Source organism: Ranitomeya variabilis, chromosome 3 (assembly GCF_051348905.1).
Source record: "Ranitomeya variabilis isolate aRanVar5 chromosome 3, aRanVar5.hap1, whole genome shotgun sequence".
In the NCBI taxonomy this organism is placed as follows: domain Eukaryota; kingdom Metazoa; phylum Chordata; class Amphibia; order Anura; family Dendrobatidae; genus Ranitomeya; species Ranitomeya variabilis.
The window spans coordinates 86,510,188-87,086,903 of NC_135234.1; the positions used below are offsets into that span (position 1 = coordinate 86,510,188).

Sequence of the window (576,716 nt, forward strand, 5' to 3'; positions counted from 1 at the left end):
CCCCCAATAAAAAATTGACCTATTTGGTATTGCCACCTTTATAACAACCCATGCCGTAAAACTATATAATTGTCATACAATGAACGCCGCAAAACATAAAAATAAACTATGCTAGAATTACTGCTTTTTTAATGAGAAAAAAAAACATCAAAAAGACTTATGGATCTCCAAAATTGTGTCAATGAAAACGACATCTCATTTTGCAAAAAAACATTTAATCAAACAGCTTAATACTCAAAAAGATAAAGTTCTGGCCCTGAGAATAAGACGTCCCCAAAAAGTTATGAAAAAGTTAAGAAAAACAAAACAAGTTTTAAATCCCTTTAATCATATTGATTTGTTCTTTAAAATTATATATTTATCCCTGATAGTGAATGGCAAAAAAAAAATTATAAAAAATGACAAAATGGTTGTTTTGTTCCTTACGCCTACAAAAATGGAATAAAAAGTGAGAGAATAAACCTAAGTGCCCCAGAATCTAACCAGTGAATGAAAGCTATAGGTTCTATTAAGAAACGAGTAACAAAAAAAAAATCCAAGTGTTATCAAAAAGTCATGAAAACCCCCAAAGACCAATGAAACTTCATCTCATCAGCCAAAGAATAAGTCTCTTTACAGCTCCATTGATGACAAATGTTAAACTTTTGGCTGTCAGAATATTGAAGGTGGGTTTGGCATCTGTTTGTGCTCTGCACGCACATTTAGTCTCTACTAGGATTCAAGCTCACAACCTCTAGAATGGCAGGAAACCGCTTGAGCTATTGGCCTCACATTAATGGTATTCTTCTTCCTTAAAGGAACATTGTACTGGTATATAGAAAGTGAAATAAAGGAAAACCGGCGCCATGAACATGTAAGGTTTTGTTTGTACTTGGTATGAGTCTCATCGCTAAACTGACAGGATCCAGGAGCTCACCAGGAATTGGGTCACAATATATGTGAAGAAAAGATGGCACCGGTCCTTTAAAATCCAAAGTTTTATTCAAACATCACATTATAAAACTGGTAACAGGAAAGAGTGTATGGTACATTGGACTCCTGTTACCAGGTTTAATGTGATGTTTGAATAAAACTTTGGATTTTAAAGGACCGGTGAGTGCCACCTTTTCTTCACTTCACGTGGTATATAGAAATGCATTCCTTTATTTCTGTATATTGGGGGTAAAATAAATCTGATTTTTTTTTCCCCTATAATAATTAATAAAAATCAATTACAATCATATTAATGAACCTTTTCAAAATAGAGATAAAAAATAAGCAAATAACTTGTACAAATTTGGCTTTCCTGTAATCGTCACAAGCTGTACAATGCAGTGAACAATTTAGTCAGTAAATGATGTAAAGGAAAAACAAAAGTGATTGATTTTTCTCTATTAAATCCATAGAATTAATGCAACAAAATGTTAAGCCTACACATGTGTTTTGCAAAATGGCACAGAAAAAGCCACAACTTGTCTAGCAGAAATGCATGACCTCATAGTAAAACATATGCAAAAATGACAAACTTATTTTACAGACATGAGCGAATTAACGAAAAATAAAAATCCATAGATTCAGACAGTCAAGGTAAATTCATCGGTACCAAATTTAAGACTTTGGCACACTGCCCTGAGTGGCCTCATGATTATCCTTGACTACTAACATACCCCATCTGACCTCTATCAGTAGTATAGCGCTTTTCAAGATGAGCACACCACTGACCTGCTGAGGTCACCCTGCGCAGTACCATATAGTTGACCGTTTCTATCCAGCATCTTCAGTCTAGGTATGAGGTGTTAGTGTCCTTGTTCTGTCTCCCCCTGTGAAGGCAAAAGGCTCTGGACTAGTGATAAGTGTGATTTTGCCTATGGTGCTCAGGTATGCACTGAGCATCGGGGGTGTTTGAGTCTCCACAGCCGCATATTTTGCAGCTGTTAGAAAGCCGAAAAACATGCAAGGATTGCCTGGGTTTGTCAGACAACCATAAAACGTGGGGATTGCCTAACCACTGCAAAACATGTGGCCGCAGGAACATGTCACTCGAGCACCCTCGGCAAACTTGAGTAACTAGCACTTGTGCTCATCGCTACTCACACTAATGCTGGTTTAATTGGCATAAGACGCTGAGCTCAGTGATTGACTGCAGCCTGCAGGCCTCCCGAAGAAGCACAGTGAAACGCGCGTCGGGGTGTGGGACGCCAGGGGATTACATACGGCCGTACAGGTAATATATTTCATTAGAAAATCTAGTGTCATTTAGTTGTCTATAACTATAGATACTAAGATATATGACATTATCACAGGCTCAACACATAGGGAGACATTCTATGCTGTATTAAGGATGGGATATTTTCCTTCAGTAAAGGCACACATGTTTCTGTAGCCTTTTGATTGGAAATCCTTGGGCATTTAATGGATCATGCCATTGTTTTAAACTCTTTGTTGTTTAGCCGTTATGTACAACTAGATTTCCCCATGGCATTATGATCCCTATTTGTAATTGAATCCAGCACCTTTTTCCTACTGTTTATGTAAAAATCTTTTAAATATTTATTTTACAACTACAACAATTAAAATTCTTTATTTTAGTACCCAAAAATTTTTTTGAGATCATCATTCACTTGTGGTCGCCAGTATAGTGAATTATTGCTTATCTAATGGTACTTTTACCCTATGATATATATGGTTTTTTTATATATATATATATATATATATATATATATATCATCCTATACGTGATTAATCATAAAACACAGGGAAAAGTAAAACATGCCTCCACAATGACTGAGAGCAGGTTTCTCAGTGTGTGACATATAATGACAGACTGTGATCACGCACAGCTTTCCAGTGAGATCATACTATGTGCGGTTAGTAATCACTCGTGTACTTGGCTAACACTTTTATATCTAACATCATACAACAGTCATTGTGGGGAAGAGGCAGAGAGGAGAGCTGCTAGAAGTATTTGTAATGAGACAAAGCTCAGCTCTTGTGTACTGCCTCCCCCCACACTGACCGCCATGAGACGAAAGCTGAAAGTTGTTTGTAACAAGACTTGGCCCTGCTCCTGGCATTTTGTAATCACAGCTCTGCGGTGAGAGCAGACTGACTGTCATTTATTCAGTCGCCATGACAGCACTACGAGAGGGGATCCGCCCTTCAGGGACAGGAAACCTACAGACATAAAAGGGCGGTACCTCTCTCCCGCATCAATTGGTTTCCTGTCCCTGACAGGGCAACCTCTTCAGGCAGGCCCTAAGAAGAGGGTCGAAGATAAAAAGAAAGTATCCCACTCCTGACAGACCGATGCAGGTAGCGGAGGTTCCCTACCTCGGCCTGGTCCGGTTGCTGAAAGCACCACACCGCAGGGAACTGTCTGGTGTCGGTGATAGCAGGAGGAAGCAGCCTGAGGTTTAAAAGGGCTGGCTTCCGATGTGGTAGCGGGTGAGTATGGGGCTCTCCTCGGGGACCACGCCAGCTGGGGCCTTTGGGATCTGTCCGCTGCTTGCTGGGGGCGTGCGCGTCGGTCCGGGCGCTGTTGGCATCCTCGGTCGCGTGTCGGCTTGCAAAGCCACAGTCGCAACCGGAAGGTGCGTGTCCGGATAATGCGACTGGGCGGCGCGGCCTCATGACGCGGCGGAGCATGCGCAGAAAGCGCCGTTCCAGCCCATGGCGGCGCTCCGACATCCGAGCGGGGCTTGGACCCAGGGGGGGCGGGGGTCTCACTGGCCAGCGGCGGGGGCGCGGCCCTGAAGGGGAAGAACACGTCCCTTTAGTTAATGGTACCGGGCAGGCCACCTGGAGTTCCTGCTAACCCCCATCTGGGGGCGGTACCGTGGGGGTATTTAAAGGGAACCTGTCACCTGAATTTGGCGGGACCAGTTTTGGGTCATATGGGCGGGGTTTTCGGGTGTTTGATTCACCCTTTCCTTACCCGCTGGCTGCATGCTGGCCGCAATATTGGATTGAAGTTCATTCTCTGTCCTCCGGAGTACACGCCACCGCAAGACAATATTGAAAGTGAAGAAAGAGGTAAGGGGTTCTATTCCCCTTTGTTCCTGGTCAAAAAACCTGACGGATCATTTCGTACCATCATCAACTTAAAAGGCCTGAATAAATTTTTGCTGGTCCCACCCTTCAAAATGGAGTCTGTAAAGACGGCAATAAAGCTTCTGTTTAACAATTGCTTCATGGTTGTCTTAGATCTAAAAGACGCCTATTATCATGTCCCAATACATGTAGATCATCAACGGTTTCTTAGGGTGGCGGTTTCACTTGCTGGCACAGTAGAACACTTTCAATATCAGGCACTTCCCTTTGGTGTTGCAGTTGCACCCCGTGTATTTACTAAAATCATGGTAGAGGTTATGGCGCACCTTCACGAACAGAACATATTAATAATTCCCTACCTAGATGATTTATTGATTGTGGGACATTCAGAATCACATTGTAAAGACCAATTGGGGAAGGTGATAGCAGCATTGACCAAATTAGGATGGATCATTAATCTGAAAAAATCTCGTTTGCAGCCCTTAAAATCACAGGAATTTTTGGGTCTTGTCATAGACTCCAGTCAGCAGGAATGTCGCCTGCCGGATTCAAAAGTGGATAGTATTCAACAGCTGGCCACCAGAATGATTAGCAATCCATTAGTCTCCGTAAGAGGAGCAATGTCACTTTTGGGTTCACTTACATCTTGTATTCCGGCGGTTCTCTGGGCTCAGTATCACACCAGAACACTGCAGTGGGATGTCCTACATAATTCTCGTCGACTAGGAGCTAATCTTGAAAGTAAATTTTCACTATCTGTTGAAACCATTCATTAAATTGGTGGACGCACATACCAAATCTTCGTAGAGGGGTTCCCTGGACAAATCATATAACACGGATAATAACTACTGATGCTAGCCCCAAGGGTGGGGGGCACACTTGAAGAATAATTGGGTCCAGGGACTGTGGTCCCAGTCTGAACAAAGCTCATCCTCCAATCTAAAAGAATTGTTAGCGGTAGAGCGCGCGTTAAATAGTATTCTTATACCCCTACAGGGTCGGCACGTCAGGCTGTTCTCAGACAACCAGGTAACCGTAGCCTATATTAACCATCAAGGAGGTACGCGGTCTGGTTCATTAATGGAGGTTGCGGATCGTATTTTTCAGATGGCCGAGAATCACCTACTTTCGCTTACGGCTCTTCCCATAAGGGGAAAGCTCAATACCATGGCCGACTATCTAAGCCGCAACAAACTCAGACAAGGGGACTGGTCACTAAATCCGACCATCTTCACTCAGATCGTGCATTTATGGGGATGTCCAGAAATAGATCTTTTTGCCAACCGAGGAAGCAGAAAACTACACCAATTCTGTTCCTTAAATCCAAGGGACAACCCGTATGCAGTGGACGCTCTTCTAATCTCTTGGCACTTCAGTCTCGCTTATGCCTTACCCCCTCTAAATCTAATTCCTATAGTTCTGAGGAAAATACGGGAAGACAGGGCCTGAGTAATCCTGATGGCCCCGTTCTGGCCCAGGAGGTCGTGGTTTTCTTGGCTGAGGAAGATGTCTGTTACCCAACCATGGATTCTCCCAGAATTTCCAGATCTCCTCTCCCAGGGCCCAATTCTCCATCCACAAGTAGCCAATTTACACCTAGCAGCGTGGAATTTGAGAGGTCATTACTGAGGGGGAAATGGTTTTCTCGAGATCTTGTAAATACACTTCTAAAGAGTAGGAAAACCTCCACGACAAACGTGTCACGGTTTGGAAAAAAATTCTATCAAGTTCAGGAGCGCAGATTGACCAGAAACCTTGTATTAATCAAATTTAAATTTTTTAATTTTTACAAAGGGGCCTAGGAATGGGTTTAGCCACAAGCACTCTCAGAGTTCAAGTGTCGGCTCTGGGGGCGCTATACAATTCTAACTTAGCCAGCAATCACTGGATATCCAGGTTCTTTAAAGCGGTTACTAGATCCAGACCCGTCATTAAACAAAAAATGGTTCCGTGGGACCTAAATCTTGTACTCTCAGCTTTAACGCAAGCCCCATTCGAGCCTATTGATACTGTCACAATAAAAATTCTGTCGGTTAAAACAACCCTTTTAGTTGCACTCACGTCCGCAAGAAGGGTTAGTGATCTACAAGCATTATCTAGACAACCTCCATACATGCAGTCTAGGGAGGATAGAGTTATTATGAAACCTGATCCCCTTTATCTTCCAAAAGTTGCTTCAAAATTTCATAGGTTACAAGAGGTGGTCCTACCTTCGTTTTGTTCTAATGCTACTATGATAAGGAATATAGATTTCATTCTTTAGATGTAAGAAGGTGCCTTCTTAAATATATTTCAGTTACAGATACCTGGAAAAAAGATAACTCCTTATTTATATCTTACCAGGGAGTTAGAAAGGGTCTTGGAGTATCTAAAAACACACTAGCCAGATGGATCAGGGAGGCGATCTCTCGCTTATACAGCAGGTGGCATGGAGATCCCGGAAGGTATAAAAGCTCGCTCCACTCGAGCCGTGGCAACATCCTGGGCAGAGAGATCAGAGATGTCGATTGAAGAAATTTGTAAGGCAGCCACATGGTCTTCTCCATCTACCTTTCTTAAGCACTATAGATTGGATCTGGGTGGCTCCTCTGACCTCACGTTTTGGAGAAGGGTGCTTGGAGCAGTTATCCCTCCCTAAATTTTTCTTACTTCTCTCAAAGTCTCTCGTAGTGCTGTCATGGCGACTTAATAAATATGTAAGCTACTTACCGGTAGCGGTGTGTTTTCAGGAGCCCATGACAGCACGCTTATATTCCCTACCCTATTCTTTCTCGGATGGCTCAACACTTTCGTTTTCCTTTAAATCTTGCGTTCACTCACATGGTGAATTGTACCATAGTTTATGCTATATCTGTGTTACTAACCAAGGGGGTCCTCTCATGCTCTGGAACCAACTGATGCGGGAGAGAGGTACCGCCCTTTTATGTCTGTAGGTTTCCTGTCCCTGAAGGGCGGATCCCCTCTCTCGTAGTGCTGTCATGGGCTCCTGAAAAAACACCGCTACCGGTAAGTAGCTTACGTATTTCATGTCTCACATGGGAGAAAGCCTGTTCTAAGTTATTGTCTGGGTGTGTTCCTTTTACCCCTGTGTGTTGCTGATTTGCTAACCACATCCAGGGGAAAAAGTACAAATAAACCTCAGAGACAAATCTCTGGTAATGCCCAGTTGAATAATAACAAATTATAGCCTACATTATATAATATAATATCTCCAAATAAGAGAAATGTAAAAATAATTGCCTTGAAATCTACTCTTTACAGGAGTTGTCTGTCATTTTCTAACATTTTGTTTTTAAGGCTAGTGGAGAATGAAATGGGAAATGGGTCTGACTATGGATTGTAGTTAAGTATGTAGCCCAAAATTTTGTTTATCACATGGCCTGTTCCTTTTTAAGTTGGAGCGGTATGCAGTTTAACTGTGTATCATCATGCTGTGTCGGATCATATAGTTAGGAGTGCAGATGTTTCTGATGTGTTTAGCTCACAGAGCGTTGTCTGAATCTCAGGTTCTCATTCTTTTTCTAATGGGGACATTGGGTATGTTTCCACGTTCAATATTTGCTGCGGATTGGACGCTGCGTATATGCACATGCGGCGCGTCTTTATAGACCGCAGCATGTCTATTTATTTTGTGGAGACGCTCAGTCACAAAATTGCTGTTTACAGATGTGCTCCATCCAATCCACGTGTGTTCATTGCTCTTCCATTGTTCCACTTCGTTCTTTCTACAAATAACAGACATATTTGGTGTCCCTGAAATTGTAACCCATACATTGCAGTTAACAGATTATTTATGGTGAGTGCAAAATGGCATAACAAATTATGATTGCTTTTGTTTCTGAAACTAATAAAAATGTAAAGCTGAGGCAACGTCCACATGTAGCTTAAAAGCTTCATTTTTTTCTGCAAACATTTTTTTCTGTTTTATCTGCAAACTACGCAATATTAATCTTATTGCATTTTTGGTGCAGATTTGAAACCATGTTTTTAATTATATACAGCTCTGGCAAAAATTAAGAGACCGCCACATCAAAACCCTGTCATGGGCAGCCCAATCTCCAGACCTGAACTCCGTTGAAAACCTCTGGAATATAATCAAGAGGAAGATGGATAGTCACAAGCCATCAAACAAAGAAGGGGGGCTCATACCCATTTGCGAGAAAAAAAAACGGTCCCGACCGAAAAAAAATAAAAATATATATATACAGTTATATGAAAAAGTTTGGGCACCCCTATTAATCTTAAGCTTAATGTTTTATAAAAATTGGTTTTTTTGCAACAGCTATTTCAGTTTCATATATCTAACAACTGTTGGACACAGTAATGTCAGCCAGAAAGCATTGGTACTGAGATGTGGTCTGTGGTCCCCACCTGCAGAACCACTCCTTTATTGAGTGTGTCTTGATAATTGCCAATAATTTCCGTCTGTTGTCTATTCCATTTGCACAACAGCATGTGAAATTGATTGTCAAACACACCTAATCTATGTGTATATATCTATTCTATTATATTCTCACCTATTCTATTCTATACCTGCCATCTGCTGGCTTTTACGCTATCTATCCATCTATCTATATATACAGTTATATGAAAAAGTTTGGGCACCCCTATTAATCTTAAGCTTAATGTTTTATAAAAATTGTTTTTTTTGCAACAGCTATTTCAGTTTCATATATCTAATAACTGTTGGACACAGTAATGTTTCTGCCTTGAAATGAGGTTTATTGTACTAACAGAAAACGTGCAATCTGCATTCAAACAAAATTTGACAGGTGCATAAGTATGGGCACCCTTATCATTTTCTTGTTTTAAATACTCCTACCTACTTTTTACTGACTTACTAAAGCACTTTTTTTGGTTTTGTAACCTCATTGAGCTTTGAACTTTACAGCCAGGTGTATGCAATCATGAGAAAAGCTACTTAAAGTGGCCACTTGCAAGTTGTTCTCCTGTATGAATCTCCTCTGAAGAGTGGCATCATGGGCTCCTCAAAACAACTGTCAAATGATCTGAAAACAAAGATTATTCAACGTAGTTGTTCAGGGGAAGGATACAAAAAGCTGTCTAAGAGATTTAACCTGTCAATTTCCACTGTGAGGAACATAGTAAGGAAATGGAAGAACACAGGTGCAGTTCTTGTTAAGGCCAGAAGTGGCAGGCCAAGAAAAACATCAGAAAGGCAGAGAAGAAGAATGGTGAGATCAGTCAAGGACAATCCTCAGACCACCTCCAGAGAGCTGCAGCATCAACTTGCTGCAGATGGTGTCACTGTGCATCGGTCAACTATACAACGCACTTTGCACAAAGAGAAGCTGTATGGGAGAGTGATGCGAAAGAAGCCGTTTCTGCAAGCACGCCACAAACAGAGTCGGCTGAGGTATGCAAAAGCTCATTTGGAGAAGCCAATTTCTTTTTGGAAGAAGGTCCTGTGGACTGATGAAACCAAGATTGAGTTGTTTGGTCATACAAAAAGGCGTTATGCATGGCGGCCAAAAAACACAGCATTCCAAGAAAAACACTTGCTACCCACAGTAAAATTTGGAGGAGGTTCCATCATGCTTTGGCATCGGGAATCTTGTTAAAGTTGAGGGACGCATGGATTCCTCTCAGTATCAGAAGATTCTTGACAATAATGTTCATGAATCAGTGACAAAGTTGAAGTTACGCAGGGGATGGATCTTTCAGCAAGACAATGATCCAAAACACCGCTCCAAATCTACTCAGGCATTCATGCAGAGGAACAATTACACTGTTCTGGAATGGCCATCCCAGTCCCCAGACCTGAATATCATTGAACATCTGTGGGATCATTTGAAGAGGGCTGTCCATGCTCGGCGGCCATCAAACTTATCTGAACTGGAATTGTTTTGTAAAGCGGAATGGTCAAAAATACCTTCATCCAGGATCCAGGAACTCCTTAAAAGCTACAGGAAGTGACTAGAGGCTGTTATTTTTGCAAAAGGAGGAACTACTAAATATTAATGTCACTTTTCTGGTGAGGTGCCCATACTTCTGCACCTGTCAAATTTTGTTTGAACGCAGATTGCACATTTTCTGTTAGTACAATAAACCTAATTTCAAGGCACAAACATTACTGTGTCCAGCAGTTATTAGATATATGAAACTGAAATAGCTGTTGCAAAAAAAAACAATTTTTATAAAACATTAAGCTTAAGATTAATAGGGGTGCCCAAACTTTTTCATATAACTGTATATATAGATAGATGGATAGATAGCTTAAAAGCCAGCAGATGGCAGGTATAGAATAGAATAGGTGAGAATATAATAGAATAGATATATACACATAGATTAGGTGTGTTTGACAATCAATTTCACATGCTGTTGTGCAAATGGAATAGACAACAGATGGAAATTATTGGCAATTATCAAGACACACTCAATAAAGGAGTGGTTCTGCAGGTGGGGACCACAGACCACATCTCAGTACCAATGCTTTCTGGCTGATGTTTTGGTCACTTTTGAATGTTGGTTGTGCTTTCACTCTCGTGGTAGCATGAGATGGACACTACAACCCACAGAAGTGGCTCAGGTAGTGCAGCTCATCCAGGATGGCACATCAATGCAAGCTGTGGCAAGGTTTGCTGTGTCTGTCAGCGTAGTGTCCAGAGGCTGGAGATGCTACCAGGAGACATGGAGGGGGTCGTAGGAGGGCAACAACCAGCAGGACTGCTACCTCCGCCTTTGTGCAAGAAGGAAGAGGAGGAGCACTGCAAGAGCCATGCAAAATTACCTCCAGCAGGCCACAAATGTGCATGTGTCTGCACAAATGGTTAGAAACCGACTCCATGAGGATGGTCTGAGTGCCTGACGTAGACAGATGCGGGTTGTGCTCACAGCCCAACACCATGCAGGACGCTTGGCATTTGCCACAGAACACCAGGATTGGCAAATTCGCCACTGGCTCCCTGTGCTCTTCACAGATGAAATCAGGTTCACACTGAGCACATGTGACAGATTCTGGAGACGCCGTGGAGAGCGATCTGCTGCCTGCAACATCCTTCAGCATGACCAGTTTGGCAGTGGGTCAGTAATGGTGTGGGGTGGCATTTCTTTGGAGGGCCGCACAGCCCTCCATGTGCTCGCCAGAGGTAGCCTGACTGCCATTAGGTACCGAGATGAGATCCTCAGACCCCTTGTGAGATCATATGCTGGTGCGGTTGGCCCTGGGTTCCTCCTAATGCAGGACAATGCCAGACCTCATGTGGCTGGAGTGTGTCAGCATTGTCTGCAAGATGAAGGCATTGAAGCTATGGACTGGCCCGCATGTTCCCCAGACCTGAAGCCGACTGAACACATCTGGGACATCATGTCTCGCACCATCCACCAACGTCACATTGCATCACAGACTGTCCTGGAGTTGGCGGATGCTTTAGTCCAGGTCTGGGAGGAGATCCCTCAGGAGACCATCTGCCGCCTCATCAAGAGCATGCCCAGGCGTTGTAGAGATGTCATACAGGCACGTGGAGGCCACACACACTATTGAGCATCATTTCCTTGTCTTGAGACATTTCCACTGAAGTTGGATCAGCCTGTAACTTCATTTTCCACTTTGATTTTGAGCATCATTCCAACTCCAGACCTCCGTGGGATATTAGTTGTGATTTATGTTGATAATTTTTAGGTTTTATTGCTCTCAACACATTCTACTATGTAATGAATACAGATTTACAACTGGAATATTTCATTCAGTGATATGTAGGATGTTGGATTTTAGTGTTCCCTTTATTTTTTTGAGCAGCGTATATTGTAATCTTCAGTCAGGAACAGCGTAAGCTGCGAACACGAGGGAACAGAAAGGACACAATTCAGGTGTTTTGACCAAATTGATCATCTACTTTAATTTGAGGCCAAGAAAACAATGGCACAAGTCACCACGGTGTATCTAAGGCTGTGTTCACATTGTGTTTGGGCTGCACAAGGTGGCTCTGTTGGGTCTTCCATCTAAAAACATTGAAATAAAGGATTTTAGATGGAATTAGTGATAGTGAATGGGCCTATAATGAAGCAGACTGGGTCACTTGGTTCTCTCTCGCCTTCATTACGGTGTCCATATTTTAACGGCAGGGATGTAAGCACGGTAAACCATACTTTTGTGCCTGTCTCAAGAAGGTGAACACGTGAAATAGATGGCAGAGAAAACACAAAGTGACTGCCCTACTATAGGAAATGGGGCTGTCGGCGGTCCCGTTCCCATATTTCAGGTCTTTAGGCCTGTCCCACACGTCCAGATAATTCCGGTACCGGAGTTATCCGTGTCCGTGACCTCACGTGGCACATCCATGTGGCACACGTGTGGTAGCCGTGTGCCGACTGGGTACCACACGGACCGTGCAGGAGACAGCGCTAAAGTAAGCGCTGTCCCCTGCTTTGAGTGCTGAAGCCGCCATTAATTTCTTCTCTCCAGCAGCGTTCGCTGGAGAGAAGAAATGAAAAATCATTGTTTTTTGGGGTTTTTTGCGGTTGTAATAAAGAACTTTGTCACCATCACCCTCCCACCCCCTGTGCGCCCCACCGTTGGAAAGAAAATACTCATCCGGCTCCCTCGAAGCGTCCTCTCCGCGCCGCAGCTTCTCCTGTGAGCGGTCACGTGGTGCCGCCCATTACAGTGATGAACATGCGGCTCCACCTCCCATAACTGACAGCAGAGCGCCCCTATAACTGACAGCAGGGAGCCCCTATAACTGACAGCAGGTGCCCCTATAACTGACAGAAGGACGCCCCTATAACTGACAGCAGGGCGCCCCTATAACTGACAGCAGGGCAGCCCCATAAATGACAGCAGGGAGCCCCTATAACTGACAGCAGAGAGCCCCTATAACTGACAGCAGGGCGCCCTATAACTGACAGCAGGAAGCCCCAATAACTGACAGCAGGAAGCCCCTATAACTGACAGCAGGAAGCCCCAATAACTGACAGCAGGAAGCCCCTATAACTGACAGCAGGGCGCCCCTATAACTGACAGCAGGGCGCCCCTATAACTGTCAGCAGGAAGCCCCAATAACTGACAGCAAGGCGCCCTATAACTGACAGCAGGAAGCCCCAATAACTGACAGCAGGAAGCCCCTATAACTGACAGCAGTGCGCCTCTATAACTGACAGCAGGTGCCCCCATAAATGACAGCAGGGCGCCCCCATAAATGACAGCAGGGAGCCCCTATAACTGACTGCAGGGAGCCCCTATAACTGACAGCAGGGAGTCCCTATAACTGACAGCAGGGCGCCTCTATAACTGACAGCAGGGAGTCCCTATAACTGACAGCAGGGAGCCCTTATAACTGACAGCAGGGAGTCCCTATAACTGACAGCAGGGAGTCCCTATAACTGACAGCAGGGAGCCCCCATAACTGACAGCAGGGCGCCCCCATAAATGACAGCAGGGAGCCCCTATAACTGACAGCAGGGAGCCCCTGTAACTGACAGCAGGGAGCCCCTATAACTGACAGCAGGGAGTCCCTATAACTGACAGCAGGGAGCCCCTATAACTGACAGCAGGGCGCCCCCATAAATGACAGCAGGGAGCCCCTATAACTGACAGCAGGGAGCCCCTGTAACTGACAGCAGGGAGCCCCTATAACTGACAGCAGGGAGCCCTTATAACTGACAGCAGGGAGCCCCTATAACTGACAGCAGGGAGCCCCTGTAACTGACAGCAGGGAGCCCCTATAACTGACAGCAGGGAGCCCTTATAACTGACAGCAGGGAGCCCCTATAACTGACAGCAGGGAGCCCCTGTAACTGACAGCAGGGAGCCCCTATAACTGACAGCAGGGAGTCCCTATAACTGACAGCAGGGAGCCCCTATAACTGACAGCAGGGCGCCCCTATAACTGACAGCAGGGCGCCCCCATAAATGACAGCAGGGAGCCCCTATAACTGACAGCAGGGCGCCCCTATAAACCGTAGCAGTAGCGGAGTTCTGCATCTGTCACTGAGGGCAGATAACGGGTCTTCCTGTCTCCATGACAACACAAAGCGATTATTCCATTCGCAGAGCGGATGAACCGTGACGTCACGGCAGACACACCCCCAGCTCTGAGGCGGAGCCGCGCTGTCTACTCACAACAAGGATAAAGTCACCCAGGGAGTGGTCTGTTACAGTGAGCCTTGGGAGCACGTGATTGGTCCTCTCTACACCAAGCTCCACCCCATAACGCCTTAGAGCGCTATCTAGTCATTCATGCCTGGGGAGGGGCCGTGCGCACCGAGCAGCTGACTCCGCCCCGGGTGTAGTAAGTAAGCATCTTGTGTGTGAGGAAGGCGAGTGGCGACATCCGACCTGTGCGCACGGAGCTCCGCAGGCATGGGCAACTTTCACACGGTGGGGCCCAACGAGGCGCTGGTGGTGTCCGGTGAGTGCAGGCCCGGCTGTGGGGACCGTGCTGGAGAGAGGCCGCTGTGCCCGCCCTGCTCCACATTCTGTATGTATGTAATTGGGGGGGTTCTGTGGCTTCTGTAGGTAAAGCATACCTCCCAACTTGTGAAGATGGGAAAGAGGGGCAAAATTTAGGCCACGCCTCTGACCACACCCATTCATAACTAGTCACACCCATATCCACGTCCCAACCACACCCATTTAGCACTGCTGATCACACTGTTTCATATACAATAATTATAAACAAAAAAATATGGCCACACAGTGCTCCATACTGTATAATGGCCACACAGTGCTCCATACTGTATAATGGCCACACAGTGCTCCATACTGTATAATGGCCGCACATGATGCTCCATACTGTATAATGGCCGCACATGATGCTCCATACTGTATAATGACCACATGATGCTGCGTACTGTATAATGACCGCACATGATGCTCCATACTGTATAATGACCACATGATGCTCCATACTGTATAATGACCACATGATGCTGCATACTGTATAATGACTGCACATGATGCTCCATACTGTATAATGGCCACACAGTGCTCCATACTGTATAATGGCCGCACATGATGCTCCATACTGTATAATGGCCATACAGTGCTCCATACTGTATAATGGCCGCACATGATGCTCCATACTGTATAATGTCCACACATGATGCTCCATACTGTATAATGTCCACACATGATGCTCCATACTGTATAATGTCCACACATGATGCTCCATACTGTATATTGGCCGCACATGATGCTCCATACTGTATATTGGCCGCACATGATGCTCCATACTGTATAATGGCCGCACATGATGCTCCATACTGTATAATGGCCGCACATGATGCTCCATACTGTATATTGGCCGCACATGATGCTCCATACTGTATAATGGCCGCACATGATGCTCCATACTGTATAATGGCCGCACATGATGCTCCATACTGTATATTGGCTGCACATGATGCTCCATACTGTATAATGGCCCCACTTGATGCTCCATACTGTATAATGGCCCCACATGATGCTCCATACTGTATAATGGCCCCACATGATGCTCCATACTGTATAATGAGCGCACATGATGCTTCATACTGTATAATGACCGCACATGACGTCACCGCTGTGCTCTGCTTTACTGCCGGCGCTGACACATTCAGTGCAGGAAGCTCTGAGCAGCAGCGCGTATCCCTGTGAACGTCGGAGGACGTGACAGACATCAGAATGTGAGTATGTAGTGTTTTTTTAACCAGCGCGGCCCTGCACTTAGTAACCCGATGTTTACACTGGTTACCCGGGTGCTGCAGAGGGACTTCGGCATCGTTGAAGACAGTTTCAACGATGCCGAAGTCGTTCCCCTGATCGTTGGTCGCTGGAGAGAGCTGTCTGTGTGACAGCTCCCCAGCGACCACACAACGACTTACCAACGATCACGGCCAGGTCGTATCGCTGGTCGTGATCGTTGGTAAGTCGTTTAGTGTAACGGTACCTTAAGGCCGGGATCACACATACGCTAGATATGGCCCAGTCTCGCAGGTGAAAACCCCCCTCTGGCGCCGGCACTCCGGAGCGGAGTGGAGCGTGCAGCTCCATGTATTGCTGTGCGGCTGCATGCTCCACTCCGGAGTGCCGGCGCCAGAGCTGGGTTTTCACCTGCGAGACTCGGCCGTATCTCGCGTATGTGTGATCCCGGCCTAAGCTGTACAATGGTTTAAGTAAAACTACTGATGAAGTGAATAATGTGTTAATACATACTACGAGTTACCATGGCATCAGTTAAACAGGAAAATCTTGACCGTTTCCCCAGACCCCCAATCCGTCACCATGTATTTAATGCTACCTTTATGCCCTGCCTAACACGCTCACCTTTATATCTTACTAATTTCTTAATATGCAAAAAATCAATTTAATAACTGTGGTGGCTATATGCTAGTTAGTGGGTGACTAGTGGGGTAAATGTTTTTTGTTTTGTTTTTTCCCCAGACTGATGGACGTTAGCGTTCTGCGCCGCAGCGTCGGGCGCTGCAGCGTCGCCGCATGCGTCATGCGCACCTATATTTAACATGGGGGCGCATGGACATGCGTTGCACTTGCGTTTTGTGACGCATGCGTCACTGTGGTGCATGCGTCAGGGCGCAGAGGATGCAGCAAGTTGCAGCTTTTTCTGCGCCCAAAACCATGCAAAAGCGGACGCATGCGTCACAAAACGCTACGTTGTGCATGCGTTCACATTTGCGTTGTGCGACGCAGCGTCGGCGACGCAACGCACAACGCAAACAAAAACGCAGCAAAACGCACGCTAAAACGCTGCGTTTTGCGACGCATGCGTCCTTTTTGGCCGAAAGTTGGACGCAAAAAAAATGCAACTTGCTGCGTCCTGTGCGCCCTGACGCGTGCGCCGCAAAAAACGCATGTGTCAAAAAACACATCACAACGCATGTCCATGCGCCCCCATGTTAAATATAGGGGCGCATGACGCATGCGGCGACGCAGCGGCGCCCGACGCTGCGTCGCACAACGCTAATGTGAATGTAGCCTTAGGCTGGTTTCACACTTGCGTTTTGATCTGCAGCGTTTTAGCGCTAAAAAACGCATGCGTTTTTTTTTCTATACTTAACATTGAAAAACGCATGCTTTTTTAGCATGCGTTTTGATGCGTTTTCGGCAACGCATGCGTTTTTTGACGCGTGCGTTTAGTTGCAGAAATGCAACCTGTAGTAATTTCTAGCGGCGTTTTTTTGCCGCAAAAAACCGCATGCGTTTATTTGCGGCAAAAAAAATGTATTGCTGTCTATGTAAACGCATGCATTTTTAAGCACATGCGTTTGCTTGCGTTAAAAACGCATGCGTTTTTATAGAAAAACACAAGAAAGCACAAAAAAAAAAACAAGAAAACCCTAACCCTAACCCTGGGGTTACTAGGGATCCTAACCCTAACCCTAACCCTAAGGTTAGGATCCCTAGTAACCCTAGGGATCCTAACCCTAACCCTAACCCTAGGGATCCTAACCCTAACCCTTAGGGTTAGGATCCTAACCCTTAGGGTTAGGGTTAGGATCCCTAGGGTAACGGTTAGGGTTAGGATCCCTAGTAACCCTAGGAATCCTGACCCTAACCCTAGGGATCCTAACCCTTAGGGTTAGGGTTAGGATCCTAAGGGTTAGGGTTAGGATCCCTAGGGTTATGGTTAGGGTTAGGGTTTGGATCCCTTTATCACCTTGATGGTGGGGGGTGGCTTATCAGTGACCTGGTTACCAGGACATTCTTCTAATAAAAATCTAACCCTAACCCTAGGGATCCTAACCCTAACCCTAACCCTAGCTAATTCTATTAATAGTGGGTTTTCTAGTTTATTTTGATGATTGGCAGCTGTCACACACTTCTCAGCATGCGTTTCAAAAACGCAAACGCAAGAAAAAACGCATGTAAACGCGTCAAAACGCCGCGTTTTTTTTTCTGCATGCAAAAACGCATGCGTCTAAAAAACGCAGCGTTTGCATGCGTTTACATGCGTTTTTTCACCACCTGCATTTTTTTTTAAAACGCTGCAGATCAAAATGCAAGTGTGAAACCAGCCTAAGTAAGATGAATTGCAAGAGTGGCATCACCGCGACTGTTTGCACATCTCTGACAGTCCAATATAAGCCGGGTGTACCCACTGCACATGTCCAGGAAGGCAATGGCCCTGCAGGACTCGGCCAGCCGTTGCTGTGGTCTCCACATACCTCTGACTACGTCAGAGGTGCTTACCTGGGGGATGCAGCTGGGGTACATACACCTGGCTTACGGCACAACATCAGGGAGGCAGAGATGTGCAAGAGTCGGCGGTGACTCTCCTCTCATGTTACTCGCCCACAGGGGATTAATAATGTATTTAGTGGAACCATTAGTCTGGGGAAAACATAGCCCTCATGACTAGTCACCCACTAATTAGCACATTTTAGGCATATACAGTAATCTATAAGACGATAAAGGAATAGGATGGTTATAAAAGAATCAATAATTACATGACAGTTTGGTGGATTCTGAGGAAGCTATTTTGTTTTAGAAAACACGCCATTACCTGAAATGTACAAAGTGCTTTTGGATTGTTACTAATGATCCATTGCAATTAAATATTTCTGTAGCGCAAAAAGACATTTTGTGATCTTTATTTTGTTCATTTTTTTAATTTTTTTTCTCAGCTTAGATTTAATTTATACATTGTGTATAATGCAGTCTTTCAGTGAGCGTTCAGTGGTTTCATATCTTGTAATACTTAATTTATACATTTACTTGACAGTGCTTACAACCAGTAGCGTAGCTACCAGGGAGGCAGAGGGGGTGGTCGCTACACTACTGCAACTGTATCTGCATGCGCAGCATGCCCATATAGTTACATTCTGCGGCAGAGCAGGGTGACTCTATCTCTCTGCACAGCCCCCCGGCCGCTATTGGGCCTTTGGACAGGGTGGAAGGGAGGCCCATCATCGCAAGTTCAACTGTATCGGCTGAATGCTGATACAGTCGAAAGCAATGATGAGACAGGGAGCAAGACCCTCCTTCTCCCATCATTCCCTGTCTGCATCTGACGTCACTGACGCACACACTGGCGCGATTACATCAGTACATGGCGCCCGCAATGCTGACATGAGCAGGTGCTCGGAGCAGCGGAGAAACGAGGAGTAGAGATGGCTGGTGAGTATTATTATTTATGTTAATTTTTTAATGGAGAGTGCATTCTACTGTATGGAGGCCTATGGGGAGTGTATTATGATATATGGAGGCTATTTAGGGGGCCATCCTGCCATGTTGGAGCCATCAAACCGTTTGGGGTCATTATACTGTGTAGAGGGGAGCTGTACATGGGGACACTCAGAACATTATTAAATGTTAATTGGGCCTTATTGTTATAGGGGCACTCTGGTTATTGTGACTTTAAAAGGGGTACACAGAGGGTATTACTTTCTAGGGGGCAAAATGTGGGCCCTGTTTACTAGGGCACTCGCACACGGCATTAAAATATTCTAAAAGTTTGTTTTACCATCTAGAGGGCACACAGTAGGTGCAGTAATAGGGACACTTACGGCAGCAGTGGCTCAGCATTGCAGTAGAATGGGTGCCGGTTGGGGACACATGGGGACGGAGCCTGAAATGTGAGAAGTCAGATGTCATTGTTGTAATCTCTGAAGCTGAGTCCTGGCTGGAGAAGTAATGGCGGTCTGGGCCAGATGGAAAAGACGGGAAAAGTTAACGACTCCACCAGAAAGAACGTCAGCTGTAAGTCATCATCTATAACTTTACTGTATTGTTATATGTTTTGCAGCACTGGTATCTACCACTATATGGTCTCCATATACCAGTAATATCAGTGTTGGTCTTTGTATAGAGATTTTTTTTTTTTTAGTAACCGCGCGGTCATCTTCTGAGGATATGCCACCAGGGCCGTATTTGCCACTAGGCACTCGAGGGCACGTGCCTAGGGCGGTGACGATGCGGGGGGGCGGCACCAGAGCAAGGGTGTTTTTTTTTTTTTTTTGTAAAGTCCGGCGGGGTCACCTTAATAAACAACCCGCCCCCCCGCTCGTGGTCGCCCGCCCGCCCTTGCCCCGACATCATGAGTGGTGAGTCATCATCAATCATACATAGATACTACTCACCTAGCTAGCTCCAGCGATGCCTGGTCTGGTCTCCGCGTCGGCCGGTGGCAGCTCGTCCTGTGTGAGCGGTCAGGTGGTACCGCTCATTAAGTTCATGAATATGCGCATATTCATGAACCTAATGCGCGGTACCACCTAACCGCTCACACAGGAGGACTAGGGTGCTGCGCCGCCGCCGGGACAGAGGTGGATTCCGAGCGGTGTGGAAAGGAGTCGGACGGTGACTCGGTGAGTATGATGTCATGTGTCAGCCAGGGTGGGAGGACGGCGGGGGGAGGACCGTGGACGGGGTAGCGGAGCAGCGAGCCGAGCCATAGGATGGGACTGGAGCGCAGAGCGGCGGGGAGCCTCAGCCGATGAAGATGAGCCGCCCATGACCATGAATGATGGTGACGCTGACGCCCATGCATGGAGGATGGAGCCTTGGGGTGGCTGGCCAGGGGGGAGAGGAGAGATGACGAGCCATGCAAGATAGGAGCCCGAGCGATGAGCCACGCGTACGGGGGGTGGCCCCTGCATACAGGGAGGCCTGGGAGGGGGACATCATAGGAGCCACCCGTACGGGGGGGTATGGGAGATGAGCCAGAGAGCCACCCCTGCATACAGGGAGGCCTGGGAGGGGGACATCACATGAGCCACGCATGGGGGGGGGGGATGGGAGATGAGCCAGAGCCACCCCTGCATACAGGGAGGCCTGGGAGGAGGACATCACATGAGCCACGCATGGGGGGGATGGGAGATGAGCCAGAGCCACCCCTGCATACAGGGAGTGGGACAACATGAGCCACGCATAAAGGGGGGAGATGAGCCATGCATACAGGAGGGGGGAGAGATGAGCCATGCATGATGGGAGCGGGGAGCCGATGAGCCATGCATGGGGGGGAGATGAGCCATGCATACAGGATGGGAGGGGGTGGGCCATTATACATTATGCGTGGAGCATCATATGTGGCCATTATACAGTATGGAGCATCATGTAGAGCCATTATACAGTATGGAGCATCATGTGTTGCCTTTATATAGTATGGAGCACTGTCTGGCCATTATACAGTATGGAGCATCATATGTGGCCATTATACAGGATGGAGCATCATGTTTGGCCATTATACAGTATGGAGCATCATGTGTGGCCATTATACAGTATGGAGCATCATGTGGCTATTATACAGTATTGAGCATCATGTGTGGCCGCCCATTATACAGTATGGAGCGTCATGTAGAGCCATTATACAGTATGGAGCATCATGTGTTGCCTTTATACAGTATGGAGCATCATATGTGGCCATTATACAGGATGGAGCATCATGTGTGGCCATTATATAGTATGGAGCATCATGTGTGGCCATTATACAGTATGGAGCATCATGTGTGGCCATTATACAGTATGGAGCACTGTGTGGCCATTACCATTATACAGTATGGAACATCATGTAGGGCCATTATACAGTATGTGGAGCACTGCGTAGCCATTATACAGTATGGAGCACTGCGTAGCCATATTTTTTTTTTTGTTTTAATTATTGTACATGAAACTGATCAGCAGTGCTAAATGGCTGTGGTTGTGACGTGGATATGGGTGTGATTAGTTGTGAAATGGGTGTGGTCAGAGGCGTGGCCTAAAATTTGCCGCGGCGCACTACGTGCACCGCAACCTTTAGACCTTTTTCCCTTCTTCAAAAGTTGGGAGGTATGGCACCGCATTTCCCAGATCACAGCAAGTACCGCAAATCCCATAGGGAATGAATGAAATCAAAAGCAGTGTTGCCGTAAGTGATTCGTTACACAGCAGATGCAGAAAAGCTGCCCCGATCTGCTGCAAAAGGTCACTTTCACAACAGCGATTCTTGACAAAGTCTATGCCGATAGTGTCATACTCACCAATGGGGGAGGCAGCACTAAAAGTGCCTAGGGCAGCAGAAACTCTAAATACGGCCCTGTATGCCACCATAGTTGTTGTCAGGGTTACATGGTTAGGAGCCCACTCTGAAGATAGAGATGAAAGCTACATTGGGAAATCTGGTCAAAAAGGCAAAATACAAGTAAAATAATGACTGTCCTTTTACTCATAGTGGGGAGCTGACCACTGGTAATAATAATAATTTTATTTATATAGCGCCAACATATTCCGCAGAGCTTTCCAAATTATAGAGCGGTGTGAGATATATTGTCCCAGATGGGTGGGGAGAGCAGTGAGGAGCAGCTCCTGTCAGACTGAATTACAAGTGTTAGGCTGGAGTCACACGCGTTTATAACATGGCTGAGTGCTATACGATAAAACCTTGCATTACACTCGGGCCAAGTGTTATTCTATGGGGCAGCTCAGATTTGCGATTATTTTCTCATGCCGATTGCTCATGAGAGAACAATCTCTGCATTCTGGGATTGCATCTTAGAATTAGATCACATGCATCCATACAAGTCTATGGGTGTGTTGAAACATCAGACTGCACTCGGATGTCATCCCATGATTAACTGGTAATTTTTTTTTGGTGGGAAAAAATGTGCATTAAAATAAAAAAATAAATTGTGAGCGTAATGTTGGATATCAGTTTTTTGTTTATCTCTAATTGTTTTAATTCTCTCTTTCTGCTCTTTCTTTCTCTGCAGGCGGCTGCTGTAGCTCCGATTCTAAACAGTATATATATGGTGGATGGGCCTGGGCGTGGTGGTGTGTATCCGACACCCAAAGGTCAGTGCCCCCATTTTAGCTCCAAAATGTTATAGGGTGATCTTCTCTTGCATGCAGACCCACATAGTGCAGTGATCATCTAGAAGTTTGTTTGTTTGTTTTAACGTGTAAGATTTCATACACTTCATTTCAAGGAAGTATGTTGTAAGAAATAAACTGCTCTAAGACCAGCCTTATTTTTTAAATTTTGGCTTGGTAAGATCTCTTTACTAAGGGTCTGTGCTCACCTCTCTCTCTGTCCTTGGATGCCAAAATACACATACGGGGCATACTTTTGTACCGGTACTAGTACAAGGTTAAGGCTGCAGATTTACCAGTACTACACTATTCTGATGGCAGACATATTTTTAGTTTCCTATTGTGACATTTTAAGAATAACTTTTTGCCACTATGTATATGATGGGACCATTGCACCCTTTTGTGCGATATTTAGATGGGCTATATTTTGTCTTATTGAGTATCTTACAAACTGCCCTAATAGTCTATGATTGGTTCTCTTTGACAGTCATCCATGCCCTAATGGACATAAATGTCTTATTTGTTATAAAGAAATATTACACCTTTCTTTTTTATGTAATTTTCCTTGAAAAAAGACACTGCATGCTATGTTGTATTTCCACTTTATATTTCATATATTTTATAACATACTTTCTCAAATTCTGAACAAGATCAAAAACACTTTGGCTGATTTATTTGTTGTTTTTAAGGGGAAAAAATGGTCCGAATTATCTCCTGTGCTTATGTCTTGTGAATATGGTTGTGATCTTCGCTCAATAATCCTCTTGCATATCCACCGGATTTGCTATAAATATATAGTATATGTGGGTGCCATCAATGGGTCTTCAATGGCATCTATTTTGAAAACGGGGGCCAGGGCGCCCGCCATTGTTAGTTTGTTTAGAGGTGGTTGGAATCCCATTCATTTGTATCAGTATTCCTACCACCTCCCTCTCCATGGGCAGTGGTGCATGATGGGGCACCATTTATGTGGGATCCACATCTATATTACATTTGTGGCATATGAGGTGGTTATTCCTTAAATGTACAAGATGGGCATACCCCTTTACTTTAATCTTTTCACAGCTCATTACTATACACCATGTTCCAAATTATTCTGCAAATTATATTTTTCTTGGATTTTCCTAAGTGGTCAGTGCAAATTACAGTCAGTCTAATAAGTCATCACCCGTTAGAGTATACATCGAATTTTATTGAAGAAACCTCCCAATGATAACAGGATAATCTCTGTTCCAAATTATTAGGCACAGTAGAATTTCTAAACATTTGATATGTTTTAAAGAACTGAAAATGCTCATTTGTGGAATTTGCAGCATTATGAGGTCACCTTCACTGAACAAAAAGCTATTTAACTCCAAAACATCCTAATATGCCAAGTTACATGTTAACATAGGACCCCTTCTTTGATATCACCTTCACAATTGTTGCGTCAATTGAACTTGTGAGTTTTTGGAGAGTTTCTGCTTGTATTTCTTTGCATGAAGTCAGAATAGCCTCCCAGAGCTGCTGTTTTGATGTGAACGGCCTCCCACCCTCATAGATCTTTTGCTTGATGATACTCCAAAGGTTCTCTATAGGGTTGAGGTCAGGGGAAGATGGTGGCCACACCATGAGTTTATCTCCTTTTATGCCCATAGCAGCCAATGACTCAGAGGTATTCTTCGCCGCATGAGATGGTGCATTGTCATGCATGAAGATAATTTTGTTCCTGAAGGCACGTTTCTGCTTTTTATACCATGGAAGAAACTTGTCAGTCAGAAACTCTATATGCTTTGCAGAGGTCATTTTCACACCTTCAGGAACCTTAAAGGACCCTACCAGCTGCTTCCCCATGATTCCGTCCCAAAGCATGACTCCTCCACCTCCTTGCTGACGTCGCAGCCTTGTTGGGGCGTGGTGGCCATCCACCAACCATCCACTACTCCATCCATCTGGTCCATCCAGGGTTGCTCAACACTCACCAGTAAACAAGACTGTTTGGAAATTAGTCTTCATGTATGTCTGGGCTCACTGCAACCGTTTCTGCTTGTGAACACTGTTTAAGGGTGGCCGAATAGTAGGTTTATGCACCACAGCAAGCCTTTGAAGGATCCTACACCTTGAGGGATTCCACAGGCACCAGCAGCTTCAAATTACTGTTTGCTGCTTTGTAATGGTATTTTGGCAGCTGCTCTCTTAATCCAATGAATTAGTCTGGCAGAAACCTTTCTCATTATGCCTTTATCTGCATGAACTCTGTCTGTGCTCTGTTTCAGTCACAAATCTCTTCACAGTATGATGATCACTCTTAAGTTTTCGTGAAATATCTATTGTTTTCATACCTTGTCCAAGGCATTGCACTATTTGATGCTTTTCGGCAAAAGAGAGATCCTTTTTCTTTCCCATGTTACTTGAAAACTGTGGCCTGCTTAATAATGTGGAACATAATTTTTAAATAGTTTTCCTGTAATTAGAATTGCCTCTTCTCAGAAGAGGCAATTTGCATATTTAAATTCCCAGAGGAGCATTGTGCGGCAAATAAGCCTCCTTACCTTGACAAGCCAGAGATGGTATGTCACTCTCCATAAGGAGAAACGATACCCCTTAGACCTTAAATCTTTATGACACTTAAATCCAATTTGTATAGTAATTTGGAACACTGTGTACACTACCGTTCAAATCTAGTCCAGACATTGACAAGGTTCGAAAAAAATGATTTTTTTATTTGGAATAATAATTTTCTCCTTCAAACTTTGCTTTCGTCAAAGAATGCTTTCTTTGCAGCAATTAGAGCATTGCAGACATTTGGCATTCTAGCATTTAATTTCCTGAGGTCATCTGGAGAAATTTCACCCCATGCTTCTAGAAGCCCCTCCCACAAGTTGGTTTGGCTTGATGGGCACTTTTTGCGTACCATACGGTCAAGCTGCTCCCACAACAGCTCGAAGGGGGTTGAGATCTGGTGACTGTGCTGGCCACTCCATTACAGATAGAATACCAGCTGCCTGCTTCTTCCCTAAATAGTTCTTGCATAATTTGGAGGTGTGCTTTGGGTCATTGTCCAGTTGTAGGATGAAATTGGCTCCAATCAAGCGCTGTCCACAGGGTATGGCATGGCGTTGCAAAATGGAGTGATAGCCTTCCTTATTCAAAATCCCTTTTACCTTGTACAAATCTCCCACTTTACCAGCACCAAAGCGACCCCAGACCATCACATTACCTCCACCATGCTTGACAGATGGCATCAGGCACTCTTCCAGCATCTTTTCAGTTGTTCTGCGTCTCACAAATGTTCCTCTGTGTGATCCAAACACCTCAAACTTGGATTAGTCTGTCCATAACACTTTTTTCCAATCTTCCTCTGTCCAATGTCTGTGTTATTTTGCCCATATTAATCTTTTCCTTTTATTAGCCAGTCTCAGCTATGGCTTTTTCTTTGCCATTCTGCCCTGAAGGCCAGCATCCCGGAGTCGCCTCTTCACTGTAGACGTTGACACTGGCGTTTTGTGCATACTATTTAATGAAGTTTCCAGTTAAGGACCTGTGAGGTGTCGATTTCTCAAACTACAGACTCTAATGTACTTGTCTTGTTGTGCAGCGGAGCCTCCCACTTCTCTTTTTTCTCTGGTTAGAGCCTGTTTGTGTTCTCCTCTGAAGGGAGTATTACACACCGTTGCAGGAAATCTTCAGTTTATTCGGACTCCCATGACAGCACCACGAGAGAGGGGATCCGCCCCTTTAGGAACAGGAAACCCACAGATACAAAAGGGCGGCACCTCTCCCACGCATCAGTTGGTTTCCTGTTCCTAATGGGACGGGATCCTACAGAATTTACAAAAGGATCCCAGGCCGGCCGGCCGACTCAGGTAGCGAGGGGGTCTCCTACCTCGGCCGGTGCGGAATTCCTGGATGATGCCACGATGGTCCTGGTAGGGCTGCATGGCGGTGGCATTCCAGCAGGGAGCGGTCGCCGGTGGTGTCCTGTCTCCAAGCCAGCGCCGGGTGAGTATTTCCCCGGGGTCTCCTCCTGCTGAGGTGGCTGGGGTCTCTATGTACGGCGGCGCTTGGGGGCGCAACCCGGGGTGCTGCGGCTCTGTCCGGCGTCCTCGCCGCTCTGCGCGCTGATGGTAAAGCGCTGGGAGCCCGGGTGACGTCGGGGGAGGAGTCGACAGTCACTTCCGGGTTTCCAGGGTCCTGCGCATGCGCAGTGTATCCAAGATGGCGGCGCCCACCGGTATAGCGTCGCCGGCGTTCTCAGCCCTAGAGAAAACCGCCTGCACCAGGGGGAGGCCGGAAAGATCAATCAGGGGAGCGCTAGGCACAGCTGCTGACCGGAGGAGGGGCTATAAAAAGAACTCCGGATCGTGATCCCTTGCTTCTGGCCTCATATCTGGTAAAGATGGAGGACGAGCACGTGCAGCTTCGGGAAGAGGTGTCCCAGAAGCCTAAAGAGAAGGATCGCGACAAAAGGAGTAGTGAATCTGGCCACAAAAGCACCTCCAGACAGGGGTCTGGAACGTCAGCCAGGAGAAATCCCCCTCGTATTCCGGTACTTTTTTCTTTGGGCAGCGCTGGTAAGTGATCTCCGTGAAAGTTCACTCAGTGACAGGATTCCCCTCATATGTTCCATTTTAGGGGAAGAAATGTGCCGGGAAGGCGAAACACAGGGAATGTGGAATCTGCGGGGTTCCCCTACCTGATTCGTGCCCTAAAAAGTTATGTGGCCCCTGTATACAGCAGACGGAGAGGTCTCAGGAAAGGGGAGAGGGGGAGAGCATTATATCTACAGGGATTAGATTGCTTTACTTACCCCCCTCAGGTGGCGGAGGAATCCCTTACTATGACCACCAGCTTAAAGGAGATGATCAGAATGGAGGTCAGACAATCCTTAAAGGGTTTTTCTCAAGGAGGAAGCTCTAAATCCAAAGCTCCGTTACTCTCCGATTCTTCAGTAGAAGAGGATAAGGAGGAAGTTTTCTCCGGTTCGGCTGCGTCATCCTCTTCCTCGGATGAGGACACCGCCCGCTTCTGTCTACCCCTCGATCGAGTAGATAAGCTGGTCAAGGCGGTCAGAGGAACGATGGGCATAACGGAACCGAGACCCCAACTTTCCAAGGAGGAAATTATGTTCAGTGGGTTGGAGCAGAAAAAACGCAGAGTCTTCCCGCTCAATGAAAAAATCCAGGCTCTTATCAATAAAGAGTGGAAAAAACCAGAGAGAAAGGGTTCCTTACCTCCAGCGCAGAAGCGCAGATATCCGTTTGATGATCCTGCAGTCACCAACTGGGAAAAAGCCCCTAAGTTGGATGCGGCAATAGCCAAGGTGGCCAAACGGGCCTCTCTCCCCTTTGAGGACATGGGGACCCTTAAGGACCCCCTTGATAGAAAAGCGGATACCTTTCTAAAAAGTACCTGGGAGATGGCGGCCGGTTCTTTAAGGCCTGCGGTGGCTTCAACCTGTACAGCCAGATCAATGATGGTCTGGTTGGAACAATTAGAGACTCAGTTAAAAGAAGGTGCATCAAGGGATTCTATCCTGACTGCCTTACCACTGATCCAAGAAGCAGCTGCTTTCTTATCAGATGCGTCTATTGACTCTGTCAAAATGGCTGCTAGGGCAGCAGGTCTCTCGAATGCGGCCAGAAGGGCTCTTTGGCTGAAATGTTGGCCAGGCGATATACAGTCAAAATCAAAACTCTGCATCATTCCATGTAAAGGGGAGTACCTATTCGGGCCCACCTTAGATGATCTCCTAGAGAAAGCGGGAGATGACAAAAAGAAGTTCCCCAACCTGCTGGGGTCCTACCGTCGTCCCTTTAATAAAAGAAGGTTCGGTCACGGAGGGAAGCGTACCTTTTCACCTTCAAGGGATCGGTCTAGGTGGGACGACAGACGTAGACGAGGTACGGGATATATGTTCCGTCGTTCCTCAAAAGAAAGGAAGAAGGAGGACAAATGACTAGGAGCCCCGGTGGGGGGCAGACTTTTACATTTTGGTTCAGAATGGTCAGAGATCACGAATAGTGTCTGGGTGCAAGATACTATTTCTCGAGGTCTTACTCTTGAGTTTTGCCATACCCCACGGGATAAATTTATGTTAACGCCCTTACGTTCTAATCCCCTAGAACAATCTGCTCTAGAAGAAGAAGTTTGGTCTCTCTGTGCTAAAAATGTTCTTACACAGGTTCCAGAGACTGATAGAGGGAAAGGATTCTATTCTCCCTTGTTTCTTATTAAAAAACCTGATAACTCGTATAGAACCATTATAAATCTCAGACATCTTAATAGCTTTTTGGTTAAGCATACCTTTAAGATGGAGTCCATCAGCTCAACAATAAAGATACTGTTCAAAAACTGCTTTATGGTGGTAGTCGACTTAAAGGATGCCTATTACCACGTACCTATTCATGTGGATTTCCAGCAGTTCTTGAGGGTAGCAGTATTAATGGAAGGGGTTGTTTATCATTTTCAGTACAGAGCTCTTCCTTTCGGTATAACATCAGCCCCTAGAGTATTCACAAAAATAGTGGCAGAGGTGATGGCTCACTTGCGGGAATCTAATGTCCTTATTGTCCCATACCTGGACGATTTCCTCATAATAGGTAACTCGGTAGAACACTGTTTGTCCCAACTAGAACTAACTAGGGTTAAGTTGGAACGCCTGGGCTGGATAATTAATTTTGAAAAATCTCGATTACAGCCTCAAAAAATTCAAAAGTTTCTGGGCTTAGTACTAGATTCAACTACACAACAGTGTTATCTTCCGGAAAATAAACTATCTCAGATTCAGCATCAGGTACTGAAAGCAGTAAATACACCCTCTATGACCCTGCGGCAAGCTATGTCCCTGTTGGGGTCCCTCACATCGTGCATTCCAGCGGTAAGGTGGGCACACTTTTACACTAGATCCCTCCAGAAGGAGATTTTGGTTAAGGATAGGATCTTGAGGGGTGTATTAGAGGAAAAAATAACGCTAGAACCAGCGACTCTCAAATCCCTAAGTTGGTGGCTGGATAGGGATAATTTGTCAGCAGGTGTTCCCTGGATGATAGACGTGTCCCGGGTTGTGACTACGGATGCCAGCTCCTCAGGTTGGGGGGCTCACATGAATGACATTGTAGTGCAAGGCCAATGGGAACCATACTCAACATCCTCTTCCAATCAGAGAGAATTATTAGCAATCGAATTGTCAGTTAAAAACCTCCTCATGTATCTGCAGGGCCACCACGTCAGGATCCTCTCAGACAACCGGGTGGCAGTCTCCTATATAAATCATCAAGGAGGGACACACTCCGAGGCTCTGATGCAGATCACAGATCGTCTCCTCCGGATGGCAGAAGAGAATTTACAATCCTTGACTGCTTTGCACATCACAGGAAAAGACAACATAAAAGCGGACTTTCTCAGCCGCAATGTTCTAAAGCAAGGAGAATGGTCTCTAAACGGAGACATCTTCAAACAGATTGTACGCTTGTGGGGTCAACCGGTAGTGGACCTATTTGCCACAAGAGAAAACAAAAAAGTAAAAAACTTTTGTTCCCTAAATCCCAGGGAAAATCCACTGGCAGTGGACGCATTCCTCATAAAATGGGATTTTTCTCTGGCCTACGCCTTCCCGCCACTGAACCTACTACCTCTAGTGGTGAGGAAGGTCAGAGAAGATCGTGCGAGACTCATTCTGATTGCTCCCTTTTGGCCCAGGAGAACCTGGTTTTCATGGCTCAGGACGATGTCAGTGGGCGATCCCTGGGTACTTCCAGACATCCCAAATTTACTCTCCCAGGGGCCGATACTCCATCCACAAGTGAAGGGACTTCATTTGACGGCTTGGAGTTTGAGCGGTCATTGTTAGAAAATAAAGGCTTCTCTCCTAAATTAGTCGATACCCTTTTAAGAAGTAGAAAGCCAATAACAACAAGAATCTACTCCAGAACCTGGAGAAAGTTCTTAACTTCCTCAGAATTTAATATTAATGATGGTGTACCAATACGTCAAATATTGGAATTTTTACAAAGAGGGTTAGAGTTAAAACTCTCCACAAGCACACTAAAAGTACAAGTTTCTGCACTTGGGGCCCTGTTCTCATGTAATATTGCGGGAAACTACTGGGTGTCGAGATTCATTAAGGCGGTCGGTAGAATTAGACCACTTTATAGAAACAAAATGGTACCATGGGATTTAAATCTTGTCCTTTCTTCTTTGACAAAGGCCCCTTTTGAGCCGTTGAATGAAGCCTCAGTCAGGATGTTGTCTCTCAAAACAGCTTTCCTAGTAGCTATAACATCAGCTCGCAGGATAGGAGACATCCAGGCACTCTCTAGACTTCCCCCGTATATAGAATTTCTCCAGGATAGAGTTATCCTTAGACCGGACCCAGCCTACTTACCAAAAGTAGTATCCCAGTTTCACAGATCGCAGGAGATAGTTTTACCTTCGTTTATCCCTAATCCTTCTAACCCTAAAGAAAGGGAGCTCCATACCTTAGATGTCAGGAGATGCCTTCTTCAATATATCTCAGTCACCAATGATTGGAAGAAGGATAATGCACTATTCCTGTCCTTCCAAGGTCCAAGGAAAGGGGCTAGAGCATCAAAATACATACTTGCTAAGTGGATTAGGGAGGCTATCTCTCTTGCTTACACGACAGGTGGGGGTCCAGCTCCGCAGAATCTGAGGGCACATTCCACCCGAGCCATGGCGTCATCCTGGGCAGAGAGGTCTGGAGTGTCGGTCGACCAGATATGTAAGGCGGCCACATGGTCATCCCCTTCCACCTTTTTTAAACACTATAGGTTGGACTTGGGGTTCTCCTCAGATCTCACCTTCGGGTTAAGGGTGCTGCAGGCTATAGTCCCTCCCTAAGGTGGCTTACATCTCTGTAAATTTCTCGTGGTGCTGTCATGGGAGTCCGAATAAAGCATTAAGCTACTTACGGGTAGCGGCGTTTTTCGGAGGCCCATGACAGCACCCTTAGTTCCCTCCCTTTTCACATGGGGTTGCACATCCTGGGTTTATAATCAACTAAATAATTTAAAGAAGAAATGTTATCTTCTCACGTGTGTTACTTTATTAAAGTCATTGTGTTTAATTGTATACAATATTGTGTTTGCTTGTCATTAACTGCGGTAGTCCTCTCAGGCTCTGTAATCCAACTGATGCGTGGGAGAGGTGCCGCCCTTTTGTATCTGTGGGTTTCCTGTTCCTAAAGGGGCGGATCCCCTCTCTCGTGGTGCTGTCATGGGCCTCCGAAAAACGCCGCTACCCGTAAGTAGCTTAATGCTTTCTTGGCAATTTCTCGCATGGAATAGCCTTCATTTCTAAGAACAAGCATAGACTTGTTCTGAAATCTCAACTCTCGAAATCTTGATCCCGAGATCACCATCAGCGCATGCGCCGCCCCCGGCGGCGGCCATATTCCCGGAGATAAGCGCACATGGAACCCTGGAAGTGTCGGAGCGCTGGCCTGTTGCAAAATGTCGGCAGTGCCCTGGCAGCGCCGGACACCCACGCAGCACCGCTGGGCACCAAAGACACCCGCAGCAACGGCCAGCAACCGCCGGGCACCCGGAGACATCCCACAGCAGCACAAGATCCCCGCAGCAGCGCGCCACACATCAGAGCCCCCACTCATCCCTGCCTGCGGCCTGGAGCATCACCCCATTCCTGCCTCCTCCTGCAGCGACCCTGGGACCCCGCTTCACTGCAGCCACCACCTCCAGTAAGATGCAAGGATTATAAGAAGCACCACCAATTTTTAAAAAAATATTTTTTTCTTATTTTTCTTCTCAAAATTTGGGGTGCGTCTTATAATCCGGAGCTTCTTATAATCCGAAAAATACTGTAATTGTTTTTCTAAATCACTCTATTAGAGGCTTTTGCAATTAGTCTGCAAAGGACCACCCAATACCTGTGCTGAAGGCTGAACTAAACTAGGTTGTGGATGAGCTTCACATGAGTTTTAAGATTGCTGTGACTAGAGCCTTTAGTAAGGCCATGCCTCTCATGATAACCCATAGGAGCTCTGCAATCTCGTCACAAATACCCGATGGGAGCCGGTGTGCACAAGCACTGGCAACTGTGCCATTTAAATGTTGGTGTCTGAGTTTCAGTGACCCTTTAATTGGTTAACAGTAGTTATGAGTGAACGTGCTTGGATATCATGTTATCCTAGTATTTTGGGCGTGCTCAAATAATATGTTAGTCCCTGCGGCTGCATGTTTTGGTGCTGTTAGACAGCTGCAATAAATGATGTGATTGCCTAATAAACATCCCTGAGACATGCAGCAATGGGGACTTGAACATATTTTTAGAACACGCTGAAGACACTCTGTTGGCACACAAGCATGCTAAGATAACACCTTATCAGACCATGTTGGCTCATCACTAGTGAACCGCAATTATCATTGCTCTGCTCTGGCCTCTGCTGTTGGATGCAGATGTTGGCTGCGTAAAATTGCTAGTATCAGATATGTATGGCCAGAGCTCAGCTCCACTCGATCACCCTTGCAATCACACACTGCTATGTCAATTGGCATTAAGGGGTTAACAACCTCTTTAGCAGAGAACGGCTGTTAGGCTAGGTACACATTAGCGTTTCTGTGCGCAACGTATCATCTGCATGTGTAAACGCATGCCAATATGCATTTACACTGCTTTTTTACTTGCATCAGCTTACACATGACGCAAAAAAAACGCTGCGTGTACATGCGTTTTGGCATGCATTTGCGTTGTTTTTGCGCATGCGTTAGAAATTTCCATTAGAATTTTCTTGACACAAGCCACGTCCAATGTGCGTGTCTCATGGGAATTCTGTATATACAGCCTTGCGCAGATGAAATCCTCATCTTTTGCTGCCGTATCCACCCCACACATTTTCAAATTTTGTATTCTGACCCCTTACTGTATATATTTCTTTCCATATGGACAATAAAATTTATCTTGTTGATAAATTCCTTTTTCCCTGGCGTTTTTTCATCCAACCAGTGCATTGCGATAAGCTTTCTCGCAGCATACAACAATCTTGCGATAGTCAGCCTTCCACATTTATCCGTAGCAATATCATCCATACAGCCCAAAAGGCAAGTCAGCGGGTTACGCACCACATCTACTCCTGTCACCTCCTGGATCAAGTTAAGCACCTTCACCCAAAAGGGTTGTAGGCGAGCACACGACCACATCATATTAGTCCATGAGCCAAGAACCAAATTTGACGATATCGGTACCAAGCGGAGTGACTAATTCTCTTTGGTATTTTTAGGTAGATGCATGTCTGTAGTTTATTTTTTGATATGATAGCCCTTACATATACGTAGCTTATTAACCCCTTCAGCCCTAGGCCTATTTGTACCCAAGTGCCTAAGCCAATCTGACCTGTGCCACTTCATGGGCTAATAACTTTGGAACGCTTTCACCTATCCAAGCCATTCTGAGATTGTTTTCTCGTGACATATTGTACTTCACGTCAGTGCTAAATGGGAGTCAATATATTTTACCTTTCTATATAAAAAAATGCTAAATATTCGGAAATTTTGGAAAAATCGGCAATTTTTTAACTTTGAAATTCTCTGCTTTTTACAAAAATACTGATACCCCCCATAATAGTTATTAATTTACACTCCCCACATGTTTACTTCATATTGGCATCATTTTGAAAATGAAACCTTATTGTTTTACGACGTAATAGGGCTTATAGTTTTATGCGCAATTTTTCACATTTACAGCAAAACCCACTTTTCAAAGGACCAAGTCACTTCTGAAGTCACTTTAAGGGGCTTACATAACAGAAACCACCCATAAATTACCCCATTTTGCAAACTACACCCCTCAAGCTGTTCAAAACTCATTTTTAAAAACTGTTAACCCTTTAGGTGTTCCACAGGAATTTTAGCATGAGCCAAGAACCAAATATGACGATATCGGTACCACCCGGAGTGACTAGATGTAGTATTTGTAACAAAATTTAATCCAAGTTATGTAAATACACACTGAACATGTCATGTGCATATATATATATATATATATATATATATATATATATATATATATATATATATATATATATATATATATATATATATATATATATATATATATATGTTACTCCATAATATCTTCAACATCGGACTCTGAATCTGACTGTTGTTCTACTGGCTCGTCTTCAGTACCCTTGTTCTGGCATGTCTGTAATCTGCACATGTCTGTGCACTTCAGGCCATTGCTGAGGCAAGTACACTGAGGAAGTTCACATGACCGCACACACTTGCAGGACAGTAGCTGTATAATAGCTTCTGGTGCTGGTGCCCCTTGCATCCACTTGACAACAAGCTTTCCGTCGTTATCTATCATCCAACCGCAGTCTGTTGGGTTTGCAACCCATGGCTGGCTCTGCAGACTTCTCCTCCAGATCGCAGCCTGGTAGTTTGCACGCAGTGCATGCATGAAAAGGCAGTCCTGGCAAGGAGGGAGTTGACTTGACTCTACCACTCCACGTCTGGCACAGAACAGCTGATAACGGAGCCTGTTTACCTCAGTTGTTTGGGTAGTTGGCAGGTACATGTGGCAGGTGATTTCCTGTAACTTCTCAAAAAGTTCGGTAGACACTTCCCATGAACGACCAACTTCCTGAAAGGCATCCTGGTATGTCTTGTTCATCTTCAACTGCTTGAGTGTCGTCATCTTCCCACGGCCAGCGAATGCACTGACGGTGTCACAGCCTGTAAATGCATGCATACCAATCAATGAATCACATACGCTGCCTCCCAATGTTCGGCTCAGAGTGGTGATATCCAGGAATCTTGTCCGGTTCTGTGTACCGCATTTCTGGAACAGGTGGGATGGGATTTTGTGGCACATGCCCAGACACAGGACCATGACATCAGTATCCTCCGAAGTGATGATGACCGACTTGTAACCAGATTCTGCTGCATGAAGAGCATGGAGAAGGAGGCGTGTGTCTGCTTCTTCTTGATTTGACTTAAGGTCAGCAGCCTCTTCCCACTGTTCTTTGGTGATCTTAAAGCAGAGCTGCTCACATGTGACATACAGCTCCTTCTCCTCAAGCTTCTCCCTGTGGTGTTTCGCCTTCCATTCTTCTACCAGAAACTTTATGAGACTTGCCTTGTTGGAGGAACTACTTAGAAGCTTTTTCCACTGCTGGATGTTGTGCCCATGTTGAATGTTCTTGAAATGGATCCCTGTGCCTTCATATCTGTTGACTCTTTCTGTATCTTTGATGGATGTCTCCTTGTAGACGTCAAAGACAATATCAATGCGCTTGCTCTTAGCACCCTCATGGATAGCGCGACTCATTGCTGTGCCTGCTAGCTGGCCAAATGTTGCATTGTTTCCCTTCAGTTTCTGAACCAGGCTCATCCCATCAATGATGGTTGCAGAGGGCTCGGGGATCACTTCTGCAGGACGAGCATTCCTCTCCAACTCCCTTGCGAGGGCAGCCTTGTTGGTCTTGCGGATAGACCCATCACCATTGGCAAGTGCCCATGGCAATGGACCCAGGGGATGAGTCAAGACATCACTCATTTGTAGCTTTCTGTTCTCAGCTACAAGTATCATCTGGCCAAATAGGTTTCTGTCAGCCTTCAAAATTACCTCCTTGCCAAGACCTTGTCTGCGTGTCTTCATTTGGATGTTAGAGAACGTTTTAAGTTTGTTCTTCGTCATCTTGTCATGAAACAATGTAGTTGGCTTATCGGTACCCAAACGCTCATCCTTGAATGTTTGATATGCATCCTCTCCTATACTGTATGCCCCTTGAAGGTCTTTGGCTACATCTGGTGGTGCTACAGTCGCTGTTGACAAACTGATAAGTTCACCATTATGCTCTTTGTTGAAGGGGTTCACCCAACCTGTCTCCAGCAGTTGAACGAAAGATTGGACATCGGCTTCATCTCTTCTAATCCTAGACACCTGTAGGTCTGAATGGCTGAAGTCAGTATATTGTTGGCCTACCAGGGCCCTCAGCTGCCTCAAGTACATACTGCGGTACTCTGATGTCAGGTAGAACCTGGAAACAGCTCCAACTTTGAGGCTGAAGCCTTTTGTGCCCCCTGGTGTCTGGGTGTCTTTGTTGATTGTCTCTTCAATGGTCTGGTCCACAGGAATTCGTCCAAAAGGATTCTTGCTACCGATCTGGACCGAAAAGCCACCTTGCATGAAGTATTCATGGACCTCTGGGTGTTCTATGGGCAGCCGAGACATTGTGGCATAGTAATAGGTTAGGTATCGGGCATAGTTGACCTTGTCATAGGCAAAACACCATGGTATCATCTGTCGGATTGCTCCTAGGTGAAGCATCCAGTTGCCTTCTCTTGAAGCTCGAACCAGGGCCAGCATGGTCTCGACCATGTCCAAGTATGACATCCAGAATGCTGAGAGTTGTTCATTTCTGAGGGTCTCAAGATAAACTTGAAAGAGCTTCAGGGTAAGTGTGCAAGATTCATTATCCAAGAGCTTTTCGAAGGATCCCTGCGACACACTGATGCGAAAGTTTGTGATGTTCTTCAGTGTTTCATCCAGATGGTGAAGGTCCCTTGCATGGTTTTCTTCTAGCCATGGAAGGAAGTTTTTCCATGCAAGCCTCATAAGTGCTTCATAGACCAGCTTGTGTAGTCTCACTGCTCTGTTGTACCTCCGGCCGTCCATCACTCCAGACACTGATCCTTCAGCGATTACACCGGATTCAACACACAGATCTCTAAGGCCTGCATCCTGAAATCTGTTCCCTATGATAGAGAGGAGATTACAGATTGTGTGGAAGACACCCATTCTAATTATAATGTTCTTGAACTTCTCCTGTTTCCAGATAACCTCGGCAGCTTTGGCATAGAGTGCTTGATCAAACACACACACAATTCTGTTAAGCTTCAGGGTCTGCATGATGGCATGTGTTTGCTCCAAGACTTCATTCACAGTGGACATGGCTGTTGCAGGAGCATTGATAGTGGGCAGGTAGCTTACAGTGTCCTGGGCCACTACAATGTCGCTGCGGATTTTTATGTTGAACCCAGTCCAACTGCTGGTGGTCTGATCCTCATGGTCTGACATTCTAGCCAGAAGCCAGATATGGTTTTTGGTTTTTGAATCCTGGACCTCCTTGGTAGTGTTAACATTCGAAGTCTCAATCCTGGGTGGCTCTCCCCGCTGCCCAACATTGTATATCGGTAGCATTAATTCTGTCAGAGTTATGCTTCTTTTCTTCGACTTGGTTACATCTGGCAGGACTTTCTTTGTCACAGAGCATGCAACATTGGACTGAACAGCAATGCCATTGACTCTATGAGATGTACCTGCTCCACTTAGTGTCTCCTCAAGTCTGTCAATGTTATCCCAGGCCAGGGTTGTGAACACACCTGGGTAGATACTTGCTGGCATTGGGATGTCATCCTTTGAACATTCCAACTTCTGGATACAAAGGGCTGTATCGATCTCCTCAGCCATTGAATATGACACACAGTGGCCAAGACGATTCAGAGTTCGAATCAGTTCTGTATTGCCGGTCAAAGACTTAACTGCAAAGGATAGCAGTACGTGCTTTGGTGTACACAGAACGTGTATGTGTCAGTGTGTGTGCGTGTGTTGGGGCACCTCAGGGTGTCTTCAAATGTGACATAGCCCCCTAGATTTCTTCCAGTAAAATTTGCACTCCAAAAGTCATTTGGCGCTCCTTCCCTTCCGAGGCCTGCCGTTCCCCAATACTGCAGTGTACGACAACATATCGGGTGTTGTTGTGTTCGGGAGAGATTGGTGAACAAATAGTGGGGTGCATTTTTTGCTGGTACACCTCTTAAAAATAAAAAAATGAGCCTAAAATGACACCTTCATGTAAAAAATGCACTTTTTCCATTTTCTCAACCAAGTGTTTCCAACTACTGTGAAACACTGGTTGGGTCAAAGTGGTCACTATACCCCCTAAAAGATTCCTTGGGGGTGTAGTTTCCAAAATAGGGTCACTTTTTGGGGTTTCCACTGTGGGGGTACCTCAGGCAGCCTTCAAATGTGACATGGCCCCCTAGATTTCTTCCAGTGAATCCGCCACCCAAAAACCACATAGCGCTCCTTCCGTGTTGAGCTGTGCTGTGTGCCCATACTTTAGTTTACGAGTACATGTGGGGTGTTTCTATAAACTGCAGAATTAGGGTAACCAAGTTTGGGTTTGCCGTTAACCCTTGCTAGGTTGCAGGTAAAATTGGATTACAATGTAATATCTGGAAAAAAAATGAAATTTTGAAATTTCGCCTTCATTCTGCTAAAATTCCTGTGGAACACCTAAAGGGTTAACAGTTTTTAAAAATGAGTTTTGAACAGCTTGAGGGGTGTAGTTTGCAAAATGGGGTAATTTATGGGTGGTTTCTGTTATGTAAGCCCCTTAAAGTGACTTCAGAAGTGACTTGGTCCTTTGAAAAGTGGGTTTTGCTGTAAATGTGAAAAATTGCGCATAAAACTATAAGCCCTATTACGTCGTAAAACAATAAGGTTTCATTTTCAAAATGATGCCAATATGAAGTAAACATGTGGGGAGTGTAAATTAATAACTATTATGGGGGGTATCAGTATTTTTGTAAAAAGCAGAGAATTTCAAAGTTAAAAAATTGCCGATTTTTCCAAAATTTCCGAATATTTAGCATTTTTTTATATAGAAAGGTAAAATATATTGACTCCCATTTAGCACTGACGTGAAGTACAATATGTCACGAGAAAACAATCTCAGAATGGCTTGGATAGGTGAAAGCGTTCCAAAGTTATTAGCCCATGAAGTGGCACAGGTCAGATTGGCTTAGGCACTTGGGTACAAATAGGCCTAGGGCTGAAGGGGTTAATAAGCTACGTATATGTAAGGGCTATCATATCAAAAAATAAACTACAGACATGCATCTACCTAAAAATACCAAAGAAAATTAGTCACTCCGGGTGGTACCGATATCTGGCCCGGCTCATGGACTATATGTAGCAGATCAGCGCCTTCCTCACCACACCTGGGACATTCTGAGTCACCTCTCAGTCCTGCCTTCCTCACCCATGCCGGGGTCCTGTACACCCTATACACCAGGTATAACTGTGACACCCTCTTAGCCTCACTCAGGGAAGCCCTGGGGATATATTGAAGTATGGACTCCCACTGGGACTCCGACAAGGGGCCCACATCCGCCACTCATTTCTCCTTAATCCTTAACGGATGCTTCAATTAAAAGGTATCCATCAGGCCCCTGTACATCAAGGTAATGAACCCCTCGTACTTCTCCGAGGCCCAATAAGATTCAACAAGCTATCTGACTGCATATTCACGTGGGACACCTCATTTTGACAGTTTAGGGCATGTCTCAACTGCAGGTACTGAAAGAATGACTTCTGGGTTAAAGGAAACTCAGTCCTAAGTGTCTCGAATGTTTTAATAACATCTCCATCAAGCAACTGAGACACGAACCAAATACCAATGTGCCTGCACTGACCGAACCCCCGCAATCTCATGAGCTCTGCTAACCTAGGTTCAAACCAAATTGGCGTATATCTCGTAAATTCGGTTACTCCCCTCCATTGCTTAATTTTCTGCCATACTTTTCCCATCATAGCTATTGTTGGGAATTTTTTGGGGTTAATTCTGATTCTACCTGCTTCAAGACTGGCCAACAATGGGCCCTTTCCTACCGCGTGTTCAATGATTATCCCCGCTGAAGAGCTCTGTTCTGGCTCTCCCCAACCTACCATGTGCTGGCATTGAGATGCTATATAGTAAATCCATGGATTGGGGACAGCCAGACCACCCTCATCCTTTGCACTTTGCAGATGTTCCAATTTGATGCGCGCCCGTCCACCCCTCCAAATTAAATCCCTAAATAGAGTATTGATCCTATAAAATTTACTCTGAGGCAGCCACACTAGAGCATTATGCAATATGTAGAGGAGCTGAGGCATAAGTATCATTTTGATCAAATTGGCTCTGCCTGCCACCGACAGAAATAGCTTCTTCCAGGCCCCAATCTTCTGCTGGAACTTCCCAAGCAAAGGAGTCAGGTTGAGCCGCACATAGTCCTCTATTTTGTCCGAAACCACAATGCCCAGATACTTAAACGCATGTACTACTCTTAAGGGAACCCCAGGGTCAGGAGTCAGAGGAGCCGCCGCGTCCATGGGCAACAACACAGACTTCTCCCAATTGATAGATAATCCAGAAAGAGCCCCAAATTTAGAAATACTGTTCATAGCGGCCCCCAGAGACTCCTGTGCATCTTCCAAGAACAATAACACGTCGTCAGCATACAGGGCTATTTTTTCTTCATAGTTTCCATACCGAAACCCCTTTACGTCCCTGTCCCTCCATATTGCCGCCGCCAAGGGCTCAACAGCAATTGCAAACAGCAGAGGAGACAAGGGGTACCCCTGCCACGTTCCCCTATATAAAAAGAAATCCCCTGACCAGACTCCATTCACCCGTATCCTGGCTCTGGGAGAAGCATACATCAGCTGCACCCAATGTATGAACCTCTCACCAAAACCCATAGCCTTCATGACCGCCCACAAATACCGCCACTCCACACTATCAAACGCCTTAGCGTCGTCTAAAAACACCACAACCACACCACAACCCTCCGACCCATATTATCCGCCTTTACCTGCATATTGAGAAACAGTCGTCGAAGATTACACGCTGTAGAACTATTGGGCATAAATCCGGACTGGTCCCGGTGTATTAGTGTTGTTATCACCTTGTTAAGACGGTTAGCCAACATCTTGGCCAAGATTTTGATATCTATCGTTAATAACGAGATTGGGCGATACGAAGCTGGATCCCTCGGATCCTTACCCTGTTTTGGCAGTACAACATTTATTGCCTCTCGAATGGACCTCAGCAGCTCCCCCTCCACCAGACCAGCAGCATACACCTCCAATAAGGCAGGACGCAGTTTCTCTTTATATTTTTTATACACCTCCCCCGGGATCCCATCTACCCCCGGGGCTTTATCATTGGGCATAGAGACCAATGCGGCGTCAAGCTCCTCCAAATTAAATGGCTCCTCGAGCAGTCCCCGATCGGCCACTGAGAGTCTGGGAAACCATCCACCTCCTCCATCGTTGGCTGTACCCGTGATTTATAAAGATCCGAGTAATCCTCCGTCATCACCTCCAAAATTGCTTTGCAACCAGTGTGCTCCCTCCCATCCCTTCCCTTCAAAGTGACTATATGTGTGGAATCTCTCTGTGCCGTCACTATTCTGGAAAGGAGATGGCCCGCCCTGTCCCCCTCTTCAAAGTATTTGGCAGTTTGAAACATTCTTCTACGTTCCGCTGTTTTCATTGCCATCTGACATACTCTATTCTGCGCCACCTTTAACCTTCCCTGTACCTCTGGGGATTGATCGTTAATTAATGCCTCCTCAGCCTCCTCCAACTCTTTTATCAACATCTGATCCTTCCTGTCTGCCTTCATTCGGGATATCCCCTTAATACAGAGCCCTCTGAAATAAGCCTTCATGGCCTCCCATACCGTCAATACTGAAGCCTACCCAGCATTAATTTTAAAATATTCCTTAATTTCCCCCCCTATGTGTCCATCTAAATCAATAAGGTGTAGCCAGAACGGATTCAGCCTCCACATGCACCCCCTAGCAGGCAAGGATCCCACACCCTCAAGTATCACACTCATGGGGGAATGATCAGATATTGTTCTAGCCATATATGTTACCTCCCCTACAAGGCCCAACATCTGTGAATTGCCCAAGGCCAGATCTATTCTTGACAAAGAAGCGAAAGAGGATGAAAAACAGGAATACTTACACACCCCAGGATGAGAAATCCTCCATAAATCATGCAGAGCAGTTTCCCTCAGGCGACACCCAAATGGTGTGCAATTACCACCCGACTTCAATGGCTCTCGTCTCCCCCTATCCCAGTGTGCGTCCGGAATGTTGTTAAAGTCCCATATTATCAAAAACGGTATCCCCGGTGTCTCCTCCAATATTCCCAGAACTCTGTGGATAACCTTTCCACAATATGGTGGTGGAATATAAATTAAAACCAGCCACATCAGACATCCATACAATTTACAAAGCAAACATACGAATCTACCTGACTGGTCTATAACCACTTTGTGATACTCAAAAGGTACCCCGGCACAGATGAGGATGCTGACCCCCCTGGAATATGCTGAAAATGTGGCATGGTACCCCACCTGAACCCATCTCTTAGCCAGAAAATGTGTTGTCTCCTTCACCATATGAGTCTCCTGCAGACAGATCACTGACGGCTTGGCATCATTCAAAAATTTAAACACAGCTTGCCGCTTCACACCAGACGCCAAACCCCTGACATTCCAACTCACAATTCTCATTCTTCCCGCCATTTTCTCTCAGTACATATTATCCCACATTCTTTCATCCATTTGCGGCCAAAGCCACATCCAGAGTAACCATGGTGATGTACATTATACAAATATTTCCCCAACCCCACCCCCCTCCCCCCACACAACAGAGAAACATCCCCAACAAATCCCCATCCCATCCTTCCATCCCCTCCTAACACGGAGGGGAGAGCGCACTTTATCCAGAACAGTCTGTTAACGAGTGTCCACCCTTTCTGGGATAGTTGCAGACACCTGCCGTGCTTTATGTGAAGTTCTGCATGATTAATTCCTCCCCCAACCCACAACTGAACTCTAGCTGGAAAATGCTGCAAAATTCAAGGACATTTGTAATTTTCCAAATTGTTTGGGGGCTGTGGACAGCAAACACATTCGGATTATGAAACCTGCTGGAAGTGGATCTGAGTATTTCAATTACAAAAAATACATTTCAATAGTTCTCATGGCGATTGCAGATGCTGATGATTTGTTGCTGTGGACGTTGGCTCATTTGGACGAGCAAATGACCCTCAGACTTTCAAAGACTCTGACATGGGCCATCTTTTCTATGGGAATAATGTCAATTTTCCAATGCCACGATCGCTTCCGAACACTGAAGGACCACCAATGCCGTTTGTTGTGGTTGGGGATGAGGCGGTTCCAATGTGTGGCAACCTCATAAAACCGTACTCTAGTCGGGACTTGAATCACACCAAAAGGATTTACAACTACTGATTGACAATGGCACGAAGAACTGTGGAGTGTTCCTTTGGATTGCTGGCATCTAAATGGCACATTTTGGGAACAGTCATCAATCTAAAAACTGAGACATTTGATGAGGTAGTGAAAGCATGTGGTGTTCTGCACAACTACATCCTGGTGAAAGAGCGACACCACTTAGAACTTGAGGAACCTGAAGCTAGCACATTGCATGATTACCAAGATCACCCTCTGAGGACAACACTGAAAGTTATCCAAATGAGGGATAACTTTGCTGCTTACTTTGTCTCGGATATTGGACGTATGGCATGGCAAGACGAAATGGTTTAATCCGCTTGTAAGTAAATGTACCTGTAATGTTTGCTGTGTGTTTTCAAATAAAGAGATAAGACAATGATTGTGAAAACCAAAGATTTTTTATTAACAAAAATAAAAACAATTTTTAATTTAACAAAAATTAATTTGAAAACAATAAATAAAAATGGGGTTTACAATCGGGGTCTGTTGGAAGGGATGATTGGGTAGGAGTGGTGAGGAAGTGGTTACAGGGGAAGTGGCAACAAAATGGAGGATTGGGTCATTGGGGAAGACACATTAGAGTGGAATACAAATTAGAAGGGATAGACACAGAAGGGATAGACACATTGGAAGGGATAGACACAAGGGAAAGTGTAGACGAATTGGATAACAGAGACACATTGGGAGGGTGTAGGTGTAGGGTACATTTTTTTGCACAAACTCCTTTTCCCTGGCTTTTGTTTTGGGTGCTGAGTGGACCCTTTTTTTGTTACATAGTTACATAGTTATTGAGGTTGAAGGAAGACTTTAAGTCCATCTAGTTCAACCCATAGCCTAACCTAACATGCCCTAACATGTTGATCCAGAGGAAGGCAAAAAAACCCCATGTGGCAAGGAGTAACTCCACCATGGGGAAAAAAATTCCTTCCCGACTCCACATACGGCAATCAGACTAGTTCCCTGGATCAACGCCTTATCAAGGAATCTAGTGTATATACCCTGTAATATTATACTTTTCCAGAAAGGTATCCAGTCCCCTCTTAAATTTAATTAATGAATCACTCATTACAACATCATACGGCAGAGAGTTCCATAGTCTCACTGCTCTTACAGTAAAGAATCCGCGTCTGTTATTATGCTTAAACCTTCTTTCCTCCAGACGTAGAGGATGCCCCCTTGTCCCTGTCTCAGGTCTATGATTAAAAAGATCATCAGAAAGGTCTTTGTACTGTCCCCTCATATATTTATACATTAAAATAAGATCACCCCTTAGTCTTCGTTTTTCCAAACTAAATAGCCCCAAGTGTAATAACCTATCTTGGTATTGCAGACCCCCCAGTCCTCTAATAACCTTGGTCGCTCTTCTCTGCACCCGCTCTAGTTCAGCTATGTCTTTCTTATACACCGGAGACCAGAACTGTGCACAGTATTCTAAGTGTGGTCGAACTAGTGACTTGAATAGAGGTTGTTCCCTCAGCGTTTTTTGCTTTCCATATGTGCTGCACACGGCGCCGTGATGGGTGCTGCATGGTGCAGGGGCGCTGCACTCTGCTGCGTAGTGGGTGCTGCCAGCTGGAGGGGTGCTGCACTTGGCTGCATGGTGGGTGCTGCCAGCTGGAGGGGTGCTGTGCTTGGCTGCTTGGTGGGTGCTGCAAACTGGAGGGGTGCTTCACTCAGCTGCGTGGTGTAGCTAGGAACTGTAGGAGGGTAGTTCACTTGCGCTGTCATCAGTTGTTGTTATCCAAGTCCTTGTGGTGCTGTAGTACAGTTGAGTGCAGCCATCAAAATTATTAGCCATAGAATGTGTGGGCACAGTGTGGAGGACCAAACAAATGAACTGCTACAAAGGGAAAAGAAAGGCATGGCTTAAAAATTCGGTGGGTGGCGATGGCCTCACTAACCACTTCGCGGTGGAAAGGGCTCATAGAGTCCCCACTCGGCCGCTGCCGCCTGGCTCTGCCCCTCGTGCTATACTGGCAAAAATTTTGAACTACCGTGATCGCGAAACCCTACTAAGGAAGGCTAGGATCAGCGATGGTCTAAGTATAAACGGAAATCGGATCTCCATCTACCCGGATTATTCGGAGTCAATGCAAAAACTCAGAATTAAGTTTGGCGAAGTCAAGCGACGGCTCCGAGAACTGGACTTGAAATATTCGATGCTCTACCCGGCTAAGCTCAAAGTGGTAGCGCTGGACCGTGTGCACTTTTTTAAAAGTCCGGAGGAGGCTATGCAGTGACTGGACATTAATGCTAAGAATATTGGCACAGAACGGAACCGATGAGAATGATCTTGAGGATCCGTAATTTTGCTATTTTTTCACTTATTGATCTTTGAACGAGCTTCGTGGTTATTAGATAGAATGCACCCAAATGTTAAAGTATTGTGTTCGGCGGCGCAATGAATAGTTTATATCAAGCGCGGTGGGAGGGGGAGAGATGGATGGTAAAGGACACTTTATTGACTAAATTGGCTGGGGTGTACAATAGGTCGTTGGAAAGGGGGGAGTTGCCTTTGTCAATGAGAGAGGCTATCGTGGTGGTCATCCCTAAAGCCGACAAGGACTTACAGCTGCCAGAATCTTATAGACCAATTTCACTTCTGACGGCGGATATAAAGATTTTGGCAAAAGCCTTGGCAAATAGACTGACTCGGGTGATTGATAAACTAGTCCACCCGGATCAGTCAGGCTTTATGCCCAATAAATCAACGGCACTCAATCTGAGAAAGATGATTGTGATGCCTCAACTCCTTTATGTGCTACACAATTCTCCTATCTAGATATCGCAGAATAGATTTCGTAGGATTAGATCCTTGTTTGGTGAGTTGATCTGGGGAGGAAAGAGCCCCAGATTTAAACAAGAAACCCTACAAAGGTTCAAAACGGAGGGTGGGTTGTCACTCCCTAATCCTTGGCTATGCTTCTTGGCATCACAGTGTCAACATTTTAGGGGATGGGGAGAGGAGTCTAGTGGGGCACGGATACCCTGTTGTCTGAGGACACTGATTGGGCTGAAGGTTGTTATGGATCTGGTGGTTAGGAACGCTTGGAATGACCTGATAGGTAAACCAGAAATATAGGACAAGCTCTGGGGATGTGGGAACTTTACTGACCGCAACCCTGATCCTATCACACACAGTATAGGCAGCCGTGGAGCGTACCTAACTCTCCCTAGACGCCTCTTCACAGCCTCTCTAGCTACCCCTAGAGAGAACTAAAGCCTCACTTGCCTCAGAGAAATTTCCCCAAAGTAAAGGCAGCCCCCCACAAATAATGACAGTGAGTTAAGAGGAAAAGACAAACATAGGAATGAAAACAGGTTTTAGCATAGGAGGCCCACTAATACTAAATAGGAAGAAGATAGCAAGGGAACTGTGCGGTCAGTATATAAAATACTACTAAAATATCCACGCAGAGAATACAAAAAGACCCTCACACCGACTCACGATGTGAGGGCGCAACTCTGCACCCCAGAACTTCCAGCTAGCAAGAAAATAGCATGTAAGCAAGCTGGACTGAACTTATCATATACTAAGAAACATTTTCCAAAAGCAATGAGCAAAAATGAACTAGCATGAACTTAGCTTCTCCTGGTGGAGACAGGACACAAGAGAAGTTCCAAAGAGATCTGAACCAATACTGAATACAACGACAGCTGGCAACAAGTAAAGATCTAGGTGGAGTTAAATAGGCAGCCAGCATAGCAGAAAACGAGGCAGCTGGGAGCCCAGCTAAAGACCAGAAGTACCACTCAAAGCCACCAGAGGGAGCCCACGAACAGAACTCAACAAAGTACCATTCACGACCACAGGAGGGAGCCCGAGAACGGAATTCACAACAGAAGGTATTTTGTGAGGGTCTGGTGGGTGGACACTTCCAGGAGAAAGGTTCCAAATTCTGTACTATTAGACTTATTCATAAGGTTTGGGATAAAGTAAAGGGTATTAGGGGTGTAAGGGCACTTACTAGATTTTCACCCATCTGGAATAACAGATTTTTACAAGAGTTCAGGCAGATGTCGGGATTTCATGTTCGGAAGGAGGCAGGTATTTCTCGGATGGGGCAAATTTTGCACCAGGGTAAAATTAAGAATTTTGAGGTACTGCAAGAGGAATTTCAACTGCCAAGTTCTGAGATATATCAGTATAGCCGCATTTCTCATGCATTTCAGGCACAGTGTAAGAGAGGGCCTATGGAGATACAGGTAGATCTCATGCTGGACTTTATTCTTATGGGGGGCGGTACGAAGGGGGTGATCTCGGGAATATACGAATTCCTTCTTTATTCCTTCTTGGATGGGCACCCTATCAGAGCCAGAGCGAAATGGGAAAATGACCTGGGGGTGATCGACAATGACCGATGGGACTCAATATTGGAATACGTAGCCAAAACCTACCGAACTCCGGACATGTTATTCAAAGCTGGACTGAGACCCAATTCAGAATGCCCTAGGTGCTCGCAGTCTGAGGCGGGTATTCTTTATATGATGTGGCAATGCCCCTGGCTATCCTTCTTTTGGATTGTGGTGTTGAATAGAGTGGGACTGATATACAACTGTCCTATACCACAAGATCCCTTGGTGTGTATTCTAGGATATGTAGAAGAGATTGTAACTGATATGTACAAAATAGCTATTGCCAGATTGCTATTTATCGCGCGGAAGCTGATTGCCAAGTTCTGGATTAGGGAAGAACCACCAACGAGAAGAGATTTTCTGATGCAAGTGGACCATATTCTCGCTTTGGAGAAAAGTATTTACTTCAAGAGAAATAAGATGGACCTCTACCACAGGTTGTGGAATCCTTGGTTTGAGTTAATTTAAGGGGCTTTATTTGCCCACTTGGACCTTGGGTCCTCCTGGGAGGGTTATTGGTATGTCATCTTCCTTTTTTTTTGTATGATGTTGTAAACGGTGGCGGCTCACGATAGGTCTCTAAAGGGTGGAAGGGAGGGGGGGTGGGAGTTGGGGTTAAAATGCTCTAAAAATTATACATGTTTACTCTAAACAGTAATGCAATATCCCTGTATTATCCTTACTGTTCAATAAAAATATCTGATTAAAAAAAAAAATTATTAGCCATAGGTAAGTGTTCACACTAGGCAGTCAGGTCAGGGACCCATCCGATCTGAGATTACCTTGACGTTTGATGGATGGGCTCACATTTTTTGGCCAAATCTTGTGCTAAGCATTTCATGTGTTTTTTCATAGATTTCACAAGCCATTATGCTATTCACAGTTCATGTATCGCACATTTCCTTGCTTTAGTACAGTTGAGTGCAGCCATTGATCTATTTGCTATGTAAGTCTTTTTTGGTTATGCACCAGTTCAGACTAGATTGCTGTTCAGTCAGTTTACCTATATTTACTACCGTATTTTTCGAACTATAAGACGCACCTGATTATAAGACGCACCCCCAAATTTGGTGAAGAAAAAGAGAAAAAAATAATATTTTATGTTAAATGGGGGTCTGTCTTATAATGCCAGTGTCCGTCTTACAAATCATATGTCCCTCATCCTGGTATCTATATAACCCCTATCCTTGTGCTGGCACATGCCCCCCTGTGCTGCTGTCAGGCACATGCCCCCCTGGTCACTATATGCCCCCATGTACTGCTAGCAGACACATGCCCAGCCCGGGTCACTATATGCCCCCCTTTGCTGGCAGGCACATGCCCCCCCTGGGTCACTATATGCCGCCATGTGCTGGCAGGCACATGCCCCCCGGTCACAATATGTCCCCTTGTGCTGGCAGGGACATGCCCCCCTGTGCTGCTGGCATGCACATGCCCCCCAGTCACAATATGCCCCCCTGTGCTGCTGCCGGTTACAGCCCCCCTGGTCACTATATGCCCCCAGTGCTGCTGGCAGGTACAGGCCCCCCCAGTCACTATATGCCCCCTGTGCTGCTGGCAGACATATGCCCCCCTGTGCTGCTGGCAGACACATGCCCCCCCCTGTGCTGCTGGCAGACACATGCCCCCCCCTGTGCTGCTGGCAGGCACATGCCACCCCCCCTCTGCTGCTGGCAGGCACTTGCCCTCCCTGTGCTGCTGGCAGACACATGCCCCCCCTGTACTGCTGGCAGACACATTCCCCCCTGTGCTGCTGGTAGACACATGCCCCCCCTGTGCTGCTGGCAGACACATGCCCCCCTGTGCTTCTGGCAGACACATGCCCCCCCCCTGTGCTGCTGGCAGACACATGCCCCCCCTGTGCTGCTGGCAGACACATCCCCCCCCTGTGCTGCTGGCAGACACATCCCCCCCAGTGCTGCTGGCAGTCACATGCCCCCCTGTGCTGCTGGCAGACACATGCCCCCCTGTGCTGCTGGCAGACACATGCCCCCCTGTGCTGCTGGCAGACACATGCCCCCCTGTGCTGCTGGCAGACACATGCCCCCCTGTGCTGCTGGCAGACACATGCCCCCCTGTGCTGCTGGCAGACACATGCCCCCCCCTGCTGCTGGCAGGCACATGCCACCCCCCATGCTGCTGGCAGACACATGCCACCCCCCTTGTGCTGCTGGCAGACACATGCCCCCCCTTGTGCTGCTGGCAGACACATGCCCCCCTTGTGCTGCTGGCAGACACATGCCCCCCCTTGTGCTGCTGGCAGACACATGCCCCCCCTTGTGCTGCTGGCAGACACATGCCCCCCCTTGTGCTGCTGGCAGACACATGCCTCCCCTTGTGCTGCTGGCAGACACATGCCCCCCCTTGTGCTGCTGGCAGACACATGCCCCCCCTTGTGCTGCTGGCAGACACATGCCCCCCCTTGTGCTGCTGGCAGACACATGCCCCCCCTTGTGCTGCTGGCAGACACATGCCCCCCTTGTGCTGCTGGCAGACACATGCCCCCCCTTGTGCTGCTGGCAGACACATGCCCCCCCTTGTGCTGCTGGCAGACACATGCCCCCCTTGTGCTGCTGGCAGACACATGCCCCCCTTGTGCTGCTGGCAGACACATGCCCCCACTTGTGCTGCTGGCAGACACATGCCCCCCCCCCCCCCCCCCCCGTGTACTGCTGGCAGGCACATGATAAATCAAACACTTAACTCACCTTTCCCTGATGGCTCCGTGCTCACAGCTCCTCGGTTGCGCTTCCTGTTTCCCAGGCATGGGATCGTGTGACCTGGGCACACAGTGATGTCATCACTGTGCTGTGCCGATCACATGATCGGATGTCAGCACAGACACAGGAAGCAACCGAGGAGCTGTGAGCACAGAGCCATCAGGGAAAGGTGAGTTAAGTGTATGTTTTATCATGTGCCTGCCAGCAGCACAGGGGTGGGCATATAAGAGTGACCGGGGGCCATATCCATGATGGGAGTGGGGGGGAGATGCAGGCACATGTAATATTCGCTGCTCCCCTGTGAATCAACTCTGCACAGGTTCAGCACCGAGGTGATGGACAGCAAGTGCAGTGAATATTACATGAGGCTAATGAGCGGGAGCACAGAACCTCCTGCTGTCTCAGCAGCCTGCAGGCAGCCCACACCAGCCCCCTGACACCACTCCAGAGCCGCCCCCCTCCTCTACAGCACAGCACACAGATTCGGATTATAAGACGCACCCCCCACTTTCCCCAAAAATTTTGGGGAACAAATGTGCATCTTATAGTCTGAAAAATACGGTATGTACTATTTTTTTCTGACTTGAACGCCCCGCCCTTCACCATGCTGTGATATTAATTACATCCAAACACAGTTGGTTCCGACCTTCCTATAAATGCAGGCTTTACCATGTTATTAGCCATAGGTAAGTGTTCACACTAGGCAGTCAGGTCAGGTACCCATCCGATCTGAGATTACCTTGACGTTTGGTGAATGGGCTCACAATTTTTTTGCCAAATCTTGTGCTAAGCATCTCATGTGTTTTTTCATAGATTTCACAAGCCATTATGCTATTCACATTTCATGTATCGCACATTTCCTTGCTTTAGTACAGTCGAGTGCAGCCATTATCTATTTGCTATGTAAGTCTTTTTTGGTTATGCACCAGTTCAGACTAGATTGCTGTTCAGTCAGTTTACCTATATTTACTAAGGCCTTCATTACATACAGCTTGATGTCAGGTGGCATGTTTCCTGACACACCCCGCTCTATTGCAGAAAATAAATGTCTTGCCAGTCTCTGAAGGTCGGCTTCCAAGCAGTCAAGGCGTCTGTGGACTTCCTGCAAAAGTGTCTCTCCAGAGAGGAAGAGGGCTAGAACTCTAGTGCCACCTATTGGAAGGTAGCAATCCTACAAGTCGATGTTGACCCTTTAACGAGTCTTGTCACATGACCTAGGATAAAAGCCAAACCAGAATCTCAATTTGCAGATTCTGGTTTGGCTATTATCCTAAGTCATGTGACAAGACTCGTTAAAGGGTCAACATTGACTTGTAGGATTGCTACCTTCCAATAGGTGGCACTAGAGTTCTAGCTCTCTTCCTCTCTGAAGAGACAATTTGCATAATTAGCATATTACCCAGAGGAGCATTGCAGCTTTAAGTCTCCTCATGTCGGCATGCTTAGCATCTCGATTTCCGCAAGGAGAAACGATACTTCTGTGGACTTCCTGGAATAGTGTGTTCACATGAGTGAGCTCACTGTCCAGTCTATCTCCAATTGCCTTCATCCCATCCTGGAAGATCGAGCTTAAGTGAATAAACTCGGGCTTGATTGACCTCTTCCAGGCCCTCTGCCGCTGATGAGACATCCTAGAAAAAGCAGTGGCAGAGGACTGAGAGAGGGGAAAACCTGATGGACCGGTTGCCTGTTCCCCAGCCTGTGAAGTCTGCCTGATTGCTCCATAGCTGGTGGATGATTGGGACTGTTCGGTGGCTGGTCGATTAGGGGCCGCTCCAACTGAGGATGATCCAGATTGTGTGGTGCTGCTCCAGGTTCTATGTGGAAAACAAATTGCAAACATTACTAAAAAAAATAAAATAGTTTAGATAATAGTAACACGATGGCGGCGACCCAGTTCATGGCCCTGGGTGCCCATGTTAAAGGGGATTTGTAATGGGAAATAAAGTTTGTGTTCGTGACGCCACCTGTGGTATTCGGTCAGGGGTGACCGACGCTGCTTAACCCCTTTCTGCCATTGGACGTACTATTCCGTCCATGTGGGGTGGGCCCTAATTCCCAAGGACGGAATAGTACGTCCAGCATGATCGTCCGCGCTCACGGGGGGAGCGCGGCCGATCGCGGCCGGGTGTCAGCTGCCTATCGCAGCTGACATCCGGCACTATGTGCCAGGAGCGGTCACCGACCGCCCCCGGCACATTAACCCCCGGTTAACATGATCAAACATGATCGCGGTGTGCCGGCGGTACAGGGAAGCATCGCGCAGGGAGGGGGCTCCCTGCGGGCTTCCCTGAGACCCCCGGAGCAACGCGATGTAATCGCGTTGCTGCGAGGGTTTCTTACCTCCTATCCCTGCAGGCTCCGGATCCAAAATGGCCGCGGGGCTGCATCCGGGTCCTGCAGGGATTACTTCCGGGTGCCGTGCAGGTGCTTGTAAGCCTGCATGGCTGTAAGTGAGATCGGTGATCTGACAGAGTGCTGTGCACACTGTCAGATCACCGATCTGTAATGTCCCCCCCGGGACAAAGTAAAAAAGTAAAAAAAAAAAATTCCCACATGTGTAAAAAAAAAAAAAAAAAAAAAGAAAAAAAAAATTCCTAAATAAAGAAAAAAATATATATATATTATTCCCATAAATACATTCCTTTATCTAAATAAAAAAAATCAAACAATAAAAGTACACATATTTAGTATCGCCGCGTCAGTAACGACCCCACCTATAAAACTATATCACTAGTTAACCCCTTCAGTGAACACCGTAAAAAAAAAAAAAAGAGGCAAAAAACAACGCTTTATTCTCATACCGCCAAACAAAAAGTAGAATAACACGCGATCAAAAAGACGGATATAAATAACCATGGTACCGCTGCAAACGTCATCTTGTCCCACAAAAAACAAGCCGCCATATAGCATCATCAGCGAAAAAATAAAAAAGTTATAGTCCTCAGAATAAAGCGATGCCAAAATAATTATTTTTTCTATAAAATAGTTTTTATCGTATAAAAGCGCCAAAACATAAAAAAAATGATATAAATGAGGTATCGCTGTAATCGTACTGACCCGAAGAATAAAGCTGCTTTATCAATTTTACCAAACGCGAAACGGTATAAACGCCTCCCCCAAAAGAAATTCATGAATAGCTGGTTTTTGGTCATTCTGCCTCACAAAAATCGGAATAAAAAGCGATCAAAAAAATCTCCCGTGCCCGAGCATGTTACCAATAAAAACATCAACTCGTTCCTCAAAAAACAAGACCTCACATGACTCTGTGGACTCAAATATGGAAAAATTATAGCTCTCAAAATGTGGTACCGCAAAAAATATTTTTTGCAATAAAAAGCTTCTTTCAGTGTGTGACAGCTGCCAATCATAAAAATCCGCTAAAAAACCCGCTATAAAAGTAAATCAAACCCCCCTTCATCACCCCCTTAGTTAGGGAAAAATAAAAAAAATTTTACCATTAGGGTTAGGGTTAGGGCTGGGGTTAGGGCTGGGGTTAGGGTTGGGGCTAGGGTTGGGGCTAGGGTTAGGGTTGGGGCTAGGGTTGGGGCGAGGGTTAGGGTTGGGGCTAGGGTTGGGGCGAGGGTTAGGGTTGGGGCTAGGGTTAGGGTTGGGGCTAGGGTTAGGGTTGGGGCTAGGGTTAGGGTTGGGGCTAGGGTTAGGGTTAAGGCTACAGTTAGGGTTGGGGCTAAAGTTAGGGTTAGGGTTGGGGCTAAAGTTAGGGTTAGGGTTTGGATTACATCTACGGTTGGGAATAGGGTTGGGATTAGGGTTAGGGGTGTGTCTGGGTTAGAGGTGTGGTTAGGGTTACTCTCACAAGGTCCTCACGTTTCTCTCTGTCCTCCTTGCAGGTAGGACACTAACCCATATGACAGGTGGCTCGAGCCTTTTTACAGGATCTCTATCATGACCCAGGCTCTCTGTGCCACTCTGTCTTCGGGTGTAAAGGTGGACAGGTGACTTGGAGGCAACTCATAGCTCTCATCCAGCTCCTTTCTCTCTCCTCCACTTCACTTCCCCTCTCAGTCTTTTTACAGACTGCTCTGCTTTCTCTTTGCTCTTCCCAGGAGCTGCAGCGCCTCACATGGCTGCACGGCCCCAGCTCTCCTTCTTCACTCCTCACTCTCCTCACAGACTAACTGACTTCAGTTCCTGTTTCTGGCAGACTAAAAAACTCCTCCTCCAGACCAGAATGTATCTGCAGGGCCCCAGGGTCCTGGTCATTGCAGTAATGTGATTTTCCTCTAGGGGAGAGTGATGTTACGTTTGGAGGCAAAGAAGGACAACTGCATCCAGGTATCACAAACATGCAACACATTTCACACTCCAGGCCACCAGGGGGAGCTCTGCTCCTATTTATTAGGTTACTCCCCACACTTTGATAAAACTGGTGACCTGTAGGGAAAGTTAGTTTGTTGCTGGCTGAGCTCTGCTCAGGTAGTTGGTCCCTGACAGGGGTGGGATCCTGTCAGAGATCGAAGGAGAAGGACACAGAGCTGTGCATGCGCTAAGAGCTGCAGTTCCCAGAAAGAGACACAGGAGGAGAACTGTATTGCAGAGAGGGTGAAAGAAGTCGTAGCAAAGGAGTGGACACCAGGAGGGGACCAGCCCTACACAGGCTGCCTCCTTCTGAGGCGCAAGATCCCGGTAGCCGGAACACCGAGGGAGCAACGACCCTTTATGCCTTGCTCCAGAGACCGGCAGGACAGCTAATTCCACGTTACCTGTCCGCCCTACACCCAGGAGGCACGGTGGCACCCCTTAGAGGCTGGGGCATGATAGAGTCCCTATAAACCGCCTCAAGCCACCAGTCATACGGGTTTGTCCTATACTATCCGGGGGACAGAGAGAGATACAGAACATCTACAACAGTTGTGAGGACCTTATGAGAAGCTTGGCAGTAAGGGACTACAACACCACGGCGCTAGAGGAAGGCTACTGATTTCTACCTGGACAAGGGGACTCTGGACTTGCCTCCAAACCGGCCGGACTCTGTCTGCCCTGTGGTCTGGTGCTCTGGACTGTGGATGCTGAAGTCTTCAGTAAAGGTAAAGAGACTGCAACCTTGTGTCCTCGTTCTTCACTGCCCCTCTCACCATCCACCATCTACACACCGGGAAGCCCTGGGGATACACTTCACCTGTGGGAAGGTATACCATCTAGATGCCATAACATCACCCCAGCGGACCCCTTAAAGCAGCTTCAGTCCCCCTGACCGAATACCACAGGTGGCATCACGAACATTCCCCTTAATGACCTTTCCCTTTAATACGGACGTCCCAGGGCCACGGACCGGGTCAGCCACCGTGATATCCCCCTGTGAACCGCAGGACCCGGTACCGAGTACCCCACGGCCCCATGGGGGCGCTCCATATCTATATCTAGGGAAGCTCCCCTGAAACTGAGTTCAGAGCTCCCCCTTCTGTCCTGGAGTCAGAACAGTGTTGTATGTGCCGAATACCTGATAACGGGGTCCTTCCTCGCTTACAAAAATGACATCACTCTCGCCGTGAGGAAAGCAATGCCACTGTAACAACCAGGAACCTGGGGTGTTACATACGCTTTCAACTTTCCTTCCCACGTTCACTTCCCCCATTGATCTCCAGCCAGCAGTCACCTTTGAACGTAATGTGAGGCTCTAGTAAACCAAAGCTGTCCTCATAGAGGTGCCAACAACCAGACCATATCTCATTTTATTCTGAATTATCACAGATTTATCAATCACATGTCTTAAGGTGCCCATACACATCAGAGAGCAATTCCTCGTTTGGCTGACGGGTATCCCACACACTCCCCTCTCCCCGATACATACGAATGCTGGCATTGGTCTTTTAAGTCTTAACTTCCGGATCACTTTTTCCTCCAATCTGGTAATCTGCTGATCACCCCAAGTCTGAAGCGCTGCATCACTTTGACCCCTATCAGTAACTGCTGGAAAACCCCCATAAAGAGAATGGTCTTCATAAAATTATCTATTGTTTGCATTGGTTTATTATGTTATGCGGTTTTTTTTAGAATGTTTATCTCAGAAATCTACAATTTTCCCACTGGTTTCTTGGTCTCTTACTAGATTCATACTTCATGTTTTGTACTGATGACTTTTCAGCAGTGTCATTATAATCAAAGATAGGATCACAATGATTGATAGATGATATCTCTATATACAGTAAATGACACAGGATTCACCACTCAGAATAGCTGCTGTCACAGATCACCACCTTCCCCTTCCTTCACAATGACCTCTGCCAAGATCAGAGCATGACCAGAAAGTTCTTCTATAGAAAGTCAGTGGGTGGATTTTATTAAGACCTGGTGTTCTTTATACCGATCTTAATAAAGAGTACGTTTCACCTTGTGGCATAAGCCTTTAAGGAAGTATGAGTTTAGCATTCAGCTTAGGCTACTTTCACACTAGCGTCGTACTCGGCCCGTCGCAGAGCGTCGGGCCGACGTACCGACGCTAGCATTGTATGCGCCGCACAACGGGTGCAGCGGATGCTGTTTTTCCACGCATCCGCCGCCCCATTGTGAGGTGCGGGGAGGTGGGGGCGGAGTTCCGGCCGCGCATGCGCGGTCGGAAATGGCGGTCCGTCTGCAGCAAAAAACGTTACATGTAACGTTTTTTGCAGCCGACGGTCCACCACAACACGGCGCAACCGTCACATGACGGTTGCGACGTGTGGCAATGCGTCGCAAATGCGTCGGTAATGTTAGTCAATGGGGGAAAAAACGCATCCTGCAAGCACTTTTGCAGGATGCGTTTTTTCGCCAAAACGACGCATTGCGACGCATTGCAAAAAACGCTAGTGTGAAAGTAGCCTTAGGCTACTTTCACACTTCCGTCTTTTAGAATCAGTCACAATCCGTCAAAGTGTTGAAAAGACGGATCCTGTGCAGATTGTAAAAAACGGATGCACTGGATCCTGTTTTTTGACGGATCCGTCGATGCTGCAGCTGCAGGAAAAATAGGTTAAATTAAAGGAATAGAAATCCTTCCCGGCATGCTCAGTGTAAAGAAAACGGAATCTGTTGCTGGGTTCCGTCATTTGACGGACAGCAACGGCGCCCATAGGCTTCCATTCTAGCCAACGATGGACACCGCAGGATCCGTTGCTGTACGTTTTTTCGACGCAGACAAAAAACGTTACATTGAACGCTTTTTCCAGACGACGGTCTGCCAAAACACGACGGATCCGTCGCACGACGGATGCGACGTGTGGCCATCCGTCGCAATCCCTCACTAATACAAGTCTTTGGGAGAAAAACGGATCCTGTGGGCACATTTGCAGGATCCGTTTTTTTCCCAAAACGACGCATTGCAATGGATCTGAAAAGACGGAAGTGTGAAAGTAGCCTTAGTGATCAGTGTGAAAATGCAAGATACTGTATACAGTACATGAAACAACACCGTGAGCACAGCTACAAAATGGTGCTATAGTTAGGCTCCCACGCCATATACTTAATCAACATAAAACTTAGCACTCAACTTGGGATGCTTGAACAGAAGAATTTATTTTGCAGTATACTCAAAACGTTTCGGTTCAACATGAACCTTCTTCAGTTACGTATACGGAATTCATGAAATGAATGAGCCCGGAAGTCAGCGGGCCAAAATAAATCTATGAAGGGGGAAACACAGCCGTGGTATGCGGAGAGAGGTACTTTAGGAGAACGTGGTGTAGGCATGCATACCGCCAGACGCGGAGTCCACCGCTGGTCTGTCCAGGTCCAGCATCTCTGGGAACTCCTTCAAGATGGTTGGAAGACCATTTCCGGTGACTACTTCTTGAAGCTCATCAAGAGAATGCCAAGAGTGTGCAAAGCAGTCATCAAAGCAAAAGGTGGCTAGTTTGAAGAACCTAAAATAAAAGACATAATTTCAGTTGTTTCACACTTATTTGCTAAGTATATAATTCCACATGTGTTATTTCATAGTTTTGATGCCTTCAGTGTGAATGTACAATTTTCATAGTCATGAAAATACAGAAAAATATTTAAATGAGAAAGTGTGTCCAAACCTTTGGGCTGTACTGTATGTATGTATATGTATATATATATATATATATATATATATATATATATATATATATATATATATATATATATATATATATATATATATATATATATATATATATACACACACACTAGATGGTGGCCCGATTCTAACGCATCGGGTATTCTAGAATATGCATGTAGTTTATTTATGAAGATTTTAGAATAATGCAATGAATACACAGGATTCGGCTGGCCGGGCATGACTAATCAGTGCCGCATGGTTCAAATCCCGTGCCAATTCGCGGCCGGACTGCGCCAGTCGCTGATTGTTTGTGGCCGGCCGGGCGCGACCAACACGTAGTATATAGCATAGCCCATGCAGTATATAGCACAGCCCACGCAGTATATAACACAGCCCACGTAGTATATAGCACAGCCACGTAGTATATAGCACAGCCCACGCAGTATATAACACAGCCCACGTAGTATATTAAACAGCCACGTAGTATATAGCACAGCCACGTAGTATATAGCACAGCAACATAGTATATAGCACAGCGATGTAGTATATAACACAGCCCACGCAGTGTATAACAGCCCACGTAGTATATAGCACAGCCATGTAGTATATTGCACAGCCCACATAGTATATAGCACAGTGAGGTAATATATAACAGCCCATGTAGTATATAACACAGCCCACGTAGTATACAGCACAGCCCACGCAGTATATAGCACAGCCACACAGTATATTGCACAGCCACGCAGTATACAGTGCCTACAAGTAGTGTTCAACCCCCTGCAGATTTAGCAGGTTTACACATTTGGAATTAACTTGGCATTGTGACATTTGGACTGTAGATCAGCCTGGAAGTGTGAAATGCACTGCAGCAAAAAAGAATGTTATTTCTTTGTTTATTTATTTTTTTTAAATTGTGAAAAGTTTTTTCAGAGGGTCATTTATTATTCAACCCCTCAACCCACCAGAATTCTGTTTGGTTCCCCTAAAGTATTAAGAAGTAGTTCAGGCACAAAGAACAATGAGCTTCACATGTTTGGATTAATTATCTCTTTTTCCAGCCTTTTCTGACTATTTAAGACCCTCCCCAAACTTGTGAACAGCACTCATACATGGTCAACATGGGAAAGACAAAGGAGCATTCCAAGGCCATCAGAGACAAGATCGTGGAGGGTCATAAGGCTGGCAAGGGGTACAAAACCCTTTCCAAGGAGTTGGGCCTACCTGTCTCCACTGTTGGGAGCATCATCCAGAAGTGGAAGGCTTATGGAACTACTGTTAGCCTTCCACGGCCTGGACAGCCTTTGAAAGTTTCCTCCCGTGCCGAGGCCAGGCTTGTCCGAAGAGTCAAGGCTAACCCAAGGACAACAAGGAAGGAGCTCCGGGAAGATCTCATGGCAGTGGGGACATTGGTTTCAGTCAATACCATAAGTAACGTACTCCACCGCAATGGTCTCCGTTCCAGACGAGCCCATAAGGTACCTTTACTTTCAAAGCGTCATGTCAAGGCTCGTCTACAGTTTGCTCATGATCACTTGAGGACTCTGAGACTGACTGGTTCAAGGTTCTCTGGTCTGATGAGACCAAGATCGAGATCTTTGGTGCCAACCACACACGTGACGTTTGGAGACTGGATGGCACTGCATACGACCCCAAGAATACCATCCCTACAGTCAAGCATGGTGGTGGCAGCATCATGCTGTGGGGCTGTTTCTCAGCCAAGGGGCCTGGCCATCTGGTCCGCATCCATGGGAAGATGGATAGCACGGCCTACCTGGAGATTTTGGCCAAGAACCTCCGCTCCTCCATCAAGGATCTTAAGATGGGTCGTCATTTCATCTTCCAACAAGACAAAGACCCAAAGCACACAGCCAAGAAAACCAAGGCCTGGTTCAAGAGGCAAAAAATCAAGGTGTTGCAGTGGCCTAGTCAGTCTCCTGACCTTAACCTAATTGAAAACTTGTGGAAGGAGCTCAAGATTAAAGTCCACATGAGACACCCAAAGAACCTAGATAACTTGGAGAAGATCTGCATGGAGGAGTGGGCCAAGATAACTCCAGAGACCTGTGCCGGCCTGATCAGGTCTTATAAAAGACGATTATTAGCTGTAATTGCAAACAAAGGTTAGTCCACAAAATATTAAACCTAGGGGTTGAATAATAATTGACCCACACTTTTATGTTTAAAATTTATAAAAATTTAACTGAGCAACAAAACTTTTTGGTTTGTAAGATTTATGCATCTGTTAATAAATCCTGCTCTTGTTTGAAGTTTGAAGGCTCTAACTTATTTGCATAAACCTGCTAAATCTGCAGGGGGTTGAATACTACTTTTAGACACTGTATAACACAGCCACGTAGTATATAGCACAGCCCACGTAGTATATAGCACAGTGAGGTAGAATATAACACAGCCACGTAGTATATTGCACAGCCCATATAGTATAAAGCACAGCGACATAGTGTCACGGGGAGACTAGGTGAGCGAGAGCTAATAACCCGGGCCCCTGCAATTTCCCTCAGACTAGGGAAATCCTGACTGACCCTCTACCTGGAGTTTACACTGATGGTGTGCATATCGAGGCCTCGAACCTCACCCTGTCTCCTGTTTCAACCCTAGGCTGAAACCTTCGCCCACCACCCAGTGAAGAGGTAATACACCAATACCCACAGTTAGCACAGACAAGGATAAATGAAAATATACACCACGCCGCAGTCACTCAGGAATACACTATAAATGTGCAGGGCAAAATAAATACAAATATAAGAAGGAGTAAATAAGACTAAGGAAAATACACCACCAGCAACGAATCTCCAACAACCAGCTCTCCACTCCAGACCGAGATAACAACGCACAAGACAGAAGCTATAATCGGCGACGCCCAATGATCAGGAGAACTATTTAAAGGCAATGGGCATGGCCCAGCTTCAAATCCGAGGATCAGGTAAATTAACCGCGGAACAGCTAGATAAAATCTAGCCGACGCCAATGAGCAAATAGTGGTCAAAAGCGGAATTACCACTGTCTGTCGAACGACCTGGTCTGAACAGCGTCTGACATGACAGTACCCCGCCTTCTACGAGGGACCCCAGGGGCCTCACGGCTTATAGGACCCGGCTTGTCTGGATGGCGACGATGAAAAAACCTGACCAGCCGATCCGCCTGAATATCCGAGGCTGGTACCCAGGACCTCTCCTCAGGCCCATAACCACGCCAGTGTACCAAGTACTGTAAAGTGCGACGCACTACACGAGAGTCAACCACCTTGGAGACTTCAAACTCCAAATTACCATCCACCAAGACTGGAGGTGGCATAGGCGCCGCATCCACAGAACCCACCACCTTCTTTAGAAGAGACCTGTGGAACACGTTGTGTATCTTATACACCGTAGGGAGCTCCAATCGGTACGCTACTGGGTTAATGACGGCGGTGACCTTAAATGGACCAATAAACCGTGGACCCAATTTAAGGGACGGTATTTTGAGTCTTATGTTTTTTGTGGATAACCACACCCAGTCATCCACACTCAGGTCCGGACCTGGCACACGCCTACTGTCAGCCACACGTTTGTACTTAGCACCCACACTCAACAGGCGCTGTTTAACTCTTCTCCAGACTGATGACAATTGTGCTCCTAACTGATCCTCCTCCGGAACGCCGGAAGAGCCCCTCTGTTGTGGATTCTGTTTGTGGGCTCCCTCTGGTGGTTACTGCTGGTACTGGGTGACTTTGGTGGGTTGCGGCCTTTGGTTTCCACCTGTCCATCAGAGGCTGGGTGTTTCCTATTTTACCTGGCCTTTCTGTCATTCCCTTGCCGGCTATCAATGTATTCAGATGTGCTCTGTTTGGTTCCTGCCTACCTGCTCCCAGATCTTTCAGGATAAGCTAAGTGCTGATTTTCAGTTGTTTGTTTTTTTGTCCAGCTTGCTTATTATGTCTCTATGCTAGCTGGTAGCTCTAGTGTACTGAGGTTCTCTGTCATGAATCCCAATGGCTAGGGATAGCAAGGGACAAGCAAAGTAATACAAAATATCGGACGAGCTCTAGGGTGATGGAACCTGGGCTGACCGCTGCCCTACGCCTGACAAACGCAACTAGAGATAGCCAGGGAGCGTGCCTACGTTGGTTCTAGACGCCACGCACCAGCCTAAGAGCTAACTAGTACTGCAGAGAAAATAAAGACCTCACTTGCCTCCAGAGGAATGAACCCCAAAAGGTATAGTTGCCCCCCACATGTATTGACGGTGAAATGAGAGGAAGGCACACACATAGAGATGATATATATAGGTTCAGCAAATTGAGGCCCGCTGTAAACTAGAAAGCAGAACGATACAAAAGGGGTCTGAGCGGTCAGCAAAAAACCCTAATCAAAAAACCATCCTGAGATTACAAGAACCCATGTGCCAACTCATGGCACATGGGGAGAACCTCAGTCCACTAGAGCTACCAGCTAGCATAGAGACATAATAAGCAAGCTGGACAAAAAACCAACAACTGAAAATCAGCACTTAGCTTATCCTGAAAGATCTGGGAGCAGGTAGGCAGGAACCAAACAGAGCACATCGGAATACATTGATAGCCGGCAAGGGAATGACAGAAAGGCCAGGTAAAATAGGAAACACCCAGCCTCTGATGGACAGGTGGAAACCAAAGGCCGCAACCCACCAAAGTCACCCAGTACCAGCAGTAACCACCAGAGGGAGCCCACAAACAGAATCCACAACAGTACCCCCCCCTTGAGGAGGGGTCACCGAACCCTCACGAGAACCCCCAGGGTGATCAGGGTGAGCTCTATGGAAGGCGCGGACCAAATCAGTCGCATGAACATCGGAGGCGACCACCCAGGAATTATCCTCCTGACCATAACCCTTCCACTTAACCAAATACTGGAGTTTGCGTCTGGAAACACGAGAATCCAAGATCTTCTCAACAACATACTCCAATTCTCCCTCCACCAGCACCGGAGCAGGAGGCTCAACCGAAGGAACAACGGGCACCTCATACCTCCGCAACAACGACCGATGGAACACATTATGAATAGCAAACGATGCTGGGAGATCCAAACGAAAAGATACAGGGTTAAGAATCTCCGAGATCCTATAAGGACCGATGAACCGAGGCTTGAACTTAGGAGAAGAGACCTTCATAGGGACAAAACGAGAAGACAACCACACCAAATCCCCAACAAGAAGTCGGGGACCCACGCGGCGACGGCGATTAGCAAACTGCTGAGTCTTCTCCTGAGATAACTTCAAATTGTCCACCACCTGGTTCCAAATCTGATGCAGCCTGTCCACCACCACGTCCACTCCAGGACAATCCGAAGACTCCACCTGACCAGAGGAAAAACGAGGATGAAACCCCGAATTACAAAAAAAAGGAGAGACCAACGTGGCAGAACTAGCCCGATTATTAAGAGCAAATTCGGCCAGTGGCAAAAAAGCAACCCAGTCATCTTGATCAGCAGAAACAAAACACCTCAAATAAGTTTCCAAGGTCTGATTAGTTCGCTCCGTCTGGCCATTCGTCTGAGGATGGAATGCAGACGAGAAAGACAAATCAATGCCCATCTTGGCACAAAACGTCCGCCAAAATCTAGACACAAACTGGGATCCCCTGTCAGAAATGATATTCTCCGGAATCCCATGCAAACGAACCACGTTCTGAAAAAATAAAGGGACCAACTCAGAGGAGGAAGGCAACTTAGGCAAGGGCACCAAATGAACCATCTTAGAAAAGCGGTCACACACAACCCAGATAACGGACATTTTCTGTGAAACCGGGAGATCAGAAATAAAATCCATGGAAATGTGCGTCCAAGGCCTCTTCGGGATGGGCAAGGATAACAACAACCCACTGGCCCGAGAACAGCAAGGCTTAGCTCGAGCACACACTTCACAAGACTGCACAAAGGTACGCACATCCCTAGACAAGGAAGGCCACCAAAAAGACCTGGCCACCAAGTCTCTAGTACCAAATATTCCAGGATGACCAGCCAACACAGAAGAATGGACCTCGGAGATGACTCTACTGGTCCAATCATCCGGAACAAACAGTCTTTCTGGTGGACAACGATCCGGTTTATCCACCTGAAACTCCTGCAATGCACGTCGCAAGTCTGGGGATACGGCGGACAATATTACCCCATCCCTAAGGATACCAGTAGGCCCAGAGTCTCCAGGAGAGTCAGGCACAAAACTCCTGGAAAGAGCATCTGCCTTCACATTCTTTGAACCTGGCAGGTATGAAACCACGAAATTGAAACGAGAAAAAAACAACGACCAACGAGCCTGTCTAGGATTCAAACGCCTGGCAGACTCAAGGTAAATGAGATTCTTGTGATCAGTCAAGACCACCACACGATGTTTAGCACCCTCAAGCCAATGACGCCACTCCTCAAATGCCCACTTCATGGCCAAAAGCTCCCGATTACCCACATCATAATTGCGCTCGGCGGGCGAGAATTTTCTAGAGAAGAATGCACATGGCTTCATCACCGAGCCATTAGAACTTCTCTGTGACAAAACCGCCCCCGCTCCAATCTCGGAAGCATCAACCTCAATCTGAAAAGGAAGTGAAACATCTGGTTGACACAACACAGGAGCAGAAGAAAACCGGCGCTTAAGTTCCTGAAAGGCCTCCACGGCCGCAGGAGACCAATCAGCAACATCAGCACCCTTTTTAGTCAAATCAGTCAAAGGTTTAACAATACTGGAAAAATTAGCAATGAACCGACGATAAAAATTAGCAAACCCCAAGAACTTCTGAAGGCTCTTAACAGATGTAGGTTGTGTCCAGTCACAAATCGCCTGAACCTTGACGGGATCCATCTCAATAGTAGAAGGAGAAAAAATGTACCCCAAAAAAGAAATCTTCTGGACTCCGAAGAGACACTTTGAGCCCTTCACAAACAGAGAATTGGCCCGCAGAACCTGAAACACCTTCCTGACCTGTAGAACATGAGACTCCCAGTCATCAGAAAACACCAAAATATCATCCAAATACACAATCATAAACTTATCCAGATATTCACGGAAAATATTGTGCATAAAGGACTGAAAGACTGACGGAGCATTGGAGAGTCCAAAAGGCATTACCAAATACTCAAAATGGCCCTCAGGCGTATTAAATGCGGTTTTCCACTCATCACCCTGTTTTATCCGCACCAGATTATACGCACCGCGAAGATCTATCTTAGTGAACCACCTAGCCCCCTTAATGCGAGCAAACAAATCAGTCAATAATGGCAATGGATACTGATACTTGACTGTAATCTTATTCAGAAGGCGATAATCTATACAAGGCCTTAGGGAACCATCTTTTTTTGCCACGAAAAAAAAACCTGCTCCCAGAGGGGACGAAGATGGACGAATATGTCCCTTTTCCAAGGACTCCTTAATAATTCCGCATAGCAGTATGCTCTGGCAGTGACAGATTAAATAAACGACCCTTAGGGAACTTACTGCCAGGAATCAATTCTATAGCACAGTCACAATCTCTATGCGGAGGGAGCGAATTGAGCTTAGGCTCCTCAAAAACATCCCTATAGTCAGACAAAAACGCAGGGATCTCAGAAGGAGTAGATGAAGCGATTGAAATCGGAGGTGCATAATCATGAACCCCCTGACATCCCCAGCTTAACACAGACATTGTTTTCCAGTCCAGGACAGGATTATGAGTTTGTAACCATGGCAGACCAAGCACTAGTACATCATGTAAATTATACAGTACAAGGAAGCGAATCACCTCCTGATGAACGGGAGTCATGCGCATGGTCACTTGTGTCCAATACTGCGGTTTATTCATAGCCAATGGTGTAGAGTCAATTCCCTTCAGAGGAATAGGAACTTCCAGAGGTTCCAGACTAAAACCGCAGCGTTTAGCAAATGACCAATCCATAAGACTCAGGGCAGCGCCCGAATCCACATAGGCATCGACGGAAATGGAAGACAGTGAAAAAATCAGAGTCACAGACAAAATGAACTTAGGCTGCAGAGTACCAATGGCAAAAGATTTATCAACCCTTTTTGTGCGTTTAGAGCATGCTGATATAACATGAGCTGAATCACCACAATAAAAACACAATCCATTTTTCCGCCTATAATTTTGCCGTTCACTTCTGGACTGAATTCTATCACATTGCATAGTCTCAGGTGCCTGTTCAAAAGACACCGCGAACTGGTGCACGGGTTTGCGCTCCCGTAAACGCCGATCAATCTGAATGGCCATAGCCATCGACTCATTCAGACCTGTAGGCGTAGGGAACCCCACCATAATATCCTTAATGGCCTCGGAAAGACCATTTCTGAAGTTTGCAGCCAGGGCGCACTCATTCCACTGAGTAAGCACCGACCATTTCCGAAATTTTTGACAATATATTTCCGCTTCATCATACCCCTGAGAGAGGGCTAATAAAGCCTTTTCAGCCTGAATCTCCAGGTTGGGTTCCTCATAGAGCAATCCCAATGCCAGAAAAAACGCATCCACATTGAGCAATGCAGGATCCCCTGGTGCCAATGCAAATGCCCAATTCTGAGGGTCGCCTCGCAGGAAAGATATTACAATCTTGACCTGTTGAGCAGGGTCTCCAGAGGAGCGAGATTTTAAAGAAAGAAACAATTTACAATTGTTCCTGAAATTCAGGAAGGTAGATCTATCTCCAGAAAAGAACTCTGGAATAGGAATTCTAGGTTCAGACATGGGAGTGTGAACAACAAAATCCTGTATGTTTTGAACTTTTGCCGCGAGATTACTCAGGCTGGAAGCCAAACTCTGGACATCCATGTTAAACAGCTAATATCAGAGCCATTCAAGGGTTAAGAGGAGGTAAGAAGCAGCTAGACAGCAATTAAGGGCTAGGCAGCAAAACTCTGAAGGAAAAAAAAAAAAAAATAAATAAATTTCCCTTAAACATTTCTTTTTCTCCTGCTTCAGCCCAAACAATTAACACTTTGTGGGCCGGCTATACTGTCATGAATCCCAATGGCTAGGGATAGCAAGGGACAAGCAAAGTAATACAAAATATCGGACGAGCTCTAGGGTGATGGAACCTGGGCTGACCGCTGCCCTACGCCTGACAAACGCAACTAGAGATAGCCAGGGAGCGTGCCTACGTTGGTTCTAGACGCCACGCACCAGCCTAAGAGCTAACTAGTACTGCAGATAAAATAAAGACCTCACTTGCCTCCAGAGGAATGAACCCCAAAAGGTATAGTTGCCCCCCACATGTATTGACGGTGAAATGAGAGGAAGGCACACACATAGAGATGATATATATAGGTTCAGCAAATTGAGGCCCGCTGTAAACTAGAAAGCAGAACGATACAAAAGGGGTCTGAGCGGTCAGCAAAAAACCCTAATCAAAAAACCATCCTGAGATTACAAGAACCCATGTGCCAACTCATGGCACATGGGGAGAACCTCAGTCCACTAGAGCTACCAGCTAGCATAGAGACATAATAAGCAAGCTGGACAAAAAACCAACAACTGAAAATCAGCACTTAGCTTATCCTGAAAGATCTGGGAGCATTTAGGCAGGAACCAAACAGAGCACATCTGAATACATTGATAGCCGGCAAGGGAATGACAGAAAGGCCAGGTAAAATAGGAAACACCCAGCCTCTGATGGACAGGTGGAAACCAAAGGCCGCAACCCACCAAAGTCACCCAGTACCAGCAGTAACCACCAGAGGGAGCCCACAAACAGAATCCACAACAGTTCTCCCCATGTGCCATGAGTTGGCACATGGGTTCTTGTAATCTCAGGATGGTTTTTTGATTAGGGTTTTTTGCTGACCGCTCAGACCCCTTTTGTATCGTTCTGCTTTCTAGTTTACAGCGGGCCTCAATTTGCTGAACCTATATATATCATCTCTATGTGTGTGCCTTCCTCTCATTTCACCGTCAATATATGTGGGGGGCAACTATACCTTTTGGGGTTCATTCCTCTGGAGGCAAGTGAGGTCTTATTTTCTCTGCAGTACTAGTTAGCTCTTAGGCTGGTGCGTGGCGTCTAGAACCAACGTAGGCACGCTCCCTGGCTATCTCTATTTGCGTTTGTCAGGCGTAGGGCAGCGGTCAGCCCAGGTTCCATCACCCTAGAGCTCGTCCGATATTTTGTATTACTTTGCTTGTCCCTTGCTATCCCTAGCCATTGGGATTCATGACAGTATAGCCGGCCCACAAAGTGTTAATTGTTTGGGCTGAAGCAGGAGAAAAATAAGTGTTTAAGGGAAATTTTTTTTTTTTTTCCTTCAGAGTTCTGCTGCCTAGCCCTTAATTGCTGTCTAGCTGCTTCTTACCTCCTTTTAACCCTTGAATGGCTCTGATATTAGCTGTTTAACATGGATGTCCAGAGTTTGGCTTCCAGCCTGAGTAATCTCGCGGCAAAAGTTCAAAACATACAGGATTTTGTTGTTCACACTCCCATGTCTGAACCTAGAATTCCTATTCCAGAGTTCTTTTCTGGAGATAGATCTACCTTCCTGAATTTCAGGAACAATTGTAAATTGTTTCTTTCTTTAAAATCTCGCTCCTCTGGAGACCCTGCTCAACAGGTCAAGATTGTAATATCTTTCCTGCGGGGCGACCCTCAGAATTGGGCATTTGCATTGGCACCAGGGGATCCTGCATTGCTCAATGTGGATGCGTTTTTTCTGGCATTGGGATTGCTCTATGAGGAACCCAACCTGGAGATTCAGGCTGAAAAGGCTTTATTAGCCCTCTCTCAGGGGCATGATGAAGCGGAAATATATTGTCAAAAATTTCGGAAATGGTCGGTGCTTACTCAGTGGAATGAGTGCGCCCTGGCTGCAAACTTCAGAAATGGTCTTTCCGAGGCCATTAAGGATATTATGGTGGGGTTCCCTACGCCTACAGGTCTGAATGAGTCGATGGCTATGGCCATTCAGATTGATCGGCGTTTACGGGAGCGCAAACCCGTGCACCAGTTGGCGGTGTCTTCTGAACAGGCACCTGAGACTATGCAATGTGATAGAATTCAGTCCAGAAGTGAACGGCAAAATTATAGGCGGAAAAATGGATTGTGTTTTTATTGTGGTGATTCAGCTCATGTTATATCAGCATGCTCTAAACGCACAAAAAGGGTTGATAAATCTTTTGCCATTGGTACTCTGCAGCCTAAGTTCATTTTGTCTGTGACTATGATTTTTTCACTGTCTTCCATTTCCGTCGATGCCTATGTGGATTCAGGCGCTGCCCTGAGTCTTATGGATTGGTCATTTGCTAAACGCTGCGGTTTTAGTCTGGAGCCTCTGGAAGTTCCTATCCCTCTGAAGGGAATTGACTCTACACCATTGGCTATGAATAAGCCGCAGTATTGGACACAAGTGACCATGCGCATGACTCCCGTTCATCAGGAGGTGATTCGCTTCCTTGTACTGTATAATTTACATGATGTACTAGTGCTTGGTCTGCCATGGTTACAAACTCATAATCCTGTCCTGGACTGGAAAACAATGTCTGTGTTAAGCTGGGGATGTCAGGGGGTTCATGATTATGCACCTCCGATTTCAATCGCTTCATCTACTCCTTCTGAGATCCCTGCGTTTTTGTCTGACTATAGGGATGTTTTTGAGGAGCCTAAGCTCAATTCGCTCCCTCCTCATAGAGATTGTGACTGTGCTATAGAATTGATTCCTGGCAGTAAGTTCCCTAAGGGTCGTTTATTTAATCTGTCACTGCCAGAGCATACTGCTATGCGGAATTATATTAAGGAGTCCTTGGAAAAGGGACATATTCGTCCATCTTCGTCCCCTCTGGGAGCAGGTTTTTTTTTCGTGGCAAAAAAAGATGGTTCCCTGAGGCCTTGTATAGATTATCGCCTTCTGAATAAGATTACAGTCAAATATCAGTATCCACTGCCATTATTGACTGATTTGTTTGCTCGCATTAAGGGGGCTAGGTGGTTCACTAAGATAGATCTTCGCGGTGCGTATAATCTGGTGCGGATAAAACAGGGTGACGAGTGGAAAACCGCATTTAATACGCCTGAGGGCCATTTTGAGTATTTGGTAATGCCTTTTGGACTCTCCAATGCTCCGTCAGTCTTTCAGTCCTTTATGCACAATATTTTCCGTGAATATCTGGATAAGTTTATGATTGTGTATTTGGATGATATTTTGGTGTTTTCTGATGACTGGGAGTCTCATGTTTTACAGGTCAGGAAGGTGTTTCAGGTTCTGCGGGCCAATTCTCTGTTTGTGAAGGGCTCAAAGTGTCTCTTCGGAGTCCAGAAGATTTCTTTTTTGGGGTACATTTTTTCTCCTTCTACTATTGAGATGGATTCCGTCAAGGTTCAGGCGATTTGTGACTGGACACAGCCTACATCTGTTAAGAGCCTTCAGAAGTTCTTGGGGTTTGCTAATTTTTATCGTCGGTTCATTGCTAATTTTTCCAGTATTGTTAAACCTTTGACTGATTTGACTAAAAAGGGTGCTGATGTTGCTGATTGGTCTCCTGCGGCCGTGGAGGCCTTTCAGGAACTTAAGCGCCGGTTTTCTTCTGCTCCTGTGTTGTGTCAACCAGATGTTTCACTTCCTTTTCAGGTTGAGGTTGATGCTTCCGAGATTGGAGCGGGGGCGGTTTTGTCACAGAGAAGTTCTAATGGCTCGGTGATGAAGCCATGTGCATTCTTCTCTAGAAAATTCTCGCCCGCCGAGCGCAATTATGATGTGGGTAATCGGGAGCTTTTGGCCATGAAGTGGGCATTTGAGGAGTGGCGTCATTGGCTTGAGGGTGCTAAACATCGTGTGGTGGTCTTGACTGATCACAAGAATCTCATTTACCTTGAGTCTGCCAGGCGTTTGAATCCTAGACAGGCTCGTTGGTCGTTGTTTTTTTCTCGTTTCAATTTCGTGGTTTCATACCTGCCAGGTTTAAAGAATGTGAAGGCAGATGCTCTTTCCAGGAGTTTTGTGCCTGACTCTCCTGGAGACTCTGGGCCTACTGGTGTTGTGAAATTGGATTTTGGGCTCCCCCGGTGGCCACTGGTGGAATTGAACTGGTGTGCATCATCCCCTCTGTTCACCTGTTTCCATCAGGATGTGGGAGTCGCTATTTAACCTTGCTCCTCTGTCACTTCCATGCCGGTCAACATTGTAATCAGAAGCCTTTCTGTGCATGTTCCTGCTGCTAGACAACTCCCAGCTAAGTTGGACTTTAGTCCTCGTTTGTTTTTGCATTTTGTTCCAGTTCACAGCTGTAGTTTCGTTTCTGTGTCTGGAAAGCTCTTGTGATCTGAAATTGCCACTCTGATGTTATGAGTTAATACTAGAGTCTTAAAGTAATTTCAGGATGGTATTAGGCAACGCTACCCGGCTACTGTTAGTTGTGCGGCAGGTTTAGTTCATGGTCAGTTTAGTTTCCATCCTTCCAAGAGCTAGTACTTATGTTTGCTGGGCTATGTTCTCTTGCCATTGAGAACCATAACAGTTTGACCGGCCTAAAAAGGGTTAAATTAATTGACAGAGAAAGGAGAGAAAAGAGAAGTCTGCTGAAGATTTTTTTTTTTTTTTTTCCCTTCCCTTCAGTTCTGAGTGTGCTTGTAATTGAATCTCTTGCAAGTCTGCCTATATTGCAGCCTTTCTCTCTCTCTCTCTCCTTCTAATCCTGGAATGGCTCTGTGTTCACCTGTTTAAAATGGATATTCAGAGTTTAGCTGCAGGTTTGAATAATCTCACCACGAAAGTTCAAAATTTACAAGATTTTGTTGTTCATGTTCCTATATCTGAACCTAGAATTCCTTTGCCTGAATTTTTCTCGGGGAATAGATCTTGCTTTCAAAATTTCAAAAATAATTGCAAGTTGTTTTTGTCCCTGAAATCTCGCTCTGCTGGAGATCCTGCTCAGCAGGTCAGGATTGTGATTTCCTTGCTCCGGGGCGACCCTCAGGATTGGGCTTTTGCATTGGCTCCAGGGGATCCTGCATTGCTCAATGTGGATGCGTTTTTTCTGGCCTTGGGGTTGCTTTATGAGGAACCTCAGTTAGAGCTTCAGGCGGAAAAGGCCTTGATGTCCCTATCTCAGGGGCAAGACGAAGCTGAAATATACTGCCAGAAATTCCGTAAATGGGCTGTGCTTACTCAGTGGAATGAGTGCGCCCTGGCGGCGAATTTCAGAGAGGGTCTCTCTGATGCCATTAAGGATGTTATGGTGGGGTTCCCTGTGCCTGCGGGTCTGAATGAGTCCATGACAATGGCTATCCAGATCGATAGGCGTCTGCGGGAGCGCAAACCTGTGCACCATTTGGCGGTGTCTACTGAGAAGACGCCAGAGAATATGCAATGTGATAGAATTCTGTCCAGAAGTGAACGGCAGAATTTAAGACGAAAAAATGGGTTGTGCTTCTATTGCGGTGATTCAACTCATGTTATATCAGCATGCTCTAAGCGTACTAAGAAGCTTGATAGGTCTGTTTCAATTGGCACTTTACAGTCTAAGTTTATTCTATCTGTAACCCTGATTTGTTCTTTATCATCTATTACCGCGGATGCCTATGTCGACTCTGGCGCCGCTTTGAGTCTTATGGATTGGTCCTTTGCCAAACGCTGTGGGTATGATTTGGAGCCTCTTGAAACTCCTATACCCCTGAAGGGGATTGACTCCACCCCATTGGCTAGTAATAAACCACAATACTGGACACAAGTAACTATGCGGATAAATCCGGATCATCAGGAGATTATTCGCTTTCTTGTGCTGTATAACCTACATGATGTGTTGGTGCTTGGATTGCCATGGCTGCAATCTCATAACCCAGTCCTTGACTGGAAAGCTATGTCTGTGTTAAGCTGGGGTTGTAAGGGGACGCATGGGGACGTACCTGTGGTTTCCATTTCATCATCTATTCCCTCTGAGATTCCTGAATTCTTGACTGAATATCGTGACGTTTTTGAAGAACCTAAGCTTGGTTCATTACCTCCGCACCGGGAGTGCGATTGTGCCATAGATTTGATTCCGGGTAGTAAATACCCTAAGGGTCGTTTATTTAATCTGTCTGTGCCTGAACATGCTGCTATGCGAGAATATATAAAGGAGTCCTTGGAAAAGGGACATATTCGTCCTTCGTCATCTCCCTTAGGAGCCGGTTTTTTCTTTGTGGCTAAGAAAGATGGCTCTTTGAGACCGTGTATTGATTATCGGCTTTTGAATAAAATCACGGTTAAATATCAATATCCGTTGCCACTGCTGACTGATTTGTTTGCTCGCATAGAGGGGGCCAAGTGGTTCTCTAAGATAGATCTCCGTGGGGCGTATAATTTGGTGCGAATTAAGCAGGGGGATGAGTGGAAGACCGCATTTAATACGCCCGAGGGCCACTTTGAGTATTTGGTGATGCCTTTTGGTCTTTCAAATGCCCCTTCAGTCTTTCAGTCCTTTATGCATGACATTTTCCGTGATTATTTGGATAAATTTTTGATTGTGTATCTGGATGATATTTTGATTTTTTCGGATGACTGGGACTCTCATGTCCAGCAGGTCAGGAGGGTTTTTCAGGTTTTGCGGTCTAATTCCTTGTGTGTGAAGGGTTCTAAGTGCGTTTTTGGGGTTCAAAAGATTTCCTTTTTGGGATATATTTTTTCCCCCTCTTCCATCGAGATGGATCCTGTCAAGGTTCAGGCTATTTGTGATTGGACGCAACCCTCTTCTCTTAAGAGTCTTCAGAAATTTTTGGGCTTTGCTAACTTTTATCGTCGATTTATTGCTGGTTTTTCTGATGTTGTTAAACCATTGACTGATCTGACTAAGAAGGGTGCTGATGTTGCTGATTGGTCCCCTGCTGCTGTGGAGGCCTTTCGGGAGCTTAAGCGCCGCTTTTCTTCCGCCCCTGTGTTGCGTCAGCCTGATGTTGCTCTTCCTTTTCAGGTTGAGGTCGACGCTTCTGAAATCGGAGCTGGGGCAGTTTTGTCGCAGAGAAGTTCCGATTGTTCCGTGATGAGACCTTGTGCCTTTTTCTCGCGTAAATTTTCGCCCGCCGAGCGGAATTATGATGTTGGGAATCGGGAGCTTTTGGCCATGAAGTGGGCTTTTGAGGAGTGGCGTCATTGGCTTGAGGGGGCTAGACATCAGGTGGTGGTATTGACTGACCACAAAAATCTAATTTATCTTGAGTCCGCCAGACGCCTGAATCCTAGACAGGCGCGCTGGTCGTTGTTTTTCTCTCGGTTTAATTTTGTGGTGTCCTACCTGCCGGGTTCTAAGAATGTTAAGGCGGATGCCCTTTCTAGGAGTTTTGAGCCTGACTCCCCTGGTAACTCTGAACCTACAGGTATCCTTAAGGATGGAGTGATATTGTCTGCCGTTTCTCCAGACCTGCGGCGGGCCTTGCAGGAGTTTCAGGCGGATAGACCTGATCGTTGCCCACCTGGTAGACTGTTTGTTCCTGATGATTGGACCAGTAAAGTCATTTCTGAGGTTCATTCTTCTGCGTTGACAGGTCATCCTGGAATCTTTGGTACCAGGGATTTGGTGGCAAGGTCCTTCTGGTGGCCTTCCCTGTCTCGAGATGTGCGAGGCTTTGTGCACATTTGTGACGTTTGTGCTCGGGCCAAGCCTTGTTGTTCTCGGGCTAGTGGATTGTTGTTGCCCTTGCCTATCCCGAAGAGGCCCTGGACGCACATCTCGATGGATTTTATTTCGGATCTTCCTGTTTCTCAGAAGATGTCTGTCATCTGGGTGGTGTGTGACCGTTTCTCTAAGATGGTCCATTTGGTTCCCCTGCCTAAGTTGCCTTCTTCTTCCGAGTTGGTTCCTCTGTTTTTTCAAAATGTGGTCCGTTTGCATGGTATTCCGGAGAATATCGTTTCTGACAGAGGAACCCAATTCGTGTCTAGATTTTGGCGAGCATTCTGTGCTAGGATGGGCATAGATTTGTCTTTCTCATCTGCTTTCCATCCTCAGACTAATGGCCAGACCGAGCGGATGAATCAGACCTTGGAGACATATTTGAGGTGTTTTGTGTCTGCAGATCAGGATGATTGGGTTGCTTTTTTGCCTTTAGCGGAGTTTGCCCTCAATAATCGGGCCAGCTCTGCCACCTTGGTGTCTCCTTTTTTCTGTAATTCGGGGTTTCATCCTCGATTTTCTTCTGGTCAGGTGGAATCTTCGGATTGTCCTGGAGTGGATGCTGTGGTGGAGAGGTTGCATCAGATTTGGGGGCAGGTAGTGGACAATTTGAAGTTGTCCCAGGAGAAGACTCAGCTTTTTGCCAACCGCCGGCGTCGGGTTGGTCCTCGGCTTTGTGTTGGGGACTTGGTGTGGTTGTCTTCTCGTTTTGTCCCTATGAAGGTTTCTTCTCCTAAGTTTAAGCCTCGGTTCATCGGCCCGTACAAGATATTGGAGATTCTTAACCCTGTGTCCTTCCGTTTGGACCTCCCTGCATCTTTTTCTATTCATAATGTTTTTCATCGGTCATTGTTGCGCAGGTATGAGGTACCGGTTGTGCCTTCCGTTGAGCCTCCTGCTCCGGTGTTGGTTGAGGGCGAGTTGGAGTACGTTGTGGAAAAAATCTTGGACTCCCGTGTTTCCAGACGGAAACTCCAGTATCTGGTCAAATGGAAGGGATACGGTCAGGAGGATAATTCTTGGGTGACTGCCTCTGATGTTCATGCCTCCGATCTGGTCCGTGCCTTTCATAGGGCTCATCCTGATCGCCCTGGTGGTTCTGGTGAGGGTTCGGTGCCCCCTCCTTGAGGGGGGGGTACTGTTGTGAAATTGGATTTTGGGCTCCCCCGGTGGCCACTGGTGGAATTGAACTGGTGTGCATCATCCCCTCTGTTCACCTGTTTCCATCAGGATGTGGGAGTCGCTATTTAACCTTGCTCCTCTGTCACTTCCATGCCGGTCAACATTGTAATCAGAAGCCTTTCTGTGCATGTTCCTGCTGCTAGACAACTCCCAGCTAAGTTGGACTTTAGTCCTCGTTTGTTTTTGCATTTTGTTCCAGTTCACAGCTGTAGTTTCGTTTCTGTGTCTGGAAAGCTCTTGTGATCTGAAATTGCCACTCTGATGTTATGAGTTAATACTAGAGTCTTAAAGTAATTTCAGGATGGTATTTTGATAGGGTTTTCAGCTGACCATGAAAGTGCCCTTTCTGTCTTCCTGCTATCTAGTAAGCGGACCTCAATTTTGCTAAACCTATTTTCATACTACGTTTGTCATTTCATCTAAAATCACCGCCAATATATGTGGGGGCCTCTGTCTGCCTATCGGGGAAATTTCTCTAGAGGTGAGCCAGGACTATATTTTCCTCTGCCAGGATTAGTTAGTCCTCCGGCCGGCGCTGGGCGTCTAGGGATAAAAAACGTAGGCAACGCTACCCGGCTACTGTTAGTTGTGCGGCAGGTTTAGTTCATGGTCAGTTTAGTTTCCATCCTTCCAAGAGCTAGTACTTATGTTTGCTGGGCTATGTTCTCTTGCCATTGAGAACCATAACATACTGGTATCCTTAGGGATGGGGTAATATTGTCCGCCGTATCCCCAGACTTGCGACGTGCATTGCAGGAGTTTCAGGTGGATAAACCGGATCGTTGTCCACCAGAAAGACTGTTTGTTCCGGATGATTGGACCAGTAGAGTCATCTCCGAGGTCCATTCTTCTGTGTTGGCTGGTCATCCTGGAATATTTGGTACCAGAGACTTGGTGGCCAGGTCTTTTTGGTGGCCTTCCTTGTCTAGGGATGTGCGTACCTTTGTGCAGTCTTGTGAAGTGTGTGCTCGAGGTAAGCCTTGCTGTTCTCGGGCCAGTGGGTTGTTGTTATCCTTGCCCATCCCGAAGAGACCTTGGACGCACATTTCCATGGATTTTATTTCTGATCTCCCGGTTTCACAGAAAATGTCCGTTATCTGGGTTGTGTGTGACCGCTTTTCTAAGATGGTTCATTTGGTGCCCTTGCCTAAGTTGCCTTCCTCCTCTGAGTTGGTCCCTTTATTTTTTCAGAACGTGGTTCGTTTGCATGGGATTCCGGAGAATATCGTTTCTGACAGGGGATCCCAGTTTGTGTCTAGATTTTGGCGGACGTTTTGTGCCAAGATGGGCATTGATTTGTCTTTCTCGTCTGCATTCCATCCTCAGACGAATGGGCAGATGGAGCGAACTAATCAGACCTTGGAAACTCATTTGAGGTGTTTTGTTTCTGCTGATCAAGATGACTGGGTTGCTTTTTTGCCACTGGCCGAATTTGCTCTTAATAATCGGGCTAGTTCTGCCACGTTGGTCTCTCCTTTTTTTTGTAATTCGGGGTTTCATCCTCGTTTTTCCTCTGGTCAGGTGGAGTCTTCGGATTGTCCTGGAGTGGACGTGGTGGTGGACAGGCTGCATCAGATTTGGAACCAGGTGGTGGACAATTTGAAGTTATCTCAGGAGAAGACTCAGCAGTTTGCTAATCGCCGTCGCCGCGTGGGTCCCCGACTTCTTGTTGGGGATTTGGTGTGGTTGTCTTCTCGTTTTGTCCCTATGAAGGTCTCTTCTCCTAAGTTCAAGCCTCGGTTCATCGGTCCTTATAGGATCTCGGAGATTCTTAACCCTGTATCTTTTCGTTTGGATCTCCCAGCATCGTTTGCTATTCATAATGTGTTCCATCGGTCGTTGTTGCGGAGGTATGAGGTGCCCGTTGTTCCTTCGGTTGAGCCTCCTGCTCCGGTGCTGGTGGAGGGAGAATTGGAGTATGTTGTTGAGAAGATCTTGGATTCTCGTGTTTCCAGACGCAAACTCCAGTATTTGGTTAAGTGGAAGGGTTATGGTCAGGAGGATAATTCCTGGGTGGTCGCCTCCGATGTTCATGCGACTGATTTGGTCCGCGCCTTCCATAGAGCTCACCCTGATCGCCCTGGGGGTTCTCGTGAGGGTTCGGTGACCCCTCCTCAAGGGGGGGGTACTGTTGTGGATTCTGTTTGTGGGCTCCCTCTGGTGGTTACTGCTGGTACTGGGTGACTTTGGTGGGTTGCGGCCTTTGGTTTCCACCTGTCCATCAGAGGCTGGGTGTTTCCTATTTTACCTGGCCTTTCTGTCATTCCCTTGCCGGCTATCAATGTATTCAGATGTGCTCTGTTTGGTTCCTGCCTACCTGCTCCCAGATCTTTCAGGATAAGCTAAGTGCTGATTTTCAGTTGTTTGGTTTTTTGTCCAGCTTGCTTATTATGTCTCTATGCTAGCTGGTAGCTCTAGTGTACTGAGGTTCTCCCCATGTGCCATGAGTTGGCACATGGGTTCTTGTAATCTCAGGATGGTTTTTTGATTAGGGTTTTTTGCTGACCGCTCAGACCCCTTTTGTATCGTTCTGCTTTCTAGTTTACAGCGGGCCTCAATTTGCTGAACCTATATATATCATCTCTATGTGTGTGCCTTCCTCTCATTTCACCGTCAATACATGTGGGGGGCAACTATACCTTTTGGGGTTCATTCCTCTGGAGGCAAGTGAGGTCTTATTTTCTCTGCAGTACTAGTTAGCTCTTAGGCTGGTGCGTGGCGTCTAGAACCAACGTAGGCACGCTCCCTGGCTATCTCTAGTTGCGTTTGTCAGGCGTATGGCAGCGGTCAGCCCAGGTTCCATCACCCTAGAGCTCGTCCGATATTTTGTATTACTTTGCTTGTCCCTTGCTATCCCTAGCCATTGGGATTCATGACACCCCTCTGACTCAAGGTACAAAATTGAGGATGTAGCCCGTAAACACAAAAAAACGGAGACTCCCCAGACGACTCCTGGCGGTGATTATTGATGGCAAACTCAGCCAAAGGAAGAAAGGTAGACCACTCCTTCTGGTTATCGGAGACAAAGCAGCGTAGGTACTGTTCCAAATTTTGGTTTATACGCTCAGTCTGAACATTTGACTGAGGATGGAACGCCGAAGAATGAGACAACTTGATCCCCAGCCGTGAGCAAAATGCTTTCCAAAATTTTGCCACAAACTGAGACCCCCTATCAGACACGATGTCAGAGGGAACCCCATGAAGTCTGACCACCTCCTGCACAAATACCTGAGCCAGAGTCTTAGCGTTAGGCAACGAAGGCAAAGACAAAGTGCAACATTTTAGAAAACCGATCAACAATCACCAAGATGACCGTGTTCCCAGCTGATGAGGGCAAATCAGTGATGAAATCCATGGAGATTTCCATCCATGGCTTACTAGGTACTTCAAGAGGAAGTAGTGTGCCAACAGGACGGGAGCTGGGCGTCTTAACCCTAGCGCACGTGGTACAAGCTGACACGTATGAGACCACGTCCTGTCGGATCTTGGGCCACCAAAACCGACGTGACACCAACTCCAAGGTACCTCTAACCCCTGGGTGGCCAGCCAGGACAGCATCATGATGTTCCGCCAAAACCTTTAAGCGGAGATGAAGCGGTACAAAAGATTTGTTGATGGGAAGCTCAGATGGTACCTCCTCCTGAGCCTCGGCAATCTCAGTCTCAACCTCGGTAGTGAGAGCCGAAACCACAACACCCTTTTGGAGGATGGGTACTGGATCCTCCCGAGGTTCACCCCCCCGGGAAACACCTGGACAGAGCATTCGCCTTAGTGTTTTTAGACCCCGGTCTGTAAGTGACAACAAAATTGAACCGCGTGAAAAACATTGCCCAGCGAGCCTGCCTGGGGGACAGACGCTTGGCTGACTCCAAATACAGCAGATTCTTATGATCGGTAATAACAGTAACCTGATGTACTGACCCCTCCAAGAAGTGTCGCCATTCCTCAAAGGCCAACTTGATTGCCAACAACTCCCTGTTGCCGATATCGTAGTTACGTTCGGCGGATGACAGTTTCTTGGAGAAATAGGCGCACGGACGCAAACCACTCAAAGACGAGCCTTGAGATAGTACCGCCCCCACACCAACATCAGACGCATCGACTTCCACAACAAAGGGTTTAGATACGTCTGGCTGCACAAGAATGGGGGCTGAAACAAAACTGTTGTTAAGAAATTCAAATGCGCGCACAGCAGCCTCAGGCCAAACGGAGAAATTGGTACCCTTTTTAGTCATGTCAGTTAGCGGTTTAGCAATGATGGAAAAATCCTTGATAAATTTCCTATAGTAGTTAGAAAACCCAAGGAACCGCTGAAGTGCTTTCAGGTTATCAGGACGTTCCCAATGCAGCACTGCTTGCACCTTAGCGGCGTCCATTTTAAAACCAGAAGCAGACACAATATAACCCAAAAGGCATCACCAAATTTTCAAAATGACCCTCAGGGGTATTAAAAGCCGTCTTCCACTCATCACCTTGACGGACTCTTATGAGGTTGTACGCCCCCCTGAGGTCAAGCTTGGTAAACCTCTTAGCACCCGCCACCTGGTTGAACAAATCTGGTATCAGTGGCATCGGGTATGGATCACGAACCGTAATCTGGTTCAACTCCCTGAAATCCAAACACGGGCGTAATCCGCCATCTTTCTTCTTCACGAAGAAGAACCCTGCTGCCACAGGCGATGATGAAGGCCTGATGTGCCCTTTGCTCAAACTTTCAGCAATGTAATCCTTTAATGCTTGTCTCTCCGGACCGGAGATGTTAAACATCCTTGCTTTAGGCAATTTGGTCCCTGGTTTAAACCTGATAGAACAGTCATAGGGACGATATGGCGGCAACTCTGAACAACCCTTTCCAGAGAACACATCCACAAAATCCAGAAGTGACTCCGGAACGCTTGAAGTCACCGCAGCCACACATGTGGCCAGGCAATTCTCCTGGCAGAACTCGCTCCACTGAATTATGTCCTGAGTTTTCCAGTCAATTACCGGGTTGTGCATGGACAACCAAGGAAAACCCAAAACCACCTGAGCAGGAAGATTCCTGAGCACCTTACATGTAACCCGCTCGGAATGTAGAACTCCAATGTGGAGTTTCACCTCAGCCACAAATTCAGTAATCTCCCCCTGAGAGAGAGGAGCAGCATTGATGGTGACCACGCGGATAGGATGAGACAGTTTTTCAATCCTAAAACCTGCTGTGCGCACAAACTCATCAATGAGATTTGTGGCTGAACCACTATCCACAAAAACAGTAATTGGCAGCTCACTGCCAGCGATAAAAACCTTAGCAGGGAGCATGCATTGAGAAACCACCATGGAGGATATACATAAGCTCAGATTGGTCTCCTCCACACCCTCTGAGCTTAGAAGTTTTCCGCCGTTGCGTTTTTCTTAGACAGCAGAGGACAGATGTTAATAAAATGACCAGTTTTACCACAGTAAAAACAGGCTCCCTGCTTCCTGAGCTCAGGGGCTCGACGCTTCACATGTGACACCCCTGCGATTTGCATAGGCTCCGTGGGCTCACCTGCAGCAACCTCTCGTGAACCTAAACCCTCTCCCATAGGCGGTGTCTCATGCTCCCCCTGATGCAAACGGCGATCAATGCAGACAACCAGACTCATAGCAGAGTCTAGAGAAGCAGGAGTCTCGTACATCAGAAGGGCTTTTTTAACCCTTCCAGAAACCCCATAAATAAACTGACTGCGCAATGCTGGATCATTACATTGTGTATCGATCGCCCAGCAACGAAATTCAGAACAGTAATCCTCTGCAACTCGCTCCCCCTGGCGAATAGTGCGTATCTTAGATTCTGCTAGAGCCATTCTGTCAGGTTCATCGTAGATTTTTTCCAAGAGAGGAAAAAAAACTCTCCACAGAGTCAAATGCAGCAGAATCAGATGGCAAAGAAAACGCCCATGCTTGGGGATCCCCGCTTAACAATGACAACACCAGGCCCACACGCTGAGCCTCATTACCCGAGGAGATCGGGCGCATACGGAAATATAGTTTGCAAGCTTCACGAAAAGAAACAAATTTACTGCGTTCCCCAGCAAATTTTTCAGGCAAAGGGAATTTAGGCTCAGCAACACTTCCTGTCGCTCCAGCTTGCACATTAGATACTGCTAGTCCCTGTTGCTGCACTGCCCCCCTCAACTCAGTGACCTGTAGGGACAGCGCCTCCAACTGGCGGGTTATGGAAGTCATGGGATCCATGACAAAAGAAAAAAAATAAACCCTTTTTTTTTTTTTTTCCTTCTCTTTTTTGTTGTTGGGCCAATTATAATGTCACGGGGAGACTAGGTGAGCGAGAGCTAATAACCCGGGCCCCTGCAATTTCCCTCAGACTAGGGAAATCCTGACTGACCCTCTACCTGGAATTTACACTGATGGTGTGCATGTCCAGGCCTCGAACCTCACCCTGTCTCCTGTTTCAACCCTAGGCTGAAACCTCCGCCCACCACCCAGTGAAGAGGTAATACACCAATACCCACAGTTAGCACAGACAAGGATAAAGGAAAATATACACCACGCCGCAGTCACTCAGGAATACACTATAAATGTGCAGGGCAAAATAAATACAAATATAGGAAGGAGTAAATAAGACTAAGGGTATCGTTACACTAAACGATTTACCAATGATCACGACCAGCGATACGACCTGGCCGTGATCATTGGTAAGTCGTTGTATGGTCGCTGGAGAGCTGTCACACAGACAGCTCTCCAGCGACCAACGATGCCGAAGTCCCCGGGTAACCAGGGTAAACATCGGGTTACTAAGCGCAGGGCCGCGCTTAGTAACCCGATGTTTACCCTGGTTACCATTGTAAATGTAAAAAAAACAAAAACACTACATACTCACATTCCGGTGACTGTCACGTCCCTCGCCGTCAGCTTCCCGCACTGACTGTGTCAGTGCCGGCCGTAAAGCACAGCACAGCGGTGACGTCACCGCTGTGCTCTGCTCTTACTTTACGGCCGGCGCTCACAGTCAGTGCGGGAAGCTGACGGCGAGGGACGTGACAGACATCAGAAGGTGAGTATGTAGTGGGTTTTTTTACATTTACAATGGTAACCAGGGTAAATATCGGGTTACTAAGCGCAGCCCTGCGCTTAGTATCCCGATGTTTACCCTGGTTACAAGCGAACACATCGCTGGATCTGTGTCACACACACCGATCCAGCGATGACAGCGGGTGATCCAGCGACGAAATAAAGTTTCAAACGATCTGCTACGACGTACGATTCTCTGCGGGGTCCCTGATCGCTGCTGCGTGTCAGACACAGCGATATCGTATGTATATCGCTGGAACGTCACGGATCGTGCCGTCGTAGTGACCAAAGTGCCACTGTGAGACAGTACCCTAAGGAAAATACACCACCAGCAACGAATCTCCAACAACCAGCTCTCCACTCCAGACCGAGATAACAACGCACAAGACAGAAGCTATAATCGGCGACGCCCAATGATCAGGAGAACTATTTAAAGGCAATGGGCATGGCCCAGCTTCCAATCCGAGGATCAGGTAAATTAACCGCGGAACAGCTAGATAAAATCTAGCCGACGCCAATGAGCAAATAGTGGTCAAAAGCGGAATTACCACTGTCTGTCGAACGACCTGGTCTGAACAGCGTCCGACATGACAGTACCCCGCCTTCTACGAGGGACCCCAGGGGCCTCACGGCTTATAGGACCCGGCTTGTCTGGATGGCGACGATGAAAAAACCTGACCAGCTGATCCGCATGAATATCCGAGGCTGGTACCCAGGACCTCTCCTCAGGCCCATAACCACGCCAGTGTACCAAGTACTGTAAAGTGTGACGCACTACACGAGAGTCAACCACCTTGGAGACTTCAAACTCCAAATTACCATCCACCAAGACTGGAGTTGGCATAGGCGCCGCATCCACAGAACCCACCACCTTCTTTAGAAGAGACCTGTGGAACACGTTGTGTATCTTATACACCGTAGGGAGCTCCAATCGGTACGCTACTGGGTTAATGACGGCGGTGACCTTAAATGGACCAATAAACCGTGGACCCAATTTAAGGGATGGTATTTTGAGTCTTATGTTTTTTGTGGATAACCACACCCAGTCATCCACACTCAGGTCCGGACCTGGCACACGCCTACTGTCAGCCACACGTTTGTACTTAGCACCCACCCTCAACAGGCGCTGTTTAACTCTCCTCCAGACTGATGACAATTGTGCTCCTAACTGATCCTCCTCCGGAACGCCGGAAGAGCCCCTCTGACTCAAGGTACAAAATTGAGGATGTAGCCCGTAAACACAAAAAAACGGAGACTCCCCAGACGACTCCTGGCGGTGATTATTGATGGCAAACTCAGCCAAAGGAAGAAAGGTAGACCACTCCTTCTGGTTATCGGAGACAAAGCAGCGTAGGTACTGTTCCAAATTTTGGTTTATACGCTCAGTCTGAACATTTGACTGAGGATGGAACGCCGAAGAATGAGACAACTTGATCCCCAGCCGTGAGCAAAATGCTTTCCAAAATTTTGCCACAAACTGAGACCCCCTATCAGACACGATGTCAGACGGAACCCCATGAAGTCTGACCACCTCCTGCACAAATACCTGAGCCAGAGTCTTAGCGTTAGGCAACGAAGGCAAAGACACAAAGTGCAACATTTTAGAAAACCGATCAACAATCACCAAGATGACCGTGTTCCCAGCTGATGAGGGCAAATCAGTGATGAAATCCATGGAGATTTCCATCCATGGCTTACTAGGTACTTCAAGAGGAAGTAGTGTGCCAACAGGACGGGAGCTGGGCGTCTTAACCCTAGCGCACGTGGTACAAGCTGACACGTATGAGACCACGTCCTGTCGGATCTTGGGCCACCAAAACCGACGTGACACCAACTCCAAGGTACCTCTAACCCCTGGGTGGCCAGCCAGGACAGCATCATGATGTTCCGCCAAAACCTTTAAGCGGAGATGAAGCGGTACAAAAGATTTGTTGATGGGAAGCTCAGATGGTACCTCCTCCTGAGCCTCGGCAATCTCAGTCTCAACCTCGGTAGTGAGAGCCGAAACCACAACACCCTTTTGGAGGATGGGTACTGGATCCTCCCGAGGTTCACCCCCCCGGAAAACACCTGGACAGAGCATTCGCCTTAGTGTTTTTAGACCCCGGTCTGTAAGTGACAACAAAATTGAACCGCGTGAAAAACATTGCCCAGCGAGCCTGCCTGGGGGACAGACGCTTGGCTGACTCCAAATACAGCAGATTCTTATGATCGGTAATAACAGTAACCTGATGTACTGACCCCTCCAAGAAGTGTCGCCATTCCTCAAAGGCCAACTTGATTGCCAACAACTCCCTGTTGCCGATATCGTAGTTACGTTCGGCGGATGACAGTTTCTTGGAGAAATAGGCGCACGGACGCAAACCACTCAAAGACGAGCCTTGAGATAGTACCGCCCCCACACCAACATCAGACGCATCGACTTCCACAACAAAGGGTTTAGATACGTCTGGCTGCACAAGAATGGGGGCTGAAACAAAACTGTTGTTAAGAAATTCAAATGCGCGCACAGCAGCCTCAGGCCAAACGGAGAAATTGGTACCCTTTTTAGTCATGTCAGTTAGCGGTTTAGCAATGATGGAAAAATCCTTGATAAATTTCCTATAGTAGTTAGAAAACCCAAGGAACCGCTGAAGTGCTTTCAGGTTATCAGGACGTTCCCAATGCAGCACTGCTTGCACCTTAGCGGCGTCCATTTTAAAACCAGAAGCAGACACAATATAACCCAAGAAAGGTAACTCTTGAACAGAAAATACACATTTCTCAAGTTTAGCATACAGCTTATTCTCTCTGAGAAGCTGTAACACCTGCCTGACATGATTTAAATGAGCATCACGGTCGCAAGAATATATGAGGATGTCATCTAGGTACACGATAACGAATTTCCCCAAAACATGCGAGAACACATCATTGATGAAATGTTGGAACACTGCAGGTGCGTTAGTCAACCCAAAAGGCATCACCAAATTTTCAAAATGACCCTCAGGGGTATTAAAAGCCGTCTTCCACTCATCACCTTGACGGACTCTTATGAGGTTGTACGCCCCCCTGAGGTCAAGCTTGGTAAACCTCTTAGCACCCGCCACCTGGTTGAACAAATCTGGTATCAGTGGCATCGGGTATGGATCACGAACCGTAATCTGGTTCAACTCCCTGAAATCCAAACACGGGCGTAATCCGCCATCTTTCTTCTTCACGAAGAAGAACCCTGCTGCCACAGGCGATGATGAAGGCCTGATGTGCCCTTTGCTCAAACTTTCAGCAATGTAATCCTTTAATGCTTGTCTCTCCGGACCGGAGATGTTAAACATCCTTGCTTTAGGCAATTTGGTCCCTGGTTTAAACCTGATAGAACAGTCATAGGGACGATATGGCGGCAACTCTGAACAACCCTTTCCAGAGAACACATCCACAAAATCCAGAAGTGACTCCGGAACGCTTGAAGTCACCGCAGCCACACATGTGGCCAGGCAATTCTCCTGGCAGAACTCGCTCCACTGAATTATGTCCTGAGTTTTCCAGTCAATTACCGGGTTGTGCATGGACAACCAAGGAAAACCCAAAACCACCTGAGCAGGAAGATTCCTGAGCACCTTACATGTAACCCGCTCGGAATGTAGAACTCCAATGTGGAGTTTCACCTCAGCCACAAATTCAGTAATCTCCCCCTGAGAGAGAGGAGCAGCATTGATGGTGACCACGCGGATAGGATGAGACAGTTTTTCAATCCTAAAACCTGCTGTGCGCACAAACTCATCAATGAGATTTGTGGCTGAACCACTATCCACAAAAACAGTAATTGGCAGCTCACTGCCAGCGATAAAAACCTTAGCAGGGAGCATGCATTGAGAAACCACCATGGAGGATATACATAAGCTCAGATTGGTCTCCTCCACACCCTCTGAGCTTAGAAGTTTTCCGCCGTTGCGTTTTTCTTAGACAGCAGAGGACAGATGTTAATAAAATGACCAGTTTTACCACAGTAAAAACAGGCTCCCTGCTTCCTGAGCTCAGGGGCTCGACGCTTCACATGTGACACCCCTGCGATTTGCATAGGCTCCGTGGGCTCACCTGCAGCAACCTCTCGTGAACCTAAACCCTCTCCCATAGGCGGTGTCTCATGCTCCCCCTGATGCAAACGGCGATCAATGCAGACAACCAGACTCATAGCAGAGTCTAGAGAAGCAGGAGTCTCGTACATCAGAAGGGCTTTTTTAACCCTTCCAGAAACCCCATAAATAAACTGACTGCGCAATGCTGGATCATTACATTGTGTATCGATCGCCCAGCAACGAAATTCAAAACAGTAATCCTCTGCAACTCGCTCCCCCTGGCGAATAGTGCGTATCTTAGATTCTGCTAGAGCCATTCTGTCAGGTTCATCGTAGATTTTTCCAAGAGAGGAAAAAAAACTCTCCACAGAGTCAAATGCAGCAGAATCAGATGGCAAAGAAAACGCCCATGCTTGGGGATCCCCGCTTAACAATGACAACACCAGGCCCACACGCTGAGCCTCATTACCCGAGGAGATCGGGCGCATACGGAAATATAGTTTGCAAGCTTCACGAAAAGAAACAAATTTACTGCGTTCCCCAGCAAATTTTTCAGGCAAAGGGAATTTAGGCTCAGCAACACTTCCTGTCGCTCCAGCTTGCACATTAGATACTGCTAGTCCCTGTTGCTGCACTGCCCCCCTCAACTCAGTGACCTGTAGGGACAGCGCCTCCAACTGGCGGGTTATGGAAGTCATGGGATCCATGACAAAAGAAAAAAAATAAACCCTTTTTTTTTTTTTTTCCTTCTCTTTTTTGTTGTTGGGCCAATTATAATGTCACGGGGAGACTAGGTGAGCGAGAGCTAATAACCCGGGCCCCTGCAATTTCCCTCAGACTAGGGAAATCCTGACTGACCCTCTACCTGGAATTTACACTGATGGTGTGCATGTCCAGGCCTCGAACCTCACCCTGTCTCCTGTTTCAACCCTAGGCTGAAACCTCCGCCCACCACCCAGTGAAGAGGTAATACACCAATACCCACAGTTAGCACAGACAAGGATAAAGGAAAATATACACCACGCCGCAGTCACTCAGGAATACACTATAAATGTGCAGGGCAAAATAAATACAAATATAGGAAGGAGTAAATAAGACTAAGGGTATCGTTACACTAAACGATTTACCAATGATCACGACCAGCGATACGACCTGGCCGTGATCATTGGTAAGTCGTTGTATGGTCGCTGGAGAGCTGTCACACAGACAGCTCTCCAGCGACCAACGATGCCGAAGTCCCCGGGTAACCAGGGTAAACATCGGGTTACTAAGCGCAGGGCCGCGCTTAGTAACCCGATGTTTACCCTGGTTACCATTGTAAATGTAAAAAAAACAAAAACACTACATACTCACATTCCGGTGACTGTCACGTCCCTCGCCGTCAGCTTCCCGCACTGACTGTGTCAGTGCCGGCCGTAAAGCACAGCACAGCGGTGACGTCACCGCTGTGCTCTGCTCTTACTTTACGGCCGGCGCTCACAGTCAGTGCGGGAAGCTGACGGCGAGGGACGTGACAGACATCAGAAGGTGAGTATGTAGTGGGTTTTTTTACATTTACAATGGTAACCAGGGTAAACATCGGGTTACTAAGCGTGGCCCTGCGCTTAGTAACCCGATGTTTACCCTGGTTACAAGCGAACACATCGCTGGATCGGTGTCACACACACCGATCCAGCAATGACAGCGGGTGATCCAGCGACGAAATAAAGTTTCAAACGATCTGCTACGACGTACGATTCTCTGCGGGGTCCCTGGTCGCTGCTGCGTGTCAGACACAGCGAGATCGTATGTATATCGCTGGAACGTCACGGATCGTGCCGTCGTAGTGACCAAAGTGCCACTGTGAGACAGTACCCTAAGGAAAATACACCACCAGCAACGAATCTCCAACAACCAGCTCTCCACTCCAGACCGAGATAACAACGCACAAGACAGAAGCTATAATCGGCGACGCCCAATGATCAGGAGAACTATTTAAAGGCAATGGGCATGGCCCAGCTTCCAATCCGAGGATCAGGTAAATTAACCGCGGAACAGCTAGATAAAATCTAGCCGACGCCAATGAGCAAATAGTGGTCAAAAGCGGAATTACCACTGTCTGTCGAACGATCTGGTCTGAACAACGTCCGACATGACACATAGTATATAACACAGCCCACGTAGTATATAACACAGCCCACGCAGTATATAACACAGCCCACGTAGTACATAGCAATGTGGGCACCATATCCCTGTTAAAAAAACAATGAAAATAAAAAATAGTTATATACTCACCTTCCGTCGGCCCCCGGATCCAGCTGAGGTCTTTAGCGATGCTCGTCGCGACGCTCCTTTCCCAGTAATGCCTCGCGGCAATAACCCGTGATCATGTAGCGGTCTCGCGAGACCGCCACGTGATCTCGGTTCATTGCCGCAATGCATTCTTGGGACCGGAGCGTCGCGAGGACTGGGAAAGGCTGGCGCGGACGGTGAGAATATAATGTTTTTTTTTTTAAATTATTATTTTTAACTATGTTTTTAATAGTAAAAAGTGAAGCGGTAAATCCCGCCCCGGGATTTCCGTTACGACAGACGGAAGTACCCCTTAGACAATTATATATATAGATATATATATTTTAGTGCTCCAATTAGAAAAAAACAACTGCACAGCTGTACGGGTTCAAGTCTTTTTGGTCACACGTGCTCCAATCTACAGTAGCTGTGGCTATTTCAGAAAAAAACGTGTATATAGCATGTTAAGGAAACAATTAGGATAGCACTCACTGGGTCCTTTAAAACTTCATTCTTTATTCAATGATTAAAACGTCATGAGAGTTGGTTTACAGGATGTGCGAGCCAGTGCTGACGATGGCCGTTTCGCGCTGAACTGCGCTTCCATGGGTCCCCCTATTTTACTTCTCTTATACGTTTGGATTATTTGTGTGTCTAGCTTTATACTGTACATTTTTATTTTTTTCTGAGGACTTCTGCCCTTTTATATTCACTATACACATGTACAGTAACTTTGCCCCTGACTGGACCAGACTGTTACCAATTTCACCAGATCATGTTGCTCACATACAGGAAACAATAATTTCCGGTTATTGTGAATTCCACCTGGTTTTCATACTTGTGTCCTATTAGCTTATACTTTTGTGTTTGTTAAACAGTTATGGAAAATCCTGAACATTCTCAACCACTTTTTTTCCTATCTGGGTCCGTCACACATACTTGGGACTTTCAAACTAAACCTATTCATATCGTCTCTGGTCCACTTACTTCACCGGAGACATCGAATGGGTTGAAGGCATTTAATATACATGGCTAATCATTGTCTAGGCCCACAAAGCTCCTCTTACCTCTCCAATGTTTCCAATTACTTAGTTTGGTGCTGGTGTATTTAATTTTACAAAAGGACCGGTTTTGTGTCCCAGTCTGAGCTGAGCATTGCGCACACTGTGACTGTGGACTAGAAGGGGGAAGGAGATGTTTAGGAAGTGTAAAGTTGATGTTGGCAAACTGGAAAATGTGCAAATGTTTTTCCTTTTTTTGGCAGGATTTCCCTAGGGATTATGACGTTGCAGCCCAAGTGTAGGGGCGTCATAACTGTCACTGGTGTGGCCCAGGTACTGTAACTCGCAGCACGTTATTTTGGAAAATGCATGTCTCCAGGAATGGATGCTGTACTGATGCCATGACAAGTTGGCGGGTCAGGTCTGTGTTTACAGACTCTCCTAGAACATTGGTAGCATATACTGAGCAAAAAAAGAATAACTAGAATACTGTTAATATCTAGACCAAATATGTTGCTATATTCTGCCTAACTAGTCAGTGTATCAGGCTCTCCATAGCACATTCATATGGTCAAAAGGAAAATGGATGTTTTCTTGGCCAAAACAAAGCATTAACTGATCATCCACAGGAATGGTTTCTAGTTGCATGATGATGCATGTTTCCAGTTTAAAATTGGTTATTAAACTTTTCTGCATTTGTGAACTTCTAGTCTCCTGGTAAAAGCAAGAATTGGAGCAACTTGCAAGAAGTGGAAATGAGGATCAGGCATGTTGGAAATCGACATGCCTAGTGCCTCGCTCCTGCATGAGATAAGCTACCGCTGACAACTTAGATCAGGGCTCGATAACCTGTAACATGCTGGAAGTTGTAGTTTTTACCACTGTTGGTGATCTTTGCCTTATTTATATGCCTGGCTTCGTACATTTTTATTTGTTTTGAACAAAAAGCACAACATCAGTTGTTGTATACCTTCCATATCCAAGAAAGAGTTTATCATTGACACATTCCTGACACTCGTAATGTAAGACAAGGGGGACAGGAGGGCACCACTGTAAGTAACTCTGGGATCACCTATAGTGATGAGCACTAATACATAAACCAAGAAAAAGACAAGCTATATGAAGTGGGATCCCCAGACATAATACGATAAAATTATCCTTTATTGATGAAAGCTACACAGAAAATATAAAAACAATTAATAGGTCAATAACATGACTCAAAACATGATCAACCACAATGGGGTGACCAACCCTGTCAAGCAATGAATAAAAAGTTTGATCTCTATATATGATAAATATGACCCAGGCAAATTACATGGTATGAATAATACATAAAAATCTCACAATCAACATGCTGTAAGAGCCCCTGCAGCAAAATGATGTGTCCAGCCTGGGTGTTAGTGCTGCTCAGAAGCTCCAGTTCAGAACAAAAATTCAAATATGGAACATGGAATCTAATGGATACGCTACTTCTGGGGCGGCTGAGTGCTGGGAAAGGGTTTAATGCTGACATTTTTTGGTTCGTGGATCCAGCAGCTTATATCACCACCAAACCAATTCCTTGAGCAAGACCCCCTTTGGCTTGCCTTTGGCACAGAGCTACCTCACTATAAGCTGTGTATAGACTCGCAATATAGATGTATCCCAATGGATGGAGACTTGTAGTTCCTATGTACCATGTACTTAGTTCCTGGAGTTGGTGGTGGTTGTAGAGCTTGGATCTCCTCCACAAACCTTCATGGCATAGCCTATCTATATGACATCAATTTCTGTTTTGAGAAAGCACAAGTTCATGTTTCCAAATGGACTCCTTTCTCTTTTGTGTATCTGGCTGTGTGTCTTGTAAAAGTTGATTTTGGGTCTCGTTCACACACTCACACTGTTTAGTATTACCGAACTCTAAATCCCCGGGGTCCCACTATATTTTGTGCCTCTGTATAGCGCTGTATTTTCCCATTGAACCTATTCTTACCCTTGTAGTAATAGCATATGGTGGAACATTGCACATTTTCTGTATTGCAGTGTGGGAGAGAAAAAACAAAACTATCCTCTCATTTGAAATGAGGTGTACGCACAGCATGGGAACTTATTAAGGTGCCGAATTATAGATCCTTAAAACCCGAATCGTGTGCATGAAGCTGGAGCTTTTTTCGGTTTTGGTTTTCTTTTTTCGCTTCCCTTCTTCCCAGATCCATAACTTTTTTTATTTTTCCGACAATATGGCCATGTGAGGGTTTTTTTTTTTGCAGGACAAGTTGAACTTTTGAACAACACCATTGGTTTTACCATGCCGTGTACTAGAAAACGGGAACAAAATTCCAAGTGTGGTGAAATTGCAAAAAAAGTGCAATCCCACACTTGTTTTTTGTTTGGCTTTTTTGCTGGGTTCACTAAATGCTAACACTGACCTGACATTATGATTCTCCACGTCATTATGAATTCATAGACCCCAAACATGTCTAAGTTCTTTTTTATCTAAGTGGTAAAAAAAATTCCACATTTTCTTTTAAAAAAAAAAAAAAAATTGTGCCATTTTCCGAGACCCATAGCCTCTGCATTTTTCGTGATCTCAGGTTGGGTGAGGGCTTATTTTTTGCGTGTCGAGCTGATGTTTTTAATGATAACATTTTGGTGCAGATACTTTCTTTTGGTCGCCCGTTACAGCATTTCAATGCAATGTCGTGGCGACCAAAAAACTTAATTCTGGCGTTTTTACTTTTTTTCTCACTACGCCGTTTAGCGATCAGGTTAATCCTTTTTTTAATTGATAGATCGGGCGATTCTGAATGCGGCGATATCAAATATGTGTGTTTGATTTTTTTTTTTCCTTGTTTTATTTTGAATGGGGCGAAAGGGGGTGATTTGAACTTTTATATTTTTTTTATTTTTTTAATATTTTTTAAAACATTTTTTTTTAACTTTTGGCATGCTTGGGAGTCTCCATGGGAGGCTAGAAGCTGTCACATATCGATCGGCTCAGCTACATAGAGGCAATGATCAGTTCGCCTCTATGTAGCTGAATTACTGACTTGCTATGAGCGCCGACCACTGGGAAGCTCTCACAGCAATTCGGCAGTGACAACCATAGAGGCCTCCGGGAGACCTCTGGTGTCATGCCGACGAACCAGTGACCCACCATCACGTGACGCGGGTCACGGATGTGTGTATTTCCAGCACGATACCCAGAAGCGCCACTTAAATGCTGCTGTCAGAGTTTGACAGCGGCATTTAACTAGTTATTAGCCGTGGGCGGATCGCGATTCCACCCGCGGCTATTGTGGGCACATGTCAGCAGTTCAAAACAGCTGACATGTCCCTGGAAAGATGTGGCCTCACCGCCGGAACACACATCAAAGGGAGGGATACCGACTATTACGCCCGATGTCGGAAAGGGGTTAAATAAATATTCTCAATGGATTGTTTGATCAGAGATTTTTTTTTTCTTTGTTCTTTTCTTTATAAAGTGCTATTTTTTTACGAATATTCATGTAGAAATTAACAGTCTCTACATGTTCAAAATTGTCTATTAGTAAATGTGCAGATTTACAGTCTAATGATGTAATGATGTCTCTTTTTCCAGTATTGGTGTATGTAACTGTATTGTCATTGTTCATGTGTCGCTGTCATTTAATGATATATGTATACTCTGGTTTTCTGCACATATTGTGTGTATGTAGGAGATATACAGTTAGGTCCATATATATTTGGACACAGACAACATTTTTCTAATTTTGGTTATAGACATTACCACAATGAATTTTAAACAAAACAATTCCGATGCAGTTGAAGTTCAGACTTTCAGCTTTCATTTGGGGGTATCCACATTAAAATTGGATGAAGGGTTTAGGAGTTTCAACTCCTTAACATGTGCCTCCCTGTTTTTAAAGGGACCAAAAGTAATTGGACAGATTAAATAATTTTAAATAAAATGTTCATTTCTAGTACTTGGTTGAAAACCCTTTGTTGGCAATGACTGCCTGAAGTCTTGAACTCATGGACATCACCAGACGCTGTGTTTCCTCCTTTTTGATGCTCTGTCAGGCCTTCACTGCGGTGGTTTTCAGTTGCTGTTTGTTTGTTGGCCTTACTGTCTGAAGTTTAGTCTTTAACAAGTGAAATGCATGCTCAATTGGGTTGAGATCAGGTGACTGACTTGGCCATTCAAGAATATTCCACTTCTTTGCTTTAATAAACTCCTGGGTTGCTTTGGCTTTATGTTTTGAGTCGTTGTCCATCTGTAGTATGAAATGACGACCAATCAGTTTGGCTGCATTTGGCTGGATCTGAGCACACAGTGTGGGTCTGAATACCTCAGAATTCATTCGGCTGCTTCAGCCCTGTGTCACATCATCAATAAACACTAGTGACCCAGTGCCACTGGCAGCCATGCATGCCCAAGCCATCACACTGCCTCCGCCGTGTTTTACAGATGAGGTGGTATGCTTTGGATCATGAGCTGTACCACGCCTTTGCCATACTTTTCTCTTTCCATCATTCTGGTAGAGGTTGATCTTGGTTTCTTCTGTCCAAAGAATGTTCTTCCAGAACTGTGCTGGCTTTTTTAGATGTTTTTTAGCAAAGTCCAGTCTAGCCTTTTTATTCTTGATGCTTATGAGTGGCTTGCACTGTGCAGTGAACCCTCTGTATTTACTTTCATGCAGTTTTCTCTTTATAGTAGATTTGGATATTGATACGCCGACCTCCTGGAGAGTGTTGTTCACTTGGTTGGCTGTTGTGAAGGGGTTTCTCTTCACCATGGAGATTATTCTCCGATCATTAACCACTGTTGTCTTACGTGGGCGCTCAGGTCTTTTTGCATTGATGAGTTCACCAGTGCTTTCTTTCTTTCTCAGGATGCACCAAACTGTAGATTTTTCCACTCCTAATATTGTAGCAATTTCTCGGATGTTTTTTTTTTCTGTTTTCGCAGCTTAAGGATGGCTTGTTTCACCTGCATGGAGAGCTCCTTTGACCGCATGTTTACTTCACAGCAAAACCTTCCAAATGCAAGCACCACACCTCAAATCAACTTCAGGCCTTTTATCTGCTTAATTTAGAATGACATAACGAAGGGACTGCCCACACCGTCCATGAAATAGCCTTGAAGTCAATTGTCCAATTACTTTTGGTCCCTTTAAAAACAGGGTGGCACTTGTTAAGGAGCTGAAACTCCTAAACCCTTCATCCAATTTTAATGTGGATACCCTCAAATGAAAGCTGAAAGTCTGAACTTCAACTGCATCTGAATTGTTTTGCTTAAAATTCATTGTGGTAATGTTTATAACCAAAATTAGAAAAATGTCGTCTCTGTCCAAATATATATGGACCTAACTGTATAATGTATATATGTGTGTGTGTGTATATATTGTAGTGCAGTGATGAGGCAGTGACCCAAGCAAGTTCAAAACAAAACGTGTTTAATGTTCAAAAACTCACAGTGCTCCTCCAGATCGCAGCCGGGAAAACAAAAGACAGTCCGGGATCGGTTGCTGTGAGTGTCCACACTGCCGTGTACGCAGGGGTGCTAGACCCTTTGGCTCCGCTTGACGTAAGGGGTACACGTGACTCATGACCGCCTTTACTGACTTAAATGCCTAACCTTAATTACTTACTGAATCGTATCTCTCGTAAATTGTCTTATCATAAGAACCCCTCCTGAATAACGACATTACACCAGATTTGGATTAAATGGCCACAGCAGCCTTTTATTAAACATAAACACAACATGTAAACAATATCCCCCCAGGGAGTGGTAGTCCTCGAAGCCTCAAAAATAACCTTGCAGAAATTCAAATTGTGTACCTTGGCCTCCAGGCTTAGTCTTGCCTCCAGCCGCTAAGCACCAGCTCGGAGGCAGATAGTGACCAACCCGGCCAAACCAACCAATTACCTAATCCTTTAATCAGCCCCTCCACGGGCTGATCTACCACATCCACTCGCAATCCACTCCGGGGGAGTCCAGGACCACTAGAGGTCCCCCCCCTTAGAATCCGCCATTCCCCTCTTTCCACCAACTTCGAGGACCTCCCTCCCCCGCCACCAACATAAATGTTTTGACACTTCAAACATTTGTTTCCCTCCAAACCTTCAAACCCATCTCAATTCCTTCCTGAACAGCGAGACACCACATGTCAACCCCGATTGCATTTAATTGCACGCCATCTGCCCTCCAATATTCGCCCTTTCCGGATTCCAAATTTACATGACGCACTACCAATGCCCCATTCCGCGCCATGAACTGGGATACCCCCCTATTTACTTTTATTCTGGCCTTATTTATCCCCTCAATTGAGCGAGCACCTCGCCACACCTTCCTCGGGATAATATCCGACCAGACAACTAACAACTTCGGAAACGCCGCCCAAAGTCTCAAAATGTCGAACTTTGTCCTTTATCAATTCCCTACAGGGCCTTTTGCCCAAGTCATTGCCGCCCAAATGAATTACTACCACATCCAGAGCTCGATCCAAACGAACAAACTGGTGGAACTCCGGCAAAAGCTGGCTCCATATCATTCCGCGTTTCCCGATCCACCGCAGAATCGCTGTCTCTCTTGAGAACCCCCAGTTGCCACCCCTCCGGCCGAATTGCTGCCCGCAAAGCCGCCAAAAAAACGAAAGAGTGGCCCATGATCCACACCAGCCAGTGCTCGTGGCCTGAAATAGATAACACAACAATAAGAAAAAAACAACTCAACTATTAAACCATTAGACCAAGTTCGGGCGGATATTGGAAATGAATCTCCTCGACTCCCACCGACCGATCTTTCTTACCACCTCCTCGCCCAGGCCCCTCCTGGCAGCTTCCGTCGCTGCGCCGATCCTAAATGAGTGCCCACTGTAATCCCCCGGTGAAATTCCCCCTGCGATCAAACATTTCTTAAAAACCGCTATGAACTGAAATCGAGATAAAAAGGAACTGTCCTCATGGACCAAAAGGGGGTTGGACAATCCTCCGCCCATCCCCATGAAAGCATTGACACACAGGACCGGGCATAACGGGGAACCGGCCACCTTAAATAACACCACTTTACAGCCTTTACCTTGACTGTCTATCTTAGGAAATTGAAGCCGAATAACTACCCTATTATTATTCACGTCCACGTCTTCCCTCAACAAACCCCCTTTGGTTCTTTTAGAGGGTCTGACCAACTCCCCTAACTGAAAGGCTCCAAAGAACGCTAATGCGAAGGCCGCCTTAAAAAGAATTATTTCCCATTGCGATGAACAGACCGAAGCTAACTGATTGCCCAAAATTAACAATACCTCGTATGATACCGGGCGTCTTTTATCGCTCACCGCCCAACATTTTCTCCATCCCTTTAACGTCTGAACTACCAAAAAAGACTTTGTGACATCCTTAAGGCCCCGAGCCTTGAAACCAAATGCAATGCCCGCCAACAACTTGTTCAGTCTAGACACGGACCAACCCGACTCTTTAAAATGCCCGATCAACAACAATAAAGTGCTCTCATCCTGTAGTCCCGCCCCTAAAGAAACACCCCACTCTTCCCAAACACCCCATGCCTGCTGATACTGACTCCAAGACCTAGCCGATAAAGAATTCTGAAACAGATAATCTACTGCCCGCCAGGAAGCTTCCATAACTCCGCTGGGCACTCCCGGCCTGTTGACTCCTCGAAAACGATCTCCCTGCAAGTGAGAAAGAGCAACAGAGACAGGGTTAGAAGCCATCGACCTGACCTCCGCCACAATCCACAAATTCAAAGATAAGCCCAAAAACACCAAACGCTGCAAAATTTTTACTACCGCCGGTGAATCAGCCGACAGTGAATTTATCGCCACGGCAACCGCATCGGACCCACATGGAAAACGAATCTTCCTGTCTCGCACACTGTTACCCCATAAGACAATGCAACAATGATAGGGAACAAATGAGGAAGAACCCAATTTTGTAGCCAACCCTGCTCCCGCCAGAAACCAGGCCATTCAGCCAACAACCAACTGCCTTGAAAAAAAAACCAAAACCACGATCATCCACCATGGCAATGATGAAACCCAAATCATCTGAATTCACAACCGGTTTTATCCAGATAGACTTTCCGTTGTAATTCTCCCAAAAATTTGCCCATACTACTCCTTCGTTAGTCTGATAAAATGAACCGGAGATCGAACGCCCCTGGTCGCCAAAGACAACCTGCGGCAGAATGCCCTTCCCATCAGCATAATACGGCAAGCGAAGTTCAATTTGCCAAGCAAAGATTGTACCTCCCTCAGCTTCAGTTTTTTAGCACTACATGCCCTAGACACCTCTTAGCTCAGAGCGCTGACCTTATCCCCAGGCAGCCTGCACACCATTTCTAAGGTATTGATTTCTATACCTAGAAAACTCAGAGCAGTGACTGGACCCACAGTTTTGTCCGGAGCTAAAGGAACCCTGAAAATCTTGCACACTCTCTCCACAGTGTGCAATAGCACCGAGCAATCGGTACTTTGAGCCAGGCCTATAAACAGGAAGTCATCCAGATAGTGAATGCAGGATTTCAAGCCCGACACGTCTTTCATCACCCACTCCAAAAAGGTGCTAAAAGTTTCAAAGTACGCGCAGGAAAGGGAACAATCCATGGGGAGACAGCCATCAACGTAAAAACCTCCATCCCAATAGTAACCCAGGAGATGCATACTCTCCGGGTGAACCGGTAGTAGCCTGAAAGCCGCTTCGATATCCGTTTTCGCCAACAGTGCGCCAACCCATATACCCGCACCCAATCCATACCTGCATCAAATGAAGTGTAAATCACCGAACATAACTGAGGGTCAATTCCGTCATTTACTGAGGACCCTTTCGGAAAGGACAGATGATGAATCAATCTGAATTTATTGGGTTCCTTTTTTGGTACCACGCCCAACGGGGAAACCCTCAGATTACGTATAGGCGCCACTGGAAAAGGGCCGGCCATCCTACCCAATTTAACTTCGCTTTCCAGCTTTTTAGCAACCACGTCAGGAAATTGCAAAGCCGATTTAAAATTTTTTGTGGAAAATTTATGTTCCGCATCCACGAATGTAATACGGAAACCATCCCGAAAACCTTCTTCTAACAAAACTGCAGCTGGTGAATCAGGGTACCTATTTAGAAATAGCACCATCACGTCCAGACGAACTGGCGTCATTCCTTTTTTCAGAACCGTCTCCGCTTCTCTGTCTTCCACTCTTAAAACATTTGGATGACCCGTGCGGTCCCCCGCAAGTTGCACATTCATGCTTGAATTTGCATTTTCCCCCAAATTTACATGACCCTTCATTGAATGCAAAGCACAGTCCTCTCTGCATTGCCGCTGAGTGTCCCGACTGCCCTGAACCCCCAGCGCTTCCAAGAAACGACTGGCTGCCTGACCCGAAGCGTGACGGGACCATAACCTTCATCCACAAAGCTATATCTTTGTGATCCCACCAAATACTGGGCCTAATGGCCTACCGTTGCCGGAATTGCTCATGGTATCTGAGCCAACCTTGGCCCCCGTAAGTCCGATAAGCTTCCCCAATCGCATCCATGTAACAAAAAAGCCCCGAGCAGTTCTCGGGGGACCTCTCACCAATCACACTCGCCAAAATGGCGAATGCCTGTAACCAATTAGAAAACGTCCTAGGAATCAGCCTATAACGCCTCTTTTCTTCCTCCTCTTTTGTTAAATCATCTTTGCGCAGCCTGTCCAATGGAAAACGCTCTAGTGGTAATAAGGAGACTATTTCCACGTATTCCCCTTTCCAAATTTTATCCCTAGTTTCACTTTTTAAGTGTGCCCCGAACGGTCCCTCGAAAACAAACGTATACCTCCCCACGGGCCGCGTCATCCAAACGCACTGAGGTATCTTTTTCCGCTTCCCCTGCCTGACTGGCAACAGACACGCTAATGGAAGGTACAGCGGCACTCGTCGCCGCAGCATCATTCCCCACGTTATCTGAGGACATACTCCTAGAACTCATATCAGTGAACCCCCCCAGAGAACCCCTCAAACCCGAAACTTCCCCTGGATTCCCAAGCCATGCCGCAGAAGGAGAAGACCCCAGGTTTGAACCCCCCGATCCCCATAACGCCGCCAGATCTCTAAGCCCGTGCATGATAAGCCCTAACCCCCCCCCCCCGACTCCCCCCATAAATACATCCCTACTAACACTGACAGAGGGAGCTAACACAGGGGTACATGAAAGAAAAGGATTGTTCTCACCTAGCTGCCCGAGCGCTGTGGACCCGGCAGCCGAAGATCCTGAAGCCAGACGTACGTGCTCCTCTCCTGAGCTCTCCATCCGTTGGTCCCCGGGTAAGTCAGACGGCCGACTGCCGTTCTGTGACACCCCATCCGAAGGTGCAGGGTCCCTTGCTGCTGACGCCGCCGCTGTGAAGATGCCTGAGCCAGCGTAACGCTGCCCGTGCTGGGAAGTGCTCCTCTCTGCAGCTGTGACATGGCCAGACCCCATGGATGGACTGAGCCCCGGCCTGCGCTGGCTAGAGGAAGTCAGCCCTCCAGCTCCCTGCCCCGTCCCAGGCAGAGCGCTGCTGACAGGGCCGGCAGAACGCCGCCCGTTAGATGCCACACGCCGAGAGGCCTGGGAATAAGGCTCCCGTCTCCTGGAAGCACCCGCTCCTCTGCGCCGAGCAGGCTCACCTGACCTGGCGCAGCCCGCCGCTCCTGGTCCCGACACCTGGTGAGTCACACGCGCCGAGGAGGAGGCCGACACTTCCCCCTGCTGCAGGCCCCGCCATGCTGACGGATTCCTCCCGGCTCTGCCGCGGGCCGCTGCTGCACCGCCGCTCGCGTCTCCTGCCGGAGGGTCCCTAGAGGGGCTCCTGATACGGCACCGGGCCGGGGGTGACGTCGGGGCTCAAGCGCGCCGGAGGCCTGGATCTCCGTGGCCAGCGTCCCTCTGCAGGTACCTGGGCTGGTCCCGTCACCGCTCCGTCCAGAAGGCTGCTGATGGACTGCTGCAGCCATTCGGTGCCCTGTGTGCCGGCCTGTTCGCGCAGTCTCTGCAATAAGGCCTCCACATCCATTACTGGGGATTGATTCCAGCCACCGCCGGACCAGAAGGTGAGCGTGGCAGTTGCTGAGGTGAAATTGTCAGTTTCTTATCCAAATCACCCCCTCAGTAAGCTCCCCCTACTTGCTCCTCTCTGACTCATCCAAACCCCGCCCCCCCCTGTCCAAATTCAAAAGTACACAGCCCAAGCAAACTATTTAACCCCGACTTGCCCTTGCTCACCCTGAGGCTCTGCCATTCCTCGTGACCCCATCATGCTGGCCTCCCTTGAGGGCCAGGGGCCCAGTACGGCCTTTCCTTGACCCTGTGTTGCCTCACACAGGGAGTGCTCCGCAGACCAACTGCTCTGTCTGCTTGCAAGACCAAAACTGACACACCCAAAACCCCCTTGCAGGGTTTTTTTTTTTTTCTTTCCTCCAGACTCTGTGGCCATGGGCCACTTATAAGGTCTGGGCTGGAGGAAACAAATCGGCCCCACTACCTTCCTGCAGTCCGTTTCAAATATAAAAGTACATACTGTGCCTGGTTTTCCTGAACAATTCCTTGGTCAAATAACTTGACCAAGCTCACACTCACATTTATTCTGCCTTGTGACTCATAGGCAACTTGCTGTGAGACAGGGCACTCCAGCGGATCTTATAAGCTTCTGAGCACATCCACGGGGCACATAGCAACCCTCACATGACACCGGTCACCGCTTCACAATATATATATATGTGTGTGTGTGTGTATATATATATATATATATATATATATATATATATATATATATATATATATATATATATATATATATATATATATATATATACTAGATGGTGGCCTGATTCTAACGCATCGAGTATTCTAGAATATGCATGTCCATGTAGTATATTGCCCAGTCACGTAGTATATTGCCCAGTGACGTAGTATATTGCCCAGTTACGTAGTATACAGCACAGAGCCACGTAGTATATTGCCCAGTTATGTAGTATACAGCACAGAGCCACGTAGTATATTGCCCAGTGACGTAGTATACAGCACAGAGCCACGTAGTATATTGCACAGCGACATAGTATGCAGCAGAGCCACGTAGTATATTGCCCAGCCACGTAGTATATTGCCCAGCCACGTATGTCACAGGTTTAAAAAATAAAAAATAAACATATACTCACCTTCCGATTGGCCCCTTGTAGTTCTGTCGCCTGTCTTCGGTTCAGGCGGCAGCTTCCGGTCCGAGGGTGTGATGACGTCGCGGTCACATGACCGTTACGTCACGGCAGGTCCTTCTCGCGCAGGCGCGCAGGGCCTGCGATGACTTCGCGGTCACATGACTGTGACGTCATGGCAGGTCCTTCTCGCGCAGGGCCTGTGATGACGTCGCGGTCACATGACATGTCATGGCAGGTCCTTGTCGCCCACCAACCTTAGCACCAGAACCTGCCGCTTGCATGGACTGGTCACCGGAGCGTCGGAAAGGCGGCGGAAGGTGAGTATATAATGATTTGTTATTTTTTTAAAATTATTTTTAACATTAGATGTTTTTACTATTGAGGCTGCATAGGCAGCCTCAATAGTAAAAACGTGGTCACACAGGGTTAATAGCAGCGGTAATGGAGTGAGTTACCCGCGACAACGCGGTCCGTTACCACTGGCATTAACCCTGTGTGAGCCGTGACTGCAGGGAGTATGGAGCGGGCGCCGGGCACTGACTGCAGGGGAGTAGGGAGGGACTAATCGGACTGTGCCCGTCGCTGATTGGTCGCGGCAGCCATGACAGGCAGCTGGCGAGCCCAATCAGCGAATGAATATCCGTGACGGAAGTTGCCGACAGAAAGACGGAAGTACCCCTTTAGACAATTATATATATAGATACGCACGCACACACACACATATACAGATCTGGCAAAGATTGAGACCACTGAAAAATGTTCAGTTTGTCTGATTTTTCTCTTTATAGGTATATTTTTGAGTAAATGTAATTTGTTATTTTATTCTATAGACTACTGAAAACATGTCTCCAAATTTCCAAGCAATTAATTTTGTATTTATTTTCTGAAAATGAGAAATGGCTCAGAATAACAAAACAAATGCAGTTCTTGAAGACCTCACATAATGCAAAGAAAACAAGTTCATAATCATTTTGAAACAACAATACTAATGTTTTAACTCAGGAAGAGTTCAGAAATCAATATTTTGTGGAATAACCGTGATTATTAATCACGGCTTTCATGCGTCTTGGCATGCTTTCCACCAGTCTTTCACATTGCTTTTGGGTGACCTTATGCCACTCCTGGTGCAAAAATTTAAGCAGTTCTTTGTTTGATGGCTTGTGACTATCCATCTTCCTTTTGATTACATTCCAGAGGTTTTCAATGGGGTTCAGGTCTGGAGATTGGGCTGGCCATGACATGGATTTGATGTGGTGGTCTCTCATCCACACCTTGATTGACCTAGCTGTGTGGCATGGCGCATTGTCCTGCTGGATAAAACAGTCCTCAGAGTTGGGGAACATTGCCTGAGCATGAGTCAACTGTTTTTCATGGGTAACCTTACATGCGGGTTGATTCATACGTCCTTCGCAATGATTATCCTGCCCAATTCCAGCCTTGCTGAGGCATCCCCAGATCATCACCGATCCTCCACCAAATTTCACAGTGCGTGTGTAAGGGTCGGCCAGGACTATAGTAGTGACGAGAGACACTAAAGCATCAGTGTCCAGGCCTTCCCTCACAGAAAAATACAATCCACTATTCGGCGTACCTGCATCTCCAGGTTCGGGTCCCCCTGGGCACTTCCCAAGCGGCGATGGCCCCTCTCCGAGGTGACTCCCAGTAACTGAGACACAGTCCATGGTATCTTGAACGGTTGCTTTACTGAAAACTTCAGACAATATATCCACAGTTAGCACATCATTGATAACATATCCGTCTTTACTTGCTTCCTGAGCTTTCCCTACTTTGCTAAAACTTCTATACGGCACATACCCGGACCAGACCGTCTTAGGCCGGCCTCACACTAGCGAGTATTACGGATGTACGAGAGGTGCAGAAAATACGGATTGCATACGGTACAATGATTCTCTATGGCCCAGCTCCTATCTGCCGTATTTTACTGATCCGTATTAGACGGTCTTGGACGGACGTAGAAAATCGCAGCATGCTGCGTTTGTCACCGTTTTGCGCAAACAAATCGTCAATGAAAGTCTATGAGGGAGAGAAAATTACAAATTACACATGGACCATGCGTGTGACTTGCGAGAAATACACAGCGGTGTTCTCTAGAAAAGCCGGCAATTCAGTGCGGTGTACAGTAAAATCACACTGACAGAATAGAATAGAGGAGAAAATCCAGCTTCCAAAAATATCAAAATTTATTGAAGATAAAATCCAAGATCCAAAAACATGGTTCACAGGAGAAGATATGGCAGCATGCTACATGTTTCGAACAATAAGTTCTTTTTCAAAGCTTGAAAAAGAACTTATTGTTCGAAACATGTAGCATGCTGCCATATCTTCTCCTGTGAACCATGTTTTTGGATCTTGGATTTTATCTTCAATAAATTTTGATATTTTTGGAAGTTGGATTTTCTCCTCTATTTGTTCCACTGCCTTACGTGAAGACTGCACGTTATCCGGGCTTCCCCACAACAAATGCCTAGTAGGTGAGCTGGTTTTGTCACTTTTTTTTTTTCCTTATAGAATAGAATAGGTAGAATAAATGTCTACACATAGAATAGGTATATATATATATATATATATATATATATATATATATCAGTGAGACACATATATATATATATAATCCAAAGGTAGAAAAAATGTAAAGGAATGGAGCGCACTTACCAAAGTAGAAAAAAGTCACCACTTTATTAGGACATACAGCAAGTTGGCAGGGAGGGATGTGGAAAATGAAGGGACGACAGCTGTTTCGTGCCTACGGCACTTCGACAGGTCCATATATACAGGACATATATATATATTTATATTTCATACAGCGCTAGATATCATAAAAGCCGCTAATTCATTTGCCGGCTTTTGCTATCTCCTTCCCAAACCCGACAGGATATGAGACATGGTTTACATACAGTAAACCAGTGATTTTCAACCTTTTTTGAGCCGCGGCACACTTTTTATACTTAAAAAATCCCGGGGCACACCACCAACCAAAATGGCACAAAATGACACTAAACCAGTACATATTCTACATATAGTTAACAATATAGATTCTAAATGTATTTATACTCACTCAGTGTGAAACCTGGGCCTGTTTCGATAAACACAAAAGGGATATCCTGGCAGGAATGGTGGAAAGACACACACGAAGCTCTTCCTCAACAGTTCTCAGTCTCTCCCTGTTTTTCGTTTTTAACGCAGTCAAGCTTGAGAAGCCCAGCTCACATAGATATGTGGTCGAAAATGGGAGCAATGTCAAAATAGCTTTGTTGGCCAGAATGGGGAACTCCTTGGAGTGGTACTGTGCAGTGTATATATACAGGGGAGAGGTGCTGTGCAGTGTATATATACAGGAGGAGAGGTACTGTGCTGTGTATATATACAGGGGAGAGGTGCTGTGCAGTGTATATATACAGGAGGAGAGGTACTGTGCAGTGTATATATACAGGAGTGGTGGTACTGTGCGGTGTATATATACAGGAGGAGTGGTACTGTGTGGTGTATATATACAGGGGAGAGGTACTGTGCTGTGTATATATACAGAGGAGAGGTGCTGTGCAGTGTATATATACAGGAGGAGAGGTACTGTGTGGTGTATATATACAGAGGAGAGGTACTGTGCAGTGTATATACTTCAACAGCCACCCAGCCCAGGCCCCCAGCACCTGTCCTGTATATATATTATATACACTGTATCTATACAGGCTGTGCTGGGGGCCTGGGCTGGGCGGCTGCTGTAGTATATATATATATATATATATATATATATATATATATATGTCAGCTGCAGCCGCCCAGCCCATGGCCGCCCCAGGTCACCCAGAGTAGACTGTCAGAACATACGATAGCATGGCACTCACTCAGGTGCCGGTAGGAGCTCAGGGAATCTGCCTGTGCCTGATAAGTTCAGCACTGCAGCAGCCAGGAGAGTAGAGCAGGAGAACTCTCCGCCCACAATGTCACGCTGGCTGTGTCCTTAACCCCTATGTGCCTGGCCCTGCACTGACTGAGATGCTTGTGCCAGGCAGCGCAAATTGAAAGGGTAGAAAGGGTTAAAGCATAGTTTGGGGAACTTTCCCCGCGGCACACCCGATCATGTGTCGCGGCACACTAGTGTGCCGCAGAACACTGGTTGAAAATCACTGCAGTAAACCATCTCATATCCCTTTTTTTTGCATATTCCACGCTTTTAATGTCAGTAGTGTGTATGTGCAAAATTTGGGCGATCTAGCTATTAAATTAAAGGGTTAAATCGCGGAAAAAATTGGCGTGGGCTCCCGCGCAATTTTCTCCGCCAGAGTGGTAAAGCCAGTGACTCAGGGCAGATATTAATAGCCTAGAGAGGGTCCATGGTTATTGGCCCCCCCTGGCTACAAACATCTGCCCCCAGCCACCCCAGAAAAGGCACATCTGGAAGATGCGCCTATTCTGGCACTTGGCCACTCTCTTCCCACTCCAGTGTAGCGGTGGGATATGGGGTAATGAAAGGTTAATTGTTGTGAATTCCGTTCTCGAACTCCCTCCTGTGGTCATGAATGGTACTTCGGCGAGTTCTGTCCGTGGACTCCCTCTGGTGGCTGTGAGTGGAGCTGCTGGTTCTGAGATTCCTTCCCCAGCTGCCCTCGTTTAGGGCTAGGCTGGATTCTCTATTTAACTCCACTCAGATCGTTACTCCATGCCAGCTGTCAATGTCTTAGTACTGGTTCAGATCTCTCCTGGATCTTGCTGATGACCTGTCTACTCCAGCAGAAGCTAAGTCCCTGCTAGTTATTTTGTTGTTCATTGTTTTCTTGTCCAGCTTGCTATCATGATATTGCTTTGCTAGCTGGAAGCTCTGGGATGCAGAGTGGGGTCTTTTTGCACACTCTGCGTGGTATTTTGTAGTTTTTTGTGCTGACCGCAATAATACCTTTTCTATTCTCTGTCTGTTTAGTAAGTCTGGCCTCCTTTGCTAAAACCTGTTTCATTCCTGTGTTTGTGACTTCCATCTTAACTCACAGTCAATATTTGTGGGGGGCTGCCTTTTCCTTTGGGGAATTTCTCTGAGGCAAGGTCAGGCTTAATTTCCTATCTTTAGGGGTAGTTAGCTCTTAGGCTGTGAAGAGGCGTCTAGGCAGAGTTAGGTACGCTCCACGGCTATTTCTAGTGTGTGTGATAGGATTAGGGTTTGTGGTCAGCAGAGCTCCCACTTCCCAGAGCTTGTCCTGTTCTACAGTTTAACCATCAGGTCATTCCGGGTGCTCCTAACCACCAGGTCCATAACAGTTAATATCACCTTGCTATTGTAAGGTGACATTAAGCCAGATTAATAATGGAGAGGCATCAATTATGACACCTATCCATTATTAATCCAATAGTACGAAATGGTTAATAAAAAACACACATTATTACAAAGTACTTTAATGAAATCAAGACACAGGGTGTTGTAATATTTTATTATTCTCTTAATCCACCTGAAGACCCTCGTTCTGTAAAAAAGGAAAAATAAAAAATCAACAATATCCCATACCTTCCGTCGTTCTGGCAGGTCTCACGATGTAAATCCATCTGAAGGGGTTACATCATTTTACACCCAGGAGCTCTGCTAATGCAGTTGTGCTCATGGATGTAAAACCCCGGGGAATGAATGGAAAGCAGGGGAATGTACTGTAGTTACCTTGAGTCGCGGTGATGCGCTCTCTGCTGGATGTCCTCATATGAACTTGAGCCTGGGAATTTTTGATCACACCATAGGTTTTTTCCCACAGACTGTCATTGGATAAATTATAGTAGGGAAACCGCTTCCACTGTATGAAGGATGGCAGTTGGTTAACAATCCTTCTTTATGAAGCCTGACATTGTCACAGCATTATGTAAAGAGACGCCAACATGGAGAATCAACCCGAGAAAATTGTGATCAGTGATAAAGGCAGATTCCATAATTCCACGAACCACATTTCTTGATGTTGCCGAAAGACTGGTGTGTAATAAAATATTACATTAACCTTACATGTTACACATACCTGCCAGGACACATGAAAGATGCCATTGAAATGTGGAGACACAACCTCATCAGTGCCACTCACCTCTTAGGGCGGCAAAGCGACGTGCCAGGCAACCCTTTTTAACCCCTTCCCGACCTTTGACGCAGCGTATGCGTCATGAAAACCTGTGCCAATCCAACCTGTGACGCAGCATATGCGTCATGGTCGGATCGCGTCTCTGCAGGCCTGGTGAAAGGGTTAACTCCAATTTCACCCGACATGCAGGGACAGGGGGAGTGGTACTTCAGCCCAGGGGGGGTGGCTTCGCTCTGATTGGCTGTTGAAAGTGAAACAGCCAATCAGCAATCTGTAATATTTCATCTATGAAAATTGGTGAAATATTACAATCCAGCCATGGCCGATGCTGCAATAACATCGGCCATGGCTGGAGACACCGATCTGGCCCCCCCACGACTGATGGCGGCGATCTGCAGCCGCCATCAGTGTTCCGTACCCCTCTGTCCTGTCTTAAGCGCCTTCCTCTCCCCTCCGCCCCCCCACTGTCCGATCGCACCCCCCCTTACTTAACTAGTCCCGGTGTCCCTCCCGGTGTCCTCGGTCTTCTCGCATGGACGCCGCCATCTTTGAAAATGGCGGGCGCATGCGTAGTGCGCCCACCGAATCTGCCAGCCGGTTCATTTAGAACCTATCACAGCGATCAAAATAAAAAAAAGTAAATAAACCCCCCCTTATCACCCCAATAGGTAGGGACAATAATAAAATACAGAAAATATATTTATTTTTGTTTTTCCATTAGGATTAGGGGTAGGGTTAGGGTTGCACTTAGGGTTAGGGTTGCACTTAGGGTTGCACTTAGGGCTAGGGTTTGAACTTAGGGCTAGGGTTGCACTTAGGGTTAGGGTTGCACTTAGGGCTAGGGTTGCACTTAGGGCTAGGGTTGCACTTAGGGCTAGGGTTAGAATTAGGGCTAGGGTTGCACTTAGGGCTAGGGTTAGAATTAGGGTTAGAATTAGGGTTGCAATTAGGGTTAGGGTTACAATTGGGGTTAGGGTTAGAATTAGGGCTATAGTTGGAATTAGGGTTAGAATTAGGCTATGTGCACACGGTGCGGATTTGGCTGTGGACCCGCAGCGGATTGGTCGCTGCGGATTCATAGCAGTTTTTCATCACGTTTACAGTACCACGTAAACCTATGGAAAACCAAATCCGCTGTGCCCATGGTGCTGAAAATACAGCGCGGAAACGCTGCGTTGTATTTTCCGCAGCATGTCAATTCTTTGTGTGGATTCCCCAGCATTTTACACCTGCTCCATAATAGGAATCCGCAGGTGAAATCCACACAAAAAACACTGGAAATCCGCGGTAAATCCGCAGGTAAAGCGCAGTGCGTTTTACCTGCAGATTTTTCAAAAACGGTGCGGAAAAATCTGCACACAAATCCGCAACGTGGGCACATAGCCTTAGGGTTGGAATTAGAGTTAGGGATGGAATTAGAGTTAAGACTAGGGATAGGGGTGTGTTGGGGTTAGGGTTGAGTTTAGGGTTGAGATTAGGGTTAGGGGTGTGTTGGGGTTAGTGTTGGAGTTATAATTGAGAGGTTTCCACTGTTTAGGCACATCAGGGGGTCTCCAAACGCAACATGGCGCCACGATTGATTCCAGCCAATCTTGCGTTGAAAAAGTCAAATGGTGCTCTCTCCCTTCCGAGCCCCGACGTGTGCCCAAACAGTGGTTTACCATCACATATGGGGTACCAGCGTACTCAGGAGAAACTGGACAACAACTTTTGGGGTCCAATTTCTCCTGTAACCCTTGGGAGAATAAAAAATTATGGGCTAAAAAATTATTTTTGAGGAAAGAAAAATGATTTTTTTTATTTTCCCGGCTCTGCTTTATAAACTTATGTGAAGCACTTGGGGGTTCAAAGTGCTCACCACACATCTAGATAAGTTCCTTTGGGGATCTAGTTTCCAAAATGGGGTCACTTGTGGGGGGTTTCTACTGTTTAGGCACATCAGGGGCTCTGCAAACGCAACGTGACGCCCGCAGAGCATTCCATCAAAGTCTGCATTTCAAAACGTCACTACTTCACTTCCGAGCCCTGGCATGTGCCCAAACAGTGGTTTACCCCCACATATGGGGTATTAGCGTACTCAGGAGAAACTGGACAATAACTCTTGGGGTCAAATTTCTAATGTTAACCTTGGGAAAATAAAAAATTCTGGGTTAAAAATTTATTTTTGAGGAAAGAAAAATTATCTTTTATTTTCACGGCTCTGCATTATAAACTACTGTGAAACACCTGGGGGTTTAAAGTGCTCACTATGCATCTAGATAAGTTCCTTGGGGGGTCTAGTTTCCAAAATGGTGTCACTTGTGGGGGAGCTCCAATGTTTAGGCACACAGGGGCTCTCCAAATGCGACATGGTGTCCGCTAACGATTGGAGCTAATTTTCCATTCAAAAAGTCAAATGGCGCGCCTTCCCTTCCGAGCCTTGCCGTGCGCCCAAACAGTGGTTTACCCAAACATATGAGGTATCGGCGTACTCAGGAGAAATTGTCCAACAAATTTTAGGATCCATTTTATCCTGTTGCCCATGTGAAAATGAAAAAATTGAGGCTAAAATAAATTTTTTGTGAAAAAAAGGACTTTTTCATTTTTACGGATCAATTTGTGAAGCACCTGAGGGTTTAAAGTGCTCACTATGCATCTAGATAAGTTCCTTAGGGGGTCTAGTTTCCAAAATGGGGTCACTTGTGGGGGAGCTCCAATGTTTAGGCACACAGGAGCTCTCCAAACGCGACATGGTGTCTGCTAACGATGGAGATAATTTTTCATTCAAAAAGTCAAATGGCGCTCCTTCCCTTCCGAGCCTTACCATGTGCCCAAACAGTGGTTTACCCCCACATGTGAGGTATCGTTGTACTCAGGAGAAATTGCCCAACAAATTTTAGGATTCATTTTATCCTGTTGCCCATGTAAAAATGAAAAAATTGAGGCTAAAAGAATTTTTTTGTGAAAAAAAAGTACTTTTTCATTTTTACGGATCAATTTGTGAAGCACCTAGGGGTTTAAAGTGCTCACTATGCATCTAGATAGGTTCCTTGGGGCGTCTAGTTTCCAAAATGGGGTCAATTGTGGGGGAGCTCCAATGTTTAGGCACAAGGGGGCTCTCCAAACGCGACATGGTGTCCGCTAAAGATTGGAGCCAATTTTTCATTCAAAAAGTCAAATGGCGCTCCTTCCCTTCCAAGCCCTGCCGTGTGCCCAAACAGTGGTTTACCCCCACATATGAGGTATCAGCGTACTCAGGACAAATTGGACAACAACGTCCGTGGTCCAGTTTCTCCTTTTACCCTTGGGAAAATAAAACAATTGTTGCTAAAAGATCATTTTTGTGACTAAAAAGTTAAATGTTCATTTTTTCCTTCCATGTTGCTTCTGCTTCTGTGAAACACCTGAAGGGTTAATAAACTTCTTGAATGTGGTTTTGAGCACCTTGAGGGGTGCAGTTTTTAGAATGGTGTCACTTTTGGGTATTTTCAGCATATAGAACCCTCAAACTGAATTCAAATGTGAGGTGGTCCCTAAAAAAAATGGTTTTGTAAATTTTGTTGTAAAAATGAGAAATCACTGGTCAAATTTTAACCCTTATAACTTCCTAGCAAAAAAAAATTTTGTTTCCAAAATTGTGCTGATGTAAAGTAGACATGTGGGAAATGTTATTTATTAACTATTTTGTGTCACATAACTCTCTAGTTTAACAGAATAAAAATTCAAAATGTGAAAATTGAGAAATTTTCAAAATTTTTGCCAAATTTCCGTTTTTTTCACAAATAAACGCAGAAATTATAGACCTAAATTTACCACTAACATGAAGCCCAATATGTCACGAAAAAACATTCTCAGAATCGCTAGGATCCGTTGAAGCATTGAGTTATTACCTCATAAAGTGACACTGGTCAGAATTGCAAAAAAACGGCCAGGTCATTAAGGTCAAAATAGACTGGGTCATGAAGGGGTTAAAAAAAAATGTTTTGGTAGTTTTGTAACAAATCATTGATATTACCAGTGTACACATAACAGCTACGTCCTTTAAAGGGAACCTGTCTGCATGAAAATGGCGTCTAATTGTTATAGAGCCGGGGGAGCCAAGCAGATTGATACATAGTTGTCAGAAAAGATTCAGTATAACCTGTGTTTTAATAATTTAATCCACTGCTCTTTCTGGGCTTTACAGTCCAGTGGGCGGGCCTATCAGTGACTGACAGCCATCTATCTATGCACTCTTATATGTGGAAAGCTGTTAGTCACTTATAGGCCCGCCCACTGGACTGAAAATCCCAGAAAGAGCAGAGGTGTAAATGATTAAATCACAGGTTATACTGAATCTTTTCTCTCAATAATATATCAATCTGCTCAGCTCCCCCGTCTCTATAACATGGAGCCTGAAGATTGGATGGCGTTATCATGGTGACAGGTTCCATTTAAATGATTATCGCTAGTACAAAGCTGGCATACATTTAAAGAGAAGAACATCGCAAGAATAAAAGCATACATAGTATACATTTTATTACAGTAGCAACATCATTGTCCAGCAAGCCATCCTCCTGGACATTCCCAAAAGTTTCTTTGACTGGTAGTGTTGTAGAGAAGAAGCTAGTCAGGACAAGTGCTGACAAGTTCCATCATTGAAAGCTATCGACAATTAACAGGCTAGGGAATAACTTGTGATCAGTGTGGGGTCCAGTGTTCAGACCACCACCCATCTGAAAATGGAGCTTTGAAATTCCCCAGTGGAATGGAGCGTAGGCCGTGCTTGTACACCACCATATATTGTTTATGCCACTGGCTGAGATGGTGTAGGACCATGCTGAGATCTCTCCCGCAGTCCCATAGACAATGAATGGAGCAATGCTTGCATGCACAGCCACCACTTTAGTCCATTGGGCCATTTCAGAATCCAGAATCGTCTCAGTGGGGGTCTGACCGCAGGGACAACGCATTGGTCAGAAGGTTATTGCCTATTGTGTGGATTGATAATGCCTCCAAAAATTAAAATGGAGGCGCGTCATTTATGCAGAACCTCACTGTGTTGTCCTGTATAAGAAGCAATTCTGTAATATAGCCTAATTGCCCAAAAATCTCTGCCATGCAACCAGCACAGGGAAACAACTCAAACCTTGAGGCAACGATGGCCATCTATAAACGTTCAGATGTGGCCACCAGATCCTGCAGATGGGCAACCTACTGTATGTGGAGAATATATGGCAACTTGACATTTTTCTGCAATGTGGAGTTGTGTTCAAGTGTTATGTATTTTCTAAAATGGGTTATGTTTTGTTTTTTAGGCTTTTAAATAGAAACCTTCAATATTTTGATTGCTGCAGATAAGATCGATTGTATATATTTTGTCTCTATGGGTATATCGCCCCTCAGGAAAAAAAGAGAAAACAACCCTTAAAAATACCTTTTAATTTAATAATTAAAACATCATGAATAGAGCTTACATAAATACCAGGGGGTCAGTCACAAAATATAGAACAAGTATCAAAATAGATATATTTGGGGAGGGCGGGGGCAAAAAAGCTACTCTGACCCTAATGGGCCCTGATCAGTCCCTTCCTGACTGCAGAGGTTGACACCTTAGTTGTTGATGATATGGGACCCCCGCTCAACATTGATAGCCCTAAAAAAGCCCTAGACTACCCTAGGTACACAAACACAGGATACACAGAAAAAACACACACATACATATAAGTCCGAAAAAACAATGCCCATACAGGGAGACCTAATTGTCTTACCAAAGCAAAGTGCTCCAGTGCTGTAAACTTATCTCGAAGTGCCCCGAAATCAGGGCCTATCTCGGAGTAGAAAAATTGAAAATGCAGCTTAGATATACTTATCTCGTTATCAAAAATGCTCATATGCTGCAAACGACGGGATAAATACCCGTTTACTTACAAAAACGTCTACAGAAGGATAAAATAAAGTCCACTGGTATAATTAATATTGAGCACATATAAAACTCCCAGAAATATCTATATATTGCAACAATTCAGGAATACACCATAGATCCTGATTAAAGGAGGCTAGTATCCTTTACCTCACACATAAATTTCAAAGCATGGACATGTTGCAAATGGCCAAAAGTCAAGCATAAATTGTAGAGAAAAGGCAATACTTATCAGCACAAGATGAAAAGGGAACCCAACATGTTTCCCCCTCTAGTTTGTTGAGGGTTCATCAGGGGTCAAAGACCAGGGTAACATCACCCCGTAGCCGAAACATCAATGCAATGTGTGTATATCGCCCCTCAGAAAGTTTCAAAAAGCATACGCTGAGCACATATTGATGTATTCTTGTACATGTGTTTTATTATTTCATATCATGTTTATTAGTTTGTTGTCTAATCTTATGCTGTTTTAATTCTCATATCTGTTTTTATGTAATTTATATAAAAAAAATATATATTCTTTTTAGGTGAAAATCATGACTGAGCGTGAACTTCTAGCTATGGCCAGTGAGCAGTTTCTTGGAAAAAATGTCCATCAGATTAAAAATGTTATCCTGCAAACCTTAGAGGGCCACTTGCGATCAATTCTCGGTAAATAAATGCTTTTTTTTTTCTCTTGTCTTTTGTAGTTTACTGCAATCACCTAACATTAAAAGGGTGTTCCCAAATCATCCATTGTGGATAAATGAGTGAAAGGTGCGCATCCAACTAATAGGAACTACAACCACTATAAAGGGAATCTGTCAGCACGTTTTTTTCTATTTAATCTGAGAGCAGCATGAAGTAGGGTCAGAGAGCCTGATTCCAGCAATGTGTCACTTGCTCAACAGCTTGCTGTAGTTTCAATGCAATCAGAGTTTTATCAGCAAGATATTATCAGTAGAGGACTAAGTGTCTTATGCCATGCAGCCCAGCTTTACTTGTGCAGCCCCGCCCCCACCACTGATTGGCAGCTTGCTAGCAATGTGCACAGAAAACTGCCAATCAGGCGTGTGGAAGGAGTTATACACAGATCAGCATTCCAATCACTGCTATATTTACAGCAAAAAATAATAATTTAAAAACTGCACAAAGCATTCCAGTAAGTGACATCTCTGGAATCAGGCTCTCTGCCCCTACATCATGCTGCTCTCAGATTACATAGCAAACACCTGCTGCCAGATTCCTTTTAGGAACTGGGTTCCCCTACCCCACATCTCGCCTCACTCAGGTGAATTTGTTGTTGGCCATCACATCCAGATGGAGAATGACTTCACAGGTGGCCAGTTAATCTACATTATGGGAGTCACCCACACCTACATTTACCGTACAACACGTTTATGTTCTACCCTGTGTAACAGGTGCCATAAATGTGAGTTGGGAATATCTCTTTAAGGAAGTAGTAGACAATTATATATATATATTTTTTTAATGATTGTTAAACCGTCTGATGTAAAATGGATACTTGTCCTAAAGTGTTATTGACCCCTGTAACCTGCGGAGGGCGTCATTGTATGTCCGGTCCCCTGAGGCACAGCATATAATCTTGGGACCTCCGTGTTCTGTTCCTTGTGGCATCCATCATGTACTACAGTCCGTCTATAATGGGCATCTTTTCCTCCAGGTACACTAACGGTGGAGCAGATTTATCGGGACAGGGAACGATTTGCAAAGCTGGTTCGAGAAGTCGCAGCCCCTGATGTCGGCCGCATGGGTATTGAAATCATAAGCTTTACCATCAAGGTGAGAGTTTAAGAAAACTGTTAGGAAAATCATTAAATTGCATTTACAAATTAGTCACCCTCCAGGCACTTTTGGTTTATTTCCCTTTTTTTTTATTGCCCATGAAAATCATAAGTGCATTCACCTTATTTGCTTATGATTCAGTATTACCATAAATGACACTGAAGAAGGCGCGTCGCCTGCAGAGATTCTGACCTTTGTCATCTTTGCAATGAATGTTGCCCATGTAATTCCAACAATTCACATTTTGTCCTGCAGGATGTTCAGGACAAGGTTGGGTATTTAAGCTCCCTGGGTAGGACTCGGATAGCTGCTGTTCAGAGGGATGCAGACATTGGCGTTGCAGAAGCGGAGCGCGATGCAGGCATTAGGGTATGTAATCCACCAGAGGATTTGAAGTGCTTAGAATACTATATGTAGCTTTTACATCCTGCGGCATAATTTAATTTGTTGTTTCATTTCCTTTGACAGGAAGCCGTGTGCAAGAAAGAGATGTTTGATGTCGTATGTCTGTGTGGTAGGAGAGTGCAATATTCCAGAAGGGCTTATGAACTACAGAAGGCGGCCTTCAGCCAGGAAGTCAACACCAAGGTAAGACGGGGAGCGTGAGCTGGTATATTCTGCTGAGAATGAGCAAAGCGAAGTGTCCTATGGAGGAGTAAACCGTTCTGGGCACGGAGCAGGATGAGACAGAAGACGCTTGGTGTTCTTACATATTGGAGACGATGGCAGGGAGTTTGCTTTAGCTTGAATAACGCAGAGGCCCCATTTACACTCAGCAATGTCATATGTGTAAAAAGCATTTATATAAGAATGATGTGTGAAAACAGTCCTCTTCAAAAAAAAAAAAACATGTAAAATTGTCTTATTGAAATGAAGTTGCACAGGGCAGGAGAATTTGAACTTCTGTGGTCAATCAGCAATACCAAGAAAGAGTGATTTAGTTTCATGCCGCAGCCCTCCACAGTATTCAATTTACTGAGAATATTCCTTCAAAAGCTTAACCCCCTAAAGAGTAACTGTGAGTTTTATTTCATAAATCAATAATCCGCATAAAAAGAAGCAGGCGCAGGCGCCGGAAAGGTCAGAGAGGTCCGGCGCCTGCGCACTGCAGTACTTTGCTCTGCCCTGAACAGGGCAGACAAAGTACGCCTGCGCCGGAGCCGCGGCGTAAAGACCTGAAGAGGATGTCATGGAATGAAGATGGGAGGTGCCGGAGCGGACCGGAGACAACCATTTGACCAGACCGCACCGGGACCGCCCCTGGGTGAGTATAATCTAACGTCTTTTTCTCCTCTTTCAGGTAACATCGGGGGCTTATCTACAGCATTACAGAATGCTGTAGATAAGCCCCTGATGCCGGTGAGCTTACCTCACCAGCCATTTGAGGGGTGACAGATTCCCTTTAATAGCAGTCAGGGTACCTCTGGTAAGCACATGGAGGGCTGTGCCTCCCTCCAAAAAAATGCCTCCCCACACTATAACTCACCCACTGGCAAATCGGTAATGCTGGAGGATATTGCAGGCAGCAGAAAGTTCTCCACGTCATCTCCAGACTATCATGTCTATTTCACATGCTGAGTGTGAAGCTGCTCTTTGTTCTCTGCAAATGCCAATCGCCCTGCACAGTGTTGGGCTGTAAGCACAAAACCTACTTGTGGCCCTCATACCACCCTCTGGAGACTGGCCCTCATACCACCCTCTGGAGACAGGCCTTCATTTCACCCTCTGGAGACTGGCCCTCCTACCACCCTCTGGAGACTGGCCCTCATACCACCCTCTGGAGACAGGCCTTAATTTCACCCTCTGGAGACTGGCCCTGATACCACCCTCTGGAGACTGGCCCTCATACCACCCTCTGGAGACTGGCCCTGATACCACCCTCTGGAGACTGGCCCTCATACCACCCTCTGGAGAATGTTTCTAACATTTTGAGCAGACACATGGATGTTAGTGACCTGCTGGAGGTCATTTTGCAGGGCTCTGGCACTGCTCCTCCTGTCCCTCCTTGCATAAATGAGGTGGTAGCGGTCCTGCTACTGGTTATTGCCCTCTTATGGCACCCTGTACATCTACTGGTGTAGTGGCCTGTCTCCTAGTATCTGCTCCATGTTCTGGATACTGTGCTGACAGACGGAGCTACTCTTCTTGCCATAGCTCACAATGATGTGCCATCCTGGATGAGCTGCACTACCTGAGCAACTTCTGTGGGTTATAGACAACGCCTCATGCTACTGTAGTGTACCTTTAGAGGTGAGAGCAATGAAAAAATGCAAAAGTGACCAAAGCAACAGCCAAAAAGGATGAGAACAGAGAAATGGTCTGTGGTCACCCCCTCCAGAACAACTCCTTTATAAGGGTTGTCTTGCTAATTGCCTATCATTTCTACCTGTTGTCTGTTCCATTTGCACAACAGCAGGAGAAATTGATTCACAATCAGTGTTGCTTCCTAACTGGACAGGTTAATTACACAGAAGTGTGAGTGACTTGGTGTTGCATTGTGTTGTAACAATCTTTTGTGTTGTGTTGTCACAGCCTTTATTTTTCTGAGCAGTGTATAGTGTATTGCTATATTAGTATTCCACTGGTCTGCCATAACTTGTGAACATTGATTATCTCATAATAGCACAATATATTAGACAGCAATTAAACAGTCATTTCTTGAATTTGTAAAAATGGGGCAAGAATAAAGACCTGTGCAACTTTAGCAAGTGTCAGAGTGTGATGGAAAAAGCAATGGGTCCAAGCACCTCCAAAATAACAGGTCATGTGAGATGTTCTTTGTATTTGGTGACTGGTACCTGAAAAAAGTGTTGGTGTGCTTTCACATTGCGTTCTGTGTCACTTGTTGGGCCATATGTTCGAAATACCCTGCAAAAGAAACCCGTTTTGCGGGGGATTTCAGATGTATGCCCTGATGGGACACAGAATGCAATGTGAAAGCACCCTTACAAAGAAGCAATCCCGGTGATCTAGTAACTGGGTCATGGGCACTTGCGTCTTATTGAAGGCTGCACCGATCCCACATAAAAAGATGGAGACCCCACCTCTCTTAGGACCTGCTGCTAACATCTCAATGCCTGAGTTTGGGGGCGCCCGTTTTTGCCCTGATCAGAGCGGGTGTAGCAGCACAGTGCAGGTACACACCATGTACATGTAACATGATCCTCGCTATAAAACCGTCATCTCCTCCTTATGTAGAAAGCAGAAGCTCAGCTGGCGTATGAACTTCAGGCAGCTAAAGAACAGCAGAAGATTCGACAGGAAGAAATTGAGATTGAGGTCGTGCAGAGGAAGAAACAGATTGATATTGAGGAGAAAGAAATTGTTCGTATGGACAAGGAGCTGATTGCCACAGTGAGGAGGCCCGCAGAAGCCGAGGCCTATAGGATGCAGCAGATTGCAGAAGGACAGAAGTGAGTACACACTTGGCAGATACGGCGTAACTTTCCCTGTATTCATAACATTGTCGGAATCTGAACCAGATTTATTTTGTAAGAAGAAGGACTTTAAAAAGGTTTCTGCAATAACAAACTTTTTTTTTTTCTTGTACCATAGATTTACAAATGTACAAAATCACTAAACCTGCTATATTCGTCCTCCGCAGGTCTTGTGCTGCTTCTCTGCTGCTGCCTCAGGTTCTATTGACATGGTGCAGCGCTTTTGTCACATCTACAGCACACATGTGACCGCTGCAGCCAATTACCGGATTCAAATACAACCGAAAAAAAAGGAAATGCTGATATTTCACAGCTTTTAGGATTTATATTTTAGTAAAGTTTATTAGAAATTTTTTGGTAATTCGGATTATTATATTTAGTCCTGGCACACATGTTTCCCTTTTTTTGGTTAGATTTATTGTCCTTGTTCCCTGCGGGAACATCAATATTTATTAATTCCTAGAATTACAATTTTTAGTCTCTCAATTACTGGACTCTACAGCAACGCCAAGGATGTGGGGGGAAAAATACTTTTTTGTAATAACACCCCCCCCTCTTCCACGTACCCTATTATTATAGTATCCAACTGTTTCCAATTGTCCTTTTTAGCATTTAAAAGGGGTTTTCTAAGGCTGGAAGACTAATGGCTGCAGGTTTCTAAACACGTCTCCATAGCTGTCCATGCAGATGAACTCCATTGAAGTTTTTGGGGCTGAGCTGCAATACTACACAACCTGTAGACATGTATCCCATTTTTGGAGGAAAAAAAAGGTGTTTTTTTTACTCCTGGATAACACCGGAATTTTTTTTTAAAGTATTTTTAGGATGAGAATTGTAGCTCTTCATTACTAGTTGCTAGTTCAGACCGGACGTCTTTTGCTTATGTTTTTTTTATTTCCATAGGGTGAAACAAGTGCTGATTGCTCAAGCAGAGGCCGAGAAGATCCGTAAAGTTGGAGAAGCAGAAGCCTCTGTTATTGAAGCTATTGGAAAAGCAGAAGCAGAGAGGATGAAGCTGAAAGCCGGAGCCTACCAACATTATGGAGAGGCAGCTAAAATGGCCCTTGTTCTGGAGTGTCTGCCACAGGTAACTAGTTATTTTTCTTTTACGCCTTTGATTTTTGAGGAGGTCTCTGAACCATTCAGCAGAGGTTGGTGGAGATATTCATGAATCCCTGATATATGAGGCACTAGGGCTTTCTGGGTGGTACAGGATATGAAATGTCATTGATGAAGGTTTGGGTTTTGTCCCCCCACAATCTGATGCACAGACTGTCTCCCTTTGCCGTGGTTCTTGCTTTCCCTCTTATTACTCTTCTTCTACCACCAGCTTCTGGAGCTTCAGCCATTTATTCCCACAGCGCTTTATATTGTGCGTTTGCTGAAGTTGTCTCTTCTTTGTTACAGATTGCTGCCAAAGTGTCAGCGCCATTGGCCAAAGTGGATGAAATTGTCATTCTCAGTGGAGAGAACAGTAAAAAAACCGGTGAAATGAATCGTCTGTTGGCTGAAGTTCCTGATTCGGTTCAAACTCTCACTGGTGTAGATCTGACGAAGGTGAGAGTGCCAGGAGATGGATAACATGGCCAGTAGTCCTGTCTGTAAATATAGCTAGAATGTTCTACTGCAACGCCCACCAGGGCCATGGGATACTCGATCCGGGTCAGACAGTTCTCCCGGGGGTTGTCACAGCAGCAGAGACCCAGTCCGTGGACCTGGGCATGCAATAAAATGCTGAGGGGAAAGTTTATAGAGAATTTAACGTGACGCCACCTGTGGTGTTCAGCAGTGGATATCCGACGCTGTTTAAGGAGTCTGTAACACCCCAGGAATTCGGTTGTTACAGTGGTATTGCCTTCCTCACGGGGAAGGTGATGCCATGCTTGGAAGCGACAAGGATCCCTTTAAGTAACACGTACACACAACACTGTTCTGACTCCAGGCCAGAAGGGGGAGCTCTAGACCCAGTTTGAGGGTAGCTTCATTATATATTCTGGCTGGAGGAGGAGTTAGTGGTGAGTCTGTGAGAAGAGCTGGAGCCGAGCAGACATGCGGTTCTGCACTCCTGACAGGAGAGTCAGACAGTCTGTAGGAGACAGTGAGGGGAGAAGGAGCAAAGGAGGAGAGAGAAACTGGAGTGGAGCTGTGATTGGGCTCACTCCAAGATCAAGCGCAGAAACCGGAGGCCGGAATTCCTAGGTTGTGGGGGTAACTGTATACCCCACAGCAGAAACCAGCGGGCAGGAGATTCCAAGTCTCCTGGCCACAATTACACCCGAAGGCACAGCAGCAGATTAGAGCCCAGAGTCACCACGAGAGAGGGTCCCCTGTAAAAAGGCTCGAGTTGCCTGCCATGAGTGTAATGTCCACCTAAAAGGACAGAATGAGAGGGGACCTTGTATGAAATCTCAGGCAGCAAGGGACTGCGAAAACAGCGCAGTAAGGAAGGCTTCTGCAGCGCCCCAGAGTCCTGGTCGTTGCAGTAACATCGCTCCGCCGCTAAGGGGAGTGATGGTACGTCTGATGGCACTGAAGGAGTTCACCTGACCAGGTATCACAGACACCAATACACTTCATAGTCTGGCCTCCAGGGGGAGCTAAGGGCGCTATGTATTAGGCCACTCCTCACAGTCTGGTAAAACTGGGGGTTAGATAGAAAGTTAGACAGAAAGCTGACTGGGTTGGAACCAGGCAACATCCTGTGGCAGAGGGTGTTGCAGGGGAAGATTCAGGGGGGTCCCTGTCAGGGGTGGGATCCTGACAGAGGCCTAGCGAACAGGAAAGAACGTTAAGGAACTGCACCTGCACTACATCGCGGCGGTATCTCAAGAAAGGACAAGAAGCGAGGTTTATTGTGAAGAGTGAGAAACGAGATCAAAGCAAAAAGGAGATAAAAGCCAGTAGGAGTCGTGCTGTAAGATCGAGGCAACATCCTACTGAGGCGCGTAGCCGGTGGCCGGAACGCCAAAGAAGTATTGGGCTCCAAGCATTACTTCAAACCAACGGCAGGACAGTCAGTTATAGGCGGGCTGTCTCACCTAAATCACCTAAGCAGACATAGGGGGCTACTGTGGGAGAGGGGCGTCACTAGGGTCCCGGAAGAACTCTAGGCCTTCCCGTCATACGGGTGCGTCCTATCCATATCATCTGGGGGACGGAGAAGAACATCAGAATAGACATAAGTTGTGAGAAAGAACATCAGAAACAAACACAACAGTTGTGAGGACTATCCCGTGGTGCTCAGCAGGGAAGTACTACAACACACAGGCGCTAGAAGGAAGGCACAGATTTCCACCTGCAAAGGGAACTTTGGAGGTGCCATCGGACCGGCCGGTCTCAGACAGCCCTGTTAACCGTACTCTGGATTGAGGATCTTGAAGCCTTCAGTAAAGAGACTGCAACCCTGTGTCCTCGTCATTTATTGCTACCTGCACCGCACACCACCATCTACACCTTTCAATGGACGCCCCTTAGCAGGGTCACGGACTGGGTCTAGCCACCGTGACAACCCTAGAACTGAGACAGAGAGGCCCGGTACCAAGTACCCCGTGGCCCTGCGTCTGGGGGCGCTCCACTTCCAACCCCACCTGTCTAGGGGGATTCCGAATCGCTTCCAGGCTTCCCGGATTCCAAAGACAACCTGTACCTGAACTGCATCAGTAAAAGGTAAAGAGACTGCAACCATGTGTCCTCCAATTCTTTCCTGCACTTCACCATCTATCATCATTTCTAACTACATCGGGAACCCTGGGGACTAAGCTTTACCTGTGGGGAGCTGTACCATCTAAGCTGCAATACCATCATCTCCAGTGGACCCCTTTAAGCAGCGTCGCCCATCCCTGGCCGAGCACCACAGGTGGCATCACGAACATCACTATTACACCAGACTTTATTTCCACTTCCATTAGCCCCCTTTTATTGGATGCTCAGGGCCACAGAACGGATCACCGCTGCCGTGACCACATCCCTTTACGAACCGGCCTGGTTCCGAGTACCCCATGGTCCTAGTGGGCGCTCCAAGTCCACTGGGGCCGTTTGTGATGCAGCTGAGATGGTTCTGCTCCCCACAGGTGGAGTGGAGCCCCAGGGCTACCGGTATTGTTCTTATAAGGGATCGTGGACGTTGGGGTGTAGGAAAAGAATCAGGAAAGAATCAGGGGTTGTGGTTTCCTTTACCTTTACTTGATGGTTCAAGGTGCAGAACAGAGCACTGATGACAGATGGTAGTGGAGATCCGGGCAGCCTGGAAGCAATTTAGGGTCCACTAAGCCTGATGGGTTTGGAGGCTTTCCTATTGCGCTGTCCTCTGAGGTCCTTGCTGCCTAAAGCTATGCTTGGGCCTCTGTTTCTTCCTGTACTTAAGTTGCCCATATGGCAGGCAGCTTGAGCCTACTAAAGGTGTCGCTCCTTCGTGGCTGCTCCGGGCTCTGGGGTGCTGCTGTGCCGATGGGTGTTAGATGGGGCCAGGAGACCTGCAGTCCCCGGCCTCCGGATTTAGCTGCTGGGACTTCTGTACCCGCGCAGATACGGACTCTGGCATCCAGTAACTGGTGCTCAGCTCTGGGGTGAGCTTGGTTACAGCTCCACTCCCCAGGTTCTCCTCGATTTCCCTCTTCTCCCACACTGCTCTCCCTCAGACTCCTAACCCCACCTCCAGGCCAGAACTCATAGGGAAGCTCCCCTGAAGCCAGATGTTAGAGCTCCCCCTTCTGGTCTGGAGTCAGGAAAAGTGTTGGATGCTGGTGTTACCTGGTAAGGGGACCCCTCCTTGCTTCCAGGCATGTCATCACCCCCGTGATGGAGGCAATGCCACTGTGGCAACCGAACTCCTGGGGTGCCACACTACTTTTTACAGATAAGCAATTAATTCACAAGTTTTCTGGTCCAGTGACCTCAGCAGTAGTTTGTGGCTGTTGGATGGAAGTCCTGCGAGCCACTTCCTACCTGCTGGAATCTCTGGTGCCTCATTGAATTAGTAGACCCAGCATTTGTGCAGAAAAATGGATTGATTGCGACTGGTAATGAGCAAAAGTGCTCGGATAAGGTGTTTATCTGAGCATGCTCGGCTGCAAACCGAGTGTCTTCGGTGCGCTCGAATTAAATGTTCCAGTCCCCGCGGCTGCATGTCTCACAACTGTTTGACAGCCTCAACACATGCAGGGATTGTCTAACAGCCGCAAGACTATGTGATGACTGCACATGTCAAAACTGGATGAGGGCATTTGTGTGACCCAAAGTAGGCTATATGGTGTCTACCGCTGGTTCCAACAGACGTCTGTGGACACAGTGTTCAGCGCTTCCAAGCGGACCCAGGAAGTAAAATGCAATCTGATATCTTTTCAGTTGGACAATAAAAGGTTCTGGAATGGCGTGGCAGCGGTAGCGCTGGTGAACCCACACCATTCCATCACCTTTCATTTCTTTCTCCTGGGTCTGCAGCAGCCCAAGCCGCTTTCAGTGGTTGTGTTCACACAACACTATCGGGTATGCTTACTGGTGCGTATTCTTCTCCACACTATCTACCCAGATAAGACCATATGGTGCTTTTTGTCCCTTCCAGGTTTATTTCTTTTCTTCAATTGGACAATAGGCACTGAGGAAGGTCTGATGTAGGCCGAAACGTTGGTAAACCTTTATTGCTGGATTGCGTATTAAATAATTTATTTAATTTCATCTACTCTGAACGCCATGTGGAAGCCTCCCAACAGGCGCTGTGACTACGTGTCCCTCATTTACAGTCTCCATTTCATTGATCTGATTCCTTTTGTAACTTTTTTTTATGTTTCTTCCCATCCCGCAGATCCCTCTAATCCAGAAAGCCACGGGAGTCTTGGCTTAGGAACGCATGAGAGCAGCCTGCCCCTCCATTCACTTGAGCAAATGCCTTCAATTCTTCAGGACTCTGTTTTATACAGAAAAGACAATTTCTGTTACATTTTTAAGCATCTGGTGCCTTACATTTCAGGACCAGAACCACATGTTATCATATCATTTAAGTTAGTTTTCGTCAAAAGATTTTTTTTTTTTTAACAGAATCATTTTTATGTGTTGTGGTGAATTAATTGGTTTCTACTATACAATCAGTTTGCTAGGCAGAGTTCAGGTATGGCTGCAGTCGCTGCCCTCTGTGCCTTCAGACTCCTCGCCCTCTGGTGTATCCGGTCAGTGCTGCCAAATGCTGCTTTTTTTTTTTCATTGTTATAAATAATATGTAGGGACTTCAGCCACCCACACACACCAGTACACAGCACTGATCCATGGCACCTGCCATTGTATGCGACTATTGGGCTGCAAGCCTTGTGGTCTCTCCTGCAATCTATAGTCACATTACATATGCCTGGCCTTGATTCCCGACCCTTAGTGTCACAGCTATGCAGTTGTATGTGTGTCCTAGCAGTACGGGCTGACGCCAGTCATTTTGCAAGGTCGTAGCTGAGCGAAGTGCATGTAGCAATAAGTCCATTTGTGCATGCACCACCCAAGTTTGTGCCATAAGATGGCGCTCCTTGCCTCTACACTGAAGCGGTCACTAACAAGGACACAGGGTGGGAGCCCCATGCCAGCTGCAGCCTTCCCTATGAACAGTGAATAAGGCTCATTGTGGTCTAACTACCTCTTACAATAACTTAGGTGCATTCCATTAAGTTTGAAAGGTACAAAGGCTAAGTCTACCTCAATACATCTGTATTCCTAGCAGTTGATAACAAAGGATAGTCCCCTATGGATGTGAACAGTTTCATTTAATTCCATGCTGCTGGCCAATCAAGACCACTTTTGACAGACTTCCATAAAGGTACCTTCACACGAAACGACTTTGTAACGATATCGCTAGCGATCCGTGACGTTGCAGCGTCCTGGCTAGCGATATCGTTTAGTTTGACACGCAGCAGCGATCAGGATCCTGCTGTGATGTCGCTGGTCGCTGAATAAAGTTCAGAACTGTATTTGGTCGTCCGATCGCCGTGTATTGTTGTGTTTGACAGCAAAAGCAACGATGCCAGCGATGTTTTACAATGGTAACCAGGGTAAACATCGGGTTACTAAGCGCAGGGCCGCACTTAGTAACCCGATGTTTACCCTGGTTACCAGTGTAAAATGTAAAAAAACCAAACAGTACATACTTACATTCGCATCCCCCGCCGTCTGCTTCCCACACTGACTGAGCGCCGCAAAGTGAAAGTGAAAGCACAGCACAGCGGTGACGTCACCGCTGTGCCCTGCTACTGCCGGCGCTCAGTCAGTCAGTCAGTGCAGGAAGCGGACGCCGGGTGACGCGAATGTAAGTATGTACTGTTTGGTTTTTTTTACATTTTACGCTGGTAACCAGGGTAAACATCGGGTTACTAAGCGCGGCCCTGCGCTTAGCAACCCGATGTTTACCCTGGTTACCCGGGGACCTCGGCATCGTTGGTCGCTGGAGAGCGGTCTGTGTGACAGCTCTCCAGCGATCAAACAGCGGCGCTGCAGCGATCGGCATCGTTGTCGCTATCGCTGCAGCGTCGTTTCGTGTGAAGGTACCTTAAGGCAATCTGAGAGCCCGGGACCTACATACGATATAACTACCATAAGATTGTCTTCCTGACGAAGGCTCCTGCCTGAGCCGAAACGTTGGAAACCATTCTCTTTTGCACAAGATATATTAACCCCTTCATGACCCTAGCTTTTTTTTTTTTTTCGTTTTTGCTTTTTCGTCTTTCGCTCCCCTCCTTCCCAGAGCCATAACTTTTTTATTTTTCCATCAATACGGCCATGTGAGGGCTTATTTTTTGCGGGACGAGTTGTACTTTTGAATGGCACCATTGGTTTTAGCATGTCATGTACTAGAAAACTGGAAAAAAAATTCAAGTGCGGTGAAATTGCAAAAAAAGTGCAATCCCACACTCGTTTTTTGTTTGGCTTTTTTGCTAGGTTCACTAAATGCTAAAACTGACCTGCCATTATGATTCTCCAGGTCATTATGAGTTCATAGACACCAAACATGTCTAGGTTATTTTTTATCTAAGTGGTGAAAAAAAATGTCAATGTTTGCTAAAAAAAATTTTTTTTAAATCACGCCATTTTCTGATACTCGTAGCGTGTCAATTTTTCGTGATCTGGAGTTGGGTGAAGGCTTATTTTTTGCGTGCCGAGCTGATGTTTTTAATTATACCATTTTGGTGCAGATACGTTCTTTTGATCGCCCGTTATTGCATTTCAATGCAATGTTGCGGTGACCAAAAAAACGTAATTCTGGCGTTTCTAATTTTTCTCGCTACAATGTTTAGCGATCAGGTTAATCCTTTTTTTATTGATAGATCTGGCGATTCTGAACGCGGCGATACCAAATATGTGTATATTTGATTTTATTTTTATTGTTTTATTTTGAATGGGGTGAAAGGGGGGTGATTTAAACTTGTATAACTCGAACGGCTCTGCTACATAGGAGCGATGCATAGATCGCTCCTATGTAGCTGAATTACTGCATTGCTATGAGCACCGACCACAGGGTGGCACTCTTAGCAATCCAGTATCAACAACCATAGAGGTCTCAAGGAGACCTCTGGTTGTTATGCTGATGCATCACTGACCCCTGATCATGTGATGGGGGTCAGCGATGCGCTCATTTCCGGTCTGATGGCTGGAAGCGCTAGTTAAATGCCACGGTCAGCGTTTGACAGCGGCATTTAACTAGTTAATAGCGGCGGGTGAATTGCGATTCCACCCGCCGCTATTGCTGGCACATGTCAGCTGTTCAAAATAGCTGACATGTCCCGGCTTTGATGAGGGCTCAACACCAGAGCACACATCAAAGCAGGGGTTCTGACCTCGGACGTACTATCCCATCCGAGGTCAGAAAGGGGTTAAAAAAAATTGAAAACAATAGTGATGAGCGAGTATACTCGTTGCTCGGGTTTTCTCCGATTATTTGTTAGTGTTCAGAGATTAAGTTTTCATCGCTGCAGCTGAATGATTTACAGCTACTAGCCAGGCTGAGTACATGTGGGGGTTGCCTGGTTCCTAGGGAATCCCCACATGTGTTCAAGCTGTCTAGTAGCTGTAAATCATTCAGCTGCAGTGATGAAAACTAAATCTCCGAGCACTAACAAATACTCGGAGAAAACTCGACCGTGCTCTGGAAAACCCGAGCAACGAGTATACTTGCTCATCACTAGAAAGCAACAGTTCTGTCTTCACGTTTTTGGAGTGTGCCAGGGTTAGATCTGTTGTATAAGGGTATGTTTCCACGTTCAGGAAACGCTGCGTGTTTGATGCTGCGTAGAGCTGCAGCGTCAAACACGCAGCGTCCAGATGTTACAGCATAGTGGAGAGGATTTAATGAAATCCCGTCTCCACTATGCATTAAAAGACGCATGCGGCGGACCCGCGGAAACGGACATGTGGCGCGTCTTTTCAGAATGCAGCATGTCCTTACAGTGCTGAAACAACGCAAGGACAACGCAGGTGACCTGCCAGTGACCTCAGGTGCAGATTTGGTCAGGATTTTACCTGTGTAAAATCCTGACCAAATCCTGATGCAATCCTGAACGTGGACACATACCCTAAGATGGCGCTCTGACTTCCTAAATGTGAGTGTAATTCCATCTACCCAGTGCTGGATTTTACAAGCTCTGTGCTTTTTTTTACACTATTTCTACATCCGAAGAGTAAAGCTGCTGCCTGTGTCCCTCCTCTATGTAACTGTATATACAGGCGATTATGCAGCATTACCATATTTACCATGATGCTTTTAGTGGCAGAGGGGTGTTTACCATATGGTTGGTATAATTCTATAAGACCCTAATAATCACATTGTCATTGGAGTTGCACATCCCAGATCTATTTAGCATATAACCTTTGAGTGTTCCTGTTCCCGTCGTCATCTGCTTATCACACAAGTCTCAGCAGTCGCCATTGGTTTTCACCCATCATGTCCTCCCCTTCCCTGGGTTCAACCTTTTTTTTTTTTAACCTTAAATACATGGATTTGGGGTTACAAATAATATTTACAATTGGATTTTTTTATACATTTTTCATAGTTTTGTCTTCTATAGCTTCTGTCATATCACTGCCTATTGCTGGCCAGAGGATGAGTCAACTGAGAATCCATCAGTCAGCTCATCAGTTTGTTTGTTTTTTCTGAGCTCCTCTCGGCTAATTTGTGATTTACTCCGTGTGTATTCAACTTATGGTCAGTAAAGAGCCTGTAAGAGCTGTGTGGTGCAAAAGTTTCAACGAAAAAAGGGGTTGTCTACCTTTTTAAGGAAGATTTTATTATTTTTTTTATTTATCTGTTTTAGTTCAAACAACAGATTAATATACTTGTTTTTGCAGTGCGTTAATAGTGGGGCGATCTGACCATGTACGCTGGATGTATGGCAATGCAATAGGTGCCATGGACCATCCTAACATTAGGGACTATCTGCTTTGGAATAGCAGCAAGTTTCCATAACTGTAACTTCCTACCTCCGCAGTCCTGATGATTGCTCCTTGTCACTTGTGTGCATTACTGGTGTATGGTTAGGTCTCAGTCGTTCATTAGATTTTATTAGGATTTTAAATACATGAAGGAAAAATGTCAGAATCTCGTCATTTTATGTGAGATCTTATTGTGTTACAGCTTCACTGTTTCTTCTTGATCCTTGGATAACGAGAATACAATAATCTCGGTTATCAATCATTTCCAAGAAGTGGATACATTTCTTTTCTGATGGGTCCTATGTCTGATAATATATTTGAAAAAACTGACCGTCACATCCATACATAGACTAAGTGTGAACAGGTGCTGAACCTAGAGTAACCAAACTCGACTTGACTATGTCTGATAATGTCACGGTTTGGGGGGTTTATGACCTATATACATCCATAAATGACAAATCGTCAGTTTCGGCCAATGTGACATGCGGTACTGATATCCCAGACTTTAGAACCCGAAATAATTCCTGACGTTTTCTTTATTTTTTTCCCTAATTGGAAGTGTTTATTTTTTTATTATTTCTGCTTCACACATGTTAAAGAAAGTGTCCTTTTAAACACCAGTTCTCCAAATTTTGGTAAAATGTGATAACTTGTTTTATCTCAAATCTTTAGTTACATCAGTTATTATTTTTTACCGATTTGTATCTTCGCAAAAGATGTTCATATCCTCTAAAACCAGTAAGTATCAAGCTCCTTACAATTGTTTTTTTCCCCACAGTTCTACTCTGTGGGTGGTCACTGAGGTTTTTATTCCATAGCTTTCAAAATAATGGCGTTAATCTGCAGTAACCACTAAATCTATATATAATATTTATACTATATTATTTATATTATTTATATTATTATTATTATTATTATTAAATCTACTGTGAGGAGTAGGGGGAGTGAAGCTTTTATATGGTATTCCTACCACTGCATATCACATTCACTGTATTGATAATAAAAAAATGAAGATTTCCAAATTAATTCCTGTTAGCAAAAAATAAAAAAATTACAAAAAATAAATAAAAAAATCTCATGTAGTGTGGCGCCACCAGGTGTTGAAAGTTGAAAGTTCTGCATAGTGATTCCTCGCTCTCACTGTTCTTATTGACTGTTCTCTAGTGAGCTGGGGAGCGCATCTGAAAACTGAGCATGTGCGACCTCTGACAGCCTCACTCAGCTTACAAGCGGGACCTGCACCCTGCTATTTACTGTGAACGCCAAGTGGTGCCAAACTGTGTAAGGACATTTTTTGTTTGTTTTTTTTTACGGCATGCAAATTTTGTTCTTTTGCAGTGGATATGATATGTAATGGTAGGAACCCCTTTAATAAATTTGTTGCCTACACAGGCATAAAGCTATTTTTTTTGCTAATATTGATGGTGTAGCCTATGAAGTCGATAGTGTCATTCCATATCAAGTGATCCAAATATGAATATTTTTTTTACCTGACGTCTTTAGATTTTTTTTTATGAAGTACAACTTTAGTTAATTACAAGTTAATAGTTTTGAATTTTTTTTCTTCATCAGTTAATTTTTTACAGACTTCTAAAGTTTTGAAAAAGCGCAAATTTTGACCTGGTATGGCTTTACATTTTGTATCATATCTCGGGCTATGTCTGGTGAAAGCGTGTACAGTTCTGAGTAGAATGGTGTTTATTTTGTGTCTCTATCTTTTTTTCCAGCCTGAGTTATGAGGAGAAATGTAAAGGCAGGCAACACTGAAATTCGCACTTTTTCCGAACTTTGAGGCTCTGTGCACACGATGCGGATTTTGCTGCGGATCTGCAGCTGCGGGTCCGCAGTAGTTTCCCATGAGTTTACAGTACAATGTAAACTTATGGGAAACCGAAAATGCTGTGCCCATGCTGCGGAAAAAAATGTGCGGAAACGCAGTGGTTTACATTCCGCAGCATGTCAATTCTTTGTGCGGAATCCGCAGCGGTTTTACACCTGCTCCATAATAGAAAACCGCAGGAGTATCCGAACAAAAACTGCAGTAAATCCGCAGGAAAAACACAGTGTTTTTGCCCTGCGGATTTATCAAATCCGCTGCGGAAAAATCCGCAGTGGACCATTCTACGTGTGCACATAGCCTGAAATAACAAAATCTCAAAAGAATTAAAAATATAGAGGAAAATAATGGTGTATTGTTGGCATATTCTTGGAAACATTGGTCCATCCTGGAGAATATCCCTCCTACTTTGTCCTAAAGCAAAGTATGTTTTTTTTTTACCTCGTTTAACCACCCTCTACAGGTCCAGTACTGAACTTCCCTGTTAGGCCGGTTTCACACGTCAGTGGCTCCGGTACGTGAGGTGACAGTTTCCTCACGTACCGGAGACACTGACACACGTAGACCCATAAAAATCAATGCATCTGTTCAGATGTCATTGATTTTTTGCGGACCGTGTCTCCGTGTGCCAAACACGAGACATGTTAGTGTTCGTGGGAGCGCACGGATTACACGGACCCAATAGAGTCAATGGGTCCGTGTAAAACACGGACCTCACACGGACATTCTCCGTCTGGGGTCCGTGTGCGTGCAGGAGACAGCGCTACAGTAAGCGCTGTCCCCCCCACATGGTGCTGAAGCCGCGATTCATATGTTCCCTGCAGCAGCGTTTGCTGCAGAGAAAATATGAATAATTGTGTTTAAAATAAAGATCTATGTGTCCGCTGCCCTCCCACCCCCTGTGCGCCCCCCCGCTGGTCAGAAAATACTTACCCGGGTCCCCCGTCGGCTGTCGCTCCTTCCTGGTCTGGCCGCGGCTTACTGTATGCGGTCACGTGGGGCCGATCATTTACAATCATGAATAGTCGGCTCCGCCCCTATGGGAGGTGGAGCCACATATTCATGACTGTAAATGATCGGGCCCACGTGACCGCATACACTAGAAGCCGCGGCCAGACCAGGAAGGAGCGACAGCCGACGGGGGACCCGGGTAAGTATTTTCTGACCAGCGGGGGGGCGCACAGGGGGTGGGAGGGCGGCGGACACATAGATCTTTATTTTAAACACTATTATTCATATTTTCTCTGCAGCAAACGCTGCTGCAGGGAACATATGAATCGCGGCTTCAGCATGATGCAGAGTGGGTACCACACGCTCCGTGTGGTACCCACTCGCCATACGGGCGGCACACGTGTGCCGCACGTATGGCCTCCGTGAGTTCCCAGGCACACGGACACGGATAACTCCGGTACCGATTTATTCCGGTACCGGAATTATCTGGACGTGTGGGACAGCCCTTAGTTAGTGAGCTCAGCAGCTCTGCCCGAGTAGACCGCACAAGCCACTCCGCTCGCTGACTTCAGTGCTGATAGGGTGACGTCATTGCTTCACATAACACATCGGGTTCAGCTGTAGAGACTCCACACTGGACCCAGGAAGGGTGAGAAAAGGCAGGTTTGTTTTTTTTGTTGTTGATTTTTTAAACTACCCTAGGATAAGTGTTGTCTGAAACCGTAAAACCCCTTTAATACTAAATTCCCATTACAGTACTTACCTGTAAATTACAAAAGATGACTTTCCTGCATTTCCTGAGAGTTCTGCTGTGCCTTAATGACATTTCAGCATTTCCTACCTGTTCTGTTCTGGTCCAGTACTCCATTCTGTCCTTTCTATGTAAATAGCCGATATCGGAGAACGTTTCTGCCTCGTTTGTGATCTAGTAGAGTGAGTGAAACTTTGTACAGGAAGAAAAGTTTGATGTTATCAGCCAATCAATCGGTCCGGTTTCTGCGAGCGGGCGGATGTAAGCTCACATTTCATTGGCTGCATTGATCGCCATCATTCCATTTTTTCCTCCTACTTTTCATAAATGTGTATTGCTGTAAGAAGAGATGTCCTGTATACTTATACCCCATCTTATATTTGGTTCTATACATAATAATATAAAGATAAATAGATATATAACATGGACACGATTCCGCTTGGAAGCCGAACTTTACCCTGTGTGGGAGAAGGAAGAGTCTGGATTTGTCTCGTGACCTCAGGGATAAGGTCTTGGCAGAATTCTGCGATCCCTTTGTATAATACGGAAGCAGATATCTAATGACTGTTATGTATCCACATTACTATCTGCATGTGTAATGTATATGCAGCACACATCATATGGATCGTGATATTGTTTCTGTTGTGAGTTTGCAAGTGTTTCATATCTATATAATAAAATTCTATGCTACCGACTTTTTTTTGCCTTTTTTTTTGTCTCCAAGTTTTGTATTCCATATACTGTATCATATAGTATTGTGTGTGCTCAGCATGTTTGTGGGTACCCAAATATGCCAACCAAATATTCCTGTGAAATGCCTCATGCCAGTGTTAGACATGGCCTTGTTTTTTCTTTTTACCAGTTGTGCTGCTTCCACTATTCACAGGCTTACTGTTTAGTGCTGGCTTAGGTTCCTGTCTGCTCACCAGTAAATCAGAGAGGTTGTCAGATGCCAGACGTACTTATGATCCAGCACATTTGGCACAGTACTACATAATACATAAACAGGAGAACCAAGAGTTTACTAAATAAACTATTTATTAAATCCAAAGAATTTTAACAATTTAAGAATGGATATAACATATCAAGTACATACAATGTGAACCACCCAGGTGGATGAATTTTGACCAAAGGTCCAAGGAAAACCAGATTAAGCAGGCTCTTGCAACATACATGTGAGAACAGCAACGACTCAGTGTGATTTTTAAAGAAGACTAACACTTCATACTCAGTACTCATTCAATGAGCCGCCCGTTACAGAATATGAGTAACCTTGAATACAATAGCCTGTTTACATATCAAAATAAAGGTGATAATTACCCATTACTAGTTTCCAGTTCTCCCGGGGACCTCGATCACCCCAACGCGCGTTTCGCGTGCTTGTGACAGCCTCGCTTCCTCAGGGGGCGTGGCTAAATCTAAATCCCAGTCCCTACTTTATACAAAGCCGTTCCGGTCAGATGACCAAACGGCAGCCTATCTGTGCCTATTCATAGTGCGCTTACGCTGTTTAAGCGTCTAGCTGCCATGGTTACTGCAGGTTTATACTATCAATAGTGTGTAAGCACACATCAATGTGTGTTTGAGGGGATTCGGCGTCATAACGCCCTAGTAACCCATAGCGCCGACCCGCCGTGACTGTATAATCATTGCACATCTCCTACTGCTGCACATACGCAGCTATCTCCCTGCTCCGTCAATATGCTTCCTGGAGCCCCGCCCCCCGGGTCACGTGAGTGAGCCGGCGCCAGGCCCACAACACGCCCCCGTAGAGACAGAGAATCCACCACGCAAAGAGAACGGCAGCAGGTTGGTTGTACTCAGAGATGCGAATTGTGCTGATGTGCTGCCAATGCTGGCACATTACCCGTCACAATTATCAACTCTTGTGAATTGTAAAATGTCACGTGGGTTAATATTGGGCACTATTGAAATGATACATTATTATAATAATATTAGATTGGATATATTAGCTTATTACTGTGAAAGGTATATTTAGCACTATCAGCACTTTTTTCACATTAGGAAGCACTATGTAGCACTTTTTTTACTGAACTGTCTGTTGCCGTTGTGTTTTTGTATGGTTACTGAACTTATTAGCTGATAATTATGATAGATAATATATTTGCACCAGTAGGAAGTTATTGGGATAAGTGCTGTTTGGCACTATCAGCACTTTTCCAATATTAGTAAGCACTATATAGCACTTTATAGTTAAACTACTCATTGCCGTCTCCTTTGATCACAAGAGTTGATAATTGTGACGGGTAATGTGCCAGCATTGGCAGCACATCAGCACAATTCGCATCTCTGAGTACAACCAACCTGCTGCCGTTCTCTTTGCGTGGTGGATTCTCTGTCTCTACGGGGGCGTGTTGTGGGCCTGGCGCCGGCTCACTCACGTGACCCGGGGGGCGGGGCTCCAGGAAGCATATTGACGGAGCAGAGAGATAGCTGCGTATGTGCAGCAGTAGGAGATGTGCAATGATTATACAGTCACGGCGGGTCGGCGCTATGGGTTACTAGGGCGTTATGACGCCGAATCCCCTCAAACACACATTGATGTGTGCTTACACACTATTGATAGTATAAACCTGCAGTAACCATGGCAGCTAGACGCTTAAACAGCGTAAGCGCACTATGAATAGGCACAGATAGGCTGCCGTTTGGTCATCTGACCGGAACGGCTTTGTATAAAGTAGGGACTGGGATTTAGATTTAGCCACGCCCCCTGAGGAAGCGAGGCTGTCACAAGCACGCGAAACGCGCGTTGGGGTGATCGAGGTCCCCGGGAGAACTGGAAACTAGTAATGGGTAATTATCACCTTTATTTTGATATGTAAACAGGCTATTGTATTCAAGGTTACTCATATTCTGTAACGGGCGGCTCATTGAATGAGTACTGAGTATGAAGTGTTAGTCTTCTTTAAAAATCACACTGAGTCGTTGCTGTTCTCACATGTATGTTGCAAGAGCCTGCTTAATCTGGTTTTCCTTGGACCTTTGGTCAAAATTCATCCACCTGGGTGGTTCACATTGTATGTACTTGATATGTTATATCCATTCTTAAATTGTTAAAATTCTTTGGATTTAATAAATAGTTTATTTAGTAAACTCTTGGTTCTCCTGTTTATGTAATTTGTGGAAGAGTAATTCTAAATAGTTGGATATTTTGATTTAACTGGTATTTTTTCTAATGAACAGTACTACATAAGTAGTACAATTAAATACGTATGCGATAAAAAAGGATTGCATGTTCAGTTTTTCTCTTGTGGAAATAAGAACTTCTAAAAAAAAAAAAATGTTTTAACAATATTTGTTTCAAATAAAAAATAATAATAATAATAATAATAATCTTTATTTTTATATAGCTCTAACATATTCCACAGCGCTTTACAGTTTGCACACATTATCATCGATGTCCCCGTTGGGGCTCACTACCTAAACTCCCTATCAGTATGTCTTTGGAATGTGGGAGGAAACCGGAGAACCCAGAGGAAACCCACGCAAACACGGGGAGAACATAAAAACAAAATAAATACTGTTTTTCCTAATAAAGTTGTTTATTCAAATACCCCCTCCCCCCAAAAAAAAACAAACTAATAATTGACCTATTTGGTATTGCCATCTTTATAACAACCCATACGTAAAACAATGTAATTGTCATACAATGAACGCCGCAAAACATAAAAATAAACTATGCCTGAAGTACTGCTTTGTTTTATCCTGCATCACAAGAAATGAGAAAAAAAACATCAAAAAGTCTTATGTATCTCAAAATTGTGTCAATGAAAACTACATCTCATTTTGCAAAAAAAATATAACCAAACAGCTTAATACTCAAAAAAGATAAAGTTCTGGCCCTGAGAATAAGACGTCCCAAAGAAAGGTAAGAAAAACAAGTTTTAAATCCCTTTAATCATATTGATTTGTTCTTTAAAATTACATATTTATCCCTGATAGTGAATGGCAAAAAAATATATATAAACAATGACAGAATGGCTGTTTTTGTTCCTTCCGCCTACAAAAATGGAATAAAAAGTGATAGGTTTTCTCTGTGCCCAAAAATGGAAGCAGTGAATGAAAGCTATAGGTTATATTAAGAAACGAATGGGGGTATATATGACTTTGATGTTTTGTTTTGTTTGTTATCAAAGACCAATGAAAACTTCATCTCATCAGCCAAAGAATAAGTCTCTTTACAGCTCCATTGATGACAAATGTTAAACTTTTGGCTGTCAGACTATAGAAGGTTTCTTTGGCATCTGTTTGTGCTCTGCACACACATTTAGTCTCTACTAGGATTCAAGCTCACAACCTCTAGAATGGCAGGAAACCACTTGAGCTATTGGCCTCACATTAATGGTATTCTTCCTTTAAAGGGAACCTGTCACCCCTTTTTTTCAGTATGAGATAAAAAATACCGTTAAATAGGGCCTGAGCTGTGCTTTACATTAGTGTATTTTTTGTCCCCTGATTCCCCACCTATGCTGCCGAAATACCTTACAAAAGTCGCCGTTTTCGCCTGTCAATCACGCTGGTCTGGTCAAAAGGGCGTGGTGAAATGGCTGTTTCTCCCCCACCTCTTGCTTATCTTCCCGGCATTGGCGTAGTGGTTCTCGCATGCGCAACAGTCGAAAAAGAGCGTGATCTGTGCTATTCCCCTGGTTATCGGTGGCGGCGGCCATCTTCCTGAGGCCGCGCGTGCGCAGATGGAGTGCTCTGCTTCCCGGGGCTTCAGGAAAATGGCCGCCGCGATCTCCATCTGCACACGCGTGGCATCCCGCGGCCATTTTCCTGAAGCCCCGGGAAGCAGAGCACTCCATCTGCGCACGCGCGGCCTCAGGAAGATGGCCGCCGCCACCGATAACCAGGGGAATAGCACAGATCACGCTCTTTTTCGACTGTTGCGCATGCGAGAACCACTATGCCAACGCCGGGAAGATAAGCAAGAGGTGGGGGAGAAACAGCCATTTCACCACGCCCTTTTGACCAGACCAGCGTGATTGACAGGCGAAAACGGTGACTTTGGTAAGGTATTTCGGCAGCAAAGGTGGGGAATCAGGGGACAAAAAATACACTATTGTAAAGCACAGCTCAGGCCCTATTTAACGGTATTTTTATCTCATACTGAAAAAACGGGGTGACAGGTTCCCTTTAAAGGAACATTGTACTGGTATATAGAAAGTGAAATAAAGGAAAACTGGCGCCATGAACATGTAAGGTTTTGTTTGCACTTAGTATGAGTCTCATCGCCAAACTAACAGGATCCAGGAACTCACCAAGAATTGGGCCATAATATATGTGAAGTGAAGAAAAGGTGGCACCGGTCATTTAAAATCCAAAGTTTTATTCAAACATCACATTATAAAACTGGTAACAGGAACGAGTGTATGGTACATTGGATTTGTTCCTGTTACCAGTTTTAATGTGATGTTTGAATAAAACTTTTTTGGATTTTAAATGACCGGTGAGTGCCACCTTTTCTTCACTTTACGTGGTATATAGAAATACATTCCTTTATTTCTGTATATTAGGGGTAAAATAAGTCTGATTTTTTTTCCCTATAAAAATCAATTGCAATAATCACATTTCTTAATTAACTTTTTAAAAATAAAGATCAAAAATCAGCAAATAACTTGTACAAATGTGGCTTTCCTGTAGCATGCAGTGAACCATTTCATTAATAAGTAAATGATGTAAAGAAAAACAAAAGCATGGTTGTTTTTCTCTCTATTAAATCCATAAAATTAATGCAACAAAATGTTAAGCCTACATATGTAATCTGCAAAATGGCACAAAAAAAAAGCCACAGTTTGTCTAGCAGAAAAGCATGACCTCATAGTAAAGCATATGCTAAAATGACAAACTTATTTTACACATATGAGCAAATGAACAAAAAATAAATTCATGGGTTCGGACAGTCGAGGATAAATTAATCAGTACCAAATTTAGGGTGTCTTGCTGATTATCCTTGACTGTCAGCATGCACCCCTCTGACCTCTATCGGTAGTGTAACTCTTTGCAACAGGAGCGCACCACTGACCTGCTGAGGTCACCCTGCACAGTACCATATAGTTGACTGTTCCATCCATCTTTACTCCAGTTATGAGGTGTTATAGTGTCCTCGTTCTGTCTCTCCTGTAATGACAGAAGGCTCTGGACTAGTGATGAATGCAAATGCTCATTATTTGAGTTTGCCTATGGTGCTTGGGTATGCACTGAGCATCGGGGGTGTTTGAGTTCTCGCGGCCACATATTTCGCAGCTGTTAGCCAAAAAACATGCAGGGATTGCCCTTGTTTGTCAGATAACCATATAACATGTGGGGATTGCCCTTGTTTGTCAGTCAACCATAAAGCATGTGGGGATTGCCTAACAGCCGCAAAACATGAGACCGCGGGGACTTGAACATGTCACTCGAGCACCCGCAATACTCGATGCATACCCGAGCACCAGAGGCAATCCTGAGTAACGAGCACTTGTGCTCATCACTTCTCGCACTAATGCCGCTTTACTTGGCATGAGATGCTGCGCTCAGTGATTGGCTGCAGCTGTTACATGTGCTATTGACATTACAGTTGCAGCCTGTATACAAAGACAAGCGCATTGGCAAAAAGCTAGCACTGGAGCAGGGTAAGGTAAGCAAGGGAAGAGTCAGACAGCCATATAACTTGGACAAGGATCGTAGCACAATGCTGTGGGCGTGTACTTCTTTCCCTGCTTGTGGTTGACTAATCATAAGCCAACAGCAAAACACAGGGGAAAGTAGACCAAGCCCCCACAATGACTTAGAGCAGGTTTCTCAGTGTGAAACATAATGACAGACTGTGATCTCACTGTAAAGCTGTGCATAATTAGACTACGTGCTGTTAGCCAAGTACACATAAGTGATTACGAACACTTTTATATCTTCCATCTTACAACAGTCATTGTGAGGGAGGGGCAGTACAGCATAGATGACAGCACTGTTAGAGGAGAGCTGCCAGAAGTATTTGTAATGAGACAAAGCTCAGCTCTTCTGTACTACCTCCCCCCCCAGACTGACCGCCATGAAATGAAATCTGAAAGTTGTTTGTAATAACTATGTAACTATGTAACTATGTAATAAGACTTGGCTCTTCACATGGCATTTTGTAATCACAGCTCTGCGGTGAGAGCAGACTGACTGTCATTTCATGTCTCCCATAGGAGAAAGCCTGTTCTAAGTTATTGTCTGGGTGTGTTCCTTTTATCCCTGTGTGTTGCTGATTTGTTAACCACATCCAGGGGAAAAAGTACAAGTACACCTCACAGAGACAAAATTTCTGATAATGCCCAGTTGAATAATAACATAAATTATAGCCTAAATTATACAAGATAATTCTCTGAATTAGAGAAATGTAAAAAAAAAAAAAAAAAATTACCTTAAAATCTACTCTTCAAAGGAGTTGTGTCATTTTCTGACATTTTCTTTATGTGGCTATCGGAGAATGAAATGGCAAATGGTTCTGACTATGGATTGTAGTTAAGTATGTAGCCCAAAATTTTGTGTACCACTTGGTCGGTCCCTTTTTAAGTTGCAGTTTAACATCATGCTGTGTATGCTCATTTAGTTAAGAGTTGCAGATGTTGCTGATGTGTTTAACTCACAGAGCATTGTCTAAATCTCACGTTCTCGTTCTTTTTTTTTTTTTACTGGGTACTTACCAGCCATAAATAAGTTATGCTTTGCATTCACCACTGATCATGGAATATGTTAAAATCATACAATGCTTTGAAAAAGTATCAACATTTCCACATTGTTTAACATTACACTCTCAAACTTAAATGTATTTTATTGGGATTTTATGTGATATACCGACACAAAGTGGCAAGTATTTGTGAAGTGTAACGTAAATGGTACACGGTTTTCTAATTATTTTAAAAATACCAATCTGAATATTGTGGCATGCATTTGTATTCAGCCCCATTATCTGATACCCTAAATACAATCCCGAGTGACCAATTGCATCCAGAAATCACAAAATTGGCAAATTGAGTCTGTGTAATTTATTCCTCAGTATAACTACAGCTGTTCTGTGAAGGGCTCAGAGGTTTGGGTGAGAACATTAGGGCTCAAACAGCATCATGAAAATTAAAGAACACACCAGACAGGTCAGGGATAAAGTAGTGGAGAAGAAGAGTAAGGCAGAGTTGGGTTATTTAAAAAAATAAAAAAACTAACCCAAGCTCTGAACATCTCACGAAGCACTGTTCAATCCATCATCCAAAAATGGAAGGAGTATGTGGAGTGGTGCAATGGGGGACATTAATAAAGGAAGGAGACATTACAGCATGGGGACCAGGAAGGGGGAACATTAATACAGGATAAGGACATTATTACAAGATGGGAAACGTTATTACAAGTAGGGGACCAAAATTGGGGAACAATATTACATGGTGGGGACATTATTACAAGATGTGCACAATAATCCAAAATAGGGACCAGAATGGGGACATTACTACAAGATGGGGACCATGTTGGGGGAACATTATTACTTGATAGGGACCAGGATGAAGACACTACTACATAATAGGGACCAGGATGGGGGACATTCCTACAAGATGAAGACCAGTATGGGGACATTACTTCAAGATGGGGACAGTATTCCAGGATGAGGACCAGGATGAGGAACATTGCTACAAGATTGGGACTAGGATGAGGACCATTACTACAAGATGAGGATCAGGATGGGGAATATTACTACAACATGAAGACCACGATGCGGGACACTATTACAGGTTATGGACCAGAATGGGAACATTATTAAAAGATAGAGACCAGGACGGGGGACATTTTACAGGATAGGGACCAGAATGTGGGACATTACTACAAGATAGGGACATTACTATAGGATGAGGACACGTCTACAAGATGTTGGCCATTACTACATCATGATAATTGTAACACAATATTAATAACATAGTTAGCAAGGCTGAAAAAAAAAAGACATTTATCCATCCAGTTCAGCCATTATTCCGTCAGAATAAATCCCCAAATCTATGTCCTTCTAAAAAACCTAATAACTGTAAGATACAATATTGCTACACTCCAGGAAGACATCCAGACCTCTCTTGAACTCGTTGACTGAGTTCACCATCACCACAGGCAAGGATTTCCAGATTCTCGCTGCCCTAACAGTAAAGAATCCTCTTCTATGTTGGTGGAAAAACCTTCTCTCCTCCAGACGCAGAGAATGCCCCCTTGTGCCCGTCACCTTCCTTGGCATAAACAGATCCTCGGAGAGATATTTGTATTGTCCCCTTACATACTTATACATGGTTATTCAATCGCCCCTCAGTCGTCTTTTATTCTAGACTAAATAATCCTAATTTTGCTAATCTCTCTGGGTATTGTAGTTCCCCCATCCCCTTTATTAATTTTGTTGCCCTCCTTTGTTCCATTATATCCTTCCTGAGCACCGGTGCCCAAAACTGTACACTGTACTCCATGGGTGGTCTAACCAGGGATTTGTACAGAGGCAGTATAATCCTCTCATCATGTGTATCCAGACCTCTTTTAATGCACCCCATGATCCTGTTTGCCTTGGCAGCTGCTGCCTGGCACTGGCTGCTCCAGGTAAGTTTATCATTAACTAGTATCCCAAAGTCCTTCTCCATGTCAGATTTACCCAGTGGTTTCCCATTCAGTGTGTAATGGTGATATTGATTCCTTCTTCCCATATGTATAGTATAACCTTACATTTATCATTGTTAAACCACATCTGCCACCTCTCAGCCCAAGTTTCCAACTTATCCAGATCCATCTGTAGCAGCAGAATACTATCTTCTCTTGTATTGACTGCTTTACGTAGTTTTGTATCATCTGCAAATATCGATATTTTACTGTGTAAACCTTCCACCAGATCGTCAATAAATATGTTGAAGAGAATAGGTCCCAACACCGACCCCTGTGGTACCCCACTAGTCACAGCGACCCAGTTAGAGAACATACCATTTATAACCACCCTCTGCTTTCTATCACTAACCCATTTACACACATTTTCCCCCAGACCCAGCATTCTCATTTTGTGTACCAAACTCTTGTGTGGCACAGTATCAAACGCTTTAAAAAATCAAGATATACCACGTCCAATGACTCATTTTGGTCCAGCCTATAGCTTACCTCTTCATAAAAACTGATTAGATTGGTTTGACAGGAGCAATTCCTCATAAACCCATGCTGATATGGAGTTAAACAGTTATTCTCATTGAGATAATCCAGAATAACATCCTTCAGAAACCCTTCAAATATTTTACCAACAACAGAGGTTAGACTTACTGGCCTATAATTTCCAGGTTGACTTTTAGAGCCTATGAAACAGACCCTGTCGCTATAGAGTCCCTAAATATGAGAAATAATGGTTTATCTATTACATTACTTAGTTCTCTTAGTACTCGTGGGTGTATGCCATCCGGGCCTGGAGATTTATCTATTTTAATCTTATTTAGCCGGTTTCGCACCTCTTCTTGGGTTAGATTGGTGACCCTTAATATAGGGTTTTCATTGTTTCTTGGGATTTCACCTAGCATTTCATTTTTCCCTGTGAATACCGTGGAGAAGGAGGTGCTTAATATATTAGCTTTTTCCTCATCATCTACAACCATTCTTTCCTTACAATTTTTTATGGAGCCTACACTTTCACTTATGATTCTTTTACTATTGATATAATTGAAGAACAGTTTGGGATTAGTTTTACTCTCCTTAGCAATGTGCTTCTCTGTTTCCTTTTTGGCAGTTTTAAATCATTTTTTAAATAAAGTATTTTTCTCCCTATAAGTTTTTTAAAGCTTCAATGGTGCCATCCTGCTTTAGTAGCTTAAATGCTTTCTTTTTACTGTTAATTGCCCCTCTTACTTCTTTATTTAGCCACATTGGGTTTTCCCTATTTATTGTCCTTTTATTCCCACAAGGTATAAACCGCTTACAGTGCCTATTTAGGATGTTCTTAAACATTTCCCATTTATTATCTGTATTCTTAATTTTGATGACATTGTCCCAGTCAACCAGATTAAGGGCATCTGTAAGCTTGTCAGACTTTGCCTTCCTAAAGTTCAGTGTTTTTGTGACTCCCTGACAAGTCCCCCTAGTGAAAGACAAGTGAAACTGTACAATATTGTGGTCGCTATTTCCTAGATGCCCGATGACCTGCAAATTTGTTATCTGTCAGGTCTATTAGATAGCATTAGGTCTAATAGTGATGTTCCTCTGGTTGGATTCTGCACCAATTGTAAAAGATAATTTTTCTTGGTTATTAGCAGAAACCTGTTGCCTTTTTGGGTTTCGCAGGTCTCGGTTTCCCAGTTAATATCCAGGTAGTTAAAGTCCCCCATAACCAGGACCTCATTACGGGTTGCAGCTTCATCTATCTGCCTAAGGCCGGCGTCACACTGGCGAGTTTTACGGACGTATGAGCGCAGAAAATACATCTGTAAAATACGCATAACACACGGCCCAATGATTCCCTATGACCCAGCTCCTATCAGCCGTATTTTACTGATCCGTATTATACGGTCTTCTACGGCCGTACAAAATCGCAGCATGCTGCGTTTGTCACCGTAATGCACAAAAAAAAATCGCCAATGAAAGTCTATGGGGCGAGAAAAATACGGATTACACACAGACCAGCAGTGTGACTTGTGAGAAATACGCAGCAGTGTTCTATAGAAAAGCCGGTAATTCAATTGCCGGCTTTTCATTTCTCCTTCACAAACCCGACAGGATATGAGACATGGTTTACATACAGTAAACCATCTCATATCCCTTTTTTTTTTTTTGCATATTCCACACTACTAATGTTAGTAGTGTGTATGTGCAAAATGTGGGCCCTCTAGCTTGTAAAATAAAGGGTTAAATGGCGGAAAAAATTGGCGTGGGCTCCCGCGCAATTTTCTCCACCAGAGTGGTAAAGCCAGTGACTGAGGGCAGATATTAATAGCCAGGAGAGGGTCCATGGTTATTGGACCCCCCCCCCCCCGGCTAAAAACATCTGCCCCCAGCCACCCCAGAAAAGGCACATCTGGAAGATGTGCCTATTCTGGCACTTGGCCACTCTCTTCCCACTCCCGTGTAGCGGTGGGGTATGGGGTAATGAAGGGTTAATGTCACCTTGCTATTGTAAGGTGACATTAAGCTAGGTTAATAATGGAGAGGCATCAATTATGACACCTATCCATTATTAATACAATAGTATGAAATGGTTAATAAAACACACATTTTTAAAAAGTATTTTAATGAAATAAAGACACAGGTTGTTGTAATATTTTATTATACTGGTAATCCAACTGAAGACCCTCGTTCTGTAACAAAGGAAAAATAAAAAAACAACAATATCTCATACCTTCCGACGCTCAGGTCAGTCCCACAAATTAAATCCATCTGAAGGGGTTAAATCATTTTAAAGCCAGGAGCTGTGCTAAAGCAGTGCTCGTGGCTGTAAAACCCCCAGGGACTGAATGGAAAGCGGGGTGACCTGGAGTTACCTTGAGTTGCGGTGATGCGCCCTCTGCTGGATGTCCTCATGAACTGGAGCCTGGTCAAAGTTCCCACGCTCGAGTTCATATGAGGACATCCAGCAGAGGGCGCCTCACCGCAACTCAAGGTAACTCCAGGTCACCCCGCTTTCCATTCAGTCCCCGGGGGTTTTACAGCCACGAGCACTGCTTTAGCACAGCTCCTGGCTGTAAAATGATTTAACCCCTTCAGATGGATTTAATTCGTGGGACTGACCTGAGCGTCGGAAGGTATGAGATATTGTTGTTTTTTTAATTTTTCCTTTGTTACAGAACGAGGGTCTTCAGCTGGATTACCAGTATAATAAAATATTACAACAACCTGTGTCTTTGTTTCATTAAAATACTTTTTAAAAATGTGTGTGTGTTTTATTAACCATTTCGTACTATTGGATTAATAATGGATAGGTGTCATAATTGACGCCTCTCCATTATTAACCTAGCTTAATGTCACCTTACAATAGCAAGGTGACATTAACCCTTCATTTCCCCAGTGGGAAGAGAGTGGCCAAGTGCCAGAATAGGCGCATCTTCCAGATGTGCCTTTTCTGGGGTGGCTGGGGGCAGATGTTTTTAGCCGGGGGGGAGGGGTCCAATAACCATGGACCCTCTCTAGGCTATTAATATCTGCCCTCAGTCACTGGCTTTACCACTCTGGTGGAGAAAATTGCGCGGGAGCCCACGCCAATTTTTTCCGCCATTTAACCCTTTATTTTACAAGCTAGAGGGCCCACATTTTGCACATACACACTACTAACATTAGTAGTGTGGAATATGCAAAAAAAAAGGGATATGAGATGGTTTACTGTATGTAAACCATGTCTCATATCCTGTCAGGTTTGTGAAGGAGAAATGAAAAGCCGGCAATTGAATTACCGGCTTTTCACATATATCGCGCAGAATTAAATATAAATACAGAATATATATATATATATATATATATATATATACATACAGTATATATATATATATACTGTATATATGTTTTACCGAACATTTGAGCACATAAATCCATTAGATGTCGGTTTTGCAAGCCTGCGAGAAAATATCGCAGTACGGATGCCATACGGATTACATACGGAGGATGCCATGCGCAAAATACGCTGACACACCCTGACTACGGATGACATACGGATCACTATTTTGGGGACTTTTCTGCGTATTACGGCCGTAAAAAACGGACCGTATTTACATACGCTGAGTGTGACACCGGCCTTAGTAGTAGACTTTCCATGATTTCTGTTATATTTGGGGGTTTGTAACAGACCCCAATGAGAATTTTGTTACTATTTTTCCCTCTATGTATTTGGACCCATATGGTCTCGACATCCTCATTCCTTAAATGGAGCCAATTGGGGTACAAAAAAAAAACTGAAAAAAAAAAAATCCAAAATAAAGTATGAAAAAATAATCGAAAAATACTGTGCCACTAAAAATGCTGTCTTGTGTATAAAGTAAACAATAAAAAGTGCACATTTGTCATCCCTGCATCTGTAATAACCTATGCTATACAACTGTACTATAACCTATATGATGAATGCCTATATATATATATATATATATATATATATATATATATATATATACACATACACACTCACCGGCCACTTTATTAGGTACACCATGCTAGTAACGGGTTGGACCCCCTTTTGCCTTCAGAACTGCCTCAATTCTTCGTGGCATAGATTCAACAAGGTGCTGGAAGCATTCCTCAGAGATTTTGGTCCATATTGACATGATGGCATCACACTGTTGCCGCAGATTTGTCGGCTGCACATCCCAAAGATGCTCCATACAAGGCAGGATGGATCCATGCTTTCATGTTGTTTACGCCAAATTCTGACCCTACCATCCGAATGTCGCAGCAGAAATCGAGACTCATCAGACCAAGCAACGTTTTTCCAATCTTCTACTGTCCAATTTCGATGAGCTTGTACAAATTGTAGCCTCAGTTTCCTGTTCTTAGCTGAAAGGAGTGGTACCCGGTGTGGTCTTCTGCTGCTGTAGCCCATCTGCCTCAAAGTTCGACGCACTGTGCGTTCAGAGATGCTCTTAGGCCTACCTTGGTTGTAACGGGTGGCGATTTGAGTCACTGTTGCCTTTCTATCAGCTCGAACCAGTCTGCCCATTCTCCTCTGACCTCTGGCATCAACAAGGCATTTCCGCCCACAGAACTGCCGCTCACTGGATTTTTTCTCTTTTTCGGACCATTCTCTGTAAACCCTAGAGATGGTTGTGCGTGAAAATCCCAGTAGATCAGCAGTTTCTGAAATACTCAGACCAGCCCTTCTGGCACCAACAACCATGCCACGTTCAAAGGCACTCAAATCACCTTTCTTCCCCATACTGATGCTCGGTTTGAACTGCAGGAGATTGTCTTGACCATGTCTACATGCCTAAATGCACTGAGTTGCCGCCATGTGATTGGCTGATTAGAAATTAAGTGTTAACAAGAAGTTGGACAGGTGTACCTAATAAAGTGGCCGGTGAGTGTATATATATATATATAGCTGAAAATGTAAAGAAAAATGTAATCTCTTTCCGCCACAAATGAGGCCCATTAAATTCAAATTTTTTCTAGCTGCGGCCCATATACCCAGCTGAGTTTGAGTTTTATTATTAAAAGAAATAGGTTGGAACCACCCTTTTAATCAGTTCATGACTTTGGACATAATCATACATCCAGGTTGGCAGGTACTTGCCAACCTTGGGCGTATGGATATATGCAGGCGATTTTGCGAGAACAGGAGCTTTGCATGCGCGATCGCCCCTGGATGTTCAGCTGAAACCCGGCTCTCACGGGAGCAGCGCCCACACGGCTCCCGAAAGTTTAACCCTTTAAAAGCTGCAATTGATATCTATCACAGCACTTAGAAGGCAGGGAGAGGGAGTGGGCTCTCTCTACCTTCCGATTGGCAACCCAGCGACATCATCGCAAGGGGCTGTTCGTTGCCATGGTGACCCGATGTCGTCATGATGACATCCGGGTCCCCAGGCACCACCAAGTTAGTTAGATCATGCGCAGTACATTAACTAATTTGTGTCAGTGCAGCACTGACTGTTATGGAGCATAAAACCTTATAAAGTAGAGAAAAGGGTCACATATGTAGAAAACCAAAAGGCCCTAGAAATTACCTGTCATAAATGAATTTAAAAGGACAAAATCTTCACAAATGTCAAATGTAATACCGCAAATATAGATTAGTATAGTAAGTCCAAAAGTAGTCATATCAAATAGGTAACACCATACCCTTATATAAAGGAAATACCTCAGAGGCTAACTGACTACCAGTCCTACGCACTAAATAACAACATATGTATGGAAATGTTTCATAGGTAATAAAATATCAAATAAGCAGCACCGTATCCTTATAATAAGGTAAAATACCTCGAAGGTTAAATGACTACCGATCCTAAATATTATACAATTAGTGACTAAAGTGCAAAAAGTAAACTGCTTGGGTTATTGAGTGAGCATGTGGATACTCTGTTTGGATACATATAAGAAAATCTGGAGAGCTAACAGCCTCAAGTAGGTAAATCAGGGCAATATCACAGGTGGGACCTCACCCTAGTAGACCTCACCCTAGTAGACCTCACCCTAGTAGGCCCTGTCGTCTTTCCCTGCCTGACTGGGGAGGATGACACCCTACTGTGAAACGGGATGGTGGCCCCGCTCAACGTCGGCAGCCCTGGATATACTGATCCGGCACTAGAGCAAGATGTCTAAATGAACGAATACTCTATTTAACAAATTATAGGAAGATGTATAACAATATGTGTAAAAAGGTAGACACTGTGAAGAAGGCACAATGCAAACTTCTATAAAACAAACAGTCAAAAAACACCATGCGGGAATGTGCTATAGGTAGCCATGCTTTGTGATTTTGGTCAAGCCCCAGTAAAGAATAACCAGGTGTACAGATAATACACACACCAAAACTTGTAGCCAACACAGATAACCAACACAAATTTATCCATTTCAAGTAATTATATCCGGTCAGAAGCAACAGGTAGCCATAGTCAATGCTTAGGCTAATATACCCGTGCTCCCTAATTGGAGCAGAACAAAAGTCTGACACTTGTAAACACGAGTTCTCAAGATAAAATGCAACTGGAATAATGAGCAACCATAGTAAATATTTAGGTTGTCAAAGCATGTGCTCCCCAAAGCATAAGAAAAATGACACTTATCATATATAGGTAAGTTGTCCCACAAGTTTTCCCCTGCGCTCTTCAGTTTTCCTCGGGGACCGATGGGAGACGTCAATCTTTCTTCACATATAGGTGCTTCTCACAAAATTAGAATATCATCAAAAAGTTAATTTATTTCAGTTCTTCAATGCAAAAAGCGAATCTCATATATTAGATCACTCTGCTTGTAATGAGTATCTATTTCAAGTGTTTATTTCTGTTAATGTTGATGATTATGGCTTACAGCCAATGAAAACCCAAAACTCATTATCTCACTAAATTAGAATACTTTATAACACTAGCTTGAAAAATTATTTTAAAATCCGAAATATTGGCCTACTGAAATGTACGTTCAGTAAAAGCACTCAACATTTGGTCAGGGCTCCTTTTGTATCAATTACTGCATCAATGCGGTGTGGTTTGGAGACGATCAGCCTGTGGCACTGCTGAGGTGTTATGGAAGCCCAGGTTGCTTTGCTAGAAGCCTTCAGCTCGTCTGCATTGTTAGGTCTGGTGTCTCATCTTCCTCTTGACAATACCCTATAGATTCTCTATCAGGTTAAGGTCAGACGAATTTGCTGCCAATCAAGCACAGTGATAGTGTTGTTTTTAAACCAGGTATTGGCACCTGTACACACTGCCAAAAGTACCAAGTCCTGCTGGAGAATGAAATGTCCATCTCCAAAAAGCTTGTTGGCAGAGGGAAGCATGAAGTGCTCTAAAATTTCCTGGTAGACGGCTGCACTGACTTTGGTCTTGATAAAACACAGTGGATCTACACCAGCTGCAAACGTCTGGTTTGTAATGCAATATCTTCATAGGTGTATAGAGGCCCATTTCCAACAACCATCACTCCAGCATTCTTGTCGGACTTTGTGTTTGCTAACTGTGTAAGAAGGCTAATGGATGGTAGAGGGAAGCATGAAGCGCTCTAAAATTTCCTGGTAGACGGCTGCGCTGATTTTGGTCTTGAGAAAACACAGTGGACCTACACCAGCAGATGACATGGCTCCCCAAACCATCACTGATTGTGGAAACTTCACACTAGACCTCCAGCAGCTTGGATTGTGGCCTCTCCACTCTTCCTTCAGACTCTGGGAAGCGCAATACAAATGACGCCCATTGGCACCCTTGTCACATGATCGCAGGCCACCGATGTGTTGGCATGACAACCGGGCATGTGTAGAAGACCCCCGTGCATGTGATTGGCGATCTATGTGCACCATCGCATGGCCGCACTCAGAGCAGATGATGATTTTTGCTACACATAGCAGGGCTGAAGCCCTGCCATGTATAACACAATCGATCAGATGAGACTATTGAAGGAAGCAAAAAGTTTAAAATAAAAATGCTTTGAAAAATTAAATATATAAAAGTTCAAATTACCCCTTTTGAACAATTCAAAATAAAACTATAAAAAAATAAAAAATGCACATATTTGGTAACGCTGCATTTAATAACGCCCTTTCTATGAAAATATAAAAAGAATTAATCAGATCAGCAAATGGCATAACTAGAATAAAAACTAAATCACCAGAATTTTTTTTTTTTTTTTTTTTGCTGCAACATTGCAATGAAATGCAATAATAGACAATCAAAACATGACAAACAAAAATGAACCTATACATATTTGGTATCTTCAAACTCGTAATGACATGGAGAATCATAATGGCAGGTCAGTTTTAGCATTTAGGGAACATGATAAAAAATTTAAAAAAATTGTGGACTTGCATTTTTTTTTCACCGCACTTGGAAAGGTTTTTCCTGTTTTCCAGTACATTGTATGGCAAAGTAAATTCAAAAGTACAACTCTTCCCTCCAAAAAAAACCAGCCATCACACGGCCATAGTGATGGAAAAATAATAAAGTTATAGCTCTGGGTATAAGGGGAGCAAAAAGCGAAAATTCAAAAAAGGAAAATCCCGTGGTCGTGAAGATAATAAGTAATCGTGAAGTTAATAAAGCAGTTTGCAGTAGAAATAAGGGGTAATACTTTTGAACTTTTACAAAATTTTTACTCTATACACTCCCACAACTATAGTACATTTATGGTGCTTTCGCATGGCAGCTGAGAGATGCACCAAACATACTGAGGCAATTTGGTGTATCTTACTCCATGTCACGATGGATCAAGACCTGCAGGCAAAATAACAGTCTTGATTAACCAGCCCCATTATCTTTAACTCCTCCTTCCCAACATTGGATGAGGAATTGACACTTCCCTTGTGTGGAGTGAGCTCAGCCAGCACCGTATCGGACAGATGCTGGCTGTGCCACACAGCCGGCTTCCACCTGGATCAGCAACAATTGCAGCTGAGCTCCGACCACTGCTGTTAACCTCTTAAATGACTCTCTCCATCTTTGACAGCAGCATTTACAGTGCATCGTGTTGTATATAGAGATCAAAACTTCGTATGTACCCCAAAATGGTATCAATTAAAATGTGAGCTCACCATTCATAAAATAAGCCCTTCACATAGCTTCATCAACGGAAAAATACAAAAGTGACAAGAATTGGAAAATGACGACACAAACCCCAATTTTTTACTTTTTCTTTTTTTGCGAACCTCAGCATTTCTTTTCACTACTCAAATACGAAACAATGAGAGAGAGAGAGATCGATCTGCATGATTTGTATGGAAAATGCATTTAAAACTGGATCCGGGCGCCGTATTCATGGTTTCACACGTCCGTTTCATGTGTTTTTGGCCGATTCCGTCAATGTGCGTTTTTTTCCACCGGACAAAAAAACGTTGCAGTGGATGTTTTCTCTGTCCGCCGGAAATGACTATTTGGACGGATCCGGAAAAAAAGCAGATGAAACGTCTGGCCATCAGGCACAATCCGGCGCTAGTACAACTCTATGGGGGAAAAAATGGATCCGGCGTAAAAAAAACAGATCCGTTTTTTTCACAAATTGCCGGATTGTGCCTGAAACAAAAAACCTGATGTGTGAAAGTAGCCATAGAGTTCCAGCAAAGTACATGGGTAACTACCTGCCTGTTGATTCTTTGTCCCAGAATGAAAAAATGTAATAGTTCTGGATAACCCACAAAGGAAGTTTGGACTTCAGTTATGGAGTCCGCAGAGCATTGGTGACTTGTATGCACTATGACGCTGATTTATTAAGAACGGCGTTTCACAGACCAGCGTTACTGATGGGTGAGCAGGAATAAAATGTGCAAAATTCATTAAGAGGCACACGCCACTTAAAGAAGTTGTCCACTACTATAACCTTTTTTTTTTTTTCATAAATCTTGCTATTATGGGCCACTGAAAACATCTACTGTGTTTATTTTAGCAATATTACCTTTTATCATGCTGTAGCAGCAGATCTTTAGTGCTGGATCAGCTCTCATGGGGTTAATCGACAACTTCCTTTCTCCTGAGTTATTGTGCTCTAATACTACAAGTTCCATGATGCATTGCACTGCTACTAAGCACGAACCTACCGGATAGATAGATAGATAGATAGATAGATAGATAGATAGATAGATAGATAGATAGATAGATAGATAGATAGATAGATAGATAGATAGATAGATATATGTCTATTTCCATAGGTATGTCCATATCCATGTTTCTAAACCCCTTCACCCCCTGGAGCTTTTTTGTTTTCGTTTATCGCTCCCCTTCTTTCCAGAGCCATAATTTTTCCGTCAGTATGGCCATGTGGGGACTTATCTTTTGCGGGACAAGTTCTACTTTTGAACGACACCATTGGTTTTACCATGTCGTGTAACAGAAAATGTGAAAAAAATTCAAAGTGCGATGAAATGGCAAAAAAGTGCAATCCCACACTTGTTTTTTGCTTGGCTTTTTGGCTAGGTTCACTAAATGCTAAGGCTGTGTGCACACGTTGCGGATCTGATTGCAGATCCGCAGCGTTTTTTGCTGCACTGAATTGCATCAAATCCGCAGTGTAGCAGTGTACAACCAATGTAAGTCTATGGGAGCCGCAGACTTGTTGTGCACATGCTGCGGAAAAAGCCGCACCAAAACCACACCAAGAACTGCATTAAAACTGCACCAAAAACTGTATCAAAACCGCACCAAAACTGCACCAGGTTTTGATGCAGTTTTTGGTGCAGTTTTGATGCTTTTTTTGGTGCGGTTTATGCGCGGTTTTAATGCCGTTTTTGGAAATAAGTAAATAAACGGAAATTGTGCATGATTTGAATGGAAACATGCATGAAAAAACGGATTCCAAGGCCGGATTCATCATTTCACAGCTCAGTTTCATACGTTTTTTTGCCAGATCCGTCGCTGTGCATTTTTTCGCCGGACAGAAAAAACGTTCCTCTGTATGTGTTTTCCATCCGGCAGAAACAGCTTTTTTGACGGATCCGGCAAAAAACGGATGAAACTCTATGAGAAAAAAACGGATCCGACGGAAAAAAATTGATCCGTTTTTTTAAAAAACTCGCCGGATTGTGCCTCACGGCAAAAACCTGATGTGTGAAAGCACCCAAATATATGGATAGATACATCTATGTATCTATAGATATATCTATAGATAAATATATCTATAGATAGATATATCCATAGATATATAATAGAAAGGCCGATGTTTCTATAAGGCTACTTTCACACTTGCGTTTTTCGCAATCCGTCTTTTTGGGAAAAAAACGGATCCTGCAAATGTGCTCGCAGGATGCGTTTTTTACCCATAGACTTGTATTAGTGAAGGATCGCGACGGATGGCCACACGTCGCGTCCATCGTGCAACGGATGCGTCGTGTTTTGGCGGACCGTTGGCACGTCCGTCGCGTCTGCCATTTTCTACCGCGCATGCGCGGCCAAAACTCCGCCCCCTCCTCCCCGGACTTCAGAATGGGCAGCGGATGCGTTGAAAAACTGCATCCGCTGCCCACGACGTGCACAAATTTCACAACGTGCGTCGGTACGTCGGCCCAACGCATAGCGATGGACCCGTGCCGACGCAAGTGTGAAACAGGCCTTAATGAGCGTTTAATTTAATAAAAAACTGAAAAAAAACGGCGGGGGCTCCCGCGCAATTTTCTGCGCAAGAGGGAGAAAGCCGACGGCCGGGGGCCAATATTTGTAGCCTGCTATGAATATCAGCCCGCAGCTGTCTGCGTAGCCTTTACTGGCTATTAAAATAGGGGGACCCCCCCCAAAAAAATGACGTGGGGTCCCCCTATATTTTATAGCCAGAAAGGCTACGCAGACAGCTGCGGGCTGATATTCATAGCCTAGAGAGGGGCCATGGATATTGGTCCCCCCCGGCTACAAATACCAGTCCGCAGCCACCCCAGAAATGGCGCATCTGTAAGATGCGCCAATTCCGGCACTGAGGCTGGTTTCACACTTGTGTTTTTGGACGCTGCGTTTTAGCGCTAAAAAACGCATGCGTTTTCTTTCCTATACTTAACATTAAAAACACATGCGTTTTTTCGCATGCGTTTTGACGCGTTTTCGGCAACGCATGCGTTTGTGAACGCGTGCGTTCATTTGCAGAAATGCAACCTGTAGTAATTTTTAGCGGCGTTTTTTTGCCGCAAAAATCCGCATGCGTTTATTTGCGGCAAAAAAATGCATTGCTGTCTATGTAAACGCATGCGTTTTTAAGCACATGCATTTGCGTTAAAAACGCATGCGTTTTTATAGAAAAAAAACAGAAAAAACACTGAAAAACCACCCACCACCATCAGGGTGATAAAGAGATCCAAACCCTAACCCTACCCCTAACCTCACCCCTAACCGTTTAATGAACATTTCCTGCAGTCATAGTGCCACGATATTTCAGTGCCACGAATTTCAGTGCCACATATATAAGTGCCACGTATGTAAGTGCCACGTATGTACGTGCCACGTATGTAAGTGCCACGTGACATGTATTTCAGTGCCACGGATTTAAGTGCCACGTATTTCAGTGCCACGGATTTAAGTACCACGTATTTCAGTGCCACGTATTTCAGTGCCACGGATTTAAGTGCCACCTATGTAAGTGCCACCTATGTAAGTGCCACCTATGTAAGTGCCACGGATTTAAGTGCCACGGATGTAAGTGCCACGTATGTAAGTGCCACGTATTAAAGTGCCACGTATTTCTGTCCCTTTTAGGGTTAGGGTTAGGCCCTAACCCTACCCCTAACCCTAGCTATTTCTATTTATAGTGGGTTTTCTTGTGGATTTTGATGATTGGCAGCTGTCACACACTTCTCAGCATGCGTTTTAAAAAGCAAACGCATGAAAAAACGCATGTAAACGCGGCAAAAAGCCGCGTTTTTTTTCTACATGCAAAAACGCATGCGTCTAAAAAACGCAGTGTTTTACCGCATTTACATGCGTTTTTTCACACATGCGTTTTTAAAAAATGCATGCAGATAAAAACGCAAGTGTGAAACCAGCCTTAGCCCCTCTCTTCCCACTCCCGTGTAGCGGTGGGATATGGGGTAATAAGGGGTTAATGTCACCTTGCTATTGTAAGGTGACATTAAGCCGGGTTAATAACGGAGAGGCGTCAATAAGACGCCTATCCATTATTAATCCAATACTAAAAAAGGGTTAATAAAACACACACACATTAGGAAAAAGTATTTTAATATTCTTCATTTAACCATACTTACCATACTTGAGCGCCTGCAAAAAACGTAAAATAATAAACCGCATACTACCTGTCCGCCGTAGTCCAATTAATAACGAGTGTCCCACGACGATCTCCCCTATACAGCAGTGACATCGGGTGATGTCACTGCTCTATAGGACCCTCAGTGACACACTGACAGGAGACAATGGCTCCTGTAGTGCATCACTGAGGTTACTAAAGTTCACTGGTCTCACTTTATGGCAAAAAGCTGCGTGGGAACTTTCTCATACAGCATGCCATAAAATGAGACTAGGGACTATTTTCAAACAGGGGCGTAGGAATACATTGTGGGGAATACATTGTGGAAGGATACCTTCCTCCCCTCATTGTGTTCCTGGAGCCCCTGGAGAGTGGTTGCATCAGCTGATGCTCCTGCTCTCCACGGGAGATCGTTGTGGGACACTCGTTTTAATTGGATTTCTGCGGATCAGGGAGTATAGTGTTTGTTTATTATTTTAATATTTTTTACAGATGACAATGGCTTCGGGGATCAAAGTGACAAGTGATGGTGAGTATGTACTCTATGTTTTATGTACTGTATGTCTATATGTATGTACTGTATGTATGTATGTACTGTATGTCTATATGTATGTACTGTATGTATGTACTGTATGTCTGTATGTATGTACTGTATGCGCATGTCGTCGCATGCCACATGTTGTCGCATGCCGCATGGCGTCGCATGGCGCATGACGCCGCATGGCGTCGCATGGCGCATGTCGCCGCATACAGCATGTCGTCGCATGCAGCATGCCGTCACATGCCGCATGGCGTCGCATGGCGCATGTCGCATGTCCCTGCCTAGCCCCGCCCGCCCCCAGCACAGCCCCGCAGGCAGCCCCGCCCACAGCCCAGTCACTCTTGATGAGTGACTGCTCGGACTGTGCGGCTGTGACACGCCTGCTACTGACGTCACGTCAATTTCCAGATTCTGGAAATTGACGTGACGTCGGCGGAAATAAGCGGTGGCTGCAGCCTGGGGGTCACGTGACCCGGACTCAGCCACCAGCATAGCGCCGCTCACAGGAGAAAACGGCAACGCAAGGTATTTACACAAGTCATCAGGGGCCCCGGGGGGATACATTGGGGGGATAACTGAAAGTAGTGGACAACCCCTTTAATGAATTCAGCACATCTTATCAGTTGCGTGCACTTCCAAGCTCCTCGCCAGAAATATTACTCCAGTCAGAGTAAGGCCGGATCACACATGCAAGAAACACGGCCGAGTCTCTCATGTTAATACCCGGCACTGCCGCCGGCACTCAGGAGTGGAGCATGCGGCCGCATAGCAATACATTCAGCCGCACGCTCCGCTCCCGAGTGCCGGCGGCAGTGCAGGGTCTTAAAGGGAACCTGTCACCTGAATTTGGCGGGACCGGTTTTGGGTCATATGGGCAGGGTTTTCGGGTGTTTGATTCACCCTTTCCTTACCCGCTGGCTGCATGCTGGCTGCAATATTGGATTGAAGTTCATTCTCTGTCCTCCATAGTACATGCCTGCGTAAGGCAAGATTGAACTTGAGTCCATATAGTGTTATCTCCCAACCACAGCTGCCGTCCCTGAGATTAGTGAGGGGCTACAAGGTTTAGATGGAATGTAGACCACTAAAAGTGCAAAGCATATTTCTAGAAAATAATGGCGCCTATTTAAAGGTCCCTATTGTCCATCAATGTTACTCCAACAGACAATGGATGAATTTACCTTTTTAAAGACCACAAGATACAGCATCTTATATGGAGTCATCATATCATGTACAGAACGAGGACATTGGCCTGGTAGGACGTCTGCTGTATCATCTGTTCTCTACTGGTGGTGTAGTCTGCTGTATCATCTGTTCTGTACTGTGTGCTGGTATAGTCCTGTCTGCTGTATCATCTGTTTTGCAGCTCTGGTCCCTTCATCTGGATACTGATAAGAGTGTCCTAGTCAGGATCACCATGATGTCCCTTATCACAGTTTGCCTTCCCTTTCAGATAGGAACCTAAACACACCCAAACTACAGAACTTTCAGTACTGGTAAATACAGTGTATGCTTCTGATGCTGCTTTACAGATGTAGCAGAGATGATTTTTTCCTTGGCATCAGTAGTGGCGGTATCGGCAAACGGTATCAGTGGTGATTACTAGGTTGGTTGGTAGATACATTTAGTTAACATAACTCATAGCTATATCATGATGCCCAAAAGTGACCATGATAAATTTAGCTTTGCTACATCTATATCTCTCGACAATAAAAAAAAACCCTCTAAAATACAGATATCTAAAATAAATACATTACAATAAAAAAAAGTCAACGATAAGTCTATGTCACATCAGTGTTTCACAGTGATTTTCTCATGTGCAAAAGAAGAAAAAATTACCAGGCTTCTCTTAGGCTGCCGTCACACTAGCAGTATTTGGTCAGTATTTTACATCAGTATTTGTAATCCAAAACCAGGAGTGGAACAAATAGAGGAAAAGTATAATAGAAACATATTCTTCTTCCACTTCTGCATTTATCACCCACTCCTGGTTTTAGCTTACAAATACTGATGTAAAATCCTGACCAAATACTGCTAGTGTGACGGCAGCCTTACCCATTGCAATATTAAAAAACAAACAAACAGTTGACTTGGTTATTTGATCTATGACTTGAATCAAAAACAGACATGTTATATGGGGGGAAAACACAAATATTAATATTATTAGATAGAATGTGAATGTAAGGAAAAGATGACTGAGCAATCCATTGGGCTGCATTCACACAACCGTGCCAGCGTTACTATCCAAAAGAAATAGGTTTTGTTCTCAGGTGTCATTATAGTTGTTTCTGTTTTTTCCACCTCTATAACAATGTCACGCAATCCCCAGGAGAGCCAGTGCCGACACCACTAGATCGGCACCATCATCAGAGGTGCAGAGTATAGGTGTTGTTATTTTATTGACAGGAAACATTGGGATTGAGAATGGGTTGTCTGAGTATTGAACAAGCCTTTTATAGCTGGCATTAAATGAAGGGGCATGGTGGAGAATGATGCGCAGAATTATTTAAATGGTGCACGCCACTTTATAAATTTGACACATCCTATCATTGGCATGTGCCTCATCAAAAATGCTAGTCAGTGACTGGAGTAACATTTCTGGCATAATTTTGGATGAATTTGGCCATGACGCTCCGCCCAGGCTCTACCAACTTCGGAAGAACTGGTCGGGACGGACGTAAAAACACCAAAGTCACAACATTTTTGTGCAATTTCTAAGTGTTTTATGCTAGAAGTCTGATGTAAACACTCTGCTGACTTGGCCCCAAATAGCACGCTGGTCCATAGAGTTTATTCTTGATTCACACTTGCACTTGTAGCTATTTTAGTCCCACCTGTTTTACTGGGGAAAAAGCTCAACATGCTGTATATGATTTACATTAATATAAGTGATACAAAAAAGGAAATTGAACAAACCCCATTATAGTGAATGGGGTCCTTCTGGAACGTTTTGTAACCAACACAGGACAGAGCCGTTTACCTCAGGAGTTCTGCTCTTCTGCTTCTATATAAAAACAAAAAAATCAGAACTCTAAATGACAAAGTGAACAAAGACATAATGGAACCATTCACATATCCGTTCTTCTGTAACAGATCTATGTGCCCGCAACGTTAAATCCTATTCTAATCCATTTTTTAATCAGAATCTGTCATTCAAGCATATGGAGATTGGATAAAAAGTGCTTAAAATAAAAGCCATCCATTTTCCACACATTTTCAACTGATCCATTTTAAAGTTACAATGGAAATGCAAAGTTCAGACAATTTACCTCCATCAGTTTTTAATTCCTGATGAGGGAAAAAATGGATGCCACACCAGAGAAAAGCAGTTTGTCTTTTCAGGACGACAAAAATGGAAACTTACTAGGTATGAGCGAGTATACTCGTTGCTCGGGTTTTCCCAAGCACGCTCAGGTGACCACCAAGTATTTGTTAGTGTTCGGAGATTTAGTTTTAATCACCGCAGTTGAATGATTTACAGCTACTAGCCAGGCTGAGTACATGTGGGGGTTGCCTGGTTGCTAGGGAATTCCCACATGTAATCAATCTGGCTACTAGCTGTAAATCATTCAGCTGAGGTGATGAAAACTAAATCTCTGAACACTAAGGCCGGCGTCACACTCAGTGTAGGGAAATACGGTCTGTATTTTACATGCGTAATATGCAGAAATGATCCCAAAACAGTGATCCGTATGTCATCCGTAGGCAGGGTGTGGCTGCATATTTTGCACACGTAAACCTCCGTATGTAATCCGCATGGCATCCATACGGCGAGATTTTCTCCCCGGCTTGCAAAATGGACATAGAATGGATCCATGGGCTCAAATATTCGTGAAAACATATATACAGTATATATATATATATATATATATATATATATGTCAGTGAGACACATATATATATTTATATTTCATACAGCGCAAGATAGCAGAGAAGCCGGTAATTCAAATGCCGGCTTTTGCTATATTTTTCCCAAACCCAAGAGCATAATAAACTATTACAACACCCTGAGTCTTTATTTCAATAAAATATTTTTTTTTTAATGTGTGTGTGTTTTATTAACCATTTACTACTTTTAGATTAATAATGGATAGGTGTCTTACTAACATCTCTCCATTATTAACCAGGCTTAACCCCTTCATGACCTTGGGATTTTCCATTTTTCCGTGCTTGTTTTTCGCTCCCCTCCTTCCCAGAGCCATGACTTTTTTATTTTTCCGTCAATATGGCCATGTGAGGGCTTATTTTTTGCGAAATAAGTTGTACTTTTGAACGACATAATTGGTTTTAGCATGTCGTGTACTAGAAAATGGGAAAAAAAATTCCAAGTGCGATGAAATTGCAAAAAAAGTGCAATCCCACACTTGTTTTTTGTTTGGCTTTTTTGCTAGGTTCACTAAATGCTAAAACTGACCTGCCATTATGATTCTCCAGGTCATTACGAGTTCATAGACACCTAACATGACTAGGTTATTTTTTATCTAAGTGGTGAAATTTTTTTTCCAAACTTTGCTTAAAGGGAAGGTGCCACCAGTTTTCTTGTAGTTTGTTTTATTGTGAAATTAAGCTTAAAATAGTAAATAAAATGTACTAAGGCAATGTTTGCACTGTTTGCAAACATTTCTATATGAAAAATATTATATACTAGCTGTACTACCCGGCTTCGCCCGGGTTAATGACTGCTGTTAGCAAAATAGAATGTGTTAACAAAAATTTATTCTGCACACAAAAACCACAAAACAAATAGATAGAAATGTAATTATTAAAAGGCAAAAACTAAGCAAATAGAAGCATTTCACAACATATATTAGCTTTGTTATACTGAGAATGTCTTTGTTGCCTATATTAACCAATCAGAGCTCAGGTTAATTAACTGTAGCAAAATAGAAGCTGAGCTGTGATTGGTTGCTATTGGCAGCCTGATAAATCCCCAGCCAACAGGAAGCCCTCCCCCCTGGCAGTATATATTAGCTCACACATACACATAATAGACAGGTCATGTGACTGACAGCTGCCGTATTTCCTATATGGTACATTTGTTGCTCTTGTAGTTTGCTTATTAATCAGATTTTTATTTTTGAAGGACAATACCAGACTTGTGTGTGTTTTAGGGCGAGTTTTATGTGTCAAGTTGTGTGTGTTGAGTTGCGTGTGGCGACATGCATGTAGCGACTTTTGTGAGATGAGTTTTGTGTGGCGACATGCGTGTAGCAACATTTTGTGTGTTGAGTTGCATGTGACAGGTTAGTGTAGCAAGTTGTGTGCAGCAAGATTTGTGCATGGCGAGTTTTGCGCGTGGCGAGTTTTATGTGTGGTGCATTTTGAGTATGTGCAAGTTTTGTGTGAGGCAACTTTTGCATGTGGTGCAACTTTTGTACATGTGGCAATTTTTCTGTGTGTGCAAGTTTTGCATGAGGTGAGTTTTCCATGAGGTGAGTTTTGCACGTGTGGCGAGTTTTGCGTGAGCCTAGTTTTGCATATGGCGAGTTTTGCATGTAGCGAGTTTTGAGTGGTGACTTTTGTGTTTCGACTTTTATGTGGCGAGGTTGGTGTGTGTGTGTGGTGAAATGTGTGCTGAGGGTGGTATATGTGTTCAAGCACGTGGTAGTGTGTGGCGCATTTTGTGTTTGTGTTCATATCCCCGTGTGTGGTGAGTATCCCATGTCGGGGCCCCACCTTAGCAACTGTACGGTATATACTCTTTGTCGCCATCGCTCTCATTCTTTAAGTCCTCATTGTTCACATCTGGCAGCTGTCAATTTTCCTCCAACACTTTTCCCTTCACTTTTTCCCCATTATGTAGATAGGAGCAAAATTGTTTGGTGAATTGGAACGCGCGGGGTTAAAATTTCACCTCACAACATAGCCTATGACGCTCTCGGGGTCCAGACGTGTGACTGTGCAAAATTTTGTGGCTGTAGCTGCGACGGTACAGATGCCAATCCCGGACATACACACATACATACATACACACATTCAGCTTTATATATTAGATATACCTGTATGTAATCTCCTGTATATAGTATATACCTGTGTGTCATCTCACCTATATATAGTATATATCTGTGTGTCATCTCCTGTATATAGTATATACCTGTATGTCATCTCCTCCTATACATAGCATATACCTGTGTCATCTCCTCCTGTATATACTATATACCTGTAGGTAATCTGCTCCTGTATATAGTATATACCTGTGTGTCATCTCCTCCTGTATATAGTATATACCTGTATGTCATCTCCTCCTGTATGTAGTATGTACCTGTATGTCATCTCCTCCTCTATATAGTATATACCTGTGTGTCATCTCTCCTGTATATAGTATATATCTGTGTGTCATCTCCTCCTGTATATAGTATATACCTGTGTGTCATCTCCCCTGTAAATAGTATATACCTGTGTGTCATCTCCTGTATATAGTATATAGCTGTATGCCATCTCCTCCTGTATTAGCCCTCGTTCACACGTTATTTGGTCAGTATTTTTACCTCAGTATTTGTAAGCTAAAATGGCAGCCTGATAAATCCCCAGCCAACAGTAAGCCCACCCCCTGGCAGTATATATTAGCTCACACATACACATAATAGACTGGTCATGTGACTGACAGCTGCCGGATTCCTATATGGTACATTTGTTGCTCTTGTAGTTTGTCTGCTTATTAATCAGATTTTTATTTTTGAAGGATACCAGACTTGTGTGTGTTTTAGGGCGAGTTTCGTGTGTCAAGTTGTGTGTGTTGAGTTGCGTGTGGCGACATGCATGTAGGGACTTTTGTGAGATGAGTTTTGTGTGGCGACATGCGTGTAGCAACTTTTTGTGTGTCGAGTTGCATGTGACAGGTTAGTGTAGCAAGTTGTGTGCAGCAAGTTTTGCGCATGGCGAGTTTTGCGCGTGGCGAGTTTTATGTGTGGTGCCTTTTGAGTATGTGCAAGTTTTGTGTGAGGCAACTTTTGCATGTGTTGCAACTTTTGTGCATGTGGCAATTTTTCTGCGTGTGGCAATTTTTCTGCGTGTGCAAGTTTTGCGTGTGGCGAGTTTTGCACGTGTGGCGAGTTTTGCATGTGGAGAGTTTTGCGCGTGGCGAGTTTTGAGCGGCGACTTTTGTGTTTCTACTTTTATGTGGCGAGGTTGGTGTATGTGTGGTGAAATGTGCACTGAGGGTGGTATATGTGTTCGAGCACGTGGTAGTGTGTGGCGCATTTTGTGTGTGTGTTCATATCCCCGTGGTGGTGTGATTATCCCATGTTGGGGCCCCACCTTAGCAACTGTACAGTATATACTCTTTGGTGCCATCGCTGTCATTCTTTAAGTCCCCCTTGTTCACATCTGGCAGCTGTTAATTTGCCTCCAACACTTTTCCTTTCATTTTTTCCCCATTATGTAGATAGGGGCAAAATTGTTTGGTGACTTGGAAAGCGCGGGGTTAAAATTTCACCTCACAATATAGCTTTGACGCTCTCAGGGTCCAGACGTGTGACTGTGCAAAATTTTGTGCCTGTAGCTGCGACGCCTCCAACACTTTTCCTTTCACTTTTTCCCCATTATGTAGATAGGGGCAAAATTGTTTGGTGAATTGGAAAGCGCGGGGTTAAAATTTCACCTCACAACATAGCCTATGACGCTCTCGGGGTCCAGACGTGTGACTGTGCAAAATTTTGTGGCTGTAGCTGCTACGGTTCAGATGCCAATCCCGGACATACATACATACACACACACACACATTCAGCTTTATATATTAGATTTTCTTACAAATATATATATATATTGACCACTAGGGGGAGCATTTTCCGTTTTAGACCTCAAGCAGCTATAGTAAGACTTACCAGCTTTACTGTTAGCTGGAAAATCTGGGCAGTAACTGCTGACATCAGCATTTCCCTCCCCTTTTGGGTGGTCTAATATCCCTGGGGCAGAATGAAGAGCAGCATCACAGGGCAGAGCCATTTTGTGTGTGACTGCCCTGTGATCTGCTATCACCAGCAGTTACTGCATCCATAGTTTATGTGGTGTGTATGGAGCAGCATTGTCTGTGCAGAGCTGTCTGTGACTCATCCCTCAGTAAGATAAGAAGGAGCTCCAGGTCTGCAGTGAATGGCCAGGCATTGTGGAGGGAGGGGAGAGATACATTGTATGGCTGAGAGAGGTGTCAGGTGTCACCTCTCTCTGCAGGCTGGGAATGGAGCTCCTGTGATAGAGAGTAAGTGGAGCTGGGCAGAGAGCACTGGGCTATAATAAAATGGCAGCCAGTCACATCTACAGCAGTGAGTTGTGCAGCCCACAGAGGCGTGCCCAGCTCACTGCTAACGCCTCTCCAATGTTATAGATAGGGTCCTCGCCGGTCTATTATCTCCTATGTCCATGGGGTGCTGTAAAATGACACTGTTAGTGCCGTGAACTGCTGTGAAACCAAGATGTCAGCCCCCAGTTCCTTCTTTGAACACATATAACACACGAAATCTGTTTCACATGCATTTAAAACTTGGTTATAGCAGCATGTTATGCTACATTACAGTGATTTATTAATGATCTACAAACGCGGTACCTTACCTTTAAAAAAAAAAATTGCGCCATTTTCCGATACCCGTAGCGTCTCCATTTTTCATGATCTGGGGTCGGGTGAGGGCTTATTTTTTGCGTGCCAAGCTGGCGTTTTTAATGATACTATTTTGGTGCAGATACGTCCTTTTGATCGCCCGTTATTGCATTTTAATGCAATGTCGCGGCGACCAAAAAAACTTAATTCTGGCGTTTCAAATTTTTTTCTCTCTACAGTGTTTAGCGATCAGGTTAATGCTTTTTTTTTATTGATAGATCGGGCGATTCTGAACTCGGTGATACCAAATATGTGTAAGTTTGATTTTTTTTTTAATTGATTTATTTTGAATGGGGCGAAAGGGGGGTGATTTAAATTTTTATATTTTTTTTATTTTTTTCACATTTTTTTAACTTTTTTTTTACTTTTGCCATGCTTCAATAGTCTCAATGGGAGGCTAGAAGCTGGCACAACGCGATCGGCTCTGCTACATAGCAGCGATCATCAGATCGCTGCTATGCAGCAGAATTGCAGGTGTGCTATGAGCGCCGACCACAGGGTGGCGCTCACAGCTATCCAGGATCAGTAACCATAGAGGTCTCAAGGACGTCTATGGTTACTCTGCAGAAGCATCGCTGACCCCCGATCATGTGACGGGGGTCAGCGATGCACTCATTTCCGGCCGCCCGGCCGGAAGCGCCAGTTAAATGCCGCTGTCAGCGTTTGACAGCGGCATTTAACTAGTTAATAGCGGAGGGTGAGTCGCGATTTCACCCGCCGCTATTGCGGGCACATGTCAGCTGTTCAAAACAGCTGACATGTCCAGGCTTTGATGCGAGCTCACCGCCGGAGACCTGCATCAAAGCGGGGGATCTGACCTCGGACATACTATCCCGTCCAAGGTCAGAAAGGGGTTAATGTCACCTTACAATAGCAAGGTGACATTAACCCCTTATTACCCCATATCCCACCGCTACTCGGGAGTGGGAAGAGAGAGGCTAAGTGCCAGAATAGGTGCATCTTACAGATGTGCCTTTTCTGGGGTGCCTGGGGGCAGATGTTTTTAGCCAGGGGGGGGCCAATAACCATGGTCCCTCTCTAGGCTATTAATATCTGCCCTCAGTCACTGGCTTTCCCACTCTGGCGAAGAAAATTGTGCGGGAGCCCACGCCAGTTTTTTCCGTGATTTAACCCTTTATTTTAACAGCTAGAGCCCCCAAATTTTGCACACAGACACTTCTAACATTAGTAGTGAGGAATATGAAAAATGAAAAGAAAAAAAAGGGATATGAAATGGTTTACTGTATGTAACCATGTCTCATATCATGTCGGATTTGATAAGGAGATAGCAAAAGCTGGTAATTGAATTACCGGCTTTTATGCTATCTAGCGCTGTATTAAATATATATATATATATATATATATATATATATATATATATATATATATATGTGTCTCAATGACATATATATATATATATATATATATATATACATATATATATATATATACCTATAATATGTGTAGACATTTATTTGATCTATTCTATTCTAACCTGTCAGTGTGATTTTACTGTACACCACACTGAATTGCCGGCTTTTCTCTAGAACACCAGGGCGTATTTCTCGCAAGTCACACTGATGGTCCGTGTGTAATCCGCATTTTTCTCGCCCCCATAGACTTTCATTGGCAGATTTTTTGCGCAATACACTGACAAACGCAGCATGCTGCGATTTTCTCAGCCTGTAAAATACGGCTGAGAAATATACGGCAGATAGGTGCTGCCCCATAGAGAATCATTGGTCCGTGTGCAATGCGTTGTTTTTGCGCGTCTCATACGTCCGTAAAACTCTCTAGTGTGACGTCGGCCTAACAAATACTCGGAGGTCACCCGAGCATGCTCGGGAAAACCGGAGCAACGAGTATACTCGCTCATCACTAAAACTTATGAGTAGGTGCAGTCCACACTACTATGTCACTGTCTGTCATTTCTGGATTTCTAATTTAAAAATTAAGGCCAGGGTCATACTTGTGAGTGTAATGCGAGTATCTCGCATCAATACCCAGCACTGTCGCTGGCAGTTTCATTGCACTCGCAATTGTGACCCCGGCCTAAAGAAGAGATACCGTATATATTTTTTTTGATCTTGTGTATCTAAAAATGCTTATGTCGAATTTCCTGACTGCTCGCAAGATCATGGCACTGCACCAAGGCCACGTTCACACGTTGAATATGTGAGTTTTTTACCTCAGTATTTGTAAGTCAGGCATGGGTGATAAATACTGAAGTGGTGACGTGTTTCTATTAGGGTACGTGTCCACGTTCAGGAAACGCTGTGTCTTTGACGCTGCGTGGGGCCGCAGCGTCAAACACGAAGCGTCCAGATGTTCCAGCATAGTGGAGGGGATTTTTTGAAATCCCGTGTCCACTATGCGTGGAAACACGCATGCGGCGGCCCTGCGACTCCGGACATGCTGCGCGTCTTTTCAGATCGCAGCATGTCCGTGTTCCTTGCGGCGACGCTGCGCCGCCGCAATGAATAACACAGGGCACTATGCGAGGGGTGTGATGATCCCGGATGTGTACAATGAACACATCCGGCATCATCGCGTCCCAGAAGGGGGCGGGGCTTAGCGCCGAGCGGCATTGCCGCTCCGACTATACCGCCGGCCATCCTGATCGTGGACACGTACCCTTATACTTTTCCTCTGATTGTTCCACTCCTGGTTTTTACTGAGGTAAAAACTCACCAAATACTCAATGTCTGGGCATGGCCTAAGCCTCACTCACGCTAGCGTCTAACTTGGACGAGTGCTGTCCGATGTGGACAATGAAGAAATCTTGTTCTCCCTCTGCTCCGCACCTGTAGTATGATTCTCTCATGCAAGAAAATTGGATCATACTAAGAAACTCGGAAGAGAGAATCTATGCTCATATGACCCGGCCTGAGGTCATTCAGACTTCAGTGATTTTTCTAGTTTGCAAAAAGAAGGGTCAGAGTTTCATTAGAAATTTTAATCAGAGTTTAATCCATGTCAGTTTTTACCCTCAAATGTTATTCAGAATTACATCAGTTTTTCTCAGATGAAAAAAAAAAACAAACCAATGGGAGTTTCTCAACTTCTCATGTTTATTTTTTTAACTTGCTTATGTACTAATTTCCACAGCCCATTACAGACATTATCATCACTGTCCCCATTGGGGCTTCCAATATAAATGCCCCATCAATATGTCCATGGAGTGTGGGAGGAAACCCATGCAAACATGGGGAGAACATACAAACTCTTTGCAGATGTTTTCCTTGGTGGAATTTGAATCCAGGACCTCAGCGCTGCAAAACTACTATGCTAACCACTGAGCTAACCACTGAGCCATCGTGCTGCTCTCTCAAGTAGTCTGTGAAAAATTGACTGCACATAAATGGAATCGAAGTGTGACAGATTTTTTTTTTTTGGCGACCCATAGACTGGCATTGACACTCAGATCAATATCCGCAAAGTCTCCATGCTTTTGTGTGAACCACTCCAATTAAGGGTATGTTTCCACGGTCAGGAAACGCTGCTTGTTTGACGCTGTGCAGCGCTGCAGCGTCAAATACGCAGTGTCCAGATGTTCCAGCATAGTGGAGGGGATTTTATGAAATCCCGTCTCCACTATGCGTGGAAACCCGCACTCGGCGGCCCTGCGACTACGGACTACTGATCTTTTCAGATCGCAGCATGTCCGTACACCTTGCGGGGACGCAGCGTCCCCGCAAGGCATATCACAGGGCCCTATGGGAGAGAACGATCATCCCGGATGTGAAGAGTTAACACATCCGGCATGATCGCGTCCCAGAAAGGGGGCGGGGCTTAGCGCCGAGCGGCTTCGCCGCTGCGGCGATACCGCTGGCCATCCTGACAGTGGAAACATACCCTTAGGAAAATCGGACATGTGAACTATGCCATAGCCTATGTACGACTCCTATTCATGGAAATCACTCGTACGTGAAAAACATACGTCTGAATAAGGCCTAACGTGTCAGTGAAGATAACGGGATTATATAAATGATCTTTTCTATCTTTACAAAAACTTGGTTACTTTTGGCGAGTTCATTTAAGCATGACCCAACATAAGGAAAAGTGAAAATGAAGTGCATGCAAGGAAGTAAAAGAAAAACAAAAACATATATACATATATATAGATATTATACTGTACAATCCTATACCATTAATTAGACTATATACATGTGCATTGTAGCTGCCCCGTCTGTTATCACAGAGGCCACAACATGTACGTGCTGACTGGTAATGAGTTTTCAAAGTAACATCTCCCTGGAGGAGGCTGATAAGTCTCAGAAACATCAGCAACATTTTCTAATCTAACGCTGCTGAGTAGGTGTGATGAGCGGACGCACCCAGTATGTGATGAAAAGCGGCGTAATCACATGGTGGGCAAGGGTCCATCGCTACAGAAAGCAACTGCCATTTATGTGGGGCTTACATCAGATCAACCCGGGGCATTGTACATGTATAATCCATCATACACCTCCAAATGATGCAACCATGTTCCAAATGAAAAGTCAATGTTTGTTCAGTGTGTTTAAGGCTATGTGCACACATTGTTGATTTTCAAAGCAGAAACTAAGCGAAAACTTTTTCATGAGTTTTGAGATTTGGAGAGGTTCCACTCAGTGTTTCTGCTCCAAAACCACCTAAAAAATGCAGTATGCACATAGCCTAAGGCCGGGATCACACATGCGAGAAATACTGCCGAGGCTCGCATGTTAATACCCGGCATTGCCGCCGTCAGTCAGGAGCAGAGCATGCGGCTTACAATAGCAAGGTGACATTAACCCCTTTATTACCCCATATCCCACCGCTACTTGGGAGTGGGAAGAGAGGGGCTAAGTGCCAGAATAGGCGCATCTTAGAGATGTGCCTTTTCTGGGGTGGCTGGGGGCAGATGTTTGTAGCCAGGGGGGGGGGGGGCAATAACCATGGACCCTATCTAGGCTATTAATATCTGTCCTCAGTCACTGGCTTTCCTACTCTGGCGGAGAAAATTGGGCGGGAGCCCCCGCCAGTTTTTTTCCGTGATTTAACCCTTTATTTTAACACCAAGAGCCACCAAATTTTGCACACAGACACTACTAACATTATTAGTGAGGAATATGTAAAAATATAACGGATATGAAATGATTTACTGTATGTAAACCAGGCATGTCAAACACGCGTCCCGAGGGCCGCATGCGGCCCTTCACAGGCATATCTGCGGCCCTCACAAAAGTCTCAAACTTTGTCTCTAAACACAAAGTTTGAGACTTTTGTGCGGGCCGCAGATGCTCAAAACTTCACGATCAGTACTTCCGGCTCTTCATTCATTCGCCCATATCCCTGCATATGACCTGCTTACGTGATCAGCCGACCAACTAGCTCCGTGTCAATCCATGATGCGTGTACTTTGGTCGGCTGCTGATCACGTAAGCAGGTCATATGCAGGGATATGGGCCAATGAATGACGACCCGGAAGTGCTGATCGTGAGTTTTGTACATCTGCGGCTCGCGTGGCTGCTGATCACCTAAGGCTACGTTCACATTTGCGTTGTGCGCCGCAGCGTCGGCGCCGCAACGCACAACGCAAACAAAAACGCAGCAAAACGCATGCACAACGCTGCGTTTTGCGCCGCATGCGTCCTTTTTTTGATTGATTTTGGACGCAGCAAAAATGCAACTTGCTGCGTCCAATGCGCCCGGACGCGTGCGCCGCAGGGACGCATGCGGCGCAAAACGCAAGTGCGACGCATGTCCATGCGCCCCCATGTTAAATATAGGGGCGCATGACGCATGCGGCGACGCTCCGACGCTGCGGCGCCGACCGCAAATGTGAACGTAGACTGAGTCAGTTTTGTTGTGAGCGGAGGAAGAGTCGTGGCTGAGTGACTGGGATACTGTGACCGTGCTGAGGAAGAAGGGACCCACTGCCGCACAGGCAAAGTCCAAGCAAGTGAGTGGCCCTCCTGTATGTAACCATTAAAAACTAAAGAGAGGGGTGAGCACTTAAATAATTGTGATGCAAATGGAGAGCTGTTACTCTATGAACTGGTGGAACACCATCTGTATGTAACCTGCCATTGGTGCTGTTAGCGTAGCTACTGGGGGGGCAGAGGGGGCCATCGCCCCGGGCCCTGTCACATGAAGGGGCCCACTGGGAGCCAGGGCAGGGCCACTTCTGTGAGGAGGCAGAACACCGCATAGGAGCAGAGCAGTATAATGTCTGCTCCCGTCTGACGGAGGCTCTGCACGCTGCTAGCACAGTGGCGGCTGCAGTCTCCCTCCTGCAGTGAATGGTTTCGCCCGTCTGACCTGATGATGAAGCTTTTCCCCGACTGCAGTTTTCTTCACTCTGTGCACGCTGGGATTGGCTCAGGCACGCTGGGTCCTAGTGCCCACAACTTGCATTTCACTCACACTTCCTGGTCCTGCCTGCAGTGCAAACGTTATCAGTAAGTGCTGGGGATGGAACATTTTAGGTTTATTAAATTCAGGTGTGTCATTGAGACCGTTGGGGTATTGTGGGGGCTGAAAGTGAGTGAGGGGGGACAGGGCACTGAGTGGGTGGATGTGAGACGATGGGGGTATTGTGGGGGCAGGAGGTGGGACAGGGCACTGAGGGGGTGGATGTGAGTTGATGGGGGTATTGGGACTGAAGTGGGGGAGGGGGACAGGTCACTGGGGGCTGAATATTATAATGTTTAGTTCTATTATATGTACTCCATCACATAATATTTGCTGTCTGGGGAGGCTGGAGATGGGGGGGTCGGGGGCTTTTGATGCGTACCATTTAAAAAGTTTGCCACAAAGATTATGGCAATGTTTGGTTCAACCTATGTTTGCGAACAGTTATTTTCTTTTATGAAACTAACAAAATCTTCTCAGAGAACAAGGCTGACTGATCACCACTTATCATCTTTGATCAAAGTAGGCACTGCGTTGTCATTTCAGCCTGATATACCAACAATTGTTAGCACAAAGAGGTGTCAAGCCTCAGGACAAAACACTAATGATTGAAAAAAATGATAGCAAATAAATGTTTAGTTTTTAATTGCTGTATTTTTGTTAAATATATTAGTTGCTGTTGCGCACTGCAAATATATGTTGCTGTTACATATTACTACTTCATATCTTGTTTTCATGACTGCTGTTAAAATACGTCTGTGACATTAGCTGCTGTGTGCGGCCCTCGCAACAACCTCTTGTTACTCATGTGGCCCTCGGGGTACCCTGAGTTTGACATGCCTGCTGTAAACCATGTCTCATAGCCTGTCGGGTTTGATACGGACATAGCAAAAGCCGGCAATTGAATTACCGGCTTTTCTGCTATCTAGCGCTGCATTAAATATAAATATCTCTATATACTGTATGTGTCTCACTGATATATATATATATATATAGACTGTATATATGTTTTCACGAATATTTGAGTTTTCTAAAAGCAGCACCAAGGTGAAACTTTTGTAGCAGTTTTTTTTGTTTGTTTTTTTTTTGTTTGTTTTTTGATAAAGGGCTTAGACGGTGATATTGGTCTTACACCCTGGAGCAATAAGGGTCTGACATATAGCGGCTGTGCGATTGCATTTTTTTCTTGTTCACTGTGTGTCTATATATATATAGACTGTATATATGTTTTCACGAATATTTGAGCCCATGGATCCATTCTATGTCCACTTTGCAAGCCGGCAAGAAAATCTCACCATACGGATGCCATACTGATGAAACACGGATAATTTTTGGAGAAAAAAAAATTGCATCCTCGCATTGAATACGGATCACTGTTCAGGAAATTTTCTGCGTATCTCGGCCGTAAAAAACAGACTGTACTTTCCTACGCTAGGTGTGACCCCAGCCGTCACACTAGCAGTATTTGGTCAGTATTTTACATCAGTATTTGTAAGCCAAAACCAGGAGTGGAACAAATAGAGGAAAAGTATAATAGAAACCAGAGGCGTAGCTAGGGTTTTGGTACGGGGGGGGGAAGCTTCTGAGTGGGCCCCTAACCAGGTAACCTTGATTACAGCTCGATGACGCCCCCTAAGGCCGGCCTCACACTAGCGGGTTTTACGGACGTATGAGCGCATAAACTACGTCCGTAAAATTCGCATTACACACGGCCCAATGAATCTCTATGGCCCAGCTCCTATCTGTCGTATATTACGCATCCGTAATATATGGTCTTGTACGGCCGTAGAAAATCGCAGCATGCTGCATTTGTCACCGTATTGCGCAAAAAAATCGCCAATGAAAGTCTATGGGGGCGAGAAAAATACGGATTCCACACGGACCAGCAGTGTGACTTGCGAGAAATACGCAGCGGTGTTAGTGAAAAGCCGGTAATTCAATTGCCGGCTTTTCATTTCTCCTTCCCAAACCCAACAGGATATGAGACATGGTTTACATACAGTAAACCATGTCTCATATCCTGTCGGGTTTGGGAAGGAGAAATGAAAAGCCGGCAATTGAATTACCGGCTTTTCACATATATCGCGCTGAATTAAATATAAATACAGGATATATGTATATATGTGTCTCAATGACATATATATATACTGTATATATGTTTTACCGAACATTTGAGCACATAAATCCATTAGATGTCGGTTTTGCAAGCCTGCGAGAAAATCTCGCAGTACGGATGCCATACGGATTACATACGGAGGATGCCATGCGCAAAATACGCTGACACACCCTGCCTACGGATGACATACGGACCACTATTTTGGGGACTTTTCTGCGTATTACGGCCGTAAAAAACGGACCGTATTTTTATACGCTGAGTGTGAGGCCGGCCTAATAGTGGAGGAGAACCTCAGCAGATGACCGCGCTGTTACTGAAGATAATCTCTATATAACGACCAACATGGATATTACCGCCATACGGTCAGAGGTAGATACCAGCCCTACAGAGCATATAAGAGATCACAGCACAGTTATAGATAATGACTTACCGTTGACGTTCTTTATGATGGAATTGTCACTTTTCCCATCTTTTCCATCTGGCCCAGACAGACGTGACAACTTCTTCCAGCTACAACTCGTCTGCAGAGAAATCAACAAAGACACGTTTCACTTCTCACATTCCAGCCAACACCATCTATTCCCAACCTGCACAAACCCCTCATCCTGCTGATACCCCAATACTGAGCCCCTTCTGCCCTATGTGTCCTTATTACTATACCTGATACCCCAATATTGAGCCGCTGCTGGCATATGTGTCCCTATTACTATACCGGATACCCCAATACTGAGCTGCTGCTGGCGTATGTGTCCCTATTACTGCACTTCATACCCCAATACTGAGCCGCTGCTGCCATATGTGACCCTATTACTGCACCTACTCTGTGGTTCTCTGTACCCTCTAAATTCTAAAGCACCCCTGGCCCTAACTGTATAGTAGCACCCACACAGTATACGGACCTCTTAGTAGCCTTCAAACTGTTTGATGGCTCCAACACTGTAATCCCCACACTGTACGATGGCCTCATAGATAACCTCCATATAGTATAATGTGCCAGATAGTCCTCAATATAGCACAAGGCAGCACCCCTATAGGCAGACCCTGTAGCTTAAAGCAGCACCCCCCCATAGGCAGACCCTGTAGAATAAGGCAGCACCCCCATAGGCAGATCCTGTAGAATAAGGCAGCACCCCCCCTTTGTCAGATCCTGTAGAATAAGGCAGCACTCCCCCTATAGGCAGATCCTGTATATAAGGCAGCACTCCCCCTCTATAGGCAGATACTGTAGAATAAGGCAGCAGTCCCCCGCCATAGGCAGATCCTGTATATAAGGCAGCACTCCCCCCATATGCAGATCCTGTATATAAAGCAACACTCCCCCCCCCCCCCCCAGGCAGATACCTAAGGCAGCCCCCATAAAAAACACAGTAAATAAATACCTCTCTTACTCCTTGTTCCAGCGGTGCTTCCTGCTCCTGCTCATCTGACAGCGGGCGCTGGGCGGTAACGTCATCGCGCCCGCTGTCAGACAGTGTGGGGGATGATGGGAGGAGCACAGCACTCCTTCCCTCATCACTGCGGTGAGCTGTATAGGCTAGATGCCGATACAGCTCACCATGCGATGACGGGCGGGGGGCACACTGCTGGCACCGGGCCCCCCCGCCTGCTCAGGGCCCCATAGCGGCAGAGCAGGGAGATTGATTCTCCCTGCTCTGCCGCAGAATGTAACTGTCTTGGCGCGCTGAGCGCGTCGATACAGTTACAGTAGCGTAGCTCCGGGTGGGCCCCCTCAGAGCACGGGGCCCCCGCACCCTCTGCCCCCCTGTAGCTACGCTACTGATAGAAACATATGCACCACTTCTGCATTTATCACCCACTCCTGGTTTTGGCTTACAAATACTGATGTAAAATACTGACCAAATACTGCTAGTGTGACCGCAGCCTAAGACTAGGGGCTGGGAACTTAGATTAGTGGCATCACTCTAGCGGTAAAATAAATAAAAAATGCTGGAATAGTGCTTTAAATGCATCTAGGAACAAACAAAGCAAAATAGTCACAGTAGACATAATAATTTGCGCTGCTGCCTGAGGATAATTTATCCAGCACGTGGTTAAATACACTATTAACTTTATAGCCCTAGCTATAATAGGGGAAAGAGCTGCATGAACCGAGAGATCATTCACCTTCTGCAGGAAAGCGTATTGTAAAGGCCAGCACTTATCTACAGTCTTGCTCATCCATACATTGCACTGTGGGAGTGAACGGCATCTATTAAAAACAAAACAAAATCAAACAAGAACAAATGGTTGGATCCCATCCGCTCACTTATATATTACAGGGAGTAATAATTGCACATTACTTGTATTTTCAAACAATCCACAGATAAAAACTCTTATTTTATCCACTTTTTTGTATATTTTTTTATTTATTGGTATTTTGTGCATTTCCTTTGCTAACAATACACAGATTTGTTATTTTCCCACATAACTTCATGATTCCTAATCACATAAGGAATCAGTAAATATTACACAAGTGCTTTGGTTTCTTTTTTTTTTTTATAATTTGCATTATTTTTCTATTTTATTTCAGTAGTAGTCTTTTTGTATCAGGCTGCATTCAGACATCCATATTTCATGTACATGTTCTCTCCAGATAGAACCAGGGTTTATAACGTGACTTTTTATTTTGTTTTGCACAGTTTATTAAAAAAAAAAAATCACGGACTGAGATTATTTTTACAGACACACTGGAAAATCATAATAAATTATTGTGATTATCAGCGATACATGTCTCCAGCCCATAATTCTGATATGAAAACATCAGCTGCAATGGAAAAATTCGACCTAGACTGATTTATCGAATCTTCTCTCCCATGATGTGGTCAGCCTGGGAGTAAAAGAAAGCACAAGGGAAGGAAACATTGGGTCCTGCATTCATATGGATATTTGACATGTAGCATCAACCTAAACATTACTGCAGACCAAGTGCACCGCTTCATGGCAGCAGGATTCCCTAATCATAGAGGTCCCACCTTAAAACCTACAAGAATGAAAAAGTCTGCTACCATTTTAGTTCCAGATTCCTTGGTTCACTTTGAGGCTTCCTTCATGCGTCCATGTTTAAACACATACATGAAAAAATAATACCGGGGTAATAATGGTTTTCCATGCGGGAGTCATCCAGGTGTCCATTTTTACCATCAATGTGATCAGTGTTTTTCCAGTATGGATGAAAAAAAGAAATAAATGTACGCTGTGTTTTTCAAGGACCCATAGACTTGTATTGGCCTTTGTCATACGTGCTGCCGGAAAACAACAGACATGTCTCCATGTATTTTGCATGGGCACATGGTCAGTGAAATAAGCACGGGCATGTGCATAGCAGCATAGGTTATAATGAGTACTTGTGATATCCACGAAAAATTATGGATACCGCACGCACGTGTGAAGGAGACCTTAGAGATCTCGTGGAGCCCACGCCTTGATTAGTCAGACCCGTTTTGGTCCAAGAAGTGGAATTAAGCAATATCAGGCCTTATTCACAGGTCAGTCTGCAAAAAAAAAACAGTGTGTTGCACCAAATGTCATGTCAAATTGTATTGTCCCATAACTCCACTTTAGTGCCCAATGCCAGGCAGCTGCTGCTAAAGCACATAAAAGAATGGGAGACATTAGAAAGAGGCACAGAACATAGTTTTGCCTCTATACAAGTCACTAGTGTGGCCACAGAATACTGGGTACAATTTTGGTTACTGGTGTATTAGAAGGACATCACTGAACTGGAGCGGGTGCAGACAAGAGCGACCAAGGGTAATGGGTGAACTGGAAAAACAAGACAGGTGATTAAACTTCTTACAGTGCACAAACATATGAGGGGACAGTACAGAGAGCTTTCTAATGATTTTCTTTACACTTAGGCCTGTGATGGGGATACATCTAGAGGAAAGACGATTTAATCGTAATAACAGACGCGGATTCTTTACTGTAAGAGCAGGGAGACTATGGAACTCTCTGCCGTACGATGTCGTCAGAGTTGATTTACTGCAAAAAGTCAAGGAGGGCCTGGATGCCTTTCTTGATAAATAGAATATTAGAGGTTATGGGCTTTAGATTCTGTGATGGGCGCTGATCCAGGGAACTAATCCGATATCCATATGTGGGGACAAAAAGGAAATTTTCCCCTAATATGGAGCAATTATCATCTGCCTCTGTGGCATGTTACAGGACGAACTTGTTGGAGTCCCCACAGCGAGTATTTGGTGAGTGTTTTCCTGTGTATTTTTGCGCACGTAAAATGTGGCATCTTACAGCTCCAGCAAAGTGGATGTGATCTGTATAAATCTCAAGCCCACCGTGTTTTTTATGCTGCACAAAGTAACCGATGCAGCTTTGAAATCCGCAGCGTGTCAAGTTCTCTTGTTGTAAATATAAGTTTTATTTGCAGATTTCCCCCCACAGACTTGAATGAGACGGTGAAAATCCACAGATATACACATATGCGTTCGTTTTTATTGTTTCCACAGCATAAACGCAAATGATCCACACATGGATTTATCAATGACGTTTTATCAAAGGCTTTGCGCACACGGAGTTTTTCAAGGGGTTTTTGTGGCAGAAAAATCACAAAACTTCTCAAAAAACCCGGAGTTTCTGCTGTTTCCAAAACAAGAGTTTTATTTACAACAGGGTATAAAAAAAAGACAAAAAGAGAAATAAAGTGGTAAAAAAGTTGTGCAAAAAAACCCAAACAAACAAGTAACCTCAATTACTTCATGCAAAAATTCTGGAGAATAAAAAAATGCACAAAATACTCATCGTGAAGCTTAATAACGGTTTAGAAGATAATACACTCAAAAATACCGGCATAAACAGAAGCTACACCAGGCTCCAGCCCCGGGCACAGTCTTTATCAGTTACTGCTGACGTTAGGAGAGGACGGTCTACCGAGAGCTGATAGCTAATATGTAAATGAGGCGAGGTCTGTATAAATGTGGGGCCCAGGAACCAGACATTGTAGCCTGTCACTGGCTGGTGGAAGTAGATGAAGGCTACCAGGCAAGGTAAGAGAATGGTCCCATGCGTAAACTGGGGGAAACCGAATATTCATACTATAGTGCGCACTACTAGTCCATACTTTTATAGGATTCTTTTCAGTTGGAGAAAACTAACAAAACTTTTCTAAGCTTTGACTTTCCCGCATTGTAAACTGAACTGTAAATGTGCATGTATGTTTTCTATGGTTCACTCTGATGAAAGGGTCCTGAAGGCCGACATATCAGCAGTTTGTTATTCTCCCATTATGGTTTTTATAATCTGGAAGAAAAATTTGGTCACTGGAGAATTTGTCACTTTTTCCAGAATAGATCCTAGGATTTTTTTTTTTGTACCAGGCATAGACTTTATTTTGTCAGATAGGAAAATAGAATTGGTGCAGGTGACTAATGTATCCGTAAGTCCAAGGAGTTCTCTTTACATGTATGGGGCTGGTATTTGCCGAGTTGGCACGTATATACACGGAGTGTGTAGGGACCTATGGATACATGTGTCATGTGCACTAGTTCAATTTCCTTGTCTGGCAAAATTAAGTTGATGCTTATAATAATAAAAAATGTATTTTTTTTTAAATGCCACTGTATAGCCATTTAATGACATGATGAAGTCTTTAGCGGTATATGCTAGAGAATGTGCCCAAATCTGAAGACAAGTAGAGCATGTTCACACATGCCATTTTTGCTATTTTTCCCCTCTTTAAAGCAATATATTTGATTTGTAAAATGTATATCATTTTACAGTCCCAGCTTAATCAATGAGGCTTTTTAAATATCATACACATGCTGGTTTTTTGTTGTTGGTGTATTTATGTTTTTGCCAAGATGCAGCATGTAAATAATTTCAGTGCTTTTCACCCATTCGGATGAATGTGAAAAACGCAACAAAAAAACTTGAGTATTGGTCACAATAAATGGAAACTTTGGCCATGCCAAGTGTGTCGCTGCTACATTGACACATAATACAGGTGAAGGGGGATCCAATTGCCACCCCCAGGGTACCATGGCAAGCAAGTCGCAAAAAGTTGGACACAGTCACATTTATTTATTTTGTTTTACTTGCTTGTTCTTGTTGCAGTCGGTGCCATAGGGTTCGCAATGTCTCCTTTCACCGGCATTATGGTGCGATATAGCAGCACATAGTGTCTCATGACTAGTGATCACTAATATTTAGGAATCCTAAGTAGTTAATTGTGGGGTATTCAGCTAATGGCTACGGCTCTGGCTGCAGCGGGGCCGAGATCCCATAGATTTACCTTCACTTTTCGTGACATGAGAAAATCCCAACAGAGGAATGAGAATACGAGCGACATAAACCAGGAACAGTAGTTTTACTTCTTCTTTGCACTTTTTTCACAGATTTACTGAAGGAAATTTTGGCCAAGTGCAGTGGAGGCTTCATACTCGGGCTGTGTGTGGGATATCATCATATACTGTAAGTTTGTTATAGACACTACAGTATAGATGATGTACTATACCTAACCCTGCATGCACCTGGATGGAAGACGCGCTGAAAGAAAGGATGAAGTTCTGTCCAACGGTGGAAGATGCTTTACAGAATCAGAAACGGATTCTCTCGGCACAAGGAAGACGACCGAGGAGTTGGCGGTGAAACCGTTACCATTACTGAGTTTAGTAATGGTAAGGGTTCTACCGCTGCTCCAAAACTCACCTCCAAGACCGGCCGCAGACAACAAAGGCCGCAACTACGCCAAGATCCACAATGTTGTTATGACTGCATTGGTTCTTATGAATGGAAATAAAGTCTTTTTATGTCTAACCCAATCCTTATGCATTCACGTGTTTTATCCCATCATATAATGCTCCTTGTGGGCATCAAACCACAAGGAAAGCCTTGGCGTATATACGACCACCATGACATACAACACTCCATGCCAGGTAACATAGAAATCATGTATTTCACGTATGTATTCTATCCATAGTTTTCACATAGAACACATACCCATTATAGTTTATGGGGTTGTTCACTTTTTGTGTGTATATATAAAAACGCAACGTGTGGGCATAGCCTTAAACAGATGGCTCCATGATTTTTGCATGGTCCAAATATATGGACCATGCAAAAATCATGGAGCCGTCTGTTTAAGGCCATGTCCACATTTTTTAATGCCAAGTTTAAGCTGCTGATTACAAAAGGCAGATTTTGCTTTGTTTTTGCACTACCTATTGCTTTCAATGGGTGAAAAATGTAGCAAAAAGGGTGAAAGAAGAGACATGCTGCATTTTGCTGTGAAACGTAGCTAAAAATTTGCATTAAAAAACCTGCAAAAATGCAATGAGTGATTATAGACTTACACATTACAGATGAATAGCACCAATAGACGTCAGACAGAGAACAGTCCATGTGCTGTCAGTGATAGCATTGTAATGTATAAGGGAAGCTTTACAATTTATTTATATTTATTTATTTTTTTGCTTACATGATCAAACACTGACGTCTTAATGAGGCCTACTGATCCTTGTTACCCCTCAGTTAATACACTGTATACTCAGTGCCAGTAAATGCCACTGGAAGAGACTGACAGCAGCGTTTACAAGGCTGACCGCAGCGGGAGAGCTGGAGCGCCTCCTGCTGGACAACATGCAGCTGATCGATTGCACTGCTCTTCCAAGTGAACAGTTCCCTTTCAGCACCCATGATGGCATGTGCCCTTCATCACTCAGCAGCGGACACTGGAGGTCCAGCAGGAGAGACGTTAGGATTAGGCATGGAGACATTGGGAAGTGAAGAAAAGATGTGAGAAAATGCAATTACGATATAAGCAATCGCCATATCATGATACAAATGTGCCTTTATTATACATAGCGGAGTTATAGGCTTATAACAGATGGCTTATCTGTGATTTTACACACAACTGCTGGAAACCACACACGATAATCCAGTGGCTTACAAAAATGTATAAAAGCAAATTACAATTTCATAATATAAACTAAATACAGTATTACGGGTATCAGACCCAATGAGGCCGGTGTCCTTACTCTGAAAAGCCATGTTTGAATTGCTCTATAATTCTGCCCTTATTCACACGGAGGTCAACATTGACACATGGTAAGGTTTTAATATTAGACAGTGTAGGACCGTCCCGATCAGGGTCACCTTGTCGTGGTGGATGGCTTTTGTGCTATTTTTGATCAAAAACAGTGTTACTAAGAACTCTTCAAGAACACTTGCTTTTTATTTACTTAGTTACAGCAGGGTTTTTGCTCATATTTTCTCTTGTAGGTTTTATTCTGTTATACTTTGTCAGAGTCAAGACACCACACTCACCAGGTCTACAAACAGATGTTTACTAATTAATCATAAGTGAATTAACCTTAATCATTAGGGCCACATTATTTTCCAATTTTTAATAGTTTGTTTTATTTTAATACACCACCGTGCTGGCATCTCATTGCACACACCTCTTTACTTTACACAGCCCAGTGTGGGGTTCCTCACCTGTTAGCCAGTCGCCATACAACCTCCTCCTCCTCTCCACCGTCTGCACACAGACTTGTTATCCGATGGCTGCTGGTATTTTTGGGTACTGGCATTTTGGGGTCACTAATGGGTAATGAGTACTATGCTTGGTTCAGGAGAGTAATAATCAGCAGAGCGGCTCGGTATGATGAGCCCACCACTGTATTTCCACATTCACAGAGCGACCTGTGTGGGCCCCGGCTAATGAAGGCACCTTAATAATGCCCTAGTCAGAGATTTCAGCACATACAGTGCCAGAGACTTCCCTATCCACCATGCCCCAGCTCAGAGGGCTCCAAAATTCAGTGACCCATGAATAGTGTTCCCCAATGCAGTGCCACATCGCAGCTTGCCCCCTTATACGGTGCCACATCACAGCTTGCCCCCTTATACAGTGCCAGATCACAGCTTGCCCCCTTATACAGTGCCACATCACAGCTTGCCCCCTTATACAGTGCCACATCACAGCTTGCCCCCTTATACAGTGCCACTTCACAGCTTGCCCCCTTATACAGTGACACGCTCATAAGAGCCCCTTGAATAGTAGTCAGATCCTGTAGTTATGCATTTCTGTTCTCTGGGGTATGGCTCTGAAGGACCACAGACTCTGACTAACTTCAAGAGAAGCAGGAGCACAGGAGGCTCGTCCTTTCCCTGGCAGACAGTGGCACTTATTAAGCAGCACATTGTTGCCACGTTATATAGGACTGCAGGTGATATATACTACATTGTCGGTACTTTGAGAGTTATCACTAATCTGGGGTGAGTATTCCATGCTTTTTCTTTTGTGAAGTGGCAAAATACAGCTCTGGCAAAAACTAAGAGACTCTTACATCAAAACCCTGCCATGGGCAGCCCAATCTCCAGACCTGAACCACATTGAAAACCTCTGGAATGTAATCAAGAGGATGATGGATAGTCACAAGCCATCAAACAAAGAAGAACTGCTTACATTTTTGCGCCAGAAGCAGTGTGAAAGACTGGTGGAAAGCATGCCAAGACGCATGAAAGCTGTGATTAAAAATCATGGTTATTCCACAAAATATTGATTTCTGAACTCTTCCTGAGTTAAAACATTACTATTGTTGTTTCTAAATGATTATGAACTTGTTTTCTTTGCATTATTTGAGGTCTGCAAGCAATGCATTTTTTGTTATTTTGACCATTTCTTATTTTCAGAAAATAAATACAAAATTTATTGTTTGGAAGTTCAGAGACATGTTGTCAGAAGTTTATAGACTAAAAGAAGAATTTACATTTTACTCAAAAATATACCTATAAAGAGAAAAATCAGACTAACTGAACATTTTGCAATGGTCTCTTAATTTTTTGCCAGAGCTGTATATGTCTTGATGCATCAGTCCTTGCTCTTTCCTGACCCTGCCTTTTCTCATGTAGGAAGCTCATATGGTGAAATCTGGCGAGAGATCAGCATTAAATGCGCTAACATCTAGATGTCAGTTAAGGTACCTTCACACTAAACGATATCGCTAGCGATCCGTGACGTTGCAGCGTCCTGGCTAGCGATATCGTTGAGTTTGACACGCAGCAGCGATCAGTATCCTGCTGTGATATCGCTGGTCGTTGGTTAAAGTTCAGAACTTTATTTGGTCGTCAGATCGCCGTGTATCGTTGTGTTTGACAGCAAAAGCAACGATGCCAGCAATGTTTTACAATGGTAACCAGGGTAAACATCGGGTTACTAAGCGCAGGGCCGAGCTTAGTAACCCGATGTTTACCCTGGTTACCAGTGTAAAATGTAAAAAAACGAACACTACATACTTACCCTCGCGTCCCCCGGCGTCCGCTTCCCTGCACTGACTGAGCGCTGGCCGTAAAGTGAAAGCACAGCACAGCGGTGACGTCACCGCTCTGCTGTTAGGGCCGGCACTCAGTCAGTGCAGGAAGCGGACGCCGGGGGACGCGAAGGTAAGTATGTAGTGTTTGTGTTTTTACATTTTACACTGGTAACCAGGGTAAACATCGGGTTACTAAGCGCGGCCCTGCGCTTAGCAACCCGATGTTTACCCTGGTTACCCGGGGACTTCGGCATCGTTGGTCGCTGGAGAGCTGTCTGTGTGACAGCTCTCCAGCGACCAAACAGCGACGCTGCAGCGATCGGCATCGTTGTCTGTATCGCTGCAGCGTCGCTTAGTGTGAAGGTACAGAACTGGTGTGGCGCCCCCTGCTGTTGTATTGATTTCCTCTTAGAGCATTCACCTATTGTATCCAGTGTGGGAGAGAAGGAATCACTCTGCTACATGTACGAGGATCAGGGTGATAAGACAGAGCACGAATCCACCGACACTGGCGGCCACGTTACATGGATGTTCTAATAGACAGACGAAAAGATATGTAAGTAGGACGGCAATATCCAGATAGAGAAGCATTGCTTTTTTCTTTTTTAATCATTTTAACTGAAAACGAGAATGTTTTGATTGATGTAATAAAAGAAAAATAATCTTGAATGTTGGCACAACCCCTGGCATTAATATAACATTGATCTATTGGTGCAATACCACAAACTATGGTCATTAATGCCTCGCAGTTCATTATTAAAGCTGAGCCATTGAATATAGCTTTCTCAATGTCAGGAGTTGCATTTCCAGATTTCCATTCCAGCAAGGTGCAGATGTGGACGTGTGAGAAACTATTTGATCATCTGTATCACCTTGTATCAAACAGTAGAAACCACGGGGAACGTTTTCTTCTGAACCTCGCAGAAAACATCTCATAGTCCAATCCAAAACTACAGTCCTGTTCCCACCACAAGTTTGGGCTTTCCATGTGGACATCTGGCCACTATCTCTTCCTAAACTTTACTGCAAGTTGTAGCCGGACATCACTCAGGAACGCATTCATTAGATCGCTTCCGGCTTCCTTGGCAATCTTGCTGATCAGCTCTCCGCCCGGGCCGATGACAAGTTTCTATGTAAAGGCAAATGACCAGGAGTGAGTAAATCGGCATGATCACAGCCGTCAGCTCTGTACTAGAGGAGTCATTACATGTATGATATCTACTCACCACATGGTTTTCTTTAGACACCAGCAACGTCTGCTTTATAACCAGTTCTCCGCCAGAACCTTCCTCCCATAATTCATTGACCTGTAATTAAAGTGTTTAGTAGCACGTCTTATTTTCCAATGTCACATCTACAATGTATAGTGTATACCAGAGGTCTGCATCAGTCATGTAATACATTGGGGTCATAACTTCCCAACACCTACACAGTCCACAAAAGCTGAGGCAGAGGTTTAGCTGAACAGGCCGACACAGCCACTATGACTAGCGGACTGGGCCGGCTTCAGTCCCTTTGTGCTCCTCGGCAGCCAACCTGGGAGTCAGCAGAGTTTGGTGCAGTTACATGGTCGCGCTGTTGGTCCAAACTGTTAATCTTCAGGAGCACACCGCCCCCTGGCAAGCCGGAAACTGGGAGGAAAGGGAGCGATGTGCTCCTGAAGCTATCGGAACATGACTTATTTTCGTCCTCAGAACAAGTTTTTTTTTAATTTTCTTTTTTTCTTCTTCCATCCCCATCTTCTAAGAGCAATAACTATATTTCACTTCCATGAGTTGTATTTTTATGGCAAAATTTGGGGGTAGATATAAATGGTTTAAAAACTCTTGTGCAAAGAATATTCACTTGAATAGTAGAATGTAGTTAGCTAGTTAGAATGTGGTTAGCTAGCTAGAAAGGACTTCCCTGACAACCACTGACATGGTTTACGGCCACGAGGAGGTCTCCTTGCAAAAGCCCCTTTAAATACATGCAGTAGTAACAATCATAACAAATTCAGTGCAATAAGCAATGAGACATCTAAAAGAGGCACATTCAGATGCCTCCGTAATAATGTACTATATTTTTAGGATTATAAGATGCATCTTAACATAAGACAAACGCAAAGATTAGGAAGCAGAAAATAGGAAAAAACATTTGTTCCTATTAATTAAAACTTCCTTGTCGGTGCAAAGTAGAGGGGTCTTTATCATTAATTTTAATGTACTAGGGTAGAATAGGGAAGTAATAAATCTATTGTTAGTGTGTCTCTGCAGTGTTATATACACAGCTCTGCTACATGGACATATAGACACACACACAGCTTTGCTACATGCACATATACACACACACAGCTTTGCCACATGCACATATACACACACAGCTTTGCTACATGCACATATAGACACACACACACACAGCTCTGCTACATGCACATATAGACACACACACAGCTTTGCTACATGCACATATACACACACACAGCTTTGCTACATGCACATATACACACACACACAGCTTTGCTACATGCACATATAGACACACACACACAGCTTTGCCACATGCACATATAGACACACACACACACACACACACACACACACACAGCTTTGCTACATGCACATAGACACACACAGAGCTTTGCTACATGCACATAGACACACACACAGCTTTGCTACATGCACATATAGACACACAGCTTTGCTACATGCACATATAGACACACACACACTTTGCTACATGCACATATAGACACACACTTTGCTACATGCACATATAGACACACACACAGCTTTGCTACATGCACATATAGACACACACACAGCTTTGCCACATGCACATATAGACACACACACAGCTTTGCCACATGCACATATAGACACACACAGCTTTGCCACATGCACATATAGACACACACACACCCACACAGCTTTGCCACATGCACATATAGACACACAACCACACACACAGCTTTGCTACATGCACATATAGACACACACACAGCTTTGCTACATGCACATATAGACACACACACAGCTTTGCTACATGCACATATAGACACACACACAGCTTTGCTACATGCACATATAGACACACACACAGCTTTGCTACATGCACATATAGACACCCACACAGCTTTGCCACATGCACATATAGACACACAGCTTTGCCACATGCACATATAGACACACAGCTTTGCCACATGCACATATAGACACACACAGCTTTGCTACATGCACATATACACACACACAGCTTTGCTACATGCACATATAGACACACAAAGCTTTGCTACATGCACATATAAACATACACACAAAGCTTTGTTACATGCACATATAGACATACACACAGCTTTGCTACATGCACATATAAACATACACACAACTTTGTTACATGCACATATAGACATACACACAGCTTTGCTACATGCACATACAGATACACACAGCTTTGCTACATGCACATATAGACACACACAGCTTTGCTACATGCACATATACACACACACAGCTTTGCTACATGCACATATAGACACACACACAGCTTTGCTACATGCACATATAAACATACACACAACTTTGTTACATGCACATATAGACATACTCACAGCTTTGCTACATGCACATATAGACACACACAGCTTTGCTACATGCACATATACACACACACAGCTTTGCTACATGCACATATAGACACACAAAGCTTTGCTACATGCACATATAGACACAAAGCTTTGCTACATGCACATATAGACACACGCACAGCTTTGCTACATGCACATATAGACACACACACAGCTTTGATACATGCACATAGACACACGCACAGCTTTGCTACATGCACATATAGACACACGCACAGCTTTGCTACATGCACATATAGACACACTCAGCTCTACTGTAGTTCCTGATTGGGACCTGTATAGGAGGCTGCAGCAGCAGAGCATTTTAATTTGAGTAACTCAAGCACCTTTTAAGGCATGTGATCAGTCACATGCAGTCATGGGAAAATCCATGGATGCTCATGTTCAGCCAAACATTTAAAAAAAAAAAATGTTCAGTTTGGGTACCAGAATGGTACCCTTACTTGAACACAAACCCGGACCCCATTCAAATGAATAGGGGGGCCCGAACATCCGGTGCTTTCCATGCTGTCATCTGTGTGACAGCGTGAGAAACGCTGATCGGTAGTAAGTTCCCACCGGTCACAGCACTGTGGTTTCCACGCAGTCATACAGATGAAAAGTGAAAAGGTTACTGCCGGTCACAGGAGTCGACTGATAAGAGTACTACTTTCATCTCGTAAATCTGGTCTCACCGATAGCAGGCGAACGCTGATGAGATTATTCATCAGCCGGTGCCTGTGCAATAAATAAATAGAATAAAAAATGGCGTGGGGTCATCTTTATTTTTGCTGATCAGTGCAGGCAAAATAGAGGGGTTCCCATGCCATTTTTTTTTTTTAATTATTTAAATATTGTAAAAAAAAACAAAAAAAAAACGTTGTGGGTTTACCCCCATTTTCCCAGGCTATTACTATCAGTTCATAGCTGTTTGCTTAGCCTTTACTGGTTATTATAGGGGAGACCCCACCTATATTCAATAACCAGCAAGACAAAACAGACAGCTGCAGGCTGATATTAATAGCCTATGAAGGGGCCATCCATAAGATGCACCAATTCTGGCTCTTAGCCTCTGCTCTTCCCACTTGCCCAGGTGCGGTGGCAAGTGAGGTAATAGTTTTGGGGTTGATGTTAGCTGTTCTATGGCTGCTGACATCACGCACAGAGTTTAGTAATGGAGAGGCATCGATTAGATGCCCCCATTACTAACCCTATAGTCATATTGTAATAGACATAGCCAGAATAAAGTCCTTATTTGAAATAAAACTCCCACACCCTTTTACCCAATTTACAAAAATTAAAAAACACCATATTCCTTACCTGTCCGCGGATAATTTATATATCCAACTATCTGCTCCAACTCTGCTACATCTGGATTGAATGGCTGAGCGATGGCATGATGCTACCACTCAGCCGTGAATCCAGGAGTCACTGAGCAGAGCATGTGAACTCAGCTGCAGCGCTGCCGTCAGTAAGTTGAGCGGAGTTCATAGTCGATTAACTCCGGTGATCTCGCTGGCGTCAGCACTTGTGAAAAAGTTTTCACGCAGCAAGTGCTGACGTCTGTAAGGTGACCGGAGTTCATTGACTATGAACTCCGCTCACCTTACTGACGTCACTGCAGGTCACTGCAGCTGCAATCTCAAGCTCAGCGTCTCCTGGATTAACGGCTGAGTAGCCACATCATGCCACTGCCCAGCCATGAAATCCAGATATAGCATAGTTGGAATGCGCCGTGGGACATATGGATTATCATCGGACAGGTGAGGAATACGGTGTTTTATTACTTTTAATGTTACAATAATTAATCGGTGAAAGAGGGTGGGGAGTGTTTCTTTTATATGAAGGAGTCTGTGTTTTTATTTCAAATAAATGACTTTTCTCTGTGTCTGTGTTTTTATTACATTTGAATAGGGGGTTAGCAATGGAGGTGTCTTATAGACGCCTCTCCATTACTAACCTGTGGGCTTGATGTCAGCTGACATTACAAAGCTGACTTCAACCCCACAAATATTACCCGACTTGCCACAGAACCAGGGCAAGTGGGAAGAGCAGGGCAAAGCGCCAGAATTGGCACATCTAATAAATACGCCTTTTCTGGGGCAGCTGGGGGCTGCTATTTTAGGCTGGGGATGGCCAATGTCCATTGCCCTTCCCAGTCTGAGAATACCAGCCCCCAGCTGTCTGCTTTAGCTTGGTTGATTGTAAAAAAATGGGGGGGGGGGACCGTTTAATTATTTATTGACAATCTTGATAACCAGCCAAGATAACATTGACAGCTGTTGGTTTATCCTGGGCTGGTTAGCAAAAAAAAAGAGGGCACCCCACTCCATTTTTTTATTTTATTTATTGCATAGGCTGATGAATACTCATCGTATGCCTGCTCTTGCTGCTTTCAGTGAGACTGGGCATACGATGAGAGTAGTACTCTCATCAGCTGACGCCTGTATAACATAGTCATTAAGGTTGAAGGAAGACTAAGTCCATCTAGTTCAACCAATAGCCTAACCTAACATGCCCCAACATGTTTATCCAGAGGAAGGCAAAAAAAACCCATGTGGCAGGTACCCTGTGACCGGCGGTAACCTTTTTACAGCCGTTCACAGCTGCTGGCTCACACGCTATGATCTATATGACAGCGTGGGAACTGCAGCGCTCTCACCAGTAACAAACTTACCGCTGATCTGAGCCAGTGTTTCTCACGCTGTCACACAGATGACAGCGTGGGAAACAACAGATGTTCCGCATTGTAACACAGACTTCAGGGAGAAGTCTGCATTCGAGGTCCGTGCGCGGACAATCGGTGTTCAGTATGGACCCCGAACTTTACCGATCTCGTTCGCCCATCCCTCTCCACATAACCTGAAGTGTCCTGGAATTACAGAAGGTCCTTCAGCTGCTCAGCTCCTGCAGCCTCCATTCTGGTTAGTGAGCTTCCTCTCTGCTCTGTACCGATCACACAGATCAGTGTCAGAGAGGAGGAGAGACGGCAGTTCTGTGATTGGGAAGGAGACGGTGTCAGTGTTCTCCTACATCACAGTAAGCTGCCCAAGGACAATAAGATGCAAACAATTTTTAACCAGAGTATTTCTTGTTAAGAAATGCTTCTTATAAATCGGAAGAATATGGTATGTAAAATAGATAAAAGAAAAAACGCTGTGTGTTTTACCTGTGTGATATTGTAAGGAATCTCCTCGGGCAAATATTCAAGAAGCTTCTCTCTAATAATATTGTTGCAGATTTCCTGTGGGGACTGAGTTGTCACAACCTCACTATGATATTCCCATTCTCCAGGCTTGGCAACAGTCATTAGATATTTCTAAAATAAGAAAAAAAATAGGCTTTCAACTACACATATTCATGTACACTTCCGAAACATGTGCAGCTTTGTCTAGCAATCAAAATTTCTTGATAACCAGTCAAAGGGACTGATCAGAAATAAAAGCAGTTATCCAAGATCACCTGTCACCAAGTCAAAAGTGGCCAATTTATGCTCATTTTCTTCCCAGTACTCGCAAAAAATCATATTTGAAACCACCATGTGATATGAGAGATAAGGGCCATTTGTTGCATATTTTTGTGGCTCCATTTCTTGTGCTTCACTGGACCCTGGGTGGGGGAGAAGGGTGTGTTCAGACTGTTCTGCAATATTAATCAGTATAAAAATAAGTGTTCAATATAAAGGCCCATATCTTTTGAACCATATCGAGGACTTAAAGGCCACAAAGTCCATCTTACGTATTACATTATCTGTTAGATCACATAAAAAAGTGAAACAATTCCCCTGTATTTAGATATTACTATTACATATATGTGATGGGTCTCCCTGTTGGCCTATTGATTCCCTCTACACGTCCATCTAATGTGTCCAGTGCTAGTGGTCACAAATTCTCAGTGTGTACATGATTTGTGGGTGGCCACCTTGCCTGAGCTGCATCTATGCGAATGCTGTAAAGAGTAGACTGGGTATATGTTTATTGACTTCTAGTATTCCAGGCATACTATGATTTGTGCAAATAGGAGGAGAAAGTGAGCGGCGGACGGGAGGGTGAGCGGCGGACGGGAGGGGAGCGGCGGACGGGAGGGCGAGCGGCGGACGGGAGGGCGAGCGGCGGACGGGAGGGCGAGCTGCGGACGGGAGGGCGAGCGGCGGACGGGAGGGCGAGCGGCGGACGGGAGGGCGAGCGGCGGACGGGAGGGTGAGCGGCGGACAAGAGGGCGAGCGGCGGACAAGAGGGCGAGCAGCGGACAAGCGGCGTACAAGAGGGTGAGCGGCGGACGAGAGGGCGAGCGGCGGACGAGAGGGCGAGCAGCGAGCGAGAGGGTGAGCGGCGGACAAGAGGGCGAGCGGCGGACAAGAGGGCGAGCGACGGACAAGAGGGCGAGCGGCGGACAAGAGGGCGAGCGGCGGACAAGAGGGCGAGCGGCGGACAAGAGGGCGAGCGGCGGACAAGAGGGTGAGCGGCGGACGAGAGGCGGACAAGAGGGCGAGCGGCAGACAAGCGGCGGACAAGAGGGTGAGCGGCGGACGAGAGTGTGAGCGACGGACGAGAGTGTGAGCGGCAAGCGAGAGGGCGAGCGGTGGACGAGAGGGCGAGCAGCAGACGAGAGGGTGAGAGGCGAACGAGAGGGTGAGAGGTGAACGAGAGGCAAACGAGAAAGTGTGAGAGAAAGAGAGAGAAAGAAAAAAAAGAGTGCGAGAGTTCTCCCATCTCTACTAACAAGCTCTATAACACAATCCTTACCAAGGCAAACAATCACTCAGACTGCAGAGGTGGACGGTAACCAAGGTACCGTCACACTAAACGATATCGCTAGCGATCCGTGACGTTGCAGCGTCCTGGCTAGCGATATCGTTTAGTTTGACACGCAGCAGCGATCAGGATCCTGCTGTGATGTCGCTGGTCGCTGAATAAAGTTCAGAACTTTATTTGGTCGTCCGATCGCCGTGTATCGTTGTGTTTGACAGCAAAAGCAACGATACCAGCGATATTTTACACTGGTAACCAGGGTAAACATCGGGTTACTAAGCGCAGGGCCGCGCTTAGTAACCCGATGTTTACCCTGGTTACCAGCGTAAAATGTAAAAAAAACAAACAGTACATACTCACATGCGTCCCCCGGCGTCCGCTTCCCGCACTGACTGAGCGCCGCAAAGTGAAAGTGAAACCACAGCACAGCGGTGACGTCACCGCTGTGCCCTGCTACTGCCGGCGCTCAGTCATTGCAGGAAGCGGACGCCGGGGGACGCATGTAAGTATGTACTGTTTGTTTTTTTTACATTTTACTCTGGTAACCAGGGTAAACATCGGGTTACTAAGCGCGGCCCTGCGCTTAGCAACCCGATGTTTACCCTGGTTACCCAGGGACCTCGGCATCGTTGGTCGCTGGAGAGCGGTCTGTGTGACAGCTCTCCAGCGATCAAACAGCGACGCTGCAGCGATCGGCATCGTTGTCGCTATCGCTGCAGCGTCGCTGTGACGGTACCTTAACCCCTTAGTGACAGAGCCAATTTGGTACTTAATGACCGAGCCAATTTTTACAATTCTGACCAGTGTCACTTTATGAGGTTATAACTCTGGAACGCTTTATCGGATCCCGCTGATTCTGAGATTGTTTTTTCGTGACATGTTGTACTTCAAGTTAGTGGTAACATTTCTTCGATATTACTTGCGATTATTTATGAAAAAAATGGAAATATGGCAAAATTTTTTAAAATTTTGCAATTTTCAAACTTTGTATTTTTATGCCCTTAAATCAGAGAGATATGTCACAAAAAATAGTTAATAAATAACATTTCTCACATGTCTACTTTACATCAGCACAATTTTGGAAACAATTTTTTTTTTTGTTAGGGAGTTATAAGGGTTAAAAGTTGACCAGCAATTTCTCATTTTAACAACACCATGTTTTTTTTAGGGACCACATCACCTTTGAAGTGATTTTGAGGGGTCTATATGATAGAAAATAACCAAGTGTGACACCATTCTAAAAACTGCACCCCTCAAGCTGCTCAAAACCACATTCAAGAAGTTTATTAACCCTTTACGTACTTCACAGGAACTAAAACAATGTGGAAGAAAAAAATTAACATTTTACTTTTTTTTGCAAACATTTTACTTCAGAACCATTTTTTTTAATTTTCACAAGTGTAAAAACAGAAATTTAACCACAAATTTTGTTGTGCAATTTTTCCTGAGTACGCCGATACCCCATATGTGGAGGTAAACCACTGTTTGGGCGCACCGCAGAGCTTGGAAGTGAAGGAGCACCGTTTGACTGTTTCAATGCAGAATTGGCTGGAATTGAGATCGGACGCCATGTCGCGTTTGGAGAGCCCCTAATGTGCCTAAACAGTGGAAACCCCCCACAAGTGACACCATTTTGGAAACTAGACCCCCCAAGGAACTTATCTAGATGTGTGGTGAGCACTTTGAACCCCCAAGTGCTTCACAGAAGTTTATAACGTAGAGCCGTGAAAATAAAAAAATCGCATTTGTTTTCACAAAAATGATTTTTTCGCCCACAAATTCTTATTTTCACAAGGGTAACAGGAGAAATTAGACCACAAAAGTTGTTGTGCAATTTCTCCTGAGTACGTCGATACCCCATATGTGGAGGTAAACCACTGTTTGGGCGCACCGCAGAGCTTGGAAGTGAAGGAGCACCGTTTGACTTTTTCAATGCAGAATTGGCTGGAATTGAGATCGGATGCCATGTCGCGTTTGGAGAGTCCCTGATGTGCCTAAACAGTGGAAACCCCCCACAAGTGATACCATTTTGGAAACTAGACCCCCCAAGGAACTTATCTAGATGTGTGGTGAGCACTTTGAACCCCCAAGTGCTTCACAGAAGTTTATAACGTAGAGCCGTGAAAATAAAAAATCTAATTTTTTCTACAAAAATGATCTTTTTGCCCCCAAATTTTTATTTTCACAAGGGTAACAGGAGAAATTAGACCACAAAAGTTGTTGTGCAATTTCTCCTGAGTACGTCGATACCCCATATGTGGAGGTAAACCACTGTTTGGGCGCACCGCAGAGCTTGGAAGTGAAGGAGCACCGTTTGACTTTTTCAATGCAGAATTGGCTGGAATTGAGATCGGATGCCATGTCGCGTTTGGAGAGTCCCTGATGTGCCTAAACAGTGGAAACCCCCCACAAGTGATACCATTTTGGAAACTAGACCCCCCAAGGAACTTATCTAGATGTGTGGTGAGCACTTTGAACCCCCAAGTGCTTCACAGAAGTTTATAACGTAGAGCCGTGAAAATAAAAAAATCTCATTTTTTCTACAAAAATGATCTTTTTGCCCCCAAATTTTTATTTTCACAAGGGTAACAGGAGAAATTAGACCACAAAAGTTGTTGTGCAATTTCTCCTGAGTACGTCGATACCCCATATATGGGGGTAAACCACTGTTTGGGCGCACCGCAGAGCTTGGAAGAGAAGGAGTGTCGTTTTACTTTTTCAATGTAGAATTGGCTGGAATTGAGATCGGACGCCATGTCACGTTTGGAGAGCCGCTGATGTGCCTAAACAGTAGAGACCCCCCACATATGACACCATTTTGGAAACTAGACCCCTTAAGGAACTTATCTAGATGTGTGGTGAGCACTTTAAACCCCCAGGTGCTTCACAGAAGTTTATAACGTAGAGCCGTGAAAATAAAAAAATCGCATTTTTTCTACAAAAATGATCTTTTTGCCTCCAAATTTTTATTTTACCAAGGGTAACAGGAGAAAATGGACCCCAGAAGCTGTTGTACAATTTGTCTTGAGTACGCCGACACCCCATATGTGGGGGTAAACCACTGTTTGGGCGCATGGCTGAGCTCGGAAGCAAAGGAGCGCCATTTGACTTTTCAATGCAAAATTGACTGGAATTGAGATCGGACGCCATGTCGCGTTTGGAGAGCCCCTGATGTGCCTAAACAGCAGAAACCCCCCAAAAGTGACCCCATTTTGGAAACTAGACCCCCCATGGAACTTATCTAGATGTGTAGTGAGAACTTTGAATGCCCAAGTGCATCACAGAAGTTTATAATGCAGAGTCGTGAAAATAAAAAATATATATTTTTTAACAATAAAGATTTTTTAGCCCCCAAGTTTTTATTTTCACAAGGGTAACAAGAGAAATTGGACCCCAAAAGTTGTTGTCCAATTTGTCCTGAGTATGCTGGTACCCCATATGTGGGGGTAAACCACTGTTTGGGCGCATGGCAGAGCTCGGAAGGGAAGGAGTGCCATTTTGGAATGCAGACTTTGATAGAATTGTCTGCGGGCGTTATGTTGCATTTGCAGACCCCTAATGTACCTAAACAGTAGAAACCCCCACAAGTGACCAAATTTTGGAAACTAGACCCCCTAAGGAACTTATCTAGATATGTGGTGAGAACTTTGAAAGCTCAAGTGCTTCACAGAAATTTATAATGCAGAGTAGTGAAAATAAAAAAATATATTTTTTTCCAACAAAAAAGATTTTTAGCCCCCAAGTTTTTATTTTCACAAGGGTAACAGGAGAAATTGGACCCCAAAAGTTGTTGTCCAATTTATCCCGAGTACGCTGATGCCCCATATGTGGGGGTAAACCACTGTTTGGGCGCACGGCAGAGCTCAGAAGGGAGGGAGTACCATTTGACTTTTTTAGCGCAAAATTGGCTGTCGTGTTTGGAGACCCCCTGATGTACCTAAACAGTGGAAACCCCCCAATTCTAACTCCAACCCTAACCCCAACACAGCCCTAACCCTAATCTCAACCCGATCCATAATCCTAATCACAACCCTAACGATAATCACAACCCTAACCCCAAAACAGCCCTAATCTCAACCCTAACCATAACCCTAATCAAAACCCTAAATCCAACACACCCCTAACCCTAATCCCAACCCTAACCCTAATCCCAACCCTAATCCCAAACGTAACACTAATCCCAACCCTAATCCAAACCCTAACCCTAATCCCAACTCTAACCCTAACTTTAGCCCCAACCCTAACTTTAGCCCCAACCCTAACCATAACTTTAGCCCCCGTCGTCACAAAAAAAGTTCAATGTAACCTTTTTTTTGTACGTCGCGTCCGCCATTTCCGCGGATGCGTGGCCGTAACTCTGCCCCCTCCTCCCCAGGACATAGACTGGGCAGCGGATGCGTTGAAAAACTGCATCCGCTGCCCACGTTGTGCACAATTTTCACAACGTGCGTCGGTACATCGGGCCGACGCATTGCGACCGCCCCGTACCGACGCAAGTGTGAAAGAAGCCTTAGGCTACTTTCAGACATAGCGCATTTTTGAGCGCTATTTTGCGGGCGCTTTTCAAAAATGCGCAATGTCATTTTCGTCTGCCGGCAAAGTGAATGAGAAATTCACTTTGCCGTTCAGACACACCGCAAAAAAACGCGGCGCTTTTGTCTGCAAACACGCCGACGTAAAAAGAATTGACATGTCAATTCTTTACGCAGCGGCGTGTCTGCGTATCCCCCTAGGGCCCCATATTACCTTCCACACACAGCGCCTTTGTCCTGGGTGTCGGCGTCTTTGTACGGAGGGGTTGACACCCAGGACCGGACGTGACGTCGGACAGGAAGAGGGAAGCCCCCGCCCCCCAGTGAAGCAGCATGGAGTCCTTCTGTGTGTGTGTGTGTGCGTGTGTGTGCGTGTGTGTGTCCCCATGCGACGCTAGTGCCACCATTGTGCTAAGTCGCCGTATGGGACTACTACTCCCATCCGGTATTAGGATGGGAGAGTTGTCCCTGTGTCCGGCGACTTAGCACAATTGTAAAGTTACACAAAACACCTACACACAATACACATACATGACACACATACAACATATAACACAGAGTATATACTCACCAACAGCACACTTGTAGGCGAAGCCCTCGATCCTCCAGGAAAAAATCCAAAAATAATAAACCAAATTCATACTCCCTGTCCGCAGAATCCATAAAACGAGTGTCCCACGCCGATCGGCTGCTCTCCGGCGATACACTGCCAGGAGCGAAGCTCCTAGCAGTGTATCGCGTACTGTTCCGGAGTTCAATGACTCCGGCGTCTCGGTTAACAGCAGTACAGCTGCGTTGAACTTTCCCACGCAGCACTGCCGTTAAGCGAGAGTGCCGGGGTCAATGACCGCCGGTAAACTCGCTCGCGCATGCGCAGTGACACACCGACAGGAACTATGGCTCCTGTCAGTGTGTTGCTGCAGCCGTGGAGAGCAGACATATCTCTGGATGTGTCTGTTCTCCATGGAAAATCTTGATACGTGGCACTTAAATATGTGGCAATTAAATACGTGACACGTGGCACTTATACGTGATACGTGTCACTTAAATACGTGGCACTGAAATACGTGATACGTGGCACTTTGATACGTGGCACGTGTCACTTAAATACGTGGCACTGAAATATGTGGCACGTGGCACTTTGATACGTGGCACGTGTCTCTTAAATACGTGGCACGTGGCACTGAAAGATGTGGCACGTGGCACTTTGATACGTGGCACGTGGCACTGAAATATGTGGCACGTGGCACTTTGATACGTGGCACGTGGCACTTTGATACGTGGCACTTTGATACGTGGCACGTGGCACTTTGATACGTGGCACGTGGCACTTTGATACGTGGCACGTGGCACTTTGATACGTGGCACGTGGCACTTTGATACGTGGCACGTGGCACTTTGATACGTGGCACTTTGATACGTGGCACTGAAATATGTGGCACGTGGCACTTTGATACGTGGCACGTGTCACTTAAATACGTGGCACGTGGCACTGAAATATGTGGCACGTGGCACTTTGATACGTGGCACGTGTCTCTTAAATACGTGGCACGTGGCACTGAAAGATGTGGCACGTGGCACTTTGATACGTGGCACGTGGCACTTTGATACGTGGCACTGAAATATGTGGCACGTGGCACTTTGATACGTGGCACGTGGCACTTTGATACGTGGCACGTGGCACTTTGATACGTGGCACGTGGCACTTTGATACGTGGCACGTGGCACTTTGATACGTGGCACTGAAATATGTGGCACGTGGCACTTTGATACGTGGCACGTGTCACTTAAATACGTGGCACGTGGCACTGAAATATGTGGGACACGTCGCACAAAAAAGTTACATGTAGTTTTTTTTGTGTCGACGGTCCGCCGAAGCACGACGCATCCGTCGCACGACGGATGCGACATGTGGCAATCCGTCGCAATGCGTCGCTAATGCAAGCCAATGGAGAAAAAACGCATCCTGCAAGCACTTTTGCAGGATGCGTTTTTTCTCCAACGACGCATTGCGACGGAAGCCAAAAAACGCTAGTGTGAAAGTAGCCTAACCCTAACCCTAGCCCTAACCCTAACCCTAAATTTAGCCCCAACCCTAACCCTAACTCTAACCCTAACCCTAACCCTAATTTTAGCCCCAACTTGTCTTCTCCTGCCGGCCGGCAGATGGCAGCAGATGGCGGGCACACTGCGCATGCGCCCGCCATGATGAAAAAGCCGGCTGGCAGGAGAAGACAGAAGAGGACCCAGGGACCCCGGGTGAGTATGATAGGGTCCCCGAATCCCCCTATTTCTCTGTCCTCTGATGTGCGATCACATCAGAGGACAGAGAAATAACTGATCGCTTTTTTTTTTTTTTTTTTTGCGGTCGCCGGTAAACTGTTAATTACCGGCGATCGCAAAGCAGGGGTCGGTGCAAATCGACCCCGATCATGTTCTTTGGGGTCTCGGCTACCCCCGGCAGCCGAGACTCCAAAGAACATCCGGGTGCCGGGCGGCGGGCGCACTGCGCGTGCGCCCGCCATTTTTTCCCGGAAAAAAGATGGCGGCGCCCATGGGGAGACACGAGGAGCACCGGGGGAGGTAGGTAAGTATTGGGGGGCTATTGGGGGCCATCGGGGACCACATTTCTCTGTCCTCCGATGTGCGATCACATCGGAGGACAGAGAAATTAAACGGCAAATCGCGTTTTGTTTTTTTTTGTTGCGACCGCCGGTAAACGGTTAATTACCGGCGATCGCAACTCGGGGGTCGGTAAAAACCCCCCGAATCATGTTCTCTGGGGTCTCGGCTACCCTCGGCAACCGAGACCCCAGAGAAAATCCGACTCTGGGGGGCGCTATTCACTTTTTCCACAGCGCCGTTAATTAACGGCGCTGTGGTTTAAGTACCCTTAGCGGCCGCCGTTAAAAGGCGTATCGGCGGTCGTTAAGGGGTTAAGCAACGAGCAGTAAACAATAGAATTAAATATGCCTTGGTTCTTGAAAATGCAAATTTACTTTGCATATTTTAACCATTTAAGAAGTTAACAAAATCTTTCTAAACTTAAGCAACTCGGGAAATTTGAAGGAAGAAAACATATCTGTATGTAGCCTATAGAATGATGAAGTCAATGCTGGGACAGACAGTGCTGAAAAAAAAAATATTTTCTTATGTTGTGATATCCATTCTGCAAGACTTTGTTGCATATAAACTCAAAGGTAAAAACGTACCTTCAGTGTCTCCACTTCCCCTCCTTCCAATGCTGACAGCATAAACACCTCCTGAAAATGAGGCCACCCCGTCCTGTCCTTTAGGTTCCTATATGCGATTTCCTGCTCACCACCGACATTTGAATCAAGGCGTGATAGCTCCTTATGGCCCTCCGGCTGTTCTCCAGGCTCCTTTATTATATGGGGATCTGGTTGGACACTTCTGTCTGAAGTTTTTTTACTAGATTTTATTACAGCTTTCCTTCCCTTCACCAGCCCTTCTGTTAGTTTGTGTGTGACTTCCAGCAGAGAGTTTTTTTGCTTCACTAGATCAACCTAAAATAAAAAAAATAAATCTCAAATATATAATAAAGTAAGGGAGCACAAAAGCAAAACAAAAAGGTACAGACATTACCAAGTCTCTCTTTTGATTCATTATATATATTTATTTTATATACCATATGTATGAAACAGTTGAGAAAAAAAAAAAGCTAAGGGGCGTGGGGAAGAGGAAGGGGCGTAGGGAAGGGAAGGATGCAGGAGGAGAGAGCAGCAGCATGAGTGAGAAAACGACTGCACTATTGAAGCCATATAGGTTTTACTTTGTATTGTTGCTGAAAAACATATTTAGAAAAGCTGGCAGGGGACAATATGACTGGACCGGGGTTGGTCCTTGCTGGTTGCCCTCAGATTTCCAGTTGTGATTGTTCGGTTGTCAGGTATTTTGACAGATGTAACAAAAACATGGCAACTTGACAAAGAGGACAAGTAACTCAAAGACATGATGTTTTATTTTGTATTTTTATATATTTTTTATTATAAGAAGGTAATTTTCTATTTGGACATCAATTCAGATTTCCACAATAGGACTCCTGTAATGCAGCATCACTAGACCTTGACTGTTCAGAAGAATAAGAAAAGCTTCCGTCTGACGCTTATGTTGACGATTCCGCTCAGTGGAGTCCTCTGACCTGTGCGCTGCGTTGTCATACACTGCTCAGTGACTGACTGCAATATAATAGCACTATGGTATTTGCAAGACGCCTCCACATAGAAAAGGGATCTCAAATATGCCGGATACACAGAGAAAAGGTGCACGAGGTGAAATAACACTCTTTGCTTCTGTTGGGTAAATGGCGCCCCAAGGTTACCTTGATGTATAGGCTTGCTGCTTTCCAATGTGTTATAACAATTTTATTTATATAGCGCCAACATATTCTGCAGCACTTTATAATTGAGAGGGGACATGTACAGACAAAAACAATATAAAGTAAACTGTGAATAGTTTGACAGTTACAGGAGGAGTGAGGGCCCTGCTGCTCGCAAGCTTAGAATCTGTAAGCAAAATGGATGGGGGGGGGGATTTTAGGTAGAACGTGCTTGTTATATAGGGTCAGCCATCAGCATAATAAATAGGGGTTTTCATATAAAGCTGCATTATCCGTTTATCAAGTGCAGTAACCGTGTGCTATAGGGTGCAGAGACCGATGAATAGGAGGGATCAGATTATAATTAGCATTTAAAAGGAGGGAACAGAGGAGAGAGAGGTTAGCGAGTTGAGGTGATAGGTCTTTCTAAAGAGAGGCTTTTACAGCAGTATTAAAAACATGGGGGCTAGATATTAGTTGGATTGTCTGGGGGAGTGCATTCCAGAATACTGGCACAGCACAAGAGAAGTCTTGGTTACGGAGATGCAAGTCTCGGATTATGGAGGATGTTAGTCTTAGATCAATTGCAGAACTGAGGGCACAAATAGGGTGATAGACAGAAATGAGGGATGAGATAAAGGGTGGTGCAGAACTGTGGAGAGCTTTGTGGGTGAGAAATCAGTTTGTATTGTATTCATGAGTAACGAGTGCAATGACGGGCACAAGGTGGAGGAATTGGTGTATGATGGCTGAATTCAGGGCAGATTGGAGAGAATGTTTGGTTAGAGGGAGACAGATCAGAAGAGAGTTGCAGTAATCCAGATGAGAATGTTAGCCCCCCCGCTTAAAACATATACGAAATATGGCGGGGGTCTCATGTCCACATAGACCCTATCCATCACCACTTTTGTATGTTTACTGGTCACATAGGGGTCACTAGAAGGTCACCGTGTCACTAAGATCTGTTTATAGGTTTGGTTTAAACCAGCTCTGGCCAGTTTTATGGCGCCCTTTTTTGCTGCATTTTTATTGGCAGTTGGGGTGTTTGGCGGTCTTTTTTTGAATATATAAACTCTTGGCTGGCTATTGTTCCTTCATTATCCTGGCGTAAGAAGAAAGAAGAGCCCAGCCTCCTTCCCTTTATTTTTTTGTTCTATTTGTCATACGGTTTTATTTGTGGGGTAAAATCACTCATTTATGGGTGGATTTGGTCATTGGAAGTTTGGAACTTTGGAAATATGAGATTTGGAATTTTATTTATTGGTTATTTATACAATTATTTATGTAACCCAAAATAAAACCTCACAGCCATTTTATTCCATCATTATAATTGTCTATGTGTATTTATGTGGGTATGGGTTTTATGGGGACATGAATAAGAGCGACAGTAAGAGTTTTTGCAGTTTCTAAGGTGAAAAAAGGTCGGATTCTGGAGATGTGTTTAAGATGCAGGTGACATGAGCAAGCGAGTGATTCGGTTTGGGAATAATACAAAGTTCTGTGTCAAACACAACCCCAAGACATGGAGCATGCAACTTGGGAGTTATGTTGAACCACCCAAGGTAATTGCAATATCAGTTATAGGTAGGTTAGTAAAGGGAGGAAACACGAGAAATTCAGCTTTGGAGCGATTCAGTTTCAGATAGAGGGAGGACATGATGTTAGCGACAGTAGACAGATAATCCCTGGTATTTTGCATTAAGGTGTGGGTGATGTTAGGATATGACAAGTCATGTATACAACAAGCACAGGGTTCATGTACATATTGATGCAAGAGCAGGTTCCCATACTAATTCCCAGCAGCATTCACAATCTAAATTGTTACATGGGAAAGTGGGAACATAGGTGCGATATACTGATGAACAGCCACTGAAACACCTATCAATCATGGGGGGGTGGCTGCTTATGGCCTCTTTTACAGTCTGATATCAGTGACCCACTGTAGGAACGCTCGCTCCAAATTGTCAGCCAGTGTATGCATAAAAATCACTGTTGTCGGCAGCACATCACCCTGTGTAAACAGGAGACATGCTGCTGATAACATGATACAGTATGGAGCATTAATGGACACAGACAGAAGACAGCTCCTATGCAAGAACAGCATATGGGCTCTTTACAGCTCATCATAAAGCACAATACCACCCGATTTGGAGGTGGAAATGGCCCCTATACCACTTGGGACTCTGTGCACAGGTTGCACCAATGGTATGTCTGTCCCTGATATCAGGAAGGAACAATGAGGACAGTGATGAAGATGTACATGGAACTACTGCACTATGTAAGTGAGTAAAAAGGAGATTTTTGTGTACTCACCGTAAAATCTCTTTCTCTTAGCCTCTAATTGGGGGACACAGGACCATGGGTGTTATGCTGCTGTCCACTAGGAGGCGACACTATGCATAATCTGAAAAAGATTAACTGTGGCTCCTCCTCTGCAGTATACACCCTTGGACGGCATCAGCCTTCTCCAGTTTTGTGCAAAAGCAGTAGGAGGAACGTAAACATGAATAACAGACATGCCTATAAGAAGGCGACTATGTACGAGCTCAAAGAACAATATGAGAACTCAACAGTAACAACAGCCCGAAAAGGGCAACAGGGTGGGAGCTGTGTCCCCCAATTAGAGGCTAAGAGAAAGAGATTTTACGGTGAGTACACAAAAATCTCCTTTACTCTGTCGCCTCATTGGGGGACACAGGACCATGGGACGTCCTAAAGCAGTCCCTGGGTGGGAAGCAATGGACGAATATTGTGCAGACAGGCCCCTATACTTAGGGCACCGCCGCCTGCAGGACACATCTACCCAGGCTCACGTCTGCTGAGGACTGGGTATGAACCCTGGGAGTGTTTAGTAAACGTGTGTAAGCTAGTCCAAGTGGCCGCCTTACACACTTGTTGTGCCGAAGCCTGGTGCCGAATGGCCCAGGTGGCCCCTACCGCCAGTGTAGAATGTGCCGTAATACCGGCTGGAAGAAGAGAATTCTTAAGGCGGTAGGCCTCTTGTATGGTGGATTTGATCCACCTGGCAAGGGTAGCTTTGGAAGCTGGCAGACCCTTGTGGCCGCCTTCCGGAAGTAGGAAAAGAGAATCAGACCTCCGGAAGGACGCTGTCCTAGACACGTATATACGCAATGCCCTGACGAGGTCAAGCGTATGCAGAGCCTTCTCCACTCTATGAACCGGAACCGGACAAAGGGATGGTAGTGAAATTTCCTCATTGAGGTGGAAGTTGGACACAACCGTCGGAAGGATGGTACAGTACGAAGAACTACCTTGTCCTGGTGAAAAGCCAGGAAAGGCCGTCTGCAGGAGAGTGCTGTCAGTTCAGACACCCTGCGTAGTGAGGTGATTGCCACCAGGAAAACCACCTTCTGGGAGAGAAGGCGGAGCGGGACCTCCTGAAGGGGTTCGAAGGGTGGTTCCTGCAATGCTGTCAGGACCAGGTTGAGGTCCCACGTTTCTAGTGGTCGTCTGTATGGGGGAACCAATCGGGAAACCCCCTGAAGGAAAGTCCTTACTTGCAGCTTGGTAGCAATGCGCCTTTGAAAAAGCACTGAGAGGGCTGACACCTGGCTCTTAAGCGAGCCCAACGACAGCCTGGCCTCCAGACCGGATTGGAGAAAACCAAGTACTTTGGGTAGGGCATAAGGGAGTGGGATCTGGCCACGAGATTCGCACCAGGTAAAGAAAGCTTTCCAGGTATGGTAATAAATCTTGGCAGAGGCTGGCTTCCATGCCCTGATCATGGTTCCAATGACGTCCGGCGAGAGCCCTGCCTGGGTTAGAACCCAGGTCTCAAGGGCCACGCCGTCAAATTGAGAGCCCCTGAGTTCTGGTGGTAGAAGGGGCCTTGTGATAGAAGATCGTGGCGCTCGGGGAGACGCCAGGGGGCGTCTGCTGTCAATTGTATGATGTCGGCGTACCATGTACGTCTGGGCCAGTCCGGTGCAATTAGGATGGTTGGAACTCCCTCTTGTTTGATCTTCCTCACCACTCTGGATATCAGGGGGAGAGGTGGAAAAATATACAGAAGCTGGAACTGAGTCCAGTCCTGAACCAGAGCGTCTGCTCCGAGCGACCATGGATCGTGTGTTCTAGCCATGAAGTTGGAGATCTTGGCATTGAAGTGGGATGCCATTAGGTCCACATCCGGGTTCCCCCAGCGGTGACAGATCTGGCGAAAAATTTCGGGATGGAGAGACCACTCTCCCGAGTCTATTCCTTGTCGGCTGAGGAAGTCTGCTTCCCAGTTGTCCACACCCGGAATGTGGACCGCCGAAAGAACCGACCCTGTGTCCTCCGCCCAGTGGAGGATATGTGACACTTCTCGCATCACCTGGGTACTGCGGGTACCCCCTTGGTGATTCACATATGCCACGGCCGTGGCATTGTCCGACTGTATTCTGATGTGAGAGGCTGCCAGTAAGTGATGGAAGGCCCTCAATGCCAGGAGGATGGCACGAATTTCCAGGATGTTGATGGGCATGGTCGCTTCCACTGGGGACCACTTGCCCTGTGGTGTAGGTGCACCGCACTCCAACCCGTCAGGCTCGCGTCGGTGGTCAGAACCTTCCATTGACCTGTGAGAAAGGATTTCCCCTTTGCTAGCGAGGTTGGCTTGAGCCACCAGTGCAGGGACCTCCTGGTTGATGACGTTAGCTGGAACTCCCTGTCGAGAGAAAAAGGGATTCCTGTCCCAGGACTTGAGAATGGCTAGTTGGAGAGGCCTGAGGTGAAACTGGCCAAATGGGACCGCTTCTATTGCTGCCCCCATCTTGCCGAGGACTCTCATGGCAAACCGGAGATCGAGGGGGTTTGCGGAGGAGGGTGTGAACTCCTAGGCGGAGAGCCAGTGCCTTGTCCTTGGGAAGGAGCACTAGACCCCTGGAGGTGTTGAATAGCATTCCCAGGAAGGTCAGGGACTGACTCGGGGTTGGTGATGACTTTTGTAGGTTGATTAACCAGCCCATGCGACTGAGAGTATCGGTTGTGATTGAGACGCTGAGCTCGCAGTCCTTGAAGGTGGGAGCCTTGATGAGTAGATCGTCCAGGTATGGAACGACTACTATGCCTCTGGAGTGCAGGACGTCCATGGTGGCTGCCATGACCTTGGTGAACACTCTGGGAGCCGTGGCGAGTCCGAAAGGGAGAGCCACGAATTGGTAGTGGTCCTGGCCTATTGCGAACCTGAGAAACCTCTGATGGGCATATGCAGGTATGCGTCTTGTATGTCTATGGAGGCGAGATATTCTCCCTTCTCCATGGACGCAATGATGGACCGAAGGGACTCCATGCGGAAGTGACGGACCCGTACATTATTTGTTGAGCTGTTTTAGGTCTAGTATGGGCCGTACGCTGCCTCCTTTCTTGGGAACTACGAACAGATTGGAGTAGAACCCTCGGAAGCGGTCAGTCGTGGGGACCGGTACTATGACTCCTGCTTGAAAAAGTGAGGAGACCGCTTGGTGGTAGGCCCGAGCCTTGGCAGGCGTTTTTTTTGGGGGGACAGAGAGGAAGAATCGGTCCGGTGGGTTGGAGGTGAAGTCTATTTTGTATCCGGAAGACACTAGTTCCCTGACCCACCTGTCTTCTGTAATAGGCAGCCAGACTTGATGAAAGAGCAAAAGTCGGCCGCCTACTGGTGTGGTGTCTTCCGGAGTCCGTGAGTCATGATGAGGAGAAAGTCTGAGATTTTCCTCCTCTGGGCTTAGGCTGGCCTGCTTTTGTCTGCCAGGTCTTGTCCAACCTTTGCGTCGATCGTGAGTTGTCCCTGCGTGGGGAACGGTTAAGATTTTGTGCTGGACGCGAGACGGACCAGCCCGAGGAATTCCGAAAGGATCAGAATCAAGTTTGGTTACGCTTCTTGTAAGTGCGTTTAGGTCTGAGTTGGGGAAGAGAAGTACTCTTACCCCCGGCAGCGTTGAATATCATAGTGTCCAACTGTTCACCGAAAAGTCTCCCACTGAGGTAGGGGAGGTGCATGAGGGACTTCTTTGAGGCTGCGTCCGCTTTCCATTCCCGCAGCCAGAGGATATGCCGAATTGTGATGGCGTTTGATGCTATCCCCGCTACTCCCCTTGCTGAATCCAGAGCTGCATGAAGCATGTAGTCTGCTGCAACTGCTATTTGAACCGCTTGGTCCGACAGCTCAGGAGCGGATGCTTGGAGAGTTTGTAAATTTTTTTGACCAGGCCAGAATGGCCTTGGCAGCCCAAACTGAGGCGAACGTGGGAGCCAGGGATGCCCCTGCTGCCTCGAAAATTGAACGAGCCATGCGTTCTACCTGCCGGTCTGCTGCGTCCCCGAGGGTTGAGATATCTGGCAGTAAAAGGAGGGTCTGTGCTGCTAGCCTAGAGACTGGGGGGTCCACTTCGGGTGGATGTGTCCATTCCTTAGTGTCCTTCTGTGGGAAGGGGTACCTCGCCTCCAGATATTTGCGATTAGCAAATTTTTTCTCAGGCTGTGAGAGCTGCTTTTTAAGGATCGCCTTAAACTCTGGGTGGTTAGAGAAAACCTTAGGCGGCTTCAGAGGTCCTTCAAAGGAAATCTTATGTTCTGGGGCCTCTGGTGGCGGATCAGAAATATCCAGCACCCGATGGATGGAAGAGATTATGTCCTCAACTAGCGCTGTATTGCTAGGAGGGATTGGGATCAGGGAGCCCTCCGTTTCCCTGTCTGAGTCAGAGTTGCAGATGCCTTCCGAATCCTGTGTATCACTGAGGCGTCCCCTGCTGAGTGAGTCGGGGAGGAGGCCTTCTCTGGTTGGGGATTGCGGAGATCTGCATTGTCTGTCCCTGGAATGAGACGGTCTAGATGACCTGGAGCTACGGTGTCTCTCCCTAGAGGGGGATGACCGTGTGCTATGGGATGACGCAGATGGACTTGATCTATGGGTCCGCTTGCGTCCTGACCTAGACGTGGATGTGTCAGGGTCATCTTGTTCCTGAGTCAAGCTCTCCCTTTGCTGGGTAACGGTCATGGCCGACGCATGACCCTGCAGAGCCTGAAGCAATGTGGAGGTTAGGTTATATATAGACTGCGTCATAGATTGCGACATCTGAGTAGCCAATTCCGGCGTGGCATTAGACACCGAGGCATTGGCAGGGGCTTCTTGGGGCTCTGACACATTAGTTTGTATACAGTTCTGGCAAGGCGGATACGTGCTGCCACTGGGGAGAGCGGTCCCGCAGGCTGTGCAGAATGCATAATAGCAGTTCTGCCTGGTTCTCTTGGACCTTGAACCCGGCATAGTGCACAGAGTGCAGAAGGGCTGCCGGCAGAGGATCTTACAGGAATAGAGAAACCTATAGGGGAGCCTGTTATGACCTGGTGGTTACGGAGTGGTACTGAGATGACCTGGTGGGTAAAACCAATCATGGACAAGCTCAGAGGAGGTGGCAGCTCTACAGACAGTAATCACCTATATGACCTAGTGATTACGGAGCAGCACTGAAATGACCTAGTGGGTAAAACAAATAATGTACTAGCTCTGAGGAGGTGGTAATTTTACTGACCGCAATCCCTTCTCCTAACACCAACACTAGAAATAGCCGTGGAGCGTTCCTATCTCTGCCTAGACGCCTCTTCACAGCCTAAGAACTAGCTACCCCTGAAGATGGAAACGGAAAACTATCTCGCCTCAGAGAAACCCCCAAAGGAAAGATAGCCCCCCACAAATATTGACGGTGAGTGAAGAGGGAAATGACAAACTCAGAAATGAAACTAGATTTTAGCAAAGGAGGCCACTACTATCTAAATAGACAGAGAAAGAAAAAGGCTACTGTGCGGTCAGTATAAAAACTAAATGTCCACGCAGAGTTTACAAAAATAATCTCCACACCGACTCACGGTGTGGAGGGGCAAATCTGCAACCCCAGAGCTTCCAACTAGCCGGAATATTTCATGATGACAAGCTGGACAAAAGAGACATAACTTAAACTGAACAAAAGGTCATAGGCAGGGAAAACCCAAAAACTAGCAGAACTTATCTTAAGCTGAAATGGACTGGCCAACAGAGAACTTCCAGGAAAGGACTGAATCCACAGGAAGGAACATTGACAGCTGGCATCAACTACAGCCCAAAGCCCAGTTAAATAACAAGGCCAGGGCACCGATTAGTGAAAGCAGCTGCTAAGTTCCACTTAAAACCACCAGAGGGAGCCCAAGAGCAGAACTACCAAAAATACCATTCATGACCACAGGATGGAGCCCAAGAACGGAATTCACAACAGGAGCCTTATAGGTAACATGGATTCACAGCTGAGTAAAAAACCCAGCTGTGATCTTACCCCACCAGTGTGCCCCGAGGTCCAGCGCCGAAGATCCACAGTCCTGTGCCCCCCGGAGACTGGCTGCCTGGTCCTGCAGACCGGGAGAAGCAGGGTTAATCTGCAGCAGAAAATGGCTGCTGAGAAGGAGAGGAAGGGGGAGAAGGGGGCAGAGAGCTGGAAAAAGGCAGCAAGGCTGTGTAAAAACGCGCCCTTTCTGTCTCGATCGACCCCCTTTATGACACTATAGAGTGTCATATTTGTCATCCGGGGGGCGGGCCGGGGCAGAGAGGAGGCGGCGGCTTCAGCTAGGCCGAAGCCGGGGCCTAAATTAGATGCCTGAGGCCCAGAAGGGCTCCAGGCCGGCGCGAAAGTCCGGGAGGGGGTCGGATCTCAATCGGACCCCCCCCGGATTTAAAGGTAGGATGGCGGTGGGGCTATAAGCGGAAGGGGGGCCCTGTGAGGGGTCCCCCTGGGGCAGTATAGAGCTGGTGCTGCCGCAGAGACAGGGGCGCAGGGAGCCCTGTGTCTGTATGTGCCATGCCTGCCTGCACTCCCCCCGGCCCCAACAGGAGCCCGCAGCTGGGCTGGGGTCCCTAGATGCAGGCGCAGTGTGCTGGCCCATTGCTGGGAGCTGTAGAATGCTGCCTGTACAGGCCCTACCTGAGGTGTCTCAACCTAATACCCCCAGAGGGGGATAGGGAGGGTGCTGTTGTCACCTTCAGGGGCCTTTAACCTCGCCTCGACCTCAACCCAGAAACCAAAAGAAATTGGGGAAGGAGGGGGGTCTCGACTTCGAACCAGCACCCGAGGGACTGGGGAAGGAGCAACATGGGGAATAGCCATCTCTACTTCAACTGGGCACCCCATAATAGGGGGCCGAGGAAGGAGCCATGCCGGGAGTCTCACAGGAGACCCTCTTTTCTTCGTCTGTAATTCCGTCGGAAAAAACGGAGTAAAAATCTTTAGGTGTGCCTCCTATGCGACACTAAGCAAAAACTGGAGAAGGCTGATGCCATCCAGGGGTGTATACTGCACAGGAGGAGCCACAGTTAATCTTTTTCAGATTATGCATAGTGTCGCCTCCTAGTGGACAGCAGCATAACACCTATGGTCCTGTGTCCCCCAATGAGGCGACAGAGTAATAAATATTAGCGATGGTTCAGTCTCCAGCACTACTCGTCCGCCTGTGTAATCAACAACTTGAATAAAATTGATCTCGGATCATGTAAATGGGCCACTAGGGTCGTATTTGCATTTAGAGACTCACAGGACCCTTCAATGTGAGATTGAAAAGAATATCAATCAATAGCTCATTATTACAGGGAATCTGTCCCCTAATTTTGGCTCTATAAGCTGCGGCCCCCACCATCAGGGGCTTATTTACAGCATTCTGTAATTCAATACATTTGATGTCATCATCCTCCTTGCTTCCCGTCGTGGGTCGGGCGCAGGCGCACTGATTTGCCCTGTTGAGGGCAGCGTAAAGTACTGCAGTGCGCAGGCGCTGGGACTCTCTGACCTTTCCCGGTGCCTGCGCACTGCAGCAAATTTGGCACCTGTTTACTTTTTTTTTCTTAATGTTTTCAGCATTTATTATACGTTTAAATAATGTTATATTGTTATATTACTAGACTTTTATGGGTGTGGTGACACTAATTATTTTCACTATTCTTTTTATTTTAAAACCGGGATAGAGGATGGTTATTTAGCTGTTATATTTTCTATTTAAAGAATCACTCCCAAAGTGTTTATCCTGTTAATTTATTGCAGTCATCATATTACATAGCACTGTGGTTCTTACAATTGCTCATCTGCCTTTCTACAGCTAATTCTTCTCTTTTCCATTAGGTCTATGACATCACGTGATTAAAAACTGACTAGCTGAATCCTTCTAAGCTCTATGTAGAAACAGGAAGCCTCTTTTCTCTGCATGAGTCATCACTAGGGATGAGCAGATCCATGGATGTTCGGGTTCATTGGGTTTGGCCGAATTAGTTAAAAGTTTGGCTTCCGAACGTGACCCCGAACTCCATAGAAGTCAATGGCAAATGTCAAATGCTATAAAATGGCGGTAAAATGGTCATAGTAAGGGCTAGGGGGCTGCAAAAGGAAGCTAAATGGGGGTAAGAGCAGGACAAGTGTCCTGCAAATTTGGATATCGAAATTACTAAAAATAACATACCGAATATACTAGAGTATAAGCCGAGATTTTCAGCCCACTTTTTTGGGCTGAAAGTAACCCTCTCGACTTATACTCGAGTCATACCCAGGGGATCGGCAGGGGAGGGGGAGCAGAGCTGTGTAATAATACTCACCTGCTCCTAGCGCGTCCCTGCACGTCTGTTCCCCGGCAGCTTCTTCCTGTAGTGAGCGGTCACATGGTACCGCTCATTACAGTAATGAATATGATTTTATCAGCTATTTTGTGAATATATTAGTTTGCTATACTTTGTATTATTTTCAATAAATATATATTTTTATACATTGTCTTTTTGCACTTTTTTATTGGGAGGATTTTGTATCTATTTGTGCATGACATAGTACTTGCATACAAGTGGTTACTTATCTGATTAAGTAACGAATATGGACCCGACTCCACTCCCATAGGGGTGGAGCCGCATATTCATTACTGTAATGAGCGGTACCATATGACCGCTCACTACAGGAAGAAGCTGCCGGCGCCGGGGAACAGATGTGCAGGGACGCGTCAGGAGCAGGTGAGTATGGCGGGGGCAGTGCGCGATATTCACCTGCTCCCCGTTCCACCGTCGGCGCCGCTGCATCTTCCGCGTCCTCTGCAGTGACGCGCAGATCAGAGGGCGCGATGACGCGATTAGTAGGCGCCACCCTCTGCCTGAACAGTCAGTGCAGAGGATGGGGAAGACACAGCGGGGTTCGGCGGTGGAACGGGAAAGGTGAGTATAGCAAGTGCCGGGGGCCTGAGAGGTGAGTTTGTGATTTTTTTTATTTTTTTAATCGCAGCAGCAGCATATGGGGCAAATATCTGTATGGAGCATCTTATGGGGCCATGTGCAGCATTATATGGGGCAAATATCTGTATGGAGCATCTTATGGGGCCATGTGCAGCGTTATATGGGGGCAAATATCTGTATGGGGCCATGTGCTGCATTATATGGGGCAAATATCTGTATGGAGCATCTTAGAAGGCCATGTGCAGCATTATATGGGGCAAATATCTGTATGGGGACATGTACAGCATTATATGGGGCAAATATCTGTATGGGGCCATGTGCAGCATTATATGCGGCAAATATCGGTATGGAGCATCTTATAGGGCCATAATCCACATTTGTGGATCATTATAAGGGGCAAATGTGTCTATGGAGCATCTTATGGGGTCATAATCAACATTTGTGCAGCATTATATAGGGCATATTTTAATATGGAGCATCTTATGGAGCTCATCATAAACTGTATGGAGCATTATATGGGGCTCCTGATTCAATATGGATATTGAAAAACACTTAAACTACTAATGTCTCAATTAATTTTACTTTTATTGGTATCTATTTTATTTCTGAAATTTACCAGTATTTACCAGTATTCCCACCCTAGGCTTATACTCAAGTCATTACGTTTTCCCAGTTTTTTGTGGCAAACAAGTTTGTGAAGTGGATTGGGTAAAAAAAAAGTGTTTCTGTGCTGAGATAATCTTATAAATGTGTCCCTGCTGTGTACTGTGTAATGGCTGTGTCTGACCGTACAGGAACACGGTCTGATCATATCACAGCTCCTGACCAGGGAGGAAGAAAAAGTATACTGACAGGACAGCAGGGGATCACAGCTTATTGATTCTTTGAAGTAAAACATTGCTTAAAAATAACAGGCACGGAAATGTTTTACTTCACAGAAAGAATCAGCTGTGATCCCCTGCTGTAATGTCTGTATACTCTTTCTTCCTCCACATGATTCCCACAGACACTTTCGGATTACAAAAAATGTTGGGTTTGCACAGTACTATCACAGACATGGGTGCAGGTTACAAAGAATGTTTTTGGAAAACTGCGCACACGCAAAACCTAATTTTGTTCCTCACTTCAGCTACGTCCTGTCCCTACACCAAGCAGAGAAGAAATAAAAAATAATCTTGAACCAGGAGAAACAGTTCCAAGTGGAGGAGGAGGTGGACGAGGCGGTGTAGGTAGAAGAGGCAAGGCAGGAGTAATCCACCACTGATTTTTGTGGGTTTTTATTTTTTTATGGAACAACATAGAAATAACAAAACTAAAACGAATAATCTAGACCCAGGAGGTGTAGATCCACTTGGAGCAGGAGGCGGACGTGGCGGAGTAGGTGGAAGGGGCGGTAGCCAACACAGGCACCCAAATGAAACGAATGGCAAACAGAGATCAATATAGCTGGGTGCAGCTCTTATAGTTGTCTAGTCATCCAAAAGGTATGGGCAAATCCTGTGGGATCCACACTTGGTTCATTTTATGGAATGTTCGCTTCCCCTTGTTGGATATGGCCAGGCAGATGTGCTGCTATGATTAAACCCCCTGCGGTGCTAAGCACAAGTTTCGACAGTATACATGCTGCAGGGCAGGCCAGCACCTCCAAGGCATAAAGGGAAAGCTCAGGCCATGTGCCCAATTTGGAGACCCAGAAGCTAAATGGGGCAGATTCATCATTAATACATGGAGACGTGTGGACAGGTACTCTTCCACCATGTTGTTGTAACACTGCCTCCAGCTAACATGGACTATATCAAATGGTGATGCCGGATATTGTTGCGTTCTCATAATGTTTTGCCTCATTTCGGCCATGCTAACCCTGCATGCCAAAATGCTGGCGGTGCCTAAGCTGCATTGGTGACTTCCTCCTCTGCCTTGTTCTTCCACCGAGTTCCCACGGCCAGGTGGGAATGCCACCAGTAGTTTCTCTACCAGCGTTTGCTTATATTCATGCATTTGGTGCTCCGGCACTAGTGACAAAAGTAATGATGGTACATCGTCCTTTTAGCGGGGATCCAGCAGGGTGGCCACGCTTCAGTGATGCCTGTGAGCAGCTCTGAGTGAGAACCTGCTGTAAACACAGTTGTTCCTCCTTCTCATCATCCTCCTAAACTGTCCCCTGGCTGTGCAGTTGGGTACCTGGCCGCTGTTGGGACAGTAACCCACCCTCCGAGCCATGTGTGGACAGGCCTGATAACGGAGTGAATGGACCCTGCTCCTCTTCCTCAGATGCCATCACCTCATCCATTAACACCTGAACTGTTTTTTTTCCAGTAGGCATATAAGGCATATAAGTAGGCATATAAGTGGTATAGTAATGTTGATGAGGGCATCATCAGTGCTGGCCATATTGGTGGAGCATTCAAAGCAGCTCAACACGGCACACACGTCCCGCATTGAGGCCCAGCCATTGGTGGTGATGTGGTGTTTTTCCGAAGAGTAGCAGTGAACGGAGCTCTTGGCCACTCCAAGGGTGTGCCGAAGTCTTCCCATTTACATATGAAATCAAATGTTATGGAAAATAAACCTAAAAAAGCCCATATACTACAGGAATAATATTTATTAGGGACTAACCCCCTACATATCAGTATAAGTGGTGAAATTAGCATTTGGAGGGTGATAGAGGCTCTTCAATTGTATGTGAAGAAAATTTCAATGAAGGAAGCAAATACACAATGTGCAAAAAATTAGAGAGATATTGTAAAATTCACACCTTCATGCTTCTGGTTTTGTGTTGAAATTCCAATATTGCTATATTATTGAACATCAGAGTAAACTGTATTACGATTTGATGTGAAATAGTGTGCAGTAAAGCCATGATAGTAGACATACATGTACACCATGTGCACTTTCACTAACCGGCATGTTTAATAGGAGTGCAGATATTGCAGTATAGCCATAGTAATTATTCTAAATGCCCCGCAATGTGAGCAGTGCTCTGGTTAGGATTGATCATCTGTTTCCCCATTTGCTCAATTACAATGCATACATCAAGATTGATGGCCTAACGAACTTAATTCATTCCTTCCTGTATAATGATAATATATTGCAATATGTAAATGAGGCAGAAGAAGCCTACTCAGCACTATAGCCGCACTGAAAGGATCTGACAAACCAGAAAGACCGTTTTAGAGGCGATACGTGACGTACATATGTATCGTAGCCTTACTTTATTTAGCACAAGGATGCTGGGGACATGGGAGTTCTTGTACAGACACTTGAGCACCTCCGAGTGCAAAGATTTCCTCATCCACTTGTCTGAGACATCCACCAAAACCAGCACTGCACAAGAGAACAACGGGGATCAACTAATCAGATATTGTGCTAGGCCTCCTGTTAATTCATTATATTTTGGCTTATTAGAAAAGAGGTGGAAGAATGAAAAAAAAAAAAAAAAAGAAAAAAGTAAAAGAGAGAGCAAGAGAAAGATGGAGTGAGAGAGGAATGAATGTGCAAGAGGAAGAAAAACAAAAGCATGGCAGAAAGAGGGGGGAAAAAGAACGGAAAGATAAAAAAAAAAAAGCGCGATGCACAAAACACACACAGTTAGAGCGCCAAACAGAGCGAGCGTGCTACACAAAAAGCGGGCGCGCTGCGCAAACCACACACCAAGCGGGCAGGCCATACAAAACACACAGCGAGAGCGACACACACTTTTTTTTTTTAAACAGGGTGACTGCAGTGCAAATGAATACAATCTCTGAACATTTACCAGCAGTTGTGTGTTACACACCTGTCCCCTGACTCATGCTGCCCACCCCACAAACAGCATGAATCGGAGCCTGGCTGCACGGTTGCAGCCAAGTATTTTTACTTTACTTAGATGGGTTGACTCTACTGACAGATTCCCTACTAAGCCATGTATATTGGCATGTTGGTCATAAGAAGGTGAATAATATGATACCTTGATAGCTGCAATCTGATGTTTTATTTTTATTTATTAAGGGGAGGATGTTGTCTGGAAGATAACTCTGCCTCCAGAGATTGATTTAAATAAAAGGAGGAGTTACCAGTGTGAGACAAGTAAGTAACAGGAGAAATTTAATTTGTCACTCTTTACAAACACATTTTTTGCAGCTCTCTGAGCCCTGCTGTACTGCATCAAAATTGTAACCCTGTCTGCCTGTGAGCTGGAAGCTGAGAGGAACCTGCAGTTGTGTCTGGTATAATCACACACAGCTCTGCAGTGAGATCAGGAGAGCGGCCATTACTACACATCACACTGGTATCTTCTTCATATAAAACACGCTCTGGAGGCAGAGTTATGTTCCAGGCAGCCTGGAGCCTGGAAAGGGTCATTTATATAAGATGATGACAGATGATTTCTCAATAACAAGATATCAGATATGAGACATACAGGTCAGATACTTTTCAGCTGTCTATAACCTGCATGCCCATATTAATAGTTTATATAGGTTAAATTTGGTGACATATTCCCTTTAAAGAACTGGCACTGCTAGAGAAGATGGATGTGTGTCTTGCTCTAGGAAGAGACGCCGGAGACCATAGTCAGAGACGAGACTAGTCCAGCGCCTCCTCCGGCCGGCTCTTCCCAGTAACACTAATAGGTTATAGAATGATTTTTTTCGATATATGCAACATATATTTTTTCTACAACTCCAAAGTATTTCAGAGAATAATAATATACCCGGCTGCAGTCAGGCTCGGATTCATGCTTCCTGCAGTTCAGGAGGCATGAATCAGATAACGACAGGTTACCTTTAAAGAGAACTTAAAACCGTTCACATTTCTCTGTATCAATCTAAGCGTATATAGCGATAAACACTAGTAATCCAAGCTAACATTATGTACATACCCAAAAATATAAGGAGCCTCTGGCATCTTACCTAGATCAGCCACCTTCACCGACGCCCAGGGGTCCTCCTGAAAGGTTTTCTCCAGTTTATGCCTAAAGACAACACAAAACAGAGGAATCTAGACAAAATGAACAATGGGGGCTACTTACTACACGTGTCCCTGGCAGCTATTGATACACACTAAAGTCAGCAATCACTATGGTTAAAGGGGAGCTCTCATGTCACATTTACGGCATATTCACAAGATCTGGCAGGAATTTGTAACAGATGCCAATGGGAACTACATCTATCTAGAAATGGGGGGCCCATCACTTACAATGATAAATGGAAACATGGTCAGAAGTCCTGTACAAATAAATGGGAACCATGTCTACAATGACTGCAGCGCATGTCAGGGCCCCGTTGGTGAAACTTGCATCTACTATACATCTATTCTATGGATGTGCCACAAATGTATAAGATGAGAGGACCCGTTTAAAGGAAGGACAGTTTGAGCATCGGGAGTGCTCAAGTATGCATTGAGTATTGCGGGTGCTTGAGAGCCATGCTTAAGTCCCCAACCCGCATGTTTTGAGTCTGTTAGACAGCCAAAAACATTTAGGGTTTGCTTGCCATACACGGGCAATCCCCGCATGTTTATTGTCTGTTTAACAGCGGCAAAACATGTGTGGCGGGAAGAAGAGCATGGCTCTCGAGCACCCGCGATACTCGAAGCATGGCTCTCGAGCACCCGCGATACTCGAAGCATGCCGGAGCACCCGCGATACTCGATGCATGCCGGAGCACCCGCGATACTCGATGCATGCCGGAGCACCCGCGATACTCGATGCATGCCGGAGCACCCGCGATACTCGATGCATGCCGGAGCACCCGCGATACTCGATGCATGCCGGAGCACCCGCGATACTCGATGCATGCCGGAGCACCCGCGATACTCGATGCATGCCGGAGCACCCGCGATACTCGATGCATGCCGGAGCACCCGCGATACTCGATGCATGCCGGAGCACCCGCGATACTCGATGCATGCCGGAGCACCCGCGATACTCGATGCATGCCGGAGCACCCGCGATACTCGATGCATGCCGGAGCACCCGATGCGAATGGCGAGCAGGCTTGGTCATCACTAGTTAACAGTAATCCATCAATGAGTTCGTCTGTTGGTGGGTCCGTAATATTTCTTTGTTCTGAACAATCTTTTAAAGATGGATTTATGATCACCTTTGTTAAATTTTCATTTGGTCATGAATCAGCTTAGATGATCATAGAAAGTGCTACAGGCTTTGCCCAAGGGAATGCATGCTTAAAGGGGTTGATCCTTTTCAGAAAATTCTGGTCCCCGAGTGCAGTTTGTTATAAAACAAACCGCGCTTTATTCAGGTCGCCAGATCCAGCGCGGAGTCTCCGTCTTCACTCCCAGTGTCTGGTATTGGCTGCAGCGCTGATGTCACGTCGACACCCAATCAGTGCGCTCAGCCCATGAAGACGGAACGCCCTGCTCAGAGCGCTAAACTCACCGATAGCGCTCTCGAGGTGATGTCAGTGCTGCAGCCAATACTAAACACTGGGAGCAATGGGGGGGGGGGGGGGGAGAGTCAGCGCTGGACCCAGAGAAGGCAATTTTTTTTTCCTTTTAATTTTTTATAACAAACATAGCCCCAGAAATAAGATTTAATGAAAGGAACCACTGCCTAGCATTGCCTGTAAACCACGTGTGTAAAACGATCCATTACAGACTCACTAATAAATAATTACTATTAAGAAACTGCAGTTTCCCTTTAAATCCAGCTGGAGAATAGGAGACATTAGGAAGGTCATGCTTCTTAAGCCTGGGAACCAATATTTTTGCTTTTCTATACGGTGATTTGTTATGTTTATTGGTTCTTTAAAGCACGAGTAATGTGGCATTAACTACATCCCCTCAGTACATCGATTGCCTGTGTGAAGCGAGGCCCTTAAGCTAGCACTGACAAAACCCATTGATTCATGTAAATATGTGTTATTGATCTCTGGCCAAGTTAGAAACCCTGTTACTTGTAAAAATCAAGGGGGTGACGGAAAAGAAAGAATCATGCCTAAACACTGCTCTCCGAGATCCCTGCGGACATGGCGCTAAACCTAATCCTAGCCGTACAATCATTGTAATGAATATTGGGTCACTCAATCAGCTAAGAAAAGAAAATTACATAAAAGAAGCTTTTATACTAAAAAAAAAAATAAAAAAAAAAATATAAAAGCAGAACAATGCAAGTCACATTACTGCATGGTGTGTTTAAGCACAGAAAATGCCCCCCAACAAAATCCCAGCACAAATACTAAACAAGATGAAAAATATTTTAAAGATTTCTATACCCCAGGAGATCAGTTACGTCACGGACATAGGTCTGTCTATAGACGCCCCCTTACACATTAGGCTAAAGTCTTCAGAGCCCCTGAAACTGGCGAGATCGGCTTATAATCTAATGAGTATGGGGGTCCGCCAACACTCCCCTGACAAATAATGTTGGGGGAAAGAATGAGGCATGTCTGATTTCCATCAGCTGATCCTTTGGTTCTCTGAGTGATAAGCTGCTGACGAGTCTGGTAGCGGCTCTCATAGGAAAAAAAAAAACACAAGAGTACTCAGTTAGCCACCAGCTAATCTGTAGCCCCCATACACATTAGCCAAACCTGCCAACATCAACGATGGGGTCAACCGCTGCTCTAATGTGTATGAGGGCGCCAGCCAACTGGTTGACTTCTTCCCTGACAATCAAGCATGTCCGACTCCAGAATGGCCACTCGTATTGATCTCCCAGAGACAAGCGGCTGTCAGAGATGTCTGTCGGCAGCCTTTTTATAGAGAACACAGGAGTGGGAAAGATGGCAGTGGTAAAGTCAGCCAAATGATCAGCCAAAGCATGGCATAGCTGTAAGCCATCTAATGCGTATGGCAGACTTAGGCTATATGCACACGTTCAGGATTTCTTGCAGAAATTTCCTAAGCAAAACTGAACATTTTCTGCAAGAAATCCGCATGCGTTTTTCTCACGTTTTTGGTGCGTTTTTTTGGGCGGATTTTTCCGGAGGTTCCCAATGCAATAATATACAGTGGGGCAAAAAAGTATTTAGTCAGTCAGCAATAGTGCAAGTTCCACCACTTAAAAAGATGAGAGGCGTCTGTAATTTACATCATAGGTAGACCTCAACTATGGGAGACAAACTGAGCAAAAAAAATCCAGAAAATCACATTGTCTGTTTTTGTATCATTTTATTTGCAAATTATGGTGGAAAATAAGTATTTGGTCAGAAACAAAATTTCATCTCAATACTTTGTAATATATCCTTTGTTGGCAATGACAGAGGTCAAACGTTTTCTGTAAGTCTTCACAAGGTTGCCACACACTGTTGTTGGTATGTTGGCCCATTCCTCCATGCAGATCTCCTCTAGAGCAGTGATGTTTTTGGCTTTTCGCTTGGCAACACGGACTTTCAACTCCCTCCAAAGGTTTTCTATAGGGTTGAGATCTGGAGACTGGCTAGGCCACTCCAGGACCTTGAAATGCTTCTTACGAAGCCACTCCTTCGTTGCCCTGGCGGTGTGCTTTGGATCATTGTCATGTTGAAAGACCCAGCCACGTTTCATCTTCAATGCCCTTGCTGATGGAAGGAGGTTTGCACTCAAAATCTCACGATACATGGCCCATTCATTCTTTCATGTACCCGGATCAGTCGTCCTGGCCCCTTTGCAGAGAAACAGCCCCAAAGCATGATGTTTCCACCACCATGCTTTACAGTAGGTATGGTGTTTGATGGATGCAACTCAGTATTCTTTTTCCTCCAAACACGACAAGTTGTGTTTCTACCAAACAGTTCCAGTTTGGTTTCATCAGACCATAGGACATTCTCCCAAAACTCCTCTGGATCATCCAAATGCTCTCTAGCAAACTTCAGACGGGCCCGGACATGTACTGGCTTAAGCAGTGGGACACATCTGGCACTGCAGGATCTGAGTCCATGGTGGCGTAGTGTGTTACTTATGGTAGGCCTTGTTACATTGGTCCCAGCTCTCTGCAGTTCATTCACTAGGTCCCCCCGCATGGTTCTGGGATTTTTGCTCACCGTTCTTGTGATCATTCTGACCCCACGGGGGTGGGATTTTGCGTGGAGCCCCAGATCGAGGGAGATTATCAGTGGTCTTGAATGTCTTCCATTTTCTAATTATTGCTCCCACTGTTGATTTCTTCACTCCAAGCTGGTTGGCTATTGCAGATTCAGTCTTCCCAGCCTGGTGCAGGGCTACAATTTTGTTTCTGGTGTCCTTTGACAACTCTTTGGTCTTCACCATAGTGGAGTTTGGAGTCAGACTGTTTGAGGGTGTGCACAGGTGTCTTTTTATACTGATAACAGTTTAAACAGGTGCCATTACTACAGGTAATGAGTGGAGGAAAGAGGAGACTCTTAAAGAAGAAGTTACAGGTCTGTGAGAGCCAGAAATCTTGATTGTTTGTTTCTGACCAAATACTTATTTTCCACCATAATATGCAAATAAAATGATAAAAAAACAGACAATGTGATTTTCTGGATTTTTTTTGCTCAGTTTGTCTCCCATAGTTGAGGTCTACCTATGATGTAAATTACAGACGCCTCTCATCTTTTTAAGTGGTGGAACTTGCACTATTGCTGACTGACTAAATACTTTTTTGCCCCACTGTAGTGGGAAATCCGCGAAAAAGCCTCAAAATTAATGTACATGCTGTATTTTTTACCGCGATGCGTTTTTTCGCGGAAAAAAACGCATCATGTGCACAAAAATTGCGGAATGCATTCTAAATGATGGGATGCATAATGTATGCGTTTTTATAGCGGAAAAAAACGCGAAAAATCTGCAACGTGTGCACACAGCCTAAAGAGCATCTGGCTGCAGCAGGATCCTCTCCCTACTTATCCACCTGCAGCAGAACAGAAGGTGTTTAAGGCCCGTTACATAAGTACTCCGCTGACAAATATAGAAAGAATTATCAGCATAATGAGCCCGGTGTTCTCTGCAGGATTTCTATAATCTGCCTTGTTTCCGGATCATGCAGAACATTCGGCTATATGACCACCACTGCGGAAAGGTTAACTGTCATCTTTCATTTAAAGGCATATTCCAAGAATCATCAGATAGGTGGGGTGCTTGATTGCTGGGAGATCCATTACCAGGGTTCCCACCTACAGTGAGAATGACAATTTAAAGGTCCCCATTTGTTTGGTGCGGCAGCTGATCATGTGCTTGCACCTTCAAAGTCTATGGGCCTGACACAAACTAGAATACAGTACTACAGGAGTTAAAGGGGGGTGTCCATATTTAGAAACAGGTTTTTCTTTGCTTACTTAAATAGATGCAATTGAGGCTAAAAATGGCTGCCGATGTATGACCATGTGACCAGACCTGTCCATCAACTGAAACGCTCACATGAGAAAGCGGCTTTTCTATTGGAGGACACTGATTGACAGGCGGCACTAACAAGAGCAGGAGGAGAACCTGGATCCCTGGATAGTAGTAAGTGCCACAAAGTCATGTCACCAACACATCTGATATTATACAGATAATGTCGCCAACCCTATTAACTCACGCTGTAGCCAACAACACACAGTGCAATACAAAGGATATAGGAGGAAAATGGTGCAAGATTTTTAATGAAGCAACTGCAAAAAATGATTTTTATCTTCAATAATATGCATGTAAGAAAAAGCAATGTCCCCCAACGATGGACCATCCCTTCAAGCACATTAACAGACTAATATTCTCTTCAGTAAAGCCCCATCCCCATGGCCACTGAGTGACGACTGCGATGCATACGATGGGATGATATATCTATCTATGGTATCTATATCTATATATATATATATATATATATATATATATATATATATATATATATATATATATATATATATATATATATAGAGTGACGACCGTGATGCATACGATGGGATGATATATCTATTGTGTGTGTGTGTGTGTGTGTGTGTGTGTGTGTGTGTGTGTGTGTGTGTGTGTGTGTGTGTGTGTGTGTGTGTGTGTGTATATATATATATATATATATATATATATATATATATATATATATATATATATATATATATATATATATATATATACATACACACACACAATATATAATAGATACACACTATCTGGGGTAGACATATCTGTATATTTTACCCCATGAACAGTTTGCACCAAAAAGAGTAATAGACGCAGGGACGTGCCAAATATGCAAGTTTACTGCCATAGTGAGAGTGAAAGAAGTGATTGCAAGTCACATTTGGGGGTAGTTATCACCCAGGGGATACACAGATTCGGATATATTGGAATTCAATATGCCCAGCCTTGTCTCACTTGGCATTTTGGGTACTCGCCACACACCAGGGGCATTTGGTTGTGAACCACCTTCAAATATGAAATTTGCTGTTGAATCAAACTGTGCAGCAAAAGGGAAATAGTTGACTTGTGCTGCATAGAGGACGGCTGACTTATGAGCCCCCCCTACAAACGCAATCTCTGTGCACTGCAAGGATTCACCAGTTTCTGGGCTGGAATCGGGGGGTATATATGAGTTATACATACTCCCGGCCAAGGCCCGCCCACTGGGCGCAACTTCGCTCAATAGAAGTGTATAGCACTGTGTATAGTACTTATAATTGCTAATTTTGTATTTCTACCCATCTAATTCTTCTCCATTAGGTCTATGAGATCACATGATTACAAACTGACTTAGCTGAATCCTTCTAAGATCTATGTAGAAACAGGAGGTACATTTTCTCTGCACAAGTCATGAGCCTCTGCAAAAGTGCCTGGCAGGTGGAGGCGGGAGCAGCTGGGTCAGAAGTTGAAGAGAGGGATGATTTATGCAGGGACAAGAGACTTCCTGTTTGTACATACAGCAGAGAAAACAGAAGCATTAACTGGATAGAAAGGCAAAATGAACAATTGTAAGTACACAGTGCTGTATAATATGATGACTGCAATATATTAAGAGGATAAAAACTTTTATGGGAGGAGTGCTTCTTTAAGATATGACTAGGGCCCGTTTCACACATCTGATATTCACGATTCCAAGTATGGAGAGACTGAGGGTCTACTGACAAGAGCTTTACATCTATTTCGGTCTATGATGCGGCCAAGTTGGGTCAATAGACTGAGGGCCAGTGTAGATGTAGATGGCCAGAAGTGATGACTCCTACCATGGGGGTGTATACAGATAGAGAGGGGGCTGACAGCACTCACTCATCGGGGCGCCCGTTCCATGTCCAGGGAACCTTCCTGGATATCCACGAACAGTAAAAAAGAGGTGAACAGCGCTCCAGCCAGGTGTATGAATATCAAAAAGAGGTCTTTATTGAACCATAAAAAGCAACGTTTCGACCACCATTTGGTCATGCTTGAAAAAGACCAAATGGTGGTCGAAACGTTGCTTTTTATGGCTCAATAAAGACCTCTTTTTGATATTCATACACCTGGCTGGAGCGCTGTTCACCTCTTTTTTATTATTTTTTCCTACCATGGGGGTATCAGCCAGTGAAAGGGTCTTGTCCATAGTGTCTCAGTATTTGCAATGGTGAGGCCACATGCCGTATATGCTTAAGATCCACATATGGCTCCCAAGCTACTGGTACAGAAACAACGCCATACACAATAGCCCAATTCCACACACAAAGTATAGAATTTTTCATATTGTTATTAGTGATTTTGTTTGCAGTTTTTTTTTTTTTTTGAGGGAATGGGGACCAAATCCGATACATTATTAGATATAAAAGACAGACATTTCCATTTATCACACACAGTCAAGAAAAAAAGGGAACTTACCGATGAGCTCTAACGGAATTGACCATGCCGGGGGTATCCAGAAGAATCTAAAGATAACATAGGTGATAAGTAATTTCTCGGCCAGTGCCACCTAGTACAACACTCAGCACTGCACGCATTGCCCTCACACATATTAATGAGAGATGTAATTACTGCACAGGATCTTATAGGCATTTCTGGATACCTCTCAAACTTCCACTCGGACTCAGCTTGGAAAGTACAGCAGTGACTGGAGTTAGGCTCCAGTCACTGCAGGTAGAGACAGGCGTCACCTATGCAACTTAGCTGGCATTTACTGGGTGTCAGGGAAGCTCAGCCACTGAGCCCCCTCCGTACACCCAGCACTGACATACAGGTACACAATTTTGTGCCAAGAACTAAAGAAATAAAGAATATGAAAACAGTGGCAAATGGTACAAGACTAACAAAAAATAAATATACGGTACTACTTACATTACTGTGCAAAAGTTTTAGGCAAGTGTGGAAAAAATACTGCAAAGTATGCTTTCCATAACAGAAGTATTAAATTGTTTATTTTTATCAAATAAAAAAATGAAAAGTCAATGAACAAAAGAGAAATCTAAACCACATCAATACTTGCTATGACCACTGTTAATCTTCAAAACCACATCAATTTTCCTAGGTACACTTGCAGAGTTTTTAAAGGAACTCAGGGAGGAGGTTCTTCCTTACATCTTGGTAAACTAACCACAGATTTTTGGATGTCGCTAGTGCAAATCCTTCTGTAACTACATGTAATGACAGACAGACTGGATGATGCAGAGATCAGGGCTCTGTGGGGTCATATCATGATCACCAGGACTCCTTGTTCTTCTTTATACTGAGGATAGTCCTTTACGACATTAGCTGTATGTTCAGTGTCATTGTTCTGCTACAGTTTGGAGCCAGATGCCTCTCTGATGATATTACTTGATGGAGAAGTATCTGCCTGTAGTTCCAGGATTGAGGACACCATTAATCATGAGCAAATCCCCAACAACATTTTCTGAAAGGCAGCCACAAACTTGTGAAGACCCCCCCACACACCATGCTTCACTGGTGCCTGCGGATACTCAGCATTTTAGGAACAACCTGTCTTCTTTAGCAGGCCAAATATTTCACATTTTGACTAATCAGTCCAAAGCACCTGCTGCCATTTTTCCACCTGCCAGTTCCTATGTTTTTCTGAATTGTTGAGTGACTTGGTCTTGTTGCTTTGCTGCAGATATGGCTTTTGGCTGCAATTCTTTGATGAAGACCACTTCTGGCTAGGTTTCTCTGAACAGTAGATGGGTGTAGCTGGGTCCCACTGGCTTCTGCCAGTCCTGAGCTGATTGCACTGCTGAACATCTTCTGATTTTGTACTGAAGTATGAGGTGTCATCTGCTGCATGAAGTTTTCTTGGCTGACCACTGTGTCTATGGTCCTCACTGTTGCCCATTTCTTGAAGTCCTCAATGCTGAGAAATACAGGCAGATACTTATCTATCATATAATGCCATCAGGGAGGCTTCTGGTTGGTTCCAAATTTATTCTGCAACAAGACAACGATCTCAAACATACAGCCAGTGTCATTAAGAACAATCTTCAGTATAAAGAAGAACAAGGAATCCTGGAAGTGATGATATGGCCCCACAGAGCCCTGATCTCAACAACATCAAGACTTTCTAAGATTACATGGTGATAAAGAAGGATTTGTACAAGCATACATCCAGAGAAGACATGTGGTCAATTCTCCAAGATTTTTAGAAAAAACGCTCTGCGAAGTTTCTTCAAAAACTGTACCTAGAAATATTGATTAAAAAAAAAAAATCCAGAAATTGATAACAAGCACATCGGTTCCCGAAAGATTGCATAAACAATGGTCATTTAAAAATATAACTTTATTGAATGTAAATATACGTCAGCTCCCTAACTTTGATGTGGACTCGCACAAGGAACCCGCATCTTTCCCAGAAAATTATGGCTGATTTAAAGGGAACCTGTCACCCCGTTTTTTGAAGATGAGCTAAAAATAGCGTTAAATAGGGGCAGAGCTGGGCGTTACATTAGTGTCTTTGTGTGCCTTTATTACCCACCTATGCTGCCGAAAATCCTTTGCAAAGTCGCCGTTTTGTGCTGTCACTCACGCTGGTTTGGTCCTATGGGCGTGGTGACATCGCTGTTTCTCCCCCAGATCAGGCTCATCATTACGTTGGTGGCGTAGTGGTGTTCGCATGTCCAACAGAGAATATCCACTGCCCAGGTGATGAAAAAGAGCGCGATCTGCGCTATTCAGCTGTTTACCGGTGGGCGCGGCCATCTTTCTGTGGCCGCGCGTGCGCAGATGGAGCGCTCTGCTGCCCGGGGCTTCAGGAAAATGGCCGCCGCGATCTCCATCTGCGCACGCGCGGCATCCCGCGGCCATTTTCCTGAAGCCCCGGGAAGCAGAGCGCTCCATCTGCGCACGCGCGGCAGAAGAAAGATGGCCGCGCCCACCAGTAAACGGCTGAATAGCGCAGATCGCGCTCTTTTTCATCACCTGGGCAGTGGATATTCTCTGTTGGACATGCGCACACCACTACGCCACCAACGTAATGATGAGCCTGATCTGGGGGAGAAACAGCGCTGTCACCACGCCCATAGGACCAGACCAGCGTGAGTGACAGCACAAAACGGCGACTTTGCAAAGGTATTTCGGCAGCATAGGTGGGTAATAAAGGCACACAAAAGACACTAATGTAACGCCCAGCTCTGCCCCTATTTAACGCTATTTTTAGCTCATCTTCAAAAAACGGGGTGACAGGTTCCCTTTAAGCCATCATCTGCCTCTTAACAGCCGTGGGTGGATTGGTGCTCTGCCCGTTGCTGTTAACGTGTTAAATCTCACTGTTTTCTTTGACAGCGGTATTTAACACACGTCGGCAGAAGAGGCGTCATTCCACGTAACCATTGGTGACCCAAATAGGTGATCACAGGGTGCTGATGGGTTGCCATGACAGTCGAGGGTCTCCGAAAGACCCCCGTGCCCGTCATTACGATCCCTCTGCCAAAGCCAGCGTTTACCTGACATTCATAGGAGATTGTGCATCAGCACTGCTATGTATAGCACAAGTAATCAGATGATCGCAGAGTCTAATCCCCTGAGGAGAGTATTACATACAGTAAAAAAATGAAAAAAAGCTCCCCGCCCCCCCAAAAAATAAACAGAAAATGTTCAAATCACACCTCATTTGTCCCATTAAAAAATAAATAAAAGTACACATATTTGGTATCGCTGAGTTCATAAAAGTCTGATCTATCAAAATCTAAAATATATTAATCCAATTGATAAATTGCATAATGAGGAAAAAAATTGAAACTCCAAAATTACAGGGGGGTTTTAGCCATCGCAACATTGCAATAAAAGGTGAATAAAACATCTTATTGACCTAAAATGGTATCAATTAAAGGGAACCTGTCACCCCCCTTCCACCACCTCAGTCGTTTCAAACTAAAAGAGCCACCTTGTGCAGCAGTAATGCTGCATTCTGACAAGGTGGCTCTTTTAGTTCTGGGTGCTTGTAACTAGAGAATTAATCCGTTTTATAATTTGTCAGAAATACCTGGTCTTCAGTCAAGGAGGCCGGCGTTTCCCCCTGCTTCAGACGTCACACAGCCGTCACTCACATCTTCTTGGCGCCGCCTCCTCAGCGCTGTTTTCAAAGTAGCCGGCGCCTGCGCTCTTTTCTCCTGCCTGGTGCAGGCGCAGTGAGCGCTGCCCATCTTTCCTCATATGCAGCCCAGCTGACTGCGCCTGTGCGGCCGCCCTGCCTGTGAATCCCAGCCCCGCAATGTGAGTAAATCATAAGTCACTGCGGGGCTGGGATTCACAGGCAGGGCGGCCGCACAGGCGCAGTCAGCTGGGCTGCATATGAGGAAAGAGGGGCAGCGCTCACTGCGCCTGCACCAGGCAGGAAAAAAGAGCGCAGGCGCCGGCTATATTCAAAACAGCGCTGAGGAGGCGGCGCCCGGCGCCAAGAAGATGTGAGTGACGGCTGTGCGGCGTCTGAAGCAGGGGGGAAACGCCGGCCCACTTGACTGAGAACCAGGTATTTCTGACAAATTATAAAACTGATTATTTCTCTAGTTACAGCACCCAGAACTAAAAGAGCCACCTTGTCAGAATGCAGCATTACTGCTGCACAAAGTGGCTCTTTTAGTTTGAAACGACTGGGGGGGTGACAGGTTCCCTTTAAAACATAACCTCAGGGCGCAAAAAATGAGCCCTCACATAACCTCATATTCTGACAATTGAAAGTGTTACAGGTCTCGGAAAATAGCAACACAAGCAAATTTTATTATTTTTTTTTTTAACAAATTTCCAATTTTTTTCACCACTTAATTAAAAAAAAGAAAAAAAGTATGTGTTTGGTATCTGCATGGTCGTACAGAGAAAAAAAGCAGAGATGGTTACCTGCTGAAGCCTCCAAACAAATGCACCAGCAGGGCGCAGCGGACCAGATAAATGATGGCAAAAATACAGGTGCAAAAAATACCGATGAAACAACCACTTTCAATCCAGTATTGGTTGTTTGGCATTAGTGCACAAAAAGAAAAGAGATACTAGTCTGTATGTGGCATTGTTCACACAAGCAATGCAGAGCATCTGGTCTACAGCCTATTATTAACGCACATACAGGCGGGCTGCCCAGTGCTACAAAATGCATGCTGTGTGAATAGAGGCCTACAGTTTACAGAGCCATCTTGGTCCGACTGCGCCCTGCTAGGTAAAGTGTGTCTGTGAGCTTTTACTCAATGTTTAGCGTTAGGACTGGCAAAATGTAAGGAACCTTGACGTGGGTTGCCAGCTTACATATTGAGGCCCCAATATAAACTAATACCTTACATACATTGATATGTGGTTTTTTTTGCACTTTATCTTGCAGGGCGCAGTCGGACCAAGATGGCTCTGTAAACTGTAGGCCTCCATTCACACAGCATGCATTTTGTAGCACTGGGCAGCCCGCCTGTATGTGCGTTAGTAATAGGCTGTAGACCAGATGCTCTGCATTGCTTGTGTGAACAATGCCACATACAGACTATTATCGTTTATCTTTTTGTGCACTAATGCCAAACAACCAATACTGGATTGAAAGTGGTTGTTTCATTGGTATTTTTTGCACCTGTGTTTTTGCCATCATTTATCAGGTCCGCTGCATTTGTTTGGAGGCTTCAGCAGGTAATCATCTCTGCTTTTTTCTCTGTGATTTTTTTCAATTTTTTGGAGGATTTTTAAGTCCTCTTTTTGTGTCTGTGAGCTTTTACTCAATATCTGCGTGACTGTACTGACCTGGAGAATAATAATGCCTGGTCAGTTGTACCGTATAGTAAACATGGTAAATGAAAAAAAAATTAAATGTTTTTTTTTTTTTAAATTTTCAATGCACTACATTTTTTTTCCCGCTTCACCGTACATCACAAGATAAAATGAATGGTGTTAAATATAAGGGGTTAAATATCTTGTATACTAACACAAGTGTACCCAGAAGAATTCATGCTGTTTTGAAGGCAAAAAGCGGTCACACCAAATATTGATTTAATTTAGATTTTTCTATTATTCATTCATTTTGCCAATTGATAAAAATAAACTTGAGAAAGCCTTGTTACTTTGGAGCATCTATTCTCCACCTGTGTAAACGTTCTGCACAGCACTGTATCTCTTCATGGGCATTTCTGGTGGTCCTCTAGGTCTGCATTTACAAGCTTCTAGCATGAGACCACTGCCGCCATCACTGATCTTAAGCACGGATCAGTACGGTACTTACAATCTGGGTGTCTCCTTCTGTGAGAATCCCTTGTGCTTTGCAGCGTGTGGTGTGGACTTTACAGGATACAGGAAAAAGCTACACAAGAGTATTTACACCATTAGAATGGCAGTCATATGGTAAAACACCTAAAATATAAAAGCCTTTACAAACTGTAGGTTAATATTAAATTAGAAAATTCTGACAAGAATGGCGCAGACAACTTCACTATTTGCTGCCAGTAGTAACTATTGACAGTGAGGGTGATCAATGAGTGGAACAGGCGGCCACGAGAGGTGGTGAGTTCTCCTTCAATGGAAGTCTTCAAACAGAGACTGGACAGATGTCTGGGATGATTTAGTGAATCCTGCATTGAGCAGGGGGTTGGACCAGATGACCGAGGAGGTCACTTCCAACTCTAACATTCTATGATTCTATTCTTCCCTTTACAGGATGCTCCTGATTTTTTTGCCCTATTCCTCTCCTCCTAAGCCTAATTAACCAACAGAGACTTTATAAAAGGGAACCTGTCAACAGGTTTTCCCAATGTAAAGTACAACCAGTACAGAGGAGACGCTGGATCAAGAACAGAGATGCCCATCGGACCGGACCATGCCGTCTGCGAGTATAAGAGAACCTCATTATTATGCCTTACAAAGGGGATTGGGGACATACAGACAGAATACCCAAATGCTGTAGAAGAGGGTTTAAAGATGCTGGCCATATTTACATGGGGAAAACGTGGTGACGGGTTCCCTTTAAAGACTCATCTGTTGAAGCTAAAGAAAGCTTTGTAATAAAGGACCCAAGATAGCTCTTCTCTATGGAAAGATTTTGCTGCAGCTACAAGGCCAGAAAACACATTACCCAGCTGCAGCAGAACCACTAAGGCAAAAGAAGGCTCCAGGTCAGTCAGTGATTTATATGAAGACCCCTCTTTTCAAAATGTACTGAACCCTCCATAGCCTCATGTTGCAACAATGCCAGACAACCCCACAATGACATCCTAAAGAGGCATTTCCAGAATCACAACCTCTCCCTTGCTTCAGTCTGCATGCAGAAGGCTGCACTGCTCCATTCAACAAGGAGGGACATAGGACCCCCGTTCTCCTGACTGCTGTGGGTTTCACTACTCGAACATGTATCACTCTAGTTTGCGACACTGTGAATACGCCTTTTAACTGTTCACAGTAATGGACATATAACAAGAATATAACTCTGGTCTCTTATGCTCTTTACCTTTCTGCCCAGAAGCTGGTTGGATAAAGTCGATTTTCCTGCATTGGGAGCCCCTATAATAGCAAGTTTGAGCACTTTGGAGTTCTCTGGCTGGTCGGGGGCATTCAATAATAAACTGTCTTGATCAGCTGCAAACAGAGAATTACGATTTTTATGAACTGGAGCAAACTACGAAAGACGACAAATGGGAGGTAAAACATTACTTATAACGATGACCTTAGATGAAAGGGGACCAAACCCAATCCTCACAAAAATATCTAATGTGTATGGGAGCTGCCCGAATGTCTTACAATAGTAGAGGACCCTTTTAGGCTATGGGATATAAGTTACTGCAAGAAAAATATAGTAATAAGTTACACCCCATGAAAAGGTATTCAGCAGCGGCGGGCTGAATGTGTGAACTAGAAAGAGGGTTCCCCCTTAGTTTCCCCCATTAGTGCTGTATCTGCCTCTAAGCCTTCTCAGCTCTTATTAGAGAAATCTATGTAAGCAAACCTGTATTTTTAAGAACATAGCGCACCTTCTGCCATGAATTTCTGCTAGTCACTGATGCAGCACCTACTCGCAGGGCAGTCACACTGAATCGGCTGGAATCACTCCCAGGGAGGTGCTGGCAGACTTAACAAGGAAAATCTTGCTCACATGCTTCTTTATTGTCTCTTTTTGCAAACTGTTGATTTTTTTATTAAGGTTTCATAGGATGAACCATACGATTGGGTTTTGAAAAACATTCATGAAAACTTTTGTCTTATAAAATATAACAACGGAGATAGTAAGATAGACGACAAGGGGAGCGAAGGGTTAGAAATGAGCCCAAGAGGGAGTTAAATCTATATAGCACGTATAGATTATGGATCCTATATTCTACATATCGTGGCCAGATGGTCTCAGATTTGTCCAGCTTGTCAGATAGTTTTTCATTAATCAGGTACCAAGAGATGAGTCTTTTTACTTCCGAGAGGTCAAGCCCTGGTTTTCTCCAAGCTGAGGAAATAGTGTTTTTACTAACAAGAAAAATGAAGGAAATAAGGTTGGAAAAGTTTGGAATGAGTATTTAATAAAGCCTCTCGGCGTGGTTTTCTATAAATTATGGCCTAATCCAAAGTTTATGGGCCCTGCAATTCTGTCAGATAATACTCAGTTTCTTCCTGAAAATGATTGCAAACACAAATTCTTTCGTATTATTATCTTCATTTAATTTGTCTTAAATGAAAAAACACAAAAAGAATTGTCCTAAAGCCAAATTGGACATAATTCCACACCAAACATAAAAAAAGGGGTGGACAAAAGTATTGGCACTGTTCGAAAAATCATGTGATGCTTCTCTAATTAGTGTAATTAACAGCACCTGTAACTTACCTGTGGCACCTAACAGGTGTTGGCAATAACTAAATCACACTTGCAGCCAGTTGACATGGATTAAAGTTGATTCAACCTCTGTCCTGTGTCCTTGTGTGTACCACATTGAGCATGGAGAAAAGAAAGAAGACCAAAGAACTGTCTGAGGACTTGAGAAACCAAATTGTGAGGAAGCAAGAGCAATCTCAAGGCTACAAGTCCATCTCCAACTACCTGAATGTTCCTGTGTCTACCGTGCGCAGTGTCATCAAGAAGTTTAAAGCCCATGGCACTGTGGCTAACCTCCCTTGATGTGGACGGAAAAGAAAAATTGTTGGATTAAGAACCTCAACTAACATCCAAACAAGTTCAAGCTGCCCTGCAGTCTGAGGGTACAACAGTGTCAACCCGTACTATCCGTCGGCGTCTGAATGAAAAGGGACTGTATGGTAGGAGACCCAGGAAGACCCCACTTCTTACACCGAGACATAAAAAAGCCAGGCTGGAGTTTGCCAAAACTTACCTGAAAAAGCCTAAAACATTTTGGAAGAATGTTCTCTGGTCAGATGAGACAAAAGTAGAGCTTTTTGGGCAAAGGCATCAACAGAGTTTACAGGAGAAAAAAAAGAGGCATTCAAAGAAAAGAACACGGTCCCTACAGTCAAACATGGCAGAGGTTCCCTGATGTTTTGGGGTTGCTTTGCTGCCTCTGGCACTGGACTGCTTGACCGTGTGCATGGCATTATGAAGTCTGAAGACTACCAACAAATTTTGCAGCATAATGTAGGGCCCAGTGTGAGAAAGCTGGGTCTCCCTCAGAGGTCATGGGTCTTCCAGCAGGACAATGACCCAAAACACACTTCAAAAAGCACTAGAAAATGGTTTGAGAGAAAGCACTGGAGACTTCTAAGGTGGCCAGCAATGAGTCCAGACCTGAATCCCATAGAACACCTGTGGAGAGATATAAAAATGGCAGTTTGGAGAAGGCACCCTTCAAATATCAGGGACCTGGAGCAGTTTGCCAAAGAAGAATGGTCTAAAATTCCAGCAGAGCATTGTAAGAAACTCATTGATGGTTACCGGAAACGGTTGGTCGCAGTTATTTTGGCTAAAGGTTGTGCAACCAAGTATTAGGCTGAGGGTGCCAATACTTTAATACTTTTGTCTAGCCCATTTTTGGAGTTTTGTGTGAAATGATCAATGTTTTACTTTTTGCTTCATTCTCTTTTGTGTTTTTTCATTTAAGACAAATTAAATAAAGATAATAATACCAAAGAATTTGTGTTTGCAATCATTTTCAGGAGGAAACTGAGTATTATCTAACAGAATTGCAGGGGTGTGAATACTTTTGGCCATGACTGTACATGTGTCCTATAGACTGACATCTTCTAAAACATTGGGTGGAATGGTTAGGAACAGCTTTTGCTACCTTAAGTGGAGTCAATGCGCTTGTGGTAGAGGACTAAATTTGAGTCCAATCTTCACACAACGTAGAGCCAATATCGGCTTCCTAGAGAGAAGTATAGGTGGTATGACGTCTGTGGGTGGTATGGTTTATACAAGTATAGAAAAGCAAGGTAGTGCCCGATGCCTGAGGGTTTATACATCTCTGTTCCAGTGGGGTTAAAGAATATGGTGGGTTACATTTCTTGAAGGGAAGTAATGAAGTGTTTTAAGTTGGAGGTATCTGAATATTTCTTTGGAAGGAAGATTACATATTTCTTTGAGAACAAAAAAAAGGGATACCATCTATATTAAGAAGGTGATGAATCTTGGTGATGCCTATTGTAATCCACTTGTAGAATGCCAAGAGGGATTTTGCGCCTGTAGGAAATTCAGAATTACCCCAAAGAGGGGATGGGGTTCGTCATTCATCACATCCCTATTTAAACAATATTATACATCGTCAATACAAATGTTCACAGACATTTACCTTTATTAAAGGAGACGGACGGTGCTTGTGGGCTGAGAAGTTCATTTGTTGGACTATGTTGCTGTACCCCCAACAAACTGCCAATAGCAGAGTCTCTTCCGTATAGACATGCAGCTAATCTATTAACCCTGTGACGCTCTATATTCCTAAGAAGTAGGACTGTTCCTGTGGGGGAAGAATAAAAGTTAAACAATTACATGAAAGAGTCAAAAGACCTGATAAAAATCTAGGTATACATTACAATAATACCACTACCACTACATTACAATAATAGTAAGTTAGCTATTTCCACCTACTTTTGCCTGCAGCTCAAAAATATCTCCAGAATCCGTCCTTTCCTCCACCCTCAATCTACTAAAATGCTTGTGCATGCCCTCATCATCTCCCGCCTTGACTACTGCAACATCCTTTTCTGTGGCCTCCCTGCTAACACCCTTGCACCTCTCCAGTCCATCTTTAACTCTGCTGCCTGACTAATTCATCTCTCTCATCGCTACTCCTCCGCTTCCCCCTTCTTCAAATCTCTTCACTGGCTCCCATTCCCTCAGCGTATCCAGTTCAAATTACTTATACTAACCTACAAAGCCATCCATAACCTGTCTCCTCCATATATCTCTGAGCTAATCTCCCGATATCTTCCCTCACGTAATCTCCGGTCCTCCCAAGACCTCCTTCTCTCCTCCACACTTATCCGCTCCTCACCCACCGCCTCCAAGACTTCTCCAGAATATCCCCCATCCTCTGGAATTCTTTGTCCCAACACGTCCGACTATCAGCCGCATTCGGATCCTTCAGACGGAACCTGAAAACCCATCTCTTCAGGAAAGCCTACAGCCTGAACTGACCCCGCTGCCTCCTCATCACTACTGAAGCTACCGCCTCACCAACACCGGAGCTCCTGCAACCCTCAACCTATTGTCTCCTTCCCCACCATCCTGTAGAATGTAAGCCCGCAAGGGCAGGGTCCTCGCCCCTCTGTATCAGTCTGTCATTGCTAGTTTGTTTACTGTAAGTGATATCTGTAATTTGTATGTAACCCATTTCTCATGTACAGCACCAAGGAAGCAATGGTGCTATATAAATAAATAAATAATAATAATAATAACAGTTAGGAGCTAGAGCCCCCATAAACATTACACAGATTTTGGCTAGAGCATAAGATAGTCTAATCTGTATGGGGGCCTCCTGACTCTCCCAACATAGATGATGAGAAGGAATTCAATCCCCTGTCACTTTTCTTTTGGTGAGGAGATAAGTTGCCTCCAAAGGAGTCTGGCAGTGACAAAAACACAGGATGGCTCTCAGTGGGAAAAATAAAATAATAATCTTGTAGCCATGATACATTTTAATGGCTAACAAAAATAAAATAAATGATGTTACAAAGAAAGCTTTCCTGACTTCTTAGAAAACACAGAAATGCGCCGTTGAGTATACCTGTATTTGTGGGATTCAGATGAAATAGCTGTAGCCTGAAGGATTGTCTAATGTGTATGGGAACCTATAGTTATGAGACTGGTGCTTTGTCCTGTTATAGTTATCACAATTTACGACCTGACAATGCAAAGCTGATCATTTATAGCACTGGATCTGTGAGAATCTCTCCGTCGCTCTGACCCTGATAAATGTAAGCCCTGAACTACATCTCAGTTCTACACCACGTGATGAATCGATAGTGAAAACTATATGGATGTGTGCATTTCATGACACACAAACTTACAGATGTCATCACTGCCCCCATTGGGGCTCACAATGTATTCCCCATCAGTATGTTTTTGGAGTAAGCAGGAGAACCTGGCGGAAACCCACACAAACATGGAGACAGAATACAAATGCTTTGCAAACGCCCATGGTGGGATTTGAACTCAGGATCTGTTCTGCGGCAAAGTTTAAGAAAGGTTAGTGTTCTTGCCTCCATTATGACACCCTGATTATGTGGTTCCGTATAGCTTCTTTCATTGGAATCTGCTATACTTCTGGTACCACCTCATGGTTAATGTTTTCTGTGGGACGATAGATGCTGGGTGTTTATTTAGTCTTTCCACAGTTGAGCTGTGTCAGTATTTAATAGGTTGGGACTGTATCCCCTTATTGCATTTTAGAGTGGCAATATGATACTTTCAGGTGGGATCTTTAGGTTACTATACCTTTAATGTATTGATTCAGTTGTTACATTGAACTCTTGCTTATTTGTATGGTCACTGGACCTGGATTGTTCCCTTAGATCCCACTTATACTTATTGATATTTCCTTTTTTATCATTATATTAAACAATATCCTATACATTCCTGAGCATGATTAGATTGCGGTCCCCCCTACTGGGCACTCTGTGATATAATTGTTGTATTTATAAATACATTTTTAAATTATTGAAATAAAATACTACTGTTTTTAACTAATTAATGGATCTCTTCTTTCGGCGGACTATAATGGAAGTCCGAACTTTGGATTAACATGTCTGCTTGAAGGGCCATTGTTTCTCACTATTGGACACTAGCGGATTATTAGCTTTATTGGAATATTGAGGATCAGCAACCGCTGATTGGCTGCAGCGCTCATCTGACAGTGTCCCACATACCACAGAGAACTCGGTGTCAACATAGCAGGAATGGATCTGTTTTTATGATCTTACTCTGGTAACGTGGGCACTTAAAGGGAACCTGTCACCAGGTGAGCGCTGCCCGTCTTTCCTCATATGCAGTCTCGGTGACTGCGCCTGTGCGGCCGCCCTGCCTGTGAATCCCAGCCCCGCAATGTGAATAAATCATAAGTCACTGTGGGGCTGGGAATCACAGGCAGGGCGGCCGCACAGGCGCAGTCACCGAGACTGCATATGAGCACAGAGGATGGGCAGCGCTCACTGCGCCTGCACCAGGCAGGAGAAAAGAGCGCAGGCGCCGACTATTTTCAAAATAGCGCTGAGGAGGCGGCGCCCGGCGCCAAGAAGATGTGAGCGACGGCTGTGTGGTGTCTAAAGCAGGGGGGCAACGCCGGCCTCCTTGACTGAAGACCAGGTATTTCTGACAAATTAAAAAACGGATTACTTCTCTAGTTACAGCACCCAGAACTAAAAGGGCCACCTTGTCAGAATGCAGCATTACTGCTGCACAAGGTGGCTCTTTTAGTTTGAAACGACTGGGGGGGGGGGGGGGGGGGGGGTGACAGGTTCCCTTTAAGAAGGGAATGACCAAGTAGTGGACAACTCCTTTACATGTAGAGGCAGGACACATGATAGTCCATCGCGCCTTACCATAGAGGTGCAGTGAGGAAATAAGAGGCCCCAGACCCATTTGTGCGGGGTCCTAACATTAATCTAAAAGTGTATAATCCGCGGGCAGGATCACAAGTGTGGACACTGGCCATGATGGGTGCATTCAGATAGTAAAGCCAAACAACAATGTGTCTCTGTAGATGGATCTGGGCAGAAATTCTGTGATGGAGCAAGGGCAGAAAAATGTCAGCTGCCCCCGGGGTCATATCATGTAACCTACACACCTACAATCAGGAAATCCAGGCTCCTGAGCGCAGGCTGCACAACATGATGGGAGCTGTAGTCCCTGGGAGTCATGCGGTCACTGCAGTTACATACTGTCACACAGCAGAATAGTAGTATATACAGCAGCAGCACTGACCAAGGCTTATCTGCAACCTGCTGGAAAACTACAAGTCCCAGCGGTCAGTACACGCTAGGTTGTCCGGCTCCCATGGCGGGACCGCAGTGACAGGAGTACGTCATCACTGTGCGCCGTCACTGACCTGCAGCCCTGCTCTCAGCCAGGACCGACCTGAACAGCGCGCCCCACATCGTATTACCGGCCCGTAGTCAGTATATCACGCCGTCACTGATGGGCGCCGCCATATTGTAAGAATCTGTCGTCTCACTGGTGACGTCATGTGTGCGACTGGTGAAACGCGGAAGTGCGGCGCCATCTTTCTTCCTGGCAACAGTAAGCTGCCGTAGTACTACAAATCACAAATGTCCGACTCCGCAGTTAGAAAGCACTTCTGAGTCCTGCCACTTTACATCCGGCAGCCACGGCAGACAGCTGATCAGTGGGGGGCGGGTGTTTTACGCCCACCGAATCCCGGGATTGGTCATTGATAGTCTTGAAAGGGTTTGTCCATGTAAAGAAATGATACATAGCCTTACTCACCCTCCAATGAATTTGTGAATTTTTTTCACTTGCATTTGGCTTATTAAGTTTGATTTATTTTCTGGGAAGGAGATAAGCTAATAAAAAAATGAAGTTATTAATTTTTGGGACATTCATTGTGCGAGATAATGAATTAATGTTATGTAACAGGCAGGGCCGGACTGGCCATCTGGTAATTCTGGCAAATGCCAGAAGGGCCTGTCTGGTCGTGGGCCACCTTGTCTGATACTTTGTTTACAGAATCTGTTCTCAAGACACCCATACTATGAAGAGTTGTGACGGAGCCTGTATCATTAGAAATATTGGTCTTGTAGTAAATCTTGTTTTCTTCCATCCAGTGTAATATTAGTAATATATCTCATCTGGTGCTTGGGGATGGGGACAGCATGGGCCTGTGTGATTTCAAATGCCAGGGCTGAATTTCAGCCCCAGTCCGTACCTGGTAACAGGACACTATGGCTGTGCACTTTTTATATGTTTATTTTTTTCCTATATTGTAAAAGAAAATGATTGGTTTTTTTTCCTTTGTATTTTTTCTATGTGGAAACATCTTAATTATTTTCTTACATTAATTTTTCGTCTCACTCCAGAGCCTGACCATGCAGTGTATTCTGCCTGTACCACAGGGCCGGGCCGAGAGATTACGGCGCCCTAGGCGAAACTGTTTTGTTGCGCCCCTACTACTTTTAACATACCTCCCAACTTTTGAAGATGGGAAAGGGGCACATTTTAGGCCACGCCTCTAACCACACCCATTCATAACTAGCCACACCCATATCCACGTCCTAACCACACCCATTTAGCACTGCTGATCACACGGTTTCATTAAGAATAATTATAAACAAAACAATATGGCCACACAGTGCTCCATACTGTATAATGACCGCACATGATGCTCCATACTGTATAATGGCCACACAGTGCTCCATACTGTATAATGACCGCACATGATGCTCCATACTGTATAATGGCCACACATGATGCTCCATACTGTATAATGGCCACACATGATGCTCCATGCTGTATAATGACCGCACATGATGCTCCATACTGTATAATGGCCCCACATGATGCTCCATACTGTATAATGGCCACACAGTGCTCCATACTGTATAATGACCGCACATGATGCTCCATACTGTATAATGGCCACACATGATGCTCCATACTGTATAATGGCCACACATGATGCTCCATACTGTATAATGACCGCACATGATGCTCCATACTGTATAATGGCCCCACATGATGCTCCATACTGTATAATGGCCACACATGATGCTCCATACTGTATAATGACAGCACATGATGCTCCATACTGTATAATGACCGCACATGATGCTCCATACTGTATAATGGCCCCACATGATGCTCCATACTGTATAATGGCCCCACATGATGCTCCATACTGTATAATGGCCCCACATGATGCTCCATACTGTATAATGGCCACACATGATGCTCCATACTGTATAATGACAGCACATGATGCTCCATACTGTATAATGACCGCACATGATACCTTGTACCGTATAATGGCCACAAATAGCTACTCCTACACACACAGCTGCGCTCCGTACACCTCGTACACATTTAGCTCCGCTCCATACACCTCATACACACACGACTCCGCTCCGTACACCTCGTACCCACGCGGCTCTGCTCCGTACACCTCGTACACATTTAGCTCCGCTCCATACACCTCATACACACACGGCTCCGCTCCACACACCTCATACACATTCAGCTCCGCTCCATACACCTTTTGCCTTTTGAAAAGATTTTTTATAATTTTTTCTATTTTTTCTCTGGCGCCCCCTTAGGGTCGGCGCCCTAGGTGGCCATCTAGTTCGCCTATACGTTCGGGCCAGCCCTGCTGTACCACCGTACTCCCACATCCATGTGTCACGGTCCCAGTATGGACTGCAATGTGTGGACTGGCCGCGCAGCCTCATTCGTGCCTATGAGGGCAGGAGCAGACCAGTGTTAGGGTATGTGTCCACGGTCAGGTTTGCTTCAGGCTTTGGTCAGGATTTTATGCAGGTAAAATCCTGACCAAAAATGCACCTGAGGTCACTGGCAGGTCACCTGCGGTGTTCCTGCGTGTTTTGCTCATTGTAGCAACATGCTGCGTTCTGAAAAAACGCAACGCATGTGCGTTTTTGCGAGAAACACGCATGCGTTTTTTAATGCACAGTGGAGACGGGATTTCATTAAATCCCCTCCACTATGCTGTAACATCTGGACGCTGCGTTTTTGATGCTGCGGCTCAGCGCTGCGTTAAAAACGCAGCGTTTCCTGAACGTGGACACATACCCTTAGGGTATGTGTCCACGTTCAGGATTGCCTCAGGATTTGGTCAGGATTTTATGCAGGTAAAATCCTGACCAAATCTGCACCTGAGGTCACTGACAGGTCACCTGCGTTGTTCTTGCGTTGTTTCAACAATGGAAGGACATGCTGCGTTCTTAAAAGACGCGCCGCATGTGCGTTTTCGTGGGTCTGCCGCATGCGTCTTTTAACGCATAATGGAGACGGGATTTCATGAAATCCCCTCCACTATGCTGTAACATCTGGACGCTGCGTTCTTGACGCTGCGGCTCAACGCTGCGTCAAAAAAGCAGCGTTTCCTGAACGTGGAAACATACCCTAAAGCGTCGGATTGCACCCAGACCAATGTTAGTCGCAGCAAAATCGCAGCATGTCCGAGTCTGACTCGATGCTCAGATTGCACTCGGCCATGCAAGTCAATGAGTCCGTGGAAATTATCGTACTGGACTCGGATGACATTGCAGTGCAGTCTTATTTTCACAGACTGACAGAATGAAGGAGATGGATACATTTTTTTCTTCATATTATCATCCAAGAGAATCATCACACTATGCTCAAACTCTGTGATGTGCATAATCTCCCAAATTAGAGAATTTATGGCCCTGTGCACCTAGCATAAGGGAGGGGAGTTTGGGTCAGGGCTAGAGATGAGCGAATATCGTCGGCTCCCTCCTTATTCGGCAAGCTATAGCGCTTACTGAAGAAGGGGCAGCAGGAACCCGGATACCTGGAGCGCTCCCGATAATCAGTAGTCCGGAGCCGCAGCTGCATGTGTCTGTGTGACAGTCACAACATGTGCATGGAGAGCCAGTGACTGTCACACAGACACATGCAGCTGCTGCGCTGAGCAGCTGGTTATCAGGAGCGCTCCAGGTATCCGGGTTCCCGCTGCAGCTTCTTCAGTAAGCGCTCATGTCTAGTCACTACCACTCATTGCCAGTCCATGCATCACAGATGTGTGAACGCAGCCTTAGGCCATGTTCATACTTTGCGGCGTCCTCTGCGGGTTCTCCCACAGCGGAATTGATAAATCTGCAGGGCAAAACCGCTGCGGTTATCCCTGCAGATTTATCGCGGTTTGTTTTGCGTTTTCGGCTGCGGGATTACTCGTATACTATTGATGCTGCATATGCAGCAATATGCAGCATCAATAGTAATGTTAAAAATAATAAAAATTGGTTATACTCACCCTCCGATGTCCGGATCTGCTCGGCGCTGCACGCGGCGCTCCGGTTCCAAAGATGCTGTGCCGAGAAGGACCTTCATGACGTCACGGTCATGTGACCGCGGCGTCATCGCTGTCATTTGACCGCGACGTCACCGCAGGCCGGCCGCGTGCAGCGCTGAGAGGTGAGTATAACATGATTTTTTATTTTAATTCTTTTTTTTTACCCCAAATATGGTTCCCAGGGCCTGGAGGAGAGTCTCCTCTCCTCCACCCCGGGTACCACCCGCACATTAACCGCTTACTTCCCGCAACGTGGGCACAGCCCCATGCGGGAAGTAAGCGGTTCAATGCATTCCTATGGGTGCAGAATCGCAGCGATTCTGCACAAAGAAGTGACATGCTGCAGGTTTTAAACCGCTGCGTTTCTGCGCGGTTTTTCCCGCAGCATGTGCACAGCAGTTTGCGGTTTCCATAGGGTTTACATTAAATGGAAACGCTATGGAAACTGCTGCGGACCCGCAGCATCAAAATCGCCGCGGTTCCGCGGTAAAAACCGCAAAGTGTGAACATGGCCTTAAAGCGTTACTCCAGCATTTTGTATTATTATTTCAGTCCCAGAGTGTTGGCATTAAGTTTCCTGCCCCTAGTATAATAATAACCAGCCGCCATCTTCAGCTCTTACTGGCGCTGCTCCGTTCCTGATCTGCCATCTTATGACTGCAAATTCTGACTCACCGGAAATCAGAGATAAGACCAGGGTCACACTTGTGAGTGCAATGCGAGAATCTCCCACGAGTCTCTCGCCTCAATACTCGGCACTGCCGCCGGCACTCGGGACCGGACCATGCGACTGCAGCTGAACGCTCCGGTCCCGAGTGCCGGCGGCAGTGCTGGGTATTGAGGTGAGAGACTTGTGGGAGATTCTTGCATTGCACTCGCAAGCGTGACCCCGGCCTAATTGTAGCTCACTAGTCCTCAAAATTCTTCCAAATCGTAAACCAGCCAGACCCCACTGCAATAAACGAAATCGGACACAAACACCTTTGTGTCAATTTATCCATGTTCTCCCATTTTAAGAGGAATAACAGAGGAACAATAGCATGCGTGGTCCTATGAAAGAATGATCCAGCATTGTCTTATGTCACTTTACTGTGGCGTATGTTGATCAGTGGCCACAGTGCAGATTTACGATATAACGTAATTATGTTTGTTTTTTTTGTAGTGGCCACTGTATAGGAGCGAGCAGTCTTCACTTTCCAATATAGTAATAAAAGGGTAGTAGATGCAGCTACGTACCACCCAGATGGAGGACTCCTTTGGCCTGGTACACAGCGCTCTATGGCTGTTGGCAGAGCTCCGTGTGAACACGCCGACTATGTTCTCTTTAATGAATTGTAAACGTAGATTTAGATGTATAGATTGTATAATGAAAAGTGCGGTGATTTTCTAATACACGTTGGGCCCTATTCATGAAGAAATTCATGCAGTGTTTTGCAGTAAAAAAAAACAAATTTTTTTAGTAAAAAAAAAAAAAGCTTGAAAAGTGACAAATACTCCAGTCACGGTTCAATCCGACAACTTTTGGAAAAGTAGTCAGTGCTCCGCCTGAGAGGGAGCATGGCGGAGCTCTGCCAGAAAAATGAAGAAAAATTTGTGCAAAAAAAAAAAAAAAATGGAGTAGATTGCTGTGGCGCGCACATCATTAAGATCTAGTTCTGATTCCATGTATCTGATCACATACTGAATTGTTTGTCTGGGGTCATAAATAACATCACGTCTCGTTCTAGAGCAGATGAAGTCCAGAAATATGGGCAGTAGAATACGGCATAGCATGTTCGACATTCTGCACCGACATTTGAAAGATTTTCAGAAATTGAGCTTAGAGAAATTCAGATCAGATGTACATGGCAGGATTTTCAGTCCGAGTGCCATCTGACAGAACATCGGGTCACACTTGGACCAATGCTATCGGGCTGTGCACATATCAGATTTTTTTCCCAGGACCGAATTAGTCCAAGGTAAAAATCGCTGCATGCCTGAGTTGGATCTGATATTCAGATTGCACTTGACCATGCAAGTCACTGAGTTGGTGAAAAGCATCCAGACTGCACTCATATGGCAACTGAGTGCAGTCTGAAAGGAAAGGATGCAGACATTGTTTCTCCTCATCCAAGAGAATGAAAACACAAATGATCCCACTCTGTTCGAACTTCGGTCACAGTGTGATTCGCATAATGGCCCTATTCTCGCGGGTGAGAGAACATAGGCTGGTGGGTACCTGCCCTACACAACACATCTGGGGTACATGAATAGATCATTATGTGACGCGCTCACATGGGCAGAAATGCTGCATTATTTCTTCAGGCGTTCCACAGGTTTCTGCAAAAACAAATCTGAAATAGCAATCTGCATTGTTTACTGCCTTTTCATTGTGTTTTTCACGCACTTTCCCTTTTTTATGTGTAAAATATTTCCATGAACTACGCGTAAATGCTGACTTGTTCTGCTGAATTTTTGTGTTTTTGGTTATGTGCACAGAGGGTATTTTTGAGGCAGTCAGAAATAATGGTTTTTTTAAATGAGAACTTTAGGGATCACTATTTTGTGCTGGGCATTTTCTATGCATTTTTTTTGTCCTGAATAGATAACTTCCAAATTTGATATTACCTCATTAACAGCAACCAATCACAGCGCAGCTTTCATTTCTCAAGAGCACAAAACAAGATGAAAGCTGCGCTCTGGTTCGTTACTATTGGAAACACGATTAGGCCGTGGTTCTGTGCCGCCGCAGCACTGTATTGTGTCCGCCCTGTCACTGGCTGCCCTCTTCGGCCATGGAGTTCCCTGTCACTACACACGTGTATGAGTCGGTGACGTCACTTCCGGTGTGTGATTCTGGCCAGAGCCAGCCCGGCCCTGCACTGTATAGTGGGGAATCATCCCGTCCGGGGCGCCACAGCCGAGGACTCCGGGGTAAGTTACTGACAGCCGCCATCACCTGCTCTGCAGCCGGTAGTGAGAGGAGAGCCCCTATAGATGTCATGATGTGGAGGAGCTGCCCGTGCCTTACTGTAATGGTGCAGCCACTGCTGCTCTGCTGGAGGGGACAAGGTCATGATTAATGGGGTCTGCAGAGCTGCTGGCAGATCAGCCCGTGCACCGGTCCCCACACATCCGCAGTGCACGGGCCATGCATCACCCTGACAGCACAGCTCCATACACCGCGCTGCCCCGGCACAGAGCGCTCCCCAAACCCTGCTCCCCTGAGCTGCTCCCCAAACCCTGCTCCCCTGAGCTGCTCCCCAAACCCTGCTCCCCTGAGCTGCTCCCCAAACCCTGCTCCCCTGAGCTGCTCCCCAAACCCTGCTCCCCTGAGCTGCTCCCCAAACCCTGCTCCCCTGAGCTGCTCCCCAAACCCTGCTCCCCTGAGCTGCTCCCCAAACCCTGCTCCCCAAACCCTGCTCCCCAAACCCTGCTCCCCAAACCCTGCTCCCCTGAGCTGCTCCCCAAACCCTGCTCCCCTGAGCTGCTCCCCTGAGCTGCTCCCCAAACCCTGCTCCCCAAACCCTGCTCCCCTGAGCTGCTCCCAAAACCCTGCTCCCCTGAGCTGCTCCCATCGTGTCCACTGGTCACCGCCCATCCCATAGACCGGACGGCTCCGCAGGGTGGTGGCGTGCAGACGGATTTCTGGCTGCTGTATATTCAGTGCAGTGTTCACGGTAATGTCCAGCACTGAGAAAAAGCGCAGAAAACTGCGCTTATCTTACCTGTGATGCTTATGGGATGGTTCGGTGTTTGTTGATGTTTAGTCCTGGGCTGTCTGTAAGTATTCCTGATTATTGAAGGGCAAACTCTGACCCATCGGATCCTGACTTATGGAGCCAGAAAAGCTTTTCTTAGGCTATGTGCACACGTTGCTGATTGGGGTGCAGAATTTTCTGCACAAAATCCACATCTCCTGGCAGAAAACGCAGGTGCAGATTTTACGTGTTTTTTTTTATGCGGATTTTGTGCGTTTTTGTTGCCGATTTTGTGCAGATTTCATGCGTTTTTTCCCCCTGCGGATTTCTATAATGGAAGGGTGCAGAAATGCTGCAGATCCGCACAAAAGAAGTGACACGCTCCTTCTTTCGATCCGCAGCGTTTTCAATGTGGAATTTTCCGCACCATCAGCACAGCATTTTTGTTTCCTATTGATTTACATTGTACTGTAAATCACTTTGCGGATCTGCAGCGTTTCTGTGCGGAAAAAAACCGATGTGAATCCGCACTAAATCTGCATCGTGTGGGCACACAGCCTAAAAGGGAATCTGGAAGCAGTGGGATGGCTTTATAGGCGTTCCACCCCAACCCCCCAGCCCCTGTTAAGTTTTTATTTATTTCTTCTATTAAGGAGATCAGATGTACCGGTGGTCGTGCAAATCGGGCCAGAAGTGCTCTGGAGTGTGTCACTGCACTAGGACTGCTCCCCATTTCACGACCTCCCCTCCCCATTTCGCGCCCCTCTCCCTTGCCCTGACGCGCCCCCATTCCACATCCAGATTGATTTGCTTTCAACTTCTGCACTAGGGGCCTTATGGCTTCATTATTTCTTTTTTAATGTACCGTAATTGTCCATTTGTCTTGTCACTCGTTTGTGACTTTTTTTCCCCCAATATCAGGAATGTTGTTCTTTTCTTTTTTTGTGTTTTGTCTTTTTGTTTTGCATCTTTAGATCTCACAATGTCAGACATACGACGTTCCAAATAGCATATGTTTCTAATTTACAATGCAGTTGCCTTTGATGCAGTGTGTGGCTGTATATTACTTTTGGGGGTTTGTAGCCTACTAAAGGGGCTTGATACAAAGTTGATCGGGAGCTTGGATTCTGTGAAAATGAACAGAATCTGCCATACTAAGCTGCTGTCACCCCGGGGGATCCATCGCAGGCCGCGCCATAGTGTGCGCCAGCACGAGGAGTGATGACCTCACCATGCTCTGGTTCCAGGACCAATACAGCCCACCACTGGCTACAGCATTAGGTGCCTTCAGCGTCGTGTTATTGGGTGCTTGTCTGATGGATGCACCATTGCTCCTGTGATCGGTGATATAATAACTTCCGGTGCTGCCGCACACCATTGAGCGGTTTGCCTTGGATCCTAGGGTAGAGGGCTGACCGCACATGAGGATGGCAGATTTTCAGAGGTTCCAAGCCCCTGTCAGCATGGTGTTTAGCCCTGACAACCCCTTCAAAAACCATTTAGAAATTCTAGCATTTATGCCATGAATGTCTCATCAGATATTTATGTCCTACCCACAGGACATGCTATGAATGCATTGCACGTGTAGGTCCCACCTCCGGGAGGAATTCGTTCTCCCTGGTAGGCCCTAGGGCTCATTCATACATCCAACTTTTTTTCCACGTAGAAGAAAAACATCAATTATTCTGATCAAACTTCGATCACAGTGTGTTACAAGTGTCATCCATTTTTATCATAGGTGGGATAAAGTATATATAAAAAAAAAAAGGTTCTGGACCTTCTCTATTCTGACAGTCTGTGAAAATTGGACTGCTCCTGGATGTCATCAGAGTTCAGTCCATTTTTTTTTTTCCCGGACCCATTTAGTTGAATTGATGATTTTGATCCAACCCTCAGATCAAAATTGGACATGTATCCGCAATTTTCAAGGGGCTTGAGAGGTCTTCGAAAAATCATGGACATGTGTATGGCCCCATAAACTTTCACAGATATGAGGGCTGTCCATGAAACCATGTTGACACCCCGCCTGGTGAGGAGGCTGCCGGACCCCGGGTGGGGAAAGGATGCAGCGTTTGCGGTGTATTTGCTCCATTCTCTTCTGTATGAGCTATGGAGAATTTCCTCTACAACCCAATTACATTTTTGTGAGGTATTAGCATTAATATGTGATATGGTCAAAAAAGGGCGCACTCACAGGGAACCTACTTTTTTATTTTTTGGTAATATATGCCATTCTGTTGTCTTTATTGTTTTATTGGCAATTATTATCCTACCTTTGCTTTCTAAACTAAAGTTAGCTTTCTGGTATTGATTACTATCCGGTCTATTCTGAAGGAGGTTTCTGGCATGTGAACAGTGATGACCTATTATTACAAAGACCAGTATTACACAAGTATGGACCTCAGTGTCTGGGCCCCGCCGCTGCTCTTCTGAGCATAGGCCTATGGTAAACCTGAGGCAGGTCCAGACATCGTGACCCCTCCTTGGACTGTGAATGTTGAGTGTTGAAATAGGTCATCGATATCATATTGGCGCATATTTTTGGGGTTTTCTAGGACTTTAATATTGATGACCTATCCTTGTAATGGGCCAGCTAGATCTGATCTGTGGTAGAGGTGCTGCAATACCGTTTTTGTCCACTACACCATGCGTGGCGCTGTTCTACTTCCTGTGCACCATGGTCCCTTCAGTCAGCTGATCGGGGTAGTTGTCACTCTATATATCTATATATAATTATTTTTTTTATTTTTTTCATTCTTGGTCCCAAACCTTGTTTTATAATTTTGCACATCACTTAGATACCTAATACTGGCTGCAGCGGTCTGATGACTAGAGCACAGGCAGACACGGCTTCTGGAGTGACCTGTGCTGGAGCATTTGAATGGGATATGTCTCCGTTTATTATTTTTAATCACTCTACGGCTAAAAAAAATTAAAATGTTTTATTGTCAGACAACCCCTTTAAGGTAGTGTTGAAGTTTTATGAAAAACATTGAATCCTTTTTTTTTTTTTCCCAAAACAGTAAAACGATTACCAAGGGTAATTAAGAGGAATTAGACAAAAGCCTATTTGTAGAGCGGAGAATGAAATCAATTGATTTGTGCACATGGTTGCCGTCTCCATGCTGGATCCTGCCGCAGTCCAGGGGATGAATAAACATGACGCACTCCTCTGTACTTCTGAAAATCAGATTATGAAGGGAAGGATTCGTCTCTCCTTCAATAATCAGCTGTCAGGGCTGACAGATATATAAGCGGGTGAGCGATCCGAGGTGGATGTGATGTCTGTGAGCCCGATCAGCCTGCATTGTATGATAAACCATATTATGGCCGCACACACATTTGCTGAACAGTTATTTCTGCCGCTTTGATGTTTCATCTTATTTCACTTTCTTATGTGATAAGCCTAGTGGTAAATAGGAAACGCTATTATCGGGGTAAAATTGGTGCTTTTTGTAAAGTGGACCTGTCTTCTTTTACCTGGTGGTACATGAAATCACTGATGTCCTTATACAGAGAAAGCAGTGAGAAGCAGAGCTGCAGTGTGAAGCATGGGGGAGAGACATAGCAGTAGCCTGATGGGACACCATTTCCATTTATAAAGTGCTGTTGTGGATTAGTAAATCATGACTGTCTTATTCCAAAACTTGCCACACATGTCCGAAGGTTTTGTCTAGTGTTATAGTCGAGCTCCATTGTAGTAGGTGACATCAGTGGGGTAGTGGAAATCCCAAATCACATTCTTGTGTTGTGGAGTTTGCTTCGGATTACCTGCCGATGTGAAATAATTGTCTAAAGTTATACCGTAATTGAAAAAAACACTAGTCTACCCGCCTTCCCAGTGTTGTTGCCCCATCATGGCACGGATCCCTGGCTGGTCTTAGTTTACTCGCCCCTTCTGGTGACATGTTATGTAGAACATGTGATCATGGTCACACATATCAGTACATGTTCGCTGAGGGTTGGGCCACGTTCACACGCTCAGTATTTTACCTCAGTATCTGTAAGTCACAACCAGGAGTGGGTGATAAATACAGAAGTGGTGACATGTTTCTATTATACTTTCCCTCTGACTGTTCCACTCCTGATTTTGGTTTACAAATACTGAGGTAAATACTGACCAAATACTGAACATGTGAACGTGGCCTTGAAGTACAAGGACTGTCTGTATTCCAGGCAGTAATCTGCTCCAAAATCAGAGTGGTTGAATGATGCGGATTTCCGGTCAGATTCTGACTGGGACTGCAGGAAATCTGGGCTCACTTCTTGCATATTACAATACCCCACTTTTTAGCCGCCCAGTCTCCATCTTGAGGCTGTTTTCTTACTTGCCAGCTGCCTAGTTTCTCAGCCACTGAGCGAGTTTCCAGCGTTTGCTCATACAGAATCGCTCCTTCGTCCTCGCTGTGTTCTCTGTGGGATTGTGCGGCTTCTTCTTTCCCTGTTGCTACTTTGCTAATGAGCTCTCCATTTTAGTTCATCTTCATAAACACGACCATTGTTTTCCCCCCATTGTAACACCGATCTAATTATAACAGAGGCGACTCCACTCTCTGCACCAAACCCGGTCATTTCCATCGTTTTCTGTGTCCTTCTGGGAGGAGGTAAATCAGCGTCCCATCACAAGCTGGGAGACACACAAGCTTTTCATTGTTGTCACCGCACTGCTGCCTGACCCCTCGTTTTTCACAGTGTGTCAGTGACATGTCCATTAATTTGCTGCCCGTAGACAGTAATTTCACACTTTCTATTTTTGTCATAGTACGTGCCAGCCAAAACCTGTGGTACAACCACTTTTTTTTTTAAGTTACAATCAGCATTATACTAGAATAGGCTGAGTACTGTATATTCATTAAAAAAAAAAAAAATATATATATATATATATATATATATAGATATATATATATATATAGATATAGAGAGAGTGAAACACTTATTTCTACTAAATAGTTTTTTTTATTTCTCGCATTAAGTTTTTAACCCTAAAAGAAATTCCCACGTAGAACGTTTTCTGTTTGTGAACAATTTGGAGGATTGTTCCATTATTAAGGGGATCCTGAAGTTGTCTCCTGAGCAGCTCGGAGCTTTGCAGTCCCCTCACTTCCTGCTCGCTCGCGGGGGTGTTCCTCCTTGAGTGACAGTTCTGGAGTTAGCTTCTTTCTGCTACTACACTGTAAGGCCAGTCATACACCTTAGATCGCTGTTGGCTGAGCAATGATTTGGCCGATCATTGTATTGAAAGCCATCTCGTCCAGCTCTCCCATACACCGGAGCACTCACTCAGCCGAACGCTCCTGTGTCCTGTATGAGAAAGCCACCGGCTGACACGGCGGCCGACATCTTATCTCAGTGAGAACAATGAGATCAACAGTCCGAAATTGGTTCGACCTTTCTCTCAACCATTAGTTGTCTGGTGCCACCATACACATTAGATCGTCGGCTGCTGTACCCATTCATATCAATGGGTTCAGCTGACTTAAAGGGGTTGTCCACTACTAGGACAAGCCCTCCTTATTCTAAATATTTGCCTCCAATAGAATAAAAAAAACCTATACTCTCCTCCTGTGCCGGCGCCGTTCCAGTGGTGTCTGCTCTCGCTCTCCCCGGGGCTGTGATGCGTTGATATGACACGTGACTCCCGGCGCCCAATCAGTGCTGGCGTCCCTTTCTCCGCCTTCGGACAAACTGAACATTAACAGGAAGTGAGAGATCAGTTGCAGCCTGGACTTCCTCTTCATGTTCAGTTTGTCCAAAAGCGGAGACAGTGACGCCAGCACTGATTGGGCGCCGGGAGTCACATGTCACATCAACGCACAAGAGCTCCAGGACCGCGAGTGCCGACCCTACTAAAACTGCATCGGCACAGGAGGCGAGTATAGGCTTTTTCTTTTATTTATTTCTAGTAGTGGACAACCCCTTCAAGTGTAATATGTATGGGTGCACAGAGACTCTAATGGTTTGTCTGTGTTTCTTTAGAGTCTACATTGTTATCGTTATATTTACATATACCCCCAAGTCTCCTTCCCTTTATATTACCCTATAGACTGTAGCCCACCAGGGCACGGTCCTCTCCCCTCATATCAGTTCGTTATTCTAATTTTGTCCATTGTAATTTATATTTTGTGTTTTATATTGATGTATAAACATCATTGTGCTGGAGAGAGCTGACAGGGATGTTAGGGGGGAACATATCTTCTTGGAATACTCAATTTACTTGCAGATATAGGGTTAAACTGCAAGTAAATGGTTTTCCAAAGACGCCCAGCCTCTTACTGAAAGTGTGGCTCTTGGGAGAAAATGAACGTATTCCTCCTGGGTTTCAGTCATGGCGTGAGCACGGAGCGGCTCTAAGCACTCCTCTCCACTCTGATTGTCAGCCAGCTGTCCATCTCATTTGTGCAGAGAGCTGTCAATCAAAGTGCCGGGGAAAGGGGGGTAATATGCAAATTGCCTCTTCAGAGAGGAAGAGGACTTGAGCTCTATAGCGCCACCTGTCGGACGCAGCGATCCTACAAGTCACTATCGGCCCTTTAACGAGTCGTGCAATATGACTTAGGACAAAAGCCAAATCAGAATCTCAATTTGCAGACAGTGTTTTGGGGTATTACCCCTCATCAGTGCGAAGTATGAGAACTGATTTGGCTAAGTGAGGGGCTCTGGACTGAGGTATAAGGGGTGACATTGCTCCTTGTGGTGAGTGACATACTGGCTCTGGCATGTCAAGGTAAGGAGGGTTATTCACCATTCAATACTCCTCTGGGAAATTTAGTATGCAAATTGCTTCTTCAGAGAGGAAGAGGTCTTGAACTCTATAGCGCCACCTGTCGTTGGGGTTTACGATTACTTAGTAATACAAAAAGAGAAATATGTGGAAAAGCTGCACCTGATAAGAAATCTCAACAGCAGTATTTGCCCTCAATCTTACCCCACTGCATGGAATGGACTTTCTGTGCTTCTTTTCAGAGAGGTCCACACTCCCCATATAACCAGCCTGGCTTTCTGAGCAGATTGAGTACATGAATTACTAGACTTGCTTGTGTAGGCGACAAAGGAAGATTGAACCTTATTTCAGAGGAAACCCCAAAATGGGCCAGACAAAATTGTCACCTTTCCAAAATTTTGGGGAAACCACATAATAATAATAATAATCTTTATTTATATAGCGCCAACATATTCCGCAGCGCTTTACAGTTTAACAGTTTCAAACACAACAGTCATAGGTAACAATGTTAACAATACAGTAATAAAGCAAAATAACACTTTGTTGCAAGCATGTGATGCTCGTTCAAACTCAACTGTGGCAAGTAACAGGTGTGGGCAATATGAAAATCACACCTGAAACCAGATAAAAAGGGGAGAAGTTGACTCAGTCTTTGCATTGTGTGTCTGTGTGCCACACTAAGCATGGAGAACAGAAAGAGGAGAAGAGAACTGTCTGAGGACTGGAGAACCAAAATTGTTAAACAGTATCAACAATCTCAAGGTTACAACTCCATCTCCAGAGATCTTTATGTTCCTTTGTCCTCGGTGCACAACAGAATCAAGATGTTTACAACCCATGGCGCTGTAGCTAATCATTGTAATAATTTCCTGGGAGAAATAATTAATTTTCTGGAACCATTTTAAGGGTGCCAACACTCTTGGCCGTGACTGTATGTATTCATGGAGGGCGACTGAGGCTACAAGGCCATCCAGCGCGCACATCTCTACCTTCTTAGCCGACCACCGATATTCTTATCCAGCCTTCCCCGTATAATGAGTCTGTATCTATTGATCCAATCTGAGATATCGGGCCGGTTTACAGAATACTCCGTGAATTCATTATCCCAAGCGGAGTTTTCTCCGCAGTGTGAAACAAAGAACATACCTTTCGGTGAGCACGAGAGAGATTTCAGACAGCCGCATGTTGTGAAGTTTTATTGCGCACTCCGGAGAAGTCAATAAATAATCACAATCTCTATTTAAGAGCTTACGTGTGGAACAGTCAGGAGGCGGCAGGGGAGCCGAGATTTCTAACTGGAGGAATTTATAAAAGAAAACCTGCTATTCCAAACGCTTCCATTAATCTCAGCCAAAACCGGTCATGCTGCTGTTCCGACATTTCAGACAACTCTATGGGTACAAGGAAAGGGCAGATAAGTCTTATAGGGGTACTGGTACCAGGACAGGGTCACTTTAAGATGGGTCATCTCCTACCACAGCCAAAATAGTAGGTCTGCCAATTAAATGGCATTTTAAAAGTAATTTGTCAGTAAGATCAGCCCCCCCCCCCCCCCCCCATCCGTTGCCAAACCGCATATATGGACATGCAGGTCTTTGAAATGTAAATCCATTCATTCTTTTATATCTCCTATCTGTTGCTGCATTCCCAAAGTGATTAACATTTTCATTAGTATGCAAATTTGCCTTTTAAGTGCTCTGGATGTGATGGAGCACTTAACAAGTGTCTGCTTTTCTATGTTGATTCCTCACCCAGCATTGGCCTCTTTAGCCTGTGATAGATCACTGTCAGGCTAGTGCTGGGCAGGGAATCCACCTCGGGAGGTAGCAACTTGTTAAGTGCTCCATCACATCCAGAGCACTTAATGCCTCATTTGCACATAAATTCTAATTTCTCATTAATGTAGCAACAGATAGAAGTTGTAAAGGTGTTAATGGATTTACACTTCCTAGACTTGCAGTATAATACTAGGGTCAGGGAACTTAGATTAGTAGCACCACTCTAGCACTGAAATAAATAAATGCTGGAGTGGTGCTTTAAGAAGGGGTTGTTCATGTAAAGGACAACCGCCTTTTAAAGGGAGTTTGTCAGCACAGAATGACTGTTCAATCCAAGTAGAGGCTCTCGTTATAACATCATGGCGGGGCCAATCATATAAGTGCACCTTCCTACCCACTTGTTTTCCTTTGATCTCCACCCCCCGCCTCTTCTTTGATTGACAGCTCTGGCTTCATAGAGCCAACAAAGGGCGGAGATAGAAGGAAAACAAGTGGTCCCTTTAATAGAAAAACTTGATTTAAGCCTGCATTTTCTGGCTTAAACTGCACCCAACAGCATCGCCTGAATTTACCCTTTGGGTATTTTCACACCATGTTTTTTCTGCCTGCAAATTGTGCAGATTGTCCTCACTCAATGGAGCTAATCTAGGGGCAGACCCGCCTTACGTCCGTCTGTAAATGTGCTGCCAATATCCGTGACCAATGATTGCTGTGGATCGCAGAGCATGAATGTTGTGTTGGGACTTTTTCACATGAAAGCGCCTCCATGTGAACGCGGAAAGCGCCTCCATGTGAACGCGTCCTTAGGAAACCACAGCCGTAAATCCAGTGTAGAGGTGCAGCATGGAAGCATCGTGTGACCTGTAGGATTATCACTTCCCTTTTTCTAACATTCCGTCTTCTTGCTGTCATTAAAGTCAGAGATAATAATGCGGGTGATGTTTTCTGTGGCCTTGCACCTGCTGATGACATGTTGGTATTTTTGCCAGTCGATGGCGCACAAGCAGGGGTAGTAGCGGACACTGTGTGCCAGCAGGATGTTATCACTGACAGCGCTGCACAAGTGCTTCTGACACATAATTGCAGTGAACTCTGTAATTGAGAGGCATTGTATTAAGTAATGTAATTATACATGGCTGTGGCAGAGTTATGAGCCGGCGGTCTGCAGTCATTACCGGCCCGGTGATCAATCATAGCGCTCCTGCTGCAATGTGCCGCCTCGTTATTGTCGTCCCATCATGCCTCGTACCACTCAGACATAGAACATGTCACGTATCGCTTCTAAATAAATAACGCACTTGTTATCAGTGCATTGCGCATTTTGTGTGCCGGAGCAGGAATAAGTTATCTTTAATTTGTAATTTTTACATCCTCCTGAATGTAAAACTGTAAAGTGAAGCAATGGGAGAAATACTGCCGCCATAATACGCTCAGAACGTAATGAAACAACACTCGCAAACCGCCTGCGGTGCAGAAATGTAGCAGTGCTACTGGATTAGGAGAACAGATCCGCTTTCTTCCATAAGTGGCGCCTCCCCTGTCCACAGGTCACGTCTGATATTGCAGCACAGCTCTATTGAAGTGAATGGGACGGAGTTAAAATATTTCACAAAACCTGTGGACAGGTATAGCGCTGAAATTTTTTTTTAATTGGGTATATGTGCATCCAACAACCACAATTCATCAAAGCATTTACTCCAGGAAACTGGTGTCAAAAGCTTTAAAAAGTCTCCAATTTTTGGCGTTTTTACATCATTTTTATCCGGCTTTGACAAAGTATTTGGAAATAGGGTGGGGGCGTGATGACCACAGCTCATATAATTAATGACAATCAGTGGCGTATACGTTACTCCAGTCCATGGTTGGAGGAAGGTATGTGGCGAGGTGCACGGCACTTGGCGCCTCACTTCTTTAAGCTACGTGCACCCTAATGAGTAAGTTGTCTCACACTCCTCTTCATGCACTCATCAAGACCAATGTGAAAAACCGCCGGTCTTAATGAATCTGGGTCAACTTCTATTTTTCAGGTGGATTTCACCCAAAAAAAGCAACTTAAAATCCTGAAAATAACACATGCACTGCAATGTCAAAAACGACTTGCTGTGTTTGTTTCTGCTTTTTTACAGGCAGCTTTTGGAAGGCAGGCAGCTTGCCTAATCTGATAACAGCATGATGTAGGCACACAGACCAAGTGATGTGTCACTTACTGGGCTGCTTGCTGTAGTTTTGACAAAAGCCCTGTTTTATCAGCAGGAGATTATCTTTAGAGGAGTAGTAAACTTGTTGCCATGTAGTCCTCCATATTCATGAGCTCTGCATAACCCCACCGCCACTACTGATTGGCAGCTTTGTGCCTATGCACAGTGTAAAGCTGCCAATCAGAGAAAACAGGCATCAAATGGTGTGAAATTTGAACAAGCAGCCCAATTAGTGACACACGCTGGAATCATGGTCTCTGCCTCTACATCTTACTGTTTGCAGAGTGTCAAAAACCTGGTGACAGATGACCTATAAATCCCCTTTAAGGCTACTTTCACACGTGTCACATGTGGTGCTGCAGATATTTCCACAGCTTTTCTTCAGATCTGTAGATTTGGTTCAGAATCCTCACTTCGCATTACAAATGGTGAGATCCGAAGAGAAAACGGACACCGCAGACCTAAACTCCGCACCACGGATCAGTTCCCCCCTCGCACATTTGTAGCAACTTGTAGATCAGGTTTGCTGAGATCTCATTTATTCGGCTGGTGCTGTCGGCAATCCAACCTGCTGTGAACGTCTGCCCCAAACATGCAGTGTGCGTTTCTATAGGACGGGTTTGCTGGAGCTTCTTGCTGCAGACCTATATTCCTATGGTATTGATGCAATCCCTGCATGTTTTGCAGCTGTTGAAACATGCAGCCGTGGGACTCGAACATAGTGGTAGAGCATGCTGAAGACACTCAGCACCCGAGCATGCTCAGATAACACCTTATCCGAACATGTTCGCTTATCACTATTGGTAATTTATGGTCATCTGTTAAAGGATTGGCTTTAGATTCACACCACTCCATCCCCGTCTGACAAGCAGGAGTTTTAGTGGTCGGGCATGCTTGGTGCCACTCCATTCCAAACTTGTGGGACTGATGGGAATGGGACAAGGCGGTCCTGTGGGGCCCCATCAATCTCTAGGACCAAGTTGTCCCATAGACTTTGAATGGAGCAGCACCGGCATGCCCAACCATCGCTCCATGTAAGCTCCTTATTGCAGTTGTGCAGCGGGGGAGATGGCGGCCCCATCTGTTTGACCCCATAAAGAGCTAACATTTGCCACCTATCCATTATACATGGTTTAGGCCGGTCTCACCTGAATGTGACAGCTGTTTAGGGCAGGGCTGTGGAGTTTGTAAGTCAAACCTCCGACTCTGACTCCGACTCCTCAGTTTGCATGACTCCGACTCCCATCAAAATGGGCTCCAACTCCACGACTCCACTGCCCAGCCAGGGCTGTGGAGTCGGTAAGCCAAACCTTCTCAATTTCCATGACATCGACTCTGACTCCACCATAATGGACTCTGACTCCACAGCCCTGGTTTAGGGCCGTTTCCTTCATTTTTATAAAAGCCCCCTTGCTCTCCGTAATAGTGGCGATCAGACCCCCAGCTCTTATTCTTTTATGATCGTGTCTTCCACACTCACATTTATGGAATACTGATTGTTGTAGAATTCGATGTCGATTTCATAGCAGCATCTGCGTCACACGGGGAACGGGGCTTATATGTACAGTACTAAATATATTTATCACTCGCACACTTGCATATATTCAATAAATCTTTTCCGGCCATGGTTTTGTACTTTGTGTTTTGTGGGTTTCTGTACATAATGTCCTTCATCAATGACCCTGAGATTGCAGGAACCTGGATTTATGGAGGAATTGTCTGTTCGGGGCATTTTACACGTTCTGTAATTACTGCAGTCCTATGAACTTGGCTGCTGTCACATAGCAGCAGCCGGAGCCTGGAATGCTGAAAGATGACGCACACAATGGCGGTAATATGGATGAAGGTTGTTCTGCATTCTTCTGCCAGGTCAGCCTGCATTGTGTTGTCGTCTGACCCCAGGGAAATGAACGTTATTGTCATGATTGCTAAAAACACCACAAGAAGCTTTGTATTGTAGAGAACTGATAATGGAGGAATAAAAGGGGCCTGAGTGTTATTCCAGCTCAAGGGCATCGCTGCAGTTATGGCTGAGCATGGCCGCAGTATGGCGCCCTGGTGCTGGAGAAGTCTGCGTATATAGGCTATTCTCATCTGATACTCGTACAGCCTAAAACCCGCCGCATGGCTCATTAGAGACTCATGGTGTCGTAGCTGCTGTGCGCCTTTCTTCCATGCTTTACACTGCAGCTAATTTATTACTGCAATCTCATGAAGGATCTGTTCTCGTGGTGTTTCTTGCTGTCAGATTTAATAATTGGTTTTAAATTGAATCTGTCACTAGATTTTCGTCACCTAATCTGACAGCGGCATAATGTAGGGCAGAGACCCAGATTCCAGCAATGTATCACTTGCTGGGCTGCTTGCTGTGGTTTTGGTAAAATGAGCAGCAGTAGACATCTACTGTCAGCCACACGCCCACCACAGATTATCAGCTTTCTGCCTATGCTCAGTGTACACAGAAAGCTGCCAATCAGTGGTGTGAGCAGGGTTATACAGGGCTCAGCATTCAGAGAACTGCTAGATCTGCAACAGAGAGAACAGGGATATAATCAAAAGTACGGCAGGCAGCCCAGTAAGTGAAACATCCAGGGCTGTGGAAGTCGGTAAGCCAAACCTCTGACTCCTCAATTTCCATGACTCCGACTCCACCAAAATGGGCTCCGACTCCACAGCCCTGGACACATCTGTCTCAATATCATACTGCTCTGAGATTTATCCTACAGGAAAAAAATGAAATGAGTGAATAACTAAAAGAAATAATGATGGAGACCTATTTAAGTATAAGGCTATGTGCCCACGTTGCAGAATGTCTGCAGAATTTTCCTGAGCAAAACCGGACTCCCTGTGCAGGAAATCCACTAGCGTTTTTTTCCGGAGCTTCCCACTGCAATAATATAGTGGCAAAACCGCAAAATGAATGAACATGCTGCATTTTTTTCTGCAATGCGTTTTCTTCGTGGATAAAAAACGTAGCATGGGCACAAAAATTGCGGAATACATTAAAATGATGAGATGCTTAATGTAAGCTTTTTTTTTTTAAGCATTTTTACAGCGGAAAAATCCTGAACGTGGGCACATAGCCTAAAAAGCATATATTTCTATTACTTAGATCAAAAATAGGCGAAATATGGTTTTTGTCAATAAAATATTTATAGCAATGGATCAAAGGGGAGGACATAAATAGACAGCAACAAGGATAAAAAATATAATCAGCAGGTAAGTGGTAAAAAAACGATTGTAAACACAGTTCAATGCTGCTAACAGTAAAAAAAAAACCAAAAAAACACAAAATATGTTTAGGTGAAATAAAGGCTAAAATTGTGGTAAGACCAATAATTGGCCCCACAAAGGCAAAATGCTCATCTGTCAGTAGCAGTAAAGAGAAGGAAAACCATGTATAGGAGTAAAGTGACAAGTGCTTTCCCAGATCAGGGGTGTCCAACCCGCGGCCCCTGAGGTCCGGTGTGTCCCAGGATGACTATGAATGCGGCCAAACACAAAATCATCAACTTACGTAAAGCACCACTCCAGCATGTGTTGTTTAATTGCACTACTGGAGTGGTGCTTTCAATTTTATTTCCACCGTCCCCCCGCCTTAAGGCCCCGTCTCACATAGCGAGATCGCTAGCGAGATCGCTGCTGAGTCACAAGTTTTGTGACGCAACAGCGACCTCAGTAGCGATCTCGCTATGTGTGACACGTACCAGCGATCAGGCCCCTGCTGTGAGATCGCTGGTCGTGTCGGAATGGCCTGGACCTTTTTTTGGTCGTTGAGGCCCCGCTGACATCGCTGAATCGGTGTGTGTGACACCGATCCAGCGATGTCTTCACTGGTAACCAGGGTAAACATCGGGTTACTAAGCGCAGGGCCGCGCTTAGTAACCCGATGTTTACCCTGGTTACCAAAAAAAACAAACAGTACATACTCGCCTTTCGGTGTCCGTCAGGTCCCTTGCCGTCTGCTTCCTGCTCTGACTGCCGGCCGGAAAGTGAGAGCAGATCACAGCAGTGACGTCACCGCTGCGCTCTGCTCTCAGTGTACAGCGGCACTGTCAGAGCAGGAAGCAGACGGCAAGGGACCTGGACACCGAAAGGCGAGTATGTACTGTTTGTTTTTTTGGTAACCAGGGTAAACATCGGGTTACTAAGCGCGGCCCTGCGCTTAGTAACCCGATGTTTACCCTGGTTACCGGGTGCTGCAGGGCAGGGCCGGACTGGGACTAAAATTCAGCCCTGGCATTTGAAGTTACACAGGCCCACTTGTCACATGGTGACTGTATAATATCTTTGTACACTTGTAGGCAGGGCCGGTTTTAGGCAAAGTGGGGCCCTAGGTAAAGTTTAAAATGGGTCCCCAAATGCTAACATATTGCACATCACACAGAAGCCTTTCTGTTGTATTTACGTGCGCTGAGTTTAGGCCGCTAAACGAGTTTGATCGACAATACTGAAGTTGTTCAACGCTTGTTTCCCGGCCTCTTTCCACCAGCTGAGGAATAATGATGAGACAGAATGATCACTAATAGATCACCATACAGTATCATGTTTTCAGCAGCACATCTACAGTTTACACTGGCAATGTGCTGCTGACAACAAGGCTTTTTGTTCCAGCAAAAACAATCCGAATATGCAGCATTTTACTTGTTTAGTAAAATACACCCCATAGTCCTCCATATATTATAATGTGCTCCATAGTCCTCCATATAGTATAATACACTCCCTATAGTCCTCCATATATTAAAATACACTGCTCAGTCCTCCACATAGTATAATACACTCCTCATAGTCCTCCATATAGTATAATGCACCGCCACAGTCATCCATGTAGTACAATTCACTTCCCATAGTATAATGCACCCCATAGTTCTTCATATAGTTTAACGTATTCCCCATAGTCCTCGATACAGTATAATGCAGCCCACATATAGTATAATGCAGCCACCCCAGAGTATAATGCAGCCACCCCAGAGTATAATGCAGCCACCCCAGAGTATAATGCAGCCACCCCAGAGTATGTAACCCCCATAGAATATAATACAGCCCACCTCCCCATAATATATAATGTAGCCCCCCATAGAATATAATGCAGCCCCCCATAGTATATAACGCAGCCTCCCCCATAGAATATAATATACCCCCACAATAGTATATAACACAGCCACATAGTACATAACATGGCCTCCCCCATAGAATATAATATACTCCCCATAGTATATAGCAAAGCCCGCATATTATATAGCACAAACCGCATAGTATACAGCACAGCCTGCATACTATAGCACAGCTCGCGTAGTAGATAACACAGCCCACACAGCAGTATTCAGCACAGACCACACAGTAGTATACAGCACAGACCACACAGTAGTATACAGCACAGTCCACACAGTAGTATACAGCACAGCCCACAGAGTAATATATACAGCACAGCCCACAAAGTAATATATACAGCACAGCCCACAAAGTAATATATACAGCACAGCCCACAGAGAACTATATACAGCACAGCCCACAGAGAACTATATACAGCACAGCCCACAGAGAACTATATAAAGCACAGCCCAGAGTACTATATACAGCACAGCCCAGAGTACTATATACAGCACAGCCCAGAGAGTACTATATACAGCACAGCCCAGAGAGTACTATATACAGCACAGCCCACAGAGTACTATATACAGCACAGCCCACAGAGTACTATATACAGCACAGCCCACAGAGAACTATATACAGCACAGCCCACAGAGAACTATATAAAGCACAGCCCACAGAGAACTATATAAAGCACAGCCCAGAGTACTATATACAGCACAGCCCAGAGTACTATATAAAGCACAGCACAGAGAGTACTATATACAGCACAGCCCAGAGTGTACCATATACAGCACAGCCCACAGAGTACTATATACAGCACAGCCCACAGAGTACTATATACAGCACAGCCCACAGAGTACTATATACAGCACAGCCCACAGAGTACTATATACAGCACAGCCCAGAGTACTATATACAGCACAGCCCACAGAGAACTATATACAGCACACAGTAGTATACAGCACAGAGCACAGCCCACAGAGAACTATATACAGCACACAGTAGTATACAGCACAGAGCACAGCCCACAGAGTACTATATACAGCACAGCCCAGAGAACTATATACAGCACACAGTAGTATAGAGCACAGCCCACAGAGAACTATATACAGCACAGAGCACAGCCCACAGAGAACTATATACAGCCCACAGTAGCATACAGCACAGAGCACAGCCCACAGATAACTATATACAGCCCACAGTAGTATACAGCACAGAGCACAGCCCACTGAGAACTATATACAGCACAGAGCACAGCCCACAGAGAACTATATACAGCCCACAGTAGCATACAGCACAGAGCACAGCCCACAGATAACTATATACAGCCCACAGTAGTATACAGCACAGAGCACAGCCCACAGTAGTATACAGCACAGAGCACAGCCCACAGAGAGCTATATACAGCCCACAGTAGTATACAGCACAGAGCACAGCCCACAGAGAACTATATACAGTCCACAGCAGTATACAGCACAGAGCACAGCCCACAGAGAACTATATACAGCCCACAGCAGTATACAGCACAGAGCACAGCCCACAGAGAACTATATATAGCACAGAGCACACAGTAGTATACAGCACAGAGCACAGCCCACAGAGAGCTATATACAGCCCACAGCAGTATACAGCACAGAGCACAGCCCACAGAGAACTATATACAGCCCACAGCAGTATACAGCACAGAGCACAGCCCACAGAGAACTATATATAGCACAGAGCACACAGTAGTATACAGCACAGAGCACAGCCCACAGAGAGCTATATACAGCCCACAGCAGTATACAGCACAGAGCACAGCCCACAGAGAACTATATACAGCCCACAGTAGTATACAGCACAGAGCACAGCCCACAGAGAGCTATATACAGCCCACAGTAGTATACAGCACAGAGCACAGCCCACAGAGAACTATATACAGCCCACAGCAGTATACAGCACAGAGCACAGCCCACAGAGAACTATATATAGCACAGAGCACACAGTAGTATACAGCACAGAGCACAGCCCACAGAGAACTATATACAGCCCACAGCAGTATACAGCACAGAGCACAGCCCACAGAGGACTATATACAGCCCACAGTAGTATACAGCACAGAGCACAGCCCACAGAGAACTATATACAGCCCACAGTAGTATACAGCAGAGCACAGCCCACAGAGAACTATATACAGCCCACAGCAGTATACAGCACAGAGCACAGCCCACAGAGAACTATATACAGCCCACAGCAGTATACAGCACAGAGCACAGCCCACAGAGAACTATATACAGCCCACAGTAGTATACAGCACAGAGCACAGCCCACAGAGAACTATATACAGCCCACAGTAGTATACAGCACAGAGCACAGCCCACAGAGAGCTATATACAGCCCACAGCAGTATACAGCACAGAGCACAGCCCACAGAGAACTATATACAGCCCACAGTAGTATACAGCACAGCCCACAGAGAACTATATACAGCCCACAGCAGTATACAGCACAGAGCACAGCCCACAGAGGACTATATACAGCCCACAGTAGTATACAGCACAGAGCACAGCCCACAGAGAACTATATACAGCCCACAGTAGTATACAGCACAGAGCACAGCCCACAGAGAACTATATACAGCCCACAGCAGTATACAGCACAGAGCACAGCCCACAGAGAACTATATACAGCCCACAGCAGTATACAGCACAGAGCACAGCCCACAGAGAACTATATACAGCCCACAGTAGTATACAGCACAGAGCACAGCCCACAGAGAACTATATACAGCCCACAGCAGTATACAGCACAGCCCACAGAGAACTATATACAGCCCACAGCAGTATACAGCACAGAGCACAGCCCACAGAGAACTATATACAGCCCACAGTAGTATACAGCACAGCCCACAGAGAGCTATATACAGCCCACAGCAGTATACAGCACAGAGCACAGCCCACAGAGAACTATATACAGCCCACAGTAGTATACAGCACAGAGCACAGCCGACAGAGAGCTATATACAGCCCACAGCAGTATACAGCACAGCCCACAGAGAACTATATACAGCCCACAGTAGTATACAGCACAGAGCACAGCCCACAGAGAACTATATACAGCCCACAGCAGTATACAGCACAGAGCACAGCCCACAGAGAACTATATAAAGCCCACAGCAGTATACAGCACAGAGCACAGCCCACAGAGAACTATATACAGCCCACAGCAGTATACAGCACAGAGCACAGCCCAGAGAGAACTATATACAGCCCACATCTCTTCTCTTCCTCCCCTCACCTCCTCCGAGAATGGCCCCACAGTCCAGAAAAAAAAAAACCTCACCTCTCCTCGTGCCCAGCGTTGCTTCCTGGTTCCTGCTCCTGTCTCAGCAGCTGCAGTCTGCCCGGGACCCAGCAGGTGCGCGATGATATGACATCATCGCGCACCCGCAGTGTCAGAGGCAGAGCGGGGAATGATGGGAGAGGAGCGTCTGTAGACGCTCTCTCCTCCATCATTGCATTAAACTGTACCGGCGTCTATACGCCGGTATAGTTGAATGCGACGGCGGGGGCGGCGGATTGAGCGGCCCACCACTGGCACCGGCCCTTCTGGCATTTGCCAGAAGTGCCCTATGGCCAGTCCGGCCCTGCTGCAGGGGGACTTCGGCATCGTTGATGACAGTTTCAACGATGCCGAAGTCGTTCCCCTGATCGTTGGTCGCTGGAGAGAGCTGTCTGTGTGACAGCTCCCCAGCGACCACACAGCGACAAAACAGCGACGCTGCAGCGATCAACATCGTTGTCTGTATCGCTGCAGCGTCGCTGTGTGAGACGGGGCCTTTATACTCACTCACTTTCCGCTGCCTTCATTGTTTTCCAGCGTCGCTCCTGTGTGTAGAGTACAGACACAGAGGGCTATTTAAGTGCATGGAGGGGCAAAAAATGGGGATAGTTAGATAAGTGGGGGTAAGGTGATAGACCAGTCTAAGGGCCCCTTCACACTGGTCGATTCTGCTACGATTACGACGCATTTGCGTCATATTCGACATCGCAGTACGAGCTCGTAGCCAGCGGTCACACTCTACGATGTTAACGCTTTTTCTGACGTAGTTGCGATGTGAACGTCACGCATCGCAATCGTACGCTACCCTTCACACCGCCATAGTCCTACGACTCCGAGCGTGACGTATTACCAGCATGGGCGTGCTAAAACGTCACGCCCAATCAGGAGACAGGTATGCGGAAGCCCAACCCACGTAGTCGCATTACGAGCTCGTATGACCGCCGTCACATACTACGATTTCGACCGCCACAGCGAGACATTTACGACGAAAGAAAGTTCTGCTCTTTCTTTCACATCGTACGATGCTGGGCTGCGTCGCAAATCGTAACGCCATGTCACACTTTGCAACCTCGGAACGAGGACGGATAAACGTCACAAATCGAACGCTCGTTCAGACTTTGATTGCACAGTGTGAAGGGGCCCTAATGAAGTGCATTTTTAGGCACTGTGGGTATTGGGGATTAATCGAATTGTCCTGGGTAGTTCATTCCAAACAATTGGCGCAGCATGTGAGAAGTTTTGGAATATTGGAGGTTTGGATTATTGAGGATTTTAGTGTTGTCATTAGAACGGAGGGCACGGGCAGGGAGGAGATGTAGGCGCTTAGTGTTATTGAGAAGGCAGGTAAGCGTTCTTAGTTGATTATTAAGAGTACCTATGAGTGATGGCTGGAAATTGTTTAGTTTCCAAGGGCCGCCATCCACTTGGTATCAGGTGTGGGGTGATGGTTACTTGCTGGGTCACCTGTCATGCAAAAAGAGGAACTGCACTGATAACGCCAGTTCTGCATAATCAGTGCAGTTTCCAAGGGAGGGACCTTTGTTGAAATCATGACCAAAACAAATTGTATGGCCCAAGTGTTCTTCTTCCAATGTGACCCAGAGATTCCTGAAGGCTGGACACCCATTGTAGAAAATGAAAATGTGGTGTCGGGTTATCTGTAAGTGGCTGATCTTATATACTTTGGTGATGGAGGCAGTGGCATACAGTTTTGCTTTTTTTTCTGTCACCCATAAGCTTAGTCATGGCTTTCTAAGCCTGCATGTGCATTAATACTGGGAAATTCACAAAGCCTTTTGTTTAGTTGGGCTATAATTCATTTCTACATTTGCTTATGTTACCTCGGCAGCACTTCTGTCTCCGGCACTATGTTACTGTATGCTTAACTTGCATTATTCGTCTTTTTCGCTTACGGTGCTTAGTGACAAAGGATCCCCCCCCGCCACCACCAGCTCGCCATTCCTCCTCCGCTGCGGACATTCTTCTCCCGGAGTGTCTGCCATTGATTTAGTCTGATATCTGATACAGAAAAGGTAGTGGGACAAATGCTAACAGAGCGTGGTATACCCACACAGACATGGCAGCCGAGAGGCCCGTTATACTACAAGGCCGGGTCTGAGTTGCTACATGCAGTAGCTTCTCCTTCAGTACTTATTTTATGGGAATGGATCAGTCCCCTATATGTGCACATCATGGATCAGATTCGATTCTGTACACTAGGGCTCCGCTTAGAACTGTGCTGCGTTATTTATTAGGGTAAATTGCATGATATAATGAACACTTATTGGCCGATTATCACGAACGGGTGTTCTTAGGAATGCTTGTTTCCAGATTATCACCTGACGAACAGTAAAGCCATCGTCCTCGGCAGCACACTGTCTTGTATAAACATGATATGCTGGCGAGAACAATCCTATGTTATGTGCACTGATTGATCGTCCTGTGAGCATGGATGTGCACTCGGCCTGTCTAAGGATATTAACAAATCTGCAGTCATGTGGCTGCTTGGTGGTCATTTATCAGCCACCTTTGGCCTGTATAAGGCAGCCTTAGGGCACATACAGACATCCGTGGGTCTTGGTCTGATCACGGACCGCTAACGTTTGGACCGCTCTCGTGTCCCCCCATCGGAGCAGGACTGCTTCATGTATTTCTATGACGCTGTACTGCTCTAGTCTGGAGATCCGAGGCCAGTCCATGCTCAGACTGAATTGCCCGGACATTAATTGGGCAAACATGGTGTGTATTTTGTATTTTGACAAGGGGCTCATGCAGACGTCCGAGCACAGATCGCAATGCACAGACTGGCCGCGGCGCTCCCAACTGGTGTGTGACAGCCTCATAGAAATCTATGCGGCTGCCGACCTGCGACCAGTCTGTGCATTACAGGTCCGTGATCGGACCCATTTCCATGGATGTCGGCATGAGCCCATAGCCAAAGTAAACACTGTGTTTTGTGCAGATATCTGAAAAGTTTCCAGGATATACGTTTTTGTTGACCCACCTTTATGATGCTGCAGTAAAGACTGTCCTATTAACCTCCATGTGGCTGGTATGCCATTAATATTGATCAGAGACCTACATAGGACAGATGCGTGTTATATGGTGGTGCTGATTGATTCGACCTGTCGACTATATCCACAGTCCAAAGAAATACTTGACAGATTTACTAATGTGTAAACTGAGGCTGGATCTGTGGGACTGGTGGACTGTCTAATGTGTAAAGGTTTTCTGATTTTTCGCTCACAAGTGATGTTTGGGGAATTAAAGATTGGGCATGTTGAATTTAAATGCCCAATCCTTTTGTCTTCCCAGAAGACCCCACCATAGAAATGAATAGAGCCAAACGTTCTTGTGTATGGGGCAGTGGGGAGAGTTAGCCGTCAGATTAACTAGCGTTCAGCCAACTAAATCCTACGACCAGCTCTAGAAATCTGCAGGGAGACTGTTCCCCCAGGACTGATTCTCTATAAAGACGTCCATCGCTATAATGTGTGTGATTTGTGGCAATCCTCACTGCAAACACCAGCCTATCTACATCTGGCCATATGTAAGAGACCATATACTTGGTAGGACTGAGTGTGGCTAAAAACGATCTGCCTAACATAAGACAATGGGGTAAATGATCGTACAAAAATAAAGCCACACGCATATAAACCCAGTCATGTATGCGCTACATGATTGTGACACCACGGATCTGTTACTTGCAGGTATCGGCTCCCTTTGCTCTTCCAGCCCGCCGCTGCTTGTGTGCACTTCTGCGCATGTCTGTGCTGGGTGATTGCGGCACACGGACCCACTTTCCCTTTGCACTGCCTTCCAGTTTGTTACTGAATGCACACACCGGAACTTGATTAGCGACCTGGCTTATAGCATTTAAGGCTGTTGGACGGTTCAGCATGCATCTTCCCTGACGAAGCCTGGTCCGCCGGGCGATACGCGTGGGGCATCACGTCACCAGGTGGCATTTGCATGGGAGGTTTCTCCCGTTTATATTCTGTGACTCAGTAATATCATTATGTATGGGTGACCTTTTCAGTTTGCCTTTTGGCCCATAGCTACTTATTTTTCTTTGGACAACTTGTTTGTGCCGGTTATTGCTTATTGGCTTGGTACCGTGTTTACGGCCTTGCGTACTATTTTGGCACTGTTCCACCATTTACAGGTTGCGTAATACCCCATGAGCCATTTAGGTTTTCTTTTTGGGTCATCTTATTATACTGAGTCATCACCTGTGTTTCCTGTGTTCTTGATGGCGTCTATATGTTTTTAATATTGTTTTTGTTTATGTGATCTGGTGACAGGTTTGTAAGCAAATAAACCATAGCTATGCTCCCTGACAAGCCCGATTTAAAGGGAAATGATCATCAGAAAATGGACTATTGATTACATCAAATTCTTATGTTTAAATTATTTTTTTTTAATTTGGCCCCCATTTCACAGTGTGTATTAAAAAAAAAAAAAAAAATAGTTCTTGCACTCTCCACACTGGCCACTGGGGGGCTGTTTGCTGCTTTAGAGTCTAACTTGTTTCAGGAAACAACACCTGTACATGGCTGCAATGGTCAGACTCCTCCCCTAACTTTTTTATTGAAGTGTCTCAAGAGCCTGTGCAAAAGGTCATTGTGATGGTATGGGGGAGCAGGGTCAGCTGTGATAACAGCTGTGTATAGTGGTGCTACCTGTCATTGTAATCCTGCCTCTGCTGATAAGGCTACCTGAACAGACTGTAAGTATGGGTCTTCCTTTTTCCAATTTCCATTATTCCCTATTAAAGTATACTTTCCTTTCCCCCTGTGTACCCTTAACCTTTTCACACTCTTTTTTGTTTATCTCTTGTCCCTTAAAGTATTATTTGCTATGTTATAAAAAAAATACAATAAAAAGGAAAATAAAAAAGCTTCAGTGGCCAGTGTGAAAAAATTCAATATTGCTACTTTATTTACCATAATAAAGATTGTGATATGGGAAAACAAAAAGTGACACACAATCCTGATTTAAACAATAGATGATTTTCTGATGATTTCTTTTTAATATTGAAGATACACTGAACGTTCCATGATATTCACTGTAGCGTAATATATTTGGTTAGTAATTTGTTCTCAATTTAAGTAGAAGTGAAGAATATTAGATCCGTTTTGGAAATGGGGAATTGCAGCAGACTTTGAACAAAAATCCACTTTTCCTCTAATAAGACATTACCCCCCCATTTCCTTCATGGCTTCCACTAATCACTTTCTGCTGATACCACAGCATTCCTATTGTTATGTACACATAACAGGATGTTTTTAGGGCTATAAGGACGCTGATATCTCCATCTGGGTGGTGTCTCGCTGTTAATTTCCTCTAAATATTTACTTTGAAATAATTTTTGCTTATACAGAATGAAAAGGGAATGAGCCGTTCAGCGCTGCCGGGATATTACGTATCATCTACATGATGATTTGCATTTTGAATTGTTATTAACAAAAGATGGTTCAATGATACAAACTATTTTTAATGGACATAACCGAAAGTTCCATGACTTTTTACAAGTGTTACGTGGTGATGGTCTTCAGTAAGGAAAGGGGGACTCAAGCTGTCCTTGGAATTGGGACCTCAACTATCAATGTCCCAGTGGTACTCTTGAAGGTAGAGAGGCCCGAGTCTCTGACCTTACTATGCTCCTGTTAAACGCTGATCTGTCCCCTTCCCCACCTCATGAGGCATGGGACAGAAATGTAAGGTAAACTAGACACAGACAAAACAGGGATAACAGAAAACCTGTATCATCATACATAAGCACTAACCAACAATAGCGACAGGGAGGAGTAAACTAAATGGGAACAGGGACCAGGAGATAAACACGCATGCAAACCACAGAACACTTCTACAACAACTCTACTTCAGCACACAGCACAGGAAGACAAATCTTTCACAAGCAGGGAAAAGGTCTGACCAGTTTGTATGGGAAGAGGTAATGACCAGACCAGAAGCAGCTGAAACGGAGCTGCATGTTTCTGACCAGCATAGAAAGGGTCGTTAATCTCTTCAGCACCAAAAGAAATTAAATCCATTTACTGTAATATGGGACACAAAGAGAAAGCCATCTCTAAAAAGATGTGTGATTCATTATCTGATGTGATCGTCTATCTCCAGGTCTTCCAGGGGGATGTGATATGCTCATGGCAACAAGTGGTGTCTTACTGGCATTGAGGATACCAACTCTATTTGCCCAAATTTCAATGTATGAAACTGATAACCATGTTAGCAGCAGTTCCCCCATAACGACGGTTAGGCCATACTCGCACGTTCATTATTTTAACTCCGTATGTTAAATACTGAGCGTGTGAATGTGGCCTTACAATGATGCTGTGTAATTATAACATGAGCAGCCATGGTATTTACTTACCTCTTCCAATACGTTCTCATGGCACTTTGTCTGTCTTGTGCCTCGTAACATTTACTTTGACTGTTTCTTTAAAGTTCTACTCCATGAGTAAAAAGCGGACTCTGTAGTGCCACCTATAAATCAAATCATTGAGGTAATGTGCAGATGATCCGGAACCGGCAGCGCTTTGGACGTAGCACATGTTCACTGCATCCAAAGCGCTGCCGTCTATTGAATGCAGGTGAATCCGCATGTGATCACTGGACCGTGCAGAATAACCACATCCAACACATTCTATGGGTGAAATTTTCTCTTGTGCAATCGAACGCCTCGGCAAGAGAAATTGACATGCTGCGGCCTGGAGAGACGCGCCGCATGTCCGTATCCGCAGGGGCAGCCGCATAGTGGGCATGGGACTTCTTAAAATCCCATCCACTATGCTGTAACTTCTAGATGCTGCGGGTTGGATGCTGCAAAAGCACGCAGCATCCAACCCGCAGCGTTTACTGATCATCTGCACGTAACCTAATGGGCCTGGCCCACATCACTGAGGATATATAGAAAAATCGGAGTCTTCTAAATGATGAAACCCATCTGTAGATAACTTTCGGGGCTTTTCTCCTTGGTGCATACTTGGGTACTGGTTGGCTAGGTAAGAGGTCTGTGGGGGTTGTTTCTCCTTGAGGTCACTGTTCTAGATCAGTCAAAGCTTCCAAGAAAAAAGGTATACAAATCTGCTCCCACCGCAAGAGGAAGAGAGCTGGCTTTCTAGGAGGTAGCTACCTTGTATGTCAGCGTCTAAAGCTGGAGTCACACTAAATGACTTACCAGTGATCACGAGCAGCGATACGACCTGGCCGTGATCGTTGGTAAGTCGTTGTGTGGTCGCTGGGGAGCTGTCACACAGACAGCTCTCTCCAGCGACCAACGATCAGGGGAACGACTTCGGCATCGTTGAAACTGTCTTCAACTATGCCGAAGTCCCCCTGCAGCACCCGGGTAACCAGGGTAAACATCGGGTTACTAAGTGCAGGGCCGCGCTTAGTAAGCCGATATTTACCCTGGTTACCATTGTAAAAGTAAAAAAAAAAAAAAAACACACTGCAGAGAAGCTCTAGGCAGCAGCGCGTGCATTAGCAGCGCTCCTGCCGATAGCAGTTTTAACCCTGTGGACGCCGGCGGGGGACGTGACAGACATCAGAATGTGAGTATGCACTGGTTTTTTTTTAACTTTTACAATGGTAACCAGGGTAAATATCGGGTTACTAAGCGCGGCCCTGCGCTTAGTAACCCGATATTTACCCTGGTTACAAGTGAACACATCACTGGATCGGCGTCACACACGCCGATCCAGCGGGTGATCAGCGACCAAAAAATGGTCCTGATCATTCCCCAACGACCAACGATCTCCCAGCAGGGGCCTGATCATTGGTCGCTGTCACACATAACGAGATCATTAGTGGGATCGTTGCTACGTCACCAAAAGCGTGACGTTGCAACGATATCGTTAACGATATCGTTGTGTGACTCAGCCTTTAACCATTTTTTTTTTTGTATCTGTAACCATCTCCCACCAAAAAGAAGAAATCTTCTGGAGGAGAATCAATATTTGCAGTCCCCTCCCCCTACGGAACATTGCCCATAAGTCTCCCAACACTGTCATCCAGGACTCTAGTAGGAGAAGCCTTCTAGGGATTAGATTTACAAATCTCTAGGACAGCACAAACAATCTATTCTGGCTGCAGCACCACAACTAAAATATACACCACTAAATCGGGATAAGAAGTGTTGCCAACGTTTTGTAAATTAGGATCCCAGGATGCCAGCATTCAAGCGGCAGCTGAAGAAATTCGCAGAACCTTGATCCAGCTGTCATGTAGAACCAATATGGTCTAGGGTTCTGTGAAACCCTAAGGGTATGTGCACACGTTCAGGTTTTTTCGCGTTTTTTTCGCAATAAAAACGCTATAAAAACTCATTAAAAATGCATACATTATGCATCCTATCATTTAGAATGCATTCTGCATGTTTTGTGCACATGGTGCTTTTTTTTTCTGCGAAAAAAAAACGCATCGCGGTAAAAAAAAAAGCAGCATGTTCATTAATTTTGCGGATTTTCTGCGTTTTTCCTGCAATTCTATGCATTTTGGAAAAACGCACAAAAATGCGTCAACGCGTGAAAAAACGCATGCGGATTTCTGGCAGAAATGTCCGGTTTTTGTCAGGAAAATTTCTGCTAGAAATCCTGACGTGTGCACATAGCCTAAAGGGTATGTGCACACGTCCAGATTTCTTGCAGAAATTTCCTGAAGAAAACCGGAAATTTTCTGCAAGAAATCCGCATATTTTTTTTTTTTGCGTTTTTTTTCCGTTTTTTTCGCGGTTTTTTTTTTTTTTTTTAGCATTCTGCAAGCGTAATTAGCTTGCAGAATGCTAAAGTTTTCCAAGCGATCTGTAGCATCGCTTGGAAAACTGACTGACAAGTTGGTCACACTTGTCAAACATACTGTTTGACAAGTGTGACCAACTTTTTACTATAGATGCTGCTTATGCAGCATCTATAGTAAAAGAATGTTTAAAAATTAAAAAATGGTTATACTCACCCTCTGCAGACAGCCAATCTCCTCAGCGGCGTCCGTTCCTATAGATGCCGGTGTGGTTCAGGACCTTCGATGACGTCGCGGCTTGTGATTGGTCGCATGAGTCACATGAGCGGTCACGCGACCAATCACAAGACAGCGACGTCATCACAGGTCCTGAACCACACCATCTATAGGAACGGAAGAGAGAGCATGCACCGGAGAGGCGGGAACACTTCGGGGGCCATCAGAGGGTGAGTATATCACTATTTTTTATTTTAATTTTTTTTTTTTTTACCAATTATATGGTGCCCAGTCCGTGGAGGAGAGTCTCCTCTCCTCCACCCTGGGTACCAACCGCACATAATCTGCTTACTTCCCGCATGGTGGGCATAGCCCCGTGCAGGAAGTAAGCAGATCAATGCACTCCTATGTGTGCGGAATCCCCGCAATTTCGCATTGTTAATGAACATGTTGCTTTTTTTTCCGCGATGCGATTTTTTTCGCGGAAAAAAAATGCAACATTTGCACAAAAAATGCGGAATACCCTGTAAATAATAGGAGGCATATGTAAGCGTTTTTTTTGCGTTTTTATAGCGAAAAAAAACGCGAAAAATCCTGAACGTGTGCACATGGCCAAATAGTGGGAATTTCACATCCTGTCATATTGGGTTGATTCTGGAGAAGACGCTGCCTGCTCTCAGCTCCGTATCATCTGTCTTTATCTTGAAGATTAACTAATTTGCCTTTGCTTATTTTTTCCTGAAGCATTGTCTGGCCTGAAAGTCTCCGTACACCAGTTTGGTGGTCTCCATAAAGAAAACAGTACAGGTGCTTTCACATTGCTTTCTGTGTCCCCGTCGGGGCATATATCCGAAATCCCTCTAAAAACGGGGTCAGGACACATGCGCCGACGGGTCCATAGACTGTAATGCATCATTTTCGGGAGGCGAAGGCTCTAATTCCTGCTGCCTAGGGTTTGAGCAGCATGAATCTAACGGCAGGTTCATACAATCGCATTGCAGACCCGCTCACTGGGGTCAATAAATCAAGAGCCAATATAGAGTAAAGAGATTATTTTTTCATTAGTATTGTCGTTTTCTGTAATTTGACACTTCATAATATACTGTACAATTTATGCTTCTAGAAATGATTTTATTTTCATTTCCTATAAGTGAGTTGTGATTTTATTTTTAATTTTTTTTTTTTTTTACTTCCTAATCATCAGACTTTCATCAGCACATTGAGCTATCCCCCCGTTCTGACACAAGTGAGGCGGTTTTAGTGCAGCATGAGTGGGGTTAAATAGCGCATGGAGCGTAAACCCTTCTTTTTTTGCAGCCGGGTGTCCGTCTGCTGTTTTGACAAACATGGGGGCTTCGGTGAATGTCAGAGGTCTCTGATAAGTCCGTGTTTGTTTCCTCGCTGTGATACTGAAGGGATGTAGCCTGACCTTTCATGTGGATGGCTGACGGGGCTGGGAATTGTACAGTGTCCTTAGCGGAAATATTATATCGCTCTAGAAAATTATAGGCCGCACAGACATGGCTGTGATTTATGGTCTCCATCTAGTGCGCACAGGAAATGCTGCGTAGCGGTATATCTTTTCTAATAATATATTACTGTGTGTATTCTGTAGTGCTCTGTCTCCTCTACGGCCCCCAACAATCATGGGAAAATAAAGCTTTGCACTTCCAGCTTTTGCGCCTATCATGATAAATGCATTAAGACTGTACGAGATTAGCATGGCTGTGGAGTCGGTAAGCCAAACCTCCGACTCCTCAATTTCCATGACACCGACTCCGACTCCACCAAAATGGGCTCCGACTTCACAGCCCTGGAGATTAGGGCCCATTACAATGAAATGTGCGTATAATGACATGGAGGATGGATCTCCTTTGGCGTGTCCTACAAATGGGCAAACGTGTTTTATACCACTCTCCTTCTTAGGCTATTTTCACACGTTCAGTATTCGGTCAGTATTTTACATCAGTATTTGTAAGCCAAAACCAGGAGTGGGTGATAAATGCAGAAGTGGTGACTTGTTTCTATTATAGTTTTCCTCTGATTGTAAGCCAAAACCAGGAGTGGAACAAATACTGAGGTAAAATACTGACCAAATACTGAACGTGGCCTTAGGCTGGGGTCACACTTGGCGTAAGACAATACGCCACGTATTATACGTCCGTACTACGGCCGTAATACGGAGAAATGTTCCCAAAATATTGATCCGTAGTCAGGGTGTGTCAGCGTATTTTGCGCATGGCATCCTCCGTATGTAATCCGTATGGCATCCGTACTGCGAGATTTTCGCGCAGGCTTGCAAAACCGACATCTAATGGATTTACGTGCTCAAATGTTCGGGAAAACATATATACAGTGTATATATATATATATATATATGTGTCATTGAGACACATATATATATTCTGTATTTAGATGTCATTCAGCGCGATATCTGTGAAAAGTCGGTAATTCAATTGCCGGCTTTTCATTTTTCCTGCACAAACCCGACAGGATATGAGACATGGTTTACATACAGTAAACCATCTCATATCCCCATTTTTTTTGCATATTCCACACTAATGTTAGTAGTGTGTATGTGCAAAATTTCAGCGCTGTAGCTGCTAAAATAAAGGGTTAAATGGCGGAAAAAATTGGCGTGGGCTCCCGCGCAATTTTCTCCGCCAGAATGGTAAAGCCAGTGACTGAGGGCAGATATTAATAGCCAGGAGAGGGTCCATGGTTATTGGCCCCCCCGTGGCTAAAAACATCTGCCCCCAGCCACCCCAGAAAAGGCACATCTGGAAGATGCGCCTATTCTGGCACTTGGCCACTCTCTTCCCACTCCCTGTAGCGGTGGGATATGGGGTAATAAGGGTTAATGCCACCTTGATATTGTAAGGTGACATTAAGCCAGATTAATAATGGAGAGGCGTCAATTATGTCACCTATCCATTATTAATCCAATTGTCTGAAAGGGTTAAAAAACACACACACATGATTTAAAAGTATTTTAATGAAATAAACACAGCGGTTGCTTTAATAATTTATTGCTCTCTCAATCCATTTGCAGGCCCTCGCTTGGCAAAATAATAAACGCACAAGATACATACCCTCAGCTGAACCGTCACGTCCCACGATGTAATCCATCTGAAGGGGTTAAAATATTTTACAGGCAGGAGCCCTGCAAATGCAGCTGTGCTCCGTGCCTGTAATCCCCGGCGAATGAAGGAAATGTAGGTCATTGACCTACATTTCCTTCAGTCGCGGTGAAGGAAATGTAGGTCATTGACCTACATTTCCTTCAGTCGCGGTGATGCGCCCCCTGGTGGATGTCCTCATATGACCTGGAGCGTGGGAAAAAGTTCCCAGGCTGCAGTTCATGAGAACATCCAGCAGGGGCGCATCACCGCGACTCAATGTAAGTATAGATCACTGCTTTCCATTCAGCACTCGGGGATTACAGACACGAGCGAGTGGTTTATCGCAGCTCGTGCCTGTAAAATTAGTTAACCCCTTCAGATGGATTACCTCGTTGGACGTGATAGGACATCAGAAGGTATGTATCTTGTGCGTTTATTATTTTGCCAAGCGAGGGTGTTCCTGATGGATTGAGAGAACAATAAATTATTACAACAACCGCTGTGTTTATTTCATTAAAATACTTTTAAATCATGTGTGTGTGTTTTTTAACCCTTTCAAACAATTGGATTAATAATCGATAGGTGTCATAATTGACGCCTCTCCATTATTAATCTGGCTTAATGTCACCTTACAATAGCAAGGTGGCATTAACCCTTCATTACCCCATATCCCACCGCTACAGGGAGTGGGAAGAGAGTGGCCAAGTGCCAGAATAGGCGCATCTTCCAGATGTGCCTTTTCTGGGCTGGCTGGGGGCAGATGTTTGTAGCCAGGGGGGGCCAATAACCATGGACCCTCTCTAGGCTATTAATATCTGCCGTCAGTCACTGGCTTTACCACTCTGGCGGAGAAAATTGCGCGGGAGCCCACGCCAATTTTTTCCGCCATTTAACCCTTTATTTTAGCAGCTACAGCGCTGAAATTTTGCACATACACACTACTAACATTAGTAGTGTGGAATATGCAAAAAAAAGGGGGATATGAGATGGTTTACTGTATGTAATCATGTCTCATATCCTGTCGGGTTTGTGAAGGAGAAATGAAAAGCCGGCAATTGAATTACCGACTTTTCACTAACACCGCTGCGTATTTCTCGCAAGTCACACTGCTGGTCCGTGTGGAATCCGTATTTTTCTCGCCCCCATAGACTTTCATTGGCGATTTTTTTTTTTTTTGCGCAATACGCTGACAAACGCAGCATGCTGCGATTTTGTACGGCCGTAGAAAGCCGTATATTACGGATCCGTAATATACGGCTGATAGGAGCTGGGCCATAGAGAATAATTGTGCCGTATGTAATGCGAGTTTTACGGACGTAGTTTCTGCTCTCTTACGTCCGTAAAACACGCATGTGTGACCCCGGCCTTAGAGTACATTCACGCCAGTGTTTAAGGATCTGTGCATACCTTCCTTTTTTGGCGCTTTTTTTTCTGTGCAGATTTGTCATAAAACTTGTAGGATATCCTAGTACTAGCAAACTAAATGAGATGCCTGAAGTCTCCTTTCTTACTTTTTCCTATCAGATTTAAATCTAAGCAGGTCAAATCTTTCTCCATTTTTTTTTTTTTGAAGATTTTGTCCAGTAATCAGAAAAACACATGCAAAAAAACTTTAAAAAAGTATGTATTTTATGCTGCGTTGTTCCTGCCAGTACATCAGTATTTGCCTCAGATTTTACTGCTGCAAGTGCTGAATGTGTGCACACACTAGGCGTTTTTTCTGCAAATTTTCCGCTGCGTTTTACCATACAAGCAAAGTATGAGATTTCAGAAAGCTCATGCACACAGCTTTTTTTTTTTTGCCATCCGTATTTTGGGCTTTGCATGTTTTTTTGCACGATAGAGCATCTCCCTTCTTTCAGAGGTTTTTTTTTCAGCATTTTCACCCATTGAAAGTAATGGGTGGTGAAAAAACGCTGAAAATCCGCACCTAAAAGAGCAGGTGCTTTCGATTTTCAGAGCAGAAAGCAGCTTCTTACAGTAGCAGCATTGTATCTGACATTGTGCCATATCTCACCTACACGTGATGCGCAATAAAGATTCTTCGTAGAAACTGGCCTGCGATGCAGGATATAAATCCTCCGCCCTAAAATTTCACATCCGTGCAGTGCCGAGTTCTGCTGTGAATCTCTGCCAAATGTGCATGTGACTCATGTGGATTTTGTTGTACATTTGGTAGTGACATTTTTGTCTTTTACTATCTATATCCTGTACCTTGTACTCAAGTGTGACCAGGAGCCAACACCTCTAGAAGATTGGTAGTGGCCATGACTTGGTTCCACTGAATAGGACCATGTTCACAGAGTTTTTGGAGTTAAATAATTTATTCCTGAAATATTTTCAGGGCGGTCTCCAGGCCTGAAATTATAGCCTCATATGTGTCTCAGAGGCTGTAAAAAACAGGTTGGAAAAACCTGCTGTCAGTCCGGGTTTTGCGGCATGTAGATGGCCCGGGAAATATGCTCGTGTGACTTCCCCAGAAGAAGAAGGCACTGCACCGAAACACGCGTTGGTGCTGTGGCATCGCAACCCTTGAGTAACACCAGGCACTCATTTACCCCTCTTGCTTTCACGTTTTGCTCAGCGCATTTATTTAACCCTATAAACAGCCCTGTTGGACTCTTATCGCTACCTAAGTACCATTGAGTCTTACATACGAATATTTTCACTATGTCCATGGGCTGGTTTATTTGCACAGTGCACTTGCACTTTTGAGCTATCCACAACCTGTCTACTCTGCCTGTTTGTTACCTGTCTGAGTTGTGGTTCCATTCTTTGGCTTACCATTGTCCTCACCCCACTACCTGTGTTTATACATGTTTTATATGTTCTTTCAAGCTTTAATCTTTTATAATTGGTTCTTTGGTGCTATTTCTTCTTGATATGATTTTCATGATTTTGACGCTGAACCCGTCATACTAAGGATTAGTGCAGCTGTAAATATTGGTCACCGAACAATATATTCACTGCGTGTGCTTTGCCTCTATATAGGATTTACATGAGCATATAACCTCTTGGTGTCACTCCCCTTCTGCCTAATGGGCTGGACCTAAATCCCCTCCTCTTGCATCTAGCAGCTAAAAACTCCAAAACCTAAGATTAGTCATGAATCCGTAATCGACGATCCGAGTGAGGCTGTTTTTGCGCCATCTAATCCAGCTGGGCCTCTGCTATGTGTTGAGACCAAACACAACTTTGCTACTTGGCTTCTACTAGCCATTCTACGTATCTCCCCTGGGGTGCTAAAGTGGATCGAGACCCTGGAAGGCGCTCGACCCATTCCACAGATCTTGAAAATGTAACCGGTGTGTGGCTAGGACGTACGATAAGTCCATATTCTCCTTATGAATTCCTAGAGTTGTAGGAGCTTGGATACTAGCTAGTATGGCTGGACCACCTCCTGAGCCAGGTGTCCAGTTACAGGAACACATGCTTTCAGTAGGATTGTAATCCCCCCCATCGTTCACACCCACAAAGCAGGAGAAGGCTATAAGAACATAGCAAAGCGTTTTCAAGTTACCATTTCCTCAGTTTGAAATGTAATTAAAAAATGTCAGTTAACTGGAGCAGTGGAGGTAAAGATAAGGTCTAGAATACCAAGCAAAATTTCAGTGAGAGCTGCTTGTAGGATTGCTAGAGAGGCAAATCGGATCCCCCAATTGACTGCAAAAAAAAACTTCAGAAATATTTAGCAGACTCTGGAGTTGTGGTTCATTTTTCTTCTGTTCAGAGGCACCTGCACAAATAGTCATCAGAAGAAAACCTCCCCTGCAACCTCATCATAAAATTCAGCATCAGACGTATGCAAAAGAAGAACATCTGAATAAACCTGATTAATTTTTGTAAACAAATCCTAAAGACTGATGAGAGTAAAATGCTATTTGACCACAATGATCAAAGGTATTTGTGTTGAAAAAAGAGCATAGAATTTCAGGAAAAGAGCATCTCGCCAACCATTAATCATGCTTTGTGGTTGTATTGTAGCAAATGACACGGGGAACATTTCAGAGGGAAGAATGGATTCCATTAAATTTCAAGAAATTCTTGATGCAAACATAACACCATGTGAAAAAAAGTGGAAGTTTGAAAAGAGGATGGCTTCTACAAATGGATAATGATCCTAAATAGTGATGAGCGAATATACTCGTTGCTCAAGATTTCCCGAGCATGCTCGGGTGTCCTCCGAGTATTTTTTAGTGCTCGGAGATTGTTTTCCTCACCTCAGCTGAATGATTTACAGCTATTAGCCGGCATAAGTACATGTGGGGGTTGCCTGGTTGCTACGGAATCCCCACATGTACTTATGCTGGCTAACAGATGTAAATCATTCAGCTGCGGCGCTGAAAATTAAATCTCCGAGCACTAAAAAATACTCAGAGGACACCTGAGCGTGCTTGGGAAATCTCTAGTACCGAGTATATTCGCTCATCACTAATCCTAAACACATTAAAATCCACAATAGACTACCTCAAAAGACACAAGCTGAAGGTTTTTCAATGGCCCTCACAGTCCCCTGATCTGAACATCATTGAAAATCTGTGGCTAGACTTCAAAATACTCAAAAAGCAATATATATAGGAATCAAACTCGAGTGTGCGTACATATAATCCCTTAAAACTTCATTTTTTATTTCTATTCAATATAAAACCCAGACCCAATATAAAAACTAGACATGGATACCACAAATATGGACAAAAAGGTCACCCATATATATATAAACCTATTATGGTCCTAAATACACCTACTACTCACGCCTGCCTTGCTGTGGGAGTTGGCGCCCTAAGAAACGATTTTTTGGCACCCCCACTCTACGTCGGCTGACCCTTTCTCCCCTGCAGTATCCCTCACACTACAGGTGGGAAAACAATATAGTAAAGAGCAGTGGTGAAAAAACAGCCAAATAACCAAATATAGAATCAATTGGACCTATATAGGTACCTCCACATAATATAAACATTCCAAACACACAGCAAAAAATGCACTTATAATACCCTGTAATATATCAACAAGGTATCAAATAATAGTCGTAATGGTCCCAAAGTCATCAACGATACATAATCAATTGGGTCAAATCAATAGCCAAACAGCAACCAAAGGCCCAATACATGCCAGAAAAGGATTTTATCAATACATAATTAGGGTCACTTAGCGTGTGTCAGTATCTCCCCGACGCGTTTCCCCGCTCTCACGGTTCATCAGGAGGAAGTGATATTCATGATGCCGGATGCTCCATTGATGTAAGGCATAAGCCGGCGGTGACCATATGTGAGTTTAAAAAGCCCACATCAAATGTGCGCGCCTGAATAGGCCACGCCCCCTCAATGATCCAACGGGATCCTAATCGGGTCAAAATAGTGTTCCGTACCTCAAAATATGTAAAATAAAACAAAAATTACCCCGCTCCTCAAGTCTTATATAGATGGCGCTCATCTCCCCATACTGTGGTTAAACATTATTCAATACCTCCCCGAAGTAACGCCCGGTACTCATCCCGGCTGCTTTATTGAGCATCACTTCTGCGCATGCCCAAATCCCCCAGACTAGATGAAACGCACCTCCATCTTGTTGAGGATCTGTGTGTCACGGGGAGCACACGCACTACTATTTACAGGGCATTCCTTAACACCGATGTCCAGACCCGGATAGATGTATACCCTCGGTCCTAATCTCGGCTATTTCACTAAACATCGCCTCTGCATAGGCAGCATCAATAGTAAATAGTTGGGGACACACAGGGTTAATAGCAGCGGTAACAGAGTGCGTAACACCGCGGCCCGTTACCGCTGCCATTAACCCTGAGTGAGCGGTGACTGGAGGGGATTATGGAGCAGGCGCCGGGCACTGACTGCAGGGGAGTAGGGAGGTACTAATCGGACTGTGCCTGTCGCTGATTGGTTGCGGCAGCCATGACAGGCAGCTGGCGAGACCAATCAGCGACGCGGGATTTCCGTGACGGAAGTTGAGGACAGAAAGACGGAAGTACTCATTACAGTAAATGGCTGCCCACTCTCCCCAGTCCCACAAGCTCGCTGCCTCGGGGTTATCCTTGACGCTGATCTCTCCTTCAAACCACATATCCAAGCCCTTTCCACTTCCTGCCGACTTCAACTCAAAAATATTTCACGAATCCGTTCATTCCTCAACCAAGAATCTGCAAAAACCCTAGTCCATGCCCTCATCTCTCGCCTCGACTACTGCAACCTCCTGCTCTGTGGCCTCCCCTCGAACACTCTCGCACCCCTCCAATCTATTCTAAACTCTGCTGCCCGACTAATCCACCTGTCCCCCCGCTATTCTCCGGCCTCTCCCCTCTGTCAATCCCTTCACTGGCTCCCCATTGCCCAGAGACTCCAGTACAAAACCCTAACCATGACGTACAAAGCCATCCACAACCTGTCTCCTCCATACATCTGTGACCTTGTCTCCCGGTACTTACCTACACGCAACCTCCGATCCTCACAAGATCTCCTTCTCTACTCCCCTCTTATCTCCTCTTCCCACAATCGTATACAAGATTTCCTTGCGCATCACCCCTACTCTGGAACCTTCTACCACAACACATCAGACTCTCGCCTACCATCGAAACCTTCAAAAAGAATCTGAAGACCTACCTCTTCCGACAAGCCTACAACCTGCAGTAACCACCGATCAACCAACCGCTGCACGATCAGCTCTATCCTCACCTACTGTATTCTCACCCATCCCTTGTAGATTGTGAGCCTTCGCGGGGTGGGTCCTCACTCCTCCTGTACCAGTTATGACTTGTATTGTTTAAGATTATTGTACTTGTTTTTATTATGTATACCTCTCCTCACATGTAAAGAGCCATGGAATAAATGGCGCTATAACAATAAATAATAATAATAATAATAATAATAAGTACCCCTTAGACAATTATATGTATATAGATATCTGTCATCTTTGAAGATACTTTAATCTTCAACTTGCTTTACTGTTCACAATAACAGTAATTTTGACCAGGGGTGCCCAACTTTTTACATGCAACTGTATGAGTATATTTGTCCTGCGACGGTGGATGGGTCCCCCGAGTATATTTGGCTTGCGATGCTGGGCGGGTCCTCCTAGTATACTTGGTCTGCGATGCCAGGCGGTTCTCCCACCTGGCATCACACTTTCAACTATATCAGCATCCTAGATTTAGATAAAGTTGAAAGCAATGATGGGAGCAGTGCGGGAACGGGCAGAGGTGAGTTTTTTTTTATTTAGAGAGATTATACTGTATGGAGCATTTTGTGGGGCCCATTATACTGTATGGAGCACTATGTGGGGCCCATTATACTGTATGGAGCACTATGTGGGGCCCATTATACTGTATGGAGCACTGTGTGGGGCCCATTATACTGTATGGAGCACTGTGTGGGGCCCATTATACTGTATGGAGCACTGTGTGGGGCCCATTATACTGTATGGAGCACTGTGTGGGGCCCATTATACTGTATGGAGCACTGTGTGGGGCCCATTATACTGTATGGAGCACTGTGTGGGGCCCATTATACTGTATGGAGCACTGTGTGAGGCCCATTATACAGTATGGAGGGCTGTGTAAGGATTACAGTTGGAGAATCATACTGTGATAGGGTCACCATTCTTTGCCTGAGGGATTGAAGAAGGGGGGTAAAGAAGGGTCATCATACTGTGTTTGGGGGCACTTTTGTTTGAATCTTACTTTATCTGTATTATTTAAGGTTTTTTATTCTTTGTTATTGCACATTTAAATTAGGCCATTGGGCCATATGCTTTTTACTGCTCATACATAACATTATATTATTCCAACATTTTATACGAAGATCTATTAATTAAAATGTACTTTGTTAGTTTGACAACCCCTTTAAGTTTGTTTCCATATTAAAAACATTTGATAAGGAAAAACTTCTTCATTTGTAGACTTTTTTTTTTTTTTTTAATATATATAAATATTAAGGTTAGCTGAAGACTTTGTCCAAGCTTTAAATTGTGTCCCTCTGTATTTGAGTTTGACATCCCTGGTTTAGGATATTTCTGGTCGAGGTTTAAATGTTTTGTATTTTATGTTGTAAACGTTGGTAATTATCATCTTGATGGCTTCTTTGTGCTTGATTAGTAAAAACAAGTATAATAATGTAATAATTATTCTTTGCATCTTTGTATCATTTCATAGATCATCAATTCCAGACACATTGGACTTTTTATTAAGGGAAACCTCAAAGGAGACTCAACCACTATGCATCCCTAAGAAGGGTGAACGATGCCCCCCTCCAGCTCTTCAAAAGCACTGTGAAAATGAGGCAGTAAGTAGAGAGAGAATATCAAGCTCTAGTATCCTACCTGTGTGCTTGTTCTCGTTTTTTTTGTGTGTTTGTTTCAGATTCTCTGAAAATTGACAGTCTCTCCCTGCTGATCTAAAAAGCCTTACACGACCTGCTGTCGCACCTTCTTCTCTGCAGGAGCCATCACACATTGAGAGGTAAAATACAAAATGGCAGACCAGAGGGAGAAAATATCCCATTAAAAACAATATAGCCTTTATTTGTATTTCTCAGCTTAAAGGGAATCCGCCGCCAGGTTTTTGCTATTTAATCTGAGAGCAACATAATGTAATGGCAGAGAGTCTGATTACAGCAATGTGTCACTTGCTCAGCAGTTTGCTGTAGTTTCAATACACTCAGTGTTTTATCAGTAGGATATTATCATTAGAGGACTAGGTCTCACATGCAAGCCAGTCCAGCTTATCTTTGCAACTCCGCCCCCACCACAGATTGGCAGTTTACTGACTCTGTACACAGGAAGCTGCCAATCAGGGGTGTGGGCTGGGCTATTGTTGTGAATTTGGATTCTGGGCTCCCCCGGTGGCTACTGGTGGAATTGAACTGGTGTCTTCATCTTCTCTGTTCACCTGTTCCCATCAAGATGTGGGAGTCGCTATATAACCTTGCTGCTCTGTTAGTTGCTTGCCGGTCAACAATGTTATCAGAAGCCTCTCTGTGCTTGTTCCTGCTCCTAGACAACTACTAGATAAGTTGGACTCTTGTCCATCTTTGTTTTTGCATTTTTGTTCCAGTTCACAGCTGTAGTTTCGTTACTGTGTCTGGAAAGCTCTTGTGAACAGGAATTGCCACTCTGGTGTTATGAGTTAATGCCAGAGTTTTAAAGTAATTTCTGGATGGTCTTTTGATAGGGTTTTCAGCTGACCATGAAAGTGTCCTTTCTGTCTTCTGCTATGTAGTAAGTGGACCTCAAATTTGCTAAACCTATTTTCATACTACGTTTGTTATTTCATCTTAATTCACCGCCAATACATGTGGGGGGCCTCTGTCTCCTTTCGGGGTATTTCTCTAGAGGTGAGCTAGGACTAATATTTTCCTCTGCTAGCATTATTTAGTCCTCCGGCTGGTGCTGGGCATCTAGAATCAACGTAGGCATGCTACCCGGCCACTGCTAGTTGTGTGTTAGGTTTAGTTCATGGTCAGCTCAGTTCCCATCTTCCAAGAGCTAGTTCCTAGATATGCTGATGCTATGTTCTCTTGCCATTGAGAACATGACAGGCTATGCTCAGATCAGCATTTTGACCACTGCTCCATCTACAGCAGAGATAACAGGATTCTATAAAAACTGCACCAAGCAGCCCAGTAAGTGACACATCACTAGAATCCGAGTCTCTGTCTCTACATCATGCTTCCCTCAGATTACATGGCAAAAACTTTTAAATGGAATATATGTCAGATATTTATGGCTTATTCACAGGATTTGCCATGAATGTCTTATTAGATGTGGGTCTTGCCCCCGGAATGGGATAGGATCAGGCAGGTGACAACGCAGATCAAGGATTTGCTTTGGACAAAAGACACCACCTGCATAGAGATTGTACATTACCCAATTTTCGCGCAATACTCCAATTTCTGCCCACACTGTAAGGCTACGTTCCCACAATCAGGAAGTAGCAGCGATTTGACATTCTGCAGCTCGTAAAAACCCGCACGCGGGTGAGTATACACAGCATGAAGTAGAAGCACAGTGGGTGTGGGATTTCTATGAATCACATCCACTATGCTTGTACTGTACAACGCATCGCAAGTGCGCTCCGTCCAAAACTCTGCTATTCCTGATCGTGGGCACTTACCCTTAAAACTATCGAGAGGCCGGTAATCCGGAACATGCTTTCCTAGGATCGCTTGTTTCCCTATTATCAGTTTGTCTGAACAGGCTGTCAATAACTCAATGCATGACCAAAACGTTCATTGGGTAAGATGATTTTTAAAGTAGATAAAAAAAAAAAATAGCTCTCGGCAGCACATCGCCTCTTTTTAAACAGGATATGTGCTGCTGAGAACATAATGTTTCATGTGCTTAGAACAATTAACAATTAGTGATGAGCGAACGTGCTCGGATATCGTGTTATCAGAGTGTCTTTGGCGTGCTCAGATAATATGTTCGAGTCCCCGTGGCTGCATGTTTTGGTGCTGTTCGACACATGCGGGGATTGGCTAACAAACAGTACCATACTGAATCAGATGGTAGAAAAGAGTCTATCCATTAACCCACCATCCCCCTTCTAGCATAGACCAGACAGGGACACTTTAATTGTAATAGTTGTCAGGATTGTTTTGTGGGTGTGTTATTATTTTATTAGTTTTTGTTGAATTCATTAAAAATATGCTAAATGCATTTGTGAGGATATTTATATGGTGCGTCCCGGGGTGAAAGCTGTAATATGCCGGCTATGGACAATGCTTTATCAATATACAATTCATCTTCATAAATGTCTCAACGTATAAATAAATGATTGGGGGATGATACAGAATGAATTGTAACGCAGCCTTCTTTTTTTTGTATAAGAGACAATTCAGGGCATTTCTTAATAACGGTCTAAAATTTAGTTTTATACAATATTTTTTTATACCTTAAGTTGCTGTATGCACTGAGCTGTACAGAGACATTGTATCTCTGTGGCTGAGCACTATGTACAGTGGAATGTTAAAAGTTTGGGCACCTCTGGTCAAAATTACTGTTATTGTGAACAATTAAGCAAGTTGAAGAGCAAATGATCTCTACAAGGCCTAACGTTAAAGATGACACATTTGCTTTGTATTTTAGGCAAAAAAAAATTTTTTAAATATTTAAATCTTTTACAATTTAAAAATTACAAAAAGAGAAATATGTAACTTTTTTTTTTCCTAAAGTGCAAAGTAATGCAATGTGTCATCTGTAACTTTAGGCCTCTTGGAGATTATTTCTAGTGATGAGCGAATATACTCGTTACTCGAGATTTCCCGAGCACGCTCAGGGGTCGTCCGAGTATTTTTTATTGCTCAGAAATTTAGTTTTCATCGCCTCAGCTGAATGATTTACATCTGTCAGCCAGCATAAGTACATGTGGGGGTTGCCTGGTTGCTAGGGAATCCCCACATGTAATCAAGCTGGCTAACCGATATAAATCATTCAGCTGCGGCAATAAAAACTAAATCTCCAAGCAGTAAAAAATACTCGGAGGACCCCCGAGCATGCTCGGGAAATCTCGAACAACGAGTATATTCGCTCATCACTAATCATTTCATCTTCAACTTGATTAGCGGTTCACAATAAGGCCGCGGTCACACTACAGCGTAATACGGACGAGTGCTAAGCGATAAAATATCGTATAGCACTCGGACCAATGTTAATCTATGGGGCAACTCCCATCATCCATTTTTTCTCGTCCGTATTATACTTGCGAGTGAAATCGTGCCATGCTGCGATTGTCCGCGTATCTCAGCCGAGAAACGCCAATGCAAGTCTGTGGGTGCGAGAAAAAATCGCACAGCACACTGACCATGCGTGTGACTTGCGAGATATTCTCAGGCATTGGGCAGGTGACAGGAAATTGGCTCAGCCATTATTTGCTCACTTTGCAAGTGTGTGAGAAAATCTCACCATATGGATGACACACGGATACTTTTTTGAGGAAAAAACGCATCCTGGCATTGCACACGGATGACATACGGATCACCATAAGTAGAACATTTGTGCGATTCTCTGCAGACAAAATTGGACAGATTTTTTATACATTGTGTGTGACTCCTGCCTAAGGCTGGGTTCACATTGCATTTTAGGTGTCCGATAGACAGACTACGTTACACCACGGCATAACGCGGTGTAACACAGTCCGTTAACACCGCCAGTCAGTCCATTATCGGACGCATCGCTAGCGCACGCACACAATGGGAGTGCGCTAGCGATGTGCCGTCATTGAGTGACGGACTCTGGGACGCGGGCTGCAGCGCTTCCGGGTCCGTCACCCTAGCGCAGATAGAGCATCTGCTAGCTCTATCTGCGCTAGCGCGATGTCATGTCGGCACTTGCGTTAACAGCAGCCCGCTACTGCATGTGTTGAATGGGCTGCTGTTAACGCAGTGTGAACCTAGCCTAACAGTAATTTTGACCAGGGGTGCCCAAACTTTAACATGCCACTGTACATAGCTGTTCTCCCTTAAAAGCATTATCTTCAGAATAACATGGCACAAATCCTGGAATGTGAAAAACAATTGTATGTCTCAGATTTAATGTGTACAGTTTGGCACAATAGACTTGGGTGCCATGTCTGGTAGACTATCGGTGCCGTGCTGCCGATCGGTGTAATGGACAATTTGTAAGTGTGTGTAGAAGGCCTTAAAGAGTAACTAAACATTGCTATGTTGTAGCTCTTCAAAAGCACTGTTTATAGTGGAGGTCCAAGTCCTATGATGCCCAAAAATTACTGAAACTACTGTTTGAGTGGTGAAATTATGAATGAGTGTTCCTAGGAAAGAACGCTCTGCCGTGCCGTCTAAGCGGGCTGGAGATCACTCGATTGACTGAGCAAAATGCTCAATTGTAGGGTGAGATGATCTTTTCTCGGCAGCTCATGGTTCTGTATAAACAGGAAGTGCACTGCCACGATCAATGGCAGCCTACGCGCACTCAACGAACTCTTCAGATCATTCAGTGCACATCATTAGGCGTGGTCGGCCTTTCTAAATGGGCTATTAAATGAACGCCAAGCTGTAAATATCTACAGATCAGCATTTGTTTAATGATGCAAGTTGGGTGGCGTAACGCGCCTCAACCACTAATTGCTGGGGGTCTTCTTTCTTTGGCCTGCAGATTGTCCCACAGTAGTGACCCCAAGCGAGCCGCTGTAAACTGTGGGACAACCTGGCAGCAGATAATTTTAATGGCACCGCAGCAGGATTAACTAATAGGCTGTCCGTGATCTAAGGAGTAACATCTTTCCTTGTGGAGAGTGACAAGTGACATGACCGGTCCTCCAATTCGAGAGCCTCTTTTTAGCTGCTCTCCGCTCTCACTGATAGATGAGGGTCCTGAATGGATGATTATTTTTTTTAATCAAAATTTCTTAAAGGGTTTGTACACTTTATTCCCAATGAGTATGCCAGAGACAGGCGAATACTGTGCCTGGACATCTCGGCCAATCCCATGGAGCATGCATGGGGGTCCTCAGAGCCTGGTTGTTGAGATTGATAATGTGGGTCCTGTTGGCGAGACCCCCATTGATTAGCAAGGTATCCTTTATCCTACAAATTAACTTCCAATCCTAATACAAACCCTTGAGGCTAAGTTCACACTGGGTGTTTTTTTTTTTATACTTTTTTTAATGCTAATTTTCAGCTGCTTTTTACAGTACCAGAAAAGCCTATGAAATGTCAAAAATCTCATGCATACACATTGTTTTTTGTTTTTTTTCTGTCATCAGTATTTTGTGCTTTGCTTGTTGTTGTTTTTTTTTTGTTTGTTTTAACATAGAGCATGTCATATCGTATAGCGTCTTATCATTTTTCACCATTGAATTAAATATTAAAAAAAGCACCAAAAACACCACCAAAATGCTGCAAAACCTGCGTCTTTCCTGCCAGAAAAAAAAAAAAAACGCAGCAAAAATGCTCAGTATGAGCTAAGCCTAAAAAGGGCATTTTGGGCTTGCCGTGCACACAAAGTATTGAGTTCGGAATTTTTCCATGATTTTCTGGTTTTACATATATCGGTACAGATGTGATCAGAATCGTTATTTTTCAGTCGTCGGACGTTCTGTTTTTATGTATGCCGAGGGCCAGGAGCACCAGCGTGTAAGACCCGGGCAGGGTTGGTATGGCTGGTTGAATGCTTGATTTCTGTAGTCGGTAGCATGCGCTGAATGTTCCAGCCCGGGCAGAGACTGATTGATGTAAAAGGTGCAAATGGTTTTTCTGTAGGAAGCTCTCAGTGGGGAGATGTCTGCGCCCGGGGACCGGTGCCCATGAGTCAGCCAGCATATTGATGAAACGATCTTATCTCTGGGGTCTTTTCACACAGTTCAGCTTGGCCTACCATGAGGCCTAATCGCAGAGCGAACAAAGATAAAATTAATTAGCTCCTGTGCTGAATATTCCGCCATGGAAAGAGTCTGCCTGCAATATGTTCTGTAAACTTCGTTTTCACAATGCAGCGTAGAGAAATACACAACCAGATGCAGACATGAGACGAGACGGAGAAAATGCAATTTTCTCTATGGAAGGTGTAGCTGACTCCCAATAATCTAAATCCCTAAACATTTACCAAATTACTTTTTGTAATCTTACTTGAGGTTTAAGCTTTGCAAAACGACATTGCACAATGTAAAACTAACAAGCCTGTTAGACGTGCCATCTGCAGCTTCTGCCTCCTCCCATAGGCTTGGATTTATCAGATTTTTACATTCACTTGATAGCAACATGATTTAAGTACAACATACAGTAACTATATTAGATCCTTTTATTTATTTTTATTTTTTTTTGTATATCGACATGATGTTTTTCTATTCATGCATATTAAGTGAATTGAAAAAATTAGGTTAATAGCACTGAAAGTCAAAAATAATCAACGTAATCCACTTTGTCGTGTGGGTGGAAGGTCAAGCTAGCTGGATATGCAATAATTTGGTCATTAATTTTGGTTGGATTGTTGTAAGGGAAATAAAGCTTGTCCTACATTGTTGAAACTGGTCATTTTACAGGTTCTTCGAAGTGAGGCGAGTGTTTGGCGGCACATCCAATTTCATCACCATGGATAAATACATTAGAAAGAGACTGTACTTGCAACAAAGTTTGCATAAATCAATAGTACAGGCGATTTATAAGAAACTTTGTAATGTATCTTGGCAGAGAAATCCAATCTCTTCTCCTCCCCCACCTCCTGAGCTCGCCATCCACTGTGAAAAAGCAGATCAAGCCTATCTTTCTTAGAGGAGACTGCAGGTGTCATGTGACTCATCCCATTATCCTCTATGGAGAGGGGAGTAAGCAGCAATCAGAAAAGCATCATGCAGAGCTCTGTAACAAGTGTTGTACCTCACATCAGAGGTTGATTCAGATCAACACAGCTGAGCTCTGCTGTATAATGTCCTCCATGTTACTGCAGCTTGGCTCTGAGAGCTAAAAGGTGAATGAAGAGCAGGCATTCCCCTCTCTGTGCCTCTGGGAGAGATCACTGCAGCTCGTCTTCTGCCCCATCTCCCAGTAGATTGCAAGTTACTGATGGAGCTTGCAGAGGGGAAAAGTGGTATGAATTCAGGACATAAGTCACACAGTGGTCAGGGTTCTGCCCGTTAAATTAAAAATGACAAGGTTAAATTACTGTTGTCACTTTAATAAGCTGTAATACTCTGTTAGTGACGTCTAATCTGGTATAGCACAATCTGGTGCCGTTTAGTTATATTACATGTTGTTTTTCTGTAAAGCAGTCGGTTGCATTGTGGGAGAAATTAAACATGCTGGGTTAAGGTACTTTTGATCCAGAAGTTTTCCAGTTACGTGTGTGTGTGTCTTGTTTCCTGCATTATCGTACTTGAATTCCATTATCCTGCACAAAGTATATCTGTTTTACCACTGTACATCTGTTGATAAGTAAACAAGTTAGATTACAGAGAACGGTCTGCTTATTTTGGAAGACAAAAGAGGTTTATGTGGTATGTCAGATTGCACACCATGAGAACATGTAAGAACACAAGCCGTCAAATAGTATTATTCCTCATGTACACACACAGGAAAGCTTATTCTGAATAGTTACTTGAAAGCACAGTTTCTTTAGAGAGAGGCCCAGATTCCAACAATGTATCACTTAGTTTACTGGATGCAACAGTTGTGATAAAATCTCTGTTTTATCTACTGCAGAGCTTGCAGTTCTCTGAATGCTGAGCCCTGCATAACCCGCCCACACCACTAATTGACAGGTTTCTGTGTACACTGTGCATAGGGAAAAACCTGCCAATCAGTGATGGCAGAGTTACACGGAGCAGTTGACTAGGAGGCATGAGACACCTAGTCCTGTAATGATGATCTGCTGATAAAACACGGATTTGCAACAGCACACAGCCCAGTAAATGACACATCGCTGGAATAGAGGTCTCTGCCCCTACCTACATCATTCTGCTCTCAGATTACATAGGAAAAAACCTGCCAACAGATTTTCTGTAAAATGGTCCTGTTATGAGGTCAAGAGTAGCCAATTTGTGCTCTTATTTTATTAACCCTGCTCCCCTTAATTTTCTGTTTTTGTTTGTCTTTCAGAAATATGGGCTTTTTATTTGCAATTTTTTACAGTTTTTACCAATGGGGTGTTGCTCACAGGATTCTCTGGGGGTGAGTCGATAAACTGCTCTGCATTATTATCCATGAGCAACACCCCCTGGTAAACACTATAAATAATAGCCCTAAAATTAATGACATTTTAAATTAAAAAAATATTTTTGACCTTGTGAAGGGTTTTCTTTAAGTTCTGTCGTTCATTGGACATTTTATATAGCTTTTACACCTTGTATAATTTCTTCTGGTAATCAGCACAGTTTGGTGGTGGTGTTTTAGATTGCATGGTTTTTACAGCTGAAACACAGTAATGTTTTTCTGTGTGTTTTATCTTGTAAAATTTGCAATGCCCAAAGCTGCCACAATTTGCATGTTTTTTTTTTTAACGTGATCTTTTTCTGTACCAAAATAAGAACACAAAAAGTTTTAAAATAAACATAAAATTATCTGCTCAAACCTCTATTTGTGCAAGCCAATTAGTCTGAGGAATAGGGGAGAATGGGGTGGCAATATTTAAAGGGGTATTCCCATCTCCAAGATCCTATCCCAATATGTAGTAGGTGTAATAATATAAGCAAATACCTCCAATTAGAAATATAGTATAGTTTTTCTGATTCGCTACGTCTTTTTCTCATGTGCAGGCCATTAGGTATCCATGGTTACGATCAATAACAACTAACTATCCTTATATCAATGGTCGTAACCATGGACACCCAAGTTCCTGCAATACCTGCACATGAAGAAAGAGACAAAGCGAATCCGAAAAACTATACTATATTTCTAATTGGAAGTATTTGCTAATATTTATTATTATTATTATTATTATTATTACACCTACTACATATTGGGATAGGATCTTGGAGATGAAAAGCTCACAGACACACAAAGAGGACTTAAAAATACTCCAGAAAATTGACAAAAAAATCACAGAGAAAAAAGCAGAGATGGTTACCTGCTGAAGCCTCCAACCAAATGCACCAGCAGGGCGCATCGGACCCGATTAATGATGGCAACAACACAGGTGCAAAAAATACCGATGAAACAACCACTTTCAATCCAGTGTTGGCTGTTTGGCATTAGTGCACAAAAAGATAAGCGATAATAGTCTGTATGTGGCATTGTTCACACAAGCAATGCAGAGCATCTGGTCTACAGCCTATTACTAACGCACATACAATATAAACTAATACCTTACATACATTGATATGTGTTTTTTTTGCACTTTATCTTGCAGGGCGCAGTCGGACCAAGATGGCTCTGTAAACTGTAGGCCTCTATTCACACAGCATGCATTTTGTAGCACTGGGCAGCCCGCCTGTATGTGCGTTAGTAATAGGCTGTAGACCAGATGCTCTGCATTGCTTCTGTGAACAATGCCACATACAGACTATTATCGCTTATCTTTTTGTGCACTAATGCCAAACAACCAATACTGGATTGAAAGTGGCTGTTTCATCGGTATTTTTTGCACCTGTGTTGTTGCCATCATTAATCGGGTCCGATGCGCCCTGCTGGTGCATTTGTTTGGAGGCTTCAGCAGGTAATCATCTCTGCTTTTTTCTCTGATTTTTTGATCTTGGACATGGGGATTGCCCCTTTAAATCTCCTTAAAGTTTTTATGTTATGGAGCATTTACGCTGCTGTAAATCCTGAGTTTTGTAAACAGGGTCAGCAACATCATTTCATAAATTAAATAAAAAAAAAAAAAAAAAAAAAAACTAATTAGCTTTTGAACATAAAAATCTAAAATTGTCATCTCCCTGCCAGCTGGTGCATACATGCTAATTGGATTGCCATGATTTCTAAAAGTTGTTGCAAGTGGGCATTTCTTAGTAGATGTGAGGAGCAAGTTTATCTTCCGGTGATTAGCAAACAGCATGACTAATTCTCAGTGCAGATGCAGTCAGACTGAATGTCAATTACTAGGAGACCTTTTGCAAATCATTAAAAGGAATTTTCAGGTTCTTTAGGCAAGTCAAACGTACGCTCAGAGGTCGCTGTAACTGGAGGCTAATTACGGGTGTAAATCAATATTCTGGTGCAGTACCCCCTCCTGGTCTGGTGTCCCTGCATTGTGTGGGCTGTATGTTGTAACTATTGGTGGTATTATCTGCACTCCACTGCGTCTATGGGATGATTTACATCGTCTCGGGCTTGTGTTGTGGTGTTTGTGGACTGTCGGTTGTGAGCCCATGAGAAATGGATCTTTCACAAGAAAGTTTGTAGTAATATGCAGAGGTGTATGTAGGTTTTCTGGTGCCTGGGGCAAGAATACAGTTTGGTGCCCACCCTGCCATGCACATATGCGATTTGCACACTTAGTCACGTGCCGACGAGCTGCTCGCTCTAATTCAATGTTCAGTGAAAAACTGAGAGAAGCAGAAGAGAAGCTCGTTCTCCCGTAACAGCGTAAGTATGAAAATCGCATGAGTGACGCGGCCATGTGATGACTGCTGGAACCTGCAGAGCTGAATCCTGACACTGATGATATTTCAGGCTGTTAGGATTGGCTGCAGGTATTCATTTTATAATTAACAGGAACGTCCATGTTTGGGATGAAAATCTGCTGTCACTATAGGCGACTGCAGCTTCTGAATTCTCACAGTGCATGCGCTGCACACTTTTAGGATTCTTCCTTGTACACGTATGTGATTTGGATACTTCTGGCCACATTCCGACTAGACATGCCCGGCCTCGCTCAATTCACGATCATTGAGTGAGGCCACACATGTCTAGTCAGCACGTGACCACATGTGAGCAAATCACCGGCACCAGAGAATCCTGACAGCGTGCAGTGCGCACTGTGAGAAGTCAGAAGTCTGCAGTCACATAGAATGACTGCAGACTCATTACAAACCTGGACATCCCCTTTAATATTTCTAACATAAATAAAAATATGAGAATTCGTTAGAATCACTAAAAAAAACATTTACATCCAGGTACCTTTATAGATGACTTTGTCTCTGGAGTTGTGCTTTTTTTTTTTTCTTCATTTTGTCCAGACTCCATGAGTTTTCTCATCCACAGCTGTCTCTGCGGACTTCCATCTTCTCCAGTCTCCTGCATCACATTCCCACTCGACGCCCTTAAAGATAAGTGTCATTATAATGCTCCCAAATAAAAATCTGCCCTACACTGAGCCCCGCAATAAATAATTGCCCCTCACTATATTCTGTCCTCTCACACTGAGTCCCCCCTATAGGGCCCAGTCTCTAAACTGTGTCCCTCATCAACCCCCCCTCCCCCTTGGTATACTGTCACCTGCTGGCTGTTCCCTTACAACAAGGGTGGGGAATCTTTTTTTTTTTTTTTTTCTGCCAAGGGCCATTTGGATATTTATACCATCCTTCGGGGGCCGTACAAACTCCACCCACAAAGTGCATCCTGACTCTGGCACTGGTTTCAGAACGTAATCTTTCATTGCATGCCTTTCAGTGTTAAGTAGTGAACACTCTGTGTGTTTGTGTGTGTGTGTGTGTGTGTGTGTGTGCTAACAGAGCAAGAAGAAATTAATGAGCTGGTGGCAATCAAAATACACATGGAGCATCATTGTGTGGCCATTATATAGTATGGAGCATCATGTGTGGCCATTATACAGTATGGAGCATCATGTGTGGCCATTATACAGTATGGAGCATCATGTGTGGCCATTATACAGTATGGAACAAAATAGAGCAAAGTGTATGCATGAGAAATGGGATCACCACAACAGTTTAAAATTTATACAAAAAACATCTTTATTTTAGGAAACAAACACAACAACATAAAAACATTTAAAAAACCCCAAAATATGACCTGGGGTAAAGGGTCCATATAGATACCAGATAAATGCTATAATATTGCACACAACATTAAACAGCCTATGCACATTAATGTACAGATAACCAAACCACTATTCCCAGCATATGGGCATTATATAATACAGTATGATATTACACATCAAGTTATACACTCTTAAATAGAGGTTAACACTCCATACCATACCCCATGTATGAGGAACTGACAAGGAAGATGGTGAATGGAATACAAAATATACTAGACACCAAGCAGATCCCTAGACCCTGCTGTGCACTGACCTAAGGGTACTGTCACACAGTGCAATTTTGATCGCTACGACGGTACGTTTCGTGACGTTCTAGCGATATCGTTACGATATCGCAGTGTTTGACACGCAGCAGCGATCAGGGACCCTGCTGAGAATCGTACGTCGTAGCAGATCGTATGGAACTTTCTTTCGTCGCTGGATCTCCCGCTGTCATCACTGGATCGTTGTGTGTGACAGCGATCCAGCGATGCGTTCGCTGGTAACCACGGTAAACATCGGGTTACTAAGCGCTGGGCCGCGCTTAGTAACCCGATGTTTACCGTGGTTACCAGCGTAAAAGTAAAAAAAAAAAACGTACATACTCACCATCTGATGTCTGTCAGGTCCCTTGCCGTCTGCTTCCCGCTCTGACTGAGCGCCGGCCGGAAAGTGAGAGCAGATCACAGCGGTGACGTCACCGCTGCGCTCTGCTCTCACTGTACGGCTGCACTCAGTCAGAGCGGGAAGCAGACTGCAAGGGACCTGACAGACATCAGATGGTGAGTATGTACGGTTTTTTTTTTTTTACTTTTACGCTGGTAACCACGGTAAACATCGGGTTACTAAGCGCGGCCCTGCGCTTAGTAACCCGATGTTTACCGTGGTTACCAGCGTAAAAGTAAAAAAAAAAAACGTACATACTCACCATCTGATGTCTGTCAGGTCCCTTGCCGTCTGCTTCCCGCTCTGACTGAGCGCCGGCCGGAAAGTGAGAGCAGATCACAGCGGTGACGTCACCGCTGCGCTCTGCTCTCACTGTACGGCTGCACTCAGTCAGAGCGGGAAGCAGACTGCAAGGGACCTGACAGACATCAGATGGTGAGTATGTACGGTTTTTTTTTTTTTACTTTTACGCTGGTAACCACGGTAAACATCGGGTTACTAAGCGCGGCCCTGCGCTTAGTAACCCGATGTTTACCCTGGTTACCAGCGAACCTCGGCATCGCTCCAGCGCCGTGATTGCAAAGTGTGACCGCAGTCTACGACGCTGGAGCGATAATCATACGACGCTGCGACGTCACGGATCGTGCATCCCATGACTGCACACACAGAGCCCTCCCTCTTGTTGCCTCTCCACAGCACAGGTAATGGAAGCCAGAAGATTCTAGTGTTGGAGTCTGAAGGACCCTGTGATGATGTCAAGAAGAGGGAGGGCTCTGTGCTGCCATGTGATTCTCCAGCCCGCCCACTTCTGACATCATCACAGGTCCTCCTTGTGCACACTGCACAGCACTCAGCTCCAGCTCAGGAAGGTACCAGCGATCTCCTCTCCCCCAGATCCTTCTGCTGCTGCCTCCTCCTCCCCCGGACACACGGATCTCCCCAGCTGCTGCAGGAATCAGCGCTGAGGAATCATGTGTGTTGCTGCTTAAGTGCAGTATTCATTTGCTGCTCCTGGCTCACTGCTCAGCTGATAGGTGAGCGGGGAGTAGCTAATGAATATTCACTGCACTTAATCATCGGGACCACATGATTTCCCCAACGCTGATTCCCGGCAGTGGGGACATTTTTCTGCCTCCTGAAGTGGGATAACAGTGCGATCCCACTTGCTGCTGCCCCCCTCCCCACATGCTACATCCCTTCCATAAGACGCACCCACACTTTCCTCCCAAATTTGGAGGAAAAAAAAGTGCGTCTTATGGTAAGAAAAATACGGTATATTCTATATTGCAATGATGCAGTTCAAATTCTATGTATTCAATATTTGCAGACATTTTTAGCGCTTACAGAGGCTGCTGTATTCTTTTGCATATTATACAGTCTTGGCATCTTGCACCTGTTCACACTTGCTTTATTCTGTTCATCGGTGCTGGTAAGTTGTTTTTTTTTGTTTTTTTTTTGTAGATTTTGTGGAGCTCAGTTGTTGAGCTGTGTATAACCCGCCCACACCACAGCTTTGTGTGTACAATGTGTAGTGACAAAGCTGCTAATCAGTGCTGGGGGCATGGTTGGACTAGGAGGCACGTGCCAAGTTGTCCTGTAGTGGTAATCTCCTGCTGATAAAACACTGATTGTATTTAAACAAAAAACACAGTCTAGTAAACACATCGCCGTAATCAGGCTCTCTGTCACCTGCTGTGTAACACTGCCCCAGCACTGATTAGCTTTCTGACAGTCATTGGTTAGGGCAGGGTTATACAAAGCTCAGCATTCAGAGAACTGCTAGATCTGCAGCTGAAAAAATACGGTAAGGGTTTAAAAATTACAGCATGCAGCCCAGAAAGTGATTCATCGCTGAAATCTGGGTCTCTGCCACTACATCATGTTACTCTCAGATTACATAGCAAAAACCTGCTGACGTAAGTCCTTCTTAAAGGGAATCTATTTTTAATGGTAATTTTTATAGAAATTTTTCAAATTTTACAGGAAAAAAAAAATAATTTAGGTATTTTACATTTTTCACTATATCATTTATACATAGGTTAACAACCCTTCTTATACTATAGTAATAGTTAAACCTTTTTAAGTAGATAAAGAGTTAAATTTTACAAACAATCACACAGATTCCGAGAAAAGGAAAGGGGGAAATGATATGGAATGTTATGACCTAGTTATATCCATCTTATAGAGGTCATATATTAACAGTGAACCTGTCACCACCTTTCAGGGCTGGTAATATATGTAACATTCTATAATGCTGTATATCTGCGCCCAGCCCAACTTGTAAGAGAAGAAAAATAACTTTTATTATATTCGCCTGCGGCGCGGTTCGGTCCGAGGGGTGTCGCTCTTCTTGGTCTGGCGCCTCCCATCTTCTTACGATTCCCCCCCCCCCCCCCCCCCCATCCTCCAGATCAGAGAATCCATCCATTTCATGTAGGCAGGCTTAGGAGACCACGATGGGATCATGCGGAGGTGCGATGCCCAATAATAATGAACAATGTTAGGTGCTGCTACACCTCCCATCTTTTTATCAGCCAACATTTGAGAAAGGTGGTGCGCCAGTGGTATGTAAAGTTACTCTGGAGGTGATCTAAATGGGAATCATTTGTTAAGTGGAAGGGCTTCAGTTTTACTTGTGTTTGTTTTATACCCTGATAATAGGCCACTTTTTAAAAGCAATGAATGGAGGCTGGGGAGCGATTTATGAGGCTTCATGAGTGTTGGGAGGATATCATCTGCAAAAAGGGATAATTTAAATTCTTTGAAGAAGGCCTTACCGTATTTAAGACCGGAATGTGATCAATGAAGTATCTGAGAAGAAAGATATAGTGTATTCTAAACTATCCAGTTGACGTTTTATAATAATTTATGTCAAATATAAATGATCACGGAGAACTCTATCTAAGAAGTCCAGAGGGCCATTCCCTTAGACTGTTTTGCCTTTTTTTAATTCATTTTTGTGGTGGTTTTTTTTTTTTTAATATTTATCTTTTGTCCCTTTCCATTTTAGGGACATTTTTTGTTTGAGGAAACTCCTCGATGTAGACCACCTGGGGTGGAACCAATTCTACTGTGGTGAGTATCTATCGTAGACCTGCCGGTATGACTTGTAATCTTATTTGCTCATGTTATACAGCAAGTAGTGTCTTAATAAAACAGTGCAGAAATAAAGGTCTGTCTCTTAAGATTGTATATGGGACGATATTGCCAAGTTATTGAGACATCGGCTTTCGCTCAGATGATTTGTGTGGCAATGGCGTCACAGTAGGAATTCAACCATTCTTATTTTAATGAGAAAGAAGTAAAGCCCCCGTCTCACTAAGCGAGATCGCTAGCGAGATCGCTGCTGAGTCACAAGTTTCGTGACGCAACAGCGACCTCAATAGCGATCTCGCTATGTGTGACACGTAGCAGCGACCAGGCCCCTGCTGTGAGATCGCTGGTCGTGTCGGAATGGCCTGGACCTTTTTTTGATCGTTGAGGTCCCGCTGGGTAGCACACATCGCTGTGTTTGACACCTTACCAACGACCTCGTTGACGACTCAGACACTGAATCGTCATAATAGCTCCCATGTGACATCGTTGTACAGGTCGCTACAGGTCGCTGGTGAGATGTCAAACAGTGAGATCGCAGCAGCGATCGTTGGGAAGATCTCACTGTTTGACATCTCACCAGCGACCACATAGCGACGCAGCAACGATCCCTGACAGGTCGTATCGTTGTCGGGATCGCTTTAGCGTCGCTAAGTGAGACGGGGCCTTAAGATTGGATCATCGCTCCGCAACATTTCCCAACTATTTGGAAGTTTTCAAACTTTTGTGTGATATTGAGACCGTATGAAAAGTTCACGTGTTCAGTATGCTCCCCCCATTTTTAGTTTTACCATACTATTAGGCCATTAACATTTATTTGAAAAATCTAAATCTGATTTAGCTTCTAATTAATAATCAGAAATGCAAATATTGTACTGAAAACTTGCACAGCACTTATGTACTGAATTTGATTTATACCTGCATAGAACATTTGTGTTAAAGGTCAGTAATGAAAAAAGACCCCAATATGTATCTGCGGCCGTAGAGTTAATCTGCAGATAAATATGGTTTTAAACATTATATGGCTTTTTAATTGGAAATGCGGCTACAGGGGGAAAATGAAGTTGTATTCTCCCTGCAGCCGTTCGCTTGCAGTCATGGGGGCGATGCCAGGGGCAAGTGAACAGTCAGTGCTGTAATCACTCCGCGTGTTCCTTGACTTACATCTAGGTCAGCACGCTACACAGTAGGATGTCAATCCTGGAGCAAGGGGAAGTGATTACAGCACGCTGACTGTTCACTACACCCAGGACTGGAAGCGACCAACTACAGACAAAATATAACTTGCAAGTAGACCGTCCTTACCAAATGGACCACCATGCATGATCTGCAGATAACCACTGCAGCTGGTGATGAAGGAAGGTTCCCCCTTTTGCTGCTGACATGTTTGCCTTAAAATAAACATTGGCATTAGAAGAACACAAATCTAGCTACTTTTTATTAATGAGCACTGGACTGATCATTGTGGCATTTAATTATCTATATTTTCCTTATATTTTGTCCACTGTGTGTATAAATTTGCAATTTCATTTATCGCTATCCGCAAAATTGGGGGTCCCCTGAGCCCCGTCATGCCTGGTGCCACGGCCGCTGGGTTTAAACTCGTGGCTGCAAGTCCGTTTAGATACAATGGTGCATGTGCACTGTGTTTTTTTTTTTTGTTTTTGTTTTTTTTTGAAACTCCTATAGAAGTCAATGGCACACGGCCACTTGACAGCGGACAGTGCTCCTAGCGGTGCCAGGACCTCCATTTTATCAGCCATTTATGGTATATCCTGTGGATAAGTTTACAGCATGTCCCAGTCGTCGTTCCCCCGAAATCTAGGGTCGGCTGGAGACCCCCTTACTTATCAGATTGTGTTTTTTTTTTTTTTAAATATTCATGAGGTCACTTTCAGGGGAAAATTGGTAACTGAACAATTCCCCTCCGCAGAGTCCTAAAAAATGGCATTTTGTGAATGTAGTCAGGTCTGAAATTCAGGCTCTGGCTCCTCTATGAAATATGGGGGCTCTGGAGCTCCGTCACTGCAGCTCATAAATGCAAATACAGCTTTACACATCTGGAAGAGAGAGAACCAGGACAAGACGCGAGCGCTGAGGTCATCCGGGCAATACAGTGTCTGCAGTGAAGGGTTTCGCTCTTCACGACTCACGTTTCGCAGTATGATTGGAGGTGAAGGAGACGGTTATCTGTTCAGCAGGCAGATCTGGAGGTGGACTGGATTGCTGGCCGGTTTCTGAACCCGGCGTAATGAATGGTTGCTAGGCAAATTGCATCTCAATCAGTTTAATCATCTGCATGTCATGTACAGGTCCGTACTCTGAGAACTAGAGCCGCAGTGGTCACAAAACCATCGAGGGTCAGACACCTGACGAGGGCTAGAATACTTGTTCACTTTTTTTGAGGGGGTCATTTTTTGCTTTAATTGCAATTATTTGGGGCTAACAATCATTTTATGCAATTTGGTTTAGTTAAACATTTTGCACCATTTTAGCTTTTATGGGCTTGGATGTGGTCTGTAGTCATAAGTCAGCTGAGAAGAGCTCAGAAAAAGAGATAAGAGTTCCTTTCCCATAGGACTGACGGTCCATTTCTGGCTACAGATTGTTAGCCGAGAACCTGAGTAACACAGACTATATAAGGCCAGTGATGCAACATTTATTGAAACCCAATTAGGGCGCAGTCAGACGGCCTTATCAATCTGGGCGAAGTCGGAACGCAGTGCATGGACTGACCGGCGGCTCTCCTCACCCGAGCGTGACAGCTTCATGGATTTCTATGCTCGGGTCGGGAGAGCTGCGACCAGTCTGTGCATTGCAATGTGATCTCGGACTGGTTTCTACAGTCTGACTGCGCCCTTACAAAAATGATTTCTGTCCAAATGTTCACACATTTACTTATGAATCAAAATTGTCCCCATAGGTGGATAACCCCTTTAATTTTGCTGTACGGAGTCCATTAAATTGGTGCTTTCATTAAATGCCCTTTAAAAGTGACTACAGACGTACATGAGGCTAGCAGACTTTCTATTCACTTACTGCAAGCAGAGATTTTGAATAATAGATTTTAAAGTTGACTTATACAATGAATTAAACATATTTTTATTTTACATCGAAATAAATAAAGCTTAAAACCAGGAACATCCTATATCGCGTATCCTCAGTGGGCTGATCATAGTAGCGGGACCTCCGTCGTACACAGGAAACGGGGTCCCACGTGAAGGGGGTGTTAAACTCTTCCATTCATGTTGTGGTGATAGTTGGTTTGTCTGTCATTGCCTCCTGACATCTACCTTTTGGAATAGCTAGCAGCGATTATTAGGGTTGAGCAAACAGATTCACAGGTGTAGCGGCAGCATTGGTAGCCCATGGCCGGGTACGTAGGCACAATGTACCACCTGCGGCATCCCCAGCGCCTCTTCTGAGTTGTACCCCTGCACTTGCATTTAAGTTGTGGCATGACACCCATGACGTTGCGGGGCTACTAATCCGAAGAGGCGCCGGGGAAGCCGCAGCTACAGGGCTCTGGTGTTGCATGGACTACCATGGTACTGTAGATCTTTGCTCCGCTCTTATTAGTAATGTATAAGGACGTCATACATTCAGTTTGTGGTTGGTAAATGATGCGACCTTCTCTAGAACAGGGTGGGTGTTTGACAGATTAATCCAAGGAAGCAAGACAAACCCTGATACTGTGCATGACACCGCAGAGGGCGGATGGATGATGGCGAGCTCCGGGCAGCCACCGCCAATCCTTCCTCTACATCATTCATGCTGCTGCCCCTATTACAAAGAATTAGCAGATGTGAAAGTCAGTATACAGCTGCTGGATTAGATGCTTTTTTCCATGTTGAGTTTTAGAAAGTGGGAAGCGAAAAAAGCAGAATCTAGCGGATACTCTGGAGTTCAGGATAGCAGAGAGGTGACATCTGAGCCAGAGCGGTGAGAAGAGGTAAAGAAAGCTGTAGTCTTCTATCTCCTAGGCCAATGTATAGATGAAGAGTGGGATTCCCGAGATGTATGGTCTCTTTCAGGTGGTATGGTTGCATATATAAAGGAAGAAGGGGACCTGTTAGTGATAGGGGGAGACATGGATTATGGGGAGACAACTGGAACATTTTGCCAAGCGGTTACCAGGAAAGGAAGAAGCGTTTTCAGAACTTGTCTATCTTGTGTTGGGAAGGAACGTATGGTGAAGTCCTCAACTGCAATGGGAGGGTGCACAGGGCAGCAGACATGGAAGTATGAGTCTTTCAATCATTTTTGGGGTTTACTACAGAGCAGATATGAGAGTAGCAGAGTGCTCCGGTATAGTAGAAGTGAGCGAGGAGTTGAGCACCGCTTGTTCGCTAATAATATGATTTTCCCTGAAGTTTTGTTTTTTCCAACAACGCTATGAACCCTTGGAAGCTTGCCGCTGTTTTCTCGCCAGGTTGGTGTGCCAGGGCTGCTTATTGATTTCTATTGTGTGTGAGAGGAGCGAGAGCGAAGGTAATTGTGGTGCTATAAAAGTAATTATGGTTGTGTTATTCTCTAATTGTGCTGTTTAAGTTTCATTTTATAGGAAGAATAGAGTAGTATAGTGTTAAAGGAAATGGCCACTTTATCGTTATTGTAATAAATGTGTGGCGGACATGATTTTGTGGCCCTCATTACTCATAAGTATTACAGGTTCTCCTCTTGCACTTGTTGGTGCCACCTTGATTACAAACTGCACCGCTCTCCCCAGGGCCGGCTCCAGGTTTTCTTGGATCTCTAGCGAAAGAGTCTCGTCAGGCCCCTTTAACACACAACACAATTCATGATGCACAGATATGGCAGAGATATATAGGTATAGTACAATGCCAAAGACTTCACTTACTACATACATTACATGAGTGATATCTATTGTACATTCTACAAAATCTCAGAAACCAGACAGTATAGTCCTCCATACAGTATAATGGACCCCATATATTGCTCCATACAGTATGAGCCACATATAATGCTCCATACAGAATAATTAGCCCCATATAATGCTCCATACAGTATATGATGGGTCCCATATATAATGGGCTCCATATAATGCTCCATACATAGTGGGGCCCCGTATATTGCTCCATACAGTATATGATGGTCCCCATTATCATGCTCCATACAATATATGATGGTCCCCATATATTGCTCCATATATAATGGGCTCCATATATAATGGGCACCATATTATGCTCCAGTATATGATGGTCCCCATATATTGCTCCATTGTGCCCTCTGACCTGAAACGTCACTCAGAAGGTACAGAAGACACCACATCGGTGGAACAGGAAGAGGTAAATATGACAAGTACTGGAGCCCTCAGTAAGCGCTGGTGTCCCAGACTTTGAGTGGGCCCTCCCCTCACTTGCCCGGGTGCGGACGCCGACCCTGTCTCTCCTGTCCACGGAATGTGTGCCAATGGAGGAGCCTGTCACCAGATGTATTCATGGCCTCCTCCAATAAAAAAATGGTTTTCCCCTGTGTAATGGGTTTCAATTGGAGGAGGCCATTGACAGGATTTGTCACATGCTCCTCCATTTGCAGCCATACTGTAGGCAGGATAGCTGTGCAGTCTGTCAGGGAAGGCTGCCCTAAAAAGGAGGAGACCTGTAATACTTAAAGTGCCATAAACATCATGTGCCATATATTTGCTTAAAAAAAACAATTAATTGGCCAACTCCCTCTACAATGAAGTTTTTTGTTACCTTAAAAAGAGTTAATGGGGGTATTCCCATCTCCAAGATCCTATCCCAATATGTAGTAGGTATAATAATAACAATATTAGCAAATACCTCCAATTATAAATATACTATAGTTCTTCTGTAAACTGTCACTTACCCCATGTGCAGGCAATGAAGTAGCTTAGGTATCCATGGTTACGACCACTAACATCTGTCACTATGAGTGGTCGCAACCATGGGTACTTAAGCTTCTGTAATGCCTTGTACGTGGGGAATGTGACAAGGAAAATCAGAAATACTTCCAATTAGAAGTGTAGTATAGTATTTGCTAATAATGTTATTATTACACCTACTACATATTGGGATAGGATCTTGGATATCGGAATACCCCTTTAATGCAAATTGTAAACCTTCAGGTCAGACCATTGTATACTTCAACATCTCTGGAAGTATGAGGAAGCTGAGACGTGGAGCGCTTGTAAAGCTGTGTCTGCCATAGAGGAGACATGGCAATGCTGTCAACAGTCTGTTGGGAAATCCATCTTTAGCGGTAGAGATACTGACGAATTACGGAATGTGAGGGAGGGTCTTTCTCTTTTTGCTCCTTCTCTCCTGTATGTCATACTGCATACAGGGCTGCATATTGGAATAACAGATTGGGCTTTCAGTTCAGGGCAAACAAGTCTTTAGAGAGTGGTAAACAGTAAATGCTGAAGTGTGTGTGTGTGTGTGTGTGGGGGGGGGGGAAGGTTCCAGCACCTACAGTGCTGGCAGAATGCTGACAAAGAAACTGCCTTGCTAAAAAGAGTAGATGGCATGGTGCAGAGTGAGAATTGGGACAGTTTCGGGACACATTAGTCTTGTATGTGCACAAAGTTATTTGAGTTTAGATGACAGCTGGACAATTTTGTTTATAGGTTTTGGCTGAGAGGGCAGGAACTATTTAAAGTAAATTATGGATTTTATGTTGCACATGCGTTACAACACCCACTATTCCCTACTTTGTGCTTATTTACAGATTCACCAGCCAATATAATACAAAGAGAGAATGGATTTGCTTATTATTCTCCTAAAATGTGACAAATGTAAATCTTGGACCTGTCCAATTATTTCACAAATCAAAGCTCAGTTTCTGAATTGGTCAAAATCCAACATTTTAATCTCAAAAGTGTTTTACAATTAGAAAGGCTTGGTTCCCTAAAACCAGATCTCCAATGCCGCCCCCTTTATATTATAGCAGTGTTCAGAAATCTGGATTGTCAGGCTGTAAGAAGTCAGGCCCCGAAACAAGTTCCCTGTGATCCACCGACAAGCAGTGATATATTCACTTTTGACACCGGTTTATTATAGTCAGGTTTATTGCTTAGAAGGCAGAGGTCAGAAACTACATCATGGACTATATAAATTTTACACAACACAAGTCATAATGGCTGTTCTTAGCGGCCAGTATAATACTGTAAGGTGAACAGGGGGGACGTTAACATTAGGAATACTTGACAGCAGGTTTCCATCACGTCTGATATTAACAAGCTGTTCCCGGAGCCCAATATCATATATTCCTACAGTGTCTTGAGAAAGTATTTATACGTTGTGAACTTTTCCATATTTTTTCACATTACACCCACAAACGTAAATGTATTTTATGTGATATACCAATACAAAGTAGCAAAGTATTTGTGATGTGTAAAGGAATGATACATGGTTCTTAAATATTTTAAAAATATACATTTAAAAATGTTGTCATGCATTTGTATTCAGCCCTTTGTAGTCTGATATCCCTAAATACAATCCTGAGTGACCAATTGCCTCCAGGAGTCACATAATTAGTGAGTTGAGTCTACAAATGTGTAATTTATTCTCAGTATAAGGCCTCAGAGGTTTGTTTGAGAACATTAGGGATCAAACGGCATCATGAAAACCAAGGAGCACACCAGACAGGTCAGGGATAAAGTTGTGGAGAAGAGTAATGTAGGACTAGGTCATACAAAGAAAATAGCCCAAGCTTTAAATATCTCATGGAGCATTGTTAAACTCATTATCCAAAAATGGAAGGAGTATTTCACAATTGCAGATCTATCAAGACATGGCCGTCCACCTTAACTGACATTCCAAGCAAGAAGAGCGCTAACTGGAGAAGTAGTAGGTACCGGAGGGGAGTATAGGTGTTGTTGTTTTACTGTGGAGAAACATAGGGATTGAGAAAGAGGTGTCCGAGTAGTGGACAATCCCTTTACCGTGTCTGTCCATCCTGTGACCTCCATAATTCCATGACTTTTCCTTCTTGCTTTCGCACTTTGTGTTGAGGTGTGTTGTAATGCTGTACTGCTGTCAGATACGCACAACATACACACAGCTAAATTTTCGCCTGAATCCCGTACCTCCACTCATTTGCGTTTTTGTATGCGTTTTTTGCCACATGTATTTTGACTTATTTTTGACGCTTGGGTTTTTAGTTTCTCTGGTATGTTGGAGATGATGTGCAAAGATATAGGTAGATTGATATGGGGTATATAGACAGCTAGCTAAATATGTGAGATATAAAGTTAGTCATGTGTGTAGTTTACTGTACATGTATTAACCTAATAAATAAATGGAAAAAAAGTAACGTGGTGTCCCACCTATTTTTGATAACCTGCCAAGGTAAAGCAGAAAGCTGTTGCTTTATATTAACAGGCTGGGAAGATACCCTGTTATTGGGCTTTTCCCATCCTAAAAATACAAGCCCACAGCCACCCCAGAATTGGCTATCACATTTGCTGGTGCAATTCTGGTGCTTTGCTGGCTCTTCTCAATTCCCCTGGTGTCGTGGCAATCTGGGTAATGGTAGTTGGGGTCAGGGCTGCCATCGGCCATTACAGTCCTTACTGGCGTACAGCTCACTGGGCCCCAGTGGCAGGATCCTGCTGATAAAGTAACTGATCGTGCATCTTAGGACGCACGATCAGTTAAAATCTGTTACCATGCGGGAGATTCCTCCGCACGGCAACAGCAACCAGCCAATCACAGACTGCAGCTGATGTCAGCACGCACGTTGCCGACGTTTGACGTCACTTTCATATGCCAGAACAGCGGTGCGCACCTCACATGAATTGAGCAGAGGACACCGGCCGCTGGACCTAGGCCAGGTAAGGAGAAACGTGTTTTGTTTTTTTTGTTTTTTTTTTCCCGTAAAGCTCAGTATGGGGCTGCATTGTACTGCTATGCAGGAGCATTGTACTTCAGTTAGGGTGCATTGTACTCCATATGTAGCTGCATTGTACCCCATATGGGGCTGCATTGTACTGCCATGGGGGTGCATTGTACTATTATGGATGAATATGAAGGCAATATGGAGAGACATGAGGCCGAATCAGAAGACATGTGGGGTCCATAATGTGGGATATTATTACTGTAGGGGCTAATTAATTGATGATATTTTTGAAGATACGGTTTTCAGTGTGGGGGAGGAGAGGTCCTGTTACTATGCAGGGCGACACGGTCACTTTTTTTTCTTCATTTCGCATAATGTAGAGGTTGGGTAAAAACTGGGGAATGTGCTCTAGATAACTGTTAGGCTATGTTTCCACGGGGCGTAATCTCTGCGCTTTGGATGCAGCGGATACCCCACTCCGCCCAAAGCGCCACCACCTGTACGCGCGGTGACTCCGGGTGTGTTCATTGTACACATGCGGAATCACCGCATCGTATTCATACACTGTTATTTAACTTGCGGAGATGGAGCATCTCCGCAAGATAAATAGACATGCTGAGGTCTGGAAAGACGTGCCACATGTCCGGTTACGCAGGGCCGCCGGATGCGGCCCTGCATGCATAGTGGAGACGGGATTTCATAAAATCCCCTCCGCTATGCTGTAACATCTGGACTCTGTGGCTGTACGCAGCATCCAGTCCGCAGCAAATCCTGAACGAATTCTTAACGTGAAAACATACCCTAACTTTCTGCAGAGACGAGTCCTGGCTGGAAGAAGTGATGGTGGTCTGTGCTCGATGAAGATGAAAAGGGAAGATGAAGGATTTCAACTTGAGAAATCACCAGTGAGTCAGTGTGTTACATGTACACTGACACTATACACTGTATACTATATACAGAGGTCCTATGTGTAATGTCAAAGGTGATCACTGTATTATCTGTGCACTGACACTATATACAGAGCTCCAGTGTATACTGTCACTGGTGATCACTGCATTACCTTAGTACTATATACAGAGCTCCTGTGTATAATGTCACTGGTGATCAGTGTATTATCTGTGCACTGACACTATATACAGAGCTCCAGTGTATACTGTCACTGGTGATCACTGTATTACCTGTACACTGACACTATATACAGAGCTCCTGTATCCTGCCCTTATGGTAAAAATATTTAATAGGTTAGAGTAGAGTAAGGCCCGGCCAAAAGAGTCTGCCTAGTCATGGTGGCGGCTTAAAATTTTCTTTTGGGCAAAACAAAAGCTGTTGGTTATGTATGTGATCTGGTGTTAGATGGGAACTGATATGGAGTTTTTCTATGAGTGATCTGTGGAAGGTTCGAGGTGGAGCCTGGGCAGAGTCTCAAGTGGGGCCCGACAACTTTGCCAGTATTGGGCCCCGAAATTTCTGGTGGCAGTCCTGGTTGGGGTTGATGACAGCTGTGATTTGTCAAAAGCTTCCATCAAGCTCTGAGGTTAGTAATGGAGAGGTGTCTATGAGACAACCCAATTAATCAAAAATAAAAACACACAAGCGGGAAAAAAAACCCTCAAACCCGAACTGCATGTGATCTTATGCAGGGTAAAAAGAATCACAGAGGGCATGGGATTTCTATTAATCCCATCCACTGTGCTTGTACTGTACAACGCAGTGTTTTTTACACAGAGAAAATACGCTATGTCCAGATTGCTAGTATTACTGATCGGGGAACGCAGCTTTAAGGCCTGTGGCAGCTGGGTGACCACAAGTAATGGCTGTTGATCATAGTTGTCACTGTTGCTGATCTAGAAGTCATTCTTAAAGGGAACCTATCACCCCGTTTTTTTCGGTATGAGATAAAAATACTGTTAAATAGGGCCTGAGCTGTGCATTACAATAGTGTAGTTTGTGGACCCCGATTCCCCACCTATGCTGCCGAAATACGTTACCAAAGTAGTCATTTTCGCCTGTCAATCAGGCTGGTCAGGTCGGATGGGCGTGGCTTCTTCCCCCAGATATTGCGTAGTTTTCCGTTGGTGGCGTAGTGGTGTGCGCATGTCCAAGGTCCCCAATCCTGCACGGGGGGGTGAAAATAGCAGCGATGTCCGTTATTCTATTGGTGGTCGGTGGGCGCGGCCATCTTCCTTTGGCCGCGCGTGCGCAGAAGCGGCGCTCTGCTGGCCGCGGCTTCAGGAAAATGGCCGCCGCGATCTCCATCTGCGCACGCGCGGCATCCCGCGGCCATTTTCCTGAAGCCGCGGCCAGCAGAGCGCCGCTTCTGCGCACGCGCGGCCAAAGGAAGATGGCCGCGCCCACCGACCACCAATAGAATAACGGACATCGCTGCTATTTTCACCCCCCCGTGCAGGATTGGGGACCTTGGACATGCGCACACCACTACGCCACCAACGGAAAACTACGCAATATCTGGGGGAAGAAGCCACGCCCATCCGACCTGACCAGCCTGATTGACAGGCGAAAATGACTACTTTGGTAACGTATTTCGGCAGCATAGGTGGGGAATCGGGGTCCACAAACTACACTATTGTAATGCACAGCTCAGGCCATATTTAACAGTATTTTTATCTCATACCGAAAAAAACGGGGTGATAGGTTCCCTTTAAGCTCTGTCTCATCAGTTGCTTTGTCAGTCTGTGAGGCTGTAGATTGCTCCCATTTGTGAGCACATCAGAGAGGTGCAGCATTTCTGTTCCCTCGGTTCTGCATCCTGGAACGGTATTGCAAATAGGATATTCTAAAAATAAGTCCACGTCGCAGCCACTATTTTCATCTGCAGCACAACTCCTACAAATATCGTACTTTTTATAGTTATGCTTTTTCACTAAAATAATTTTTTTTGGGGTGGCGGGTTGGCTAATTAGTGATATCTAAAATCCACATTATACAGGTTGGGCCACAAAAACCAGATCCTTGTTCTCCTTGTGTGCTTTGTACAGGACTCTCAGGCTGCATTCATTACAACCATCTTACATGAAAACTGTTTTTGAGGCCCAGTGCAATCAGAGCTATGCTTCATTTTACCCCAGCAGGGTAAGAAATAAATGAGGCCCATCGTATCCTTCCCTGTCGAGTGGCATCTTTGTGGTGGGCCCTAGTGTTGTGTGTCCAACATTTAGTAGCCGATCGGTCTCCACTGTCACAATTCATTATTGAATGAGCGCACAGGCTTATACAAAGCCTCAGCAATGTCCCCACGTACTGACATCACATCACCATCAAGGAGGGGGACAAGCAGAATGGTGTAATTGGGGTATTGCAATTGGCAACTAAATGTTGAGTGCATCATGTCCGATGAGGCTATAACCGTTTGTGGTAGAACAGTATGTAACGGCAAACAAACTTTACATGAGCTGCACCAGCAGTCACATCGTGATGCAAGTACCCGCTCTTGGTACACTAGCTCTAGGTATGAGGAGTGTGGGTCCAATATTCTGAAACCACTGTGTAGCAAGACTCATAGACCTAGCTGAGGATATTCGCTTTCCTGCATGAATAAAAAAGATGTCTCTGTAGTGCCACATATGGGAGGTAGATACCCTATAAGTCAATGTCTGACCCTTTATTAATATTAATAAAATGATTATTATTATTTGTGTAGCGACCAACATATTCTACAGCACTTTACAATTCATTGGGGAGTGGACATGTACAGACGTTATCACGTAACTGGTAACTTGACCATTAACAGGAGGAGTGAGGTTCCTGCCTCCAAGCTTACAATCAATCAGGCAATAGGGGAGACACAATATGTAAAAAGTGCTCATTATGCATCATCCAGGCATCAATATAATAAATGAATAAATAGGGGTATTCCATTAACGCTGCATTAACCCGTCATCAGCCAGTATTTGTATATGGTCTATTGAGTGCATGAATGGTGTGCATGAATAGAAGAGACCAAATGGAGAACCAGGAACAATTGTATTAGTGAGGTGACCAGTCTAAAGAAATGCGTTTGTCTCAGGTAGTTTATTCCAGAGTTCTGGCACGGCGTGAGAGATGTCTTGGAGGCGAGAGTGTAAAGAGTACAGGTAGAGTGGTAGACAGAGATGAGGGAGAAGGGTGGTGCAGAACTGCTGAGAGCTTTGTGGGTGAGAGATGTTTATATTGGACTCTGTTGCTGATGGGCAACCAGTGTAATGACTGGCACAGGGTGGAGGCATCAGTGTGCAGGCTGGACAGAAATATGACCCTGTCTGCTGCTTTCAGGATGGATTGGAGAGAGCAGAGGTTACTAAGAGGGAGACCAATCAGTAGAGAATTGCAGTAGTCCAAACCCAGAGTGAATTAAAGTAAGTCTTAGTTTTTGCTGTGTCACGGGTAAGTTGAGGTCGGATTCTGGAACTGTTTAGGTGCAGGTGACATGAGCGAGTGATTGTATATACGGAGTGAAGGATAGATCTGCTCAAATATAACTCCAAGACAGTGAGTGTGCTACTTTGGAGTTATGGTAGTACCACCCACAGAAATGGTAATATCAGGTTTTGGTAAATTGTTAGAGGGAAAACAGTGTAGTTTTTCAAATATTTCTGATAGAAGGAGGAAATGTTGTTAGAGACAGCAGAAAGACAGTCACTGGTATTTTGTACTGATGTGAGGGTGATGTCGGGAGACGATGTGTATCATCTGGTGTCATCAGCATAGTGATGGTACTGCGGAGGTTTGCCCAATAGGAGTGGTGTATAGGGTGAAGAGTAGCTATCTAGGACTAAATTCTGAGCACTTTATCTTTAGTCACCTTGCTAGGCTTGTGATAATTAGACCTACTGTCTACTAGCAATAGGAGGCACTAGGACGCTAGCGCTCTTCTTCCTGGAGCAGAGTGACTTTCTATAGGTAAAGCTGGTAATCTATACCTAGTGCTTTTCTGTAGTGTTTCTTTAAAAAGGACCCTGTCACTTGAATCAATCTGCCAAGCAATGCACAGTATGAACCTGACCCTAGCTTCAAAAATATAGTTTAAGGCTATGTGCCCACATTGCAGAAATGCTGTGGAAATGTCCGCAGCATTTCCGCAACTCCTTGCTGCGGGTAAAACGCATGCGGAATTCACATGCGTTTTCCCGCAAAACACTAGCGTTTTAGCTTGCAGAATGCTTGCGTTTTTCAAGCGATTTGAAGCATCGCTTGGAAAAGTGATTGACAGGTTGGTCACACTTGTCAAGCATAGTGCTTGACAAGTGTAACCAAGTTTTTACTATTGATGCTGCCTATGTAGCATCAATAGTAAAAGATAGAATGTTAAAAACAATAAAAATATAAATAAAAAAAATGGTTATTCTCACCTTCCGACGGCCCCCGATCTTCTGTTCCGTTCCCAGGGATGCTTTGCGAGAAGGACCTTTGTAATGTCACTGTCGTGTGACCACGATGTCATCCCAGGTCCTTCGCGCAATACAGTTCTGGGAACGGAAGCCGCCGTGTGCACCGCTGAGAGCCGGGAGGACTCTGGGGGCCATCAGAAGGTAAGTATATCCCTATTTTTTTATTTTAATTCTTTCTTTTTTACTTTTTTTTTTTTTTTTACAGAAATATGGTACCCAGGGCCTGGAGGAGAGTCTCCTCTCCTCCAGACTGGGTAACATTCGCACATGAAGCGCTCACTTTACACATGGCGAGCGTAGCCACATGCGTAAAGTGAGCGTTTCAATGCAATCCTATGGCTGCGGAATCGCCGTGATTCCGCAGAAATAATGAACATGCTGTGGATTTTACCGCTATGCGATTCCGCAGTTGGAAAATCCGCAGCATGGGCACAGCAACTGCGGAATTCCATAGGATTGCGGTTTTTAAACATTCTTATGCTTTTCAGCTGAGGCAAAAAACGTGGCAGAAAGGCATAAAAAACGTGGGCACACAGCCTAAAGATCAATCTGGGAACCATGGGTACAGAGTTCGCTGGGGCGGTGAAGGACTACTCAACGATTTCTTGCGCCTCTCCAGGCTTGTGACAGGCGATGTGTGTGCATAGGGTGAGACCTGTGAATCATCTGTAGCAGGGTGGGGAAAAACCTTCTTGGCAGCGCTGGAGTAGTCCTGCCTATTCCTATGGTCCCCGGCTGGATTCTCAAACTATGCTTTCTCAGACACACTGCAGCCAGGTATATTTTTTTCTGAAATGGTCCAATCATGCAACCAAGCTCTTGATTTATGCTGCCCATGGCAGAGTACTTTTTTTAGAGGTATGGTTGGGGATGTTGATTTCAGCATGCCCAATAATTTTATTTTGACGAGATGAGCCTCCTCCAGGAAATTCTGGTAGGAGGTTACTCCCATCTTCCATTACAAAGGTAGGCGTGCTCAGCTAAATTGAGCGTGAATGTGCATGGTGGGGTCAGAAGACATAGCTGTTGGATGAACAAGTGCTCAGCCGAAGGCTATATAAGCTGTATGACCTATGTAGTGCAGCGGTATCCACACTGTGCAGTGATGAGGCAGTGACCCAGCAAAGTTCAAAGCAAAACTTGTTTTAATGTCCAACTCGCAGCAATACACAGCACAGGATCTCCTCTGGTAAACACGCCAGTCCACCTCCGAGACCCCTTACCGTGGGCAACTGCACCGCCATGTACGCTGTGGGTGCCAGGACTTTTGAGCTCCGCTTACCTGTGTTGCCTCACACAGGTGGAGCTCTGCAGAGCCTTCTGCTATGCACACTTGCAAAACCAAACTGACACACCCAACCCTCTGCCTCTGGGGTTTTTACAAGGAACCTGTGGCCATAGGCCACATGGAAAACCCGGCCGGGAAGGAAACGGACTGCCCTACTACCATCCTGTAGTCCGTTTAAAAAAATAAAATCCCAGAGCAGGTATTCTTAAATCTGCCTTGGACAGTTAGCTTTCCCAAGACCGACACTTACTTTTTTTTTTTCTTGCATTGCAATCACAGCTGTGCCTGTGACTGCAATGCACTCCAATGGCCTCAATATTCCTCCATGTGCATCCTGTGGGGGGACACATAGTGACCCTCCCGTGGGACACCGGTCACTGCCTCACATCTCCTGTAAGAAACACAGGATTTACCACTTCAGCCACTTAGAGAAGACTCCTGGAAGTTATCATTCCTCTGAAGCCAGAAGTGATGAGATTTTTCTGCTTTTCCTCTGTACAAAAACACGTGTACATTATTTCATGTTTCTGATGTGCGTTCTGGTTTTACATATGTATCACTGAATAGATTGTAATCTTTAAATAATGTGTAACATTAGCCAAAGGAAACCTGAGTAACCACAGATTCTGAATTATTACTGCATTTATTTACAGACGTGCAGAGGACTGATGAAATTACAAACTTACAATATTAATTTGTTCTCAGAAAACGAGTAATTGATTTTGAGGCTCCAAATGTCATCTCAGAATAGGAAAAAAAGGAAGAATGAAGACAAACGAGCACAATAATTAGAGGATAAAGCACGTAGGGAGAGCGGCTGGATATTGCATGTTACGTTCTGTGCTGAGGATAGGAACTTAGCATGCCAAAAAGACAGATCCATCCAGAGTGGCAGTTCAACCTGTACGTGTATCACCAGACTGCGCTGTACTATAAGGAGGCGCTATCAGATGGCCACATGGCGGGTACTGCAGGGGTATTTACCAGGGAAATGCCCCCTGCTAATTGGAAGTGTCATGGAATAACACGAGGGAAGGGGGGGGGGTCACACAAATCCCATCACTGCCAACAGTTTGTCAAGGATAACACTGGGGAGATCACACAGATCCCACCGCTGTCACCGGTTTGTCAAGGATAACACTGGGGAGATCACACAGATCCCACCGCTGTCACCAGTTTGTCAAGGATAACACTGGGGAGATCACACAGATCCCACCGCTGTCACCAGTTTGTCAAGGATAACACTGGGGAGATCACACAGATTCCACCGCTGTCACCAGTTTGTCAAGGATAACACTGGGGAGATCACACAGATCCCACCGCTGTCACCAGTTTGTCAAGGATAACACTGGGGAGATCACACAGATCCCACCGCTGTCACCAGTTTGTCAAGGATAACACTGGGGAGATCACACAGATTCCACCGCTGTCACCAGTTTGTCAAGGATAACACAACTCCAGTCGTCAGGACAATTATGCATTTGACTGAGTGATGTTTGAGGCCGTGATTGCATCCACTACTATGATGGTTATTGGGGAACTCACAGTGAGCGTATTCCTGATTCTCCATTAGACGCGCTCTCTCTCTTGCGTTCTCTCTTCTATCAGATTCTCTGACTCAATATTAATAATCTATTCCTTTTTAAGGAGACCATAGAGAGAATCCTATTCCTACACACCGCTCATTGATATACAAAATATCTTAGCTTTGGTGTTATTGTCAAAAAAAGGGTCATAATAACACCCCTCATTAAGACTGATGTATGAAGCTACCTAAATGTATCAGGGTCTTATTTGTAAACTCTCTCCAGCATTCTTGTTGGCTTTCAAATTTGATTAGTAATTTAGCAAATTTTAGCAAACTTTGCTGCACGCCATTACTTGCAGCACTTTTACCTTGTTTATACCAAAGACGTAAGTAAACTACTTTATAAATGCGGGGCACAGTTCTGATTGTTGCGTTTGCACCATTTTCCTTTATCTGACTGCGAAGTGCTGTCTCCATCATGTAGATGGAAGCTTACAATCTTGACAATTTTCTGTTCTTTGATTGTTCTCGTATAAACAACAGAAAATTGTAACAAAAACCATATCTCACGTCTGCAACAATCGGCACATGATGCATCAAAGCTGCTCACTATTTTATTTTATTTTTTTTACCAGGTAATAAGCCTTAACAGCCATTATCTATTCTTGCTTGAACTATTGATCTGAGCCTCACATTCTTTAAAATGCAGGAAATCCATAGCAATATCTTGCCCAGCTTAATGCTGTTTTATTAAGATTAAAGTAGGATTTTACAGCCCTAGCACAGAGGAATGATTAAGGTATTGCAGAGAATAAATTGGCTGGTGATTGTTCTCGGACTGAATACTGTAAGTTAATTTACTCTTGTGCAGGTTTACGAGCGTATGCTTAGAGCCTCCTCAGCTACAAAGATTAGAAACAGATCTCTACATGGGGAGAATTCAAATGTGCGAAGACTCGTGGCCTTAAGGAGAATATAGTAATGCGTGGCGGCCATGTAATTACTGCACACAGTAGTGCCGGCTCTACGCACTTGTGCATTATTCTTGATTGTGGTACTGGCCAGAAAACCTCTTTATACATATGAGATCTATACAGCTTTACTCTGAGAATGTCTTATTGATCAGAAGAACACAGTAAGTCCTTTGTATCGTGTTATGGCTCCCTATCATCATCACCAATACATACCCAAAAGTCATGGCCGTCTGGAAGTCAGTGGATTGTGTCTTGCATTTATGCAGAAGCAGAATGGAAGTCATTGTCTTTAAAACATACTTTGTGATTGGTAAATTAATTGAAAAGGACATTCCCATCCGCGGGATTTGTCGTAAACGCCTGATGCAGGTTTATTCTCACTTTTTAGGGTAGGAAAATAAATAGGGGACCGAATGTGCTCCTTTCTCCATTCATGTCTATAAGATTCACCATAGTCAGGCTTTGCCAAATCCTATAGAAGTGGATTGAAGGGGCGGCGCGCATGCTGCTCCACTGGCTGCAGGAAGTGTCAGTCCCACTAGTTGGGGTGGTAGACTTGAGATGCATTTAGATAGGTAGATTTCTATCCACAAATGACCACCAAACTTCTATTTTCAAGTCAGTCTACAGTGGGGAAAAAAGTATTGAGTCAGCCACCAATTGTGCAAGTTCTCCCACTTAAAAAGATGAGAGAGGCCTGTAATTGACATCATAGGTAGACCACAACTATGAGAGTCAAAATGAGAAGACAAATCCAGAAAATCACCTTGTCTGATTTGGCAAGATTTATTTTGCAAATTGTGGTGGAAAATAAGTGTTTGGTCACCTAAAAACATGCAAGATTTCTGTCTCTCACATACCTGTAACTTCTTCAAGAGGCTCCTCTGTCCTCCACTCATTACCTATATTAATGGCACCTGTTTGAACTTATCAGTATAAAAGTCACCTGTCCACAACCTCAAACAGTCACACTCCAAACTCCACTATGGTGAAGACCAAAGAGCTGTTGAAGGACACCAGAAACCAAATTATAGCCCTGCACCAGGCTGGGAAGACTGAATCTGCAATAGGCAAGCAGCTTGGTGTGATCAACTGTGGGAGCAATAATAAGAAAATGAAAGACATACAAGACCACTGATAATCTCCTTTTATCTGGAGCCCAACGCAAGATCTCACCCTGTGGGGTCAAAATAATCACGAGAACGGTGAGCAAAAATCCCAGAACCACACGGGGGGGGACCTTGTGAATGACCTGCATAGAGCTGGGACCATCGTATCAAAGGCTACCATCAGTAACGCACTATGCCGTCTGGGACTCAGATCCTGTAGTGCGAGACGTGTCCCCCTGCTTAAGCCAGTACATGTCTGGGCCCTTAATTGTTTTCTAGAGAGCATTTGGATTATCCAGAAGAGTGTTTGGAGAAGGTCATATGGTCTGATGAAACCAAAGTAGAACTGTTTGGTAGAAGCAAAACTCGTCGTGTTTGGAGGAGACAGAATGCTGAGTTGCATCCAAAGAACACCATACCTACTGTGAAGCATGGGGGTGGCAACATCATGCTTTGGGGCTGTTCCTCTGCAAACGGACACGGATGACTGATCCGTGTACATAAAAGAATCAATGGGACAATGTATCGTGAGACTTTGAGTGCAAACTTCCTTCTATCACCTCTCTGACCGCTCCTTCACTGTATCCTTTGCTGGCTCCTCTTCCTCTCCTCGTCCCCTTACTATCGGGGTTCCGCAGGGCTCAGTCCTAGGCCCCCTCCTGTTCTCTGTATACACGGCCCCTATTGGACAAACAATCAGCAGATTTGGGTTCCAGTATCATCTCTATGCTGAGGACACCCAATTATACACTTCTTCCCCTGTCATCATCCCTACCCTAATTCAAAATACCAAGGATTGTCTGTCTGCTGTCTCTAACATCATGTCCTCCCTCTATCTGAAACTAAATCTCTCCAAAACGGAACTTCTTGTGTTTCTCCCTTCTTCTTACCTCACTCTTCCCAACATCGAAATTACCCTGGAGGGTTCAACCATAACTCCCAAGCAGCATGCCCGCTGTCTTGGGGTCATATTCGACACCGAACTTTCCTTTACTCCCTATATCCGATCACTCACTCGCTCTTGTCACCTGCATCTTAAAAACATCTCCAGAATCCGACCTTTTCTCACCTTGGAAACTGCTTAGACTCTGACTGTCGCTCTTATTCATTCTCGTCTGGACTACTGCAACTCTCTAATGATCGGTCTCCCTCTTACCAAACTTTCTCCTCTCCAATCCATCTTGAATGCGGCAGCCAGGGTCATATTTCTGTCCAACCGCTTCACCGATGCCTCCCATCTTGTGCCAGTCATTACACTGGCTACCCATTCGCTACAGGGTCCAGTATAAACTCCTCTCTCTCACCCATAAAGCCCTCCACAGTTCTGCACCGCCTTATATCTCCTCTCTTATCTCTGTCTATCACCCTACACGTGCCCTCCGTTCTACAAATGACCTAAGGCTAACATCCCCCGTAATCCGAACCTCGCACCTCCGTCTACAAGACTTCTCTCATGCTGCGCTAGCTCTCTGGAATGCACTTCCCCAGACGATCAGACTGATACCTAGCCCCGACCTATTCAAGCGCGCTTTGAAAACCCATCTCTTCAAACAAGCCTACCACATCAACTACTCAGTAAACTAACTTTGCCCTGTTCCCTCCTTCCAAATATTATTCTAAATCTGCACCCTACTATTCATCTGTCTCCACACCCTCCATGCACATGATTAACTGCACTTGATACTTGACTATTGCACTTAAACACACGGGCTGATGACTGGATCATGCAGCTTTATATGAAAATCCCTATTTATTATAATTGCCAGACCTGAAATAACAAGCACGTTTCACCTATTGTGTTCCCCCATTTCCTTGTAGATTGTAAGCTTGCGAGCAGGGACCTCACTCCTAATGTCACTGTTTAAATTGTCTTAACTTGTATTGAATTTGTCTGTACATGTCCCCGCTTAAATGTAAAGTGCTGCGGAATATGTTGGCGCTATATAAAAAAAAATTATTATTATCAGCAAAGGCATTGAAGATGAAACGTGGATGGGTCTTTCAGCATGATAATGATACCAAGCACACCGCAAGGGGAATGAAAGAGTGGCTTCGTAAGAAGCATATGAAGGTCCTGGAGTGGCCTAGCCAGTCTCCAGATCTCAACCCCATAGAAAACCTTTGGAGGGAGTCGAAAGTCCGAATTGCCCAGCGACAGGCCCAAAACATCACTGCTCTAGAGGAGATCTGCATGGAGGAATGGGCCAACATACCACCAACAGTGTGTGCCAACCTTGTGAAGACTTACAGAAAACGTTTGACCTCTGTCATTGCAACAAAGGATATAAAACAAAATATTGAGATGAACCTTTGTTAATGACCAAATACTTACTTTCCACCATAATTTTCAAAATAAATCTTGCCAAATCAGACAAGGTGATTTTCTGGATTTGTTTTCTCATTTTGGCTCTCATAGTTGTGGTCTACCTATGATGTCAATTACAGGCCTCTCTCATCTTTTTAAGTGAGAGAACTTGCTCAATTGGTGGCTGACTCAATACTTTTTTCCCCACTGTATATTGCCAATAACACATCCCCCGTTTACATGGAGCCAGCATAAACTGTCCAATCAGCCATTGATTACACATTTCAATGATGGGAAATGAGGGTTCTTTTGAACACTTTTACACCGTCTTTTGAGCCCTGCAAATGAGCTTTTAGATGCAGGTCCCAACTAAAAGACTTCCATAGCGTATTCTATGAATACCGTTTGATAGGCACATTTCAAAACAAATCAATTAATTACAAATTGAATGGTGCTCATTTATCATCATGAATGGTTAAAATTAAATGGTGCATGTAGAAAAGCAACTCTATTTACTTGTTTAAAAATCATTTTTAATTTTATTTATTGCTCGTTGCCTAGATTATCAGCAACCTCTGCAGTGTATCAGTGGTGCCTATAAAGACCTCAACGCTTACAAGGTCTTGCCAACAGAGCTTGTAAGCTCTGCTCTGAAGCTGGGCAGATCACTGGAGCCATACAGTTTCACTGCCATTGTGCTCCTCTAATGCTGAAAAACTCTCTACTTGCAGCATTAAAAGGTATATCCGAGACTTAAAAAAAATGTATGTAGTTGCTAAGAGAGATTCAGCAACTTGCGGTCAACAGGGTGTAGCTACTGGTGTCATGCTGATTGACAGCTGGCTTTTTGCTGGCTAACTGGGGGAACCGCCTGTCACTCAGCATGACACTAGTAGTCCCACCCTCTCAACAGGAAGAGTAACTGCTCTGTTTACAGGGCGTAGCTGAATCGCTGGCAGGAGCGGTCAATGACCAGTGCTGGGTACAACAGGCAGGTAGTTGCTTCTGTTAGCAACTACATGCCTTTTTTTTTTTTATAGTCTCAGATATCCCCTTAAAGAGTGCACAATGCCGCACCACTGCACACCACCATGATGCGATGCTGCCACACCGCTGCACACTACCACGATGTGACGCCAGTGCACCGCTGCTCACTACCACAATGCAACGCGATCACACCGTTGCTCACTACCACGACTCGATATCACCGCATTGCTGTGCACTACCACGAAGCGACACCACCGCACCGCTGCTCACTACCATGATGCGATGCCACCGCACCGCTGCGCGCTTCCCTCCGGCAAGCAGGAAGCTGGGAGGTAGGAATGTGATGTGCTTCTGTAGATGGATGTTAAGAAAACCCTTTAAATTTGTGTTCACACCGGCTGATAAAGTGTTTGGGGACAGAGTGATCGTTTAATATAATCATTTTGTCCCGATTCATCATTGTTTTATTTCTTCTGGAAATGTATAAGTAAAATGACGACTGCGTGATACCGGTCCCTGCTGTTAGTCGGGTCACTGCATGCTTTTACGTTGTAAAATCAGTGCTGGTAGTGTCAGACTTACCGTATTTATTAATTTATTTCCGAGAGGAATAACATAAAGTAACGGTGCAGTATAGAGGATTTAAGAAACAATTGTCACACAGTGTTATTTTAGAAGATATTCAAGTATGTACTAAACAGACGTCAGGAGAGAGAACAGATCCTCTTTATAAGAGCAATCCCGATTGAAAATCCATGTAGGTGCACGCTCCATCATAATGCTGACACGCTGTCAGTGTCTTGTTGGTTTCATCTGCTCATAATGTAGCAGAATCTTTCAACTCCTTCAGCGTCATCTAAAAAAAAAAATCTCCTGCTTCCATCCAGCTTTTGTGCGCTCCACAGTTTTCTTTGAAGTTATACAGTCATTCATCAGACATTGTGCATTTTCTGTCATTTCCATGTCCACATAAAGAGACTTTGCTTTCTTTGTTATGGCACAGGCCCATATTTGTTTTGCAAGCAAATTATGGTAAACTACTTATACACCACATTATCCAGCTGGAAATTGTCAGAATATGTATCTCTAGGTTATTCATAGTTTTACAACATGCCAGAAAGGAGTATCATGTGTAATAAATGCTATATGATTTATGATGTCCTTCAAAAATTAGAAAAAAATGGGCTGTTTTTTTGTACTCCTGAAATAAATCTGCAAAAATGTCCTTTCTTTTGTTGCTTTGGTTTGGTACTTGGTCAATGGGAAAATACGCAATTAAACTAGACTATATTGGCTCATTGCTTGCGGGACCACTGGGTGCAGGATGGATTCTGATGTACTCATTCACACAAGCAAGGTTTTTACCCTAAGTGATACCAGCATCATTTGATTTCGGGCCATATTTTATTCAGTCGCCATGACAGCACTACGAGAGAGGGGATCCGCCCTTCAGGGACAGGAAACCTACAGACATAAAAGGGCGGTACCTCTCTCCCGCATCAGTTGGCTTCCTGTCCCTGACAGGGGAACCTCTTCAGGCAGGCCTTGAGAAGAAGGTCGAAGACAAAGAAGATATCCCACTCCTAACTGACCGGTGCAGTAAGCAGGGGTCCCCTACCTCGGCCTGATCAGGATGCTGGAGGCACCACACAGCAGGGGAACTGACTGGTGTAGGTGACTGCAGGGGGAAGCAGCCTTAGGTAAAAAGGGCTGGCTTCCGATGTGGTCCATCATCGCGGGTACCTGGGTAAGTATGTGGGTCTTTCTTCGATGGCTGCGCCTGCTGGGGCCTCTCGGGTCTGTCCACAACCTGCTGGGGGCGTGCGCGTTGGTCCGGGCTGTGCTGGCGTCCTCAGCCGCGGGTCGGCTCGCAAGGCCGCGGTCGCGACCGGAAGGGGCGTGTCCGGTTGATGCGACTAGGCCGATGGCGGGGCTCCGGCGTCCGAGCCGGGCTTGGTCCCAGGAAGGGGCGGGGATCTCACTGGTCGGTGACAGGGGCGCGGCCCTGAGAGGGGAGAGCACGCCCTTTCAATTCATGGTACCGGGCAGGGCACCTGGAGATCCTGCTGACCCCCATCCTGGGGCGGTACCTTGGGGGCATATTTAAGTGATGTGTGAAGGCTGCAAGGTGCTCCTGACCCATTCTTCTGATGGAATCCCAGAGGGAGCACCGCAGCTGGACAAGCAGCAGCTTCAAGATTCGGAAGAGTCTCAGGTGATCTCCCAGCGACGTTCTAGTGGCAGTAGTCACGCTGGTGGAGCTAAAGAGACTCAAAAGTCAAGACAGAACAAGTCCTCAAGCCGTAAGGAATCACCGGCTAGGAAGGACCCCCCAACTACGGTACCACTCGATGCAGGGCTGGGTAAGTGATCTACGTGGAAGTTCACTTACTGATTGTTATTCCTCCTTATTTTCCCTCTCTCCTTACTAGGGGAGAAAATGTGTTACCAAGGCCAAACATGGGGAGTGTGCCGAGTGTGGGGAACCACTCCCAGATAGACACAAAAGGAGATTTTGTAGATCCTGCATTCAACACTTAATTGAGGAAGAGGCCTTTGACCTTACTTCTATGCTAAGAGATGGTTAGACAAGAAATCAGAGGTTCTAAAAAATCCAGGTCTCAGAAAACGGATGCCAAAAAGAGGAAGGAAGTCACATCCCCAGTCTCAGATATAGGTTCAGACTCTGGTGAACGGAGTTCAGATTCCCTCCCATCATCATCCTCCTCGTTGGGGATATAGGATCCAGCCAAGCCTGTCTGTCACTCGATAGGGTTAACCACCTAGTTAAAGCAGTCAACAACACAATGGGGATTGAGGAGACCCAGTCAGAATGTTCCATTCAGGACATAATGTTCAAGGGTATAGATCGGAAATCCCGAAGGTTTTTTCCGGTAGTGGATAAGATAAAAACATTGATTACAAGGGAATGGAAGAAACCCGAAAGGAAGGGTTCGCTTCCACCAGCGTTCAAAAAGGAGGTATCCATTTGAGGAGGAAGCATCATACTCATGGGACAAGGCCCCAAAACTAGATGCAGCGGTGGCCAAGGTGTGCAAAAAAACCTCTCTTCCATTTGAAGATTTAGGAAATCTAAAGGACCCACTGGATAGGAAAGCTGACTTCCTTAAGGGTGCTTGGAAAACATCAGCAGGTTCCTTGAGGCCAGCGATTGTGGCCACTTGCACAGCTCGGTCGTTAATGGTGTGGCTGGGTCACCTAGAGGATCAACTCAAAAATAAAGTTCCCAGAAATGAGATCTTATCTTCCATGCCTATAATTCAGGATGCAGCAGCGTTCCTTTCAGATGCGTCGGCGGATTCTGTTAAATTGGCTGCCAGATCTTCAGCCCTATCTAACGCAGCCCGTAGGGCGCTGTGGATAAAATGTTGGCCAGGAGATTTAGAGGCCAGATCAAAGCTGTGTAGCATTCCCTGTGAAGGAGCTCATTTGTTTGGAACAGTTCTGGATGAACTATTGGAAAAGGCGGGAGACAATAAAAAGCGATTTCCTTTCTTAAGAAGGCCCTTTTTATAGACGGGAGTACAACAGAGGATGGTCTAACCGCAGAAGATCAAACAGAGAATCAAACAGGGAATCAACCAGATATGACAGCAATAGGAGAAGAGGTAGAGGATATATGTTTAATTTCTCTCGGGACTTTAAAAAGCCACAATGACTGACGGACCAAGTGGGGGGTAGGCTTGTAGCCTACCATCCGGCCTGGATACAGATCACCAATAGTCCATGGATTCTCAGTATTATTGAAACGGGTCTGATGTTCGAATTCCATCGAGTTCCTCAGGACAAATTTAAACTGACGCCTATCCGTTCTTCCCCTGCAGAGCAATTGGCACTGGAGTCGGAAGTTCAGGAACTCCAGCAAAAAAGGGTTCTGATTAAAGTGGCCACGGAAGAAAGAGGTAAGGGGTTCTAGTCCCCTTTGTTCCTGGTCAAAAAACTGACGGATCATTTCGTACCATCATCAACTTAAAAGGCCTGAATAAATTTTTGCTGGTTCCGTCCTTCAAAATGGAGTCTGTAAAGAGGGCAATAAAGCTTCTCTTTTAACAATTGCTTCATGGTTGTCTTAGATCTAAAAGATGCCTATTATCATGTCCCAATACACGTAGATCATCAACGATTTCTTAGGGTGGCGGTTTCACTTGCTGGCACAGTAGAACGCTTTCAATATTGGGCACTTCCCTTTGGTGCCGCAGTTGCACCCCGTGTATTTACTAAGATCATGGTAGAGGTTATTGCGCACCTTCACAAACAGAACATATTAATAATTCCCTACCTAGATGATTTATTGATTGTGGGACATTCAGAGTCACATTGCAAAGACCAATTAGAGAAAGTGATAGCAGCCTTGCACAGATTAGGATGGATCATTAATCTCAAAAAAATCTCGTTTACAGCCCTTAAAAACACAGGAATTTCTGGGTCTTGTCATAGACTCTAGTCAGCAGGAATGTCGCCTGCCAGATTCAAAAGTGGATAGTATCCAACGGCTGGCCACCAGGATAATTAGCAATCCATTAGTCTCCGTAAGAGGAGCAATGTCACTTTTGGGTTCACTTACATCTTGTATTCCGGCGGTTCTCTGGGCTCAATATCACACCAGAACATTACAGTGGGCTGTCCTACGTAATTCTCGTCGGCTAGGAGCTCATCTTGACAGCAAATTTTCACTGTCCATTGAAACTATTCATTCATTAAGTTGGTGGACACATATACCAAATTTACGTAGAGGGGTTCCCTGGATAAATCATGTAACAAGGATAATAACTACAGATGCTAGCCCCAAGGGATGGGGGGCACACTTGGAGAATAATTGGGTCCAGGGACTGTGGTCCCAATCTGAACAAAGCTCCTCTTCCAATCTAAAAGAATTGTTAGCAGTAGAACGCGCTTTAAATAGTTTTTTTATACCCCTACAGGGTCGACACGTCAGGCTGTTCTCAGACAACCAGGTAACCGTAGCCTATATTAACCATCAAGGAGGTACGCGGTCCGGTTCATTAATGGAGGTCACGGATCGTATTTTTCAGATGGCCGAGAATCACCTACTTTCTGTTACGGCTCTTCACATAAAGGGAAAGCTCAATACCATGGCCAACTATCTAAGCCTCAACAAACTCAGACAAGGGGACTGGTCACTAAATCAGGCCATCTTCAATCAGATAGTGCAAATGTGGGGATGTCCAGAAATAGATCGTTTTGCCAACCGAGAAAACAAAAAACTACACCAATTCTGTTCCTTAAATCCAAGGGACAACCCGTATGCGGTGGACTCTCTTCTAATCTCTTGGCACTTCAGTCTCGCTTATGCCTTTCCCCCTCTAAACGTAATTCCTATAGTTCTGAGGAAAATACAGGAAGACAGGGCCCGGGTAATCCTGATAGCCCCGTTCTGGCCCAAGAGGTCATGGTTTCCTTGGCTGAGGAAGATGTCTGTTACCCAACCATAGATTCTCCCAGAATTACCAGATCTCCTCTCCCAGGGCCCAATTCTCCATCCACGAGTAGCCAATTTACACCTAGCGGAGTGGAATTTGAGATGTAATTACTGAGGGGGAAGGGGTTTTTCTCGAAATCTTGTAAATACACTTCTAAAAAGTAGGAAAACCTCTACGACGAACATTTATGTCAGAATTTGGAATAGATTCCTGTCTTTCAGGAGCACAAATTGACCAGAAACCCTGTATTAAGCAAATTTTAGAATTCTTACAAAAGGGTCTAGAAATGGGCTTAGCCACAAGCACTCTGAGTTCAAGTGTCGGCTCTGGGGGCACTATACAGTTCTAATTTAGCGAGCAATCACTGGATATCCAGGTTCTTCAAGGCATTTACTAGATCCAGACCAGTCATTAAACAAAAAATAGTTCCATGGGACCTAAATCTTGTACTCTCGGCTTTAACGCAAGCCCTATTTGAACCTATTGATACGGTCCCAATAAAAATCCTGTCGGTTAAAGCAGCCCTTAGTTGCACTCAAGTCTGCAAGAAGGGTTAGTGATCTACAAGCATTATCTAGACAACCTCCATACATGCAGTCTAGGGAGGATAGTTTTTATGAAACCTGATCCCCTTTATCTTCCAAAAGTTGCTTCAAAATTTCATAGGTTACAAGAGGTGGTCCTACCTTCATTTTGTTCTAATCCCACTAATGATAAGGAACATAAATTTCATTCTTTAGATGTAAGAAGATGTCTTCTTAAATATATTTCAGTTACAAATACCTGGAAAAAAGATAACTCCTTATTTATATCTTACCAGGGAGTTAGAAAGGATCTTAGAGTATCTAAAAACACACTAGCCAGATGGATCAGGGAGGTGATCTCTCTCGCTTATACAGCAGGTGGCATGGAGATCCCAGAATTTATAAAAGCTCGCTCCACTCGAGCCGTGGCAACATCCTGGGCGGAGAGATCAGAGGTGTCGATTGAAGACAATTGTAAGGCAGCCACATGGTCTTCTCCATCTACCTTTCTTAAGCACTATAGATTGGATCTGGGTGGCTCCTCCATCCTCACGTTTGGGAGAAGGGTGCTTGAGGCAGTTATCCCTCCCTAAATCTTCCTTACTTCTCTGAAAGTCTCTTGTAGTGCTGTCATGGCGACTGAATAAATACGTAAGCTACTTACTGGTAGCAGTGTTTTTTCAGGAGCCCATGACAGCACGCTTATATTCCCTACCCTATTCTTTCTCGGATGGCTCAACACTTCCGTTTTCCTTTAAATCCTACTTTCACTCATATGGTGAATTGTACCATAGTTTATGCTGTATCTGTGTTACTAACCAAGGGGGTCCTCTCATGCTCTGGAACCAACTGATGCAGGAGAGAGGTACCGCACTTTTATGTCTGTAGGTTTCCTGTCCCTCAAGGGCGGATTCCCTCTCTCGTAGTGCTGTCATGGGCTCCTGAAAAAACACCGCTACCGGTAAGTAGCTTACATATTTTGGTTTTCAGGTAATGCCTAATATAACCAGTTAGGTTTAGATGGATTTCATAGAGGGGTTTGCAAACTTCTGACCCTTTTTGTTAGCAAATCCAGATATCGATCTTAGCAACTGGACAAATTGTGATCAGCAGATCAGTAGGACCACCGTTTTCTGAAAGGAGATTGATGTCCAATGGACATCCAACCTCGCATACCAATTAAGTAGCTTATAACACATCAAAAATATAAATAACTGCCTAGTAATATGGCATGCTTCGAAAAAGCCATAAATCCATCAGAAAAAAACATGGAAGCAATTGGCCATAAAAATTTCAACATTTTATTAGAATATTTTAAAAACAATAATACATGAACCTATTCAACAATAAATACAAAAGATGGAGGGAATAACTATACAGTAACCGCAAAAAAACACAGTTTTAGAAAGATTATGTTCAGTAACAAATATAATGTATGTTTTATCCCCCCAAAAAATTTTTTGCACAAAAACTCCAAGGATAATATTCTCTAAGTAGTGGTATATCATACACAAAAAAGGAGGCTTGTGTGAGTAGTCCAAAGCAAAAAAGGCCCTGCTTCCCTATATTAAATATATGCACTACGTGTGCATTAAATTTTTCCTATGGAGTATTGCCTGGACCAATAAATTGCCCTACCTCAGCTTGGCAGTCTATACAAGAATAAAAAAATACAACAACTATTCGATTACTGGTGGACCAGTGAAGACATAAAGGGGGATTGGTTCCGTAGACAGATTTTGGCCTTTCTCGTCTGCCCCTGCCAGCCTCTATGGATACTTATCCAATCACTGTGTTGGCATAATTGGAAAATGGGCATCCCATTTAACCAAAGAATAGTACCCTGTTTCCTCAGCACAAAACTTATACACCCTCAGACAAAAACCTGGTGGAACTGCTGTACTACCTAGGGGCTCCACCTTTTGTGGATTATGAACAACTTTTAAGAACAACCGGTCCGGTGAAGCAACACTGTGGATTAAATGGTATATCTTCTATGCAAGCTTTGACCAAGTTGTATTATCTGTCACTGATAATGCTTTTTATCCTTGTGCCGTGGCATCCATGATGTCACTACAGGCCCCATTCACATTAGATTAATATCAGCTGAATCCACCTATATCGAATGGTTCAGCCGACAGTCTACTACAGTGATGGCGAACCTTTTAGAGACAATGCCCAAACTGCAATCTAAAACCCACTTATGTATCGCAAAGTGCCAACACGGTAATTTAACTGGAATACTGAGGTTTTAGATCAGAAAAACAACTCCTATATTAGCGCCCTATAGCGTCTATACTATAGAATAACAAAGAATGATGACTCCATCAAAGTGTGATTTGCTAAAGATAATCCCCACCCAGCCCTCCATACAGTATAATGTGCACAAAATGTCCTTCATACAGTACAATGGTTCCACATAGTACTCCATACAGTGTAATGGGCCTCACATAGTGCTCCACATAGTGCTCTATACAGTATAACTGGGCCCTGCATTGCCTTCCATGCAGTATAATTTCCCCACATGATGCTCCATTCTGTATAATGGCCCTACATAGCGCTCCATACAGTATAATGGCCCCATGTGATGCTGCATAATGTATAATGGCCCCACATAGCGCTCCATATAGTATAATGGCCCTCTATATTGCTCCATACAGTATAATGGCCCCACATAGCGCGCCATACAGTATAATGGTCCCATGTGATGCTGCATACAGTATAATGACCCCATGTGATGCTGCATACAGTATAATTGCCTCACATAGCCCTCCATACAGTATAATGGCCCCACATAGCACTCCATACAGTATAATAGCCCCATGTGATGCTGCATACAGTATAATGGCCCCATGTGATGCTGCATACAGTATAATGGCCCCATGTGATGCTGCATACAGTTAATGGCCTCGCATAAAAAAAAAAACTACTCCCCTCTGCCCGTTCCAATGCTGATCTGGTCTCTTCATATATCAGTCATACCTGTGGGCATGCGGCTATCTCGGCAATAGTGCCACCGCCACTCTCCTCTGCCCGTGTGCCATCCTCGTCCTCAGCATGTGCGACATTCCCTTCCTGAGCCCCAGCACAGACTGATGGAAAGGTGCGCAGCCTGATTGGGGAGTTAGGAGCAGAGGAGAGTGGCCCCTGTTCCGGCGCTAGTGATGACGAGTGAGATTACGAGTGGGCTGAGGACAGTGGGTGGCGGCGCTAGTTTTGAGGAGATGGCGCACGTGCCGTAGGTTTGCCACCACTGGTCTAATGTGTATGGATATGTCTGATTTTTGACTGCTGACCGCATTTTTCTGGTGACTGATCTACTTGGATAAGATTTGGATTTTGCCCCAGATGGCGAGGCCCAACAACCATTGTCTCCCAGGCCATTGACCTTGTGTACTGTTGTACCGGTCACCTCTTGGCCTGCATAAGAACAGCAGTCAGATTTGTAAGTTTTTCACTTCTCTTCTGTAGACTTCATTAACTTAGATATATTATAAAAAAAAAATTGTCAAAAACAATCGGTTTGACACTCAAAGCAATTGTAGATTCGGTATTGTTGTTGTCTCTGTGGGTGCCAATTCCTCTGATGAAGAACCTAGAGTATAAGATATAATTTCAGTTGTTTCACACTTTTTTGTTAAGTATATAATTCCACATGTGTTAATTCATAGTTTTGATGCCTTCAGTGTGAATGTACAATTTTCATAGTCATGAAAATACAGAAAAATCTTTAAATGAAAAGGTGTGTCCAAACTTTTGGTCTGTATCATATACAGTTGTGGTCAAAAGTATTGACACCCCTGGAATTCTGTCAAATAATACTCAGTTTCTTCCTGAAAATGATTGCAATCACAAATTCTTTGGTATTATTATCTTCATTTAATTTCTTAAATGAAAAAACACAAAAGAGAATGAAGCAAAAAGCAAAACATTGATCATTTCCCACAAAACTCCAAAAATGGACCAGACAAAAGTATTGGCACCCTCAGCCTAATACTTGGTTGCACAACCTTTAGCCAAAATAACTGCGACCAACCGCTTCCGGTAACCATCAATGAGTTTCTTACAATGCTCTGCTGGAATTTTAGACCATTCTTCTTTGGCAAACTGCTCCAGGTCCCTGATATTTGAAGGGTGCCTTCTCCAAACTGCCATTTTTAGATCTCTCCACAGGTGTTCTATGGGATTCAGGTCTGGACTCATTGCTGGCCACCTTAGAAGTCTCCAGTGCTTTCCCTCAAACCATTTTCTAGTGCTTTTTGAAGTGTGTTTTGGGTCATTGTCCAGCTGGAAGACCCATGACCTCTGAGGGAGACCCAGCTTTCTCACACTGGGACCTACATTATGCTGCAAAATTTGTTGGTAGTCTTCAGACTTCATAATGCCATGCACACGGTCAAGCAGTCCAGTGCCAGAGGCAGCAAAGCAACCCCAAAACATCAGGAAACCTCCGCCATGTTTGACTGTAGGGACCGTGTTCTTTTCTTCGAATGCCTCTTTTTTTCTCCTGTAAACTCTGTTGATGCCTTTGCCCAAAAAGCTCTACTTTTGTCTCATCTGACCAGAGAACATTCTTCCAAAACGTTTTAGGCTTTTTCAGGTAAGTTTTGGCAAACTCCAGCCTGGCTTTTTTATGTCTCGGGGTACGAAGTGGGGTCTTCCTGGGTCTCCTACCATACAGTCCCTTTTCATTCAGACGCCGACGGATAGTACGGGTTGACACTGTTGTACCCTCGGACTGCAGGGCAGCTTGAACTTGTTTGGATGTTAGTCGAGGTTCTTTATCCAACATCCGCACAATCTTGCGTTGAAATCTCTTGTCAATTTTTCTTTTCCATCCACTTTTAGGGAGGTTAGCCACAGTGCAATGGGCTTTAAACTTCTTGATGACACTGCGCACGTTAGACACTGGAACATTCAGGTCTTTGGAGATGGACTTGTAGCCTTGAGATTGCTCATACTTCCTCACAATTTGGTTTCTCAAGTCCTCAGACAGTTCTTTGGTCTTCTTTCTTTTCTCCATGCTCAATGTGGTACACACAAGGACACAGGACAGAGGTTGAGTCAACTTTAATCCATGTCAACTGGCTGCAAGTGTGATTTAGTTATTGCCAACACCTGTTAGGTGCCACAGGTAAGTTACAGGTGCTGTTAATTACACAAATTAGAGAAGCATCACATGATTTTTCGAACAGTCCCAATACTTTTGTCCACCCCCTTTTTTATGTTTGGTGTGGAATTATATCCAATTTGGCTTTAGGACAATTCTTTTTGTGTTTTTTTTTTTTTTTTTGTTTGTTTTTTTTTTTTTAAGACAAATTCAATGAAGATAATAATAACAAAGAATTTGTGTTTGCAATCATTTTCAGGAAGAAACTGAGTATTATCTGACAGAATTGCAGGGGTGTCAATACTTTTGGCCACAACTGTATACATAGATATATTATAATCTCTCTCTCTCTCTCTCTCTCTCTCTCTCTCTCTCTCTCTCTCTCTCTCTCTCTCTCTCTCTCTCTCTCTCTCTCTCTCTCTCTCTCTCTCTCTCTCTCTCTCGATATATATCTATATAGATATATATAATTATTTATTGTTATAGCGCCATTTATTCCATGGCGCTTTACATGTGAGGAGGGGTATACAGGTCCTTCTCAAAAAATTAGCATATAGTGTTAAATTTCATTATTTACCATAATGTAATGATTACAATTAAACTTTCATATATTATAGATTCATTATCCACCAACTGAAATTTGTCAGGTCTTTTATTGTTTTAATACTGATGATTTTGGCCTACAGCTCCTGATAACCCAAAAAACCTGTCTCAATAAATTAGCATATTTCAACCGTCCAATCAAATAAAAGTGTTTTTTAATAACAAACAAAAAAACCATCAAATAATAATGTTCATTTATGCACTCAATACTTGGTCGGGAATCCTTTGGCAGAAATGACTGCTTCAATGCGGCGTGGCATGGAGGCAATCAGCCTGTGACACTGCTGAGATGTTATGGAGGCCCAGGATGCTTCAATAGCGGCCTTAAGCTCATCCAGAGTGTTGGGTCTTGCGTCTCTCAACTTTCTCTTCACAATATCCCACAGATTCTCTATGGGGTTCAGGTCAGGAGAGTTGGCAGGCCAATTGAGCACAGTAATACCATGGTCAGTAAACCATTTACCAGTGGTTTTGGCACTGTGAGCAGGTGCCAGGAAGCATGAAGTGCTCCAAAATCTCCTGATAGCTAGCTGCATTGACCCTGCCCTTGATGAAACACAGTGGACCAACACCAGCAGCTGACATGGCACCCCACACCATCACTGACTGGGTACTTGACACTGGACTTCAGGCATTTTGGCATTTCCTTCTCCCCAATCTTCCTCCAGACTCTGGCACCTTGATTTCCGAATGACATGCAAAATTTGCTTTCATCAGAAAAAAGTACTTGGGACCACTTAGCAACAGTCCAGTGCTGCTTCTCTGTAGCCCAGGTCAGGCGCTTCTGCCGCTGTTTATGGTTCAAAAGTGGCTTTACCTGGGGAATGCGGCACCTGTAGCCCATTTCCTGCACACGCCTGTGCACGGTGGCTCTGGATGTTTCCACACCAGACTCAGTCCACTGCTTCCTCAGGTTCCCCAAGGTCTGGAATCGGTCCTTCTCCACAATCTTCCTCAGGGTCCGGTCACCTCTTCTCGTTGTACAGCGTTTTCTGCCACTTTGTTTCCTTCCAACAGACTTACCATTGAGGTGCCTTGATACAGCACTCTGGGAACAGCCTATTTGTTGAGAAATTTCTTTCTGGGTCTTACCCTCTTGCTTGAGGGTGTCAATGATGGCCTTCTTGACATCTGTCAGGTCGCTAGTCTTACCCATGATGGGGGTTTTGAGTAATGAACCAGGCAGGGAGTTTTTAAAAGCCTCAGGTATCTTTTGCATGTGTTTAGAGTTAATTAGTTGATTCAGAAGATTAGGGTAATAGGTCGTTTAGAGAACCTTTTCTTGATATGCTAATTTATTGAGACAGGTTTTTTGGGTTTTCAGGAGTTGTATGCCAAAATCATCAGTATTAAAACAATAAAAGACCTGACAAATTTCAGTTGGTGGATAATGAATCTATAATATATGAAAGTTTAATTGTAATCATTACATTATGGTAAATAATGAAATTTAACACTATATGCTAATTTTTTGAGAAGGACCTGTACATAATAAAAACAAGTACAATAATCTTAAACAATACAAGTCAGAACTGGTACAGGAGGAGTGAGGACCCTGCCCGCGAAGGCTCACAATCTGCAAGGGATGGGTGAGGATACAGTAGGTGAGGATAGAGCTGGTCATGCTGCGGTTTGGTCGATCGGTGGTTACTGCAGGTTGTAGGCTTGTCGGAAGAGGTGGGTCTTCAGGCTGTTTTTGAAGGTTTTGATGGTAGGCGAGAGTCTGATGTGTTGTGGTAGAGGGTATATTTATCTATATACTATACTATATATATCTATAGAGATAGTGATAGAGAGATAGAGATCTATAGAGAGATAGAGATCTATAGAGAGATAGAGATCTATAGAGAGAGAGGGATATATATATATATACAGAGAGAGGGATATATATATATATATATATAGATAGATAGATAGATAGATAGATAGATATAACAAAAGAAAAAGTTCTTAAACCTGTGTCACAGAAATGGCTCCGAGCTTAGTGGAGGGAGGTACTTCTTAGAAAAAATGGACATAACCCCCAGCAAGGTGCACCTTCCAGAACTGACAAACTACAAAAACCCAAATTCTACTTTTTATTAGATCAGTGTTACACCCACATCTCTCTCCTTGGTCAGCTCATATGGAGGCTGGTTGTGGGATGTGCTTGGTCTGTTAAAAGTTTGAGATCCCCAACTTTCAGAATATCTTGGTGGTTCCAGGTGGTAGACATTGCCTTTTTGTTTCTTATCACAATTTTACCTTTCTATAGAGATGAAAGATGGCATGAATAGCATCATCCATTGTCCAATATTAAGCTGGAGGGTTTAGAATGGCCTTATGGTGATTTTAGTGAATGCGTTATGTTTATCCCTTCCCTAAGACACAAAAAATATGTCTCAAATATCAGATCGATGCAAACCCCCAGTATTCATAATTAACCACTGGCTCCAAAAAGTCAATGCTTTGAATAGAGAAAGCTCTGCCTTGGAAGTGTACTTCTCTGCCTCTGAAATAAACGAATCCGAATCTTGGTGGCTGGTCCTCAAAGCAAATCTCCTGTTGCAATTACCTGGTTATTGCAGGAGGTCACAACTTCAATGGAGGTTGAAGTGTCAGCTCTCTCACTTCCCCAGTTATAATTAATCCCATATGTTCAATGTGAGGGTGGAATGTCACCTTTCCGGAGATACATTTTGTTTTTTCATTTTTCTCTGACACAAAGCATGTCATATTCTGATCTGTTCTGTGAATGGGACTCGGTCACTAAAGCCTTCGGGAATTCGTTAAAAATAGGTGAACAGAAGACTTACTTTTTACTTTAGTTTTCCATCCATGTTTCACCTGTTTTTAAACTGATCCATTGTTAAGGGGCATTGGATAGATACAAGTTCAGACAGTCTGCCTGCTTCAGTTGTAGATGATAAAAAAAAATCAAACCTGATGTAACATGGATGTAACATGGATGTAACACTGAGGAAAAACAGAGGATGCATCAAAGGAAAATTGTCTGTTCTTGATGGATATGGAAATGGCTGTGTGAATGTGGCCTAATTGTGGGGCTGAGTGACCCAGTGATTCATTGTGGACCATCTCGTGACAAAGCCGCCTGGAATCAATGACATTTCTGCAGATTATTAGTTCATTTGTAACAAGTGGAATCAATGACGTTCTGCTGTCACTGGTTACTAGATATGGGTAGGATGCCGTCCAAGCATTCTCACAAATATCCATGAAGAAGTCCTCGCTCTGGGTGTAATGATCCGCAATTACCATGAGAAATGATTTTCTGAGAACATTAAATTGCACAATAATTTTCCAAATTTTCCAGTAACAAGCCTTAGTTCGTCGCTCACGTTGTATCGTTCATTATATAGCACTAACTATCAGTTTCCCTGGAAAGGTGCTCTGGAGGGCAGAAATTCAGTGCCGCGCCAAGAGGGATTAGTGGAGCTGGACCTGCCGGCAGCTGCAGAATACACTGTCATCCCTCTTTGTGCTAATCATTACCTGGAATCATGATTCTAATCACCGTTCTTTTATTCTCTGACCTCCATTCTGTGTGACCTGTTTTGTTCTGCAGTCTAGTAGCTGAAGATCTGAGCTGTGGGTAAAAACGAGATCATACTGCAAAATTAAATGCCTGCAACATTAAGGGTATGTGCACACGCTGCGGATTCCATTGCGGATTCTGCAAAATCCGCAGGTATAACGCAGGGTGTGCCCTACGTTTTACCTGTGGATTTAGTGCAGTTTTTGTGCGGATTTCACCTGCGTTTTTACACCTGCGGATTTCTATTAAGGAATAGGTGTAAAACGCTGCGGATTCTGTACAAAGAATTGACATGCTGCAGAAAATTAACCGCAGCAATTCTACACGGATTTTTCCGCGGCATTTGCACAGCGGATTAGGTTTTCCATAGCTTTACATGGTACTGTAAACCGCATGGAAAACTGCTGCAGATCCGCAGCGTCAAATCTGCAACGTGTGCGCATACCCTAAAGGGTTAAACGTGTGTGAATGAAGCCATTGGGAACCTGAGGCGTTGATAACTCCACATTTGCACTTTACTATGTCGCTACCTGCTATGTGTATTCTTTGCATTAGCTGCTATTTGCTTTTATAGCAAGAGGTTATGATCAGGGACTCCATCTTGCATGCATTGCCTATTGGGACCCTGCGGTAGTCTTTGACCCTTCCTCTGGTCTCTCCACATGCGCAGGCTGGTATGCTTTTATTTAGTTCACATTGCTTTGGATAATCCATTTAGAAGGGCCGGTTTTGATCCATTAACGAGCGCTCTGTCCTGTGTACGCAGGCGGACAAAAACTGATGGGAACGCCATGATCGTTCATGTGATCTTTCTGTCGCCGTACAGCATCAGGTTTTCTGCAGCACATTTCTCAACACAGGGTGATGTGCTGCCGATAATGATGATTTTTATGTCGGCATAAAAAAATGCAGTCACTAGTAGAGCGCTCAGTGACGAGGACTTGCAAGCTCTACAGCAAAAAGCTTGTAAGCGCTGCACTACTTGCCCAGGAGAGAGGCCACCACTGATGGCCTGCAGGGTTGGCCAGTATCTTGGGCACTGAGCAGGAAACCATACAATTGAAAAAAGCTTGGAAAAAAGGACTTTGTAGTGTATTATTAAAAATCCCTGCAATCTATTTTCAATTTAGGAAGACGGAAGACGCAAGCCGCTTTAATCATGGTCATGATTGAGGCGATTCCCAGACACGTACTGATGCATATGTGCCTCGTGTTACCCTTTTGTAGTTTTTTTTTTTTTTTTCACTATAGCACAGGTCTCCTCACTGTACAAGTTAGTGATCCTAGAAAAGGTTAACCCAACTAAAGACACAACCAAAATGGAGTAACTGCACATATTGCTCTGCATGCTCCGCTCAAGTCCGCACAAATTACTTAAAGGGGTTGTCCAGCTGAATAATATATCTTTTGAAGAGTCAAAATAAAAACGCATACCACTAACGTATATACTTTCATTACCAAAGCTCCTCCAATGTGCCGGTCCCCACAGCTCTGCTACTACCTTTGGTTTGACAATGGAGAGAGCTCTGCGTATCAGCACGTAATCAGTGATGGATATAGAGGGGGCTGGCTCTCTTTAATAGCTAAGCCAGACCCCTGTTCACTGTCTATGCAGCAAGAGAGCTAGCTTAGCTATTGAAATGAGCAGGTCAGCCAGCTCCTATCACACACATTTGGTAACGTGCTGACACAGGAAGGGGAAGGAATCTGTTGTGTCAAGCCCAAGGATAACACAGAACTGCCAAGTCCTGGCACTGGCGCTAACGGGGGGCATCAGAGCGTTGGTAAAGAAGTGATCGAGCAAGTATATATTTCACACACCCAAACATATTTTTCCTGTCAGAACAATTCCTTTAAAACAGAATTTTTATCCGTATTGGTGTGTGAGGTAGAAAGTCTACCCTCTTATATTCTGTCATTTCAGCGATGAGGTCCGATCATTGCGTCCTTATATAAGGGATCCCTCTCTGCAGCTTTGTTACTGGCTTTGTGTACAGATTGGGAAGGAGGTCGCGTCGGTTGCAGCCTGGGGCGGTGGCAGGCCGGGTAGAGCCCTGCTCCTGTACTGGAGTCTTTTATGAGGAAGCAGGTTATAGGTTTATAGGCATACAAGAGCCATCTATATAAACCAGCCTGCAATCAACATGTGGTTTAGGACAAATATTCTCTGTTATTCTTGGGAAAGAGCTGAGTACACACCACATTCCGTCTGAATGCCGTGCTTCCCAGCAGCGAGCCGCGCCACTCACACGTTACACTGGGTTCCTGTGCTCTGCGCTTCCTCCTCCTGCACTTTATTTGGTGCTGCTCACCTAGATTTGCCACAGGGATTTTAGCAAAACATTTTTGGGCCAATCCCGTTAGCTTTGCGTTTGTGTGCAGACTCCCTTTCCGCTTATTCATTACACGTCAAATGACGAAAAGCAGATTTTTTGTGACACGTGCACTATAGCTGCTTTCCCATGGTGTCATTAGACTATGTAGTAGAGTATGTCTGGGTGTCCGTCTCCAGTAGTCGTACTGTCAGAACTGTGCTCCTATGTAATCTGAGAGCAGCATGATGTAGGAGCTGAGACCCCGATTCCAGTAATGTCACTGACCTAGGGGGTCTGTCATAGGGGTGGCCCAGTGCAGCTTCAGTCACCTCTCAGGGCATAGTGAGTGGCAGCTCTACCATGCCCCATCACTGACTGACGGCCGGCTCAGCTTTAGGCACGGCTGTCAGTCAGTGGCGGGGTGTGGTTACAGCCACTGCTCACTATATGCTGGTCAGTGACTGAAACTGCTCCGGCCCACTCCTAATGTTAATTTCCTCCTGGCAGCGGGGCTCTCAGGGAAGCGGCCGTATAGCTTCGCAGTCCTATTAACCTGAAGATTAACCCCATATCTGCTGTTTAATAGCGTTTTTTTTCCATGACTGGTTGACTTTAAGGACTGCAGTGTTTTATCTGGCCTCGCCAGCTCTTATATCGCACACATTATGCTAATGTCATATTTTTATCGGGCGACACATTTAGTTCATTGTACCTGCCTCTGATCATCCTTGTTTTTTCCAGAATATCTTAGGTTATAACTTTACGTTCCTCCTAAATTTAGATTAGCATTACTAGCTTCACATGGAAATGAGTCTTCTCTGTGCCCTGCGGTAAGAGCTTGTTGGACTTGCGGCTGGGAATTGGCCGACCTGCCGCAGCAGCACCTTCTTGCCTTGCCTTTCTCTCGGTGGTGTACTTTGTAAAAGCAATAAAAGAGAACAAATCACTACATTTCTATTTGCCTGTAAAATGCCAGTATTCCCATCTCTGACATTAGAGCCATATTGAGCCGTATTTATCTGCCCGGCGAGGTGCGGCTCCTTCGGCTAAGCAGTAATGGTCAGTGTCTGGAACGATTTGTAAGTAGCAGAATAAAACATGGGTGTGTTTAAGGGAGAGCTTTATTCTTGGGGGAAACATTCCCTCACCTTTATGAAAGGCACTTTATTTCAGCTAAGTAAATGAATGTATCATGTTGTGTCCGCATTTCATGCATTGGGAATTATAAATCTCAGAAATGTCGAAGAGGTTTTTTTTTTTCTGCAGTTGATTGGAGTTTTATTTAAGCAACCATACATATATCCATACGGGCAAACTGTTGGGTTGCATGGACCTCGATTTTGGGGGGGCTGTTCAATATTGATGTATTTGGAGCTCACATATGTAATACTCCAGGTTGGTACAAACAACCAAGTGTCTTGATTTCTGAGCTCCATACTGCCTGTCCAATGTGGCACGCATAGGCGGCATTGAACCTCTGGTGCTTCTGTACCTGTCCCCGGGCATTGGGTTTTTCTGGGTTAATAAGTGACTAACTTGTATGCTCAGCTCTGCGTCTAATCATGGTGTTCTATAAAAGGTAAGGGCACGTGTTTCTGCCACCTCTTGAAGACAATATCTCCTGGCCTGATACATGTCAGGTTAGATGCCCGGCTGCTGTCCTGGCAAGAGGATTGCCTAGGTGGAAACCTTCCCACTAGATTTAGAAGTCTTCCTATGCTCAATATTATGTAATAGGTCACATCTGGGACTCCTTAAGTATCCACAGAATGGGTATGCCGTAGAGACCCTGGTCTAGCAGCCTTGTTGGTAGTTTGTAGCCTTTGAATAAAGCCCTTCGAATCTTCTACGACCTGCTGGAATCCATGGCACCTTTTCTGATTTGTAGGCTTGATTCTTGACTTTCATGACTGGCCAACTAGTCAGAGGAGATGCCAGGGGAGATACTGGTAGGTCGGAGGGGGTTTGTAGATGTACAAAATAAATAAGTGAAACAGGGGAAGGAAAAATTAATATATGTGAAGATTTCATGCCATTCTCACCCCAGCTCCAGCAAAGTGGGCGGTATGGGGCATTATGATCTCTGCTCGACAAATTCATGATGAGCAGGAATGTTCACTACTAAGTAAGGCTACGTTCACATTTGCGTTGTGCGCCGCTGCGTCGGCGCCGCAACGCACAACGCAAACAAACGCAGCAAAACGCATGCACAACGCTGCGTTTTGCGCCGCATGCGTCCTTTTTTTCATTGATTTTGGACGCAGCAAAAATGCAACTTGCTGCGTCCTCTGCGCCCGGACGCGTGCGCCGCAGTGACGCATGCGGCGCAAAACGCAAGTGCGACGCATGTCCATGCGCCCCCATGTTAAATATAGGGGCGCATGACGCATGCGGCGGCGCCCGACGCTGCGGCGCAGACCGCAAATGTGAACGTAGACTAAAATTTGTGGCACAGCGCACATAGCACACGCCACTACATACCTCACTTGATTCATTGAGACGTGAAACTTTTAATGAATCGGGAACGTCCGATCCAACACGTCTCCTCAAGACCAGCAAGAGAATCGCAAGTGTCCATGAATCGCCCCCAATCTGTGGCCAAAGCTTTTGGAAGAAAGCGGCAATGTCTTAATTATCCTAGGCCACCCCTGTTATGAATTGACATACAGTGCGTCTAGAAAGTATTTTTCATCGTAGATGCAGATTATTGATTAGTCCGCAATACTGAGAAAATCTGCTCTGGTATTTTTCCATGTCTAGGGAATCATTTTCCTTCCTGCCAAAGGCCATTGCAGCTGAAGCACTCCTATATTTTATGGAATTCTAGCTCGTGCTCTGTCCGTTCTGTCTTTCCGCCATTTTCCTTTGCTGCTCACATAGCTAACCGCACAGAAAATGCCCAGCAGGGATTAACAGTGAAATAGCTGAAGTTAACATAATTTAAATGACTTCGGAGGTAGCAATAAGATTACTGTGTAATGGCCACAGGACGGCACTTTCTGACTTCCAGGTGAACTTTTGCATTAAGCTGAATCTGATTTCTGCAGCCGGTGTGTAATGGAAGATTACACTCATGGCTGTTTCATTATTTCCTGGACTTTCATTGGTTCTTAACATTAAAGGGGGTTTTCCACCACGGTAATATCAGTGACCTATAATATGAGATCAGTGGGGGTCTGACACCGGCAGCGCACCGATCTTCTGGATGTAGACCGCGTATGGAGCGGAACTCCGCAGCTCGGCCTCCTGATTAGTGGCTTCTCCCTGCGGCTGCAGATCACCCCCTAGTCATTCTCCATCCTTACCATCCATTACTTACAAGGATGCTAAAGACCCCCGTACACGTTGGATAGCTGTTGGCTGAATGATGGCAGCTATCCCGCCCGTCTCTCTCCGAGGGCTCTGCAAATTTGTGTTCTGTTTTTGCCTTTCTTATTTTATCTTTTTGTCATTTTTGTAAGCACTGTAATATTTTTTTTTTTTCTTCGTATGTTAAATCTAGGATTTAATAAGCTTGTTCCTTGCTGCTCTAAACGTACTCACAACCTCGACGAGGGAAAGTATAATCTGGTTTTGTTACTCTGTGTATAACAGAATGCAGAAAGTGTACTTGTCAGGTGCTTGGGAAAGTTGGGTGTGCATGTTTATCTGTGTCTAACCAATGGCAGGTGACTCGCTGGCCTATCAAAACTGCAAGTGGCGGCAGAGAACAGTGTGGTGTGGATGTGTGAAGTGGCGGTGGGGGGCGCTCAGCTCATTGACGGCCTTCTGCGGTAGGTGAGCGGACAAATGAGCAAAGCAGAGTCCTCCTTTGCCATCACATCGGAGCCACATGTGAAGAGCAGGGGGGTGTTAGTGATAGTCATTTATTAGAAATAATTCCTTTCTGAACCTTTTGAAGTAATGCTGTGGCTTCAAAACGCAGCAGCCCCATGCCACGGTGCTCTTTTTCCACTGATTCTTAAAACATTCTATGAAGTAGGGGCATAATACATGACTTACTCCTCCATTTCGCACTTTACTGTTATTATTGGTGATTCACGTTCATGGTAGCATCTAATAAGGATAAGTGCATTAACACATGTACCATCCCCGGTTGTAGAGCATAAACCAGGGATAGTGAGGGTGAGCTGCCGTGGAGTGGGGGCACCAGTTTGTGTCCCCGAGGGTGCCAACCTCCGCTGGTAGGTATGGGAATGATTTTTACATATTAGGGAGAGTATCCCGCTGAGTGTGAATAGACATTGTATTGATCATATTTAGGTTTTGATACTATATCATGACCTTGTTGATGGCTTAGATGTCCTATACCCTTAGTGTGGGCTTGGATGTCCCATATACCGTCCCCTATGCTTTTTGATGGTATTGAATGGCGGTAGTGAAGACTCTTGGTGACAGATGGGGTTAATATCTCTCCTTGATTGTGCTTATATTTATTAACCTGTGACGCCAAGGTTGTCCACCTGTCCCTTGACAAGATTCCTTATCATATGATCATTTAATTGATAAATACCTATAATATTCCCAATTGTATAGGGTAAATTAGTGGTAGTGAGGGTCAGTCCCCCAGGGTGCCAACCTCCGCTGATAAACATGGAATCCCCTATAGTCCAGCATGAGGGAAGGGTATTAACTGTCCAAGTTTTCTTGCACAATCACTTAATTTTGCAGGTTGTAAAAGTTTTTATGTCTACATATGGCTTCAAAAAAGACACGGGGCATGTGACACGGCCCCATAGACTATAATGGGTATGTGAAAAACAGACATCTGAATGAGGCGTTAGTGGTAGCAGACACTTTCACTGCAGTTGATGCCAAGTAACAGTAAAACCTGTTCCTTTTGGGCCTCATTCTGTTCACTTTTGGGTCTCAATGACCTTTTTAAATCCAATTTTCATTCTTTTTGGTCAATGTCATTTTAACCATCATTCTGTAATCTGTTTTTCTTATACGTAAAAAAATAAATAAAAAAATTCCAAGTATCTCCTACCCATTGAACAGTAAAAAATGGACAGCATGCGGATAACACGCAACCCATTGATTTGACCGTGAGAGTTTGACCCCATAGACTGTAATGGGGTAGGTATTAAATTTTTTTCTATCCATGAAGAACATGGATATAACACGTACAAGTTTTCATATTTGAATTTTATTTAATTTTAGGATTAGTGAATATATTCTCTCCAGGGTGGCACATAGGCTGGAGATAAATAATGGAGGGGGGAATCTAGTGTTGTTGCCTGTGGTCCACATCCTCCGCTGTTCGCAGTGTCGCCTACATGGTCTTACTGACATCTGCAAAATAATTTCTCAAAATTTTTTTCATTTGTACATAAAGGGTCCCTACAGAATAAAATTAAGACAGGCCTATTTATATAAATAGGGCTGTAGACATATATGCCAACTGTCCTGAATTAGGACAGTTCCAATTTTATTTATTTTTTTTAAGAAACAATCCCTGCAGATTTGCAGCTCTCTGGGCCAAAGGTGTGGGCTTTATGCAAACTCTGCCTGTATACGAGCAATTGGGGTTGCGTTGGAACCGGGATGGAACTAAAATGTTCCAAAGTTACCTCCATGGATGAAGATTCAGTAATTCTACTGAAAATGTCAGTTTAGGAATTTACGGATTGTGGCACTTAGTGTGTGTGTTCACATCATCTATACGTGAACACTGGGATATTTACCTGGAAAGCTTCCAAATCATACGCTGAATATAGCAATAGCCCTCATTCCACTAGTTGTGCCTTCTTTGGCTGGTTGTAACTGTGCCTTCCTATAAAGTAGGTCATCGCAAAAAAAGTATACAAATTATATTGGGTAGTCAATGTGTACGTTATGTCACAGTATGGGAAAACAGTTGCATTAGCTGAAGGGTATATCTAATGGAATATTCTCTGTATGCCACCGACATGTGTGACTGGAGCCTTAATCCCTCGATAGCTGTCGCCGCACGATTTGTACAGCCGATCATTCATCTGGTAGCTACAGTTGTGTGAAAGTGTTTGCCCCCTTCCTGATTCCTATCTTTTGCATGTTTGTCATACTTAAATGTTTCTGATCACGAAACAAAGTTAAATATTAGACAAAGATCACACAAGTAATCACAAAATACAGTTTTTAAATGAAGGTCTTTATTGTTAAGGGAAAAAGAAATCCAAACCTACAGAGTCCTGTGTGAAAAAGTGATTTTAAAACGTAAATTAACTGTGGTTTATCACATTTTTGGGAAGCAGACATCAAATTCCCTAGCCACATCCAGGCCTGATTACTGCCACATCTGTTCTCAATCAAGAAATCACTTAAATAGGACCTGTCTGACAAAGTGAAGTGGACCCAAAGATCCTCAAAAGCTACACATCATGCCGTGAACCTATGAGGAACAAAATAACTGAGATCAATCAGTCTGGAAAACAGTGACAGCCATTATCCTCAAATGACGAAAACATGGAACAGTACCAATAAAGGAAGTTTTTATAAAGTATCGGTGAGTGCAACCAGTTTTATTCTATGGACTTAAATGGAACAGTGGTGAACCTTAACAGTAGTGGCCGACCGAACAAAATTACCCCAAGAGGACAGTGACGACTCATCCTAGAGGTCACAAGAGACCCCACAACACCCAAAGAACTGCACACCTCCGTTAAGGTCCGCGTCATGCAATTTGGGTTTACTTGTGTTATCTTTGTCAAATGTTTCAGATCACCAAACAAATCTAAAATATTAAGGTGTGACAAACATGCAAAAGGAAGGGGGCAAACACTTTTTCATACGACTGTATCTCACGGTGAGTGCTCCTGAGAGAGCCACTGCCAGACATCACTGAGAATAAAAGGATCAGCAGTCCGAAATCAAACATCTCCCACGACAATCTTCTGTCGGGGATCCCCATACCTATTAGACAGCCATACAAAACCGCTAATATCGGCAGGGTCGGCCAGCGTTAGTATAATGTGTATGGTGGGCTCTAGTAATAGTCATGAATGCATCGTGATCGCTCCATCTATAGATGCAGAACCTCCCTTTGCTTTTTCTTGTCATTAGATCAGTAAGTGGAAGTTCATGAATGTTTTCATCTTAGATCTAGTTTCTTTTTTTTTTTTCTTTTTGGTGTTCATGTCTGGGAAATAGCCATTTGAGCTGTTACATCTTGGCATGGATAGCTGGGAATTAGCTAGGCTGCATGCTGTCATGTGGCAGGAGTTACCCGCAAGAGTCTGCTCTAGTTTGTCCTCAAATTATCGGGAACGGTTTGGTATGTAAGAATCACACTCCTCACCAGCTCCTGTTTCATTCACTTTAGAGCTTCAGTTCAATTATGTCCAATTAAGTTTTATTGCAGATAGCAGCGATAATTACTTCCAAAAATTGACTTGCCTGTGGTTATCCCAGGGCTAGAATATTAGCTTGATGGTTTTTAATAACGTGAAATGACAAAGTCCTAGCCGGTCTTTCCCCTGCTTACTCAATGTGCTTCACAATCTCTTCTGCAACCACAATGACAAAAAAAAAATTAAGACGTTACAAAAAGTGTAAAAATAAAACAAAAACAAAAAAACCAAGAATTCAATCACTTCCCAGACGAGATCACCCAGATGGGTATCAAAGCTTAGTAGTGATGAGCGAATGTACTGGGATAAGGTGTTATCTGAGCATGCTCGGGTGCTAAGCAGTGTCTTCGGCGTGCTCGAAAAATATGTTTGAGTCCCCTCGCTTGCATGTCTCACGGCTGTTGGACAGCGACAACACATGTTGAAGCTTGGCAAATGTAAAATACAAGGTCCGTCACTTTTACATGGTGTAAACTGCACATTTTGGCACAACTTGGAGCCTATAAGAATATGAAATATGGGAGTTTTCTGTACAAGCTCTGGCACTTTGTAATATTACTTTGTTTTCAATAGTGTGTGATGCATGAGCCCCTACAGTTCCTCTAGTTGCCTCTAATTTTTTTTCTAAGGTATATAGATGCTTTTCCGGTTCAACAGGGTTTTCCAACTAGGGTGCAGTTGATATCCCTTAAAGGTAAAAAATGGTGGCGGGAGGAAAAAAAACTAACTAGCTTGTCATTGCTTCCTGCAGCAGCACTGATATATTCAATTGCATCCACATTTTTAAAATACAGATACAATTGAATAAAGCAGCAGCCCAAGGCAATAATCACTTTCTTGCTTTGCTTCACGCCGTCAGGTCTTGTAGAGGCGATGCTGCTGCTCGGTGAGGTCTATGCATCCCGCGGCATTCAGCAGTACAGTGGGTAGGACACACGGCCGGTGCGACTGTTGGTTTGTTTTATTGCAGGGGGCACAGCGCATTTTCATTTTTTAGATTTGTGAGGCACAGTATATTTTTATTTTAAGGATGCAAAATGCTTTTTTTTTTTTTATATTCAGGAGACACTGTAAATTACATTTTATATTCATTGGGCACAGTATATGGTAAAGGTATATAATCTCTTAAACTGTGGAAAACATATTGAATTTTTTCCACCAGAAGATGCTTGTAGCATTTTTTGTGTAATTTTTTGTCGTTTCCCAAGTGTTTTTCTGATGGTTTTCGGGGGGGGTTTCCCACTTTTTTTGTAAGGTCTTTTTTATTGTCATTTTCCAGTCATATTTTTCACTCCATTGAATAATGAAGAAACCGCTATCACTTTTTTTTTTTTTATCCCAGCAAAAATGGTTAAAAATGCCCCAAAAGAGCATCTTTATACGATCGAGTTCCGCAGGTTTTCGAGTTCCCGCCCCGCTTGTTTTGCGCCTGTTAGGCAATGAGCATGCAGGGATTGCCCACCATACACGGTTATGCCGCAGCCATGTTGTCTACTGGCATTACTGTATCGGCCGCGTCGGGTTTTGTACAATTAGTATTGCTGTTGCAGTACCTGTATCCCACCATTGCACCAGTAAAAGCAAAGTCCTTTTCAGAGCTACATACTGTCTTCTCTAGTAAAACTGCTGTTACTTGCATTCAGTGTAGGGATAGCTGGTGGAGGAGGTCTAGTTTTGGATTAGGGGCATATATACAGGGTTTAATATTGCTGTTGCAGTACTTGTATGCCGCTGCTGCACCAGGGCTACATATTTTCTTTTCCCTATTAATACCGGAAAGTTTGCAGGCATATATACCTAATTTGAAATGCACAAGGAGTGTGGTAGGGGACGGGAAGTGGACGTGCTGCTGATGGTGCTAGAAGAGGCCGCGGCCATGGGCCAGGTGAAACTGTGCCTGATGTGGGAGCACAACAAACGCGTTCATCCACAAGACCTAGCTTCCTGTCCCACTTTGCTTGGTGGCGTGGGACACCACTCTTGAAGCCAGAACAGTGCGAACAGGTGGTCGGTTGGATGGCAGATAATGCTTCCAGTAGGTTTCCCAGCACCACCCTAACTTCCACATTGTCCAGTCTCACTAGCCAAGAGTCTGGACCTCATAATCCTCATCCTGATCTGCCTTCATCCCACCATGACGAGTGTATGGAGACAAGTGATCCCGCACTCGGACACTCCAAGGAGCTCTTTACATGTCCAGTTATTGATTTTGGCCTCTCACACTGCACGTTTCAAGAGGGACATGAGGAAACCATGTGTAGTAATGGCCAAATATTTGAGCAGCCACGGTCAGAAGATGACTGTGGGGAACGACAATTGGTGTCTCAAGAGGTAGATGATGAGACAGTTGCCAACAAGTGATGTTGTTAAGTCAACAAGACAGGAGGACCAGAGTGCGGAAGACGAGATGGTGGACTATGAAGTCACTGACCTAATCTGGGATGGTGTCATGCAGAGTGAGGACAGCAGCGCAGAGGGGGAGATATCTGCAACAGGCAGGAGAGGCAGTGAGTTGCCCAAAGCGAGAAGGCAGACAACTGTTCCCCAGAGCACCAACATGCGGCAAGTTCCCGGGCCAATTGTTAGGTGTTCCCAGGTCTAGCAATTTTCTTTTTTTGAAGTGTGGACGATAAAAGAAAGGCCGAGCACTGGAGCATTTTAGTGCTCTATCATCACTAGACTTGAGGAAATACCCTAAGCCTCTTATCCGAGAAAATAAATCCTATTATTCTGATCAGACTCTGAGAATAATAATAAAAAAAATTCCATCTTCTCCATTCTGTGAAAATTGGATGGACTGCACTAGGATGTCATCGGAGAGTGGTCCATTTTATTTTTGCTTTTTCATTAAGGTTAGGAAACATTGCTGTAGGAATAGGTACAAATGCAAAGGAAAGGAAGGCCTGGTATCTTTCATGAAATACCTTTTCTTGATCTATTCTGGCTTGGCTTTGCTTCTGTACATACGGCACCATGGAGCTCTGAGAGCATGAGTCCTAAAGCTATTTTAAAGTGGGTTGTGTAAATTCAGGTCCTCCTACCTACGACTTGCAGCTGTTCAACTGTGTCAAATAACATTAATATCCTTTAGGCTAAATTAAAACTAGCATCGGAGGTATTAAACTTTCAATGCCAAACCGTTGGGAGTGTTTTTATAGCCTGAGCGAATATCTGTGAAACTTGGGCCTAACTTAGCGAGGGACATTGGACTTTCAGTGGTTTGGACATGTACAAAGGAAGAAGGAGAACAGAACACTGAAACTATAACCAAAGAACAGCTTAGAATATTTGCATTGTTCAGGTACATGAGAGAATCCGAAAGGTCAAGATTGGTGGAGAGAAATGGAGGTGATGAGTAGAGGAGCTAAAAGGGGTTACTACTAGTTTTGAGTGAACGTGCTCAGATAAGGTGTTATCCAAACATGCTCGGGTGCTGACCCACAGTCTTTGGCGTGCTCGAAAAATGTTTCAGTCCCCGCAGCTGCATGTGTAGAAGCTGTCAAACAACCATGAGACATGCAGTCGCAGGGACTCGGACACATTTTTCGAGCACGCCAAAGACACTCTGATAACACCCGAGCATGTTTGGATAACACCTTATCTGAGCACCTTATCGCTCTTTACTAGTTATTACCATATCAGCCTTTCATAGGTGAAACGGACTAAGTGCCTGCTAAGTAGGTAACCTACGGAAATACAGCGCAGCATAACTAAGTTATAAGTTTCTCCTGTATGCTGTGCTACGCCGTATCAGTTTCTCCTGTAGGCTGAGCTACGCCGTATCAGTTTCTCCTGTAGGCTGAGCTACGCCGTATCAGTTTCTCCTGTAGGCTGAGCTACGCCGTATCAGTTTCTCCTGTAGGCTGAGCTACGCCGTATCAGTTTCTCCTGTAGGCTGAGCTACGCCGTATCAGTTTCTCCTGTAGGCTGAGCTACGCCGTATCAGTTTCTCCTGTAGGCTGAGCTACGCCGTATCAGTTTCTCCTGTAGGCTGAGCTACGCCGTATCAGTTTCTCCTGTAGGCTGAGCTACGCCGTATCAGTTTCTCCTGTAGGCTGAGCTACGCCGTATCAGTTTCTCCTGTAGGCTGAGCTACGCCGTATCAGTTTCTCCTGTAGGCTGAGCTACGCCGTATCAGTTTCTCCTGTAGGCTGAGCTACGCCGTATCCGTAACTCCTGTAAACGTGAATAGGAGTTATGGAAACTTCGTCAAGAGTTACTGTAACAGTGTAGCTCATCTGCGCTCCACTGTTTTTGTAACCCCACCTCTTTGGCCGTGAATTGCTGAGATGGTAATCACTCAGAGATGGGTCAGTGAACCAAGCTAAGGGTCGGCATGAGAGCAGTTGGGGATAGGTAAGGTCATTTATTTTAATATTTTCCACCATTCTGAATAATTTATTTAAATGGTGAAGTGGCAGGACAATCCCTTTAAGACTTAGACAGGGCTGTAACACCATTAGAGCTTCTTACTTCTGCAGCATGAAATTGTGATTATTGATGTCAGTTTTGTGAACCTTTCATTTCTAATGTCCTAATAAAATCACATTAGTCTGTTACTATTACCAATGTCTAATCTGGTGCATTCTGAAATAGATTCAAGACTCCTAAGGGACCTCGCGTCATGACCCTGAAATGAGATTCGCTAATTGATACTCTTAGTATGAAAAATGTTTTCTGTAAGTCTAGAGAACGTTACAGCTGTCTTAAAGGGAAAATCTTATGTTTCAAGATAGTATCTGATCTTCAGGCAGGAGGAGCCGATAAGATTGAGCTACGTTTTTTTTGGGAAACGTTTCAGTAAAACTTGCACAAAATTCAGTGAATTCCCTGGTGTCTGCATGCATAAAAGTGCAGTGGACGGTCCTATTCACAAATTGACCGTCTTCTATGTATGACATTGACAGTTATCTCTGCATGCGATCACTGAGTAAAACCGCCCACTGGACTCCTATACTCACAAGCAACTAATAAACTACAGAAATACTTAATCTTTACCAACAGACCTATACATTATTCTGCTCACCTTCTCCATAAAAGACAAAATCCAGACCCCTCTATAGTTCACACTCTGACTCTGGCAACGACTCCTTCATAATTGGCCAATATTTAGTAATAATTATCATTATTCACAGACCCTTTTGAGGTCTTGGAGCAGTATGAAGATACCTAGTATAAAAATTGTATGTGTACGGGGGCCTTATGGCTGTCAGATTTCGTACTGCCAAACTTTTTGAGGAGTCATGAGGCACTCTCATGGAGAGCACAAGAGTGCTTAGTTGAGCTAAGCGCTTCTGTGTGTGTGGGATATTGAGAGAGATTGTTTGGGTGATGGCTATTTATTGTGTATGGGGGCTTAAAGGGGACCTGTCAACCCCAAAATTGAAGGTGACCTAAGCCCACCGGCATCAGGGGCTTACCTACAGCATTCTGTAATGCTGTAGATAAGCTCACGATGTAACCTGAAAGATGAGAAAAAGAGGTTAGATTATACTCACGCGGGCGGGTGGTCCGATTCAATGGGCGTCGCGGTCCGGTCCGGGGCCTCTCATCTTCATAGGATGACGTCCTCTTCTTGTCTTCACGCTGCAGCTCCGGCGCAGGCGTACTTTGCCTGCCCTGTTGAGGGCAGAGCAAAGTACTGCAGTGCTCAGGCGCCAGGAAAGGTCAGAGGCCCGGCGCCTGCGCACTGCAGTACTTTGCTCCGCCCTAAACAGGGCAGACAAAGTACGCCTGCGCCGGAGCTGCAGCGTGAAGACCAGAAGAGGACGTCATTGTAAGAAGATGGGAGGCCTCAGACCGGACCGCGACACCCATCGGACCGGACCGGGACCGCCCCTGGGTGAGTATAATCTAACCTCTTAAGGTACCTTCACACTGAACAACTTAACAACGATAGCGATCCGTGACGTTGCAGCATCCTGGATAGCGATATCGTTGTGTTTGACACGCAGCAGCGATCTGGATCCTGCTGTGATATCGCTGGTCGGAGCTAGAAGTCCAGAACTTTATTTGGTCGTCAGATCAGCGTGTATCGTTGTGTTTGACAGCAAAAGCAATGATGGTAACCAGGGTAAATATCGGGTTACTAAGCGCAGGGCCCTGCGCTTAGTAACCCGATGTTTACCCTGGTTACCCGGGGACTTCGGCATCGTTGGTCGCTGGAGAGCTGTCTGTGTGACAGCTCTCCAGCGACCACACAACGATGAAACAGCGACTCTGCAGTGATCGGCATCGTTGTCTATATTGCTGCAGCGTCGCTTAATGTGACGGTACCTTTATTCCCATCTTTCAGGATACATTGGGGGCTTATCTACAGCATTACAGAATGCTGTAGATAAGCCCCTGATGCCGGTAAGCTTAGCTCACCTTCGATTTTGGGGGCGATATGTTCGCTTTAAGTAGTGCCAACTCATTATTTGAGAAGCTCTGGAGAGCGACAGATGCGCACACAAAATTGGGTAATACCATCTGTTAAAAGATAAGCGATGGTAGCGCTCACCTCAAGGTGTTGTGTGCAGGCACAACACCTATAAAAACGTGGAAAGCCGCTGCTGCTGCCCCGCGGCTGGATGAAAGGGTTCTTCCAGATTTATAGGGTGCTGCGGGAATGAAGATGAGTCTTGGGATTCAAGATAGTTTTCCATTAATACCAACGTGTTTCTGCCCCAGAATGCGACTTTCTCAAGGCACATAACCAAGTATCTTTTACCTTGAGAAAGACGCTGATTCGACACAAACGCATTGGCATTAGTGATGAGCGAGTATACTCGTTGCTCGAGATTTCCCGAGCACGCTCGGGTGGTCTCCGAGTATTTGTAAGTGTTCAGAGATTGTTTTTATTGACGCAGCTGCATGATTTACGGCTGCTAGCCAGCCTGAGTACATGTGGGGGTTGCCTGGTTGCTAGGGAATCCCCATATGTATTCAAGCTGTCCATCAGCTATAAATCATGCAGCTGCAGCAAAGAAAGCTAAATCTCCGAGCAGTTACAAATACTCGGAGACCACCCGAGCGTGCTCGGGGAAAACCCAAGCAACAAGCATACTTGCTCATCACTAGTATTAATGAAAAACTATTTTGAATCCCAAGACTTTTCATTCCCACAGCGTAGCCCACTTACACATAAACATGACAGTTTCCTTTTTTGCCATAACTCATTATTTATGACCATTGATGGTCTGGTTACTGTTTTGTTTTTGTTTTTTGTTTTTTTTTCAATTTTTTTTCAATTCTAAAAGACTATACAGACAGAACAGCAGGGGATCACAGCTGATTCTTTCTGTGAGGTAAAACATTTCCCTGCCTTTTGTTTTTTTGTTTTTTATGTTTTACCTCAAAGAAAGAATTGTTCATAATCCCGTGCTGTCCTGTCTGTATTCTCTCTTGCATCCTCCCCTGCACAGGAGTTGTGATGTGATCAGACCATGTTCCTGTTCCTGCACTGTCAGAAACAGCCATTACATAGTACACAGCAAAGGCACATTTATAAGATTATCTCGGCACAGGAACATATTTTTTTTTAACACATCCAATTATGGAGATTCTTATGATTCCAAGATGTATTGATTAAAATGAACTTTGTGCGATAACTAACGCCTTTAAGGTGCAGCACACATTAACCGATTGTCACTGACTGGGATTAGGGCTGCGGATGGCATATTATTCTGATAACCACCTGTAAAACGTTTTTTTTTTTTCCGGTTCTAGTGTTTAGAGGATGGTTAGAGGTGATGTGCTTTACAGTTAGAATATAGGTCTCCCGCTGCCATAAAGTGAGCAATGCTGCGAACTGCTTGGGGCTGAGGTAACATATGAACCTTGGATGATAGATTTCTTACATAATTGCATTGAATAGAACAATGTTCAGGACGGCTGCAATGTTTATCATTCTGCACTTTTTTTTTACACTTTCCAAAAAAATATGTTTTAGTTGTAAGAAATAATGGGAGTGATTTTTTTCCTTGGTTACAAGATGTGTGCCTTATTATTGCAGACAATGAGTGACACACTGGAGCAATCGCATCCTGGTGTAGCTCAGTCACTGCGCTGTGTTGCTTAGTTGGCATATAATGAACCTGACTCGGGATAGTGTCCCATACTGATGTACCCCAATCTGTGCAGCTAAAGGGGTATTCCAGTAAGAACTAACTTGTAGATCGGTGAGGGTTAGACTGCGGAAACCCCACTGAGATTGTCCTGCCGTCCCATAGACCATGAATGGAGTTGCAGCATGCGCTTGCTTGACAGCGGCTTCATTCTTACAGGACAGTTCTCCATTGAGGCGATCAGTGGGGTTACAGCGATTATCCCCCACCGATTGGATTGATAACTTCTTCCTGCTGGAATAACCCCTACGAGGGGTTGTCTTGCCTTGGTCTACAAGTCTACAGACACAGACTGTGTGTGTGTGTGACTGCAGACTTGTGAATCCTCACATCTCGTGCACTGCGGGCTGTGAGGAATCTCGGGGGGCCTGGAGCGGGCAGTCATGGAACACAAGTACTGTATGCGATTTGCATTCTTCTGGCCACTTTCCAACTAGATAAGTTTGGCCTCATTCAATACACCTGCAAGGCATCGCCCATCTAGTTGGCACGTGACTACATGTATGTAAATTGCATACTTAGTGTACGAGATGTAAGGACTCACAAGTCTGCAGTCACATACACTGTCTGTAGGCTTAAGGTCAGACAACCCCTTTAAGAAGTACCGCAACTATACCATACATAAAATCCAATTTCCCAAAACACTTTCCTGCAGAAAACCCAAGTAAGGCTAGATTCTCACATTGATGTCTCACTTTTACATCTGTGAGAAGCAGACTTTTTTTTTTTTTTTTTTCATTTGTATTCTCTGTATGTTGCGTTCATGTTGCATCCATTTTCTCTCTCATCTGTCTGAACTTTTATCTATCCATTGACTCTTAACAATGGATCAGTTTTGAAATACAAATTCTGTCTTCCGAGTTCCATCTGTTGTATACTGATCCCCATGGAGGAGTCTGATCTGCAGAACGGATGAGCATAGGACAAGCTCCGAGTTTCACGGACCGGAGACACAAATCCATTTTTTAAAAATAATGTGTGCATGGATCAATGAAACTGTATGGGTCCGTGTGCTGTTCATGGAAAATGGACATCACACGGATGTAGGAATGTAACCTAACACAAAGGGGCATATAAATAAATTCTGCGTATTCTTACACCATGCAATCTGAAGCTAGACAGTCTTAAAATGTGCCAAATTTTTCAAGAGGTTGATATTTCATAAATCTGCCACTCTTTGGGTATGTGCACACGTTGCAGATTTGCCTGAGGAATTTTCTGTGTAGATTCTGCATCTCTTGGCGGAAAATGCAGGTAAAAATCTGTGTGGATTTGATTAGTTTTTGATGCATTTTTTTCAGCTAAATAAAGATTTCTTATTTAACAAAAAAAAAAAAAAAGGAATTGTGATGTCATTTCTTGTCCAACCTCTTCATTTACATACTCAATTGAAGAATAATGTTTATATATACACACACACACACACACACACACACACACACACACACACACACACACACACACACACACACACACCTACCTATAGATAGATGTAAGTGTGACCATCTCCAAGCTGCCAGAAGCACAGCGGCACTATGTATAAGTTTAGGCCATGTGAAAACACCGAAAAACATTAAAAACATATAATCTAAATTTTACAAATCCAAAATTTTCAAATTTTTTTTTTTTTATTTACGGAAATGAATGAAAATCAAGGTGCTTAACGCATAAATTGGCTCATTCATGTATGCCCATCAACCACGGCAAGGTGACCTCCCTCTGATGGGTCCCTGCTCTACTGTACATGCCTTCTCTTGGACTATCAACCTACGAATCAGGCTGGATGCAGCCAACATCCAATAGTTAAATATACAAAAAAAACTGACCAGCACCTCCTAAGTGTGAACATGTGCAAGCTGCTAGACTGCATTATATAGAAAAAAGAAAGCACAGCAGCACTATGTATAAGTTTAGACAATGTGAAAACACAAAAAAATAAAGTAAAATCTAGATTGTTTTAATGTTTTTCTATCTATCCATCTATCTATAGATAGATAGATAATACAAAGCCCGATGTTTAGTAATAAACATAAAATGGTACATAAAGAGATAAATAAAGACACACTCACAAAATCTGCGTTAGGCTGGGGTTACACTTGCGAGAAACTCGCACGAGTCTCTCGCATCAATACCCGGCACTGCCGCCGGCACCTGGGACCGGAGCGTTCAGCTATATAGAAATACATGAGGCCACACGCTCCGGTCCCGAGTGCCGGCAGCAGTGCCGCGTATTGAGTTGCGAGACTCGTGCGAGTTTCTTGCAAGTGTGACCCCAGCCTTTAACGCAATATCTGTTTAATTGAAGAAAAATTTGAAAAAAAAAAAAAATGGTGTGGGCTCCTGTGCAATTTTCTGTGCCAGAGAGGGAAAGCCAGTGACTGGGGGCTGATATTTATAGCCTGGAAAGGGGTAAATACCCATGGATCTTCCCAGGCTATGAATCTCAGCCCGCAGCTGTATATTTAGCATTTACTGGCTATTAAAGTGGGGGAACCCCCCCAAAAAACCAACATGGGGTCCCCCTATAATTAATAGCCAGGCTACGCAGACAGCTGCGGGCTGATATTCATAGCCTAGGAAGGGACCATGGATATTGGCCTCTCCGGCTACAAACACCAGCACATAGCCGCCCCAGAAATGGCGCATCTGTAAGATGCGCCAATTCGGGCACTTAGCCTCTCTCTTCCCACTGCTCTGTAGCGGTGGCATATGGGGGTTGATGCCACCTTTGAATTGTAAGGTGACATCAAGCCAGCTTAGTAATGGAGAGGCGTCAATAAGACACCTATCCATTACTAATCCTATCGTTAAGGAGATAAATAAATACACAGCCAGAATAAAGTATTTTAATGAAATAAAACACTACACAGTTTTGCCATCTTTATTGTTCTGCCAATCCATGCAACGTCTTCGACCTCCTGCAAAAAAAGAAAAAATAATAAACCAACACAAATACTCCCTGGGCCGATGCAGTCCATTTAATAACTAGTGTCCCACGACGATCTTCCCTATAGAGCTGTCACATTGGCAGGAGAATTTTCCCACGCAGCGGTGCGGCAAATTACAGTATGAACTCTGTATTCGCAGCGGTGGAGGGATTCAGTGCGGCAGGATGGATACCTGCCGTCATTGTATCACCGGAGTCCCTGGAGAGCGGTTGCATCTGCCGATGTGACAGCTCACCACGGCAGATCGTTGTGGGACACTAGTTATTAAATGGATTACATTGGATCAGGGAGTAACCTGTTGGTTTTTTATTTTATTTTTTTACAGGTGATCGAGTGCTTCGGGGACTAGGTGATTGGTGAGTATATACTGTATGAGTATATACTGTATGTTGTATCTACTGTATGTCTACATGTGTGTGTATGTGGTTTGTTTTTTTTTACGCCTGAACACAAGCCGGATGATGGGATACTACTGTCCCATCATCCGGCAAGCTGACACTGTAGCAGGCATAGCCGAATGAGACTAGTAGTCCCATCGGACGATGCCTGCCTACATACAGACCCAAATGAAAAAGAAAAAAACACAAGGCGCCCCCAATGTGTCACACTGTATATGAATAAATACAGACTTTGTAGGGAATGTGCTCACCTATTGAAGTTGTGAAAATAGGTCACAACTCCCATGCAGGCGTAACCGTAGCAGCAGGTCTCCACAGAAATCCAAAAGGATGTTGAGGGTAGTAGTCTTAGGCAAAATGAAGACCGCGCTCACGGGATATATTTTAGGTAGTTTATTAGAGCCTACGCGTTTCAAGAGCGTTCTTGCTCTCTTCCTCTACATGCCCTGAGGAAGAGAGCAAGAACGCTCTTGAAACGCGTAGGCTCTAATAAACTACCTAAAATATATCCCGTGAGCGCGGTCTTCATTTTGCCTAAGACTACTACATACAGACCCACAGACACACACAAACACCCGCACATCTCCGCGCACACACATTCTCCACCCACACACTCTTCCCCCTCCCGATCTGCAGCGTTTCTCCTAGACATATGTGCACCAAATTGCAGATCTTTTTTAAACCTGTGGTTTTGCTGCGGATTGGCCTGAAACAATGGGAGTCAATGGGTGTTGAAACGCTGCACATCCACAAAAAGAACTGACATGCTGCGGAAAATAAGACGCTGCAAATCCGCATTTTTTTTTTTATGCATGTGCACAACAATTCTCAATTTCACATTGACTAACATTGCTTGTGCACTACACTGTGGATTTGATTCAATTCCGTGGGTCCAAAAACGCGGATCTGCATCAAAATCAGCGACGTGTGCACACACCCTTTAGGCTATTTTCATACTAGCGTCGTACTCGGCCCGTCTCAGTGCGTCAGGCCGACGTACCGACGCTAGCGTTGTTTGCGCTGCACAACTGGTGCAGCGGATGCTGTTTTTCAGCGCATCCGCTGCCCCATTGTGAGGTGCGGGGAGGAGGGGGCGGAGTTCCGTCCACGCATGCGCGGTCGGAAAAGACGTTCTCAACGCAGCAAAAAACGTTGCAAGCAACGTTTTTTGCTGCCGACGGTCCGGCACCACGACGCAACCGTCGCACGACGGTTGCGACGTGTCAATGCGTCGCAATGCGTCGCTAATGTTAGTCTATGGAGAAAAAACGCATCCTGCAAGCACTTTTGCAGGATGCGTTTTTTCGCCAAAACGACGCATTGCGACGTATGCACAAAAATGCTAGTGTGAAAGTAGCCTTATGATTGTCCAGCAGTGATGAGCGAACATGTTCAGATGGAGTTATCTGAGCATTCCCATGTGCTGACCGAGTGTCTTTGGCGTACTTGAATAATATGTTCTTGTCCCTACGGCTGCAGGTCTCGTGGCTGTCAGACAACCACAACACATGCAGGAAGTGTCTAACAAACAATCCCTGTCTGTGTTGCGGCTGTCAAACAGCCACGAGACCTGCAGCCGCGGGGACTAGAAAATATTATTCAAGCACACCAAAGTCACTCGGTCAGCACCCGGGCACGTTCGCTCATCACTATTATTCAGTATATAGACCCCTTCTCCAAGACAAATATGCAAATCTCTCAGACAGTGGCAGGTAATGATGAGGCACATACAGACTGGATCGTACCCAATAGATATAAAAATAAGTTGCATATACATATAATAAGCTGTGAACATGCAATAGCCCTTAAGCGCCCGATGCGCGTTTTGCCTTGGCTCCTTCCAAGGGGAAATATTCAATGAGGAAATGAGGTAGATAATTGTTCGGTGTAAACAAGCTGCCGATCATTCGATGAATGAGCAAAATGGTTGTTTGTAAGGTGAAACGATCATTTGTGCTGCGCAAATGATGATTTTTGGCACACTTCCTTGATGACTGTCCTAGGATACACTTACTACTTGGCAACTGTTTCGCCCAGTGTGCAGTGGAATCTCTTAATGTCCGACCAGGTGGAAGAGTGTGTCTGGATTTAACATTCGGCATGGTTTTTGGCTCCTGTCATTAGAGTGGCTGAGCTGTAGCAGTTCTAGTGTGATCAATCAGAAGTGCAGAGTTTAGTTTATCCTCGTTTCTGATCCTGATCTTTGGGGTCACTAGGTGGATGCTTGAAGGACACAAAATAAAAGCATCCCAAAATAAATTACAAATGGATAAAGATTATTATAGCGCCATTTATTCCATGGCGCTTTACATGTGAGGAGGGGTATACATAATAAAAACAAGTACAATAATCTTAAAAAATACAAGTCACAGACCCTGCCCGCGAGGGCTCACAATCTACAAGGGATGGGTGAGGATACAGTAGGTGAGGATAGAGCTGGTCGTGCAGCGGTTTGGTCGATCAGTGGTTACTGCAGGTTGTAGTCTTGTCAGAAGAGGTAGGTCTTCAGGTTCTTTTTGAAGGTTTCGATGGTAGGCGAGAGTCTGATGTGTTGTGGTAGAGAGTTCCAGAGTAGGGGTGATGCGCGGGAGAAATCTTGTATGCGATTGTGGGAAGAGGAGATAATAGAACAACCATATACCTTTCCTAGCCCATCTATGGGGTAATCATCCTGTGCCTCGTAGAATTATTTTGAATGGCAGCACATCACTCAGATGTGATTTTGCTTCTCAGCAGAATCTGTTATCATACAGAAAATAGTTTTGTTAATCTACCCCACCCTGTTCTGTCCACCCTGAAAAGAAACAAAGATTATCAGATAGAACACGACGTTCCGAAAGGACGAGCTTCACCCCTGACTAAGGGGCCACCAATGGTGCATAAACTTTTGGGTCCAATTTGTTTTGTTTAAATGAAAAATTTTGCTAAAATGCTACGTTTGCTGCATTTTACCACTAAAATGAACGGGTTTGTTTTCTGAGCAATTTTTTTTTTTTTTTTTTTTTTTTTTGTCATTTACCAATTTTTTTTTTTCAGTTGCGGACTTCCTTGTTGTGTTTTAAGTCAGTTTCCACATTATATAACAGGATTGCTTGATTGACTTTAGCAGAAGGTATCACAGACTCTCTGCAGCGTTCTGCCTGCTCAGGATCTAGGTGTCATAAACTCCATAAAACCTCCTTTTAGACACCTGCTCTTTCACAGTTGGAACAAGTATGGAAATTTAGGTGTGTGACCCCAGACAGTCACCCAAAATCAAGTGATATCGTTTTCAATAAATCAGTTTTGTTCTGAATCCATATAAGAATGGAAAAATTAAGCAATCTGAGCGACTTTGAAGAACACATGGCCATCGATGCTTGCCTAAGTATTTTAGCTGTCAACCTTGTGAAGTTTGCACTTTTGAGAATATATTAAGAATGGACTGAAACATCTAGAAAAAAGGTATCTTATAGATGAATACAACAAAAGGGGTTGGGGGGGAGGTAAAAAATCGTTCTGATGAACAAATGGTGCCCGTAAATTGCAGCCATATACAATTCTACTGCTCCAGCTAACACGTCCAAGTGCGAAACTTGTCGTTCCTTAGCATGGATGTCTTGTAGACAGTAGAAGACCTGTCCCCTGCCATTACTTCGTAAGGGAAACAAAGTCAAGACTCCACTGAACCAGAGAGCACAAAAATGTAATCACTGAGAAATGGAAAACTATTGTCTGGTCAGATCAATACAAATTTCTACTGTACCATGCCGATGGGAGGGTCAGAATTTGGCACGAGCATCTTGATTCGATGAATCTTTTCCTGTCGGCTGTCCTGTGTTCAGGCTGGTGGAGATGGAGTAATGCTGTGGGGAATGCTTTCTTGGCGCACCTTGGGTCCTCGGATACTTTGAGCCTACTTGGGCAGTATGGCTAAAGTATTGTGGCCTACCAGATTTAACATCTTCATAGCATCTGTTTACCCTTAGGGAGGCGAACCGTAAACCACACTACAAGGGTCGGAAGTCATTTTATATATTGCTTCCAGGAACATGGCAGCAAGTTTTATTTAATTTCCAATCCTCAGATATTAAAGGGGGTTATCCAAGGTATTTTTATTTTTTCCCTTCGCTGAAGGCATACATTTATAATAATAATAATAATCTCTTTATATAGCACCAACATATTCCGCAGCGCTTTAGTTTTTGCACACATTATCATGGTTGTCCCCGATGGGGCTCACAATCTAAATTCCCTATCAGTATGTAATTTATTGTTTCTAATAAAAATTTCAGTTGTTTGTGCTGCTGATGTGGTGACGTTCTGTATATCCGTGTACAGCCCTGTCCAGTGTATGTATCACTGCTGACATTCTATGATCACGCATGCATGATCCCCGATTCCTCTTCTACCCGCTCTAGTGCAGAAGAGGTTGGATCGCGCATGTGCCGTCCCTGCTGTATACCCTTTCTGTCTCAGGGATCACTCATAAATGAGTGAGGGATGAGAGTAGTGATATACTGCAGGAGGGGGCTGTATATAAATTGGGCTGAGATGAGCGATGCACCATAATAGGATGCTGTATATAGATGGCATGAGTAGCAATATACTTCATGAGAATGCTGTAAATTGAAGGAGTGAGAGGAGGGATATATTGCAGGATGGTGCTGTATGTAGAGGTGCTAAGAGGAGCAATGTGCTACTGGTTGGTATGGTATATATAGCGGCTGAGAGGAGCAATATAGTGCAGAATGGTAAAGTATATAGAGGGGCTTACAAGTGTGATATGCTACAGGATGATTTGGTATGTAGCGGCGCTGAGAAAATCGCCAATCTTGATGAATGGGGCCATAGTGTAAATCATGTTCTCCTATGAAGCACAGCTTCTGACATGATGACAGTGACTTTGTCAATGACTGACATTGACACCTAAATGGCTAACTACAGCGATTAAAATTCAGCTTCCACTTCTGGAGACAGATGTCCGAAATGTGACATAGCGGGCATCTGCCCTGTGTGGAGGGAACTCGGTATCTCGGCCCCTTCCCATCCCCTCGGACTCCAGTACTGACATTCAGTTGCGCTAAGGGGTTAAAGTATAGAGCATCTCTGGGACTGGGCAGAAGGGGCTATTCAGAGCATGTCCGTACCTCCATCTAATTTGTGGAACTGTAAAAAGCTGAAGTCCGCATGGGCACATTTTCCTGTAAGAACGATTTACACATCTGGTAGAACTTATGCCACAAAGAATTGCTGCAGTTCTGAAGGCAAAACATTTTTTGACGTTTTTTTTTTACAAAAGGGTTTTGAAGAGGTTTTTGCAGCCTTTTCACTTGCCAGTGTCAAGTTTGGAGCTGATTCCACAAGGAATCTGACACTTCATTTTTCCGCTTGGCGTTTTTTGTAACCCAATTTGAAAAAAAGTTTATACCAAAAACTACTGAAACTAGTAAGAAGAGTATTCAAAGATTTTTGAGGCAGATTTTGGAACAGATTAGCTTAAAAATACTCCCGTGTACCCTGCCTTATTCCTATAGTATGGTTACTTTTCATATGTAGACATTTAGGCTATGTTCATACGTTGCGGTTTTTACACTGTTTTTGTTTATTTTTTTTACCGTATTTCCCTCCTTTCATTTTGCGGCCACGTTTTTCTTTGCTTCTGGCACATTTTTTTTCTTGTTCGAAACGCTAATGTATTTTATTTTTTACTACTGAGAACATCCAGTATGTGATATGAAAGCCTGGAGCTTGGTGCCTGTACGACTTCTCACTCCTGATACATTTTTTTTTTAGGCACTGACACTCATTCGTAGGAAACTGTTCAGAACTGAGCCCATACCAGCAGTGCCTCTTTTTGATCTTGCAGATAATTGGAACAAGCCTATGTTCTTCTTACCTGATGTCTTGACATAATTAGCCTCAGAACATTTTGAAGGGAATGTTCAATTCTGATCACTGTGAGATATTTTAAGATTGCTGATAGCAGAATGTTATGGTGTTTTTCCTAGTTCCCATCTGCGAATATCCTGTAAAACCTTAAAGGATTGTCCCATGAACACATTTTTATTTCAAGAGCTATTAATTTAAAATGTACTAAGTTCCAGACTTGGACGTTGTAAAAAAAAAAAAAATGTTCCTGTGCTGAGATCTTTTAAATGTGCCCCTGCTGTGTACTGTGTAATGGCTGTGTCTGACATGGCAGGAACATGGTGTGATCATACTGGCCAGGGGAGGAAGAATGTGATTATACAGACTGACACAGCAGTGGCTTGCAGCTGGTTTTCTGTGAAGTAAAATATTACTTTGCTTGTTTTATCACAGGAGTGAGTGTTTCTGCTGTATCTGTATCTTATGAGCTTATCATAAATTAAATCCGTGAGGTTGGAGCTCTGGCTGTCGCTGAGCTCATATGTCACTGACTTCATTTATGATGAGCACTGGAGACACAACAGAAACACTCCTGTGATAACACAGGCAGGGAAATGTTTACCTCTCAGAAAGAATCAGCTGTGGTCCTGTCTGTATACTCTTTTCCTTCCTCCATGCCCAGGAGCTGTGGTATGATCAAACCATGTTCCTGTGCGGTCAGATACAGCCATTTACACAGTACACAGCAGGGTAACATGTATAAGATTATCTCAGCACAGGAACATTTTGTTGAACACATCAAAATGTGGAACTTATTATTATTCCAAGATCTATTGATTAAAATGTACTGTGTTCATGGGACAACCCTTTAAAATAATTTTGCCTTTATTCACATTGGACAGAGCTATTTTGTGGGTTATGTTCAATTATTTAGTGGAGGTTATTATATTATTCAGTTTTGTCCTATTACTGTAGACATTGTACAAAGTACATTGTTCTTTTCTTAAATTATTAAAAAAGATCTGTCACCAGATTTCACAATACAAAAACGGCAAACATTATTAAATACGTTTTTTAGACCTGGACGTGATGGTGCTGGTGTACTTCATTTCAAAGATGGATGTTACAACGGCTATATAATCCTTACATGCGTGCTTTAGGAGTCAGACTGGAGCTGGACCCGTACAATGGTCATTTGAATATAAGGCAGAAAAAATGTAAAACTAAATTATACAGCCATTCTGAAATGATTTCCATAATAAGTACATCAGCCACATCGGGTGTACAATATCTGATTTAAAAATCTATGCATTTTTATAAGTGCATATAATGTATGTATTTGATTAGGCTGTTTTGTTTTAGAAAATTGTTGACAAATATCTGTTTATCTAATATTGATGACCTTAAAAGAGGTTGTCCGGCCTTAGGGTGCAAGTCTGCAGTAACTCTGTGACTGCAGACTTGTGAATCCCTTCAGTGAGGATTCTCTGATGCCGGAAGCATGACTTCAGGTATATGATTTGCATGCCTGTGCCAACTAGACATACTTGGCCTCACTTAATGCTTGTGTACTCAAGCAAGGCCGGACACAGACTAGTTGGAATGTGGCCGGAAGAGTGCAAATGGCCTACTAGCCTGCCACCAGAGAATCCTCACAATGCAAACGATGTGAGGATTCACAAGTCTGGAGCTACACAAGGTGAGTACAGACTTGTAGCCTAAGCTTGGACAACCTCTTCAATAGAAAATCAGTGGAGGTCCAACACCTGGCACCCCCACATATCAATTGCTATTGGCTCTGGAAATGTAAACATTCGATGAAGCTGAACAGCTCCTTTAAGTGTGTAAGAATAGGACTGATGTGCAGTTCTCGGCAGCATCAGCAATACATTGGACGGAGCCATGTTTCAAGGCAGATGCACAACCCCTTTAATGATCATCTGCTGGCTCTCCTGACATGCTTCGTTAGAATCTATCTATTAACCATGCTAGATCGTGGTCTCTTAAACTCTGCATTTCGACATTCGTCGGTCATTACTCCTGGAAATGTATTACCAATATGGCCAATATTTCCCTAGTGAATAAGGCATGGACCTGCATAATCTGGATAGTGTTAAACTGTGAGGTGATAATGTCAGACATGTCACTCTCCATAAGGAAAAACATTACACCTTAGACTCCAATCATAGGCCTCTCGTACTGGCAAACCAGATTTCATGCTTTGCACTGAGGAGGGGCAACATGCTGAAACACGTGTCTGCAAACTGAGATTCTGGTTTGACTTTTATCCTAAGTCATGTGGCAAGGTCCGTTAAAGGATTCATATTGACTCTTAAAGGGAACCTGTCACCACGTTTTTGGAAGATGGGATAAAAATAGCGTTAAATAGGGGCAGAGGGGGGCGTTACATTAGTGTGTTTGTTATGCGTTTATTACCCACCTAAGTTGCCGAAATACCTTTGCAAAGTCTCCGTTTTCGCCTGTCAATCAGGCTGGTCTGGTCAAAAGGGCGTGTTGTCTTCCCCCAGATTTTGCGTATTTTTCCGTTGGTGGCGTAGTAGTGTGCGCATGCCCAAGGTCCCGAATCCTCTGCCAGGGGATTTAAAAGAGCGCGCTGTTCGTTATTTCATTGGTGATCGGTGGGCGCGGCCATCTTCCTTTGGCCGCGCGTGCGCAGAAGCGGCGCTCTGCTGGCCGCGGCTTCAGGAAAATGGCCGCCGCGATATCCATCTGCGCACGCGCGGCATCCCGCGGCCATTTTCCTGAAGCCGCGGCCAGCAGAGCGCCGCTTCTGCGCACGCGCGGCCAAAGGAAGATGGCCGCGCCCACCGATCACCAATGAAATAACGAACAGCGCGCTCTTTTAAATCCCCTGGCAGAGGATTCGGGACCTTGGGCATGCGCACACCACTACGCCACCAACGGAAAACTACGCAAAATCTGGGGGAAGACAACACGCCCTTTTGACCAGACCAGCCTGATTGACAGGCGAAAACGGTGACTTTGCAAAGGTATTTCGGCAACTTAGGTGGGTAATAAACGCATAACAAACACACTAATGTAACGCCCACCTCTGCCCCTATTTAACGCTATTTTTATCCCATCTTCCAAAAACGTGGTGACAGGTTCCCTTTAAGATTTTTACTTCCAATAGGTGGCGCTAGACTTCAAGTACTTTCTCTTTGAAGAAACGATTTGCATATTGTGAGGGGACATGCTTTATTGATCAGGGGAATGGTAGCGCCCAATTTACTTTAAGTTTATACAAATGCTCCAGAATTCCTGTTTTTGAGGAAATACTAATATCGGCATAAAATCTGCATTCACACTTTTTTGCCAGAATTGTCTAAAGTTGTGCTGAAAACTTTGCAGTTTTACCGTGGTTGCAGCTCAAAGACGCACAATAACTGCAATTTATGAAAACAGCCAAACTGGGAAAAAAAAAAAAAAACCCATGGTCATTGGTTTCGGGATAATGACAAGGGTTGCCACAGTCAGCCAGGCATTTGCCCTGTAGCAGAGATGTAGTATTACGAGGGATGAGTTAGAAGATGTAAAGCAGCGGTATAATTGTTCCAGAGCCTGCCGAAGACGAGGGCTCCCTATGGGAGGAACACACTTTTTTTGAGTGAAAGGCAAAAATGAATGTGACAGTTCTGCCTTAGTCCTGGGAAAAGAATCTGTAAATGTGTGATAAATGATTTGTTTCCTTATTATCTGCTGTCACCCAGACAAGTGCGCCTCCCCGCAACGGTCAGCGCCCGTCACGTGGCACTTTGCCTGGCAGTGAAGGGGTCCGCAGTAGAGACCTGAATTGTGTTGTCAGTTGCCATTTCCAATAGGCGAATGCTGGGAAAATTTGCCTGTGGAATTAATTCCCTTCATTTGTATTCATGGGCTCCTGAAAGGCTTGTTTGAATTGTAAATGGTGAGGTCACAGGACGTCTTTACTAATGTATTTCAGATAAGCTTTGAAGGTTGGAAGCCAGTATTGTGACTTTGCTCCACTTTTACAGGCCTTTGAATATGCCGCTTATTGCAGGCTGTGAGAAATTGCAGGTCCGGCTTTTCTAGGACGCAGTGAAAGGCTTTCCTTCAGTAATGTAATGTAGTTTTTACTTTTCAGGGTGTATCATGCCAAGGCTATTACACGCGCTCTTCTCCGTCACTCGCCAGGTATGGAGCAGGTTACTTCAAGGTCTTTCTCTAGTTGTTTTGTATGAGCGGGTCAGACCTTGGTGTAACCATTTTATCCGCAAGTCTCACAGTCTGCTCATAAATTTCAAGTGGTGGACTTGGATGTAAATTCTGTATCCATAATGAGCGTGCCGAGTTGCACAACCTAATAGCTTATTTTCCAATTGTATCACTTGAGCAATTATTTTTTTTCTCTTTAAATTTCAATAAATAACATTTTACACTATGGCCACAATTCATTATAGCGATTTACGCAAGAATTCTGGGGCAAATAGCTTTAAAAAGTCACAAGAATTAGCTGGCGTAAAGTCGCTACCAGTAGTGGAAATGTGTTCTGTGCAGAGACGGATCACACTGCTCCATCTGGTGGTCTGATTTTGGTTAATGCCAGAACGTTGCCTGCCTGACTGCACTGTGCCAGCTGTAAAGTGTGGTGTAGGAGGGACAATGATAGCGACATGTTTTTCAGGGGTTGGCCACAACCCCGATGGTTCCAGTGAAGCAAAATCCCAATGCTGCTTCATACATTTGAACAAATGTAGCTTCCATCTCCATTAGAATGTTTTTGGAAGACCTTTTTCTGTTTCCCTTGACTGTGCTCTAGTGCACAAACCAAGGTCCAAAAAGGAAAGGTTGGCAGAGTTTGGTGTGGAGCTCAGACCTCAAGCCCATCCAACACGTTTGGGATGAACCAGAACAGATATTGTGATCCCGGTCATCTCCAACATCAATGCCAGGCCTTATAGATGCTCTCTGAATAAATGGACAAAAATTCCCATAAACGCCTCCAAAATCTTAAAGAAAGTCTTCCAGATGAGCGGAAATTGTTGCTCCTATGGATTTAGTATGTGATTATAATTGAAGCTCTTGTAGGTGTAATGTCTACATTAAACTACAATTTGTCACATCCTACAAAAAGAGCAATCACTGGAGAAGGACATCATGGTCGGAAGAATAGAAGGAATAAGGCAAATAAGACCAGCAACCTGATGGCTTGATACTATCAAGTAACGGAGTGGAGAAAACCCTGGTGGACCTACCTAGACTTGCACAAGATTGCTCATCTTACAGAGCGTTCATCCATCAAGTCCCCATATCTTGGGATCGAGCCAAAGGCCATTAAAAAAAAAAGTTCATATCAGCTCAAGCATCAGGTATTTGAGTAGCAAAATGCAGACAGTGGACGTTCACACATCGTGGAAGCGCTGCAGATTTTTTTTTTTGGGTGGCTTTATACGAAATACACTGCAAGAGCTGTTGGGCAGCAACCTCCCTTTTCTAATGAAATAGAAATAATGTGCAAATATAGAAAACATGATAGTTATAGCTGACAGTGAAACAACGCTACCTCCCTGGAACCAGGGACCAAATTTTGCAGTACTGCACTGGTGGGGAACCAGCCGTAATCCTGCCAAAAATGGCACGTGGTAAAATCTTACTTGCATACTGGGAATTAATAAGGTAGAGAGGTAACTCAGATGAATAAGGGTTTTTTTTCTCTTTTACTGCCCTCATATTCAGTTCTCACTGAGGGTCGTATTCTTGCCTACCAGAGCCACTGTTTTCACACATGGAGGTATCCGACCATTATCACTATGGCCGTCATTGTCATGAATTCTCCCATACGGTATAATTAAAGATGCATCTATCTATGATTATACCATCATTTATCACCTTGCACTTAACTACCAAGGTAGAAATAATGTGTTTAACAAAATTTCCTAGAAATATTGTTAATTCCAGTATGCTGTAAGAAAAGATTCGTCATATTAGATTATATCGGTATATCGGGGGATATTATCAAGTCCGGACAGTTTTAAGCCCACTGCAGTAAGGTGCAGCAATGAATGGTTTTCTAGCGTACACTAGAGTAAATTTATTATAGACCAATTATTATTCACTATCTCTTATGTAAAGTGCTGTTCACTTTCCAAACGCGTGTCATGGCCAACACACAATGAAAGATGTTGCAAAATGTTTGCACGGAATTGGGGATAATTGTATAATTCCTGGTGGTCCACATTTGACCGCTGGAACCTCTCGTAATCCTGAGAACAGGGGCAGCCTATGTCTTGTATGTGAATGGAGCGATATTGAACCTGTAAGGGTATGTGTCCACGTTCAGGAAACGCTGCGTTTTTGACGCAGCGCTGAGCCGCAGCGTCCAGATGTTACAGCATAGTGGAGGGGATTTAATGAAATCCCGTCTCCACTGTGCATTAAAAAACACATGCGTTTTTCCCGCAAAAACGCACATGCATTGCGTTTTTTCAGAACGCAGCATGTTGCTACAATGAGCAAAACACCCAGGAACACCGCAGGTGACCTGCCAGTGACCTCAGGTGCATTTTTGGTCAGGATTTTACCTGCATAAAATCCTGACCAAAGCCTGAAGCAAACCTGAACGTGGACACATACCCTTAGACCAACTCGACATTCATGTGTATCAACTGCTTCTGTAGACGGTGAATGGTGCAGGGCTCACATATGTGCGCTAATGCTCCAATAACATGGGGGACTCAGAAACCCACATTCAGGGTCAGTGAAGGTTCCAGCGGTTGTTAATCACCCATCAATCATAAAAAGATATTAAATGTTGTTGGAGAATATTCCTTTGCACACATTCGATATTTTCATTTAGGTTACTGTGACTATATCTTGAGCTTACACACTGATCAGCCTTAAAACCGCTCGCAGAAGAAGTGTCTGAAATACAATGGCATCTGTCAATGGGAGGGATATATTAGGCAGTAAGTGAACCGTCCGTTCTTGAAGCTGATTTGATAGAAGCAGGAAAAATGGCCGAGTATAAGGATGTGAGTGATTGACAGCTTCTGTGTGTGGGGCAGCATGGCCACAGCTTGTTAGAAGTCCTCTGCACCGAGCCTATGGTATGTTAGCATCAGACTTGGAGCAAGCAAAGAAGATGCCCATTTCTGATGAATCACATTTTTTTTTTTTACATCATGTGGATGGCCATGTTCATCAGTTACCTAGGTACGAGATGGCACCAGGATTCCCTATAGTAAGAAGGCAAACTGGCACAGGAAGAGCGATGTTGGAACCTGGTGGATGTTACCTTGACCCGTACCCTTCTGCACATGGAGTAAACTCCTTCTCCACTGGCTATGACCTGAACTACAAAATTTTGTTGTTTGAAAATTTGAGGAAGGCGACAAAAATTTCAAGGTGTTTTAAACATTTTGCGCGTCTGTGATGTATGCTGGAAAAACATGTAATACGTCCGGTGTCCATGGATCTGACAAGAGTTGCTGCAAGATCTAGGCTAGGACTTCATGGTGATGCTGCAATTGTATGGACACAGTGAATAATGATTTCTTATGTCGGGTTGTGACCTGCTCCAACAGATTTGCAAATGTTTCCAAAGGTGTTGGGTTTTCTGTGACTGTCACACTCTACACACTTGGTCATAGACTTCAATGCAAGTTGTTACCGATGCGACTTATCTGCAATTTGTTCATACTATTTTAGAGCTCTGTTTTTGCTGTAAATAGTAACAGTAAGTTGAATGAATGTTTTGTCCCCCAACATTTCAGAGAATTACTGTCGCCCAACTCATGTCCCTGTGTAGTCTCAGGTGTAAGTGGGTGCCTTTATGGTCTTTGCACACAACTTCATGTTCAGGGAGATTCCAGACGTGGCGAACAAAAAACAAACATAATCCACAGAAATGTAAAAATGACCTTGCTGTGCCCATGCTCAGATTTTGGAAACCATGAAGCGATAAAAAGCATCATGTTCAATCTTTGGAAGAGCGACTTAGCATTGGACACTGCATTCACGCTTCCTAGCTGACCAAGGAGATAAAACGCAATCTGATATCTTTTCAGTTGGCACTGAGAAAGGTCTAATGTAGACCGAAACATCGGTGAACCTTTATTGTTGGATTGCATATTAAGTAATTTATTTCATTAAATCTACTGCGTGCCAAGTTTTTTTAGTCATCGTTAAAGGGGTTTGGATCCTACTACTGCACCATTATACAGTATTGCCGTGGTCATCTCTATACATTCTTTGGAAGCTGCTGGCTCTTTACCATTCAAAACATAAGGAAAAGATTCAAAACCGCCTTTAAAACCGCCTCGTGGAATAGATTGCTGGCTCGTTTCTGATGCAGCTTTGCCTAGGAAAACAGTGTCGGCTCAAAGATATCAGGTGCACATACCCTCAGAGGATTAAGGTTCCAGACCACCCCTTTAATTTCCATCATGTGGTTACACTGCAGGGGAATCAACTTGGCTCCAAACGGGTCATGACAAGAGGACGGCAAGCTGCATGGGGCAGCAGTGTTGTTTTCAGGTGGCTGGGGCCTAGGTTGATCATACATCTGCTCAGTGACATTTAAATTTATAAAGTTATTCTTCATTTAATAGGCAGCCGCTGCGGTGAGCAAAGGATCTGTGTTATGGGAACATGTCACGGTTGTTTTGTCTTTAAGTAATGAAGTTCTCATATGGGCAGGAATTGCGGGTTGTTTTTTTTATGGAATTACAAACATCCGAATGCAGTTTGATTTCTACAGATTCACAGAGTAGAGGATAAAGAAATCTTGTTCCTCATCTTTTTCTCATCCAAGAATTTCAAATCACACTATGCTAACACTATTGTCAAACTGTGAGTAGAGCTTGATCCAAGTGTCATTTACATAATTAATCTGAATTTCTCGGAAGAGAGAATCTAGGGTCCTGTGCCTGTAGCCTAAAAGAAACAATCAGATTAGAAGATTCACTTTCACAGCGTCCGAAAGGCCAAGGGAATAAAGTGGGACCCTGTTCTTGAGATCCAGCTTTTAGCACTCTTGAGCATTCAGGGTTTGTTCACACGCCGCATTTTTGCAAGGATTCTCGCCCTGAAAAAAAATGCAGCAGTAGTGACAGTACACACTAGTGGTTGAGGATGGTACAGGCTCAGCTCAGTACACACTGTTGGTAAAGGATGGCAGTCTTTGGTCAGTACACACTGTTGGTAAAGGATGGCAGTCTTTGGTCAGTACACACTGTTGTTATAGTATAGTACTAGTGGAACTGCAGGCTAGAATCAGTGATAGCGTGACAGGGAACACTCCAGAATATACAGTGCCAGTTAAGCTGCAGGCCATTACATATAGGGTAGGGAGTAATACAGTACCAATAGCACAGGGAGCGGTACAGTATGTATAGTACCAATAGAGAAGGGAACAGTATAGTACATACAGTACCGATGGTGAAGGGAGCAGTATAGTATATACAGTACCGATGGAGCAGGGAGCAGTACAGTACGTATGATACCGATGGAGCAGTATAGTACATACAGTACCGATGGTGAAGGGAACAGTATAGTACATACAGTACTGATGGTGAGGCGAGCAGTCCAGTACATACCATACTGATAGCGCGAGTAACAGTACATACAGTACCGATGGTGAGGCGAGCAGTATAGTACATACAGTACCGATGGTGAGGCGAGCAGTATAGTACATACAGTACTTCCCACCTCTGCTTGCTGTCTCATCCACTGCAATAGACTCTAATGGTATAAACGCCCTCTGCTTGCTGTCTGCTGTCTGTCATCTGCCACTGTACCATCTAGCAACATTTTTTAATGTGCCTGCGTAATGTTTGGTATAATTCATTGGTTGCATTGTAGGATTTACTCACTGTTTGATGTATATCCATGACTGTGGTCACTCTAGATATTATCTTGCTGAAGGTGTTTTATAGCATACTAGCTGTACTACCCGGCTTCGCCCGGGTTAATGACTGCTGTTAGCAAAATAGAATGTGTTAACAAAAATTTATTCTGCACACAAAAACCACAAAACAAATAGATAGAAATGTAATTATTAAAAGGCAAAAACTAAGCAAATAGAAGCATTTCACAACATATATTAGCTTTGTTATACTGAGAATGTCTTTGTTGCCTATATTAACCAATCAGAGCTCAGGTTAATTAACTGTAGCAAAATAGAAGCTGAGCTGTGATTGGTTGCTATTGGCAGCCTGATAAATCCCCAGCCAACAGGAAGCCCTCCCCCCTGGCAGTATATATTAGCTCACACATACACATAATAGACAGGTCATGTGACTGACAGCTGCCGTATTTCCTATATGGTACATTTGTTGCTCTTGTAGTTTGCTTATTAATCAGATTTTTATTTTTGAAGGACAATACCAGACTTGTGTGTGTTTTAGGGCGAGTTTTATGTGTCAAGTTGTGTGTGTTGAGTTGCGTGTGGCGACATGCATGTAGCGACTTTTGTGAGATGAGTTTTGTGTGGCGACATGCGTGTAGCAACATTTTGTGTGTTGAGTTGCATGTGACAGGTTAGTGTAGCAAGTTGTGTGCAGCAAGATTTGTGCATGGCGAGTTTTGCGCGTGGCGAGTTTTATGTGTGGTGCATTTTGAGTATGTGCAAGTTTTGTGTGAGGCAACTTTTGCATGTGGTGCAACTTTTGTACATGTGGCAATTTTTCTGTGTGTGCAAGTTTTGCATGAGGTGAGTTTTCCATGAGGTGAGTTTTGCACGTGTGGCGAGTTTTGCGTGAGCCTAGTTTTGCATATGGCGAGTTTTGCATGTAGCGAGTTTTGAGTGGTGACTTTTGTGTTTCGACTTTTATGTGGCGAGGTTGGTGTGTGTGTGTGGTGAAATGTGTGCTGAGGGTGGTATATGTGTTCAAGCACGTGGTAGTGTGTGGCGCATTTTGTGTTTGTGTTCATATCCCCGTGTGTGGTGAGTATCCCATGTCGGGGCCCCACCTTAGCAACTGTACGGTATATACTCTTTGTCGCCATCGCTCTCATTCTTTAAGTCCTCATTGTTCACATCTGGCAGCTGTCAATTTTCCTCCAACACTTTTCCCTTCACTTTTTCCCCATTATGTAGATAGGAGCAAAATTGTTTGGTGAATTGGAACGCGCGGGGTTAAAATTTCACCTCACAACATAGCCTATGACGCTCTCGGGGTCCAGACGTGTGACTGTGCAAAATTTTGTGGCTGTAGCTGCGACGGTACAGATGCCAATCCCGGACATACACACATACATACATACACACATTCAGCTTTATATATTAGATATACCTGTATGTAATCTCCTGTATATAGTATATACCTGTGTGTCATCTCACCTATATATAGTATATATCTGTGTGTCATCTCCTGTATATAGTATATACCTGTATGTCATCTCCTCCTATACATAGCATATACCTGTGTCATCTCCTCCTGTATATACTATATACCTGTAGGTAATCTGCTCCTGTATATAGTATATACCTGTGTGTCATCTCCTCCTGTATATAGTATATACCTGTATGTCATCTCCTCCTGTATGTAGTATGTACCTGTATGTCATCTCCTCCTCTATATAGTATATACCTGTGTGTCATCTCTCCTGTATATAGTATATATCTGTGTGTCATCTCCTCCTGTATATAGTATATACCTGTGTGTCATCTCCCCTGTAAATAGTATATACCTGTGTGTCATCTCCTGTATATAGTATATAGCTGTATGCCATCTCCTCCTGTATTAGCCCTCGTTCACACGTTATTTGGTCAGTATTTTTACCTCAGTATTTGTAAGCTAAAATGGCAGCCTGATAAATCCCCAGCCAACAGTAAGCCCACCCCCTGGCAGTATATATTAGCTCACACATACACATAATAGACTGGTCATGTGACTGACAGCTGCCGGATTCCTATATGGTACATTTGTTGCTCTTGTAGTTTGTCTGCTTATTAATCAGATTTTTATTTTTGAAGGATACCAGACTTGTGTGTGTTTTAGGGCGAGTTTCGTGTGTCAAGTTGTGTGTGTTGAGTTGCGTGTGGCGACATGCATGTAGGGACTTTTGTGAGATGAGTTTTGTGTGGCGACATGCGTGTAGCAACTTTTTGTGTGTCGAGTTGCATGTGACAGGTTAGTGTAGCAAGTTGTGTGCAGCAAGTTTTGCGCATGGCGAGTTTTGCGCGTGGCGAGTTTTATGTGTGGTGCCTTTTGAGTATGTGCAAGTTTTGTGTGAGGCAACTTTTGCATGTGTTGCAACTTTTGTGCATGTGGCAATTTTTCTGCGTGTGGCAATTTTTCTGCGTGTGCAAGTTTTGCGTGTGGCGAGTTTTGCACGTGTGGCGAGTTTTGCATGTGGAGAGTTTTGCGCGTGGCGAGTTTTGAGCGGCGACTTTTGTGTTTCTACTTTTATGTGGCGAGGTTGGTGTATGTGTGGTGAAATGTGCACTGAGGGTGGTATATGTGTTCGAGCACGTGGTAGTGTGTGGCGCATTTTGTGTGTGTGTTCATATCCCCGTGGTGGTGTGATTATCCCATGTTGGGGCCCCACCTTAGCAACTGTACAGTATATACTCTTTGGTGCCATCGCTGTCATTCTTTAAGTCCCCCTTGTTCACATCTGGCAGCTGTTAATTTGCCTCCAACACTTTTCCTTTCATTTTTTCCCCATTATGTAGATAGGGGCAAAATTGTTTGGTGACTTGGAAAGCGCGGGGTTAAAATTTCACCTCACAATATAGCTTTGACGCTCTCAGGGTCCAGACGTGTGACTGTGCAAAACTTTGTGCCTGTAGCTGCGACGCCTCCAACACTTTTCCTTTCACTTTTTCCCCATTATGTAGATAGGGGCAAAATTGTTTGGTGAATTGGAAAGCGCGGGGTTAAAATTTCACCTCACAACATAGCCTATGACGCTCTCGGGGTCCAGACGTGTGACTGTGCAAAATTTTGTGGCTGTAGCTGCTACGGTTCAGATGCCAATCCCGGACATACATACATACATACATACATACACACACACACACATTCAGCTTTATATATTAGATAGATGTTGCCAGCCACAATGAGTTTGATCATTTAATCACCCCCCTGGTGTGCTGGCCCCAGCTGCCAAATTATCCCCACCCTGGTCCCACAATCCATCTTTTCTGACCCAGCATTGGACTATAAATGTAGAACCATCCTTAGGGTACCGTCACACAGTGCCATTTTCATCGCTACGACGGCACGATTTGTGACGTTGCAGCGTCGTATAAGTATCGCTCCAGCGTCGTATACTGCGGTCACACGTTGCAATACACGGCGCTGGAGCGATAATTTCATGACGTATTTGCGATGTAGAAGCCATTGGTTACTGTGCGCACATCGTATACAACCTGTGTCACACAATGCAATAATGCCGCCACAGCGGGACACTAGACGACGAAAGAAAGTTTCAAACGATCTGCTACGACGTACGATTCTCAGCGGGGATCCGGATCGCAGTAGCGTGTCAGACACAACGAGAACGTAAATGCATCGCTGGAACGTCACGAATCGTGCCGTTGTAGCGATCAAAATTGCACTGTGTGACGGTACCCTTAGGGGTGCACGCAAGTGGGGGTGCATGCGTCACAGAAGCAAAGCATCACGGAAGATAAGCGTCGTGATACAGCAGTTATTTCATGGCAGTTAGTAAGGGCAGGAGTCAGGTAACCCACACTCTACTCTCCCTTCTAGCCATGTGCTTTATTCCTATCCCCCCTCCACCACGACTCATACACATCAGCTCCTCACTCCTTCCATCTCCCATGTACAGCTCCCATGCACTTCTCACCTTCCTGAAAAACCTCAGCCCATCTTACCCAAACACACTGCACAAAAAAACTCCTTACGCTTCAAAAAACGACTTGCTTTTAATCTTGTTACTCCTACTGATTTCGGGGGACATATCCCCCAACCCCTGTCCCCCATCCCCCAACCGCTACCCTACCTCATATCAAAACCATACAAACCTTATTAATATTACTTGCACTCCCTCATCTCTTTCAATTGTGCCCTTTGGAATCCACGGTCTGTATGTAACAAGCTTCCTTTCCTGCACAACTACTTTGTGAACAACTCTCTGAATCTGTTGGCTCTCACTGAAACCTGGATCCAGGACTCTGACACTGTCTCCCCTGCTGCCATTTCCCATGGTGGCTTACAATTCTCCCATTCCCCAAGACCCACAAACAGACCTGGTGGTGGAGTCGGCATACTCTTGTCCCCCCAATGCACGTTCCAGGTTATACCCCCAGTTCCTTCACTTTCATTCCCTTCTTTTGAGGTCCACACCATCAGGCTCTTCCATCCCCTCTCCCTCAGAGTAGCGGTCATATACCGGCCCCCAGGCTCACCCACCCACTTCCTGGACCACTTCTCAGCCTGGCTGCCGCACTTCATGTCCTCAGAACTACCAACCCTTATCCTGGGAGACTTCAGCATCCCCATTAACAGCCCCACTTCCACATCTGCATCCCAGCTTCTATCACTAACCACTTCCCTAGGCCTCTCACAGCTCTCAACCTCTGAAACACACAAAGACGGTAACACCCTGGACCTGGTCTTTGTCCGGCTCTGTTCAATCTCTTACCTAGATAACTCACCGCTTCCCCTCTCTGACCACAACAGTCTCTCCTTCACACTCACAATACCTCGCCCACCCCAGCACTCTCCTACCTACCACACATTCAGAAATCTACAAGCCATTAACCCTCATACACTTTCAGACTCCTTACACTCATCACTGTCCCCAATCTCTTCTTTCCTGTCCTGATCTGGCTGTACATCACTACAATGACACTCTTAGAAGCACCCTAGACCAAGTAGCTCCCCTCACCCTCAGAACCTCCAAACACAGAGTGAAACAGCCCTGGCTCACATCGCAAACCCGATTTCTCCAGCGATGCTCTAGGTGTGCTGAACGCTTATGGAGGAAAACTCACACCCCAGAAGACTTCATACACTTCAAATTTATGTTAAGGACCTATAACTCTGCCCTTCACCTCGCCAAACAGTCCTACTACACCACCCTGATCTCCTCACTATCCAACAACCCCAAGAAACTTTTTAACACCTTTCACTCCCTCCTCAGGCCAAAAGCACAAGACCCTATCACAGACATTTGTGCTGATGACCTGGCCTCCCACTTTATAGAGAAAATAGACAATATCCGTCAGGAAATCCGCTCCCAGACACCAAGTGCAATGACTCCCATTCCTCCCTGCATCTCCCCTGGCTCACTCTCTGCATTCGATCCCATCACAGAAGAAGTTGTCTCCAAGCTCCTCTCCTCGTCCAACTACATGCACTACCGACATCATTCCCTCACACCTCCTCCAGTCTCTCTTCAGTCGTCACAACTCACCTAACTACAATTTTTAATCTCTCCCTTTCCTCTGGCATTTTTCCCTCCTCCTTCAAACACTCTATCATTACTCCATTACTAAAAAAACCCACCCTTGACCCATCATGCACAAACAACTACAGACCGGTCTCCAATCTCCCCTTCATCTCAAAACTCCTGGAGCGCCTAGTATACTCCGCCTTACCCGTTACCTCTCCACTCATTCCCTCCTAGACCACACAGTCCAGGTTCCGCCCCCTACATTCGTCAGAAACTGCACTCATCAAGTTGACCAATGACCTTCTGACAGCAAAATGTAAAGGTGACCACTCTCTGCTCATTCTCCTCGATCTTTCTGCAGCTTTTGACACGGTTGACCACCGTCTCCTACTCTCTAGGCTCCAGTCACTAGGCATTAAGGACACTGCTCTCTCCTGGTTCTCTTCCTATCTTTCTGAACGCTCCGTCAGTGTTCTGTTCTCCGGCTCCACTTCATCTCCTCTTCCTCTCTCTGTCGGGGTACCTCAGGGCTCAGTCCTTGGCCCCCTTCTCTTCTCCCTCTACACGGCCCCAATTTGACAGACCATCAGCAGATTTGGCTTTCAGTACCATCTTTATGCTGATGACACACAACTATACACGTCATCCCCTGACCTTACCCCCGCTGTACTACAGAACGCCACTGACTGTCTGTCCGCAGTCTCTGACATCATGTCCGCTCTCTATCTGAAACTCAACCTCTCCAAAACTGAACTTCTTCTGCTCCCGCCTTCTACTAACCTCCCTAAATCTGACATTTCCCTCTCTGTGGGTGGCACCATAATAACACCCCGGCAGCAGGCACGCTGTCTGGGTGTTATGTTTGACTCTGATCTCTCCTTCACCTCCCACATACAATCTCTTGCCCGCTCGCGCCGCTTAGGGTACTGTCTCACAGTGGCACTTTGGTCGCTACGACGGCACGATCCGTGACGTTCCAGCGATATCCATACGATATCGCTGTGTCTGACACGCTACTGCGATCAGGGACCCCGCTGAGAATTGTACGTTGTAGCAGATCGTTTGAAACTTTCTTTCGTCGTCAAGTGTCCCGCTGTGGCGGCATGATCGCATCGTGTAACAAAGGTTGTATACGATGTGCACACAGTAACCAACGGCTTCTACATCGCAAATACGTCATGAAATTATCGCTCCAGCGCCATGCATTGCGAACTGTGACCGCTGTCTACGACGCTGGAGCGATATTGGAGCGACGCTGGAGCGTCACGGATCGTGCCGTCGTAGCGACCAAAGTGCCACTGTGAGACGGTACCCTTACACCTAAAGAACATCTCTAGAATCCGCCCTTTTCTCACCATGGAGACAACAATAACTCACTGTCGCCCTAATCCACTCCCGTCTGGACTACTGTAACGCTCTATTAATTGGCCTCCCCCTCACGCGACTTTCCCCTCTCCAGTCTATCCTTAATGCGGCAGCTAGGGTTGTCCATCTGGCTAATCGTTACTCGGACGTGTCTGCTCTTCGCCAGTCGTTACACTGGCTGCCCATTCATTACAGGATACAATTCAAAGTACTTGTTCTCACCCACAAAGCTCTCCACAGTGCGGCCCCCTTACATCTCCTCCCTCATTTCTGTCTATCGGCCTAGCCGACCACTGCGCTCTGCAAACGACTTTCGACTAACCTCTGCACTAATCCGTACCTCCCACTCCCGACTCCAAGACTTCTCCCGTGCTGCTCTACCCCAAGATATTAGGACCATCCACAACTTGCATAGTTTTAGGCACTCGTTCAAAACTAATTTGTTCAGAGCTGCCTATCACGTTCCCTAATCAAACTCATTGTGTGTGTGTGTGTGTGTGTGTGTGTGTGTGTGTGTGTGTGTGGCCCATTCACACACACAATCTCCACCTACCCCCCACTCCCTGAAGATGGCTGGACCATCATTGTAAATACACACCTGTACTTTATCTCCCCACCTCATTGTAGATTGTAAGCTCTCGCGAGCAGGGTCGTCTTATTTTTCTTTCTTACTGTATTGTTAACATTGTTAGGGTACCGTCACACAGTGGCATTTTTATCGCTACGACGGTACGATTCGTGACGTTGTAGCGATATCGTTACGATCTCGCAGTGTCTGACACGCTACTGCGATCAGGCACCCTGCTGAGAATCGTACGTCGTAGCAGATCGTTTCAAACTTTCTTTCGTCGCTTGATCACCCGCTGACATCGCTGGATCGTTGTGTGTGACAGCGATCCAGCGATGTGTTCGCTGGTAACCAGGGTAAACATCGGGTAACTAAGCGCAGGGCCGCGCTTAGTAACCCGATGTTTACCGTGGTTACCAGCGTAAAAGTAAAAATGCTCTGACTGAATCTGGCCGTACAGTGAGAGGAAAGCAGACGGCAAGGGACCTGACGGGCATCAGATAGTGAGTATGTACGGTTTGTTTTTTTTTACTTTTACGCTGGTAACCACGGTAAACATCGGGTTACTAAGCGCGGCCCTGCGCTTGTTACCCGATGTTTACCCTGGTTACCCAGGGACTTCGGCATCGCTCCAGCGCCGTGATTGCACAGTGTGACCGCAGTCTACGACGCTGGAGCGATAATCATACGATCGCTGCGACGTCACGGATCGTGCCATCGTAGCGATGTAAATGGTACTGTGTGACGGTACCCTAACCCATGACTGTTGTGTTTGAAACTGTTAAACTGTAAAGCGCTGCGGAATATGTTGGCGCTATATAAATAAAGATTATTATTACCGATGGTGAGGCAAGCAGTATAGTACGTACAGTACCGATGGTGAAGGGAGCAGTATAGTACATACAGTACCGATGGTGAGGCGAGCAGTCCCGTGCATACCATACTGATAGCGCGAGTAACAGTACATACAGTACCGATGGTGAAGATAGCAGTACAGTACATACAGTACCGATGGTGAAGATAGCAGTACAGTACATACAGTACCGATGGTGAGGCGAGCAGTATAGTACATACAGTACCGAGGGTGAGGCGAGCAGTCCAGTACTTATAGTACCGATAGAGCAGTATAGTATATACAGTACCGATGGTGAGGCGAGCAGTACAGTACTTATAGTACCGATGGTGAAGGGAGCAGTATAGTACATACAGTACCAATGGTGAAGGGAGCAGTATAGCACATACAGTACCGATGGTGAGGCGAGCAGTCCAGTACATACAGTACAGATGGTGAAGGGAGCAGTATAGTACATACAGTACCGATGGTGAGGCGAGCAGTCCAGTGCATACCATACTGATAGCGCGAGTAACAGTACATACAGTACCGATGGTGAAGGGAGCAGTACAGTACATACAGTACCGATGGTGAGGCGAGCAGTACAGTACTTATAGTACCGATAGAGCAGTACGTACAGTACCGATGGTGAAGGGAGCAGTATAGTATATACAGTACCGATGGTGAGGCGAGCAGTACAGTACCGATGGTGAAGGCAGCAGTACAGTACATACAGTACCGATGGTGAGGCGAGCAGTACAGTACTTATAGTACCGATGGTGAAGGGAGCAGTACAGTACTCATGGTACCGATGGTGAAGGGAGCAGTACAGTACATACAGTACCGATGGTGAAGGGAGCAGTATAGTACATACAGTACCGATGGTGAGGCGAGCAGTACAGTACTTATAGTACCGATGGTGAAGGGAGCAGTACAGTACTCATGGTACCGATGGTGAAGGGAGCAGTACAGTACATACAGTACCGATGGTGAGGCGAGCGTACTTATAGTACCGATGGTGAAGGGAGCAGTATAGTACATACAGTACCGATGGTGAGGCGAGCAGTCCAGTACTTATAGTACCGATAGAGCAGTACGTACAGTACCGATGGTGAAGGGAGCAGTATAGTACATACAGTACCAATGGTGAGGCGAGCAGTACAGTACTTATAGTACCGATGGTGAAGGCAGCAGTATAGTACATACAGTACCGATGGTGAAGGGAGCAGTATAGTACATACAGTACCGATGGTGAGGCGACCAGTCCAGTACATACAGTACAGATGAAGGGAGCAGTATAGTACCGATGGTGAGGCGAGCAGTACAGTACTTATAGTACCGATAGAGCAGTACGTACAGTACTGATGGTGAAGGGAGCAGTATAGTACATACAGTACCGATGGTGAAGGGAGCAGTCCAGTACATACCATACTGATAGCGCGAGTAACAGTACATACAGTACCGATGGTGAAGGGAGCAGTACAGTACATACAGTACCGATGGTGAAGGGAGCAGTATAGTATATACAGTACCGATGGTGAAGGGAGCAGTACAGTACATATAGTACCGATGGTGAAGGGAGCAGTATAGTACATACAGTACCGATGGTGAAGGGAGCAGTCCAGTACATACAGTACCGATGGTGAAGGGAGCAGTATAGTACATACAGTACCGATAGTAAGGCGAGCAGTCCAGTACATACAGTACCGATGGTGAGGCGAGCAGTCCAGTACATACAGTACCGATAGAGCAGTACGTACAGTACCGATGGTGGGGGGGCGTGCAGGATACCCGTGGAGCTGCAGGGCCGTCCATGTGTCTCCTGCCCCTGGGTGAGTGCCGTGGATTGTGGCCCGCTTCCTATCTGCCGTCCGCGCCTCCGCTCCCGGTCACACTGTCATCGCTGCACGGTCATGTGGCTACACCTGTTGCGGGCCGGTGAGGGGGTAACACCCGTGTGACGGCTGTGGCCGCGCTTTATTCGTGAGCTTGGGGGCAATACCGGCCTGCGGGGTGGAGACTTCCAGCACTGCCGGTATCAGCACCGCTAGAGAACAGCAGTCCGCTCCGACCACAGTGGCTGATAACAGTGAGCAATAGCTTTAGAAACGTCCCCATACCGCAGTATATAATTTCCCGGAGCCGCTGTGGCAGGAGCGCGGCTCCGTATGAGCCGCGGCGGCGGCTGGAGCCAGAGGGAGGACGGGACGGAGCCGCACACCCATTACAGCTGTACGGGCTCACTCCGCCCTTCCCGGAGATGGCGCCTCAGTTTGGATTGCGTGTGACGAAACGACGCGCTGCGCAAGTACGTGCTGACGTCACCGGTGCCGGGCGGACCAATGAGGGGAGTACAGCCCCTTCTCTCAGTGCCTGCTGATTCACCAAATAGTAATCGGCAAATCAGCAGGCACTAGAGGACGGGGCTGATCTCTGCCATTGATCGTCCGATCCAGCCCTGCTAGGTGAGCGCAGCCTCCTCTGCGGCCTCGCCGACCCCTCCTCCCTCTCTCCGGTCGCCTGTGTGTCCGGGGTCTTCTCATTGTTCCCCGGTGCTGGTTGGGTGGGCCCGGACGCACATTGGCTGCGGCGCGGCCCTCCTGTGGCTACGCCCCGCAGTGTGTCTGCTGCTGAGCTGCTGCCCCCGGTCTGACCTGTGCTTTCTCTCTCTGTACAGTGCGAGGCGGAGTGCGGCGACCCCCCATGCGGTGTTAGTGCAGCTCTGCCATGCTGGCCTGATAGCCGGGACCGGGGGACCTCGCCTTCCTGCTTCTCCCTCAGCCGCAGATGAACACTGGACTTCAGAAATGTAAGTGCTCTATGTCCGCCCTGCATTGTGTGTACCCGGTCAGGTCAGAGCCGGCAGCCCCGCCGGCCGGCTGTAAGGAGAGCGCTGCTGCAGAGGGGGCTTCATGTGCACCACCCCACTGTGTGTATGTGTGTGTGCATATATATGTATTTATACTAGTGGTGCTTGTGCGCCGCCCCGTGTGTGTGTGTGTGTGTATGGTGGTGCTTGTGCGCCGCCCCCTGTGTGTGTGTGTGTGTGTGTGTGTGTGGTGGTGCTTGTGCGCCGCCCCCTGTATGTATGTATGTATGTATGTGTGTGTGTGGTGGTGCTTGTGCGCCGCCCCCTGTATGTATGTATGTATGTATGTGTGTGTGTGTGTGTGGTGGTGCTTGTGCGCCGCCCCCTGTATGTGTGTGTGTGGTGGTGCTTGTGCGCCGCCCCCTGTATGTATGTATGTGTGTGTGTGTGTGTGTGTGTGTGTGTGTGTGGTGGTGCTTGTGCGCCGCCCCCTGTGTGTGTGTGTGTGGTGGTGCTTGTGCGCCGCCCCCTGTGTGTGTGTGTGTGGTGGTGCTTGTGCGCCGCCCCCTGTGTGTGTGTGTCGTGGTGCTTGTGCGCCGCCCCCTGTGTGTGTGTGTGTGTGTGTGTGTGTGTGTGTGTCGTGGTGCTTGTGCGCCGCCCCGTGTGTGTGTGTGTGTGTGTGTGTGTGTGTGTGTGTGTGTGTGTGTCGTGGTGCTTGTGCGCCGCCCCGTGTGTGTGTGTGTGTGTGTGTGTGTGTGTGTGTGTGTGTGTGTCGTGGTGCTTGTGCGCCGCCCCCTGTGTGTGTGTGTGTGTGTGTCGTGGTGCTTGTGCGCCGCCCCCTGTGTGTGTGTGTGTGTGTGTGTGTGTGTGTGTGTGCCGCCCCGTGTGTGTGTGTGTGTGTGTCGTGGTGCTTGTGCGCCGCCCCCTGCGTGTGTGTGTGTCGTGGTGCTTGTGCGCCGCCCCCTGTGTGTGTGTGTGTGTGTGTGTGTGTGTGTGTGTCGTGGTGCTTGTGCGCCGCCCCCTGTGTGTGTCGTGGTGCTTGTGCGCCACCCCCTGTGTGTGTCGTGGTGCTTGTGCGCCGCCCCCTGTGTGTGTGTGTGTCGTGGTGCTTGTGCGCCTCCCCCTGTGTGTGTGTGTCGTGGTGCTTGTGCGCTGCCCCCTGTGTGTGTGTGTGTCGTGGTGCTTGTGCGCCGCCCCCTGTGTGCGTGTGTGTGTCGTGGTGCTTGTGCGCCGCCCCCTGTGTGTGTGTCGTGGTGCTTGTGCGCCGCCCCGTGTGTGTGTCGTGGTGCTTGTGCGCCGCCCCGTGTGTGTGTCGTGGTGCTTGTGCGCCGCCCCTTGTGTGTGTGTGTGTGTGTGTGTGTGTGTGTGTGTGTGTGTGTGGTGGTGCTTGTGCACCGCACCTCCAATGGAGAGTGGGGTCTCTACTGGCCGACCATCACCAACTCATTCTGAGGAGCCTTACCAAGGCAAGTTGCCTGATGCTTAAAGGATTGTGTGTGCTCCCCGCCCTCCCTGGTCTTGGAAATGATGATGGTCACCTGACCGCTGCAGCCAATTACTGGCTTAAGTGGTTAAATCTGCATTAACTGTTCAGGCCAGTGATTGTTTGCAGCAGTCAGGTGACTGGGCAGGATTGAGTGTAGTGGGTGCAGACTGAAACAGTACCATTAAACTGTAAAGCGCTGTGGAATATGTTGGTGCTATATAAATAAAGATTATTATCATTCTCTTATGCGGGAGCGCTGAAAATTGCTGAGCAAATGCACTTGAGCGAGCTGCATGTGTACAACTAGCGGGGCCTCATTTTTATGTCCCACCGCTAGGATCCGCAAAATAGAAACCGCAGAATCTTGTGTAACAGACTGCTGGCGCTTTATATATACACTGTACGCCCTCACTACATACGGCACAGCAGCCGCGCACTGTCATTTTACCTCTGCAAGTTAGAAAAATATAACCCAGTTGTAATAGTTTACATGATTAAAGGGGTCACTTCATCAGGACCATCCCGGCCCATGTGGCCTATTAGGGCACAGACACAAAGTATAAATGGCGCCATGTGATGCTACATACACCCTGCAACTGTTGGAAATGGGACTTGGAGGAATCGGGTGATCGCCCCAGGGGGCTACGTTCTGAAAGAGGATTTTTTTTTTCCCTCCTGAGACAATCTCTTCCAAGTGCTGACCACTAATTGTACTTTTTGTAGTTTGCAATAGTCTTTCTGGTCACCATAAGGGTCAGTACATGTGGACATTTTAGGGCCTTTTGGGACTTTCTATGGTTCTGCCCCATGGACGAGGTCTGGATCCTCTGAGATCACTAATGGCTCTTGATACATGTCCTTGGTGACTACCGCAGGATATTGTGACCCCTTGTGGGATCAGGGGCTGGCACTGTGCACATGGACGTTGGCTGTGTGCCAGAAATAATTCCACCTCCCATTGATTTCTGCAGAGTTTATGATGTAGCTCATCAGCTGCAGAACTAAAATCTGAATTTTGGATATTAACCCCTTAGTGACGGAGCTAAAATTTTTAAATCTTACCAGTGTCACTTTGTGGTAATAACTCTTGAACACTTCAAGAAATCCCAGTGATTTTGAGATTGTTTTTTCATGACACATTATACTTTATGATAATGGTGAATTTCGGTCGATATGTTTTGTGTTTATTTATGAAAAATATCAGAAAATGTAAAAAAAAAAAATTAGCAATATTCAAATTTGAATGATTATCCCTTTAATCCAGATAGTCATACCACAGCAAAGCATTAATAAATAACGTTTCCCTCATGTCAGCTTTACATCAGCACCATTTGTAAAATGTTATTTTTATTTTCTTAGCATTTTAGGAAGTTTAAAAATGGAGCAGTAATTTTTCATTTTTTCATGGAAATTTACAAAATGTATTTTTTTTTAGGGACCTATCCAGGTTTGAAGTGCCTTTAGGGATCCCATATATTGAGAAATCCAAAAAGTAATACCATTTTTAAAACAGAACCCCCTGACATACTGAAAACTGCTGTCAGGTAGTTTATTAACCCTTCAGGTGCTTTTCAGGAATTAATGCAAAGTGGCATGTCAGAAATGAAAATGTGCATTTTTACCACTTAAATGTCGCTAACTTCTGAACAGGTTACAACAGCCAGCAGACTCTAAAGCTGCTATTTGGTCGTGAACTGCCATGGCAAACATCAGGGCCATACAATCATGATCTGAGGCGCCAATTGGGATAAAGAGGAAGCCCCCACACTCTGTTAACCATTTATAATGATGTAGTCACTATTGACAGCAGCATCTACGGGGTTAAACAGATTTGGACAGTGCAAACACTGATTGTGGCTGATACAGCAAGTTGTCACCTATAGTGTACAGCCGACAGCTGCTGGATTGTCACCTGTATGGGGAGGTTATTCTCTAATATCTCAGGTCAGTTAAGACGTATTTGCGGTCATTAAGGGGTTAAACTGCAAATCTGGGGAAATCTGCCGTGAGATCTTGTGTAATTGTTTTACTAGCCGCATACTTCAGCAAATCTACTGGTTCCATGTAAAGTCCAGGTGTACGTTGTATGGCACCTATGTGTTACACAACGTTTATAAGTACCCTCACAGACGACCCTGTGTAGATCGCGGGTGATCAATGTCCACACATTCAGGGCAGTCCTGTGTTCTGGCCCATGGAGGGGAGTCCTATATGGGAGACCCACCTCGGTGATGTCCTATAGGCCTGATAGACATGGATTGAGGGCACACGGAAAGCCAAGAGAAGGTCAACGACTGACCAACATTAGAGCATGCACTGGGCACAAAGTACTGTTTGGGCAGAACGTTGGGGCCTACTACCCCAAACATCACTGTGAACCTAGATTCATTGTGCAGGAACTCCCCTGATATAAGGGCCTTTCCTTGTGCTCTCAGGTTTTCTCGCTCTTTGTGTTCTGTAAAATCTGTGTACTGCTATATGTAATGTCTCTCACAGGACTGATAGGTTACTCAGAACTTCTATCAGCATAGTTAGATGTTAGTCATATTCAGACGGGGCTCTGCACAGACCTGTTCTGGTGATTGATGGGGGGTCCAGCAGTCGGGTGCCCACCAGTCAGCAAGTTCTTCCCCATCCTATGGATAGGAGAACTTCTAAATGCCAGTCTGTCTACAGGGAATCTGGTCAGCACAAACGTACAGTAAAGACAGAGTACATAGCCTTGTAGACAACATAGCCGATAGAAAAACTGCATCTTTACTGCTGTAATCGCTGCCTTCTTTCTGCAGAAACTTTAACTTAATCAAATATGCTAATTATGGTACTCGGTGCACACTGGGTGTGGCTGAGGCTCTGCGCACTGTCCGCCCACAGGTTTCACATGCCCCGCCTCCCTCACTGGTGATTGACAGCACTGGATTGAACACTGCCTATAGATGAAGCTCATGTAAGCCAGAGCTGTCAATCACCAGTGAGGGAGGCGGTGCGCAGAGCCTCGTGGCCACACTGAGGAGCTCAATAAGAATATCCAGTTTCTGCAGAATGGAGGCCGTAATTAAAACAGTAAGGCCACGTTCACACCTTCATTATTTAGTCTGAATTTTTTTTTACCTCAGTATTCGTAAGCCAAACCCAGGAGAGGAATAATCAGAGGAAAAGTATAATAGAAACTTGTCTGTATTTATCACCCACTCCTGATTTTGGCTTACAAATAGTGAGGTAAAATACTGAACTTGTGAGCATGGTTGTATTTTTTTTTCTTTTTTTAACTATATACCTTTCAAGGTCATGCGCTTGGTGTATACTGATTGGCCGGCCAGAAGCCCTTAAAGTGATTGTTGTAGTGTGAATCGTCCGTAGGTGTGCGGAGCCTCTCCCGCCCCTCGCACTGTCACTTCTGCCATTGGCTCCTGCGCGGAGTCGTGGTGAATTCTGGAAGTGCACATGCAGCCATTACTTCTCCTCGTTCTATAAAGTCTTTATAGCATACTTAAATTGTGTGTTTGTCAGTGCAGACCCCCTGAGACCACCTACCCTCCATTCCTCCTGGGAGAGCGGTGTTTCTGTGCTGGCGGCGTTTGCGTTCTGCATGTCCCTTTTGTGCCGGGCTTGTTTTGCTGGAGTAGGCTGTGGTAATGCTGCTGCCAGCCCATCGCCACCCTCTCCAGTTGCTGAAGAAGTACATGGAGGCTGCCAAGCGGAAGGAGGTTAGGCAATTAGACTGTTTCCCTACGAGTCCCTTAATTGTGTCTTCTAATAGGGCTGCATTCTGTTTACAGCTGAGCCGATGAATCATAAACCTGTAATGGCTGCTGGATCTTCTCGCAGGTGCAAGGTTCAGTGTACACAGTAATTTATATTGTGCGGTAGTTATTTAGATTGAGTCTTTTCTGTTTTATTTTATTTCTTTTGGGTTTTTTCACAGATCTAAACTAAAACACCGGCTGTGCCCCAATTCTGTAATGTATGCCTGCTCCTGACCAACCCTGGTAACCAAGTTTGTGACGTCCATGTCTCAGGCTCTAGTGAAGAGCGAGTGTACTTGGTGTTATCTGAGCATGCTCATGTCCTAATAGAGTATTTTCAGCGTGCTCGACAAACCCGCTTGAGTTGCTGCAGCTGTTGAACAGCCGCAACGCATGCAGGGATCCTGTCTTTTAGGCAATCCTTCACGTAGTGTGGCTGTCGGACATCCACGGGACATGCAGCCGTGGGGACTCGAGCATTTTTTTTCACACAGGCTCCTTCCTAATAAATGTGGTTTTATTACATGGCTCAAACCAACCATGAAAGTAACGGGTGTTTTGCCCTCTTGGCTTCTTCTCCACGTTGCTATCCCCTGTGCAATACATTACATTGCCAGGAAAAATGTAACTGGAGTGTGGAGCTCCGTTGGGGCCGGCTTATTGCATGACTCCATTTATTAGCAGGAACCTGATATATCTGATTCATGATGGTCACTCAGACTCATGTCAGCAGGTAGCACACCACGGTGTTTCAGAGACTACATACTTCTAAAAGCCGGCCAGGGACTAAGACTGGTGTGACTAGTCCCAAGAGGTAGGTCTCCGGCAGCTTTTCCCCATCCTGCTCTCCATGACTGACTGGTCTCTCCCTATATATATACACACACACACACACACACACACACACACACACACACACACACACACACACACACACACACACACACACACACTGGGAGAGCATGTTACTGGAGCAGGGAGAAGCTGCCAGAGATCTGCATTTCGGACTGGTCACGCGAGCCATAGTCCCAGGTCCACTTACTGCAGCGTTTCAGGTCCAAACTTCCCTGGGTGAAATGATGGAGCCAGACTCTCGATCCATGCTGTGCCTGGCTTGGGCAGCTTTCTCTGTGGCAGATTTATTTGCAGTAAAATATTTCAAAGCCCTGGTAACAACAGAGACTAAGGTTGGCGCCTGTGGATAGAATATTTTGTCCTGCCACCTACTGACAGAGCCCCTGATCGGCCTTCTGTGCTGCTGTTGCCTTAATATGTCCAGCGCTGTCTTGAAGCTACAAGGGCCAGGAGGACAGTGCATTTCATTGTGCTGGGTCCCCCAGGCCATTAAATGAATTCAGAATGATAGTGATTCGATCATTGGTAATAAATCCGGTATCCAGTGGTGTATATACGGTACTTATATTGTCTGAATCCCTTTTAAAATTAAAATTTGACTGTTGCCCATATACATGGGCCAGACGCCCACACACTACTCACTTTTTGGGCTTGGACCCCAAGTAGTGCAATTGACTTCTTCACTTTGTTCTCAAAATAAATTTGGACTCCAAAATCAGTAGACAACTGAGCACAGCGTACTTAGACCCAGTTGTTGCCAGATGACCCCCTAGAAAGAAGATACCAGAATCCTCAAAAACTACAAATCCTGACGGAGCACTCTTCCAACAGCTATATGAATACGGACCAGTCTTGTGGTACCATAGATGCAGAGATCTGCTCATGTCTGCCGGCCCCTCTACAGTAACAGGTCGTTCCAAGGTCTGTGCCTTCAGGGGTCATTGAACATTGGTTTTGTCATAGATTTTTTTTTTTTTTGCTGCAAAAGGCCTTTTCCTATGTTTGTAATGCAGTTCACTGTAGTAACAGGGTCACATCTGTATTCTGCAGCACAAATTTGCCTCAAATAAACGAATGTGTAATATATAGTACAGGTGCTTCTCACAAAATTAGAATATCATCAAAAAGTTAATTTATTTCAGTTCTTCAATACAAAAAGTGAAACTCCTATATTAGTCACTACAAACATAGTGATCTATTTCAAGTGTTTATTTCTGTTAATGTTGATGATTATGGCTTACAGCCAGTGAAAACCCAAAAGTCATTATCTCAGTAAATTAGAATACTTTTATAACACCAGCTTTAAAAGTGATTTAAAATCTGAAATGTTGGCCTACTGAAATGTATGTTCAGTAAATGCACTCAATACTTGGTCGGGGCTCTTTTGGCATCAATTACTACTTCAATGCAGCATGGCATGGAGGCGATCAGCCTGTGGCACCTCTGAGGTGTTATGGAAGCCCAGGTTGCTTTGATAGCAGCCTTCAGCTCGTCTGCATTGTTGGGTCTGGTGTCTCTCATCTTCCTCTTGACAATATCCCATAGATTCTCTATGGGGTTAAGGTCAGGCGAGTTTGCTGCCAATCAAACCTAGTGATACTGTTGTTTGTAAACCAGGTATTGGTAATTTTGGCAGTGTGGACAGGTGCCAAGTCCTGCTGGAGAATGAAATTTCCATCTCCAAAAAGCTTGTTGGCAGAGGGAAGCATGAAGTGCTCTAAAATTTCCTGGTAGACGGCTGCGCTGACTTTGGTCTTGATAAAACACAGTGGACCTACACCAGCAGATGACATGGCTCCCCAAACCATCACCGATTGTGGAAACTTCACACTAGACCTCAAGCAGCTTGGATTGTGGCCTCTCCACTCTTCCTCCAGACTCTGGTACTTTGATTTTCAAATTCAATGCAAAATGTACCCTTCTTGTGGAGTGTCATTGACTGCCTTCTGGACATCTGTCAATTCAGCAGTTTTCCCCATGATTGTGGAGCCTTCTGAAACAGACTTTTAACTAAGTGACTTTTTTAAACACTTAGGAAGCCTTTGCAGGTGTTTTTTAATTATTCTAATTTACTGAGATAATGACTTTTGGGTTTTCATTGGCTGTAAGCCATAATCATCAACATTAACAGAAATAAACACTTCAAATTGATCACTCTATTTGTAATGACTCTATATAATGAGTTTCACTTTTTATATTGAAGAACTGAAATAAGTTAACTTTTTGATATTCTAATTTTGTGAGAAGCACTTGTCAAAGGGATTTTAAAACGGACAATGCCGTGCTGTGAAAAATTGCTTTTATAAACTGCAGCAGATTTTTATTCTTTGCTGCATTTGTGTGTTTTTGTCGCTTGCATAGCGCTGTGTAGATGATCACTCTGTGTTTCAGGTATTTCTAATACACCTTCTGGTGCCCTCTTCATACACGCACACCAGTATGCGCTCTGTGATATTACACCTGACTTGAGTCTAGCCTACCATCCCAGTACTACCCTGCTATACTTAAAGGGAACCTGTCATGTAAAATAACACTCTTAACCTGCAGATATTGGATTAATCTGCAGGTTAATGACGTTCTGACACTATGCGGCACCAACACTGAGAGCCCCACTGACTGGAGGAAATTAACTGCTGTTTGGCTCCCAGTAATAAAGGTGGCACGGTTTCAGTCATCACCCCCCCAGCCGACTCAGCATTAAGGACTGCTGTCAGTCAGTGCTGGGGGCCACACGCACAGCTACCCCTGGGATTGGAAGCCGAACACTGCCGGGGGTAGAGTAAGTTCACTTCCTCCCGTCAGTAGGGGCTCTCAGTGTCTGTGCCGCAGTGTCAGAATGCGAGTTACCTGCAGGTTAATAGCATTATTTTACATGACAGATTCCCTTTAAGGCCCCCTACACACGTTCAGGAATTCATGCAGAAAATTCCTGTGAGAATCCGGACATTTCTGCCGGATTTCCGCATGAAAACCGCATGCGTTTTTTTGCGCGTTTTTTCCGGACATTTCCCAATGCATTAGACAGTGGGAAAACCGCGAAAAAAACGCAAAATTAATGAGCATGTCCATTATTTTTCCGCAATGCGTTTTTCATGCGGAAAAACGCACATCATATGCTCAAATTGCGGATTTCATTAAAAATGATGGGATGCTTAATGTATGCAGATTATTTGCGGTTTTATAGCTTTTTTATTGTGCAAAAACGCTAAAAAACGCAAATATTCTGCAACGTGTGCACATAGCCTTAAAGTTGTCATCAGAAAGTGACCTGTTTAATCATGTATTTGTGAAATGTATTTAAAAAAAAAAAAAAAAATTATGTAACAGCGTTGCGGTATATTCTCCCTGCAGCCTCTCGCTTCCCGTCTTTGGATCTGTGCAGGGAGCTACAGCTTGCTGATCGGTGAGCGCACTGTAATCATTCCGCTGTGCACTGACTGCCCGCTGTACACACATTCTGCAGAGCGTACTGTCAGTGCAGTGGGGGGTGATTACAGTTTGACTGACCGCTCCGATGATTGAGCATGAGCCGTTACAGGGAGAAAATTCCATCCTTTTCTACCTGCAGCCGTGCCACACCAGTAAGCCAGACATGATATTTACATACAAATTACCACTATAGCAACAGGTAAATAGTGTTTTGGGGAATTTTTAGGTGACTGGATCTTTCTGAGAATGTTAAAGGGAAGGACTTTATGCCATATCACAATTTTGTATTTAAAAAACAAACAAAAAAAAACAGCTTTTTTCACACAGGACACTGGGGCTTTTTAGACGGTTATTTCAGTATGCACACTAACATTAGCCACAGTGACTGTTGTTTTGTATTGAAGCATCTGATGAGCATGTGCAAAGATCATTGTGAAAGGAAGAACAGGGTCGGCTGTGACAACACCTATTGTGATTGGTGGATCCTGTTATGAGTTGTGTATAGAGTTGTTGCCTGTGATTATTTGCTATCCTACCTCTACTGATGAAAATGCTTGCTGAAAAGACCGTACATGAGTCTAAAGCCCCAGTGGCCAGCGTGAAAATTTCAAGATTACTAAAATTGACTTTTAATTGTTAGTGATATGAAAAAAACCGTATACCGTACTTGTAATGCAAGATCTTATTTTTAAAAATAAAATTAAGTTTCGGATGATTCATTCCTTTTAACGTGGTGTTCCCACCTGGGCATTATTGGGCATGATTTCTCAGGATTGGGGAGGTGGTTGTGCTTTTCTCGCTTTTCAGTCATTGGTGAACTCTCTGCCGTGTCTCAAATAGGACGACTTCTAAGGGCAATTATTATATTCAAAGCTTTATCCTGAAATCAACCTTTCCCTAATATATTTATGCATCATATTTCCCTAGTGTAGTTTTAATTTTCCTATTCCTTGGCTGATTATGGGGGTCGCCTGATGATCCAGCTGCGGCTTATGGGGGGGTCGCCCGATGATCCAGCTGCGGTTTATTGGGGGGGGTCACCCGATGATTCAGCTGCGGCTTATGGGGGTCGCCCGATGATTCAGCTGCGGTTTATGGGGGTCGCCCGATGATCCAGCTGCGGCTTATGGGGGGGTCGCCCGATGATCCAGCTGCGGCTTATGGGGGGGGTCGCCCGATGATCCAGCTGCGGCTTATGGGGGGGTCGCCCGATGATCCAGCTGCGGCTTATGGGGGGGTCGCCCGATGATTCAGCTGCGGTTATGGGGCAGCCTTTTTGCTGGACCGGCTGTCGTACTGGAGTCTTGTCTTACAGGCACCAGGACGTAGACTGATTGTTTCTAGCCGGGTTGCATTTTTCCTTCATGATCTAAAGTTTTATTAGTGATTGAATCATACTTGTAAAAGCCTAGCGTGTGATGTGCGTGGATAGATTACATTATCATCATAGATGGAAGCCTGTGCTTACCCTAAGCCTAGTTTCTTCACTGAAGCTTAGTGTATAGGAACACAATCCATAGTCTCTTGAACTTTTCTACAAAACCTTCTGGTTCTGCTTTGGGGGCTCAGCCTCATATTCTAATACTTGGTGTCGCTGCTTCATCCCTTATCTGAGCTTTTTCTTGCATTGTCCTACAGTCTGTGATTTTCCTGCTGCTTCATATAATCTGTATTCAAAGGATTACCAATTCTCTGAAAATGATTTTAATTACAGTTTTATCAAGGCCATTGTCTTGTAGAAAGAAAGAGTGCTGACGACTCTCTTTAGGTCTGGAGTGAGGGTTTCTTGCATACGGAAATTAAGATGCATTAGTTCTGGGCGCTGGATGGCATGAGGAGTCTTAGACTTTCGTTCTTTTCCTATGGCAGATGACTCCAGCATACCTGTGTTGCTGGATTTCTTCTTCTCTTCGTTCTGACACTTAGGCTGTGTGCACACGTTGCAGATTTTTCGCGTTTTTTTCCGCTATAAAAACGCAAAAAAAAAAAACGCATACATTATGCATCCCATCATTTAGAATGCATTCCGCAATTTTTGTGCACATGATGGAGTTTTTTCTGCGAAAAAAACACATTGCGGTAAACGCAGCATGTTCATTAATTTTGCGGATTTCCCACTATATTATTGCATTGGGAACCTCCGTAAAAAAAAACGCGAGAAAAATGCATGCTGATTTCTTGCAGAAAATGTCCGGTTTTGCCCAGGAAATTTCTGCAAGAAATCCTGAACATGTGCACATAGCCTTATACCTTCTCCCTCACAGATCTAGTAACTTGGAGATCTGCTTTTCCAATGTGGCATGATTTCGATGTAGCACTCTCGCCTGTCTCCACTAGCACTTTGTAAGTTTCTCTAGTGACAGATTTTGTTGTCTTAAGTCCAAACACTAGAAGGAGATATGCTTCCCGTTAACACCTTGTAGCATTTCTCTGACTGTTGTGATTGCCTTTGGACCCTTTCTGCCCCAGAAGTAAGAGCTGAAATGAAGGAAAAAAAAAACAACTCCGTTTAGGCTGGCTCCATAGATTAAATTGCATCGCATCCAGCCATAATTGTGCTTTCATATGCTATGCTATGTGTGATTGTATCCGGTCATGAGCAGCAGGTGTAGTATAGCTTTATGACGAGTAACTTGTTAATGTAGGGCTTGACCCATCCCAGGACTCGGACAAGCACTTACTAACCTGCTATTATCATCTTACTTGCTGCAGTTTTAATAGGATTTATGACGCTTACTAATAAGCTGCTAAAATCAGCTTTGCTCTAGTTCTACAAGTCTAGAAGGGACATTTCATGAGCAAGTTAAAGGTCAGCCATCATAACTACTTATCGCCTATTCACAGGGTGGGTAATAAGCTACTAATCGTGGGATGTCTGACTGCTGGGACCTTCACCTCGGAACCGGACGGGGGGGCAAAGGTTGTAAGAGATCTATGGTCTAGCATGTCCACCACAGCTCCTTGTATTGTTAGTTCAGAGTAGGAGGGTTGATAGACATTGAATGGAGTAGTAATGAGCATGCCATATCATCAATCTCTTCCAACTAGACTCCCATAACCCATTCTTGATCAATGAGATCCCATTGGTTAGACCTCCCATGGATTAGCAATTTATCTGCTGTCCACAGGTTTGGTGCGGTTATGTGGGCCAACCTTTTGAAAGGTCATTCCTATAGTGTTATTGATTACAACACTGTGGCTTATATAGCTACTTGGCATATTATTATTATTATTTATTGTTATAGCGCCATTTATTCCATGGCGCTTTACAAGTGAGGAGGGGTATACATAAAAACAAGTACAATAATCTTAAACAATACAAGTCATAACTGGTACAGGAGGAGTGAGGACCCTGCCCACGAAGGCTCACAATCTACAAGGAATGGGTGAGGATACAGTAGGTGAGGATAGAGCTGATCGTGCAGCGGTTGGTTGATCGGTGGTTACTGCAGGTTGTAGGCTTGTCGGAAGAGGTGGGTCTTCAGGCTCTTTTTGAAGATTCTGATGGTAGGCGAGAGTCTGATGTGTTGTGGTAGAAGGTTCCAGAGTACGGGTGATACGTGAGAGAAATCTTATATACGATTGTGGGAAGAGGAGATGAGAGGGGAGTAGAGAAGGAGATCTTGTGAGGATCGGAGGTTGCGTGCAGGAAAGTACCGGGAGACGAGGTCACAGATGTATGGAGGAGACAGGTTGTGGATGGCTTTGTATGTCATCGTTAGGGTTTTGTACTGGAGTCTCTGGGCAATGGGGAGCCAGTGAAGGGATTGACAGAGGGGAGAGGCCGGAGAATAGCGGGGGACAGGTGGATTAGTCGGGCAGCAGAGTTTAGAATAGATTGGAGGGGTGCGAGAGTGTTCGAGGGGAGGCCACAGAGCAGGAGGTTGCAGTAGTCGAGGCGAGAGATGATGAGGGCATGGACTAGGGTTTTTGCAGATTCTTGATTGAGGAATGAACGGATTCGTGAAATATTTTTGAGTTGAAGTCGGCAGGAAGTGGAAAGGGCTTGGATATGTGGTTTGAAGGAGAGATCAGCGTCAAGGATTACCCCGAGGCAGCGAGCTTGTGGGACTGGGGAGAGTGGGCAGCCATTTACTGTAATGGATAGGTTCGTTGGGGGGGGGTCGCGTGAGATGGGGGAAAGATGATGAATTCTGTTTTGTCCATGTTAAGTTTGATATCCATCCTGTCTCTGAGATTCTGGCCAATCCTGCAAACTAGGTCGCTTCTCCATTTCTCCTGCACATGGCTGCTCCTGGTTACCCACGGTGCAGGGAACTGCAACATTACTCTATTTATGTGTATGGGATCAGTATTGCAATCCACTTCTCTGCAGGTGATTACCCAGAGCAGCGAGGCTCCCAATGAGCCTGAGCCTCCCTAAATTGAGGGTATGTCAAAAGCAAAAGAAAAGTGAAAGATGCTATAGGATTTATTCAGGATGAAATGGTCAAAAATGATGTTGAGAAGGCCGAACTTCTTAAATTCTTATTTTGCATGTGTGTTCTCTAAGGCAGAGGTCCCCAACCTTTTTTGCACCAGGGACCGGCTTTAAGCAAGACCAGTTTTCCATGGCCCGGTTGGGGTGGGGCAGAGGCAGGGCTTTGGTCATATGGGGGTGGGGTTTTGGAGGGATGGAGCTTAGTGCATACTTATCATATAATTATGACATTTATAATGAGAATGTGATTCAAACTGATTCAATGTGATTCAAACCTATAAAGCTGTGCCTTATATATAGTGCTCTGCACCGTTGCCCCATAGATGCTCCACATAAAGCTGTGCCTTATATATAGTGCTCTGCACCATTGCCCCATAGATACTCCACATAAAGCTGTGCCTTATATATAGTGCTCTGCACCGTTGCCCCATAGATACTCCACATAAAGCTGTGCCATATAGTGCTCTGCACCGTTGCCCCATAGATACTCCACATAAAGCTGTGCCTTATATATAGTGCTCTGCACCGTTGCCCCATAGATACTCCACATAAAGCTGTGCCATTGCTGCTGCTGCTGCAATAAAAAAAAAAACACATACTCACCTGTCTTGCTTGCAGCTCCTCAGCGTCCCGTCCCGGCGTCTCTCCGCACTGACTGATCAGGCAGAGGGCGGCGCGCACACTATATGCGTCATCGCGCCCTCTGACCTGCACAGTCAGTGCGGAGAGACGCCGGGAAGATGGCACGACGCCCGGCGGGTGGAACGAGGACAGGTGAATATGTAATACTTACCTGCTCCCGGCGTCCCGCTCCTTCCCCCGGACAGCTGGTCTTCGGTGCTGCAGCCTCTTCATCTGTCAGCGGGCACCGCTGATTAGAGAAATGAAGCTAGCTGTCAGCGGCGCTTGGGGACCTCTGCTCTAAGGGTATGTGCACATGATCAGGAATTGGCAGCGCTTTGGACACGGCGCATGTCTGCTGCATTTAAAGCGCTGCCGGCTATTGAACATGGGTGAATCCGCATGTGTTCATTGAACTGTGCGGAATCACCACGTCCAGTACATTGTATGGGTGACATTTATCTTGAGGAGGCGTGCGTCTCTGCAAATTAAATAGACATGCTGTGGTCTGGAGAGACGCGCCGCATGTCCATCTCTGCAGATCAGATCGGGTGTCTCTGGACGCATAGTGGGCAGCGTTTACTGATCGGGTGCACATGCCGTTAGAAAGCAATTATAACATTAACTGATTTTTCACTGCTATCAAAGGAATAAAAGAATCCACACTATCCATAAACAGAGAGCTGGTGAGGGAACACTTAGCTAATATAAATTAATTTAAATATTCTGGTCCAGATGAATTACATCCTAGGGTACTGAAAGAGTTAGCAGAGGAAATTGCAGAACCACTAGCCAGAATCTTTGAAAAATCCTGGAGAACAGAAGTCACAGAAGATTGGGGAAGGGCAAATGTCCCAATCTTCAAAAAAGGAAAGAGGATGGAGCCAGTGAGCCTTACTTCTATACCAGGAAAGATCTTTGAATAAATTAAACAGCATGTATGTAAGTACTTGGATAAGAATACAGTAAAGGTACCGTCACACTCAGCGATGCTGCGGCGATATAGACAACGAGCTGACAAACTAGATCGCTGGAGCGTCGCTGTTTAGGTCGCTGTAGAGACGTCAAACACAGCAACTCCAGAACGATGCAGGAGCGATCCAGTGACGTAACGGCGACTCACTTATCGTTCTCGCTGGTTGTTAGCTCCATGTCAAACAGCTGGAGTGTACCGACTGGCTGGAAGGAGACGCTGCGACGCCCCCTATGCTCGTTGCTGGCGTCGTTGCTTTTGATGTCAAACATGACAATACACGCCGACCTGGCGACGAAATAAAGTTTTGGACTTCTAGCTCCAACCAGCGATGGCACAGCGGGATCCAGATCGCTACTGCGTGTCACACACAACGAGATCGCTATCCAGGACGCTGCAACGTCACGGATTGTTGTCGTTCTCTTTGCAAAGTTGCTGAGTGTGACGGTACCTTAATTAACCAAAAGCCAGCATGGGTTTGCAGCAAACAAGTCATGCCAGACTAATCTAATTTCCGACTATGATGCAATCACTGACTGAGTGGATCAGTGAAATGTGGTAGATATAGATCTCGACTTCAGCAAAGCATTTGATAAAGTATCTCATACTACCCTTTTTGGAAAAAATAACCAATTATGGGATGACAAGGCTACATAACCGGCTCAGTGATTATACCCAAACAAAGGGTGGTAAATAGTTGCACATCCAATTGGAAAAGTGTTTCAAGTGGGGTAACTCAAGGCTCTGTCCTGGTCAACATATTTATAAATTATCTAGATAAGGGAACTGAAGATAAACTAATCACATTTGCAGACGATGAAAAGCTAGGAGGAATGGCAAACACTAGAGAAGATAGAAAGGATTCAGAAAGCTCTAGATAAGCTTGAACAATAGACAGCGACTTAAGGTACCTTCACGCTAGGCAACTTTACAACGATAGCGATCCGTGACGTTGCAGCGTCCTGGATAGCGATATCGTTGTGTTTGACACGCAGCAGCGATCTGGATCCTGCTGTGATATCGCTGGTCGTTGCTGAAAGTCCAGAACTTTATTTGGTCGTCAGATCGGCGTGTATCGTCGTGTTTGACAGCAAAAGCAACGATGCCAGCGATGTTTTACAATGGTAACCAGGGTAAATATCGGGTTACGAAGCGCAGGGCCGCGCTTAGTAACCCGATATTTACCCTGGTTACCATTGTAAAAGTAAAAAAAAAAAAAACAGTACATACTCACCCTCCGATGTCTGTCACGTCCCCCGGCGTCCGCGCTGCTGCTCAGAGCTTCCTGCACTGAGTGTGTCAGTGCCGGCCGGAAAGCAAAGCACAGCGGTGACGTCACCGCTCTGCTGTTAGGGCCGGCGCTCTCACAGTGCAGGGAAGTGGACGCCGGGGGACTCGAATGTAAGTATGTAGTGTTTGTTTTTTTACATTTACACTGGTAACCAGGGTAAACATCGGGTTACTAAGCGCGGCCCTGGGCTTAGCAACCCGATGTTTACCCTGGTTACCCGGGGACTTCGGCATCGTTGGTCGCTGGAGAGCGGTCTGTGTGACAGCTCTCCAGCGACGCTGCAGCGATCGGCATCGTTGTCGATATCGCTGCAGCGTCGTTTAGTGTGAAGGTACCTTTAAAGTACCTTCACACTAAACAACTTTCCAACGAGAACGACAACGATCCGTGACGTTGCAGCGTCCTGGATAGCGATCTCGCAGCAGCGATCTGGATCCCGCTGTTATATCGCTGGTCGGAGCTAGAAGTCTGGAACTTTATTTGGTCGCTAGATCGGCGTGTATCGTCATGTTTGACAGCAAAAGCAACGATGTCAGCAATGTTTTTACATGGAGCGTGAACGATAAGTGAGTCGCCGTTACGTCACTGGATCGCTCCTGCATCGTTCTGGAGTTGCTGTGTTTGACGTCTCTACAGCGACCTAAACAGCGACGCTCCAGCAATCTAGTTTAGGTCGGATCGTTGTCTATATCGCTGGAGCGTCGCTTAGTGTAACGGTACCTTAATAGAATGGTATTTAACAGGGAGAATGCAAGATTCTATATCTGGGCAAGAAAAACAAAAAATACATCTACAGAATAGGAGAAAAATGGATCTAAGCAACAGTACTTTTGCAGCAGCAAAAGAGGCAAACACCGTTCTAGGATGTACTGAGAGAAGCATAGCGTCTATATCATGTGAAATAATTATCCCGCTGTACTTTTCTTTGCTCAGGCCTCATCTGGAATACTGTGTGCGGTTCTGGGCACCACATTTTAAAAAAGAAACTGGAGCAAGTTCAGAGAAGAGCTTTTAGGATGGTGAGCGGACTGCAAAGTATGTCCTACGAGGAACGGTTAAAGGATTTGGGAATGTTTAGCTTGCAGAAAAGAAGGTTAAGAGGAGACTTATTAGCTGTCTACAAATATCTGAAGGGCTGTCAGTGTAGAGGAATTATCCTGTATAGTTTGGTGCAGATAATGGATTATGGCTTTAACAACTCGTTCATTCTGCTCATCACATATCTATGAAAGAAATGTCGTCTATATACAGCACGTCTGGCTGGAGGTCACATATACACATTGCAGATATTTTCTGCAGACAAATTGTCATATGATTTTCAAATCCCCTCCATGTAAGGGCGCTTTCACACTGCGTTCTTTGCCACATTCAGTAGTCGAATCAGGGCTTTCGTCCGAACCACCCGCAAAATGGGATTTGGGTGTATGCGTTGACACTAATGGTGCGGTCAATCACCGTGTGCTCTGTCGTACATCATTTTTGGGAGTATATGCTTACTGGAGGCACACACCCACACACATTTTTTTTTTTTTTTATTTGTTTATTAATTGCAGAATAAATCATACACACATTTGCTTTGTATCCATCATTATCCATAAATTACAGATAATTACCATGCATTACCATGTCTAAAGTATTACAAGGATAGCAAACCGTGCATATTGATCGTTAATATCCTATTTTATAACCTTAATTACAATAACATCTAATAAAACTTCGAAAACTAACATATAGTGCCGCCAAAATGAGAATTCTATATAAATTCCGCCCTGCAAGTAAGTAATGCCTCCAAAATCGTACACCCCACTTCTCACGCATATACTGAGTTATTACTACTTATAAAGTATGACAGGAGGAGTTCCATCTTCCCCATATTTTCTCAAATTTAGCTGGACATCCTCTATTTTGATACAATGTCCGCTCATACGGAAAAATTGAATTCACTAATTCAACCAATGCTCTGAGAGATGGGCTAGAACCACCCATCCACCATAGTGCCAACACCTTTCGTGCCATAAACAGAGTCTCCCTCAGAAAAATCCCAGTGTAATGGTCCCAGGCCTCCGCTTCCCATACTCCAAACAAACATATCAATGGCTCAAGTAGGACAGGGATCGACAATACGGATGTCAATAGTGTCGTCACCTCTTTCCAATAATGAAAAACAATAGGACATTTCCAAATCTATGAATGAAATCCGCATTACTGGAGTGGCACCTCAAGCAGTCTGATGATTGGAGATGACCCATTTTAAAGAGACGAGTCGGGGTCAAATAGGATTGATATATAATATACAATTGGGTCATTCTATTATTGATTGATGGGGAGACTTTAGTTGCAGATTCCAAGATTTCATCCCATTCTTCTCCCAGTGTATCTGGGAGGAGCCTTCCCCTCAATTGAGTCTATAATAGATCCTCCGCCTATGGATAATAGATAGGTGTATAAAGAGGAAATGAGTCCTTGAGGGCCTTGTGAATTAAGGATTCCTATTAACGGTAGAGATGAGATAGCTCAACCTGCACCCATATTCCGTACATGTGACTGGAAGGCTGATCTTAGTTGTAAATAGCGGAAAAATTGAGACCTCGGTATATTATAAGTATTTTGTAATTGTTCAAAGGAGATAAAAATCCCCTGGCTATGTATGTTACCCACTGAGAGAACACCATGCGATATCACCCACACACATTTTAATATCTGGAAACACATCTTCTGCCTTCTGGAACCTCTCCAGTTCTGGTAATAAACGGGCCTCATGTCTATCCTTCCAGGGCAAGTTTAGTCCATGTCCTAGGATGGAGGGCGGATGATACAGGGTTCTGGGGACAGATACTTACCAGCACTTGCTAGATGAGAACCCTTTTTTTACAGATCTTGTATTGGGCTGGGTCTGAGTACAAGTGAATGTGAGCGATATAAAGCTTTGCAGTCCTCGCGTACACCTGTAAATACATTTTCTCCTCCACCCTTGCCTGCAGGTACTTATGACCTTTTGTTAATGTTCATCTCTGTACATCTGTTTTGATGAAACCAGTCTTTTTCTAATCAGTCATTTGGAAAGTTGCACTTCTGAAGGTGGCAAACGTCACGTTCCTAATATCCCCAAGGGGTCGGACGAGGATTGTAGAAACATAGGTGTCGCGGTCCAGCACCTCCCATCTTCATGCGATGACGTCCTCATCCTTCTGTCACTTCTCCTGCGCAGGTGTACTTTGTCTTCCCTGTTGAGGGCAGATAAAGTACTGCAGTGCGCAGGCGCCGGGAAAGGTCAGAGAGGTCCAGTGCCTGCGCACTGCAGTATTTTGCTCTGCTCTCAACAGGACAGACAAAGTACGCCTGCGCCGGAGCCGCGACACAAGCAAGGAAGAGGACGTCATCGCATTAAGATGGGAGGTGCTGGACTGTGACATCCATCGGACCGGACTGCCCCTGGGTGAGTATAATGTAACTTCTTTTTCTCATCTTTCAGGATACATCGGGGGCTTATCTACAGCATTACAGAATGCTGTAGATAAGTCCCTGATGGCGATGGCCGAAGCTTACATATGAAAAAGTAGGTGACAGATTCCCTTTTAAAGCAATTATCTGGCTTTTTAAAACTGGTACCCCGTCCTTATTGGACTTGTCTTGCAAACAAATGGTCTGGGACTATTGTAAGGAAGTAAACAGTACTATACTATACTGGTTCTGTTGGGATCAGAAGTGATGACGTCCCATTCCTCAGTCCCCGGGATGCCAGCACCGTGGCCATGTGGTCACCGATTGGCACCGTAGTCATGTCACTCGTGGCTGAGCTAGACTATATATTGCTGGAAATGACATCCTATGCCAGTCACCTCTGCGCTATAGCCAGCTGCTGGCATCAGCTGTTAGGTGGCTGAAGAGCATCCTAACTTCTGGACCTGGTGTTGACTTTCTCAATACATACGGTATGCTTAAGGTAAACCTGTCATTAGATTCATGCTACCCAAACCGTGGCCAGCCCGAATCCGAGCCTCTCTGCATAACAGGGGTGTTGCACAGAAAATTTACTAGGGGTATGTTAACACAATCTTTTTGCTCAGTTTTCAGAGCAGAAACTCTTCAAATCTCAAAAGTGTAATAAAGATATATGATAAAAATTTGGCATTATCATTGTATCCATGTGAGAGTAGCATGACATAGGGCTAACGATCCTGATTCCAGCGATGTGTCACTTACTGAGTTGGCTGCTGTCATTTTGATAAAATCACTGTTTTATCTGCTGCAGATCTAGCAGTTCTCTGAATGCTGAGCTCTGTATAACCCCGCCCACACCTGATTGGCAGCTTTCTGCCTATGCACAGTGTACTCAGAAAACTGCCAATAAGTTACTAGTCCTCTAGAGATGATCATCTGATTAAAACTGATTTTATCAAAACTATAGCAAGTAGCTGCAATCGGGGTCTTTGTGCTTTCAGACTAAATAGCAAAAACCTGGGGATGATTTCCTTCGTCCTCCCTCCGCCCTTGGTGAAGTCGCAGAATAAGCAGTAATAAATGCTCTTAACCTAGAGATGCTTTAACTATCTGAGCTCTGCTACATGGGCCACGACTTGTATCACATGCTGGACCATTAGATTATACAACTAAGTTTTGGGTTTTTTTTTTTTGCTTTTCCTCCCAGAAACTATACAATTTTGCAGGCTTGTGGAATTGTATAGAACACTGAGTGTAATGTATTCCTTGGCAACATTGGCCTGGTATTATTAGAGATTTGATGCAATGCCACAAAGCTGAGCAAAATTTTCTATTATTACTTTGTGCTTACGCTATAATTAGTGTTTTTCTTGGTACACTATTGTTAGACATAATAGTTAATGAGATCAGCACTTTGGTAAAAATAACAAATTACAATAAGGTAGCAATAAAATATATATCTTGGTTGTTACTTGTGAGCTTAGTCTGAAAGATTCGGCTGAGACAATTGGGAGGCTGCATCCCCTGGGTTTGTTCACAATTGCAGCGCTGTATGGAGGTTTTGTATTTTTCTATTGTTTATTCTCAGTGTCTATTTTCGGTGTGTGTGTGTTTTTTGTTTTTTTATTTTACTCGCTTACATAGCGCCATTAATTTCACGGCGCTTTACAGATTATTGGCACGTCCCCATTGGGGCTCAGAATCTACAGTATAGTCCCTATTAGTGTTTTTGACATTACCAATTGTGGTTGTCGAAGAAATCTTTGAATCGCCTCACCGGTAGCTTAAAAGGAACCTTGGTAGGATCAACCCTCCAAAGCAGTCTATATGGCCATGTAGGTCATAGGAAGCTGACTTAGAATCCGATGTCTTATTCCAGAGAAGTCCACGTTTTTCTTAATATGTAAATGAGCTGTTAAGATCTATGGGCCAGACATAGATCTCCCTGAGAATCTTCCTCCAGAGATTATTTTAATTGACAAGGGCGTTACCTGTGTGAGACATATAGATCAGGAGAGCAGACTTTCAGTCGTTACATGTCTCATAGGTAACGCTCCCTTCCGTTTACAAAAGGGAGATCTATGTCTGGCCCATAGATTTTTAACAGCTTATTTACAGTTGTGCTCAAAAGTTTACAAACCCCAGCAGAATTTTTGCTTTCTTGTCCTTTTTTCCGAGAATATGAATGATAACACCAAAACTTTTTCTCCACTCATGGTTAGTGGTTAGGTGAAGCCATTTATTGTCAAGCCCAAAACATCCAAATGACCCTGATCAAAAGTTCACATACCCTGGTGATTTTGGCCTGATAACATGCACAGAAGCTGACACAAATAGGTTTGAATGGCTACTAAAGGTAACATCCTCACCTGTGACCTGTTTGCTTGTAATCAGTGTGTGTGCATAAAAGCTGAGTTTCTGGGATCCAGACAGACTCTTGTATCTTTCATCCAGACGCTGACGTTTCTGGATTGTAAATCATGAGGAAAGCAAAAGAATTGTCAAAGGATCTATGGGAACAGGTAGATGAACTGTATAAAACAGGGAAGGGAAACAAAAAGATATCCAAGGCATTACTAATGCCAGTCAGCAGCGTTCAAACTGTGATTGACAAATGGAAAATCGGGGGCTCTGTTAAAACAAAACCACGGTCAGGCAGACCAACAAAAATGTCGTCCACAACTGCCAGGAAAATAGTTCGGGATGCAAAGAAAAACCTACAAATAACATCAGCTGAAATACAGGACTCTCTAAAAACCAGCGGTGTGGCTGTTTCAAGATGGACAATAAGGAGGCACTTAAAGAAAAATGGGTTGCATGGTCGAGTCCCCAGAAAAAAAGCCATTACTGCACAAATGCCACAAAGTATCTCGCCTACAATACGCAAAACAGCAAAGAGACAAGCTTCAAAACTTCTGGAACAAGGTAATTTGGAGTGATCAGACCAAAATTGAACTTTTGGGCTGCAACCATAAACGTTACATTTGGAGAGAGGTCAACAAGGCCTATGATGAAAGGAACACCATTCCTACTGTAAAGCATGGAGGTGGATCGCTGATGTTTTGGGGGTGTGACCAAGTTTCCTGTGCCTTTGTAGCTCAAAGTTGGTCAAAGTTGAAAGAAAGATGAATGCAGCACATTATCAGCAAATACTAGAGACAAATAGGCAATCAGCCCAGAAGCTGCGCATGGGATGTACTTGGACGTTCCAACGTGACAAGGATCCAAAAACACAAGGCCAAGTTGACCTGTCATTGGCTACAGCAGAACAAAGTGAAGGTTCTGGAGTGGCCATCTCGGTCTCCGGACCTCCATATCATTGAGTCACTCTGGGGAGATCTCAAGGGCACAGTTCATGCTAGATAGCCCAGGAATTTACAGGAACTGGAGGCTTTTTGCCAAGAAGAGTGGGCAGCTTTACCATCTGAGAAAATGAAGAACCTCATCCACAACTACCACAAAAGACTTCAAGATGTCATTGATGTTAGAGGGGGCAATATGCGGTATTAAGAAATGGGGTATGTGAACTTTTGATCAGGGTCATTTGGATGTTTTGGGATGTCATTATAAGAGAAAACACAGTAGTTTGACAATAAATGGCGTCACCCAACCACTAACCATGAGTGGAGAAAGTTTTGGTGTTATCATTCATATTCTCTGAAAAAAGGTCAATAAAGCAAAAATTCTGCCAGGGTAAGTTAACTTTTGAGCACAGCTGTACATATTAAAATGTGGATTTCTCTGAAATAAAATGTCAGATTCCAAATATCAAGATATCATTTTATTCAACTTTCTATGACCTGCATGTCCATAAAGACTGCTTAGGAAGGTTGCTCTTACTGATGCTCCTTGTTAAAAACCACCATATACATAACGCAATCACTAACTCGTCAATTTAAAAAGTGCAACAAAAATAGTGTGTAATTAGCCCAAGGCTATACTTACATGTGCGAGTAATGTGCCACGTGGTCAGAAATCTGTTAACCATAAACAATGGAGAACAAAAGCGGCTTTGTGGAACCTAACTAAGGCTATGTTCCCACGTTGCATTTTTGCAGCATTTTTTTATATGCCAAATTTAAGCTGCTTACAAAAAAACAGGTTTTGCTGCTTTTTTGTTTTTTTAACTATGTATTTGTTAGGGTACATTTGTACCTTGTGCATGCTGATAAAGTTTAGTGCACAGAAAAAAATCTGATTAAACCTCATCAGATTTTGGCAACAAAACCTGATACCTGCGTTTTTTGCACTGCAATGGGTGAAAAACGCTTAAACAAGTGACATGCAGCCTTTTGCAAAAAACAAGCTCTTGTGACAAGTGTCATAAAATAAAACCAAGCTGTGCGCATGAGATTTCTGAAACCTCAATCTGCTGGTACTGTGAAACACCGCTGAAAATTTGCATTAAAAAAATCTGAAGGGCGGAGGGGGATGCAAAAAACGCAACATGTGAACATGGCTTGTATGTGCAGTTTTGTGATTTGAGCTCTGTTCTCACACGGCTCATACAGAGCAGTGTGATCTACGTCAGGCCAGGTTTTAGTGTATTATGGGGGAAAGTCCCAGCCCAACCTCTAGTCTAGAGACCCAAACTGAAACCTCCATAGGCAAAATGTGTGCCCATCGCTTTCTGTATTTTGAGGTACACACCTGATGTGATGTCTGATGAATCGTGCAGCAGACGTTCCTGTACAGCGCAATGTCATGGCGTACCGGCCTAGCATGTCCCCACATTCACTCTCTGGTCGTGGCCTTGGTGTATGTGGCCCTGTTACATAGACGTAGATTGCAGATCACCTTCATGTGTTAGGCTGTGTGCCCACTTTGCGCTTTTTATGCGTTTCTGCCGCATTTTTTTCCGCGGTGGAAACTCTAAAAAATGCTCAAATGCATTCCCATGCAATCCTATGGGATTCCGCAGTTGCTGTGCCCATGCTGCTGATTTTCCCGCTGCGGAATCGCATAGAGGTAAAATCCGCAGCATGTTCATTATTTCTGCGGAATCGCGGCGATTCCGCAGCCATAGGATTGCACTGAAAGGCTAACTTTACACACTTTACACATTTGGCTATGCCCACCATGCGTAAAGTGAGCGCTTCATGTGCGGATGGTACCCGGGTCTGGAGGAGAGGAGACCGCAGCATCAATAGTAGAAGGTTGGTCACACTTGTCAAGCACTATGCTCGACAAGTGTGACCAACCTGTCAATCACTTTTCCAAGCAATGCTTCAAATCGCTTGGAAAATGCAAGCATTCTGCAAGCTAAAACGCTTGTGTTTTGCGGGAAAACGCATACGAATTCCGCATTCGTTTTACCCGCGGCAGGGAGTTGCGGAAATGCTGTGGACCTTTCTGCAGCATTTCTGCAATGTGGGCACATAGCCTTGGATACTGGTCTCATCCGTCGTGGGTTTGTGACCTCCTTTTGTGAGTCTCCTTTTCTGCAGCATCTCAGTTGTTAGGGTTGTGTGCTCAGGATATTATGTTCTGTTTGCAAAAGAAAAGACAGATTCTACTGTCCTTCTGACTGAAGGCAATCAGTCCCGAGCATTTTTGTGTCTGAGCAGCTGCGTCCTCCTCGAGGTATGTAAGGAATTACTGACGAGATGGAGCAGAACCAACAACTGCTTGGCTATAGGCTGAGAGCCTGGTTTCCGGTCAAGTGCCTTTTAGCTGTAGCTCCAGGCAGCTGCTAACTTACACGTCTCCTAGGGAAAAGGCTGCCAGACCTGGAAGACATGATGACTGCTCCTATTGGCTTGTGTCAATAGTAAATGTTTAATTACTGTAGCAGAAGTATTGAGCCCCAGTTGTGGCACACACACACTAGGTACATGCTGGCACTAGGTACATGCTGGCACTAGGTACATGCTGGCACCAGACACCTCTAGCTTTTACCCCTTCCTCAATCTTATATTGCATGGAGCTCGAAGACTAGTTAAGCAATACATTTACATGGCCGGTCCAAAATCCGCCCTTGAATTGGTATGCAAATGAGGCTGAAGAGCTATTTGTAGATCTGAAGCTTCTGTCACTCCCCTGAAATCCCAGCAAAAATGCAACATGTGAACATAGCCGATGTCTTCCCTCTTAAATATTGTATTCCACAATGTAAAATTAAAAAAACGTAATACCTTCAGCACCAGCATCGTTCCAGTTAGGTCTCCATGGCTCATGTGATGTTATGCTAATCAGTGCCGCTAATGGGCTGCTGCTCACACACTACAGCGCTAAATGTGGCCTAGCCTCACACGAGACCTAGGGCAGGAGATGAGCTTAAGGGCTTTATTTCACATGGTTTTACCAAGGGCTTCTCTGAGTAATGCACGCTTCCATTAAATGTGGCTCCATCACACCTGCTATTGCAGCGGTATTTCCGGTGGTACAATGACATCCTTGAGCCTGGTTCACACCAGTGTTTCTGCTCCGGGTGCAATGTTGGGCTATTTGCTAGTGCACCAGTGTTATTTCCTCGTGGATCCTGCACTAGTCTTGTCAGCTTTTATGGCCAGGACCATGCATGTAACTGGCGGCTCCTGGACCCATTGTAGAGTGCTTAGAGCTGCCATATGGCCGGTCACATCCGCATCGTGACGCCAGAACTATAAATCTGATCCCAGCCTTGGTCTTATCAGATATCGGTGTTTGTCATCCATATGACGGTATACATAGATTTTAAGACTCTCTTTAGTTGCCATATTTTTCCTAGAGGGCAGTGGTCTTAATAAGTCAGGGACATCCTGCAAATATTTCCTGAAAATGACGGACAGCACGTTTCCCTCCTACAGGAAATGAAGGTTTTGGTCTCCCCTGTGATTTGGGTAACCGTGGCCTCATTGTCTGACTTGTGCTAATGCCTTATTCCCACTCTATCATGGGCTTGCGGCATCTTCTGTCTGTGCAGGTGATGGGAATGTCACCGTTGTTCTGTGTGAGGTTTCTAATCCTGCGGCTTCTGGCTCCTCACACTGCCGGAGCAGCAGCTGTCGGCTCATGGGCACAATTAGTTTTTGTCATAGAGCGGCTCTGGTTCTGTTTCTTCATGGCGCCCGTTTTGTTATGCCGGGTCTGTATGCAGTTTTCTTTTCTTGTAAAATTTTTTTTTTTTTTTGTGTGTGTTGACTCAAGGTTCTTCTCGCATTGTGCTTTTGTTGGGTAATGTGAATGTAGCACTTTTGTTATATACTGTAACTGAATTTTTTTTTTTTTTTCAAGAGTAAATCCTTTTAAATAACATTGCTTTTTTTCTTGTATTATTTTGGCAGGGGATACTACACAGAAGATGAGATCTGCTCAGCATCCTACTCCTGCAGAATTGGATGCTTATGCTAAGACGGTTGCCAACAATCCCCTGACAATAAAAATCTTTCCAAACAGTGTGAAGGTTCCCCAAAGGAAGCATATCCGCCGCACCGTGAACGGACTGGATACATCAGGCCAACGCTACAGTCCGTATCCTTCGCAGGTCAGCACAAAGACAGGACTTTTGGCAATTGTCAAGTCGCCGGCTAAAAGTGTTGTGAAAGGCTTCGACGGTGCCCGTGCCCGCCTTTTGCCGGACTCTATGATGAATCCCCCTTCGGCTCCATATGTTGCACCTAGCACTTTAAACCACCCTCAGGGGCTTGCACGCCCCCAGCAAGCCCTGCAGCATGCCCAGGCCCTGCAGCATGCGCAGAACATGCAACAGCAGACTTTGTCACACTCGCAGAGCCTGCCACCTGGACTGCAGCACTCACAAAGCTTGCCACACCCTCAGACGATGCAGCACCCTCAGGGCCTGCCACAGGGGCTGCAGCATTCTCAGGGTCTGCAGAACACGCAGAGTATATCCCAGCAACAGGCTCTTCACCATCCACAAAATGTGCAGCATACGCAGGGTGTGCAGCATACGCAGGGTGTGCAGCATACGCAGGGTGTGCAGCATACGCAGGGTGTGCAGCATACGCAGGGTGTGCAGCATACGCAGGGTGTGCAGCATACGCAGGGTGTGCAGCATACGCAGGGTGTGCAGCATACGCAGGGTGTGCAGCATACGCAGGGTGTGCAGCATACGCAGGGTGTGCAGCATACGCAGGGTGTGCAGCATACGCAGGGTGTGCAGCATACGCAGGGTGTGCAGCATACGCAGGGTGTGCAGCATACGCAGGGTGTGCAGCATACGCAGGGTGTGCAGCATACGCAGGGTGTGCAGCATACGCAGGGTGTGCAGCATACGCAGGGTGTGCAGCATACGCAGGGTGTGCAGCATGCACTGCATCATGCGCAGGGACTTCCACAGACAATACCACGCCAACAGAGCATGTCGCAGGCTCTGCAGCACCAACAGAACCTCCCGACGGTCCTGCAGCACCCTCAGAATATGTCTCAAGCGCGACAACATCCACAGGGAATGCAGCATCCACAGAATGTGGGATCTCAACATTCGCAAAGCCTGCCCCAACAATCGACGTTGCAGCATGCCCCTGGAGTAAGTCACCAGACTCTGCCACACCCTGCCAACAACATTCTGCAGCCAGGTTTACATGGAGCGCGAAAGCTGCCTGATGCGGATGCCCCTCCGAATGTGACAGTGTCTACCTCAACTATTCCTCTTTCTATGGCTGCAACCTTGCAGCAAAATAGACCACCAGACCTTGGCAGCATTGTGCACCAGATAAACCAGTTCTGTCAGGCCCGGGCTGGCCTAGGCACTACCTCTGTATGTGAGGGCCAGATAGCCAACCCCAGCCCTATCAGTCGTAACCTGCTTATCAATGCAAGTACCAGGGTTTCCACCCACGGCATCACCATGCCTTCATGTGTTGGAACATCTGTAGACCATGCTGCTGCTATCTCCTCTGCCGCCTCGGGAAATGTCCCCTTAATGAACATGAGCAGAGTGCCTACTTCATATCCTGGTGATCTCAAACCCATCGCATGGAACCAACATCAGCTCGCTCATCTGCAACAAATGTGCGGAGAGTCTGGTGGTCCTGGGAAACACGCTCAGAGAGAAATTGCTGCCCAGGGCTTTCCTGGTAAGCAGAACCCCTACCAACAAGAACTGTGCATGAGCCAGTCTTTTGGCTTAAAACCCCCAATTGAAAAACCTACTCCTTCCCCTCCTGTGAATGGATTGCCGGGTCCCTTGCCATATACCAATGGACACTATTTTCAACCCATATGGAATAACATTTTGCCTACTCCAAACAGTGACAGTTCGGGATCGCAGGACCTCACTATGCCTTTCCACGGAGCACAGGCAGCTGGTGCGCCCTTGGATTGTGCTGGGGGCGCTCACTACAGAGGCGTTGGGGGAGGACCATCCAACCAGAACAACTTGATGCAGACCATGGATTACCTAACTGGAGGGGACTATCAGCAGTCCTGCTTCAGAGATCAGAGCATGGCTCCACTTGCAAAGGTTCAGAGATCCCAAATGAGTAGAGCCCCTGAGTCAGCTGATAGTCGAAGTATTCACATTCAGCATCCAGGGTATAGGTAGGCTCCGTCACTTTGCATCCCGAGAGGATTTAGTCTTAATTGATTAGCAAGGCTCTTGTATCCTCTTCAATGTGCAAACTTCTTGTGATCATTATATGCAAAAACGAGCTGTACGGTGCTGTAATTCAGAATATCTCATGTACTTTGCTCTTTTACTACTTTTTTTTTTTTTTTTCCTTTTTTTTGTGGTGGTAGTATTAGTTTCTCAGCACTGACGGGCTTCAAAATGCTGCTTTATTTTAATCTTGGGAACACTAGCCCTTAGAAGTGTGGTGTTTTATTTTATTCCAACCCCTCTTGATTTTGTTTTTCCCCCTTACCCTCCCACCCTTACTTTTCTATGCTTTAGAGGTTGACCGTTCGCCCTTGGTTTAGTAGACATGGATGTGTATAAGTAGCATTTCTAGATCTGGTACTTCTAGGTCATAAGGTGGTGCAAACGGATTCCTTTTAATTCCCGTTCGCCCTTCCTTGGTGCAGCAGAGAATTAGTTCACCGGATACTTGCGTGTTTTTAGAGAAATGACAATTGTTTGGGGTTTTTTATGCCGTCATACAAAATGTGATTTTTCTTTTACAGTACTGTTAGGTCTTTATGCTAAGAGCCCAAAGGTCTTTATTTTACAAGAAGCCCCCCCCTTTTTTCTTTTTTAATTTTTGCTGCATTTATTCTGCTTTTTGAATTTTAAAAACAGCCTTTGTGTTTTCAGATAAGTAGTGATTTTAATATTTTTCCCCGCCAAAAGTGTGGTGGTGTGTACTAAAGCACTTTGGTTACCCCTTGCTAGGTCCTTTTTTTTTTTTTTGTATGGCCCAGCTGCCATAGTGCCTTGTCTCAGAATCGCAAGGACATCACCATGTTCTGTGTATTGCTGGTCCCAATTGCAGATATTAAGCATTGGAATATTTTATAGTGATGGGGACAATGGTTGCATTTTTTTTTTTTCCTTAAGTCTTATTGCATGTTGTCCCTTTCAAGGCGGAAATTCCAAAATTCAGACATTGACGTGTGCTATCCCACACTACATCTGTCTCGGACTGCCTCATTTCACTGTCTTAAAGGGAATCTGTCAGCAGGTATATTCTATGCGATCTGACTGCAGCATGAAGTACGGACAGAGACCCTGATTCCAGCAATGTATCACTTAGTTTACTGGGTGCACAAGTTATAATAGAATCACTAATTTTTTTTTTCCCCTCTGCTGCATATCTAGCAGAGCTCTGAATGCTGCACCCTGTATATCTGCGCCCACATCACTGATGAGCAGCTTTTGTACGCTGCATATTGGCAGAAAGCTGCTAATTCATGTTGGGGCCATGGCTGGTCCAGGAGACAAGACACCTTGTCCTTCAGTGATAATCTGCTGATAAAACACTGATTTTGGTGAAAATGCAGAACACAGCCCAGTAAGTGACACATCACTGGAATCGGGCTCTCCGCCCCTACATCATGCTGCTCTCGGATTGCAGAACAAAAACCTAATGACGGAATTCTTTTTAGTGCAGCCTGCCTGGCAGACTTCCACATACTACTTATTTGTCAATGCTAAAAAGGTGTGTGTGTGTGTGTGATAGAGAGATATATATATATATATATATATATATATATATATATATATATATATATATATATATATATATATATATATATATATATATATATATATATATATATATATATATATATATATCTCTATCTCCATTAGGAGATTCTGTCTTACATAGTTTTGTCCTAAAATGGGAATGTGCACCAGTTGCAAGAGAAGGGGAGATGTTTTTTGAGATTTTTTTTTTATTTTTTTTATCTCCCATTACCTTAGTGCTGGAGCTTGTTACCATTTTTTATAAAAATAAAAGGTGCTTACTCACACCATTACATTCTTTTGATTCCGAGCTCCTTGAAAATGTATTTAGTTAAAACCTAACATTTTGCAGCCACCACTAGAGGGAGCTTTCTGCCTACAATGTAGACATAGACCTCAGCAGTACACACTATGCAGGTTAGCTCCCTCTCGTGTTGGATGCAGGCAATAGTTGTCATAAATCTGATGATAAAAAAAAAAAAAACTACTCTGTAAATTTTTATAGTAGTTGAGCAATCGATGGATCGTGGCAGATCCAAAAGCTGCTCTCATTCATTACTTATATGAAATAATAGGCATGTTCTAATATCACTCCCTAATAAATTTCCTATGCCATCGATAATCCCCATTTATGGACCATTGCCGTTTGCCATAGATTGCTTTATAAAAACTTTAGTACACAACATCATCCCTTAGTGATAGAAATGTGACTTGACCTGTCAAAGCCTTGTAGCATCCACTGGTGGGTAATGTAAGATCCATGATGGAATTAATACTATTGAATTACTTGTTTTCGGCATAAAAAGCCGGTGTTGGTGCCTCACGATGAACTGTGATCTAATTTTAAGCACTTAAATTTTTTTTTCTCCTAATTTTGAAAATAAAAGTATCGCTATAGCACCGGGGTAAGACTTTTGAATAGTTTTCGAGGAAGGCCACGTGCACACGTTGCGGAAGTGTGCGGATTTTTCCACACCCTTTTTTTGCAAAATCCGCGGTATTCTTGCGGGTTTTCTGCGGATTCCACCTGCGGTTTTACGCTTGCGGATTCCTATAATGGAGCAGGTGTAAACCGCTACGGAATCCACACAAAGAATTGACTGCATGTGCACTGTAGATTTGGTTTTCCATAGGCTTACATGGTACTGTAAACGCATGGAAAACTGCTGCGAATCCGCAGCAAAATCTGCAACGTGTGCACATACCCGAAAGCCGCGGTATACAACTTGTATTCCACCATCATTATCAATGAGGCTTTTCTAAAAATATAAGCCAGTGAATGTCTTCAGTTGAAGTGCGCACTTCGACTTTGGGTGTTGGCCTACTCATAGACTTTTTCATTTCCCTTTAGCAGAGTAGCTCGTCTTGAGTACCTTTTAGGTGATCACTTAAAAATGGAACCAACAATAATTCTATTTCACAAATGAATAGTACAAATTACAAAGTTGATGTGATGAGTAATGTGCTTCTTTCTCCTTCAGAACTAATCTTTTATCCTCAATTTATGGGTCAAATCTGTAGTCGATGAAGACACTTTCCCCAATACTGGGATAGGAGATAAATTGCTGCTTGCAAGAGTCTATGAAGCAGCGGGAGGAGCTAGAGGCGTGTCTGCCTCTAGCTCCTCCCGCTTCTCCATAGATTCTTACAAGAAGCAGCTACTGCTACACGTTCTCCTGAAACATCAGCTCCACTTTAAGTGCACTACATGCTTTGTCTAGTTTGAATGCCGTTTTATTACTCTCATTCAACATAAAATGGATATTGAGGAGGGAAAAGTAAAAGGTAGAAACATTAGACATCAAAAATTCGCACAACATAAACAATTCCACTACTTCCCTCCTCCTTACTGGCTTAATGAAATGCAACTGGCCACAGCAGGACATCTTTTGAGTCACTGTATTCCAGGAACATGTGATACTGGGGATTTAATGACACTGTGGGCATGTTCCTCATGTTTACTTTGATCATGAATTTTAAATGGGTGTGATCTGTGGCCACCCATCATCAATGTGGCAGGCACTACTGGGGTCACAGTGGATTCTGTTTTAATGTGTATCCGTCATTACAGATGACCCTTCAGAATAAGCTATCATTTATTCATGAAAAATAACACTATTCCTAACCATTATGATTTGTACTCTGCATTTTTCATCAGTTTACCCCTCTGCAGCCTTTCTGTATGTTGTTGCCTTTTAAGCTAATGGATTGGGAATGGTTTCCCATACACTGAAGAGGGATCCTTGCTCTTTCCTGTTAGTCGCTTGTATTCAAAAGCAGCAGCACTGAGCAGTGTAGCTGAGCATTCAGCTCTGGGGTGAGAGAAAACACTAGATAAAAGCCTTTTCATTGCTCCTCTATAGACTTCAGCTGTTATCTGATGGCTTTTCTGGCAGCCTGTCATTTTTTCTTCAGAAGTGATAAGTGGAGAATAAAGCATATTTCTCTGAGAATTATTGCAAAGTTTCTTATTCATTTGTACTATTGATTTATGCAAAGTTTACTGTACGGGGGGAACACGGCACAGGCCTGAGGTCTTTTGGTACCCTTTTAATCCTTGTTAAATGCCACCCCACAGGCCAAGCACATGCAATATACATGATTCTGTGCTAGCTTTTATCTTGAGTCATCCAGTCTGAGACAATGAACATGAGGCTACACCGCAACTCTGATCGCACAACATAAGGATTTCAGCGGACCCCTACTACATTGCATATGCTGATCGTCTATACGGTCACGTTTCATCCTGTGCTGTCACAGTCTCCAAAAAATCCAATGCTGTTGACGTCCTGACTCCATATCCTTCAATATATATATATTGCATGAATGTTTTTTTTGGTCATGGGACTGGTCAGATCCTTGGTGTCCTGTGACCTTAAGCCTTAAGGCCCCGTCTCACATAGCGAGATCGCTAGCGAGATCGCTGCTGAGTCACAAGTTTTGTGACGCAACAGCGACCTCCATAGCGATCTCGCTATGTGTGACACGTACCAGCGATCAGGCCCCTGCTGCGAGATCGCTGGTCGTGTCGGAATGGCCTGGACCTTTTTTTGGTCGTTGAGGCCCCGCTGACATCGCTGAATCGGTGTGTGTGACACCGATCCAGCGATGTCTTCACTGGTAACCAGGGTAAACATCGGGTTACTAAGCGCAGGGCCGCGCTTAGTAACCCGATGTTTACCCTGGTTACCAAAAAAAACAAACACTACATACTCGCCTTTCGGTGTCCAGGTCCCTTGCCGTCTGCTTCCTGCTCTCACTGACTCCCGGCCGTACAGTGAGAAGTGAGAGCACAGCAGTGACGTCACCGCTGCGCTCTGCTCTCGCTGTACGGCCGGATCTCAGTCAGAGCAGGAAGCAGACGGCAAGGGACCTGGACACCGAAAGGCGAGTATGTACTGTTTGTTTTTTTTGGTAACCAGGGTAAACATCGGGTTACTAAGCGCGGCCCTGCGCTTAGTAACCCGATGTTTACCCTGGTTACCCGGGTGCTGCAGGGGGACTTCGGCATCGTTGAAGACAGTTTCAACGATGCCGAAGTCGTTCCCCTGATCGTTGGTCGCTGGGGAGAGCTGTCTGTGTGACAGCTCCCCAGCGACCACACAGCGACTTACCAACGATCACGGCCAGGTCATATCGCTGGTCGTGATCGTTGGTAAATCGCTATGTGAGACGGGGCCTTTATAATTGGTAGTCTGGGAAGTATGAGAAAGTGGAGAGTGCCTGCTTTCTGCAAACTCCATTTTTAACCAGGGAGTTGCAAAATCTTCAGCTGTTTCCTTTTTCTCCCAATAAATCGGTGTATCTAAAAGTCTGGTAGGTCGGGGCCCCATGTCCAGTCTGTATCTTTTGACATACCACAAATAAATACCCCTGATGGGAATGCATTAAAGGTTAGGGACACATTTTTAAAATGGGGGGGGGGGGTAGGTTTTTATTTGTTAATGGGTACCTTTTTACATAATAAAATTGCACTAAGTTGATCTTCAATCCTCATTCCTTTAATCATTTTGCCAATACTCCCTTTCCCCACCCACATCCCCTGATATGCAGTTTGTAGTCTGATCCTAGTTTGGGTCTTTTCTTGTGGGAGTGCCTATGCCATTAACGTAGGCTGGATGTAAGGTCTGTGTGTATCTGTCAGCATTATCTCATATAACCACATTTTTTCTATCCTGCACTTATCACCTCTTTATGCGTAAACTTTTCTTTATAGCCGGTTTTCCCGCCCTCCCTGAGATTTTCACCTTTTTAGAAACCTCCCCCTGCTACTATCTCTAAGGCCGGCCTCACACTCAGCGTATGTAAGTACGGTCCGTTTTTTACGGCCGTAATACGCAGAAAAGTCCCCAAAATAGTGATCCGTATGTCATCCGTAGGCAGGATGTGTCAGCGTATTTTGCGCATGGCATCCTCCGTATGTAATCCGTATGGCATCCGTACTGCGATATTTTCCCGCAGGCTTGCAAAACCCACATCTAATGGATTTATGTGCTCAAATGTTCGTTAAAATATATATACAGTGTGTGTGTATATATATATATATATATATATATATATATATATATATATATATATATATATATATATATATATATATATATATATATATATATATATTCTGTATTTATATTTAATTCAGCGCGATATATGTGAAAAGCCGGTAATTCAATTGCCGGCTTTTCATTTCTCCTTCCCAAACCCGACAGGATATGAGACATGGTTTACATACAGTAAACCATCTCATATCCCCTTTTTTTTTGCATATTCCACACTACTAATGTTAGTAGTGTGTATGTGCAAAATTTGGGCGCTGTAGCTGCTAAAATAAAGGGTTAAATGGCGCAAAAAATTGGCGTGGGCTCCCGCTTAATTTTCTCCGCCAGAGTGGTAAAGCCGGTGACTGAGGGCAGATATTAATAGCCTAGAGAGGGTCCATGGTTATTGCCCCCCCCCCCCCCCCCCCCCCCGGCTACAAACATCTGCCCCCAGCCACCCCAGAAAAGGCACATCTGGAAGATGCGCCTATTCTGGCACTTGGCCACTCTCTTCCCACTCCCGTGTAGCGGTGGGATATGGGGTAATGAAGGGTTAATGTCACCTTGCTATTGTAAGGTGACATTAAGCCAGATTAATAATGGAGAGGCGTCAATTATGACACCTATCCATTATTAATCCAATTGTATGAAAGGGTTAAAAAACACATTATTAAAAAGTATTTTAATGAAATAAACACACAGGTTGTTTTAATATTTTATTGCTCTCGCAATCCACCTGAAGACCTTCGCTCTGAAAAATAATAAACCAACAATATACATACCTTCAGATGATCTGTCACGTCCCACGAAGTAAATCCATCTGAAGGGGTTAAATCATTTTACAGCCAGGAGCTGCGCTAATGCACTCGTGCCTGAAAACCCCTGGGTACTGAAAGGAAAGCAGGATGATCTGTACTTACCTTGAGTTGCGGTGAGGCGCCCTCTGCTGGATGTCCTCATATGAACTCCAGCGTGGGAACTTTTCCAAGGCTCCTGGCTGTAAAATGATTGACGCTTCTCCATTATTAATCTGGCTTAATGTCACCTTACAATAGCAAGGTGGCATTAACCCTTCATTACCCCATATCCCACCGCTACACGGGAGTGGGAAGAGAGAGGCCAAGTGCCAGAATAGGCGCATCTTCCAGATGTGCCTTTTCTGGGGTGGCTGGGGGCAGATGTTTGTAGCCGGGGGGAGCAATAACCATGGACCCTCTCTAGGCTATTAATATCTGCCCTCAGTCACTGGCTTTACCACTCTGGCGGAGAAAATTACGCGGGAGCCCACGCCAATTTTTTCCACCATTTAACCCTTTATTTTAGCAGCTACAGCGCCCACATTTTGCACATACACACTACTAACATTAGTAGTGTGGAATATGCAAAAAAAAAGGGGATATGAGATGGTTTACTGTATGTAAACCATGTCTCATATCCTGTCGGGTTTGGGAAGGCGAAATGAAAAGCCGGCAATTGAATTACCGGCTTTTCACTAACACCGCTGCGTATTTCTCGCAAGTCACACTGCTGGTCCATGTGTAATCCGTATTTTTCTCGCCCCCATAGACTTTCATTGGCAATTTTTTTTTTGCGCAATACGGTGACAAACGCAGCATGCTGCGATTTTCTACGGCCGTACAAGACCGTATATTACGGATGCGTAATATACGGCAGATAGGAGCTGGGCCATAGAGAATCATTGGGCCGTGTGTAATGCGAATTTTACGGACGTAGTTTATGCGCTCATTCGTCCGTAAAACTCGCTAGTGTGAGGCCGGCCTAACACTAACAGAAGCGCAGAGGGCCATCAGGAGCAGGAGTTGTAACACGTCTGGAGCTTACAGACTCTAGAGCATCAAAATAGAACATTTTTACTGAAGACTACTTAGAAAGTTGCTTCATTTTATATTAATTTGCTTCCTAAAATGCAAATGTGCTGGGGTACATGGCCAATATGAATATGTTGCTCTTAAGTGTTGCAATGTGGCCTGTGGCCAAGAAAAGGTTGCTACTTATTAACAGGGTGGGTGAGAAGGAACGTGAGTTGGCTTGTAACGAGTGATGAGCGAATATACTCGTTACTCGAGATTTCCCGAGCATGCTCGGGGGTCCTCTGAGTATTTTTTTAGTGCTCGGAGATTTAGTTTTCTTCGCCGCAGCTGAATGATTTACAGCTATTAGCCAGCTTGATTACATGTGGGGATTCCCTAGGAACCAGGCAACCCCCACATGTACTTATGCTGGCTAACAAATGTAAATCATTCAGCTGAGGTGATGAAAACTAAATCTCCGAGCAATAAAAAAAATACTCGGAGGACACCCGAGCGTGCTCAGGAAATCTCGAGTAACGAGTATATTCGCTCATCACTACTTGTAACCACTGTTTTGCTGCTTTAGGGGATCTGGCCCACCCAAAACTGTTACATATCCTGATACAAAGATATTATCATTATTGATCGGACTTGCCTAACCGTAAAGAGAATGTGCCGATTTGCCGGTGACCATAGATTTTCCATCCCATATGTTTATCCTGCTGTTAGACCATCTGAATAATGGGTCAAGCCGGGCGCTCTAGTTGTGGATAGTCTCCAAACTGCATTAATGCATGTTCCCACATGGGTTTTTTTTTTCTTTTTTTTTTTTTTTTTTTTTACCCCCCTCTTGTTGGCTTTTAATAGAATAGGGACAGCGATGTCCGGCTGCCCAGGACTGTGTGTAGATGGACTGTTGGTGCCAATTGTTTACATTAGAAGCTCTTTATCTTCTCTCTAATCCCAAAGCTCTAGGAAGATGAGTGAGTGTACAATACACTGTGCGTGCGCTACAGCAACCAAAGGGTTACGTTATAAATACTAGTGACATGACACAGGCCTGACTTCTGTAGTTGTATGTGTGTGTATATAATTTAAAAGCCCCAAGGCTTTGTCAACTGTGAAAATGTATATACAAGCTTTTCTCCTTTTTTTTTTTTTTATTTTTTTTTTTTCGTCCAAAAACAACAAATAGATCTTTACCCATATTCCATGTACAGAGTTGACTTTGAGTCCTTCCTTTTTTTAATTTATGTATTTATGGTTTAGTTAAGTACCTTCTGTATCCAGTGCAGCTTCACCATTAAATCCTGTGGCCTATCCTGTACAGATTCAGGTTTGGACCTGACTCCCAGGAGGCGTCCGTCACAGCCTTTTGTGCCTCAACGAGGTGCTCAAATGCAGTGTTCACAAAGCTTGCCTCTCCGTTATTAAAGGGAATTTGTCGGCAGGTTTTTTTTCTCTATGTAATCTGGTGACAGTATGATTTGGGGCTGAGAGCTTGATTCCAGTAATGTCACTTGCTTGATTGGGTTTTTAATAATCCGTGTTTTATCAGCCGGAAATTTACTACCGGGCTGGGTGCCTCCTAGTTGTAAAGAGCTCTGCATTCTGAGCACCGCTAGATCTGCAGCTAAAAAAATCAGTGATTGTATCAAAATGACAGCCCACAAAGTAACATATCGCTGGAATGGGGATCTGAGCCCCTACATCATGTTGCTCTCAGATTAGATAGCAAACACCTGCTGATGGATTCCCCATTAGCCCATGTGCCCTAATAGCTGGCTTGTAGTGACTGCAATTGCAGGATTCTAGTGACTTTAATACTCGGCCCAGAACTGGACACGTGCCGGGCCCCAGCAAGACAAGTGTCTTTAAAATTTGCTGCTTGCACCTGTTTCGGTTGCTTTCAATAGATGTCTTATATGGCTGTCAGTCATCACCTAGTCATTTTTTTAAAAAAATGGATCCAAATGGCTCCTGGAGTGGCCTTTACCCTAAAATCTAGTCGTTTGCTTGTGAAGTGGCCGCATCCATCGTCGGCCGGCCCATCCTATGTTGAGGGTTTGAGGTCTGCATTGTGACGCCACCTTGCGTATCTCATTGCTGCTGGACAGCCTTACTACTTGTTGGCTTTCTCAATGCTACCCTAAACCTTGCGATTGAATGAATTTGCGCACCGTTTTGGCTCAATGATCTCGAAGAAACGAATATAATGATCACAATGAAGTTTGATGAATATTAAACATGGGGTAGGGAGAATAATGTAATACTTTCTATGTACACTGGCTAAAAGTTAATGCTATACTACTGTAATTAAGTGTAATATTTCTGTACGAATGTTGCTTGTTAGTGTGGGTTTGAGTAGACAAGTATGAGTGAACCCACCGCCGTCACCGGCTGCGCCCTTCACTGACCTTCAGATAGACAACAAAGCCTTAAGTATTTGCCTCTCTAGATTATTATTATTTTTTTTTTTTTATTCTTAGTAACTTTGTTTTCATTCTCCTACATGTTCTTTATAAAGTCACACAATGAATCAATCCCAGTCACTCGTTTGTTTTTTTGGTTCTCTTAAAAGGCCCCCATGGAGCCAGATGTTTAGTTGCCTTTTTTAGGTTTTCAACCACCAGTGATGTGAACGGGCGACACCACTAGTTCTTGTATAATTCCAAGTATGTAATCACTCCTGGTTTGTATTGGGTGTTTTTTTTTTTGTTTTTGGTGTTTTTTTTTTATAGACAAAAACTGGATTGGATATCAGTGATGGAAGGAATAACTCTCATTTTTGAGACATGCCTTCCTATTTCATGACATTACACAAAACATATTTCCAATCCAATTGTATTGGGCTTTGTTCACATCTGCATTGGAGCCTCTGCAGATTCTGTTTAAAAGAAAAAAAAATGGGAAAAAATCACAGATCCGTTACTGATATAAATTAATTTTATCCCCTCCTATGACTGAGTCTGCAACAGTTTGTAGTGCTGGTGTGAACAGTGCCTAAACTGAACCCTATGCAAACAGACTGGCTGCCTTGTCACTCCTGGCTCTGAGCGGTATTATACCATCCATCTTTGCTCTAACACGTTAACGTTTGCAGGTCAGTATGCTCCTGGTTATCTGTTTGTTTTGTTTTTTTGCTGTTATAAGGAAAGGGTTATAAACCAAAACCAACTGTTTGCTTCGGAGGCATTTTTTTTTCTCCCCATGCATGAATTTGGGATTAAAAACTTTAACCATTGGTTTTCATTGCAAAATACTGCACTGTTCAGTTATTACCGGCCTTCCCTGTACATTCAACTGGTTACAAGTCAGCTTAGGCCTCTTTCACACTTCAGCCTTTTTGTTTCAGTCAAAATCCGTCGTTTTGTGGAAAAAAAAAACAAAAACGGATCCAGCGAATTTGCCCGCTGGATTTGTCTTTTTCTCATAGACTTGTATTAGCGACGGATGGCCTCACGTTTCGTCCGTTGTGCGCTGGATCCGTCAGAATTTGTTCATCTGTCATCTGGAGAGGACGGACAAAGTAATGTTTTTTTTTGTGTGTTGAAAAGTCGTACAGCGACGGATCCAGCGGCGTCCGTTGTTGGCTAGAATGGAAGCTTATTGGCGCAGGATCCATCACTGTCCATCAAATGACGGAATCCAGCAACGGATTCTGTTTTTTTTTACACTGAGCATGCTCCAAAACTGTATTTAGTAGCCAATTGGCCAGACAGCCCCAAATCTATATAAATCTGCCAAGTGGCTTCATTCCTCTGTGCCAGCAAGAAGCATACAAGCAAGAAGCCTGCCAGCAACCTGCCTGATGGATAGATGCATAGATGGTCACAATATTTGCTAGAATAGGTTTCCATTATTTTCCAGTAGCCAATAAAGTTTGGGAGCCTCCCATTTGGAGATATGAAAAATCGGATGCAACGGATACGATTTTTTCAATGGATCCGCTATACGAATTCGTCAAAAAACCGGATCCGTTGTTTCCGTTTTTCACTATTTTTGACGGATCCGTCACGACGACTGATTTTGACTGATGCCAGAAGACTGAAGTGTGAAAGAGGCCTTAGAGGAGCACAAAGATAGTTACAAATTTTGCGGCAGACGGTCCTAGCAGGCTGACGGATTCTCCGTTTACTCATTCTGCAGCCGGCAAATTGACTGTACAACACCGCGTCTATAGAAAGCAAATGGTAGGTTAAAAAATTTTATATTTTTTTGCCCAAATTACATGCATTTAAGTTAAAAAATTGTGGACAACTTTTTTTTTTTTTTTTTGCTGTACAAATAATTTGGACCAAAACGGGGCAGCACCAATACAATGACTGATCAAGTATGTCCATTGCTGGATTACTCTGCATCCCGTGACTGGTGTTAGATTTAGTCCCTCCTCCATAAACTTGTCTCGCTCCCCTCCACATATGAATTGACTAGTTAAAAGACCTACATACAACCTTCTCCTAACTCCCCCTCATTATGGTGACTTGAAAGGATCATTAATGTGTCACTTTTAATTTTAAATGAAGGCCAGTCCACCACGATTTTTCATTTTTAGCATGTTTGAAAACCTAACATCTTTAGAAAAAAATGCAAAAATTATATTAAAAAATAGAAGTACAAGTTTTGAAGTGACGTTCATAGGTGGGTAGGAATTCTTACATTTAATAGTGGGAGGGTAGGGTTTTTTCCTTTTTATTCCTATGTAGGTCTAACAAACCGTTTTTTGTTTTTTTGTTTTTCCCAAAAAATGTATCTATTTTTTATTTCCAGATACCTTCCTTGCCAAGAGGATGAACCCTGCTTTATTTAATATTTGTACTAGCTTATTATAAGGTGTTCTGAGTTATCTTTTTTGTTTTCCCCCCTGTGCCAGAGTGCTGCTATAGGTCTTCATCCTGGCAGAGGCTAATGGCAGAATATCCATAGCACAGTAAGAAACTTTGGACTTTATCTTTACGTGCTGGCTGGTGTTGCCTTATATTTAAAAACAAAGAAGAAAAAGTGGAAAATAATGCACGTAATGTACACACGCCTATGTTCTGCCAAATAATAGCAACAAATGAAGTTCTAATTTATTATTTCAGATGATGTCATGAGTAGTCACTGTTTCCAATGCTGGAAACCCTAATGTGATACTGAGGCTGTCATGTCATGCAATATTTCCCCAACATGTTACCTCCCAAAAGCCACGGTTTCCTCCTCCTCTTCCTTCTTCATTCCATACCTTGCCTGGGCCCTTTTAAAAGTGATATTCTGTTATGTTGGACCCTGTAAGCTGTATTTTACCATCCAAATACAAACCACCTCCTCTCTAATAAAAAAAAAAAAAAAAAAAAGAATTTTTGACTCTTGTTGTGTTAATGATTGTGCATTCCGTACTGTTTTTGTTTTTTCTCCAATGGGGTGGACAGATTGGATAATGTTTGAATCTGGTTTTTATGTAGAACTTGTTCAAGAGAAGAAAGAGGACGTGAAATGTTCTCAATGGGCAAATTCCAACGATTGGTCTACTGACGCTCATCAAAAACAAACACTCTAATCACACTTTGGATCTTGATTCAAGTCGTAGATCTTTTACTGATCTAAATTTGTTTAGTGTTTTGAGAACAAAATGTGTTTAATTGGAACCGATCTCATCAACCTATTCAGGGCTGGATTCCAAACCGCCCCAAAAATCAAAGTGAAAACGTTAAAATGGATCCAATTTGTGGAAACTTCAGTGGTGCAACTAAAGTGAGTCAGTCGTGTGTGTGTGGTCCCCACATGCCTATATATTCTCCTGATAATGTCTGGGCTAGTTCTTCAGATGGTGTCCTGAGGTATCTCCTCCCAGATCTGGATCTGTGCATCACTGAGCTCTTGGATAGTTTGGTGCTAGTTGACGGCGTCAGATTACCTGGTATGGAAGGTCAGAGGTTCTCATTTATCCAGGAACTGCCTACACACTTGCCACATGGGGCTCAGCATCGTTGCTTCAGGAGAAACCAAGGGTCTACTGCACCAGTATAGGGTCTGACCATGGCCCTGAGGATTTCACCCTAGTACCTGACAGTATTCAGTGTTACCATAATATGACATTATACCTTCATGTGAAACACGGTCTGACTTTGGTCAAAAACATGCACACCCATAGCCAAATTTGATCATTGCCAATACTGGTCCTACGGTGGGGTTTCTGTCATTTTACAGTTTTGTCCAGCACACCTGTAACGTGTCCTGGTATCTGGTCCATGCACTTGAGACTGTGCTGGAAGATGCTGCAAATCTACTTAAGACAGCATGTATGGATGTGCCACCTTGGAGGAGCTAGACTACATATGCAGCCTGAATACGTGAGGCAGTACCTGCAGCCTAAATACGTGAGGCAGTACCTGCAGCCCGAATACACGAGGCGGTACCTGCAGCCTGAATACGTGAGGCGGTACCTCCAGCCTGAATACACGAGGCGGTACCTGCAGCCTGAATACACGAGGCGGTACCTCCAGCCTGAATACATAAGGCAGTACCTGCAGCCTGAATACACGAGGCGGTACCTGCAGCCTGAATACACGAGGCGGTACCTGCAGCCTGAATACACGAGGCGGTACCTGCAGCCTGAATACACGAGGCGGTACCTCCAGCCTGAATACGTGAGGCGGTACCTCCAGCCTGAATACACGAGGCGGTAACCTGCAGCCTGAATACACAAGGCGGTACCTGCAGCCTGAATACACGAGGCGGTACCTGCAGCCTGAATACACGAGGCGGTACCTCCAGCCTGAATACGTGAGGCGGTACCTCCAGCCTGAATACACGAGGCGGTAACCTGCAGCCTGAATACACGAGGCGGTACCTGCAGCCTGAATACACGAGGCGGTACCTGCAGCCTGAATACACGAGGCGGTACCTCCAGCCTGAATACGTGAGGCGGTACCTGCAGCCTGAATACACGAGGCGGTAACCTGCAGCCTGAATACACAAGGCGGTACCTCCTGCCCAATCAGTAGTAACAATGACACTAGCAAAACTAAAGATCAATTGAAACGTATAAGGAGGTGAGCAATTGCCTGTGGCCACGACCTGCCAACCCTTCCCTTGTTTTATGTGGTCTTGTTGTTGCCTCTCTGGTGCACTTGTCACTGTTATTTTTACCAAAACATGAAATTCATTCACAATTGCTTATGTTTCCTAACTGGACCACTTGATATCCCTGAAGATTAATTGACCTGGGATTATATTATGGTTGTGTTCCTTTAATGTTTTTTTTGAGAAGCGTAGCATCATAGATCCCTATGATAGTCTTTGTATAGTAAAACCTCCAGTTGGGCCTGGCCTGGTGCCTGCCTTAACAGGCCTGTCAGCCAAATGTTGGTCTATTTTTCAGGCCATGTAAGACCCACTTGGAAAAAGACACAGTAGGCTCGCTTCTTTATGTTTGTACAATATACAACCGCACATTGCCTGAAAATAAATTGTGTAAATCGCACTACCACCATAAGCGTCATCATAGGAAAGTGTTGCAAGTCTGTGCTTGCCGCTGTAGCATTTACCTTTTTTCCCCTGAGCATAATAAAATACATTATACTAGTGGAGTAAATGCTCGCAATCCTGTAACATTTCTAATACTAGCACAATCCTATGCCAACAAAATAAAAAAAATTCCTAAGGGCCTGTCCTAACTTAGGCTTTGTCTATTCTAAATGCTATAAAGTCATTGCACATGCTCCTCCAGACACCTGAGATAATACCCAACACACCTCCATATAAGCCCACTTTATTACACTATTGTGTTTTATCTACCTTCCTATTTGGAAGAACTTTGTAAAGCCCTCCATACACAGACTGTTGTCAGCCACACCTGCCATTATCGACAGGTACATCATGTATAAGGGGTGCAAGCAGCGGAATATCGGGGAAGATGTGGATTGGGATGTCTGAATTTAGACTGCCAATAGCTTTGCTGTCCTGCAGATAAGCCGCCGGTAGAAATGTCTGTCGGCAGCTTTCTCGTAGACAGCACAGTAGAGCTCATCCAAACAAGTGCTCCTGTTCATGTTAGAGACAGCCAAGATGGCTGCCTGCTGAATGATCTTTCACTGACTCCTGGCAGCAACTCTTGTATCAATTCACGTCATGTCATTCCATACAGACTTCAGAGACAATTGTGACCAGATCACATGTATACACGTAAGATCATTCCAATAGTGCTGGAGAACCACAGGTGCAGGAACTAAGGACCTCCATACACGTCGGTCTACTCTCACCTTATCCCGTGGATAGTATAGTGTGCATGGGGGCCTTCCGACTGAAGTCAGAGGTGATTGGTAGGAATGAGCGGACCTCTGGAAGTTTGGATTGTGGTACCCAACCCGTGCTTTATTGCAATGTTCAGTTGGGGTACCAGAACTGTACCCATACCCCATTGAAAACAATGGAGACTCAAACTTTGAACCTCGTAAAAAAAATCTCTCCAATAAACTTCTGGGAGAAGTCCGTGTTTGGCGCTGAGCACCAAGTGTCTGGTATGAACCCCAAATTTTCAAGTTTGGGTTTATTCGTCTCTAGTGATGTGTATCCGGTATGTCCTATTTCAGTCTGCCTATCATTTTTTTTTTTCTCCGTGAAATAAGCCGCCGGTGGAGAAATCCGGCAACATAGGAGCCAATTGCTCGGTAGACTAAAAAAAAATGGAGGCCACTCATAGTGAAAAATAATAATTTTGATAAAGAATGCTGATCAAGATCAATCTGTTTTTCCTCATACTAAAAAAAAAAAAAAAGTACATGTGAATGAGGCCAAAGACATACTGATGGGGAATTTTGATTGTGAGACCCATTGTGGATAGTGATGATTATTTTTGGGGCTGTGGAATATTATGGCGCTATATAAGCAATGCATAATAATAAAGGCACAGGAGTGGCTCCTGTCTACATTGGCAGCAACATGCATGTCTCAGGCAGTGGGACAACTCCAGCTAGCAGTGGGGGGCCGGCCAAATGCACAAGGATGGGGAGAATCACAATGGTCTTCCATTCTTGGATGGTTCCTATGCCATTGCCCAGTAGAGCGTGCCCGATAATATTCAGGAACCTACAGCATAAGCCATGGTGTATAACCTTGACATTTACACGACGTTGGCCTCATTGTCTCACTGGGGCGTACACAGGTTAGTGGCAGATTAGCCGGTGTTCAAGGTAATCTTCCAGCATCACTTGAGCCTGCTGCCTGCCTGGACATGAAGGAGCTGTAAAATGCATGTTTCCTATTATTCCACCAAAAGTTATCCAAAAAAAGGGCATTATCTAGAGAATTAGGAGGTGATAATAGATAATGATAGTACTTCTGATCTTGTGATGAGTCCTGTAGTTCCTGTGTGAATCTGTAAATGCAGAAGAAGTAGAAAGGTTTTGTTGAAATGTAATTTGAGAAGAAGAGGAAAAAAAAAAGTCAATTTTCTCTGAAAATGAAGCTGACATTGGTTTTGTTACATGAGGACAGTGGGTTATCTCTTCCCCAAAGCCTTTTGTACTTCACTAATGTAGTCTTGGCTTTGTCCTTGTCACACTACTTTTTATGTACTCATTAAGCTATGGAAAGGTTAAGAGGTGCTCAAAGACATATCTGACATTTGGAGAAAAGCTCTTCCAAAAAAGAAGGGTATAACAACATTTTTAATTGACAAGAAGCTCCTATATTGTTCTGGAATACCCGAGGCGCTGGATTCTGTTATATGTGAAATATAACTTTCCTACGGCTTCAAAGATTCGGCTGAAAAATCACTTTCTGAAATTAAGACAGTACAGAAAGTATTCAGCAACATATGGTCTATGTTTCACTTGTAGCTTATTTTACGCTGCAGATATTCAAGATTTAGACCAAAAATTAGAAATAGGGAATTATAAGCAGCCTGCAGTCACGACCTCCATCAGATGTCCACCTACTGCTTCCATCAATGGCACCACTGGTAATAATTTGTGCCTTTATCTCTAGGAAGCTGTCTTAGAACTGCATCTGTATGTTGGTAATAAAGAGATTTTGAAAAAAACTTTTAACCACTCGAAATGGATGAAGCTCCAGCCTCTAAAACCCCAGGGGAATTATGGTTTTGTTAACCCCTAAATTAGAATTTAGGCAAAAGGGGCTTCAATAAAATGGGAAAAGTCTAGCTTCTTCCATTTTAAAATACTTCTCCACTAGAGATACAGCTGGGGGAGTTCAATGTGGGTGCGGGGAGGTGGGTTATGGGCGAAACGTCTAAATGGGCCCTTAACCAGGTAACTACCGTATGTTTACACCTATGATGGCGCAGCTTAATAGGGGAATCTCAGCAGATGACAGCGCTGTTACTGAAAACAAATCACTATACAAAGACCAACACTGATATTCCGCCATATGGTGACCATATAGTAGTAGATATCAGTCCTGCGGAACATATAAGAGATTACATACAGTTATAGATGGTGACTTACAGCTGATGTTCTTTCTGGTGTCGTTCACTTTTCCTGTCTTTTCTATCTGGCCCAGACCGACATAACAACTTCTCCAGCCAGGACTCGTCTGCAGAGATTGCAGCAAAGACACATTTCACTTTTCATATTTACAGCCCCATCACCATCTATTCCCAAACTGCAACAACTCATCCTGCCAATAACCCAATGTTGAGCTGCTGTTGCCGTATGTGTCCCTGTTACTGAAACTGCTGTGCGGCACAAAAAACAGTGCTCCTTAGTGCCCCACATAGTAATTCCCATCACTGTGCCCCTTGCATAGCAAAATGCCTACTTTGTGCCCTCTAGATGGTAAAATTCTCCTCACCACATTTTTCCCCCTAGACAGCAATAAAGACCTCTGTGCATCTTTGAGGGTCACAATACCCTATAACAATAATGTTTCTTAAGTAACTAGTTAACATTTAATAATGTCATGTGAGTACCCCCATTTACAATAATGATGTCTCCTGAGTCCACCCATGTACAACTCCCCTATACACAGTATGATGTCCCAACAGCTCCCCTATACACCGTGCGATGGACCCACAGCACCCCTATGCACCGTGCGATGGGCCCACAGCACCCCTATACACCGTGCGATGGGCCCACACCTCTCCTATGCACAGTATGATGGGCCCACAGCTTTCACATACAGAGTATGATGGGCACACAGGTTCCACATACATAGTATGGTGGGTCAACAGCTCCCCTATGCAGTGTGATGCATCCCACAGCACCCTATCCTAAGAGTGATGCCCCTCACACACAACATGATGGGCCCACGGTTCCCCATACACAGCAGGAAAGACCCTAGTAGACACAACCACACACTGTATGATGCCATCCAGTAGTCTTCCCACACTGTCACTTAGTAGCCCCTCAAAATTGTATGATATCCTTCAGTAGGTCCTCTACATTGTATCATGGCCCCCCGTAGCACCTCCACATTGTATGATAGCCCCCAGTAGGTCCTCCACATTGTATGATGGCCCCCAGTATCTCCACATTGTATGATAGCCCGCATGAAATCCTCATTGTATGATGGCTCCCAGTAGCACTTCCACATTGTATGTTGACCCTCAGTAACCCCCCCCACCCACATTGTATGATGGTCTCCAGTAGGTCCTCCACGTTGTATTATGGCCCCCAGTAACCTCTCCACAATGTATGATGTCCCCCAGTATCTCCACATTGTATGATAGCCCACAGTACATCCTCCACGTTGTATGATGGCCCCCAGTAGCACTTCCACATTGTATGTTGACCCTCAGCAACCTCCCACCCACATTATATGATGGTCTTCAGTAGGTCCTCCACATTGTATGATAGCCCCCAGTAGTCCCCATAAATGCTATTAAAATGAAAAAAAAAACCATGGTATACTCACCTAACCCTGGTTCCTGACTAATCCACTGGCCCACAGCTACAAGGCCGACCATTGCGGTGATATAACATCAAGACACGCAATGGACGTCAGTGTCCTGATGCGATGACAACATCATATCACTCCGCCCGGGACTCGTCCAGTGCATTATTTTGCCATTCTTCGGGCCGCAGAACTAAAACAACTTGCATCCTACAGACCATGTCTCCATGCTCTACTGCAGAGCATAACTGTATCAGCGAGCTGCACACTCCGATACAGTTAAGAGTGGCGGTCACCCTAAATGGGCCCTGTGACCCTGACCGCACTCTCTGCCACAATGTTCGATGAGGATCTCACTCCAGAGACCCTTAATGACCCTTAGGGTAAGGTCACACAACCTTTTTCTCTACATCTGAGAAAAACGGTCCGATTTCTCGGATCAGACTTTATGTACCTGACATCATTTGTCAACATGATGACAAAACCAGGGCATGACCTGAGGATTAGTGGGACCCAAGTGGAATTTTAAAGACATTTATAATGTAATCCCTTCTTGCCATCCATCTTCCGTGTATGGTCCATGTATGGAGCGGTCTCAGGAATTGAGTGCACACCATACTAAGCAGCTGTTGGCTATCATACACAGCCAGCATCTGCCTGTAACAGGAACGATCAGAACTCGGCTCAGATCGCTCCTGCTAAACCATTACATGCTGCTGTTAGTCCCTGATAGCAGCATTTCAGGTGCCACTCTGCCGATGGGTTGCCATGGCAGGCAGGGGCATGCTGAAGACCCCATAAATGCCATGATGGTGCTTCTGTGATGACCAGCCTGTGCATGGGCTTCATTGGAAACTGTGATTTTCTGTATGTGCAGTAGTACTATTGTATTGCAGTGTATAGAACAAGCAATTACACAATTAGAGGTGCTAGTCCCCTAAGAAGACTGAAAAAAAAAGAAAATTCAACATGCCAATCTTTTTAACCAATTAAAAATAAAGATATAAAAATTAACATTAAATAAACATTTGGTATTGCACCATTCATAAGTCTATCAAACTATACAATTATATAACACCTTAACCCAGGAGCTTTTTTCGTTTTTGCATTTTCGTTTTCAGAGTTTGACAACGGCATTTAACTGGTTAATAGGCATGGGTGGATCGCGATCCCCCCGCGGCTATTGCGGGTACATGGCAATTGTTCAAAACAGCTGACATGTCCTCGGAAAGATGTGGGCTCACCTCCGGAGCCCACATCAAAGGGAGGGAGTCCGACATCGGCGTACTATTACGCCTGATGTCGGAAAACGGTTAACCCATATGTAAAACACGATGGTACGCAAAAATTTAAAACAGCCCAAATTGTTGTTTTTTTGTTATTGTAGTTCTGCAAATACAGTAAAATGTTATCAATTGACAGAAAATGAAAAAGTTACAGGTTTCAGAAAATGGGAACACAAACAAAAAGTTTCGTTTATGTAGTTATAGTTAATAAAGTTGAAAAAAAGATATATGTCCATCAAGTTTAATACATGATCCAGGCCGGCACAAAAGAGCTCATCATTCCCTCCGGATCTCATTTGTCAATCCACGGGACCAATCATTGAGAGAAGATCTTTTACATATGTATTTATATTATTTTCCTCTAAAACACATCCAATCTTTTTTGAAACTCTCCACACTTCCAGCTGTGACTGGCTCATGAGCTAGACCGTTCTATAGATGAATAGTCCTTATGATAAGGATGACCTGTCTCCTCAGGAGATTGAACTTTCTCCAGGCAGGTGAGAGGCAAGTTACTGCGTTTTCCTCCACACCTTTACATATTTTGAGGGTAACCTCTATACTTGTAAACTTTATTTTTTATAAAGACTATATTGTTTATTTCTTTTTAATAGTGTATAAAGGTCGATTTTTCCCTCACCCATCATACAGCAATGGCCTGCCTCCCCATTAAGAGCATCTCTCGGTGGAAGAGCCGCTTGTGGTGAACTACACTGCTCAAAAAAATAAAAGGAACACTAAAATCCTACATCCTAGATACCACTGAATGAAATATTCCAGTTGTAAATCTTTATTCATTACATAGTGGAATGTGTTGAGAACAATAAAACCTAAAAATTATCAACATAAATCACAACTAATATCCCACGGAGGTCTGGAGTTGGAATGATGCTCAAAATCAAAGTGGAAAATGAAATTACAGGCTGATACAACTCCAGTGGAAATGCCTCATGACAAGGAAATGATGCTCAGTAGTGTGTGTGGCCTCCACCTGCCTGTATGACCTCTCTACAATGCCTGAGCATGCTCCTGATGAGGCAGCGGATGGTCTTCTGAGGGATTTCCTCCCAGACCTGGACTAAAGTATCCGCCAACTCCTGGACAGTCTGGTGCAACGTGATGTTGGTGGATGGAACGAGACACGATGTCCCAGATGTGTTCAGTCAGATTCCGGTCTGGGGAACGGGTGGGCCAGTCCATAGCTTCAATGCCTTCATCTTGCAGGAACTGCTGACACACTCCAGCCACATGAGGTCTGGCATTGCCCTGCATTAGGAGGAACCCAGTTCCAACCGCACCTAATATGGTCTCACAAGGTGTCTGAGGATCTCATCTCGGTACTTAATGGCAGTGAGGCTACCTCTGGTGAGCACATGGAGGGCTGTGCGGCTCTCCAAAGAAATGCCACCCCACACCATTACTGACCCACTGCCAAACCGGTCATGTTGAAGGATGTTGCAGGCAGCAGATCGCTCTCCACGGCATCTCCAGACTCTGTCACGTCTGTCACGTGCTCAGTGTGAACCTGCTTTCATCTGTGATGAACACAGGGCACCAGTGGCAAATTTGCCTGTCCTGGTGTTCTGTGGCAAATGCCAAGTGTCCTGCACGGTGTTAGGCTGTGAGCACAACCACCATCTGTGGACGTCAGGCACTCACACCATCCTCATGGAGTTGGTTTCTAACCGTTTGTGCAGACTCATGCACATGTGTGGCCTGCTGGAGGTCATATTGCAGGGCTCTGGCAGTGCTCCTCCTGTTCCTCCTTGCACAAAGGCTGAGGTAGCGGTCCTGCTGCTGGGTTGTTGCCCTCCTACGGCCTCCTCCACGTCTCCTGGTGTACTGGCCTGTCTCCTGGTAGCGCCTCCAGCCTCTGGACACTACGCTGACAGACACAGCAAACCTTCTTGCCACAGCTCGCATTGATGTGCCATCCTGGATGAACTGAACTACCTGAGCTACTTTTGTGGATTGTGGAGTCCATCTCTCATGCTACCACGATTGTGAAAACACAACCAACATTCAAAAGTGACCAAAACATCAGCCAGATCCACATTCAGCTAGGAGAGGTTTGTGAGCCACATCCAAAGCCCTTTGAGTAATGATATCCGGCTCCCCATCCCCCCTATCCACATTAGTGACACCCAGATCCCTCATTATAGATATAGAAAAAAAAGGAAATAGAAATGAGATTATCTGGCTGTTAGAGTTGCTATATTAGCCATGTTTTAAATATCAGACGACCAATGATAAATATTCTATAGACAGTTCCCAATTCCTAGTGCTCAGGTTATCATTCTGGACATCCAGCTTTTTTCCTGATTCCTGTTTCAAGCTTGATGGGTATATCAGTATCTCAGAGTACCATGTTCTCCGATGGTTCTTATTTGGTTTCAAAAAAGCAACAGGATGTCATTTATGATACAATCTTGGCTCTATGTTAAATAAACCATTTTTTTCTATTTGTGTTAGGGAAGCTGTGGTCAGAAGAAAACAGGAACTTGTGGAGGAGTCACTGTCTGTGATTCAAAACAAGATTCATTTTTCTAGACCACATATATTAAACTCTGGCCTGCAACCAAATCTGTCCCACAGGGTGATTATATTTGGTCCACGACACAGCATAACCCCCAGCAAAAACTTTCAACTTTATCTGCATCCTGAATGCCCACAGTTGAAAACGATGATGGAAGAGGGAGCTGTCAGCTGACGTTCCCTCCGCCATCATTCTCCTTCATCTGATGTTGCAGCGCAGTGAGTGCGATGACATCACTATTTTGTGCCCTCTGTGCCGAGCAGTGTAGAGCTTTAGAGTGTTTGCTGCCGAAGCCAGAGCAGTGGGGACCAGGAAGAGGTGAGTATTTTTTTAATATAGTGCCCATAATACTGTATGGAGGACTTTTTGGGGCCCATTATACTGTATAGAGTACGTGGGACCCTTTATTATGTATGGAGGGCTATGAGAGGCCCATTATACTGTATGGAGGACTAGGTGGGGTCCAACATTGTATATAGAGTACTGTGGGGCCCATTATTCTGTATGGAGGACAATGTGGGGCCATTACTCTGTATGGAGTACTATGTGGGACTATTATATTGTATGGAGGATTATGTGGGGAACATTATACTGTGTGGAGGGCTATGTGGGGCCCATTATTCTGTATAGAGGACAATGTGGGGCCATTACTCTGTATGAAGCACTGTGTGGAAATATTATGCTGTATGGAGAACTATGTGGGGATCAGTATTCTGGATGGAGGACTATGTGGGGCTATTATACTGTATGGAGGAGTATGTAGGCCATTATACTGTGTGGAGGGCTATGAGGGGCCCATTATACTGTGTGGAGGGCTATGTGAGGCCCATTTTACTGCGTGGAGGGCTATGTGGGATCACAGTTAAGGCATCATACTGTGTTGGCATCACCATACTATGTTAGGGGGTACAGAAGGGTCATCGTACTGTACATGTAGAGGGTACTGTGGAGGAATTCACTGCTGAGGTGCCTGTGCTTGGGGGCCACTTTTGTTTGTATCAGACTTTATTATTTGTTTTATTTATTAATTTAAGTTTTTTTATTTTTTGTTATTACATATGTAAATTAGGCCACTGGGCCATATGCTTTCTACCGCTCTTAGTCCGGGTTCACATTAGCGTATCTGTGCGCAGTGTATGATCTGCGTAGATCCGCATGCATACATATCTTTAACATGGTGTACACAGGGACATGCGTTCACATGCGGATGCTTACGCATGCATCGTTTAGCGATGTGCGGCGGTGTATGGCGAACGCAACATGTTGCATTTTTTGAGGCGTCAAACATTGCACAATCATGCCCATGCGGATGAGTGCGTCAAAAAATGCATGACTGTCTATGGGAACGCATTGGCATGCAAGGACACGCGTACGCATGCGTTCGATACGCATGCTTACTTCAGATTGCGCATCTGGAAATGATGTCACCACCTCCACCATATAAGCATGCGTTTGCATGCATTTTGGCATACGTTTGCGCATGCAGATGATATGCTGCGCACAGAAATGCTAATGTGAACCTAGCCTTACATAACATTATATTATTGAAATATTCACCATTTGTGATTGTGTTTATTTTATTCTACAGTGAGTACGGAAAGTATTCAGACCCCTTTACATTTTTCACTCTTTGTTTCATTGCAGCCATTTGGTAAATTCAAAAAAGTTAATTGTTTTCTCATTAATGTACACTCTGCACCCCATCTTGACTAAAAAAAAACTGAAATGTAGATATTTAAAATGTATTGAAAAAGAAAAACTGAAATATCACATGGTCATAAGTATTCAGACCCTTTGCTCAGTATTGAGGAGAAGCACCTGTGGAGCTAGTACAGCCAAGAGTCTTCTTGGGAATGATGCAACAAGTTTTTCACACCTGGATTTGGGGGATCCTCTGCCATTCTTCCTTGCAGATCCTCTCCAGTTCCGTCAGGTTGGATGGTGAACCTTGGTGGACAGCCATTTTCAATCTCTCCAGAAATGCTCAGTTGCGTTTAGGTCAGGGCTCTGGCTGGGCCAGTCAAGAATGGTCACAGAGTTGTTCTGAAGCCACTCATTTGTTATTTTAGCTGTGTGCTTAGGGTCATTGTCTTGTTGGAAGGTGAACCTTTGGCCAAGGCTGAGGTCCAGAGCATTCTGGAAGAGGTTTTCATCCAGGATATCTCTGTACTTGGCCGCATTCATGTTTCCTTCAATGACAACCAGTCGTCCTGTCACTGCAGCTGAGACAACACCCCCATAGCATGATGCTACCACCACCATGTTTCACTGTTGGGATTGTATTGGGCAGGTGATGAGCAGTGCCTGGTTTTCTCCACACATGCCGCTTAGAATTATCACCAAAAAGGTCCATCTTCGTCTCATCAGACCAGAGAATCTTATTTCTCATAGTCTGGGAGTCCTTCATGTGTTTTTTAACAAAATCTATGCTGGCTTTCATATGTCTTGCACTGAGGAGAGGCTTCTGCCAGGCCATTTTGCCATAAAGGCCCGACTGGTGGAGGGCTGCAATGATAGTTGACTTTGTGGAACTTTCTCCCATCTCCCTACTGCATCTCTGGAGCTCAGCCACAGTGATCTTGAGGTTGTTCTTTACCTCTCTCACCAAGGCTCTTCTCCCACGATTGCTCAGTTTGTCTGGCTGGCCAGGTCTAGGAAGACTTCTGGTGGTCCCAAACTTCTTTCATTTAAGGATTATGGAGGCCACTGTGCTCTTGAGAACTGTAGAAATTCTGTTGTAACCTTGGCCAGATCTGCGCCTTGCCACAATTCTGTCTCTGAGCTCCTTGGCCAGTTCCTTTGACCTCATGATTCTCATTTGGTCTAACATGCACTGTGAGGTCTTATATAGACAGGTGAGCGCCTTTGCAAATCAAGTCCTATCAGTTTAATTAAACACATCTGGACTCCAATGAAGGAGTAGAACCAACTCAAGGAGGATCACAAGGAAATGGACAGCGTATCACCTAAATATGAGGGTCTGAATACTTATGACCATGTGATATTTCAGTTTTTCTTTTTTATCAAATTTGCAAAAATTTCTATATTTCTGTTTTTTTCAGTCAAGATGGGGTGCAGAGTGTACATTAATGTGAAAAAATTAACTTTTTGGAATTTACTAAATGGCTGCAATGAAGCAAAGAGTGAAAAATTTAAAGGGGTCCGAATACTTTCCGTACCCACTGTAAGATCTATTAATTAAAATGTACTTTGTTCGTGGCACAACCTTTTAAAGTTTGTTTTCATATGAAAAAGTCCATCATAATATTTGATGATAAGGAAAAACTTCCTAAATTGTAGACTTTTTTTAATTAAATAGCAATATTGGCCCGTGACTTTGTCCAAGCTTATAATTTTGTCCCTTTGTGTATTTGAGTTTGACATCCCTGTTCTAGACGTAGAAATGCTTGACAATATATGGAGCCCATGAATGAGCATCGCCAGGATGGGGAGTGACCTGAATCCGGTGAATGATGTATAGCGTTGAGTCGCTTGGTGCAAACAAGGGCATTTAAAAAATATTAACACCTTTGGGACAATTTTGTTCCCATTAGTTGCATGCATTTTTGTCCAAAATGTTTTTTGTAATAGAGTTTTAATAGAAAATGTGCTTTCATTACCTTCTACTTTATCTATTATAGTACATAGCAGACTGTAGAATGAGTTAATGGTGAGCTCATTCTTGTTTCAGACTATTAGGTCTCTGAGCTTTCTTCTTTGTTTTATCTATGGAAATGTTTGTCCAGCAACCTCACTGCAAATTGGTAGTAAATTCGTGTGTTTTTCACTAACAAAAATGCACCCTAAGAATTGACAACTGGGAGTTACCATTGGGGGTGTGACCCTACGCAGTGAAACATCATCCAATCAGAGCTGATAGTGTAAGGACACACCTCTTTTACAAGGGGATGGCAACACCCAGTTGTCAATAAGAATATCACAGAAATATCACAACACAGAGATCCAAGAATAGATTTGTCAGATTTGTTATTTCATGGCGGTAACAAGTTTATATGTAAGCAGCAGATAGTAGCGCCGTCAGATCCTATAGCTGCCAGTCAGTCGGTAAGACATTTGTTACACTCGCCTCCTTTCTACATTGCAGCAGATTAATTACACGACAGCAAAGTGTTAACATTGTGAATGGAAAAATGGTTTACTGTCAGCATGAATGGAAGTAATACAGAGGTGCTCTGCGCTCTACTGAGGGTTACGCGTGTTTGTGCTGCCATCTACTGGTCAATTTTAATAATGATTTACTTTTCGTTTTTTTCTGGTCTAATAAAATTATCAGTATATTTACTTAATATAAATTCTCTATTACATTTTTTCGTACAGTCCCATACATCTTTACTTGCTAAGAGTGAATAGAAAAATTATATTGTTTATATTTAGAGACTGAAAAACAAAACTCTCTGGCACATGCCACACTTCTTATTTATTCATGCTTATTGGCATTTTTTGTGTGTTACTAGATGCTTTCAGAAAGTGTCCCGAATTAGGGGCATTGCTGAGCAGATTAGGAAAGCATTTATAAAGAGGTTTTAAAAGAACGAATAGTGGTGTAAAGTGAGCCAACCTTAAAGATATAGGTATAATCTCCAGGTAAATGGCATTTCAATCCCGTTTTATTCCCTCTGGAGACATTCACTTGCAATCATTGGGGCGGTGTAGGGAGCAGTTCCACTGACCAGTCACTATAGTGAAAGCGCACTGTAGTCATTCACCAGCACTCTGATTGACAGCCTCCTCTGCACACATGCTGCACACACGCTGCAGAGAAGGCTGTCAATCAAAGTGCCTGAAGCCGCACTTACAGTATAGCTACTGGTGATTGTAACCATTCACTACACTGCCCCCAAGACTGAAAGTGAGTGGCTGCAGGTAGAATAAAACTTCATTTTCTCCCTGTAGCTGCTGCTTCAAATAAACTGGCTACCTAGAATATAATCGCAGATTACCACTATACCTGTAGATAGATGGTGGTTCCCTTTAAACTACATTCACACATCTGGTTTAGAAGATTTGGCATGGCCAATTTAAGGATGATGGAAATATCCATCTTTTGGTCACGTGACTTGAAAGCATGTTTGAATTTAATTCTGATTGCTTGATAGAAAGGTTTGTTCAGTTTGTTTGAGTATTTTACTTTCCATTCTCATATAAGCAGGGGCCTAACGATCACAAAGGGTGCGACCACGTCTGGGCCCGTGCAGGAGGGAGGCCTGCAAACGCTAGCATATTTCAACTGAATCTGTGTCTAAGGGCTCTTTTCCATTTGCGAGAAACACGTCCGTGTCTCGCATGTGGAAACCAAGCTCTGGCGTCAGCACTCCAGAGCGGAGCGTGCGGCTCCATGTGTTGCTATGCGGCCGCACGCTCCGCTCCCAAGTGCCGGCACCAGAGCTTAGTTTCCACATGCGAGACACGGACGTGTTTCTCGCAAATGGAAAAGAGCCTTAAGGACGTACACACGTGGTCAAAATTGTTGGTACCCCTCGTATAATGACAGGAAAAAACCCACAATGGTCACAGAAATAACTTGAATCTGACAAAAGTAATAATAAATAAAAGATCTATGAAAATGAACAAATGAAAGTCAGACATTGCTTTTCAACCATGCTTCCACAGAATTTAAAAAAATAAATAAATAAAACTCATGAAATAGTCCTGGACAGAAATGATGCAGCTGGTGCAGATTTACTAATCCTGTGTATTAGGCCCTGTGCACACTGCATTTCTGCAGTGCATTTAGCGCAACCACCTGATGCCTCCTAAAATGTTTCTGTGCCCATCTGAACAAAGGGACACTTTCAGAATATAACTCACAAACGGAGTTTAGTTGAATGCATGCCTGTCAAATTTGCCAATAACAATGACAGCATTTCTTACACCAGAAATGTTACTCCAGTCCATTTCTGGCGAGGAGCAAGCAGGTGCACACTACTGATAAGATGCGCCAAAGTCATTAATTAGGGTGTGCCTGTTAATGAATTCGGTACATCCTCACTCAAATGACGGCACATCGCTAGCGCACGCCCAATGTGGGCGGGCGCTAGCGACGCGTTCACCATTACAGGCTATGGCGGCGTTAACGGACTACGTTAACACCGCGTTATGCCGCGGTGTAACGTAGTCCGTTAAACGCGGTCACATAACGCAATGTGACCCTAGGTTAGATGAGCTTAAAAACCACCAAATACATTCCAGTGGATCAAGCTGGATAATTAATGGGGTTGTCTGGTCTAAAACTACAAGTCTGCAGTCACTCAATGTGACTGCAGGCTTGTGAATCCTAATACCATGCACACTGGGCTCTGTGATTATACTCTGGTGCCAAGAATGGCGGTCATGTGACCGCGAGTGTGTGATTTGCATGCTTCTTGACACATTTCAACTAGACTGTATCCAGCCTCGCTCAATACAGTACACTTGCATTGAGTGAGGCCAGATACAGTCTAGTCGGCACGTGATCGAATACTTGCCAATACCAGAGAATCCTCACAGTGGAGAGCGTGAGGATTCACAAGTCTAGAGTGATTGCAGACTTGCATTTTTACACTGTATGTAGTTTACTTTCTGCCTCCTATTAGTTGGCTCACTTTTAGACTAGTTTAACAAAAAACTGGGGCACATCTTAATAAATTTGGAGTATTTTATAAACACCCAAATCTTTGAGTTTCATCCAGAAAACTCGGATGATTTACAGACCATTTACAGTTTCCTGTGTTACAGAATTACAATATATCCGTAAAAATTGAATCCTATACTGTATCTTTATATGACATCCAATTTTTTTTTCACAATCATAGACCTGAATAAGAGAGTCCAGTATCAGACTGGGGTGCTAAGGGCTCACCAGTAACATTGACTTTGAGGGGCCCACTTTTCACCTGCATACAAATATTACACTACCCTCGTTCACAAATTTACCTCTATCTCTATATAATAATAAACTAGGTAGTTTGGTTAATGAATGATGACATGCTGCTTTTATCTGTACAGAAGGAATCAAGTGAATTATGCCAAGTACTGCCCACACAGTGAGGTTGGGGGCCCAGATCTGCACAGGGGCCCACCGGGGGATTCCCGTTACCCTCTGGGCAAGTCCGAGCCTGAGTGAATCTCATTCAATTTTAGGAAGAAACTAGTGCAGGCTACGATTTTTTTCACCTGCAGATTCAGTCATTGAAAAAAAATCATTCATCTGCACTGCCCCAATGAATTAATTTTTATGGACAGCACTTGGACCGAAAATATGGTTGTGTGAAAGAGCCTGTGGCCAAACCATAAGTGAGGTGCAAAAAGCCTTGACATGTACACAAGAGTTCTGCCTCACTTTTAGACATTATTCTGCATTTTAGTCAGTAAATCTGCCCCAATATCTTTTGCTCAAGAAGCCGTCACAACTATTGTGCCATAGTGGTACAACTTCACCACTGAAAACTAATGTGCGTAAAGGATCATTTCCATTGCTAAAATGGCCAAATCTTTGCCACAGTTTGTAATTTTTGCATTGCAATGAGAGATCTGCTGCAAACCTGGAACAAATCTGCTACTACAGGGCATCTCTCTTTTTTTACACCCCAGTTATATCACATGGACTGTACTTTATTGTATTTCTGTTATGTGATGCCACATGGAAAACCTGCAGCTTGTTTGCGCAAGAGGAGAACATGGTCAAAAAAGTGCTTCTTGTCATCATCCTCCTCTGGACTATCAGGCCATGTTCACACATTCAGTATTTGGTGAGTTTTTTACCTCAGTATTTGTAACCCAAAACCAGGAGTGGGTGATTAATACAGAAGTGGTGACGTGTTTCTATTAGGCTGGGGTCACACTTGGCGTAAGACAATACGCCACGTATTATACGTCCGTACTACGGCCATAATACGGAGAAATGTTCCCAAAATAGTGATCCGTAGTCAGGGTGTGTCAGCGTATTTTGCGCATGGCATCCTCCGTATGTAATCCGTATGGCATCCGTACTGCGAGATTTTCGCGCAGGCTTGCAAAACCGACATCTAATGGATTTATGTGCTCAAATGTTCGGGAAAACATATATACAGTGTATATATATATATATATATATATATATATATATATATATGTCATTGAGACACATATATATATAGTCTGTATTTATATTTCATTCAGCGCGATATCTGTGAAAAGCCGGTAATTCAATTGCCGGCTTTTCATTTCTCCTGCCTAAACCCGACATGATATGAGACATGATTACATACAGTAAACCATCTCATATCCCCTTTTTTTTGCATATTCCACACTACTAATGTTAGTAGTGTGTATGTGCAAAATGTGGGCGCTGTAGCTGCTAAAATAAAGGGTTAAATGGCGGAAAAAATTGGCGTGGGCTCCCGCGCAATTTTCTCCGCCAGAGTGGTAAAGCCAGTGACTGAGGGCAGATATTAATAGCCAGGAGAGGGTCCATGGATATTGGCCCCCCCGTGGCTAAAAACATCTGCCCCCAGCCACCCCAGAAAAGGCACATCTGGAAGATGCGCCTATTCTGGCACTTGGCCACTCTCTTCCCATTCCCGTGTAGTGGTGGGATATGGGGTAATGAAGGGTTAATGCCACCTTGCTATTGGAAGGTGACATTAAGCCAGATTAATAATGGAGAGGCGTCAATTATGACACCTATCCATTATTAATCCAATTGTATGAAAGGGTTAAAAAAACACACACACACATGATTAAAAAGTATTTTAATGAAATAAACACAGCGGTTGTATTAATAATTTATTGCTCTCTCAATCCATCAGCAACACCCTCGCTTGGCAAAATAATAAACGCACAAGATACATACCTTCTGATGTCCGATCACGTCCCACGATGTAATCCATCTGAAGGGGTTAACTAATATTACAGGCACGAGCTGCGATAAACCACTCGCTCGTGCCTGTAATCCCCGGGTGCTGAAAGGAAAGCTGGATCTGTACTTACATTGAGTCGCGGTGATGCGCCCCTGCTGGATGTTCTCATGAACTGCAGCCTGGGAACTTTTTCCCACGCTCCAGGTCATATGAGGACATCCACCAGGGGGCGCATCACCGCGACTGAAGGAAATGTAGGTCAATGACCTACATTTCATTCATTCGCCGGGGGATTACAGACACGAGTGAGTGGTTTATCGCAGCTCGTGCCTGTAATATTAGTTAACCCCTTCAGATGGATTACATCGTGGGAAGTGATCGGACATCAGAAGGTATGTATCTTGTGCGTTTATTATTTTGCCAAGCAAGGACCTGGAAATGGATTGAGAGAGCAATAAATTATTTAAACAACCGGTGTGTTTATTTCATTAAAATACTTTTAAATCATGTGTGTGTGTGTGTGTGTGTTTTTAACCCTTTCAAACAATTGGATTAATAATGGATAGGTGTCATAATTGACGCCTCTCCATTATTAATCTGGCTTAATGTCACCTTACAATAGCAAGGGGGGGGAAGCTTCTGAGTGGGCCCCTAACCAGGTAACCTTGATTACAACTCGATGACGCCCCCTAATAGTGGAGGAGAACCTCAGCAGATGACCGCGCTGTTACTGAAGATAATCTCTATATAAAGCCCAGCATGGATATTACCGCCATATGGTCAGTCATAGATACCAGCCCTACAGAACATATAAGAGATCACAGCACAGTTATAGATAATGACTTACCGCTGACGTTCTTTATGATGGAATCGGCACTTTTCCCGTCTTTTTCATCTGGCTCAGACCGACATGACAACTTCTTCCAGCTACAACTCATCTGCAGAGAATACAACAAAGACACGTTTCACTACTCACATTCCAGCCAACACCATCTATTCCCAACCTGCACAAACCCCTCATCCTGCTGATACCCCAATACTGAGCCCCTGCTGCCGTATGTGTCCCTATTACTGCCCCTGATACCCCAATACTGAGCCGCTGCTGCCGTATGTGTCCCTATTACTGCTCCTGATATATCAATACTGAGCCGCTGCTGCACTATGTGTCCCTATTACTGCTCCTGATATACCAATACTGAGCCGCTGCTGCTGTATGTGTCCCTATTACTACACCTGATACCCCAATACTGAGCCGCTGCTGCCGTATGTGTCCCTATTACTGCACCTGATACCCCAATACTGAGCCGCTGCTGCCGTATGTGTCCCTATTACTGCCCCTGATACCCCAATACTGAGCTGCTGCTGCCATATGTGTCCCTATTACTGCTCCTGATACCCCAATACTGAGCCGCTGCTGCCGTATGTGTCCCTATTACTGCCCCTGATACCCCAATACTGAGCCGCTGCTGCCCTATGTGTCCCTATTACTACACCTGATACCCCAATACTGAGCTGCTGCTGCCATATGTGTCCCTATTACTGCCCCTGATACCTCAATACTGAGCCACTGCTGCCGTATGTGTCCCTATTACTGCACCTGATACCCCAATACTGAGCCGCTGCTGCCGTATGTGTCCCTATTACTGCTCCTGATATATCAATACTGAGCCGCTGCTGCACTATGTGTCCCTATTACTGCTCCTGATATACCAATACTGAGCCGCTGCTGCTGTATGTGTCCCTATTACTACACCTGATACCCCAATACTGAGCCGCTGCTGCCGTATGTGTCCCTATTACTGCCCCTGATACCCCAATACTGAGCTGCTGCTGCCATATGTGTCCCTATTACTGCTCCTGATACCCCAATACTGAGCCGCTGCTGCCGTATGTGTCCCTATTACTGCCCCTGATACCCCAATACTGAGCCGCTGCTGCCCTATGTGTCCCTATTACTACACCTGATACCCCAATACTGAGCTGCTGCTGCCATATGTGTCCCTATTACTGCCCCTGATACCTCAATACTGAGCCACTGCTGCCGTATGTGTCCCTATTACTGCACCTGATACCCCAATACTGAGCCGCTGCTGCCGTATGTGTCCCTATTACTGCTCCTGATATATCAATACTGAGCCGCTGCTGCTGTATGTGTCCCTATTACTACACCTGATACCCCAATACTGAGCCGCTGCTGCCGTATGTGTCCCTATTACTGCTCCTGATATACCAATACTGAGCCACTGCTGCTGTATGTGTCCCTATTACTGCCCCTGATACCCCAATACTGAGCCGCTGCTGCTGTATGTGTCCCTATTACTACACCTGATACCCCAATACTGAGCTGCTGCTGCCATATGTGTCCCTATTACTGCAGCTGATACCCCAATACTGAGCTGCTGCTGCCATATGTGTCCCTATTACTGCCCCTGATACCCCGATACTGAGGCGCTGCTGCCGTATGTGTCCCTATTACTGCTCCTGATATCCCAATACTGAGCCGCTGCTGCTGTATGTGTCCCTATTACTGCTCCTGATATACCAATACTGAGCCACTGCTGCTGTATGTGTCCCTATTACTGCACCTGATACTCCAATACTGAGGCGCTGCTGCCGTATGTGTCCCTATTACTGCAGCTGATACCCCAATACTGAGGCGCTGCTGCCATATGTGTCCCTATTACTGCCCCTGATACGCCGATACTGAGGCGCTGCTGCCATATGTGTCCCTATTACTGCCCCTGATACCCCAATACTGAGCCGCTGCTGCCGTATGTGTCCCTATTACTGCACCTGATACCCCAATACTGAGCCGCTGCTGCCGTATGTGTCCCTATTACTGCCCCTGATACCCCGATACTGAGGCGCTGCTGCCGTATGTGTCCCTATTACTGCACCTGATACCCCAATACTGAGCCGCTGCTGCCGTATGTGTCCCTATTACTGCACCTGATACCCCAACACTGAGCTGCTGCTGCCATATGTGTCCCTATTACTGCACCTGATACCCCGACACTGAGCCGCTGCTGCCGTATGTGTCCCTATTACTGCACCTGATACCCCAATACTGAGCCCCTGCTGCTGTATGTGTCCCTATTACTGCACCTGATACCCCAATACTGAGCCGCTGCTGCCGTATGTGTCCCTATTACTGCACCTGATACTCCAATACTGAGCCGCTGCTGCCGTATGTGTCCCTATTACTGCACCTGATACTCCAATACTGAGCCGCTGCTGCCGTATGTGTCCCTATTACTACACCTGATACCCCAATACTGAGCCGCTGCTGCCATATGTGTCCCTATTACTGCACCTGATACTCCAATACTGAGCCGCTGCTGCCGTATGTGTCCCTATTACTACACCTGATACCCCAATACTGAGCCGCTGCTGCCGTATGTGTCCCTATTACTGCACCTGATACCCCAATACTGAGGCGCTGCTGCTGTATGTGTCCCTATTACTGCACCTGATACTCCAATACTGAGCCGCTGCTGCCGTATGTGTCCCTATTACTGCACCTGATACCCCAATACTGAGCCGCTGCTGCCGTATGTGACCCTATTACTGCACCTGATACCCCAATACTGAGCCGCTGCTGCTGTATGTGTCCCTATTACTGCAACTGATACCCCAATACTGAGCCGCTGCTGCCGTATGTGACCCTATTACTGCACCTGATACCCCAATACTGAGCCGCTGCTGCTGTATGTGTCCCTATTACTGCTCCTGATATACCAATACTGAGCCGCTGCTGCCGTATGTGTCCCTATTACTGCACCTGATACTCCAATACTGAGCCGCTGCTGCTGTATGTGTCCCTATTACTGCACCTGATACCCCAATACTGAGCCGCTGCTGCCGTATGTGTCCCTATTACTGCACCTGATACTCCAATACTGAGCCGCTGCTGCTGTATGTGTCCCTATTACTGCACCTGATACCCCAATACTGAGCCGCTGCTGCCGTTTGTGTCCCTATTACTGCACCTGATACCCCAATACTGAGCCGCTGCTGCTGTATGTGTCCCTATTACTGCCCCTGATACCCCAATACTGAGCCGCTGCTGCCGTATGTGTCCCTATTACTGCACCTGATACCCCAATACTGAGCCGCTGCTGCCGTATGTGTCCCTATTACTGCACCTGATATTCCAATACTGAGCCGCTGCTGCCGTATGTGTCCCTATTACTACACCTGATACCCCAATACTGAGCCGCTGCTGCCGTATGTGTCCCTATTACTGCACCTGATACCCCAATACTGAGCCGCTGCTGCTGTATGTGTCCCTATTACTGCACCTGATACCCCAATACTGAGCCGCTGCTGCCGTATGTGTCCCTATTACTGCACCTGATACCCCAATACTGAGCCGCTGCTGCCATATGTGTCCCTATTACTGCCCCTGATACCCCAATACTGAGCCGCTGCTGCCGTATGTGTCCCTATTACTGCACCTGATACTCCAATACTGAGGCGCTGCTGCCGTATGTGTCCCTATTACTGCACCTGATACTCCAATACTGAGGCGCTGCTGCCGTATGTGTCCCTATTACTGCACCTGATACCCCAATACTGAGCCGCTGCTGCCGTATGTGTCCCTATTACTGCACCTGATACTCCAATACTGAGGCGCTGCTGCCGTATGTGTCCCTATTACTGCCCCTGATACCCCAATACTGAGCCGCTGCTGCCGTATGTGTCCCTATTACTGCACCTGATACTCCAATACTGAGGCGCTGCTGCCGTATGTGTCCCTATTACTGCACCTGATACTCCAATACTGAGGCGCTGCTGCCGTATGTGTCCCTATTACTGCCCCTGATACCCCAATACTGAGCCGCTGCTGCCGTATGTGTCCCTATTACTGCCCCTGATACCCCGATACTGAGGCTGTATGTGTCCATATTACTGCACCTGATACTCCAATACTGAGCCGCTGCTGCCGGATGTGTCCCTATTACTGCACCTGATAGGGTATGTGTCCACGTTCAAGAAACGCTGCTTTTTTGACGCAGCGCTGAGCCGCAGCGTCAAAAACGCAGCGTCCAGATGTTACAGCATAGTGGAGGGGATTTAATGAAATCCCGTCTCCACTGTGCATTAAAAAACGCATGCGTTTTTCCCGCAAAAACGCACATGCGGTGCGTTTTTTCAGAACGCAGCATGTTGCTACTATGAGCAAAACACGCAGGAACACCGCAGGTGACCTGCCAGTGACCTCAGGTGCATTTTTGGTCAGGATTTTACCTGCATAAAATCCTGACCAAAGCCTGAAGCAAACCTGAACGTGGACACATACCCATACTCCAATACTGAGCAGCTGCTGCCGTATGTGTCCCTATTACTGCACCTGATACCCCAATACTGAGCCACTGCTGCTGTATGTGTCCCTATTAGGGTGTGTGTCCACGGTCAGTAAACGCTGCTTGTTTGACGCTGCGCAGAGCTGCAGCGTCAAACACGCAGCGTCCAGATGTTCCAGCATAGTGGAGGGGATTTTTTGAAATCCCGTGTCCACTATGCGTGGAAACCCGCACGCGGCGGGCCTGCGACTCCGGACATGTTGCGCGTCTTTTCAGATCGCAGCATGTCCGTACACCTTGCGGGGACGCAGCGTCCCCGCAAGGCATAACACAGGGCCCTATGGGAGGGGTGCGATGATCCCGGATGTGTACAGTTAACACATCCGGCATCATGGCATCCCAGAAGGGGGCGGGGCTTACCGACGGCCATCCTGAACGTGGACATGCAGCCTTACTGCCCCTGATACCCCAATACTGAGCCGCTGCTGCACTATGTGTCCCTATTACTGCCCCTGATACCCCAATACTGAGCTGCTGCTGCCGTATGTGTCCCTATTACTGCCCCTGATACCCCGATACTGAGCCGCTGCTGCCGTATGTGTCCCTATTACTGCAGCTGATACCCCAATACTGAGCTGCTGCTGCCATATGTGTCCCTATTTCTGCCCCTGATACCCCGATACTGAGGCGCTGCTGCCGTATGTGACCCTATTACTGCCCCTGATACCCCAATACTGAGCCGCTGCTGCCGTATGTGTCCCTATTACTGCCCCTGATACCCCAATACTGAGCCGCTGCTGCCGTATGTGTCCCTATTACTGCCCCTGATACCCCGATACTGAGGCGCTGCTGCCGTATGTGTCCCTATTACTGCCCCTGATACCCCAATACTGAGCTGCTGCTGCCGTATGTGTCCCTATTACTGCCCCTGATATACCAATACTGAGCCACTGCTCCCGTATATGTCCCTATTACTGCAGCTGATACCCCAATACTGAGCTGCTGCTGCCATATGTGTCCCTATTACTGCCCCTGATACCCCGATACTGAGGCGCTGCTGCCGTATGTGACCCTATTACTGCCCCTGATACCCCAATACTGAGCCGCTGCTGCCGTATGTGTCCCTATTACTGCCCCTGATACCCCAATACCGAGACGCTGCTGCCGTATGTGTCCCTATTACTGCCCCTGATATACCAATACTGAGCCACTGCTCCCGTATATGTCCCTATTACTGCAGCTGATACCCCAATACTGAGCTGCTGCTGCCATATGTGTCCCTATTACTGCCCCTGATACCCCGATACTGAGGCGCTGCTGCCGTATGTGACCCTATTACTGCCCCTGATACCCCAATACTGAGCCGCTGCTGCCGTATGTGTCCCTATTACTGCACCTGATACCCCAATACCGAGACGCTGCTGCCGTATGTGACCCTATTACTGCCCCTGATACCCCAATACTGAGCCGCTGCTGCTGTATGTGTCCCTATTACTGCCCCTGATACCCCAATACTGAGCCGCTGCTGCCGTATGTGTCCCTATTACTGCCCCTGATACCCCGATACTGAGGCGCTGCTGCCGTATGTGTCCCTATTACTGCCCCTGATACCCCGATACTGAGGCGCTGCTGCCGTATGTGTCCCTATTACTGCACCTGATACCCCAATACCGAGACGCTGCTGCCGTATGTGTCCCTATTACTACATCTGATACCCCAATACTGAGTCGCTGCTGCCCTATGTGTCCTTATTACTGCACCTGATACCCCAATACTGAGCCGCTGCTGCCGTATGTGTCCCTATTACTGCCCCTGATACCCCAATACTGAGCCTCTGCTGCCGTATGTGTCCCTATTACTGCACCTGATACCCCAATACTGAGCCTCTGCTGCCGTATGTGTCCCTATTACTGCCCCTGATACCCCAATACTGAGCCGATACTGAGTATTGAGGTAAAAAACTGACCAAATACTGAACGTGTGAACATGGCCTGAAAGTCCAGAGGAGGACGATGATGACAAGAAGCACTTTTTTGAGCATGTTCTCCTCTTGTGCACACAAGCTGCAGGTTTTCCATGTGGCTTCACACAACAGAACTGGGGTGTAAAAGAAAGAGAGTTGCCCTGTAGTAGCACATTTGTTCTGTTTGTTTGCAGCTGATCTCTCATTGCAACACAAAAAAATACAAACTGTGGCAAACATTAGGCCATTTTTTTGCAATGAAAATTAACCAAATACTGAACGTGTGCACGTGGCCTTAGGCATAAGCCATGATCAGCACCTGCTCAGCACATCCATTGTTGGATTTCTTTGGGTCCTCATATATGTCCCTATTTATATGGCGACAATAAAATTACAGCAGTTTACGTCTGCGCTTTACTTTTGTACTTTATTTTCCAATATTAAAATCTCATTTGAGTGAACACATTGAAAACAGATGAAATGTAATTTCTTTATTGTTTATGCAACATTTTCAGGCGAACACAAAGTGAAGCATACTGCCAAGAAAATGTGATTACAAGTTAATTGGAGGCAGAAATAAGAGAACCCACAAAAAGCTCAAAGTCTGTTTCCAATTACTGTTTCTCCCAATAGATGGCGCTGTTGTTAATGAAGACGTGAGACCTTAAAGCGAAGTCTGTGACTGGCAGGAGCAACAATAATAATGCTGATTTTATTTGGAAATAAATAATGCTTACACATTCTGCTTTCCTGCACATCAGCGCTGTGGTTACAACATGAGCTGTTACATTATGCAGGAATCCTCCAACATGTAGAAATCAGTCTGTTCTACCTGTGAGCGATCACAACATTCCATTAAATTGCTGCTCTCAGCAAATCTAAATTAGAAAAAAAAAGATGGATGTGCCAAATATTGCAGCTGTTGTGCATCTAAACGAAAAAACATGTTTTCTCCATTGTATAATGTACTCGTAAGTTCTATGATGGTAGCAAATATGTCAACGAGTCAAACATCTGCTCCAGATCCCAGTGGCTCTAAGGCACATTATGTTTTACCCTCACGTTATTGACTTCGCCGGATCTTATGTTTGAAACACTGGGAAACGTGATTTGAGCTTATGCACTGATGGGCTTATTGACTGTAATGGTGCAGGCGGAGTCACAGTGTGCTCTGTCGGCCATTTTTGGCCTATTTGAAGCAGTCTCCAAGACGTGGTCAACTAGGAGCCGGTGCCAGAGTGTCGGCCTATGTACTGTATACTCGTCTGTGTTCCCGAAGCTTCTACTCGGCAATGTTCTATTATGATTTGGAACCAGCGAGAATTCGCGGCCACTGACCTCTCCTCCACTTCCACTCCCGTTCTGGCCAACCACACAGATGCCACGCCTGGTGGCACAGATGCCCCTCCGCTACTATTTGTGAATTCTCGAATATACTCGACAACAGCCGAGACATCATATCACTGCTGTTTGCTGTAATGTTCACACATCGGAGCTCCTTTGTTCCAGGTCTGTGTTGTGAATTCTGCTCTTGGGCTCCCTCCGGTGGTTGTAAGTGGTAGCGCTGCTGTCTCTGAATCACACCATTTATCAGGTGTTTTCACTTTTTGCAATTTGGACAGGGCTATTTAGTCTTGCTTCACCCTTTAGTCAGTGCCAGTTGCCCATTGTTCCTGGAGGATTCACATCCCTGCCTGGTCTCTTCTGCTTTGCAGTTCTTTTCAACAAAGATAAGTTCTGGCCTTGATTTTGCTGTCCACATGCTGTGGTCTTATTGTTCAGTTATTTTCCATGTTTTGTCTTGTCCAGCTTGGTCTGTATAAGGATTTGTTTAGCCAAGCTGGTATCTCTGGAGATGCAGATATACCCTCCATGTCTTTAGTTAGCTGTGGAGTTTTTGTATTTTCTGTGGTGGATATTTTCTAGTGTTTTAATACTGACCGCATAGTACTCTGTCCTGTCCTTTCTATTTAGCTAGAAGTGGCCTCCTTTGCTAAATTCTCATTTCAGTCTGTGTATGTTTTTTCCCTCTCCTCTCACAGTCAATATTTGTGGGGGGCTGCCTGTTCTTTGGGGATTTTCTCTGAGGCAAGATAGTTTTCCCTTTTCTATCTCTAGGGGTAATTAGTCCTCCGGCTGTGTCGAGATGTCTAGGGAGCGCTAGGTACATTCCACGGCTACTTCTAGTTGCGGTGTTAGGTTCAGGGTCTGCGGTCAGTACAGGTACCACCTTCTCCAGAGTACGTCCCATGCTGCTCTTAAGCCACCAGATCATAACAGTACAACTGGCCAACAATGAGTTAACCGCATCTCAGAAGAAGGGAAGGAAAGTGCTGAGCCATTTTTTTTTCTGTAGTCTGTTGTGTTTTTTTTTTCTCTTCCCTCTTTGCCTCTGGGTGGCTCAGGAGTTCGGCGCTGGTATGGATGTTCAGGGATTGGCTTCTCGTGTAGATCAACTTGCTGCTAGAGTACAGGGTATTTCCGATTATATCGTTCAGACTCCAGTTTTAGAGCCTAGAATTCCAACTCCTGATTTGTTTTTTGGGGATAGGTCCAAATTTCTGAGCTTTAAAAATAACTGTAAACTGTTTTTTTCTCTGAAACCCCATTCCTCCGGTGATCCCATCCGGCAGGTTAAAATTATTATATCTCTGCTGCGTGGTGACCCCCAGGATTGGGCATTTGCCCTGGAACCTGGGAATCCGGCGTTGCTTAATGTAGACACCTTTTTTCAGGCGCTTGGGTTATTGTATGACGAACCTAATTCAGTGGATCATGCTGAGAAGACCTTGTTGGCCCTGTCTCAGGGTCAAGAAGAGGCAGAATCATATTGCCAGAAGTTTAGAAAATGGTCTGTACTGACTAAATGGAATGAGGATGCCTTGGCGGTAATCTTCAGAAAGGGTCTTTCTGAATCCGTTAAAGATGTTATGGTGGGGTTCCCCACGCCTGCTGGTCTGAGTGATTCTATGTCTCTGGCCATTCAGATTGATCGGCGCTTGCGCGAGCGCAGAGTTGTGCACACTATGGCATTGTCTTCCGAGCACAGTCCTGAGCCTATGCAGTGTGATAGGATTGTGTCTAGAGCTGAACGACAAGGATTCAGACATCAGAATAGGTTGTGTTTTTACTGCGGCGATTCTGCTCATGTTATTTCTGATTGCCCTAAGCGTACCAAGAGAGTCGCTGGTTCTGTTGCCATCAGTACTGTACAACCTAAATTTCTGTTATCTGTGACCCTGATCTGCTCGTTATCGTCATTTTCTGTCATGGCATTTGTGGATTCAGGCGCCGCTCTAAATTTAATGGACTTAGAATTTGCCAGACGTTGTGGTTTCCCCTTGCAGCCTTTGCAGAGTCCTATTCCTTTGAGGGGCATTGATGCTACACCGTTGGCTAAAAATAAACCTCAGTTTTGGACACAGCTGACCATGTGCATGGCGCCAGCCCATCAGGAAGATTGTCGTTTTCTGGTGTTGCATAATTTGCATGATGCTATTGTGCTGGGTTTCCCATGGTTACAGGTGCATAATCCGGTATTAGATTGGAAGTCTATGTCTGTGACTAGTTGGGGTTGTCAGGGGGTTCATGGTGGCGTTCCTGTGATGTCAATTGCCTCCTCCCCCTCTTCTGAAATTCCTGAGTTTTTGTCAGATTTCCAGGATGTATTCAATGAGCCCAAGTCCAGTTCCCTTCCACCGCATAGGGACTGTGATTGTGCTATTGACTTGATTCCAGGCTGTAAGTTCCCTAAAGGCCGACTTTTCAACCTGTCTGTGCCAGAACATACCGCCATGCGGAGCTATGTGAAGGAGTCCTTGGAGAAGGGGCATATTCGGCCATCTTCTTCACCATTGGGAGCAGTTTTTTTCTTTGTTGCCAAAAAAGATGGCTCCTTGAGACCCTGTATTGATTATCGCCTCTTGAATAAGATCACGGTCAAATTCCAATACCCTTTGCCTTTGCTTTCTGATCTGTTTGCTAGGATTAAGGGGGCTAGTTGGTTTACTAAGATTGACCTTCGAGGGGCATATAATCTGGTTGTATTAAGCAGGGGGACGAATGGAAAACTGCGTTTAATACGCCCGAAGGCCATTTTGAATACCTTGTGATGCCATTCGGACTCTCTAATGCTCCATCTGTGTTTCAGTCCTTCATGCATGATACATTTCGGAATTATCTTGATAAATTCATGATTGTATATTTGGATGATATTTTGATTTTTTCAGATGATTGGGAGTCTCATGTGAAACAAGTCAGGATGGTATTTCAGATCCTTCGTGATAATGCCTTGTTTGTGAAGGGGTCTAAGTGCCTCTTTGGAGTACAGAAGGTTTCTTTTTTGGGCTTCATTTTTTCTCCCTCATCTATAGAAATGGATCCGGTTAAGGTTCAGGACATTCATGATTGGATCCAGCCCACATCCGTGAAGAGCCTTCAGAAATTTTTGGGCTTTGCTAATTTTTATCGCCGTTTCATTGCCAACTTCTCCAGTGTGGTTAAACCCCTGACCGATTTGACGAAGAAAGGCGCTGATGTTACGAATTGGTCCTCTGTGGCTGTTTCTGCCTTTCAGGAGCTTAAACGCTGATTTACTTCTGCCCCTGTGTTGCGTCAGCTGGATGTTTCTCTTCCTTTTCAGGTTGAGGTTGACGCTTCTGAGATTGGGGCAGGGGCCGTTTTGTCTCAGAGGAATTCTGATGGTTCCTTGATGAAACCGTGTGCCTTCTTTTCTCTAAAGTTTTCGCCTGCGGAACGCAATTATGATGTCGGCAATCGTGAGTTGTTGGCTATGAAGTGGGCATTTGAGGAGTGGCGACATTGGCTTGAGGGGGCCAAGCACCGTATTGTGGTCTTGACCAATCATAATAATCTGATTTATCTCGAGTCTGCCAAACGGCTGAATCCTAGACAGGCCCGATGGTCCCTGTTTTTCTCCCGTTTTGATTTTGTGGTCTCGTATCTTCCGGGTTCTAAGAATGTTAAGGCTGATGCCCTCTCTAGGAGCTTTTTGCCTGATTCTCCTGGGGTCCTTGAGCCGGTCAGTATTCTGAAGGAAGGGGTGATTCTTTCTGCCATCTCCCCTGATTTACGACGGGTTCTTCAGAAATTTCAGGCTGATAAACCTGACCGCTGTCCAGTGGGGAAATTGTTTGTTCCTGACAGATGGACTAGTAAAGTGATTTCGGAGGTTCATTGTTCTGTGTTGGCCGGTCATCCTGGGATTTTTGGTACCAGAGATTTGGTTGGTAGGTCCTTTTGGTGGCCTTCTTTGTCACGGGATGTGCGTTCTTTTGTGCAGTCCTGTGGGACTTGTGCGCGGGCCAAGCCTTGCTGTTCCCACGCTAGTGGGTTGCTTTTGCCTTTGCCGGTCCCTGAGAGGCCTTGGACGCATATTTCTATGGATTTTATTTTGGATCTTCCGGTTTCCCAGAGGATGTCAGTTATCTGGGTGGTTTGTGACCGGTTTTCTAAGATGGTTCATTTGGTACCTTTGCCTAAGTTGCCTTCGTCTTCTGATTTGGTTCCGTTGTTTTTTCAGCATGTGGTTCGTTTGCATGGCATTCCGGAGAACATTGTGTCCGATAGAGGTTCCCAGTTTGTTTCTAGATTTTGGCGGGCCTTTTGTGCTAGGCTGGGCATTGATTTGTCTTTTTCTTCCGCATTTCATCCTCAGACAAATGGCCAAACCGAGCTAACTAATCAGACTTTGGAAACTTATTTGAGATGCTTTGTGTCTGCTGATCAGGATGATTGGGTGGCTTTCTTGCCATTGGCCGAGTTTGCCCTTAATAATCGGGCTAGTTCTGCTACCTTGGTTTCACCCTTCTTTTGTAACTCTGGTTTTCATCCTCGTTTTTCTTCAGGGCAGGTTGAGCCTTCTGATTGTCCTGGGGTGGACTCTGTGGTTGACAGGTTGCAGCAAATTTGGGCTCATGTTGTTGACAATTTGGTGTTGTCTCAGGAAGGGGCTCAGCGTTTTGCTAACCGTCGTCGCTGTGTTGGTTCCCGGCTTCGGGTTGGGGATTTGGTCTGGTTGTCTTCCCGTCATGTCCCTATGAAGGTTTCTTCCCCTAAGTTTAAGCCTCGGTTTACTGGCCCTTATAGGATTTCTGAGATTATCAATCCAGTGTCTTTTCGTTTGGCCCTTCCAGCCTCTTTTTCCATCCATAATGTTTTTCATAGATCTTTGTTGCGGAAATATGTGGTGCCCGTTGTTCCCTCTGTTGATCCTCCTGCCCCGGTGTTGATTGATGGGGAGTTGGAGTATGTGGTTGACAAGATTTTGGATTCTCGTTTTTCGAGGCAGAGGCTTCAGTATCTTGTCAAATGGAAGGGTTATGGCCAGGAGGATAATTCTTGGGTTGTTGCCTCCGATGTTCATGCTGATGATTTGGTTCGTGCCTTTCATTTGGCTCGTCCGGATCGGCCTGGGGGCTCTGGTGAGGGTTCGGTGACCCCTCCTCAAGGGGGGGGTACTGTTGTGAATTCTGCTCTTGGGCTCCCTCCGGTGGTTGTAAGTGGTAGCGCTGCTGTCTCTGAATCACAGCATTTATCAGGTGTTTTCACTTTTTGCAATTTGGACAGGGCTATTTAGTCTTGCTTCACCCTTTAGTCAGTGCCAGTTGCCCATTGTTCCTGGAGGATTCACATCCCTGCCTGGTCTCTTCTACTTTGCAGTTCTTTTCAACAAAGATAAGTTCTGGCCTTGATTTTGCTGTCCACACGCTGTGGTCTTATTGTTCAGTTATTTTCCATGTTTTGTCTTGTCCAGCTTGGTCTGTATAAGGATTTGTTTAGCCAAGCTGGTATCTCTGGATATACCCTCCATGTCTTTAGTTAGCTGTGGAGTTTTTGTATTTTCTGTGGTGGATATTTTCTAGTGTTTTAATACTGACCGCATAGTACTCTGTCCTGTCCTTTCTATTTAGCTAGAAGTGGCCTCCTTTGCTAAATTCTCATTTCAATCTGTGTATGTTTTTTCCCTCTCCTCTCACAGTCAATATTTGTTGGGGGCTGCCTGTTCTTTGGGGATTTTCTCTAGTTGCGGTGTTAGGTTCAGGGTCTGCGGTCAGTACAGGTACCACCTTCTCCAGAGTACGTCCCATGCTGCTCTTAGGCCACCAGATCATAACAGGTCTGCTTCAATGTCAGCCAGATGGAGAGGCACGCTAATTGTAAATTTCTTTCAATATCAAATCAATATTACTTTTCATACTTGGAGACAGGGACTCCCAAAAGATGCAAGGTCCATAGGCAGAGTTGGCACAAGCCCACTTGGAAATCTGGCACTGGATATGGACAAAAATGACGTTTAACAGCATACAGTGACTCCTTCTGCAGCATTACAGTGAATCGCCCCATCGGCGCATACGCCCAAATCCCGTTTTCCAGGACTTTAGATGTAAGCACTGACAGAGCCACTGATATGAGGATAAAACACAATGGGAACATAGCCATAAGGTTTTTTTTGTTTTACTGACAACAGTTTCTTAATGAAAAACTCATAAACATTAAAGATCGTGTGTACACTGTAGAAAATGAAATGAATCTAAGTTATCGGAGAGGTTAGAAATATTAAAGTGGTGGTCCAAAGGCCTAACTAGTTTTTATCCCAAATCCTCCCTATCTTTTTAGTGTCATAATCTAAATTATTGTCTAATATACTTGCATTAAAATTCCCTATCCTTCCCTGACTACACTAACTGTTATTCTATTTTGTTATCCTATTTCCTTTTTGATGAAGCTTTGTTTAACAATCCAAGTGCATCCTGGGATACTCAAACGAAGTGTCATCAGGGGCAGAGGCTGTGGTCACTGCAGCAGCCTCTGCCCCCACCCTGATACAAAACGTCATCAGTAACCGTTGTTTCAGGTGCTGGATTAATACCTGCTCTGTCACTGTGTGATGTGCACAATGACAGTGCTCTCTGTTGTCGGCTCAGATCAGCTGTAGCGAGCCAACAACAAAGTGTGTTGTCAGAATTCCCGATGTGCAGACACCAGCACCGCCCCCACAAGTGATGTCTCTTGTCTCTGCATGTCATGGATTGTGACACCACTCTTTTGCTGGCTAGTTACTACTGACCTGAGCTGGCAACAGGGAGCGCTGTCATTGTGCACATCACACAATGCAAAGAAGCGACTACCTTGACCCTGAAACAAGTGTAACTGATGACGCTTTGTATCAGGGGCTGTGGCAGTGACCGTAGCATCTGCCAACTGATAACACTTAGTTAGAGTAAGGCCGGGATCACACTTGCAGGAAACTAGCATGAGTCTCGCATCTCAATACCCACACTGCCGCCGGCACTCGGACTGGAGCACTCAGCTGCATAGAAATACATGCAACCACACGCTCCAGTACCGAGTGCCGGCGGCAGTGCCCAGTATTGAGATGTGAGACTCGTGCGAGTTTCTTGCAAGTGTGATCCCGGCCTAACCCAGCATGTACTGGGATTCTGAAACAAAGCATCATCACACAGGAAGTGAAAATAAAAAGAGAAAAGCAGTTAGATATTGTAGTTAGGGAAGGGTAGGCAATTTTTATTGCAAATATATTGGAACATTGTTTCAATTATGTTTCACTAAATAGATAAGGATTGAGGATGACAATTACTTTGCCTTCGGACCACCCCTTAAGAGTAAGGTTGCACACGACACCCATTACAAGATGTATTTGACTGCAGCATGTCTGAGATTAGTACATGACTTCAGGTTATAAGTGCCTATTAATAAGCCATCTTTTTCCTGCATGTCTACAGTACGTAGTACAAGGGGTTGTTTGCCCTGGAGAGGACACATGCTCAGTACACATAGCCAATATAATATTGTACTGAAGATTCTGATTGGTTTCTTTTATATGGGTTGTATTAAATTATTACCAATTTCTTATTACCAAAAACAGCGCCATCCATTACTCTCCATAGGCTGTAGCTAGTATTGCAGCTCAGCATTAATAGCATGAAAGGACAAATATGCTGTTTTTGGAAAAAACTAATCTCATGATCCTCCTCCCAAATAATTCCTACTAAGAAAATAAAGGGGTTGTCCATTTTATCTTTATGCTAATAAATGTGTTTTGGGCATGATTTTGTGGTACTTACAAATATGTAAGTATTACTGGTTCCTGCATGTATTAATGCCACTTTTCTCACAGATTGCACAGCCCTCCTCTTTTAAAAATGGTTACTAATTGGGGAGCATGTGACCAAACCTGTCCATCGGCCTCTTCCAATTGGAAAACAGTTTTCCCATGCACAGTAGCTTGCAATTGGAAGAGGAAGATGGGCAGGTCTGGTCACATGCTCCTGATGGGCAGGTCCGGTCACGTGCTCCTGATGGGCAGGTCTGGTCACATGCTCCTGATGGGCAGGTCTGGTCACATGCTCCTGATGGGCAGGTCCGGTCACGTGCTCCTGATGGGCAGGTCTGGTCACATGCTCCTGATGGGCAGGTCTGGTCACATGCTCCTAATGGGCAGGTCTGGTCACATGCTCCTAATGGGCAGATCCGGTCACATGCTCCTGATGGGCAGGTCTGGTCACATGCTCCTGATGGGCAGGTCTGGTCACATGCTCCTGATGGGCAGATCCGGTCACATGCTACTGAAGGGCAGGTCTGGTCACATGCTCCTGATGGGCAGGTCTGGTCACATGCTCCTAATGGGCAGATCCGGTCACATGCTCCTGATGGGCAGGTCTGGTCACATGCTCCTGATGGGCAGGTCTGGTCACATGCTATTGATGGGCAGGTCTGGTCACATGCTCCTGATGGGCAGGTCCGGTCACGTGCTCCTGATGGGCAGGTCTGGTCACATGCTATTGATGGGCAGGTCTAGTCACATGCTCCTAATGGGCAGATCCGGTCACATGCTCCTGATGGGCAGGTCTGGTCACATGCTCCTAATGGGCAGATACGATCATATGCTCCTAATGGGCAGATCCGGTCACATGCTACTGAAGGGCAGGTCTGGTCACATGCTCCTGATGGGCAGGTCTGGTCACATGCTCCTAATGGGCAGATCCGGTCACATGCTCCTGATGGGCAGATCCGGTCACATGCTCCTGATGGGCAGGTCTAGTCACATGCTCCTAATGGGCAGATCCGGTCACATGCTCCTAATGGGCAGATCCGGTCACATGCTCCTGATGGGCAGGTCTAGTCACATGCTCCTAATGGGCAGATCCGGTCACATGCTCCTGATGGGCAGGTCTGGTCACATGCTCCTAATGGGCAGATCCGGTCACATGCTCCTGAAGGGCAGGTCTAGTCACATGCTCCTAATGGGCAGATCCGGTCACATGCTACTGAAGGGCAGATCCGGTCACATGCTCCTGAAGGGCAGGTCTGGTCACATGCTCCTAATGGGCAGATACGGTCACATGCTCCTGATGGGCAGGTCTTGTCACATGCTCCTGATGGGCAGGTCTGGTCACATGCTCCTGATGGGCAGATCCGGTCACATGCTCCTGAAGGGCAGGTCTGGTCACATGCTCCTAATGGGCAGATACGGTCACATGCTCCTGATGGGCAGGTCCGGTCACATGCTCCTAATGGGCAGATCCGGTCACATGCTCCTGAAGGGCAGGTCTAGTCACATGCTCCTAATGGGCAGATCCGGTCACATGCTACTGAAGGGCAGATCCGGTCACATGCTCCTGAAGGGCAGGTCTGGTCACATGCTCCTAATGGGCAGATCCGGTCACATGCTCCTGATGGGCAGGTCTTGTCACATGCTCCTGATGGGCAGGTCTGGTCACATGCTCCTGATGGGCAGGTCCGGTCACATGCTCCTGATGGGCAGGTCCGGTCACATGCTCCTGATGGGCAGGTCTGGTCACATGCTCCTAATGGGCAGATCCGGTCACATGCTCCTGATGGGCAGGTCTTGTCACATGCTCCTGATGGGCAGATCCGGTCACATGCTCCTGATGGGCAGGTCTTGTCACATGCTCCTGATGGGCAGGTCCGGTCACATGCTCCTGATGGGCAGGTCCGGTCACATGCTCCTGATGGGCAGGTCTGGTCACATGCTCCTAATGGGCAGATCCGGTCACATGCTCCTGATGGGCAGGTCTGGTCACATGCTCCTCCATGAGCTGACATTTTTAGTACAGTCTGTGAAGAAAATGGCACTAACAAGTGCAGGGGGGGCAGAACCTGTAATATTTCTATATTAGTAAGTGTTATGATATCATATCTCCAACACATTCATTGCAATAAAGATAAAACGCACAACACTTTTAAATCTGATGCTACAGCAAGTCTCCGAGTGACTATTACAAATGTTTTTTTCCTACAATACTTCACTTAAAGGAATGTTATCCCCTATCCAGAGGATAGCCGTGGCCACCAGCGATCCCAGGAAAAGAGGCAGTAAAGAGTTCTGATCTTTGTCGCTCCTATTAGAATGAATGGAGGGGCAGTGCGTATGATGGACTACCGCTCCATTCAGCCGGAGCTCTTCAGAGCTCAGTTTCTTGGGATCTGTGGAAAGATGGGGGGTGGGCCATGGCAGTCAGACCTCCAGCAATCTAAAAGATACCCCCTATCCTTTGAATAGTAGATAACTTTCAAACTTAAGAACACCTCTTTATGTACCAAGGCTATCGAACCCAGCATTAATTCTGAGATTAGGTTCCTAGTTCTCAGTGAAGAACTGACTATGCCTAACTGCTTCCATATCTCCCATTCACTGATGGAGAATAACAAGCGACCATAGCAATGTGTGGTGGTCCTAGCAGTCATTAAAACATGTGGTGAAAACAATTCTTCAACATTTTTCAATCTCTTGCCTATTTTTCTATTACATTGCAACAACACATTTACTAGGAAAAAATAAATCTAAATGTTTATTTCATTTTAAAAACGAATGTTCTCCAGTTTTCTACTACTTGATAGTTTAAAGTATTAGAGAAGCGTTCCCCGTCAGTGCTGCATAGTTTCTGTTGACAGCTTTTATCTCTTATCAGTGGTTTTCTTCCTAGAGTATGGAGGGAGTGCTGGTATTATATAATGAATGCTTCCTAGAAAGTTGTATGTAAAGGGCAGCAGAACAAGGAGTGGGGCTGCAGGTGATCGGATCTACACGTGGGTGGAGGGTGCGGGCCTCGCAGAACTGGTGACGTAGGACATGTTGGGTAACAGGTGATTCATGTTGATAGCAGGTAACTTACAGAGACTCTTCTCACCTCCTGTATCGTTCATTTGGTTATCTGCAGAGTAAAGGGAAACCTCGTGTGTCATAGTATCCCCTTTGTACTGTGGACATATTGGTATAAAAACCAGTATATGACCTAGTCATGGCCCTGTGTAGTTTGTACTTCTCCAGCACTAGAACTAGTGGCATCTTATCTAACTGTTCATATGTACGGTGGACTAATCTCTAGTGGTTTCCCTAAAAAAAGAAGAAAATAGAGGACCAAATAAAACAATTCAACTTATGAGAACACAACTGGAGATAGAGCGGGACAGTGCATTTTGGTTACTGTCACTTTTATACCCAATGCGTTAAAAACTCATGAGAGATTATTTATAGCATTAAAGAATAAAGCAAACTAATTGGGAAGCATGTGGCCAAACCTGCCCATTGGCCTCCTCCAATTGGAAAACAGTTTATCCATGCACGGTAGCTTGTAATTGGAAGATGGGCATGTCTTGTCCCGTGCTCCTGACAATGTTCTAGTCCTCAGAAGATGCAATTTGCATATTTAATTTCCCAGAGATGCATGTATGACGTATAAGTCTCCTAACTCCGACATGCCAGGCCTGGTTTGTCACTCTCGACAAAAACGTTTCCCTTTAGATCCCAGTCTCACGCCTCTCACCTAGCCACATCAGATCTCATACTTTGCACTGATGAGGGGCAATACTATGAAATATTGTGTCTGCATATTAAGATTCTGGTTTGGTAAAATGCCTGGCTTGTTACTATCCACAAGGAGAAACGTTACCCCTTAGACTTGAGAATTTTGAGACTGACTGATCAGCCCGGGCAGAGAAAGAAGCAGATTTCTCTGGTAAGATATATTACAAAGTTGCTTATTTTCATGTGTACTATTGATTCATGAAATAAAAATTAAAAGAACCCTTACACGTTAAGGCTCTATTAAAAATAACAGATGTATATTTTTACGTTGACACCGTGAGTCAAGTCTATCATCAAACTAGATGCCTTAATAACAATATTTTCTATTTTTAGGCAAATAAAAACTGTTCATTCCCCCCATTAGTATATGCTTATATTCACATGCAACCTCTATCAATATTCATCATGAAAGCGCTGAAAATATCTGCACCATCCTTTTTCTTACTAAAATACTAGAGGGCAACCCTGGAATATCCAACCACTTTTCCTAATGTTTTTGAATTTGTGTAATGCATTCCTTTTTTAATACGCTGCTTTTTCAAGTCTTATTATATTATTTATTTCATTAGTTTTGCAGTAGTAGGGGGACTGGAAAATGCAAAGCATGCCTATCACAATAAGGGACTTGGGGTCCATCTCTTCTTATAGTATAACCAAAATACACACTCTTGGATCTAACTAAAGTTTTATATAATAGACCCTTTCTATCAGAGATATCACATATTTTCAAAATACTCCAATTCTCGTGCATTCTCACAGCATATGCAATAAATGGGCTTCATCCTTACCACACCTAGGACACAGTGATTTGGGACAAATTCCCATTTGTGGAGTGAACTAGGGGTGCTGGATACCCTGTAAATCAGGTATAATTGAAAGAGAAGCTGAGACTCTCTCAGTGACAACCTGGGAGTGGATTCCAGGATATTTTCCCACATTCCATCTGACATAGGCTCCACGTCTGCTTCTCATTTGGATTTAGCATTTATCAGGAATTTCGATAGATACTGTACTAGTAAATGTTCATATCTACAGGATAGTAATCCTCTTGTAAGTTTAGCAGATGTAATTGTATCTATTATCATTAACTTTATTATCTAGCTTCAATTTTAATTATTTTATTTGAATTATAGGCACCAGTCTCTTACATAGACTTACAGTACATTAGGCTTCTACCTTTTGGTGCAACGTCAGCCATTCAGAGCTCTGCTGTATTTTTGGTTCATGCATCTCAAGGGTTTAGTTTTCAAGTATTATAACGCTCAAGCATGGTTCCCATGTGGTTTCAGGGTTTTGCTGAATTATCACCATTCCCTGTATCTTAAGGGTTTGGTCTCTCACACATTCTTAGTTCTGCCCAGAACTACAGCATACTCATTCACTCCAACATTTGAGCAGCTCTCCACTTTTACCCTGACTTGCAAACAGTCTCACTCCGCGAGGTCTAACCTCCAGCATGAGGCAGTGCGGGGTAGAGGTGCAGTGCAGCTGAATTTATTTGTGTCACATTACAAATATTTGCATAATTTTAAATGATTAATGAGGGTGTCAGTAATCACACTTTTGTCTGCCGTGTTGAGGCAACTTGCAATCACTTTGCAGTGAGATCAGGCTGTCATTACATCTCACACAGGAGTATCCTGCCTGTTCTGGGCTCCTCCTATGTGAGATGAATTGACAGCCTTCTCTGATCTCACTATGGAGCAAGTACAAGTTGAGCACAATCGACATAAGTATGAACACTGACAAATCTCTGGACAGGCAGTTTGGAAGGAGAGGCAGTACAGCAGAACTGACAATGCTAGGAGAGGAGGAGAGCTGATAGAAGAGTTTGTAAAGTCCAAAATAGGAACAGAGAAAAGACTGTTGCCCTCACCCTGTGGCTAAAAAGATATTCCTTTATTACATACAGTTTTTCCTCTTTTCCTATTTTGGATATTGCCTGTCTGCATTTGAGTACCACATGTGGCTATGTTAAACTGACTCTAAACTTAAATAATGATATTTATTTCCATATGTTACTCCATTAATTTGATTGCAATTACTAGTAGTGCCAACCTATCCTCATCCATTTGTTTGCAAGGGTTTGTAATGTGACACAGTTAAATTCAGCTGCGCTGCCCTTCCCCTCATATGGACCTTATCTGAAATATGCAATCTGTGCTTTCTAATCATGCAGGAGGTTAGACCAGGAGCTCAGAGTTGTATCATTATATATCCCGCACACTGAGAAATCTGCTGTAAGTTATGAGGGGGGTGTACTTTCTTTTCACTGTGGCTGCCTGCTTATGATCGGACAGCATAATACAGGGGGAAGAAGTACATGCCCCCAGTGAACACTATCTCATAACACCCACTTGCAGTAAAAAAGTTAATGCATTAGGTGGCAAATGCTTTGATTGTTAATATCTCTTCAAAAGAAAATAGAAAAAAAGTTTTACTCTTTGCAGCCACTATTATATCGTGTGCTCAGTTCACCCTGAAAAATTTGACCTGTCAGGTGATTCATGCTGCTCAAACTGTGGATGTTATGAATCACAGCCTGACTCCATGATTGCAGCCAGGTATATTAACCTCTAAAATGTTCCAGCTGCTATATATCACTGCTAGAGATGATTGACACTTCTAATTCCTATGTGCATGCGAAAGAGAGACCTGTCAGTCACCTGCAGCAGCTCTGGAAAAAGCCATCTGTTTGCAGAGCAAGACTAATCTTGTCTCTTGCTATGGCGTGTGCCTCTTAATGAATCAGGAGCCTCGCACTCCACCTCGATTTTGCATCAAGACTGGAATCAGATTTTTTTGACAGCCAATTGTAAAAAAAAGCTATACATGTTTGGTATGTTCATAATCATACTGACTTGGAAAATCATGTTTACAGGTCATTTTTACTGTACAATTAATGCTGTAAAAATAAAACCCAAAAATCAAGGAAGGAATTTTCCCTTACTCTATGTGATAAAATGAATGGTGTCATTCAAAACTATTACCCATCCTGCAAAACACAAGCCCTCATACAGTGGCATGTAAACGTTTGGTTACCCCTAGTCAAAATAACTATTGTGAACAGTTAAGCAAGTTGAACAGGAAATTATTTCTAAACGGCCTAAACTTAAAGATGATACGTTTCCTCTGTATTTTAGGCAAAATGTTGTATATTTTTTCATCTTTTACATTTTAAAAATTTCAAAAATGAAAATGAGTTGATGGAAACATTTTTACCATAAAATGTACTGGAAAACGGGAAAAAATTCCAAGTGCAGTGAAATTGCAAAAAAAGTGCAATTCCACCATTGTTTTTTGCATACTTTTTTTTACCATGTTCACTAAATGCTAAGACTGACCTACCAATATCATTTTCCAGGTCATTTAGAGTTTGCAGATACCAAACATGTATAGGTTGTTTTTTATTTACAGTAAGTGGTGAAAAAAAGATCCAACGTGTGTTAAAAAAGAAAAAAATTGAGCCATTTTCCAAGACCCATAGCGTCTTCATTTTTCTGGATCTGGGCCTCATTCAGAGTTTATTTTTTTGCATGCCGAGCATTGTTACAATTTTGGGGTAGATGCAATGTTTTGATCACCCATTATTGCATTTTATTGCAATGTTGCGGTGACCAAAAAACGTAATTCTGGCGTTTTGAATTCCTGTTTTGTTATGCAGTTTACCGATTGGACTAATTATTTTTATCTTTTGATAGAACAAGCATTTCTGAGATACCAAATACCGCTATATGTACTTTTTATTTTTGTTTATTGTTTTATTTTGAATGAGAGTGATTTCAACTTTTATATTTTTTACATTTTTTAAATATTTTTCAAAACATTTTTCTTACACTTTTTACTTTCTTCAGTAGTGAAGCTGCGATCTTCTGTTCGATTGAAGCCCTGCTATGTGTGCCAGTTATGCTCATCTGCTATGAACGTTGGCGCTGATAGCAGATTGGCAATGACAACCACGTGGGTCTCCTGCAGAATCAGGGTTGTCATGCCAACCCATCGGCACCCCGCAATAATGTGACAGGGGTGTAGATGGGCAGAATAAGTAACACGCTTCTGGTGCAATCATGTTAAATGAGGCTGTCATTAATCGACAGCGGCATTTAACATGTTAACAGTCGCAGGTGGATCGTGATTCAACCCACAGCTGTTAGGGGCACATGACAGCTGATGAAATTGTGAGCAGGTTGCAAGATGCAGTAACGGACAGGAGGCAGAGCAAGGGTTAACGTGGGGTTGAATTTAACAGTGGATACTCCATGCAGGGAGAAGAGGAGATAGGGTTGAATTAAGGAGGGGGTTTGTAACTTGGGAAAAACAGGCACAGGTAAAACAAGGTAAAGAGTTCAGAGGTAATAGACTTATCAGTCCGACGATGTCAGGAGTTGAATTCCTGGATGCAAACAGTGGCGCCAAGGCTGTCACACATGGGGGTCCGATGTAGTCCTTTAGAAGATGGCGTCCAGGATCCTGGCGGTGGCGGTGATTCCTTGTGGTCCTGATGGGGGTCCTGGGTCCGGAAGGTGAAGTGCAGGCAGGAGATAAGTCTTTAACCCCAGTAAGGGCTAGGGCTACTCGGCAATTAAATGCAGGCTGATCAGGAAACAGTTCACAGCGGGTCACCCGGCCTCCCTGCAGGTACGTGCATGCTTCTATGCTCTGACTGTGGACTTTGTCACTACTGGTCAGCGATGTCAGTGGTGTCAGCGGACACAGAGCAACTCTCTGTCGACAGTCTCTAGTTGTGGATCTGAGGCCCCTCGGACTTAGGCCTGCTCCATCTTGGTGCTCAAAGGTCAGAACGCTGACACTGACCTTCTGTGCTCTGTACGTTCCCGCCAAGACTGACTGGTTTCCCGCGTCGTGGCTTTTTAACTTAGCCGCACCCCCAATCACTGAGTGCAAAGATCGGTCCGGGGCCTTAAGCTTTTCCCCGTGCAACATATGTGACAGCCCCGCCAGTTCCGGATCCATCACGGAAAAGGTACTTCCGATCCGGTTCTTCTCCTTACATTATCATGTTCGAGAAAAGATGCAGGCTCAGGGCCAGAGCACGCATCAAAGGGGGAGAGACGACATATGAAGTATATATGTGTCATAGGTTGTGAAGGGGTTATGTTTTCTGTATGCTATGGTATCTACAGCGTATGTAGTAAGCTCTTTTCTGTTCTTGTATCTTCATTGTACGCTTGGTTCTGCCTCATGTATTTAGCAAGCTTAGTTCTGTTCCTGTATCTGTAGTAAGCTTTGTTCTGTACATTTATCTCTTTGGCAAGCTTGGTTCTGTTGCCGTATTCATGTAGGAAGCTTACCTCTTCCCATATCTATGTAGAAAGCTTTTTTCTGCTTCTGTATCTGTGTAGGAAGCTTGGTTCTATTCCTGTATCTATGTAGTAAGCTTGCTTCTGTTCCTATATCTATCTAGTGAGCTTGGTTTTGTTCCTGTATCTATGTAGTGAGTTTGGTTTTGGTACAGTATGTATGTAGTAAGTTTGGTTGTGGTACAAAACCTATGTAGTAAGGATCATTGTTATTATTATTATTATTATTATTATACATTTTTATTGCACCATTTATTCCATGGCACTTTACATGTAAATACGGGGCAAATATAGACAAATACATTAAACATGAGCTAAAAACAAGGCACACAGGTACATAAGGAGGGAGGACCCTGCCCGCGAGGGCTCACAGTCTGCAGGGGATGGGTGAGGATACACTAGGAGAGGGTAGAGCTGGTTGTGTGGTGGTTCAGTAGGCTGAGGATCACTGCAAGCTGTAGGCTTGTCGGAAGAGGTGAATCTTCAGGTTCTTTTTGAAAGTTTCTATGGTAGGCAACAGTCTGATGTGTTGTGGTAGAGAGTTCCAGAGTATGGGGGAAGCACGGGAGAAGTCTTGGATGCGGTTGTGGAAGAAGAGATGAGAGAGGAGTAGAGAAGGAGATCTTGAGAGGATTGGAGTTTGCGTGTAGGTAAGTACCGGGAGACCATGTCACAGATGTATGGAGGAGACAGGTTGTGGATGGCTTTGTATGTCATAGTAAAGGTTTTGAACTGGAGTTTCTGGGCGATAAGAAGCCAGTAAAGGGCTTGGCATAGGGGAGAGGCTGGGGAATAGCGAGGAGACAGTCTCATTCTGCTGTACATATGTAGTAAGCTTGGTTCTGGTCCCGTATCTATATAGTAACCTTGGTTCTGTTCCCGTATCTATGTAGTAAGATACTGAAACAGAACTGAGCTATGTAGTAAGCTCATTTCTGTTCCCATATCTATCTAGCTAGCTCGGTTCTGTTGCCATATCTAAGTAGTAAGCACTGTTATTTTCCAGCATCTATCTAGTAAACAGGCTTCTTTCCCCATGTATATGTAGTAAGCTTGGTTCTGTTTCCATATCTGCGTAGTAAGTTTATTTTTAATACTGGACAGGTGATAACTTCTTTCTTCCGGAATACCCTTAAAACTCTAATATTCAGTGCCCCAAGGTCTTTAGAGCTAGACCATTATAGGCATGTATAGCAACTGAGACAAACTTGTTATTCTTGTTATCAGCTGGAGCATTTGTTAACATTTAAAGATCATTGCTGTTCTTAATTCAATCCACTTTTGCAGGATGTGCTGTTTTCAATTTGCTTCTGTTTCTAGGAAAAAAAAAACCTCACTCATCCAGAAAAATGCAGTTTCACTGCTTATATGTGCAGTTATTATTAATGAGAGGTACCTGGAGTTGTTGCATTATCACCACCCTGTGTTAATTTCCCCCTGAGGAGTCACATTGCGTGGCAGACTTCACAAATGGAGTAATTAAAGCTGAAATAAATAGAGATAATTGAGAAAACATGAAAGATAAAATAGTGCATTTAATCTAAAGAAAAAATAAGTCTAACATGTTTAGTGCTCTACGGTACCAGACTGACTTCAGCAGCAGTGGGGCACATTGCTGGCACTATACCCAAATAATAAGCAGTCCCTAGTGTCACCTGGCTCCACACTTTTGCATTGAGCTAATATCAAACAGACCATGATCTACGGTCATGTTTTAGGAGTCCCACATTAATCAGGCATCATAATTTGTACCTCATTCCATGGATCACTGCCTTGCCTACCATACATATGGTCTAGGAAATGCCACAACTGCAAATCATTTAATTAACATAGACCTTGAGCAATCAGTTATACAGTGCATATCAAAGTGTATTAATTACCGATTAAAGGCTCATCAGGTAATATTTATGGTCATCTGACCTATTACATAAAGTCGTAAGGGCTCAATCAGGCTTTAGGATCAGTGCTGAAAGAGCTACACTGCCATAAATTTCAATCATAAACCTTTTTCTTAGGTGACATGACAGCTAACTTATACATTTAATTAATAATAATTGTATTAATCATAATGCACTGAGATCCCCCTACTGGAGATTATGTACAGATATTTTGTATTTAATTTCCCCATATCACAAGTATCATTATGGTTTCCTTCAAAGGGCCACTTGTAATTGTAAGCACTCATACAGACGTGAAACGGTGCAAACATGGAGGGCTAAAAGTGCTGTCCCTGAGTAGTAGTCAGTGTCAGACTGCAGAACATTGGTCCCACCGGAGGATTTGACTCTGAGGGCCCACCTTTCTCCACCACTGAAGAGCCCCTTAGCAGCTGCAATATTTGCACTATGAACTCTCCTGAAGGAGAAGCCAGGGCCCACCGGAGGATTCTCTGGTGGGCCAGTCCAACCCTGGTAGTAGGGCTAAGACACCTGTGCCAGTCCTCAGAGTCCAAGATGCTTTGCTAAGTACTGGCCATGTCTGTTCTGATTTAAAGATGGAATCACACAAAAGTGCTGGCTGACTGCATTCACTTTTTGTGCTGGCTGATGCAGACATCCGTGCACCAAAGTATGAGCTCGGATTGAAATGCATGGACTGGCAATGAGCTATAAGAGAGCTGTCCTTGGGTTATAAGAGCACTGACCCTGGGTATTAATGCTATGAGAGCTGTCCCTGGATAGAAGAACTAAGAGAGCTGTCCCTGGGTAAAAGGCTAAGAGAGCTGTCCCTTCGTAGTAGGGCCAAGAGAGCTGTCCCTGGGTAATAGGCTAAGAGAGCTGTCCCTTCATAGTAGAGATAAGAGAGCTGTCCCTGGGTAATAGGCTAAGAGAGCTGTCCCTGGGTAGTAGGGCTAAGAGAGCTGTTCCTGGTTAGTAAGGTTAGGAGAGCTGTTCCTAGTTAGTAAGGCTAAGAGAGCTGTTCCTGGTTAGTAAGGTTAGGAGAGCTGTTCCTAGGTAGTAAGGCTAGGAGAGCTGTTCCTGGGTAGTAAGGCTAAGAGAGCTGTTCCTGAGTAGTAGGGCTAAGAGAGCTGTTCCTGGGTAATAGGCTAAGAGAGCTGTCCCTGGTTAGTAAGGCTAAGAGAGCTGTCCCTTGGTAATAGGCTAAGAGAGCTGTTCCTGGGTAGTAGGGCTAAGAGAGCTGTCCCTGGGTAGTAGGGCTAAGAGAGCTGTTCCTATGTAGTAGGGCTAAGAGAACTGTCCCTGGGTAATAGGATAAGAGAGCTGTCTCTGGGTAGTAGGGCTAAGAGAGCTGTCCCTGGTTGGTAGGGCTAGGAGAGCTGTTCCTGGGTAGTAAGTCTAAGAGCTGTTCCTGGGTAGTAATGCTAAGAGAGCTGCCCCTAGCTAAAAGGCTAAGAGAGCTGTTCCTGGGTAGTAGAGCTAAGAGAGCTGTCCCTGGGTAGTAGGGCTAAGAGCTGTCCCTGGTTAGTAGGGCTAGGAGAGCTGTTCCTGGGTAGTATGGCTAAGAGAGCTGTCCATAGGTAAAGGGCTAAGAGAGCTGTTCCTGGGTAGTAGGGCTAAGAGCTGTCCCTGGTTAGTAGGGCTAGGAGAGCTGTTCCTGGGTAGTAAGTCTAAGAGAGCTGTTCCTGTGTAGTAGGGCTAAGAGAGCTGTCCCTAGGTAAAAGGCTAAGAGAGCTGTTCCTGTGTAGTAGGGCTAAGAGAGCTGTCCGTAGGTAAAAGGCTGAGAGCTGTCCCTGGGTAGTAGGGCTAGGAGAGCTGTTCCTGGGTAGTAAGGCTAAGAGAGCTGTTCCTGGGTAGTAGAGTGTTGTGGATTCTGTTTGCGGGCTCCCTCTGGTGGTTACTGCTGGTACTGGGTGACTTTGGTGGGTTGCGGCCTTTGGTTTTCATCTGTCCATCAGAGGCTGGGTGTTTCCTATTTTACCTGGCCTCTCTGTCATTTCCCTTGCCGGCTATCAATGTGTTCAGATGTGCTCTGTTTGGTTCCTGCCTACCTGCTCCCAGATCTTTCAGGATAAGCTAAGTGCTGATTTTCAGTTGTTTGGTTTTTTGTCCAGCTTGCTTAGAATGTCTCTTTGTTAGCTGGTTGCTCTAGTGGACTGAGGTTCTCCCCATGTGCCATGAGTTGGCACATGGGTTCTTGTAATCTCAGGATGGTTTTTTTGATTAGGGTTTTTTGCTGACCGCTCAGTCCCCTTTTGTGTCATTCTGCTTTCTAGTTTTCAGCGGGCCTCTATTTGCTAAAGCTATATACATCATCTCTATGTGTGTGCCTTCCTCTCATTTCACCGTCAATACATGTGGGGGGCAACTATATCTTTGGGGTTAATTCCTCTGGAGGCAAGTGAGGTCTTTGTTTTCTCTGCAGTACTAGTTAGCTCTTAGGCTGGTGCGTGGCGTCTAGAACCAACGTAGGCACGCTCCCTGGCTATCTCTAGTTGCGTTTGTCAGGCGTAGGGCAGCGGTCAGCCCAGGTTCCATCACCCTAGAGCTCGTCCGATATTTATTATACTTTGCTCATCCTGTGCTATCCCTAGCCATTGGGGATTCATGACAGTATAGCCGGCCCACAAAGTGTTAATTGTTTGGGCTGAAGCAGGAGAAAAAGAAGTGTTCAAGGAAATTTTTTTTTTTTTTTTTTTCCTTCAGAGTTTTGCTGCCTAGCCCTTAATTGCTGTCTAGCTGCTTCTTACCTCCTCTTAACCCTTGAATGGCTCTGATCTTAGCTGTTTATCATGGATGTCCAGAGTTTGGCTTCCAGCCTGAGTAATCTCGCGGCAAAGGTTCAAAACATACAGGATTTCGTTGTTCACACTCCCATGTCTGAACCTAGAATTCCTATTCCAGAGTTTTTTTCTGGAGATAGATCTACCTTCCTGAATTTCAGGAACAATTGTAAATTGTTTCTCTCTTTGAAATCTCGCTCCTCTGGAGACCCTGCTCAACAGGTCAAGATTGTTATATCGTTCCTACGGGGCGACCCTCAGAATTGGGCATTTGCATTGGCACCAGGGGATCCTGCATTGCTCAGTGTGGATGCGTTTTTTCTGGCATTGGGATTGCTCTATGAGGAACCTAACCTAGAGATTCAGGCTGAAAAGGCTTTATTAGCCCTCTCTCAGGGGCATGATGAAGCGGAAATATATTGTCAGAAATTTCAGAAATGGTCGGTGCTTACTCAGTGGAATGAGTGCGCCCTGGCTGCAAACTTCAGAAATGGTCTTTCTGAGGCCATTAAGGATATTATGGTGGGGTTCCCTGCGCCTACAGGTCTGAATGAGTCTATGGCTATGGCCATTCAGATTGATCGGCGTTTACGGGAGCGCAAACCCGTGCACCAGTTGGCGGTGTCTTCTGAACAGGCACCTGAGACTATGCAATGTGATAGAATTCAGTCCAGAAGTGAACGGCAAAATTATAGGCGGAAAAATGGTTTGTGTTTTTATTGTGGTGATTCAGCTCATGTTATATCAGCATGCTCTAAACGCACAAAAAGGGTTGATAAATCTTTTGCCATTGATACTCTGCAGTCTAAGTTCATTTTGTCTATGACTCTGATTTTTTCACTGTCTTCCATTTCCGTTGATGCCTATGTGGATTCAGGCGCTGCACTGAGTCTTATGGATTGGTCATTTGCTAAACGCTGCGGTTTTAGTCTAGAGCCTCTGGAAGTTCCTATTCCTCTGAAAGGAATTGATTCTACACCATTGGCTATGAATAAACCGCAGTATTGGACACAAGTGACCATGCGCATGATCCCGTTCATCAGGAGGTGATTCGCTTCCTTGTACTGTATAATTTACATGATGTACTAGTGCTTGGTCTGCCATGGTTACAAACTCATAATCCCGTCCTGGACTGGAAAACAATGTCTGTGCTAAGCTGGGGATGTCACGGGGTTCATGATGATGCACCTCCGATTTCTATAGCTTCATCTACTCCTTCGGAGATCCCTGCGTTTTTGTCGGATTATAGGGATGTTTTTGAGGAGCCTAAGCTCAATTCGCTCCCTCCCCATAGAGAGTGTGACTGTGCTATAGAATTGATTCCTGGCAGTAAGTTCCCTAAGGGTCGTTTATTTAATCTGTCACTGCCAGAGCATACTGCTATGCGGAATTATATTAAGGAGTCCTTGGAAAAGGGACATATTCGTCCATCTTCGTCCCCTCTGGGAGCAGGTTTTTTTTTTCGTGGCAAAAAAAGATGGTTCCCTGAGGCCTTGTATAGATTATCGCCTTCTGAATAAGATTACAGTCAAATACCAGTATCCATTGCCATTATTTACGGATTTGTTTGCTCGCATTAAGGGGGCTAGGCGGTTCACTAAAATAGATCTTCGTGGTGCGTATAATCTGGTGCGGATAAAACAGGGTGATGAGTGGAAAACCGCATTTAATACGCCTGAGGGCCATTTTGAGTATTTGGTAATGCCTTTTGGACTCTCCAATGCTCCGTCAGTCTTTCAGTCCTTTATGCACAATATTTTCCGTGAATATCTGGATAAGTTTATGATTGTGTATTTGGATGATATTTTGGTGTTTTCTGATGACTGGGAGTCTCATGTTCTACAGGTCAGGAAGGTGTTTCAAGTTTTGCGGGCCAATTCTCTGTTTGTGAAGGGCTCAAAGTGTCTCTTCGGAGTCCAGAAGATTTCTTTTTTGGGGTACATTTTTTCTCCTTCTACTATTGAGATGGATCCCGTTAAGGTTCAGGCTATTTGTGACTGGACACAACCTACATCTGTTAAGAGCCTTCAGAAGTTCTTGGGGTTTGCTAATTTTTATCGTCGGTTCATTGCTAATTTTTCCAGTATTGTTAAACCTTTGACTGATTTGACTAAAAAGGGTGCTGATGTTGCTGATTGGTCTCCTGCGGCCGTGGAGGCCTTTCGGGAACTTAAGCGCCGGTTTTCTTCTGCTCCTGTGTTGTGTCAACCAGATGTTTCACTTCCTTTCCAGGTGGAGGTTGATGCTTCCGAGATTGGAGCGGGGGCGGTTTTGTCACAGAGAAGTTCTAATGGCTCGGTGATGAAGCCATGTGCTTTCTTCTCTAGAAAATTCTCGCCCGCCGAGCGCAATTATGATGTGGGTAATCGGGAGCTTTTGGCCATGAAGTGGGCATTTGAGGAGTGGCGTCATTGGCTTGAGGGTGCTAAACATCGCGTGGTGGTCTTGACTGATCACAAGAATCTCATTTACCTTGAGTCTGCCAGGCGTTTGAATCCTAGACAGGCTCGTTGGTCGTTATTTTTTTCTCGTTTCAATTTCGTGGTTTCATACCTGCCAGGTTCAAAGAATGTGAAGGCAGATGCTCTTTCCAGGAGTTTTGTGCCTGACTCTCCTGGAGACACTGGGCCTGCTGGTATCGTTAGGGATGGGGTAATATTGTCCGCCGTATCCCCAGACTTGCGACGCGCATTGCAGGAGTTTCAGGTGGATAAACCGGATCGATGTCCACCAGAAAGACTGTTTGTTCCGGATGATTGGACCAGTAGAGTCATCTCCGAGGTCCATTCTTCTGTGTTGGCTGGTCATCCTGGAATATTTGGTACAAGAGACTTGGTGGCCAGGTCTTTTTGGTGGCCTTCCTTGTCTAGGGATGTGCGTACCTTTGTGCAGTCTTGTGAAGTGTGTGCTCGAGCTAAGCCTTGCTGTTCACGGGCTAGTGGGTTGTTGTTATCCTTGCCCATCCCGAAGAGGCCTTGGACGCACATTTCCATGGATTTTATTTCTGATCTCCCGGTTTCACAGAAAATGTCCGTTATCTGGGTTGTGTGTGACCGCTTTTCCAAGATGGTTCATTTGGTGCCCTTGCCTAAGTTGCCCTCCTCCTCTGAGTTGGTTCCTTTGTTTTTTCAGAACATGGTTCGTTTGCATGGGATTCCGGAGAATATCGTTTCTGACAGGGGATCCCAGTTTGTGTCTAGATTTTGGCGGACGTTTTGTGCCAAGATGGGCATTGATTTGTCTTTCTCGTCTGCATTCCATCCTCAGACGAATGGCCAGACGGAGCGAACTAATCAGACCTTGGAAACTTATTTGAGGTGTTTTGTTTCTGCTGATCAGGATGACTGGGTTGCCTTTTTGCCACTGGCCGAATTTGCTCTTAATAATCGGGCTAGTTTGGCCACGTTGGTCTCTCCTTTTTTTTGTAATTCGGGGTTTCATCCTCGTTTTTCCTCTGGTCAGGTGGAGTCTTCGGATTGTCCTGGAGTGGACGTGGTGGTGGACAGGCTACATCACATTTGGAATCAGGTGGTGGACAATTTGAAGTTGTCTCAGGAGAAGACTCAGCAGTTTGCTAATCGCCGTCGCCGCGTGGGTCCCCGACTTCTTGTTGGGGACTTGGTGTGGTTGTCTTCTCGTTTTGTCCCTATGAAGGTCTCTTCTCCTAAGTTCAAGCCTCGGTTCATCGGTCCTTATAGGATCTCGGAGATTCTTAACCCTGTATCTTTTCGTTTGGATCTCCCAGCATCGTTCGCTATTCATAATGTGTTCCATCGGTCGTTGTTGCGGAGGTATGAGGTGCCTGTTGTTCCTTCGGTCGAGCCTCCTGCTCCGGTGCTGGTGGAGGGAGAATTGGAGTATGTTGTTGAAAAGATCTTGGATTCTCGTGTTTCCAGACGCAAACTCCAGTATTTGGTTAAGTGGAAGGGTTATGGTCAGGAGGACAATTCCTGGGTGGTCGCCTCCGATGTTCATGCGACTGATTTGGTCCGCGCCTTCCATAGAGCTCACCCTGATCGCCCTGGGGGTTCTCGTGAGGGTTCGGTGACCCCTCCTCAAGGGGGGGGGGTACTGTTGTGGATTCTGTTTGCGGGCTCCCTCTGGTGGTTACTGCTGGTACTGGGTGACTTTGGTGGGTTGCGGCCTTTGGTTTCCATCTGTCCATCAGAGGCTGGGTGTTTCCTATTTTACCTGGCCTCTCTGTCATTTCCCTTGCCGGCTATCAATGTGTTCAGATGTGCTCTGTTTGGTTCCTGCCTACCTGCTCCCAGATCTTTCAGGATAAGCTAAGTGCTGATTTTCAGTTGTTTGGTTTTTTGTCCAGCTTGCTTAGAATGTCTCTTTGTTAGCTGGTTGCTCTAGTGGACTGAGGTTCTCCCCATGTGCCATGAGTTGGCACATGGGTTCTTGTAATCTCAGGATGGTTTTTTTGATTAGGGTTTTTTGCTGACCGCTCAGTCCCCTTTTGTGTCATTCTGCTTTCTAGTTTTCAGCGGGCCTCTATTTGCTAAAGCTATATACATCATCTCTATGTGTGTGCCTTCCTCTCATTTCACCGTCAATACATGTGGGGGGCAACTATATCTTTGGGGTTAATTCCTCTGGAGGCAAGTGAGGTCTTTGTTTTCTCTGCAGTACTAGTTAGCTCTTAGGCTGGTGCGTGGCGTCTAGAACCAACGTAGGCACGCTCCCTGGCTATCTCTAGTTGCGTTTGTCAGGCGTAGGGCAGCGGTCAGCCCAGGTTCCATCACCCTAGAGCTCGTCCGATATTTATTATACTTTGCTCATCCTGTGCTATCCCTAGCCATTGGGGATTCATGACAGTAGAGCTAAGAGAGCTGTCCCTGGGTAGTAGGGCTAAGAGAGCTGTTCCTGGGTAGTAGGGCTAAGAGAGCTGTCCCTGGATAGTAGGGCTAAGAGAGCTGTCCCTGGGTAGTAGGGCTAAGAGAGCTGTCCCTGGGTAGTAGGGCTAGGAGAGCTGTTCCTGGGTAGTAATGCTATGAGAGATGGCCCTAGGTAAAAGGCTAAGAGAACTGTTTCTGGGTAGTAGGGCTAAGAACTGTCCCTGGGAATTACTTAGGCCAAAGAAAGTCACCATAAAGATGAGATCTTCCCTTTTGCTTACACTTTTCTGTACACGTGAGTAAAAAATGTCATCACACTTGATGAAAAAAGTAGCTCTTCATGCTGAATTGTTTTTGCCTCGTAAGCCCAATTATAAACCAGTGGCATCTGACAGGCCCTGTAATTAATCCAGGACGTCATTAACATTTCTATTATATTTATAATGATAATAATTTTTTTTTTTATCTATAGCACAGATTCAATAGCACTTTACAATTCCAAGGGGACATATACAAAAAATAGCAGACATTACAAAATGACACATAATTTAGCACATACTAAGAGCAGTGAGGACCCTGCTCGAAAGCATACAATCTATGAACATGAACCACAACCCATTTTGTTAAGCCAATATTTGAGAAATAGGTGCTCACTCCCAATTGTAAGTCTGCCTAAACAGGCCAGTAAAAAAATTGACAAACTAGCAAAATGCTCGTTATCAGCTATGATCATTTTTATGCACGCTTAAAATCATCATTATCGGCAGCACATAGCCTTGTAAAAAAAGGAAATGTGCTGCCGATAACATGACTTTGTATGGGCACAGACTGCTTATCGGCCTGTCTAAACAGACCAGAAAATTACTACCGATCGACTTGTATATTTCTGAAGGACAATATGTTAACAGCCTGAGTCATGCCATTACTGATCCTGAGAACATACTATTATGTAAGGAGTTCAACGATAACACAGCACTTGGGGCATAACCACACATTAATTTACATAATAAGGTGATTTTTTTATTAGTTGATGATATACATAGTGTTTATGCTAAAGAGTTAAAGGGGTCATCCACTACTTAAGAAGCCGTGCTTGACATCAGTGTTGTGCAATGCCACCACTACCCACATGATCACGTGGGTCTCATCGCTAGAAGACCAATGTGCATGACCCAAGGAAGCTGTAACAGCAAAAGGAGTTAAGGTACCCATACACATAAGACTAATGTTGGCTGAACCTGCAGATACTGATGGTTCGGCCAACAGTCTAATGTGTACGAGGGCTCCGGACTACTGATTGTTGGCGGATATGTCAATTGGATATGTCCAATATCGGACTACTAATTGCTTTGTTCTCCCACAGCCCACAATATGATGGCAATATCTTGCCTCTAATGCACAATATGATGCCTCCTACAGTCCCATCTACACAATATGATGCCCCAACAGTAGCCTCCAAATTGTGATGCCCCCACAGTCCCTTCCCCACACAGTTTGATGCAGTATAGTTGTCCCATAGTCTCTTTACACAATATAATATCTCCAAATGTCACTTACTTTATGATGCCCCACAGCCTTCCCCACAGTCGCCCTCGCAAAAACATCCCACTTGCCTGAGTTTCCTTTTACATGTCTACTTCTCTGCTGTTGAGCTGGTCTCTGCTGCTAAGTGTCACATGATCTGAGAATATTACGTGACCCGAAGGTCCTTGGTTTAAGGGGTTACATTTCTCCTTACGGAGAGTGACATACTGACTTTGGAACCCCAAGGTAAGGAGGCTTATTCGCTGTGCTATGCTCCTCTGGGAAACGTAATATGCAAATTGACTCTTCAGATAGGAAGAGGACTTGAACTCTAACAGGTGGAGCTATGGAGTTCAAGTCCTCTTCCCTCTAGAGAGGCAATTTGCATTCTGAAGTAACTTGCAAATCCTTTAGTTTCTATATAGACGGAATGGTGGAGCAGGAATCTGATGGCCCTTGCTCCACTTGCAAAGTAAACAAAGATAGGTCAGAATACGAAAATTGAATATAAGTGCACCAAAGCGTTACAATAATGGGTAACCGACAGAGGAAATTTAAGTAGTTCACCACCATTGTTTGCGGAAACCATCCTGACATTGGTCCTCTGACCGCCCATAGCGATTGGCCAGCCGATAGGACCTTTATAAACATATTTTAATATATTAAGATAGAACTCATAACATTTGTTTATCTCCTAAACTTTTCTAAATGCTCATGTAATAAAATACTTACTGGTTTCCAGCAATACTCTGGTCCTTTTCTCACTCACGTGACTGAAATTCCAACTCACTGAATCACACAGTAGGTTATGTGACACGCATTCTAGAGGCACATCTGAGGCTAGATCACATATGCCCTTAATATGGCTTAGTGCCACTGCACAGACGTTTGTATTCTTCTGTCTAAACTTAGACCTACCCCAGCTATCGTTTATTCCCCTGATGAGGCCTTTTTAACAGGGCTGAAACGTGTACGGAATAGCTTTGGGGGTTAACAATAGCAGGGCTTCACTTGGTTACTGCCCTTGTTGCGGTGTGAGTCCTTACACGGTCACGACAGGAGATTATAGGTTCTACATACTTGTCCTTTTCCTCCAGCAGTGTGTTCAATGGGCAATTGCTAAAGGATAAGGGTGAGATCTCCCCAATTTATTCTACCTGCTCTGTTATTGCCGTGGGCACTTTATGTAATACCGTGTTTTGTATTGGCTGTATGTGCAATATGTACTGTTTGTTGGTTTTTATATACACACTAGATGGTGGCCCGATTCTAATACATTGGGTATTCTAGAATCTGTATGTAGTTTATTTACAAAGTTTTCAGAATAATGCAATTTACACACATGATTCGGCCGGCTGCGAGCAATTAGCGAAGCGTGGTTCAAATTGCCACGTAGTATATTGCCCAGCCACGTAGTATGTAGCACAGCCCACGTAGTATATTGCTCAGCCACGTAGTATATTGCTCAGCCATGTAGTATATAGCACAGAGATGTAGTATATAACACTGCCCATGCAGTATATAACACAGGCCATGTAGTATATAGCACAGCGATGTAGTATATTGCCCAGCCACGTAAAATATACCACAGCCATGTAGTTGCACAGCCACGTAATATATTGCACAGCCACGTAATATATTGCACAGCCACGTAGTATATTGCACAGCCGCGTAGTATATAGCACAGAGACGTAGTATATAACACCACCCATGCAGTATACAACACAGGTCACGTAGTGTATAGCACAGCGATGTAGTATATAGCACAGACACGTAGTATATTGCACAGCCACGTAGTATATAGCACAGCCACGTAGTATATAACACTGCCCATGCAGTATAGAGCACAGTGATGTAGTATATTGCCCAGCCACGTAATATACTGCCCAGCCACGTAGTATATAGCACAGCCCACATAGTATACAGCACAGAGATGTAGTATATAGCACAGCCCACGCAGTATCTAACACAGCCCACATAGTATATAGCAATGTGGGCACCATATCCCTGTTAAAAAAAATTAAAATAAAAAATAGTTATATACTCACCTTCCGTTGGCCCCCCGGATCCAGCCAAGGCGTTTACCGATGCTTCTCGCGACGCTCCGGTCCCAAGAGTGCATTGCGGTCTCGCGAGATGATGACATAGCGGTCTTGCGAGACCGCTACGTCATCATCTCGCGAGACCGCAATGCATGGACCGGTCACCAGAGCGTCGCGAGGAGCGGGAAAGGCCTAGGCTGGATCCGGAAGGTGAGTATATAATGCTTTTTTATTTTTTTTATTATTTTTAACATTAGATCCCGCGGCAATGTTGCTGATTGGTTGCGCCGGCTGGGCGCGAGCGATCAGCGAAGCGGGATTTAAATCACGCGGCAATGTCGCTGATTGGTCGCGCCGGCTGGGCGTGACCAATCAGCAAAGCATAATTTAAATCCTGCGCCAATGTCGCCGATTGGTCACGCCGGCTGACCGCGACCAATCAGCGAAGCGGGATTTAAATTCCGCGCCAATATCGCCAATTGTAGGGAGCGGCCATTTCGCGGTCAGACTGTGCCCGACGCTCCCAAGAGTGCATTGCGGTCTCGCGAGATGATGACGTAGCGGTCTCGTGATGGAGTGCGTTACACCGCGGCATAACGCGGTCCGTTAACGCTGCCATTAACCTGTGTGAGCGCTGACTGGAGGGGAGTATGGAGCGGGAACTGACGGCTGGGGAGTAGGGAGGGACTAATTCTCGGCCGGACTATGCCCGTCGCTGATTGGTCGCGGACGCCAATCAGCGATGCGGGATTTCTGGGACAGATAAACAGGCGGAAGTGACCCTTAGACAATTATATAGTAGATTGGTGCTTGTTTAGTATTACTTTTTAACTTGGTTTAATTAAAGATTAAGTTTTATGGTACTCCCTGCTTCATACTTATAGAGACATTACCAGACAGTTTATTTGGTAATTACCGCTGTTCACCCTTACTCATCTTCTGCAAGTCGTTTATATGATGCAAGTCTATGGAGCATCAAAACGTGACAGTGCACTCCCCCTAAAGTCTAGCGGCAACACTTAGGGGGATTTTCTGCAGCTGCATCCCCCCTTTTCCTTGTCAGCATTTACTGTGGTATTCTTTGAAGAATGAGGAAGGTTCTGAATACGTAAATATTAAATGTAGCCTAGAAATAGAGAAGATGCCACTCTTTGCTAATAAGGTGCAAAGAAAGTTCTAATGATTTTTGAGGAAATAAAAGCTGTAATGATTTTTTCATCATTTCATCAAAATGTTTGTTTTCTAAAAGATGTTTCACTTGGATATGGTTGCCTTAGTAGATAACTACTGACATGAAAGGATTGAATTCAAAATGTACATAATGCCCACTCTCCCCAAAAATATATAAATAATTATATGCAATCCTGTCCCACTGCAAACAATATATTATACTATGTATGGAATTTATATTGATGCCATAGAAGGACTTTATATATTTAGTTTGTCATTTTCCTTAAAATTCCATGCTTGAGACAATGTATCTTGGTTTATGTCGGGAATCACATCCTGTCCATTTTTGCCACTACTCTTGATTTATAGGTATACAAGTATGTGTCTTGCCCCAGTAGACAAGAAATAGAGTATCATGAAATCATTTCTTATGGCTAACAATCTATCATCCTTTTTCTGTGGCCACACATCTCACTAAGCACATAATAAAGGCCAATCATTTTGTGAAAGACAATAGAAATAACTGTTATCTGCTCCCAGGTGAGAATTCTTCTGAAGATATTTTGCAGATTCATCACATTCAGTTTTGTTTAACGGACATATTGGTAATAACAAAGTTTCTTATAATAAGTACTCATTAATAAATTATTGCTATTGCGCCATGCAGTTAGCCAGCAACTGCGCTGGAATTCTTGCCTCCTGGAGAGTAGTTACTCACATATAAGTAACAGCTGATGTCTGTACCTGTATAATCCCCATATTCCAAAAACTGTTTTTTAATTGACATATTGGCCAAGTTTGATGTTCCATTTGACATCTAGTAATGCTCTTCAGCACCTCGAGAAGACTGTAGCATGATATAACTTGGGTACCACTCAATTTCTTTGAGTGGTTCAACCATAACTCCGAAGCAACATGCTCGATGTCTTGGAGTCATATTCGACACAGAACTTTCCTTTATTCCCTGTATCCACTCACTCACTTGCTCATGTTGCCTGTTATCTTAAAAACATCTCCAGAATCTGACCTTTTCTCATCTTTGAAACTGCAAAATCTCTTACTGTTGTTCGTATTCATTCTCATCTGGATTACTGCAACTCTCTACTGATCTGTCTCCCTCCAACCAAACTTTCTCCACTGCAATGCCTCCTGAATGCAGTCATCAGGATCATATTTCTGTCCAGCCATTACACCGATGTCTCTACCTTGTGCCAGTCATTGCACTGGTTGACCATCCACTACAGAGTACAACATAAACGTATCTATCATGCACAAAGTGCTCCACATTTCTGCACCACCCTATATCTTCTCCCTCATCTTTGTATGTTACTGTAGCTACCCATGTTGTCCATTCTGCAACTAGTCTAATTCTAACATCATCCATAATTTAAACCTCACATCACCTTCTCCAAGACTTATCTCGTTCTGCACCAGTTTTCTGGAATGCACTACCCCATATAATCCGATTAAAACTTAGTCTCCACATTTTTAAGCGTGCTATAAAAATACATCTCTTTAGACAAGCCTTTCTCTTCACTAATCTAACTCTTCCCTGTTCCCCCTTCCTACATTTTCTTCACAGTCTGTTCCATCCTACTCATCTGTCTCCACATCCTCCATGCACCCTATAGCACTTGGTAACTGTACTTTGACATATGTTGGCTGATGACCGAATCATGCAGCTTTATTTTAAAACTTCTGTTTACTATAATGATGGATGCACCATATATGACAAGCATTTCTTACCTATTGTATTCTCGTTATTTCCTTATAGACTGTACATTTGAGAACAGGGCCCTCACACCTCCTGTAACTGTTAAACTACAGTAGTTTAACAGTTACAGGAGGAGTGAGGGCCCTGTTCTCAAATTTACAGTCTTTAAGGAAATTGTTACTCGACAATGACTTTACTGTCTGCACATGTCTCCACTTAAAGGGTGTATCCGGGACTTTACAAAAACCAAAAAATATACCTAACAGGCAGATAATTGCAACTTACCTGCCTCATGTGCACAGCGCCGTTCTTCCCCGGCACAAAGCACTCACAGACTGCTCCTGCCGGGGATTCAACTGCCTCTATTGACTCAACAGGGGGGACTTCCGTTGTCATTCTGACTGACAGCCAGCTCCGTCAGTTAGGCAGCAAGGATCCGTATGTCAATCAGTATGACTTCGGAAGTCATGCCACATCTACAAAGCGGACCGGAAAAGAAGCCTCCGCTCTGTAGACATGATGTCAGCAGAGGCTTCTGAATCCCTGGCAGGAGCTGTGCCGGGGAATAACGGCGCCAGGCACAGCAAGCAGGTAGGTAGCAACTTTTTATTTAATCGTTTTTTTTTTTTTATGAAAGATTGTGATATGAAAAATATTTTTTTAATTAAAAATGTTTTAAAAAATACACAAAAACCTGCTTGAAAAAAATAGGCAATTTTTCTGACCACACATTCCATGTAAACTTATTACCAACATATTTATAATGTGTACAAACCATTCTTTCAAAAGAAAAGTGGTAACATGAGGATCATTTGCTGCTGATTATCTGTAAATTCAGAATGGCTCCCTAATACGGCTCTTTCTAGTATATAGCTAATTTGAGTGTAATTAGAGGACCAGTTCATCAGGATGGAATAAGTCAGATAAAGAAAAGTTATTCAATGGGCTAGAATTAGGTATTAAAGGATTAAGTAGTAACTAGCACTTACTGCACTGAAAGAGATTAACAAAAACTGTTAGTTCTTCCTAAAATCCACAAGAAGCAGATATCTGCAGCAGAAGAAAGCAAGACAATGCAGAAAATGAAAGTGAAGTGCCACCTTTCAATAACATTCACTACAGTGTACAGCCTTGTGCGGGTTTGCATTGAATGTTCATTAAATTGTTGTTCATTTTGAATTGTTTACTCATGGGGTGTACAGGGTTTTAAAAGCGAGGTTCCCCACCAAATATCTTCAAGCACTTCATAAGACAACTCATAAGTCATAAGATGTAATCAGTGGAGGTCGGTACTTTGTTACCTCCTTGAATCATTCTTCTGGATACCAAACACTTTTTGTTTTGTGGTCTTCCAATATTCCAGTCTGCCATCAGAAATCTCCTACTGCCTGTCCAAAACATGGGTAATAAATGGTGGATCACTGGGGTCCTCATTAATGGGCTCTCCGGTCTAAAATTGCAAGTCTGCAGTCGCTCTATGTGACTGCAGACTTGTGAATCCTCACATCACGCGCTTTGTGCGCGCTGAGGATTCTCCAGTGTCAGCATGGGGAACGGCAGTGGTGTGACTGCAAATATGCAATAGAATAATAATAATAATTATAATTTTAATTCTATAGCATAAAAAAAAATTGGCAGTACTTTTGGCAGTGTGGACAGGTGCCAAGTCCTGCTGGAGAATGAAATGTCCATCTCCAAAAAGCTTGTCAGCAGAGGGAAGCATGAACTGCTCTAAAATTTCCTGGTAGACGGCTACGCTGACTTTGCTCTTGGTAAAACAGTGGACCTACACCAGCAGATGACATGGCTCCCCAAACCATCACCGATTGTGGAGACTTCACACTAGACCCAAGCAGCTTGGATTGTGTGCCTATCACATGTATCCATGATGTGTTAATAAAAATAGTAAATTGATTTTGAAAACTCTTCTCAGAATTGATGAGCCATAATATCATATTGTTTCACTGTGAGTTAGCATAACATATAACATATAATTGAACCGTTTTTAGTGAGTCAATATTGTATTACAGAGTTCACAGTACCTTGCAAGAAAAGAATATGGTGTTTGAGGTATACTGCTTGATCAATGGAGGACTACAATGCTTTATGCAATTTTGTAATAAAATATTATATATTAAAATATTGGTCACCAATAGCAGTAAATAAAATGGTGGAGATGCAGAGTGAAAATACCTTTTCCTCTGCATGAACTAGAGAATTAGGAAAAGGCTGGGGGAACAATAAAAAGCGCAATAGGATGTTATCCAAATTACAGTGTCAAGCAAAAGGCGATACCGCTGACCTGATGCGGTTCTGTGAGACACAGCACTGCAATAGGTTTTATACGAGGATCCCGACAACTGTAGCCCCACTGGTTGGCAAGACCAGCGTAGTATTAGAACAGTTCAGAAGTAGTGGGTAACCTGCGCTGCTGGCAGAAAGGGTATCAGTGTGATTTATTCTCTAAGCGTTTCGAAGTATCATTACTTCTTCAGGACACCAGAGACCACGGTTCTCCTGAAGCAGTAGTGAGAAAACGTCGAAACGCATAGAGAATAAATCACGCTGATACCCTCTCTTTTATTGGATACGATCAGCAGCGCAGATGACCCACTACTTCCGAATTGTTCTGAACTAGGTAATTGACATACAGCTCGTGATGCCGGAGACCACCTTCTCTTTTCCTGGTTGAGTTTGATGGACATTTTTTAAAAATAAGATAGGGAATGTCATTCAGGCAGATTAGTATTTTTGGATTTCACAATAAGAATTTGTATCAGTATTTAAAAGCCAAAACCAGAAATGGAAGCAACAGAAAGAATGTTTTTAAATCCACTCCTAGATTTGCTTTACAAGTAACAATGCAATATATTGAGCAAAATGCTGCCATGCGTAAATTGCCACAGTTCATATTCATCTAATCCTGTCATAGTCATGGTTACATTGGAGCGGTTTCATATAAAACAATCCATAGAAATGTTGCAGAAACCATCATTCTTTTTGCATGATAAATGGCTTAATATTTTATTTTGTCTCCCATTGCAGGCTGAGCAGTAGTGAGAGGCTCCTTCTGCAGTCAATACAGGTTTAAAGGGAATCTGTCTGCATGTTTTTACTATTTCATCTGAGAGCAGCATACAATAGAGCAACAGAGCCTGATTCCAGGGATGTATCACTTACTAGGCAGTGTGTTGTAGTTTCAATACAATTGGTGTTTTATCAGCAGAAGATTATCACTGCTTTACTAGGCCTCAAGTGCAGGCCAATCAGGCTAATCTGTTTAACCCCACCCACATCGCTCATTCACAGTGTACACAGGAAGCTACCAATCAGGTGCATTGGCGGGGTTATACACAGTTCAGGATTCTGAGCACTGCTACATCTACAGCAGAGAAATAAAGGAAAAAAAACTAGAGCAATCAGTAAGTGATATGTTGCTGGATTCCAGATCTCTGCCCCTACGTTGTGCTGCTCTCAGATTACATAGCAAAAATCCTGCTGATCGATTCCCTTTAAATAAGGAGGAAAAAAGAAATGGCTGATTTCTTGGAACCTGTATAGAGAATTGTTTATACATTTCTGAGAACATTGTGGACGAGGAACATATTGCAAGGAATTGTTCCATTCTTATGGCACTTTTAAGTTCTACCCTAAATGTTGGGCTTATGTATTCTTTTATATAATGAACCAAAGCAATCAATATATTGGTCCTACTTAATTAAAAAGCTAATTCAGCTCACAAGTGAACGACTGTGCTTTACAATTATCATGATGCACCACTCAATATACACTATATCAGTCCACATGGGAGGTCATCACCTTAAAATGTGTCTTGTCCAGAATGTGACCAGGCCAAAACATTGCTCATAGCATTGCATGTTCCTTATCGGCCATCACCGTGGAGTAGACATGGTTTTGGCGATTAGATCGGCTCCATGTGGTATAAATTGGCTGCAGCTGAGTGGATCCAAGGAAAAGGTGTAAGGTCAGGGGACATCAATAATTAAATACAAGGACGTGGAGGCAGCTGGGCAGTTTCTGTGTTGTAGATTTCATTCTGAGCTTTGGAGCAATGAGGGAATGGTATTTCCCTTTGTGTAAGGCTCCAGGGCTGACAGCAACATGAAGAGAAAGGTCATTTCTATTCTTTGTCCATCAGTTAAAGTGATGTATGCAGGAAAAGTGTTTTTTTTCTCTCTACCTATATTTGTGTCCAGCCAATAGGTCTTAAAATCTAGGCCAATAACACTTATAAAGAAGCATCAATCATTGCACTCTGGTGTCACACTATTGTGGCTTGGTAATATGATCATTTTCGGTAGGTAATAATTTACATAATTGTTCAGGCTGTATATCAGGGGCGGACATACCATTGGTGCAACCTGTGCGGCTACATAGAGGCCCAGGAAATAAGGAGGCTACAACCACCACCAAAACATATGATGAGCTGTTGGACAGAAAAGGGCCCATATACTGTTCCTGCACAGGGTCCTCTTCTGTTTGTGTCTGCTCTTGCTGCACATACATGTAGGTTACTAATAAACACAGATTCATAGAAAGCATTTCCAAATTTACAAATGGGTCATTAATATATATGATCGTGTAAATAATATAGATTTTCAACCAATAAACATATTTCCATTAAAGGAGTTTCCCGTTTTTCACTCTTTGTGACTGCAGACTCTTGAATCGTCACACTGCGTGCAGAGCGCACTGTGATGATTCTCCCGTGGTGCATGCACTGCCAGGAGTGGCGGGCGCATGAACACAAATACCGTGCCTTGCGAAGGTATTCGGCTCCCTGGACCTTTCCAACCTTTTCTCACATATCATGCTTCAAACATAAAGATACCAAATGTAAATTTTTGGTGAAGAATCAACAACAAGTCGAACACAATTGTGAAGTTGAACAAAATTTATTGATTATTTTAAATTTTTGTGGAAATGCAAAGTGGGGCGTGCAATATTATTCCGTCCCTTTAACTGAATACTTTGTTGCGCCACCTTTTGCTGCGATTACAGCTGCAAGTCGCTTGGGGTATGTCTCTATCAGTTTTGTACATCGAGAGACTGAAATGGGCGAGTCCACTAAGGCACAGTCAGGAAGTAACCCCGATCCCTTGCACATACTGTAGAAAGACAGACAAAGTCCTGGTTCTACAGCACAGTCAGTTACCTCTAGCACACGGTTGCTCCCAACACTGGAACGGCGTCCTCCGGATACACCACATGCCACGCTTCAGTTCCAACGTTAACAAACTTTTTTATAGGGTTGGGGAAGATGAGGTAAATGAGGTAAAATTTCCTGTTCTTTCTCTATCAAGCTCTGTTACAGGATCAGCTCCCATCTGGTTCCTGGGAACTGACAGTCCTTCGGTGGGCACTTCCACAGTCCTTGTGCCCATTTTCACTGCCCGTCAATCTTTGGCAGTGGAGCACGTCCTGCCACTGGCAAGCCTGCCCAGGCTCTGCTCTAGAAGCAGGAAATTGCTGCTTTTTGTAGCCTGCTGGGCCAACCCTCTTTCTTTACTTAACCGTTTCTGTCCCTAACCTGAACACGTGCAATAGACAATATACACAGGACACAGCACATTACATTAATACAACAGTAATATATAACATTAACATACAGGTAACCCGTCAGGGTACCACACGGGGCGTATAGAAGAGAGAAGGCAAATGAGGGTGCCCGTCACTTCCTTACAGTCACACGGCGATATACGTCGGACCGTACTGCTCAGACCTAATGTGGCTCTCTTGAATGAATCTGTCACGCTTGGGTTGGTAGAGGCACCAACCATTCCATGCATTGCGGTCCAATTTATACAACCATCTGACTGCGCCCTTATGCTGGACAGCCCTTAAGATGGAACCAGTAAGATGAAAAGACAGAAATACTTGCAATGATATCCTTCTCTTCCATGATGCCTGAATGAAATCACTGTCTCATCTTGCTAGTAAATATAGTACAGTAAGTTTGGGCAAAGTTTTAAGCTGGGAGGAAGCCTACTACATCAGAAACCTTCCTCACTGTGAACTACAATGGAAATAATGGAGATTAAACTATAATACCTGAATTAGTCGGCAGCTGAAAATAGACTGGACCAGAAGTAAACAGACATATGGAGAATTAATCATGGTTGTGTAGGAAGTGTGCAGAAATTCTTTTGATGGAAGTTCAACTCTTCTTTTCTTATTTCTTACTCATCTAGGTTTAGTGCCTATTAAAGTATGAGCCAACAGCCAAACTCTGTTACATCTACACTGTTCTCATTGTTCTATAACTTCTCTAATTTTTATTTGTGACATAAAATGAGCCATTGGGCAGTAACTAAAATAACTGCACAATGGCAATAATAGTAAAATCATAGGGACAGGGAAAAGGTAAGGAAGAGCATGGTAATGAAATGACATACCTAATAATAGAGGTAAAAATGTAATGTAACAATCAGCCTTACATCAAAGTGTCCTCATTATTCAGAACATTTCAGGCTTACGTTACATTACATTCTAATTTTCTTTTAGTCATCCTCATTTCAAATCAGACGTGCAACTAAATAACCTTTGTGACTCACAGTAAACATTTTAATATGTGACCAATTTCCCCCCTATGTGAGCAGTTCACGGTCATTGAATATTCAGGTTCCAGGAATTATACATATGAAGTGCAACGTTCTATCTAATGTGCTGCACTTATCCAACTATGGCCATGTTCAGTGTCTGTTGTGGTGTCATTATTTCTGTATTCCTACACAGTGATGGCCATGACTTTCATTGTTTTGTCCTTAAAAGACCCACTGATTCAATTTTATTCTATTATTCCCATATATTGGCCGTTACCCTGGGGAAAAGTTATGACCACCGAGCATTGTGCGCCAAGTCAGCTTTTTAACTCCATCTGGCTTCTTTCTGGTTTATTTGCATGAGATGACATCTAGACAGGGAATTTGGTTCATTACTTTGCGCTTCTATTCATGAATGATGATCTCACCCGAGCTCCTGGGAACAAGGATATAATGTATATTTCTGAAACTCAGGAGCACCTTGGTGAGACTCTTTATGATGCTGTTTATGTAGGTAAAGCCATAAAAATGATTTCTTGCAGATGAATCTGCAGCAACTTCTTATAAATATACCTAGATTAAAAAGACTACATTCTCCAAGATGTTGCTGCAATCTGCTCTCATACTTGTAAGTCTTGGGACTGGCACCCGAGTGGTCAAAGCACAAATGGAGCTGAACAGTGCTGACTTTTTACCCTTTTCTTGTATATTTTTTGCAAAGATTGTCGTTGTCCCGGTAGACGTCAGAGACTGCAGTAAGTGTATGTAATGTGTGGTTACATCATGCCTCTCCAGGGACAAACTCAAAATATTCTGCCTTGTGTCATATGAGGAGAGAACGGAAGATGTTGGCATTTACATAAGCCATGGCTATGACACAGCCTACAGCACTCTGAGCGCCACTATTCCAACTCAGTTCTTATCTAGGTCACAGAAAAATTAGCTCTGTGTTTTACTTCTGGTTCTAATAGTGTTTAGGATATATCGGAGCATGCAAAGTATATATCTTAGTGCTCGCTCACACGGCCATAGTGCTATCCAATTTTTGACAGCCACATTAAAGCATCTTAATCCCTCACCTTTCCATGTTGAGTAGAATGATAAATATATAATATCTGACTCTTTATCGCTACCTGTTTTATTTAGAGCAGCCAGTACTTAACATGAACTCCACCCAAAGCCGTGCCTTACTATTCTGCTGCCTGTGGCCTTAGGCCAGGTACCCACCACTTTATTTTCTGAGTATTTTAATCCTAGACTTGGTGGCTGGCTCTCAGCAGATCCCCTGTTGTAATTACCTGTTGATGGCAGGAGGTCCTACTTCAGTGGAGATTGAAGTGACGTTCTTTCTCACTTCCCCAGTTAGAATTAATCCCATATGTTGAATGTGAAGGTGATATGTCCCCTCTCTGGAGATGTCTTTACGTATTTTACAATTTTTCTCTACGACCGTGCACCATACATTTTTACAGCTATTTGATTTATTTATTTTATTAGCAGCCTGAGCTATATCCTAAAGCTAGTTAATCCTAAAGAAACACTAGTTTTATTGGTTTGGGCTCAATAATAAAATGTTTCAAAAACTTCCCCATATCTATATGCTTGTATTGGTTTCTGCTCACCAAAGTAACACAGAAAAATATTTAGATTTGAGAGTCCTCAGTGGTTGATACCTTTTAATGGCTAACTGAAAAGATGGTAACAAACTGCAAGCTTTCGAGACTACTCAGGTCTCTTCATCAGGCATAGACTAATAGAAATTCTGAAGAATCACATATTTATGCAATTTGTTACCATCTTTTCAGTTAGCCATTAAAAGGTATCAACCACTGAGGACTCTCAATTCTAAACATTTTTCTATCTACTGGCTAACACGGTACCAAGATATATATCTTTCCTAAATCAAAGTAACACAAAAAGACACAAAAGTCGCTTTCTGAATTAATATGCTAATTAACGTCCTAACAAAGGAACAACTTGAAAATATATAGATGCCATGTAGATGGTGCTATGGTAGAAGTCAATACTTGGTGAATACTATGTTGTTACAATGTTGCTAAATATTTATGTAAACATCTTACTATTATGTGTAATGATAATGATTAGATATAAGAATAATGTACTTTCTGAGGTTTGTCCTGTGTGTGAAGAAAGCTAATGGCATTCCAGTCTGCATCAATGCTTCTTTCTTTGCTGGCCTTTTATGACCCCTGCCCTCTTTATGTCATTGACAGCTTGCAATCAGTGGGGTCACCAGGCACAGTCACGTCACAGACAGACTTTTTTAACTTCATCGGTAGAACAATTGGTGCATGCCTTGTGATATTAAATGTGGAGACAGCAGTGGCCGTAACATCGTAAAGGATAACCTGTGTGTCTCCCTGCAGTGACGTCAGTTACATTCACTAGCTAAAGAAATGAACAGAAGTTGATTAATGACGGCTTATATCTCTTGGGCTTCATGCAATTAGTCTACTATTTAGTAAAAGTCTGGTAAGAAAAGCTTCCAGGGGAAAAAGCTCATTTTCAAGTTAATGCTTTATTTTTTTCTTGACATTGCTACCAATTCCTGACCATATATCAGCTAGTTGTAAAGAAGAATTCCTGTCTAGTATGAATTAGCTATGTTGTTACTCGGTACCATTGATACCAATTATCTCATGGGAAACAGGCAGGGTGAAATACAGATGTCCAATCCCTGGTTCCTCTGACAGCAAATATCTGGGATCCGAGTGTTCCCATAGGCATGAGATTGTCCACGACCACATCAAAGTCATCAGGATTCGCTGACAACAATCTCACATCCGTTGTCAGATGTAGGAAACAATTGTGCTAATAATGTAACATTGAATACAATGTATATCTGGAGAGGATTGATATGAATCCAATGTTCTGCTACCACCAATATATCATGCAATTGAAGGCACATGAATACGTCCAGTTACCAGCTTTTACTATAGTTAGGGCTCATGGACAAGGCAGTGAAATCTCTCGTACACAAAAAACAGTCTGAGTTTCATCAGCGTTTTTGATCAGTGTTTGGTCTGTGTCAGGTTTTACTATCAGAGTTTGGTCAGAATTTCATCAGCTTGTGTCAAATGAAAAAAAAAATTGAAGGAGGTTTCTCAAGATTCTCTTTTCAAACACTCTGTGAAAAAAGAACTGTAGACGGATGCCATCCAATTTTTGTGGATACATAGACTTGCATTGTCGAGATTGATCCGACACTTGGAACAATGCTGGACAAGTCTCTGTGCTTTTCTGCGAACCACTTGGTCCCCACACATGGTCCATGGAAAATATTGGACATGTGAACATCCTCCATAGACTATCATATATATAGTTCACATCTTCAGATTAATTCACTGGGTACTCCCATGCACTGCTGTTAATATAATCAATGATATTGTGTGGGTGTCTGCCGACCACGTTGCAGCCCACGGACTGTGCCGTTCCCAGGATCTCCTAGATGGTTCCTGACAGCTCTCTGGTCAGGGATCGGGGCCTCATCTGACAGGCGATGTTGGTCACTTCATCCATGGAGATGTTGCCATTGTGTTTTATGTTCTTCTGCTTCTTCCTGTCACGGGGCGGCTCCTTGAGGGCCTTGATGATCAGAGCGGATGGCACAACCTCAATCTGAGCCTGCCTGTTCTGGAGGGTCAGTTTGATGGTGATCCTCAGCCCCTTCCAGTCACCGGTTGCCTTGGCAATGTCATCACCGACTTTCTTGGGTGACAAACTCAGAGGACTGATTTTAGAGGCCAGAGCAGAGGTGGCTCCAACCTCCCCACCGGTGCATCACAGGAACACGATTTTAATCTCAGTGGGGTCGACTTTAGGAGGCATGGTTGTGCCGTACTAAGGGGCTCCGCTTCACTCTGGCCAGTTTCGGTGTCAGATGAACCCGGATTCGGGGCGACCGATGAGAGTTGAACCTCTACCAGTCGGGAAGCGTAAGGAGAAACTCTCGTCCTTAATCCAGGTTCATCTGACACCGAAACCGGCCAGAGTGAAGCAATTATTGCTCTGACATTTTTTAAACTTCCATAAAGATATATTTTTTTATTTGTTGCATCCTGTCTTTACACTTTACTCTTAAAATGGTTGTCCATTACTTTGATAGTTGATCTTAAAGGGAACCAGTATGCTAAGCTATGCTGTTCGAACCATGGGCAGCATGAATCAGAGACTATCTCTGTTATTGCAGCCATGGTGGAGACTTTCAGAGAAAGCATACTTGGAAATGGTGGCCCCGTGTGTGTGCATATCGCGAGACTTGTCAGTTAAGGAGTATGTGATGGGGAGGAGCAGCCAAAAACTTGCCTTTTGGGATAGTCGTACTAGACACGTTGCCCCACTTTTTCAAAGAATGTTTTCTCTGAAATGCTGCAGTGTTTTAGAATGAAACATGCATGGCTGCAATAATGAGGCGATCTGTAAATCATGCTGGCTATGGTCCAGACTGCATGAATCAGCTGAAAGGTTCCCTTTAATGGGTCCATATTGGTGTAAGTGCTGCTGCTCCACACTCGGTACTGTGCCCCCCACCGGTCTCTTGTCATCAGTATGCAACCTGAAGACCCACCTCTTCTGACAAGCCTACAACCTGCAGTAACCACCTATTGACCAAACCACTGCACGACCAGCTCTACCCTCACCTACTGTATTCTCACCCATCCCTTGTAGATTGTGAGCCCTCGCGGGCAGGGTCCACTCTTTTCCTGTACCAGTTGTGACTTGGATTGTTTAAGATTATTGTACTTGTTTTTATTATGTATACCCCTCCTCACATGTAAAGCGCCATGGAATAAATGGCGCTACAATAATAAATAATAATAATAATAACTGGCTGGAGCCTTCACATATTATCCCGAAGAAGAAGAGATATGTTTCTACCTCTTCAACGGTAAGTGAAGGCTGCAGTGATCATGTAACGCCCCCCCCCCCCCAAGATGTTAATGCCTGGAGACCGTGGCAGACACAGTACTGACTGTGGAGCTCTGACGCTGGACTGATAGGCGAGTATAGATTTTTATTTATTTATTTATTTATTTACGGTATTTATGTCCCCACTCTGGAACCATTAAACTTTAACAATATGGAACACCCCTTTAAATCTCTCAGAAAACACTTTCTAAAAGTTAGCACAAATGCTTTTATATATTTCATGAATTTCTTTTTCGGTGTTATTTCAGACTACAAAGATTTTCTGGAGCACTCACTGCACTAATATTATGTAAATTAATTGGAGTCGTCCAATTATGGGATCATATGTCAATTCAAATCTTCAAGGAGCTGTCTCTCCTTCATAGCGACTGTCACAAAACCTCCGGCGTAGTTTAACATAGTCCTGCATGATCTGGAACATCTTTATCGTGCTTTTTCTTTCCTCTTTATTTAACCTTATAATCTCCCCTGTGTTCCTTACATCCTTCACCCTTTCTTTTCTCTCCCCTTCCTTTCCTCCGCATCCTTTCATCTTGTCGTTTGGCACTTCTCATCTGTCTGTCACTGCCTTTAATAGAAAGTATCATCTGGCACTTGTGTATTTGATCTGTCAAATATAATCACGCCTCACAGGCAATTACAATATTAGTCTGACAGGCAGCATTTTCTAGGGCTCGGGAATGAAGAATAGTCTGTGATCGGTGTGTGACTGTAGTTAAAAGAAAGACAAAATGTCAGACGTAGCTGAGAACATGTCGCCTGTCTGGTGACAGATATACGTTTCTGTACACAGTAGATGGTCTGGATGCAATAGTAATTATACTTCAGGAGTAATAACGGCTGCCGACTGTTACCAGCTCTGTAACCTCAGAAGACCCAAATTGCTTTAGCAATATTTTCCCACTGGGAGCAGTAACCTCAGTGTAATCACACTCAGCCGATTCGAGGGGCCTGGAGACGGCCGGAATCATCAGAAGACGGTGACGATGTTATCCCACATCTCAAGTATCGTGCTGTAACTTAATAAACGACTGGAGGTTTCAAGGCACCAAACATCGTTGCCTCATTGTAACTCTCCCGGAGTGAAATCACAAGGACTGAATTATAAAATATGATTTTTCACCACTTTCAGAAAAAAAACAGTATTGGGTTCTACTTACTTTTAGGACACAAAAATGTGGTGTACCCCGCTTTTGTGTTTGCCTAAAAAAGACAGACATTGTTGAATCAGAGACTAAAAGGAAACCAAAGTGGCTCCATTTGTCCCATTGTCAATGTCGGGAGTTCCGTCTGAATACAGTTTTTCGAGGATTTTGACAGAAACCCCGACAATGCTCAGTGCAGATGCATGTAGAAAAGCCGTGGAGACACCATCACGTGTTTCTCAACGCAAGCAATGAATAGCCAGGTCTTTCACCGGGAAGGAACAACCATGGGAAGGGCAGCATCCAGGAAAGGAAAGCCATCTATGCCAAAACATGGTATCCATCCACAGACAGCTGTTTCGGGGTATTTGCCCCTCATCAGTGTGGAGTAGGAAACTGGCTATTAGGAGCAATGCCTAGTGAAAAGACTATAAACATAAGGATGAATGACCTCGGGGAGATCAAAACATCCAACACTGCGGAGACACCATCACGTGTTTCTCAACGCAGTGATCCAGAACACTGCCCCCATCCCTAATGGGAAATATGCAAATGCATGTAGAAAAGCCGCGGAGACACCATCACGTGTTTCTCAACGCAAGCAAAGGTCTTTCAGATGTTTTGATCTCCCCGAGGTCATTCACCCTTATGTTTATAATGCTCAGCGCAGGGCACTGCATGAGATTTGACTAGGCCTTAATTGATAAAAGTGCCATTTGCGTGTATATGTATATGCTATGCTATATATAACATATGATTAGTTATGCAGATTCTCGCCATGTCACTGCATTGTTACTGTTTTGCTCCTAAAAAACAAAATGTTACTTTTTATTATTTTTTTAGTATTTTGTAAATCCACATTTGGCTTTCAACAAGGCCTGAATCCTTCTGGGCATGCGCTCCATCAGATTCAAGCATGTCTCAACCGAAATCTACTCCCAGCTCTTTTTTTACACATTCCTAAAGTTGGTGCATACTGGTTGACACATTTGGGTATGTATACAGTTTTTTCTTCAACTCTACCCACAAAGTGTTTGATTGAGTTGTAGTCCTCTTTCTCTCTGAAGAGGCAATTTGCATATTAAATTTTCCAGAGGAGAATTGCTGGGCGAATAAGTCTCATTACCTTGGCATGCCAGAGCTGGTGTGTCACTCTCCACAAGGAGAAACGTCACCTCTTAGAAGCATTCAGGCAGTGTAAAAGCCAAATGGTGGATGTACAAAATACTAAGAAAATAATAAAAGTTAAAATTTAGATTTTTAGGAGCAAAACAGTAACAATGCAGTGACAAAACAAAAATCTGCATAACTAATCATATGCTAATTAGTGTTGAGAGAATGTGCTAGGATAACGGCTTATCCAAGCATGCTCGGGTGTTATACAAGTATCTTGAATGTGCTCGAATTTTATGTTTGCATCCCTGCGTGTGTTCAGGCTGTTCAACAACCACAAATCATGCAGCCACAGGGACTCGGACATAATGTACGAGCACGGTCAAGATACTCGGATAACACCCAAGCATGGTCGGATAAGACGTTATCCAAGCACGTACGCCCATCACTAATGCTAAATAGTTACAAGTCAAATTTATGTATGAGATAGTCAAGATGATCTTTGAATCACTAGTGGATGGTGAGATATGGAGGCTGAAAATCAGAAGTTCAAAACATTGTTACCCTTTTGCTCATCACTGTATATATATATACATATATATATATATATATATATATATATATATATATATACACATATATATACATATATATATATATATATATATATATATATATATACAGTACAGACCAAAAGTTTGGACACACCTTCTCATTTAAAGATTTTACTGTATTTTCATGACTATGAAAATTGTACATTCACACTGAAGGCATCAAAACTATGAATTAACACATGTGGAATTATGTACTTAACAAAAAAGTGTGAAACAACTGAACTGAACTGAAGTAACCACCTTTTGCTTTGATGACTGCTTTGCACACTCTTGGCATTCTTTTGATGAGCTTCAAGAGGTAGTCACCGGGAATGGTCTTCCAACAATCTTGACGGAGTTCCCAAAGATGCTTAGCACTTGTTGGCCCTTTTGCCTTCACTCTGCGGTCCAACTCACCCCAAATCATCTCGATTGGGTTCAGGTCTGGTGACTGTGGAGGCCAGGTCATCTGGCGTAGCACCCCATCACTCTCCTTCTTGGTGAAATAGCCCTTACACAGCCTGGAGGTGTGTTTGGGGTCATTGTCCTGTTGAAAAATAAATTATGGTCCAACTAAACGCAAACCGGATGGAATAGCATTGCCGCTGCAAGATGCTGTGGTAGCCATGCTGGTTCAGTATGCCTTCAATTTTGAATAAATCCCCAACAGTGTCACCAGCAAAGCACCCCCACACCATCACACCTCCGCCTCCATGCTTCATGGTGTGAACCAGACATGTAGAGTCCATCTGTTCACCTTTTCTGCGTCGCATAAAGACACGGTGGTTGGAACCAAAGATCTCAAATTTGGACTCATCAGACCAAAGCACAGATTTCCACTGGTCTAATGTCCATTCCTTGTGTTCTTTAGCCCAAACAAGTCTCTTCTGCTTGTTGCCTGTCCTTAGCAGTGGTTTCCTAGCAGCTATTTTACCATGAAGGCCTGCTGCACAAAGTCTCCTCTTAACAGTTGTTGTAGAGATGTGTCTGCTGCTAGAACGCTGTGTGGCATTAACTTGGTGTCTAATCTAAGCTGCTGTTAACCTGCGATTTCTGAGGTTGGTGATGTGGATAAACATCCTCAGAAGCAGAGGTGACTCTTGGTCTTCCTTTCCTGGGGCGGTCCTCATGTGAGCCAGTTGGGGACACTTTCAAAGTTTTCCCAATTTTTCAGACGGACTGTCCTTCATTTCTTAAAGTAATGATGGCCACTCGTTTTTCTTTACTTAGCTGCTTTTTTCTTGCCATAATACAAATTCTAACAGTCTATTCAGTAGGACTATCAGCTGTGTATCCACCAGACTTCTGCACAGCACAACTGATGGTCCCAACCCCATTTATAAGGCAAGAAATCCCACTTATTAAACCTGACAAGGCACACCTGTGAAGTGAAAACCATTCCCGGTGACTACCTCTTGAAGCTCATCAAGAGAATGCCAAGAGTGTGCAAAGGAGTCATCAAACCAAAAGGTGGCTACTTTGAAGAACCTAGAATATAAGACATAATTTCAGTTGTTTCACACTTGTTTGTTAAGTACGTATATAATTCCACATGTGTTAATTCATAGTTTTGATACCTTCAGTGTGAATGTACAATTTTCATAGCCATGAAAATACAGAAAAATCTTTAAATGAGAAGGTGTGTCCAAACTTTTGGTCTGTACTGTATATATACACTGCTCAAAAAAATAAAGGGAACACTAAAATCCCACATCCTAGATATCACTGAATGAAATATTTCAGTTGCAAATCTTTATTCATTACATAGTGGAATGCACTGAGAACAATAAAACATAAAAATTATCAATGTAAATGAAAATGAATATCCCATGGAGGTCTGGATTTGGAATGATACTCGAAATCAAAGTGGAAAATCAAATTACAGGCTGATCCAACTTCAGTGGAAATGCATCAAGACAAGGAAATGATGCTCAGTAGTGTGTGTTGCTTCCATGTGCCTGTATTATTATTATTATCATTATTATTTATTGTTATAGCGCCATTTATTCCATGGCGCTTTACATGTGAGGAGAGGTATACATAATAAAAACAAGTACAATAATCTTAAACAATACAAGTCATAACTGGTACAGGAGGAGAGAGGACCCTGCCCGCGAAGGCTCACAATCTACAAGGGATGGGTGAGAATACAGTAGGTGAGGATAGAGCTGGTCATGCAGCGGTTTGGTTGATCGGTGGTTACTGCAGGTTGTAGGCTTGTCGGAAGAGGTAGGTCTTCAGGCTCTTTTTGAAGGTTTCGATGGTAGGCGAGAGTCTGATGTGTTGTGGTAGAGGGTTCCAGAGTAGGGGTGATACACGAGAGAAGTCTTGTATGCGATTGTGGGAAGAGGAGATAAGAGGGGAGTAGAGAAGGAGCCTCCCTGTATGACCTCCCTACAATGCCTGGGCATGCTCCTGATAAGGCGGTGGATGGTCTCCTGAGGGATCTCCACCCTGACCTGGACTAAAGCATACGCCAACTCCTGGACAGTCTGTGGTGCAACATGACTTTGGTGGATTGTGCGAGACATGATGTCCCAGATGTGTTCAATCGGATTCAGATCTGGGGAATGGGCGGGCCAGTCCATAGCTTCAATGCCTTCATCTTGCAGGAACTGCAGACACACTCCAGCCACATGAGGTCTGGCATTGTCCTGCATTAGGAGAAACCCAGGGCCAACTGCACCAGCACAAGGGGTCTGAGGATCTCATCACAGTACCTAATGCCAGTCAGGCTACCTCTGGCGAGCACATGAGGGCTGTGCAGCCCTCCGAAGAAATGCCACACCACACCATTACTGACCCACTGCCAAACCGGTCATGTTGAAGGTTGTTGCAGGCAGCAGATCGCTCTCCATGGCATCTCCAGACTCTGTCATATCTGTCACATGTGTACATGTGAACCTGCTTTCATGTGCGAAGAGCACAGGGCGCCAGTGGCGAATTTGCCAATCCTGGTGTTCTGTGGCAAATGCCAATCGTCCTGTACTGTGTTGGGCTGTGAGCACAACCCCCATCTGTGGACGTCGGGCACTTAGACCATCCTCATTGAGTCATTTTCTAACCGTTTATGCAGATACATGCACATTTGTGGCCTGCTGGGGGTCATTGTGCAGGGCTCTAGCAGTGATCCTCCTGTTCTTCCTTGCACAAAGGCTTAGGTAGTGGTCCTGCTGCTGGGTTGTTGCCCTCCTACGGCCCCCTCCACGTCTCCTGGTGTACTGGCCTGTCTCCTGGTAGCGCCCCCAGCCTCTGGACACTACGCTGACAGACACAGCAAACCTTCTTGCCACAGCTCGCATTGATGTGCCATCCTGGATGAGCTGCACTACCTGAGCCACTTGTGTGGGTTGTAGAATCCGTCTCATGCTACCACGAGTGTGAAAGCAGAACCAACATTCAAAAGTGATCAAAACATCAGCCAGAAAGCATTGGTACTGAGATGTGGTCTATGGTCTCCACCTATAGAACCACTCCTTTATTGAGTGTGTCTTGATAATTGCCAATAATTTACATCTGTTGTCTATTTCATTTGCACAACAGCATGTGAAATTGATTGTCAAACAGTGTTACTTCCTAAGGGTACTGTCACACTCTGCAACTTTCCAACGATCACGACCAGCGATACAACCTGGCCGTGATCGTTGGAAAGTCGTTGTGTGGTCGCTGGAGAACTGTCACACAGACCGCTCTCCAGCGACCAACGATGCCAAAGGCCCCGGGTAACCAGGGTAAACATCGGGTTACTAAGCGCAGGGCCGCGCTTAGTAACCTGATGTTTACCCTGGTTACCATCGTAAAAGTGACGTCACCGCTGTGCTCTGCTCTTACATTCCAGCCGGCAGTCAGTCAGAGCGGGAAGCAGACTGCGAGGGACCTGACGGACACCGGAATGTGAGTATGTACGGTTTGGTTTTTTTTACTTTTACGATGGTAACCAGGGTAAACATCGGGTTACTAAGCACGGCCCTGCGCTTAGTAACCCGATGTTTACCCTGGTTACAAGCGAACGCATCGTTGGATCGGTGTCACACACACCGATCCAACGATGACAGCGGGAGATCCAGCGACGAAGGAAAGTTCCAAACGATCTGCTACGACGTACGATTCTCAGCAGGGTCCCTGATCGCTGCTGCGTGTCAGACACAGCGATATCGTATGGATATCGCTGGAACGTCACGGATCGTACCGTCGTAGCGGCAAAAGTGCCACTGTGTGACAGTACCCTTAGTGGACAGTTTGATTTCACAAGAGTTGATTTACTTGGAGTTATATTCTGTTGTTTAAGCGTTCAGTTTATTTTTTTGAGCAGTGTGTATATATATATATATATATATATATATATATATATTTATTTATATACTGTATTGCGAGGGGTTGCCATGCTTAGCCGCTTCCTTAGGTAGATAATGAAACACTTTGGTAGTGAAATACCTGCTGGTTTATTAAAGTCAGCATAGACCAAGGCAGGTTTCAAAAAACAAAAGCAGAGTCTTCCTGGTTTAATGGAAAACAAAACAAACAAAGTTCATCAAAGTCCTTTCTCTGCAGGTTCCACCTGAAGAAACCTGAAAATGTTCTCTGCTCTTTCTAGATCCACATGGGAGTGCTTCCTCTCCCAATACACCACACCCAGACTGTCTCTCAGGTCCAGGTATTTCACCAGGACCATGTGATAATCACATTATTATGACATCACCACAGGTCCCGCTAGTACACATACCGGTGGCTCTGTAGGAGGGGCTATGGTGAGCACCCTCCCTCCCACTCTATGGGTGCTCACTTAAAACCAGCCCATGCATGTATAACCTTAAATTAACCCTCTCAGCACCTAGCATGCTGGAGGCAAAAACATCCTGGTTTTTACATTACTGACCGCAGTTTGCGCAGTAACACGCATCTCCCATCATACACTGTGCCAGTGACTCTGTCACTAGATAAATCATGGCAGCCTCATAAAAATACATGAAGTTGTCATGCTCCGGTTGGGAGGCCCGCTTCCAGTCAGTGCATAAGCAGTCTGAGATCAAACCAAGATCTAGAGACGTCTACTTGAGCCCTTAGTGTTCTTCATCCTGGTGTACTTACCCTTGATGAACTGCAGTGGTATTTTTCCCAAAAATGCAGTGTGTTAAACTGCCCTATAAAGTTGAAAAATGCTAATGTGACACTACATTGAGATCAAATAAGTAATTTGCATATACTGTATACCATGCAATTATATATATATATATATTATGTATATATATATATATATATATATATATATATATATATATATATATATATATATATATATATATATATATTAAAAAAAAAAATATTCAAGCCTGCAATTTACATGTTCACTATTGTGATGTTTTGTTGTCCTTTATTTAAAAAAGCACAGTTTGCTAATAAATCAACATTTCAAGCAGTGGAATATTATGGGAACCTCTGATACAGGAAGCGCATATGGTTACACCAATGAAACAAATGGAGGTATTGGTTTACAAGGTTAAATTTGCAAGGTCAAACATTATTAAGTTACCAGCTGTGGGATTTTCAGCTCTCATTACTCACCCTCCTTCTGGTTTGTCATGACATCACCCACCATAAGATTTTTATTCATGCTTTTGTAGAAAGAGATTTCTTATTTATTTTATGAAAATTTTGCAAATTCATTTTACAGTTTAGAAAATTCAGGCAGTAATTGTTTAAACGGGATTTTGTCGTTCACATATATGACAAAGTTTAAAGGGGAAGTTTAAAAAATACATTAGTATTGGAAGTGGTTCTTGTATTTGACACAGACTAAGACAAGGATGTCCATATTAATTGCTAGGTCTGACATATGGAAGTTTTGCAAATTGAGGAGGTAATTAAATATAGATTAGGTGAGGCTTGACTGTAAACATGCACATAACTGGTTTTAGGGTTACCACCATACTTTATTGGTGTGATTTTGTTTGCAAAAAATTAACAGATCAGAAGAAAATTCTTAACAATGGGTCAAGGGAGCTATAGGGAGAGACCATATTTTGCTAACATAGTACATTAATTTTGTGGTAAAAAAAATATGTAAGAAAAAATGTTCTCCATATGTTTTTGTAGTGGCCTCAGGCCATGTGCACACGTTCAGGATTTTTCGCGTTTTTTCGCTGTAAAAACGCGAAAAAAACGCTTACATATGCCTCCTATTATTTACAGGGTATTCCGCATTTTTTGTGCAAATGTTGCATTTTTTTCCGCGAAAAATTCGCATCGCGGAAAAAAAAGCAACATGTTCATTAAAAATGCGGAATTGCGGGGATTCCGCACACCTAGGAATGCATTGATCTGCTTACTTCCCACACGTGGCTATGCCCACCATGCGGGAAGTAAGCAGATTATGTGCGGTTGGTACCCAGGGTGGAGGAGAGGAGACTCTCCTCCACGGACTGGGCACCATATAATTGGTAAAAAAAAAAGAATTAAAATAAAAAATAGTGATATACTCACCCTCTGATGGCCCCTGAAGTGTTCCCGCCTCTCCGGTGCATGATCTCTCTTCCGTTCCTAAAGACGGTGTGGTTCAGGACCTGTGATGACGTCGCTGTCTTGTGATTGGTCGCGTGACCGCTCATGTGACTCACGCGACCAATCACAAGCCGCGACGTCATCAAAGGTCCTGAACCACACCGGCATCTATAGGAACGGACGCCGCTGAGGAGATTGGCTGTCTGCAGAGGGTGAGTATAACCATTTTTTTATTTTTTTTAATATTTTTAAACATTCTATCTTTTACTATAGATGCTGCATAAGCAGCATCTATAGTAAAAAGTTGGTCACACTTGTCAAACACTTGTCAGTCAGTTTTCCAAGCGATGCTACATATCGCTTGGAAAACTTTAGCATTCTGCAAGCTAATTACGCCTGCAAAATGCTAAAAAAAACGCGAAAAAAACGGAAAAAAAAACGCCAAAAAAAATGCGGATTTCTTGCAGAAAATTTCCGGTTTTCTTCAGGAAATTTCTGCAAGAAATCCGGACGTGTGCACATACCCTCAGGGTAAGCCATCATTGAGTCAGTTTTTCCATATGCAAAACAAAAATAAAATAAATTCCAAGCTTCTCCATACCATGGATGAAATTTGAGTAGTGTATGTTATTTTTTACTGAAAGTTTGATCTGTGACTTAAAAAAAGACATCTCCTGTTTGTTTTCTTATTTTTTACATAGTGCAGAAATAAAAAATAGACATATGAACATCCCTATAGAACATATACCCTTTATAGTCTATGTAACTGTGCTGTAGGCTGAGGAGAGCCTGGAGGGGCGTAACAGGTGAGCACCTGACACTTCACAAGAGCCCCTGATGGTGAGGTTAAGCTTGACTCCCAATGGACACCAGGTTCACCCCAGGCAGAGGTGTATCTAGCCTTTCCTGCACCCGGGGCAAGGGATCAGTTTGGCGCCCCCCCCCCAAACCTCCCCCATTTGAACCTTAACTCTATTGAAACTGTATGACCAAGCCAAGGTACATTCCTGAATCCCCATAATGTTAAAATAGATACCAATAAAAGTAAAATTAATTGAGACATCAGTAGGTTAAGTGTTTTTGAATATCCATATTGAATCAGGAGCCCCATATAATCCTGCATAAAGGTTAACAATGGCCCCATAAGATGCTCCATAGACACATTTGCCCAATAAAGTGCTGCAGAAACGTTGATTATGGCCCCATAAGATGCTCCATAGAGACATTTGCCCGGTATAGTGCTGCAGAAAGGTTGATTATTGTCCATCCTGACCGTGGACACGTACCCTTAGATGCTCCATATTAAAATATGCCCTACATAATGCTGCACAAATGTTGATTATGGCCCCATAAGATGCTCCATAGACACATTTGCCCCATATAATGCTCCACAAATGCTGATTATGGCCCCATAAGATGCTCCATAAAGATATTTGCCCCATATAGTGCTGCACAAACGTTAATTATGGCCCCATAAGATGCTCCATATAGACACTTGCCCCATATAGTGCTGCACAAACGTTATGGCCCCATAAGATGCTCTATACAGACACTTGCCCCATATAGTGCTGCACAAACGTTATGGCCCCATAAGATGCTCCATACAGACACTTGCCCCATTATAGTGCTGCACAAATGTTATGGCCCCATAAGATGCTCTATACAGACACTTGCCCCATTATAGTGCTGCACAAATGTTATGGCCCCATAAGATGCCCCATACAGGTGCTGCACAAATGTTATGGCCCCATAAGATGCTCTATACAGACACTCGCCCCATTATAGTGCTGCACAAATGTTATGGCCCCATAAGATGCCCCATACAGGTGCTGCACAAATGTTATGGCCCCATAAGATGCCCCTTACAGACACTTGTCCCATTTGCTGTTGCTGCGATAAAAAAAATCACATACTCACCTCTCCGTCGCTCAGGCCCCCGGCACTTTCAATATTCACCTGCTCATCATTCCAGCCGCCGCTCTATCTTCAGCACTGACGTTCAGGCAGAGGGCGCGCACTAACTACGTCATCGCGCCCTCTGACCTCAGCGTCACTGCTGAAGACGGAGCGGCGCCGGAACGAGGAGCAGGTGAATATCGCACTGCGCTCCCCTCCCCGTTATACTCACCTGCTCCTGGCACGGTGCAGTCCCTGCTTCCCTGGCGCCGGCAGCTTCTTCCTGTACTGAGCGGTCACCATTACCGCTCATTACAGTAATGAATATGCGGCTCCACCCCTATGGGAGGTGGAGCCGCATATTCATTACTGTAATGAGCGGTACAATGTGACCGCTCAGTACAGGACGAGGAGCCTCCTTGGACCGCCGCATCATCAGGCGGCCCGCTGGCACCCCTCTGTCAGCTGCGCCCGGGGCACATGCCTTGTCTGCCCCCCTGGATGCGCCACTGATCCCAGGACAGACCTCGAACGCATGGTAGCTGACCCCCAAGACACAGGTAGCTGGAACAGTTGGTAGCAGAGTACAGCTGATATACAGGTCCTTCTCAAAAAATTAGCATATAGTGTTAAATTTCATTATTTACCATAATGTAATGATTACAATTAAACTTTCATATATTATAGATTCATTATCCACCAACTGAAATTTGTCAGGTCTTTTATTGTTTTAATACTGATGATTTTGGCATACAACTCCTGATAACCCAAAAAACCTGTCTCAATAAATTAGCATATCAAGAAAAGGTTCTCTAAACAACCTATTACCCTAATCTTCTGAATCAACTAATTAACTCTAAACACATGCAAAAGATACCTGAGGCTTTTAAAAACTCCCTGCCTGGTTCATTACTCAAAACCCCCATCATGGGTAAGACTAGCGACCTGACAGATGTCAAGAAGGCCATCATTGACACCCTCAAGCAAGAGGGTAAGATCCAGAAAGAAATTTCTCAACAAATAGGTTGTTCCCAGAGTGCTGTATCAAGGCACCTCAATGGTAAGTCTGTTGGAAGGCAAAAATGTGGCAGAAAACGCTGTACAACGAGAAGAGGTGACCGGACCCTGAGGAAGATTGTGGAGAAGGACCGATTCCAGACCTTGGGGAACCTGAGGAAGCAGTGGACTGAGTCTGGTGTGGAAACATCCAGAGCCACCGTGCACAGGCGTGTGCAGGAAATGGGCTACAGGTGCCGCATTCCCCAGGTAAAGCCACTTTTGAACCATAAACAGCGGCAGAAGCGCCTGACCTGGGCTACAGAGAAGCAGCACTGGACTGTTGCTAAGTGGTCCCAAGTACTTTTTTCTGATGAAAGCAAATTTTGCATGTCATTTGGAAATCAAGGTGCCAGAGTCTGGAGGAAGACTGGTGAGAAGGAAATGCCAAAATGCCTGAAGTCCAGTGTCAAGTACCCACAGTCAGTGATGGTGTGGGGTGCCATGTCAGCTGCTGGTGTTGGTCCACTGTGTTTCATCAAGGGCAGGGTCAATGCAGCTAGCTATCAGGAGATTTTGGAGCACTTCATGCTTCCATCGGCTGAAATGCTTTATGGAGATGAAGATTTCATTTTTCAGCATGACCTGGCACCTGCTCACAGTGCCAAAACCACTGGTAAATGGTTTACTGACCATGGTATTACTGTGCTCAATTGGCCTGCCAACTCTCCTGACCTGAACCCCATAGAGAATCTGTGGGATATTGTGAAGAGAAAGTTGAGAGACGCAAGACCCAACACTCTGGATGAGCTTAAGGCCGCTATTGAAGCATCCTGGGCCTCCATAACATCTCAGCAGTGTCACAGGCTGATTGCCTCCATGCCACGCCGCATTGAAGCAGTCATTTCTGCCAAAGGATTCCCGACCAAGTATTGAGTGCATAACTGAACATTATTATTTGATGGTTTTTTTGTTTGTTATTAAAAAACACTTTTATTTGATTGGACGGGTGAAATATGCTAATTTATTGAGACAGGTTTTTTGGGTTATCAGGAGTTGTATGCCAAAATCATCAGTATTAAAACAATAAAAGACCTGACAAATTTCAGTTGGTGGATAATGAATCTATAATATATGAAAGTTTAATTGTAATCATTACATTATGGTAAATAATGAAATTTAACACTATATGCTAATTTTTTGAGAAGGACCTGTAGGCAGGCACGGCCAGAACACAGGAACCACAGATGCAGATGGGGACGGCTGGTATACAGATAGGTACTGGCAGGTACGAACTGGTCCGGCTGATATATAGGTAGGCATGGAAGGTGCAGGAGGGTCCAGCTAATATACAGATTGACATGGCAGGTGCATGGGGGTCGGTCTGAAATACAGACTCGGACATGGCTCAGGTCATATCCTGCGACAACGGGAAGATTCAACCTCGCTGAGGAGAAGCAGCAGGAATGAGAACTACAGAACAGCCTATGAGGTGGTATTGTTTCAGCCTCTTTTTTGTCAAAGACGTGAATGTACGTTGAATATGCAGCAGGCAAGACAGGTAAATTAGATGGAGGAGCCAGAGGTTGAGTAGGACAAATGGGAACTAGACAAGTCTCGCGGCACTCCTGTCCTCAACGGACTACTTCTCTGGATTTCTAGTCCAAGACAGGCTTGTGTCTCTGCAACCATGGTAAACCTAGAAGCAGAGAACAAGACAGGCTTGACAACATATAGAGAGGAACATTCTCCTAGTGTATGATTCTTACTCAAAGATCCACAGGCTTGGTAATGAAAAGAATGTTCTCGGAGAGAGATTTTCCATCCACCAGTCAAACCACCAATGGATCCTGTAGTCCCCCCACAACGGCCTGTTGGATGAGATTACATGCAAAACCAGATTCCAGGTAGGCCGACTAAACAAAATGAATGCTGACACAGAAAATGGATACTGTCAGGGTCAGTGATGGAGAGGAGTGATTCCCGCCCAGGGTGGCCTCTCCAACAGACCCTAGGCATTGGAGTTTCCCGGTTTCTCTGGACAGGAGTAGATTATATGCTGAGGACTACCTCGATAGGAGCACATTCCCTCAGCACGATGGGCCTCCTGATGATACTAGGCCATCTTCATCTGATCAATTTGCTCTGGGGAGGATGCCAAAGCTGAGGCTTGCTGTAAGATTGGCCTTTAAAAGGTAGGAGTCAGGCGCAGGTCTTCTCTCATGGGTCACCTACTTGGAACGCTCCTGAAATCTGATGTCGAACCGAGTTGCCAGACTCACCAGGTCATCCTGTGATGTGGGTATATGACGAACAACCAGCTCGTCCTTGATTCACCCACAAAGACCCTCCCAGAAGCTGGCCACCAGAGCCTCATTATTCCAGGTGAGTTCGGACAACATGGTACGGAAACAAAGAGCATACTGGCCCACTGTGAAGTTTACCTGGCACAGTATGAGGAGAGAAGATGTTGCTGAGGAAATAGGGCTGGGCTCATCGAATACCTTACGGAAGGCTTCATGAAAGGACTTGGAGGTTTGACATAAGAGGATCCTCTCTCTCCCATAGAGGATTTAGCCACAACAGAGCTTTGCCAGTGAGATGGCCGAATCTGAGACAAACTAATGAGCCAAGAGTTTGAAGTACAGTGTGCATTGATTGATAATAAGCCCCGACAAAGGTCAGGGTCACCGCCATAACATGGAGGAGTTGACAGATGAGGTCTGGAACTGGGCACATAGCTAGCAGGATAATGGGTCACGACCGAGGTGGTTGTAGCTTAGGTAGGTGTGGATGTGGCCGAAGTTGTCAGCATATCTAGATGGGTGGTTACTGTCTGCAGGTAGGAGAGGATTTTACTTTGCAGGTTTTTCTGGTGGGAGACCTCCTAGTACAGGTCTGAGATAGAGGAATCCTGAGAGCCAGCGGATTCCATGGCCTGTGTGAACTGTAACGGGAGTGGTGGAACCACTGTGCCATGATTCGAGGAGAACCTTGAGGGGCGTGACTAGGTGAGCACCTGACTCTTCACTAGAGCCTCTTATGGTGAGGTTAGGCTTAGCTCCCAATAGACACCAGGTGCTACTCCAGGACAGACTTCGACACATGGCAGATGACCCCTAAGGCACAGGTAGCTGTAACAGCTTGGTAGGAGAGTGCAGCTGATACAGGCAGGCATGGCAGGAACATAAGTGCCACAGATGCAGATGGATACTGGTATACAGATTGGCACTGGAAGGTACGGACAGGTCTGACTGATACAGTGGCACTAGCGGGAACTAATGGACTGGGCCCTGAGAACTATCAAGCGTGTTGGGAACAAATGAACAATGTTGCACAGGCACCTCCATGAAGGTGGAGGTGCCTTAAATAATAAGTGTCTCCCAGCCTTTGGCTGGGGACACTTTAGGAAGGCGAGCACTAGCCCTTTAAGAAGGAGGGACTGTGTGCATGCGTGCCTTAAGCATGGTGCTTGGGGATCTGTGCGCATTGCACAGACCCGTGCAGCAGCTGGAGAGGAAGGAGGAGGAAGTGCGGGACAGGGGCCGCGGCAGTGAGTGAGCCGGTGTCCTTGCCAGGGGAGAGTAACAGCGTGAAGAAATGCAGGTGCTACAGTCTATTTGTGAGAATCATGGCTAGAACATATGCAGGTGACCTTTACAGGATATACTTTTCAATGTGAACTAGAAGTCCATTTGTAGTTTAGCCAACCTGCTCTACATTATTGTCATGCTATTTTTACTGGCTGACTAGGATCCATTGTTGGGTCCATATTCTGTTGCAATAAGGTTCACCTCAAACAGTGACATATAAACTCCTATTCAGATGTCTGTGTTTCACATATAAAATCCCTGGCCAAAATTATGGAATCACCGGCCTTGGAGGATGTTCATTCAGATGTTTAATTTTGTAGAAAAAAAGCAGATCACAGACATGGCACAAAACTAAAGTAATTTCAAATGGCAACTTTCTGGCTTTACGAAACACTAAAAGAAATCAAGAACAAAAAATGTGGTAGTCAGTAATGGTTACTTTTTTTAACCAAGCATTTTGTCACAGACACAAAGAGGGCCCCATATACTGCTTTTACCCAGCCACTCTTTTTTGTCTATGTCCGCCACCGGGAAAGTGAGATTGTGGGGGCATTATAAGATGTCAGGGGGCACTGTGGGTACATCATACTGTATATTCAAGGTCAATGTCGAACAATGGGGGTGGACTGTTATCATCATAATGTGTGCCGGGGAACTCTGGGTACATTGTGTTGGGTGGCTCTAGGGGCAGCATACTGTGTGGGGGAGCAATGTGGGTTTATCATACTGTATGTTGGGGAATTATACTAGGTGTGTGGGGACTCTGGGCATCATACAGTATGTGTAGGCACTGGGGTGATCATACTGTGGCGGGCATCACACTTCATGTGGGGGTACAGTCAGCATCATGGTGTATATGTGGGCTGTCAAGTCATCATGAAATGTGTGTGGGCAAGTGTGGGCACCAGATTGTGTCTAATAGACACTTTTTGGGCCATGAAAGTGATTTCGTTCTATGTTGAAAGATTAATGGGTTTAACAAAGAACAATATTTCTGTGTGAACACATGTTAAGAACTGAGGAGGGCAGGGAAATGGCTTAGCCTGAAACAAATTTCCACGGTGTACCACGTGTGCCGCAATATGCATCCCTTTTTCATAACTTTCCACTAAATTTATGTTTTCATTAATTACACTTCAACTAGTTTGTATCTTATACAGTAATTGCAATGGCAGAAAATTATGAATCAACCCTGCATTCGATGTTAACCTTGACAGTAGCCGACCTTGGTAGCCTTTTATGTCTCCCCATGTTCAGGCGTAAAACTCTTGTCTGTAGCAACAGTAATAAAATCAGTAAGTGGTCTGAATCATGGCCTGATGAAGGAAAGTTGACCTACATATTACATTTCAGGATGTGGGTAATCTCCTAAATGTGTTCCAGGTGTGGACCATAAACGGTTGATGTTGACTTTTATTCTATGTGAATTGTTCAATGCGTTAATTTGACATTTGCATTTCATTAGTGTTACCTCTTCATATTAATTTTCATTTTAAACTTGTTTTAATTGTTCATTTCTGTTGAGGTATTAAACCTGCATCTATATTGTTTTCTATAGCTTTTACCCAAAGAATTATCAGCTGCTGGTTGTATAATAATTAAAGGTTGCTGTATGTAATAAGTGGAACAGATTTTTCAAAACTGTCTAAAAGAAAATACTGTTCTTGTTACCGGTAGTAACCAATCACTGTGCAGCTTCAGGAGTTGAAATGAAAGCTGATTGATTGCTATAAGCAATAAAGACAAATTTTCTTCTAGACTGCTTTGATAAATGAGGCCCAATGTTGTGGTTTAGCTAACCATACAGGTTCGGATGGAGATTTGGGGATGGGGTATGAGTGGACAAGTTGGATTTCAACAGAAAAGCAATTTCCAAATGAAAATGGTGCATTTATACTGAAAAAGTATTTTTGAACGAGTGTCCCTAGGAATGCTTAAAGGGGTTGTCCGGTCCAAATCGATGAGTCTGCAGTTACTCTTTGTCAACTAATGCACAGTGCTTGCACTGGGGGGAATTCAGAAATCTGCAGTCACAGAGTGACTTGTAAAGTTCACAGTGAGTGTAGCTAATGTCTCTGTGGCATCCCAGGAGTCCGGATGCCACAATGGTGTTGTCTTCCTCACAGGGGAGGTGATGTCATGCCTGGAAACAAGGAGGGATCCCTTAATCAGGTAACACTGACATGCAACACCATCCTGACTCCAGACAAGAAGGGGGAGCTCTAAACCCGGTTTCAGGGGAACTCCCTTATAAATTCTGGCCTGGGGGAGGGGTTAGACAGTCTGTTAGGGACAGTGAGAGAGGAAGAGGCAAAGGAGAGGAGCCTGTGGTCTGGAGATGTGAGTGGGCTCACCCCATAGGAAAGCGCCAAGAAACCGGACACCGGGGTCCGTGGTGGTGTGGGAATTGCAGACCCAGCCACTGAACCCGGAGGGCAGGAAATTGCAAGTCTCCTGTCCCATCTAACACCTGCAGGTACCACAGCAAGTCTGGAGCCTGGGGCTGCCAGAGAGAGAGAGGACAGTGCCCATGAAAGATTCAGGCTGTCAGCCATACAGGTTGAGAATACAGACACTGAGAGGACTCTTACAGAGCTTCAGGCAGCAAGGGTCAGATATACAGCGCAGAAGGAAGGCCTCCGAACCCACCTGGCTAAGTGGATCCCAAGCTGTTTCCAGGCTGCCCGGACCCCACCATCACCTGTTACCTGTACCCTGGACTGTGCCTGAGTTCTACCAGTAAAAGGTAAAGGAAACTGCTATCCCTGTGTCCTGCAATTATTTCCTGCACCCTCAGTCCTGCACCCCACCGTCAATCATCCCTCTCACCAACTACACCGGGAGCTCTGGGGACCAAGCTCTACCTGTGGGGAGCTATACCATCTGAGCTGCAAAATCATCAGCCCCAGAGGACCCCTTTAAGCAGCGTCAGCCACCCCTGGCCGAATACCACAGGTGGCGTCATGAACATTACTACATTAGGCTTTATTTCCATTTTCATTTACCCCCTTTTACTGGATGCCCAGGGCCACGGACCAGGTCATTGCCACTGTGACCACCCCTTCAAGAACAGAACCGGCCCAGTACTGAGTACCCCACGATCCTAGTGGGTGATCCATCTGCATATCAGAATTATGGATTGCAGACAAAAATCATTTAAAGGGGTGGACCAACACCTGAAATGTATTTTCTAAATATCTACTTTTATAATTTGCTTTCTTACACAATACCTTACACCTTTACCTGTCTAGCTAATCCCTAAATGTGTTTTTTACAGTTTTTCCTGTGAGGTTTCCTTTGAGGGGAGTCTCAAATGTGACATCACAGGAGGTTGGGGCTGTACTCAGTTCCCGTAGCATCTATTGCCCCTCCTAGATTTAGAGGAGAAGACCGGGCTGTGAGTGTTAACAAAGCACAAGGTCCGGAACTCCTGGGGTTGGGCCCGCTGTTGCAGGTGGAAGGAGATTGAGGACGGAGCAGACCCTTGACCTGTGTAGAGGGGATGTGGTGAGCCAGGGAAGGATAAGAGGGTTTGCATGGGAAAAGAGAGCAGCTTCCGCCAGAGAGAGCTGCTAATGAGGACCGGCGCTGAGCCGCAAGAAAAGATAGGCCGCTCGTCAGCAATAAAGGTTGGGTGCAGCAAGGACCTTCTGACTTCATCGGACATGTGGAGAAGTGCACTTCGAGTGGAGAACTGCCGTGGACTTCTCTTGGCCATGCAGCAGCATAACGGACTAGGGCTTTCAGCGGGTCACACTCGCTGCCGACAGAAGGAGACTGACTTGTTAGGTGGGGAAGCCAGAAAAACTCAGCACCCGCCTCATCGGGCAGCCAGCCATCCAAACTAGGAGAAGAGACAGGCACCCGAGTCACGCTAAGTGAAATTGACATATATAAACTGCCTCTTTGAGATGTTCTTCCCCTTTGTATCCCACGGTATTCTCCTCATTTATTCCCAGTTGCTCCCTGCGAGGAGGTCTATCCCTGTAATAAATAAATCAGAAATTGTTTTCAAGGTTAACCCTTGCTCTGTGCCTCTGTGTCGCTGCATTCAATTACCTGTGTTACATAGACAAGACACCACAAGGTGCACAGCTGCAATTACTTACTAGTTTTTTTGCATCGCTGCCCTCTGAAGACATGCTGGATCCTGTATGATGAAAGCTGTGGGATGATATCTGAGTGCAGCGCCGGCTCTCTGCTTCTATCTCCACCTCTGCAGCTTCTGTAAAATATGTCGGCAGGGGTAGAGATAGGAGCAGTGAGTGACATTAGTCCGCCCCATAGCTTCTAGCACCACCCTCAAATGAGTAGACAGCAGGGGGCGGTGATAGAAGCAGTGAGTGAGTGACCCCAGTGCCACCCCCGATGATGTTTTTTTCTGGATTTCCCAAACCAAAAATGCAGTGTTTATGGCCTAAGAATATATTTTTTATTAGTATTGTGCCCCTTGCATGCTGCTGTGCTTGAACAATATTTTTTCTGAAGGGCTTCATTTAATTTGATGTGCATGCCCACCTTTACTATCTGGAAGACTGCAATGAAGTGCATGCTATTAACTCTCTCGGTACTGCTGGATGTCGGAGGATAATGTGAGAGGTATAACAACCTCATAAGGTTTTAAACACAGTAGCAAAGCATTTATTTCCCAATATTTGGGCATTGAAGTGATGGATACCCCATACCTGATGAGATAAATGCAATGCTCTTGCCAGTGGAATCACGTAACAATGCCTGTTAATATTTATGTAAAGCCATCAAGCTAATTTTACCCTTTTTTGACCCATGCAGAAACTATTACTGAAAATAGAAGGGGACTCCGTTGTACAAAATGCAGGTGCTTGTTGGCACTTATTGTCAGCTACACAAACGATACCACCTGAGACAGGAGGAATTGATGCTTATTTGTCCCCACAATCTTGTATCCTCGATCCATGAGTTAATTCCTATAGCTAATAGACGTTTGGACCTCACCTCGCAGGAAAAAAATGCTTTGGTTAACTTATCCGGGGAGCATTATTTTCCGGGGGCTCCAAGGCAACTGTATGATCTGCCTCTATGGTACATAGCTGGCCTACATATAATATTATTTCATGGTGTTCATTTGTTTTCCCATCAATTCATCTGGAAATTTGTCACATTGTAACAAGTAATACAATTATTCTCTCCCTAGTGGATGAATGTTTTGGTAACATCCATGTAGAATGAATCAATAGTTATTTTTAGTGTCTTTGAAGATGGATTCCACTTTCCTTACAAAAACAGGTTTGCAGGAAATGAGGCACCCCCCTCCCCCTTCACCGGAAATAGGGATTACACAGCTTGATTATTTATCTATTTTTTCCGGAGCCACATCCTGGGATTTTCAGTGTTGAATGCTTTACTCAGGACTCAGGACATGGGAAACATATTAGATTGTGGATATTACAGGAGTGCAGAGATATCTTTCACTCACTCTCTCCCACTGCTAATTGTACTATAGAGACCCTGAACAAATAAAGACATCCTCTCTACTTGTCGGCTCCATCCTCAGCAGACGGGGAAAGTAGATACATCTGGTCAGCAACAGGAAATTTACTCTTTCCTCGTATTATGATTAGTGTTTGCGAGGTAGATTATTTTATTCCAATAGTTTGGGCCATAAGTATTATAAAAAGTGTCAGGCCGCTGATTACAGTCTACAGTTGGCAAAACAGACACAATATCATGGAACAAAAACAGAAAAATGTAAAATAAAAGTCACATTTGTTTTTGGTCAGAAATTGGTCGAACATATCAAGATAAATGTTTGCAACAAAGTAGACAAGATTTGTGTCTATGTATGTATATTGTATACATTATCATATATACAAGATGTACACTGTTGTAGCTTGACATGTTAGCAAATAATAACATGGTCCCTCCACGGTTCTCAATGCGTGGCAGCCTACTGACTGCTGTGGTAAGATGAGTCCAAAATTTAACTTTTTGGCCACCAAGGTAAACGCTACGTCTGGCGACAAACCAATACACCATCCCCACAGTGAAGCATGGTGGTGGCAGCATCATGCTGTGGGGATGTTTTTTGGCAGCAGTGACAAGGAAAATAGTTTGAGTCGCGGAGAAGATAAATGGTGTGAAATACAGGGATATTCTTGAGTAAAACCTGTTTCAGTCTGTCAGTGATTTGAGACTGGGAGGGATGTTCACCTTCCAACAAGACAGTGACCCAAATCATGCTGCTAAAGCAACACTGAAGTTTTTTTTAAGAAGAAACATGTAAATGTTTTTGAGTAGCATAATCAAAGCCCAGACCTTAATCCAATTTAGAATCTGTGTTCACACTTGAAGATTCCTGTTCACCAGAGGACACGATCTAATTTGAAAAAGCTGGAAATCAACTCAGTCAGGTATTTAACAAAATTTAAAAACAATTTAAAAAAAAACAGGGCCTTTTGGGGGGCTTTTTTGTCCTGTCTTTTTAAAATTGTTTTTATATTTTGTTAAATTAATCAAAATACGTTGTTTTATTCTAACTTTGTTTGGATTCGCTTCTTATCAGCTTGGGTGACCCCTTACCTGACTGAGTTGATTTATTAACTTTGAAGCGCCTATCACTCACTGTCGTTTGGACTTATGAGACTGATTGAAAAAGTTGGAGCAGTTTTGCCTTGAGGAATGAGCAAATATCCCAGTGGCAAGATGTGGAAAGCTCATGGAGACTTATCCATATCGACTTGCAGCTGTAATTGACACAACAGGAGGCTCTACAAAGTACTGACTCTTGGGGGTGAATAGTTATGCACACTGCAGTTTTCGGTTATTTGGTCCTATTAGCTTCACAATAAAAAGAAAAACAAATGTTCACAGATGTAGACATGTGCTTTACATGAACTGATGCAAACTCTTACAAAACAGTGAAATGCCAGGTTGTGTCGTAGCAAAAAAACACAAAAAATATCGAAGGGGGTGAATACATTTGCAAGCCACTGTATGTCCCGTATGTGCACATGTTCATTTTCTCAGATAGTCCAAAAGAATTAGCCTAACACTGACTGCACTGTTAGGACACTTAGGGTACTGTCACACAGTGCAATTTTCGTCGCTACGACGGCACGATCCGTGACGTCGCAGCGTCGTATGATTATCGCTCCTGCGTCGTAGACTGCGGTCACACTTTGCAATCACGGCGCTGGAGCGATGCCGAAGTCCCCGGGTAACCAGGGTAAACATCGGGTTACTAAGCGCAGGGCCGCGCTTAGTAACCCGATGTTTACCCTGGTTACCAGCGTAAACGTTAAAAAAACAAACAGTACATACTTACATTCCGGTGTCTGTCCCCGGCGTCTCAGCTTCTCTGCACTGTGTGAGCACCATAGCCGGAAAGCAGAGCGGTGACGTCACCGCTGTGCTCGCTTTCCGGCCGGCAGGCGCTCACAGTGCAGAGAAGCTGAGACGCCGGAGGACAGACACCGGAATGTGAGTATGTACTGTTTGTTTTTTTAACGTTTACGCTTGTAACCAGGGTAAACATCGGGTTACTAAGCGCGGCCCTGCGCTTAGTTACCCGATGTTTACCCTGGTTACAAGCGAACACATCGCTGGATCGCTGTCACACACAACGATCCAGCGATGTCAGCGGGTGATCAAGCGACGAAAGAAAGTTCCATACGATCTGCTACGACGTACGATTCTCAGCAGGGTCCCTGATCGCTGCTGCGTGTCAGACACTGCGATATCATAACGATATCGCTAGAACGTCACGAATCGTACCGTCGTAGCGATCAAAATTGCACTGTGTGACAGTACCCTTAGAGTATGGTGTGTTCACACTGTGTCTTTTCTGGCAGTCAAAACCATCAATTTTTCAAGCAAAAGATGCTTCGAGAATCGCTCCTTTTCTTTGGAGTTTTGAAGAGTAATTTTTTCAGAGTTTTTAGTAACTTCTGAGTGCTTTTCAAGGTCAGCACTTTTTAACTGTTTTTTTTTTTTTTTTCTTCACTATTTTTGCTTGGCATCTTTACTGGCGTTTTCCAGACTTTTTAAAAGTCCATCAAAACAATAAAACAAAAATACTCCCATGCATTTTCTGGGCGGCAATTCAGCCTTACCATTGGCTTGTATTGACAAAGTATTGAGCGTCTTCCTAGAGAAAAATGCAAGAAGAATATACAGTACGTTTTTAAATGTTTACCGTCTTTTGATAGCCTGAAGTGTATAAAAGAAGCTGAAAAGCCTGAACATACGAACACAAGTTGTTTATACATAGATATTAATAGGTCCATTCTTTTGAGCATTACAGTTGCCCAAATAATATTTACCTTTTTCTGGGTAAATTATTCAAAAATCATGGACATCCAACATCAGATAAAGAAAATGAATCATAAGGATAGAGGAAAAAATCTGGATGGTTGGCAACCCTAAGTACACTGGATCAAGTCAACTACATGGTGTACAGGACATATCACCAATGCAGTCACCGGAGCTGCACTGGGTCCCAGTGGGGCATAGATTTAAAGCATCACTGCAGCGCTAAAATAAAATGCTGGAGTGGGGCTTTAAGAGAGGTTGTTGTACAGTGACTTAGAATGAATTGGGGGGAGGCCATCGGGGACTTATAATGTTTTGTGGGGTGGGAGAGTTTGCTAGTAGGGACTTATAATGAATTGAGAAGTATTTGAAGACGATACCAGGGACTTATAATGAATTTGGGCTGGAAGATGATGTTATACAGGGACTTATAATTATTTGGGGGGGGGGGGGCGAGGAAGATATACAGAGTATTATAGTGAATTAAGGAGTGATAGATAATGCTATACAAATTAGGTAGTGGGAGAGGACTTATAATGAAATAGGAGTGGAGGAGGACATAACACGGGAACTTTTAATGAATTGGGGAGTGGAAGAAAATTATGTACACATCACAGGGACTTATAATAAATTTGAGGGATAGAGGACACAAAACAGGGACTTATAATGAATTTGGGGAAGACCGGATACAAGGGTTCAAGGGAGGGACTTAGAATGAATTGCGGAGGAGAGTCACAGTGACAAATTCATTTATGTTGGTGGTGAAAATTATACTTAATGAGGGCACAGTGCTGGCTCATAAATATTTATTTTGACTGGTCCATAGCTAAATGTATAGTAATGGTGTGATACATATTTGTAATCGGATGCAATGTGGGGATATATTATTAAGGATGCAAATGTGTATGTGACCTTGTGATTTTCAGGGCTGCAGTGATCAGTGTGGCAAGATGAGTTGTGGCTTGAAGATGTTGACATGACGGTCTGACTAGATGAAAAATAAACAAAAGAGAATGACTTTAATCAGAGGAGACGTCTCCAGTGAGTCAATGGATGTAAATATTTATTTTTTTCTATACTGTATGACTTGCATTAATACTATTGTTTGTAGAACCACCTCCCTTAAGGCCCCGTCTCACATAGCGAGATCGCTAGCGAGATCGCTGCTGAGTCACTAGTTTTGTGACGCAACAGCGACCTCAGTAGCGATCTCGCTATGTGTGACACGTACCAGCGATCAGGCCCCTGCTGCGAGATCGCTGGTCGTGTCGGAATGGCCTGGATCTTTTTTTGGTCGTTGAGGCCCCGCTGACATCGCTGAATCGGTGTGTGTGACACCGATCCAGCGATGTCTTCCCTGGTAACCAGGGTAAACATCGGGTTACTAAGCGCAGGGCCGCGCTTAGTAACCCGATGTTTACCCTGGTTACCAGCGTAAATGTAAAAAAAAACAAACAGTACATACTCACCATCTGATGTCCGTCAGGTCCCTTGCCGTCTGCTTCCTGCTCTGACTGAGATCCGGCCGTACAGTGAGAGCACAGCACAGCAGTGACGTCACCGCTGCGCTCTGCTCTCACTGTACGGCGGCTCAGTCAGAGCAGGAAGCAGACGGCAAGGGACCTGACGGACACCGAAAGGCGAGTATGTAGTGTTTGTTTTTTTTGGTAACCAGGGTAAACATCGGGTTACTAAGCGCGGCCCTGCACTTAGTAACCCGATGTTTATTATGGTTACCCGGGTGCTGCAGGGGGACTTCGGCATCGTTGAAGACAGTTTCAACGATGCCGAAGTCGTTCCCCTGATCGTTGGTCGCTGGAGAGAGCTGTCTGTGTGACAGCTCCCCAGCGACCACACAACGACTTACCAACGATCACGGCCAGGTCGTATCGCTGGTCGTGATCGTTGGTAAATCGCTATGTGTGACGGGGCCTTAAGGCTACATTTACAAATTTGTGTGAAATGTCTGTGTGCTGTCAGATATTTTTTTTTTTGCTAGCACACAGACCCATAGAGTTTCAGAGATCCATTCACACATCCATGATAATCACAGATCCAATAATGAGATCAGAGAGACTCAGAGCAGGTCCTATTCGGAGCCAACTTTGAGGATCAGAATAGAGCATACTCAATGGGTCTGTGTACTGTCTGAGAAAAAATTTGGACAGCACATTTACACTTCACACAGATATGTGAATCTAGACTTCTTTTGTATAGCACCATCCCTTAGGGTACCGTCACACAGTGGCATTTTCATCGCTACGACGGCACGATTCGTGACGTTGCAGCGTCGTATGATTATCGCTCCAGCGTCGTAGACTGCGGTCACACGTTGCAATACACGGCGCTGGAGCGATAATTTCATGACGTATTTGCGATGTAGAAGCCGTTGGTTACTGTGCGCACATCGTATACAACCTGTGTCACACGATGCAATCATGCCGCCACAGCGGGACACTAGACGACGAAAGAAAGTTTCAAACGATCTGCTACGACGTACGATTCTCAGCGGGGTTCCGGATCGCAGTAGTGTGTCAGACACAGCGATATCGTAACGATATCGCTAGAACGTCACGAATCGTGCCGTCGTAGCGATGAAAATGCCACTGTGTGACGGTACCCTTAGTATATAGTGTATTTTATTGTTTGTATAGCACTGTCCCTTAGTATATAGTGTACTCTCTTGTTATATATAGTGCTGTCCCTTAGTGTATAGTGTATTTTCTTGTTGTGTATAGCGCCATCTGTTATTACATAGTTTCCTCTCATTATGTATAGCACATCCCCTCCATGGATTGGTAGGTTGAGAGTGGCTGTTTCATCGGTATTGCTGCACCTGTGTTGCTGCCATCTTTAATCAGGTCCACTGCACCCTGTTAGTGCATTTGTTTGGAGGCCTGGGCAGGTAAGCATCTCTGTCTTTTTTCTGGTGTTTTTTTAAAACATTTTTGGAGGATTTCTAAGTCCTCTTTTTGTGTCGGTGAGGTCTTTTTTGATGTTTATTGATAGGACTCGCAAACGTGGGGGCCCTTGACATGGGTTGCGAGCTTCCATGTTTTGGCCATAAAATCAAATAATACCTCACATATATTGATATGTATTTTTTGCACTTTATTATCCTTCAGGGTGCAGTTGGGCCCAGATGGCTCTGTAGACTGTGGCCTCTGTTCACACAGGATGCATTAAGTTAGCACTGGGCAGCCCGCCTGATCTAAGAGTATGGGTGTCTCTAATAGGCTGTAAGCCAGATGCTCTGCATCACTTGTATGTGTAACACAATAGGAAGCCGGTTGTTACAGTGGTGTTACCTGCCTTTCGGGGAGGGTAATGCCATGCCTGGAAGAGAGGAAAATCCCTTTAACAGGTAGCACATACATTCAACATGTTCTGATTCCAGGCCAGAAGGGGGAGCTCTGAACCCAGTTTCAGGGGAGCTTCCCCATATATATTCTGGCTTGGAGGAGGAGTTAGGTTAGTCTGAGGAGAGGAGAGAGGAGAAGGAAGTCTGTAACAGACAGTGAGCAGGAAAGCTGGGGCCGTGCAGTCACGTGGCGCTGCAGCTCCAGGCCAGAGAGGAGAAGCAGACAGAGATGCATCTGTACAACGTGCGAGAGGGAAGGAGCACAGGAGAATTAAGGAGCTGGGGGAGAGCTGCGACTGGGCTCCCTCCACGCTGAAGCGCAGGAACCGGGCACCGGGAGCCCAAGGCTGTGTAGAACTGTATGTCACACAGCAGAACCAGAGGGCAGAAGACTTCAGGTCATCTGTCCGCACCCACACCCGAAGGTGCAGCAACATACAGAGCCCGGAGTCATCTTAAAGACCCCTGTAAAAAGGCTTGCGTTGCCTAACCTGAGGGTACTCTGTCCTCGGACAGGGAAAGAGAGGACCTTGTGTGGAGACATAGGCAGCAAGGGACTCGCCTCACAGCGCGAGAAGGAAGGCTTTCTAACCTCACCTGAGAAAGGGATCCATAATCGCTTCCAGGCCGACCGAACCTTACTAACCTACCGGTACCCTGGACTGTGGCCGTGAATCACCAGTAAACAGGTAAAGAGACTGCAACCTTGTGTCCTCTGATTATTTCTGGCATCACACTATCCATGCCAAATGCACCGAGAGCCCTGGGGACTCAGCTTCACCTGTGGGAAGCAATACCATCCCTGCTGCCACAACATCACCCCAGTGGACCCCTTTAAGCAGCGTCGGTCACCCCTGACAGAATACCACAGGTGGTGTCACGAACTTTCTTATTTCTTATAACCACTTTAAAGACCTTCCCTTTAATTTGGATGCCCAGGGCCACGGACCGGGTCGCTGCCACCTTGACTACCCCTTTAATGACCTTCGGACCCAGTATCAAGTAACCCCTAGGCCCTGGCGCGCGCTCCATATGTGAATAATGCCGCATACAGATTTTTATCTTTTATGCACTAGTATATCACACAGCACCTCCTCCATGGATTGGTAGGTTGAGAGTGGCTGTTTTATCGGTATTGCTGCACCTGTGTTGCTGCCATCTTTAATCGGGTCCACTGCACCCTGATAGTGCCTTTTTTGGGAGGCCTGAGCAGGTAAGCATCTCTGCCTTTTTTCTGGTATTTTTTACAGAATAAAATCAGTAGCTTTGTCACCATAAAAAGAGAGGGGCCCAGACATACTTCTTTAACAGGGGCCCCAAGTCATCAGTCAACAACCACTAGTCTTGCCAGGACCTTTATTGGTAGTGTATGCGGCTTATTTGGCACACACAACACTACTTTTATGGCATTTAAAGGGAATAACTAAAGCATACCTGATATCCTCTTCAAGCTTCCCCTCTGATTGTTAACCTACAGGCAGAAGAATAAATTTATTGGAGAAATAAAATATAGTTTTAAGGGTAGATATTCCCTTTAAAGATTCATTTACATGTTTCAATTTCTATACTATTTCTCCACTAATTAATGAGCCCCAAATCCTGAAACAAGACATAAAGAGATCAAAAGATATAACAGGTCATGGAAAGTGCAAAACACTTCCAATATTCACTCATAGCCTATGGGGAAAGCAAAAAATTATATCTAGTCAATTGCAAGAGTCAGGGTAGAGGAACAACTTGTGATTACAGTTCAATTAATATGTGTCTAAATTACAGGCTCTTATAATTATATATTTCATTAATAGCTATCTTTTTACTTTGGAGCACTATTAGTTGACTTTAGTAATATGTCAGGGTTATTGTTATCTGCAGTGGCATACTCCATGGACTGCCTACTTGGTTTTATCCTGTGAAGCGCTAGTGTTGGGGAATACTACAAATTTTGCCAGTAGACTTTACGTTTTATTGGCTTGTAATATTTTTGCATCCGTTGAGAATCTAATGACCATGGCCACTGACCGGCATCAGCCATCTACCACCGTTTTAAAGCAGAAATCAACAGAGCAGTGCTCCTTTTGTCATCCTTGGAGCTTTGTCTAGTAGTCACGTGTCTCTACAATCAGTCATGCGAAATGTATGTTTTGATAAGGAAGTCAAAGCAATAGATTGGCTAACAGGCATCTAATACCCCCCAGAAAAATGTCTGATGAAATGGTAGCTTTGTAAAAGCTTCACAATGGCTTATGAAAAAACATTATTTATTGGTAATGTTGGACATTTCTGTCACACTGGGTGAGGGAGAAGTAAGATGCACAACAATGGGGAAAGGGAGGGGGAAGCCCAAACATTAGGGAAGGGGGGAGTGGAGACCCCTAGGCAGCTCTAACAACACCCCGTCTGCCCTAAACAGATTCCTCACCTATCGCCGTGCAGGAACCTAATCCCTACCTGACCCTAGCAATAGGCCCTGGATAGTGAGGGGACGGGTTAAGCACTAATCATAATCAGCCCTCACTATAACTAAAGACAGGGTGGATGAGCAAGGGGATACACTTAGCTTGAGAAGACCATCGATATATCATGCCAGCAATCCTCCAAGGGAACTCCAAGAAGCCACTAGCCAAGTGCTAGTACTTTAAACCAGACAGAGGGAAATTGAGCTAATGCCAGCACCCTGCTGAAGAAACTGAATGTATTTAAACCTTCAGCAAAGGTGAGTTAATTAGCAGCAGAAGGTGGAGGCATGTGTTGGGTGCTAGAGAGAGAAGGCTACCACTCCATAACAGAGATGCAAAAATCAAGCAGGTGCTTGTAGCGCTAATTGGAAAGACCTTCTACAGCCCGATACAGGATGACTGCCTGTCACACCTGACACACCCGTGACAATCTCTACTGGTCATTGGCTGGAGCTATGTATGGTATAGAAGGGCAAAAATATTTTTACAATTTTCTTTTATATTGTTTCTGGTTTGCCACCTCAGTCTGGAATGTTGATGGTCAGATCCTTCATACGAATAGTTGGACACATTGTGGCTCATCCTAATCTTATGTGTTTGTCCAGCTTAAAACAATTTATCTTGACTAATCCATGGTATTAAATTTGAAACTTAGCGTGCACTAAGATCCAGGCAACTGGCCCACGATAAAGTAACATTTAGCTACCGTTAAAGGGAACCTGTCACCTGAATTTGGCGGGACCAGTTTTGGGTCATATGGGCGGGGTTTTCGGGTGTTTGATTCACCCTTTCCTTACCTGCTGGCTGCATGCTGGCCGCAATATTGGATTGAAGTTCATTCTCTGTCCTCCGGAGTACACGCCAGCGCAAGGCAATATTGCCTTGCGCAGGCGTGTACTCCGGAGGACAGAGAATATTGCGGCCAGCATGCAGCCAGCAGGTAAGGAAAGGGTGAATCAAACACCCGAAAACCCCGCCCATATGACTCAAAACTGGTCCCGCCAAATTCAGGTGACAGGTTCCCTTTAATGCTCGAGTATAAGCCGAAAATTTCAGCAGAAAATTGCCCCTCTCGGCTTATATTCAAGTCATACCCTGGGGTCGGCAGAGGAGGGGGAGCGGCAGCTGTGTAATAATACTCAACTTCTCCTGGCGCAGTGTCCCTGGTTCTCCGGTGCCGGCAGCTTCTTCCTGTAGTGAGCGGTCACATGGTACTGCCCATTACAGTAATGAATATGGACCCAACTCCACTCCCATAAGGGTAGAGTCGCAGATTCATTACTGTAATGAGCGGTACCATGTGACCGCTCACTACAGGAAGAAGCTTCCAGCGCCGGAGAACCAGGGACACCGCGCCAGGAGAAGGTGAGTATAACGTAGTGCGTGATATTCACCTGCTCCCCGTTCCACCGTCAGCGCCGCTGCGTCTTCCCTGTCTTCTGCAGTGACGCTCAGGTCAGAGGGCGCAGTGATGTGATTAGTGTGCGCGCCGCCCTCTGCCTGAACAGTCAGTGCAGAGGACGGGGAAGACACAGCGGCGCCGAAGGTGGAACGCGGAGCAGGTGAATATAGCAAGTGCCGGGGCCTGAGCGACGAGAGGTGAGTATGTGATTTTTTTTTTTTTTTAATGGCAGCAACAGCATATGGGGCAAATATCTGTATGGAGCATCTTATGGGGCCATGTGCAGCATTATATGGGGAAAATATCTGTATGGGGCATCTTATGGGGCCATGTGCAGCATTATATGGGGCAAATATCTGTATGGGGCCATGTGCAGCATTATATGGGGCAAATATCTGTATGGGGCCATGTGCAGCATTATATGGGGCAAATATCTGTATGGGTCATGTGCAGCATTATATGGGACAAATATCTGTATGGAGCATCTTATGGGGCCATAATCAGCATTTGTGGAGCATTATATGGGGCAAATGTGTCTATGGAGCATCTTATGGGGCCATAATCAACATTTGTGCAGCATTATATAGGGCATATTTTAATATGGAGCATCTTATGGGGCCCATCATAAACTGTATGGTTCATTATATGGGGTGTATTTTGTATGGAGCATCTTATGGGGCCATCATGAACTGTATGGAGCATTATATGGGGCTCCTGATTCAGTATGGATATTCAAAAACACTTAACCTACTGATGTCTCAATTAATTTTACTTTTATTGGTATTTATTTTTATTTTTGAAATTTACCGGTAGCTGCTGCATTTTCCACCCTAGGCTTATACTCGAGTCAATAAGTTTTTCCAGCTTTTTGTGGCAAAATTAGGGGGGCCGGCTTATTCTCGGGTCGGCTTATACTCGAGTATATATGGTATTTAATGCTTCTAGGGTTTAAGAACATTTGTCTTAAAAAAAAAATCAGATAATCCTAAAACACAAATAGTTTGGAGAACTTTAATTATATACGGCGGCACAAAAAGGAGAAAGAATTTGAACAGTCCCGTCTTAGATCATAAACCTTGTCAGAAATTACCTGTAATAGAAATTAGCGATAAATTGTTCGAGGTGAACAGTATTCAGTAAAACTCTAATCCCAGAAGAGAAGTGTCGTTATCAAGGTGTATTACTGTGCACTTAAGGCCCCGTCTCACATAGCGATTTACCAACGATCACGACCAGCGATACGACCTGGCCGTGATCGTTGGTAAGTCGCTGTGTGGTCGCTGGGGAGCTGTCACACAGGCAGCTCTCTCCAGCGACCAACGATCAGGGGAACGACTTCGGCATCGTTGAAACTGTCTTCAACGATGCCGAAGTCCCCCTGCAGCACCCGGGTAACCAGGGTAAACATCGGGTTACTAAGCGCAGGGCCGCGCTTAGTAACCCGATGTTTACCCTGGTTACCAAAAAAAACAAACAGTACATACTCACCATCTGATGTCCGTCAGGTCCCTTGCCGTCTGCTTCCTGCTCTGACTGAGCCGCCGTACAGTGAGAGCAGAGCGCAGCGGTGACGTCACTGCTGTGCTGCGCTCTCACTGTACGGCCGGATCTCAGTCAGAGCAGGAAGCAGACGGCAAGGGACCTGACGGACATCAGATGGTGAGTATGTACTGTTTGTTTTTTTTTTACATTTACACTGGTAACCAGGGTAAACATCGGGTTACTAAGCGCGGCCCTGCGCTTAGTAACCCGATGTTTACCCTGGTTACCAGTGAAGACATCGCTGGATCGGTGTCACACACACCGATTCAGCGATGACAGCGGGACCTCAACGACCAAAAAAAGGTCCAGGCCATTCCGACACGACCAGCGATCTCACAGCAGGGGCCTGGTCGCTGGTACGTGTCACACATAGCGAGATCGCTACTGAGGTCGCTGTTGCGTCACAAAACTTGTGACTCAGCAGCGATCTCGCTAGCGATCTCGCTATGTGAGACGGGGCCTTTAGATTCCACAGAACTCGACTGACATATTCAGGACTGAATGGGTTAAGTAAATGTTCGTAAATGGAAAGTGCCACATCACCACCCACTGCCACAGCATGCTTTCTGTACTTTTATGGATCCGACTTTTAAGGGCACGATTATTCCAAATATGTTTATTTTTTTATACATTTTCATTTCTTTACTTTGATTATAGAAAAGGGGGATTTAAACTTTTTAGATATTTATTTTCTTTTTCTGTTTTGTAACCTTTTTTTATTTTAGTTTTATTTTTTAGTCTCATTAGGAACTTGTGATTGCTTGATGGTTCAAACTATATACTGCAATACAACTGTATAGAGTAATAGATTTTCTTATCTAAAGCCCAGCTTGGGGATTGGTTTCACAAGAGGATTAAGGAGGCCTCCAGCGGACCACTGGCTGATATGATATCTGATTGTCTCCCCAAGACCATGTCATATGGGGGGCTGATGGAAGTCAGAGTGGGCACACACAACACACCGGCAGCCAAGTAATTTAAATGCAGCTGCTAGTTATTCACAGCAGCATTTAAATGGTTAAACAGCAATGATCGGAACCTATTAGGGCTGTGCCTACCTGAGGTAATTGGCTTTTTTTTTCCACAAAGGGGGTCACTAAGGCACAAAGGTTGGAAAACATTGCCTTATAATGTCTCCATCACTTGGTGATTGATGTTACATTTTTAGAATGGATTTTTTACCTAAAATATAAAATAAAATTAGAAACGGAAACTATTTTTTGACATACATTCAAGGAGATGTTATGGTTGGGGGTTGGAGGTCTTAAATAGCCTAAAAAGGTTTCTTGGACAAAAAAATTATCCATAACTTTACATGATAGGAACTATCTTGTCTGACTTCTCCATACACATGCATGCTCTTATCCATCGTGCATGCATATTTATTTTACTAGGAACCATGGGACTAAGGTGCTAGAATTGTATTTGTACAAGACTACATGATCTTTCTCCAAAGCTTTTCTAGACTTTGTTTAAGCTGCTGGCACTATCCAAGCTTAATGAAATCCTTTATCTTAATAACCCTTCAAGTACTTGTCTATATGTAAATTTAGTATTTTTTTTCTGTGAAATTTTGAAGTTTATAACAGGCCCCCAAAAATGAATCATATCATTTTTTCTATATTTGCTTCACATTGCAAGACGTAAACTGCAGGTATATAGAATTAAACTATTTCATGTTTTTATGTTAGTAGGAAGAATATGACCTGCAAAACGATTACGGTATAAAAGAAAGAAAAATTATATATATCTATCTATATATATAATTGTCTAAGGGTCACTTCCGTCTGTCCTTCTGTCTGTCTGTCTGTCACGGATATTCATTAGTCGCGGCCTCTGTCTGTCATGGAATCCAAGTCGCTGATTGGTCTCGCCAGCTGCCTGTCATGGCTGCCGTGACCAATCAGCGACGGCCACAGTCCAATTAGTCCCTCCCTACTCCTCTGCAGTCAGTGACCTGCGCCCGCTCCATACTTCCCGCAGTCACGGCTCACACAGGGTTAATGGCAGCGGTAACGGACCGCGTTATGCTGCGGGTAACTCACTCCGTTACCACCGCTATTAACCCTGTGTGACCAAGGTTTTACTATTGATGCTGCCTATGCAGCCTCAATAGTAAAAACATCTAATGTTAAAAATAATTTTAAAAAATAACAAATCATTATATACTCACCTTCCGCCGCCTTTCCCGCTCCTTGCGACGCTCCGGTGACCGGTCCATGCAAGCGGCAGGTTCCGGTGCTAAGGATGGTATGCGACGAGGACCTGCCATGACATGTGACCGCGACGTCATCATAGGGCCTGCGCGAGAAGGACCTGCCATGACGTCGCGGTCATGTGACCGCGACGTCATTACACCCTGGGACCGGAAGCTGCCGCCTGCACCGCACACAGGCGACAGAACTACAAGGGAACCCTTGGAAGGTGAGTATATGTTTATTTTTTATTTTTTAACCTGTGACATACGTGGCTGGGCAATATACTACGTGACTGACCAATATACTACGTGGCTGGGCAATATACTACGTGGCTCTGTGCTGTATACTACGTGGCTCTGTGCTGTATACTACGTGGCTGGGCAATATACTACGTCACTGGGCAATATACTACGTAACTGGGCAATATACTACGTGGTTGGGCAATATACTACGTGGACATGCATATTCTAGAATACCCGATGAGTTAGAATCGGGCCACCATCTAGTATATCTAATATATAAAGCTGAATGTGTGGTATGTATGTATATGTGTGTGTATGTCTGGGATTGGCATCTGCACCGTCGCAGCTACAGCCACAAAATTTTGCACAGTCACACGTCTGGACCCTGAGAGCGTCATAGGCTATGTTTTGAGGCAAAATTTTAACCCCGCGCGTTCCAATTCACCAAACAATTTTGCCCCTATCTACATAATGGGAAAAAAGTGAAAGGAAAAGTGTTGGAGGCAAATTGACAGCCAGGAGGAGATGGCATACATGTATATACTATATACAGGGGAGATGATTTACAGCTACATATTATATACAGGAGGAGATGACATACAGGTATATTCTATATACAGGGGAGATGACATACACGTATATACTATATACAGGAGGAGATGACATGCAGCTATATATTATATACAGGAGGAGATGACATACAGGTATATACTATATACAGGGGAGATGACATACAGGTATATACTATATACAGGGGAGATGACATACAGGTATATACTATATACAGGGGAGATGACACACAGGTATATACTATATACAGGGGAGATGACACACAGGTATATACTATATACAGGGGAGATGACTTACAGGTATATCTAATATATAAAGCTGAATGTGTGTGTGTGTGTGTGTATGTCCGGGATTGGCATCTGCACCGTCGCAGCTACAGCCACAAAATTTTGCACAGTCACACGTCTGGACCCTGAGAGCGTCATAGGCTATGTTGTGAGGCGAAATTTTAACCCCGCGTGTTCCAATTCACCAAACAATTTTGCCCCTATCTACATAATGGGGAAAAAGTGAAAGGAAAAGTGTTGGAGGCAAATTGACAGCTGCCAGATGTGAACAAGGGGGACTTAAAGAGTGAGAGCGATGGCGCCAAAGAGTATATACCGTACAGTTGCTAAGGTGGGGCCCCGACATGGGATACTCACCACACACGGGGATATGAACACACACACAAAATTTGCCACACACTACCACGTGCTTGAACACATATTCACCACACATACACCAACCTCGCCACATAAAAGTCGAAACACAAAAGTCGCCGCTCAAAACTCGCCATGTGCAAAACTCTCCACATGCAAAACTAGGCTCACACAAAACTCGCCACATGTGCAAAACTCACCTCATGGAAAACTCGCCACAAGCAAAATTTGCACACGCGGAAAAATTGCCACATGCACAAAAGTTGCAACACATGCAAAAGTTGCCTCACACAAAACTTGCACATACTCAAAACGCACCACACATAAAACTCGCCACGTGCAAAACTTGCTGCACACAACTTGCTACATTAACCTAATACAGGAGGAGATGACACACAGGTATATACTATATACAGGAGGAGATGACTTACAGGTATATACTATATACAGGAGGAGATGATACATAGGTATATAGAGGAGGAGATGACATACAGCAGGTATATACTGTATACAGGGGAGATGACATACAGGTATATACTATATACAGGAGATGACACACAGGTATATACTATATATAGGAGGAGATGACATACAGGTATATAGTATATACAGAAGAGATGACATACAGGTATATACTATATACAGGAGGAGATGACACATAGGTATATACAATATACAGGAGGAGATGACATACAGCAGGTATATACTATATACAGGAGATGACATACAGGTGTATACTATATATAAGGGAGATGACAAACATGTATATACTGAGGGGAAAATGAGAGGTGTGAGGTGAAAATGAGGGGTGTGAGGTGAAAATGAAAAGGTGTGAGTGCAAAATGAGAGGAGTGAGGGAAAATAGTGGAGTGATCAGAAAATGACAGATGTGAGGTCGAAATGACAAGTGTTAGGGGGGAATGAGAGGAGTGAGGGGGGAATGAGAGGAATGAGGGGGAAAATAAGAGGAGTGAGGGGGAAAATAAGAGGAGTGAGGGGGAAAATGAGAGGCGTGATGGGAAAATAAGAGAAGTAAGGTGCTATAACTAACCACAGATATTTACTATGCCCAGGCAACGCCGGGCTCTTCAGCTAGTATATATATATATATATATATACATTCAAGGTTTCCATGCAATGTCGTATTGTGATACATTTTTAGCAATCACCTTCCATTTTTCACTTGTCATTTTATCTGTTGCAACGAGTCATGGGATGAAGGTGTGTCAAACATTTATTAACATCAGAAATCCCTTTGGCAACAAAATCTTAGGTGATTGTATTAGTTACACTCCCTGGTTTAACTGGTTTCATGTGAGAGACCTGATTGGTAAGAAGGGATTACAACAAAACAAGCTTATTTCTGCTGTAAATCCTCATTAACAAAAGATTCTGCCTCCTCCCAGGTCAAATTGCGCCTGTAGCCCTATATGTTAGCCGTGATGTTTCTGACTAAGGTATAGAACAATGTAATAAATAATTAACAAACCAATTAACATTGGTTAATCTAGACCTTAATTAATAATTTACAAATACTGGCCACACATTTGCTCATCATCTTCACCCTAAGCCCTCATTCAGACGTCCATTTTTTTTTGCAGACTGTGTGTCTGTGTAAACATCACAGCAACATGTCCGTTTCTTACCGGCATCATGGATTAAAAATACCAATACACGTCTATGGGTCATGGATGTTATCTCTGTGCAATCTACAGTACAGAGCAAACGTTTGGACACACCTTCTCATGTAAAGATTTTTCTGTATTTTCATGACTATGAAAATTGTAAATTCACACTGAAGGCATCAAAACTATGAATTAACACATGTGGAGTAATATACTTGACAAAAAAGTGTGAATCAACTGAAAATATGTCTTATATTCTAGGTTCTTCAAAGTAGCCACCTTTTGATTTGATGACTGCTTTGCACACTCTTGGCATTCTCTTGATGAGCTTCAAGAGGTAGTCACCGGAAATGGTTTTCACTTCACAGGTGTGCCCTGTCAGGTTTAATAAGTGGGATTTCTTGCGTTATAAATGGGGTTGGGACCATCAGTTGTGTTGAGCAGAAGTCTGGTGGATATACAGCTGATGGTCCTACTGAATAGACTGTTAGAATTTGTATTATGGCAAGAAAAAAGCAGCTAAGTAAAGAAAAACGAGTGGCCATCATTACTTTAAGAAATGAAGGTCAGTCAGTCCGAAAAATTGGGAAAACTTTGAAAGTGTCACCAAGTGCAGTTGCAAAAACCAACAAGCGCCACAAAGAAACTGGCTCACATAAGGACCGCCTCAGGAAAGGAAGACCAAGAGTCACCTCTGCTTCTGAGGATAAGTTTATCCGAGTCACCAGCCTCAGAAATGGCAGGTTAGCAGCAGCTCAGATTAGAGACCAGGCCAATGCCACATAGAGTTCTAGCAGCAGACACATCTCTACAACAACTGTTAAGAGGAGCCTTCATGGTAAAATAGCTGCTAGGAAACCCCTGCTAAGGACAGGCAACAAGCAGAAGAGACTTGTTTGGGCTAGAGAACACAAGGAATGGACATTAGACCAGTGGAAATCTGTGCTTTGGTCTGGTGAGTCCAACTTTGAGATCTTTGGATCCAACCACTGTGTCTTTGTGCGATGCAGAAAAGGTGAACAGATGGACTCTACATTCCTGGTTCCCACCGTGAAGCATGGAGGAGGAGGTGTGATGGTGTGGGGGTGCTTTGCTGGTGACACTGTTGGGGATTTATTCAAAACTGAAGGCATACTGAACCAGCATGGCTACCACAGCATCTTGCAGCGGCATGCTATTCCATCCGGTTTGCATTTAGTTGGACCATCATTTATTTTTCAATAGGACAATGACCCCAAACACACCTCCAGGCTGTGTAATGGCTATTTGACCAAGAAGGAGAGTGATGGGGTGCTACGCCAGATGACCTGGCCTCCACAGTCACCAGACCTGAACCCAATCGAGATGGTTTGGGGTGAGCTGGACCGCAGAGCGAAGGCAAAAGGGCCAACAAGTGCTAAGCATCTCTGGGAACTCCTTCAAGATTGTTGGAAAACCATTTCCGATGACTACCTCTTGAAGCTCATCAAGAGAATGCCAAGAGTGTGCAAAGCAGTCATCAAAGCAAAAGGTGGCTACTTTGAAGTACCTAGAATATAAGACATATTTTCAGTTGATTCACACTTTTTTGTTAAGCATATAATTCCACATGTGTTAATTCATAGTTTTGATGCCTTCAGTGTGAATTTACAGTTTTCATAGTCATGAAAATACAGAAAAATCTTTAAATAAGAAGGTGTGTCCAAACTTTTGCTCTGTACTGTATGTTCTATCTGTGATTAAAACGGTTGTCTGGTTTAAAATGACAAGTCTGCAGTCTCACTCAATGGAAGTGTATTATGTGAGACCAGTCTAGTCAGGTTGTGGCCGGGAATATGCATTTTGCATACTTGCAGTCAAGTGACCTCCATTTCTGGTGTCGTCAACAGAGAATTCTCAAAAGCATGTGCTGGGAAGACTCACAAGCTTACAGTCGCAGAGAGTGACTGCAGACTTCGTTTTAGACCGAGCTACCCCTTTAGCATAGCAAAGGATAAGAGAAGCTTTGTAATGTTTTTATGTTTTTATTAGTTTCATATTTGAAAATCACTGATGGTAAAAAAGTGACACACTGACCAAACACTGACAACACTCGTAGCATTTTTTTTGCACAAGTAAACTAACAAGATAGTCTGAATGTGGCCACATGAGTCACCCATAATAGTTTAAAGGAATTTTACCTTTAGTATATAAAGTACCTTTTGTAGCTGTCGTATATAAATTATGCTCTGTAAAAGGAGAGGGTTTATCTCCCCCCAAAATACTGGAACTTATAGTTACTAAAAGGGGGAACCTCCTTACACCTCTATTGAGGTCCGATATTAACTATTAACACCAAAATTGACTACTAATAATTAATATCTACTTAATACCACAACGCTATCTTTACCTTATACTATATACTAACTGAGACAAAACAGTGTAACAATAAAGGGTATTTATTACACACACACATACACACAAGTCTACAGTCTATAACGTACATATATATGTATACCCATGCTGGCGACTATAAATATATATATATATATATATATATATATATATATATATATATATATATATATATATATACTAGACTGTGGCCCGATTCTAATGCATCGGGTATTCTAGAAGATGCATGTCCCCGTTGTATATGGACAATGATGATTCCAGAATTCGCGGCAGACTGTGCCCGTCGCTGATTGGTCGAGGCAACCTTTATGACATCATCGTCGCCATGGCAACCATTATGACATCTACGTCGATACTGTGCCCGTCGCTGATTGGTCGAGGCCTGGCGGCAGACTGTACCCGTCGCTGATTGGTCAAGGCAACCTTTATGACATCATCGTCGCCATGCTGTACCCGTCTCTGATTGGTCGAGGCCTGGCGGCCTCGACCAATCAGAGACGCGGGATTTCCAAGACAGACAGACAGACAGACAGACAGACAGACGGAAAAACCCTTAGACAATTATATATATAGATATATATATATATATATATATATATATATATATATATATATACAAATATGCGGATATCACAACTCTGACACAGTAATATCACTACAGTGTACAGTGATATCCCAACAGTATCACACAGTAATAACCCACAATAACCAGTATCACCACAATATAAAAACCCGCAATTAACTGTCCGATATTAAATCACACATACAATATCAGCCCTCCCACCTATGGCTAGCTAACCCTAATAAATAGTACAGGGCCTATTAGGAAAAGGGGATACAGAGTATACTTAAGCCATGTGGGTCCATCATCATTCCAGGCAATGCAGGCACAGCAAAAGAGAGCAGAGCACATGTGTCTTGTGCCTTTTATGTCCAGCTAGAAGAGGTGTGTCCAGCCCCAGGTGTGTGGTGATGAGGTCACAAGTCTATTATCCACTGGCCTAAGGGTACCGTCACACATTGAAATTTCCATCGCTACGACGTTACGATTCGTGACGTTCTAGCGATATCGTTACGATATCGCTGTGTCTGACACGCTACTGCGATCAGACACCCTGCTGAGAATCGTACGTCGTAGCAGATCGTTTGGAACTTTCTTTCGTCGCTTGATCACCCGCTGACATCGCTGGATCGTTGTGTGTGACAGCGATCCAGCGATGTCTTCGCTTGTAACCAGGGTAAACATCGGGTAACTAAGCGCAGGGCCGCGCTTAGTAACCCGATGTTTACCCTGGTTACAAGCGTAAACGTAAAAAAACAAACCGTACATACTCACCCGTCGGTGTCCTTCAGGTCCCTTGCCGTCTGCTTCCTGCTCTGAGTGCCGGCCGGAAAGTGAGAGCAGAGCGCAGCGGTGCTGCGCTCTGCTCTCACTGTACGGCTGCACTCAGAGCAGGAAGCAGACGGCAAGGGACCTGAAGGACACCGACGGGTGAGTATGTACTGTTTGTTTTTTTACGTCTACGCTGGTAACCAGGGTAAACATCGGGTTACTAAGCGCGGCCCTGCGCTTAGTTACCCGATGTTTACCCTGGTTACCCGGGGACTTCGGCATCGCTCCAGCGCCGTGATTGCAACGTGTGACCGCAGTCTACGACGCTGGAGCGATGATCATACGACGCTGCGACGTCACGAATCGTGCCGTCGCAGCGATGAAAATTTCAATGTGTGACGGTACCCTAAGTCCTAAATGAAACCTGATATACCAGCTTGAGGAGGGGGCTACTGAGCACATGTGGGGGAATTATATATCACTAAACACATCTCTACGTAAAGATATATATTTTGGAGCACTTCCCTTCTACATGCTCCATCAACAGTATAGAGGATTACTTTTTAATCACAGGGGATCTGACCACTGAGACCCGACCTAATAATGGGGTACTGCAAAGACCTGTCTGAATGGAGCAGAAGTCAAGTATGTGCACCACTTCTCTATTGTTATCCATCTCCTGCAGTGCCAAAGAAAGTGAGAATGTACATGCTTGACCTCTGCTTCTTTCAGAAAGGGTTCCAAGTGGCTAAACCTATTATTATTATTATAGTGCTTTGGAACAAAGCACTATATTGTAATCCGATCGTGGATAACTTCTTATTATTATTATTCAGTCCGCACGTAATGCGGCCCGAAACGCTTCACTCACAGACTCCAGTGAGGTGTCATTTCGAAGCCAGCGTCCCCAAGAGGTGTGCTAAGTATTTTTCGTGTCGATCGGATTTGTAGTTTTGCCACAATTTGCGTTTGAAAAAAGTGTCTCAATGCATTTCAATAGGGAAATTTTCCTATACGTTTATAATGGGCTGGTTTCTGGGGCAATTTCTAAAAATAACTGCCAACTGCCACCTGGCTGATTAGCTCATTGATATGCGCAGTCAGACACAGTTACTATGCCAACGCCTACGAACTCTACATCAGCCCACCAGGTCACAGTTTTGTCAGATAATATCAGCTCTTAAAGTGACAGTACAGCACAATTCCAAAGCACTATCTGTAGTCTTATTATTATTACTAGATGGTGGCCTGATTCTAACTCATCGGGCATTCTAGAATATGCATGTCCACGTAGTATATTGCACAGCCACATAGTATACAGCGCAGAGCCGCGCAGTATACAGCGTGGAGCCGCGCAGTATACAGCGCGGAGCCGCGCAGCATACAGCGCGGAGCCGCGCAGCATACAGCGCAGAGCCGCGCAGTATACAGCGCAGAGCCGCGCATTATACAGCGCAGAGCCGCGCAGTATACAGCTCAGAGCCACGCAGTATACAGCGCAGAGCCACGCAGTATACAGCGCAGAGCCACGTAGTTATACTGCCCAGTCACGTAGTATATTGTCCAGTCACATAGTATACTGCATATCCCTGTTAAAAAAAAAAGAATTAAAATAAAAAATAGTTACATACTCACCTCCTGGAGCGGCCGGTACCTGATGCTTGTTGCACCTCCTAGAGCGGCCGGTACACGATGCTTGTTGCACCTCCTGGGGCGGCCGGTACCCGATGTTTGTTGCTCGCTCCGGTCCCAAGAGTGCATTGCGGTCTCACGAGATGATGACGTAGCGGTGTCGTGAGACCGCACGTCATCATCTCGCGAGACCGCAATGCATGCAGCGGTGACCGGGGCGTCGCGCGGAGCGGGAAAGGCCGGTTCCTGATCCGGAGGGTCCACTGGAGGATGAGTATGTAACTATTTTTTATTTTTTTTTATTATTTTTAACATTAGATATTTTTACTATTCATGCTGCATAAGCAGCATCAATAGTAAAAAGGTGGTCACACAGGGTTAATAGCAGCGTAAACCGAGTGCGTTACACCGCGGTCAATGCTGCCATTAACCCTGTGTGAGCGCTGACCGGGGGGGAGTATGTGGGCGCCGGGCAGTGAGTGCGGGGAGTAAGTAGCGGCCATTTTCTTCCGTACTGTGCGCGTCGCTGATTGGTCGCGGCAGCTATGACAGGCAGCTGCCGAGACCAATCAGCGAATGAATAACGGTGACAGAAAGACGGAAGTGCCCTTAGACAATTATATAGTAGATTACCCCGCTCACCAATTCGGACCACGAGTGGCCCCACCCACCAAATCGGACCCCGAGTGGCCCCACCCACCAAATCGGACCCTGAGGTGCCCAGCCCACCAAATCGGTCCCTGAGGTGCCCCGCCCACCGAATCGGACCCAGAGTGACCCCGCCCACCGAATCAGACCCAGAGTGACCGCGCCCACAGAATCGGACCAAAAGTGACCCCGCCCACCGAATCGGACCTAGATTTACCCCTCCCACAAAATCAGACCCAGATTGACCCAACCCACCAAATCGGACCGCCTGAGGGGCACCCAAGTGTGAAAGTCTTGCAGGGGCAGCCCGTGCACCATTCCAAAGCACTATCTGTAGTTCCTTCAGGAAATACCCATCTAGTTATTTATTTGGTATTCATTGTTTATATAGCGCCATCATATTCCACAGTCTGGAACGGATTACAGGTAGCCATGGCCCCGTGCAGTTTAGGGTGCATGGCCCCCAGAATCAATGTATCACATGTGATGAGCGAATGTGCTCGTTACTCCAGTTTTTCGAGCATGCTCGGGTGTTCCCCAAGTATTTTGGGCGTGCTCGTAGATTATGTTTGTGTCTCCGCAGCTACATAATTTGCAGCTGCTAGACAGCCTGAATGCATGCAGTGATTGCCTGCTTGTTAGGGAATCCCCACATGTATTCAGGCTGTCTAGCAGCTGCAAATCATGCAGCTGCGGGAACTCAAACATAATCTACGAGCACACCCAAGATGCTCAAAGAACACCCGAGCATGCTCGGAAAAATCGAGTAACGAGCACACTCGCTCATCACTAATCATGCGACATGTTACATGATATTTTTGGGAGGTCATGTGACAGGTCACATGAGGAACAGACAGGTGCTCTGGGGCACATCTGTAGACAACAAATTTTTCCCACATCGATAAACATAACAATAGATGATACCATGTAATAAGGCATGGGGCTATACATAACAAGAGGGGATGCTATATAATAAGTGATGGGGCTATAAACAACAAGAGGGGATGCTATGTATTAAGGGACGGGGATATACATAACAAGAGGGGATGCTATGTAATAAGAGATCTGGCTATAAATAACAAGAGGTGATGCTATGTAATAAGGGATCTGGCTATACATAACAATAGGGTTTCTACCCTGTTTCCCCGAAAATAAGACAGTGTCTTATATTAATTTTTGCTCCCAAATATGTGCTAGGTCTTATTTTCAGGGGATCTCTTATTTTATGTGATATGCTAATTCTGGGACAGCTGTGGGCTTCTATTTTTTGTCTTGGACAGCCAATAACACTGGACTGTCCCAGCCTGATAATACGGTAGAAGCGCCCAGCTTTATCTGTGCTGATTTTAAATAGTAGGGGTTCCCTGCGCCTTTTTAAAATCTAATATGTAAAAGAAAAAACAGTATCTATTTATCTCTGTAATTTCTATGCTGCATTTCCTGTCATACAGGTCCCATACACATTAGGCTCCACACACATTAGACCCCATACACATTAGGGCTCCCACACACATTAGGCTCCACACACATTATGCTCCACACACATTAGGCCCCATATACATAGGAGCTCCCATACACATTAGGCTCCATACACATTAGGGCTCCATACACATTAGGGCTCCCATACACATTAATCCCCACACATCCACACACATTAGGCTCCACACACATTAGACCCCATACACATTAGGGCTCCCACACACATTAGGCTCCACACACATTATGCTCCACACACATTAGGCCACACACATTAGGCCCCACACACATTAGGCCCCATACACATTATTTTCCATACACATTAGGGCTCCTACACACATTAGGCCCCATGCACATTAGGAGCTCCCATACACATTAGGCTCCGCACACATTAGGCCCCATACACATTAGGCTCCCATACACATTAGGCCCCATACCATACACATTATGGCTTTCACATGTTTAATTTTAATGCCCAATACTGTAATACAGTTTACTCTCTTCTTCCCATACATGCACAGGGCTCCTTGGTACCTGTAGTTGCCCACAGCTATCCTTTCAGTATGAACAGGTTCCAGATCACACTTTTGTTTCCTGAAAAAAAGAATTCCTCACAATGCCCCGCCAATTACAGATATGCACCCACCATTAATATATAATTGTTCAAGCCACCATTCAAAATATTAATTGATACACCACCACTTTGACCCCCACTAAGTATAAGAGTCGTACCCGTCCATTGGCTTGCCAGGATTAGAGCAGCTGCGACTTCAAAGCTTCCAGGGCCGTCTAACCCCACCAGTTGCACCCCACTTTGGCGGGCACCCACAGAGAGGAGTTAACGACAAGCTTAGTAAGCTGACAGTCCATTTGTAGTACTTGGCCAGGTGACCTGATTGTCCCAAAGTGGCTTCTTCGAACATCTCCATGAGGCCAGATGAAAGGATGGTCCCAACCTGGCCTCTCCAAATGTCTCTATGAGTTTAGTGATGGTCAATAGATCAGATCTGTATTCCTCCAACTGGTGCCATGGTCCCTTAAGCTGACTTCCTGTAGAGTGTCTCAAATCTGTATCCCATGGTGTCCTGGCTGCAAACTCTGAGAACTGAGGCAGATTCCCCTCTTATAGTTTACAACTGTCCTTCAGGCCTTCATCCACAGATGAGGGGGAAGGTGGGATGAGGTCATCTCATTGTTGGAATATTCAATTAATCTGCATAGTTTGTCTTTCACTGTTTGCAGGTCAAAGAGTTTCATGGACAAATACAATGGGTAATCAACATATTAGCTAACATTGATTGTTCAATTACCCTGTGCCCCTGTCTTCCAAGGATAGCAGCACAATAAGTTGCAACAAATATCAAATTAAGAGTCAACGTTCAGGCTTATATGAACAATGGCTTAGGTCTCTTGACCTACTGGAAAATACATCTGGCATAATTAAGAATAAATGCTGTGTCGTCACTGTTACATACCCTAATTCAATATAATGACATACTCCTCAATTCATTATAGTCACATACCCCATTTCATTATAATTACATACCCCAATTCAGTATGCAATGTTCTCTTTATACCCCAATTCATTATAATGTAATATCTTGTACCCATCCCACACCTCAATTCATAATATACTGTTTTCTCACTCATTCCCATCCCAATTCATTATAACATACCGTTCTCTCACCCATATCCCGTCCCATATCATTATAACAAACTGTTCTCTCACCCATCCCCATCCAATTCATTATAACATACTGTTTTCTCATACTCCTCACCCCAATTCATTATAACATACTGTTCTCTCACCCATCCCTGGCCCAAATTCATTATAACACACTGTTCTCTCACCAATCCCTCACCCAAATTTATTATAAAATACTGTTCTACCACCCATCCCCCATCCAATTCATTATAACATACTGTTCTCTCACCCATCCCCATTCCAATTCATTATAACATAATGTTCTCTCACCCATCCCCCAACTCAATTCATTCACTTTAAAGAAGAAAAAAAAAATAACTCACCTCTCCTGGCTACAGTATACCTTGCAGATCTGCTTCCTTCCTCTTCTTGCCAGCGGTTACATGTAAACAATGCACCCGAGCAATAACATCATCGCTCCGCCGGAGTCATGGAGGCAACGGCTGCAGCTAAGCTCCGTCTCTCTGTTGCCCGCTGCAATGGAAGCACTCCCTGCTGCCGCTGATGGTGGTGCAAAAAATATTATAATGATATCAATCTGGCCGTGGGCCCCCCTGGAGCTCTGGGCTCCAGGCATTAGCCCAGATTGCCAGCATTATAATCCACCTATGTCTGCAGCACTTTACAGACATTATCATCACTGTCCCCAACGGGGCTCTCAGTCTAGAGGAAACCCATGCAAACACAGGAAGAATATACAAACTCCTTGTTGATATTGCCCTTGGTGGGATTTGAATTCAGGATACCAGCGCTGCTAACCACTGAGCCTCTGAGCTGGGCTTAGACCTCCAACTATTAAGAAGTACAACCCCATTAAGGAAGAGTCATTATAAGAAAGTCTTGAAATACTGAATAATATAGTATTGTTCTACAGATGGGTTGCCCACAGTAAGAAAACATTTCTGCTTTCTTTTAAAAACAGTGCCACATCTGTCCACAAATTTAATGCAGCATTGCAGCTCGGCCCCAATTACTTAAGTGGATCTGAACTACAATAAAAGACACAATCCATGGGCAGGTGCACTGACATCCCTTGGACAGGCAAGCCATGGTTTTTGAATTCTGCAAAACGCCTTTAAAATGTTACATCTTTGCTTCTATGGGGTCTATAAAATTGGTCTACACTTCTGAAAAAATCTAATGACAACTCAGTTTCTGCCTTTTCTTAAAAGCAGAAATGTGCCCTATTTTTACGGACTGTCGTGGAATTTCTGGGAGGTTTGCAACTCTGTGTAAAATATAATGAATTTGTAGGGCCACATATAGTCCCATTCTGGATGAAACACCAGCACTACTGCTCCCGAAGTGTACGTGCTCGAGGAAAGGACAGAGATCCTGACTTCATGTAGGCAAAAAACCTCAGCACCAAAATGATGAGAGAGAACGAAGATCTTGATGCAATAAGTGAATATTTTATTTTGATCCAGCAAGAAAAGGTCCAACGTTTCGACCAATAATGGTCATTATGAAGGATATTTGTATTGCAGAAGAGCCGGGTATGAGAAAGATGTGGCTGTGTGCATCAATATCTTTATTCGCTATCATCATTTTGGTGCTGAGGTTTTCTCCTACATATATGGTCCTAGCTCTCCCATTTAAAGAACGTGGAAGGTTGGTATAAAACCTCAATCTTTGTGCAACTGAGCTTGATGCAAAAATTTGCTATTTTTATATGCAAGTTATCTGATGTAAGCTCTGACGAATTACTGCTTTTGTATGGATTTGGGTTATTAAATCCATGTACATCATATTGATATTCACCCACAGATGCTACTATTCTAGCTAAGATGTACCTATTGATCTAGTTAGTGATTTTTCACAGGTCTCCCTCATAAAAGTGCCTAACTGAAGTCTTTAACAGGTGGCTTGTCCTATATAGTTTCTCAGAAATGACTAGACTTGTCATAAGTATACAGTAATTAAACACTTGTTGGTTATCGCACTGTCAATAATTACTCTGATGTACTAGCTATAATAATGTTTTTAATAAATCACCTATGATGCTTCCTGAATAGTGAGCAAACACTGCATAGGAGGTATACGGGAACGTAGAGAGCAATGTCTGAGTCACTTCCTGCTTCTTCAGTATCTTTATGACCATAATGCTTTATTGACCATGCTAAACTCTTATCCCCGCTAATGGTCAAATAGCAATCCCAAATACAAACACCAAGATTTTTCTAAGGTGACATCACCTGCCGTACTATAAATTCCAGAGGGAAAGCTAATTAACATGAAAATAGATCGAAAGATCATATCTATCCCAGAATGGTCAGAATGATATTCAAAAAAGAGACCTTCCAAACCAACGGAAGAGTTGAGAAGTCTCCTGGGTCCTACAGAAGCCTCCTTGAAAACAGAGTTCCATCAACCCTTTTTCTTCCAACGATGCTAAGTCACAACATTTAGAGGCATATTCTGGGGGCGTATACAAGGTGTACCAAAAATGGGGAATGGTTATGTCACTAAAAATGTTGTAGTGACAAAATCCATCATCTCCTCCCAGAACACCATTTTAGAAAGTACGGAGACCATAAATGACCAACTTAAATCTTCTTGCATGCCTCATAAAGCCCAGCTGATGCATGGAACTGGGTTGGGGCATCCAATATTTCTTTATAAAAAGCCCAACTGATGCATGGAACTGGAATATTTCTTTGTAATACCTCTGTAGATAACTACATAACCAGTTCTATTGACCATTTGTCTCTATTAGTTGTGTGCAGCCTCAATGCTCATGGAGGATGGGATTACACTGGAGAGAAATGATAGCTCACTCCAGTCTAAAAATTTCCTCTTGTTTATATTAATTTTGTTTTTGTCATTAGGGTAGTCATTAGTGTAGTCACCTTGATTCATTCTCCTTCCTGGCTCTGTTACTGAAGGCATGGAGAGGGGCACACCCATAGATGCTCTTGCCAATATTCACTGATGATTTAATGGCAAAAAAAATAATCAGCGGCATTGGTGACCATGTGGCAATCACAGCCAAAGACTTTACAAGACTAATAACCACTGTTTATTTATTCCAATTGTTTTCAAAGGATGTGCGTAATGCACACCATATGTGATTGTGCTTTACCTAACTCCACTCTGTCTTTTCCCATGTCCATGACATATTGTAGTGAGCATGGCCTTTAACATTCATGTGTTTGATACATGGTGGGTAGGTTCAAAAGACATTCCTTCATCAAATACACATGGTGGATTTGTTGCAAAAATTTTTGCAGCTGAATCAGATACAGTATCTGTATCATCTGCAGCAAGCAAATGGATTTGCACAATCCCTGTTCAGATGAATGAGAGAGTTGCTGAAATTTTAGTAACAAATTTTTATTAATTAATATCATTGTTTATCAATATCATTATTATCAAATATATAGTTTTTCATCTGTACAAAACAGCCTGAAAAAGCACCAAACAACAGGAAATTTACTTTGCATTGTGGGCACAATTATTAGACAATTCATATTCTTGAAGATCAATTTTAGTATTAATCTTCAAGATATCTGCACCAGTATAGCAGAGAAGCGTTCATTATGCTTACAGCAGGCTTACGGTTACCCTAGGTCTGAAGTACATGCTGGCAGATGATGAACGAGCTTAGAGAAATGGATGGCAAGACAAGCTCCAGGAGAACAAGTAGGACTGAATGCGAAACTTAAGGAGTAATCAGACATCACGTAAATGTATGAGACTGCCGGAAAATGCCTTGAGTGAATATGCCAAATCTAGTTGCTTGGAGAGATCATCTGATCCAGAGGTCTGCGTATGGATCCAGATAATGTTTCTGCTATTTTAGATTGGCCACAATTAGTCATAAAGCCCTTTTAATATTTCTTAGAAAATTATTACAGCCAGTCCATTAAAATCTACTTTCAAGCGGTAGCTCTTCTACCGACCCTTAATCAGAAGGGAGCTAATTGTTGAAAGTGGTCAGATTCTGCTATTCAAGCTTTCAAAGAATAATGTTTTAATATTTTTTTCATACATAAATAGCACACTTGAAAATGAGAAACTTTGTAATATATCTTATTAGAGAAATCCACGTCTTCCTCCTCCTGTACTGATCCTTCATTCTCAAAATTCTCAATTCACCAGTAAAATCTGTCTACAAAGAATACAAATTCTCCCATTACTGAGATAGGAGATGATAGTTCGTGCAAATAACATTGTATGGAGAACTGTACCTCTCATTTCAGTAAACCTTGCAGCAGAACTTTTACATCTGCCTCTGGCTCCTCCTCTCTCCTCCTCCTCCTCCCCACTCCATAGAATTTTAAAAGCACCAAACGTCATCTTTTATCACGGTAATGTGAAAATCTGTCTTCACTGAATACAAATGTTACAGATTTTACCTATGAATTGATCTGGATGCCTGTATACTAGTGGTAAGGGAGGGTAAATACTGAAGATATGATGACACCGCCAGCTAGAGGGATCTTGAAGCTACATGTGACAGTGTGGTGAATGTGCTTGATGCGAGACTTCCGATTGGGGGTAACAGATGTATGTAAGTGAATGTAAATATGCTGCCTACAAAAGAGGGGGTTATTAGGTTTTGTTTTGGCTTCTGTGAAGAAGCTTTGGCAGTCAATATATCGGGACTGTAGGGCTCTTGGTGTCACGATGGTACAGGTGGAAGGGGTCCTGCTGAACGTGGCTTGCGCCCATCTATGAAAACTAAATGTGGCTGTAAAAGTGGTAAGTGTTGGGGACCACTTCTCTTGAGAAATGGTTACCATTTATTCCATAAAAATATTGAGTATCTTCAGTCAGCCCATAGGCTGAATCCCCATCAAGCTCTATAGTCTCTTCACAGTTTGACTACATCTTCAAATGCCATCCTGATTGGAAAATGCCATCCTGTGATGCCGCTGAGGACACATATAATTAAACCTGAACATATACTTACCTCCATCTCTTCTTCCAAGTTGCCACTTAAAAGAAATTCTCTTTTCTCAAAAGCACTCCACCGGACAGTCTTTTCTGAGCCCCATTCTTCCCTTCTCTCAGGTCTCCCAGGTGTTTTCCAAACTGATAAACTCCTTTCTCATTTCTACTTATGAGCCAAATGAAAACAAGATATCGAAAAATGTGTGACATTTTGTCATCAGTGTACGCAGTTCAAACAGTCACTCATGTCAGGTGCCTCTCAGTCATATTAAGCCTCTTCCTATACTACAAAAACCTTGGACTGAGATTGCTATGAATTTTGATACAGATTTTCCTGAAGGACATGGGATCACTACCACTTGGGTTTTGGTGAACTGGTTCCCGAAGATGCCTCACATTGTTGTTTTGTCCATTACCAGGACTTTCATCTGCTCCACAGCGGACCCAAGTGTTTTTCTCAGAAATTCTCTCATTCCACTGTCTTCCAACATGTGTCTGACAGTGGTGTGCAATTTATTCCCAGGTTCTGGAGGGCTCTCTTTAAGAATCTAAAAAAATATAATTAGGCTTCTTCTTTTGCTTATTACCCCAAAAGTAATTGGAAAACTGAGAGACTCCAATTCTCAGCTAGATAATTTACTGGATTTGCTTGCTTGGGTCCAATTTGCCAATAAGAAAGTCAATTTTTGAGTATTGCTAAAGCAAAGAGTAGTGATGATGGACAGTGTGGACCTGTTCCCAACATCTTTCCTGGAGTTAAGGTTTGGCTTACCCAAGACCTTTTAAAACTGACTCAGACAGCTAAGTGCTGTCTGAGTAAACAGTAAGCTTTGTGTTTGGTTCTACATGTACTTTGAGAGTTTGGCTCATCATCCAGTTTTCTCAGCCTGTAATCATTTTTTTCAGCAAAGCCTTATTGTTTGTCTACTGTCTGCATTTACTTCTTGGCTCAAACTTATAGTAAACCATTTGTCTTCTACTGGATAAGCAACAAACTTCTCTGCTATACTGGTTTTGTTCACACTACAACTCTTCCGCAACAGTGTGCATCGTTTTCTGCAAGCTAGTATTCACTTTGAAAACTTGTGGAAACCATCAGAGGGTGGAGTAACTATGAACCATCAAAGTCAAATAAAAAGATACTAGTCTATTGAAATGATAAAAAATATCAGACATATAAAATAACAAGGTCTAGTAAGGAGGAAACATGAATGGTAAAAGGAATGGCAGAGTCCATGGTTACTCCACCCTCTGGTGGTTTCCACAATTTTCATCATGTTTAGGACTACTCCACCGTTAGATTCTTTTCATATTTAACTGAAAAAGAGAACACCTAAAAAAATTCTGTAGATATGTTCTTATCCTAGATACATATTTTGTCCTATATGAATTTTGTTTCAGTCTTGTATTCACTTTGCCTATTCACTACAGCCTGCAGTTACCATTTGTTTGCTGTTTGCCTACATCTGTCATGCACAGTGAAGGGAGACTAAGTGCAACATAAAGGAAAGGGAACCAAGCACTAGGGAAGGGGGGAGTGGAGACCCCCTAGACAGATGTAACATCACCATGTCTGCCCTATCGTCTCTATATAGGTTCCGCACCTATCGCCGAGCAGGATACCTAATCCCTGCCTGACCCGGGCGATAAGCCTTGTACCGGGAAGGACAGAATGAGCGCTAATCAGTCCCCACTACCGCTAAAGACAGCTAGGATACACAAAACAAGGGAACACTTCGCTTGAGTAGACTCAGAGAGAAACACCAACAACCTTGAAACTCCAAAGAAGACACTAGCCGCCTGCTGCAGCTCCAAGCCTCAACAGGGAAGTGCAAATAGAAAATAACACCCGCAACTCCCAATAGCAAGTTGGGAGTTCTGAACACTCAGATCCAGGTGTGACCATTAGAGGTGGAGGGAGGTGGCCATTGGATCCTAGCGTCAGAAGGACCAAGCAGAAGTCTGAAAAGCAAACTGCTGAGACCTTCTTCAGACAGATGTAGTGCAACGGTTTGCAGTCTCTGACACATCCGTGACAATATCCCTAGCAATGGTCATCTGTCTAATGATAGCATACAACTCTGCCATTAACGCTTTGTTTGCTGCAAGTCCGGGATTGACTATACATCTACAGTTCCTGTGTATTGTATATCCCCACTTCTGTACCTGTGTCTTCTGGTGTTTCCTGCTCTACTTGTCTGCGGCCCTCCTCCATGCCCTGGTCTTTGCTAATCTACATGCCATATGAGAATTCTTTACCGCTGTGCCATCACCTTTTGTCTCTGTTACTCATACTGACTTTTGGCTTAGATAATCCACCTCACCAGGTCAGCCTGTAACAGTTGTTATATTCAGAAGCACTACTGTGAATACTCTCAATAAATCTTGAGTCGAACATTGGGGTGCAACACAAAATGAAAAGGTTGACCTATATAATCTTTATCGGTCAGAGCAAAATAAAAATATTGTGGACCTGCTATAAACACTGTTTTGGCCTATCAGTTTTTTCATTCTTGGATTCTTGGAGGTGCCATGATTTGTCACTTCTGCACCTTTTTTTCCTGCTGCAATTGTTCATGACATATTACATATCTGCATTCCATAATTATAGAGGTGCAGACCAGGCCACAGATGATACAGCGATCGATTAGCCTTTTTGTCTGAATTGTCTTGCTGCCTAAATGGAGTTGTCATAAAAGACAACAATAAACAACACGTGGTTCAGAGCACAGCCTTCTGAAACCCCTGAAGCCTTTAATGATCCAGGAGGTGACAGTGATCCTGTCTGAGGACCTGAGTGATCAGTAGCCTTTTTGTCTTATACGACTATATTCATATGTGGCCAAGTATATATTTTTCTCTTTGATGAGATTTACCTGTATGATCATATTTTGCTATCATGCTATCATTTGATGACAGGGTTGAGATTTAAGGTTACATTCGAAAATAAGCTAAACCGATCAATATTCGAAGGACCACCCAACCATCCAGTGCGTATGAAATGTTTGACAGTCATTCATTACTACTACAGCTCAATGCAAAATGCTCAATCATCTGTTCCTGAAAAATATAAGTTGCCGCCAGAACAGTGTGGCAGTGGCTAAATTCTCGTTTCCCTATTTTTAATACATGTGTGCTTAGCAGAACCAAGTTGGTCAACAGCTATTAAAACAGTATAGGCAACTTAAAAGGAACCTGACAGCTGATTCACGCCATCCCAACCACACACGGATTGAATCAGACACTGGCGCTGATATTTCAGCCAAGTATGCTTTACATTTAAGTCAACCAGATCCATGATGCTTGGGTGACTAGTCAATGAGTCTTGTCCTCCATGGCTTCTCCCTGCCCTGCTCCCATTGAGTGGCAGGTCTCTCCCTATACACTACTGTCGGGAGAGACCTGTAATAATCTGCAGGACTCACCATTCACCAGATCAAATCCATTTTTTAACAAAAATAGAAAATCAGGTCTATAGAAAGAGTGATGCTCCAATCTGGCTTATAGCCGTTTCGCCGGCATACATGCTTTCTCGTTGTGATGATTTTATCACTTAGCCAACAACATACTGTTATCCCAGTATGTGGCCAGCACTAGATTAGAATACTTGTTTTGGCAGGTGTGAATAGTTTCTAATCATTTACTATGCTATACTAGTACAAAAGCATTGTCACTAAATGTTAAAAATAACTGGACTACTAATCCTCAGAAAAGTAGTAGTTATCAGCTATATATGGTGGCACACCTGTGACTTTGTATTTTAGAGCCACAGGGGACACTGAGTTGTTTCTGTACAGCCTTCAGCATACTGCCGTGCTGTCAGCTCTTGTAAAGATGCATGCAATGGACCGACATCTCCTAATCTGAACATATATTGAGATGACACGAGATTGGGTCTGTGGAGCACTGAGAATGGGAATATGCAGTTTTGCCTTGAACGGAGAAGAGATGCGCATGCTTGACCTACGCTCCATGCTTTGTCTATGGGACCTCAGCTCCATCCATTGTACTTGGCTACTTCACAATAACTTGTGATTTGGGGAATAACCCTTTAAAATATTCCATTGATACATAGTTTGGTTATTTATTTAAATATATTCTGTTTAGATTTTCGGTGATTTCCCTTGATATCTTCTCATTTGTAACCCTATTCTCATCTCAGTATACCCAGCTAACAATCCATTATTTCTGATAAGATCCACTTTACGATCCTATAATTACCTCCTTTCCATCTGGGACACTCTCCATACATCAAACACTGGTCTAACCCCAGACACTCCTATCCCTGAGGTGTGCCAATTGGAGGTGCCACTTAAAGAAATTTTGTAATAACCTCTTGTAGTTAACATATTAGTGGTAGGGAATAGAGGATATGAGTAAACCTGGGTAGCTTATTCTAGGCATAGCAGTTATGTCATACCCAGCTTTGTCATTGATTGAGTCATAACATTAACATATAGCCTGTGTTTAACATTTAGTATTGTACTAGCTACATATGTCAAATGTCCATCTACATACAAGAACAAAATATAATTTTAATGTTTCTGGTTAGTATATTCACAGATTATTCATTAGACAATGTTGGATGATGTTCAACAATCCTATTATTAAATGGGGAAATTCATGACAGCTCTATTGTAGTGCTGGAGACCTAGATAATGCAAGAAACAAATGATTTGGGTTTGCTTTACCTTTCATGGCTATTTTCAGTGTCTGCGGTACCTTCAATCAACTACTGTGAGTCAGACTCAGAACGCACTGATCTAATAGTGGTGACCTATCCTAAGAATACTAAAAGGTTCGGAAACCCCTTTAAAGTTTCATTCAAGAACATGACAGGCTTAGCAACTTTGTTTCAGAGATCTGCAACCTACAATTAGAAAAAATATGATGTTTGAAAGACCTCTGGGGGTTAGTTTGGGGGTGCCAGGGCCAATCTAGACGGGCTAACAACCATTGCAATTAAACAACCTCCAATCGACTACATACAAGTCAATCAGCGGTCTGGTTAGACTGGCTGACCACACCTCTATGCTCACAGAACAAACATTAATATGATCATGCTGTATGCATAGGATGTAACCTTTATTAACAGTATGTCCTGTTTTTACACAGGACAATATGCTGCCGAGAATAATGATTTTTGAGCTTGGCTAAAAATCATCTCATCTGTCGGGCGATTGATGAGAGTATGCGTGGACAAGCAAATAATCAGGAAACGAGCATTTCTTGGAACACTAGTTCCTGATTTTCTGCCTGATTTACTGGGCCTTTGGCTCATGTCCCTACGGTGGCAGATGTTTTTGAAGTGGATAGGAGAAAGGGAAATTAAATGGTAAGGGACTCAACTTCATTTTGCAATATTCTTGCCTTATCTTTTATAAACAGGGGTGAAATCACAAGGAAACAGAGGAAACTGGAATTGGGATGGAGAAGCAATGATGAATGTAAATGAGCCGTATCCAAGAGGATCAAGCAGTAAACTGGTGAAGTGAGAAGTAGTCATGGCATCTTAATTACCAATGTTTGACTTCTAAACCTGAACCATTTTCCTGCATCCTAGTTATTGGAATAGAAAGAAAACAATCATATGAAGTGGAATTCCTCCTTTCTAAGAATCATGAGGTTATCTCACTAGTTAGATAAATGAGACTCTGCCTTTGTCAAGTGGCCTGCATACATTTTAAATCAATGCTATTCATTCATCAATGAGAGGGTGAATCTTTTGTGGGTCATACAATGGTGGTAAGAGTCTAATTAGAGTATGGAGGGGGATTACTTGACTACCATTTAGAAACACATAGTATTCTTTTCATTTCCCTATGGCAACGAATTTAGCAAAGCTAAAGTTTAGACTACAAAATTGTAAATAACAAGAATTTGATCACAGGTAAATCTAATTATTCATTAAGCAGGTGTCCAGTAGACAGTTGGCTATAAAAGGGCATTACTTAACAAAGTAAACCCTTTCTCATCTCATGCTGTCAGTAATGGCACCACATGGAAGAGAAATGTCACAAGACCGAGAAAGAAAATAATTTCTTTGCACAAGAAAGGTGAAGGATACAAAAAGATCAGGAAAACTTTACTTATCAGTCAGAATACTGTAGCAAAAGTGATAAAAAAATGTAACACTGATAGCACTCTAACCATTTCACAGAGACAACCAGGGAAGTTAACAACTAAGCAGAAGCATTGATAGAAGGATTGAAGAAAATTGACTGTAAGTTCACTGCAGTTAGCTAAAGAAGGAGAAAGCCAAACCAAGGTGACTGTTTACTGTGAAGAATGTCATGAATGGGTGTTGTCTAGGCTGCCGCCATTGCTTCTGTGAAAGACGTCGTCAGGGGCAGAGATAGAAGCAGTGTGTTATCCCAGTGCTGCCCCATAGCTTAATCACTGCCCTCAAATGAATCATCATAAGGTGGTGGCTCTAGTGCCACTCGCTGCGTCTATCGCAGCCCCCTCATGATGTATTTCACAATTGGAAGCTACAGTGGTGGAGATAAAAGCAGAGAGCCGCTACTGCACTCACATCTCCTGCAGCGTTCATGGCACCGGATCCATGACATCTTCAGAGGGGGCACTGATGCAAGAAACGAATGAGTAACTGCAGCACTGCCTCCTGGTGACGTAATGTTCCAGGAGGGCCTATGGATGCTGCAGGGAGTGAGTGCAGCCCCAGCTTCCTGTGACGTCACATTTGAAACTCCTCTCAAACGAAACATCACAGGAAGTACAGTAAAAAAAAAACACATTTATGGATTAGATAGATAGGGAAATTGTAGGGTATTGTGTATTAAAACAAATTACAAAAGTGGTTAGGGTATAAGGATAGATAGTTAGAAAATACAAATTAGGTGCTGTACCAACTAGGGAATTTGTCAGCAGGATCAACCCTTCTAAGCCATGTATATGGGCGTCAATAAAATGATACCTTGATATCTGCAATCCAATGTCTTATTACAGAGAAATTCTTGTTTTTCTTAAATGTAAATGAGCTATTCTGGGTTACGGGCATTACACAGATCTGCATGAGAATCTGCCTTCAGATCTGATTATAAATAAAAGACAGCATTACCAGTGTGATGTGTAATGGTTACCAGAGTGATGTGTAATGGTTACAAGTGTGATGTGTAATGGCTGTCTGCTCTCCTGATCTCACAACAGGGCTGTGTTTGATTATGAACGACACAGTACAGCATTAAACACATCTGCAGGTGTCTTCCCATAGTGCTTCAGCTTCAATCTCCGAGGCAGAGAGCTGCAGCAAATGTGTTTGTAAGGAGCCAAAATTCAGTTCTACTGTTCTGCGTTAATTACATGTCTCACTCTGGTAATGCCCCTCAAAGGCTTAGGTAGGGGATCAGCTCAGTTGGGGCAAAACTTTTGACTGAGCCCTTAACCAGGAAACCCTGATTACAACTACGGTGGCGCAGACTAATAGGAGATATAGGTGTGTAAGGGTGTGGACTTTGCTGTCATGTTCATACCCCTGAAGACAACAATTGGGTACGTAAACAGTGTCATTTGTTTTTGTACATATATTTCGTCATGTCAAGTGTGAACTGAGCATTGCGGTATTAGGTGCATACGTTATTATGATAATATGTAATGCATAAGTAATCTGCAGTAATTTTAAGCGTACAGTGTAGGATGAGCATAGATTAGGATTTAGGGCATACGATATGTAGTAAGATAGTGACTTTGAGTTAGGATAGATTTTGTTAAGCATTTGTTTTGACAGGAAGTAAATGTAGCTTGTAGTGTAAGGAGATCAGTCAACTACAGGGACAGACATAATTAAAGTTCGGGACTAGCCCATATTGGGAGGGGTAAGCCCCAATAAAAAGGGACTGCTTCCTGATAGTAGGGAGGCAGGGAAGTTTGTGAACCAAGGTGAAGTTCAAGTTTCAGTGGGCAAGAGTCTATGGTTCGAGGCAGTGGGAGGCCTTACAAAGATCCCTTGCAGACAATTCTGCAATGTCCGGGGCTCAAAGACAGGTACTACGTAGAGTGCCTTATCCTCTAGCATAAGTGGGAGGAAGTTGGATGTGGAACCGCGTTGAGGGAAGGTAATAGATCCCGAGTGTACTGTGGAACTGGACGGGAAATCCCTAGGGATGACATATCCAGTAAATGTGGGGCTAGTCTAGGAGGAACGATAGTAATGCTGAAAATGTACTCTACAAGAAAACAAGAAATAAGAAGTTTTGTGCCCCAAACTGCATGCTACGATGAACTTGAACTGTCCCGTAAACTTTTGTGTGTTGAAATGAACTGCGTGACCCCTGAGCTATGTGTGTTGGCTTCAGAAGATGAAGGCCCTGGAACAGTGGAGGCCTGCAGCCTACAAGTGAGTGTGCTACACCCCACCTGACCGCACATTGGGACTGGGACATGGTTTTTCTGTAAAGTGCCAGGGCGTTATGGACATAGACAGATTATAATCTGCAGTGCTCTGCGCTCATATCGCAGCTAGAAGCTTTTCTGGCGCTGTGCTACCGACAATACAGAATTGCAGCACAGCTGCAGGGGAGCTCCTGTTGCCTTTACTGTGATATGCCAGTGCTATGACATCACCAGCTGGCACGGGCACAATGATGTCAGCGCGCTAGCATGTACACGCTGGCTAGACTAGAAGTAGGGTCTCAGGGACCGGATCAGAGTGCCAGGGGAACGGGAGCAAGGGGAGTATGCCTGTATGTGTTTTTTTTTAATTAATATGTATATAGAACGTGAGGGCTCGTACTGTATATAGTTTGCTATGTACAGGCTCATAATGTATATAGGAGGCTATGTGCAGGCTCGTTATGTATATAGGAGGCTATACAGGGGCTCTTACTGTATATAGGAGGCTTTTTGCAGGCTCATAATGTTTATAGAGGGCTATATGGGGCTCATACTGTATATAGGAAGCTATGTGGGGGCTCATACTGTATATAGGAGGCTATATGAGGGCTCATTCTGTATATAGAGGGCTATATGGGGGCTTAAACTGCATATAGGAGTCTATGTCAGGGCTCATACTGTATATAGGGAGCTATGTGCGGGATCATACTGTATATAAGAGGCTATATACTATATACTTGCAGTTCGCTACCAGGATGGTGAGCGGACTGCAAAGTATGTCCTACAAGGACCAGTTAAAGGATCTGGGAATGTTTAGCTTGCAAAAAAGAGGGCTAAGAGGAGACTTAATAGCTGTCTACAAATATCTGAATGTATGTCACAGTGTAGGCAGATCATCCTTACTCTCAATTTGCACATGGAAGCACGAGAAGTAATGGGATAAAATTGAAAGGGAGAAGATACAGATTAGATATTAGAAAAACTTTTTCACAGTGAGGGAGACCACTGAGTAGAACAGGATGCCACAAGAAGTGGTGAGTTCTCCATCAATATAAGTCTTCAATAAAGAGGCTGGATAGACATCTGTCTGAGATGGTTTAGTGAATCCTGTGTAAGCAGGTTGCGGGATGCAGTGACAGACAGAAGGCAGAGCAAGGGTTAACAGATTTAACAGTTTAATTAAACAGGGTATTAACTCCTCGCAGGGAGATAAATGGTTAAAGGGTAGATAATAGGAATAACAAGTGCAGAACAATAATGGTCCCGCTGTTAGACTTATCGTGTCCTTTATGCTCATCCACCGCAGATGATCCCGCGGGGGTTGCAGCGCCGGCAACGGCCGGAAAGATGTCCACAGAAGGGGTCCTTAGAACGATGATCGGTCTTCTGGCGGCAGCAGTCGGACTCCGGTACATTCCACTGAGCCCCCAGTCCTTAAACTTGTGCGGCCAAAGTAAGTGGACCTGCAGTACTTCCAGAAACAATCGAGGGCTGAAGTCTAGCAACTGGCGGGGAAGGCCACGTGTGTTTGTCCAACACCCGGTTTTCTTCCTTCTGCACGTGCGTGGTTCTCACAGTCACAGAATGCATGGAGCCTCTCTCTCCTACGGTCCCGCTGAAGTCGATGGGATCCGACAAGCCCGACGGGTTGCAGCGTCGGTGCTCAAGGGATGGAGCACACTGCTCACCCTGCTGCATGCTGCTGGTTTGCACCAAACTGCGCCTCACTGCGCGCATTTGCTTTTATCGCGCCCCTCCTACCCGGGTCAAGATGTTGGTCCGGTCCATCATTTCTTCCCCCCGGCAACAGGGGAGACAGCCTCAACAGTTCCGGACCTGGCAAGCAGATACCCGCAACCCGGTCTTCCTCCTTACACTTGCATTGAGCAGGGAGTTGGACCCTGATTCTATGATATGAGGGTTCAGACTGTATATAGGAAGCTATATAGGGTCTCATAGTGTATATAGGGAGTTATGTGAGTTCTCATACTGTATCTAGGTAGCTCTATGGGGGCTCATACTGTATATAGAGGGCTATGTGGGGATTATACTGTATATAGGGAGTTATGCGAGTGCTCATACTGTACCTAGGTAGCCATATGGGGGCTCATACTGTATGTAGGGGGCTGTGAGTAGACTCATTGATTGTAGGAGCTGTGTGTGGACTCATATTGTATGTACAGGGCTGTGTGGGGGCTCATATTGCATATAGGTATATGATTTGGAAAAAAAGGGTGATAATCAGTGGTGTACATTAAAACCCTTTAAAATATGAATTTATTCAAACATTATTAAAAAACACCCAGCCCTGCACAAAGTGATAATATTTAATAAACAATTAGTTAATATCTGATTGAGTACCCGGACACCACTATATTGTTGCAATGTAGCTGTGTCACAGATGATCTCAGCATCTCCATCAGTTGGGCACCACAAGCTCCCACACCAAGGGATAGAAGGTTCGACTGTCAGTGCTATGAATACTGGGCTCATTGCCCTGGGCGATCTTGGAGGTTTCCATCTTCAGTGTTCGGAATGATCATCACAAGCAGGCGGCAACGCACCCAAAGACTTGTCTGAAGAGGATTGAGAGTACCTTGCAGTGGCGTGACTAGAATCTGATGTGTCCTGATGCAAGATTTGGAGCGGGCCCCCCATCCCCATCCTGATTATATATACTGTATATATATGTATGTACAGTACAGACCAAAAGTTTGGACACACCTTCTCATTTAAAGATTTTTCTGTATTTTCATGACTATGAAAATTGTACATTCACACTGAAGGCATCAAAACTATGAATTAACACATGTGGAATTATATACTTAACAAAAAAGTGTGAAACAACTGAAATTATGTCTTATATTCTACGTTTTTCAAAGTAGCCACCTTTTGCTTTGATGACTGCCTTGCAAACTCTTGGCATTCTCTTGATGAGCTTCAAGAGGTAGTCACCGTGAATGGTCTTCCAACAATCTTGAAGAGTTCCCAGAGATGCTTAGCACTTGTTGGCCCTTTTGTCTTCACTCTGCGGTCCAGGTCATCCCAAACCATCTTGATTGGGTTCAGGTCTGGTGACTGTGGAGGCCAGGTCATCTGGCGTAGCACCCCATCACTCTGCTTCTTGGTCAAATAGCCCTTACACAGCCTGGAGGTGTGTTTGGGGTCATTGTCCTGTTGAAAAATAAATGATGGTCCAACTAAACGCAAACCGGATGGAATAGCATGCCGCTGCAAGATGCTGTGGTAGCCATGCTGGTTCAGTATGCCTTCAATTTTGAATAAATCCCCAACAGTGTCACCAGCAAAGCACCCCCACACTATCACACCTCCTCCATGCTTCACGGTGGGAACAAGGCATGTAGAGTCCATCCGTTCACCTTTTCTGCGTCGCACAAAGACACGGTGGTTGGAACCAAAGATCTCAAATTTGGACTCATCAGACCAAAGCACAGATTTCCACTGGTCTAATGTCCATTCCTTGTGTTCTTTAGCCCAAACAAGTCTCTTCTGCTTGTTGCCTGTCCTTAGCAGTGGTTTCCTAGCAGCTATTTTACCATGAAGGCCTGCTGCAAAAAGTCTCCTCTTAACAGTTGTTGTAGAGATGTGTCTGCTGCTAGAACTCTGTGTGGCATTGACCTAGTCTCTAATCTGAGCTGCTGTTAACCTGTGATTTCTGAGGCTGGTGACTCGGATAAACTGATCCTCAGAAGCAGAGGTGACTCTTGGTCTTCCTTTCCTGGGTAGGTCCTCATGCGAGCCAGTTTCTTTGTAGCGCTTGATGGTTTTTGCCACTGCACTTGGGGACACTTTCAAAGTTTTCCCAATTTTTCGGACTGACTGACCTTAATTTCTTAAAGTAATGAAGGCCACTCGTTTTTCTTAGCTGCTATTTTTCTTGCCATAATACAAATTCTAACAGTCTATTCAGTAGGACTATCAGCTGTGTATCCACCAGACTTCTGCTCAACACAACTGATGGTCCCAACCCCATTTACAAGGCAAGATATCCCACTTATTAAACCTAACAGGGCACACCTGTGAAGTAAAAACCATTTCCGGTGACTACCTCTTGAAGCTCATCAAGAGAATGCCAAGAGTGTGCAAGGCAGTCATCAAAGCAAAAGGTGGCTATTTTGAAGAACCTAGAATATAAGACATAATTTCAGTTGTTTCACACTTTTTTTGTTAAGTATATAATTCCACATGTGTTAATTCATAGTTTTGATGCCTTCAGTGTGAATTTACAATTTTCATAGTCATGAAAATACCGAAAAATCTTTAAATGAGAAGGTGTGTCCAAACTTTTGGTCTGTACTGTATATGTCCCCCATCCTGGTATATATGTTGCTCATCCTGGTATATATGTCCCTCAACCTGGCCCCATCCTGGTATATATACCACATCCTGGTATATGTCCCTCATCCTGGGCCCGATACTGATATACTGTATATATACCCATCCTGGTATATGTCCCTTATCCTAGCCCCCATCCTGGTATTTATATCCCTCATCCTGGTATATGTCCCTCATTGTGCCATTTTTTTAATGTGTAGAAAAAAAATAAACCTTTTAACTCACCAGGTGCATACATAGAAGTCGTGGGGCTCCATAGCACAAGTATAATGCAACCCTCATAGTCCTAAATATAGTATAATGCACTCCCATAGTCCTTCATATAGTATAATGCTCCCCTCATAGTCCTTCATATAGTATAATGCATCCCCATAGCCCTCAATATAGCATAATGGCCCCTCATAGTCCTCCATATAGTATAATGTGCCCCCCATAGTCCTCCATATAGTATAATGTGCCCCACATAGTCCTCCATATAGCATAATGCACTCCCTCATATAGTAAAATGTAGCACATAGTGCTCCATATAGTAAAATGAACTCCATAGTTCTACTTATACTAAAGTGCACCATCCATAGTCCTCCATGTATAATACACAGCCCATATTCCTCCATACAGTATAATGTACAGCCCATAGTCCTCCATATCATATAATGCACCACATAGTCCTCCATATAATATGATGCACATCCATAGTCCTTCATATAGTATAATGCACAGCTCATATTCATCCATATAGTATAATGCACCTCCATATATAAAGCACAGCCCCATGTCCTCCATATTAGTATAATAGATAGCCGATATCCTTCATATAATATAATGCACAACCCATAGCCCTTCACATAGTTTAATGAACCTCCATGTATAAAACACAGCCCCTAGTACTCCATATTAGTATAATAGCTAGCCCATATCCTTCATATAATATAATGCACAACCCATAGTCCTCTGTATAGCATAATGCACAGCCCATAGTCCTTCATATAGTTTAATGCACCCCATAGTCATCCATATAATATAATGCACTCTCCATAGTCCTCCATATAGTATAATGCACCTCCATCTGTAGACTGTGAGTCCTCGCGGGCAGGGTCCTCTCTCCCTCTGTACTTGTGTGTGCCTTGTTTTACTCATTTTTATTGTACTTATCTATATTTGCCCCGTTCACATGCAAAGCGCCATGGAATAAATGGCGCTATAAAAATGTATAATAATAATACCAACCTATATCCTTAATATAATATAATGCACAACCCATAGTCCGCTCACCTCTCCTCCTGCTCCCTCTTTGACTGGTTACAATCTGGCTTCCGACCCCATCACTCAACTGAAACTGCCCTAACTAAAGTCACCAATGACCTACTAACTGTCAAGAGCAAGCGACACTACTCTGTCCTCCATCTCCTGGACCTGTCTTCTGCCTTTGACACTGAGGACCACTCCATTCTGCTACAGATCCTATCATCTCTTGGCATCACAGACTTGGCCCTATCCTGGACATCGTCATATCTAACAGACCGAACATTCAGTGTCTCCCTCTCCCACACCACCTCCTCACTTCGCCCCTTGTCTGATGGTGTTCCTCAAGACTTTGTTCTAGGACCCCTACTCTTCTCCATTGGCCTAGGACAGCTCATAGAATCCCACGGTATGCAGTATCATCTCTACACCGATGACACGCAGATCTACCTATCCAGACCTGACCTCACCTCCTTACTTACCAAAATCCCACACTATCTGTCTGCTATCTCGGCCTTCTTTTCTGCTCACTTTCTAAAACTGAACATGGACAAAACAGAATTCATCATCTTTCCCCCATCTCACTCTACCCCTCCACCAGACCTATCCATCAATGTCAATGGCGTCTCACTTTCCCCAGTCCCACACGCCCGGTGCCTCGGGGTGATCCTCGACTCTGCCCTCTCTTTCAAGCCACATATCCAAGTCCTTGCCTCCTCCTGCCGTCTGAAACTCAAAAATATTTCCCGGATCCGCGCATTCCTTGACCACGATGCCACAAAAAACACTAGTGCACGCCCTTATCATCTCCTGCCTTGACTACTGCAACCTCCTACTGTCTAGCCTCCCCTCTAGCACTCTGGCACCACTCCAATCCATCCTACACTCTGCTGCCCGACTAATCTACCTGTCTCCCTGCTATTCCCCAGCCTCTCCCCTATGCCAAGCCCTTCACTGCCTTCCTATCGCCCAGAGACTCCAGTTTAAAACCCTTACTATGACATACAAAGCCATCCACAACCTGTCTCCTCCATACATCTGTGACATGGTCTCCCGCTACTTACCTACACGCCACCTCCGATCCTCTCAAGATCTCCTTCTCTACTCCCCTCTCATCTCTTCTTCCCACAACCGCATCCAAGATTTCTCCCATGCTTCCCCCATACTCTGGAACTCTCTACCACAACACATCAGACTCTCGCCTACCATTGAAACCTTCAAAAAGAACCTGAAGACCCACCTCTTCTGACAAGCCTACAGCTTGCAATGATCCTTAACCTACTAAACAACCGCACAACCAGCTCTACCCTCTCCTAGTGTATCCTCACCCATCCCCTGCAGATTGTGAGCCCTCACGGGCAGGGTCCTCCCTCCTTCTGTGCCTGTTAGTGCCTTGTTTTTTGCTATTTTTTTTGTATTTGTCTACATTTGCCCCCTTTTCACATGTAAAGCACCATGGAATAAATGGCGCTATAAAAATGTATAATAATAATAATATTAGTATAACACACAGCCCATATACTTCATATATAATATAATGCACAACCCGTGGCCATCCATGTAGTATAATGTATGCATTTTACTACAGTCATACATGTAATATAATGCAAAGTCTATAGTCATCCATGTAGTATAATGCACAGCCCATATTCATCCAGGTAGTAGTATCGACACCATGTACTCACTGATTAAAAAAAAAAACTCAACTGCCCTCTGTACCCCCATCGCACAGCACGTGCTTCTGAAGTCAGTAGCTGACTTCAGGGTGCAAGCGACAGGAGCGCATGACGTCACTGCCATGCACGCCAGGTCATGTGCACGCCGACATCAGCTGCTAGCCTCTGATTAGCTGGCAGCTAATTAGACGCACATCCAGCTGAAGCATTTGCTGGCTTCGGCTGGCCTCTAACCCACTGCGCCCAGTACCTGGCACCACCGTTGCTGGTACCTTGAATGACCACTGTGATGATAGAAGTGAAATCTCTTGCATATATGCTGTTGGTCGCTATGGAAGTGAGTTAAGCTGGATCAATGCTGGGCAACTACAGAAGGCTGCATCAGCATCACTTAACCAGATAATTTATAATAGTATGGGTGGTTTGAGGACTCAAAAACATGAATAGGCTGTGTGCACAATTGTAATTGTAATGTGTGTAATTATTATTATTATTATTTATTAATCTAGCTCAATTTATTCCATGGCCCTTTACATGTGAAAAGGGGTATATATCATAAAAAAACAGGTACAATAATTATGAATAATACAAGTCACAGATTGGTATTGGAGGAGAGAGGACTCTGCCCGCGAGGGCTCACAATCTACAAGGGATGGGTGAGGATACAGTGTAATAAGGGAGGTGAGACCTAAGGATATCAAGGTGTGCACAATTATTAGGCAGCTTGTTTTACTTAGTCAAAATGGGCCAAAAAAAAGATTTTGGGATTAAAAAAGTAAAAAATTGTTAAAAGTGTTACACAGAAATGGAGCACTTTTGAAATTGCTAATATATTGGGGCACGATCACAGAATAATCAAAATAGTTGCAAATAGTCAACAGGGTCGCAAAAAACATATTGAGAAAAAAAAGACTAACGGCTAAAGGTTTGAGAAGAATCAAACAAGAAGTGACCAGGAAGCCATTATCTTTCAGTGCTGTCATATTTCAGATCGGTAACCTCCCCAGAAAGACAAGGGTCCTGATTCATTATTTGCATTTTTTTAAAGCACCACTCCAGCTTTTTTTTTTATTGCAGCTCTGAAGTGGTTCCTCTAATCTAAATTAATTGCCCTTAGTTTTTATACTTACCAGCCTCCGCGTAATGCCGGGGTCACACTTGCGAGTGTGATGCAAGAAACTCATGCGAGTCTCTCACCTCAATACCCGGCACTGCCGCCGGCACTCGGACCGGAGCCTTCAGCTGCATAGAAATACATGAAGCCGCACACTCCTGTCCCGAGTGCCTGCGGCAGTGTCGGGTATTGCCGCGAGAGACTTGCCCGAGTTTCTCGCATCACACTCACAAGTATGATCCCGGCCTAAATCTTTTACCGGGGCCACTCCGGTCGGTCTCCAGTAGTTTATGACCTGCTAGATTGCTCCAGTGTTTACTGAGAAAACCAGAAGTCACAACTTAATTTAAGTCTATGAGACTTAGGGTATGTGCACACGTCAGGATTTCTTGCAGAAATTTCCTGAAGAAAACCGGAAATTTTCTGCAAGAAATCCGCATTTTTTTTTTTTGCGTTTTTTTCCCGTTTTTTTCACGTCTTTTTTAGCATTTTGCAATCGTAATTAGCTTGCAGAATGCTAAAGTTTTCCAAGTGATCTGTAGCATCGCTTGGAAAACTGACTGACAGGTTGGTCACACTTGTCAAACATAGTGTTTGACAAGTGTGACCAACTTTTTACTATAGATGCTGCTTATGCAGCATCTATAGTAAAAGATAGAATGTTTAAAAATAATAAAAAAAATAAAAAAATGGTTATACTCACCCTCTGCAGACAGCCGATATCCTCAGCAGCGTCCGTTCCTAGATGGTGTGGTTCAGGACCTTCGATGACGTCGCGGTCACGTGAGCATTCACATGACCGGTCTCGCGACCAATCACAAGACAGCGACGTCATCGCAGGTCCTGAACCACACCATCTATAGGAACCGAAGCGGCAGCATGCAGCGGTGAGAGGCGGGAACACTGCGGGGGCCATCGAAGGTAAGTATATGACTATTTTTTATTTTAATTCTTTTTTTTTGACCAATTATATGGTGCCCAGTGCGTGGAGGAGAGTCTCCTCTCCTCCTCCCTGGGTACCAACCGCATATAATCTGCTTACTTCCCGCATGGTGTGCACAGCCCCGTGCGGGAAGTAAGCAGATCAATGCACTCCTAGGTGTGTGGAATCCCCGCAATTCCGCATTTTTAATGAACATGTTGCTTTTTTTTCCGCAATGCGATTTTTTTGCGGAAAAAAATGCAACATTTGCACAAAAAATGCGGAATACACTGTAAATAATAGGAGGCATATGTTAGCGTTTTTATCACGTTTTTATAGCGAAAAAACGCGAAAAATACTGAACGTGTGCACATGGCCTAAGAACGAGGCAAAATGTGTGTGCTCAAAAATATGCCACGGTGGGACTGGAGTGGAGCGTTGCCAAATTTTGCACTTTTTTTTTAAGGCTAAGTGCACACGCTGCAGAATTGCCGCCGAAATTTCCGCGGCAATTCCGCAACTCCTGCCGCGGGTATATCGCATGCGAAATTGGCATGCATATTCCCACTAAACACTAGAGTTTTGCAAGCGTCTGAATGCACTTGTCAAACATAGTGTTTTACAAGTGTGACCAACTTTTTACTATTGATGCTGCCTATGCAGTATCAATAGTAAAAAAATAGAACGTTAAAAACAATACAAAAAATAAAAAAATCGTGATATTCTCACCTTCCGGCGTCCCCGGCAGTCTTCCCGCTCCTCGCAATGCTCCGGTCCCAATAATGCATTGCGGCAATGACCTCAGATGACGTAGCAGTCTCGTGAGACCGCTACGTCATCACAGGTCATTTTCACAATGCATTATTGGGAACGGAAGCATTGCGAGGAGCGGGAAGACTGCCGGGGACGCCGGAAGGTGAGAATATCATGATTTTTTTATTTTAATTCTTTTTTTTTTAAACAATTATTTGGTTCCCAGGGCCTGGAGGAGAGTCTCCTCTCCTCCACCCTGGGTACCAACCACACATGATCAGCTTACTTTCCGCATGGTCGGCATAGCCACATGCAGAAAGTAAGTGGATAAATGCATTCCTATGTGTGCGGAATCCCTGCGATTCCGCACAAAGAATCAACATGCTGCGTTTTTTTCCGGAATGTGATTCCGCCGCGAAAAAAAACGCAACATGTGCACAAAAATTGCGGATTGCATTCTAATAAATAGGATGCTTAATGTATGCGGTTTTTTTTCGCGGTTTTATCGTGTTTTTATAGCGAAAAACCGCAAAAAAAAAACCGCAAAAAATCCTGAACGTGTGCACACAGCCTCAAAAAGCCACAATTTTAAAAAGGCTAAAACATCAGGAATCGCTAGACTCTGCTCACAAAGCTTACAATGAACAAAGAAATATAGACTTCAAAAAAAGGAGCACAGAAAATAATGGATTGGGTGAAAACTAAAAAAGGCACAAAACACAAGAAACCATACATTTGGATTGTATCTGATTTTTTAATACTGCATCTTCTGATTCTTGAAGGCTGCACCGTAACCAAACGTGACCAAAATGCATATCCGGGTAATGTATGGAAGTAAAACAGCAGTATACCTGTGACCAGGCGCGAGTGCTGTGTGTTTAATATCTATTTCATATTATGCGAGGCTGACATAGCCGCTGACGTTTCTATGGGCAATGTGTTGTTTCTAGAAATCCCTCAGGCAAGTTCCAATTAGTTCATTTGAAAATAAACTCGTCAGCTTGGTCCAACGTTCATAACGCCCCGCAGTCATTTCAGCGAGTCCAACATGGGATTCCCTCTGGGATATGAATGTCCCCTCCCCATGGCGTCACCACAGCGCTCTATAAATGTGATCTCTTCACTCCTCACAATTGCTGCAGCTGAGGTACATTACATGATACTTAACTCATTTGTTGCCAGTCTGCAGGATTTCCCTATGCTTACACTTTAAAAAATGCAATTTTACCCCATAGGGGGCTCAACTGAGATCCTTCTATTCCTCTAGAAAGCATGTTTTCAGGAGACGCCTTCACAGACAGATGCTTATATTCAGAAAAGTCACCTTCTTATACCTTCAGGAGTGGGCCTAATATTCTATTCTAATAAAACGATAATATTCAGTTTTAGATTCTTATTCCAGCCTTTTTGATCCATGTTCCTCTTGTAGGTCGCACACCCATAATTAGGGATGTGTGCGAGTGCGCTGCTTACACAGAGCTGTGCATTATGCCGGAGCTTTATAAATAATGGATATCACATACACGAGTAATGGTTCTCACATATCTTAGTTCCTACAGCATAGTCGCCATTAGAGCGCACACGCGGCCTCTGTTTTGTACAGATAGGGCTGTCATAGGTTTGTGTGAGACCTCTTCTGTACCTCTGAGTGCCTCAGATTTCATATGAGGTTTTTTTGTTGAATTTTGCACAAATCTGACAGAAAAAAAATATTGTGAAACCTTCTGTCGGATACTGTGTCATAGAATACTGTGTCCATAATACA

At 44.5% G+C, this 576,716-nt stretch overlaps 3 protein-coding genes and 1 pseudogene across 14 annotated transcripts; 2 read left to right on the plus strand and 2 right to left on the minus strand.

Annotated features, from left to right (window-relative positions):
* The first annotated feature begins 14,147 nt into the window (after positions 1–14,147).
* Positions 14,148–127,291, plus strand: LOC143815261 (flotillin-2-like). Of its 5 annotated transcripts, none has more exons than XM_077294323.1 (11): positions 14,151–14,399; positions 22,675–22,756; positions 91,336–91,405; positions 115,695–115,818; positions 116,831–116,949; positions 117,208–117,321; positions 117,421–117,540; positions 120,151–120,365; positions 121,293–121,476; positions 121,797–121,946; positions 126,190–127,291. In XM_077294323.1, the coding sequence occupies exons 1-11, from the start codon at positions 14,351–14,353 to the stop codon at positions 126,226–126,228; spliced, it is 1,266 nt and encodes a 421-aa protein (XP_077150438.1). In that variant the 5' UTR covers positions 14,151–14,350; the 3' UTR covers positions 126,229–127,291. The 5 variants fall into 5 exon arrangements, with proteins under 5 accessions (XP_077150443.1, XP_077150438.1, XP_077150442.1 ...); XM_077294324.1 differs by having other exon boundaries at positions 14,268–14,279; XM_077294328.1 differs by lacking the exon at positions 91,336–91,405 and having other exon boundaries at positions 14,148–14,283; positions 126,190–127,289.
* Positions 127,292–186,145: 58,854 nt separating this feature from the next.
* On the minus strand, positions 186,146–240,845 carry ERAL1 (Era like 12S mitochondrial rRNA chaperone 1). The gene is made up of 11 exons (XM_077294329.1): positions 240,688–240,845; positions 236,935–237,099; positions 233,664–233,791; positions 232,446–232,523; positions 226,661–226,707; positions 218,857–218,918; positions 217,179–217,291; positions 201,638–201,952; positions 192,312–192,461; positions 186,765–186,845; positions 186,146–186,667 (listed from the first exon to the last, which is right to left on the minus strand). Exons 1-11 carry the CDS (start codon positions 240,734–240,736, stop codon positions 186,542–186,544), a joined length of 1,314 nt encoding a protein of 437 aa, XP_077150444.1. The 5' UTR covers positions 240,737–240,845; the 3' UTR covers positions 186,146–186,541.
* A 6,530-nt stretch (positions 240,846–247,375) lies between these two features.
* FAM222B (family with sequence similarity 222 member B) lies at positions 247,376–420,499 on the plus strand. 8 transcript variants are annotated; one of them, XM_077294338.1, is made up of 6 exons: positions 247,376–247,557; positions 287,690–287,819; positions 287,897–287,995; positions 303,578–303,642; positions 389,039–389,174; positions 416,719–420,499. In XM_077294338.1, exon 6 carries the CDS (start codon positions 416,736–416,738, stop codon positions 418,938–418,940), a length of 2,205 nt encoding a protein of 734 aa, XP_077150453.1. In that variant the 5' UTR covers positions 247,376–247,557; positions 287,690–287,819; positions 287,897–287,995; positions 303,578–303,642; positions 389,039–389,174; positions 416,719–416,735; the 3' UTR covers positions 418,941–420,499. The 8 variants fall into 8 exon arrangements, with proteins under 8 accessions (XP_077150453.1, XP_077150448.1, XP_077150450.1 ...); XM_077294333.1 differs by having other exon boundaries at positions 389,039–389,170; XM_077294340.1 differs by lacking the exons at positions 247,376–247,557; positions 287,690–287,819; positions 287,897–287,995; positions 303,578–303,642 and adding an exon at positions 388,664–388,826 and having other exon boundaries at positions 416,719–417,317; positions 417,459–420,499.
* An 82,206-nt stretch (positions 420,500–502,705) lies between these two features.
* LOC143817968 (large ribosomal subunit protein uL11 pseudogene) lies at positions 502,706–503,212 on the minus strand (annotated as a pseudogene).
* Positions 503,213–576,716: the final 73,504 nt, after the last annotated feature.

Excerpts from the sequence above, each read along its gene's own strand:
- LOC143815261 (XM_077294323.1), top strand. The coding sequence starts at position 14,351 with ATGGGCAACTTTCACACGGTGGGGCCCAACGAGGCGCTGGTGGTGTCC. Across the intron at positions 14,400-22,674 it reads CGAGGCGCTGGTGGTGTCCG|GCGGCTGCTGTAGCTCCGAT; the intron begins GTGAGTGCAGGC and ends CTTTCTCTGCAG. Across the intron at positions 121,477-121,796 it reads TTCTGGAGTGTCTGCCACAG|ATTGCTGCCAAAGTGTCAGC; the intron begins GTAACTAGTTAT and ends TCTTTGTTACAG.
- FAM222B (XM_077294333.1), top strand. The coding sequence starts at position 389,149 with ATGAACACTGGACTTCAGAAAT. Across the intron at positions 389,171-416,718 it reads GAACACTGGACTTCAGAAAT|GGGATACTACACAGAAGATG; the intron begins GTAAGTGCTCTA and ends TTATTTTGGCAG.
- ERAL1 (XM_077294329.1), bottom strand. The coding sequence starts at position 240,736 with ATGTGGGGCGCGCTGTTCAGGTCGGTCCTGGCTGAGAGCAGGGCTGCA. Across the intron at positions 232,524-233,663 it reads ACCAGCTTCTGGGCAGAAAG|CTTTTTCCTGTATCCTGTAA; the intron begins GTAAAGAGCATA and ends ACTCTTGTGTAG. Across the intron at positions 217,292-218,856 it reads GGTGAAGGTGGCTGATCTAG|TGCTGGTTTTGGTGGATGTC; the intron begins GTAAGATGCCAG and ends TCTCTTGTGCAG.